The sequence below is a fragment of the Balaenoptera physalus genome (genome assembly GCF_965194825.1).
Source record: "Balaenoptera physalus genome assembly, chromosome: 2".
Classification (NCBI taxonomy): Eukaryota; Metazoa; Chordata; class Mammalia; order Artiodactyla; family Balaenopteridae; genus Balaenoptera; species Balaenoptera physalus.
Window position 1 is genome coordinate 86,418,219 of NC_138883.1, and position 576,716 is coordinate 86,994,934.

The 576,716-nt window shown below is 41.1% G+C and overlaps 13 protein-coding genes, 3 long non-coding RNA genes and 2 pseudogenes across 47 annotated transcripts in view; 7 read left to right on the top strand and 11 right to left on the bottom strand.

Annotated features, from left to right (window-relative positions):
* Positions 1-17,396: 17,396 nt before the first annotated feature.
* On the bottom strand, positions 17,397-164,457 carry UBR1 (ubiquitin protein ligase E3 component n-recognin 1). 6 transcript variants are annotated; one of them, XM_082453062.1, is made up of 47 exons: positions 164,241-164,456; positions 132,761-133,017; positions 130,210-130,288; positions 119,336-119,446; positions 107,067-107,197; positions 99,265-99,403; positions 98,241-98,303; positions 97,875-97,998; positions 97,451-97,558; positions 96,722-96,810; positions 95,058-95,156; positions 93,975-94,132; positions 89,197-89,296; positions 88,184-88,312; positions 83,957-84,137; positions 81,720-81,781; positions 81,044-81,154; positions 80,261-80,326; positions 79,900-80,001; positions 78,182-78,245; positions 75,924-76,048; positions 73,601-73,653; positions 72,402-72,504; positions 71,489-71,537; positions 70,939-71,093; positions 69,323-69,422; positions 68,269-68,378; positions 65,240-65,326; positions 63,776-63,957; positions 59,493-59,698; positions 58,014-58,107; positions 57,096-57,245; positions 54,178-54,275; positions 50,818-50,911; positions 49,599-49,747; positions 45,093-45,148; positions 43,955-44,051; positions 39,999-40,066; positions 38,856-39,006; positions 34,448-34,535; positions 33,176-33,309; positions 31,636-31,744; positions 28,635-28,691; positions 27,580-27,657; positions 21,178-21,348; positions 19,228-19,329; positions 17,397-17,690 (listed from the first exon to the last, which is right to left on the bottom strand). In XM_082453062.1, exons 1-47 carry the CDS (start codon positions 164,319-164,321, stop codon positions 17,549-17,551), a joined length of 5,262 nt encoding a protein of 1,753 aa, XP_082309188.1. In that variant the 5' UTR covers positions 164,322-164,456; the 3' UTR covers positions 17,397-17,548. The 6 variants fall into 6 exon arrangements, with proteins under 6 accessions (XP_082309188.1, XP_082309190.1, XP_082309191.1 ...); XM_082453064.1 differs by lacking the exon at positions 164,241-164,456 and adding an exon at positions 156,846-156,971; XM_082453065.1 differs by lacking the exon at positions 164,241-164,456 and adding an exon at positions 146,573-146,701.
* Positions 65,334-68,262, bottom strand: LOC309656542 (large ribosomal subunit protein eL32 pseudogene; annotated as a pseudogene). The gene has a single exon. The product of its transcript is annotated as a large ribosomal subunit protein eL32 pseudogene (transcript).
* Positions 164,458-164,464: 7 nt separating the features above from the next.
* On the top strand, positions 164,465-181,533 carry LOC309656545. Of its 2 annotated transcripts, none has more exons than XR_014261436.1 (2): positions 164,465-164,709; positions 175,432-181,533. It is a non-coding gene; the product is annotated as an uncharacterized lncRNA (long non-coding RNA). The 2 variants fall into 2 exon arrangements; XR_014261437.1 differs by having other exon boundaries at positions 164,465-164,671.
* A 6,614-nt stretch (positions 181,534-188,147) lies between these two features.
* On the top strand, positions 188,148-233,815 carry TMEM62 (transmembrane protein 62). 7 transcript variants are annotated; one of them, XM_082453094.1, is made up of 14 exons: positions 199,606-199,921; positions 200,198-200,309; positions 201,468-201,605; positions 203,841-203,886; positions 207,658-207,799; positions 210,610-210,734; positions 210,882-211,004; positions 214,157-214,312; positions 218,188-218,347; positions 222,341-222,454; positions 225,284-225,368; positions 228,326-228,430; positions 230,494-230,612; positions 232,960-233,815. In XM_082453094.1, the coding sequence occupies exons 1-14, from the start codon at positions 199,742-199,744 to the stop codon at positions 233,284-233,286; spliced, it is 1,932 nt and encodes a 643-aa protein (XP_082309220.1). In that variant the 5' UTR covers positions 199,606-199,741; the 3' UTR covers positions 233,287-233,815. The 7 variants fall into 7 exon arrangements, with proteins under 7 accessions (XP_082309221.1, XP_082309220.1, XP_082309225.1 ...); XM_082453095.1 differs by lacking the exons at positions 199,606-199,921; positions 200,198-200,309 and adding an exon at positions 188,148-188,285; XM_082453099.1 differs by lacking the exon at positions 200,198-200,309 and having other exon boundaries at positions 199,650-199,921.
* A 131-nt stretch (positions 233,816-233,946) lies between these two features.
* On the top strand, positions 233,947-244,343 carry CCNDBP1 (cyclin D1 binding protein 1). 3 transcript variants are annotated; one of them, XM_082449924.1, is made up of 11 exons: positions 233,948-234,141; positions 234,370-234,429; positions 234,723-234,802; positions 237,575-237,656; positions 238,496-238,592; positions 238,769-238,836; positions 239,421-239,497; positions 239,845-240,125; positions 241,270-241,330; positions 242,939-242,985; positions 243,239-243,723. In XM_082449924.1, exons 1-11 carry the CDS (start codon positions 234,033-234,035, stop codon positions 243,351-243,353), a joined length of 1,077 nt encoding a protein of 358 aa, XP_082306050.1. In that variant the 5' UTR covers positions 233,948-234,032; the 3' UTR covers positions 243,354-243,723. The 3 variants fall into 3 exon arrangements, with proteins under 3 accessions (XP_082306051.1, XP_082306052.1, XP_082306050.1); XM_082449925.1 differs by lacking the exon at positions 242,939-242,985 and having other exon boundaries at positions 233,947-234,141; positions 243,239-244,343; XM_082449926.1 differs by lacking the exons at positions 234,723-234,802; positions 237,575-237,656 and having other exon boundaries at positions 233,947-234,141.
* A 509-nt stretch (positions 244,344-244,852) lies between these two features.
* Positions 244,853-263,894, bottom strand: EPB42 (erythrocyte membrane protein band 4.2). The gene is given in 14 exon segments (XM_082449927.1): positions 244,853-246,466; positions 248,308-248,441; positions 249,559-249,713; positions 252,492-252,791; positions 253,834-254,076; positions 254,921-255,024; positions 255,309-255,447; positions 256,018-256,195; positions 257,082-257,186; positions 258,112-258,230; positions 261,074-261,304; positions 262,266-262,451; positions 263,665-263,667; positions 263,670-263,894. Coding segments are annotated over 14 exon segments (2,154 nt in total). The 5' UTR covers positions 263,764-263,894; the 3' UTR covers positions 244,853-246,303.
* A 6,166-nt stretch (positions 263,895-270,060) lies between these two features.
* Positions 270,061-312,447, top strand: LOC309655211. Of its 2 annotated transcripts, XR_014260652.1 has the most exons (4): positions 270,061-270,513; positions 297,777-297,915; positions 310,922-311,072; positions 311,237-312,447. It is a non-coding gene; the product is annotated as an uncharacterized lncRNA (long non-coding RNA). The 2 variants fall into 2 exon arrangements; XR_014260653.1 differs by lacking the exons at positions 270,061-270,513; positions 297,777-297,915 and adding an exon at positions 301,812-301,962.
* TGM5 (transglutaminase 5) lies at positions 284,848-307,139 on the bottom strand. The gene is given in 12 exon segments (XM_082450180.1): positions 284,848-285,416; positions 285,578-285,711; positions 286,931-287,091; positions 287,611-287,973; positions 290,437-290,676; positions 290,781-290,789; positions 290,792-290,883; positions 291,531-291,669; positions 300,601-300,682; positions 300,686-300,922; positions 301,366-301,494; positions 304,720-307,139. Coding segments are annotated over 10 exon segments (1,461 nt in total). The 5' UTR covers positions 300,773-300,922; positions 301,366-301,494; positions 304,720-307,139; the 3' UTR covers positions 284,848-285,262.
* Positions 312,448-315,731: 3,284 nt separating the features above from the next.
* Positions 315,732-332,678, bottom strand: TGM7 (transglutaminase 7; the record flags this gene model as incomplete). Its single annotated transcript, XM_082449116.1, is given in 14 exon segments — positions 315,732-318,564; positions 318,816-318,949; positions 320,785-320,945; positions 321,366-321,692; positions 322,161-322,403; positions 322,845-322,948; positions 324,448-324,586; positions 326,740-326,850; positions 326,853-326,916; positions 326,997-327,125; positions 329,758-329,876; positions 330,467-330,712; positions 331,228-331,329; positions 332,618-332,678. Coding segments are annotated over 14 exon segments (2,100 nt in total). The 3' UTR covers positions 315,732-318,404.
* A 21,075-nt stretch (positions 332,679-353,753) lies between these two features.
* On the bottom strand, positions 353,754-355,875 carry LCMT2 (leucine carboxyl methyltransferase 2; the record flags this gene model as incomplete). The annotated part of the gene is made up of 1 exon (XM_082450092.1): positions 353,754-355,875. The coding sequence occupies one exon, from the start codon at positions 355,873-355,875 to the stop codon at positions 353,815-353,817; it is 2,061 nt and encodes a 686-aa protein (XP_082306218.1). The 3' UTR covers positions 353,754-353,814.
* On the top strand, positions 355,695-379,386 carry MAPDA (N6-Methyl-AMP deaminase). 3 transcript variants are annotated; one of them, XM_082450157.1, is made up of 11 exons: positions 356,137-356,273; positions 362,871-363,099; positions 363,341-363,471; positions 363,954-364,014; positions 367,410-367,494; positions 370,040-370,121; positions 372,278-372,404; positions 373,445-373,525; positions 375,729-375,867; positions 377,941-378,041; positions 378,586-379,386. In XM_082450157.1, exons 2-11 carry the CDS (start codon positions 363,037-363,039, stop codon positions 378,778-378,780), a joined length of 1,065 nt encoding a protein of 354 aa, XP_082306283.1. In that variant the 5' UTR covers positions 356,137-356,273; positions 362,871-363,036; the 3' UTR covers positions 378,781-379,386. The 3 variants fall into 3 exon arrangements, with proteins under 3 accessions (XP_082306285.1, XP_082306283.1, XP_082306284.1); XM_082450158.1 differs by having other exon boundaries at positions 377,941-378,061; positions 378,586-378,804; XM_082450159.1 differs by lacking the exon at positions 363,341-363,471 and having other exon boundaries at positions 355,695-356,273.
* A 1,663-nt stretch (positions 379,387-381,049) lies between these two features.
* On the bottom strand, positions 381,050-391,611 carry ZSCAN29 (zinc finger and SCAN domain containing 29). 2 transcript variants are annotated; one of them, XM_082450086.1, is made up of 5 exons: positions 391,482-391,611; positions 390,560-390,764; positions 387,879-388,574; positions 385,117-385,584; positions 381,050-384,110 (listed from the first exon to the last, which is right to left on the bottom strand). In XM_082450086.1, the coding sequence occupies exons 1-5, from the start codon at positions 391,560-391,562 to the stop codon at positions 383,242-383,244; spliced, it is 2,319 nt and encodes a 772-aa protein (XP_082306212.1). In that variant the 5' UTR covers positions 391,563-391,611; the 3' UTR covers positions 381,050-383,241. The 2 variants fall into 2 exon arrangements, with proteins under 2 accessions (XP_082306212.1, XP_082306211.1); XM_082450085.1 differs by having other exon boundaries at positions 391,248-391,567.
* A 1,297-nt stretch (positions 391,612-392,908) lies between these two features.
* On the top strand, positions 392,909-440,125 carry TUBGCP4 (tubulin gamma complex component 4). Its single transcript, XM_082450093.1, has 18 exons — positions 392,909-393,047; positions 402,015-402,143; positions 405,052-405,174; positions 405,562-405,615; positions 406,391-406,447; positions 409,256-409,335; positions 411,400-411,601; positions 414,072-414,237; positions 414,476-414,600; positions 429,399-429,449; positions 429,857-429,962; positions 431,706-431,813; positions 432,250-432,388; positions 435,266-435,443; positions 436,000-436,134; positions 437,578-437,694; positions 438,319-438,458; positions 439,070-440,125. The coding sequence occupies exons 1-18, from the start codon at positions 392,970-392,972 to the stop codon at positions 439,080-439,082; spliced, it is 2,001 nt and encodes a 666-aa protein (XP_082306219.1). The 5' UTR covers positions 392,909-392,969; the 3' UTR covers positions 439,083-440,125.
* A 718-nt stretch (positions 440,126-440,843) lies between these two features.
* Positions 440,844-510,441, bottom strand: TP53BP1 (tumor protein p53 binding protein 1). Of its 11 annotated transcripts, none has more exons than XM_082450061.1 (28): positions 510,299-510,441; positions 509,541-509,725; positions 509,167-509,260; positions 508,850-508,934; positions 501,372-501,502; positions 500,593-500,751; positions 500,111-500,240; positions 498,578-498,744; positions 496,789-496,915; positions 495,895-495,989; positions 493,090-493,295; positions 483,794-485,120; positions 475,959-476,078; positions 474,984-475,187; positions 471,703-471,760; positions 469,762-469,854; positions 464,681-465,161; positions 460,936-461,088; positions 454,118-454,389; positions 453,304-453,453; positions 452,578-453,008; positions 449,407-449,598; positions 448,772-448,987; positions 446,951-447,166; positions 442,981-443,075; positions 442,245-442,444; positions 441,594-441,739; positions 440,844-441,198 (listed from the first exon to the last, which is right to left on the bottom strand). In XM_082450061.1, the coding sequence occupies exons 1-28, from the start codon at positions 510,303-510,305 to the stop codon at positions 441,011-441,013; spliced, it is 5,928 nt and encodes a 1,975-aa protein (XP_082306187.1). In that variant the 5' UTR covers positions 510,306-510,441; the 3' UTR covers positions 440,844-441,010. The 11 variants fall into 11 exon arrangements, with proteins under 11 accessions (XP_082306187.1, XP_082306184.1, XP_082306189.1 ...); XM_082450058.1 differs by having other exon boundaries at positions 496,789-496,918; XM_082450063.1 differs by lacking the exon at positions 475,959-476,078.
* A 5,210-nt stretch (positions 510,442-515,651) lies between these two features.
* Positions 515,652-535,217, bottom strand: LOC309655215. Its single transcript, XR_014260657.1, has 4 exons — positions 533,624-535,217; positions 532,534-532,696; positions 531,314-531,427; positions 515,652-527,747 (listed from the first exon to the last, which is right to left on the bottom strand). It is a non-coding gene; the product is annotated as an uncharacterized lncRNA (long non-coding RNA).
* MAP1A (microtubule associated protein 1A) lies at positions 531,894-552,239 on the top strand. 2 transcript variants are annotated; one of them, XM_082450054.1, is made up of 7 exons: positions 531,894-532,161; positions 533,121-533,222; positions 541,138-541,220; positions 541,499-541,639; positions 541,865-549,959; positions 550,114-550,334; positions 550,671-552,239. In XM_082450054.1, exons 1-7 carry the CDS (start codon positions 531,924-531,926, stop codon positions 550,824-550,826), a joined length of 9,036 nt encoding a protein of 3,011 aa, XP_082306180.1. In that variant the 5' UTR covers positions 531,894-531,923; the 3' UTR covers positions 550,827-552,239. The 2 variants fall into 2 exon arrangements, with proteins under 2 accessions (XP_082306180.1, XP_082306181.1); XM_082450055.1 differs by lacking the exons at positions 531,894-532,161; positions 533,121-533,222 and adding an exon at positions 538,001-538,102.
* Positions 552,240-552,373: 134 nt separating this feature from the next.
* The window catches only part of PPIP5K1 (diphosphoinositol pentakisphosphate kinase 1), a 50,942-nt gene continuing 26,599 nt past the window's right edge, over positions 552,374-576,716 (bottom strand). Inside the window, 4 exon segments of the mRNA XM_082450072.1 lie at positions 552,374-554,624; positions 554,627-555,466; positions 558,094-558,207; positions 575,751-575,888. Of these exon segments, the coding sequence (XP_082306198.1) occupies positions 554,605-554,624; positions 554,627-555,466; positions 558,094-558,207; positions 575,751-575,888 (1,112 nt within the window). The 3' untranslated portion in view covers positions 552,374-554,604.
* Positions 571,867-575,744, bottom strand: LOC309655185 (forkhead box protein K2 pseudogene; annotated as a pseudogene). Its single transcript has one exon. The product of its transcript is annotated as a forkhead box protein K2 pseudogene (transcript).

Consider the following 576,716-nt stretch of genomic DNA (forward strand, 5'->3'; position numbering starts at 1 on the left):
AGAAAGGAATGTCAGCCTGGAGCCCGGCGTATCCTTACGGTTTTCACATCCATGAAGAACAAGATTTCACTCCGTTTTTGAAACACCGCTAGTGAAGGGTTCAGTGAGCAGCGCCGGTGAGGTCCAGTATGGGATTCTGAGCAAGACAATGCGGGAGTCCCTCGAAGACTTTCAAAGAAAAGCGAGGAGGGCAGAGAAACGAGGCTATGTGGGATAATTTGTATTTGGTGTATCAAGCTCTTTCGTAAAGAGGAAACCTTATGATGAAACCCCTCTCCCATCCTTACCCACCAACTTACAGAAGAAAAAACTCAAAGAGCTTAACAGCTTTCCTAGAGCTATAAAACTAATTAGTGGAAGAACCAAAACTCCGGTCTCTTAAACTCCCGTGTCCAATGCTTTTTTTACTTGATAATCTCAGGAGTCTGCCATGGACTGAAAGATTGCGATGAATTATGAGCTTCCTTTTACTTTAAATCTTGTTCTTCACTCAAGTGACATTATGATTAAAGCTGACTGAGAATATAGAATGGTTAAATACGAATCCTATATTCAATCTCATAACTATTATTGAATCTGTTTCTTCTTGTTCAGGAAATGCCACAGCCTCTTGACAGTCTTTGAAAAACAGCAGGCACTTCTACTGTCTGTCATGTCTAGATCCTTGGATAAAAAGCAGGACAAAATGCACATTAAAGGCACTTGATGATGCAGCTCATCTTGTTCTGTTCAAACTTAAAGAAGTTGCCAAATTGTTTTCTTTCCACTGATTAAAACCACAAGTTGCTTTTTCCATTACTTTGTCTAACAGAATATAGTTCACTTCAGGGTATTGGCAGGGCAAGTAATTTGAATTGGAAAGGATTAGTGTTTCTGTAAATACTTTTCTTTAAAATTAAAGAAGTTTACAGGGGAAACAAAGTCCAGATTCATTGAAATAATGCCTAGCAGGATTTCAAATAGCTATTCTCTATTCAAAGAGAATATTTTTCACTCACTTAGCAAATATAATGTGTCTCTCCAAGCTACCCAGATATAATCTCTGCTATCATAGGTAAGCGTTTTAGTGAATTTATTCATAGAACTACTATTGTGTTTATTTTAAATGAGTCAGTAGATACAGCTGGATTCTCCAAATGATGGAAAGATGATTATTCTTCTGACTGTTATCTTATGACCAACTCTCATTTGCAAATCCCTGAAGGATAAGATAAATAGAAGAGTATGTGAGAAAGCAGTCCAGCAGCTGTATATCAAGAAAGAGTTGAAGGGGAAAAAAAGTGCAGTGCAAAGGGAAGTGTTGTATGATGAGTATCTTGAGAATAGTACAACAGTAGATCTCAGAGTAGGAAGTATAAGAATGAATACATAGTGAAAGTTAATGCCACAGGTATAGGAACCCTATGATATTGGAGTGCCCAAGGAAAACAGTTTCCCAGGCCTCCTTTTTTTCTCTGGTCTTCTCCATTTAAGAATTATTGGTCTGGAGACTTCCCTGGTGGCGCAGTGGTTAAGAATCTGCCTGCCGATGCAGGGGACACGGGTTCGATCCCTGGTCCGGGAAGATCCCACATGCCATGGAGCAACTAAGCCCGTGCACCACAACTACTGAGCCCACGTGCCTAGAGCCCGAGCTCCTCAACAAGAGAAGCCACCACAATGAGAAGCCCACGCACCACAATAAAGAGTTGCCCCGCTCGCCGCAACTAGAGAAAGTCTGTGTGTGGCAACGAAGACACAACACAGCCAAAAATAAATTGATTAATTAATTTAAAAAACAAAAAAGAATTATTGGTCTGTCCCAAGAGATATTTGTTCAGTTAGGATAAATGGCAAGGTAATATTCAAGAGCTGGTACCAGAATTTAGGAATCTCCTTTTGAGATATATGTATCTCAAATATATATATTAAAAAATAAATAAATTTGGTAGTCAACCTCTAGGCACCCTGTGATCCCTGCCTCCTGGTATCTTCACCCTTGTATAGTCTAGTCCCTCCCATACTGGATTGGGCTGCCTCGTGTAACCAATAGGCTTTTTCAGAAATTGTGGTGTGTGAATTCCAAGTCTAGGTTATAAAATACTTTGCAGCTTCCACTTTATGCTCTCTTGGGTCACTCACTTAGAGGAAAGCCAGTGCCATAATACGAGGACACTCAAGCAACCTCTTGGAGTGGCTATCTGGCAAAAAACCAATTTTTTGGTTTTTGAGGCATTACACTAATAATCAGCACCAATTTGCCAGCCATCTTAATGAACTGTTCTTGGAAATAGATCCTCCAGCCCCAGCCAAGCCTTCAGATGATGGCAGGCCTAGCTGGCGTTTTTTTTTTTTTTAATTAATTAATTAATTTTTATGGCTGTGTTGGGTCTTCGTTTCTGTGCGAGGGCTTTCTCTAGTTGTGGCAAGCGGGGGCCACTATTCATCGCGGTGCGCGGGCCTCTCACCATCACGGCCCCTCCCGCTGCGGAGCACAGGCTCCAGATGCGCAGGCTCAGTAATTGTGGCTCACGGGCCCAGCTGCTCCGCGACATGTGGGATCTTCCCAGACCAGGGCTCGAACCCGTGTCCCCTGCATTGGCAGGCTGACTCCCAACCACTGCGCCACCAGGGAAGCCCCTAGCTGGCGTTTTGACTGCCACTCTGTGAAATACCTCAAGCCAGAACCACCCAACTACGCCACACCCAAAATCCAGACCCACAGACACTATGTGATATAATAAATGTTTACTGTTGCTTTAAGCACTAAGTTTTGGGGGAAATTTGTCATGCAGCAATTGAGAACTAATACAGTAAGATTTGCAAAAATATGGGAGAGAGGAATGATTCAAGTCTAGAGATGTGTGCTCTGGATAACTGAGCCAGAAACAATGAGACTCTGATTCTAGGATCAGCCTTAGAGCATACTCAAGGATAATGAGCAAAGTTCAGATTTATACTGAGTTCCCCACAGAACATAATGCCTCTTTCAAAACAGCTTCTTTTCTCCTGCCCAAAATAAATAACGTACTGGAGAATCCCTTTCTTCTTTCCCTTTTCCTCCATTTGTGGCTTCTATCCATATTTAGATACCCATTGATTTACTAGTTTCTATTCTTCCCCTAAATCCAAACAGGAAATAATCTAGATGAGTTATTTACATCATTTTTACAATACCACAGTATGAACCAGTGTGCAGCTCAAGGAAAAGAGACCTCCCTTCCCTTTTGCTTTCCCTCTCTCTCTTTAAAAACATATCTCATGTTGTACACCTGAAACTAATATAATACGTGAGTTATATCTCAATTTTTTAAAATCTCAGAATTGTACACTTTAAATGGGTGGATTGTAGGGCATGCGAATTACAGTCATCTCCTGGTAACTCTGGAGGATGGGTTCCAGACCCCCACCTCTCCTGCAGTTCCCCCCTGCAGATACCAAAACCTGAGGATGTTCAAGTCCCTTATATAAAATGGCATAGTAGGAACTAACACAGTGTTGTAGATCAATTATACTTCAAAAACAAGCAAACAAACAAACTCAAAGAAAAAGAGATCAGATTTGTGGTTACCAGAGGCAAGGTATAGGGGGAAGGGAAAATGAAGGCAGTCAAAAGGTACAAACTTGCAGTTATATGAAAAATAAGTACTAGGGATGTAATGTACAACATGATAAATATAATTAATACTGCTTGTTTTGTTTTGTTTTTTGCTTTCTTGTCTTTTAGGTCTCTTTTTTTTTTTGGCTGCGCCACTCCACTTGGGTGATCTTAGTTCCTGGACCAGGGATTAAACCCATGATCCCTGCAGTGGAAGTGCAGAGCCCTAACCACTGGACCGCCAAGGAATTCCCTAATTAACACTGCTGTGCATTATGTGTGAAAGTTGTTAAGAGAGTAAACCCTAAGAGTTCTCATCACAATGAAAAAATTTTTTCTATTTCTTTAATTTTGTTATCTATATGAGATGATGGATGTTCATTAAACTTATTGTGATAATCATTTCGTGATGTATGTAAGTCAGATCATTATGCTGCACACCTTAAACTTATACAGTGCTGTATGTCAATTATATTTCAATAAAACTGGAAGAAAAAATCAAACAGCATAGTATTTGCATATAACCTATGCAAACCCTCCCATATGCTTTTTTGTGTGTGTGTGCATATAACCTATGCACACCTTCCCATATACTTTTTTTTGTTTTGAGGCAAGGAATACGACTTTATTCGGAAAGCTAGCAGACTGAGAAGATGGCAGGCTAGGGTCCCCAAAAACCATCTTCCCATTTACTTTAAATCATCTCTAGATTACTTATAATATACCTAGTAGAATGTAAATGCTATGTGAACAGTTGCCTGGCATGCAGAAAATTCAAGTTTTGCTTTTGGAACTTTCTAGAATTTTCAAATATTTTCAGTTTGTGGTTAATTGAATCCATGGATGTAGTACCCAAGGATACAGAGGTCCAGAGCACTGACTGTATATCTCAATAAAGCTGTTTCTAAAAACTCTGCACAGTCTTTTGAAACATGAAGCTCATAGTGGACTGGTGCTCAGGTGTTTCCACAAACCAGCAAACAGTCCTGTTTTTTAAACTTTTGGTCAATCTAACCAGTTTCTATTTGAGTGTTACTTAATCCACTAAACAAAATATTTTAGAGCCAATTAATGCCAACCACTCTGATAGGCACTGGGAGAACAAATATGAATAAACTCAGTCTCTGTCCTTAAGAGTTTCATAGTGGATTAGCAAACATGCAAATCCTATTGCAATGCACCACAATAACTGCTAAAGGTATATTATGTAGGCTATATAGATGCTCTAGAACAGGGGTCAGTAATCTATAGAATGCAGGCCAAATTTTGAGGGGTCCCCTGAGAGCTTGACCTTTTTAAGCTAGTGTCAGATGCACTCTGATTTTGACAGAAATGCATTCACACCAAATACATTAACTACCTCAAGTGTTTGTATTTTTGAAAACTTCATCCTTTATTTTGCTGTGAAAGACTTCATTTCTAATTAAATTTCCAATAAAAAGGAACCAGTAAGAGAAAACTGGCAGGAGGTGGAGGGTAGATGGGCAAGGTAATCTCAACTTTGGATATATGAGCCTATTGTCTTTTAACCTGTTGATGTTTAGTGTTTGGTGATTATTAAAATAGACCAAAATGTTAGGGAAGATTGACACTGATTAAAACTAGTAAAGACAGAAAAGAAACTAAAAGTTAATTTGTATTTACAAAAGTAATTCTAATTATAGTTATTTCTTGATCTACTTCCTATTTATGCCTAACTTTTATGAAATACAACACAACTATACCATTAAATGTTAACAGTTAACTTTTTACAAGTTTTATTCTACTAGAACAGTAAATTATCTACATATTTGCTCAGTCTTTTAGGTTTCCTCTTTGTTGCAAGGTCATCAGTTAACAAAGCATCGTTGGATACTCACAGTTTTCAAATGAGAAAGTGGTGCGGTGATGTTGTGATTCCTGATGTGTGTCTGTGACAGTCTGGAAAAAGTTCAGTGACTTTCAATCTGGTTCAGCGATTAGCTGCTCCAAAAGCTGGATGGCTTTCTGTGTTTTAAGGTAGAATAACTGCCAGGTAATGCTAATAGCGCACCCTAGTGATCATAGTATTCCACTGCCAGCTGTACTGAAATAAAACTTAGAATGGTCTCTTCTCTCTATTTTGTCTTATTAATCAAAGCAGACTATCCAGTGGGTAGCTGTTTTTATAATTTTTAGAAATCAGAGGGCAGACAGCAGAAGCAAGAAGAACTACAATACAGCAGCCTGTGGAACAAAAACCACATTCACAGAAAGATAAACAAGATAAAAAGGCAGAGGGCTATGTACCAGATGAAGGAACAAGATAAACCCCCAGAAAAACAACTAAATGAAGTGGAGATAGGCAACTTTCCAGAAAAAGAATTCAGAATAATGATAGTGAAGGTGATCCAGGACCTCGGAAAAAGAATGGAGGCAAAGATCGAGAAGATGCAAGAAATGTTTAACAAGACCTAGAAGAATTAAAGAACAAACACACAGAGATGAACAATACAATAACTGAAATGAAAACTACACTAGAAGGAATCAATAGCAGAATAACTGAGGCAGAAGAACGGATAAGTGACCTGGAACACAGAATGGTGGAATTCACTGCTGCGGAACAGAACAAAGAAAAAAGAATGAAAAGAAATGAAGACAGCCTAAGAGACCTCTGGGACAACATTAAATGCAACAACATTCGCATTATAGGGGTCCCAGAAGGAGAAGAGAGAGAGAAAGGACCCGAGAAAATATTTGAAGAGATTATAGTCGAAAACTTCCCTAACATGGGAAAGGAAAGAGACACCCAAGTCCAGGAAGCGAGTCCCATACAGGATAAACCCAAGAAGAAACACACCGAGACACATAGTAATCAAATTGGCAAAAATTAAAGACAAAGAAAAATTATTGAAAGCAGCAAGGGAAAAATGACAAATAACATACACGGGAACTCCCATAAGGTTAACAGCTGATTTCTCAGCAGAAACTCTACAGGCCAGAAGGGAGTGGCATGATATACTTAAAGTGATGAAAGGGAAGAACCTACAACCAAGATTACTCTACCCAGCAAGGATCTCATTCACATTCGATGGAGAAATCAAAAGCTTTACAGACAAGCAAAAGCTAAGAGAATTCAGCACCACCAAACCAGCTCTACAACAAATGCTACAGGAACTTCTCTAAGTGGGAAACACAAGAGAAGAAAAGGACCTATAAAAACAAACCCAAAACAATTAAGAAAATGGTCATAGGAACATACATATCGATAATTACCTTAAACGTGAATGGATTAAATGCTCCAACCAAAACACACAGGCTTGCTGAATGGATACAAAAACAAGACCCATATATATGCTGCCTACAAGAGACCCACTTCAGACCCAGGGACACATACAGACTGAAAGTGAGGGGATGGAAAAAGATATTCCATGCAAATGGAAATCAAAAGAAAGCTGGAGTAGCAATAATCATATCAGATAAAATAGACTTTAAAATAAAGAATGTTACAAGAGACAAGGACACTACATAATGATCAAGGGATCAATCCAAGAAGAAGATATAACAATTATAAATATATATGCACCCAACATAGGAGCACCTCAATACATAAGGCAACTGCTAACAGCTCTGAAAGAGGAAATCGACAGTAACACAATAATAGTGCGGGACTTTAACACCTCACTTACACCAATGGACAGGTCACCCAAAATGAAAATAAATAAGGAAACAGAAACTTTAAATGACACAATAGACCAGATAGATTTAATTGATACTTATAGGACATTCCATCCAAAAACAGCAGATTACACTTTCTTTTCAAGTGCACATGGAACATTCTCCAGGACAGACCACATCTTGGGTCACAAATCAAGCCTCAGTAAATCTAAGACAATTGAAATCATACACGCATCTTTCTGCCAAAATGCTATGAGATTAGAAATCAATTATGGGGGAAAAAACGTAAAAAACACAAACTCGTGGAAGCTAAAAACTACATTACTAAATAACCAAGAGATCACTGAAGAAATCAAAGAGGAAATCAAAAAATACCTAGAGACAAATGACAATGAAAACATGACGATCCAAAACCTATGGGATGCAGCAAAAGCAGTTCTAAGAGGGAAGTTTATAGCTATACAAGCCTACCTCAAGAAACAAGAAAAATCTCAAATAAACAATCTAACCTTAAACCTAAAGGAACTAGAGAAAGAAGAACAAATAAAACCCAAAGTTAGCAGAAGGAAAGAAATCATAAAGATCAGAGCAGAAATAAATGAAATAGAAACAAAGAAAACAATAGCAAAGATCAATAAAACTAAAAGCTGGTTCTTTGAGAAGATAAACAAAATTGATAAACCATTAGCCAGACTCATCAAGAAAAAGAGGGAGAGGACTCAAATCAATAAAATTAGAAATGAAAAAGGAGAAGTTACAACAGACATGGCAGAAATACAAAGCATCCTAAGAGACTACTATAAGCACCTCTTTGCCAATAAAATGGACAACCTGGAAGAAATGGACAAACTCTTAGAAAGGTATAACCTTCCAAGACTGAACCAGGAAGAAATAGAAAATATGAACAGACCAATCACAAGTAATGAAACTGAAACTGTGATTAAAAATCGTCCAACAAATGAAAGTCCAGGACCAGATGGCCTCACAGGTGCATTCTATCAAACATTTAGAGAAGAGCTAACACCCATCCTTCTCAAACTCTTCCAAAAAATTGCAGAGGAAGGAACACTCCCAAGCTCATTCTATGAGGCCACCATCACCCTGATACCAAAACCAGACAAAGATACTACAAAAAAAGAAAATTACAGACCAATATCACTGATGAATATAGATGCAAAAATCCTCAACAAAATACTAACAAACTGAATCCAGCAACACATTAAAAGGATCATACACCATGATCTAGTGGGAATTATCCCAGGGATACAAGGATTCTTCAATATATGCAAATCAATCAATGTGATACACCATATTAACAAATTGAAGAATAAAAACCATACAATCATCTCAATAGATGCAGAAAAAGCTTCTGACAAAATTCAACACCCATTTATGATAAAAACTCTCCAGAAAGTGGGCAGAGAGGGAACCTACCTCAACATAATAAAGGCCATATACGACAAACCCACAGCAAACATCATTCTCAATGGTGAAAAACTGAAAGCATTTCCTCTAAGATCAGGAACGAGACAAAGATGTCCACTCTCACCACTATTACTCAACATAGTTTTGGAAGTCCTAGCCATGGCAATCAGAGAAGAAAAAGAACTAAAAGGAATCCAAATTGGAAAAGAAGAAGTAAAACTGTCACTGTTTGCAGATGACATGATACTATACATAGAGAATCCTAAAGATGCCACCAGAAAACTACTAGAGCTAATCAATGAATTTGGTAAACTTGCAGGATACAAAATTAATGCACAGAAATCTCTTGCATTCCTATACACTAATGATGAAAAATCTGAAAGGGAAATTAAGGAAACACTCCCATTTACCACTGCAACAAAAAGAATAAAATACCTAGGAATAAACCTACCTAGGGAGACAAAAGACCTGTATGCAGAAAACTATAAGACACTGATGAAAGAAATTAAAGATGATACCAACAGGTGGAGAGATATACCATGTTCTTCGATTGGAAGAATCAACATTGTGAAAATGACTATACTACCCAAAGCAATCTACAGATTCAATGCAATCCCTATCAAATTACCAATGGCACTTTTTACGGAACTAGAACAAAAAAATCTTAAAATTTGTATGGAGACACAAAAGACCCCAAATAGCCAAAGCAGTCTTGAGGGAAAAAAACAGAGCTGGAGGAATCAGACCCCCTGACTTCAGACTATACTATAAAGCTACAGTAATCAAGACAATATGGTACTGGCACAAAAACAGAAACATAGATCAGTGGAACAAGATCGAAACCCCAGAGATAAATCCACGCACCTATGGTCAACTAATCTATGACAAAGGAGGCAAGGATATAAAATGGAGAAAAGACAGTCTCTTCAATAAGTGGTGCTGGGAAAACTGGACAGCTACATGTAAAAGAATGAAATTAGAACACTCCCTAACGCCATACACAAAAATAAACTCAAAATGGATTCAAGACCTAAATGTAAGACTGGACACTATAAAACTCTTAGAGGAAAACATAGGAAGAACACTCTTTGACATAAATCACAGCAAGATCTTTTTTGATCCACCTCCTAGAGTAATGGAAATAAAAACAAAAATAAACAAATGGGACCTAATGAAACTTCAAACCTTTTGCACAGCAAAGGAAACCATCAACAAGACGAAAAGACAACCCTCAGAATGGGAGAAAATATTTGCAAACGAATCAACGGACAAAGGATTAATCTCCAAAATATATAAACAGCTCATGCAGCTCAATATTAAAGAAACAAACAACCCAATCCAAAAATGGGCAGAAGACCTAAATAGACATTTCTGCAAAGAAGACATACAGATGGCCAAGAAGCACATGAAAAGCTGCTCAACATCACTAATTGTTAGAGAAATGCAAATCAAAACTACAATGAAGTATCACCTTACACCAGTTAGAATGGCCATCATCAGAAAATCTACAAACAACAAATGCTGGAGAGGGTGTGTAGAAAAGGGAACCCTCTTGCACTGTTGGTGGGAATGTAAATTGATATAGCCACTATGGAGAACAGTATGGAGGTTCCTCAAAAAACTAAAAATAGAATTACCGTATGATCCAGCAATCCCACTACTGGGCATATACCCAGAGAAAACCATAATTCAAAAAGACACATGCACCCCAATGTTCATTGCAGCACTATTTACAATAGCCAGGTCATGGAAGCAACCTAAATGCCCATCGACAGACGAATGGATAAAGTAGTTGTGGTACATATATACAATGGAATATTACTCAGTCATAAAAAGGAACGAAATTGAGTCATTTGTTGAGACATGGATGGATATGGAGACTGTCATACACAGTGAAGTATGTCAGAAAGAGAAAAACAAATATCGTATATTAACTCATGTATGTGGAACCTAGAAAAATGGTACAGATGAACCGGTTTGCAGGGCAGAATTTGGGACACAGATGTAGAGAAGAAACGTATGGACACCAAGAGGGAAAAAGCGCGGTGGGGTGGGGATGGTGGTGTGCTGAATTGGGCGATTGGGATTGACATATATACACTGATGTGTATAAAATTTATGACTAATAAGAACCTGCAGTATAAACAAACAAACAAACAAACCAAAAAAACAACTAATACTCAACTTTCTTTGGGTTATTTGTATGGAAATATGTTAATATAAATGTTTCAGACATTAAAAAAAAAATTTTTTTTTTAGCTGCGTTGGGTCTTCTCAGCATGTGGGATCTTCCCAGACCAGGGCTCAAACCCATGTCCCCTGCATCGGCAGGCAGATTCTTAACCACTGAGCTACCAGGGAAGCCCCACTTACAAAGCTCTCTATGATCACTTTCCACTCTTGCTACTAAGTCCCCACATATATTCCAGTCCATTTAGTAAGAGAGGAAACAAGGTATAAATACTGGAAACGAAAAGAAAAAACATTGATACATGTATTATCTACGCAGTAAATGTCAAATGCATCTAAAGAAAAAAATATTAAAATTAATGATACTAAAAAATGATACAAATGAACTTATTTACAAAACAGACTGAATGCACTGAATCGGAAACCTTTATATGTTGCTGTGTTTCCAGTAGGAAGAATACCTGGGGTTCAGGATCCAAGCAGTGGCTCCAGTCCACATCATTCCTGATGACTCCCTGGAGAACTCTGTGCTTTCTGTCCCTGCAACTCTGGGCTCTTCATGGTTAGACATCTTGGTCCCTAAAAGTGGCCCACTCTTGACAGGGGATACAGCAAGTGTCCTTCTAGACTACAAACTATTGCTGTGGCCTTTTGGGCTGCATGCAACTAGCAAGCAAGTAAAGGAGTCACCATCTTGGCAGGGGCAATTGATGTAGATGAACAGAAGGTAGGGCTGCTCTTGGATTAGGAGAGAAGGGAGGAACATGCGTGGAATTTAGACGATCTACTTGGACACTTCTTGGTACTCCCGTGCCCAGTTGTGACTGAATGGCTTAGTGCAGCAACTTAAACCTTTTGTGCTCCCAAATCTCTCAGTATCGGCTTACTGTAGGACCCCACTAACACACTCATTATGTTGTTTAGGTCTACTATATTCTTAATTTTTTTTGTCCACTTTATCTATCTAGGTTTGGGAGATGTTTGTTAAAGTCTCCCCTATTAATGTGTCTATTCATCCTTTTATATCCTGTAGTTTTGCTTTAGAAAGTTGCTGCTTTAGTAAAAGATGTCCTCAGCTTGCACAGTTCCTACATGCACGATTTTCAGTTACCATGTTTTAATTAATTAACATTGGTCCTCAACAACACGGTTCAAATTTCACTTATGATGGTATATTAACTGTGAGTAATTTCATAAAGTGCAAACTACGTGGCTAGCTCTTTGGTCCACAAATCACTAAATAACACATGTGTGTTATGATCAGTGACCAATTATGTAACTTCTTTCAGAGTCTGTTGGTTTTTGGTTTTTTTGCTTTTGTTTCTTTTGGCCACGCCAAGTGGCTTTTGGGATCTTAGTTCCTTGACCAGGGATCGAACCAGGGTCTTCGGCAGTGAAAACACACTGTCCTAACCACTGGACCGCCAGGGAATTCCCCAGAATCTGTTGGTGATTGGACATTGCACATCTGTTGTTCAGTTCGGGATGGAAAGCAAAGTGTGTAGTCGTGCTGTCTCCTCGTCTCCCAGTGATAAACCCATGTGACATTTTACAAAAATGGATAATCAAAAGAGGGAATGGCCAACATAGACGAAAATGCAGTAAAGGGCCTCCCTGGTGGCGCAGTGGTTAAGAATCCACCTGCCAACGCAGGGGCCATGGGTTCGAACGCTGGTCCGCGAAGATCCCACATGCCGCAGAGCAACTAAGCCCGTGTGCCACAACTACTGAGCCTGTGCTCTAGAGCCCGCAAGCCACAACTACTGAGCCTGTGTGCCACAACTACTGAAGCCCGAGTGCCTAGAGCCTGTGCTCCACAACAAGAGAAGGCACCGCAATGAGAAGCCTGTGCACCACCATGAAGAGCAGCCCCCGCTCGCCGCAATTTGAGAAAGCCTGTGCGCAGCAACGAAGACCCAACACAGCCAGAAAATATATATATAAGTAAATAAAAAATAAGTAAATTAAAAAAAATTTTTTTAAATGCAGCAAAGGATCTAAAGTGATAATGCTGGAAGTGAAATTTGGGTAAAATCTAGATGTTATACAAGTTATACTGGAGTTATAGGAGTAGTAGTTAACTATGGAATTGTTGACACCACTGCTATTTGAGAGAATGCATGTCAGAGGAAGCTAGTGAAGGCAAATTTCAAAAAAGAAAAAAAAAAGTGGTTGTGATGAATGTCCCAGAAGGAATGACACCGCCAAAAATCTTCACACTAAAGGAACTCTTGGAAGTATTTCACAACTTTGGAACACAAAGGGTAAAATTTTGGAAGCTGATCCAAACTTAGAAATATGACAATATGGCAAGGCATAGAAAAGATGCTCACTCTGTATAAGTTATACAAAGAGAAGGCAGGCATGCTTGATGTTATTTTCTAGATGTTTTTGAAAAAAAAAAACTTGAATTTTCAATGTTTCTAATGTTATAAATTACATTGTGCTAAAAAATATGTTTTACTATTTTCATTTCCCAATACATTTATAATTGACAGTAAGAGTTTGTTTTGAGCAAAATTTTTAAAGGCCATGGAACAATTGTATCTTTTTAAAAAATTTTATTTATCGCTGCGTTGGGTCTTCGTTGCTGCATGCGGGCTTTCTCTAGTTGCGGTGAGCAGGGGCTACTCTTCGTCGCAGTGCATGGGCTTCTCATTGCAGTGGCTTCTCTTGTTGTGGAGCACTGGGATCTACGCGCGTGGGTTTCAGGAGTTGTGGCGCGTGGGCTTAGTTGCTCCGCGACATGTGGGATCCTCCTGGACCAGGGCTCAAACCCATGTCCCTGCGTTGGCAGGCAGATTCTTAACCACTGCGCCACCAGGGAATCCCCAATGGTATCTTTCCCATTGATACTAAGATTGCTCTGTATGGTTTCAGCTTGCGTGGACATATATGCAGTAATTCACTACTGTACAAAGTGAGGACTGCCTGTATTTGGTTCCAATTTCTTCACATCCTCACCAACACATTATCTGTCTTTTTGAAAATAGCCATCCTTGTGGGTATGAAGTGGTATCTCATTGTGGTTTTGATTTGTGTTTCCCTAATGACTAATGCACATCTTTTCATGTACTTACTGGCAATTTGTACTTCTTTGGAGAAAAATCTGTTCAAATCTTTTGCCCATTTTAAAATTTATTTATTTATTTATTTTTGACTGCATTGGGTCTTCATTGCTGCTTACCTGATTTCTCTAGTTGAGGCAAGTGGGGGCTACTCTTCGTTGCAGTGCGCGGGCCTCTCGTTGCTTCTCTTGTTGTGGAGCACGGGCTCTAGGTGCACGGGCTTCAGTAGTTGTGGCACGTAGGCTCAGTAGTTCTGGTGCACAGGCTTAGTTGCTCCGCAGCATGTGGGATCTTCCCAGACCAGGGCTCGAACCCATGTCGCCTGCATTGGCAGGCGGATTCTTAACCATTGAGCCACCAGGGAAGCCCCCATTTTTAAATTAGGTTCATTTCTTTAATTTTCATCTGAATCTATTTGTTAACTCAGCTGATTTTTTAAAAAGTAGGTGAGTTAAGCCCATCTACATTTGTTGATTGGTCTGAATTTTGTTATATTGTTTCACGATGTAGTTTATTTTCTTTGCCTCCCCCCCCTTTTGATATTGTGTGTAGTTCTAGTTGTAAACTTTATACTGATTTTATATAATACTCTCAGTACTCTCTTTAAATTCTCTGTTGCTTCCCTAATATGTAAGCAATTTTGAAACTACTTCTTACTGCCCCTTCTTTCTATGTAGCCGCTAGTTTTATCCTAGTGTCAATTTGTGTAGTTTTTATTTCTTGATTTCTCAGCTTCAAGTGCTATCTTTTTACTTCTATGTAATACCATTGATGTAATCAGTGAACTTACTTAACTTTCTACCTACTCATCCCTTTGCTCCCATCTTTTGTTGGTTGTAATAATTTTACATTATTTTGATAATGTAAAATTATCTGATTTTGTCTTATCCCCACCCCCATCTTTAATCTTAATTCTTACAGTTGAACACATGCATATATGTAAAATATGCATCTTAAAAATTATTTACTGATAGACTGTATGGTCAAAATGTTTGGAGACCATTACACTAAATACCTATGTCTTTTAAAGAATTTGTTTGGGCTGACAAAGATAACTTTTAGCTATAGCTCCTTTCTAGGTATACTTTTTTATACTTCAAACCCAAATCCCCAAACATGAGAATTCCCTTTTTTCTTTTTAAATATACACATATAAGATATTTTATTTCAAAAAGCACAGAACATTATACAAGTTTTAAATTTACATTTTGCAATAAAAGATATCAATATATGCATTATTTGTATAACTTCATCATGGATGGAATTTGGATCAGTGGTATAAACATGTGGCAGTCACTAAATATAGATCATCATCACAGTGAACCAAAATGCATAGTTGTTATGAAATGACAAATGACCACTAAAGGGTGAACTCAGCCCATACACCACGATAATAAATTAATTATACAGATATATGTTTTTCTTCACTGTATCATTAAAATTCCTGCTAGCCCCTCACCAAACATTCAAAAAACACAGTTTTGGAGCCATCCTGTTGAACCAGTTCCTCCACATACTACACTAAAGAAAATAAAGTGACATTTTGCTCATTTTTAAGTAAACTTCATATGCTTAATTAAACTGTTTCCAATGATGAAGGCAAACAACTAGGATATTTGAATATAATTAGAAATCCCTTGGGCTGGGGGCAGCACTGAGAGATGTATGTTCATCTACAGTGCAGAGATCTGAATCAATCTCAGGAAATGGAACTCAATAGGAAATGGGTTCTTTGGCAGTAAAGATCTGACTGGCCATTGCAGGGCAGTCCCTCTGGCAGCTTGAGAGCTTAACCCTAGAATTTATGAAGTGGATAGAGAAAGGTTAGAAATAAAAAATCAATTTATCTTTGCTAAACTGGGACCAATCAATTAGGGCAGAAGTCAGCATCTTCTGTTGCCTAGGCTGGTTCACACTTCCCAGTCAGACAATCCATCCAACAAAATTATATAAGAAATAAAAGGAAATGTTATAATCGTTTAATCATACTGGCAAATTTGACAAACTAAATACTGAAATTTCTAATCCTCACCCATCAATAGTTAGAAACTGTTTATTGGAGTTGTATCTATTTCCTGATACCTTCTGAATAATAATTATTCAGGTAGAAAATCATGATTGTGATTCTGATGCCTGTTCATGCCAATCCCTTATTGCAAAATCCAGAATTTCTTTACTTTACATAAAAATACCAAAAAAATCTAACCCCAAATGTGCATCATCAATCACTTTGCAAATGTATTTTTATTTGCTTGCCTTTGCTGAGCAAAAAGAAGGTAGGAAAACATTTATACACATACATGACCGTGGTCACCAAAGGCAAAATAAGACGGTCTTTGAATGTATCTTTCAAACTCCTAACATTACCCCAGAGACAACAGAAGCTAAAATATAAGATTTCAATCTATCTTCTGCCTGCTGTTTTATATCATAAGTTCTTGATATAAAAAGTTAAAGCCAAAAACCAAGAAGTCTATGCACAGATGCAGGAGAGCTCTGTTATTTATAAACAAGATGGCTCAACCACAGCATGTTATAACAGGACACAGACTACTGACCACGTGGCTTTTTTCATTGGTTATACTACTCATATACCCAGAGTTTATGAAAAGTTTGCACACAGATAACAAATGAAGGATCTGTCTTACAAAGACACAGAATGTTACAGAACAGGCTTAAATCTGATTGTTCTAATTTACAGCTGCCATGATCCATTCATTGGGGGAATTTTCTTATCCTCATTCTATAGATAGTTTACATCAGAATTGCATCAGGTTTCTGAGTCAAATAGAGTGGTGCCACAATCAAGAGATAAGTGAACTCATTTTAGAAACTTGCCTTTGGAAAATGGAAAGTATAATTTCAAAATGCAACAAAGCTAATCCTCACCATCAGAGGTGAGGACTGCAGCCTTTCTTTCATCAGGGATAAATAATGAATACATTATCCTAACTCTTCTTGAGGTCTACAGTAGGAAAAAAAAAAGCTTTTCCACACTGGCAGAAATTTGCCTTAGAAATGGAAACTCTGTCCATATAGAAATATAGTTTAATTTCTGGCTGAAACAGTAAGTGGCACTTTAGGGGCATTTCCTTAAGAGAGAAATTATAAAATTTTTACTTTTTGGAAAACTTTCTCAATTGAAGTATACTGCATAGTTTCTGAATTTCTCTTTAGCTTCAAGGAAGACTAACAGATTGTTAAAATCTTGTCAGTGATCCATTAGCTAAATTAAATTTGGGGGGGAAACACGAAATACAAGTTGTAGAAGAGTCAACCAACATATAAGAATGCCCACAACTGCTTGATGTGACTTCATTTATCAGGTGGACGAAGTGAAGTGGGACAGATTATGAAGGGAAGTAAGTTTTCTGGAACTATTAGCAGAATCAGACACTTGGAGTGAAGAAGCATTTCCTTAGTGTTCTGGAACATAAAATAGATTAATCTATGTCTTTTTTTTTTCCTTTAAGCATATGTTCATTAATTGAAAGAAATACTCCATTAAGGAATATTTTATTGACGTATGTGAATCTGGACATGGAGCAAAAGACCCTCCAACCCCTCCCCAGCCCTCAGTAAGGTCTCCATAATTTTGAATCAGTCTTCATTACTGTCTTCATTCGTGATTCTCCCCAGGCAGAGTTGGAGCTCACAGTAACTGCCAGTTGAATCCGAATAACATCTGATTAGTTTCCTGGCTCCTAGCAATCTCTTCTATGATGCAGTGTTGCTGCCACACCAAATGGAGCTTCCGATACCGCTCACGAGATAAATGAAGGGGGTTGCCCCTCCTTCAGGGGGAGAAAAAAACATGTAAGCTTGAATCAAATAACTACTACATCTTTATTGTTTAAACTAGTCTGAACTTTTGAGATGTTCTTGGAACTGGGAGGAATCACCAGGACAAGGTTTTAAAAGGTATATTTTCCCTTCACCACTGATCACTATGAACTTGGTAAGTTACTTAGCTAATGAAGAAGAAACTTACTCCTTGATTATTCAGAAAAATAGGTCAAGTATACCATGGGCATTATGGGACCCCATTTAAATGGCTAGAAAGGTTTATAACTTGAAGCAGTTCTATTCTTTTTTGAGTGGTTAGCCTGAGTAGGTCTTTAATGGCTTTCTGGCCTCTTACAGTTTATCCAGCTTTGATTTCTGATCTTTGTAGGGTAGAGGTTAGGTCTGAGGTGTAACACTAAGCCCTCAAATTATACGCTGCTCCTCAGAAATACTTAGTTATTATTGTCTTTATGACACAACAAACTTGCTGGTGATTAGCAAGTATTTAAATAAAATTACTCCACACCAATTCTAAGGTTGCACAGTTTGTAACACTGTATAACAGCTAATTCAAAATGACTGAAGTTTGGCCATTGCCAACGATGGAGAACTGTGAGACTCTCATCCCTGGGGCACTCACATGTCTCAGCTGGTTGGGTATTTTCATATTGCCTAACTAACTTAAAAATTCTGCTTCTTTGTACCTTTCTGGAACAACACAGACCTCTTATCCTCAATCATTAACTACTTTCACCACCCAGCTTTTTCTTCCTGAATCCAAAGACTTTCTCTATACAGGTCAAAAGCTGTTACAATAAAAACAAATCTCCGTATGAACAAAGAGGTTCCAAGCCTCATCTAATAAGCCGATTCATTCTGAATAATATATTGCGTTGATGAAAAAGTTCGTTCGGATTTTTCCGTAAGATGTTACAAAAATCCCGAACAAACTTTTTGGCGAAGCCAAAATTTCAAAAGAACACACTTTTAGTTAAACAAAAAGAGCTTATGGTAAGGGGATCTACTCTTTACCTATATCTACTTTTGGGACCATTGTGGCCTTACCTCCTTTTTCTCATACCCATGAGTGGTACTCCAGTTCCTAACACCAGTGAAGGATACAGAAAATTACAGGATTCTAAGCATTTTTGCTAATGTTTAGAAGCAAAGAAGGCTGACAGAGCTGGCTAATAAAAAGTTTCAAGTATTGCAATGGAAACAATGAATATCCATTTTAAACCAAACTCCCTCGCTGGATACTACAGATTTTTTTCTTTTATACATCAGCGTCAATTAAACCGTCTAAGTAATTCTGAAGAAAGGTTGATTAAAAATAATACAGCGTTCAAACATTAGGATGGCGGGGGTCTAAAAATTTTGGAGAAGCACAAACTTGTTGAAAATTATGTGTTACATTTAGGATGGCATCATATTTAATATTTTCAATTTATAGCTATTTAAAAATATCTCTCAGTATTAGCTTTTGTGTTTAAAGAGCTGCCACCATCCATGTACAATAATGTGAGTAAAATTTAAAAAACTTACTTCAGGCCAGGGTCTGTTTCTCCATATTCATCCAAATAAGGGGCTGGATAGGCACAGCCTCTGGCTTTACCTTCAACCAGGACTACTCTACATTCTCTGATTCTAAGGGACAAAACAACCAACAGAAATATTACTAAGTGCATGTATGCAAATGACAGGCACTGTGTCAAAGTTAATCTAGAGAAAAGACATGGTATCTGTTAAGAATTCAGTATAAAGACAATATAGACAAACAGACTAAATCGTGTTTTGTCTAAATAAAAGAGAATGAACATTGCTATTTTTGTTGAAGCTATGGGAAAGGATCAATGGATTTAGGGAAATGGGACCAGTCAGTAATACTGACTAAATATACTGAAGAGAAGAAGGAGGCTGTCCTATGTGAACCATAGGTACCCTGGAAGATGGTGGCTGGGGTTGTTTCTGTCCTATTTCCTGACCTATGACCTGGAGCGGGGGAGGGAGCTTAACAGAAGAATAGAACCATATCTCCTAGTCTGATAACCCTGGGCCAGAAAGAAGGTCATCTATGGAAGTGTCAAGCCTTTTCTGGTTAGAGCCAGCCTCCAACAGTGCACATTATAAAGAACCACTGTAACCCTGAAGGTACTTGGGACTCTTACAGCCGAGGAATGGAAAAATAAAAAATAATGTTCGTGTACATAAGAGATAAGTACTCTAGAGAGAAATTATAAAATAAACAGTTGGAATAGGTAGTGGGTTTACTCGCTGTAGGTACCCTAGAAGAAAATAGGTGTTTGGGCTTTGCTTCCATACACTTATTCTCCTTGTTCCAACAGATGCTGATTAGCAGTGACTACATATTCCCTAGTGAGTGAGATGTTTGGGTTTATATAAACAGAAACTAGATTACATGGGGAGAATGGAAAGAAAAAGCACACGCATCCACTTTGAATTTTTTCTCTCTCTCAGGAAACGTGCATTCTTCTTTCATAAATACAAGAGACTATTGGTCTGTTCTCAGTCATTTGCTAAGACACCAGGGAACACAATGGTTGGTTGATAGAGGAAGTGAAGCAAATTAAAACATTCAAAGGACAACATAAACTAACAATGTACATGTCCTTTGAAAATATAAGTTTTAGGACTCTAAACTCTTTCACTATACCTGATTTTTACACAATACCAGAGCAATCAATATAAAGTCTATCATATTTCACGTTTCCATTTTTTTTTTTTTACCATCTTTATTGGAGTATAATTGCTTTACAATGTTGTGTTAGTTTCTGCTGTATAACAAAGTGAAGCAGCTATACGTATACATATATCCCCATATGCCCTCCCTCCTGCATCTCCCTCCCAACCTCCCTATCCCACCCCTCTAGGCGGTCACAAAGCACCGAGCTGATCTCCCTGTGCTATGCGGCTGCTTCCCACTAGCTATCTATTTTACATTTGGTAGTGTATATATGTCAATGCTACTCTCTCACTTCGTCCCAGCTTACCCATCTCCCTCCCCATGTCCTCAAGTCCATTCTCCACGTCTGCATCTTTATTCCTGTCCTGCCCCTAGGTTCATTAGAACCTTTTTTTTTTTTAAGATTCCATATATATGTGTTAGCGTACGGTATTTGTTTTTCTCTTTCTGACCTACTTCACTCTGTATGACAGACTATAGGTCCATCCACCTCAATACAAATAACTCAATTTCATTTCAAGTCTACCATATTTGTTTAAGGTTTTCCACAAATAATGAAAATGTGAACAGATTCCAATTTTTAACTTATTTTTTAAACTACTTCATATTTTTTAAACTATTATTTACATTTGAGAAGATACTTAAGTATCTTTTCAAATGCAATTGCATGTGAATAACAGGTCTATGCTCTAACTTCTGACAGATCATATCCTATCAACATACTGTCCTGCCATAATGGCCACCAGACTGGATTCAGATTCCTGAAGTTCATTATGAAGCTTCCTACTTACTTTAGGAAAATGCAGACTCCAGCTCCACAGTGAAGGGCATGAAAAATGCAAGCTCCCACCTCTTCCCCATTCACCATTTCTTGGCAGCAAATGTTCTGAGAACACAGTATGGCTCCGCAGAAAAGACAGAGGACAGGGTGCTTTCGCTCGTCATCTGCAGACCGTGGGCACCTCAAAAGGGAAGAAAACATTCAGTATGGTGGAGAAGTAATAAAAGCATGATATAATCAGTTAGCAGTGTTTTAGATGTATTAGCAGTGTTTTCATCACTGGCTGCTTTGCAGCAAAGAAAGCTCTTAAAACACAAGTAAACATTTAATTAGATGATTCCTCTTTAATACTTTTCCTTAAGAAGATAACAAAAAGTCTTCTGATTAATTCATAGTACGAAAATTTATTTTTAAATATGCAGTGTTCTGGGAATTCCCACAAAGTGTGGCACTTAAATATGCCTTGAGATTGCGATGCATTTAGAGAATCCAGTCTTCATCTGACATGACCAATTTAGTCAGCTCCCCCTCTGGATTGGTTTAGTCAATCTTGTGTCCTCAATGTTGGAGCAATGACCTTGAAGGTGTACAATTACTGTTGTTGTTTTAACCACAATTTTCAGTAAGGGTTTAAACACATTTCCCCCACTTCTTTGAAGTATTGAGATCTTTAGGGTTGAAAGGGGAGACTGCAGTCTTTGAGTTGATGCACTTTTCCATCTGTGAAACACAGCCAAGTCTTGGGAAAGAAAAAGTGACAAAGTTGACTTGTTTGAACCAAGTAGTACTATGAGATCTGGCCATTTGACACAGTGGCATGCTAGAGCCTTGCTATAATGCCCCCAAGAGGGGTATCACTCTCTGAATTAAAGTGATAATGGCTATCTTTGTAAAAGGAGCTTCTTATACTCCTATCTCTGCTGTATAATGGACATAAAGCAAGCATCAATTTGGACAGAAAAAAATAAATGCAACCCCAGAAGAGATCCAGTGATGTCCACAATTGGGTCAGAATAAAGAGCACCAAAATGAATCTCTAATATGGTATTAACAGTTTATTCTCTGATGCCCACTTTCTTAGGCAAGATAAGAAAATCACTATTCTCTACACAGGAGCAGAGGGACTCCCTGCACAGGTATTCCATTCCTGTCTCCTATAGATGAGGGGGTTATTTTCACTTCCCGGGTGTTGCTCTTTTTGGATAAAGCCAACATCTTCTTTAACTTTTAGCACAGGATGGCTGAGTCCCATCCTATAGAGGAAAATGGGAGTGATGTCCCTGAAATACAGTCACTGACCAGCCACGCTCCTACACTAGAGATGACTCAGTCTTAATGGAAACCAGTAGTAACAATAAAACTGGAAGAGAGCATAAGATTTATTATCATTTTTACTTGAAACCAATAAGTACTAATATCATTCAGGAGCATCGTCACTGTGATTAATGATTAACACTCTTCTCAGAGCCAACAGCATGATACCCTTGAATGACTAGAAAACAATATCTATTCACAGGGTGTCTGTGATACCAATGCAGCCCCAAGATTAGGAAAGTCACTGAATTTGGAGCTGGATGCAGTCTCTGAAATCATCCAGCTAATTTTTGGAGGGCTGAGAGGTAAAGTGATTCAGTCACTTCCTTAGTTGGCTGACCTTAATCTGCCTGAGACAAGCAGCAAGGGAGCTGAAACTGAGGTCAATTTTAACTGGTAATAGAGGCTGAACTATGGGCTGCCCAAGCTCCTGATGGGCCAGTTAAACTCCCTGGCTTTGTGGCTCAAAGCAATGGTTATAACTAAATAAGAGAATTTCCTTAGTCATTCTGTAGGGTGGTGATTCTCAGAGTGGGCCAAAGAAGGGCTCTTCAAGCCCTTAAGATGACCCTGAACTGCATTCTCTCCTTTTGAGTCCTTCAAATGACAGCAAGTTATTTAACATATAACTAAAGACTAAGTCACCTTATAGATCAAGGCAGTTAACTGGAATTATTAATTAGTATCCTTAAATTTGAGAGTTAGTTGTGTTTACCGAGAGCTCTAAGTTTACTAAGAAGTTTAGCTGTTGCACAATGCTTAGGAACATTACAAAACGCCTAACTGAGCTTTGGAATTTCTGCAATTTTGGAAAACGATGCCTTGTCACCAGTACTTTATCAATGGAGTCTTGAATACGCTTTGATTTTCAAGCTACTGAGATTCTTGCCTTTTAATTACTAGTTACTGCTAGTTTCATGTCATCATTATCAGTCTGGTTTGCTATGGGTGGTGTGTGATGCAACTGGATTGTCAAGGATACAGAACTGCACCAATAATAATTTTGGCTTATTATTTTCAAGATGATGCATTGTGATTCAAATATGAAATATTCACAAACCAATGGCTGAAGCAGATACAAATATGACTTCTCCATTCAGTGACATTTCACTGGTGGTGTGCTGCTCATTAATTTATGCTATTCAAATAACTTGCACCATATTATAGAAGGCAAAACAAAAATTACGGTTAACCTTATTGAACATAATTTTATCATATAGCATCATGGGTTTAAGCTCATGTTGTTCTCTTATAAAAGTAACTAACAACAACAACAAAAAAAGTAACTAACAGGTAATTCATACATGGTATTAGCAATGAGCACAATGTAACTTGTTTTTATTGCTTCTCACTAGTCTTTATCAGCCAGTATTTTTTTCATTTGAAAGTGATCAGTGAAAGGGAAGACGAAGATAAAAGGAAGTTTGAGAAATACTGCTTTACAGTAGTGTTTAACCTGACTGAGGCAGGAGGAACATGGTGCCAGAAGAGGCTAACGGGTATACTCCTCTTTCCAATACCCAGGCTTGCACTTTGAGTCACAGTGTTGTCTGTTTTACTTTTATAATGGGCTTCCATATAAGATTGTGTTTGGGAAAAAAAAGTGTTCTTCAGTGTTATTTCAGTGAATGAATGTGGTCACCACACTGTAACGCATGTAAAACAGTGTTTAAAGACACATGTATAAAAGATATTTCTAAGACTGCTACTTGCTTGGGAAGTTGAGAACAGTGCGGTTCCTCTACCAGAACAACTACTGATCTGGCAAGAACTGTCTGAAGCAATTATTCTGGGAACTCAGAGTCGGGACAAACAGTTGCAGTGTCCAGAGGAGTGCTTGACAAAAATGAGGCTAGTAAATTTCAGTGAATTTTGGCATTCTGTGTAGTGGTTACCACCCCTTATCCCCCAGCCCCACAGCAGGTAGCTATGGGGGTGGCGGCCCACAATCCTGGTGCAGCATGCTGGTGCCGCATGCTGGTGCCAAGGTGGGCAAGAGGGACCTTGTCTTCAAAAATTAGGGTTGTATGTGTAGTTTTGCCTGGCAGTTCACTGAGGGGCTGGCACAGAAACTGACCATTGTTTCAGCTCCTGTGGGCTGAAGCAGCTTCCTTGGCGGTGATGGTAGTAGAGGGGATTTAAAGAGGCAGAATAGTCTTCATATCTTTTCTTCTCTTTTTTTTTTTTTCTTATTGCATCCAGGCATTTAAGGAAATCTCTGTCAGTTACTGGCTGACCACAGAGATGATGGAACACAGACTTCAGTGAACACACAACGAATAGAGTCTTTGCAAAAATAGTTTGGAAAAGTCACTAAAACAAACAGATAACTACAGCCTTTATCAAGCAACAATGGCAATTCCTGGGATGTGGTAAGAATCTGATTTCCAGAGTTATTACATTACAAGACTCAAAATGTCCCATTCTCAACAAAGCTTACAAAGAAACAGAAAAGTATGGCCCACTCACAGGAAACAAAAAAGAGACTGACAGAAATCATCCCTAAGGAAGCCCAGCCATGAGACATAATAAACAAAGACTTTAAATTAACTCTCCTAAATATGCTCTTTGAAAGAAACCATTAACAACAACAACAAAAAAAACCTAATGGAAATCAGGAAAGTTGCAGGGTACAAGATCAACAGACAAAAATCAGTTGTGTTTAAATACACCAGCAAGGCTTCCCTGGTGGCGCAGTGGTTAAGAATCCGCCTGCCAATGCAGGGGACACGGGTTCGAGCCCTGGTCCGGGAAGATCCCACATGCCGTGGAGCAACTAAGCCCGTGCGCCACAACTACTGAGCCTGCGCTCTAGAGCCCGCGAGCCACAACTACTGAAGCCTGCGCGCCTAGAGCCTGTGCTCTGCAACAAGAGAAGCCACTGCAATGAGAAGCCCGTGCACCGCAACAAAGAATAGCCCCTGCTCACTGCAACTAGAGAAAGTCCGCGTGCAGCAACGAAGACACAATGCAGCCAAAAATAAATAAATACATACATACACCAGCAATGAACAATCCAAAAAGGAAATTAAGAAAACAATTTCATTTACAATAGCTTTCAAAAGAATAAAATACCTACGAATAAATATAATCAAGGAGGGAAAAGTCTTGCACACTGAAAACTACAAAACATCACTGAATGAAATTCAAGCAGGCCTAAGTATAGAAGGCATCCATGTTCATGGACTGGAAGACAATACTGTTAAGAAGGCAACACTCTCCAAAGCAATCTATAGATTAATGCAATCTCTATTAAAATCCCAATTGCCTCTTTTGCAGAAATGAAAAAGCCAATTCTCAAATTCCAATGTAATTGCAAAGGACCCCATATAGTCACAACAGTATTGAAAAAGAAAAAGTTGGAAAGCTCTCATGTTACAATTTCAAAGCTTACTACAAAGGTACAGTAATTTAAAAATGTGGTACTAGCATAAGGATAGACTTATAGACCAATGGAATAGAATTGAGAGTCCAGAAATAAACCCAAACATCTGTGACCAATTGATTTTCAAAGTAGGTGCCAAAACTATTTAATGAGGGGGAAAGAACAGTCTCCAAAAATGGTGCTGGGACAACTGGAAACCACATGAAAAAAAGAATGAAGTTGTACCTCCTACCTTATTCCAAAAATTAATTCAAAACAGATACACAGCCTAAATATGAGCTAAAACTATAAAATTATTTGGAAAAAACATGGGACTAAATCTTCATGATCTCAGATTTGGCAACAAATTCTTAGTTTTGATACCAAAAGCACAAGCAACAAAAGAAAGAAACATAAAATGGACTCATACATCAAAGGACATTATGAAGAATATGAAAACACAACTTATAGGAGGAAATATTTGCAAATTAAAATCTAATAAGGGTTTAATATCCAGAAGATAAAAAGAACTCTTACAACTCAACAACAAAAAAGATAGTGCAATTATAAAATGGGCTTGGGATTGCCATATATACACTAATATGTATAAAATAGATAACTAATGAGAACCTGCTGTATAGCACAGGGAACTCCACTTCGCTGTACAGTAGAAACTAACACAACATTGTAAAACAACTATACCCCAATTAAAAAATTAAAAAAATAAAAAATAAAATAAAATAAATGAAAAATAAATAAATAAACAAAATGGGCAAAAAACTTGAACACACATTTCTCCAAAGAACATATACAAATCTGTAACAAGCACACAAAAAGACGTTCAACATCCTTGATCATTAAGGAAATGTATATCAAACCGCAGTGAGCTACTATTTTTCACCCACTGGGATTGCTTTAATTAAAAAACAAAAAGCAAACAAACCAGAAAATAAAAAGTGCTGGTGAGAATATGGAGAAACAGGAGCCCTCATACATTCTGGTGGGAATGTAAAATGGTGCAGCCACTGTGGAAGACAGTTTAATGGTTCCTCAAAATGTTAAACATAGGATTACCATAATGATCCAGCATTCCACTCCTAGGTATAGATACCCAAGAAAAATTAAAATATATGTCCAACCAGAAACTTGTACATGAATGTTTATAGTAGCATTATTCATAATAGTCAAAAGAGGGAAACAACCTAAATGCCCACCAATGGATGAATAGATTAATGAACTTTGGTATATACATACAATGAACTATTATTTAGCCAAGAAAGGAATGAAGTACTGATACATCCTACAACCTGGATGAACCTCAAAGACATACTAAGTGAAAAAAGCCAGACACAAAAGGTCATAGATTGTATGATTCCTTTTATATAATATATCTAGAATAGGTAAATCCATGGAGACAGAAAGCAGATTATCAGTTACTACAGAATCGGGAAAGAGCGGGATGGAGAATGATTATTTAGTGGATGCAAGGTGTTTCCCTGGGGTGATCAAAAAGTTTTGAAATTAGAGAGAAATAGTGGTCGCACAACATTGGCAATACACTAAATGCCAATGAATTATACAAAATTGTATGTTATGTGATTTTCACCTGAATTAAAAAAAAAAGATTGAAAATCACTGTTACAGAGGATGCTCAGTGGTCACTTTTAAAAAAAGTTTGCTAGTGGTGCTGAGTTTGCAAGCTCAAAAAAGTTTTAAATATATATTTCTTCTTACCTGAAATGAGAAGCTTGATTTAGGAGGCAGCTATAGTCATCAGGAAGCTCTATCAAACTATTTCTTTTTCTAGGGTACCTAGAAATATAATTTAAATGGCAATTTTATTTTATGAGTAAATAAGCCCAGATCAAAAACAGACCAAATAATAGAAGGAAGAATGTTTAAAAAATAACGAGAGGAGGGGAATTCCCTGGTGGTCCAGTGGTTAGGACTCTGTGCTTCCACTGCAGGGGGCATGGGTTTGATCCCTGGTCTGGTCGGGGAACTAAGATCCCACAAGCCGTGTGACGTGGCCAAAAAAAAAAAAACACAACAGTTTAAGGATTCATATTTGCAATCCATAGTAATGGACAACTACTGAAGCCCATGTGCTCTAGGGCCCGCTGCCGCAACTACTGAAGCCCGCGCACCTAGAGCCCGTGCTCCGCAACAAGAGAAGCCACCGCAATAAGAAGCCTGCACACCACAACGAAGAGTAGCCCCTGATCACCACAACTAGAGAAAGCCCGCGCACAGCAAGAAAGACCCAACATAGCCAAAAAATATAAATAAATAAATAAATTAATTAATTAAAAAAAAATTGTCCTTGAGGAAGAGATGGATTTTGATTAAACCATAAGTTAAGGGAGATAGGGGGGCTGAAGAAAAGTTTTGCTGGGTAGTCTCTAAGCTTATAGAAAGGAAGAGATGGGGAGGAGGGAATAGTTTTATTTATATCTTTATTCTCAAAAAAAAAAAAGTGGTTTATATGAATACTGTCACTACCCTCTCATTTTAATACACTAGCAACTCCAAGAAGCCTTTTAACAGGTATGCACTAGCTTAAGGAACAGGTGCTGGTGGTGTCAAACAATTTAAGAGGGAAAGGACAGTCACTCCAAGAAAAAAATCAACTGTATGAAGAATCAAATTTCCAGCAAAGACCTAACAGAAATGTAAGAAACAATGTGCTGAGTGAGAATGAAGACAACAGACTAGAAAGCATGCTCATCAACCAACTACTTTTGGAAACACAACTTGTACATGGGGAAGGATTGAGAAGTAAAACCAACCTGACTATGGCGCTTTTTTGCTTCAAACAGTTTAGTAAGGCAGGGTCTGTACACCATCTATATGGGGAGCAGAGAGAAAAAGCAAATGGGTCATCACAACTTCAGTGGAATATTCATGGAGCCATCCTCTCCAAACCTCTGTCCCTTCTTTCCATGTGCCCTCTGCTAGACTTCTTTTACCTTACATCTTGTCCCCCTTTCTTCTCCCTTTTTCTCCCCTTCTTTTTTCTGTCTATTTACCCCCCTCTTTTATTAATTTCTTTTTTAAAAGGTTATCTATTACTAGAAATACAGAAACCACTCTGAGTATTTTAACAAGAGGGAATTTAATACTAGGAATTGGAAATAAAGGTGACAGAAGGGCTGAGAAGCCAACCAGGGGTCAAAAAAGGCAAGGCAACCCAAAGATTAGCCAATAACAGGAAGCTACTACCCTTCCCAGGCTGCAGGAACAAAATAATATTTTTGGAGTGGTTTTGTTGGAGCTCAGGGTCACTGGTGGATGCTAGAACTACAGTAGACTTGTCTGGTGGGAACTAGATGTTCTGACATCCAGTAGAACATCAGTAGAACTGACAGTAGCCACTGTCAGGGATGCCCCACAAGGCAAAGAGAGGTGGCCTAAACACAGGTTTCTCTCTTCCTCCTGACCTCCAATATCTTGCCAGTGCCTCCCACAGGCTGAAGCCAACAGACGAGGGAGACCGGGAAATATGGCCTACAGAGGTCAGTCTCCTGCCTTTCAGAGCAGATAATGAGGAAAGGCTTTGAGGCAAGCAGAGCCAGGAGTGGTACAGACTTTGTTTCAAAGTACGAATTTTTAACATTAAACTAGAATAGCAAGTTAAAAATGTACTGACTCCAACAAAATAAAAGTAAAATTAGTATAACCTACTGTGATTGCATTCAACACAAAGCATGATACTGATTTTTTTTTTGAATTCATATTTATCACACTGAAAATCAGAATACCTCATGAGAAATGAGAAAACACAGAAAAGAACCCAAAAGAAGAGGTAAGAGCACAGAGAAAGGTGTCAAGAGATGGGCGGACAGTCACACAAATCCTGACATGGGCATGCAGGGAAAAAGACACTGATTAAAGAAGAAGGAGAAAGAAAAAGGGTAGAAAATTGAAAAGACTAAAGGAAATCATGGGTGTGATACTGTGACTGATAACATTAAAAAAGAGACAAGCCCCAAATGGAAGTTACTTGTGCTAAGCCCACGTCCATCAAACCAAGACTTAACACCTAAACCTAATTGCAGTTTCAACCTTCCCCAGAAATGAAATCTTTACCCATCGGTCTGGAATTTCCTGGTCAGTACCGGTGAGGTAATCTGCCTAACAGATCCTTTTGTCCCGCAAAGGAAGGTGACCTTGCCTGAAATAATCCTTTTTTCATTTATGACTTCCTTGTCCCACCTCCTTGCTGACTATAAAAGGCTCCTTTCTACTTGCTAGATGGGATGCTGCCCATTCATGAATCATTTAATAAAGCCAATTAGATCTTCAAACTTAATTTTTTTAACAATAATAAATATATTTGGTCTCTGACCCAGTTCCTGGCACAGACGGGTCAGCACAACTTCAGCACTGAGCTTCCAAAACCCTTGGAACGTCCTAAGTGATGTGAGTGAAAAAGGTGTCTTTTGTTACGTTAACAAAGCAGCTTTTGAACAAAAGGGTGAGGGCTGGTAGCCAGGAGAACTAACCATGTGACTAGAGGGTTGGAACTTTCAGCCTCCCCTTACCCACCAGCCTCTGGGGAGGGAAGAGGGCTGGAGGATGAATCAGTCGCCAACGGCCAATGGTTTACTCAATCACGCTTACGTAATAAAGCTTCCATAAAACCTCTAAAGGACTTGATTTGGAGAGCTTACAGGTTGGTGAACACGTGTCGATTCAGGGAGAGTGGTGTGCTCAGAGAGAGAGGGTGGAAGTTCTGCTCCCTTTTCCTCATACCTTGCCCTATGTGTCTCTTCCATCTGGCTGGCACTAAGTCATATCCTTTGATAAAAAACTGATCATCTAGTAAGGAAAACGTTTCTCTGAGTTCTGTGAGCTGCTCTACAGATTGCCTTTTGGTGAGCACAGGTGACAACCTGGACTGTGCTGGCTCTTTCTGAAGTATGTGGGGATGGGGTCGTCAGTTTTATGGGACTGAGCCCTTAACCCATGGAATCTGACAGCACCTCCAGGAAGACAAGAGTCAGGATTGAGCTGAACAGCAGGACACCCAGCTGATGTTGCAGAATTACTTGATGGATGCGTGGGAAAAACAACCCGCGCCCCCCAACAACAAGTATTGGAATTGGATGCCAGAATCTTTAATGGGGGAAATAAAGTAAGAGTAACATGATGAGAACTGATTATTAAAATGATGGTATATGTCAATTATATCTCAAAAAAAAAAAAAGATGGAAAATGGTGGCAGCAAAGATAGGGTAAGGAGATTGGAGGTTTGGAGGGTAGAGAGTGATCAGAAGGGCCAGTACGTAATGGGGTAGGAAGAAATTTTTAATAAAAAAAGACACACTTTTCCACAGGAAATTTAACTAGGTATATCTTTGATCTACCAAACGACCTTTATTTCCTCCCTAGTCACCCTGCTGAGAAATGTGCTACCATATGAGATATGCTACTATTGTAGCCCCACTTTGGGTTCCTCTGATGTTTAACTGTGACTGTACTGCTGCTTACAACAGGACCTACCCTCACTCCACCCACCCGCCACCCCATTTAAAACTGGGATGAGATAGCAGCTGTGGGGAAAATAAGCACCATGAATGGTAGTCATGGTGGAACAACCAGAAATTCCAGCTGCCCATTGCTGCTGGTCTTATCCCCAACTCCTTATGTGTGTGAATTAGGAATCTCGTATATTTTTGTCACCCCTTCAAACGATGCTAATCAATCTAAAAGCTTAGCAAATATTTTTAATTTAACATTTCCAAACTGTATAATAACCCAATAATGATATTTTACCCCCCACAGTACCTCTGCAGGAGGGGCCTTACAGTATCCCAATATTTCTGGAAAAGCAGGAACAAATTTGTGGGTAAAGATAAATAGCTACAGAGTGCACTGTACTCTCCTTCTGCAGGATCTGCAAGGAAATAAAAATACATTTAATAAGTACATTATTCTTACCTGGTCAACAATAGAGTTTCTACATTGTTTATGCTCATTTCTATACTCTGTCTATACATAGTATACTTTGTACTCATAAAACTGTGGGTGACAAGACACAGTGATTTTTTTTTTTTTTTTTTTTTACAGTGATCCTTTTAAATCTGACTGAGTCATTCTCCTGATCAGACTTCTCCAACATCAAACTACCACAAAAATACAAAAGTCCTTATTGTGGCATAAAGGCCCTACCTGATCTGGACCTCATCTCCTACCACCCTCCCCCTGTTCAATAGGCTTCGGCCACTCATCTCTACTATTCCTCGACTATGTCAAGCAAAGCCTTTGCAGTTATTGTTCCTTCTGCTTAGGAATACTCTTCCTTCAATCACCCGCCCAGTTCAACCCTATCTCCTTTTTCAATGTCCCTTTGCTCAATATCTCCTCACAGAGAAGGCTTCCATGACTCTACCCCAGCATTCTCTACTCCCATAACCTGCTTTATTTTTCTTTGCAGCACTTATTACCATTTCACATTATACTATATATATTTATCTGTTTGTTTATATTTCATCTCCTCTCAATAAAAGAAAGGACTTTATCTTATCCACTGCCATACTACAGCACTGACTAGATAATATATGATTTTTTTAAAAATGAAAACAACAGATCTGTACTGACAACCACTTGAAAAGTAGCATCGTATTTATACAGAATCAGAACAAACCTACATCTAACAAACCCTACTGAACTGAGTTCAAGATATAGAAACCTCTTAAGGCTGACCTGAGAAAAGGACAAAAGAAAGAATCTCTGAGCAAATTTGATGACTCTTCCAAAATCATACAAACCTGATTTTTACCCATACAAAGCCACAAGGAAACCTTCTCTACCTTGATGTAGATTTAAGGCAAGTAAAGGAGAAAGGAAATGATTCTGTTACTCAAATACACATAGCCTTGGTTTATCACAACAGGCCTTTCCCAGCAGCATTTTAACTCTTTCACAATAGATACAGTCATATGCTCAAAATCCAAGAAACAGAGTATATAATAAAAATTTCCTCCTACCTAGCCAAACAGTTCTCTTCCCTTAAAAGCAATCAATCTTTCTAATTTCTTGTATACCCTATCCATTATACTCTGCGTGCAGGCATTTTGTAAGCTCAGGTACAAAATCTGTACATAGATAGGAGCCATGAATAGGTTTTGCAGACTGTGAGGCTAATCTGGTTTCTGGCCTCACCTTTTACCTACACCAGGGCAGGGGCGCACACATGTTTGGAATGAACACTGATGAAACAGGTGAGGAATGAAGTGGTTTTGCCTGCTCTCACCTTGTATTCTTGAGGTTGAAGGTAACAAAAAAAGTTTTATTTACTACTCTGTGATTTCATTTTCCTACTTACTGGTAAATAGTTCTTCAGGTGGAGTTACTCCAAGTAAATAGTGGAAAAACAATGCAGCACAGCGAAGATAAGGGATGATGCCATTCTTCAACGAGACCCATAAATACCAGCCAGGAATACCACACCCAATGCAGCTAAGAGGCAATAATTCCAGAACAGAACAGAATACAGATCAGACTAAAACCTAGACTGTAAACACATCCCCTTTCAAAAACATAGCTAAGCATTAAATAATTTTTTATCCATTTAATTTTTAAATATTTAAAACAAAATATTTAACTAGCTAAAGAAAACCACAAATCTTGCATTTTTTACCAGGTAGATGTTTAAGGCAAAGAACTACTTTTTTCTTTCCCCTAACCCTTGTAATGAAATGTGGAGCAAATATATTTAGCAATAACTAACCAAAGCAGCCAAGTTAGCTAAAAAAAAAAAAAAAGTTAATACTTTCCTGATTTCTGTATTAAAATTGGTGATTTGCAGGGCAGTGAAACTAATCTATATGATACTATAATCTTACAACATAAACAGTGAACCTTAATGTAAACTATGGACTGTAGTTAATAATAATGTATCAATACTGGTTCATCAATTTAACAAATGTACCACACAAATGCAAGACGTTAATAATGGAGAAATTGGTGGAGTGAGGGAGGAAATGGGAACGCTTTGTACTTTCTATTCAACCTTTCTGTAAACCTAAAACAGCTCTAAAAATGTCTGTTAACATAAAAATAAATACACACGCACACATATTCAGTACTTAAACTAAAAAAAAAAAAAGTTGACTGGCGAAGAAGATGAAAACAAAGAGCAGAACGTGGCAGCAGATGAAGCGCAGCAGAGCACTCTACTGTACTTTTGGTTTTAAGCTCTGCGTTGCCAATACACTTCTCATACTATTCACAGCAGCCTTAAAAAACCTCTAGGTAGTTAAGTGTATTAACTGTATGAATTGCTTTAAAAGGGCAACCTATTTTCAACTTTTTACATTTATTTAAATTCTAACTGTTGCATATTGTTAAAATTCTATCATCTTTTGCCTGTGTTCCCATAACAGTTTACAAGAGTAAAGATGTGTCAAAACTTGTCTTAGACTCAGAAACAAATGAATGGGTAGGTTTTACTTGTTGTTATTCCAAAAGCCTTTTAACTGATTTTTAAAAACTGGAATTAAAATGGTTCAAAAGTTACACTGCCAAACAACTGAACAAAGATGTGGAATTATAAAAACAATACTGAAATAGACTGGACTAATGGACTGTTACTCACCCACTTGTATACTGAGAAACTTCTGCCAAGAAAGAAGATGCAGAACGAGCCTCTTCACTCTCTTCTTGAACTTGTGCAAGGGGGAGGCCTGAAAAAGAAATTCTGAAAGATAAATCTATGAATTTGCTATTCAATTTATCAATTAAACCTCAATTTCATGGTTCCAGGAAAATAAGCAATGTCAACTCAACTGAGGTTCTTTCCCTTGTTCTCAGTCTAAATTGTTGATCCTGAATATTAAAACTGTTACATAAACTTTATCAGTATGTTAGCTAGAGAAACGAATAGGGCAGAATCAGAGCCTTGCTAAACATGATGTTTAATAAATATTTACCTCATTATAACATGACCAGGTAAATAAATTAGTGGTCATCTACCTGCTCGGGGGTTCCTAGCTGTCCTGGCTAGCAGGCAGAAATTCAACCTCTAGAAAGGAAAGTGGGTTGCTGTTCTGCCTTCTTGCTCAAGCAAAGAGACACATAAAAAGAATCTTGTGGGGTTATTTTCCTCCATAATCTATCCTTAATCTTTAGTAGGACCATCCTAAATCTTTCCAGCAACTGCCACCTGTCCCATTTAAGTTAAAATTCTGTGTAAGCCACTGAAGTTCCCTGAACTTTAGTTTTATTGCATTAAAACGGGGATAAAAATGCCTACCTTCAGTCTGCTGCAAGGGATGGGTACAGCACATTTGAGTAGTACTCTCTTGTTTTAAAAATATTTTGTTTATCCATTAATTCATCTGAAAGGCCACAGTTAAAATTACCCTGAGTCTCTTACCTTGAATATTGCCAGTTCTTTTCCTTTTTCAATTAAGGTTTCTTTAGAAAATACACTTTTTTTTAAAGGAAAATATATCATGAACTCATACTGATATTTCCAATTTAAATGTAAGAGTTCAATATTTGTATATGACTTTTTTTTCAGTATGAGGTAAATTTTACATGCAATAAAATGCACAAATATTAAATGCACCATTTAATGAATTTTGACAAATGCACACACCCATGTAACAAGATCTTTTTACATTAATAAACTTTATTTTTTAAAGCAGCTTTCGGTTCACAGCAAAACTGAGAGAAAAGCACAGATTTCCCATATACCCACTGTTCCCAAACACCTACAATCTCTCCCACTATCAGCACCATTCACCAGGACTGGCACATTTGTTACAACCTATACTGACACATCATTATCACCCAAAGTCCATAGTTTACATTAGAGATAATTCTTGCTGTTGTACATTCTGTAGGTTTTGACAAATGTATAAGATGTATCCATTAGTATAGTATCCCACAGAGTAGTTTCATTAAACCCTAAAAACCCTCTGTGCTCTGCCTATTCACCTCTCTCTCCCCTAACCCTTGTCAATCACCACTGGTCATTTTACTATCTCATAGTTTTGCATTTTCCAGAATGTCATATAGTTGGAATCATACAGTATGTTGCCTTTTCAAATTTGCTTTTTTCACTTAGTAATATGTATTTAAGTTTCCTCCATGTCTTTTCATTGCTTGACAGCTCATTTCTTTTTAGCACTGAAGAATACTCCATTGCTTGGATGTACCACAGTTTATTTACCCAGTCACAAGGACATATGGGTTGCTACCAAGTTTTAGCAGTTATGAATAAAGCTGCTATAAACATCTGTGTGCAGGTTTAGTGTGGACATGGGTTTTCAGTTCATTTGGGTAGGTGCCAAGGAGTGTGACTGCTGGACTGTATGGTAGGAGCATGTTAGTTTGGTTAAGAAACTGCCAAACTGTATTTCAAAGTGGCATGGACTTCATTCCTACCAGCAATGAATGAGAGCTCTTGTTGCTCCACATCCTTGCCAGTACTCAGTGCTGTCAGTGTTCTGGATTTTGCCCATTCTGATAGATGTATACTGGTATCTCGTTGTTGTTTTAATTTGTAATTCTCTAATGACACCTAATATTAAACATCTTTTCATATGTTTATTTGCCAACTGGATATCTTCTTTGGCAAGGTGTCTGTTCAGGTCTTTTGTCCATTTTTAATGAGGTTGTTTGTTTTCTTACTGTTGAACCTTAGAGGAGTTCTTTGTATATTTTGGATAGCAGTTCTTTATCAGATGCATCTTTTGCAAATCCATTCAACCAGTTTGTGGCTTATCTTCTCACTCTCCTGATAATAATCTTTTGCAGAACAGAAGTTTTGAATTGTAATGAAGTCCAACTTACCAATTATTTCTATCATGGATTGTACATTTGGTGTTGTACCTAAAAAGTCATTGCATACCCAAGGTCACCTAGGTTTTCTCCTATGTTATCTTCTAGGAGTTTTATAGTTTTGTATTTTTACATTTAGGTCTATAATCCATTTTTTGTTAATTTTTGGGAAAGGTGTAAGATCTGTGTCTGTGTCTTGCATGTGGATATCCAGTTGTTCCAGCACCATTTGTTGAAAAGATTATCTTTCCTCCATTTGTCTTTGCTCCTTCGTCAAAGATCAATTGACTATATTTATGTGGGTCTATTTGGGGGCTCTCTGTTTCGTTCCATTGATTCATTGGTCTGTTCTTTCACCAGTACCACACTGTCTTGATTCCTGTAGCTTTACAGTAAATCTTAAAGTCAAGTAGTATCAGTCCTCTGACTTTGTTCTTCTCCTTCAATACTGAGTTGGCTATTCTGAGTCTTCTGCCTCTCCATATAAACTTACAATCAGTCTGTTGATACCCAAAAAATAACTTGCAGGGATTCTGACCAGGAGATTATTCGGTTTTTACTTAACTTTTCTGAATTTATTCTTGTGTGTCTTCCTCCTTATACTGAAAATTTGGTTCCCAATGACATTAACACAATCACTTATTTGGTTTAAAAATTGCCTAAAATAATTTCAAAATAACAATATTAGTACTACTGATACCACTAACGGAGTTCAATTTAAGATTTTTTTTTGTAGTTCTTCCATTATCAGAATATATCCTACTAGGGAAGTACAGTTGAAATACTGTTTTTTAAAGTCACTTAAGCAATTATTTTCTTGATACACTTGTTAGGTTCATTTGTTGTTTTCAATTGTCAAAAAATTATTTTCACCATTTAGATTTTTTTTTTTTTAGTTAAGTATAATTAGGGTTCTAAAATCAACTACATTAAAAAGACATTCACAAGAGTCTTTGCTCAAAGTATTGTACTCTTTACTTTGTCCTAGGGGCAACTCTTTTTAATTAGTTTTCGGTTTATACTTCCGTTGTTTCATTTATTAAAAAAATAAGCAAGTATGAATATATGTAAGCATGTATACGCATGCATACACATAAAATACCTCACACAAAGGTATATACTAAAACTAGTGTTCTGTACCCTACTTTTTTCACTTAATAATATATCCTGGAGATCACTTCTTCAATAGATCTTGTTCATTCCGTTTTATAGCTGCACAGCATTCCATTATATGGATATACCATAGGTCATTCAACCAATCTCCCAGTTTTTTGCTATTCCAAATAATGCCACAGTGAATAATCTGTGCTTATATCCTTTCATATTTTTGCCAGTAGAGCTTTGGGGTAGATTCCTAGAAGTGGGATTGGTGGGTCAAAAGGTAAATGCATATGTAATTTTGCTAGATACTGTTCTAAGGTCACTTTAATTATCTGTCCTCTAAATTATTTGAACTTTCAGTAGCCTTTATTGATCACTGATACTCAAAACCCAATTTTGCTTTCTATTAAGAGCAGAGTCTAAAAGGACAACTATACCACAATTCCATGATATTATATTACTCATGTATCCTCAAATGAACATTTGTCCAAAAAATATTTATTGAGTTCTTACTGGGTATAACAAATATTGCTAGACACTTGAAGCTTATGAGGGAAGATTTTGAAATTTGAATGTTCCCTATTAAAGAAACAGTAGGCATGGAGGAGCAGGGAGAAAGGAGAAGCAGGAAAAGGAGTGGAACAACAGTAAGATATAACTATAAAATAAGACACTATGTGATAAATGCTATAAAAGGAACAAAGTACTATCATTCTAGCTGGAGGAATCAAGAATGTTTCGTAGACAGGCTTATCAAAAGGCTGAAAGTATTTAGGTAGGGACAAACACTGGAGAGACTAATCCTCAACCTTGAGATTGGGGAATTTGAAAAAAAAAAAAAAGAAAGAGAAAAGCAGATCCAAATGGTCTCCCTGTATACCTAGAGAGCAGCTGCAAGTTAGAGAATCAAGTGGTTGAGCTAATTATTCCTGTCACAGTTCTTCTAACCTTTCCGTTTAAACAGCATCCGTAAAGAAACAAATGAACAGTCATTCAATAAGAGACATAATACAGAACTTAGAAATATATAAAATGATTAACCACAAGCATAATTAATTTTGCCAATAAATCATGGGCAAATGTTATTTACAGTTAACAACTGATGGGAACTTTACCTGTGTCTGTGGTAAGAAGTATCTGAAGCATGTGTGCCATGGTGATCAAATGGAAGAGATAAAGGTGGTTATAGGAAGAACTAATTGATGAAGGCTGCAGATCAACAGCATCATCCCAATACAAGGATGGGAATGCTAACACAGTACCCACCTATGAGACAAAATGGACATCAACATGGGTAACAACAAAGACCAACACAAGTTAATCTCATACGTAAATGTAAAGAACACCAGATCCTGCACTGTTTGTGTGTTTTTTTTAATAACCACCATATTTTTCCTAATTATTCAACAAGATATTTTATAATATAATATACCATAAATAGAGGACAAATGTCATCACCAAACAGGTTTAACCCTTTGCTGGGTCTACTTATTCTAGTTCTAGGTAGTGGTCTCAACCCTGCGGTTTTAGAAGATTCAACGTTACAATCACTTGGGGAGCTCTTAAAATAACACTTACACAGGCCCCACCCCAGTCCAATCAAATCATAATCTCAGGTGGTAGGGCCCATTTACCAGCATTCTTTTCAAGGTTCCCCCAAGAGATTCCAAAAGATAGGGTGACAACCACTGGATAGAGGATACTGGCTAACCTTGCATCCACAAACTCCATGCTCCCAACTTCACCATGGCTCTCTCTAGAGAACTCGCTTTGAAGGAATGGAATCTTCACGGGGATTGAAAAGCTGTGCAAGAAACTCACAAAACAGTTGCCACCCAACCATAGGTGTTTTGGGGGAAGCCTGGATGCACCCATGGCCTGGTCCCTATCACGAATAATTAATGATTTTATGACAGCTCACCCCATCATTCACCGCTTAGAATGTAAACAAGATGAGAAAAAGAGGAAGGGGGAAAATACATTATTAGAAAAAGTTTGCTTGTATAGACACTAACTAAATATAATCAACTAGAATAAGACCTATTACAAAGTAAAGGATAAATGTGGTTTCATTTTTAAAGTGATTTTCATGGTCTCAGTCAAATCTGTATCTATTTGTAAATGGAATGGACAAAAGAGACTAAACTTTGAACACTGATAATTTATAATCTTGAACAAAGAGCATAAATTTCAATAAGGAAAAAACACGAAATTCTAAGCTTGAGTGACTGAAGAAAAAAAATTTACTGAACACTTACCAAAACATGAAATAGATCTACAGATAGAAGGCAAGGTGTAGCTTCTGATTTTAGGTTAGGAAGAACAACTAAAAAACAAAAAAACCTTAATGTAATTCAGTCAGTCATATAGCAATGTAGTTAAATATAATGCAAGATATAAACATCTAAAACAGAAATTTAACAAGGTTATAATACAGAAACTGATAAACTGGTATATCACACCTTTAAGATATGGGAACCGTAATTAAAGATAAACTAAACTGAGAAAAGGCTCTAAAAAGCCCTGGATGTAATTTAATGGTTGAAATATAAGATACAGGGGCAAAGGGTAAATAAACTAGGATGACTGAAGTAAGAAATTGTTCGATAAGTATTTGCTGAATGAAAAAGAATTCCTTTTATAAAATGTTCCCTACCACTTTTTCCCCCCTAACTACGCATTTCTAAATGTTCTGTGATACATAAAGTACGTGAACAAATTTGGGGTTCAGAGCAGGGAGAGCATGAAAAGCACTGTAAATGAAAGGAGTATGGAGATGATCCTCCTGAATTAAAATTAGATAATGGTTTGTATGGACTGATGAATGGAAGGAAATGCAGACAGCTCAAAAACTTTGTCTTTCTGATTTGATCAGTCTCTAAATTTGGAAGTCAGGGAAAGAGTGACAAGGAAGTGAAATCAAGAATTCAAAACAACAGTAAGGGTTCTGTATATATAAAAATGAGGGAATTAATTTTATTTCAATAAAGCTATTATTTGTTTAAAATTCAGACAAGGTGTATTTCTTAACCCCAAATCCAAGATTCTAAACAAAACCATAAAAGTTAAGAGCATGGGCTTTGGAGTCAGACAGAAATGGGATGCAGTACTTCCTGCGACTATTTGTCATAAGCAAGGTACTTGACTTCTCTAAGTCTACAGTGTATACGAGATTGTTGAGAGGTTCGTTAACATGTGCATTAAAAGTACTTATCCTGAGCTTGGCATACAGTAATCGATAAACGTTATTAATATTGGCTTTAAAAAACAAAGTGATAACAGGGCAATGCCATTAACTAGCTATGTTAATAGCTAAATAGCTATAAATAAATAAATAAATCTTCTATTTATGCTAAATTAAATATCTCAGCAAAACTTATGTGATATAGCAGGAAGAGCATAGGTTTTATGGTCAGGCTTGGATTCAAATATTAGTTCTGCCTCTTTTTATGACCTCAGTCAAGTCACATAACTTCTCTGTGCCTCAGTTTCTTCATCTGTAAATCAGGAAAATGATAATTTCCTTGAAGAATGGCAGTTCGAAGACATGATTATATAAAAAGATCCTTGTACAATGCCTGGCACATACATGGCAGTGAGCATTGTATTTCCTGTTGCTACTGCAGAATCAACATGTTACAACAATATTCATCACCTTTCACACAAAACAGCTCTCTATTGTGGACTTCCTGGACTTCCCTATTTCTCTCAATAATCTAGTTACTCATTTTAATTCAAAATCTTGCCTCCACCCATCACAGTTCCCTCCCTAATTTATGCTACTACATGCAGATGCATGTTACCTTTAATTTTTCCTTTTTCCAATCCAACCTATACAATATCAAATTAACTTTAGAATATTATTGCTCAAAATGTTTCAAAAATTCCCAATAACCTGAAGAATAAAGTTCAAACTTCTCATTGGGGCATTTAAGATCCTCTATTTTTATCAAAACAACTTCATGCTTCTCTATCTATAGGTGCCACTACTCCTATCAAACTTGCCTAACTTGAACATATCACATGCTTTCCTACCTCCTCAATCTCTGTTTAAATTGTGCCCTGGGCTTAGAATGCTGTCTCTGTTCCTCTCAACTTATCTTTATGGACCCTGTTAGAGGAAGAAAACAGCAGAGCCCCATAGTGATCCCTTCCTGTCTCAGTTCTTGAAGCATGTATTCTTACCATACATCTGGCATTTGGCTACATTATAATGTGAGTTTTCACAGAGGTTCTGCTTCTTTAATTCAATCATAAGCCTTACAAATGGCAGGGACCATATCTTATACCTCTATACAGAGTTTATAGCCGTAACACCTTGCAAATAAAGATGTTCCTGCTAATAAATTTTCACATACCAAACTTTTACATAAAGGCACAAAGCTACATTACAGAGCAAAAGCACATCAATTCTATTAGTTACTGCCAATTAGAGATTATGCACTATTATTTCAGTTTCTGCTATCTGTGATGATGTTAAATAGTCTCCTTGTTTGGTGCTTATTTTGAGGTGTTTTAAACATTGTAACTCCCATAACGTGTGATGAATGTAAAAGCAGGGAGACTATTTGGAAGTGCTGGTAAAACAAGGTATCCAAATTATAACTGAAATGAAAAGAGATACCAAAAAATTAAAAAACAAAACCAAAATATTACTGTGCAAATAGGATAAACTGTTAACAATAGGAAGAGGTCCTAAGAACAAGACGCACGTGTAACATGTGCAAAATTCTGGGCCTGTGAAACTGACCAATAAGAGAAAAAGTAAATGAAAAAACAGAAAAAATTTAAGTATGTAGCTAGGGAACAGCATTAATATTAGATTCCTATTAGCATGAGATTAATTCGGGAGATAGCTGGAAATTAACTTGAAGATATAAAACTTGGCATGGTAAAAGTTCCAATGAGGGGCTTCCCTGGTGGCGCAGTGGTTGAGAATCTGCCTGCTAATGCAGGGGACACGGGTTCGAGCCCTGGTCTGGGAAGATCCCACATGCCGCGGAGCAACTAGGCCCGTGAGCCACAATTACTGAGCCTGCGCGTCTGGAGCCTGGCCTCCGCAACAAGAGAGGCCACGATAGTGAAGAGGCCCACGCACCGCGATGAAGAGTGGCCCCCGCTTGCCGCAACTAGAGAAAGCCCTCGCACAGAAACGAAGACCCAACACAGCCAAAAATAAAAATATAAAAATAAATAAATAAATAAAAGATTACTTTAAAAAAAAAAAAAAAAGTTCCAATGAAATTTAGGTGGCAGATTTGGATGGAGCCATGGAACCCCCATGTCATTAGAGTGACAGAAAGCTGCCCAGGAAGAGCTCCCTAAGAAGCTTGTGGGAATCAACAAGGAGGAAAGTGACCTGTTTCAACAGACTTTCAAGGTAAAGTAACTGGTCAATTTTGGGAAAAAAAGCCTGTTAGATAAGCTAGAAAAAAACTATGCCTGGCTTTAAAGCTTAAAAAGACTGAATGACTCTTCTATTTGGTAGAAACATACCTAGGAAGTGCAAGCTTAAACCTCTTTACCTGTGACATATTGAACTTATGAATAAAAAGACTTATAAAAACAGTCTTTTTTAAGCCTGACCTATTTAGACACAAAGGAGCTCCTGTAGTACAAATACCTAAATGGAAACGCAGACAACCAAAATGAAAGCCAAATCATTCTACTACTGTATAACCTCTAATCCCTCTTTTTATTTTTATACTGAGTACCATATGGGCTTAATTTCTAGCTTGTTAGAATCTAAAAAAAAAAAACCCAACTCAGCTGTTATAGCCTGTCTCTCAAAGAAAAGGGCATGCATGGATTACCACACTTAGCACTTCTATTATTTTTTATATGACTTTGATACACACCAGCAAAACTAAACATATTTTTAAATGATCTAGCCACATCACTGCTCCCTTTTCTAACCAGACTGAGATACAAGGATGTTAGTGATTGTGGATGTTGGTTCAAAAAAGCCCCTAGGTGGGTATAACCGATACACGTTGACAACATTTGAAAACACTTGGTTTTAAAAATAAGATTGCAGGTATTACAGGGGCAGCCATGTGTTTTGTTTTCTTTTTGTTTTTTCTTTTGTAAGGCTGTGGTAATGAGTATCCAAAATTAGTGCAGTGTGTTGTTTCCTAATAAAATACACTGCCAGAAATGCAATGGGAAAAGACACATTAATAACATAATAATAATAATTCAGAGAAGACTCTACCTGATAGAAGACGAATCAGATGTTTCTGTATCAGGATCTGAGAACAGGTAATCCTTTGTGCAATGGCAAACTGCATTAATGCTTTCAGACCATTATGCTAGATTGTAAGAGAGGGGAAGATAAAAAGATATGGGAAGATAAAAGACCTAAGTCATTCACTGTAAAAACCAATCCCAGTCTGCAAGAATTAGTGCAGACTTACTATATACTTTACATTCTTGCAAGTTTAGTTACAATATTTTTAATACTTCTAAAAAGTTTTATGACTTCACCGAATTTTTTTAATAGATTTTCCCATGACAAAGAGGTATTAAAGATATAATCATCTCAATTCTCATTTAAGTACTCATTTTCCCCAGAGTCATTCTCTTAAATGTCTGGCCTAAATTATTCTATTGAGGCCTGTGCAAATAAACATATTTATAGAAATTCTAAAATGATGGCAGAAAATCACTGAATTCAGGGAACAGATCTTCTGCTTCCCAGATGGAAGGATGGGAACTATAGGGAAGCACATCGTGGACTCCAAGTCCCCTGTGTCAGCTATCAGATAATAAGAGGGAAATGGCTAGGAGGTAGGTGGTCTAGGGAATCCTGCTGCCCAGTTTGTCTTCACAGGGCTACTGAGCACATTTCTTAAGTACTGTTTTTCAGGGTCCCCAATGTTATGAGGATTGGGCCTGAGGCAGGAGTATAGCTATACACAGTCAGGATCTGCCCATCAAGGAGTCATGGTTTAGTTTTATTCTTGAATTCAGTATGATGATTTATCTAGAGCTAAGCCAGCATTAATACTTAATATTACATGATGGTGCAAAATTAGTGAGAAGGAAAAATGTAGGAGACACTAGGGTTCTGATTTGGAAATAAACAGAGAAGGGGATAAAAAGTAACCAAGTATCATCAGAAATCTTTCTGTGAATTACATTTAACCACCAAGATTGAGAAAACTCTCTGAAGTGTACAATGTTGGCCCTTCAGTCTCCTATGAGACTGAAGTAGATTTTTTTTTTAACAGAATTCTGCTAACTTTTACAGAAAAAGGAGTGAATAAAGATTTTTTTAAATGATAAATTTACTGTGGACTCCCTAAAAAAGCATACCATGAGTTACACGTACCCTGTTGGAATACACATACCTGTCTATTTTGAAGTGCTCCAAACAAAGGTTTTCCTTCATCTCCCAAGAGGTTTTCTCAAAGAGTAAGAAAAACAAAAATGATAAATCCTGAATACTGCTACAATTGTATACTTGGTTTCTGTCTATCAGATGTTCTTTAACTAATCCTATTTTTGACCAGATGCTTTGCACTTTTCCCCTTCAAAATTTCATGTTTAAGTCTATGCCAAAATCCCCCCCCCCAAATTTTAAAAAATATTTATTTATTTATTTATTTATTTCGCTGCGCTGAGTCTTAGTTGCGGCACGTGGGATCTTCGTTGCTGCATGTGGGCTCTTTTAGTTGTGGCGTGCGGCACCGGGTCAAACCCGGGCCCCCTGCATTGGGAGCACGGAGTCTTAACCACTGGACCACCAGGGAAGTCCCCCAAATTTCCAAACTTTTGAGTGAGAGAATACTACAGAGGCAAATGTAGGTCATTCACAAATTGCTACTACAAATAATAAAGTCCCTGCAGCAATCAATAAAGAATACCTGGGAAAAACAAAGCATTCTGGTTCATTTATCCTCCTTTAAAAAAAAAAATTTCTATGCAAATTTTTTTTCTTTAATTGAAGTATAGTTGACTTACAATATTATATTAAGTTCAGGTGTATGGTAATTTGATATTTTTACAGATTATACTCCATACAAAGTTATTATAAAATACTGACTATATTCCTGTGCTTTGTATTACTTCCTTGTAACATTGATTTTGTACCTAGTAGTTTGTACCTCTTAATCGCCTTCATCTTTTGCCCCTACCCCTACCCCTCTCCCCTCTGGTAACCACTAGTTTGTCCTTTGTATCTGTGAGTCTGTTTGCTATATTTGTTCATTTGTTTTATATTTTAGATAGCACATATAAATAAAAACAGTATTTGTCTTTCTCTGCAAAAAATTTTTAAATAAGTAATTTTTTTAATATAGTAACACCTATTTTGTTAAAAAATAATACATAAGACAGATGTAAGTAACCTTACTGCTCTTTAGGTACTATTAAAAAACAATTAGATTTATAGGATAAAAAGATGAAACTGAAAATACCAAAAAAGCATGGGTTCAGAAATATATTTTGCCTTGTTGGCTAGGGTATTTATTACTAAATTACTCTTATTTTTTTTTTTTTTAATTTATTTACTTATTTATTTTTGGCTGTGCTGGGTCTTCGTTTCTGTGCGAGGGCTTTCTCTAGTTGTGGCAAGCGGGGGCCACTCTTCATCGCGGTGCATGGGCCTCTCACTATCACGGCCTCTCTTGTTGCGGAGCACAGGCTCCAGACGCGCAGGCTCAGTAGTTGTGGCTCACAGGCCTAGTTGCTCCACGGCATGTGGGATCTTCCCAGACCAGGGCTCAAACCCGTGTCCCCTGCATTGGCAGGCAGATTCTCAACCACTGCGCCACCAGGGAAGCCCAAAATTACTCTTATTTTCACTGATCCTTGGCAGCAAACACATCTGTGAGAGTGGAAGGCTTATTTCCTATTTTCTTTTTGCATTTTTTTTTATCATGTATTTTTTCTTATTCTAGCTTTGAAGAAAGCAGAAAAAATAGAAAAACAGAACTGGCTAAAAATGGACAAAATTTTGGCTGATCTAGACACCATGAAACACAAAATGCGATAGTTAAAAAGGTCAGTATAAACTAAATCAAGTATCACCATGTTTAATTCTAAATGTAACCTCAATTTGCTGGTAGTTTTTTTTACCATCAGATACCAGATGTTTAACTGAATATTATATATTGTGTTACAAAAGTCACTTGAGCAAGTCTAAAACCTATTAATATATCTTTTCAGTTCAGTACTGACTTTATATTTGTAAATTTTATATTAAAATGAATATCACATGATTTATATACACATTTTTAAAATTTGGAGGATGTGTGGATCATATAACCACCCTATTGGTTTTTTTTTTTTAATTAATTAATTTATTTATTTATGGCTGTGTTGGGTCTTCGTTTCTGTGCGAGGGCTTTCTTCTAGCTGTGGCAAGCGGAGGCCACTCTTCATCGCGGTGCGCGGGCCTCTCACTATCGCAGCCTCTCTTGTTGCGGAGCACAGGCTCCAGACGCGCAGGCTCAGTAATTGTGGCTCACAGGCCCAGTTGCTCCGCGGCATGTGGGATCTTCCCAGACCAGGGCTCGAACCCGTGTCCCCTGCATTGGCAGGCAGATTCTCAACCACTGCGCCACCAGGGAAGCCCCACCCTATTGGTTTTGAAACAATTCCTGAACTGATATTTTATGGACTTTGGAATTAGTCATTAAACAAAACTTTGTTATTTCTTGGGTATTGCTCGGGAAGAAGTTTTGTTAAATAATCTGAGTACTAAATTCTTCAGAGATTAGTGCCTTTATCTCAGAAGAGCTCCCTCTTGTTATACAGCATAAGATATGTTATTCACAGACAAAGTGATCGATTGACAATATTTGTCCTCTTCTTCCATTCTCTTTGTCAGACCCTCTGTATTGATTCCTCAACTATTTTTCATAACTGTGCCAACACATCCTGTATATGTCTCTCCACACCCACAGGGAGTGAGATAAGTTAGCTGTTTATGTACTAGGAATAAAGTACAGCATTATATCCACTGAATGGAAAAAGCCCTAGAGTGAAAACTATATAACACTCTATTAATCAAATAGATTCGAATTACTATGTTACAGAAACACATATGAAGATTCGGTCCTACTCTCCAATGAATTTCTCATCTACTCTATAACAAAACTGTCACTTTTTAAAATGTTCAATGCCTAAATATAAATTTCCAATTCCTAATGCTTATGCTCCCAAAATAGTAAAGTGTAAAAGTACCGTCATTGGAAATCTGAAGATATTTAGTAGATCATGACTCCAAAAGAATGTTTTACATTTCATATCATACTGTTCAGATTCTATTTAAACCTCATCTTTTCCTTTTCTCATTTTATTTAATCATAGTAAATATAAATCTGTGTATTTATTTTTTACCCACAATTTAAGTCTGACAGGTTTGGAAATAACTTCTAAAATCTGTTCACAGAGACTGATGCTGATATCCAGGAAGGCTCTGTGAAAGAAGTGGCTTTGGACTTCCCTGGTGGCGCAGTGGTTAAGAATCTGCCTGCCAATGCAGGGGACATGGGTTCGAGCCCTGGTCTGGGAAGATCCCACATGCCGCGGAGCAACTAGGCCCGTGAGCCACAACTACTGAGCCTGTGCTCTAGAGCCCACGAGCCACAACTACTGAAGCCCGCGCACCTAGAGCCCGTGCTCCACAACAAGAGAAGCCACTGCAATGAGAAGCCCGTGCACTGCAACGAAGAGTAGCACCCGCTCTCTGCAACTAGAGAAAGCCTGTGTGCAGCAATGAAGACCAAACGCAGCCAAAAATAAAATATAAATAAATAAATTTATTTTAAAAAAAAGAAGCGGCTTCATGCTACTTACTTCAAATCATGAAATAGTGTCTATTACAAAACTATATTTAAATGAAGAAAATGTGGTAGAACCATTAAAAACAACTACCAGAAAAACTGGAAAATGAGTCTGAAACTGGCTTGGATAAAGATGACATGAAAGAATTACAGTTCTTAACTCTTTTTCATGTAGTACTCTATCTTGTGACTGTCATGAGCAAATATACTAATTTAAAAATCTAAGCAATTCTTCACTGCTTCACTACCCCTGGCTTTAATGAGATATATAACACTGTGTAAGTTTAAGGTGTACAACAGGGGTCCCCAACCCCCAGGTTGTGGACCGATATCGGTCAGTGGCCTGGTAGGAACCGGGCCGCACAGCAGGAGGTGAGCAGCGAGTGAGAGAAGCTTCATCTCCCGCTCCCCATCACCTGCATTACCGCCTGAACCACTCCCCCACCCCCTGGCCACCGGTCCGCAGAAGAACTGTCTTCCATGAAACTGGTCCCTGGTGCCAAAAAGGTTGGGGACTGCTGGTGCACAACATGTTGATTTGATAGCTACACTTTTCTCTAAGAAGCTTTCAACATGGCAGAGAACTTGACAGTAGGCTTCCTTTCAGACTTGGTAGGTTTCTTGCTGCTAATCTGTCTCTCCTGACCACCTCAGTCTTCCTTTCTCTTTCCTGGTAAGTTTTTAGATGACTTTGGTTTACCTTTCTTTTTATCTCAAAGTGTAAAAGAAATAAAAATACTGGACATTTCTGGGTTGATTCTTCTTCCTTTGCTTTTCCTCTGATCTTCCAGTGTTGTAACTCTGCCACCTTTAGAATATAGCTTGCTTCATGCTGTCCCTTTCAAGTATTTTTAGTTTATATGCCCATTTTTGTAGTTAAAAGAGATTAATACAAAATATTCTAAGGCTAAATGGCATCATGTCACCTAATCTACTGATACGCCAAAAGTCCTTAAACAAGTCAAAGTATTCCAGGCCATCAGGGAAAAAAAGGAATAATTTTTGGTCAATCAATGTTAATTCTGTTTCTATAAAGCTCCAAACTAGTTCTCTTATAGGCTTTACCAATTGCCTGGATAGTGAAAGCACATGTGCTCCAGGTCATCATGGGGATTCGAGGATCCGTTTCATCAGGAGGCACTTTCAATCCAATTCTATAAATTGTTGTGGCAAAGAGAAGGACCATTTCCTTGATGCTATTAGAATATTTTATCCTAAAAATAAAACAAGAAAAATTTATATTGATATAATGGTCTAGTAAAAGGGGCTACCTACTGAGAAGTCCAATTAAGTACCGAAGCAAGAATTTAACTCCTTTTGACAAAGTAAACTACCCTTTGTCAAATTAGAGATAAAAGCTGCTGAAGAAGATTTATTCCTTAAGAAAAAATGGGAAAAGCAGAACTGTAACTCCTACAGGTAGAAAAATGTCTCCAAAAAAATGGTAATGACCCAGATAACTTCTTATAAAAGATGCAGTAAATGTTCACAGCAGAAAGGGTCCAGGTTCAAATTAAGGAACAGATTGGAGAGAGGATTAAAACTCAGAGGAAACAGATCTGACATAAGTTTTAGTGTATGGATAAGGGACCAAGAAGTCCTTCTGTGCTGATAGGGGTGTGTGTATGTCTGTGTGACTGTGTGTGTATATAATAATACATGTACTAGCAATGATTATTTCTAGTTTCCTGAACTTCTATTTGTTGCAAGTAACAAATATTTTCAGTAGCAATGGGATACACCATGTAAACAAGGATCACAACTAGAAAAATGTACCTCAGATAATATTCATTAAATAGTAATATCTGATTTGGATATATTATATTTTTCAAAGTGCCTTCACATAAATATCTTTCCATTAACCTTATAAGGTAAGTTAGGAGACCATTGTCTCAATCTTACAAAAAAGAAAATGAATTGTGGTAGGGTTGGAGTGACCTGAGACTTTTCAGAAGTCACAGAGCAAGTCAGATGTGATTTTAACTTAAGTCTCTTAAATTCTGTTCTTCTTGTAGGTTGGACTATATAAAAATAGTATTTTTGTTGGTCAAAAACAGTTAATTATAGGCATGGTTCACCCTAATACATATTAAATACATATTACTCTAATATCTCAAACCACTTAATTTCATTAGTACAAATAAAACTCTAGGGAGAAAGCAACAAGATAAAAATGGGATAAAGAAAACAATTTTACAAATAAAGCAAGAAGGAAGGAAAGAAGAACTGTTCTTCACTCTTATTTTCACAACCACTTACAAACTTCTCTTGTTTAGATACTTACGAAGACTGAACTCCAAAACTCAGAATAGAATGGAACTCAAAAGTGGAATCACCCATTCCTTGATCAAACAAGACTGGAATTCTTGGCTTTTCTCCTTACAAGTTAAAAGGAAAAAGAAAGAAAAAATCACAGGAGTTTAGCCTGACACACACTTTTCTAGCTTTTGTAAATTATATATGATCATTTTAGAAAACTTAGAAAATGTTAATAAGCAATAATCATTCACAATTTCTCCACCTAGATAACCAGATGGCATTAGGGTGATATTCTTCTGTTCTCCATATAAATGTTACATGTGTAGATTTTTTTTAAAAAGGACAACATCTCTAGTACTGTTTTGTATCTTGGTTTTTCACTAATAGATCATAAATGTCTTCCACATCGGTAACTGACCCTCTATATTTCTATTTTTAACGAATGCACAGTATTCTACTAGTAAGGCAGCATGCGTTAGTGAATAAGAACAAGGATCTGGAGCCAAGCTGCCTGGGTATGAATCCTAGCTCTGCCAGTGACTAAGACCTTGGGTTAATACTAAACCTCTTTGTGGCTCCATTTCCTTATCAAATTAGAATTGTTATTCCCGTACGTGAAATGACTTGATTTTTTCTGGTGGCTCTTGAGATTCTTTTCTTCATCTTTGGTTTTCAGCAGTTTGGGTATGACGTATCTAGGTATGCGTTTAAGTTTGAGGTTCACTGAGCTTCTTAAACCTATAAATTTAAGTCTTTCTCCAAGTTTGGAAAGTTTCCAGCTATTATTTCTTCAATATTTTTTCTGTACCATCCTTTTTCTTTTCAGGACTTCAATGACACAAACGTTGGGTTAAAGGGAACAAAAAAAGGTTCCATATGTCCCTAAGGATACTGCATCGCCTTTCTGCATCACTTTTCTGTCCATTCTTCATTGTATAATTTCCCCTGATCTAATTTCAAATTCACTGACTCTTATCTCACCATCTCCATTCTACTACTGAGCCCATTCAGTTAAAATTTTATTCTTTTTTCTAATAGATTTAATTAATTAATTAATTTTTTGGCTGCGTTGGGTCTTCCGTTGCTGTGCGCAGGCTTTCTCTAGTTGCTGCGAGCGGGAGCTACTCTTCGCTCTGGTGTGAGGGCTTCTCATTGAGGTGGCTTCTCTTGTTGGGGAGCACAGGCTCTGGGTGCGCAGGCTCAGCAGTTGTGGCGCACGGGCTTAGTTGCTCTGCGGCATGTGGGATCTTCCCAGACCAGGGCTCAAACCCGTGTCCCCTGCATTGGCAGGCGGATTCTTAACCACTGCGCCACCAGGGAAACCCCCATTCAGTTAATTTTTTAATTCATATAGTATTTTTTCAACTCTGTTATCTCCATTTGGTTCTTTTTTTTATAGTTTCTATCTTTTCCTGCTGAGAACTCCTATCTTTCCATTCACTTCATGAGTGTTCACCTTTACTTCATGTTTCATGATTATAAAGCTGTTTTATACTTTTTGTCTGAAAAGTTCAACACTAAAACATCTCAGGATTGGCAGTTGGTTGACTGTTTTTTTCCTTGAGAGTTGGTCAGATCCTCCTGGTTCTCTGTACCTTCAGTAATTCTGGATTGTGTCTTGGATACTTTGAATATTACATTGTGAATATATTTGAACATTACTGGTCCGCATTAACATTCTCTGGAAGAATGTACCTTTTTTGTTGTTGTTCTAGTAGGCAATCAACCCAACCCAAATTAGGTTCAACAAGTTCTGTCTCACTCCCTGTGAGTGGTGGTTCCAATGTTAGTTTTCAGAGCCTTTGCTATGCTGTTTGGGTCTGCCAGTATATGTACTACTCAGGGCTTAGTCTGGGACTTGAGTGGTGGTTTAATGCAGTTTCAGTCTCAAAGCTGTTGCTATGTTTCTTTGGGCCTGTTCCACCCATGTGCAGCTTGGAGCTGAGCTCAGGACTTGTGTTTGTCTCAAAAGTAGGAGATTCCCTTCTACAGCTCTCTCCTCTCTGGGATTCCCCCCTATACTCTCTAGCTCCAAGGGGCCCTTTTTCCCAGTTCCCCTGGTCAAAATGACCAATTTCTCTCAGTTTTAGTCCCCTGTGCTGACTGGGGCTAACCTTGCGGTGAAGCTGTGAGGCAAAGCAAAAAATAATGAGGATTCACCCTGCAGTTTTTGGAATATAGTGGTCCCATTTCTCCCAGATCTTTTAGCCAGTAAGACTGGTTTTCTCTTGGGATTTTAGATATTTATGTGGCCACCATGGCAGTGCAGTTCCATGACTGGAGCTGGCCTTGGGAAAGAGCCAAAAGAGAGGAAAAAAAACCACAAGTGGCATGGACATATATACACTACCAAATGTAAAATAGATAGCTAGTGGGAAGCAGCCGCATAGCACAGGGAGATCAGCTCGGTGCTTTGTGACCACCTAGAGGGGTGGGATAGGGAGGGTGGGAGGGAGGGAGATGCAAGAGGGAAGAGATATGGGGATATATGTATATGTATAACTGATTCACTTTGTTATAAAGCAGAAACTAACACACCATTGTAAAGCAATTATACTCCAATCAAGATGTTAAAAAAAAAGAAAAAAAAAAAAAAAGAATTCCCTTTACACTCTCCAGCTCTGAGGGGCTTCTTTTCCAGTCCTCTGGCCAGAAAGATGGCATCTCTCCTGGATTTTTTACTGTTCATGTCCACTGCATAGTTCTGTGACTCAGGCTACCCTGGGGTCAAAACTGGGAAATAAAGGAGGAACAAAAATCCCCAGGAAACTCACTGCCTGTACTAAACATTCCTCAGATTTTTACTTCCTCCCCAATCTGCCTGCCATTGTTTACTTCTCCGAGTCTTTAGGTAGTCTTATCTCTCAATTGTGAAGAATATATAAATGGGGTAATAATTTCCAAACGTTTGTTGTTATTAATATTAATTACAACATATTAACAGTATTAATAATAGTTAACACTTATATAGTATTTACTATGTACCATGCACTGTTCTACCTTATGTAGGATAACTCAATCCTTCAATCAATGAGATAGGTACTATTATCATTCCCACTTTGCAAATAAGAAAGCTGAGGCACAGAGAGGTTAAGTAACTTGTCCAAGATCACACAGACAGTAAGTGATAGATCTAAGACTTAAATCCAAGCATTGTGACTCCAGATTAATTACTGTCCATACTGCCTCATAGTATGAAAAATTATTAAATTGAGTAAAGTGATTTAAGCCAAACTTAGCCTTGGCCTAAAAAAACCTCTATTTCCTAATATTTAACAAATCCGTATGTGCAAACCATATTTTAGAGCAATAAGTACTTTCAAAAAAATAAAGACTCTGACACTTAAATCTCACACAGCTAAATATAAAATAATTTTAAGCAAACCTTTAGCATGTTTCATATTATAACCTGTTATTCTGGCCAGAACAGTCTGTATCCATCGTGCCAGGGTCAAAAGTTGAGCAAGAGCTTCTGTATTCTCACTGAAAAATGATATTTAAAAATTATTAAAGCCATTGGCACAAAGTCAAACTGAAAAGCTGAATTTGTAGGGTCTTTCCATGGATAAACGGCTGTATGAAAAAGTCAAACTCCTCCAGATTAGCTTCCTAGGTCATAGAAACACGTGTCTAAAAATGTAGTTTTGGGAGGGAAGAAAAATTTTAAAGTACAAAGAACAAGATACCACCCAACACCTGGAAGTAATAAATGTCAGTAAATGAAATCACCATTCTAGCTGCTCAAGTCAAAAACTAGGTATCACCACTGATATATCTGATTCCTTCACACCCCACATTCTAATCTATCAGCTAGTCTTACAGGTTTCATCTTCTAAATGTATTCCAAGTTGATCACTTCTTTCTATCTCCATCATTACTACCCTAATCCAAGTTACACTATCCCTCACCTGGACTACTTCAATAGACTGTTCTTCCTGCAACCACAGCGGTGCTTCTTTATTATCTATATATTCATCACACAACCGCCAGCAAGATCTTCTAAAAATGTAAATCAGATTGTATCACTTCCTTATCCAAAACATTCCAATGGTTTTCCATCACACATAAAATACAGTTCTAACTTCAAATCTTAGCTCATAAGCCCTTTTAGGATCTGGTTCCTTGCTTGCTCCATTCCAAGCATACTGCCTTCTTCCTGTGCCTTGAACTTGCTGCCTTCTTGCTTCACCTTCAACATGCTGATTTGTTCCTACTTCAGGGTCTTTGCTCTTGATATTGCCTGTGCTTAGAATTCTCTTCTCTCAGAGGGTAGCACTGCTTGTCCTTCACTTCATTCAGGTCTCTATCCAAATGTCACCGTCTTGGAGAGGAGCTCCCTGCCGACTCAATCTGTAGAGAACCTCATGCACTGGTCTGTCTCTAGCCCTTTATGCTGCCAATTTAGTTTTTCTCTGTATTTCTCACTACTCAATACTCTGTATTTTTCTGTTTACCGTTGGTCTCTCCTCTCTGTAATACAAATTCTGTAAGGGCAGGGGCTTGACCCAAACTGTTATTAACAACCAAGGGGGACCAGAAACAGTGCTATTAAAAAGGACTATAAAGTAGAGATTTGCTTACTGAAAGGACAGCTTTAAGTGAAGTTAAAATATACAATGAACTGTGCCAAAATTCACATCCCTGGGCACAAATTTGATCTAAGAATTTTTTCAGTTCTCAGAAATGAAAGTGTACTCTGATTTGTTATGACCAATTTTCTTTAAAAATGCTAGCTTATTATTAGATTTGATAAAGTTTTTTATATGCTCTTAACTTTAGTATCTTAGGTTATACTCATGTTGATTTTCTAACAAAAAAAGAGGCAAATATATTCCAACTATACAGGTAAGTTCAAATGCCTAATAAAAATATTATGTATAATTATGTATTTCATATCCTAAGTAACAAAATTGTTACTACAGAGTAAAAGCGTCACAGGGTTTGAAGAGACCTAGTTGTAAGGATCAGTCTAACTTTAGAAAGGACTGCCCTGAAGCATCCTATTCTTAAAGATATCAAGGAGGGCTTCCCTGATGGCGCAGTGGTTAAGAATCCACCTGCCGATACAAGGGACATGGTCTGAGCCCTGGTCCGGGAAGATCCCACATGCCACAGAGCAACTGAGCCTGTGAGCCACAACTACTGAGCCTGCACTCTAGAGCCCGTGAGCCACAACTACTGAGCCCACACATTGTAACTACTGAAGCCCGCGCGCCTAGAGCCCGTGCCTGGCAACAAGAGAAGCCACCACAAAGAGAAGCACGCGCACCACAACGAAGAGTAAGTAGCCCCCGTTCACCACAACTAGAGAAAGCTCATGTGCAGCAACGAAGACCCAACACAGCCAAAAAATAAATAAAATTAAAATAAATAAATAAATAAAAGATAAATCTTTGTGATGTCACCTTCTTCCTAAAAGATGACATTCTATGTCCCAATACGCTAAATAGAAAACAATTCAAAATTATGTTTTCTAATGACATGGAATAGTAGAGACAGATCAACTACTTACTGACGCTGATTGCCAAACCTATCACCTTTGAACTCTTATGTTGTGAAAACATGTTAAAAGTGTTTTATCAATAAAATCATTTCCTTTAGAAAAACTTAGGTCTATCACTACAAAGTCACTGAGTTAAAAAAAACTGAAATAATAATAATAATAAAGAGTACTGTTATCATCATGTAGAATAGTGAGAATATAGAAATATACAATTACATGTTCTAGTTGTCATAAAAAAGCTAATAAATTTGCTATTAAATTCTATTCACAGAGGGTCAGAATATAAAAGTTTAAAAATTTATTCTAAACACTAAAAAACTATCCATAGATGAATCTATCGTTTTTATTTACCTTTATAGTTAACCTTTTGTCCATGTCTCTACAACTACAGCATTTGGATCTTCAGAAAAATAGAATAAAAATAATAATACAAAGACCTGCAGAGCAACCAAACTCCTAATAGCAACTCTAATGCTGGCAAAGGACTATAAGAAAGGAATGGATCTTTGCAACTTTCTTCCTTCTGTGAGTGCTAAGATGGAGATCAAAGTTCTATTGCTTTAATGGCTGTTGGAAGACAGATGCAAAACATGCAGACTTGAGTAAATGAATATTCCAGTTTCTTTAGAAACCAAAAATTGGGGCTTTTATCATATTTTTAAAGTTGAATACAAGTTATAAAATGAAAAAGTATTAATTAAATAGCAAAAAAGAAACTAGTAATCTAATTAAAAGTCACAACGAAAGGATTAAAGACAACTTAAAAAGAAAAATTAACCAAAACATAAATTAAAATATACCTGCTTATCCTTTGAGGTTGCAAAGGAATAATGGGGATCACAGTATTGCACAGAGACTTGCAAAGAGGGCAAAGATATTCTCCACTCTCTAAGTCAAAAAGGTCAACATGAATGCGTTGCTGAGAGCTCAGCTGTACAGCTTCAAAATACCTGCAAAATTCCAAGACATAGGTCCATTCAAAACTACACATGTATCTTTGCTCTAATCCAAGTGAAAAAAATCTGGAATTTTTGCCTCAATAAACATCTTTAGAATCTACATGCAAAAATACACAAATTATAATCACAGAAGAAATAGGATGCCCATTCTTTTGGGGGCAAACTGGAGGACACATCAGGGCGGAAACAAATTTAAAATAGTTTTACTGAATTATAACTTGTCTCCTGCCTCAACAGCATGGAGATACAATACAGATACTATCTCCCTCAGTTTCCAATGACCAACTGAAGTAGTAAGGGCTATTACAGGAAAATTATGTATTTTAATCTGATGCCAAAAAGGTAAACCCTATACAAAATATTTCCCAGGAATTATATTTCTGAACTTTTATCTCTTCCAGATATACAACTAGAACTTCATGCCCCTTATTCTGTCTCAAAGGTACTTTTCCCTCTATGTTTTGAGGGGAATGAGATTTTTATAAAGATTATTACTTCTTTTATACAAATACTGATCAAACGAGACTAATTAGTTTGTGCAAAGCAACTACAGTGAAAATTTTAAGTTGATAACTTTACACACCAATTTCTAAGGATGATACTATAATGAGCATCATGCAAACAAAATCAGTAATTAAAACTGCTTCAGTTATTCAAATAAGAAAAAAAGAAGACACGAGAAAACATGCCTTTTTGTGGCCTTTAGAGAACTTCAATACTCCTAGCTTCTTTCAAGAACATGTCAGAAGGACAACTTACTTCTGCCAGCACACTGCATGCATTACATGACCACAGCTTCCTGTGTAAGTTCCATATGCCAAGTCTGAATCCATGAAAAGTGGGTCCACGGTTTCTGATAAAGACAAAAATATGAGGTATGTATTCATCTGCCCCACAATCATAAAAAGAAAACAAACAGAAAAGGAGGTTATCAGGTCTAAAATTCTAATCATAAACTTTCTTAGGAATGTCCAATAAAAGTGTCACAATATCATGGCAGTAGTATATATATTCTTAAGAGTAAGTAAAAAGAGGAAAATATAAAGCTAGACTTCCAGGTATGATTAGTATGGATTAATGAAAACTTCTATTCTTGATGTACATTTTATTTTAACATTAGGTTTTAAGTTGCATTATCTTGGTTGTTGAAGTGATTTTCTATGATTCAAGCACAGTTTACTTTTGTATTTTAAAAGTGATTTGACTGGGTAACTTTAAGGGATATTTAGGGGCAATATAATCTACTGGCTAAGAGCACAGACTATGCGGTTCAAAATCTGATTTCACCATTTATAATTTGTGGCTTCTGACAGGTTACTTAATTTCTCTGTGCCTCAGTTTCTTCATCTGTAAATGGAGCCAATACTGGGACCTAAATCACAGGGCTGTTATGAAGATTAAGTGAGTAAATACACATAAAGCAATTAACCAGTGCCTGGCACATGGTGAGTATTCTTAGATGTTAACCTTTTTTATCATTATTATTATTCCAAGGGTATTTAAAAAATAAAGCGGCTAACTCCTGATGTGATATAAGAATTACAACATATTACCTAATAAGTACTCCGGCCAAGAAAATGTTTAACAAGAACCTAACCACACGGCAACAACCAGACAAATCCACAACGTAAGACACTGTACAGGAAAATTGGCCTGCGTTCTTCAAAATAATTATCATGAAAAAAAAAAAGTAAAAGGCAAGTGACTATTCTAGATTAAAACACACATAAAATAAGCAACATAGGAAACATGTCTGAATCCTAAATGGAAAAAAAAGTCTAGCTAAAAAAAGACATTTTGAGGGCAGTTGGGGAAGTTCAAATACGGATTTTATATTAGATGATATTACTGAACTATTAATTTTCTTAAATGTTATACTGGTATGGTAGATATATAATAGATGATCTTTAGTTTTAGAAAATGCATGTGGAAATATTTAGGGATGAAATGTCATGAATTCCTACTTTCAAATGGTTCAGCAAAAAGAAATGGAGATAGATAGAAAGATAGACAGAATGAGCAATGTGGCCATGTGCTAACCAAAATTTTAAAAAACAGACAAAGGAGCCAATATGGCATGTAAAAATCTAGCGTCCATTTTACACATGGGTAAAATGTGATCTGACCAAATAAGGCTAAATACAATCTCACTCCCAAACTTCTTTCAGATAGTATTTTTTCTAATTACACAAGTATGAAAAGAAATGCTCAAAAAGACATTTATTAAACAATACATACCCCCTGAGAGTTCTATGGGTTTTCCCCTGTGCTGGGTTAAGGCGGTGGATTTCTGGACACAGGCCGATAATACCATGGCATTATTTTCTAGTTTCACCTCTTGTTCTTCTTGGCAGAGGATGCATGTCAGCACCTCCTTTTCAGTAACAGACGGACCCCGTTTAGGACCCAAAGCAATTTTAGAGTAGTCACTGACTGCTGGGGTGCTACCAAGAGAAACGACCAGAAATGAGGACACATGTTTTGGTCACTTGTCTTTATATTTTGGTAGATTTTAAGTAACTTTAGGGAAAGAACTTTAAGAATAAAAAAAATAAAATAAAAATTATATTTAGCAATATTAGCTTAAAATCTTCCCCCTTGATTTTTCTGACTTTTATCAGTTAATTTGCTTACTAGAAAATACATTCTGTGTTGCTAAGTGCAAAAAGAAAAAAAGCAGATCACAAAGTAGAATGCATATTATAATTATAGTTAACTTACTGTACCAAGAAGCTGTGAATCTGTTTTTTCTGATTATAAAAGTAATACATACTTATTAAGAAATTTTGGAAAGTCTAGAAAAGTATAAAGAGGAAAATAAAAAGCATCATACTCTCACAACCTAGAAATAACGACTTGTACATTTCCTTCCAGTCTGCTTTCTATTTATAACATTTTTTACACAATTAAGATCACATTACATATACGGTTTGTGTCCTGCTTTATTCACTTATATCTTAGCTGTTTTCTCATGTCATTAAATTTGCTTCAGAAACATTATTTTTAAATGGCTGCACAGTACTCTCACTATATGTCTCATAACAGTTTTATCCATTCCCTCTTATTAGGCATTTAAGTTTCTGTTCTACTTTGGTAGCTATTAAAATTTAAAACATACATCTTAATGATTTAGCAATTTATAAGATGTATTCAATGTGTACAATAATATAATAAATAAGAGCAAATACTTACAAAGCACTAATTGTAATGTGAGGCACTGTTTCAAATACTTTAAGTTATGTTACCTCATTTAATCCTTCCAACAATCCTATAAGGCAGGTACTATTATTATCTCTATTTTTCAGATGAAGAATCTGAGGCCTAGAGATGGTAAGAGACTTATCTAATGATTCATCTAGGAAGTAACCGGGCCAGGATTTAACCCAGATGATCTGACTTCACAAGCCATGCCGTGTAATACTGCCTCACTATCCATGCAAGATGCTCCCTGCAATATCATATATCATCCAACAAACTGGAAATAACTTAAATGGTTATCATCAGTATAAGTGAAATTACATAATACAGAATAGTATGCAGTTTTTAAAAGGTGGGTCTCAGCTAGGTGTGGTACTTACTACTTTTTAGGAGGCGTTCAGCAACATGTGGGTAAAGTTAACTTTTTGGTTATCATAAGGACTAGGGGGCACTACTGGACTGCAGTGGATGAAGGGCCAGAGATGCTAAATGCCCTGCAATTCATCAGGCATGAGAAAGAACTGCTGCCCAAATGCCAAGAATGAGGAATGCTAAGCTTGGTTTTTTCGTTTTTGTTTTTTTATTATTATTTATTTATTTATTTGGCCGCCCTGGGTCTTAGTTGTGGCATCCGGGCTCTTAGTTGCAGCATGCAGGATCTAGTTCCCTGACCAGGGATTGAACCTGGGCCCCCTCATTGGGAGCGCGGAGTCTTAACCACCGGACCGCCAGGGAAGTCCCTGAGCTTGTTTTATATGTAAGAACATACATATACAGATTTCCAAGACATAATATTAAATGAAAATGGGAAACTGAAGAATGATACATGCATAATACCATTTATGCAAATAAAACAAAAGGCTGAATGACACTATATAATTTCTATGGTTACATATATTTGTATCTAATAGCACAGTAAAAATTCTTATAAGATATACGTAAAACTTATAACCAGAGTATCTCTGAGGAAGGGCAGAAAGGGGTGCAGGATTTGGGCCAGTACTCAAATGGAACTTTAGCTTTATCTCTAACATTTGATTTTTAAAAGGAAAATGTGTTAATATAAATGTAATTAAAATTTAAAATATAAATGTAAATGTAATCTGTAAATGCAAATTTGTAAATGTAATGTAAATGAAAAATGTAATTACATTTAAAACATGTAAGAGAATATATTTGTGACTTTGGGATAGGAAAAGCCTTCTTAAACAAGATACAAAAAGTTAAAACTCGAAAAGACTGACAAATCTGTCTTTATCAACACTGAAAACTTTGCTATATCTAAATTTCATAACTAATGTTAAATAAACAGGGACAACATATGGGAAACATGAAACAAACTTTAATATCCATAATTTTAAAGGACTTCTAGAAATCAATAAGATAAAAGTAAAGCATCCAATAGAGATGGGCAAAGGATAATAAGAGGCAATTCTCAGAAGACAAAATGTAACAGGCTAGTGAATAATTATAAGAAAAGATGCTCAACCTAGTACTAACTAATCAGGGAATTTCAGAAGGGCACAAATTTATAATTTTGATTATACCAAATATTTTCAAGTACTGATAATTTTAAGTATTGGTGAGAATGAAAGAAACAGGAACTCTTCATACACTCCTGGGAGTAGAAATTGGTGAAACTACTTTGGAGGGCAATGTGGCAGTATCTATTAAAATTTTAAATAATTATGACCCAGCCCTTTCGTTTATTAGATTCCACCCTTGAGAAGTACTTGTAGGATTGTGCAAGGGGAAACATACAAAAATGTTCTGACACATTGTTTGTAATATGGGAAAATTGGGAAACAAGGGAAAAACAACTTAAATGTCCAAAATCTGATAAATAAAATATTATATGATAAATAAAATATTATATATCCATACTATGGAATACTATGCAGCAGTCATAAAGAATGATGTAGAATCTAAGCTAAAGGTCTATCTGTATTGACATGAAAAGATTTAAAAGACACTGAATGAAAAAGCAACCCACAGAACAAAAAAGGATGGTAAAATTTTAAAAAGCCACTAAAACACACAAAACAAGACTCATTATTATTCACACACACATGTTTACAAACGCATAGAAAGACACCTAGAACCATAGTTATTATCACAATGGTTATCTGTGGAGAAAGATCAGGAATGTAGAGGACGGTCAAAGGAGACTTACTGTATTATGTGAATTGTTTTCAGTGAGAACACATACACAATTTTATGTGTACAATCAATCAGGCAATAAAAATATATTATGAAAGCATTAGGGCCATTAATTAATTCTGAGTACATTTCTGCTTACATCCTCTTGTTTGAATAAATATACAGTAGTCTCTTGTTCATTACTTTCTAAATGTTATATTGTTCATAGGTAATATCAAGAGGGTTGGGACTTCTGCTTGTTGTCTAAAGTTTTGTATTAGTTTCTAGTTTTATTACTGTTGTCATCCCAGGATAGTTTACCATCATATATATTTTAATCTTTAAGATATAGAGTCAGTATTCTTTGTGGTTCTTTGTTAGCATACTCAGCTTCAGGATTACAGACAAATTATGTAAAGTATAATGTTTACTGTCTACTGTTATTGCAGAAGCACAATTTCCTAAAAGTATCCACAACACACATTGTTTTAAGGAGCAGTGAAAGCTTGTTTTTAAAAATAAGCATAGAAGGGATTTTCAATATTTTAAATTGGAATGCTTTTCAAAGAACCATTATTCTGCCTCCTCCCTTTTCTCACTGTATCTAAATAACAGCCCACAAAACACTACTCTCAGAAAGTTAACCGATTTCCCCAAGAGCACAGCATAGTCTCATAGTCAGAAAATGAGGTTTACTAATTCCCATTCCAATGTGCTCTCCATGACTAAAACTATAGGCGTTGCCTTCTTTCTTTTTTAGAAAAAAGGAAAAATTAACATGGACCATCTTTTTCAGGTGAAGGGTTTTTTTTCAATCTGTAATAGCAGCAGTCATTCTTACCAGAACTCATAAAAATGATGTGGAATATATGAACTGATACATAAATGTGTACCTAAAGAAGTCCGCACGTACAAGATAACAGGAGCTGATTTCTATCTTTGCTGTTTCCATCGTCATGTCTTTTTGTGCATAAAGGTTCCCGACTAACTTCACTGTGCACTTGAACAGTTTATCAACATAAAATTACATCCAGTAAGAGGCTTCACTGTGCTCTTGCTAGCTTAAAAATAGTGTAATTTCTCTTACTTTGAAATATATTTTGAAAAAAATATTATTTAAAGTGAATATGTAATTTTTCCTACAAGAAACTGGGTTGCTAATTTTTAGTTTTGCTTTATTTTACCTCTCTTCCTCCATAATGGAGTCTTCTTTCCCAGACATTTCTGACGTACTGTCATACATGAGTCTGTGAGTTTCAATAAAGTTCTTCTGTAAGGCGGACATCTGAGCCATGATCTTCTGGCGATGCAGCCTAGCAGCTTCAGCTTTTCTTTTTCGTTCTGCTTTTTCTTTATCATGAGTAATCTGGGTATTAAAAGACCAGAAAAATTAGGTAAGATCCACTGTGAAAATTTACATATACTGTTCAGTCAGGCAAAATTTCCTAGAGTAAACTCAGATTCAGTCTGATGACTCAAAATTAACATACAGGCTCCATCACATCTTACAATTAATTGTTCCATTGGTTACTTCAATAATTTAACTTTTCAAAAAAATTTTTTTAACTTAAAATGCCAAGTATCGGGCTTCCCTGGTGGCGCAGTGGTTGAGAATCCGCCTGCCAATGAAGGGGACACGGGTTCGAGCCCTGGTCTGGAAAGATCCCACATGCCGCGGAGCAACTAGGCCCGTGAGCCACAATTACTGAGCCTGCGCATCTGGAGCCTGTGCTCCGCAACAAGAGAGGCCACGATAGTGAGAGGCCCGCGCACCGCGATGAAGAGTGGCCCCCGCTTGCCACAACTAGAGAAAGCCCTCGCACAGAAACGAAGACCCAACACAGCCATAAATAAATAAATATTAAAAAAAATAAAATAAAATTATTATTAAAAAAAAAAAAAGCCAAGTATCTTAAATATCTAATAAACCGCCTTTTATATTCAATGCAGGTATATTAAGAAACAAAATTAAATGAAACAATAATTTTGAATCATTTGTCAATCATTTAACCACTGACATTTAATCAATTTAAAGCCAACTTGATGATGTCTAACAGTTACTACTAAACACATTGCTAAGAATGAGAACTTTAACAACATTACTGAAATGTATTGGTGTCTTTTTATTTATTTTAACTTAAGTCCAGTGTTTTTCTTTTAAGAAAGATAGTTATTAACCACAAGTAATAATATTCTAATAATTTTGAGATTAGAATCATCAAAACCTGATTCGTTATATTATGGAAATTCATAACCTAAACATTACCGTGTTTCATTAAATCTTAGATGCACCATAATCTTGTGTTCCACTAAGAATGCTGCTGATTAAATAATAAGAAGGCATGGATTATAAGACATATTCCAATTTCAGACATTAAAATATTTCAAAAATTAATAAAATATGGTATTTTCAACAGCGCTGCACTGAACGTCAATTTCCTCTGCTTTTGTGAAATACATATATTATATTGGATAACTATGTATGTCAACTACCACTAATCCCTGTGGTACAGAAACACAATGAACAATAGTAGGCATCCTATATACCTTACAATAAACAGGTTCCTTCTCACAAAAAGAAGCAGCTCCCTTATACCAGTAAAGTTCAAAGACAGAGATGAACGTCATCATCATTATAATGTTATTACCTCATCATTCTTAATAGATTCTGATCCTGATGTAGTTGCTACAATTAAACAAGATTTTTCTCTTAATCGCTTCACGGTGTCAAACATCTGTGAAAAACAGATGAAATGTTAAAGAAAGATTTGGTTAGATTGATCAGGAACAGAAAAATTCACTCAACTGATTTTGTCACCATGTCTCCAAATGTCTTTGACTTAAACTTAAGTTATTTATATATATATTTATATATATATATATACACACACACACACACCCCCACATAGAAATACCTGCAAATACATAATAAATAGCAATCCAGCTAAGAAGAAGTTGGAGATAGCAAAAATCAGCTGGATCAGTCTGCAGGGGTGAGCATACCTCTGCTTTTGCTACGGAAAAAATTTTTTAAAATTTAAAATAACATTTTTAGTGCAAAGACATATAAAGAAAAAGATACAATATGGAAAGTGATACCTTTTCTTCCTGATGCCAGTCCCTCTCCCCAAAATCAACTAAATTAAAGATAATTAGTATTTCTTTGCAGGAAAAAATCAGAATATATATTTCTTTATATTTACATATATTCTCATAAAAACCGATCCTACTATATACACTGTTTCCTACTTTCCTTTTTCACTTCATCATTTATCTTTAGAGGTGTTTGCAAAACAGCTTATACAGATCTATCTCACTCTTTTTTTGTCTGAGTTTTATGGTTTTACTGACACAAATACAACGTGCACATGAGCTGTGTACTCATTTTCTTCACTGCACAACCTGGCACAAGGATTGGTGACTCTGGTGGCCAGCTGGGCTGCTCTCTCCACAATGGCTTTACAGTTCTTGGAGGAGACACTGTGAGCAGTCTCAGTAGAGTATGATTTGTTGCACAGCAGCACTTCAAGCTCCTCGATGTTGTGGACTAGGAACTTCCGGAAGCCACTGGGCAGCATGTGCTTTGTTTTCTTGTTGCTCCCATCAAGATCTGGCCCTTGAATCTTCTGAGCACCCTACTGTCAATACCTCTGGGTTTCTGCCAGTTACACTTAATTTTGACATACTGGCCTGACTGGTGCTAGATGAACTTCTTGGTCCTCTTTTTGACAATCTTGGGCTTCATGAGGGTGGCCATGATGCCAAGTAGGAGACGGCCGCCACCTCCGCAGGCAGTGCCAAGAAAGAGCTATCTCATTCTTTTTAACAATATCAAGATTTCAGAAATAGGAGAGCACATCCATAAAACTTGTAGTATTTATATTTTGAAAGAGCCTCAGTCTCATGTGGAAAAAACTCCCATAAGGAACTTAAAACAAAACTTTATATTAACCATTTGGATAAAATATCTAATGTTTATAAGAACAGATATTTGTGATTTTTATATATTTTGACAATGGACTTTGGTATTGTAATGGAAAAATGAACTTTCAGGACCAGATCTCCAATTTATAACACCAGGTCCATAGGATATAAATGTTGGACTAAATGATGGTTCAACTGACTTTTTTTAAATTGTGGTATCATTGGTTTATAACATTATACAGGTTTCATATGTACAATGTTGTATTTCTACATCTCTATACACTACAGCATGCACACCACCAAAAACTTAGTTTCCGTCCATTATGATACAGTTGACCCCCTTAGCCCATTTCACTCTCCCCCTACTCCCTTCCCTCTGGTAATCACTACTCTGTTCTCTGTATCTATGTGCTTGATTTTGTTTGGTTTGATCTGTTCATTTATTTAATTTAATTAATTTAATATTCCACATATGAGTGAAATCTATAGAATAGTTATCTACTTTACTTCTTTTATTTGTTTTTGTTTTATATTTTAAAATGATTATATTGGTAGGTTTAAGAAAAATAGTAAATATTCATGAAATCTACTTCAAGAGAAATCTTGATAATAACATCATTATCTTATAGTTACATATGAAATTGTATCACACTTAAGGAGTGTCTCTGATTAAGTAATAAAAAGAACTAACTGCTTGAAGTACAAATCAGTACAAAGATCCCCAATTGATGTAACCACCCTATATTCTAATTATCAAAATAATATCTAGCTGATAACATAAAAATATTTTCATAAATACAGTGAGAAGAAGCTCCATAACCTTGGCTTCATGTTTCCATTTGGAGGGTTTTCCATTAAAGTAACATTCCTGACCTCTCTCCCTACCCCTCATTCACTCCTCCGCAAAGGCACTGCCATCCACCCAATAGTTCAAACTCCAAATTAGAAGTCATTTTGATTTCTCTCACTTCTTCCATCTAATCTATCAGCAATTTCTATAGCTCCTACTATCACATTATACGTGAATCAGTCCAGCTTCTTGGCATCTGCTTTCTAGCTGAGGTCATGCTCACTTCTCATCAGGATTACTGCAATCATCTTCTAATGGTTACCCTGTTTACTCTTGTCCCTATAATCCATTTACCCCTGACCTGTAAGGTCCTATATGACCTGGCCCCGGCTGTGCCTCTGACCTTGCTGCCTACTTTTCTCTCCCTCCCCCATTATGTTCCAGTCACACTAGCCTTCTTTCTGGCCTCCTTAGGGCTTTTGCATTGCTGTTCCCTCATTCTGGAGTACTTTTCCAGATTCTTGTAAGACTGGCTCCATGTCATTCAGTTCCAGTGTTAGCACCTAAAAGAGGTCTTTTCTGATTACCCATCTAAAGTTACCCCCACTCACCTACTGAATTATTATGATAATTGTTTTGTTTATCGTCTGTAGCTCAATGTTTGCAACATGATAGCAAGCACCTTATCTGTCTTTTTCAGAGTCTAGAAATGAGCATGGCACATAGCAGGTACCCAATACATATTTACTGAATAATGAAATGAAAAAATGTTAATTTATTAAAAAGAGCCCTCACTAAAACATAGGGAAAATAGGATTACTAACATGAAAAATTATGAGTGATCATGAAAATCAGTAGTAAATCATTTTACAATTAGAGAATATTATGGTTTAATCTTAAAGGCAAGCAGAGGATTCTTAAATATTTAAACCAAGATATGATCAGTTTATTTTTCAGTTTTACCTGGAGTATCCATGTAATCATGTCCTTCTGGCCTTCTAACTGGGGAATTCCCTTGAGTTTTTCTAAAAGCATCTGTATATTCTGAGCATTCATGGCTGAACTTCCCAATCCTTTTTTAAAACACAAAAATTATATATCATGAAGATATTTCTTCATAATTATGTATAAATATAATTTATAGTTAATGTTATTCACATTGATAACCAAAGTTTGCAATCAATCCCTTAACTACATTAATTTTTCAATGGAAGAATCTACAATTACATCAAGTATTAAGTACTAAATTAAAGAACTTGAAAAACCGGAATTACTTTAGGTCTCTCTTGTACATTTTCCATGGGGCTGCTAAGTGAAAACTACCCTTAATGATATATCTTTTTCCTTTCCTCTACTTGGCTCACTGTCTAAAAGTACTTACTGAGAACCAAAGCTCCCAAAAATATGGAAGTGGGAGCTGTCATATCCATAAACTGAATAGGTTTATGATGTAGTCAAGAATCTAAAAAATAGTGTTTAAATAGAAAATGAGATGCTTTTGTCTTATTGATCTTATAAATCAATGTTCCTAGAATGCGCTCTGAAAAAACTGTCTTAATCATGTAGCGTTTAATAAAAATCTAATCTAAACCTATCCTGCTCTTCCAGATTGAAAATGGTGCAAAACAAACACATTATCATTCACTCAGACTTCCGCAATAATTTTAAATTCAGGAACATTAATATCTTCCATAGATGGGTAGTGTAAACATTATGGTTAAGATAGCAGCAAATATTTGATAATACTGAGACAAGGAATGAAAGTAAGAAACCACCAATGTATGCAGTGCCCCCAAAAGGGGGGTGAGATCATGCAGTAAAAGGATTGTCGTGGGGATTAAAAAACATACCTGTATTATTGAAAGTGTTAAAAACTAAAAATGCTACGAAAAGACTTAAAACAATTTCAGAGTTTTCCGTCTTAAGGACTAACAGATTAAAATTCTATCAGAGCTAAACTTTCTGTTACAAATTGGCAAATAGCTGAAACTGCGTTGAAAATGATACTAAAACATACTTGAGGCCTTATGGTAAAAGTCAAATGTCACTTCTTCTTCGGGAGATTTTTGAAGCTGTTGCTTTTCTTCTAGTAAGCCCAATGCCAGAATATGAAACGCCTGAAAAAGGAAAGTAGCACAAGATCTTTAAAACCGTGCTTCTTAAGGTAAATACATTTTAAATGGAGGTATAAAAATAAGCAATCTGATGGGTAAAAAATGTGCAAAGGTTATGAACAAGCAGTTCACAGAAAAAGAAATGAAATATACACATATGAAAAATGTTCAACCTTGGGAGTTGCCTGGTAGCCTAGTGGTTAGGATTCTGGGCTTCCACTGCCGTGGCCTGGGTTCAATCCCTGGTCGGGGAAGTTCCCGCAAGCCACATGGCGCGGCCAAAAAATAAGCGTTCAAGCTCACTTAAAATTAAAGAAATGTGAGTGAAACAAGATCATCTATGTTTCACCTATTAAAATGGCAAAAATTTTAGAGCTTAGTAAAATACACAGCTGGCAAAGGTGTTAGGAAGCAGGCACTCTTCACCACACTGGTAATGGGAAAGTAAATCAGTATAACATTTTTGGAGGCCAATTAGACAATATCTATCAAAAATGTAAAGGTACAGACCTAGTGCTAGGAATTAGTGTAACAGAGTCACTCACTTAAGTGTACAAAGATATTTGTACAACAATGTTCATTTTAGTGTTCTTTGTTATACAAAGACCTAAAAACAACCTAAATGTCTATTAACAGGAGACAGTTAAATGCATCATAGATGTCCATATAATGGAATATGCAGCTATAAGCATGAGGTAGGCCTATATGCACTAATGTGGAATCACTTTCAGAAGATACAAACCTTTAGGTAGGGTGATGGGAGGTAGGGAGAGAAATTTTAACTTTTGATTTCAAATGTATCTCTGTGGGTTGAAATTTTTACTGCATTTATTTACCGCTGTTATAAAAAAAAAGTGAGATACACATAGGGTATGATAGCATTTAGAGCCTCCAGACCAATAACAGCCAAGGAAATTTAGTTAGGCAGGTGATAAATAAATATCCAATTACAGCTACCAAAGGTGGCATTATTAAGTAACTTATCCATAACAGTATGAAGAAAAAACTAGCTGCTTCTATTTAATGAGCTAATTCTCATAACAACTCTATGAAATAATTACATTTAAACCCATTTTAGCAATGGGGAAATTGCTCTTTGCTCCTTAAATGGGACGTGTGGTAACCCAAGTGGGGTAAATTCAAGCCTAGACCTGTCTTCAAATCTTTATTATACTGTCTCCTGATAATACAATGTGAAATAAAAAATATAGAAAACTATGATACAATAATGACATGCCAATTTATTATTAGCAGGAACAGCCCTTTTTAAAAATTTTTCTCTTTTTTTTTTTTAATGTAAATGATTCCCAAGAGTAAGGATCCTAAAAACTTGAGAATGTGTCACAAGGAAATCTGTACCACATCTAAGCTGTTTTCAATGACCCTTAGGTCTCAGGTGCTCTAGTTGTGGTTCTGACTGAAGTCAGAAAGTTAGACTACCAATCTTCTCCAGACCCCCAAGAACTCTATGAAGTAGAGAAAGTATTTGAAATAGAGAAAATATTTTCGGTATACATACCATTTGGAGCATCCCTTCAGTCCACAAGTTAGAATCTGGGTCTACTGCCTGCTCAAATATGGTCCTGAGAATGTACATCATGATATCACAATTGAGAAGGTTAACTGCTTTGCTGAAAGCAGGGCAGAATTCAGGAGGAGGAGGTGGTGGTAATGCTAAAGTGGGTAGGAGATCAATGTCAGAAGAGACAAATGGGTATAATTTTATTTGGGTTATCCTTCATGCTAAATTGCAAATGTCAGAATCATATATTACACGCAAAACAACACATGATCTTTGTTACCTTTAAAGCACTGAAAACATCAATGTCAAGGGAAATATAAGTCACTATGTAAGCCACCCCAAAAAAACTCCATTTGTTATAAATTTAAAATTCTATCACCACTGATGTAGGCTATATCTTAATATGTGAGCAAGAAACAAAGGGTTCTTTGCACTTCCATTAGTTGCCCACTCTCAAAAAACAACAAAAACAAAACACTATATGCTTTGCTGATACAAAGTCACAGCATATAGTCAAAATGAGTCAATTCAGTATCTCATTTTTTACCTTCATCTTTGTTTTCCTGTTTTCTCCTTTTCTTCTGCATATGTTCAGCCTATATATATTTAAAAAAAAAAAGTTTATCTTAAAATACACCACTTGACAAGCATGAAACAAATGGGGTACTTTGAAGCAGGCAGGAAAGATTCACAAACCTACCAAAATACTTTATATACTGAAATATGTATTCAAATGCTACCTTATTCCAGAAACAAAATGGTTGTCCTAGGGAAGGCCACTGCAAAATACATGGGTAATAATCCTCATCACTAATTTAGTCCCCATTCTTTCAGCCAACAGTTTTTACCTAGCGTCATATTATATACAGGGCATTGTACGACAAACTGGAAATTATTCATTTTATAAGGACAAAGCCAGACATTACCTTAACTAAGTGATCTAACTTAAATCAACCTTTAATGGGACAAACAGACATTATATGTGCCTACTGATGTGATGCAATATATCACTTATGTAGTAGTCTTGCCCTAAGATGTTTAACTTGAATCTACTCACAAGAATACAATCAGACATATCCAGAATACAGGATATTCTAAAAGACAACTAGCCTATACTCTACAGAAATGTCAATGTTATGAAAGACAAAAAAAGGCAAAAGGATTATTCCAAATTAAAGGAGACTATAGCAACATGACACCAAATGAAGTGCATGATCCTTGATTGAATCCTCCTACCCCTAACACAACTATAAAGAATATTTTTGGTATAATCAAGAAAATCTGAATACTTCCTACGAACTAGATAACATTATTGATTCAACTTTAATTTCTTGGGTAAGATAATGAGCTCTAATAATGAAAACCAGTATGAAACTACAGAAAAACCAGGCAATTTTCTATGGAGTTGGAAAGCATAAAGCATTTTAGGTTTATTTACTGAAGAGGATAACTTTTCCTACCTTGCTATGCTGTGTTTTGGAGTAATGATAAAAGTACATATTGAAGTCTTTCAATGATTCATCTTTCAGCTCATAAACTCCATGGCCTGATACACCTGGTTTCCTAAAAAGATAGAAAATACAGAGGTGAACTGCAGTGCTCTTGAAGTATAGAGTAAGACAAAATAAGAACCTGAAAATTAATCTAAAAGTCAAAATCAAGAGAAGAAAACAACCTTATCTCATCCAAGTTGCTTAAACTGAAATGACAAATTTCATTTCAAGAGTAAAACTAAAAACCTACACTGTAAGATCAAAGTCCTGGTACCAGCTAAGTTGTGTTTCATAATTATGAAATTTAAACAAATCTGAAGAAGTTTATTTTATACTATGTAGATCTGACCCCATGCCCTACCTAAATCCCTAAGGCTTCGTTTTTAGCCTCTGAAGCCTAAGATTGCCTGTTCAACTACAGCTTGCATTATCTAAGGCCAAATCTAAAATGGTAGTAGGATATCATATCCGTAGAAAATTGAATTGTAAATGAAAATATAGTGGTGAATCCTCTACAGAGAACTACGAGGAAAAGCATTAAGGCCAAAAGGAGCACACCATATTTGTTCTGCACATTAAGCAGCTTTTGGTCTCTATCAAAGTAAGTGAAATATTTTATTGAACAATATTAGAGCATAAAAAAGCTACATTCTATTTTTAAGGTTATTTGAAACTAGCAATTTATCTATAAATACATTACTATAACAGTAGAAATTCATTACCAGTATCAATTTTTAATTTCAAGAATTAATCCAATTAAAATCTTATTTCCATTTTTTTGTATCTCAAAGAATCAAAGGATTGCAAAATAATGTTTTAATCCTAGCAGAGAAAAGTCTAAAATTAGAATATAAAAATTTAATAGAATAAACGAAGTCATGGCTTAGAATTGATGAGAAAGAGACTATCGAAAGGTTTCTTTGCTTACTTAAGTCACCTAATATCACAAATGGATATTTCTCATTCACTTGACAAAAATACTCATTTCTTCATCATACAGGTACTAAGTGCCTACAGTGTGCCCCTTGTTCTCACCCATTCCGTCTGTACTTTGTTTTTGTCCTTGGGAGTTCAGGAAAGAACTTCAGAGCTTCTACAAAGTAACCGAAATACAAGAACAAAGATTGGTCTAACTTTCAGAATAAGCATAAATATTAAGTACTTACTTAAATGTGGCCACTTTGTTTATGACATTCTCTAAGCCAGTTTCATTATTTTCCTGTTGAAACAACATTTTTGTCATTTTTACCTTCATGTAATGACTTTATCTTCTCTTACTGTGAACTGAAATACACTTTCAATAGCATTCCTGAGTGTTTCATAAACAATAAAAAAAGATCAATTTCCAATATTTAAAAATTAGGTCTAAGGCCAATTAGCTTTGTTTTGAGGGACCAATTTCTTAACAGAGGTAAGATGTATGTATAAACTGCTTAAGGAAGCAATTTAATCTAAGTTTGCCCTCACATATATATACATATACAACCAATAATTCAAAGAAATTATTATTTTCTTTATCTAGTATGTTCATCACCCACATCATTTAAGCACATGCCCATGCTGTACTAATCCCTAAAACCGAGGTAACAAAATAAATAGGATCTACGGTAAAACACATATGTAGATGTCCAAATATATTCTGGCTTCTGCAATTATAATAATTTTATTTTTTTCTGACTGGCCTGAACTTTTCCTTGAACAAGGAATTTTTTTGTTGTTTCTTTTTGGCCATGCCGTGCGTCATGTGGGATCTTAGTTCCCCGACCAGGGATCGAACCCACGCCCCTGTAGTGGAAGCACGGAGTTCTAACCACTGGACCACCAGGGAGGTCCCAATAAGGAATTTTTTTTTATGAAGTCATTTAAAATCAGGATAAGGACTTAGTCAATATACTAAAGCAAATTCATAGATTCCTATAGTGTTGCAAAAATTAAATTTAGCCTCCTTTAAAAATGTACTTGTGATAAGCAGTGAAAAATTAGGGTAGACACTAAAGCTTTTTTTTTTTTTTGCAAAATACAGTAAGTATATAATTATTGGTATGTGAAATTATTTTAGGTGGCACACAGTTATATATTTTTAAATTTTTGAATAGTTATTCATTTATCTTAACATGTATTAGGAAAAAATTAATCTAGAATGTCAAACCTACTATTTCATTGTAATACTGCTTAGAAAGATGCTAAGGAAAAATGTAAGTTGATTTTAAAATGTATTAATAAGGGACTTCCCTGGTGGCACAGTGGTTAAGAATCTGCCTGTCAATGCAGGGGACACGGGTTTGATCCCTGGTCTGGGAAGATCCCCCAAGCCGCGGAGCCACTAAGCCCGTGCGTCACAGCTACTGAGTCCGCAAGCCACAACTACTGAGCCCGCACGCCACAACTACTGAAGCCCGTGCGCCTAGAGCCTGTGCTCCGCAACAAGAGAAGCCACCACAATGAGAAGGCCGCGCACTATAACGAAGAGTAGCCCCCGCTTGCCGCAACTAGAGAAAGCCCGCGCACAGCAACAAAGACCCAACACAGCCAAAAATAACAATAAATAAATAAATAAATAAACTGTATTAATAATTATAAAATTGGTAGACAGATGTGCAAATATTATGAAGGTGATATGCCAAATGGTTAAAGTTTGAGAATCAGTTAACAATGAAATTGGAAAAAGATACAGGTATGTTGGAAGAAAAATGACCAACAGTCAAAGCTTACCTCCATTCTACTTCTCTGGAAAGCCTTGATAATACAGGTAAATCTAATCTCTTTTAAGAATCATTGTTCTAATTCAAAATTAAATCTCGGAGTAAAAAATATGACTCATAATCTTTAGGATTACTGCTTCAAAATCAGCAATACTGATCATAAATATCACCTGTGTCAGCCATGAGAATGCACCCTGCAGACCTCCAGCTAGAGAACAGAGATACTAATGCAGGCTCACTCTGGGAGACATGCGAAGGCAACAAACCTTGATTAGACTACCCAGCAGTCTAGGACAGTCCTACATAACGTTCCTTCCCTCTTTCCTTCACCTGGAGTCAGATTTGCACCACAGTATGATGGCTCCCCCAGCCTTTCCCAGCTTCCTCACCATTTCTCTCATAGTCATTGTTCCTAATTAAATCTTAAATCCTTTGCCTTGACATCTGCTTCTCCGAAGACCCAGACGAACACACCACCCAAATAGTCTCAGCATTTCAGGAAGTCCCCTTTTCCTCTGGAGAAAATTTATGTTAAAGTAAACAAAAAAATCAAAGAGTTTCTTGCTCTAAAATGTTTTCTAAATAGCCAGAATGTCTCTAAAAAGTTTCTTAATGCCCAAAAGCCCAGAATTAAAGTTTATACCACTAAAAAATTAATGGTGAGAGTTTTATATCTGAAAATTTCCTAAACAGATTTTCCTAAAACTTTGAGTGGCTTCCAATTAAAGAAAAAGAAAAAACTATCCCATCTTGAGGTGAATGGAGTAAAAAACAAAACTGGACTTACATTCTCAGGTAAATTTTTGGCAATGGCACTGTGTGGCATGGGTTCAATACAAAGCAAGTGAATAATTTCTCTCATTGTGACCTCTTCTTTGGTCACATTTCCCACTCCAGGTACATAACGCTCTCCTAATACAAACAATGAAAAGAAAAAGTAAAACAATTAATTGCTTTCCATTTAAATCTCTTCCCATCAGGAACACTGCATTAAATCAAATCTATGAGATAGTGACCAGAAATTATTTGAACATGTTCCTAAATCTGAACAAGAGTCTCTTTGCTGAAAGAGGAAGAAAAATGAAGAGATCTGAAGAACACAGGCCTTCTCTTAACTTAAACACACACACACATATACATACACATACTCACACATTACAAACAAGGCCCCTCGATTAAATTAGCATGTGTCTCTAACCCAGAAAACAAGGAAGATAGCATTGAATAAGTAGTGGCCATCATGGAACAATAGCTTTTCTTTCAAGATTTCCTCAATGTTGTCTCTACTTGTTATTTAAGAAAGAACAAAGTGAAAACTAAAAAACAAAATACTTAAAAATATCTCTATGGGTTAAATGACAAAATAGTATTATGTATCAGGAATGGATGGTGTTGCTAACATGCCCACATGATCAGGTTTCCATTTTTCATCTCGATAAACTGCCAAATGGGGAGAGAAAATAGCTAAATTAACTATGGGAACTTCACTGGTGTCAACAGCATCTAATCCCCAATGCTTCAAGAAGGCTTAAAATATTTGACCTTATGTCACCACTGATTTTTCAATACTACAACATGTGTACAAAGTCCTGTGATATCTATAAGAGGGTTATTATGAAGACAGGAATTTTTTTGCCTAAGAGATTTGATGAATTCTACAAATTAGCCAAAGAATGACATTTTGTTAATTTAATTCACTTCCAACAGACTCACTCCTCTTCAAACACTGTAATTTTCAATTTTTTTCCACCAAAACAGTACCCTCTATAAGTTTCGTGCTAGAAAGAACCTTAGAGATCATGTAGATTACTTTCACATTTTACAAATCAAGAATTTGAGACCCTAAAAATGTAAATGGTACACTCTTGATAGTTTATAGCGAGGTCAACACTAGATCTTCTGATTCCTAATCCAAATCTTTTGCTACTTCTTAATGTTTTCTCCATAATATAATCAGAGATTTTACACACACACACAAACACACACACTTTTAAAAATGATGACTACTAAAGGTAATAAACTTATACTCAGGAATGTAGCAAGTATTAACTAAAAATCAAATCACATAGAAGGAAATACCCAATGAATTTGGGTAAACAAAATAACAGCAAAATAATAGTAGCAATAATAAAATAGTAAAATATAAAACAGCAAAAATATATTAGCAATTTTAATATATAGTATTAATAAGCAGTATTAGAAATTCTTCATATAGTATTCCAAGAACAAACACAAAAATTCCCCTCAAGTGTTTGTAATTTAATAAAGTATGTCATCAACTTAAAAATCTTTTACACATTTTTAATTTGTCCATTTTTTTCAGCAGTTTCCTATGGAATACTCTGGAGTTATTCCAGAAGAGTTAGTGCCTGGAAGATTTACATCTCACTTAGCAATGACGGTTTACCACACTTCCTGCTGAGACAAGCAGCTAGTCCAGCAACTAGCTCCCTGATAAACAAATAAAATGAACCCAGGTTTTCAGATTTGGCTGATGGCTAGAATCCTCACTAGGAAGTATTAATACAAAGCAGTGTCTCCTGCAGTAAAGTAAGAAACAAGAGCCAGAATGAGAAGTCAAAAACTTTTACTTAGCTGGTAAGATCAACAGAGACTATAATATAGAATATACAAAAGTAGAAGTATGGCCAATATTTGCACAAAGTAATTTAAAGAATGACTTGATGAAAATATATCTTACTTAGACGAATATTACATAGAAATTTCATATATATATATATATATATACATAAAATTTTTAGCACTCGACATAGTTATTTTACATCTACTTTTCTAACTAGGATAATTATATCCCAGACCTCTACAAACAAGTCCAAACAATTACAAATCAGGTATTGAAAAATGAAGATGTAATAGCTGTGCTTTTTAAAGGGTGAGTTTCTGAACATATCAATCTCATTAGTCACATTAATCTCTAATATTCTCTGCTGTATTTGGCAGAAGAACAAAATAACTTACAGTTCTTATTAATGTTCTCTCTAAAAAGTAACTCATGTTCTATTTCAAAACATGTTTTAATCTTACCCACAATATAGATGAGGACTTGAAGCATTTCTTCTATTAAGGTATTATATTGTTTAATCAAATCCTATAGAATTATAAAAGAAAAAATTAGTTACTTAAGAACCAAAAACCTCCATAAAACATACATTTTTTCTGGATCAGAGAGTCCAACTGATCCAGTATTTTCTTTTGGACCACAGCAACAGAGAATTATGAGGTGAATAATTCTCTTTTTTTGACATCAAATTCAACAACGTTCACAATACTTGGCACGTAGTAAGAACTCAATAACAACTGTTAAATATTATTATTGTTTTTATTATCATTATTTCCCATCTAGCCTTCAGTCAACAAAAGAATTCTAATCTTTAACTTTTCCTCTACTATTGGCTTCCTTCTTATCTGGGTTGATGAGACAGTGTCTTCAAATAGGTAACTAACAGTTATGGTGAGAGTTCCCTTCCCTAACACACATGTTATTTAAATACTACAGTAAATTAGATATTCATTTTCACTGAGTATAAAAACATGACTAAAAATTAGCTTTGTATTTTATAGCCTATCCTTTGGTCCATTGCAAGTGACTTCTAATTTGAAGAATTAAATAATGTAATTCATAAATTCAAAGTAGTCAAAGGTTACTTTATAAACTGGTATCAAGTATTAAAACAATGAAGATGTGACAAAACTCCAGAGACAGATTATAAACTGTAAAAAATGTATTGATAACAAATATAAGTAAAGAATTAATATCTTTACTAAATAAGGAACTTTTACAAAAAACAGGAAAAGGGTGAAGGACAGGAACAGATAATTCACTACCAAAAAGGAAAAAAAAAACATGGTCAACCTCACTGATAATTAAAGAACTGCAAATGAAAATTAAACACCATCTTTCATGTATTAGACCAACAAAGATTAAAAATATCAGTACCATTACAGATGTACATACTGCTAGAGAGAGCTTAAATTGGAGTTACTTTTCTGAGAGCAATTTGACAATATGTATTCAGAGTCATAAGAAAGAGTATACTGTATTCTTCAGCAAATCCACTTCGAAGAATTTATCTTAACAAAATAATTAGGCAAGTGTTTAAACCTTGAGGTGCAGAGATGTTTATATGAGCAAAAAACTTGAAAAACCTCTTCAGCAATAGGGGACTAAAGTATAATGCATTCATATACTGCAATACTACACAGCCATTAAAAATTATGATGTAAAAAAAAGATGAGGTTGTTGCATACTTATTTAGTGACAAGAAAAAACCTATCACAATATTTCATTAAGCACAGGAAGCATATTACAAAAATAGTACATATAAAAGATTCAATTTTTCCTTAAAAACAAATAAGACACCAAAACTTTAAAAGTGATCATTTTTAGGAGGCAGAGTTTCATGTGATTTTTCTTCTCCTTTTTGTTAATCTATATACAGTCATCACTCAGTATCTGCAGGGGATTGGTTCCAGGACCCCTGCAGATACCAAAATCCACCGATGCTCAAGTCCCTTATATAAAATGGCTAGTACAGTTGGGATTCTGTATCCATGGATACAGAGGGCCAACTATATTCTAATTTTTATAGAGTAAAAAGAATATATGTGTGTATATGTATGTTTTACGTATGTGCCTGATTTTTGGAGATATACACAAATAAATAAAAATCTTAAATATGATTAAAATTTTTTAAATAATATTTCCTTTGGAATTAATTTACATATCAGTTTCTGTCACTTACCTGGTCTTCTATGGATATGGTCTTGTTAAAAGCATCAGCAAGTTCATACCTCTGAAGTACCAGTAATAAGAATTTGTTGGGATCCATTAAAGATGCACCAATCTGTGAAAGACATCAAGTACCATAGTTCTCATGTATTAAATGGAGAAACATTTGGTCTCTAGTAGGACTATGAGAAAAAATTATAAGGTAAATCTGCAGAAGATAATGCAGTAGTCCCTTCTGCTTCTATGATACTATATTCATTTCAACAGTGAGAAAAATTTAAGTAAAGTTAACAATAGTTATAATATCTTCGCTTATTATAAGGAACCTAGGAAGGAAGGTTAAGACAAATATCAGAAGTAATTTAAATAGGTACCTGAAGCATAATGATATCTTTATCATACATTTCTTCTCTGCACTTAACATCTTGGTAATAAAACACCTATAAAATAAAAAGTAGAACAGAAGCTAAAAGAATCATTTTATTTCAAACAGAATTCTCAACAAAAACTATTCTTAAAATTTTCTCTAAACTAGAAACCCCAAGAACTCCTTTGTGGCAAAAAAAAGCTGTAAACCTACAAATCATTTTAAGGGATTTGTGAGGATGAAGTGAGAAAATACGGCATGAAAATAATTCAGAGTTAAAAATGCTCTATACTAGTTATTACTCTCAACATGCATAACGAAAGAATTTACTTCCCTTAAGTTTAAAATGCCCACTTCAATAAAAGTAAACCATTTTCTACAATCAATCATAACACCATTTTTCTCCCAAGTGGTATCTTTACAAGCCCTGTTTCCCCACCACTTAGGAAAAGCACTTCTCCTTATTTGCTCTAAAACAGAGGGAAAAACTGTAAGATGCCCTTCCATTAAGATTGGTGGTGGGAAGATTACATGTCCCCAAGTAATCTTCAGAAAAGACATATATTGGTGGGATGGTTCCTGGTACTACTGGCTTTCACCTAATCTACCCACTTAACAGGATTAAAGGAGAAATGTCTATATGGCCACTAGAACTTTCATTTCTGAGTTTATATAAGAGAACACAAAACAAATACTCAGCAAAATCCAGGGACACAAAGTAAAACATATAGAAGAAAAAACAAGCAGAAAATGAACACATTCATAGTGTGAACAATAGGCCTTGCCATACCTGGCTAATGAGAGACAGCCCATTTCTTCGCCACATCTCAGCAACAACCTGGGCAACCAACACCAGACAACGCAAAGGATATTCCACTAGTACCTCTACTTGAAAATCCTCCTGAAACAGAGTGAGATCAATTCCATTATTTCTCAGAGGGCTTGGATGTTACGGCACTATACACTGCTCAGTTTTCTCATCTGTAAGACAGAAGGGCTTGAACTAGATGACTCCAAGTCCCCATGATTCAGATTTCAATGTTTTATCATATAGACACAAAATTACTAACTGGGAATTATTCAGGTAGGTTTCAAAATATTCTTTTTCTTCCCCCTCAACCAAGAGGTATTTAGAGGGGACCTCCCTGGTGGCGCAGTGGTTAAGAATCCCTCTGCCAATGCAGGGGACATGGGTTCGAGCCCTGGTCCGGGAAGATCCCACATGCCGTGGAGCAACTAAGCCCATGTGTCTAGAGCCCGTGCTTCACAACAAGAGAAGCCACCGCAATGAGAAGCCCGCGCACTGCAACGAAGAGTAGCCCCCACTCGCCACAACTAGAGAAAGCCCACGTGCAGCAACGAAGACCCAACACAACCAAAAATAAATAAATAAATAAATAATTTTTTTTAAAGGAGGTATTTAGAAATAGAATATAAGCAAATCAACATTTAATAGAGTCACTTACAAAAGGCACAAATTCATGCAGTCTTGAAATAGCACCCAGCCTGCTTAAACGCATATGAAGACCTAAAGGTTAAAAAAAAAGAGAGAAAAATGAGAAAGCAATAAACCCAGCTGATTTGTTTCCTAGTTAACTCATCAAGTTTGAAAACTTGTGAGATTTAAACATACGTTTATTGAGTTTAGAAATGACATCTCAGAATGCAAACATTTGATTTCTAATTTTGAAACAGTTTTACTAACATATTTAAGATCCTACATTGTACAAGGTGTGCTTATAAATTATATAAAAATAATATCCTGCCTCTTAAGAAATTATTCTCCTCTTAACCAAGCATCAAAAGAAATAAAAACTTATAAACACAGTCCTACTGTATAGCACAGGGAACTGTATTCAATATCCTGTGATAAACCATAATGGTAAAGAATATGAAAAAGAATGTATATATACGTATAGCTGAGTCATTTTACTGTACAGCAGAAATTAAACACAACACTGTAAATCAACTATACTTCAATAAAATAAAAACAAATAAAAATGAATCTAGGTATTTCTTTTTATAAAAATAGAACTGACATAAAATCACGTCAATTATACCATATAGAAAAATTAACTAAAAATGAATCAAAGATCTGAACACAGGAGCTAAAACTATAAAACTCTTAGAAAATAACATAAGGAAAAGGCTTCACAACATTGGATTTGGCCATAATTTCTTGGATGTGACACCATAAGCACAGGCAACCAAAGGGAAAATAAATGAGACTACACCAAATTAAAAACTTTTGTGCATCAAAGGACACTATCAACAGAGTGAAAAGGCAACTCACAGAATGGGAGAAAATATCTGCAAACCATATATCTGATAAGCAGTTAATATCCAGAATATACAAAGAACTCCAATAACTCAACAACAAAATCTGATTAAAAAAGAGACAAAGGACTTGAACAGACCTTTCTCCAAAGAAGATATACATATGGCCAGTAAGCATAGGAAAAGATGCTCAGTATCACTAATCATTAAGGAAATGCAAATCAAAACCACAAGGAGATACCACTTCACACTCATTAGGATGGCTATTTAAAAAACAAAAAATAACAAGTATTGATGAGGATGTAAAGAAACTGGAATCCTTGTGCTCTGCTTCTGGGAATGTAAGATGGTGCAGCTGCTATGGAAAACAGTATGGTGGTTCCTCAAAAAATTAAAAAGTAGAATTACCTTATGATCCAGCAATTCCACTTTATGGGTATATACCCCAAGAATTGAAAACAAGCACTCAAACGCATATTTGGACACCTGTGTTCATGGCAACATTATTCGACAATAGCCAAAAGATGTAAGCAACCCAAGCATCTAATGGAGGATGAACAGATAAACAAAACGTGGTATATACATACTATGGAATATTATTCAACCTTAAAAATGAAGGAAATCTGACATATACTACAACATGGATGAACTCTGAGGACATTATGCTAAGTGAAATAATCCAGTTATAAAAGGATATGAGTATGATTTCACTTATATGAGGTACCTAGAGTAGTCAAGTCATAGAGACAGAAAATCAGAGACTGTAGGGTGCAGGGAATGAGGAGTTATGTTGAATGGGCACAAATTTCAGATTGGGAAGATGAAAAGAATTCTGGATATGGATGGTGGTGATGGTTGTACAACAATGTGAATGTACTTAGTGTCACTGAACTATATACTTAAAAAATGATTAAAATAGTAAATTTTATGTTACGCATATTTTACCACAATTAAAAATATAAATATGTACACTTATACAAAGTTGTTAAAAGAAAAAGAAACTGACATGGCCGATTTACATAGAAATGCAAATCAAAGGATGATTAAAGAAAATCTATGATTTCTTTCTTTTAGTGGTGAAAGGAACAGTGAAACAGTGAACACACTGGTGCAATCAGGCAGAGAAGAGGATGAAAAAACAGCAACAAGATTTTCCTATATTTACATTTGGTTAGGCGATAAGTTACCAAGTTAGTCCTTAAGTGTACAGTATAAGGATACATTAGTTGACCCAGATAACAAAAAGCCCAGGTAGCACCCTTAGACGTTGTGGTCACAGCTCTTTGAAGGATAGTGACAGCTTTTAACTGCAGTATCTGATCCGAGTATGTCTGTGCATACTGAGAACAAAAATAGTACTGATTCTAATATGAATACCTAGAAAACAAAGCTAATCGAAACATGCAAAAACTAAATAAACACTCACCAGCAAGAGTCCTAGAGAGTGGCAGATGTATGCTTACAAGATCTTCAGATACTCTGTAGGATTTAGTTTCCAAAGTATGACCGCACAATTGTACTACTGTTTTGCTACTAGATTTGAAACTTGCACTGCACCTCATCACAGCTTTATGACATTCTTTGTAAGCCACCAGTAAGAGTTCCTCCTAAAAGGAAAATAAAAATGCAAATAAATTGACAAGTTATCTACTTTATTACATCATTCAGTAAATATTTACTAAATATAAGCACAAAATTGTTTGATGTGTTACTAGAGCTACATCAACAGGATCTGCAAACCTGTAGGAAATATTATGACAGTCAAACAGACATACATACACACACTTATAATCAAAGTAAAAAACTGTAAGCCACGTAAATGGTATAAACTAATAACCTTAATAGGGAAAAAAAAAAAAAGAATCACAAACAACTGGGAATACTTATTTGCAAAAGTAGCTTTTGAGGGGCTTCCCTGGTGGCACAGTGGTTAAGAAGCCACCTGCCAATGCAGGGGACACGGGTTCAAGCCCTTGTGCAGGAAGATCCCACATGCCATGGAGCAACTAAGCCCGTGCGCCACAGCTACTGAGCCTGTGCTCTAGAGCCCGCGAGCCGCAACTACTGAGCCCACGTGCCTAGAGCCCGTGCTCTGCAACAAGAGAAGCCACTGCAATGAGAAGCCCGCACACTGCAACGAAGAGTAGCCACCACTTGCCGGAACTAGAGAAAGCCTGTGTGCAGCAACAAAGACCCAATGCAGCCAAAAATTAATTAATTAATTAATTAATTTAAAAAGTAGCTTTTGAGTGGAGTTTGAAAGAATATGTAGAATTTAAGTATGGGGGAAGATGGAGAGATGGTAGCACTGTAAGCAGAGATACAGGATAAACAAAGAGAAATAAGGGGAAGTATAACTCTTGTTCGGGCAGTGGAAAGGAATAAAAACTAGATAAATCAAAGGGTTTATGGACAGAATTAATGAGCAATTAAACTGGAAATATGCCTTGGCATTGCCATGTAAAGTTGAATATACTGATACTGTCTGAAGTGTAATAATGTAGTCAACATATTGCTTCAAGAAGAATTAGTGGGTGTCATTGAAGGTGACAGATTGGAGACAGTAGTGTTGGGAGACAAGGAAACCGATAGAAAGTTTACTACTAAGTTAAGTGTAAGGTGATAAGGGACTCAAACTAGGGTGGGGGCAGTCAGGGCAAAAAAGAATAAACCCACAGGAAATAAGTTAGGATTATAAAATAAATTTAGGATAAGGAAGACTCAAATCTGGGTGAGTATGGCAGGGAGATGAGTCAAAGGTCACTTTTTAAGAGTATTTCTCACTGATTTTATCTTGAAAAAAGGAATTCTATAGTTAAATAAAGTTTGGGAATATCTCTCTTAGAAATGAGCACATTAATTTTTTTTTCTTTAAATAAATTTATTTATTTAGTTTTTGCTGCTTTGGTTCTTCGTTGCTGCGTGAGGGCTTTCTCTAGCTGCGGCAAGCGGGGGCTACTCTTCATTGAGGTGCACGGGCTTCTCATTGCAGTGGCTTATCTTGTTGCAGAGCATGGGCTCTAGGCACGTGGGCTTCAGCAGTTGCAGCACGCAGGCTCAGTAGTTGTGGCACACGGGCTTAGTTGCTCCACGGCATGTGGGATCTTCCCAGACCAGGGCTTGAACCCGTGTCCCCTGCACTGGCAGGTGGATTCTTAACCACTGCGCCACCAGGGAAGTCCTGAGAACACTGATTAATCAAAGGGTTTGAGAAGTTCAGTGGTTTAAAAAAATCATGTTTGATTTTGTTCAACCTAGCATTTCCCGATCTTACGTGAACATAAAACTTTTTCCCCCTCAAAAGTCTGTTAACATCTAACACACAGAACACAGTGGCTCTCAGATTTCCTGTATGGACGAACGTATGAATCATGGTGTCATGAACAGAATAAGGGAGTCAAGAAGAAAAAATGCAAGCTGGAAGTAGAATGAAATGATGACAAATCAATTTAATATATTCTGAGTTTGAAATACAAATGTAAGATCCAAGCAGTAATGTGTAGCACACAAACAGAAGTGATTCTATAGTTTGGGAAAGTTATCTTATGAAGTTTTAATTGGGGTGGTAGAAATAAAAGATCTGTAAGAAAAAGAAAACACTGGGGAATGTCTCGTTTAGTAGGCAGAAGGAAGTGAGGGAAAAAAGGCAATCATTGATTGAAATGGGTAATCAATAAGAGAAACATTAGGATAAGTAGGTTTGTGAAAATCAGAAGGAAAGAGTTTCAAAACGATTAAGGTTCTCAAAAGAATGCAACGCTACAGACATTTAAGGAAGATGGGGGACTTAGAAAAGACCTCTGAATTTGGTTACTAAATAGATCCTTTAAAATTTTTTCAAAAAGCAGTTCCTATCAATTGGTAAGGGCAGAAGCCTGGCTCTAAAGAAGTTTTAGAAGCTAAAGAGTGGCGACAGTAAATGTAGATGACTTCAGGAGGTTTTGCAGATGTCAACATGAACACCACACACTTTGACCTCATCTCCAACAATTAAGCATGCCCTTCATAAAGATGAGGGGAGCCAAAAAATATGTGCTGTGGTAGTTGCTGGACAATATTTCCTGTCCTTATCGTTCTATACAGCTGCTGTGCTAGATTAAAGTCTATTGTGTCTGTGAGCGTGACCCGCAGATGAGGAAAAAAGATAAAATACAGTTCATGAGGTAGCAATGACAAGTAAGGGGGCTTTCATTCTCATTGTTCTTAAGAATAGGAGAGTCCTGTGTGTTTACAGGCAGATGAATGAAAGAGTGGGAAATACCAGAGGAGACAAATGAGGAAGCAAACTCCAGGAAGGAGTAATATAGGTTGGGACCAAGAGCCTAGGTAGAGACATCACTTTTAGAAAGAGGAAAATGAAAGAGATGAATAGTGAAGATATATATAGAAACTTAGTGAATTGACTATAGTGAGATGTACAGAGAAACTGGAGAAGATGAAAGAATTTGACTTAGATAATGTTAATTTTCTCAGAACAGAAATAAATGAGGTCATCTTCTCAAAAGGGAGTCTGGAGTAGGATTATGTGTTTAAAGAGCATTATGGTCTAAAATTATTGCTTAAGGAGGGGACTTCGCTGGTGGTCCAGTGGTTAAGAATCAGCCTTCCAATGCAGGGGACATGGGTTCAATCCCTGGTTGGGGAACTAAGATCCCACATGCCACGGGGCAACTAAGCCCGCACGCCGCAACTACTGAGCATGCAGGCCACAACTAGAGAAGACCACGCACTGCAACGAGGAGGACGCATGCCACAGCGGAGGATCCCACATGCCACAACGAAGATCCCATGTGCCGCAACTAAGACCCAACACAGACAAAAATAAAATAAATATATAAAATAAAATTACTGCTTAAGGAAAAACATTAGTTCTATATTTCAAAATTAATTTTCTTGGACTTCCCTGGTGGCGCAGTTGTTAAGAATCCGCCTGCCAATGAAGGGGACATGGGTTCGAGCCCTGCTCCAGGAAGATCCCACATGCTGTGGAGCAACTAAGCCCAAGCGCCACAACTACTGAGCCTGAGCTCTAGACCCCAAGAGCCACAACTACTGAGCCTGCATGCCACAACTACTGAAGCCCACGTGCCTAGAGCCCGTGCTCTGCAACAAGAGAAGTCACTGCAATGAGAAGCCCGCACACTGCAATGAAGAGTAGCCCCCGCTCGCCGCAACTAGAGAAAGCCTGTACACAGCAACGAAGACCCAACGCAGCCAAAAATAAATAAATTAATTAATTAATTAAAAAATAAATAATTAAAATTAATTTTCTTAATGGTTTAACTCACATAACAAGGCTCTTGATTGAATAAATATCTACATCCCTCCACTGTTGGAATATTTAAAAGTCTAGTCCTAATTTTATTATAATATTCATGTCCAAGGAAAAAATTTATCAATAATTAATTTATTAATTGATTAGTGTGTGCTGTATTTTTTAAACTCCATTATTCCCAAAGGTAAATGGAATGCTACGGAGCACATTTTCTAATTAAGTGTAAAAAACTACAAATTTAATAAGATAATTCAAGTATATAAGAAACTATTTAAGTAATAAAACTTTACATCAAGGAAGTTGCAACATAAAACTATACTATTAATAACAATCAGAACACTTAAAAAGGCACGGATCCTTCTAACAAATTGTACTTACATCACAAGCGCACCACTCTTGGAACATGAGTAAAATATTCTTCAATTGCATCTGTATAGCAATGGCAGCCTCCCAGTCAGGATCCACTTCTATGTGTTGCCCAACCTGTCTTCTGATTTCTTCCATTCCCTACAAGAAAAGAGTGGTTAACATATACATATGGGCCCTCTTTCTTTGCTCTTCCACTGGCAAAATATAAAATCATCAGGATTTATATTCATGTATGCGTAGTTTTTTAACATGGCTGTTACACTAGGTCAGAACACACGGGTTCAAATCATAACTCTGTCACTTTCTAGCTGTATGACCCTGGTCAAATTATTTCTAAGCTATGATTCCCTTATATGTAAAAGGGGGATAATAATAGTAACTACCTCATAAGATTGCTATGAGGCTCAAAAGAAATAATGCATGAAAGTGCTTACTACAGTTATCACATGGTAAGCATCAATAAACATTAACAGTAACAACTGCAGTTAACTAAGCTATTCAGAAAGATCTATTAAAGCAGAATCAGTGAGGCAGTGTTTAAATTTTACTTCTATTTTGCTAGATTTATCCTTCCTCAAATAAAAAACGTAATTTGCGGGGCTTCCCTGGTGGCACAGTGGTTGAGAATCTGCCTGCCAATGCAGGGGACACGGGTTCGAGCCCTGATCTGGGAAGATCCCACATGCCGCGGAGCAACTAAGCCCGTGAGCCACAATTACTGAGCCTGCGCGTCTGGAGCCTGTGCTCCGCAACAAGAGAGGCCGCGACAGTGAGAGGCCCGCGCACCGCGATGAAGAGTGGCCCCCGCTCGCCGCAACTGGAGAAAGCCCTCGCACAGCAACGAAGACCCAACACAGCCAAAAATAAATAAATAAATAAATAAAATTTAAAAAAAAAAAATTATGCATTTGTATATAAAAAAAAAAAACGTAATTTGCTCAAAACAAAACAAAACATGAAAGATTGGGGTTAAATTTTTTTTAATAAATTTATCTTATTGATGTACAGAAGAACTATCATACCTGCATACAGGTAAGAATCTTCAAAAAAGATCTAAAGCCTTCAAGGAACTGCATTCTTAATCTTTCCGTCCATACTGCGGGCTTGCTGATCAGGATATACCTATCATTTCAAGAGACAAAGAAACATTTCACTTTCCTATTTTGGGATAATTTTAAGGTTCTCAGGGCTATAGATAATGTTGATTCATCAAAATTATGAATTCTAATTTCTTGCAATTCTAGGCAGTGCTAGAATTACACCAGCAAAATGTGAATGCTCTACCTATGAGAGGCAGATGTCAAAGCTAAGCCTGACTTCTCCACTCAAAAGTTAGTCTGATTAAGTGAACCTAGCCTGTCACAGCTGGACAACCACAGTACAAATTTTCTAGAACTGTTCATACCCTTCACCCAAAGGACCAGCTGAAATCCCTTCAGCCTCAAAATGCATGTCAAAACTACATGTGCATGATGTATGTTGTTTGTGCAAACTATTTCAGAATATTTTGTAAGTTATAAAATATTTTTGTGCATTAAAATGACACACTTTTTCCCCTAAAGCATGCAGTCATGAGAATTAGAGTAGTTTGGCCTGAGGATTCAATACCTTTGTTGTTGCTGCTTAGTACGTAATGACTAAAGATTTGTACAACTTGGTGTGACTATTCTGCACTGGTTCCCAGAGCCATTCATTCCTGCTACCTGATTTCAGTACCATAGATATACTACTGCTGGTGGGTCAGGAAATTTGGAACAGACTTCCTACCTCCAGGCTTTCTTCGCCCAGAACCCAGAAGAAGGATATAAGCACCTATGTCATCGTGGCTTACATATCAGAATGTATTTGTTTCATAAGATAAACAGACCCATTTTAGCCTATAATTTACAAGACCAATACTTCTTTTGGCTGTAAAGACAATGGCTGTTTTCATATCCAGTGGGAACATGGTTTATCACGAAATAACTTCTCAGGAGGGAATCATTAACAATTATTAAAAATTATTTTGCACTCAGTCAACCCAAATCAATTCCTATTACACACCAGGTATCAGGAACATAAACATGAACCAGACACCCTACCCTTGAGGTTCAAAGTGCAGATGGGAAAACAGATATGTATCTGGACACTGTAATCCAATGTTAAGCTCCCAAAAAAAGGGCACAAAGGAAGTAATGCTGAACATAAAAGACAAGGCAAAAAGATGGAGGAAAAATTAGTTTTATTCGTAAAGATAGTAAGGATTGTGGTTTAATTTTCCCTTTTTTAAATAGCCATTAATATGTTGAAAGTTAAAATACAATCATCAGGACTTTATCAAAGAAATAACTTTGAAATATACTAATTACATTCTAAATCTTTCTTTTAAAGTAAAAAAGACTAAAGTTTAAACTCTACCACAATGAACAAATGGCATCAAAGTTTGGCTGTTTTCTAGAGCACTACTACTCAAAAGGTTGGTTCACAAACCAGAAGCATCAGCATCAACTGAATCTTTAGAAATGCAGAATCTAATGAGTAATAATCTGCATTTTAACAAGCTCCCATAATGATTCACATTCATCTTAATATTTGAGAAGCATTGATCTAGAGAAGAAAATTTACATTTCTAGTTTCACGTAGTTCATGCCTGACCCCTGTAGGAGACCTAGGAAGTAAAGAAGATGTAAGAGATAGGAAGAAAGGAAAGAGTAAGGAAGGGAAGGAAAAGAAAAGCAGTCTGCAGATAAAAATAGGTGGTAAAAGCAGTAGAAGGAAAGGGTGGGACAGAGTAGGAGAGGAAGAGGGTGACTTGCATTGAGAATATGCTATACTTTTCAGAAAAAGGAAGGAACAGGTTAGACTAATACAAGGATAATATTCACTTAACAGAACCAAGGTTCAACTGCATCTCTTTTCTAAGTTTCATTTCCATAATATCCCAACAGATATCTTCCACAGAGTGAGCGACAAATGAAACTAAATTAATACAGGTGTATTTATTTAGAATGACAGAGGTAATAATCCCTTCCTTCTACTACACAGACCTCAGAGTACTGTGTTCATTTCTTGGCATATACCTTAAGTGGTATAAAGTCAACTAAAACAGGTTCAGTAGCGAAGGACAATAACGTAGAAGGAATTTTAAATATGAAATGGGTATATTGAAAGAAAATGATGCAACTTAACATAAAAAAGAGTTGTCAGATATGCCTGCTGTCTTCAAATACTTCAAGTTAAATGAGCACTGAGTTGTTCTGAATGGACAAAGGGTGAGCTAGAGCCACATAATGAAAGCTACAAATAGACACAGTTCAATATAAAATAAACTTTCTAAAAGTTGGAAGGGGCTACTCAAGGATTAGAATGCACTGCTTTGAGAGAATGAAAATTTCCTGAGGCAGGCTGAACAGAGCTTCTGCTAGGACCAATAAACTTATTTCATGCTGAGGTACAGTCAGATAAGTAGTATATAAAGTGAGACTATGAAGAGCTACAAATTCTGGAAGAATCTGTACTTTATTCTAGAAACAGTTAAAAGGCATTAAGTATTTGTGGTTATTTCTAACTGATTTAAAAGCAGGGCTTCAGGAAGAAGTGGTGAATGAATAAGTATATGGGGAAATAATAAGAATGACTACAAAATTTCTACAATGAGAGACTGAGAAATGGGGCTCAGTAATTATTTGTTAAATGAAGGGTATATCTGATTGGTGTTTTAGGCCAGGTTTCAGGGAAGGCTTTGTTGTTGTTTATGTAGTCTGTGAAGCTACATAATGTAGTGAAAGGAACATGAGTATTACAGATAAATAGCGTTAGGCTCAAATCCAAATTCTGCCACTTACTAGCTTTGTGACCTTAGGCAAATAATTATAATCTACAAATAAAGATATCACCTACCTTATGAGAATGTTGCAAGAATAAAATGAAGTAAAATAAGTAAAGCTTCTTAGCACATAGCAGTTACTAATAAATAACACAGGACCCTTGTGAGAGTGAATTACATGAGAAGTCTAGCACAATATCTGCTAATCAGGTCCTCAAAAGACATTAATTTTCCCTTCTCCTTGTCATTAGAGATATCTCTACTTATGTAAGGATGTAGGAGAGAAGTTGTGAGCATCAGAAGAGTGGGAAAACTTTAAAATTACCTTCCCAACCAGGGACCCTAAAGTTTTACCATAGGGGTAAGTATCCAGGGATGTGTTAACTCTAAATTATTTACCACAGAGAATAATTATAGTCAGAAATCCACAAAATAAAATATGACAAAACAATGATGTGATTATGCTCTTCTCTGGATAGAAAAATAACTCTGTTATAAGAATACTTCAGGGCTTTCCTGGTAGCGCAGTGGTTGAGAATCCGCCTGCCAATGCAGGGGACACGGGTTCGAGCCCTGGTCTGGGAAGATCCCACATGCCGCGGAGCAACTGGGCCCGTGAGCCACAATTGCTGAGCCTGTGCTCCGCAAAAAGAGAGGCCGCGATAATGAGAGGCCCACACACCGTGATGAAGAGTGGTCCCCACTCGCCGCAACTAGAGAAAGCCCTCGCACAGAAACGAAGACCCAACACAGTCATAAATAAATAAATAAATAAATAAACCCAAAGTTTAAAAAAAAAAAAAAAAGAAGAATACTTCAGAGTAATGAGAACCACAGAAAGAGATTTTTCCTATACAGTAGACCAAAGGAATGATAAATACACTGATTTAACACTAAATTTTAAGTACTGCCATTTGGAGTTTTTGTATATTTTTTGTTTGTTTGTTTTGCATAATGTAAATTATGCATAATTTGTGAATCACACTGGCTAAATGGTAATTCACTACTGAACTCATCACCATCTCAACTTGTACTGAAGATATGATAACATAACGATTTACTGAACTTTAAAGAATTACATGTCATAATCATATTTAGAAATTGCAGAATTTGAAAGGGTCTGGAAACATTTTTCTCAGTAATATCAAGGATCCAATGCATAGTTCCAGAAATCCATCAAATGTATTTTTCTAACTAGACTAAACTGTTTCTAGGTTGGTTTAGAAACTTGTTTCCAGCTCTCTATACTTTACATGGTCACTAGAAGAAGTGGACAAAATTAGAATGATTTTATTCACATAGGGACTAGAATAAGTAATCATATATATCTTAGAGCTCTTTTTTTAATAGCGAACTAAATGAAACATATTTTGTCTTAATATATTCTTAAAATAACTGTTTAAGTTTATGATTTATTGAATACTTTATACAGCATAATCCTTATAGTAGTCACCATCTATTTCTAAAAAAATTAGAAATTTATTTCCTTTTAGGTCCAATGATCCCAAATGTGATCTATCATATGATTCCAACTTTAGTTTAAAAGGAAACTCCATTCTCTTCAGGGAGAAAAACTTAAGAAACCCCTGATGAATACTTGGTCATATGTATGAAAAAGGGAGTTAAAAAAATTCACATCAACAAGATCATCTGAAACTAAGCACAAAGAGACTATGCAAGAGGGGCAGAACCAAAATACATGAGTGGAAGTGAGTGGAAGGCATGGTGACTATCATGGAGATTCATTTGGTGACCCCAAGAGACCCTAAGTTCCTGTGAGAGGCCCTTCCTCAGTACCTTCTTTACTGACCTGATTTTAACTCTATAAGAAGCCTTCACTTAAAACATTTATTGACATCACAGTAATAGTTCTCTGTACTTGCCATCATTATAAAGATTCCAAGATAACCAAAAGGATCAGATGTTTATTTATAGGACAGAATAAACACAACTGTGTTTAACAGGTACCCTCACCTTTTTACTCGAACAACTTACTTTAGATCACATATTACTGCATATACTCTTCCCAATTTGTCCTGGCTATAACCCTGGAAGTTGAATTTATTGTTCCTATCCAAGTATTCAGGCAAAACTTCCAGCAGAGTTTCAGTGATGACAGAGATAACATTTTGCTCTTCAATAAGATGTCGAGCCTGCAGAACGTATGAAGAATATTGTCTTTAGTATTAACTCATTATAGTATGGACTTTATTTATTTATTCATTTGGTTGGTAAGTCATTTTGAATAAATGTTTGTTGAGCATCAAACACACTCCTCAGTCTCACAGGATAGCAATTTCTGAGAAATTATTTTCTAAAAGTAAAAATTCCCTACTCCTCAGCAACTAGAAAACACCTGTCTGAACACCCCAAGCCCACTACACAGTTTATTTACATGAATGTTTACCACTGTTAATCACACAGTGAGCAAAGTACAACAAACAGATATATTTCAGGCTTCTGTCATATATATTTTCTATTCTGACATCTCCCCCTTACTAGCAATCCAATTTCTCTTCCCCATTCTTTTCTCTGGCCTTTGAAAAGAGAAAGTAGGAACTTTCCAGAAGAAACAGGAAAAGTAGTAGTATAAAAAGGAAGCAGAATCCTCCACCCCCCTCCTCCCAAGCCTATGCAGCTCCATCTCATGCAAATGCTCAACAGTTATACTCTCCTCCTGCTTTATCTTACTCTATTCCCCCACCCCTAACAACAACAATAAAAAAAAAAAACAACTAAAGAACAAAAGAATAGCAAAAAAAAATTTTTTTTGGTATTAAAAAGGCACTGTTCCTAAGTTACTCTAGACACTGAGAAACCATCCCTAGGTTTCACCTGCAGGAATGAGCACTTTCGGACCAAGGTAGTGCCATCACTCCCACTCCACAAATTACCTAGCCCTTGGGTATCATTAAAGCATTTTCACATGCAGATACCACTGAAGCATTATTCAATTTTCCACGTGTAATTAGACCAACATAGTGACTCAGAAATTGTTTTAATTCAACACTAACTAAAATTCTTAAATAATAAAATAAATATTACTTAGAAAGATTGCCAAGACTAATCAATACATACCAAAGTAGGAACAGTGAACATCTGAACTGAGAGTGCAGTTATAGAGATACTTCTGTCATGATCATCACTGATATAGTCTTTCTGTAGCTGCTTATAATACTGGAAGATAAAACAATAAGTGGAGAAGCAATTATAAATAAGTACTGAAAACTTTTAAAATCCCAATTTTAACAGCTGCTACATTTGTTCCTATGTATAAGATGGCAAGTATTATAACTCCTATTTATTAAGGGGAGATACTATGGTCAACAAAAATTTACTAGAAAGAGAATAACAAAAGATTGAATATGAATTCAGCTACCCAACCTAGCATAGTTGGATAGTGAGAACTATTTAAAAAAAATACAACAAACATACACACACACACACACACACACACACACAGGTAAAAATCACAGAGGACTGCAAAGGTGCAGTATATACTTTCTCCAAACAGAATCTGGGGCAATCTTTAGCAGATTTTACCCCAATGGAATAGGGCAGGGACTATATTGAAAGTATTTAAAAGCTGATATGACCCAGAAAACCAACCATCAGATTCAATCCAGCCTTAAACAGAATGGATGCTGGCTGTATATAACTTCTTATACATACTGGTGCATACCAACTGAAAATCAATCCTGATATCTTGGGAGAACAAAAATAATAATACATCCAGTCATGCATCAAGCATCTATTATACGTAAGCACAGTGTTAGATCCTTGACCTACATATTTAATTTCAACCATTAGGATTCATACAAAGTTTAAGAGGTAACCATGGTATACAGAAAAATATCATATAAGGAGGGAGAACTGCTGTTGTATAAGGAAAAAACTTCATTTCAGATCACAGATATGGTCCAATATTCTATCTCTAATGAGTTTTAGAAGAATAGAGTTGATAATTTGAGTTGTCATCACCTTTAAAGAAACCAAATGTCTTAGTTGCTTTTAACAATCTACTTATAAAATCCAGGAAGTGCAGGTATCTTATCCCATGGTATCATTTGCCTATGACAATCATTATTTCACTCTCTGCTTCCAATTCCATCCTGGGTCTACCTCTGTCCTAAGTTTAACAGAATTTCCTGCCACTCAAAATCAGAGTAAACTAACAAGTATTTACTGGATACCTCTGTATAAGGCAAAGCAGAAGGTTAAAGAGGTACATGTTCTAACTAGTCTAACTTGAGAGAGAGAGAGACAAAAAATATAACAATATAAGGGATATACAATAGCTCAATAAAACAATATTAAAAAGCTGTAAGATTTATCTTTATATTCTAGCCTCAAATAGTTAAGTATAACTCTTGCCCATCAAATATCTGCCTCCTTTTAGCATGTATATCTGTTCCTTTTCCCTGCTATGCCTTTCAACTAGTCACTGCTCTTGTTATAATTTTACTAACAGACAAATGATTAGAAAAGATAAATGTATTCACGAATGTGATAACCTCCTATTGCTTTTTCCAGGCAAACAATAGGGCATTTTCCACCTATCTCCTCTCTCAGACTACTGTTTCCATACTACCAAATGTGAAAATAAATGAACTTTTTGACAGAGAAATGAACTATAAAATTAAATTCTTGCTTCATAATTATCCCCTTTGTTTCCATTATTTCACTTACAAAAATGGTTTTCTATTTCTATTTGTTGATATCTATTTATAAAGAGCAATTACCTTCACAAATTCCATAGCAAAGAATTTTTTGTATTCCATCTCCATAAAAAAACTGCTGAAGATCAATTCGTGAAGGATCTTACGGGCACCTATACATCATTTTTTGGGGAAGTGGGAGGAGTATCACCAAGGCAAAAAAAAATTCCAGCTATTAGTAGTGGCAGAATATTATAAAAATATTTCACATGCTAATAGACCTCAAGGACTCAAATGTTAGTGGCATTTATTGAATTAATATTTAATAGCTAGAATTTAAAATACATACATGTAATGCCTTTCCCCTCTTTTTCTGTACCCCTCTCACTCCTGTACCTTACTTCATCCTACTTCTCCCACCTTTCTCCATTCCTTTTCATTATGTTTCACTAAAGACTACTCTTACTCTGTACCTTCCCTTCTCCATCCCCTTTAACCTTTCTCTCACCTTTTACTTTTGGTTCTTCATTTAAATTTTAAAAATGAAAATTAACATAGCTTTTATAATGGCACTACTACATGAATGCATACATACTCTTTTTACTGGTTCTGACTAAATGAAAAGGCACTATAATTAAAAGGCATTATCTCTGGGTTTTAACACAGAATACATATTGATTGGTTAACCTCACCTTCAACGTATAATATCTTATCAAGTTCACTGATTTAATAAACACAAGATATTAAACTCCACTTTAAGGTCATAATATTCCTCTGCTTCATGGCAAGAAGCACAAGTAAAGATCTACCTACCTTTATAAAGCTTTGCATCCCAAAGCATTAACCTGCTTATGAGACAGGGATTCTCAGAGCCAGGTTCTTCTCTAAGGCATGCTTGGCAAAAGATCTGCCTGAAGTCACCTACAAACAAAAAAAGTCATGTAATTTTTATTCTTAAAGTATTTTCTCCCAAAAGTACATTTCCTATAATAACATATGAAAAAACTAACAGTGATCGTCCCACACTTGATGTCAAGAATTATTCTGTCAATATCAAAGAATCAAGAGCCAATGAAACATTATTCACAGCATCTGAAATGCAATCCTGAAAATAAGCAAAATGTATAAAAAACAATCAAAAACCATTTTATTTTATATTCAATGACATTTTAAAATTTGTGGCTATTTAAAAAGACAATAGTTTATGAAAAATAAGAAAAATAGGCTATATGCTTACTTGAATAGCTCATAATTTTATTCATCCAGGACCCCAGACGCAAAGCAAATTTCTGATGAGCCATAACCTCAGAGTGTAATACTTCTACATGAAGTGGATGTTGAGAGACATTTTCTGAATGACTCTAGAAATGAAAGGAATATTAAAAACAAACTAGTTTTAAAATTTTTGTTTTAACTAAGTAATCTACTCTTCAAAAAAAGAAATCATATAACTGTTGCAGTTCCAAATCTCGGGGTCTAAATGCTCCAATCTTACCTTTACTTAGGATGTCAAACCACTTCAACAATATAATTGTTTTACTTGGGCTCTTGTAATGTGCATTCCTCTTAAAATTCTCTTTTTGACTCTAATTCAGAAAATTACCTTTATATCTTCCTTTGCTTCCTGGCAAGCAGCAAAAGCACCTGCTTTAACAGCCCGACGGCCCTAATTATAGACAAACATGAGAATTAGGTAGTAGATTGACAATCCCAATCAATAAGTAATATAAAGCCCAAAGACCCAATAAGCTCTTAATTATCAATCATTTGTTGACTGCCTAAAAGTCCTAAGATTGACAATACCTAGAAGATAAACATAAATGTTTAGCAGCTTTATGTAGCTTCAGAACTTTCAATACCACTAGTGGAGAGTTTCTATACTTTAGGATTCTAGATTTCCTGCTTGGCAAGAATGTCAATTATTTACTTATTGTAGTATATTCTATTTCTATCAGATAATAATAAGTTAGGTTTACTAAACTCCTATTATATGTCTTAGATAGTTTTCATGAGTAAACTTAAAATTCTTCATCATGTGTTCCATAATACACTTGTGGTCCACTAGTGGGTTAGAGGTATGGCCAGGATATTGATTCCTCAAGCCCTAGAATCACAATGCTAATTACTAGTGCCATGATGTTTCTTCCACCATCTTACACTCCTCTTGAGGGTAGGGATTAGGTTAATGTTCCTTCTGCATACCCGAAGAACACATTTTGCTTTGGATGGGTGTTAAATAAAAGCTGAGCCATGCTATCAATATTATTCTAAAAATAGTTTTAATAGATGATGTTAACTAACCAACTTCTCATAATTCATGCATTTATTCATTCATTCAATAATTGTAGAAACAGACTGAGGTTGAGTTGACATTCTTAACAACTCCTTGCCAAGTATATTCAGTAACTTTCTAATTATTTAGAACAAAAGAGGAAAATTAGTCATCTTAAACTGTTATACACACACAGAAAAATCAAGTTTCAACCAATTTACTTAGGCTATGAAGAATAAATGAAGAGGATGGTTGTACCTAACACACTACTAAGGCACTTGGCAAGGGCCAGTCAACACCCAATTTCCAGGAAGCTGATGAAGACAGAATAATAATTCAAATGACACTCACGAACCTCTTTGTCTATGGCAGTGGTGTGCAACTGCGCCTCTGCGAGCTCACAGTCAAGAGCTCTTTGTAGACTGTATATGACATGGTCATATGAATGGTGTTCATCATTGAAAAGGACACAGTAGTAGCTATCATTTTTCTCTCTGTTTAAAAAAAAAAGATATATATTCAGACACTGCAACAAATAAACAAAGGAAAACATGAAACACAGGCTAAAATAATATATGCCATTGATGAAGCAGCACCATGTAGTTTCCTATGTATGGGAAAGTACCTCTGTAATACTAGTATAGGAGGTGATTTTAAGTGGTACGGTGCCATAAAATTTAAAAACCCTGATAAAAGTATTACCTTTTCCATGTTTGTTCCCCAATTTTTCTAACTTTCAGAATTAAAATATTATTCTCAGTAAGTGGCAGTATGTCTTTAACACCATTCTTAACTCTTGCTAATCTCCCACTTTGACAAAAGGAGACAGGCCTCAGGCTCAGAACCTTCAAGCAGGCAATGATAGACAGATTTTATTAACATTTAGTTTTTATTTAACTTACTTTTGTTTTTACCTTCTATTTATTTTAAGTGATAGTGGTTTTATAGCACATTTAAGTTTTTTAAAAAAAGGTATATAGATTTAAAGTGCCAGAACTACCATTTGACTGAGAGGCCTTAGACAAATCACTTAAGCATTTAATCTTGCTGAGATGACAGTATCTTTTCCACCTCTAAGAAGAGTAAAATATCTACATTTGAGAGTGGTGTGAGGATCTTATAAAATACGTGAAAATGGCTGTCATGGGCTACACAAATGTCAGAAGTTATTATCAGTTTTAAACAGTTTATAATAACCTTTCACTAAATACTCAATTGATCCTCATAACTCTAAGAGGCAGCTTTTCTCAGGCCTCTGATACCTTAGGAAATAGAGGCTCAAACAGACTTCTCTATGGTCCCAAAGCCAATAAGCAGTGAGAATTAGAACTCAGATCTGTGTATTTAAAGTCCAGTGCCGTCTACATACATGACCACACTCAAGCAATCCACCCTTTTTACACAGGCATATTGCTAGTATTATGTTTACCAACACAAAGTTTCTAAAAGCATTTAACTGATGGAATCAACATATCTGAAATTAAAACCTTTGTGGACACAATCTCTGAAGATCTTTATTTTTCCAAACAGTTTATGGCCCAGCAAAAGTCAAAACAATACATTTAATGTTTTTAAAAATTGAAATTCTTAATTCTCTCTCCTAGGATAATACAAATAAACCCAGTAAACTAAAAAAACTGTATTTAGGTTTGTGAAACTCCTAATATTACTCAGGTAGAAAAATTCCTACAAGCCCCAAACTGTATTTCATATCAGGTCTAGAATTCTCTTTTGCATTTGTAAATTAAGAGCAAATATTACTGTCACTAAAAGACTTATGGTTGTTAGAAATTGCTGGGTTTTAGCTAAAAAAAAACTGTTAAGGGAATTCCCTTGTGGCGCAGTGGTTAAGAATTCGCCTGCCAATGCAGGGGACACGGGTTCGAGCCCTGGTCCGGGAAGATCCCACGTGCCGCAGAGCAACTAAGCCCTTGCGCCACAACTACTGAGCCTGCGCTCTAGAACCCACGAGCCATAACTACAGAGCCCGCAAGCTACAACTACTGAAGCCCATGCGTCTAGAGTCCATGCTCCGCAACAAAGACAAGCCACCACAATGAGAAGCCCACACACTGCAACGAAGAGCAGCCCCCATGCACCTCAACGAAGAGCAGCCCCTGCTCGCCGCAACTAGAGAAAGCCCGCAGGTAGCACCCAAGACCCAATGCTGACAAAAATAAATAATACATAAATTTTTTTTAAAAACAACTGTTAAATCCCTACACCTGAAATAATCCTAGATCCCAAAGCACAGGGCAAAGGGCTATCTCCTTATTCCTACCATCAGATATTTAAAAAAAAATTTTTTTTAATTAATTAACTTATTTTGGCTGCATTGGGTCTTTGGTGCAGTGTGCAGGCTTCTCGTTGCGTTGGCTTCTCTTGTTGCGGAGCACGGGCTCTAGGTGCACGGGCATCAGTAGTTGTGGCACAAGGGCTCAGTAGTTGTGACTCGTGGGATCTAAAGTGCAGGCTCAGTAGTTGTGGCACGGGCTTACATGCTCCACGGCATGTGGGATATTCCTGGACCAGGGCTTGAACTCATGTCCCCTGCATTGGCAGGTGGACTGTTAACCACTGAGCCACCAGGGAACACCCATCAAAATTTTTTCTTTTCTTTTTCTTTTTTTTTCTTATTTTTCTTTTCTTTTTCTTTTTTAATTTAATTTTGTTTAATTTTTTATATAGCAGGTTCTTATTAGTCATCCATTTTATACACATCAGTGTATACATGTCAATCCCAATCTCCCAATTCATCACACCCCCACCCCCACCCCCACCCCCCCACCGCTTTCCCCCCTTGGTGTCCATACATTTCTTCTCTACATCTGTGTCTCTATTTTTGCCCTGCAAACCGGTTCATCTCTACCATTTTTCTAGGTTCCGCATATATGTGTTAATATACAATATTTGTTTTTCTCTTTCTAACTTACTTCACTCTGTATGACAGTCTCTTGATTCATCCACATCTCTACAAATGACCCAATTTCGTTGCTTTTTATGGCTGAGTAATATTCCATTGCATATAACTACCACATCTTCTTTATCCATTTGTCTATTGATGGGCATTTAGGTTGCTTCCATAACCTGGCTATTGTAAATAGTGCTGCAATGAACATTGGGCGCATGTGTCTTTTTGAATTATGGTTTTCCCAGGGTACATGCCCAGTAGTGGGACTGCTGGGTCATATGGTAATTCTATTTTTAGTTTTTTAAGGAACCTCCATACTGTTCTCCATAGTGGCTGTATCAATTTACATTCCCACCAACAGCGCAAGAGGGTCCCCTTTTCTCCACACCCTCTCCAGCATTTGTTGTTTGTAGATTTTCTGATGATGCCCATTCTAACTGGTGTGAGGTGATACCTCATTGTAGTTTTGATTTGCATTTCTCTAAAAATTAGTGATGTTGAGCAGCTTTTCATGTACTTCTTGGCCATCTGTATGTGCTCTTTGGAGAAATGTCTATTTAGGTCTTCCGCCCATTTTTTGATTAGGTTGTTTGTTTTTTTAATATTGAGCTGCATGAGCTGTTTATATATTTTGGAGATTAATCCTTTGTCCGTTATTCGTTTGCAAATATTTTCTCCCATTCTGAGGGTTGTCTTTTCATCTTGTTTGTAGTTTCCTTTGCTTTGCAAAAGCTTTTAAGTTTCATTAGGTCCCATTTGTTTATTTTTGTTTTATTTCCATTACTCTAGGAGGTGAATCAAAAAAGATCTTGCTGTGATTTATATCAAAGAGTATTCTTCCTATGTTTTCCTCTAAGAGTTTTATAATGTCCGGTCTTACATTTAGGTCTCTAATCCATTTTGAGTTTATTTTTGTGTATGGTGTTAGGGAATGTTCTAATTTCATTCTTTTACATGTAGCTGTCCAGTTTTCCCAGTACCACTTATTGAAGAGACTGTCTTTTCTCCATTGTATATCCTTGCCTCCTTTGTCATAGATTAGTTGACCATAGGTGCGTGGGTTTATCTCTGGGCTTTCTATCCTGTTCCATTGATCTATATTTCTGTTTTTGTGCCAGTACCATATTGTCTTGAGTACTCTAGCTTTGTAGTCTAGTCTGAAGTCAAGGAGTCTGATTCCTCCAGCTCCTTTTTTTTCCCACAAGACTACTTTGGCTATTCGGGGTCTTTTGTGTCTCCATACAAATTTTAAAGTTTTTTGTTCTACTTCTGTAAAAAATGCCATTGGTAATTTGATAGGGATTGCATTGAACCTGTAGATTGCTTTGGGTAGTATAGTCATTTTCACAGTATTGATTCTTCCAATCCAAGAACATGGAATATCTCTCCATCTGTTGGTATCATCTTCAATTTCTTTCATCAGTGTCTTATAGTTTTCTGCACACAGGTCTTTTGTCTCCCTAGGTAGGTTGATTCCTAGGTATTTTATTCTTTTTGTTGCAATGGTAAATGTGAGTGTTTCCTTAATTTCTCTTTCAGATTTTTCATCATCTGAAGGAATGATGAAAAATCACTGTATAGGATGATGTGTATGGGAATGTGAGAGATTTCTGTGCGTTAATTTTGTATCCTGCAACTTTACCAAATACATTAATTAGCTCTAATAGTTTTCTGGTGGCATCTTTAGGATTCTCTATGTGTAGTATCACGTCCCCTGCAAACAGTGACAGTTTTACTTCCTCTTTTCCAATCTGTATTCGTTTTACTTCTTTTTCTTCTCTGATTGCCATGGCTAGGACCTCCAAAATTATGTTGAATAATAGTGGTGAGAGTGGACATCCTTGTCTCGTTCCTGATCTTAGAGGAAATGCTTTTAGTTTTTCACCATTGAGAATGATATTTGCTGTGGGTTTGTCATATATGGCCTTTATTATGTTGAGGTAGGTTCCCTCTATGCCCACTTTCTGGAGAGTTTTTATCATAAATGGGTGTTGAATTTTGTCAAAAGCTTTTTCTGCATCTATTGAGATGATCATATGGTTTTTATACTTCAATTTGTTAATATGGTGTATCACATTGATTGATTTGCATATATTGAAGAATCCTTGCATCCCTGGGATAAATCCCTCTTGATCGTGGTGTATGATCCTTTTAATGTGTTGTTGGATTCTGTTTGCTAGTATTTTGTTGAGGATTTTTGCATCTATATTCATCAGTGATATTGGTCTGTAATTTTCTTTTTGTGTAGTATCTTTGTCTGGTTTTGGTATCAGGGTGATGGTTGCCTCATAGAATGAGTTTTGGAGTGTTCCTTCCTCTGCAATTTTTTGGAAGAGTTTGAGAAGGATGGGTGTTAGCTCTTCTCTAAATGTTTGACAGAATTCACCTGTGAAGCCATCTGGTCCTGGACTTTTGTTTGTTGGAAGATTTGTAATCACAGTTTCAATTTCATTACTTGTGATTTTCTGCTCATATTTTCTATTTCTTCCTGGTTCAGTCTTGGAAGGTTATACCTTTCTAAGAATTTGTCAATTTCTTCCAGGTTGTCCATTTTATGGGCATATAGTTGTTTGTAGTAATCTCTTACAATCCTTTGTATTTCTGCAGTGTCAGTTGTGATTTCTCCTTTTTCATTTCTAATTTTATTGATTTGAGTCCTCTCCCTCTTTTTCTTGATGAGTCTGGCTAATGGTTTATCAATTTTGTTTATCTTCTCAAAGAACCAGCTGTTAGTTCTATTGATCTTTGCTATTGTTTTCTTTGTTTCTATTTCATTTATTTCCGCTCTGATCTTTATGATTTCTTTCCTTCTGCTAGCTTTGGGTTTTGTTTGTTCTTCTTTCTCTAGTTCCTTTAGGTGTAATGTTAGATTGTTACTTGTTTCTTGAGGTAGGCTTGTATACCTATAAACTTCCCTCTTAGAACTGCTTTTGCTGCATCCCATAAGTTTTGGATTGTCGTGTTTTCATTGTCATTTGTCTCTAGGTATTTTTTGATTTCCTCTTTGATTTCTTCAGTGAACTCCTGGATATTTAGTAATGTACAGCTTAGCCTCCATGTGTTTGTGCTTTTTACGTTTTTACCCCCGTAACTGATTTCTAATCTCATAGCATTATGGTCAGAAAAGATGCTTGATATGATTTCAATTTTTTTAAATTTACTGAGGCTTGATTTGAGACCCAAGATGTGACCTATCCTGGAGAATGTTCCGTGCGCACTTGAGGAGAATGTGTAATCTGCGGTTTCTGGATGGATTGTCCTATAAATGTCAATTAAGTCTATCTGGTCTATTGTGTCACTTAAGGCTTGTGTTTCCTTATTAATTTTGTTTGAATGGTCTGTTCATTGGTGTAAATGAGGTGTTAAAGTCCCCCACTATTGTGTTACTGTCGATTTCCTCTTTTAGAGCTGTTAGCAGTTGCCTTATGTATTGAGGTGCTCCTATGTTGGGTGCACATATATTTATAATTGTTATATCTTCTTCTTGGATTGATCTCTTGATCATTATGTAGTGGCCTTCCTTGTCTCTTGTAACACTCTTTATTTTAAAGTCTATTTTATCTGATATGAGTATTGCTACTCCAGCTTTCTTTTGATTTCCATTTGCATGGAATATCTTTTTCCATCCCCTCACTTTCAGTCTGTATGTGTCCCTAGGTCTGAAGTGGGTCTCTTGTAGACTGCATATATATGGGTCTTGTTTTTGTATTCATTCAGCAAGCCTGTGTGTTTTGGTTGGAGCATTTAATCCATTCATGTTTAAGGTAATTATCGATATGTATGTTCCTATGACCATTTTCTTAATTGTTTTGGGTTTGTTTTTGTAGGTCCTTTTCTTCTCTTGTGTTTCCCACTTAGAGAAGTTCCTTTAGCATTTGTTGTAGAGCTGGTTTGGTGGTGCTGAATTCTCTTAGCTTTTGCTTGTCTATAAAGCTTTTGATTTCTCCATCGAATCTGAATGAGATCCTTGCTGGGTAGAGTAATCTTGGTTGTAGGTTCTTCCCTTTCATCACTTTAAGTATATCATGCCACTCCCTTCTGGCCTGTAGAGTTTCTGCTGAGAAATCAGCTGTTAACCTTATAGGAGTTTCCTTGTATGTTATTTGTTGTTTTTCCCTTGCTGCTTTCAATAATTTTTCTTTGTCTTTAATTTTTGCCAATTTGATCACTATGTGTCTCGGCGTGTTTCTCCTTGGGTTTATCCTGTATGGGACTCTCTGTGCTTCCTGGATATGGGTGGCTATTTCCTTTCCCATGTTAGGGAAGTTTTTGACTATAATCTCTTCAAATATTTTCTCGGGTCCTTTCTCTCTCTCTTCTCCTTCTGGGACCCCTATAATGCGAATGTTGTTGTGTTTAATGTTGTCCCAGAGGTCTCTTAGGCTGTCTTCATTTCTTTTCATTCTTTTTTCTTTATTCTGTTCCGCAGCAGTGAATTCCACCATTCTGTGTTCCAGGTCACTTATCTGTTCTTCTGCCTCAGTTATTCTGCTATTGACTCCTTCTAGTGTAGTTTTCATTTCAGTTATTCAGTTATTGTATTGTTCATCTCGTTTGTTTGTTCTTTAATTCTTCTAGGTCTTTGTTAAACATTTCTTGCATCTTCTCGATCTTTGCCTCCATTCTTTTTCCGAGGTCCTGGATCATCTTCACTATCATTATTCTGAATTCTTTTTCTGGAAGGTTGCCTATCTGCACTTCATTTAGTTGTTTTTCTGGGGTTTTATCTTGTTCCTTCATCTGGTACATAGCCCTCTGCCTTTTCATCTTGTCTATTTTTCTTTGAATGTGGTCCCCATCAAAATTTTTGATCAAGAAAAGAGCTAAAGACTTGGACTAAAGGGAGACACAATGTTCCGAAGTCCCCACGTTTGTTCACAGACCTCTCGGGGAACCTGGAAGTTGGTCCAGGCCAGGATCAAACTGGGCAATTTACTTCCCTACTGGGATGAATGGCTGCTACGACCTCGTAAATCCTTTAGAACAAGACCCCCAAAATGTTTTTTCTTAAAAAGCAGAAGCTCCTGATTAGGCTCTTCCTTTGGCTTAACGTCTGTATAGTGTCTTAAGAGAACATCTCATATAAATGGACATTTGGAAGTATTCCAATGAGGCAATTCTCTATAAAATATTCATAATGATATTTAAGTTAAAGCAGTAAATAACAACAAAGACATTTTTCAAACACCCATTTTGCAATATAAATAACCATCATGAAAACTTCTCCCTTTTAAAAATTCCCCCACCTTATCTGGAGTTGAGGAGGCAGTTCTTTTTCCTCTTCCCATACTGTCATTTCTACAATGTATTTTATCACTGAAGGGAATATTTTCCTGGCTTGGGCAATTACCTCTTCATTCAACGGACAGCGTAAGTTCTGCAAGAAAGTATAGAAAAACATACTACCAATGTTGTATACAAGTAAGTGGATGAGAAAGATAATGTTATTAATTTATAGCGATAATTTCAATGAGTTCATTTACACCATCCTCCAGGAATGAATTTAACTTCAGCTCAAGAGGCTGCTATTCACATCGGTTTAGCTTAACTCCTTGTGGCCAAGTTGGTGCTACAGATGACAGAAAGGAAAGAAGGCAAAACCACAGAGGTCTCCCTTATGATGCTCTTCCTTATGAATGTTCGTCCCTGCCTGAATAATTATATCATCAGAGAACAATGAGTTATAGGCATTGGCTATCCCCTCCAGCTGACAAAAACTTTTCTCACTAATTTATTTCAACTGATCCTTATAGCCACTCTGTTAAGGCAGAAAATTAAAGGCGTTTAAAAGATAAAGGTCCCATCCAAGGTCAAAGAACCTCTAAACAGATATAAAAAGCAAGACTAAAATCTGGGTTTTTCACTCCCATGGGGGGAAAAAAAATGTTAATTTCATTACAAAATACCACTTCCTTAATAAAGGCTTGTTCAAACCAATTAGCTAAAAAAACGCATTTAAATGCTCTATGTCATAAACCATTATGGAAATGCAAATCAAAACCACAATGAGATATGTCTTCATACTTGCTAAGGTGTCTATAATCAAAAAGGGAGATAACAATAAGTATTGGCCAGGATGTGGAGAAATTTGAACCCTATACACTGCTGGTGGAAATGTAAAATGGTGCAATTTGGAAAACAGTCTGAGAGATGCTCAAAATGTTAAGTATAGTTACCATATGACCCAGCAATTCTACTCCTAGGTATCTATCCAAGAAGAATGAAAACACGTATCTACGCAAAAACTTGTACACAAATATTTGTAGCAGCATTACTCATAATAGCCAGAAAGTGTAAATGACCTAAATTTCCATAAACTGATGAATGGATAAATAAAATGGTATGTAATCCATACAATGGAATATTATTTGGTCATAAAAAAAAAGAATGAAGTACATGTTAAAAAAGCACTAAAGTTATACTTTAAATGGATGAATTTTTTAATACATTATGCAAGTTACAGCCCAATAAGATGTTTAAACAAAGCAATAAGCAGGAAAAGAAACATAGTAGCTCTTTAAGACACACACACACACAAAATCCACTAGAAATTCAGTACAAGGCTTTTAATATTCAATTTTAACGTACCTGCTATAGACCATACTAATGAACTGTATTTTATTCTGTGGTGACCAAAACATTAACCTACACATTTATTCTTTTGCACCTATTCCTTCTCACTCCCCAGTGCTTTATTATTTTAATTTCTACCATCTCTTCAATATGTCACCTTTCCTCTGGAGATTTTGCTCAGAAGCTTTTGCTAGAGAGAGAGAAAAAAGAGTGCCAAAGGTACTAAGAGCAATATTAATCCACTACGTTCCTATTTCTTATCTTTAGCTCAATATTTCCTTTCAATTCTTCAGAAAAGTAGTCTGAATTAAAGAGTTAAGAGAATCTACTCATTACTTCCATACTGTATCAATCAGAGGCTAAGTTCTTCAGAAGAGGTCTGGTAAGTACAGAATAAACTTTTTTTTTGTTTTTTTATTTATTTTTTGGCTGTGTTGGGTCTTCGTTGCTGCACGCGGGATTTCTCTAGTTGCAGCGAGCAGGGGCTATTCTTCATTGCAGTGCGCGGGCTTCTCATTGTGGTGGCTTCTCTTGTTGTGGAGCACGGGCCCTAGAGCACGCGGGCTTCAGTAATTGCAGAGCATGGGCTCAGTAGTTGTGGCTCACGGGCTCCAGAGCGCAGGCTCAGTAGTTGTGGTGCACAGGCTTAGTTGTTCCAGGACATGGGGGATCTTCCTGGACCAGGGATCGAACCCATGTCCCCCGCACTGGCAGGCAGATTCTTAACTACTGTGCCACCAGGGAAGTCCAAGTACAAAAGAAACTTTTAAATAAATCATTTATAGCTTAGAAAATAAGAAGGTCCATTAGAGGGAACAAAAGGGTGATAATCAAAATAGATTTTAAAAAACCTTAATAATTAACCCAGAAATGTACTGCAGGACTAGAAAGAAACTTCTCTTAAATACACTTTAAGAGATACTGTCAAATGCTGGATGATGGGCTGATTAGTATCAGCCAGGTCTAATTACATTTGGTAAATCCCTATTATGGTTGGCACAATGTCACACGCCTGGCAGAGTATGGATTTCACACTCACCAAAGCAGAGATGAAATAAATGCGAAGTACAAAGGACTGTTGGGTGGCAACTGATTAGTTATATGCTAGCCATAAGTGTCCTTCTCTCACATCTAGATCATGATTCAGATCTAGAGTCATTGCAGAATATCCAGATTTACCTTCAGAATAAGGCTGAATGACCAATTACCTTTTGAATCTAATTATAAATCCAAAGAAATCCAAGAAGATCAGGTTAGTTCAGGACTAAATTCAGTGTACTGAGGCCATATGACTCAGGAAAACCACCAACAGACTGGAATCTCACGATGTAGGAAGAGGGAGGCTAGTTTTGTAAACTCGATGAGCAATTTAACTCCCAAGGATTCTTCAGCTACTTAACACAAAACAGTACAAAAACAGTTTTCTAGAATGATTAGTTATGGAATGAAGAGGATATAAAAATCAAGCCACAAAGCCCTCTGACTATATGCTAAACTATTTCAATACCCTTTAAAAAAATATTGGAGGAGGAAATGGAAATAATCAGAATGAAAAGGGTTCTTAAAACAGAAACAAGAGGGACTTCCCTGGTGGTACAGGGGTTAAGAATTCGCCTGCCAATGCAAGGGACACAGGCTTGAGCCCTGGTCCGGGAAGATCCCACATGCCATGGAGCAACAAAAGTCCGTGCGCCACAACTACTGAGCCTGCGCTCTAGAGCCCGCAAGCCACAACTACTGAAGCCCGCGTGCCTAGAGCCCGTGCCCTGCAACAGAGACAAGCCACCCCAATGAGAAGCCCGCGCACCACAACGAAGAGTAGCCCCTCCTCGCCCCAACTAGAGAAAGCCTGTGTGCAGCAATGAGGACCCAATGCAGCCAAAAATAAATAAATAAATAAATAAATAAAATTATTTTTAAAAAAAACAGAAAAAGAGAATGAATAGAAAGGGACATCTGGTGATATTTAATCAAGCAAATTTTTTATTTGTCAAATGAAGGAATAATCATTTGGAATCAGGACAAATAAATGAGTAAGAGAGAAGAGGCAATCTAAAAATAGAGGGCTGAGGGACTTTCTGGTGGTCCAGTGGGTAAGACTGCGCTCCCAATGCAGGGGGCCCGGGTTCGATTCCTGGTTGGGGAACTAGATCCTGAACGCATGCCACAACTAAGACCCAGAGCAGCCAAAATAAATAAATAAATATTTTTTAAAAAACAAATAAATAAAAATAGAGTGCTGAACGATAAGGTATATGTTAACGATAGGTGAATGGGTAAAGAGAATATGAATATGCTTTGTACTCTATTTTTGCAACTTTTTACAAATTTGAAATTATTTCCAAATTCAAGGTTAAAAAAAAAAATGTGCTAGAGTCCAGATTCTAAAGATCTGAATTTTAGTCCCAACTGTCACATTGTCTGGATTACTATGGCTCTTTAATACATTTAAAATCTATTGGATCTATTCACACTCATAACTCTTCAGTTTTTCCTGGCAATTCTCATAAATTTTTCCAGAAGAACTTCTGATTACTTTTGTCAAGTTCCAAAAGAGAATTTGGCTGTTATTCTGATTGGGAATATAATGAATTTATGGACTAATTTTGGAAAAACTTTTATCATTTGTAATGCTGAATCTTCCAATCCAAGAATGAAATGTGTCTTCTGATTTTTTTTTTCATGCTCATACTCCCATAGGAGTATAGTTTTAAAGTTTTCTTAAAACAGACCTGGCAGATTTCTTCTCGGCTTTTTTCCTATGTATTTTTTTTTTTTTTTTGATGGTATAGCAAATGGGATCTTTTCTTTCACTACATTTTCTAAAAGCTATTGCTTGTAAGGGCATTCAAGAAATATTTTTTCTGTAACAACCTAAGTGGGAAAAGAATTTGAAAAAGAATAGATACATGTATATGTAAATAAATAAATAAAGTGACTTGCCTGAAAAAAAAAATTTTGTTGAATACATTAAACTAATGATTTTTAGTATGTAAGTTCCATAACTAACAACCTAATTAAACTCTACTATAGTTTCTAATTCTTTTTCAGTTAATTTTCTTGGGTTTTCAAGGTATAAATCATGACTATTTCACCTCCTCTCCAATATTTATGTATTTTAGTTCATTCTGTTTGTCCATTTGACTGACTTCCAGAATAGCGGTAAATAATAACAGCAATAGTAAATTTCCTTATCCTGTCTCTATCTATAATGGGAATACACTAGTGCTTCATCATCAAGCATGATTAACAGCTTTTGATTTGAGGCCAATAATTCTGGAAGAAATTGAAAATCTTATCAAAGAGCTACTTTCCCAAAAAGTGCCAGGCACAAACAGTTTCACAGATGAATTCCAAAAACAGTTCATTCTAGGAATGTAGGCATGATTATGTTATATTATTCTGTCAAACTTGATTTTACCTGTTAATGTTTTATTTAGGCTTTCAGTATAACAATTATTAATACAACTGATTTATAAATTCCATATTATGTCAGATCTGAAGTCAACATAATGTTGGCTTTATATAACAAATTTGGAAAATTCCCCTCTTCTGCCCTCTATGTTCAGGAGCAATTTGTATGTTTTTGTTATCTGTGTAGTGTTTAAGTAATTGAGTGATTTTTATTTATTTTTTATCTTTTTTTTAAATACAGAGAAACAGAGAAACCGGTATAATAAAAACAACTTTTACCTAAATTTAGTAACTCTTTTTTCCACATATGCTTCCTTTTTTGTTGTTCAAGTATTTTAAGGTAAAAAATAGTCATCATGATATTTTACTCCTAAATACTTTAATATGTATTTAACATGGACATTTCCTTACATAATCTTAATACCCTTATTATAAATCTAATAACATTAACAATAACTTTTAAATATTATCTGATATCTTGACCATATTCAAGTTTCCTAATTATTCCCCAAATGTCTATCACATTTGGCTATGCCTCAAGTCATTTACATCTAAATGAATCTCCCATGCCCACCCCTAGACTTTTGTTCTTCATGACTGAGGTCAGGCCAATTTTTCCTATAAAAAGTCCTACATTCTAGATTTATCTTGAAATGTCCTATATATTATATTTATCTTCCTTGTGGTATTCTTTATCTTGTTCATCTCTCCCCTGTATTTCCTATAAACTAGAAGTTAGATCTCAAGGCTTTATTAAGTTCAGGTAAAACATTTTTAGCAAGAATATTTCATAAGTGAGACTATGTACTTCAATTTCTTAGCAGCTTGAGATAAATTCACATACCATATAATTCACTAAAAATATACTATTCAATGGTTTTTATGTGCAACTATTACCACAGTCAGTTTTAGAACATTTTCATCAACTCAAAAAAACACACAAAAAACCTTTAATGATCACCCCCACAAGGTCTCCATCCTCATAGACTTAAAAAATCACTAATCTAGTTTTTGTCCCTATGGATGCTCTATTCTGGACATTTCATATAACTGTAATCATGTAATATGTGGTCTTTTGTAGCTGGCTTCTTTCACTTAGCATAATGTTTTCAGAGAGTTCCTCCAGATTGAAGTATGTTTCAGCACTTTATTCTCCTTTATAACCAAATAATATTCCACTGTATGGATATAACCTAACCACATTTGCTCATCCATTTATCAGTTGATGAACATTTGGATTGTTTCTAATTTTTATTAAGAATAATAATACTATTCTATTATTGTATAACACTGTTTTATTACAATAATAACACTATTATGAATAATGCTATGAACTTTCATGTATAAATAATTATTTGAACACCTGTTTTCAATTATTTTGAGTATGTCTAGGAGTAGAATTGCTGGGGCATGTAGTAACTCTATATTTCACAGGTTGAAGAACTGCCTCTTTCCAAAGTGGGTGCACCATTTTACATTTCCACCAGCAGTGTCTGCGGGTTCAAATAACACTTGTTATTACCTGCTTCTTGATTATAGCCATTAGCCAGTATTAAGAAGTAGCTCATTATGGTTTTGGTTTGCATTTCTCTAATGACTTATGATGTTGAGCATCTTTTCATGTGCTTATTGGTTATTTATGTATATTCTTTGAAGAAATTCATATTCAGATCCTTTGCCCATTTTAAAAACTGGGTTGTGAAGAACTCCCCGGCCGTCCAGTGGTTAGGACTCCGCGCTTTAACTGTAGACGGCACAGGTTCAACCCCTGGTTAGGGAACTAAGATCCTGCAAGTCACACAGTGAAATAAAATGAAATAAAATAAAATAATAAAATGCCACCACTAAAAAAAAAGAAAAAAAAAACTGGGTTGTCTTTTTATTTTTAAGTTTTAAGAGTTCTTTATAAGTTCTACATACCAGTTCCTTTCATCGGATAATATGACTTGCAAATATCTCTCTCTCATTCTGTGTGCTATCTTTTCACTTTCTTGGTAGTGTCCTTTGGAACATAAAAGTGTTTAATTTTGATGAAGTTCAATTTAAGTTTTTTTTTCTTTTATTACTAATGCTTTTGGTGTTACATCTATGAATCTATTGCCAAATCCAAGGTAATAAAGATTTATCCCTATGTTTTCTTGTAAGAGTTTTATCGTTTTTGCTCTTATTTTTAGGTCTTTGATCCATTCTGAGTTAAATTTTGTGGTTGGTGTGAGTTAGGGGTCCAGATTCATTCTTTTGCATGTGGATATCCAGTTGTCCCAGTCCCATTTGGTAAAAAGATTCTTCTTACCCTAGTGAATGGTCTTGGTACTCTTGTTGAAAAATGGCTGACCACAGACCTGTGTTTATTTCTGGGATTTCAAATCTATTCCGTTAATCTATATTTTTGTCATTATGCCAGTACCACACTGTCTTGATTACTGTTGCTTTGTATTAAGTTTTAAAATAGGGATGTGTGAGTCCTCCAACTCTGTTCTTCTTTTCCAGGGTTGTTTTGGCTACTATGGGTCCCTTACAATTTCATATGAATTTTAGAGCCGTCTTGTCAATTACCCAAAAAAAATTTCCAGCTGGGGAACTGTATTGAATGTGTAGCTCAATTTGGGGAACATGGCCTTTAATATTGTGATTTATAATAAGAAATATCTTCATCCCAGTTTCTGGCACAGAGCTCCTAAAACCCTTGGAATTTCCCAAGTGAAGAAGTGGGGGCTGTCTTTTGTTATGTTTATGAGGTGACTTTTAGAAAGCACCTAAGGATGGGGGCTGGTTGCCTGGAGACCCAACCTTGTGATTAGAAGGTTGCAACTTTCAGTCCCATCCCCATCCCCAGAGGGGCTAGAGGTTGAATCAACTGCCAATGGCCAATAATTTAACTAATCATGCTATGTAACAAAGCCTCCATAAAAACAAACAAACAAACAAAAAATCCCCCATGGGCTTCCAGAGAAATACACACAGATGTCTCTAAATACATAAAAGATCTACTACTGCTAAATTCTTTCCAGGCAACGAAGCTTTCAGCCCCTGCATCCTCATCCTCTGGATACAAAAGGATGCAATGGACACTTTAAAATGACTACTTTTCTCTTCCTTAGGTCAGATAAATTCTAAGGTAAGCCCCCCGCCCCACTTTATTTTTCTTCCCGTTACATTTATATATAACTGAGTTGATTTGAAGCATCAAGACATGCACATGTTAGCACAAGTTAAGATCTGATCACATCTAAATATGCCTGCACTAAATCCAGAACTGTGACACAACAGCACTTAAGTAAAATCTTTGTAAATCTGCTTCCCTAAATCTGGGACACTGAGAAAAAATTAGAAAAATGCAACATTGTCCTTAGAAACTGTACATGTTGAAGGAGTGGATATTCAACAAAAGTCTGTCAATGACCATAAGTACAAAGTAAATACTAAAAATGTTGTAATGCAAGTAAAAAAATATATTCTTGTGAAAATATTTAGGTTTGCCAAAAAATTGTCTTGTTAAAGCAAGACAGTTTATGCCATGTCCAATTATTTGTTACATGATTTCTGTGCAAATCTTTATAACTGGACAAAGCCTCAGTCCTAAAATGTTCCTCTTTAATTAAAATTTATCCAAACTCAATCAGAAGAGTCCATTTGAATTTATTGTTTTACATAAACAACATTAGAATCTATTTATTTTTATATTTTTTCTTCCAGTTTTGAGATATAACTGACGTAGCACTGTATAAGTTGAAGGTGTACAGGATAATGATATGACTTAAATACATCATGACATGATTACCACAATAAGTTCAGTCAACATCCATCAAGTCATATAGATACAAAATAAAAGAAAAAATATTTTTTCCTTGTGGCGAGAACTCAGAGTTTACTCTCTTAACAACTTTTACATATAACACACAGCAGTGTTAATTATTTTAATCATGGTGTACATTATAGCCCCATTATATTATTTATCTTACTGGAAGTTTATACTTTTTTGACCACCTTCATCCAATTCCCCCTCCTCCCACCACCTGCCTCTGATACCACAAATCTGATCTCTTTTTCTATGAAGTTATTTGTTTTTGAAGTATAATTGACCTATAATACTATGTTAGTTCCTGGTATACGACATAGTGATCTGATATATATTTGATAGTAAATAGTCACCATTTCAAAATGGTCACCGTAAGTCTAGTCACCATCTATCACCATACAAAGATACTATATAATTATTGACTATACTCCCCACACTGTACACTTCATACTCATAACCTATTTTGTAACAGAAAGTTTGTACCTCTTAACCTCCCTCACCTATTTTTTTCCTTCCCCCAACCCCATCCCCTCTAGCAAACACTTGTTCTCTGTATCTGTGACTCTGTTTCTGTTTTGTTATGTTTGTTCATTTGTTTTTTTCTTTAGATTCCACATATAAGTGAAATCATACAGTATCTGTCTTTGATTTATTTCACTTAACATAACACCCTCTAGGCCCATCCATTTTGTCTCAAATGGCAAGATTTCATTTTTTTTATGGCTAATATTCCATTTTGTGTATGTGTGTATATATACACAGACACACACCACATCTTCTTTATCCATTCAGCTATTGATGGGCACTTAGGTTGATTCCATATCTTGGCTATTGTAAATGATGCTGCAATGAACATAAGGATGCATATATCTTCTCAAATTAAATAAATTTTGTAATTCTTTTTTCTTAATTTCATCTTTGTATTGTTCATTACTATGCATAGACACAAGTAATTTTTGTATAATTATCTCATATCCTGCAACTGTGCTGAATTTATTAGTTCTAATAATGTTTTAGTGGATTCCTTAGGATTTTCTATATATAAAATCATGTCATCTGCAAACAGAGCTAGTTTTACTTCTCCGTTTCCAATCTGGGTACTTTTTATTTCTTTTTCTTGCCTAACTGCCCCAGCTGTTCAATTACACAGCTGTTGAATACTGCCCCAGTATTCAATTACAATACTGAATGGATATGCTCTGTGGCAAAAGCAGAATCTGCCTTATTCCTGATCTTAGGGGGAAAGTATCCAATATAATTATAGTTGTGAGTTTTTCATAAATGCCCTCTATCAGGTTAAGGAAGTTTTCTTCTATTATAAGTTTACGTCTCTTTTTTAAAATTAATTAATTAATTTATTTATTCATTTATTTTTGGCTGCGTTGTGTCTTTGTTGCTGTGCGCGGGCTTTCTCTAGTTGAGGCAAGCGGGGGCTACTCTTCGTTGCGGTACGCAGGCTTCTCATTGCGATGGCTTCTCTTGTTGTGGAGCATGGGCTCTAGGCACGCAGGCTTCAGTAGTTATGGTACGTTGGCTCAGTAGTCGTAGCTCGCGGGCTCTAGAGTGCAGGCTCGGTAGTTGTGGCATACGGGCTTAGCTGCTCCACAGCAGGTGGGATCTTCCCGGACCAGGGCTCCAACCCATGTCCCCTGCACTGGCAGGCGATTCTTAACCACTATGCCACCAGAGAAGTCCCTATAAGTTTAAGTCTTCTTATCATGAAAGTGTGTTGGATTTAGTCCAATGTTTTTGCTGCATCTACTGAAACGATCATGTGGCTTTGTTTTTTATTCTATTTATATAGTATTACATTAACTGATTTTCAGATGTTAAACTAGGTACTGTATTTTATATCATACGAGGAGGTTCATTATGCCATATCAACCCAATATTCATAATGATGCTAATACTGATGACTGGTTTCAGGTGACAACAGTATGATGCCCTCCCCTGCCTGCCTCACTGTACAGTGTTGTTTTTTCCCTTATGACTAGCAAGTAATCTATGAGATGGTAATTCAGAACCATGTCAATATTGTTCCTCATCAACTCAAGTTTTAAGGGTTTTAGCATCCATTAATGATCCTTGTCTAAATCAAATATTTCCTTAGGGTTTGCAAAATGATGATTTTTCTAATTCTATTATTCCTTCTCTATTAGCTAGCATTCCTGTAGAAAGAAGAGCTTTACCTCATGAACTGGAGATACTTGCTTACAATGAAATACAATTCCTGTTGAAAAGGTAGAATAAACGTTTAGTTCATCCCCTTCAATTACCAGTTTTTAGAGTAAGGAAATGATACAATAACCACTGCATGGCAACAAACAAGTTTTATTCTATTTAGTTATCATGTAAGTTTCATTATTAGAAACTCATGGATTTTTATATAGTGAGTATGATTCAATCAATCATAGTGGTTATTTATTATTGTTTTTCTGATGCCCCAATTGTCCAACTCAGGTCAATGGGAGCCTTTTCAAACTGGGTTTTAGGTTCTTTTGACACAAACCCATCCTCACAAGCCTACCTTATCTATTCCCTAACTCACATGTGGAATCAGGTATTTTTACAAAAAGCCCTGATTTCTTTTAGTGGGAAATGGTACTTAAGAGATCAAAATATATACCCTAAGGGTATTCAATGCTATAGAGTTATCAGGAGCAGTTTAAAAAGTACAAAAACTATTTATTCCTTCAGTTTTGAAAAGTATTCCTCTGTGAAACTATTTGAGCATGGCATTTTTTAGGAAGTACTTTCTTGTGACAATTTTCTAAATTTCTTCAATGGTTACTGCCTATTCAAGTTTTCTCTGTTTCTGAATAAATTATGGCACTTAATACTGTCTGATAAAAGAATCTATTTTCAAATGTATTCATTCAGAGTCATATAAGGAGCCTTTTATAATCCTTCTGTATCTGTGGTTCTATGGTTATTTCCCTATTCCTTTTTTTTTTTTAAAGATTTATTGATTGATTGATTGATTGATTGATTGATTGCTATGTTGGGTCTTCGTTTCTGTGCTAGGGCTTTCTCTAGTTGCAGTAAGCGGGGGCCACCCTTCATCGCGGTGCACAGGCCTCTCACTATCGTGGCCTCTCTTGTTGCAGAGCACAGGCTCCAGACGCGCAGGCTCAGTAGTTGTGGCTCACGGGCCCAGTTGCTCCGCGGCATGTGGGATCTTCCCAGACCAGGGCTCGAACCTGTGTCCCCTGCATTAGCAGGCAGATTCTCAACCACTGTGCCACCAGGGAAGCCCCCTCCCCATTCCTTTTTAATGGTCTACATCTGGGCTTGCTCGCAGTTTTTTTTCTTGCTTAGGACGTATAGTGGATAATCAGTTTGCTGACTTTTTTTTCTTTAAGAAAAGCAATTATGGAATTTGTGTCAATTCTACTGTTTTCTAATTCATTATATTCTCCTATCTATTAATAACTACTTCCATTTGCTCTTTTAGGTTAATATATTGTTCACTCATCAAATTGCTTAACAAAAAAGTATTCTAAGTTCATCTTTTCATTGTAAATTCATTCCTTTAGAGAAATATGGAATATAATCATCAAATGCTTAAATTCTCTAGAGTCAAATAAAACTGCTTACATTTAAATATTATAACATAAAAATCAGGATTATCAATGGAATTCGGCTTAACCCATACACATAACATTTATTTCTATTTAATTTCATCAACCTTAAAATAGTCAGCAATTAAAAAAATAGCAATATTCTTACCTCTTTTGTGGTACCTGCTCTTCCAGGTTCATGACTTATACAAAAAGGGCCAGTTTTCCATGCTTCTGTGTCTCCACAGTCACAAAATCCTCCTCCAGTAGAAGTATGCATCTGATAAATGAAAAATGAGTATGGCTTAATTTCAAAACATATCACAAAGCAAAGAAGAATGATAAAGATGACTCAAATAATAAATGTTTCCCTCTATTTCAACCTTAATTGCCTTTAATGTTATAGATATATATCAAAAAATATTTTGATTAGTTAACCAAAAAAAATCCTTAATACTTAATCACAACAAAACTGAACCTTCAAAATTGCTATTTTTGAAACATATTCAAAGTTTTTAAATAATAGTTTTTAAAACCCTGTACTAATGGAGGAGAACAGATTGTGACGTGTGCAAAAAATAATCCATACTTCACCCAGAATGCTTGAGTAGATTTTATGATTAAACAAACTTCTTAAAAATCATTATAATGATACTTGTATAAGTACTTAAGACATGTATAAAGTATTTTCATCTATATTGATGTTCCACAGCAACTAAAACTTATTCACAACATTTTCCCTTTGAGGGTTCCTGTAAAAAAATATTATCTAAAATATCCTAATTTAGATAGAGAAGGATGACAATGACCTGAATTTGAATCTTCCCCAAATCTCCCCCCTCCAAAGCACACAACTAACAAGGAGAACAAATAAAGCCACACATGACCCATGTCTGCAAGATTACTAGGAGACAAAAAATAAATACCACAACCTTCAAATAGCTTGTTTTATCAGAGTTCCTGTTACCTATCACTTCAAGCCTGTGGTTACAGACAATAGGAGAGGGAAGCTTAAGTGACCCCATGAAAGAGAACAGAGGGGTACAAAGGACTTAGATCAAGCACAAACAAAATCACACTCCAGAAGAGAAAGCCCAATGCCAAGGGACAAATACTGAACACAGGTTAGGACTTGGTGGTTCACAGGGAAAGAGACTGAAAGTGAGCAGGACCAGAAGTGGCCACCTCAGAAAAGCATTACTTTTGGAGGAAAATCAAATACATTAAAAAAGGTGGTAACGCATTATAGATGGGCCAGTAAGTGAAAGAAGTAAATAAAAAAGAAAATTTAAGGATCTTATGAAACAAGAGAGAAACAAGACATGCCAAACCCTCCCCTCACCTCACCACCATCACCAATATCATCTATAAAATAAGTTACATAGAAGAGGGTAGAACTGACAGAAGAGAGCACTTGTGAAACCTATCCATGAAATGAAAAAGAACAGAAAAAAGTACACCATATCCACACAAAACTATTGCAAAAAAAAAAAAAAAGCCAAAAAATGCAAGTAAGAGCCAAAACCCAATTATGAAGCTGAAGAAAACTATACAATGCTCCAAACTGAATTACACAGCCTCAAACAAGCATTAAAAACCCTTAATCAGACTAAACACCTTTAATCATAAATACAAGAACTAATAACAGAAACGGACAAAGAAATAGGAATAAATAAAATGAGGCTCGAGTGAACTAAGGGGAAAAACCAGAAGAAAACGATATCATATCAGAAATGAATTTTTTTTAATTACAAGATGATAGACTCAAATGAAAAGTTAATAGCATTGAAACAAAGCAGGAAAACAAGAGAATGAAAATAAGATGAAGTAAAGAAATACTTCACAGTAGGCAAGCAGGAAAACAAGAGAATGAAAATTAGATGGAGTAAAGAAATACAGGGTCAGAGAAAAAGTGGTTGAAATAGAAGATAGGCCTAATAGAGGCAGATGAGTATAACTGGAATCACCAAAGAAAAATCAAAACAATGGAACAGAGATAATATTTAAAACTGTAATCTAAGAAAACTTCCTGGAAATAAAAGACCTGAATCTACAAATTCAAAGGGCCAAGAGTGACCGAGAAAAAACTCACTCAGTATGATCAACTCCAAAGTATATCCTCCTAAAACTACTGGACTTTAAAGATCAAAGTCCTGAGGCCCATGGCAAAAAGATGAAATAACATAATCACAAGAAAATTAGACTGGCATCAGACTTCTCAATAACAACACATAAAGCAAGACAACAGCAGAGCATTTTCAAGGAAAGAAACTGCAAACCAAGAATACTGTCTACAGCCAAGCTATAATAATATAATTTTGAACATGTCAGAACTTAAGGAACACAGTATACATGCGACCTTCCTGAGGAATCTACCTGAGCAGTGATCAGCAAACTTCTTGTATAAAGGAACACATAGTAAATATTTTAGTCTTTGCAGGCCATGGAATCTCTGTTGAATTACTCTATTCTGCTCTTGCAGTGAAGCATCAGCCATAGACAATAAATAAATGAACCAGCATAGCCACGTTCCAATGAGACTTTATTTATAGGCACTGAAATTTTAATTTCATATAATTTTCACTTATCATGAAATATTATTCTTCTCATCTTTTTTCCCAACCATCTGAAAATATAAAAACCAAGCTTAGGGACTTCCCTGGCAGTCCAGAGGTTAAGACTCTGCACTTCCACTTCAGGGGACACAGGTTTGATACCTGGTCAGGGAACTAAGATCCCGCATGCCTTGCGGTGCAGCCAAAAGAAAAAAAAAAAAAGAATAAAAACCAAGCTTAGCTTGCAGGCAATACAAAAACAGATGGTGAGCCAGGTTTGACCCACAACTGTAGTTTACTGACCCCTAGAGGATGCGCTTCAGCTGACCAAGCAGTGACTGGGGAAACTTCAGAAAAAGGACAGATGGCGAACATTTTATGTATTTAATTGTAGCGTTAAGAACAAATCAAGGGTGTTGAAAGACACATGGATAGAAGAATGTAAACATTATATGATCTCACAATCAGAAAGACTACAACTAAAAAGTGGGAGAAGGGAAAGAGAAGGCAACATAAGATTATAAACTATTAAATAGGTAACAGGAGGGAGTCAAAGATAGCATTAAAACTGACAGACTAGATAATAAAAAGTTACATAAGGGAGTAAAAAGGAACTAAAGGCACTATAAAAATTATTAGTACAAACAGTATCACTAGAACAACAGTTACAAAAGAAATTAGAATATACAAATCAATTTTATATACTGAAGAATGTTAGACTCATCCATGATTACTAAAAATGTAGTTGTTTCAAATGAAAGTAAAAGCATAACCTTAGTATAGGGAATGCCATGGAAGCAAGGCACAAAATCCAGAAGCATTAAAAAAAAAAAAATCTGGAAAATTTGACAACATATAAATTAAAATGTCAGTAAGGCAAATGATAGCATATATCAAGTTTAAAAGACAGAAAATAGATTTTATACAGTCAAAACATACACTTAATTTATAATCCAAGATTATCATCCTGAGGTTACCCAAGAAAAATGAAAACAAATGCCCACACAAAGACATGTACTTGAATGTTTGTAGCAGCTTTATTTAAAAGCTGGAAACAAGAAAAATATTCATCAACTGATGAACAGGTAATATATTGTGGCATATCCATACAATGGCATACTACTCAGCAATAAAAAGGAACAAACTGCTGATACATGAGAGGCTCTCAAAGGCATTATGCTAAGTGAATATAACCAGATAGGAAACACTACACACTATATGATTTCACTTATATGACATTCGGAAAAGCCAAAACTATAGGGACAGAAAACTGATCAGTGACTGCCAGGAGCTGGGGTAAGTGGGCAAGAGGACTGCCTGCAAACGGGCACTAGAGAACTTTTGGGAATGATATGTTTTATATATTGATTATTGTGGTGGTTACTGAACTGTATATCTGTGAAAAGTCATGGAAGTACACTTACAAGGGTAGATTTTATTGTATATAAATTATATCTCAAAAAAAATCTGACTTTAAAAATTATTAAAGATAAGCATAGTAAGAGAAAATATTTGTAAAGTATATAACATAGCAGTAAGAAAAAGGCAAAAGAAAAATAAGGATTAAAAACAGGCAATACACAGAAGAAATTAAACATACAATTAAAAAATGAAAAGATGTTAATAATACTAGTAATAGAAGTGCAAATTAAAATGAGATTATTTGACTAATGGATTGGCAAAAAGTAAAAAGACTGACTAAATAAACTTTGGGGGTGTAGATAAAGAACATTCTCATATCCTTTTTTTATTTTTTATTTTTTAATTTTTATTTTTGGCTGTGTTGGGTCTTTGTCGCTGTGCGCGGGCTTCCTCTGGTTGCGGCGAGTGGGGGCTACTCTTCGTTGCGGTGCACGGGCTTCTCATCGCAGTGGCTTCTCTTGTTGCAGAGCACGGGCTCTAAGTGCACGGGCTTCAGTAGTTGTGGCACGCAAGCTCTAGAGCGCAGGCTCAGTAGTTGTGGCGCATGGGCTTGGCTGCTCCATGGCATGTGGGATCTTCCCGGGCCAGGGCTCGAACCTGTGTCCCCTGCATTGGCAGGCGGATTCTTAACCACTGCGCCACCATGGAAGCCCCTCATATCCTTTTAATGGGACTGTAAATTGACACAGCAATTCAGGAAAAACATTTGGTGAAATCTATGAAAATTTTAAAGGCATGTACCCTTCAATCCAGAAAATCTACCTCTAAGAATCTAGTCTCAAGCACTCTTTAATATATACACTGGTTTATATTAAAACAAAGGTATATGTGTATGTTCCATTATTTGTTGATCAGTGAAAAACTGGAAACAGTGTAATTATCTAGAAAAGGGTGATGGGTTAAATATTTGATGACATATTCCTACAAAGGAATACATGTAGCAATTAAATAAGGCAAGAGGTATTATATATATATCAACACAGAATTATCTCCATGATATATTAAGTTAAAATCAAGTTGCAGGGAGTTCCCTGGTGGCCTAGTGGTTAGGATTCCAGGCTTTCACTGCTGTGGCCCAGGTTCAATCCCTGGTCGGGGAACTGAGATCCTGCAAGCTGTGTGGCACGGCCAAAACAAAAAGTTGCAAAACAAAGTATATAGTAGGATCCCATTTGTACACACACAAACATCCTCCTAAACATATAAATATATATATGAGTGTACATGTTTGTATATGCATAAAGATCTGTAAGGATGTGCACTAAATTGTGTTCAGTTTAACAAAGAAAGTATGATGGAACAGAAAGGAAACAACAATTTTTATTTGTATTCTTTTGTATTATTTGAATTTTTAAAAGGTAAGTTTTATTGCATTGCCTAAATTATTTTTTTAATGTTGTTGTGTTTCAAAGACAATATATGAATATAAATTCTCATCATGTAGGATTATAGCAGGCTGTTAAAATAGACCCTGATTGTTATTTTTATACCTCAGAAAATACTGAGTTCTCATATACCCCTCCTTTTCCCTACCCACAGTTTCCCCTATTATGAACATCTTGCAATAGTGTGGCACACTTGTTGCAATTGAGGAGTCAATGTTGATACATTATTTTTTTTAATTAATTAAGTAATTTATATTTGGCTGCTTTGGGTCTTAGCTGCTGCACACAGGCTTTTCACTGCGGTGCCTTCTCTTGTTGCAGAGCACAGGTTCTAGGCGCACAGGCTCAGTAGATGTGGCTCGTGAGCTCTAGAGCGCAGGCTCAGTAGTTGTGTTGCACAGGCTTAGTTGCTCCGTGCCATGTGGGATCTTCTGGGACCAGGGCTTGAACCCGTGTCCCCTGCAGTGGCAGGCAGATTCTTAACCACTGTGCCACCAGGGAAGTAAGTCCCTGATACATTACTATTAACTAAAGTCCATAATTTACATTTGGGTTCTCTCTTTGTGTTGTACATTTTGGGGGTCTTAACAAATGTATAATGGCGTATATACACCACTACAGTATCACACAGGGTAGTTTTACTGCACTAAAAATCCCCTGTACTCCACCTATTCATCCCTCTATCCCTCCCACCATCATCTCCCAGCCCCAGCATCCACTGATCTTCTTACTGTCTCCATAGTGCTACCTTTTCCAGAATGTCATACAGCTGGAACCATACAGTATGCAGCCTTTTCACAATGGTTTCTTTCATTAAGCAATATGCACTTAAGGTCCTGCCATATCTTTTCATAGCTTGATAGCTCATTTCTTTTAGGCACTGAATAATATTCCATTGTAGGACTTCCCTGGTGGTGGGAAAATAGTATTTCAGTATATTCTTTTTTTTTCATGATTACCTTTTTGTGTGTATGTAAGAATGTTTAAGTTCTACTCTCTAAGCAAATTTCAATCATACAATAATACAGTGTTATCAACTATAGTCACCATGTTAAATACATTAGATCCTCAGACCTTATTTATCTTACTGTAGTTTTTTTTAAGGGATAAACTACTGAAAAGCTGGATATCACAAAGAAGGGTCACATTACACAGAGCAGAACAAAAAGCTCAAATTTTTATCTTTGTTATTTTCCTGTTCTCAAAAGGTTTTTGTTTTGTTTTGTTTTGTTTTTTGTTTTTTATGCCTCTACTTTACTTTCAATTCTCATCTTGGATTGTGCAAGATCACAGAGAAAACTCTTTGGTATGGGATATAACTTTTACACATAAGGGAAAATTCAATTTTTGGCTCTTTGGTATTAAATTAAAATTTATATGAACACATGAAGTTTGACACTTAAAAACAACCTAAACAGGGCTTCCCTGGTGGTGCAGTGGTTAAGAATCCGCCTGCTAATGCAGGGGACATGGGTTCGAGCCCTGGTCCAGGAAGATCCCACATGCCGCAGAGAAACTAAGCCCACGCACCACAACTACTGAGACTGCGCTCTAAAGCCTGCGCGCCACAACTACTGAAGCCTGTGCACCTAGAGCCCGTGCTCCGCAACAAGAGAAGCCACTGCAATGAGAAGCCCGTGCACCACAACGACGAGTAGCCCCCACTCACCGCAACTAGAGAAAGCCCGCGGGCAGCAACAAAGACCCAACACAGCCAAAAATAAAATTTAGAAAAAAATAATAAAAGGTTAAGATAGTTAAGTATTCATTGATATGATTCTTTATCATAAACAATATATAATCAAGACGAACTATTTTTGTGTCTTCAAGTCAGATGCTATCAAGCAAACAGCAATCCTTTTTAAATTTTTAACTCAAAGACGAATAGGAAGACTCAATAAATTTTAATTTTCCAAATGTTCTCAGAAAGAATTATCAGAAGCATCCTCCAGTTATAAAACACAGGTGGGTAATCCATTTACCCCAAATGAACTACCTGTGTGTGTTGTGCGGTAGCAATGATAGAACTATCATCTTCTGTGGTGATAACACCCGCAATGCAGAAGCATTCCCTCTTCACATGAAGAGTGTGAATAACAAGAAGGGATGGAGAGTCACCTTTCATTATTTCATCAACTATTGGTGTTTTCACAGTATTTTAAATGCCTGATTTCAATTTTATAACAACAATACCAATATTTATTCTGAAAGGTAATCGTACGTTTCAAGTAACAGAACTTCCAACACGATCTCTAAGAATAATTCAAAGTTCTTTTTTTGGCCGCACTGTGTGGCTTGCAGGATCTCAGTTCCCTAACCAGGGACTGAACTCGGGCCATGGCAGTGAAAGCACTGAGTACTAACCGCTAGACCACCAGAGAACTCCCTAATTCGCAGTTCTGAACCATGCTTCAGAAAAACATTTCCAGCAGTGCAGGATTTATTCCTACTTCATCGTTGGTAATAACTGCACATGTCACTGCAGGAACTTTACATTCTTCTGCTGCAGAATTTTAAGACTGCTGTGAAAGGTGTACTTTTGGGAACAACTGAGTACTCCATAAGGCAGCCAGCAGCGTGACCTTAAAGGAAAACTTGGACATGGTGGAGCGGGTCTGGACAGAGATGCCATGCCATCTCCGTGCAGCAGCCCCACTTCCTGTGTGGTGCCAGGGACGGCAAAAGTTGTTCTGTGCTATTCCGCGACAAAAGGTTTTTCTTGGTGCTTTCTTCACATAGTACCTGCTCTTGGGTCTGCATCCCCATCGTTATTCTTTTCTTCCCCTTCTCTGCAGCAACACGCATCCCTTCTTATTTCTTCCAATCTTTTTTTTTAATGGCTTCATTTTTTCTTTTATTAAGTTTTTTATTATAAAAAGAATATACACAATGTATAGGCAAGTTACAAAGGATAATAATAAAATGATCCAGCATCTAACACAAGAGAATATTAATACTGTTGAAGTTCCCTCTGTGATCATCCACTTGCCCTGGAGGTTACTATTACCTGAATTGTATTTATTAGTCATTCCCTCACTTTTCTTTTTTTTTTTTTTTATTTTTTTAAATAAATTCTTTTATTTATTTATTTATTTATTTATTTATTTATTTTTGGCTGTGTTGGGTCTTCGTTTCTGTGCGAGGGCTTTCTCGAGTTGCGGCAAGCGGGGGCCACTCTTCATCGCGGTGCGCGGGCCTCTCACTATCGCGGCCTCTCTTGTTGCGGAGCACAGGCTCCAGACGCGCAGGCTCAGTAATTGTGGCTCACGGGCCCAGCCACTCCGCGGCATGTGGGATCTTCCCAGACCAGGGCTCGAACCCGCATCCCCTGCATTGGCAGGCAGATTCTCAACCACTGCGCCACCAGGGAAGCCCCCTCCCTCACTTTTCTTTAAAAATTTCACCACATGTAATAGGTATTCCAGAAAGATTCTATCAACTTATTCTCCCACCAAAAGTCTTCTGTTCTCTTCACACTCACTTTTGAAGGGTAATATTTTTAAAAGCTTATAAACATAATTTTTTATTAGTTACACAATAGCCCATCCTTCTGATAACTCAAAGGTTCCTGAGTAAGCTGTGTACGCACCTTCTATAAGAAGAGCTCTGCAAAAACCTAAAGATGATAGACCTAAGCATGCTTCATAAAAGAGTGCTTTGTGGTGGCAGTGTAGACTGGTAAGCTTTCAATACTCGAAGGTAGCTTAGTGAAGAGGTTCCTAAAATTTAACAGACAAGTTTTACCAGTCCACGGAAAATTGGAAAAGGAAGGAATAGCAATGTGATGAGCTCTTTAACAGAGCTACATGTATGCAATCTAAAGACCTGCTCTTTAGTCTGAGTTTATCCTACTTTCTTGGAATTAAATTTTCTTTTTCTTCATAAAATGATAGGAGATGGTAGGTATTTTTTGGTTGCTGTTCATGTGCCCTTTTTAAAATTAAAATTGAACTTCCCTAGCCAAATAAAAAATTGAAAACCCTATGTCTTACCCAAAGTCTTCTGAAATTGTACTGGCCCACAAAATCCCAAAGCTTGGCAACTGGAAAACTCTGGCCTTGAGACTTCAGCATCTCTCCCCCTTAATATCCCAGAGTAAAAATAAGAAGAAATTAACAATTTCCTCCTTGTCTCTACTTCTGGCATTCTTTCTTGAGTTCTCCAGCATCAGGAAAAAACTATAATAAATGGAGACGACTGGGAAATATGAAATTAACCAATGATCAACTTTGTAAATTCCATCAGTGATTAGCTTTGCAATGTTGGGAAAATATTTTAACCACATTGTATGATAGGCTCCTCATGTATTTTCTTTTGCACAATAAAAAAAAATATATATATATATATATATATATATATATATATATATATTTATATATATATATATATATATATATAATATATATCTATAGCTTATCATTTCCTGAGATAGAAGCAGTAATGTTGAAGCCAGTCTAAAAACATGAACCGCATTTTCAGCTCTATGGAAGAAATAGTCTTTAAGATGTTATTTACATTTACATGGGACCTTAGGCATATTATATGTACAAAGAGAAACATCAATTATTATATCTGCCCAAGCCCAGAGAACAGAACCAATACTGTTATTTGGAAGGCAGCTATGCTCACCACTATACCACCAACGCCCAATACTGTGATTTGAAAAATACATTTCAGCTCAAAATAACAAAGTTGTCTGAAGATGTAACAGGAAAGGCAAATCCCTCAACCTCACTACTAATTAAGAAAATTAAACTAAGACCACAATGTGATACCATTATATACCCACCAGACTGGCTAAAATTAAAAAGACTAGCAACACCAAATCTTGTAAGTGTGTGGAGCCATGGGAACTCTCATATACTGCTGAAGAACTTATAAATTGGTATAACCACTTTAGAAAACATTATCTACTATGACTTAAGATATACCCTAGAACTCAGCAATTCTATTCCAGATATATACCCTGGATAAACTCCTGTACATGTGTACCAAAATACACAAATAAGAATGTTCACAGCAGAATTGTTTTAATACAATAATAGTCCCAAATTGGAAACAATCTACATATCTATATACAGTACAATGAATAAAGACAATATGGATTATTAAACCCTATAAGGTAAATGGACAAAATATATATATGTGTATATATATAAATATATACTTAATGCTGAGTGAAAGCTACTCAACAAAAAAAGATACAGAATGACTCCATCTATACAGAATTCAAAAACAGAACCATTCAATATGATTTGGGTGATAAGCTAAAAGGGAAATCAAGGAAACCATTATCACAAAACACAGCAGAGAGATTATCACAAAGGAGGAGAGAAGGATGGTGATCCAGAAGGAACAAATGGGAAGCCCCTGAGAGCTGGAAATGTCTCATTTCTTGACCTAAGTAGTGGTTACACAGGTGTTCACTTTATAGTTATTCTTTAAGCTGTTCATATGCTTTATACAATCTTTGCATAAAAATGATGTATCTCAAAAAAAAAAAATTGTAAGGGGCTGCATCTTGAGGTAGTAGATGTCTTATCACATGATATGTTTAACCAGAGCTAAAGGTTCACAAATCAGGTCTGTTACAGCAGGAACTCAAGTACTAGTCAGGAATTTGGACTAGCTGGCCATCAGACTCCTGCCAATCTAGAGATTTTATGCATCTATTTTCATACCTTGTAACGATGATTTTTATGAACACTATTCTGGAAGCAGTCCATACAGAGTACACATGTTGGATCAATTGCACAGTCCCTGAAAAAGATTAAAAATCAGACTCCAAAATTTACATGACTCCTGCTGATGCTCAAGGTATGACTATAAAATAATGTGAATGAGTTTCCTATATCATGCACAAACTGATTATGAAAATACTTTAAAAACTGAATTCCAGGGACTTCCCTGGCAGTCCAGTGGTTAAGACTTCACCTTCCAAGGCAGGGGGTGTGGGTTCGATCCCTGGTCGGGGAGCTAAGATCCCACATGCCTTGTGGCCAAAAAACCAATACATAAAACAGAAGCAGTATTGTAACAAATTCAATAAAGACTTTATAGTCAAAAAGACATGTGCACCCCAATGTTCACTGAAGCACTATTTACAATAGCCAGGTCATGGAAGCAACCTAAATGCCCATCGACAGACGAATGGATAAAGAAGATGTGGTACATATATACAGTGGAATATTACTCAGCCATAAAAAGGAATGAAACTGGGTCATTTGTAGAGACATGGATGGACCTAGAGACTGTCATACAGAGTGAAGTAAGTCAGAAAGAGAAAAACAAATATCGTATATTAACGCATATATGTGGAATCTAAAAAATGGTACAGATGAACCGGTTTGCAAGGCAGAAATAGAGACACAAATGTAGAGAACAAACATATGGACACAAAGGGGGGAAAGTGGGGGGTGGTGGGGGTGGTGTGATGAATTGGGCGATTGGGATTGACATATATACACTAATATGTATAAAATAGATAACTAATAAGGACCTGGTGTATAAAAAATAAATAAAATTCAAAAAAAAAATTAGTTTTCTGGTGCTCCATTCAGCAGCACATATACCAAAATTAGTTTTCTGAAAAATCATCAGCTTTTTTTCATTCTCTGCATCATCTTATCCTATTATAGTTATGAACGTATTTTATAGACACTGATTGTTCACTGGTAAATAAGGCTTGGTTAAAGACAAAATTCATTAGAATGTAAGCAACATAAATTAAAAGATTTTAATTTATTTTATATAACGATATGTCCCAAGCACGTAGAGCAGTGCCTGGCACACAACAGATATTCAATGAATATTTACTGAATAAATTAAATTCCATCTCTCTTAATCTCTTCCCTAATAAAAACTTCTAAAATGTAGAATTTTATTTAATACTTTCAAGGAAACATTAACAATAATATAAATTAGTGCAAAGTGCAAAATTAATTTTTAAAATATTTATTTAGAAAAGTTGAAGAGATGGAATTGTGCAGTTTTAGAAATGAATTTTTAAAGGCTAATAAGTAAAAACTGACTAATAATAGCCTCTAAAATATAATATCATCTACTAACCTATTCAGAGCAGGATTTGTCAACCTCAGCAGTACTGACATTTTGAACTGAATAATTATTTGCTGGCGATATAGGAGACTGTCTGTGTGCCATAGGATGTTTAAGCAGCAACCCTGGCCTCTACCCACTAGATGCCAGTACCATTCCCCTAGCTGTGACAATTAAATATGCCTCCATGACCCTTCTGGAGAAATGAGGTCTACGAATATCTACTATGCTTTAGTTGAAACTGACTGGGCTTCAGCTAAAAATACACAACAAGATAAATGAAACTTACTGCCATATAGCAAAATAGTACACAAAATACAAAAGCTGACTGTTTCCTGAGAAAAGAAGAGAATAAAGAAAAGCAGTATGTTCTAGACAACTGTTAACTATACATAAACCAGTCAAACCTAGAATTACAGTGAAGCAAAAAACAATTCTCTATATTTATAAAATCTAAAATTTCACATTCCTAACCTAAACAACCTCTAATAAAAGAAAAATAAAAACTAAAAGTGTTGTTAAGATCTAAAAGTTAAAAGTTTCAGGCAGGAGTAGAGAATAAAAAAGTTCTCTGTGTTACCATGCTGTGTTAAGTCAACTTCTCTCACAAAAGGCAAAAAAAAAACCCTAAAACCGTTTCCAGTTTCCTTACCACTGGCCTCTTCTATCCAACTAAATTACAAATGCTCCTACAGGTCCACAACCCTTTGATACCAAATTTCACTTGGTGGCAAAAAAATGACCTGAAATGACAAGGGACTACAGACTTTATTTACACCACTTGCTGTGAACAGTCATAGATTTCTTACAGAAATGCTCTGTTTGATTACAGGATCCTGACCTGACTCCACTAGGGAAGTATTCAGAATTCTGAAATACATGTGGCGCCAAGAGTTTCAGATAAGGGTGTATGGACTATGTTATAAACAAGGCAAAAATCTATCTCTTATATACTTCTGGAGAACAGGAAGAAAAAGTGAGAGAACTGTTTAAGTCATATATTCAAAAACAAGCTGTACTAGCAAAAACAAACTTATAAGTGCACAATAAAACAAAGTAAATTAAGTAGAATTAAATATATTATAAATAGTAATATACCAAGAAAGGTACATCACAAAATACATACAGAATATCAAGTTGTTATTATAACCAATCCTGTACATTTCTAAATCTTACCTACAAGAATATGTTGTCTCTCCACTTTTGAAAACCTTCCCACAGAGTTGAAATGCTCCACTGTGCTTCAATTTCTCTAAGCAAATATCTGGATCTTCTCCAAATAAGTACCATTCCAGTGGAGTGAATATTGACATTTGTATATTCTCCTCCTGCTTTTCTAAGTCTGGGTCCATTTCAGCAAAATAAATTTCTGGCACCAAGCGTGCCAAATGGTTCAAGAAAGTAGTATGAAAATCAATTTGCTGATGCCACCACTGAAAAACAAAACAAAACAAAACAAAAATTAAACTTTGTTACAAGTTCCTTCTTAAAGACCTAGGGGCACCAGTAATTCTGTCGTTTCAGAGGAACTGATTTACAATATATTCTTACTTTATCCTTCACCAATACAAAAGGAAAGTAAATGATTTTTTTTTTTTTAAAAAAAGGCCTTGGAAATAAGTGGTTGTCCACATATCACAGATATCTGGAAAAAAGAAGTGCAGCTATAGTGGATGAGAATTACTCTTCCCTTCTGAAATGGTCAACTCCTGGTGTGTGAAGGTGATTCTATTATCAGTGAAAGGCTGTACAAAGTATTCCCCATACCCGTAGCTTAACTATTTTATTTTTTTCTTACAATTTTATTGAGATATAATTGACATACAGCACTTATAAGTTTAAGGTGTACAGCATAATGATCTGACTTACATATATCATGAAATGATCACCACAGTAGTTTTAGTGAACATCCATCATCTCACACAGAAATAAAATTAAATGAATAGAAAAAAAAGTGTTTTTCCTTGTGATAAGAACTCTTAGGATTTACTCTCTAGTAGTTTAATTATTTAAAGGAACCACAGCATTTAATGAGATCAAAATGAATGAGTGCCAGTTTTCAGAACACAAAAAGCACTAACCATGAAAGAAAAAAAAAGATAAATTGGACCTCAGCAAAAGTAAAACCTTCTGCTCTTCAAAAGAAACTGTTACAGATGGCTTTTTTGCCATACTTATTTACACATGAAAACATGTCAACATCATTAAATCATTAGAGAAGTGCAAATTAAAACAACAGTGAGGAGAAACCAAGATGGCAGAGGAGTAGAAGGACGTGGCGTTCATCTCTCTCCACAAAAGCATCAAGAATACATCTACAGATGGAACAATTCTCAGAGAATACCTGCTGAACACTAGCAGAAGACCTCGGACACCAGAAAGGACAAGAAAGATCCCTGCATAACCGGGTAGGACGAAAAAAAGAAGGGAAAAATAAGAGGACAAAAAGTGGGACAGGATCTGTGCCCCTCGGGGGAGCTGAAGCACAGAGGTTCCCGCATCCAGGGAAGCCCCCTCACTGATGGCAAAATCACTTGGGACAGAAGGGGAGCATCTGAGGCTGTCAGAGGAGGATGAAATGGCTGGTCTGTAGCAGACGGGACAGAGTGAGACCTACACAGACGGTCAGTGTCACAAGCGTGTGTGCCCCAGACTGGGACGTGTGTCTGCCGGTGCACACGGGGGCTGAGAGCTGGAACATGGGGATTGGAAAGCAAACCCGGGGGGAGGACTGCTGTTGGCTGCGAGGAGACAGCCTGAGGGGACGGGAGGGAGGAAATCGGCAACCGGGAATGCTTATGAAGGAAACCCAGACTGCCATAGAAGCAAGGCACCACTGTTGAATGACGTGCAGTGGGTGGAGCCACCATGGCAGCCTCTCTCTCCCCATGCACTGGCCCCCTGCCCCAACAGGCGCTAGGAAAAGTTACCAGAACTGACCTTCTCGTGCCGGTCACCAGGTGCTAGGAAAGGCTCCCACTAGGGCCAGATCTCTCATGCCCATGGCCACCAGTTTTCCTGCGTACCTGTCGCTGCCAGGGCCCCCGTGACCCAGGCAGTCATGCCACCTCCATGCCCTGTCCTCACCGGGGCAGACCTGATTGCTCCAAGGCAGCCTCGGAAGCAGACTCCGGTGGGTGGCCCACACGCAAAGGTGGGGCTAAAACCACAGCTGAGCCCCAGGGGTGGGGCAACTAAGGAAGAGGAACAAAAATCTTTCCGTGCAGCTACACAAACTGCAGATTAAATCCCGACGATCAGCTTGGTAAACCCTGCATCTATGAAATATCTGAATGGACAACGAGTGTTCCCAAAACAGAAACCAGTCTAGTGCTAGCAGCTATGGACTTTGGGGACTAGTACACCCAAGAGTTGGGCCATGTCAGAGTCCTAGCCGCCCCACAGTGCCCAGAGAGAGACCAGAAACCTACCTAGAGGTTTTGGAGGACAGCCTGGGGATGCGGAGGTTGGCTGTGACTCAAGGTGAGGGCGAGGACACTGACAGCTGAGACCCCAGGAAAATATAATTATTACTATTTTTTTAATGTTTTGTTTTGTCCTGTATTTTTTATTATTTGTTTTTATTTAGTTTTTTAAATTTATAATATATTTTTTTATATTTCTATTTCTACATTACTTTTTCGTTGTCCTGTGTTTTTACCTTGCTTTTTTTTTCCTTTGTCCTATTTAACTTTTTTTATTGTTTTTACGTGTTTGTTTTGTATTCTTTGCTTTTCCTTCAGTTTGCATTCTGCTTTTGTTTTTTTTTGTTGTTTTTTTTTTTGGTTAGCTTTGCTTTTAATTGCTTAATTTTGTTTTGGGATTCTTTTGTTGGTCTGGCTGTTCTTTTTTATTTTCTCTGTTTTATGCTTTTGTTTCTTATTTTCTACGTGTGTGTGATTATTTGTGTTTGTGTTTGGTTCTGCTTTTACCATTTGTCTGGGGTTTTGTTTGCCCATTCCTTTGTTTGTTTCTTTCTTTTTAATTGTTGCTGTTGCTGCTTGCTTGTTTTTGTCTTTGCTATTTGTCCCGAGTTTTGTATGTCTGTTTGTTTTCATCCTACCCTTTTCTTTCTTTCTTTTTTCTTTTCTTTTTTTCCCCCATTTTTGCTGAGCTGTGTGGCATGCAGGGTCTTAGTTTCCAGGCGGTGGCGGGGGGGGGGGGGGGGGGGGGGGTCAGGCCTGAGCCTCTGAGGTGGGAGTGCCGAGTCGAGGAAACTGGAATGCCAGAGAATTCCTGGCCCCAGAGCTCTCCCGGGAGTCTCCATCTCAACTCCAAGACCTGACTCCACCCAACTGCCTGCAGGCTCCACTGCTGGACACCCCAGGGCAAACAACAAACAAGACAGGAACACAAACCCAACCATCAGCAGACAGGCTGCCTAAAGTCGTACTAAGGCCACAGACACCCCAAAACACACCACCTGACACAGGCCTGTCCATCAGAGGGAAAAGATCCAGCTCCACCCACCAAAACGCAGGCACCAGTCCTTCCCACCAGGAAGTCTACATAAGTCACTGGACCAAACTCACCCACTAGGGGCAGACACCAGAAGCAAGAGGAACTATGACCCTGCAACCTGCGCAAAGGAGACCTCAAACACAGTAAGTTAGACACAGTAGAAGACACAGAAATATGCAGCAGATGAAGGAGCAAGGTAAAAACCCACCAGACCAAACAAATGAAGAGGAAATAGGCAGTCTACATGAAAAGAATTCAGAGTAATGATAGTAAAGATGACCCAAAATCTTGGAAATAGAATGGAGAAAATACAAGAACAGGGACCTATAAGAACAAACAAACAGTGATGAACAACACAATAACTGAAATTAAAAACAAAATAGAAGGAATCAATAGCAGAATAACTGAGGCAGAAGAACGGATAAGTGACCTGGAAGATAGAATGGTGGAAATAACAGCCGAGGAACAGAATAAAGAAAAAAGAATGAAAAGATTTGAAGACAGTCTCAGAGACCACTGGGACAACATTAAATGCACCAACATTCAAATTATAGTGGTCCCAGAAGAAGAATAGAAAGAGAAAGGGTCTGAAAAAAATTTGAAGAGATTATCATCGAAAACTTCCCTAACATGGGAAAGGAAATAGTCAATCAAGTCCAGGAAGCACAGGGAGTCCAGGAAGAATAAACCCAAGGAGAAACATGCTGAGACACATATTAATCAAACTATCAAAAATTAAATACAAAAAAACAATATTAAAAGCAGCAAGTGAAAAACAACAAATAACATACAAGGGAATCCATGCAAGGTTATCAGCTGATCTTTCAGCAGAAGCTCTACAGGCCAGAAAAGAGTGGCAGGATATATTTAAAGTGATGAAAGCGGAAAACCTACAACCAAGATTACTCTAGCCAGCAAGGCTCTCTCTCAGAACTGACAGAGAAATCAAAAGCTTTACAGACAAGCAAAAGCTAAGAGAATTCAGCACCACCAGACCAACTTTACAACAAATGCTAAAAGAACTTCTCTAGGTAGGAAACACAAAAGAAGAAAAAGACCTACAAAAACAAACCCAAAACAATTAAGAAAATGGTAACGGGAACATACATATTGATAATTACTTTACATGTAAATGGATTAAATGCTCCAACCAAAAGACACAGAGTGGCTGAATGGACATAAAAACAAGACCCGTATATATGTTGCCTACAAGACACCCACTTCAGACCTAGGGACACATACACACTGAAAGTGAGGGGATGGAAAAAGATATTCCATGCAAATGGAAATCAAAAGAAAGCTGGAGTAGCAATACTCATGTAAGACAAAATAGACTTTAAAATAAAGACTGTTACAAGCGACAAAGGACACTACATAATGATAAAGGGATCAATCCAAGAAGATATAACAACTGTAAATATGTACACACCCAACACACAAGCACTTCAATACATAAGGCAAATGCTGACAGCCAGAAGAGTGGAAATCGACAGTAACACAATAGTGAGGGACTTCAACACTACACTTACAACAATGGATAGATCATCCAGAAAGAAAATTAATAAGGAATCACAAGCCTTATATGACACAATAAACCAGACAGACTTAATTGATATCTATAGGGCAATCCATCTGAAAGCAGCAAAATACACCTTCTTCTGAAGTGCACATGGAACATACTCCAGGACAGATCACATCTTGGGTCACAAATCAACCCTCGGTAAATTTAAGAAAATTGAAATCGTATCAAGCATCTTTTCCAACCACGATGCTATGAGATTAAAAATCAATTACGGAGAAAAAAAAACGTAAAAAACACAAACACATGGAGGTTAAACAATATGCTACTAAAGAACCGAAAGATCACTGAAGAAATCAAAGAGGTAATCAAAAAATACCTACAGACAAATTACAACAAAAACACGACGATCCAAAACCTATGGGATGCAGCAAAAGCAGTTCTAAGAGGGAAGTTTATAACAACACAAGCCTACGTCAAGAAACAAGAAAAATCTCAAATAAACAATCTAACCTTACACCTAAAGGAACTATAGAAAGTAGAACAAACAAAACACAAAGTTAGCAAAAGGAAAGAAATCATAAAGATCAGAGCAGAAATAAATGAAATAGAAACAAAGAAAACAATAGCAAAGATCAATAAAACTGAAAGCTGGTTCTTTGAGAAGATAAACAAAATTGATAAACCTTTAGCCAGACTCATCAAGAAAAAGAGGGAGAGGACTCAAATCAATAAAATTAGAAATGGAAAAGGAGAAGTTACAACACACACCGCAGAAATACAAAGCATCCTAAGAGACTACTACAAGCAACTCTATGCCAATAAAACGGACAACCTGGAAGAAATGGACAAACTCTTAGAAAGGTATAACCTTCCAAGACTGAACCAGGAAGAAATAGAAAATATGAACAGACCAATCACAAGCAATGAAGTTGAAACTGTGATTAAAAATCTTCCAACGAACAAAAGCCCAGGACCAGATGGCTTCACAGGTGAATTCTACCAAACATTTAGAGAAGAGCTAACACCCATCCTTCTCAAACTCTTCAAAAATATTGCAGAGGAAGGAACACTCCCAAACTCATTCTATGAGGCCACCATCACCCTGATACCAAGACCAGACAAAGATACTACAAAAAAAGAAAATTACAGACCAATATCACTGATGAATATAGATGCAAAAATCCTCAACAAAATGCTAGCAAACAATCCAGCAACACATTAAAAGGATCATACACCACGATCAAGTGGGATATATCCCAGGGATACAAGGATTCTTCAATATACGCAAATCAATCAATGTGATACACCATATTAACAAATTGAAGAATAAAAACCATATGATCATCTCAATAGATGCAGAAAAAGCTTTTGACAAAATTCAACACCCATTTATGATAAAAACTCTCCAGAAAGTGGGCATAGAGGGAACCTACCTCAACATAATAAAGGCCATATACGACAAACCCACAGCAAACATCATTCTCAATGGTGAAAAACTGAAAGCACTTCCTCTAAGATCAGGAACAAGACAAGGATGTCCACTCTCACCACTATTAATCAACATAGTTTTAGAAGTCCTAGCCACAGCAATCAGAGAAGAAAAAGAAATAAAAGGAATACAAATTGGAAAAGAAGAAGTAAAACTGTCACTGTTTGCAGATGACATGATACTATACATAGAGAATCTTAAAGATGCCACCAGAAAACTACCAGAGCTAATCAATGAATTTGGTAAAGTTGCAGGATACAAAACTAATGCACAGAAATCTCCTGCACTGCTATACACTAACAACGAAAGATCAGAAAGAGAAATTAAGGAAATAATCCCATTCACCATAGCAACAAAAAGAATAAAATACCTAGGAATAAACCTACCTAAGGAGACAAAAGACCTGTATGCAGAAAACTATAAGACACTGATGAAAGAAATTAAAGATGATACCAATAGATGGAGAGATATACCATGTTCTTGGACTGGAAGAATCAATACTGTGAAGATGACTGTACTACCCAAAGCAATCTACAGATTCAATGCAATCCCTATCAAATTACCAGTGGCATCTTTTACAGAACTAGGACAAAAAACCTTAAAATTTCTATGGAGACACAAAAGACCCCGAATAGCCAAAGCAGTCTTGAGGGGAAAAAAAGGAGCTGGAGGAAGCAGACTCCCTGACTTCACACTATACTACAAAGCTACAGTAATCAAGACAATATGGTACTGGCACAAAAACAGAAATATAGATCAATGGAACAGGATAGAAAGCCCAGAGATAAACCCACACATCCATGGTCAACTAATCTATGACAAAGGAGGCAAGGATATACAATGGAGAAAAGACAGTCTCTTCAATAAGTGGTGCTGGGAAAACTGGACAGCTACATGTAAAAGATGAAATTAGAACACTCCCTAACACCATACACAAAAATAAACTCAAAATGGATTAGAGACCTAAATGTAAGACCGGACACTATAAAACTCTTAGAGGAAAACACAGGAAGAACATTCTTTGACATAAATCACAGCAAGATCTTTTTTGATCCATCTCCTAGAGTAATGGAAATAAAAACAAAAATAAACAAATGGGACCAATGAAACTTAAAAGCTTTTGCAAAGCAAAGGAAACTACAAACAAGATGAAAAGACAACCCTCAGAATGGGAGAAAATATTTGCAAACAATGCAACTGACAAAGGATTAATCTCCAAAATATATAAATAGCTCATGCAGCTCAATATTGAAAAAACAAACAACCCAATCAAAAAATGGGCAGAAGACCTAAATAGACATTTCTCTAAAGAAGACAGACAGATGGCCAAGAAGCACATGAAAAGCTGCTCAACATCACTAATTATTAGAGAAATGCAAATCAAACCTACAATGAGGTATCACCTGACACCAGTTAGAATGGGCATCATCAGAAAATCTACAAACAACAAATGCTGGAGAGGGTGTGGAGAAAAGGGGACCCTCTTGCACTCTTGGTGGGAATGTAAATTGATACAGCCACTATGGAGAACAGTATGGAGGTTCTTTAAAAAACTAAAAATAGAATTACCATATGACCCAGTAATCCCACTACTGGGCATACACCCAGAGAAAACCATAATTCAAAAAGACACATGCACCCGAATGTTCATTTCAGCACTATTTACAATAGCCAGGTTATGGAAGCAACCTAAATGCCCATCGACAGATGAATGGATAAAGAAGATGTGGTACATATATACAATGGAATATTACTCAGCCATAAAAAGGAATGAAATTGGGTCATTTGTAGAGATGTGGATGGATCTAGAGACTGTCATACAGAGTGAAGTAAGTCAGAAAGAGAAAAACAAATACCGTATATTAATGTATATATTTGAAACCTAGAAAAATAGTACAGATGAACCGGTTCGCAGGGCACAAATACAGACACAGATGTAGAGAAGAAACGTATGGACACCAAGGGGGGAAAGTAGCGGGGAGGTGGTGGTGGGATGAATTGGGAGATTGGGATTGACATATATATACTAATATGTATAAAATAGATAACTAATAGGAACTTGCTGTATTAAAAAATAAATAAAATTTAAATGATAAAATAATAATAAAATGGTAACTCTAAGGTCAACCACATCAATAATTACATTAAATTTTTTTAAATTAAAAAAACGAAGTAACGGACAAAAGATTAATCTCCAAAATATACAAACAGATCATATAGCTCAATATCAAAAAGAAACAAACAAACCAATCAAAAAAATGGGCAGAAGCCCTAAATAGACATTTCACCAAAGAAGATATGGAGATGGCCAAGAGGCACATGAAACGATGCTCAACATCACTAATTATCAGAAAAAGGCAAATCAAAACTACAATGAGATATCACCTCACACCAGTCAGAATGGCCATCATCACAAAATCTACAAACAATAAACGCTGGAGAGGTTGTGGAAAAAACGGAACCCTCTTGCACTTTTGGTGGGAATGTAAACTGATACAGCCTCTATGGAGAACAGTATGGAGGTTCCTTAAAAAACTAAAAATAGAACTACCATATGACCCAGCAATCCCACTCCTGGGCATATATCCAGAGAAAACCATAATTCAAAAAGACACATGCACCCCAATGTTCACTGCAGCAGTATTTACAATAGCCAGGACGTGGAAACAACATAAATGTCCATCAACAGAGGAAGGGATAAAGAAGATGTGGTACACATATACAATGGAATACTACTCAGCCATAAAAAGGAACAAAATTGGGTCACTGTACAGATGTGGATGGACCTAGAGACTGTCATACACAATGAAGTAAGTCAGAAAGAGAAAAACAAGTATCGTATATTAATGTGTATATATGTAATTTGAAAAAATTGGTATAGACAATCTCATTTACAAAGCAGAATAGAGGCACAGACGTAGAGAACAAACGTATGGATACCAAGGGGTTGTGGGAGTAGGTAGGATGAATTGGGAGATTGGGATTGACATATATACACTATTGATACTATGTATAAAATAGATAATTAATGAGAACCTACTGTAGAGCATAGGGAACTCTATTCAGTGCTCTGTGGTAACCTAAATGGGAAGGAAATCCAAAAAAGAGGGTATATATGTATACATATAGCTGATTCACTTTGCTGTACAGTAGAAACTAACACAACATTGTAAAGCAACTATACTCCAATAAAAAATTTTTTTAAATGACAGTGAGATACCCCTATATAACCTAAATAAAAATTTGGCAATACCAAGTATCAACAAGGATGCAGAAAACTGGAAAAGGAAAGTGCCAGTAGGAACTCAAAATGTTATACATCCACTTTACGAAAGAGTTTAGCAGTTTCTTACAAAGTTAAATATATACTTACTATATGACCCAGCAATCAAACTCCTAGTTATCTACCCAAGAACTTATGTTCACAAAACACTTGTACATGAAGTTAGAGCATTTTATTCATAATCGCTCAAAACTAGAAATGATTCAGTTGTCCTTCAACTGGTGAATTATAAACAAACTGTTTGTACATCCAAACCATAGAATACTGCTCAACAATAAAAGGACTGAATTATCAATGCATGCAACATCAAAAGAAGTCAAACTCAAGAGGCTATGTACTACTGCCTCTTAGCAGTTGGGACCATGTTCATGTTGTCAGCATATCTGTGAACTGAGCAAAGCCCACCTCTATGCCAAATTCCTGATTCCCATTATAAGTGGGTTGGTGTTTTTCCTTTTTTGGCTGTGCTGCAAGGCATGTGGGATCTTAGTTCCCCGACCAGGGGTCGAACCCATGCCCCCTGCAGTGGGAGTGCAGAGTCTTAACCACTGGACCACCAGGGAAGTCCCTATAAGTGGGTTTAATAGACACTATATGCAGATTTCAGTAACACCACCCTTATCTTCAATCAAACAAGAGAGCTTTCTAAGTATCAAGAAATGCCCTGTTAAAAGACTTTCATGGATTACTCGTTGGCAATTTGGCCTTAAATGTGAAGTGACTACCTCAAACCACCCAGCCAGCTCAATATTTTTAATGCCACTCAGTAACAGCAGGCTTAAAAGAGAGGTAGGAGAAACAGAACTCTCTAGTATCAAACCAACATTGGCGATTGAATTGCAGTTAATATCCTTCCAATTAAATTAATACTGTCCATTTGAAATATGTTGGCTTTCTGGTTTTATTAGAATTTCATGTTTGTTTTATACTTACATTAAAACTGTAAGTATAAGGCATTCATACTAGTTTTAAATTTGTACACATTTAAGTTATATTATAAATTTAAAAAAAATTTTTTTAAAGGCTATATGCTATATAATTCCATTTATATAACATTCCAGAGAAGGCAAAACTACTAGGATAGAGGATAGCAAAGTGGTTGCGAGGGGCTGACTACAAAGTAGCAGCAATGTAATTTTTGAGGGCAATGGAACTGTTCTGTAGTATCTATTATGGTGATGGTTACACAACTGTTGGCAACTGTCAAAACTCATAGAACTGTACAATAAACAGTTATTTACTTTATGTAAATTTTCACAGTGAATAAAAAAGAACATAGTTTGAAAATGAAAAGGAGAAACAGGTTGACAGAAAATATTTGCAATAATACATTCCCCCCAAAGATCAGGGATGAGGCAAGGATATCTGTTCTCTTCTACTCAATATTGTACCAGAGGTCATACCTAGTGAAATAAAACAAGAAAAATAAATAAAAGGCATGATGATTGCAAAGGAAAAAGTAAAGCTGTCTCTATTCACAAACAATATGATTACTCTTCATAAAAAAACTCTAAGGAATCAATTAAAAAACACACATAAAACTTGTAAGTGAATTGAGCAAGCTCATTAGATATAAGATCAACATATAAAAATCAATTGCATTTCTATACACTAGCAACAAAAAATTAGAAAATGAAATTTTTAAAAATAGCATTTACAGTAGCATCAAAAACCATAAAGTACTTGGGAGTTAATTTAATACAGATTGTGAAAAACCCCTACACTGAAAACTACTAAACATTATTGAGAGAAATTTCTAAAACACCTAAAAAAATGAAGAGCTACAACATGTTCACTGCTTAAAAGATTCAATACTGAGATGTCTATACTTCCTAAACTGATCTACAGATTCTGCACAATCCCAGAAAGCTTTCTTGTAGAACTGACAAGCTGATTCCAAAATGAATATGGAGGGAATTCCCTGGCATTCCAGTGGTTACGACTCGGCCCTTTCATTGCCATGGCCCAGGTTCAATCCCTGGTTGGGGAACTAAAATCCCACAAGCTGTGCAGCACAGCCAAGAAAAAAAAAAAAAGAATATGGAAATGAAAAGGACTTAGAAGGGACTTAACACTACATGATTTCGGGACTTACTATAAAAGATATACGAATTGAGACAGTGTGGAATTAGCACTGAGATAAATATATTTATCAATGGAACTAAGAGGGAGTTTAAAAATGAATCCACACATATAAAGACAATTGATTTTTTAAAAGGAACCAACATAATTCAAAAAAGACAGCATTTTCAAAAACTGGTGCAGGAGTAATTAGATATCCTTATGGAAAACAAAGAACATCAACCCGTACTTCACACCACACACAAAAATTAATTCAAGGGCTTCCCTGGTGGCGCAGTGGTTGAGAATCTGCCTGCCAATACAGGGGACACGGGTTCGAGCCCTGGTCTGGGAAGATCCCACATGCCACGGAGCAACTAGGCTCGTGAGCCACAATTACTGAGCCTGCGTGTCTGAAGCCTGTGCTCCGCAACAAGAGAGGCTGTGATAGTGAAAGGCCCACGCACCGCGATGAAGAGTGGGCCCCACTTGCCCCAACTAGAGAAAGCTCTCGCACAGAAACGAAGACCCAACACAGCCAAAAATAAAAAAATAAAATTAAAAAAATTTTTTTAAAAATTAATTAGAAATGGATAAAAGATTTAAATATTAAAAAATAAAACTGTTGGGACTTCTCTGGTGGCGCGGTGGTTAAGAATCCACCTGCCAATGCAGGGGACACAGGTTCGATCCCTGGTCCAGGAAGATCCCACATGCCACGGAGCAACTAAGCCCATGTGCCGCAACTACTGAGCCTGTGCTCTAGAGCCCACGAGCCACAACTACTGAAGCCCACAAACCTAGAGCCTGTGCTCTGCAACAAGAGAAGCCACCACAATGAGAAGCCCGTGCACTGCAACGAAGAGTAGCCCCCACTTGCCACAACTAGAGAAAGCAGGTGTGCAGAAACGAAGACCCAATGCAGCCAAAAATAAATAAATAAAATAAACAAATTTTTTTTAAAAATAAAATAAAACTGTAAAATTTCTTGACAAAAACATAAGAGAAAACTCTTTGACATCCTATGGGTGGGCAAAGAGTTCTTGGACAGGGCAGAAAAAGCACCAACCATGAAAAAAAATGGATAAAATTTTTTATTTTAATCAAAATTAAAACCTTCTGTTACTCAAAATGAACATGAGTAACTGTTACCCAATACTGCTACACACTGTGCATTTTTCATTTTACCAATTACTGAAAGATGAATTTTAGAATGGATCTATATTAAAATGAACATGCCCCTACTTCTTAAATTTAGCTACCCCTTCTATGAAATTACACAGAAATAGGAGGAAACTAAGAAGTATATTTATCATACACTAACCCAACTTGCCAATTGAGCATAGGGCACCAACCCACAGCTATCTATGGTAGCTAAGGTCCTGGCCCTTTTGGCACAGGAACACCCTTCTGCCAAGATGTGAGACTGATTATTCAGGCCACTGGGTAGTGTTATCTAGGCAAAAAATTACCAAAAGAATGAAGGAATCCTAGAAAAAATAATAGGGATGGAAAATTAGGACTCTTCAGTCTGTAAAAACAAAGGCTAGATAACGTTTATAAAATCATAAAGAGTTTCAACACGGTGAACATATACTTGTTCACTATATCTTAAAGTAAATTAACGGGTGTCCCCTTGAAGTGTTAAAGAACAATTTTCAGGGCAAAGAAAAGGAATGAGAATTCTATTCAGCTATGATAAACTAATAAAACTTGTCTAAGGAGTTTTATAACCTGACATATAATTAGAAATAAGAATTTACAAGGCGGGGAGACCTTCAAGATGGCAGAGGAGTAAGATGTGGAGATCACCTTCCTCCCCACAAATACATCAGATATACATCTGCATGTGGAACAACTCCTACAGAACACCTACTGAACGCTGGCAGAAGACCTCAGACTTCCCAAAAGGCAAGAAACTCCCTGCGTACCTGGGTAGGGCAAAAGAAAAAAGAAAAAACAGAGACAAAAGAATAGGGTCAGGACCTGTACCTCTGGGAGGGAGCTGTGAAGGAGGAAAAGTTGCGACACACTAGGAAGCCGCTTCACTGGTAGAGATGGGGGGTGGCAGGGGGGAAGCTTCAGAGCCACGGAGGAGAGCACAGCAACAGGGGTGCAGATGGTGAAGTGGAGAGATTCCCGCACAGAGGATCGGTGCCGACCAGAACTTACCAGTCAGAGGGGCTTGTCTGCTCACCCACCAGGACAGGTGAGGGCTGGGAGCTGAGGCTCAGGCTTCGGAGGTCAGATCCCAGGGAGAGGACTGCGGTTGGCTGCACAAACACAGCCTGAAGGGGGCTGCTGCGCCACAGCTATTCGGGAGGGAGTCCGGGAAAAAGTCTGGAACTGGGTAAGAGGCAAGAGGCCATTGTTTCGGGGTGAGTGAGGAGAGGGGATTCAGAGCACTGCCTAAACGAGCTCTAGAGACAGGCACAAGCCACGGCTATCAGCACAGACACCAGAGACAGGCAGGAAACGCTAAGGCTGCTGCTGCAGCCACCGGGAAGCCTGTGTGCAAGCACAGGTCACTATCCACACCTCCCCTCCTGGGAGCCTGTGCAACCCGCCACTGCCAGGGTACCGTGATCCAGGGACAACTTCCCCAGGAGAACACATGGCACACCTCAGGCTGTTGCAAGGTCAGGCTGCCCTCTGCCGCTGCAGGCTCGCCCCACATTCCATACCCCTCCCTTCCCCCGGCCTGAGTGAGCCAGAGCCCCCTAATCAGCTGCTACTTTAACCCCGTCCTGTCTTGGTGGGAACAGACGCCCTCAGGCGACCTACATGCAGAGGCGGGGCCAAATCCAAAGCTGAACCCCAGGAGCTGTGCGAACAAAGAAGAGAAAGGAAAATCTCTCCCAGCAGCCTCAGGAGCAGCGGATTAAATCCTCACAATCAACCTGATGTACCCTGCATCTGTGGAATACCTGAATATACAACGAATCATCCCAAAATTGAAGTGGGGGACTTTGGGAGCAACTGTAGACTTGAGGTCTGCTTTCTGCATCTAATTTGTTTCTGGTTTTATGTTTATCTTAGTTTAGTATTTAGAGTTTATTATCATTGGTAGATTTGTTTATTGATTTGGTTGCTCTCTTCCTCCTTTTTTTAAAAATATGTATAGATATATATATTTTTTCCTTTTTCTCTTTTTGTGAGTGTGTATGTGTACGCTTCTTTGTTTGATTTTTGTCTGTCTTTGCTTTTATCATTTGTCCTAGGGTTCTGTCTCTCCATTTTCGTTTTTGTTTTAGTATAGTTTTCAGCATTTGTTACCATTGGTTGATTTGTTTTTTGGTTTGGTTGCTCTCTTCTTTCTTTCTTTCTTTCTTTTTCCTTTTCTTTTATTACTTTTTAATTTTTTAATTTTTAATAATTATTTTTTATTTTAATAACTTTATTTTATTTTATCTTATTTTTTTCTGTCTTTCTTTTTACTCCCTTTTCTTCTGAGCCATGTGGCTGACACGGTCTTGGTGCTCTAGCTGGGTGTCAGGCCTGAGCCTCTGAGGTGGAAGAGCCGAGTTCAGGACATTGGTCCACAAGAGACCTCCTGGCTCCACGTAATGTCAAACGACAAAAGCTCTCCCAGAGATCTCCATCTCAATGCTAAGACCCAGCTCCATGCAACGACCAGCAAGCTACAATGCCGGACACCCTATGCCAAACACTAGCAAGACAGGAACACAACCCCACCCATTAGCAGAGAGGCTGCCTAAAATCATAATAAGGTAACAGACACCCCAAAACACACCACCGGACATAGTCCTGCCCACCAGAAAGACAAGATCCAGCCTCATCCACCAGAACACAGGCATCAGTCCCCTCCACCAGGAAGCCTACACAACCCACTGAACCAACCTTAGCCACTGGGAGAAGACACCAAAAACAGCGGGAATTATGAACCTGCACCCTGGGAAAAAGAGACCCCAAACACAGTAAGTTAAGCAAAATGAGAAAACAGAGAAATACATAGCAGACGAAGGAGCAAGGTAAAAAGCAACCAGACCAAACAAATGAAGAGGAAATAGGCAGTCTACCTGAAAACAATGTCAGAGTAATGATAGTAAAGATGATCCAAAACCTTGAAGTAGAATGGAGAAAATACAAGAAACGTTTAACAAGGACCTAGAAGAACTAAAGAGCAAACAAACAATGATGAACAACACAATAAGTGAAATTAAAATTTCTCTAGAAGGAATCAAAAGCAGAATAACTGAGGCAGAAGAACGGATAAGTGACCTGGAAGATAAAATAGTGGAAATAACTACTGTAGAGAAGAATAAACAAAAAAGAATGAAAAGAATTGAGGACAGTCTCAGAGACCTCTGGGACAACATTAAATGCACCAACATTCGAAGTACGGGGGTTCCAGAAGAAGAAGAGAAAAAGTAAGGGACTGAGAAAATATTTGAAGAGATTTTAGTTGAAAACTTCCCTAAAATGGGAAAGGAAATAGTTAATCAAGTCCAGAAAGCACAGGGTGTACCATACAGGATAAATCCAAGGAGAAACATGCCAAAACTCATATTAATCAAACTATCAAAAATTAAAAACAAAGAAAAAATATTAAAAGCAGCAAGGGAAAAACAACAAATAACATACAAGGGAATCCCCATAAGGTTAACAGCTGACCTTTCAGCAGAAAGTCTGCAAGCCAGAAGGGAGTGACAGGACATATTTAAAGTGATGAAAGGGAAAAACTTACAACCAAGATTACTCTGCCCAGCAAGGATCCCATTCAGATTTGATGGAGAAATTAAAACCTTTACAGGCAAGCAAAAGCTAAGAGAATTCAGCACCACCAAACCAGCTCTACAACAAATGCTAAAGGAACTTCTTTAGGCAGGAAACACAAGAGAAGGAAAAGACCTACAATAACAAACACAAAGCAATTAAGAAAATGGTAATAGGAACATACATATTGATAACTACCTTAAATGTAAATGGATTAAATGCTCCAACCAAAAGACACAGACTAGCTGAATGGATACAAAAACAAGACCCATATATATGCTGTCTACAAGAGACCCACTTCAGACCTAGGGACACATACAGACTGAAAGTGAGGGGATGGGAAAAGATATTCCATGCAAATGGAAATCAAAAGAAAGCTGGAGTAGCAATTCTCATATCAGACAAAATAGACTTTAATATAAAAACTATTACAAGAGACAAAGAAGGACACCACATAATGATCAAGGGATCAATCCAAGGAGAAGAAATAACAATTGTAAATATTTATGCACCCAACATAGGAGCACCTGCATACATAAGGCAAATGCTAACAGCCACAAAAGGGGAAATTGAGAGTAACACAATCATAGTAGGGGACTTTAACACCCCACTTTCACCAATGGACAGATCATCCAAAATGAAAATAAATAAGGAAATACAAGCTTTAAATGATACATTAAACAAGATAGACTTAATTCATATTTATAGGACATTCCATCCAAAAACAGCAGAATACACTTTCTTCTCAAGGGCTCATGGAACATTCTCCAGGATAGATCATATCTTCAGCCACAAATCAAGCCTCAGTAAATTTAAGAAAATTAAAATTGTATTAAGTATCTTTTCTGACTACAATGCCATGAGACTAGGTATCAATTACAGGAAAAAAATCTGTAAAATATACAAACACATGGAGGCTAAACAACACTGCTAAATAACCAAGAGATCACTGAAGAAATCAAAAAGGAAATCAAGAAATACCTAGAAAATAATGACAATGAAAACACGATGACCCAAAACCTATGGGATGCAGCAAAAGCAGTTCTAAGAGGGAAGTTTACAGCAATACAATCCTACCTCAAGAAACAAGAAACACCTCAAATAGACAACCTAACCTTACACATAAAGCAATTAGAGAAAGAAGAACAAGAAAACCCCAAAGTTAGCAGAAGGAAAGAAAACATAAAGATCAGATCAGAAAGAAATGAAAAAGAAATGAAGGAAACGACAGCAAGGATCAATAAAACTCAAAGCTGGTTCTTTGAGAAGATAAACAAAACTGATAAACCATTAGCCAGACTCATCAAGAAAAAGAGGGAGAGGACTCAAATCAATAAAATTAGAAATGAAAAAGAAGAAGTAACAACAGACACCGCAGAAATACAAAGCATCCTAAGAGATTGCTAAAAGCAACTCTATGCCAATAAAATGGACAACCTGGAAGAAATGGACAAATTCTTAGAAAGGTATAACCTTCCAAGACTGAACCAGGAAGAAACAGAAAATATGAACAGACCAATCACAAGTAATGAAATTGAAACTGTGATTAAAAATCTTCCAACAGGGCTTCCCTGGTGGCGCGGTGGTTAGGAATCCACCTGCCAATGCAGGGGACACTGGTTCGTGCCCCGGGCCGGGAAGATCCCACATGCCGCGCAGCGGCTAGGCCCGTGAGCCACAACTACTGAGCCTGCACGTCTGGAGCTTGTGCTCCGCAGCGGGAGAGGCCGCGACAGTGAGAGGCCCGCGCACCGCGATGAAGAGTGGCCCCCGCTTGCCACAACTGGAGAAAGCCCTTGCACAGAAACGAAGACCCAACACAGCCAAAAATAAATAAATTAATTAATTAATTAAAAAAAAAAAAAAAAAAGTATTAAAAAAAAAAAAAAAAAATCTTCCAACAAACAAAAGCCCAGGACCAGATGGCTTCACAGGTGAATTCTACCAAACATTTAGAGAAGAGCTAACACCCATCCTTCTCAAACTCTTCCAAAAAATTGCAGAGGAAGAAACACTCCCAAAGTCATTCTACGAGACCACCATCACCCTGATACCAAACCCAGATAAAGATACTACAAAAAAAGAAAATTACAGACCAATATCACTGATGAATATAGATGCAAAAATCCTCAACAAAATACTAGCAAACAGAATCCAACAACACATTAAAAGGATCATACACCACAATCAAGTGCGATTTATCCCAGGGATGCAAGGATTCTTCAATATATGCAAATCAATCAATGTGATGCACCATATTAACAAATTGAAGAATAAAAACCATACAATCATCTCAATAGATGCAGAAAAAGCTTTTGACAAAATTCAACATCCATTTATGATAAAAACTCTCCAGAAAGTGGGCACAGAGGGAACCTACCTCAACATAATAAAGGCCATATACGACAAACCCACAGCAAACATCACTCTCAATGGTGAAAAACTGAAAGCATTTCCTCTACGACCAGGAACGAGACAAGGATGTCCACTCTCACCACTATTATTCAACATAGTTTTGGAAGTCCTAGCCACAGCAATCAGAGAAGAAAAAAGAAATAAAAGGAATACAAATTGGAAAAGAAGAAGTAAAACTGTCACTGTTTGCAGATGACATGATACTATACATAGAGACTCCTAAAAATGCCACCAGAAAACTACTAGAGCTAATCAATGAATTTGGTAAAGTTGCAGGATACAAAATTAATGCACAGAAATCTCTTGCATTCGTATACACTAATGATGAAAAGTCTGAAAGAGAAATTAAGAAAATATTCCCATTTACCATTGCAACCAAAAGAATAAAACACCTACGAATAAACCTACCTAGGGAGACAAAAGACCTGTATGCAGGAAACTATATGACACTGATGAAAGAAATTAAAGATGACACCAACAGATGGAGAGATATACCATGTTCTTGGATTGGAAGAATCAATTTTGTGAAAATGACTATACTACCCAAAGCAATCTACAGATTCAATGCAATCCCTATCAAATTACCAATGGCATTTTTTACGGAACTGGAACAAATCATCCTAAAATTTGTATGGAGACACAAAAGACCCCATATAGCCAAAGCATCCTTGAGGGAAAAAAACGGAGCTGGAGGAATCAGACTCCCTGACTTCAGACTATACTACAAAGCTATGGTAATCAAGACAATGTGGTACTGGCACAAAAACAGAAACATAGATCAATGGAACAAGATCAAAACCCCAGAGATAAACCCATGCACCTATGGTCAACTAATCTATGACAAAGGAGGCAAAGATATACAATGGAGAAAAGACAGTCTCTTCAATAAGTGGTGCTGGGAAAACTGGACAGCTACATGTAAAAGAATGAAATTAGAACATTCCCTAACACCATACACAAAAATAAACTCAAAATGGATTAGAGACCTAAATGTAAGACTGGACACTATAAAACTCTTAGAGGAAAACACAGGAAGAACATTCTTTGACATAAATCACAGCAAGATCTTTTTTGATCCATCTTCTAGAGTAATGGAAATAAAAACAAAAATAAACAAATGGGACCTAATGAAACGTCAAAGCTTTTGCACAGCAAAGGAAACCATAAACAAGACGAAAAGACAACCCTCAGAATGGGAGAAAATATTTGCAAATGAATCAATGGACAAAGGATTAATCTCCAAAATATATAAACAGCTCATGCAGCTCAATATTAAAGAAACAATCAACCCAATCCAAAAATGGGCAGAAGATCTAAATAGACATTTCTCCAAAGAAGACACACAGATGGCCAAGAAGCACATGGAAAGCTGCTCAACATCACCAATTATTAGAGAAATGCAAATCAAAACTACAAGGAGGTATCACCTCACACCAGTTAGAATGGGCATCATCAGAAAATCTACAAACAACAAATGCTGGAGAGGGTGTGGAGAAAAGGGGACCCTCTTGCGCTGTTGGTGGGAATGTAAATTGATACAGCCACTATGGAGAACAGTATGGAGGTTCCTTAAAAAACTAAAAATAGAATTACCATATGACCCAGCAATCCCACTACTGGGCATATATTCTGGGAAAACCATAATTCAAAAAAACACATGCACCCCAATGTTCATTGCAGCACTATTTACAATAGCCAGGTCATGGAATCAACCTAAATGCCCATCGACAGACGAATGGATAAAGAAGTTGTGGTACATATATACAATGGAATATTACTCAGCCATAAAAAGAAATGAAATTCAGTCATTTGTTGAGACGTGGATGGATCTAGAGACTGTCATACAGAGTGAAGTAAGTCAGAAAGAGAAAAACAAATATCGTATATTAACACATGTTATGTGGAACCTAGAAAAATGGTACAGATGAACCGGTTTGCAGGGCAGAAGTTGAGACACAGATGTAGAGAACAAACGTATGGATACCAAGGGGGGAAAACCACAGTGGGGTGGGGATGCTGGTGTGCTGAATTGGGCGATTGGAATTTACATGTATACACTGATGTGCATAAAATTGATGACTAATAAGAACCTGCAGGCTTCCCTGGTGGCGCAGTGGTTGAGAATCTGCCTGCCAATGCAGGGGACACAGGTTCGAGCCCTGGTCCGGGAAGATCCCACATGCCATGGAGCAGCTGGGCCCATGAGCCACAATTACTGAGCCTGCGTGTCTGGAGCCTGTGCTCTGCAACAAGAGAGGCCGTGATAGTGAGAGGCCTGTGCACTGCGATGAAGAGTGGCCCCCGCTTGCCACAACTAGAGAAAGCCCTTGCACAGAAACGAAGACCCAACACAGCCATAAATAAATTAATTAATTAATAAAAGAAAAAAAAGAACCTGCAGTATAAAAAAACAAACAAAAAAAACAACTAATACTAAAAAAAAAAAAAACAAAAACAAAAGGTACAGAACACAGTAAGTACTGTATGCTACCATTTATAAAGGAAGAAGGGAAGAGAATGAAGAGGAGATATATCTGTATATGCTTACATTTGAGTAGAAAACCTCTGAAAGGATTCAAAATACATTGTTAACAGTGGAAAGACCCCTGTATTTATTTTTCACTACATACCCATTTTTACTATTTCAATTTTTACTATATATATTATCTATTAGAAATCATTTTAAAGCTTTTGCAATCTACACATTTCATGTACAAAGTTATTCATAACAGGAAAAAAAACCTGAATGTCCATCAATAGGGGAATAGTTTAAAGAAATGATGGAATCTATCATTTAGCCACACCTGCCCTACTGTGAAAATATATATATATATTCCACTGTGTCTACTATGTTACTTGTAACTGTGAAAAAACAAAGTCCACCTAAATGTCTATCAATAAAGATACATCTATACCATTCTATGCAGTCAGAATACCATAAAGCACTGTAGACTGAAAAAAGCAAGTTTAAAATAATAAAATTTCATTTTTGTAAAGAAAAAATGAAAACCTAACTTATATTTACTTTATGCATTTCTACAAATTTGAGTTTCCTAATTCAACATATACACGTCATAAATGTATAGAGATATGTATAGATGTTTCCTAAACATAGAGTAAGTGTCTAGAAACATCAAACTGTTTACAGTGGTTACATGGAGAAAAGGAATTGCGGAGAAGGTCTAAGAATTTTCACTTTTTACTTTAAACAATGTAATTCTGTTTGACCTTGATTGACAAGTGTCAATACCTCTGCAATCAAGCGGCGGAGGGCGGGGGGAGCCACTCTAAAAAAACTATAGGATATACACCCATTTAAAATGATGCCAAATACACAACATTGTTAAGCAACTATACTCCAATAAAAGTCAATTTAAATTTTTTTAAAAATAAAATAAAATGATGCCAAATAGTCTCAAAGTATCTCCCTTGAAAATACTTATTAACTACAAAGGGAAAAAGATAGTAAGTATAAAGTAGAGAAACCTTGCAGATACCAACTTAACCAAATGATTAAGATAAATATCACCAGTAATAAGAAATATTGATATCAAGAATCCCTTAATATGATGCACTGAGAAGGATATGGTACCATTTTTTGTTATTCTTGCCAAAAATATATGCCCTCATTCCAAACTTAAGAAAACATCAAACCCAAATTAAGGAACACGGCACAAAATAACTGCTCAATATTCCTGAGTATGTCAAGGTCATGAAAAACAAGGAAAGACCAAGACACTGTTACAAACTGGAAGGAGACTATGGAGAAAGTGAGACACTGTTACATACTGGAAGAGACAAACAGGTGGGATGTAAGGTGGGATCCTCAATAGGATCCTGGAACAGAAGAAGGACATTAGTAGGGAAACTGGTAAAATTTGAATAAGGTCTGTCGTTTAGTTAGTAGCAATATTAATTTCCGGTCCCTAATAATTATTCTACATTTATGTGAGATGTTAGCATTAGGGGATGCAGGAGTGAGGGATATAAGAGAACTGTTTGTGCTATTTTTCTAAGTTTTCTAAAAGTCTAAAATGAGTTCAAAATAAGAAGTTAGAAAAAAAGAGCTGATAACTGAAGATGTTTATTTCCATCTAATGGAAAGGCATTAAAGAGACACAGTACATTAAAGTAGGTTACAAAGCAGTACGTATAAAGTCTCATTTTGGTTATATGCTATATATATTAACATGGGGAAAAAGTTAGGAGGAATATATACCAAAATGTTAACAGTAGTGGGTAGTGGGATTTTAGCATACTTTCATGGAATTTGTATGTCTGTTTACCCAATATGAATAATATCCTTACAGTGATTCCATATTTTGGGAGTAATTTTTTAACTGTAAAATTTTAAATATTTTACTAAAATCTTTTTTTAAAAAATGAACTAAACCTTCCAATATTCTAACTCCAACTTTTCTAGGATACTCACAAACCAACAACTTGTGTTCTCTGCATACCTGGCAACAACTATAACTAGCAGATTTAATGTTCTATGATGTACCTAAAGTTGTTTTCTTCAAACAGCACTAAAGAAAAAAAAAAAATCCTGTATATTCAGTCCTATACACCAAACAAAAACCTTTTTCTGTCCTTCCTAATTATGGAAGGCACAGAACTAGTTTCTGTTCTAGTTTTCAAGAATATTTTCAAGAACATGAGAAACTTGAGAATCACCAAAAACCTAAGGGATCTATTCTGGTTCAAGTCCTTCATTTAAAACTGAGTGACAAGGAAAAAGTAAACTGGCTTGTTCAAGACTGAATACTATCAGGGTCAGGAATAGAACTTAGGTATTCTGACTCCCAGAGTTCAGTGTTCATTCTACTTAACCAAATATAAATACATTATTCTTTTAAATTTACCCTTAAGACTTGCTCAATTTCACTTTAATAGTGAAACAAAACAAAAAACAAAGCTTTGCCTTCTTTTTAATTTTTCCCTCTAAATGAATACCACTAAATATTCTTAAATTATATCCCTGTCATTACATGTCTCAGTCTGAGGAACTAATATTTTAAAATGTTATCTTTACATAATTGGATGATTTGGACAGAATGTCTGGGTGTTGATGCCTTCAATGCCCTCTCCACTGACCTTACCACTAGCTCTCTATCCTTCCACCTCCCCCCACCTTAGCTGTTCCTTAAGGTCGCTTTAGCTCAAAGCCTACCTCCATGAACACTTCACTGACCCATCTAAGAAAATTTCTCTCCCCTGTAACTCCAATGCAGCACTTACTAAAGAAAGTACTCATTCAGTACCTGTACCTTTGTCAGATAACATAAGTTACCTTTAAATGTGTACATCGAGCCTCTTCAACCAGATTTTCAGCTCCTTGAGGGAAGGAACTTTCCTTCCAAATCCTTGTATCCACACAAGCCTATCTCAAGAACATAACAAAAGGTCTCAGTCATTGTTGAAAGTTACAGACTTCTTGCTAAAGAGAACAAAGCAAATGATAACATTAAGCTTTCTAAAACTGTTTACGAAATTCTTACAGGAGATAAAGTACAATTACGCTGTTTCACAAAAAATTTTTCCTAGATGACTGCCACAAGTATGAAAACAATTTTTTCAACTAAGATTTCTGTCTTTTTTTTTTCTAGATAAGAAAAACTATACAGGATGTATTCTACTGGGTGACATGTTCAGGAATTACTGGTGACTGGAGTAGGTTTGATTCTTTGGTTGGTTGCTTTTAGTATTTTCTCCAATTTGAGACATGATTAAATTAAGAAATTTTTATTTTCATGTTCAGGGGAAAAAACTCTTTTTTCAACATCTGTAGTTAAGGGAAGACTTTCCCAATTGACTGTTCTGTAAAAACAAGTTCTCACAACATTTAAATCCCCAAACATTCCAAACATTTTCCTCATCCCCATGGAGATTAAAAAATATGTTTTCAACTCTGACCCAGGGACTGGGATGACTGGTAACATCAGTCTGAAAACAGAACTTACTTTAAGTACACTAGGTTCCCTTTGTTCAAATCACAATTTACCCTTCCTTAGATAACTGATGGACATCTACAGAGGGCCTGTAATTCCGTTTCTAATTCCCCTGTTTTAAAGGCATAACAAAATCTGGAGGCAGTAGAATTGCTCAAAGCAAGTACTGGACTAGTAATTGGAGCACCTCTAGGCACCAAGAAATCTTTTGGTTATACTAAATTTTCTTGTAATACTATTTGACAGGTTTATGAAGTTTAAAAACAAGCAAACAACAAAAACCCTAGTGCACCCACTTATCCCATAGGGAAACCCTGTCTAAAACATATCTGATAATCAGCTCCCTAAGCCTGTCTGAACTCATCCTCTCAGCCAACTTCCATTCTTACAGCTCATAATTAAACCAAAATCTACCTTCCTGTAACTTTTATCCTATGCTGCCTGAAATCATCCAATACAAATTACTCTGCTCTTTCACCCAACAACCTATCAAATAAATGAAGCTAAATATTATGTCTCTCATTAGTTTCTTTATTCCAGGGCTAAACTGGAATGTAGAAACTAAAGAAATCTGTTCATTCCTAGAAATGAAATTTAGCCATCCCTAATGACATGGTATCCAGCCCACTTTCCATGTTGATCACTCTTACATAGAATATGCACAGTATGTCTCTGTACAGAGGAGTGGGACTGCTTATTACCTTCCTTATCCAGGACACTAAACTGCTTTAAAAGATCGCTTTTTTGTTTGTTTGGCAGCCACATCACATTATGACTTAGTGAGTTTGCAGAAAACTAAAACCCTCAAATCATTCACCTAAGAGACCTAGTCCTACACACAAATACCCAGTCCTAGACATAGTCTTTACTTTCATGGCAATTAAATTTCACCTTGTTAGTTTTGATGCAAAATTTAGCCTAAGGAGATTTTATGTGTGTGTCCTATAACATATCGGTCCTATAATATGTCTGTTAAGCCCTGTGTTGTTTTGTACGTAAGTCTACTATGTCCTCATGGCATTGATAAAATTAGCCAGAATCAAATATAGAGTAGTGTGACAAATAAGGCCCCTCTCTCTTCTTTCCTGTTGATATAATATACATATATGCATGCTGTCAGAATTTAGTTTTCAAAAGCATCCCATCCCTCCTAAGCCTTTCTCTTCCTTTTTTGCTCTGACCATAGACTCATGCTCCGATTTTCTAAGCTCTCCTTGAAGTCTCTGGATGAATGAAATCTGGTTTCCTACACTATGGGGTATATATCTCATATTCTCTTTCTACTGTATTGAATAAATATTTCCAATACAACTAAAATTCTTTCTTAGATTGCAAGGCAGAGTATGTATATATAAAAACATAAATGGATAAATTTACAGATATTTCCTCCTGTGGCTAAAGTCATTTCTAGCTTATCCAACAATACCAAAAGTTCAAAGGACTTTTAAAAGGTAGCTCATAAAGACACATTAAGTGGTTATAGCCCCACTCCTCCAAACAAGTCAAACAGACTTTGTTCTGAAGAATAGCATTAAGTAAACTATTAGAAGGAGAATTACATTCAAGTGATTAAAAACAGACTCCATTCTGGACAGGGCCTATGTCATTCCTGGATAGCAAGTAGGCACTTACGGAAGCACAATAACTCTTCTGGGGTCTTTCAATAGCATTTATTTAGTAGAGCGTATTTCCATAAGCACTTAGCTTACTACAGGGTGTAACAACATTAAAAAAAAAAAACTGTACCAAATGCTTTAAAAAGCAAACTCATGAAATAACTTTTGTTTCTTCAACAGGAGGCATGTTAACCAGAATATCTCAGAAGAACACATAGGAGTTCACAGAAATCACTTGGAACTAAAGAGGTCTTAATAGTTTGTTTTAAGCCATCTGAGTTAAAAGCTTAAAGAAAACTGTTTCACAGAACACAACATATGATTAGCACCTTCAAAGAAATCTGAGGTAACCCTCAAAGCCAGAACACACAAAGAAAGGATGGGCAGGATACTGCGTTGGTTCATCCTGCATCACTGATTTATATACATATCTACCCAGACAGACACTCTATGCGGTACTGAGGACAAAAACCTCTTTATTTGCAAGACAATGTCTGTTATTAAACATAAGCAGTCAGTCTCAAGCACCAGCTCATCTAGATAAATTATTAGATAAATTACTAGTAGGACTGAAGCTGTCACTCTTGACTTGCAGTTTCAGAACTTAACTTCATCGGACTCTACAGAATTTGGTACTGAAAATCAGAATTTTCCCTAGCTGCCTACAACAGAAATTAGGAGATGCTGATGAAAAAATAATTGTCACTAGGCTCTGCTATGATCTGGCGACAAAGCACTTGAGTCAGGACTCAAGAGACTTTGGTTTTGGACTTCCCTGATGGCGCAGTGGTTAAGAATCCGCCTGCCAATGCAGGGGACACAGGTTTGATCCCGGGTCCTGGAAGATCCCACGTGCCGTGGAGCAACTAAGCCCGTGCGCCACAACTACTGAGCCCGCGTGCCACAACTACTGAGCCCGCGTGCCACAACTACTGCAGCCCGCGTGCCTAGAGCTTGTGCTCCTCAATAAGAGAAGCTACCACAATGAGAAGCCCGCACACCGCAACGAAGAGTAGCCCCCACTCGCTGCAACTAGAGAAAGGCTGCGCGCAGCAACGAAGACCCAATGCAGCCAAAAATAAATAAATAAATTTATTTTTTTTTTAAAAAAGAGAGACTTTGGTTTTCATCCTCGTTTTCTCACTCTAAGTATGTTCTTACTACAGAAAGCTGTGCTCTGGCCTAAAATAATAGATACAGATGTCTAAGGAAAATCACCTCCACTGAAAATAGCATATAACTTCTCATTCCTTCCTCTATATCTCAATATTTTAAAGTCAACTATAAAAAGACTATGTTACCTCTTAAAGATCCCCTATACACATGAGATTGTAGATAATTTTTCCTTGACATGATCAGGAAATGATCATGATCAAGTCAGACATGATCCTTGCCTTCACGGAACTTATATTCTGGTAGGAGAAACAGATATTTAAATAAATAAAGACAATACAGTAATCACAGATTGTAATAAGTTCAGTGGAGGAAATAAACAGGGTGCTTTGAAAGAGAATGGTAAAAGGAACCCATCTTTTAGACAAGGTAAGTATCAAGAAAAAGCAGAGGAAAAACACTCTATGAAAAAAGAACAGCAAGCAAAGGCACAGGCCCTGAAGTAAGACAGAGCTTGGACTTATTTTGGAAGCTAGGGTGGCTAAAAGTGAATGAAGAGAAAGTAACAGAAAATGAGGGGAGATGGAGGGGCCGGATCAGGCAGGATCTTGAAGAACATGTAATGAGTTTAGATTTTATTACAAGTAGATGGGAAACCACTGAAGGATTTAGGCAAGAGACTGACATGATCTGATTTAGTCTTACAAAGATTTCTCTGGCTGCTCTGTGGAGAATGGACTGGAAGAGGGCAAAAACAGAAGCTAAGAGACCAGTTAAAAGGCCACTGCAGTTGCCTAGGCAACAGATGGTGGCTAGGACTAGAGAGATGGAGTGGAGACAGAGAGAACTGTTTGTGTTCAAGAGCTATTACGGAAGTGTCATCTACTGAGACAGGGATAACAAAACTTGATCTGTCTCCCTTCTTTGCCCTCCCAAAACCTGGTCTTTCCTCTCAGTATATGACACAGCCACAATCATGAATACTTAAGTCAAAAACTGGGGATCCAGACGTCATCTGTTTCTTCCCATTTCCCTCATGCCTAAACCATAAACAAATCTTTCTACTTCTACCATACTTCCAAAATCTCTCCCCAATCCATCCACTTCTCTTCATCTCCAGTGATATCGCTTTAGTACAAGCCACCAGCAACTATGGCTTGGTTACTGTAGTAGCTTCCTAATTGCTCCTCCGTTTGAAACACTTTTCAGACATCCAAGTGGATATGTCAAGTAGGCAGACGGACCTGTGACTGTGGAGCTCAAAAGTGAGATGACCCAGAGATACAAATTTGAGAACTGAACGAATACAGATGGTATTTAAAGCCAAAGAACTGGATGAAATCACATGGGCAGAGGATGTAGACAGGGAAAAGAAGAGTTTAGTACCATACCAGGAGGCATCTTTGAGATGGACTTAATAAAGAAAATCCAGTTAATGAAGACAGAAGGCAGAAGTTCTGTCAGACCACTCCACATACTATGAATTCCCAATTTTTCTCACTCTTCACCTTCCTAGACCCAATAAACCACCCTCTCCTAGAAACTTCACCCTATGATACTGCACTACTCCCACCTCCTACCTGCTTGGCTGCTTCCTTTCTAGCTCCTTCCTCCACTGTCTATCCCTGAAATTCAATCATTCCTGTCTTCCTCGCTTCTCCCTCTCTTCCTCCCTCCCTCTCTGTGTGACTGTCTTTCTCTCTGTGTATGTATAAACACACACACAAACACAGACTTTCCTCCTCAAAGATCTTATCCATCCCCACAACCTCAACTGTCAACTCTATACTGAGAACTTCTAAATGTCTCTGGCTAAATCTTACTCTGTGGCCCACAGACCAGGACTTCATTTGCAGTGCATGCTTGTGAAAATGCAAATTCTCAGACCCCAACCTAGACCTACACAATCAACTCCCCTAATGATTCTTAAGCAATGGCTCTTCTAATAAATGTCCAATAATTCATACCTATTATTTCACTCTAATTGCATGTTATGTGATGTCAGGAATTTGAGAGACTTCATGCCTGTTGATTGCAATATGACAGAAAAAAATGATCTGGGGTCTAAGAAGGAAGTTTGATTTAAGGATAACAGAAACTATATAATACCCAGGGACAAGACTCTAATGGAATTGGTAAGATTTCTTAGACCTCTGTAACTGTCCCAAATTTACTATTTTGTTTTCCCCTGCCTCCCAATGGTGATTTAAGATTCAAATCATTCAAATGTTAAAGAATCTCTGAGCTCGCTTCGCTTAATCGAGAAGAAGAAGTAAACTGGAAAGCCAGTGTCTTACTCCACTGTCAGGATAAAATTGAAGGTGGTATTTTTAAAAAGACTAGGAAACTAGGAAGATGTCTGGAGTCCTAAAATAGAGAGAGCCAAGCCAAAAAAGTGATCAGGAGGCTCACCAGTCACAGGTCTTCATTCACTTACATCACCCTATCTTGTATTAAAATTTGAGCACTTGTCCTACCTGTGTCTCTAGAGTGTGAGTTACCTGAGGCTTTTACACTTCTCTTGTCATCTACCCACTATCTTGCAAAACCCAAAACCTTGCCCAAAGAAATCTAATATTGAAGAGTTTGCAACATAATTCTAGCTGGATTCCTGTACCATTATCTCCAATTCCAAATAAGTAAGATCCAGATTGATGAGGTTTTTTGGTACCACCTGGAAGGAATTAATATATCAAAGCTTTAAATAAACACTAGTCATCTTTAGCAATACAAAATTATGATAACACTTCTGACCACAGCACTGTTTCTCCACTCCTTAGAAGATTTAAAAGCACAGCTTTACATTAAGACCGGATGTTTCAATTGCTTCTAAAGTTTCCCTATCTTCTCACTTCTTATCATCTCAAACACATGCTTCCCCCTTCAATACGGTGAAATGAGGTTGAACTGCTACTTGGGGTAGAGGATGGTTGCAAGCACTGCCCTAGTTGATGGCCAAACCCTTATTCCAACTCCTTCCCCACCTGATTTCTGTCTCCCAGCCAGTCTCTTCAGTCCCTGAGGTGGACTCTTTTCTGGAGCTCACTCTGTTCTCTCATAAAACAATGCTCAAGTGTCTGCAGGGTTAAAAATACTTCAAAAATGATTTTATTAAAACTACAAACCAAAGAAACTTCAGAAAGAGGTGTATATCCCACACCTTTCTATATGCACCAATAAAGATAAATTAATAAAACTCTTCACATCATGCAGTGACCAATATTTGAATATTTTCTATATACCTCCCCACTAGGTGCCTGGGGACATCCAGAACATTCCCTAATGTTGCCCCCTACCTCTTATCCTCCTCAGTCAGCTTTCTCCCCGTAGTCAGACTATTGACTCAAATTTACTATCTCTGCCTTCCCTTTTTTTTTTTTTTTTTCGGTTTTCAAAATACAAGGGCAAAGTATAGATTCCGATATTAATTAATGGTATCACTCTGACTTGAAATGTCTGAAAGCCTGTTCTTCACCTGTAAAAAGCAACGACAGCTGACGGGTTTCTCCACTGAGGATTAGGCCTGGGTTCTCAAGATGCTACAACGAAGGACTACAACTCCTACACCCCATATCTTGACGTGAGTTGACAGTGGCAGCATTCCCTGTCACTATCAGGCCCCACCCAGCCAGCTATGCAATACAACAACTAGGTGCTGCGTCCTGGACGCCTATCGTCTAGGAGGGGTTAACACTACGTGTATCGGAAAATGGCTCTTCCTCCAAACCCCTACACCAGACCATCTAATAACATTACCAGTTCTTTCTACTTCAGGATAGAGGCAAGCTTGAACTCGTCACGGCTAATAAATGACAAAGTCATTATACACCGGAGACTTGGTCGGCAGGAATGTGGGTGATGACTAACTTTATTCTGTGGCTTCCTTGCAGATCAATCCATACGACTCCCGCTCCCCAGAGCCACCGTGAGGGGTGAAGCCCCACATCCTCCTGAACGCGGTAGGGAAGGACTCGGGGGGACAAAAGCAACTAGCCTACACGGACTTACAGACGCCAGTCGTCGTGGAGTCTGGGGCAACTCACTGCTGACTTCCATCCTCTCTGCGTCCCCAGCCTCCTCCTCCGCCATCTTGAGGAAAACTGACACCCGCAGTTCCAGACCCCCCGCCTGAGGCGAGTGGGAACCTGTGGCCGGTCCCAGAGACGAAGGGCGACAGTTTTACGACGGCCCCTGAAGTCGGCTTTGACGCAGACTCGAACAGCGGCTTCCGGTCCGCTTCCGGAAGCAGGCGTCACGGCCGGTGCGGCTGTTTCTTCCCCTCATTTCTTAGTCACAGTGCTTGGTGGCTGAGTGGTTGTATAGCTGGTTTCGGTGCTGGGAACTGTTGCATCTATGAGGTGAAAAACAAGTTCAGCGTCCATTATGAAAGGAAGAAAACTGTCGGGGCTAAGTGAGAACCTGCTCTGGGTCTCTTTCTGGTCAGGCGGTTGTTGTTGGGTGTGTTTTGCCTTCCTAGGTACCTGCATTGGTTCCCCAGAGCCCACAAAATGAAAAAATACTCAAAGATAAGCTCTCTTTAGGAACGTAGCCTGTGGGAACTTGCACATGCGCGCAAGAAAGCTTGGGCGCCAGCAGCTCTTGGGAGAGGTGGTGAAGAAGTAAAGAGAAATGGGAAACCTAGTCATTCATCGGCAGAGGAAAGACGAAATAAACGTGGTACATCTGCATTATGGAACATCATGTAGCTCTTAAAAAGAGCAAAATAGCTCTGTGTGAAAAGATAAAGATAAATTAAGTGGGACAAAATGCAATCAAGTTGCCACAAACTATGGTTTGGCACTTACCTACATTTTAAATGCGAAAGTAACAGTCTTGAAAGGGAAGAGAGCAAACTAATAATAGTTAGCTCTGAGGAACAGGAGAGGAAGGAGGTGGTCTAGAGCTACTTTACCTTCTTCTGTATTATTGTAAATTGTTTACAAAAGAGGTAATTTTAAAACGTATTTTTTAACAAAAGGGAAAAAAAGCTCCTAACGCTCTGGAAAGGGTAAATAGTAGTTAACTATTTGGAGAAAGATTAAGTTAGGTCTTTACCTCAAATAGTATATAAAAATAATGAATTGAGGCGTTAACTGCTTTAAAAAAGTAAAGAAATAAGTAAATGTATTTGTATAATATTGGGGTGGAGAAGGCTTTTTAAAGCATGACAGAAAAGGCAGAAAATATAAAATATAGAAAATATTAAATGTCAGAAATATAGACAGGTAATATAAAAAGACTGATAGGTAATTTCATCAAAATTAAAAACTTACATATAAAAATAAGTTACACAAAGTTAAAAAGTAAACAAAAGCTGGGTAGAAATTTCTGCAAAACTCACTCATGACAGACCAAAGGATAAAATCCCAAAGAAGACTCTTCCAATTTTAAAAATGGACAAAATACATAAATACTCATCAATTTTGGGGACTTCCCTGGTGGCACAGTGGTTAAGAATCCGCCTGCCAATGCAGGGACATGGGTTTGAGCCCTGGTCCGGGAAGATCCCACATGCCGCAGAGCAACTAAGCCAGTGCGCCACAACTACTGAGCCTGTGCTCTTGAGCCCATGTGCCACAACTACTGAAGCCTCCGTGCCTAGAGCCCGTGGTCTGCAACAAGAGAAGCCACCGCAATGAGAAGCCTGAGCATCGCAACGAACAGTAGCCCCCACTAACCGCAACTAGAGAAAGCCCAAGCTCAGCAACAAAGACCCAACACAGCCAAAAATAAATAAATTTATTAAAAAACAAAATACTCATCAATTTTTATAAATATATGAAAAAACCTAACTAGTAAGCAAATAAATGCAAATTAAAGAAAAATGGATTCCATTTGTTGCCTGTAAATTTGGTGAGGTTTTTTTGTTTGTTTTCTTAAAGATAATCACCATTGTTGATAAGCTGAAAGGATACTCATATATTGTTATGTAAAATGCAAGTGTAAATTGGTAAACCTGCAGGAAAGCAATGTGGCAACCTTGCGGATTCTTTTTTTTTTTTTTTAATGCATACTCTTTGGCCTAGCAATTCCATTTTTAAGACTGTATCCTAGAGAAATATTTCAGGGTGCAAGTGAAGTTTTAACTACATCATCACTGGCAATGGAGAAAAATTAGAAACAACTCAAATGCCCTCAATAAAGGACACTGGCTAAATAAACTGAGGTCACACATACAATGTAGTACTCTGTAGCCTTTAAAAATATTTTAGAACATTAGTTCTTAAAGTGTGGTCCACAGACCCCATGAGAGTTCCCAAGATTCGGAAAGTTTGTGAGGTAAAAAATTTTTATGGTAATGGCAAAGAAGTTATGTGTCTTTTTGAACAACCGTGTTGGTATTTGTAATTACTGTTGCAGAGGCAACGGTGGATGAAACTGCTGGCTGCAGCACAAAATAAAGGCAGTGGCACCAAAAACAACTAGGCACCAAAGTCACTAGTAATTTCTTCACCACCATTCCCTTGCAGTTGAAAAAGGCAGGGGGCGGGGGGTGGGGTGTTTCTCTTAACAATGTTCTTGATGAAACAGTAAAAATTATTAATTTTATTAAATCTCAACCTGTGAGTTTTTTAAATATTCTGTATGATGAAATGGGAAGCACACATAAAGTTTTCTGCTGTATCCAAAGTATGAGTGTTGACTTGAAGAAAAACACTTCTGTGATGGAGTTGCTAGCTGAACCAACCACCATTTTCATGGAACACCATATTTGCTTAAAACAACTGACATATTCTAGGGTTATGAGATTCTGGAGCAAGTAAAAGATAGAATGAGATGGCAGGCATTTTCTCAAATATGAACAAATAAGCCATTCTCATCAAGGAAAACAACAGTTTTTGTCTACAATAAAATTCAAGCTTTCAAGTGAATGTTTTGTGGAGAACTTGTATCTGCCACTGTGAGTTTGACAAAGTCCCAGTGAATTTGGTGTGATATTAAAACATGTGCTTTTTGGGGGTATTGTGTAATGAAAAGTATCGACATTTGGAAAATCTGTATAAGTCAATGAACCAATATTTTCCAAATGACAAATGCAGGATGTTATGAAATCCAGCATGGGTAAAAGATGTGTTCACATTGCTAAATAGACCAGTAGAATTTAATGTTATGGAGTACAGAAATTTCAGATTCCATATCGAACTGATCTTTAAGATTTTACTATTGGCCTAGTTCTGATGTAGATTCAAAGAATAATATCCACAGTTATCTGAAAACACTATTAAAATACTCCTCCCTTTTCCAGCTATGTATCTGTGTGAGGCCAGAGTTTCTTCATATACTTGAACCAAAACAACATATCACACACAGTAGATGGAATGAAGAAAGAGACATGAGAACCCAGCTGTCTTCTATTAAAGAGATTTGCAAAAATGTAAAACATTGCCACACTTTTTGTTTTGGATAATCGATTTTTCATTTACAAATGTTATTTATTTTAACATGTATTGGGTTGGTAATTGTTATTTTAGATAAATTGATATTTTAAAATTTTCCTCAGTTTTAGTTTCTAATACAATAAATATCAATAGATATAACCTACATAAACAGAAGAACTTGGAGTTCCCTAATTTTTTTTCTTTTTAAAAATTTATTTATTTATTTATTTGGCTGCGTCGGGTCTTAGTTGCAGCATGCGGGATCTTTCATTGCGGCGCACAGGCTCTTCCTTGTGGCATGCAGGCTCCAGAACACCGGCTCAGTAGTTGCAGCACGCAGGCTCCAGAGAGCGTGGGCTCAGTAGTTGTGGTACACAGACTTAGTTGCCCCCGTGGCATGTGGGATCTTAGTTCCCCCAACGGCGTGTGGGATCTTAGTTCCCCGACTAGGGATCAAACCCACGTCCCCTGCATTGGAAGGCAGATTCTTAACCACTGGACCACTAGGGAAGTCCCAAGAAAAATGGCTTTAATCTTTGCCTGGCAAAGGGGAAAACACAGCAGGCTAGCACCTCAAGAATAAAGTTCCCCGACTAGGGATCAAACCCACGTCCCCTGCATTGGAAGGCAGATTCTTAACCACTGGACCACTAGGGAAGTCCCAAGAAAACTGGCTTTAATCTTCGCCCGGCAAAGGGGAAAACACAGCAGGCTAGCACCTCAAGAATAAAGTTCCCCAACTAGGGATCAAACCCACATCCCCTGCATTGGAAGGCAGATTTTTAACCACCGGACCACTAGGGAAGTCCCACGAAAAATGGCTTTAATCTTTGCCTGGCAAAGGGGAAAACACAGCAGGCTAGCACCTCAAGAATCAAGTTCCCTAATTTTTAAGAGTATAAAAGGACCTTGGACTTCCCTGGAGGTCCAGTGGTTAAGACTCTGCGCTTCCACTGCAGGGGGCGTGGGTTCAATCACTTGTTGGGGAGCTAAGATCTGGCATGCTACGTGGCTCAGCCAAAAAAAAAAAAGGTATAAAAGGATCTCGAGACGACAATTTGAGAGCTACTGTCGTAGAGGCATTCTTATTGACTTGGGAAGATTTTTTTTCAGTATTTATTTATTTATTTATTTATTTATTTATTTATTTATTTATTTATTTATTTGGCTGTGCCAGGTCTCAGTTGCGGCAGGCAGGCTCCTTAGTTGTGGCATGTGAACTCTTAGTTGTGGCATGCATGTGGGATCTAGTTCTCTGACCAGGGATCGAACCCGGGCCCCCTGCATTGGGAGCGCATCTTAACCACTGCACCACGAGGGAAGTCCTGGAAATTTTTATTTTCTACTTTGTGTATTTTCTAGTTTTTCTTACAATTAATATTTCTTACTTGTTTAAAAAATTTTTTAATCTACCTCTTTTTTAAGATAGAAAAAATACTGAATACCCAGCTAGATAGATAGTAGATAGATACCCAATCTATCCAGATCAAAAAGCTTCCTTGATAATGTCTTCCCTGATCTAGCCAGTTGTGGTGGGATCTTTCCCTCCCCTTGGAGGAACTAGTAGCTATACAGCTTTAATATGTTAGTTCCTTAAGTGCAGGAACCAAGACATATACATAGAAATGTCAACTACTGTGTGAAGGTTTTAGATGCATGTTAAAGTATGTTAAAATAACTCTCAAAACAATCCCATGATGTTCTCATTATCACCATTGTACAGACAAGGAAATTAAAGCTTGAACAAGTGAGGTTGCTTGTTCAAACCTGCAATTACTAAGTAATAAAACCTGGATTCAAAACCTAGTTCTGACTAGCTTCAAAATTTGTGCCTTTAGCCACTTCACTCTCCTACCTCCTATTTTTTTAAAAAAAGAAATTTGTCTCTTTTACCATTTTTTTAAACATTTTTTTTAAATTAATTAATTAATTTATTTATTTTTGGCTGTGTTGGGTCTCCGTTTTTGTGCGAGGGCTTTCTCCAGTTGTGGCAAGCAGGGGCCACTCTTCATCGCGGTGCGCGGGCCTCTCACTATTGCGGCCTCTCTTGTTGCGGAGCACAGGCTCCAGATGCGCAGGCTCAGTAGTTGTGGCCCACGGGCCTAGTTGCTCCGCGGCATGTGGGATCTTCCCAGACCACGGCTCGAACCCGTGTCCCCTGCATTAGCAGGCAGACTCTCAACCAATGCACCACCAGGGAAGCCCCTTACCATTTTATATAAGTGTCTTCATCAGGTATCTGGCACACATTTAACATCCTAGCACATTTATATTAGACATTTTACAGGGCATGAACCAGATAAAATAGATATAAACTTATGATTTATCATTGCTCTTTTCTTATCTAGACCAAGGTGTGGTTTGGCCTAGTTTAGAATAAGATTATGAATTTCTTTGATTCTTATGCAAAGACATACTTTTTTCAATTAACATCAGTTCACAGTAACTTTTGTGAGTAAATAAGCTACAAGGTCATTTTTCAGGTGCCATTTTACTGTTTGATGCATTAACAACTGACACTTTCTGGATACCCCAGGATGACACAGTCAGTTGGGACAGCCATGCTCAGAACTGTTTTCCTTAGAATCCTCATATATGGGTTATGCTGGAGGTTTTCAGCCCTGGTTACACATTAGGATCACCTGGGATCTTTTTAAAACTTCCAATGCCAGGCCTCATTCTAGTGATTCTGATTTAATTAGAAAGGGGTGGGACCCGAATTTTCATGTTTTTAAACCTCCCCCACTTGATCCTAATGAGCAATCAGAGTTAAGAACCCCTGGATGATTCCATTTTAACTGATCTCATTCTCTGGGATTTTTTTCTTATATAGGATGATAGTAGGACCTACATAATTCCTCCTGCCTGGTACAAACCCTTGATATTCCTCATCGAGATTAGGGAAGAGCAGCCTTCCTAGTTGGTCTCCTTATTTCCTCTCTCTTGCTCATATCATCCTCTGTCCTCCTGCCAGAATTATTCTTAAGGATAAATCTGGTCATGTGACTCTTACCTAAATGTATTAGACAACTGCTCTAGGATAAAACTTAACCCTTAAGCATGGCATTCAAAGCCCTTCTCAACCTAGCTTGAAATGATTTTTGCTAGTCTTATCTCCCTTGCCACCCCTCTTCTTAAACTATCCACACTGTGTTTTCCACACACCATGCCATCTCATACTTCTGTGCTTTCACATAGGTTAGTCCCTTGGCCTAGAGTGCCCACCTCCTTCACCACAACTCTTTCTATAAAGAGATTTTGACTGATTCTTTAGGGATCAGCTTATATATGACTCCCTCTGAGTTTTCTGATTCTCTCATTCTCCAACAGGTGGAATTGTTCTGTGTTTTCATGGCACTTTAAATGCCTCTGGCCCAGCACTTATCATGTGACAGAGTTATTTAGATGCCTGTTAACCCTGCTAGGCTGTGAGCTTCTTGAGAGCAGAAAGTCTGTCTCAGCTTTGTATACATAGCACAGAGTGGCTGCCTGCCATATCATGGACGCTTAAAATTTATGGAAAAAACTCAGAAAAGACTAAAATACTACATGATACAAATTACTGTAGTTGAAATTTATAAATGGTTCTTAAAATACAATCTTAAAAAGTCAACTCAAAAAATATGCATTGGTCCCACAATAATTTACAAATCCAGGTTAGAAACTAGCACTTATATTTATTTCATCATCAGAGGCTTCTTTCTTGGGATCTTAGAGTTTTCAGTCTGAGGCCTTCTTAAAATGCAAGTTATATTTGAGGAGGATAACTTCCTATCAGATTACCTTGTAGTAGGGATTAGTTTAACAGATGCCTGAAATCCAAGCTCTATGAATTGTACATGGTGTTAGAGGTTGGGTTTCAAAAGAAACTGACTGAAGCAGAGATTAGCATACAGGTTTATTAGGGAGATTTCTTGGGATCAATACCTGTAGGAAGGGGAAAGAATGGGAAACAAACATCACTAGGCTGAGGGAGAAGCTGAGCTGCAATGCAATCTGAATGAAGGACTCAGCCAACTCCCTGGGGATTTCTGAAGCTGGACTCTCTCTTCAGAATTGGGACCAGAGTGGGTAGGCCTTTATACCCTCACATTGATCAGTCATTAGATGTGGGCAGCCATGGCAAGAGGGGTCACCTTGAGCAAGGCAGGCCTCTTCAGCAGAGGCAATTATTCCCTTCCAGCTGAGGCAATGCAGCCAGCAGTACTGCCAGCAGCTAGGGAAGTAAGTCCTTCATTCCTGAAGGGGGATTTGGGCTGCACATCATGGTTGCCAACACAGATAGGAATGGTGAGAAACAAAGGGCTGAAAAAAGGCAGCTAAAAAAGCCCAAAAACAAATCTTATCTTCTTCAGTTTAGCTTATGCTCTTGGGAGGCTGTGTGACACGTGGAGACTATGGAACTCTGAATGCCAGCAATGTGAATCCTGATTTCACCACTTCCTACCTGCAAAGAATTAGTTAAGTCTCATAGTCTCTTAGCCTCAATTTTCTCATCCATAACTGTGATGAAAAAATTTCCCTGATTAGGTAGTTGCAAGAATTAAACAAGAAAATATATGTGAAACTACTTTGTCGATTATCAAGTGCCATACAAATACATGGTGTTGTTACAAATATTTGATTTATTGATTAAGTTAACTAGTTCAAAAACTAAGTATCTGTTTAAGTTCTCTGTTCAAAAACTAGCAGGTAACAGAGAGGGAGTACAACTCTTTTGTATTGTTTCCTCTTTAGCTCTTGCTTGGTATGCTCCATTGATCCAAGAGGCTGCCAAGATGCCTACCTTAAAATTTCTTTCACTCTTAAAAAAAATTTTATTTATTTATTTATTTTTGGCTGCATTGGATCTTCGTTGCTGTGTGCAGGCCTTCTCTAGTTGCAGCGAGCAGGAGCTAGTCTTAGTTGCGGTGCACGGGCTTCTCATTGCGGTGGCTTCTCTTGTTGCAGAGCACGGGCTCTAGGTGCACGGGCTTCAGTATTTGTGGCACGCGGGCTCAGTAGTTGTGGCTCACGGGCTCTAGAGCGCAGGCTCAGTAGTTGTGGCACAGGGGCTTAGTTGCTCCGCAGCATGTGGGATCTTCCCGGACCAGGGCTTGAACCCACATCCCCTGCTTTGGCAGGTGGATTCTTAACCACTGAGCCACCAGGGAAGCCCTACTTTTTTTTTTTTTTAACTTTTTAAAAACTATATTTCAATGCAATAAATTCCTTACCTAACAATGCATGTGGATTTGGTAGTATTGTCTTGGGCCAGAGAAATTGTAATGTAATTGAATTATATGTGAGCTATTTCTATTTTAACATGTTCCAAGGATATAATTTATGGCCTTTATACATGAAGCTCTAAAGGTGGGGACTGATGATCTCAGAACAGAAGGCAGCTTAGGAACTCAGGAGGAGAATGGCAGAGGATAGAGATACAGAGGAGCTTAAGCTTTTGAGAGATGTGGGGAATGACAAAGCTGAGCTGCTGATGATTGAAAGGGCTTAGGCAGTGAGCCCATGAGTAAATCCATTAACCCCAAATGTATTATCTCATTTACTCCTTAAAAGAGTTTTGTGAAGCAAAGACTGCTATAGTCCTCATTTTAGAGGTAAGATAACAGTGGGTCAAAGAGGTTACAAGATTTGCCTAGTCACACAGCTAAAAAGTGACAGAGCTGGCTTCAACACAGATATGTCTGAGGTTCTTAGCCGCAACAGTATATTGCCTGAAGAGTGTGTTTTCAGCCTGAAACCAACGGGTACTCCTGGAGAAGAGATAATGACAAAGGGAGGGTAGTAGAAGTGGGAAAATAACTCTATGAATAAAGTAATAAAAGAAAGAACAGTGACCTAAAAGACCTGGCTAGGTGGGGATAATCACGTGGATAAAAAACCAGGGAGACCCAAAAAAGGCTGCGTGGGATTAAATGGATGTGCTATGTTAACCTAAAATTTCCAAAACTGCCTTATTGTTTCATTAAGGCCATAACTGAAGGTAGAGAGTGAAAAAGAGGAGAACACAATAATTGTTACTTTGGGGGAAGAAAAAAGAAGAAAGGGAGAATTGAGTGAAAGAAATGGAGACAAAGCATGAAGAAAGCAAGGACTTGTGACCTCTGTGGAAGGGCAAGTGGAGTTGGGTTACAGAAGAGTCTAATGACCTTCGAGGCGCGAGACAAAATAAGAAGGGGAAATGATCAGACAAGAGTGAAAGGAAAAAGGGCATGAAGGAAAATTAGTGGAAATAGAGAAGATAAGCTCTTAACATGATGAGGAAGAAAAAAGGAATATGACATTAATTTATTATTTATTTTCACAGTGATAAAAGGTGTGACAGAATTGAGTAAATTTACTGAAAGGTCCTGTTCTTGTCATAAATACACACATACATACACTTTTTGTCACACTAATAAAAAGGCAGCAAAACTAAAATTAAGTGACATAGTTTAACAATCTCAGGAACTACTTTAACCAGAACCTATAGTAATCATAAAGGCAAGGATATTGTAATAATTTATCTTACACCATGTCACTTAAGTTATACAAGCTTTCCTAGGCATCCAATTTCCCAAGAAAACAACATATATGAAAATCTTTCTTTGAGGGTACAAAGATGCTTTAAAATTAAAGATAATTTGTCTTGAATGTAATGCTCTCATTCCATATCTTATTAACATATATCAGGGTTGTTTTGTGGGATTTTTTTGTTGTTATTGTATTTGTATTAGTTGGCTATGTCAAAATTTTCAGTAACTATTAAGGGTAAACTGTTAAGTTTGTGTGTGTGTGTGTGTTGTTGTTGGTTTTTTTCTATTTTCACTGTACGTTTTTCCTGAATGGATCTAGTAGTGTTTGAATAATTAGGTCCCAAAATATTGCATTTCAGATATGGGCTTTATGTTTTTAAGTTCAAAATAATTTATCTTTGAATATAACCACCTCCATGTAATGAAAGATACTTTTTTGTTCATAGAGAGTCACAGTAATTTGATGAGATAAAGGGCTCTAAGGCAATAATCTGCTAATAGCTTTTACTAGTAGTCAGCAAACTATGGTTGTCCCAGTGCTTGTTTGTATCACTCTGACCTAAGAATGGCTTTTACATTTTTAAGTGGTCATAAAAATCAAGAATAATAATATTTTGTGACATGTGAAAGTTATTTGAAATTAATATTTCAGTGTGCATAAAGTTTTATTGGAACGTTGCCACTTGTCTCTGGCTGCTTTCATGTTGCCACAGCAGAGCTGAGTACTTGCTACAGAGACCAGATGGCCCACAAAACCTGAAACATATATTATCTGGTCCTTTACAGAAAGTGTGTCTACCCCTGTCCTAGAAAATGATACAGCTCTGCTCCAAGTAGAAATTACATAGTCACAATGAGGTCAACCCTGAATACAGACTTAACCAAAATTGTGATACAACTGTTTTGGGAGGAGGGGTCTGGGTATGAATTAAGGTAGTCCTTGTGGTGGTTATGAAAGAGGGTTTGTTCCTAAGTGGGAGTCAGTAGGATATCACTTAATCCTGAGAGCCCAAAACTATCATGATTGGCATGTCAAGAGAGATATGGAGGTTGATAAAAAAGAGTGAGCTCCAGAATTGAAAGTCTCCTCTGGAATGTGTGAATGGGGAACACTTGGGACCCAACATTTTCTTGGTAGTAAACGCCATTTTCTTAGTCACAAATTTGTTGAAATATTGCTTCCTTAAACTGAGAGCATGTATAATTTTGAGTAAAATAAAAATTATATTAGAAAATAGTGCCATGGGGGGGGGAACCTGGGGGGATTCAGTAGAGGCCAAACTTCTTCATATTTTCTCTATTCAGGTACGATGGGAGCTCTGGATAAAAATAATAGCCCTCCCTTCCCAGCCGAGGCTTTGGAGGTATGTGAAGAGACACCTGAGCTCTCCTGTCAGGAATATTGTTAACGGGACTAAGGCACCTGGTGTGGAGGGAGTGTGTGTGTGGGTGGAGCAACTTCAGAAAGTTGGGAAAACAAAAAAATCATGTGCAGGCAGAACTTGAATAAATATAAAGGATGTAAAGCGAATATATATGTTTATGTATGTACAAATTAAGCATCTACATTGAATTGAACGTTTCCATTTGTAAAAGTTGTCAAATTATTTTTACTACTCTAGTAAGATTATCCCAGCTTCCTGTTAGTCTGTAATTTACATGAGTGGTTATCCTTAGCCTTTTATTTGTCTTGTTCATTGACTAGAGTTCCTGGATTGTCTCAGTTGGGTCAGCATGATCCTTGTCAAGAAATATTTCCTTCCTTTTTAACATTAGGGACTGTTTTTCTTTTTCTTTTTCTTTTTTCTTTTTGGCTGCACCTCGCGGCATGTGGGATCTTAGTTCCTAGACAAGGGATCAAACCCCTGTCCCCTGGAGTGGAAGCAAAGAGTCTTAACCACTGGACCACCAGGCAAGTCCGGGACCAGGCATGATTTGTTAAATGCCAGCAATTTGAATGTTGCAGGGTTGGAACACAGGTATAAAAATTAAACATGTATGGAAGCAAATCCAGTATACCCTCTGCAAATTTGAAAAGGCATTTATGTATGGTGAATGCTTAGTGGTTTGAATGATGATTGTTTGCTCTGGGGTGGAAAAGTTAGCCTGTCTTCAGAGAGGGGGACTCGTCTTATCTCATGATCGGTTTAGAAAACAAAACAATATAAACCTAAGCTGAGTCTTGTACTTACTAAAGGAAATATAAATTTTAAAGAAGAAGCAAAGAAAGAAAGAAAATTATAGAATGGTACCACTGTCCTCATTTTCTGATTCAATTTCTTCGCAGCTTCTACTCCTGCTACCTGTCCCAGGAGTGCTGATTTCTGAGCTGAGAAAAGTGGGGCGGGGGAGGGGGGCTGGCTGTCTGTCCTCTCAGGGAGACTGTGGACCATAGCAAACCGATTTGGGGGCAGATTCACTTGAAGAAAGAGGTTCTCATATTAAGCTAAGAAGCAGGGGTCATTGAGGTCAATAGGGTCAAAGGATGTGGAGAGGGTGGTCCACTTTAGTCTTCAGTCTTGGACTAAGATCATTCCCACAGCTGGGATCAACCCTCTGTTAGAACCAGGAAAGTCCTGAGAATGTGGTGAAGTAATCAGGGTTGGAGACTTCAGCACCAATTTTGGAAGAATTAGTCCTCAGATCAGAGATTTCATTTCTGAGTTTGGCTTGGTTTGTCGGGGTTAGCTTCATTTTAGAGAAGAAGATTTCCACACTCAGGGAATCATTTCTGGAGTGAAACTCAGATTGCTGGTTCAAATTGAGTCAGACATAGGTTAGGGGGCATAAATAGACCTGGATCTTGGTTTTACTCTCAGCCCTGGATCTAAGCCCTGGATCATTTAGGGCACTGCTGGTCAGAGGATCCTGGCCCTGCAGGTGATGAAACACAAGAGCATTTCAGCCATAGTGGAGGGGAAAGGGTGTGGAAAAAGAATCAGACAGATAAAGAATTTGCCAAAGGTAACACAACTAGGAAGAAATAGAGTCAGGATGTGAATCAAGATCCATAAGACTCGAGGGAATGTGCTTTTCACAGAGGCTCCTGGGCATGGAGATGTGGAAGTGATTGGGAAGGAATGAGACTAAATGCTCAATGGAAAGAACTTTGTTTAGACATGCAGGAAATAGCTCAGTCTACCAAGAGAATAAAATCTAGTTTGGAGGACTTCCCTGGTGGCGCAGTGGTTAAGAATCTGCCTGCCAAGGCAGGGGACACGGGTTCGAGCCCTGGTCCGGGAAGATCCCACATGCCGGGGAGCAACGAAGCCCGTGAGCCACAACTACTGAGCCTGCGCTCTAGAGCCCACAAACCACAACTACTGAGCCCGCGTGCCACAACTACTGAAGCCCGTGTACCTAGAGCCCGTGCTACGCAACAAGAGAAGCCACCGCAATGAGAAGCCCGCACACCGCAACTAGAGAAAGCCCGCGCATAGCAACAAAGACCCAACACAGCCAAAAATAAAATATAAATTAAAAAAAAAAATCTAGTTTGGAAATAGACAAAGCTGATGATTCCACCAAGTCTTTGAAAGGAGTTATATGCCCTAGTTTGCAGAAGACTACTTCAATCCTGGGGTTCAAGTGGTTTGGTGAACACATTAAATAGACATGAGCAAATTTCTTTGTCCAGGATCTGAGTAAATTCTAGGAAGAGGACCCACATGGGACCCATGATGGACCCACGATGGTTTGAGAACCTGTCGATGCAGCTTGCCAACCAACTATATATTCTATACAGGCATCTTTTCCCTTAAAATGTGGCAGTGTTCCAATAAAACTTTATGTGTGGTAGGACTTCCCTGGTGGTCCAGTGGTAAAGAACCCGCCTTCCAATTCAGGGGATGTGGGTCAATTGCTAGCCAGGGAAGTAAGATCCCACGTGCCGTGGGGCAACTAAGTTCGTGTCACAGCTACTGAGCCCGCACGCCTCAACTAGAGAGCCCACGTGCAGCAAACTGCAGAGCCCATGTGCTCTGGAGCCCGCACGCCACAACTAGAGAGAAGCCCTTGCGCCCCATTGAAGATCTTGTGCACCGCAACGAAAGATCCTGCCTGCCGCAACTAAGACACGACACAGCCAAAAAATAATTAATTAATTAATTAAGTTAATTTAAAAAACTTTATATGTGGACACTGAAACTTGAAAAAATGGAGGTGAGCTGAGTATAAGCAATACATGGAACACTGTATTACTAACAGAGATAAAAGGCAAAAGAAATCCCTAGGCACAGAGTGAAAACAGATACCCAGACAACAGTTGTGCACCAGACATGGTGAACAAACAGGCCAGGTTAGAAGTTAGAAAGCTCTGGGAGATGCTGTTTCTGAAAAATCAGAATGACACAATACTTGAAGGGTTTAAAAATGCCAAGTAGAAGTTCAGACAATTAGTGATAAGAACTTGAAAAACCAAACATATAGAAAAACCGAGATAATTCATCACTGTAGGAAAAGGAGTTGTGCAAGATAAGAATAGTTGTCCTAGAGCAGGGGTTAGCAAAATGTGGCCCCCAATCCACCTGCTGCCTGTTTTTGTACAGCCTTCAGGCTAACAACAGTTTTTACATTTCAGATGGTTGAAAAATAAATCAAAAGAAGAATATTTCATAGTACATGAAAAATACATGAACTTCAAATTTCAGTGTCCATATGTAAAGTTTTATTGGAACACTGCCACTTCATTCGTTTATGTATTGACTCTGGCTTCTTTTGGGTAAAGGTAGAGTTGAATAATTACAAAAGAGACAATCTGGTCCACTAAACCTGAAACATTTACTATCAGGTCCTTTATAGAAAAAATTTGCTAACCCAAAACAAAACAAAATTTTTTTTCTCTTTACATGGTTATTGTTAACAACTCAGAAAATATGTATAAGCAAAGAGAAGAAAATATAAATAACCTATAATTTCATAAAATCTCACTATCCCAAGATAAGCATTATTGACAGTTTGCTATACATGTTTCCAGGCTTTTTTCTGTGTGTGTGTGTGTGTGTATGTGTGTAAAATGACATTATACTGTAAAGCTTTATAAAATACTCATTATCATGTTATTAACATATTTTCATAACATTAATATTTTTCTTCAAAATTGTTTTAAGATTATTGCATATAATTCCCTTATATGGCTGTGACATTTTATTTTTAAGACTCTTATTGTGGAACGTTTACTGTAGTTTGTTTCCAGTTTTCTCCTATTATAAATTTTGCTTTATTTTTAAACTTTTTAAATTATTTATTTATTTATTTTTTGGCCACGCAGCTTCCAGGGATCTTAGTTCCCTGACCAGGGATTGAACCCTGCCCCCGGCAGTGAGAGTGCCAAGTTCTAACCACTGGACCACCAGGGAATTCCCAAATTTTGCTTTAATAAACATATTTATTGGTAAATTTCTATAAACATCCATATTTTTCCTTAGGATAAGTTGTAAGTAGAAATACTTAGGATAAGTTGTAAGTTGAATGTACATTTTAATATTTTTTATACTTTGATGGATAAAGTATGAATTTATTATATTTTTATTAAATGTATCTCATAAGAATTTTGTGTTAAATATTTTATACTACTAAAGATTACATGTAACATGTGTACAAGTTAAAGAATAACGGTAGAATGAATACCAGTGTATCCACCACCAGCTTCAGAAATAAAGGCTAATTTTTTAAAGTATTTATTTATTTATTTATTTATTTGACAGCACTGGGTGTCAGTTGCAGCACGTGGGATTTTTGTTGTGGCATGCGGGATCTCTAGTTGCAGCATGCGGGATCTTTCATTGCAGCATGTGAACTCTTAGTTGTGGCATGTAGGAGCTAGTTCCCTGACCAGGGATTGAGCCTGGGCCCCCTGCATTGGGAGCTTGCAGTGTTAGCCACTGGACCACCAGGGAAGTCCCAAAGGCTAATTTTTAAATATTAAAAATAAATAGTAATAATGTGACCAAAATATTTTTCTGGTAGTTTTTAGTTTTAATGACTGAGTTTGGTGCTTTTTCTGATTTTTGATGAAGGCATTAGTCCTCTGCATTTTTTTTTTTTTTAATTTAAAGCTTGTGGATTCATGCTTCATTGCAGGGATGGCAGAGTGGCATTTGTATCACAGGAAAGTGAAAGCTGACAATCTTATGATTGTTTGTAAATCTGTTTCATACATTTAAATAGATGTAAAGAATGGATTTGAAGTTAATCAAACTTGCCTTGATTGACTCATTCCAAAGTGGCTATCTGGTCATTGTCTCTTTTACTCAACCATAAAATAAATTATGAATGGTGATCATTTTAATAGTGACCTAGGTTCAAGCCTCCCACCTTTATTTTTTTTTAGTTTACTACTTATTCTTATTTTAGAAATTGTGGTAAAATATACATAACACAAAATTTACTATTTTAATTTTAAAGTGTACGTTGTGTACATTTTTGTTGTTAACCCCAAGTCTGTGCACTCGACAAACGGTGATGCCAAACAAACAGAAATGTCAGAGTTCTGAGGAGAGAAAGGTTTATCGCAAGGGCCAAGCAAGCAGTAAAGGTGGCTCATACTCAAGAGACCTGAACTCCCTGATGGTCTTCAGAGAAGGGTTTTTTAAAATTATTTATTTATTTATTTTATTTATGGCTGTGTTTGGTCTCCGTTTCTGTGCGAGGGCTTTCTCTAGTTGCGGCAAGTGGGGTCCACTGTTCATCGCGGTGCGCAGGCCTCTCACTGTCGTGGCCTCTGTTGTTGCGGAGCACAGGCTTCAGACGCACAGGCTCAGCAATTGTGGCTCACGGGCCTAGTCGCTCCGCGGCATGTGGGATCCTCCCAGGCCAGGGCTCGAACCCGTGTCCCCTGCACTGGCAGGCAGATTTCAGAGAAGGGTTTTTAAAGGCAAATTTTGGGGGGAGGGCTGCAGGATGCATGAATTTCTTCTGATTGGTTGGTGGTGAGGTAACACCGTGGTGTTTCAGGAATCACAATCGTCAGCCTTCTAGTTCCAGCCAGTCTGGGCTCTATGTGCCTGTGCTCGGCATGTAGTCACCATCCTGCACCTAGGTGGGGGCCTTAGTTCCTGTAGAAGAGCTCAAAGATATGTATCAGATTGCTATCTATATCCCTTCAGGAGAAATTAAGACTGCTTTATCACCTCACTATTGTTTCTTAACTGCTATTCCTTTGTTTCTTCATCCTCTCACTTCCCTAATTAGTAACTGTTTGAATATGCACTTTGTAGCTTTCCGAAGGTCTAGGAAGGCCTGCAGGGACCTACTTAGTTTTAATCCCCCTTTTCTTTGATACTCCTCAATCTTTTTTTCTTTTTTTTTCTGTTACTTTATTTTTATTTTTTATTTTTTTTAACATTTTTATTGGAGTATAATTGCTTTACAATGTTTTGTTAGTTTCTGCTGTATAACAAAGTGAATCAGCTATACATATACATATATGCGAATATCTCCTTCCTCCTGCATCTCCCTCCCAACCTCCCTATCCCACCCCTCTAGGTGGTCACAAAGCACCGAGCTGATCTCCCTGTGCTATGTGGCTGCTTCCTACTAGCTATCTATTTTACATTTGGTAGTGTATATATGTCCCTGCCACTCACTCACTTTGTCCCAGCTTACCCTTCCCCCTCCCCATATCCTCAAGTCCATTCTCTACGTCTGGTTCTTCATTCCTGTCCTGCCCCTAGGTTCTTCAGAACCATTTTAATTTTTTTAGATTCCATATATATGTGTTAGCATATGGTATTTGTCTATTTCTGACTTACTTCACTCTGTATGACAGCCTCTAGGTCCATCCACCTCACTACAAATAACTCAATTTTGTTTCTTTTTATGGGTGAGTAATATTCCATTGCATGTATGTGCCACATCTTTATCCATTCATCTGTCGATGGACACTTAGGTTGCTTCCATGTCCTGGCTATTGTAAATAGAGCTGCAATGAACATTGTGGTACATGACTCTTTTTGAATTATGGTTTTTTCAGGATATATGCCCAGTAGTGGGATTGCTGGGTAGTTCTATTTTTAGTTTTTTAATGAACCTCCATACTATTCTCCATAGTGGCTGTATCAGTTTACATTCCCACCAACAGTGCAAGACAGTTCCCTTTTCTCCACATCCTCTCTGGCATTTATTGTTTGTAGATTTTCTGATGATGGCCATTCTGCCCGGTATGAGGTGATACTTCATTGTAGTTTTGATTTGAATTTCTCTGATAATTAGTGCTGTTGAGCATCTTTTCATGTGCCTCTTGGCCATCGGTATGTCTTCTTTGCTGAAATGTTTATTTAGATCTTCTGCCCATTTATTGATTGGATTATTTGTTATTTGTATTGAGCTGCATGAGCTGTTTGTATATTTTGGAGATTAATCCATTGTCTGTTGCTTCTTTGCAAATATTTTCTCCCATTCTGAGGGTTGCCTTTCACCTTGTTTCTGGTTTCCCTTGCTCTGTAAAAGCTTTTACGTTTCATTGGGTCCCATTTGTTTATTTTTGTTTTTATTTCCATTTCTGTAGGAGGTGGGTCAAAAAAGATCTTGCTGTGATTTATGTCATAGTGTGTTCTGCCTATGTTTTCTTCTAAGCATTTTATATTGTCTGGCCTTACATTTAGGTCTTTAATCCATTTTGAGTTTATTTTTGTGTATGGTGTTAGGGAGTGTTCTAATTTCATTCTTTTACATGTAGCTGTCCAGTTTTCCCAGCATCACTTATTCAAGAGACTGTCTTTTCTCCATTGTATATTCTTGCCTCCTTTATCAAAGATAAGGTGATCATATGTGTGTGGGTTTATCTCTGGGCTTTCCGTCCTGTTCCATTGATCTATATTTCTGTTTTTGTGCCAGTACCATATTGTCTTGATTACTCTAGCTTTGTAGTATAGTCTGAAGTCAGGGACCCTGATTCCTCCAGCTCCGTTTTTCTTTCTCAAGATTGCTTTGGCTATTCAGGGTCTTTTGTGTTTCCATACAAATTGTGAAATTTTTTGTTCTAGTTCTGTAAAAAATGCCATTGGTATCTATGCCAATAGATTGCTTTGGGTAGTATAGTAATTTTCACAATGTTGATTCTTCCAGTCGAAGTACATGGTATGTCTCTCCATCTGTTTGTATCATCTTTAATTTCTTTCATCAGTGTCTTATAGTTTTCTGCATACAGGTCTTTTGTCTCCTTAGGTAGGTTTATTCCTAGGTATTGTATTCTTTTTGTTGCAATGGTAAATGGGAGTGTTTCCTTAATTTCTCTTTCAGATATCTCATCATTAGTGTATAGGAATGCAAGAGATTTCTGTGCATTAATTTTGTATCCTGCAACTTTACCAAATTCATTGATTAGCTCTGGTAGTTTTCTGGTGGCATCTTCAGGATTCTCTATGTATAGTATGATGTCATCTGCAAACAGTGACAGTTTTACTTCATCTTTTCCAATTTGGATTCCATTTATTTCTTTTTCTTCCTGATTGCTGTGGCTAAAACTTCCAAAACTCTGTTGAATAACAGTGGTGAGAGTGAACAACCTTGTCTTGTTCCTGATCTTAGTGGAAATAGTTTCAGTTTTTCACCTTGAGAACGATATTGGCTGTGGGTTTCTCATATATGGCCTTTATTATGTTGAGGTAAGTTCCCTCTATGCCTACTTTCTGGAGGGTTTTTATCATAAATGGGTGTTGAATTTTGTCAAAAGTTTTTTCTGCATCTATTGAGATGATCATATGGTTTTTATTCTTCAGTTTGTTAATATGGTGTATCTCATTGATTGATTTGCGTATATTGAAGAATCCTTGCATTCCTGGGATAAACCCCACTTGATCATGGTGTATGATCCTTTTAATGTGCTGTTGGATTCTGTTTGCTAGTATTTTGTTGAGGATTTTTGCATCTATATTCATCAGTGATATTTGCCTGTCGTTTTCTTTCTTTGTGACATCTTTGTCTGGTGGTGGTATCAGGGTGATGGTGGCCTCATAGAATGAGTTTGGGAGTGTTCCTCCCTCTGCTATATTTTGGAAGAGTTTTAGAAGGATAGGTGTTAGCTCTTCTCTAAATGTTTGATAGAATTCGCCTGTGAAGCCATCTGGTCCTAGGTTTTTGTTTGTTGGAAGATTTTTAATCACAGTCTCAATTTCAGTGCTTGTGATTGGTCTGTTCATATTTTCTATTTCTTCCTGGTTCAGTCTCAGAAGGTTGTGCATTTCTAAGAATTTGTCCATTTCTTCCAGGTTGTCCATTTTATTGGCATAGAGTTGCTTGTAGTAATCTCTCATGATCCTTTGTATTTCTGCAGTGTCAGTTGTTACTTCTCCTTTTTCATTTCTAATGCTATTGATCTGAGTCTTCTCCCTTTTTTTCTTGATGAGTCTGGCTAATGGTTTATCAATTTTGTTTATCTTCTCAAAGAACCAGGTTTTAGTTTTGTTGATCTTTGCTATCGTTTCCTTCTTTTTCATTTCTTTCTTATCTGATCTTCATGATTTCTTTCCTTCTGCTAACTTTGGGGATTTTTTGTTCTTCTTTCTCTAATTGCTTTAAGTGTAATGTTAGGTTGTCTATTTGAGATGTTTCTTGTTTCTTGAGGTAGGATTGTATTGCTATAAACTTCCCTCTTAGAACTGCTTTTGCTGCATCCCATAGGTTTTGGATCATCATGTTTTCATTGTCTTTTGTCTCTAGGTATTTTTTGATTTCCTCTTTGATTTCTTTAGTGATCTCTTGGTTATTTAGCAGTGTTGTTTAGCCTCCATGTGTTTGTATTTTTTACAGATTTTTTTTCCTGTAATTGATATCTAGTGTCATAGCATTGTAGTCAGAAAAGATACTTGATACAATTTCAATTTTCTTAAATTTACCAAGGCTTGGTTTGTGACCAAAGATATGATCTATCCTGGAGAATGTTCCATGAGCCCTTGAGAAGAAAGTGTATTCTGCTGTTTTTGGATGGAATGTCCTATAAATATCAATTAAGTCTATCTTGTTTAATGTATCATTTAAAGCTTGTATTTCCTTATTTATTTTCATTTTGGATGATCTGTCCATTGGTGAAAGTGGGGTGTTAAAGTCCCCTACTATGATTGCGTTACTCTCAATTTCCCCTTTTGTGGCTGTTAGCATTTGCCTTATGTATGGAGGTGCTCCTGTGTTGGGTGCATAAATATTTACAATTGTTATATCTTCTTCTTGGATTGATCCCTTGATCATTATGTAGTGTCCTTCTTTGTCTCTTGTAATAATCTTTGTTTTAAAGCCTATTTTGTCTGATATGAGAATTGCTACTCCAGCTTTCTTTTGATTTCCATTTGCATGGAATATCTTTTCCCATCCTCTCACTCAGTCTGTATGTGTCCCTAGGTCTGAAGTGGGTCTCTTGTAGACAGCATATAGATGGGTCTTGTTTTTGTATCCATTCAGCTAGTCTATGTCTTTTGGTTGGAGCATTTAATCCATTTACATTTAAGGTAGTTATCAATATGTATGTTCCTATTACCATTTTCTTAATTGCTTTTTGTTTGTTATTGTAGGTCTTTTCCTTCTCTTGTGTTTCCTGCCTAAAGAAGTTCCTTTAGCATTTGTTGTAGAGCTGGTTTGGTGGTGCTGAGTTCTCTTAGCTTTTGCTTGTCTGTAACGGTTTTAATTTCTCCATTGAATCTGAATGAGATCCTTGCTGGGTAGAGTAATCTTGGTAGTAGGTTTTTCCTTTTCATCACTTTAAATATGTCCTGCCACTCCCTTCAGGCCTGCAGAATTTCTGCTGAAAGATCAGCTGTTAACCTTATGCGGATTCCCTTGTATGTTATTTGTTGGTTTTCCCTTGCTGCTTTTAATAATTTTTCTTTGTATTTAATTTTTGAGAGTTTGATTAATATCTGTCTTGGTGTGTTTCTCCTTGGATTTATCCTGTATGGGACTCTCTGCTCTTCCTGGATTTGATTGACTCTTTCCTTTCCCATATTCGGGAAGTTTTCAACTATAATCTCTTCAAATATTTTCTCAGTCCCTTACTTTTTCTCTTCTTCTTCTGGAAGCCCTGTACTTCGAATGTTGGTGCATTTAATGTTGTCCCAGAGGTCTCTGAGACTGTCCTCAGTTCTTTTCATTCTTTTTTCTTTATTCTTCTCTGCAGTAGTTATTTCCACTATTTTATCTTCCAGGTCACTTATCCGTTCTTCTGCCTCAGTTATTCTGCTTTTGATTCCTTCTAGAGAAATTTTAATTTCACTTATTGTGTTGCTCATCACTGTTTGTTTGCTCTTTAGTTCTTCTAGGTCCTTGTTAAACGTTTCTTGTATTTTCTCCATTCTATTTCCAAGATTTTGGATTATCTTTACTATCATTACTCTGAATTCTTTTTCAGGTAGACTGCCTATTTCTTCTTCGTTTGTTTGGTCCGGTGGGTTTTTACCTTGCTCCTTAGTCTGCTGTGTATTTCTCTGTCTTCTCATTTTGCTTAACTTACTGTGTTAGGGGTCTCTTTTTCCCAGGCTGCAGGTTCATAGTTCCCATTGTTTTTAGTGTCTTCTCCCAGTGGCTAAGATTGGTTAAGTGGGTTGTGTAGGCTTCCTGGTGGAGGGGACTGGTGCCTGTGTTCTCGTGGATGAGGCTAGATCTTGTCTTTCTGGTGGGTAGGACCACATCCGGTGGTGTGTTTTGGCGTGTCTGTGAACTTAATATGATTTTAGGCTGCCTCTCTGCTAATGGGTGGGGTTGTGTTCCTGTGTGCTAGTTGTTTGACATAGGATGTCAAACCCTGTAGATTGCTGGTCATTGGGTGGAGCTGGGTCTTAGCATTGAGATGGAGATCTCTGGGAGAACTTTTGTCATTTGATATTACATGGAGCCAGGAGGTCTCTCGTGGACCAATGTCCTGAACTCAGCTCTCCCACCTCAGAGGCTCAGGCCTGACACCCGGCTAGAGCACCAAGACCATGTCAGCCACATGGCTCAGAATAAAAGGGAGAAAAAAGAAAGAAAGAAAGAAAAATAAAATAAAGTTATTAAAATAAAAAATTTATTAAACGGTAATAAAAAAGAAAGAAAGAAAGAAAGAAAGAGAGCAACCAAATCAACAAACAACTCCACCAATGATAACAAGTGCTAAAAACTATACTAAAAAAAAAGCAAAAAACAGACAGACAGAACCCTAGGACAAATGGCAAAAGGAAAGTTATACAGACAAAATCACACAAAGAAGCATACACATACACACACACAAAAAGATAAAAAGGAAAAAAATATATATATAAAAAAGGAAGAGAGCCACCAAATCAATAAACAAATCTACCAATGATAATAAACTCTAAATACTAAACTAAGATAAACATAAAACCAGAAACAAATTAGATGCAGAAAGCAAACCCCAAGTGTACAGTTGCTCCCAAAGTCCACCGCCTCAATTTTGGGATGATTCATTGTCTATTCAGGTATTCCACAGATGCAGGGTACATGAAGTTGACTGTGGAGATTTAATCCACTGCTCCTGATGCTGCACAGAGAGATTTCCCTTTCTCTTCTTTGTTCATGCAGCTCCTGGGGTTCAGCTTTGGATCTGGCCCCGCCTCTGTATGTAGGTTGCCCTCTGGCGTCTGTTCTTTGCCCAGAAAGGAGGGGGTTAAAAGAGCGGCTGATTAGGGGGCTCTGGCTCACTCAGGCCGGGAGAAGGGAGGGGTACGGAATGCGGGGCAAACCTGCGGTGGCAGAGGCCTGTGTGACATTGGACCAGCCTGAGGCATGCTGTGTGATTTCCCAGGGAAGTTGTCCCTGGGTCACAGGACCCTGGCTGTGGTGGGCTGCACAGGCTCCCGGGAGAGGAGGTGTGGATAGTGACCTGTGTTTGCACACAGGCTTCTTGGTGGCTGCAGCAGCAGCCTTAGCATTTCCTGCCCATCTCTGGTGTCCGCGCTGATAGCCACGGCTCGCACCCATCTCTGGAGCTCGTTTAGGTGGTGCTCCGAATCCCCTCTCCTCACGCAACCTGAAACAATGGTCTCTTGCCTCTTAGGCAGTTCCAGACTTTTCCCCGGACTCCCTCCCGGCTAGCTGTGGCACACCAGCCCCCTTCAAGCTGTGTTTGTGCAGCCAACCGCAGTCCTCTCCCTGGGATCTGATCTCCGAAGCCCGAGCCTCAGCTCCCAGCCCACACCCTCCCCATCGGGTGAGCAGACAAGCCTCTCAGGCTGGTGAGTGCTGGTCGGCCCCTATCCTCTGTGCGGGCATGTCTCCATTTTGCCCTCTGCACCCTGTTGCTGTGCTCTCCTCTGTGGCTCTGAAGCTTCCCCCCCGCCACCCCTTGTCTCCTCCAGTGAAGGGGCTTCCTAGTGTGTGGAAACTTTTCCTCCTTCACAGCTCCCTCCCAGAGGTGCAGGTCCCATCCCTATGTTTTGTCTCTGTTTTTTCTTTTTTCTTTTGCCCTACCCAGGCACGCAGGGAGTTTCTTGCCTTTTGGTAAGTCTGAGGTCTTCTACCAGTGTTCAGAAGGTGTTCTGTAGGAGTTGTTCCACATGTAGATGTAGTTTTGATGCATTTGTGGGGAGGAAGGTGATCTCCACATCTCACTCCTCCACCATCTTGAAGGCGCCTCTCCCGATACTCCTCAATCTTGAGGGAGAACAAGTGTGGGACAAGACAGGTCATAAAGTTTTGGATAGAGAAGTTAATCATAAACTCTGCAGAAGAACCTGGCTTTAGGGGAACTCAGTTTGATTTTGAAGTGTACATTGTGGGCATGCACATTTTTAGTGTACAATGGCATTAAGTGCATTCACATTGTTTTGCAACCATCACTATACCATGCATCTCAAAGACTTTTTTCATCTTGCAAAACTGAAAATCTGTACCTATTAAACATTACTTCCTCATTTCCCCCTCTCCCCAGCCCCTGGCAACCACCATTCTACTTTCTGTCTCTGTGAATTTTACTACTCTTGGTGCCTCACATAAATGGAATTGAAACCTGGACCTGTGGGGCCCTCCTGGGCACAAAAGTCTTTCTGTGTCCCTGTTTCTTTCTTTTTCTTTTTTTAATTGAATTTTAAATACACGCACTTCAATCTGCTCATTTAACACTTACATTTTAAAAAATTAATTAATTAGTTAATTTATTTTTGGCTCTGTTGGGTTTTTATTGCTGTGCATAGGCTTATTCTAGCTGCCGCAAGCAGGGGTTACTCTTTTTTGTGGTGCACGGGCTTCTCATTGCAGTGGCTTCTCTTGTTGCGGAGCACAAGCTCTAGGCACATGGGCTTCAGTAGTTGTGGCTCCCAGGCTCTAGAGCGCAGGCTCAGTAGTTGTGGTGCACAGGCTTAGTTGCTCCACGGCATGTGGGACCTTCCCGGACCAGGGCTTGAACCCGTGTCCCCTGCATTGGCAGGCAGATTCTTAACCACTGCGCCACTGGGAAGTCCCATCCCTGTTTCTTGCTTGTAGGAAATAGGCTTCATTTAGCCTCCTTGACCTTCCCTGAGTTCCAAAGGGCAGGTTCAAATAGTTGTTCATCAGGGAATGGAGGGGATGCAGAAACAAGGGAGGAGCAGTCAGGAAACAATAGTTCAGTCTTGGGGCAGGGTCCTGGTTCCTCCTGAGGAAGTATACATAAAAATATCTTTGAGTTCTCCTGCAGGAACTAAGGCCCCCCCCCCCACCAAGGTGGAGGATGGTAACTTCAGGCAGAGCACCAGATTCCTGGAGCACCACCATGTTATGTCACCATTAACCAATCAGAAGAAGTCACCTACTCTGCAGCCCTTACCCCAAATTCTTCCTATAAAAACTTCTCCCCTAAAACCACTGGGGAGTTTGGGCTTTTGGGGCATGAGCCACCTGTTCTCCTCGCTTGGCCCTGCAATAAACCTTTCTCTGCTCCAAATTCCAATGTTTCGGTTTGTTTGGCTTCACTGTGAGTCAGGGACATGAACTCGTGTTTGGTAACAGAATCATTCAGTATTTGTCTTTTGTGACTGGCTTAATTTACTGGCATAATGTCCTCAAGGTTCATCCATGTTGTAGTATGCATCAGAATTTCTTTGATCTCTGACTTACTACTTTTGCAGGTGTTTCAGGTTCCTTATACAGAGTCTTAACTACCTAGACAAAATTCCCCTCAAATTTCTGTTTCCTAAGGAGTTAAAGGAGTGCTCCTTGTGCATCTGTTAATCCCAGTTTATTCTCCCCACCATGCACACTATCATATACAAAATAGATAAGCAACAAGGACTTACTGTACAGCACAGGGAACTAAATTTAATATCTTGTAATAAACTATTATGAAATAAAATTCATATTTTATGGCAAGATAAGAAAAATTTAAACATAAAAAATTTTCTATGTCCTTTGGCCTCCTCTTTCCCTGCACTCTGCCTTGTGTAACTGCATTATGCATCGACCAAACCTCCTCCATCAGAAATACTTGCTCGATCGTCAAGAGCGACATCCTCCTAGCATCAGTGACTCCTTAAAGATAATACTCCTTCTTGATAAGGGGGTCCCATGGTGCTCAGATCTGGATTGTGTAAACTGTCAATAATATGTAATTTAAAAGGCGAAAGATTTATGCGTTCTGAAGAGAAACCAGAGTATTATATAATATGTAATTTAATGTACAGCCCTCTTTCTCAGAAAACTTACATGACTGTGCCTTGACTTCTAATGGGCGGAACAGTTCTCAGAGCTTTAGGAGATGCTTTCCCAGGTTATTATCCTCAAATTTGGCTCGAATAAAAATTTCTGTTTCTTTCTTAGATAGACTGATTAATTTTTTGTCAACTGTATAATGGAAAAGAATTAGAAATAGAATATATATATTCATGTGTGTGTGTGTGTGTGTGTGTGTGTGTGGTTTAACTGAATCACTTTGCTGTACACCTGAACTAATACAATATTGTAAATCAACTAGACTTCAATTTTTAAAAAAAAGGAGTGTTCCTTAAAAAGCTTTAAAAATGTCTGGTACATAATGATGTTTAGCAGCATTATTCACAATAGCCCAAAGGTAGAAACAATCCACATGTCCATTGACAGATGGATGATTAAAGAAAATGTGCTATATTCACATAATGAAATATTATTCAGCCTTAAAAGGAAAGGAAATTCTGACATATGCCACAACATGGATGAACCTTGAAAACATTATGTTAAGTGAAATAAGCCAGACACAAAATGACAAATATTGTATGATTCCACTAATATGAGGTACCTAGAATAGTCAAATTCATAAAGACATAAAGTAGAATAGTGGTTACTAGTGGCTCAAGGGTAGGGAGGGAAGAATGGGGAATTAATGTTTAATGGTTACACATTTCAGTTTGGAATGCTGAAGAGTTCTGGAGATGCAAAGAGGTGATGGTTGCACAACAAAGTGAATGTATTTAATGCCATTACATTGTAATGCCATTACATTACATCTTAACATTGTTAAGATGTGTAAAACAAGGAATGTTGCCATCCATTCCAGTTCTTCAAGGATTAAGTTGCAACCCACTGCAGTCACCCACCCTGAGGGGAATTCAGGATGGAATAAGAAGCATTCTGTGCTTTGGATAAAAGGGCACCTAGATAGTTAAGATGCATATCCAAGGAAAAATTTCTATGACCCCAGTTTCTTGCATCTTCCCGTATAGAGAAAAGTGCTAAAATCATTCACTTGAAATATCTGTTCTTTGTGATTAGCAGTAATCTTTTTATGCCTGACTACATGTTTTTCCCAGCAAAACATTCACATATATCCTGGCTCCTTCCCTGCCTCTTCACAGCAGTTCCTTAGGGCTATCTGAGAGGCTATCTCCTGGGCTATAGTTCTCAGTAAGGTCTGTGAATAAAACTGAAACATGCTCTTAGGTTGTGCACGTTTTTCAGTTAATAGATATATAACATGTTATATGTATTTTATCATGATTTTGAAAAATAATTTTTAAAAACATTTATATACACGAAAAACTCTTTTGATTATACTACTTTAGCTCTCTATGGAAATTGAAGCCATGCTCCATAGCGTTAACAGAAGCTGGTAACTAATGAAAATTCTTGAGCTTGTCTTACAGAACAACAGGTGTGGGAACGGCTTGTTAAAACCCCTCTGCCTGTAAATGGCCTTCATTGATTAAGGTTTTCTTCCTTCCTTCCTTCCCTTCCTTCCTTCCTTCTTTCCTTCCTTTCTTCCTTTTCTTTCTTCCTTCCTTTCTTCCCTCCCTTCTTCCTTTCTCTTTCTTCCTTTCTTTCTTTTTCTTTTTCTTTCTTTCTTTCTCTCTCTCTCTCTTTCTCTCTTTCTTTCTTTCTTTTTTCTTTCTCTCTCTCTCTCTCTTTCTTTCTTTTTCTTTCCACACCTCCCCAGCTTCACACAGCCCAGCTGTTTTACAGAAACTTGCAGTTAGCTCTTGCCCAGTCCAAGCTGGCTGGGGCTGGTTGGGGCCACTGACCTTTAAAACTGGGCCAGGGCAGGTGTCTGATGAATAGCCTCTTGATGTGAGACAGCCTGAAAACTCCACCCTCTAATCATTCTAAGCAGTTCCATTTTCAATATGCAGAAACATGTAACCCACATGCACCTGCAAAGAACACCGATTACCTCACCTTTTCCCCTACCTCCAATCACCTTTCCCCATGCCTAAGACCACCCTGCTTATCCCTTAAATATCCCACCCCCCTCGCCTTTGGGGAGGCAGATCTGAGACTTGTTCTCTCATTTCCTCGTCTGGCTGCCTTGTGAATAAACTCTTTCTCAGCCATAATCCTCAGAGTCTCATCGTTTGGCTTACTGTGTGTCGAGCAAATGGACCTCATTGGGTAACAAAATGACTTCACAGAACAATGATTTAATAATACAGTTTCAGATTTTAAAATAAGGTTAGTATAGAAATAGTGATCTGATGGCAATTGCTATCATAAAGATAGCAAGCAGCAATTCACCATGAAAGCAAACTTTCCTAGAAATAAAGTCAAGGGAGGGGCTTCCCTGGTGATGCAGTGGTTAGGAATCCGGCTGCCAATGTAGGGGACACAGGTTCAAGCCCTAGTCCGGGAAGATCCCACATGCCGCGGAGCAACTAAGCCTGTGTGCCACAACTACTGAGCCCACACGCCATAACTGCTGAAGCCCGCATGCCTAGAGCCCGTGCTCTGCCACAAGAGAAGCCACCGCAATGAGGAGCCCGCGCGCTGCAATGAAGAGTAGCCCCCACTCGCCGCAAATAGAGAAAGTCCGTGTGCAGCAACAAAGACTCAATGCAGCCAAAAATTTAAAGATAAAATAAAATTAATTAATTAAAAAAAAAGTGAAGGGAGAATTTATCACTTGGACATTTCACAATACAATGTACATTGTCATCAATACCCATGTTTATGAGTCACGTAGTTCAGTTTATGAGTATTGATGACAATGTACATTGTAATGTGAAATGTCCAAGTGATAAATTCTCCCTTCACTTTAATTCTAGGAAAGTTTGCTTTCATGGTGAATTGCTGCTTGCTATCTTTATGAGATTACAAGAAATCTACCTTTCTCCTTTGACTGTCAGGAACTGAGAACCAGCTTTTATCCTAATTTGTAGTGATTAGCTGGTCAAACCAGTATTTCTCTGGAGAATCATTAACCATCATGACATAAAATAAATTCCTGTTTCTACTCACTTTTGTTACTGAACAAAGTTCGTGTGCCTGATGCACAGTGAGGCCAAGTAAATCAAAATGTTGAAGCTTGGAGCAGAGAAAGGTTTACTGCAGTGCCAAGCAAGGAGAACAGGTGGCTCATGCTCAAAAACCCTGAACTCCCCGATGGTTTTGGGGGAAAAGTTTTTATAGGCAAAATTTGGGATGAGGGCTGTATGGTGCATGGCTTTCTTTTGATTGGTCGGTGGTGAGGTAACAAGGCGGTGTTCCAGGAATCTTGTGCTCAGTCTGAAGTTACCATCCTCCACCTGGGTGGGGGCTCTAGTTCCTACAGAACTCAAAGGTATTGTTATGTATATATTCCTTCATGAGGAACCAGAACCCTGCCCCAAGGCTGCACTATTGTTTCTTGGTGGCTCCTCCCTTGTCTCTGTATCCCTTCTCTTCCCTGATTAGCAACTGTTTGAACCTGCCCTTTGGAACTCAGGGAAGGTCAAGGAGGCTGAATGAAGCCCATCTCCTACAAATAGGAGACGGGGGACACAGAAAGGAGGGATGGCCCCGTAGGGTTCTGCTCTGTTTCACTTTGAGCACCTTGGGTGAAGCAGCTTGGTTACAATTCAGTGTCTGAAATTCAAACTGGTGGCCTTTGTGACTTTAAACCATGTTTCTCTGTCCAAGATGTCTTTACAGCAAGTCTGTTCCCATCATCTATCACATGGCTTCTTGCTGTATTCCATTTCTGGAAAATGATTTTCATATCTTTCATAAGATATGAAAGCCTCCAAAACCTCTTCAAATGCATTTTTTTAATATGCCACATTGCCTGTGTTTTAAATCAGATTATCTCAACCATATCTTCCAAATTTGCTTTAAAGATATTCAGCCAGATGTTTTTCAGTGGCTCAGTATTAGACAAAACCAAAAACTTTATTCATATGGACGATGGTCTCTACACATACACTATAGCCCTAGTCTTTTTCATCACTAGAGTTCCAAATTTTATACTAAATTTCAGCTATCTTTTGTTCTTCCTTCAAATATCCAATCAGCTGTCAAATTCTGTAGTTTCTGTCTTTACAATCCTTCCTTTCTAATCTCAGTGTCACACTCTTCCACCTTCCTACTTCAGGCCTTTGTAATTACCCACTACCTGGATATCTTAGTCCATTCAGGCTGCTATACCAGAATATCACAGACTGGGTGGTTGGTAAATAACAGAAATTTATTTCTCACTGTTCTGTAGGCTGGAAGTGTAAGATCAGGGTGCCAGTGTGGTCAGGTTCTGGTGAAGACACTCTTCCAGGTTGCAGACTGCTGACTTCTTGCTGTGTCCTTGATCTTGGGTGGCCTTGGCCTGTAGTGGCTTGAAGCAGGATTTTGGTTCCTCAGCCAGAGACTGAAGTCAGGCCGTGTCAGTTAGAGTGCTGAATCCTAGCCACTAGACCACCCGGGACAGTGTCCAGTTGTTGCCGAAATGTAGGCTTCCCTGTGCACCGATGCTGAACAGAAATATGGAGACAGGGATTTTGGAGGAAGAGAGAGATGGCTTTATTTTTCCACCAGGCAGAAGGGAAGACACAGCAGGCTAGTGTCTCAAGAACTGTGTCCGCCCCTCCTTGGGAATCAGGGAAGATTTTATATGCGGGGCTCGCAGTCGTGGGTACAATAAGGATCAAAGTAGTGAAGGTCTTGTATTCTTCCTTTCCTTTGCATTATTTCAAAACAGTCATAGCTGGCCGTCAGGCCGTTGGGTAATTGAGGTCCGGCAGTGTGGTAATTGTGTCCCTTTGCCTCTGGTTTATTGGCCGGTGACCTTGTTTCTGAAATGCAAAAACTACAGGGAGTGATTTGTTACCAGGGGCATATAGAATGTACGTGCTTGGAGGTTTTAAGGTTAGGGGGTGACAGGCATCCTGTGTGAGGATGTAACTCACACAGAGTTAGGGGTGATAGGTGCCAAATGTAAATTACATAGTGTCAGGGAGTGAGATTAGCTTTGTAAAGTACAAATCTAGTTACTACAAATTAGTGACAGTTAAAGTAAAACAAGGAGTGATTAACTCTTTCAGGCCAGGTTATGTTTCTTCTCTAGCCTGTTCGCTGTTCCCTTTGTTTTCCTTGCTCTCAGGAGAAGAAGAAAGAAAACTCTCACTGCTATTTACATTGCAACATAGTGACAAGGCCCTGGCCCTTGGCTTTGTAGAAATGAATTTCCCCAGGAGACAGAAAGTAGTGAAACAAGTAAAGTGTTTACTAGGAGGAAAAAGAGTACCTGTGAATAGACACACATGGGCGGTCGCAGAGAGAGAGTTGTGCCCTCGTGGTAGTTTGAATCACTTTTATGGGGCATTTGTTCTGGGTTTCCTCTGGCCAATCATCTTGCTTTGCCTGGTTCTGAGTCCGTATTTGGTTTATCTCAGGGTCCTCCCATGTGTGCACGCATGCACATCTCTTAGCCAAGATGGATTCTAGCGAAGAAGCCTATGGGTAAGTTGACGTCACTCCCTTTTTGACCTCCAAGGAGCCTTTCTGCGCATGTGTAGTTGGGAAGGTCTCCTTGACTTCGAGAATGAGAAATATGTGGTCTCTTTATCTTTTATCTGGGCAGGGCTCAGCTCCTCTCTGCTACTGTCCCCCCACAGGGGACAAACTCCAGCTGCTCAGCCTGGGGTACACCTATCTCCTGCCTCATCCTCACATGGTGGAAGGGGCCAGGGATCTTTCTAGGGTCTCTTTTATAAAGGCACTAATCCCATTCAGGAGGTTGGAGCCCAAAGCCCCCACCTCCAAATACTATCAACATATGAATTTTGTGGGGACATATTCAGATCATTACACAGGATTAGTGCAGTATTCTTTTAACAGGACTCTCTGCCATATCTCTCTGTTTAATTGGTTCCCTATGCCATTGCCAGATCTATCTTCACTCTTGGCATTTATAGAGGCTTTCTGTTGCAGGGAAAAAAAAGGGCACAAGAGGAGGGTCATGTCCCAGGTCTTGAGTGAGTCTGTGGGACTGGCCGCCAAGTGAGGGTCCTTGGCTTTGCACAGCAAAGAATTCAAGAGTGAGTCATAGAAAAGTGAAAGGTTTATTTAGAGAGATACACATTCCGTAGACAGAATGTGGTCTGTCCCAGAAAGTGGCCCTGAAATATGGGGTGGTTAGTTTTTATGGGCTGGGTAATTTCATAGGCTAATAAGTGGGATGGTTATTCCAACTATTTTGGGGAAGGAGTAGAGATTTCCAGGAATTGGGCCAGCACCCACTTTTTGGCTTTTTATGGTCAGCCCTGGAACTGTCATGGCGCCTGTGGGTGTGTCATTTAGCATGCTAATGTATTATAATGAGTGTATAATGAGGCTCAAGGTCTACTGGAAGTCAAATCTTCCACCATTTGGACTTACTTGGTTCTAACCGGTTTATGTTGTGTCCTCAATGGCTATGCCATTCTTTTAAAGGTTGTGCCCTGCCCCCTTCCTGTCTCACTTCTTCAATGTGGATCAAACAAAGGGTCCGGTCTAATACCTCTAGGTATAACCCAGCCCCAGTGAAACTAAAGTACAGTGTCCCTTGGTATGTGTGGGGTATTGGTTCTGAAACTGCACAACTCAGATGGGATTTGAACCCAGCAAAAACTCAGGTTGGGACTTGAACTCATGGGCTGGAACTTGAACCCACTGTCTATTTGAGATCACATACCTGGTCTCAGAACTTAATGAAACTCAGGTTCTTTATGTCTCAGCACAGAAGGAATTCAGCAAGAGGCAAAGTGATAGGTAAGAAGTGGATTTATTGGGCTTCCCTGGTGGTGCAGTGGTTGAGAATCTGCCTGCTAATGCAGGGGACACGGGTTCGAGCCCTGGTCTGGGAAGATCCCACATGCCGCAGAGCAGCTAGGCCCGTGAGCCACAATTACTGAGCCTGCACGTCTGGAGCCTGTGCTCCGTAGCAGGAGAGGCCACGAAAGTGAGAGGCCCGCGCACCGCGATGAAGAGTGGCTCCCGCTTGCCACAACTAGAGAAAGCCCTCGCACAGAAACGAAGACCCAACACAGCCATAAATAAAATAAATAAATAAATTAATTAATTAATTTAAAAAAAAAGTGGGTCTATTTAGAGAGATACACATTCCACAGACAGAATGCAGACCATATCAGAAGGTGAGCGTGGCCATGGGAGAAACACACTCCAAAGACAGAATGTAGTCCCTCTCAGAAAGTGGGAGTGGCCCCGAAATACGGCATGGTTAGTTTTTTATGGGCTGGGTAATTTCATAGGCTAATGAGTGGGAGGATTATTTCAACTATTTTGGGGGAAAGGCAGGGATTTCCAGGAATTGGGTCTCTGCCCACTTTTTGGCCTTTTATGGTCAGCCTCGGAACTGTCATGGCACCTGTGGGTGTGGTATGTCATTTAGCATGCTAATGTATTACAATGAGCATATAATGAGGCTCAAGGTCTACTGGAAGTTAAATCTCCCGCCATCTTGGACCTACGCAGTTCTAACCAGTTTTTGTTGTATCCTCAACAGCTGTGTCATTCTTTTAAAGGTTGTGCCCTGCCCCCTTCCCTCCTGTTTCAGTTCCAGGAGTCTGTCCCCACCTTCCACACCCCACCACCCAACTGCCAAAACCACTGGGTGCCGAAGTCCCAAATTTGGCCCTTTGTATCTGCAGCTTCCACACCCCCATGGGTTGGTTGAATCCACAGATGCCCAACCCCTGGATAAGGAAGACTCTCACTGTCTCTTCAACACGACCTGCGTTTTCTCACCTTAATGTTCTGGTTCATGTTGTTAGGTCCTGGTGGAAAGTGCTTCTCCCCACCCTGCCCCCAATCTCTGCCACTCAGAAATGCTATCCATCCTTTATATGCCACCTCCTTAATTAAACTTTTCCAGATTCTCTCCAAAGATGTGATCTCTCCCTGTTTTAACCTTCCTCTAGCCTTTTACATCTCAATGTCACGTGTAGCAAAACGGCATGTTCTTCTCAACCTCATTTGTGTATTTCTCTCTGCTACATAAACTTCTAAGATAGTCAACTTTTTAGCTACTTACCATTATGTTTCTTTATGTTTTCTGCTTAGATCAATGTCTTGAATTCCAAAGGTACTAAAAAAATATTTAATGAATTGAAATAGGCATAACTTAAATACTGGCAACACAGCCCAATAAAATAACTCAAAAAGGGGTTAAAAAGGGGGCTCTATTCATATAAAACTGTTTATTAAGAACAGAAATATGTTTACCCAGAATGTTTTTCAAAACATGTTTATTCAAAAATGTTTATTCAGAACATAATAAACAATCCAAAAGTTCAACAATAAGGGAATGGTTAGATAAATTAAGGACAGGACCCAAATGTAATTCTTCTCTTGTACCTGGCCCATAGGAAGTATTTTAAAATGTAATAAATGAATGGCACACCACCGTATTAGACTATTACGTAACCAAGTGCACATGAAATCAGTTTTAGGAAAAAATAACTTTCACAAAACATACGGATTAAATCTATAGAAAACCTACGGAGCGACTTTGTTAATAATCAGAAGGAACCAGAGAAAGCCACCTGCCACATGTGTGCAGCAATTTTTAAAAGGCGTCCTCATACATACTTTGATTCTCAAAACAACCCTGTGAAGTACGCTCGGTAGGTATTAACTCCGCTTTGCAAGGAAACCGATCACCGAGGTCCGGCATGATTGACTAAGGCGGAGTCAAGACGCTAGCCTCCGCCTCCCAGACCCGGGCTCCTTCCCTGCCACCCCACGGCTACTGCAAGTGGCGCTGGGGGTCAAAGTTTTTTTTTTCTTACTCCGCATTGCATTAGCAAACCGAGCGCAGAGCCGCGGGCGGCCTGCAGGTGCACAGCCAGGCGCAAGTGCCAGCGGCGGCGGACCAGACCGGCGCCGTAGGCCCCGCGACCATAGAGTCCGGAAGTAGAGCCAGAGCAGCTCCCGGGGGGCACCGCTCGGTCTCGGTGCAGGTCCCGGCCCCGGCCCCGCACAAGGGTGCCGCGCCCCGGCGGGCGGAATGGCCGCAGCGCTGGCCGTCAGGGTGGTCGCCGGGCTGGCGGCCGCGGCCTTGGCGGCAGTGCTCTTGGAGCACTACGGCCTGGCCGGGCCGCCCTCGCCACTGCCCCAGCCCCGCATCCCCCGGAGCCCGCACCCTGCGCCGGGCCCCGGAGCCAGCAACATCTTCTGGGGTCTGCAGGTGACGCAGCGGGAGCCCAGGCGGGGGCTGGGTGGGTGCAGAGCTGGCGCCGCGCGGTGAGACGCCAGCAGTTTCCGCGGGGTCGCGACCCGCTCCTGTTTGGGCCCACCCTCTGGGCTGGGGGAGAGGGGGGTGGGGCTCCGTCCTTCCCTGGGTGTTTCGTTGATGCACTGCGTCTTTGCCTTTTCCTTCCGCCGGAGAGAGCCGCTGGGTCGTCTCTGTTCGTGCTGCCTCTTCCTGACTCAGATATCTCTGTTTAATACCTGCTTTCGGCAGATATCCGACATTCACCTGAGCAGGTTTCGCGATCCAGGCAGAGCTGTAGACTTAGAGAAGTTCTGTTCTGAAACTATTGACATCATTCAACCAGCTCTCGTCCTAGCAACAGGTAGGGAGGATTGCCGTGCTGTCATGTTGTTCTGTGGTCCGGATGGTAGAATGCAGACAGGGCTGCAGCCTTTTAATTTGGGGACGTTAGGAAAACTTTAGCCACAGCCTCAGGTGAGTCCTCCTCCTGTAGAGGAGATAGGATATTATAATTTCCTTTGCCTATGGATAACTGAGTCAAGATCCGGGCTAAATGACTTGCCATAGCAAGGTTTCGTCCAAGCGGTGGAAGCAAGGCTCATGATTCTCGTGTTAGTGTTCCGTCTGCTGTATCTGTTATCTGTTTTTTTGTTGTTGTTGTTGCATCTCTGGATTTGAGAGAGACTTAGAGAAAGCCCTTTAACCAGAAATGAACAGTTTTGCTCCTCCTCCTCTTCTTCTTCTTTTTTTCTTAACTTTCCCATTTTCTTTACAGTATTAATCTTATATTGTCAGTTGTTTGAGGCTTCAGGTAACTCAGGACACTTTTTTTTTTTTTTCCATCCTTTGGTACTTCTGTGACTTGGTTCCCTAGAGTGTTCAAACCCCAAACCCTTTGCTCCCAGCTGTGTTGGAGAAGAAGCTAAAGGAGCATCTCTCCTGGCTCTTGGGGGATTCATCTTTCACCCACCTTACTGAAACACCTGCTGATATGATGGAGTCCTCATTTTATGGACGATCTCAATTTCAAATATCTGTCTAGTTTCCCAGAAATTTTGGTATTTCATTTTCCAAACTACACCTTCCAGATTGTTTCTTGCTGTAAAAATAATAGTTGGTCAGATCACATATCCTGATTTGGGGTTTGGAAAATAAGGTTACCATAGATATTTACACCTTCCCAAAGTGTTGGAATTTCTTATTAAAGAGTTTTCATTTCATCACAGTCTCAAGATACGTTTTGTACTGCTCCCTTTAAAGATACATTTTTCACAACCCATTTCTACTATCACAGGAGGTTAAATAGGCACTTGCTAACCTGTAAGAAACAAATAAAGCCTGTGCTGAGAGTCTTATTTTCGATGGCTTGCTTTGGACAGAGATGGATTCATAAGTGGTTATGCTAATGCATGTTGAGTACTTTAAATATCTTTGTTCTTCAGTGTGCATTAAAAAAAAAATTGAACCCCCAGCCCAACTTTATTTTGCATTGCTATTCAATTCTTATGTAAACCTACAGGAGACCTGACAGATGCCAAAACAAAGGAAAATTTGGGATCCAGGCAGCAAGAGGCAGAATGGCAAACTTACCAGGGTATTCTGAAGAAGACAAGGGTCATGGAAAAAACCAAGTGGCTCGATATCAAAGGAAATCATGGTAAGAGTCAAGTCCCAGTTATAATTAAGACTAGATTTTTTTTCCTTCAGGAGCCTAGATTCTCCAATTTAAATTGTAAAATTACAAAATGGGACATTGTAACGTAAGCTTAGATATACTAAAGGCCACAACTATGAAATTCAACTATAATATGTGATTTTAAAATTTCAGATGTCACTGTTAGACCTTGAGGGGGAAATTGGTATGGTTTCTTTCTTCTTTACGTGGAAGAAAAGCATATAGCAAAATCCATGCAGATGGATGTTTAAAAAGATATAATTTTGCTAAGTGAAAGAAGCCAAACCCATAAGTCTACATTACTGTATAATTCCATTTATATGACATTCAGGGAAAGGCAAAACTATACACAGAGAACAAACTGTGGTTGCAAAGGCTTGAAGATGGAGGGAGAGGCTGACTACAAAGAGGCATCATGAGATAATTTTGCGGGGTGATAGACCTGTTCTGTATATTGATTGTGGTGGTAGATACATGACTGTGCATTTGTCAAAATCCATAGAACTGTACATCACAAAGATTGAATTTTGCTGGATATATATTTAAAATTAAAATTACAAATATATCCCAATATGCATGGAGAGAGAAATGGATAACCCCTTCCCATTTTTTAGATTATGATTGTTGTGTTAATAAGGAAATGAACTATTTTCCAGGAGTCCTGATGGTAGATCTGTTTGTTTCATAAAGGTTGACTTTCTTATTGGTTACTTAAGTATTTCATTTGTCTGCTTCATTTGATTATTCGTTGCTGATGAGTACCTATTTATATATTTTTAAAAAGCTATCTTTTTAAATTCTATCTGGTGAAATACACAGCTATTGGTTAGATCGGAAAATCCCTCTTTATAAAAACAGTTGACCCTTGAAGAACGTGGGGGTTAGGGGCACCGACCCCCAAGCCGTCAAAAATTCGGATATAACTTTACAGTCGGCCCTATGCATCTGCGGATTCAACCAACCAAGGATCTGTGTAGTACTGTAGTATGTATGTATTGAAAAAAATCTGCATATAAGTGGATTGACATAGTTCAAACCTGTGTTGTTCAAGGGTCAACCATAGTTCTTACAAAGCAGCTAGAAATTATAAATTAAAAATAGGATTCTGGCTTACAACTTCCTCTGGTATGTTTACGTTCCCTTTTTTCCCTGATCTTAATTAAGGGTACACGTCAAATTCTTTTGCAATAAAAAGCAAATCTGTGTATATTAAAAAAGTTTTCCAAGCCAAACTACTGACATATTTAAAGTAACAAATATCAAATGGAGTTTTGTGATTAAATAATTTGGATAGTCCTTTGGAGTTCATAATCATTTAATTTGACTTGTATAGGCATAAATGCTTATGGTATATATGTGTGTGTGTGCGTGTGTATATATATATTAATCTTTATTAAGATTTAACTATAATAAGGAGTTCTTTGGTGGTCTAAATGTTAGGATTCGGCACTTCACTGCCATGGCCTGGGTTCAATCCCTGGTTCAGAAACTGAGATCCCACAAGCCGTGCAGTGTTGCCAAAAAAAAAAAAAAAGAAGATTTAACTCTAACAGAATTGTTCTCTTAGCAAGAGGATTATATACACAATAATATTTCTTTTGGCCTAAATTGAGCTTACAGCTTACTTTCTAAGGTTATTAGAAATGTAGCGGATTCTTGGAAGTCAAAGCTGATAAACAATTTTAGCTATTGCAACCAAGCAATCAAGCTCTATGAAATTATTATATTTCCAGATAAGTATTCTATGATGTCCTAACCTTTTCCCTTACCATTATATAACTTCTTTGTTACTGAATCTTTTTTAAGATTTAAAAAGAGAGGGGCTTTGGCCCTGTTATCAAAGTCATCTGCTGTTTAGAAACCCATGACATGGAACCATATATCAGGCATGAATCCAGTCCTTCCTGGCTTCCAGAATCACACAATTAAAACAGCAGCAACAGTGGTCCAGTCTTATAACTTCAAGTTGATTTATTCTGAGTAGCACATAATTCAAAATATTTATTGTTCTTCAGTATACTAGGTGCTTTAGATAAGTTTCCAGTTAACCTGAATTCTATTATCAAGTTTTAAAAATTAAAATTAAATGCCAATCTAATTAATTGGCATCTATCATCTAAAGTGTTATTGAAAGAATTGTCATTTTTCTTCGGTCATTAACGTGTTTGCATTTTTCTTTTTAATATAGATGATGTTTGCTCTTTTCTTTTTAATTAGATGCATTCAACATTCCAAGTCTGGAGAGTGTTGAGAATTATTACAGGTACTGTAATGAACAGACGACAGACCACAATGTACAGTCTGTTACAAGGAGGGTGCAATCAATTCACTGAATGGGTGAAAACATTTTTTAACAGAGAAAAGAACCTCTGGTAATTTAGAAAAGGAGCCTTTTTGTTTATTATTATTATTATTATTTTGGTGATTCATTTTTTGTTTGCTTGGACCTCTTCTTTTATTCTTTTCTTAAAAAATTATTTATTTATTTTTGGCTGCATTGGGTCTTCGTTGCTGCATGAGGGCTCTCTCTAGTTGCAGCGAGCAGGGGCTACTCATCATTGCGGTGCGCGGGCTCATTGCAGTGGCCTCTCTTGTTGTGGAGCACGGGCTCTAGGCACAGGGGCTTCAGTAGTTGTGGCACGCAGGCTCAGCAGTTGTGGCTCGTGGGCTCAGCAGTTGTGGCTTGTGGGCTCTAGAGCGCACGCTCAGTAGCTGTGGTGCATGGGCTTAGTTGCTCCACGGCATGTGGGATCTTCCCGGACCAGGGATTGAACCCATGTCCCTGCATTGGCAGGCGTATTCTTAACCACTGCACTACGATGGAAGTCCCTTTTATTCTTTTTATTTCATATACTTTAATGCTTTTTGTTGGCTAATGGTACTTTTAATATTCTATACAGACTTTTTTTTTTTTTTTGCCATTGATGCACAGCAAAAATCGTTTAGATCAGAGCTTGTCAACCAGAGTACTGTGGATTTTAAGAATGCTGAGATACTGATTCTCTTAGCCTCTGGGGCGGCTGAAGAGCCCAGTTGTTCACCCCTGGCTGCTTTGTCCAGTATGTCATACAAATATTAAAAAAAAATTTATGTGCATGAATATGAAAAAGGCCATGACTATGAAAGGATCTTTGAGTTAGAAAGCTCATTCTCTAGTTTCACTGTATTGGAATTCTTCTTTTGGCTGTAATTTCACTTTCTCTTCCAGGGTATTCAGTAGCTTTGTTTTACACTGTCAGTCAGTCAACTAGCAAGTCTTAAGAGCCTATCATTAGTTGGATAGTGTGAGAGATACAAGAGCTAATATTAAAAAATATGGCCTCTACCTTCAAGTAAGTCTAGCTAAGGGAGATAAAAATTGTTCAGGAAACAATTAGAAAAGAATGTGAAAAAAAAAAAAGAACATGAAGGAATGGCTGTGAAATGCTAGATTATTTATTACACTTAATTATCACTATGAGAAATCAGAAAAGGCAGAGGTTAGCATGGGGTGGACATAGAGCAGACTTTAGTGTTTATTTTTATTTTTTATTGAGATATAATTGACATATAACATTGTGTAAGTTTAAGGTATACACCGTGTTCATGTGATACATTTATATATTGCAATATGACATTTATCATAGGGTTAGCTAATTAACCCTATCACAAGTGACACAGTTAACTGTTTCTTTTTTTGTGGTGAGAACAATTAAGGTCTGGTCTGTTAGCAACTTTGAAGTTTATAATATAGTACTGTTGACTATAAGTACTATACTGTGCTTTAGATCTCTAGAACTTACTTATCTACTAGCTGCAAGTTAGAGAAGACTTTGTAAAAGAAGTGAAAATTGTGTCCAGTCTTAAAAGACGGGTAGCATTTGGAGAAGTAAGAAATTCTGAGGGGTATATTTTGAAACGATCAGTATAAACCGAGCTTTAGTTGTATGCCACAACTAAAAGATCCTGCATGTCGCAACTGAAAGATCCCACATGCTGCAACGAAGATCCTGCGTGCCACAACGAAGACCCGATGCAGCCAAATAAATAAATTAAAAATTTAAAAAAATACATTAAGAAAGCTAGAATGAGCTTTTGGGGGGCAGTAAGGAAACTGCTATCACCAGAATAAAGGTTCATATTGAGGATTGGTGTGACACTGGATAGATAGTGTAGAGCCAATTTATGGAGGTGTCAGGTGACAAGCACAGAAATTTAGATGTGATGGATAAGTTTATAATCCAGTATAGGTTCCTAAGGAGATAAGTAACAATGAAAATAGTATTTTATAAAGGGCAGACACACGACAAAATAGGGATAGAGATAAAAAGAAAAAGGGAGAGATTAGAGTTGTGTAGACCAAATAGAAGAATCCTGCAGCAGTCTAACCATCATAAGGAAAAGGCCTGAAATGAATATAAGATATACCTGCCTGAAAAAGGGTCATGGATATGGGGATGGTGACATGAATTTGAGGATGGTAGGTCAAAAAGCATTGGTTAACATATAATTAGAGTCACCTTAACTTGGAAGAGGAGGTTGTCCTCTTTTGTTAGTGTGAGGAAGGAAAAGGACAGAGATGAAAATCTTTTACTTCTTCTTAACTGTTTGTATCTTTGATGGCAACTGTGGGAATGGGCTTAAGAGACATTTTCAAAGAATCAATAGGACTTAGGGTCTGATTAGTTATTGGGAAGGTAAAATTATTAGTCACTTTAAAGTTTCTTACCTTTATATTTTTGTTTCTAACCACCTAAACTTTATCCGGATTTAATATGTGACATTTTGCTAGAGATATAGACATTACAGAAATATCAACTGGAAGGAAAAAAATCTTAAGGTTAAATCTTGATCTCTACAATGCCTCAGAGATGCCAAAATCCAGAATTCAAAAACTATTGTATATTTTAACCTCTGCTTTCAAGTAGTTGGATTTTATTTTAGATAGTTGGATTTTAATATGTCAAAAATGTAGGAAAGGAAACAACATATGTAAGATTATAAGATCCTGAAGAATAACTCTGAAAACAAACTAAGCAGGAAAAATATAAATACAAATTTTAATGAGGAAAAAACCCTGAAATAGAAATTCAAAAAATACCAAGAGGAGAGGTAATAGAGCTAATTGACTATTAATTATAATATCTATGATAATATATTTATTTTTGATACATTTGTTGGCTGTTGTTGCTTAAAAATAGCTCCCTGATAGCACATTAAATTTCAGAATTTTATTTGTATTTTTTTCATATGTGCTCTTAGGTAAAACATGATATAAGACACTTAGATATTTTCTTATAATGTTCTGACATTTGAATAATAAAGGTATGCTCCAAATATAATCTATACTTTCTTTCACATTTATTCAACAAATACTTAATGAGTGCCGACGCTGTGTACTCTGTTACCCATCCTTTCTCCCTGCTCTTCACTCTCCAACTTTCTGGACACTTGAATACTGTTGATACTTAGGGTGGTGAGGACTTTCATTACCGGATGGGGACCCTGTGTATGTTTTCAATATATTTTTAGGAACCGATAAAAGATTTACTGGCCCAGACCTAACATTTTTCTCCTGGCTTGATGACTTCATCTTTGCAAGGCTTTATTGTGACTTAAGCCTCTGCAGTCCTGCTTCAAGAAGTAAACAGTTGTATCTCACTACACCAAGAATTCTGCTAGGTACTTAGAAGGCCCTCACTAAAATTTTTAATGATTGATAAATACCATTTCCCTGGATTCTGACTAATCTCTTTTAAAATGTTAAGTGGACCACCTAAATTAGCCACCTACTTCTCTGCTTTGCTTGGTGACCTTGTGCTTGGTTACTGATGAATATGTTTGCCTGAATCTTTGGAGGCAGTGGGAGAAAATCTTTAAAATTTCTTTTAATCGATGTATCCATTGTGGATCTAGTTTTGTGTATTTCTCTGTCAGATCATGGAAATTTCCTTTTCAAAGGGAGGCAAAATATAGTGTGATTTTAGGGCAGGAATTTAAACTCATTCTGTCATTTTATGATTACACTAAAACTTTCCTGTCTTGTATTTTTTAGGAAATATTCTGCTGTACGTAGGGATGGCTCTTTCCATTACGTCCACAGTACTCCCTTTGGCAACTATTCTTTCATCTCTTTGGATGCCACTCTAAATCCAGGGCCTAAGAGACCTTTTAATTTCTTTGGAATTTTAGATCAGGTACAGTAAAAAAAATCTCACTTCCCTTTGCAGCTAACCTATTTTATCTTTTCCCAGATACATGCGGCTCACTTAAAGTTATACTAGGTAAACAAGTTCTTATCTAGAAATGCTTGAGGAAAATTCTACTGTGGTTACAGGTATGGCTAGAAGAAATTATTGACTACTTGAACCCTATTATTGTTATCCCTGTCCTTGTTCCAAAATCTGGGAAAGCAGTACCTCACATTTTACATTAATTCAGTAAACATTTGCTAAATATGTACTGGGACTTCCCTGGTGGTCCAGTGGTTAAGACTCCTTGCTCCCAATGCAGGGGACCAGGGTTTGATTCCTGGTCAGGGAACTAGATCCCGCATGCCACAACTAAGAGCCCGCATACCGCAACTAAAAGAGCCTGCATACTGCAACGAAGATCCTGCATGCCACAACTAACCCAGCACAGGCAAATAAATAAATATTTTAAAAAAATAAATATGTACTAAGTGCAACATGCATTTTGCAAGGTGCAGGGCATACAGCTTTGTATACTATATGGTATATTCCTAAATCCCCACAGTTGCCATTTCTAACTAATGGTCTGTTTTTTTTGGTAAGAGAAGGGCAACCATGGAAGTAAATGAGTTTTCTTTTTTTTTTTTTTTTTCATTTATTTTTTGTCTGCATTGGGTCTTCATTGCTGCATGCAGGCTTTCTATAGTTGTGACGAGCGGGGGCTCCTCTTCTTGCAGTGCGCTTGCTACTCTTCCTTGCGGTGCGCGGGCTTCTCATTGCAGTGGCTTCTCTTGTTGCGGAGCACGGGCTCTAGGTGTGCGGGCTTCAGTAGCTGTGGCTCGTGGGCTCTACAGTTGTGGCTCGTGGGCTCTAGAGCGCAGGCTCAGTAGTTGTGGCGCACGGGCTTAGTTGCTCCACAGCATGTGGCATCTTCCCAGATCAGGGCTCGAACCTGTGTCCCCTGCATTGGCAGGCAGATTCTTAACCACTGCGCCACCAAGGAAGTCCTAAATAAGTTTCTTTTAAAGTATTTTTCGTTAAGCTCGGTGAAAATTGTTGCTGGATTAAAACTGTATGGAAAGTCACATCTGAGAACCTCTAATTATTTCTTGGTACAGCAAATGTCAACTCATTATTGAGCACGTGCCCAAATGCAAGACATATGTGCCCATATATAAGAATACAAGGGTGATAAGATCAAGTCCTTGGCCTCTTAGAATATTTAATGTACTGGTGGGGCTTAAGACCTATACAGAAATAACTATAATAAAAGGCAGAATTTGCTAAGTGCTGAAAGATTCAAAGTGGTATGAGGGTTCAAAGAAACTTGAGCAGAATATTGTTAAATGCTTTGGGTTCATTAGACATTTTATTTAAGGAAGGTATATTTTGTTTCCTGTCTACTGAGTGTCTTTAGACGGAGTTGATCAGCTTATTATTTTAATGCCTACCCCTTAGAATGGTGTTTTTTAAGGTATGATTTGATAATCTGCATGAAAAGCAGCTGTCTTGTAAAATGCAGATTCCTAGGCTTTGTCTGAGACTTACCAAATTAGAAACTCTGAAAGTAGGAGCCAGGAATTCATTGCTATAAGCACTTTGGAGATAATATTAATGTACATTTTTATATATACAAGTTATTTTAGAAATAATCTTTATGAGGGATGGTTTACAGACAATAAAATGCACTCATTTTGAGTATTTGAAGAGTTTTGACAAATGTATATACTGGTGTAACTGTCACCACAATCAAGACAGAACATTTCCATTACCCCAGAAAGTTCTCTTGTGTTGTTAGTCTTCACCTGCAGTCCCAGGGAACCACTGACGGGTTTTCTGTCAGTATAGATTAGTACTGTTTGTTCTAGAATTTTACATAAATGAAATCATACAGTATGTACTCTTGTGTCTGGCTTCTTTTTTTTAATTCTTTTTTTTTTTTAATTTTTATTTATTTACTTATTTATTTATTTATGGCTGTGTTGGGTCTTCGTTTCTGTGCGAGGGCTTTCTCTAGTTGCGGCAAGTGGGGACCACTCTTCATCGCGGGGTGAGGGCCTCTCACTATCGCGGCCTCTCTTGTTGTGGAGCACAGGCTCCAGACGCGCAGGCTCAGTAACTGTGGCACACGGGCCTAGTCGCTCTGCGGCATGTGGGATCGTCCCAGACCAGGGCTCGAACCCGTGTCCCCTGCATTGGCAGGCAGATTCTCAACCACTGCACCACCAGGGAAGCCCTGGCTTCTTTTGCTTAGTATGTTTTTGAGATTCATCCGTATTACTGTGTGTATCCTTTTTATTGCTGAGTAGTATTCCATTGTATGGGTATGGCTATACTGCAGTTTTTTGATGGTTTCTAGTTTTTGTCTGTTATGAGTAGAATGTTGTAAATATTCAGGTACAAGGCTTTCTGTGGACATATGTACATCTTGTTTTAGAAGTTTAGTTTCAATATCCTCTTTATTAATTGCACTGTGGTATACAGGGCTGAAAAGATTAGTGGTTCTTAATTGCTGCAAAGAAATTTATAAATAAAGAAAAAAATTTATGTAATTTAAAGATTGTTTATTTCTGTTTCTTTATCAAATGGGAATAATCGCTGTCCTAGTTAGTGCAGAGTTATTTTTAGGATCAAATGAATTGTATGTTTAAAAAGTTTGAAATTTACAGAGGTCCATACAGGTCACTGATTAGTAGGGTTTAAGCTTTAGAGGTAATATACTTATTATAAAACCTCAAGGGAGTCGTGTAACCTGTTGACATTAGATTTCAGCCTGAGCCCTAATTAAAGCTCCTTCTGTTTTTCTCTGATTTCAGAAACAGATGGAGGATCTTTTATTACTGGCCAAGGAGAGTAGTCGGAGCAACCACAGTATTTGGTTTGGACACTTTACAACATCCACTATCCTTTCTCCATCACCAGGAATTCAGTCCATAATGAGGTGAGGCAGGCTTCCAAAATCAAAATTAATTGCTTTTAATTCTTTTATGTTGTTCTACCTATCTTGCTTTTCTGAAGAGATATTTTTATTAGTTTGGCATCACAAGTTATCTTTGTTCACTTATTTCATTTATTTTTCATTGGTTAGTTCGGCTACAGCTTATTTGTGTGGGCACCTCCACACACTTGGTGGACTGATGCCTGTTTTGCACACTCGTCACTTCCAGGGCACTTTGGAACTTGAGGTGGGAGACTGGATGGTTAACAGAAGGTAAGGGAACTACCCCACAGAATACAACTTATACGTGTAAGTTTTGCTAAAGCAATGATAGTTTTCTGATCACTATCATGAGTGATCCCAGTTAAGGAAAAACATGTGCTATCTCTATGTTTTTGAAGGAATATATGTATCTGGCAATTTTTATCCTTATGCAAAAACCTTGTTGCAGCAATTATGTTTGCCATCACTATGTTATGTTGGCTTTTCAAACGCATCCTCTAGGAAATAGTTCTCAAAATCTAGTATACACGAGATCTATGGAGGAGCTTATGAAAAGTAAAAATTACCAGGCCCTGTCTCTAGAGATTTTGTCTGTGTTGGTCTGGGTTAGGACACAAGAAACTGCTTTTTTTTAAAAAGTCCACCAGATGCTCAATGGACCATACTTTGAGAAACACTAGGGCTAGAAATATGTCATCTTTTTCCCTGAATTTTATATCTGCCTTTCTAGTTATTGCTACAAGATTTAGTGATTTAAGTTCTTCAAACAGATTATAGTTGGTTTTATTAAGGTTAAAGTCTTTTAAAAATTATTATTATTAGACACTTTTTTAATTGAAGTATAGTTGTACAATATTATGTTACAGTTGTACAGTATAGTGATTCACAATTTTTAAAGGTTATACTCCATTTATAGATATTGTAAAATATTGGCTATATTCCCTGTGCTGTACAATATATCCCTGTAGCTTATTTTATATGTAATAGTTTGTACCTCTTAACCCCCACCTCTATCTTGCCCCTCCTCCCTTCCCTCTCCCCACTGGTAACCACTAGTTTGTTCTCTGTATCTGTAAGTCTGTTTCTTTTTTGTTATATTCCCTAGTTTGTTGTATTTCTTAGATTCCACATGTAAGTGGTATCGTACAGTATTTGTCTTTCTCTGTCTGGCTTATTCACTTAGCATAATACCCTTCAAGTCCATCACTGTCGCAACTGGCAAAATTTCATTCTTTTTTATGGCTGAGTAGTATTTCATTGTATATGTACCACATCTTCTTTATCCATTCTTCTGTTGATGGACACTTAGGTTGCTTCCATATCTTGGCAATTGTAAATAATTCTGTTATGAACGTTGGGGTGCATGTATCTTTTCAAATTGGATATATATGCAGGAGTGGAAATGCTGGGTCATATGCTAGATCTAAGGTTAAAGTCTTCTGAAGAGAAAACATAACTTATTTATCAAAAGGATACAGTATAGTTAAATATATATTTATTGAGAAGAACGAAATATATATATTTGCGAATAACTATTTAAGTGCAAGTTTAAGTATAAATAAGTATCATCGCATTGTTTTTTATCAATTGCTCTTTAACTTAGTCAAACCCAGTGCTATGAAGATATTAGGTACTTAGTGAATATTTGTTGAGCTGAATATGTTATCTTTCTAATAACTACAGTTGACCTTTGAACAACACAGTTTGAACTGTGCAGGTCAACGTATACTCAGATGTTTTTCACAAAATACTTACTACAGTACCACACAATCTGTGGATAGTTGAATCTGTGGATGCGGAACTGAGGATACAGAGGGCTGATTGGGAAATTATACTCGAATTTTCTACTGCTTGGGGGTCGGTGCCCCAACGCCCGCATTGTTCAAGGGTCAACTGTACTTCCATTCATTAAAAAGCAGCTTTATATCTTGGAAGGTACTTATTCATTTCAGTTGGCTTTTCTAGAAACTGTATAAGAGCTATGCTTGAAGCCTGTGATTAGTTGGCAACTGTAATTACTTTGAACTAAGACCTGACTGTTCATTACTGTGAGGCTGTGGGCTAGGCTGGAATTGCCTTTTACCAGGTAGCCTTCCTAATCCTTGATCAGCTTCTTTATTTCTTATAAATGCTACAGTTACAAGTTAAGTGATGTTAATTATGGAGCCATTTCCTTTCTTTCTCTTCCCACCTGCTCTCCTGTGTTCCAACCCTGGGGTTTTATTTGGAGTTTGTTTTTCTGAAAGGACCTAACCTTTACCTGCCCTTATAAATGTTTAAATTATATTAGTACAATAGAAGAGTTTTTTTTGGCTGTGCCTTGTGGCTTGTGGGATCCTAGCTCCCCGACCGGGGATCGAACCCCGGCCCTCAGCAGTGAGAGCACGGAGTCCTAACCACTGGACTGCCAGGGAATTCCCTAGGAGAGTTTTTAAAAACAGTTAGTATATTAGTAATATTAGACTAGGCTTTGTTGTGGATGCAAATAAATCTAGAAATATCAATGGCTTAACACAACAGATGTTTATTTTTTCATTTATGTAAATCAGTATGAGTCAGGGAAATTCTCCTCCATGGGGTAACTCAGGGATTCAGACTTCCTCCATCTTATAATGTGACTATTTCAATACCTCAATTCCAGGGCAGGCAAGAGAGCACAGAGAACTCATACCCATTCTTAAGTACTTTGGACCAGAAGTGTGATACGTGTCACTTCTGTTCACAGCCCATTGGCCAGAACTAGTCACATGGTCCCAACCTAATACCAGGGAGACTGGGAAATGCAGGGGAGCACGTGGAGTGTTTGGTGAGCACTATTGTTTCTGCCATAGCTAATCATTTCTCTTCTTAGTTCTAAAAGTTAGAAAATACAAAACTTTGGTTACTTTTTAGTGAATAGTTTTACCTTTCATTGTGCATTTAGAACATCAAAACCACTTAACTTTTGCTGTTTTCTTTGAAATTATAGAAATAAAAGTTTAAAAGAAGAATTAAAGGTTTCTAATTATGTTTATTTTAATATTTTATGTAGCATTGTTGATGGGATGAAGAATGTCAGATATTATTAGACTTATGATGAATATTTTAGGTTCAAAATAGCCTTAAAGTATAGAAATCAAATGATTTAATTCAACAGACATTTAAAAATTAAAGAGTACATGCTATGTACCAGGCATTGTTCTAGGACACAGTGAAAATTCATTGCTTCAGTCAGATCCCAGTTGTGACAAATGTCACATGTGCCAAAATGTATAAAGTGATAAGGGCAAGGGAAGAAAGAGGAACAATATTATTTACTCTGCATTCAAATTCATGATCTCAGAAAGTATAGTTTTATATTTTTACATTTGTTCTGTATATATCCTTCAGGCCCTCTTATAATATGAAGTAACTAAATTACCTTCTTGTCCTCTGGTGTCTAGGTACCGGATCTTTGCTTTTGATCATGACCTCTTTAGCTTTGCAGATTTGATCTTTGGCGAGTGGCCTGTGGTTCTTATCACTAATCCTAAATCACTCCTCTATAGTTCTGCTAAACATGAACCACTAGAAAGACTCCTTCACTCAACACACATCAGGTATGTAGCAATTTTTCAGAATTTACTTTCAGTTTGATATTGATGAAGAATAAGTAATTGTGATTGCATTCTTATGTGAAAGCTATGAGATGCTCTACTTTAGTTTTCTCAGCAATCTAAACATTATATAAATTGCCTACTGTTTCATTCCTATTCAGTTAAAAAGTATATAATTTTTAAGCTGCTGAAATAAAAAAGAAAATCTAGAAGCCCATAATCCTACCATTATTATTTTTGTCTTTTATTCTCGCTTTTTTTATATGCATGGTTTTACATTGCTGTAATCATAATGTACCTGCTCATGTGTATCCTACTTTAGAAAATTTACATCGTATATCAGAAGTATATATTTTTTTGTTTTGCTACATAGCCTTTCAAAAAAGCAAAAACTATGTAAACCTTTTGGAATTGAAAATTCATTTGGCATATGAATTTGACAGTGTATATAAATAGAATATTTTTTTAAATTTATTTTTTATTGAAGTATTGTTGAATTACAATGTGTTAATTACTGCTGAGAGCAAAGTGACTCAGTTATACATGTATACATTCTTTTTCATATTCTTTTCCATTATGGTTTATCACAGGATATTGAATATAGTTCCCTGTGCTGTACTATAGGACCTTGATGTTTACCCATCCTATATATAATAGTTTGCATCTGCTAATCCCAAACTCCCAGTCCTTCCCTCCCCCACCCCTTCCCCCTTGGCAACCACCAGTCTATTTTCTATATCCCTGATTCTGTTGCTGTTTCATGGATAGGTTAATTTGTGTCATATTTTAGATTCCACATATAAGTGATACTATATGGTATTTGTCTTTCTAACTTCACTTAGTATGGTAATCTCTAGTTGAATCCATGTTGCTGCAGATGGCATTATTTTGTTCTTTTTTATGGCTGAGTAGTATTAAATAGAATCTTAATGAGACATTAACATTCCTTTTGCAAAGAGACATAACCTTTTGCAAACATAAGGGCACTTGTATTTTTATTTTAGTTTATTTTTTATTTATTTATTTATTTTTGGCTGTGTTGGGTCTTCGTTTCTGTGTGAGGGCTTTCTCTAGTTGTGGCAAGCGGGGGCCACTCTTCATCACGGTGCGCGGGCCTCTCACTATCGTGGCCTCTTTTGTTGCGGAGCACAGGCTCCAGACGCGCAGGCTCAGTAGTTGTGGCTCACGGGCCTAGTTGTTCTGCGGCATGTGGGATCTTCCCAGACCAGGGCTCAAACCCGTGTCCCCTGCATTAGCAGGCAGATTCTCAACCACTGTGCCACCAGGGAAGCCCAAGGGCACTTGTTTTAATATACTCTTTTAAATTTTATTTTGAAAAGTAGTACAACATAACTTTTGGAAAATAGAGTAATGGGATTATATGTGTATCCATGTCCCACCCCCCCCCCACCCCCCAATAGAACTATTATTAACATGAGTTTTTCTTCTCAGGCATTCTCTTTCAGGCCTGTATTTACACAGTCGTAATCATAGGGCACAGTGTATTCTAATTGCTACTTTTTTTCTGTCAACAGAGAGAATGGACCACAGTTTAACCATTTTCCTATCTTATTGGTGAACTTTTAGATTTTTTTCTCATTTGAGGATGAACATCTGATGCATATAGATTCTTCCTTCATTTGAATAATTGCTTTAGATAGAGTTCTGGAAATAGGATTCTAGGTGAAATAGTTTGAATTCCTTTGTGACTGTTGATAAAGATTGCCTGATTACTTTTTTTTTTGCAACTAAAATCATTATTCTTTTTCAGAAAATTGTGGTAAAATATACATAACATAAAATTTACCATGTTAAACATTTTTAGTGGCAATAAGTACCTTTATATTGTTGTGCAACCATCACTACCATTTTTTTCAGCTTCCAAAACTGCAGCTCTGTACCCATTCAACACTAACTCCCTATTCCCCCTCCCCCCAGCCCCTGGCAACCTCCAATTCTACTCTGTCTCTATGAATTTGATGACTCTAGGTACCTCATAGGGGAATCATACAGTATTTGTCCTTTTGACTGGCTTTCTTTCATTTAGCATAATGTCTTCATCCATTTTGAAGCATGTTTCAGAATTTCCTTGCTTTTTAAGGCTGAGTATTCATTGTTTCATATTTGTTTATCCATTCATCTGTTGATAGACATTTTTGCTTCTGCCTTCTCACTACTGTAAATAATGCTGCTATGAACATGGGTGTACAAATATGTGTTCCAGTCCCTGCTTTCAGTTCTTTGGGTATATATTCAGAAGTGGGATTGGTGGATCATGTGGTAATTCAATGTTTAATTTTCTGAGGAACCTCCACATTGTTTTCCACAGTGGCTGCGCCATTTCACATTCCCACCAGCAGTGCACAAGGTACCTGATTACTTTTTAAAACAGATACTAATTTATAATGTTATCAAGCAATATGAGCACCAGTTTCACAGCACTCTTATCATTATTGGATATTGTACTTTTAAAAAGATTTACTAATTATTCTGGAAAAAAGGGTACCAATATGTTTTCATTTATTTCTTTTGATCACTAGGTAAGTGGAACATACATCTCTCGGTCAGGTTTCTTTCTTTTTTTTTTTTTTTAATAAATTTATTTATTTATTTATTTATTTTTGGCTGCGTTGGGTCTTCGTTGCTGTGCGCGGGCTTTCGCTAGTTGCAGCGAGCGGAGGCTACTCTTTGTTGCTGGAGGGCTTCTCATTGCGGTGGCTTCTCTTGTTGCGGAGCACGGGGTCTAGGCACGTGGGCTTCAGTAGTTGTGGCGCGTGGGCTCAGTGGTTGTGGCTCGCGGGCTCTAGAGCTCAGGCTCAGTAGTTGTGGCGTGTGAGCTTAGTTGCTCTGCAGCATGTGGGATCTTCCCGGACCAGGGCTCGAACCCGTGTCCCCTGCATTGGCAGGCGGATTCTTTTTTTTTTTTTTTTTTTTTATTATTTATTTATTTATTTATTTATTTATGTATTTATTTTTGGCTGTGTTGGGTCTTCGTTTCTGTGCGAGGGCTTCCTCTAGTTGCGGCAAGCGGGGGCCACTCTTCATCGCGGTGCGCGGGCCTCTCACTGTCGTGGCCTCTCTTGTTGCGGAGCACAGGCTCCAGAAGCGCAGGCTCAGTAGTTGTGGCTCACGGGCCTAGTTGCTCCTCGGCATGTGGGATCTTCCCAGACCAGGGCTCGAACCCGTGTCCCCTGCATTAGCAGGCAGATTCTCAACCACTGCGCCACCAGGGAAGCCCGGCAGGCGGATTCTTAACCACTGCGCCACCAGGGAAGTCCCGGTCAGGTTTCTTGATAGGAGCTGGATATCAGATTTAGATTTAGAATAGTTTCTAATTTCTCACCAGTTCAGGTTGGCTGAATTATACAACTCCAGAAGCCACCATTTAGAAAGAAACCAGATCATATGAAGAGTGTCATATGAACAGGTGTACAATGTAATGGTCTGCCTTACCGTTGTCCCTCGGTATCTCTGGGGGATTGGTTCCAGGACCCCCTGGGAATACCAAAGTGTACAGATGCTCAAGTCCTTTGTATAAACTGGTGTAGTATTTGCATATAACCTATGCACACCCTCCCTATACTTTAAATCATATCTAGATTACTTATAATACCTAACACAATGTAACTGCTATGTAAATAGTTGCTGGCGAGAGGCAAATTAAAGTTTTGCTTTTTGGAACTTTCTTGAAATTTTTCTTTTCTGAATATTTTCAATCCATGGTTGGTAGAAACCACAGGTTCCACATCCCAGTAACTCGCAGATCAACCAACGGAAGGCCATCTGTACTTACATCTTTTCAGGTTATAATAGGGTTATTCTTCTTTATAAAAACAATGCCAAATACCTAAAACCGTGCATTTATGCTCTCATTTTAGAGTCTTGGTGTTCTCCTTATCCTCCATTACTTCAGTCGCAGTTAAGATTGATGGAGTTCATTTAGGGCAAGCTAGTCATTTGTCTGGTCCTATTTTCATACTAAAGTGGAATCCGAGAAACTACAGTAATAAGACACATAACATAGAAGTAATCGTCCAGGTAAGTTAGTAATTTTCAACTTGCTATGTGAATGATTAGGCTGTAACCACATTGAACTCTGATTTGTTTTTTGTTTTGTTTTGTTTTTGTTTTTGTCAATTGATAAGTTGAAACTAAGTGAATACAAAATTTGAATACACTGGATTTAGTATGTTCTGAAAATGGACACTCAGGAATAATTCTACTTTTAGACTAAAAACTGGGCAGAGGACATGAGTGTGCAACTACTGGCTATAGTCCCCTCTTTTTATACCCAGGGAATCATTCTTCTGTTTTCTTCCAACTTTGGCCAGAATCTTTTAATAATGGGAGCACATTCCCCAGTATTCCTAAAGATAATAGAATAAGTTGGAAAACATATAATATTTACATATCCACGCCTTTGATTGCTGTCTCCAAGAATAGGAAATTGTGTCACTATTTTGAAAGCTCTAGGGTAAATAATTTTTAAGGCATCCATCAAAGGGATTTTTTTGTTTGGCGAGTGGGCATTGATAGCACATGCAGTAACTGTCTGCCTGTCCCTTTTCTGATTCAGCTTGGGGAACATTTAATTCACTAGACCTGCCGGAGTAGAAAGTGATCATCATCACCAAAGTAGAGCAGTTTCATCAACAATCTGAAACACTTTAGGGGATAGACTGTGCTAAAAAATTAGTTTCTAGAAAAAAAAATCTGTCAATTTCTACAACTTTATGATTTGATGAAGTTTTAAACTATTTAATCTTTTAATGTTAAGTCTTAGTTTGAAGATTATCAAGTAATCCTTCAGAAAACACATGTGATTATTTTCATTATCTTTTTTGTATGTGTCACAGAGAAGGATTTAGAGCAGGAAGGAGCTATTTACTGAGCTTCTTCTAAGGAGATGCCAGACACTTAGAATTTTTTACGAAATCTGTGTAACAATCTTATGTGGTGGGTAGTTTTATCCCCAATTCATAGATGAGGAAATGAGAGAAGGCACTTTGCAGTACCACCCATCTTTGAAGTGTTCTGCTTAGGAGGAAGAAGACACTCATGGGTAGGAAGTGGAAGGAGGGACTCCTGGGGATGAACTCCTTAATGTCTTTCATATTAGAAGTTGGCTCATTTTAAAAAGACTTGAAGATACAAGTGCACATAGAATAAATTGTTCCCTATCTTTACAGTCATGGGGAAGAAGTAGGAGCAACCGTAGGAGACCTGCTCACTGTTGGAATGGGGAACTTCCAAATCTTTGGATTGCTTCCGAACCCCAGCTTCTGTAGTTTTATGAGGAAGAAACCATAGCTCACATTTCTTGAAACATTTCTGCCTGCTTAGTTGAATTCTTAGTAAAAATGTGAAATCACATATACTTTTTATATGTTTAACATTTCTTACGTTATTGAGGTATAATTTATATTAAAAAACTCCATATATTTAAAGAGTACAATTTTGTGTGTTTTGACTTTCTTATACATCCTTAAAACCATTTCTACAATCAATATGATCTATCACCCTCAAAAGTTTTCTTACATCCCTTTGCAACTGCCTTCCCTCCACCCTCATTTCCAGGCAACCACTGATCTGTTTTATGTCTATAAGTATAACTTTAAAAAATTAGTCTACTTAATATTAAACAGGGAACCTGTCCCCTCATTCATCAGTGAGAAAGTTCTGTCCTTTTAAATACAGTATACCATAGATAAGTCTGAAAGAAAAATTCATAGGAGAAGACATCGATTTATTATCTTATATTTTACCTATTCACTGTATTTATTAAATATCTGTAAAGTTGGGTCAGTTCTCAGTGTGGTTCCTGAAGTAGTAGCATCAACATCACCTAGGAACTTGTTAGAAATCCCATCCCAAACCTATGTATCAGAAACTCTGGAGATGGAACCCAGCCATCTGTTTTGACAGTCCCTCCAGGTGATTCTGATGTGCATTAAAGTTTGAGAACCAGAATTTAAGATTATTGTGCCTCCTTTGCCAATTTAAAGGGTAAACTCTAGAAATCTCTATATCTCAAAATAAAAGAAAAGCTCTGCTTTAAAACAAGAACTTAAAAAAAAAAACCCAAGAACTTGTCATTCAGAGTAAGAACATTTGAGCAATAAAAGTTTGATAAACACCAATACAAGTTCTTTTTGCTATTTTAAAACTTTTTATGATGAGGAATTTTTTAAATATATGAAAGAAATACTATAATAAATCTCCATGTATCCTTCACCCAACTTCAAAGATTATCACCTTTTGACCAGTCTTGTTTCATCTGTACCCCATCCACTTCTCTCCTCCCTGTACCACGATGTCATTTCATCTGTGTAAATATGACAGTATATATCTCTAAAAGATAAGAGCTATTTTAAAAAAACGTAACCATAGTACCATATCACACCTGAAAAATTAACAGTAATTCCTTAATATCAAACTATCCGGCTAGTGTTCAGTTTTCTTATTTTGTCACATATAATTGCATTTGGTTGGTTCAAATCAGAATCCACACAAGGCTCAAATATTGCATTTAGGTGATTGTCTCTTCAGTGTCTTTTAACCTATAGGTTCCCTCTCCACCCTCCTTTTTTTTTCCCCTCTCAATTTGTTTGCTTTGGAAACTGGATCTTTTATCCTGTACTGTTTCTGTATTCTGGATTTTTGCTGTTTATATCCATGTGTTATCATATAGCATGTTCCTCTACCCCATCTAGTTTCTATTACTGTAGTTAGATTTCGAGGTTAGATCAGATCTGAGTCTGTTTTTTGGCAGGAATACTTCATTTGGTGTTTTATGCTTTTATCAGAAGCTTATGGTATCTGGTTGTCTCTCTTTTAATAATGTTAAGATTGATCAATGTATGTAGATATTATTGACCCTACCCAGTGGTATGCTGGTAAATATTTAACAACCAGCTTGGGGCAGGTTTGAAGGGAGGACCCTGATTTGTAGCGTCTCCCTGATTTATACCAATTTCCATAGAATAAATATTCCTCCCGTAGCTGGTTTTAAGCTACTGACACATCAGCTGGTCTGCAAAATTCCTGAATATGTAGCAGTTGGCCCTTGTGGGTCAGTCAAGCCAGTGCCAGCACACTGCAGGCTTATCCTCCATTCAGCTTTTCAGTACCCAATCAGCTTTTCACTGAGGGATTAGCACTTACTGATAATCTCAGCCTAGATCCATTATTTCATCAGAGTTATAAAATGGTGATATTCAAATTGCCACTCCTAATTATAGGAGTATTAGTTAGAATAGTCCCACAAAGAAAAAATTTGCCTCATCTATTTGGTACCCAGATATAGAGTTCATACAGGAAAGGCAGGATAAGTCTTCATTCTTCCTCCACCTTTCCTGTTCTAAACCAGTTTTCAAAGTAATGAGTTACTTCTCTAGCTTCTGCCAAAGGTAACTAAATGAGTCTTATAGTATCATTATTAATTCATAGTTTAAAAAATATATATTTGGTATGTTTCAGTCTATTGCATTTATTCTTTTTGATGCTCAGTTGTTTGTCTTTGACTAATGGGAGCCTCTCCAAGTTGGCCACTAAGTCCTTTGATACAATCCCTGTAGTCCTTGTTAGTTTTCTTGCTTTCTGGTAGAAGATGTTTCAAGTTCTTTTGCATTTCTTACTCAAGAACTGGAATCACCTATTTCTCTAAAGAGCACTGGTTTCTTGTAGTGAGAAGTTTTATTTTGAGACCAAAATCTGGGCACTAGCCCAGCTAGCTCATTGTTGTTGAGTTCATTATTATTTTTAGGCCTTTTCTGTAAACAGAGGGAAATACAGATTTCTTTTTTTTAAAAGAGAGAATACATTGTAATACATGCTGATATTTCCAGTTCAAATCTAGAATTACAGGGTTTAAAAGAAGTTTTATTTAAAGTGCTTATAGGAAGAATCAAAAGTAAATGAAAAAAATGTTGCTTATTCTGAGATAACTGACAAAAGTTATTGGAAACTTAATCTTGGAACATTGTACGTATTTGTACATGAGGGTTGCTTCTCTGCTGTGCTTATAACTAGGACTCTGCTGGAAGAAGTAAGAGTGTTCACCACATATTTTCTGCTCGAGAGGATATTCACCTCAGGTTTGATCCTCTGGCATCATTTATTCTCCTTACTGACCATTGTACTGTGGTGAGTAAATTCAACTAAATGTTATGTGTGTTTTTAGTTTGGTAGGTCCAAAGTCATAAATAATATAATAATCATGTGATGAGAAAGTGGAACCTTATAAAATTAAAAGTTTAGTTGCTTGTCTAGAAGGATACAGTGATTTTAAATTGATTTGAATTAAAAGAAGTGGAGGCATGGACATATAATACCTGTTTTGGGACCTAGTTCTACCTAGTGCCATAAAACAAGGATAACTAAATGAATTATAGGGACTGTGCTAAATTGGACTGGGATCTTTCAAAAATAATATTTCTTCCTATATAAATAATACATGCTTAATATAGAAAACTTGGAAAATTTAGAAATAAAGTACAATCAGCCCCACATCATTCTTTTATCACACTAGCCATTATAGCCATTGCATTTCTCATTATGATACTCTCTATTTATTTTTCTCTTACGTACATTAAGATATGAGTTTTTAATATAAAATGGTAATATACTTTTTTTAAAAAATAAATTTATTTATTTTATTTATTTATTTTTGGCTGTGTTGGGTCTTCGTTGCTGGGCGCGGGCTTTCTCTAGTTGCGGCGAGCGGGGGCTACTCTCCGTTGCGGTGCATGGGCTTCTCATTGCGGTGGCCTCTCTCATTGCGGAGCATGGGCTCTAGGCACGCGGGCTTCAGTAGTTGTGGCACACAGGCTGAGTAGTTGTGGCTCGCGGGCTCTAGAGCGCAGGCTCAGTAGTTGTGGCGCACGGGCTCAGTTGCTCCGTGGCATGTGGGATCTTCCCGGACCAGGGCTCGAACCCGTGTCCCCTGCATTGGCAGGCAGATTCTTAACCACTCTGCCACCAAGGAAGCCCGGTAATACACTTTTCATTCTTTTTTTTCTGTCTGATTTTTTCCACTGAGGAATTTGTTTTGACTGTTTTCTTACATCACATTTATTTTATAAATGATGCTTATTGGCTGCATTATATAGTCATAGATACATCTTAATTTATTTTACCATTTCCCTATTGTTGGATATTTGTTTCCAATTTTTCCCTCTACTATAAAAATACTGCTTATAACTAAGTTTTTGCACATACTAGTTTTTTTTCTTAAACTTTTTATTTTATATTGGAGTATAGTTGACTAAAAATGTTGTGATAGTTTCAGGTGTGGAGCAGAGTGATTCAGTTATACATATGCACGTATCTATCCTTTTTCAAATTCTTTTCCCATTTAGGTTGTTACATAATATTGAGCAGAGTTCCCTGTGCTATACAGTAGAGGTCCTTGTTGGTTATCCATTTTATTTTATTTCTTTTAATTAATTAATTATTTATTTATTTGGTTGCGCTGGGTCTTAGTTGCAGCAGGTGGCCCCCTTAGTTGTGGCTCGTCGGCTCCTTAGTTGTGGCATGCAAACTCTTAGTTGCAGCATTGCATGTGGGATCTAGTTCCCTGACCAGGGATTGAACCCTGGCCCCCCTGCATTGGGAGCGTGGAGTCTTAACCACTGCGCCACCAGGGAAGTCCCTGGTTATCCATTTTAAATATAGCAGTGTGTACATGGCAATCGCAAACTCCCTAACTATCCCTTCCCCCCACCCTTCCCCCCTGGTTTGTTTTCTAAGTCTGTGAGTTGTTCATATTAGTTTTTTTGGAAATTTCTGGAAATGAATTGTTGGATCAAAGAGTGGATGCATTATTCTATATACTTCATTTATTTATTATATAATTACACAAAATTTTAAATTATTTATTATATTCATTGTTTTTGGTCTGTCCCCCCTCATTAAAATATAAGCCCCATGAGGGCAGAGATCTTTGTCTTTTTGATATGCCTAACACAAGTAGGCCCTCAAATAAATATTTCTTGAATGAATAAATGGTTTTTTTTTTTTAATATACACTGTCAAACTGTCTTTCAGAGAAGCTCTGGCAATTTACACTTTATTTTCCTCAGATCTCCCTATCCTGGGTATTGACATAAAATACACTACAATGTTCAGAAGAAAATTTAAACCCCCTTTAATTTCATCTCCCAGAGATACCTTAATATATGTCCTCACATACTTAAAATGTGAATTCCTTATTATTTTAATTTACTTTTATTACTTGTGTGATTGAACTTTTAAAAAATATGACTAATGGGCATTTGCATCTCATTTTTACAAATCTTTTTGTGTCATTTATTTTTCTTTTGGGAAGTTTTAATGGTCACCTAGATCAGGCTTTGGAAACTTTGGTGTACTTATGAATCACCTGGGAATGTTAATAAGAGGCAGATTCTGATTAGTAGGGCTGAGATGGGGCCTGAGATTCTGCATTCCTAACAGGCTGAAGGTGATTCCAATGATGATCTGGGACCCATATTTTGAGAAACAAGAACCTAGATAAAATGTCTCTTTACTGTGAATTAATCTCCAAGTGAGTGACTTCTTGATGGAGAAAGCATAAGGAAATGCAGTCTCTGTTCACTCAGCCTGCAGTGTACTGTGTACTGTTGTGTTTTTTTTTCACTCCTATACAACTTTAAATAAAACAGTACAAATTATACTTATCCTAGTACAGTGAAAGTAGACTGTTTTAATTTGATCACTTTATATAACTGTATGAAATCACTTAGTTTCAACATTGGTCCAGGTATCATATCCAAATCTTGACAGAATAATGCTGAGGCAACTTACAGTTATCTTTTTTGGTGGATCAGATGTTCAGTTCTCTTTGACTGTATATTTTTCTCATATAGTCATTTCTGCTAATGATGTCATTTCCATTTTTGTTAATTAGGCCATTTAAAAAAACTGAAGCTGTATCCATGTATCTTTGTCACGTGAGTATCTATTTCTCTGCAGGCCCGGGTCCTTTTTGTCATGATTGTGCTGATCCAGCTCATCATTCTCATTACTTTTCGGTATCGAGCATATCCAGAGCATAAAGGTTAGTCACCATGGTTCCTTAATCTTAGAAGACTTTACTTTAGTGTATCCCATAATGTCCTCACTATTACCAAGTGATAAATATCAATGCAAATTATCTTTGCCTGAGCTCGGTGAGGTGCATCCTTCAAACTACCATGCTCACCTGAAACCCTCTTTTCCATACCATTTTCTCCAGCCATTCTAGGTCATAATGAGCGCTTGCTTCTCTGAATCCCAACAGTCCTTCCTGAGGATTAATTCTGTATTTAACTAGCCAATGACCTTGTTTTACATTACCACTTCAAATGTATATACATTTTCTCTTCAATCAGACTGTAAGTTCCTCAGTATAGGAGCTCTTGTTTTCTACTTCTTTTCTCTTTTCCACGGCACCCAGTTTGTGCATTACAGACAATAAATACTTGTTGAATTAAATGTTCATTATCCCTTCTTGGCTTGCATGAAGTCCCTGGGATCAGGAACTGATTGTGGGGGAGGTGAGTACTGTAGTAAAGGTTAAACAGTAAAATGATTAACTAAATAGGTAGTATACATATCCTACTGAATGCTTTTCTGCTTATATATATATTTTTAAATTCTATGAAAAAGTTCAAGAAGCATTATTGCACACATATATTTTCTTGCCCACGGTGTAAATAAATAAATATTTGAGGGAGGCCCCAGCCTCATGTGGGAATACCAGTATTTTTGTATAGTTGTTTAAAATTTACAACATGTTTTTACCTACATTATCTCACTTAATCCTTACAACAATCCTGTGAGGTAGTATTATTGTCCCCATTTTAAAGATTAGAAGACTAAGGACTGCAGAGGTTATGTAGGTTGTCCACTGTCTCATAGCTAATAAGAGACTGACCCCAGGTTAGTTTTTTTCTTTAAACAACACTTCTCAACTTTGACTACACCTTAGAATCTCCTGGGAAACTTTTTAACATCTCCGTGTCTACACAGCACCCTCAGTGTTTACACAGAATCTCTGGGGGTAGGACCTAAGCATCAGTATTTTTTAAAGCACCCCAGATGATTCCAATGTGCAGTCAAGGCTGAGAAGCACGGCTCTGTCTAAAGCAGTATTTTCAGTCCTGCTGCCTAGAATCACCTGGGTTGCTGTCCCAGCTCCCCTCTTCCCCAGGCCAATTAAATCTCTGGAGGGTGAGACCTGGGCATGAGTATTTACTAAAAGTTCCCTCAGATTATTCTAATGTGTAGCCAAAGTAGAGAATCATTGCTTAAAGTTTAAAGCATAGCTGCTTCTAAGGCTAAAGAATGATGTATTTATAATAAATAATAATTACTATAGGTGGATATGTAGATTAATACTTTGAGAAGTACCAGACTAGAACAAGAGAGAAGCTGAGAGATGAATGAGTTGCAAGTATGAAACACACAAAGTGAGAAAGGTCATGCATTATCAGGCTTTGTCTGAAATTAACTGTCAGGCTGAACAGTGTTATGAGTATAAAATGAATATGCTGGCCTATTAGGGAAGATGTGCTATTTAACTTACATCAGGCTGTCTTTCACTGGAGCCAGTCCTTTAAACCTTTAAATAGTTCACCTCTAGCATTGCTCAGTGTGTACTGAGCTTGCCATCATAGTCTTCTGCTAACCAGTGTATGATCGGCTGCAGATGAGTGAAATGGCTGGCTGGGGTTGAGGAACGGTGATGCTTTAGTCTGTGGCTGCAGAATGAAGCCCTTATGCTTGGGCTTTCTGGCACTGGTTTGTGTGTGTGTGTTTGCCGCACCACACAGCTTGTGGGATCTTAGTTTTCTGACCAGGGAGTGAACCTGGGCCCTCGTCAGTGAGAGTGCAGAGTCCTAACCACTGGACCACCAGGGAATTCCCTTTAAGAGATGCTAATTTGGAGAGCTTTGCGGATCCCTTTCAGTTGGAGTAAGAGGATAGCTGTGAGTTAAGAGCTGTATCACATATGGGAACGGAATATTTGGACAGATACTCATAGTTAAGATTAAATTTTGATATTTGTTTGATATGCCTTTGATATATATATAGTATATATAGTACTATATAGTTTTTAGAAAATTTTATTGGAGTATAGTTGATTTACAGTGTTGTGTGAGTTTCAGGTGTACAGCAAAGTGATTCAGTTATACATATATGTATATTCATTCTTTCTCAGATTCTTTTCTCATATAGGTTATTACAGAATATTGAGTAGAATTCCCTGTGCTATACAGTAGGTCCTTGTTGGTTATCTATCTTATATATAGTAGTGTGTGTATGTTAATCCCAAGCTCCTGATTTATCCCTCACCTCCACGTTTCCCCTTTGGTAACCATAAATTTGTTTTTGATATCTATAAGTCTGTTTCTGTTTTGTAAATAAGTTCATTTGTATCATTTTAAAAAAATTAGATTGCACATATGAGTGATATATGATATTTGTCTTTTTCTGTCTGAATTACTTCACTTAGTATGATAATCTCTAGGTCCATTCATGTTGTTGCAAACGGTATTATTTCGTTCTTTTTTTATGGCTGAGTAATATTCCATTGTATATATGTACCACATCTTCTTTATCCATTCTTCTGTCAATGGACGTTTAGGTTGCTTCTATGTCTTGGCTATTGTGAATGGTGCTGCAATGAACATTGGGGTGGCCTTTGATATATTTTGATGCAACTTTTGGAAGTTTGTACATTTGGATACTAAATCTCATGGAAAACAGGGATTTGATCATCCTTTGAGCACGGAATATATGTGTGTTTGTGTGTGTGTGTGTGTGACAACTACACCATTGCTTTGACTTCCTACCCTCTGTAATTCTGAGTTGGTTTATCGGAATTCCTGCCAACTTCTGAATTTAAAGTGGTGTCATCCATATAACAAATGATTTGCTGACAAAGTAGTAGATGGAAGTCTACTAGAAAATATTATAAAAAACTTGAACTTTGCATGTGTTCACTGGAATTTTCAAATTTATTCTGTTTAGGACCTCCAGGATTTGTAAATTTGACCTCGTTTTCCCTTCATGTCTTGAGCAAAATAAGCATCTTCTACTATTCTGTGTTGTTGCTGACACTCTATACAGTGCTGGGTAAGTCAATTAGGAAACCTGAGATTGTGGAGAATTCTGCCAAAGAATATACTGAGAATTTTAACAGTAGTCATTTAGGTTCTTGAGAGCATAATGACCGGCACACTGCTCCTTCATAAGTCATTTCCTGCGACGTGATCTTGGGAAATAAAATTCTTTCCTAACTTAAAGGACATTTAGTCAACACCAAGTTAACTTAAGGGTGCTGAGAGGACCATGACAATTAGTATTTGTGTAGAAACCTAATAGAAGATAGAAGTTCAGCTTAAATGCCATCTCCTCAGAGCAGCCTTCTTTGACCACCTTAAAGCTTTATCCTCTATTTCACCATACTTTTTATTTCCTTCATTACTTTATCAGAATTTATGATTATCTTCTGTATATATCATCTCTCCTCTCATTAGAATATCCATTGATGTCTTGTCTGTCTTGTTCCCCTCTATGCCCAGCATTAAGCACAATGCCTAGTATGTAGTTGAGTGACTATTTACTGCCATGTGACTCCTAAAAACTCAGCTCAAAAAAGAGAGAAACTCAGATGAGCAGTGAGTTCAGGCATTTGAGCTCTTCTCTTATATTAATTACTATACCCAATACTGACAAAATCACTTAGTCACTTATGGAAGCAGAAAGCACTGTGAGTCTCTTTTTAAAGCTTTTTACTAATGTTCCTTACTAAGAGTCATTTAGGAGTAGATTAGACTATTTGTTGCTTAGTCTATGTTTTCTACTTTTAGTCCATCTTTGGACTTTTCTTTCCTCATTAGTAACTCCCACCAGAGAACAGAAAGTATTTAAAGAAATAATATGACCCTTTACAATTCTGTATAACAAGCTATGCCAGATTCCCCTTTTGAGGTTGGTTTCCTTGTTAGAAGATAGGTTGAAGCTGTTTTAGACACTTGTCTTCCACTAGGAGGCAAAGCAGGTGATTTGGTTCCTGGCTGTAAAGGAAAACATTAGAAGGGGAGAAGTTGTTTCATTTTTAAAGGTTGAAACTTAAAGGGGAAACACTTTTTAAAACTAATATGTAATCTAATGGAGAATATATATCTGAGAAAATTACCTATGACTTTTTAAAGTTGAACTCTACTCTTTTTTTTTTTTTTTTTAAATATTTATTCATTTATTTATTTGGCTGTGCCGGGTCTTAGTTGCAGCACGTGGGATCTTTGTTGTGGCATGCAGGATCTTTTAGTTGTGGCATGCAGGCTCTCAGTTGCAGCATGCAGGATGTAGTTCCCTGACCAGGGATTGAACCCAGGCCCCCCCTGCATTGGGAGCGCAGAGTCTTAACCACTGGACCACCAGGGAAGTCCCAGTTGAACTCTACCCTTACCAGCAAATGATGGTATTACATTTTGAGAAGGGAAATCCAGCTGTCCCTTAATCACTCTTGACAATATAGTAGTTCTAGAAGCCTGAACATTGAGAAGGGGCAGTAAATAATAATACGGGGTAGAGAAAAGTCATTCTGGCATTGCAGATGAAAAATTAAAACAAAGAAGGGAGTTAAACTTTGTACATGTTAACCCTGAGTATGTAGTTGATGTACAAAGTAATGACTGTGGGTCAGCCAGAAAAGGTTAAAATACATTCATTAATATTTATAAGAAAGTAGTGTGTTTTAGAATGATTAAAGTGGTTGAAGTCTTATTGCGTAAAGGAGTAAATCTCAGTTATCTGGAAAATTAACTGTGGTATCTATGGAGTACCTTTTTGCTTCTTAAAGGAAATGTTAATGCATTATATTGAGGTTACTACTGTAATAGAATCTTTTAAAATTTGTGAATGTACTCCAATCTGTTTCTGGAATCTATTCCAGGTATAGTGCATGCTCAGGCAATTTTATAATCTAGAGAAATATGGAGCAAAGGAGCAAATAATTGGTTAGCTAGGATATTGAGTGTAACACAGAGATTAGCAAAGAAGAAAAGCTATACAAATAAATGCTTATAGATGACTAGTCTCATATTTCTTCATTATTTCTATAAATGCATCTCATGATGCATGTAATCAGTAATAGTTATTTAACTTCCTTTCTTGTTCATTGCCTCTTTCAGGACCATGGTTTGTTGGTGAAATCACTAAAGGCAAATTGGGTTGCTGCTTTTCCTTTGGGATCTTTGTTGATGGACGTTTCCTACAAGGCAGTGTAACGTTTATAGTTGGAATTCTCCAGGTAAGAAGTCAGAAATGCAATTTAAGAACATCTTGGCCTTGTTGGACTAATTGTATAATAGTTGTGAATTAAATCCCAAATCCCAAATTTAACACCATAGATCACGTTTTCTAATTTACTGGCAGGGCAGTCTTTAGTATCTGGTGTTTTGTTTGCTTTTAGAGTGCTTCCTAAGCTCTTTCTTCCACCACTCTTGTATGTAAACATCCAAAATACAGTTTTGGCAGGAAGTTTTATAAGAGGTGAAAGAGCTTTTTGTTTTTGTTGTTTGTTTCACTGTGCTTTTTCATCAATAAACAGTGAAAGAAGAGACTTATGGGAGAATAAATGGGACTAATGGGTAAAGCAAAATTGGTTATGATAATGAAGAAGGAAATTGTTTCAGAGGGAGGAAAAGAAAAATAGACACACAAGAAAAGTGGGTCAGCTACCCAGTGGAAGCTTTCTAGTGATGTCCTAGCAGTACACTTGTTTATGAAACACTGATATGTGAGGTTTACATTTGGATTGAGATTCCTTTAGAACAAACACAAATAAAAAACGCAGATCTATAGCAAATTTCTATAAATGGGTTTGAAAACTATTTACCTAACAATTTATTTATTGTACTCATCTGATGGGGCTAATGGATCAAAATCTGAGGTGATGATCTGGAGTTGTATAAGAGATCCAAAAACATTGTTTGAAATGAGTTCACAGCCTCATAAGAGGGCAGTAAAACATGATCAGCAGGATTAGAGACAGACAAGTAGGGAAGATCTTTGCCTAGTGAACACTGACCACAGGCCAGAATATTCTCTGTTTAGCAGCATTTTATATGTGACTAGATCCGGGTCTAGTTCAGTTTTCTATTATGTAGATGGAGGCTGTCTCTCAGGAGCACTCTTATTCCAAGTAAAACCTGACCCTTACCAAAAGGTGGGCTTATAGTCATATTTTAATAAATAGTACACTAAGAATGGATATTATGTATCATCTAGGCCCATGGCCCCTAAATCTATTATATCTCTGACCTAGACCTCTTCTCTGCACCTCAGGTGCCTATATATCCAACTGCCATTTTGCATCTTCCTTAGATATCTAACAGGAATCTCAACTTAATATACCTCTAACAGGACCTTTAATTTCTATCCCTGAACTGGTTCCTCCCCCAGTTCTTTACAATTTCAATAAATTATCCAGGATGTATCTTCTCCAGGGTGTACCTTCAATTTTTCTCCTTCCCTCATACTTTATATATAGTTCATCAGCAAGTAGTACCGTATTTGATCTACCTCCAATACATGTGCTGAATCCACCACTATTACTATTACCACCACCCTTGTCTAAATCATAATTATTTCTTGCCTGGGCTACTACAGTAACCCCCTAACTGGTTTCCCACTGCTGCTCTTGCCTCCCTATTGTCAGTTTGCCACAGAGCATGCACTGTGGTCCTTTTAAAATCTTAATCAGCTCACTCACTTCTCAGCTTAAAACCCTTTAAGCAAATCAGTGACGTGATCTGGGTCCTGCTGACTGCCCCTGTTTCCACCTGGCTTATCATGTTCCAGCTAACTTCTCCCACCTCTGGGCTTTTCATTTGTTCCTTCTGCCTGGAATGCACTTCCTTCCACTGACTCATTTCTGTCCTTCAGGCCTCAGAGGGCCCATCTCCCAGTTACCCTCCTGTGACCCAGTTATTTTCTTCATTGAATTCATCACAATCTGTAATTATCTTCCCCCTCCTTTTTTTTTTCTTTTTGGTTTCTCTTCTCTCTACTAGAATGTAAGATCTATGATGCATCTTTTCCAACTTGGTCACCCGTGTGTGTGTCCCTTGCCTAGAGCCTTGCACAGTACCTGCCATATAATGGGTGTTCAATAATTATTTGGTGAATGAGTGACTCATATAGTAGTTAAACTTGGATTATAACTTAAATCTTCTAATTTATATTCCAGTATTCATTATGCCACTTCAAATACAAATGCAGAGAGAAGAAAAAATACTGATACCCAAGTACCCCCTCACTCTGCCAAAAATAAAAAACAGAGTACTGTACATATGTGTATGTGTCTGTACACCCACATATTCAGTTTGTTTCTACCTTAAACATTATTTGAGGGCTTCAGCATAAATGAAATGACACTTGCCTTTAAGATGAACAAAAGCATACAGGAAAATAAACAACTAACTACAAGTCAACTATTGTGAGTGTTATAAGCAAGTGTGATTGAAGCATAAAGAATCAGTTAACCCCCAAGAGGGAAAGCAACATATTTTTAAGAGCCACCAATAATATGTTAGTGAGACCTGACCCTTCCAGGGCTTGCTAATAAGCTAATAGTCCTGTTCTACTCTTTCCAGCTGGTGTTTTTTAACATCCCCTTGATGGTTTACCTGTGTTGGAGCTTGCTACAGCGGTGCTTTGGTCACAGCTTCAGGTCTCATCTCCATCAAGGAAAATACTTGAAAATCATACCTGTTCACCTACTTATGTTACTGCTGTACATCTGGCAGATTTATTCCTGCTACTTTCTTCATATGACATACGGTACTCTAGCTTTATTATTCTCCCCTTTGCGGACCTGGTTGACACTGGTGACGCCTGTTCTCATTCGTTGTGTGTGGACACTGAACCCTGCCGAGCTTGGAACCTTCATAGTGCAGTTAAAAAGCCACCTGAGCTCCTGAAGGCCACGTCTCATCATCCACCTGTGTAGCCCAGGCGTCTGCCCCAGCAGCAGGCGGAAACCCAATATTGGCGGGCAAGACTTGGACGTTCCTTGGACGCCTGGGAATTGAGGGGATTACCCACTACTGATTCCTGCAGAATGGACTGCAGAAAATTCTCTAAATAATGCCATGATTCCTTCCTTCCCCAAGAAGGCAAAGGGTTGATTTACTTTTGTGAAGAGAAAGCCCTAATCTAGGAGATCCACAGGCCAGGGGCTGGTGGATATGGGAGTATCTGTGGCCCACCCGGTGTGTTTTTTACGTTACCTCATGTAAAGTAAGTACCTAGCACAGTGTCTGGAACTCAGCAGCCTATAAGGGCGCCACATTAGGGGCAGGGAACCAGTGCACACTTGGGCCTGGCCCTGACTACCCTTGGTTAGTTCCCAGTCCTCTTTTCCAGCAGGGTTATGGGCTGTCTGCTTCCTCAGTCGGGGGTGTTTTCGAGTAATCAAATATCAATAAATGAATGATCAATAAGAAATAACTCGGGCTGGGACTGGCCTGTGTCGCCGGGGCGGGGCGGGGCGGGAGGAGGTGTAGCCGCGCTTCGAAGCGCGGAAGGAGGCGCGGCTGGGCCTCTGGGCAGGGGCGGAGCGGGGCGGGTTGTTGCCGGAAGCGAACCCGCGGCCCGGAAGTGGGGCGGTCACGGCAGTACGGCTCCCGCAGCGGCTTAGTCAGCGGACTCCCTGCGTCCTGCTGAGATGGCGAGCGCAGCTGCACCTGCAGCCGCAGACTCCACCCTGCCTCCGCCTTTGGAGCAGCTCCGGCACCTGGCAGGGGAGCTGCGGTTCCTCCTTCCTGGAGTGCGGGGTGAGCTGACGTATTGGGGACGGACGACGGCCGGGGCGGCCTTGGGTGGGAAGGGGCGAGGCCGTGGCGGCGGCGGGGTCCGGGCGGAGGAGGTGGGGTCCGGGCGGAGGAGGTGGGGTCCGGGCGGAGGAGGTGGGGTCCGGGCGGAGGAGGTGGGGTCTGGAGGTGGCTCCGCTTACCTGTGCTCTTTCTTTTGCGGCCGCCCGGCCCGCATGCCGCGCCCACTAGTCGGCGAAGCCCGGGAGACCACCAAGGAGTTTGATCGGGAAACCTTTTGGAGGAGACTCCGTGAGTGCCTCTCCTGTTGCAGGCTGCCATCTCTCATCTCTTGCAGCGTCCCTACCACTTTCCTTCCTGCTTTCCCCCGCCCCATCCTGTCTGTGCGGATACCTCGCCTTACCCATCCTCGGCACCTCTGAGACTGAGATAGAAAACACTGATTTTGGGTTGTTTTTTTGAGACGTCTCTGCCGGCAAGGGTGGAGAGGGAACGCATTATCTTCAAAGTCCATGCAGCCGCTGGAGCCTTATCCTTTTGGCACTAACATATTGGCTCCCGCCTCCTCCTCTGTCACCCCCCAGGTGAGGCAGCTATGGCAGTGTCAAGGGCAGCCACGACTCTGACCGAAGTCTTCTCTCGACTTCCACTGCCGTCACCACAGGTGGGCTTCACTTTCCTACAGTTCTTGTGATGCCTCGTTATTCCTTAGGAATCCTCTCATTTTCTTTCCACGTTTTACACTCAAAGCTGGGGATTTAATTTCCTCATCTGTCAAGTAAGATGGTGGTTCTCACATTACAGGATTGTTCTGAAGATCAAATTGCCAAATGCAGTAGCTGTCATGGGGTGGGCAGCTCTTCTAAATATTGGTTCATTCTGAAGTTCATCCTGGTTATTTCCCTTCTGATAATTTTTTTTTAAAAAGCACTTGCTATTTGCTAGGTGTTTTCACATACATGATCCCCATCTGACAGATGAGTAAGCAGGCTCAGATGCTCAGGTTAAGGTGGGTAAGTAGTGGAGCTAGGATTTAAATTAGGTTCCATCTAATGTCTAAGCTACACCTTTTTTGTTATACTACATAATACTCTTCTGTATTGAATTATTTTTATATTAGTAATAATGTAGACAGTATAAAATTCAAAAGATATGAAAGTTAAATGTGCTAAAAAGTTTATATCTCCTGTCCCTTGTTCCTTTTGTATTATTCCATATATATGCTATGCATATACACACTTACGTATATATACCTGCTTCTTTTTACACAAATGATAGGATACCATAAACACTTTTCTGGACCTTTTTAAAAAAAACTAACAACATAGCTTGCAAATTGACTTTTGGGAGCGCATATAAAGTTGCTCAGTTCTTTGTAATGGCAGCATGGTATTCAACAGAGTGGATATAACCATAATTTATTTAACCAGTACTGTGTGGACATTTAAGTTGTTTCCAGTTTGTAACTATTATAAACAGTGCTGTGGTAGATTGCCTAATACAGTCTTTGTGTATATCTGTATATCGGTAAAAATTCCCAGAAGTGGAATTGCTAGAACAAAGAATTTGTGCCTTATTATAAAACTTTATTATAAAATACTTGAAAGTAAATATTGTTGGCTGTGGCCAGGTATGCTCTATGCTCAGTTTTTCTAGAGCTAGTTATACTTAATTTGGGAGTAAGTTTGTTTTAAAATGGTGTATTCATTGCCTTATTTTATTTTCATAGTCAATACTTTCATTCTCTTTCTCAATTATATATCTAGATGTTTTGAAATGAAAAAATCTTCTCTTGCTGCACCTACAGTAATAAACTCTCTCCACTTACATACCTCAGAGATCAGAGATGAGGAAACGAGAGAATTGTATGAAAATACTTTAAAAGTTTGTTGAAGAAAGTCAATCTTTATTTCAAAGGGAGTAGTAATGTTACCTTATTTTTCTTATGTGCTGACTCCTTCCTTCCAAATACACTTAGGACTTGTGGCTAAAATTCACAGCTAGTAAGATACCATGAGGAGCAAGAATAGAACTATTTTTCTGGATATGCTCAGGACAGTGGTTTTTTACTCATTGATGAAAAATTAGAATATGGTTTTATTTGAATTATATATATTTGAATCACAATTGCTTTCTTAGGATCTCAGCGCATTAGTTCTATTAAAGAATGTTTGGGAGTTTTTTTGTTTTGTTTTATTTTTATTCCAGTTCTTATGGCCTGGTATTTTTATGAAATTATATGTTTGAATGTTGAAACAATGTCAGATTGGCATAAAAGTTTCTAAGTGCTCTCAGTCATTGTACTTATCCATCCCAGACTGGTAACAGACCACTTATGGACTGGCACCAATCTGTGGACCACATTTTGCAGAATGCTGGCTTAGAATTGAGCAGAGAAGTGAGGACAGAGAAGGTAAGGGAAAGCCAGTGACTGCTTCGAAGGAAAATAGTCAACATTGAGCATTGTAGAGTCCTTGCTAATTACCTTTAGATATATTGAGATTCTGTTAGAAAGAGACAGAGACAGACACAGAGGCAGAGAGACAGACAACTGGTTAATGGTCTAAGATAGAGTTGGCAAACTTTTTCTGTAAAGGGCCAGATAGTAAACATTGTAGGCTTTGCAGACCAACTACTCAACTCTGCCCCTGTAGTGTGAACACAACTGTAGACAATATGTAAATGCAAGAGTGTGGCTGTTGGGACTTCCCTGGTGGCTCAGTCGTTAAGAATCCGCCTGCCAATGCAGGAGACACGGGTTCGAGCCCTGGTCAGGGAAGATCCCACATGCCATGGAGCAGCTAAGCCCATGCGCCACAACTACTGAGCCTGCGCTCTAGAGCCAGCGAGGCACAACTACTGAAGCCCGTGTGCCACAACTACTGAAGCCTGCGCACCTAGAGCCCGTGCTCCGCAACAAGAGAAGCCACCGCAATGAGAAGCCCACTCACCACAACGAAGAGTAGCCCCCGCTCGCCGCAATTAGAGAAAACGCGCGCGCAGCAACGAAGACCCAACATAGCCACAAAAAAAAAAAAAAAAAAAAAAAGTGTGGCTGTGTCCCAGTAACACTTTATTTACAAAACCTGGCATTGGTCCTGATTGGGCCCTTGGGCCCTAGTTTGCCATCTCCTGGTCTAAGATACGGTGAATACCTCAAAACAGGTCACAGATATCTTGGGATATAGAGTATCAGGAATAAGTTTTTCCTGCTGTTTCTTCATGTCTTAACCAGTTGTCTGCTCAGTATCTGGTATCCAGCTAACTCCTCTCTGGTATGTTATGAGAATAGCGCAGGGCCTAACTCATAATAGGACTTCAGAAAATGTTTGATGATGCTGTACAGATGTCTGCTGTCTTCCACAGTAGATGGGTTGACCACATTGATCTAATCCATTTCCTTTTTGCCTTCTGAAATTGGCTTATCACCTCATAGGAAACCCAGAAGTTCTCTGAACAAGCCCATGCTGCCATCAAGGCAATTATTGCAGTATACTATTCGCTTCCCAAGGATCAGGGTAAGCCACTCCATACACATAAGCATTCAGTTTATGGGATAGGTCTTTGCTACTATGACAGCGTCTGTCCTGAAACTTTTACCTTTTCCTCATTTTGAGCATGTAATGTAACTTTCTCCCATAAAGTGCAGTCAAAGGTAGTTATGTAATATATGTGACCTCCATAAGTAAGCCTTTGTGCCAAGGTTCAGATGCTGTGTTCCCATCTCCCCTGCCTTGCCTGACTCTTTTTTTTTTTTTTTTAATAAATTTATTTTATTTATTTATTTTTGGCTGCATTGGGTCTTCGTTGCTGAGCACGGGCTTTCTCTACCTGCAGTGAGCAGGGCCCACTCTTCATTGCGGTGTGCGGGCTTCTCATTGCGGTGGCTTCTCTTGTTGTGAAGCACAGGCTCTAGGCGTGCGGGCTTCAGTAGCTGTGGCTCGTGGGTTCTAGAGTGTAGGCTCAGTAGTTGTGGCACACAGGCTTAGTTGCTCCGCGGCATGTGGTATCTTCCCGGACCAGGGCTCGAACCTGTGTCCCCTGCACTGGCAGGCGGATTCTTAACCACTGCGCCACCAGGGAAGTCCCAAGAAGCCACTGTTTTTAATGAATGAATACATGCTGTCATGGAAAGATTTTGTTCCAGATCTCTTTTGGAAAATACCACTAAGGAATGGTGGGAGGAGCAAGAAAATGACATGGGGATATAAATAAGACCTGAGTTTTGTGTTGGCACTCCAGTTAAAGCATGTGGGTGCACATTACCTCAAATTCTGTAGGGCTTAGACTCTCAGGAAAGCAGATGGTGACTTCTGGAAAGACGACCAGGCTGCTTAGTCTTTGGGTTTGGCTACAGGAATCACCCTGCGAAAGCTGGTACGGAGCGCCACTCTGGACATCGTGGATGGCATGGCTCAGCTTGTGGAAGTGCTTTACATCACTCCAACTCAGAGGTAGTGATGCCACAGTTGGGGTTATCGGTTAATGGGGTTCCTTGCTTCTGGGAGGGGGAAAAAACTCATTTTAACAGCAAAGTTACTGATAACTGAGAATAATGACCAGCAGGAAGGACCTTTTAGGAAACAGGAACCTAGGTTATTGATACATCCTTATTGATTCCTTTCTGTAGCCCGGAGAACCTTATTTCCTACAACAGTGTCTGGGAGGCGTGCCAGCAGGTGCCTCGGATCCCGAGAGGTGGGTGAGAGTGCGAAGTGGACATTGACTCTGCTGGCCAAAGCAGACAGACCTCTCGTATCTAGCTGCCAGTTTTGTAGTATATATGTATTTTTACTTATATAAAGAGCTTAGTGAAGTAGATCTGGTTTATCACCAACATGAAAAGATAGGTATTAATACTTTTTGCCAGTCTTTTTAGTTCTCATAACTTCTAAATTCAAACACTCTCTGGCTGTGGCTCTGTCTCTTGTTGAAAGATGTGGTTTTCTCTTCTGGTCCTGCCCCAGGGGCAGTATTTTGAGGACACTGAAGCAGTTATGAGGTAGAGCCTGCTGGGCCAAAAGCTGTGGTCATCCAAGAGGACCATGATGAGAAACATCATATGACCATTTTATTTCTTCCTGTGGTGAATGACAAAAAGCTTTTCAGTCCCCATCTGGGTACCCAGAGGATGTATGTGAGAAGAATTTTACATTAAACTCCTGCCCTTGTTGACTGTCCTTGGCACTCCCTTCAAATGGGAACATTGTTGCTTTTTTCAGACTTAAGAGAATTGTTGGGTTTCTCCTCTAATTGTAGTACTTCCAATTCTTCACTCATAGATAACAAAGCTGCAGCCCTTTCAGTGCTGACAAAGAGTGTGGATCTTGTGAAGGACGCACATGAGGAAATGGAGCAGGTGAGGGGACCTCTGTCTTTGATGGTCATCAGAAGGCAACTCTGTGTCTAGTAGATGAGGATCGGTTATAAAGAGAGAAGATGTGCTGAGCGTCGACCAAATAGGTCCCATCCTCACTCCTGTCCTCCATCTCCTATCTCCCACCCCATGCTGGTGTGTGATTTAGTACCACTCCCCTCTGTTCCATTGCTGCACTAGGAGAGTCAGAAGAGGGTTTATGAAGTGATTCAACTCTGTAGCCATTAGGGAAGTAGCTGACTAAAGTTTGGGGACAACTCAGACATGATGCTGAAAGTACAACACCTTTTTATTTTTTTGGCATTCGCATGTATCATGGTGTGTCTTAGGCTGTGGAAGAATGTGACCCTTACTATGGCCTCTTGAGTGACATTGAGGAGGACAACTCTGACAACCACGGTGATGAGGAGGATATATTGGGATATCCAAGCAATCGGGACTCGTATTGGTCAGAGGAAGATCAGGAGCTCATAATCCCGTGCCTTGCACTGGTGAGAGCATCCAAAGCCTGCCTGAAGAAAATCCGGCTCTCAGTGGCAGAGAATGGGAAGAAGGATCAGGTGGCCCAGCTGGATGACATTGTGGACATTTCTGATGAGATCAGCCCTAGGTAAGCGTGATCTCCACTCAAAACATCTGAGCAGCAGCATTCTGATCTCAACTTGTGCCGTCAACCCAAGGTTTTTTCCCACCTTTTTATTTTGAAAATTTTCAAACCTACAGGAAGGTTGAAAAAGTATTGGCAGTGAGTACCTATGCCTCCATCTAGATTCACCTATTGTTCACAATTTTTTCTGTATTGGTTTATTTCTCTATAATTAGAGGTAGCTTTTAAAAAATTGAAGTAGATGTGCCATTTTTATCCCTGAACCATTTGAGAGTAAGTTGCAGACATTAATGACATTTCACCCCTAAATATTTCAGCATGTATCTCCTAAGAACAAACATTCTTACTCTTATTCTTAGTATTATGTTTAAGAAATTTACATTGACTATGATAATGTTATCTAATATTCAGATTTCCCCAGTTGTCTCTACAATGTCTTTTATAGCTTTTTTTTTTAAATTCAGGGTTCCATCAAGGTGTCATACCACATTTGGTTGTCTTCTCTTTGGTGTCTTGCAACTAGAACAGTCCCTGTCCTTTTTAGCTTCTTTTGACATTGACTATTTTTTTTTAATTTATTTTTTTGACATTGACTTTTTTAAAGAATCCAGGTCAGTTGCCTTGTAGAATATCCAACAATCTGGATTTATGTGATTGTTTTCTCATAATTATATTCAAGTTAAACACTTTTTGGCAAGAATATCACATAGTTGAGTGTTTTGTGCTTTTCATTGCATCATATCATATCGGGGAGGCACATGGTGTTAGTTTGTCCCATTATTGGTGGTATAGTAATAACTTGATTGCTTGGTTAAAGTGGTGCCCACTTTAGTGGCATTCAGGGATGAACCCTGCCTGTGTTAGTTATTTATGGTTTCAGGTCCTCACATTTTTAACTGAATTAATCATGTCCCATCCTACTGGTCAAGGGAGGTTTTCCCCCCAGCTTCCTAGTGAAACAGGGTATGTATGTATTCTGTAAATACCAGTTGAATTGGTTATTTATTGGTTGCCCAATTTAAGGAACCGATATGCATTTCTGGGAGTCATTTTTTCACTAGTCACATCCTTAGTTGTGTACTGGAGACCACCTAGCTGAGCTTTGTTCCTTCTTTGTTAATGGTTATTTTTGCTTTCTCCCCTTAAGTGTGGATGATTTGGTTCTGAGCATATACCCACCTGTGTGCCATCTGACTGTGCGAATCAATGTAAGTACCGGCTTTGAGGGAATAGCTACAGACCTAATTGGTAGAATTTCAGTAATCACTAGTATTTCCTTTAAGCTATAGGGAATATGTTTATTTGTTACACTTGGATGCAAGTACAACAGTAATGTCACGATGTGTTTGTGCTTGATCTTTATCAAGCTGAATTTGAATTCTAATAGCCACAAGCTCTGGTAGTACTCTCTTCCATAACCACTTGGGTAATCATTTAGAAAAACCCAAAGACCTTGGAAAATCCTGCTTTGAAAAGAAAGTCTTAATTACTACAGTGCCTTAGGATTCTTTCAACCTGAAGTCACAAGTTTCTAATTTCCTATATAGGCCAAAATAGGTGTTTCAGAAACATACCCTGTTTTAATATCAACACATTGTGTGATTTAACCACAAGGATTAAGCTCTTTATAAAATTCTGATTTTATTGTATTCTTTCAAGTCCTGGGTCCTATGTTAGAGTTCTATTCTCTTATTTTTATAAACTTCAAGTTCTTATGTCTCATTTTATTGGAAAGAGAAGTAAAACTGCCAGTGGCTTATATTTTACCATCAGATATAGCAATACTAATAATATTTGGTAAATTAGGTAGTGGAAATTAGAGTGATCAAATGTATCTACACAATGTGCAAACACCTTGGAGTTCAATAGGATCCTTTTGGGCATTAACTTTTTTTTTTTCCACATACACTTTTTTAAAAGTTGACTTCGTAAGAAATAAACATCTTTAGCAATATGCCTTGTCAGTTACCCCAAATAAAATTTTAAGGAATGCACAGTGTATTGGTAACATACATACATCCTCATGTTATCTTGTTATTGGTATTCCTAAAATTCTGTAAGTAAATTAAAAAAAAAAAAAAAATCTAGGGGCTTCCCTGGTGGCGCAGTGGTTAAGAATCCCCAATGCAGGGGACATGGGTTCAAGCCCTGGACCGGGAAGATCCCACATGCCGCGGAGCAACTAAGCCCGTGCGCCACAACTACTGAGCCTGTGCTCTAGAGCCCATGAGCCACAACTACTGAAGCCCGCATGCCACAACTACTGAAGCCCTCACACCTAGAGCCCGTGCTCCGCAACAAGAGAAACCAATGCAATGAGAAGCCTGCGCACCACAATGAAGAGTAGCCCCCGCTCACCGCAGCTAAAGAAAGCCCGTGCAGCAAGGAAGACCCAATGCAGCCAAAAAAAAAAAATCCAATTTGTTTCTGCTATATATATCCTGAGCTATCAGCAGTTGGGACAAATTCAGGTTATATTCTTCCTTTTTCTGTTTTCTTTAATTAAAAAAATATTTTAAATATAGAAAAACTTATAAAGATGTTATAGCAACAGTATTAATAAGATTTTGCTAAATAGAGAAGAATCCATGATCCCACCACCCTAATCTAATCAACATTTTTGTTTTTCACTGTTTACTCCAATGGTCTTTTTATTACTTGAGTATTAAATAATACTTAATGACTTTTTTAAATGACTTTTTATTACTTGAGTATTAAAATATTTTAGCTCTCCTTCCCCCCCCACCCCCTATTTTTTCCCTCCTTTCCTTTTTATGGTAGGGCTCAGGGTGAGTAACTTCTCTGTTTTTTTCTAGTGTGCAAAACTTGTATCCGTTTTAAAGAAGGCACTTGAAATTACAAAGTGAGTATGAAGACTTATCCCCAAATAGCTTTTTGAGAATAAACCTATACAGCCATTCTCAACTCCCAAACCCGCATTTCGAGGAGTAGAAGCTGAGTGTAGTGTTTTCTTTCAACTTTACCTGTGGAGCAGCTGAATTTCTGCAGAGAAACTTGCCTTTTCTTACCGTAATTTTCCCTGTGCTCCCTTTTGAGGGTAGGTTTTTCCTTGACAGTATAATAAATTTAACTTCTCTTTCCCATTCCATTCACAGAGCAAGTCATGTGACCCCACAGCCAGAAGATAGTTGGATCCCTTTACTTATTAATGCTGTTGATCATTGCATGAACAGAATCAAGGAGCTCACTCAGCATGAAGTTGAATCATGAATTTTCAGGCTCATTTGTACTCTCCTGTCTCCCTTTCTTACTGTCGCAGCCAAGCTCTGATGTCTGCTTTTAGAATGGAGCTAGGATACTTTCTGGACCGAAAGGGAGGTCCTATCTATACTTATCAAGAGACACTATTACCAAAGTTTGTTGATTAGGCCAAACTGGCAATTATTTATAAACCATATGAGTATGATATGTTTTTCTGTGCCAGATATAAAAGATAATTGTATGAGTTTTTATTCTTGAGTTGCCTCTCAGAGATTCCTGGGGAAGCTGCCTTATTCCCTTTTTGCAATAAAGTGTGTCGTTTCATTGCTAAAGATGTTGATAATCTCAATAAAATGCTTACCTGCTAGTGGTTAAATGAGTACCTTTCCAAAGTGTCTTTTCTACCAGAAATATGTGGGTTGAGACTAACAACATTGCTTTTGTTTAGGTTTCTAGGTCTAAAGATCTTATTCTGATCAGAAATATATTTAGAAGAAAAAGACTTGACTTTTTTTTAGAGCAGATGTCTCCAGAACCCCTCTTAGTACTTGTGCATGTTATAGAATATAATTATTCTTACCAGAAAGTTCTTCTGAATATTATTCCAGTTTAATCCATGCCTCTGTTGGTATTGAGCTTGTGAAAATTAATAAAGGGAAACCTTCTTTAAAATGGAGTTGAGAGGCCAGAAGGGGCGGGGGCGGGGCGGCTCTCATGCAGTACCACTCTAGGTCAGGAAGGACTGTCAGTTCCGGACCGGAATGATGTACGTTGCCTCTCCTAGGGGAAACTGACTACCCCAGCTACTAAGCCAGAGAGAACCCCTCATCCCCCTGAACTCTTGCTTTCCTCCATGGAATTTTGTTCAGAACAACTCCCAGCTTCCTCCTTTTTCCTCCTTTGTTTGTGGGACTTGCCTATGGCTTTCACTATAGCCTGTTAGACCCGAATTGCAGTTCTTTGTTATTCCTGAATAAACCCATCTTGCTGGTAAAATAACTGGCTGTTTTATTTTTTAGGTTAACAAGCTCAGCTGTTAGGTTTGTTCACCTTATCGAACAGGGTTGTTTTCCTTATACATACTTGTATTGTTGTTCTCTATTTTGTATTACGTATCCCCAAATGTAAGTACAAAATTTTTACAAATCAAAAAATTTTAAATGTATAAGAGAGTTTATATAATATTAAGGGCCTCTTCAGTTAATCCTTTTGCAAAACCATCGCCAGTTAATTATATTTTTGCATCAGTCTGGAAGATCACATCTTGGAAAGCAAGGTAAACCTGGAAGGTCATATCTTAGAAAACAGGGTATACAGTGATGTATATTCTGGTGACCTGACTTAGGCCTTATGTACGTACTACAGGTCTCCACATTTCTATTGCTGGTCCTTTGTCTTGTATAGATGTACTTCATCACATCTGCCCTTCTGATGTCCCCATGGTCTCTTTAGGTATAATCAGCAACAGCAGCTGTCCTTTTTTTTTTTTTTTTTTTTTTTTAAATCCATTTTTTTTTTTTTTAATAGCTACTTTATTTATTTATTTATTTATTTTATTTTTGGCTGTGCTGGGTCTTCGGTTCGTGCGAGGGCTTTCTCCAGTTGCGGCAAGCGGGGGCCACTCTTCATCGCGGTGCGGGGACCGCTCTTCATCGCGGTGCGCGGGCCTTTCACTATCGCGGCCCCTCCCGTTGCGGGGCACAGGCTCCAGACGCGCAGGCTCAGCAGTTGTGGCTCACGGGCCCAGTTGCTCCGCGGCATGTGGGATCCTCCCAGACCAGGGCTCGAACCCGTGTCCCCTGCATTAGCAGGCAGATTCTCAACCACTGCGCCACCAGGGAAGCCCCTGTCCTTTTTTTTTAATTCCCACCACCCCTTCTTTGTTATCTTCACTAGTTTGTTGTATTTTTTAGATTCCACATATAAGTGATATCATACAGTATTTATAGTTCTCTGACTTATTTCACTTAGCATAGTACCCTCCAAGTCCAGCAGCCATTCTTTTGAGAGACTAGTGTGTACTTGGGGTCGAAATTCCTTGAGTCAAGAGTATTTTATTTTATTTTTTTAAGAGTTTTAATTTACTTTTATAAAGTGCCATTCTGTACTTTTAGAAAGTGTTACAAGGAAAAGGAACTAAAATCAAACAGTATCAAAGCAACAAAATGTAAGCAAACAAAAAAACTTGTAACTTTGTACAAAAGGAGTCCAGTTCTTTTATCTTTCTTTATAGGTCCTATTTTCTTTTTTTTTTTTTTAAATAGGTCCTATTTTCTTTATACTTAATAATTGTGTATTTCTCTACTGGACCAAATTTATGTTATTAACATCAGACTTAATTGTGGGATATTTAATATTTAGTAATATTTAACTCTAATAAGGACTTATCTGTAGCTGAATCTAGAAGATCATTCTGTGCTCAGGTCTCATGCTGTGTGTTTTATAACTTTCTTCAGTCATCTTTGGATCTTTAAGGATAATGGTCAGGGATGGCACTGGTCAGTGTAATCTTAGGATTACCTAAAAATCGTATTTTTAGCTAATATTGTCCCATTTCGTCAGAAATACAAGAATGATTTAAATGTTGTTAGGTTCTTTTCCTTTATAAATTAATGTATGTATTAGTGAACAGTAAATGGTTATGAAGAACCCTGGACTCAAAAAATCTGAATTTACTTATCTGAGTACCTCTACAAAGGCTTCTTTTTATTCCTCAAGCCCAGTAGTTTGTGTTCTAAGCCAACTAGTCTTCATGGGTGCCTTGAGCTGGGGTGACAGAAATGAATGAACGTCTTTTCTGTTGATTTCTGGGAGTCTGGTTTTGTTCTTGGTCACTCTTCTGCTCAACCTGAACAGAGATCCACTCGTCTGATAAGCAGAGTTTCTCTTCCCAGCATGTTCGGTGTTAGATTGTAGATTCAAGGGGGTGGTTGGGGAGAGTGATGCTGGAGCTGGAAGTTTAAGCCGGAGTTCCAGGGGCTACCACAGTGACACTTCTGAAGTTGGTTAGGTTCTGGAACATGTCGCAGTCCATTTCCACAGTGAGCCTCTGGAGCCCCACCCGCATTGGTGTGAACTCGAGTTGGGTGCACAAGGTGTTTCTGGACTGCACCGAACTTAATCTGAAATAAAGGAAAAGGCAGCTGCTAGTTCTGTCCCAGGGTCATTGCTTTGCTGGTCCCAGTGACTGTGATCCTTACCTGCTTAAAGAGGTGGACTCTGAAGAAATAAACATCCAAGTACCTTGCTGTTGAAACAGAGGAGCTTTGAAGGGGATGGAAGGCAGGAGCCTCCTATGGTGAGCAGTTGTATGTTTGAGAAGAGAAACATCCTATTCTAAGGGATTCCAAGCTGCATCTGTTGTTTCTTTTATCACCTGTGACTTCAGTCTGGTCCCGTTCTTAGTAATAGTATGTTGGGGAAGGCTGTTTTGGAACCCTCGTTGCTAACTGCAGTGGGTCCAGTGGGCATATTGAGATGAAAGTATGTCAACAGGTGGTGTTTTGGAGCCCTATCAGCAACCTTCTGGTCTGCCTGTGGACCTTCTTATGTTGACTGAGGGAATGGTGCAGATTTTTTTGAGGAGCTTTGCCCCACAATTGAGCTGGGAGAACACAGAAGTCTGGTTAAATGTTGGTAGTCCCTCCTCTCAACTTATGGGCAAGACTGGCCCACTGAGTTTCTTGAGGCTGAGGCAGTGGCTCAACAACCAGACAACTTGTCAGGGACCTCAGGGGTGGTAGGAGTAGGCATTGTGAACTCTGTATGTATTCAGCAGAGGATGCCGTGGACATCATGAGAGAAGGAGCAATAATGAACGAAGATATAACATCTAAAACCAACAAGGCACTAATCTATACAGGGTTTGTGTATACACACACACACACACACACACACACACACGTACACACAAATCAACAAGGAAAAAAGGCAGGAACACCAAAAGAAAAGTGGGCAAAGTTAAAAACAAACTATACAGAGGAGGAAATGGAAAAGGCTAATAAACATATGAAGAGTTGCAAATTAAAACAATAATGAGATATTACCTTATCCTGTTAGACTGGAAAAAAAGAGAAAGCTGGGTATTGCCAAGAGTGGAGGAGTGGTAGGAAGATAGAAACTGTCAAGTACTGCTTGAGGGAGTTGTAGACTCTTGCAGCCATTATGCAAGCCAATCTGATAGCACGTGGTCAAACCAGGTCATATCCTATGTCTCAGCAACTCCATTCCTGCGTGTATTTCCCCCCACCTCCCACAAATTTTCAAGCGAGTATGTAAGGGGACATATATTTGTAGTGTCCGAGAGTTGGAGGCGCTGTGGAGTGGCGTGGTAGGAAGTGGGGGGTGTACACGGTGGAGTAATATGCAGCAGAAGCAATGGACTTGACATGTGGATGAATTGTAAAAACATAGTTCTGAGTGAAAAGCAAGAAAAAGAATTAGACGTAACACCATTTACGTAAGTTAAAAATACAGTACTCATGAAGCAACAGTACTCATTTTATACATACTAAAAAAAGGATATGAAGAGTGGTAGTGGGAATGGGGGTAGGGAATAGGAGTAAAAGAGAATGCGTAAATAAACAAAATTCTGTATTGTGGTGTCACTAGTAGAGTGCAGCTCTCTGGCTTCACTGAGAGGCAGCCTACCCTCCCTGTGGCTTTCCCTCCCCCCCAGCCCTAACCCCCTCGCCTGCATCCACCAGCAATACCCAGGCTCTCCCTGTGTGACCAGGGCCGCGGCCAGCGTCAGGTGCCCGAGAGGCACAGAGCCTCCTCCGTCACTCCTGTACCCACATTGGTGGCCCCAGGATGAGAGAGACCCTAATCCTTTAGTTCAACTCTGGCAAGTGTTTGCTCTGTCTCCATAGACAAAGCAAAAAGACAGTCATCGATCTTGGGTTCCTGCCTTTCTGACCAGTTGAGATGTTTTTTGTGGGTTGAGAAGCTTGCGGTCTCTTACCTGTAGCTCTTCTCTCTGTGAATGAGTCCCCTTCCGAAGATGGAGATCACACAGCCCTTCATGGGAGCATCTAAGGAGTTATGGATGCTGACTGAGGCCGTGAGGGGCTGATGCCGCTCTGCTGTCTCTGGCATCTGTGGGAGATGCAGTCACTCCTTCCCCTCCTGGCCACCCTCCCTGAAGCCTCCTCACTTACTCTCCTAGCTCTGCCATCCTCACCCAAACTCCACAGCTGACTTCCCCACCCCTCTACCTGCTCTTCCTGCATTTACTCTCACCCTTGAGCCATCACTGACAACCTCTGATGGTGCCTTTCCCTCACTTAGAAACTTTGGAGGGTTTCCCATTGTCCTCAGAATCCAGCTTCGGTTGGCATTGAGCCCTTCCTGATCTGCCCCCAATCTACCCGCAGGCTCATTTGTTCCTCCCCTGACTGCAAGACACCCCAGTCTCTTCAGGCACTTTCACAGCCTCAACGCACCCCTCAGGCTCCCCTCCTTTGGGCCTCTTTACTCAGCCTTCTGTCTGCAACGGCCTTCCCCCACCTCTGCACTGAAAGCTTACCCATTTTTCAAGGCCCAACACAAATGCCACGTCCTCCATGAAGTCTTCCCCAAACCCACCAGCTGGAATTAATCCCCTTTACTTCACTTGTCCCAGAGCAATTTTGTACTTCTCCTAAAGCTCTGACATAAAAGACCGCACGTTGTGTCTCCCTTGCCCAACTGTAATAACCTCCTCCAGGGCAGAGACCAGGTCACATTCGTTTTGGTCTGGGTAGACATGTGGAAAGAGGACTGGACCAAGAGCCCTAAGCCTCTAAAATGTCCTGTTCTTATGACTGTGGGCATGATGCTCTCTGGGACTGTTTCCTCTTCTGAACAATGGGAACAATTCCACCTCCCGGGGCTTTTGTATTAAAAGAAGTAAAAGAGGTGAAAATACATTGGCACATGTACAAAGTGCTAAATAAACATAGGCTGTTATTATCTCTGTAAGTATGGAGGCAGCAACTGGGAAGATCCCAGTTTTAGAAAACTTTACTTAATCTGAACTAAAGTTGGAAGATTTAAACCTTAATAGCATGTATAAGAAACCATCTCTTTCGAGAGAAGGAGCACTCAACCCAGCGTTTCCTGGTAGTTCTTCAGCACGGTCACCTGCTCTGACGCTTGAGGGGCTCGGTGCCTTCTGAAACGGGGACCTGAGTAGCGGCAAACGCCAGTGATATGGGGAAGGACTGGTGCCTACCTCGATGGCAAGGTGTGGTCTGCAAATGGCGATGTCTTGCTGAGCAAAGCAGGAAGGGCTGCAGTGTGTTGCCATAGCGGTGAGTCTGAGGAAACTATTCTCTGGCGGGTTTTGTTTAAAATTGGAGAAGGACAGGAAGGTGGAGATTTTCTCAGCTGAAACATATGACAGGTGGAGTCAACGCCCAGGGGTGAGTGCATGCGCCCTGGAAACAAGCAGTAGTTTCGCACACAACGCAAAGGAGTCGGGACCTCACTGAAGCCAGAAAGATGCCTCATTCCTCTCAGCAATTTCAGAATTGAACTCGGTCAAGAACCCACCCATGACCACCATCACCACCGCCACTAACACTCTTGATGGACCACCTCCACAGGGCTGGGGAAAGGGCCCCTGTGAACTAGAACAAGTGAAGCTCTTGGAGCCTGTTTCCTTGTCTAATAATAACGCCTACCTGGCGGGACGGCTTGTGGTTCACGAGACAGTCATTAAGTGCTGGTCTCAGACCTGCCACCCAGCCGTGGCTGAATATAAGTATGCTTAGTCCCCTCCCCTTCTCTGCTTCTGCTCTTTCCCTTTTGCAGAGAAGATGAAGCCATCCTTCGTCCTTGAGGAAGCCTCTGGAGCTCACGTTCTCATTCTCAACCTACAGGCATAGACATCTACCCCTGCTGTTAACCACCCCCCCAGCCCCCCGGAGGGTCAGGCATCCCCCCTGCCCAAGTCCAGTCCTTTGCTTTTTAAATCAGTGCCCCACCCTGACCCCACCGCTGCTTAGCTGTGTAACTTTGGGCAAATTATTTAACCCTCTGTGTCTCGGTCTCCTCATCTGTAAAGTGGGATAACAATGGTGCCTGCCTCATAAGGTCGTTATGAGGATAAATGAGATGATGCGTATAGAACACTTAACACCATGTTTGCCAAAAATAAGTGCTCGATAAATGTGAGCTATAATTATTCTAGTTGCCTGTCATTTCCCCAAGGGTTGCACCATCAATTATAACCCATCTCTCCTGAGGTTTCCGTCTCTTTCTCTCTGCTGATTCTTCCTCAGCCTGTAAGCGGATTCTGCTGTTTCTCATCTTAAAAGAAAACAAAGAATACCCTCCTCCCCAGTGTCCCTGGCTGACTACCACCCGGTCTCCCTTCTTTTTCCATCCATTCTTCCAGGAAGGACCGCACACCTTGTCTCACTTCCTCAACTCTCAATCTGTTTAAGCCCCAGGAACCTGGTCTTTGCCATTGCTTCTCTGTCAGACCACTCTGTCAGTGGATGCTTTTCAGCCCTGACCTCTCATGGCCTCTCTGCTGACCTTGCTTTGTGCCCCCATCCTCTCTTTCACTTCTCAGTCTCTCACTCTGCTCCTTCCCTGACTGCCCCCTGCACCCCAACATGCTGGTGCTGCCTGGGTTTCCTCCTCACCCTCTCGTCTTTTCCCAGTCCTCTCCCACTCCCCCTACCCCCATCCAGGCCTTTATCTTGCATACCAGGTTTAGGTTTCCAGCTGCCTACTGGCCGTCTCACAGCTTGGATGTCTTACGGGCTTTCAAATCCAACATGCCACAAACAGAACTTAACATCTTTCTCCCCAAACCTGCTCTTCCCCATTTGCCCTATTCTAGAGGCTCACCCAAACTGGAAGCGCCCTCTCCCCACATACACGAGTTCTATCTAGCCCACCTCTTCAATATGACTTCATTTGAAAAGTGCTGCTTGTTTAGTTTGTCCTTCATTTCTTGGCTTATTACAAAACCTTCCAACCTCTAATCCAGTGGTTGTCGACATTGGATGTACATTAGAATCATATGGGAAGCTTTATAAAACAATCCCAGTGCCAGGCCACACCCCAAATCAATTACAACAGACTCTGACGGTGAGGCCCAAGCATCAGTATTTTTAAAATTCCCCAGGGGATTCAACGTGCAGCCAAGGTTGAGAACCATGACTCTAATACAACCCCTTCCATTCCATTCTGCCCAAAGTTCTTTTTTTAAAATGAATTTCTGATCACATTGACTCCCCTGGTTAAAACCTGCCACCAGCTCCCCACTGCCCAGAGAACAAAACCCAAACTCCTCAGCAGGATCTACAGGCCCTTTCATGATCTGGCCTTGTCCAGCTCTCACACCACTCCCCCACTCCATCCCTCCCTCCCTTGGGAAGGGAACAGGGTGGAGGGAGTGGAGGCAGGGGGACCGGTCAGGAGGCTGCTGCAATCATGTAGACAAGCACTATTCCACTGATTCTCTTTGCCTACACATCGGAATCACCCAAGGACTTTAAATTGTTTTTGATGTTTGGGCCAAACCATAGAGTTTCTGACTTAATTGGTCTGGGGTGCAGGCTGAGCATCAAAGTTCCCCCAGGTGGTTCTGATAGGCAGCAAAGTCGGAGAACAACTGCTATAGTCCAGGGAATTTCAACCCTAGAATAACCCAGGGAGCTCTGAAAAAATACCAGTGCCTGGATCCCATCCCAAATCAATTAAATAAGAATCTGAAGGAGGAGGAAGAACCTGAGCATATGTCCCTTCTTCCTGGAATGCCCATGACCCACTTTTCTGTCTGACACTGTCCTTCTCAACCTTCAAGACCGAGGGCAGCCCGATTTACCTGGGGGCAGCCTGCTCCAGCCTGGGTAAGACGCTAACCCGCCATTGTGCTCTGTTTACCTCATCAAACACTTCTTACACTGCTTCTTACACTGTCTGTTTGCTTATATAACTGCAATCAGAATTGTGGGGTTTTTTCCCTGTGTGAAGCTCAATAAATATGTGTTGAATGAGAAAGAGAGAGAGAGAAAAAGAGAGAGAGGGCACACCAGGGGCTGGATGCTATCTCTTCAGATCTGCAGGGGGTGCTATAAAGCTGCTGCCTGCCCAGGGTGGGAGCTGGGTGTGTGGAGTGTCTGGGGAGGGGGGGCCGTAGAGAGTTACCTGAGTTGGCACTGAGTGTAAGGACAAGCTTCTTCGTCCAGAGCTTGGCAGCAAGGACACCATTGTAGTACACTGCCTGCAGCCCAACGGCCAGCTGCACTTCTTTGTCATGGTCACTAGGGTTTAACAAGTTCACAGAGAACCGGGCATCCCCTCCCAGGGCTAGGGAGCTGGGTGCTTCCAAGAAGAAATGTAGAGGATCATCAGTCTCGAGACTGGGAGGATGGATGCCATCGTCTTTCCCATGTTTCATTCTGTTTTCCTGGACCTTCTCCAGCACCTCTTTTTCTTGAAGAGATCCTGAAGAATGGAATAAACAAAGCAAGCCTCTTACCTAGCAGGTGTAGACCCTTCTAATAGCAGCCCAGGATTAAGGTTCATTTCCCCGCTGCTGCTCAAATGCCAAAGCCACAAGAGCTTTGCAAACCTCTAGGTCCGTATTTAGCTAAAAAAAGATGTGTTAGACCCATCACAGATACAGTGTATCTCTTCCAAGCCACTCAGGGATCAAGTTCTTCAAGTGCTATGAATCTGCCCCTTGAACGGTGAGAGAGCTAGTTTTTGTACAAGTTGCAGGGACTTGAATCTTCCTAAGTGAAGAAGTTTGGACTTATTCCAAGGGCAATGGAGGCCATGGAATATTCTGGAACAGGAATATTCTGTAACATAATTATATTTGTGTCTTGGGAAGCTCATTCTGGAAACTGTAAGTTGAAAATGGAATAATGATGGGGAGACTGAAGGCGGGGGTCTAGTTAGGAGGCTGCTGCAATACTTTAGACGAGAGATGATGAGGCCCTGGATGACCTACAGGCAATGGGGAAGGAGATGAGGTGATGGGTGTGAGAGTACAGTGGGGTGGTCATGGGGGAGACTCAAGGACAGTGCAAGCCTTCTTGTCTGGATAAATGGGTGGACAGTGCAGTGGTGGGCTCCAAATCAGGTTGGAGGGGTGTTGAAGGAGAGCAGAAGAGAGAGAACATCTCTTGGCAGCTGGGCTTGCTATTAACTGTGCTGTTGTATAGCAGTGGTTCTTAACTGGGGGCAGTTGTGCCCCCAGAGGACATCTGGAAATGTTGGGAGACATTTCTGGTTGTCACAACTGGTGGCAGTGGTTGAGGAGGGGTCGGCATCTAGTGGATAGAGGCCAGGAATGCTGCTGAATGTCCTGTGGTGCACAGCCCTCCACAAGGAAGTTAGCCAGTCCAAAGTGTGAATGATATCAAACAGGGCTGAGAAATCCTGTTTCAGATGGTGGGGAAAGGCCCTCTCTTTGGCCTGCGTGTGCCTGGCGCACGCTCTGCCTCCTGTTGCTGTTGCGGGGCCCTCCTCTGCCCAGTACCTTCAGGATACTTGTAGTTCTGCGTGATGTCCTCACGGCGGTCACAATCCACACCCTTGGTGCTGATGCTGTTGCCAACATACTTAGTGTTGGAGTCGGTCAGCTCCAGTGTCCCATCCTCATGGCACTTCCAGACCACACACGAGGCATTTATCGAGGCAAAAATGTCTGATACTGCAGGGGTCAGCCCCAGCGTCCCCTCCTTGACCGCTTTGACTGGGACCAGATCACAGGCCTCCAGGACTGGGGGAGAGAAAAGTCGGTGAGCGAGAGGAACCACGCCCAGACCTCAGCTTGGGTCAGAGCTGCACAACAGCAGTCCTCATCCTATGCCCTGTTGTCCCTCCCCTGGGATCAAGGTCAGAGGTGGGCACTATGTCCCTCCCCTGGGATCAAGGTCAGAGGTGGGCACTATATCCCTCCCCTGGGATCAAGGTCAGAGGTGGGCACTAGGCAGGGTTTCTGAGAGGGCACTGCTGAGGTGAAACTCACTATTTAGTGACAACACTTTTTGGTCATGGCCTATGGCAGGAGCCCTCTCAGAAACTGGATGGGTAATAACCTCAGAGGTACAGAGTACACGGGAGTTCCTAAGCCAGCTTGACTACAGACATGATAGGAATAGGTTGCCTTTGCTGAGCACTTCCTATGTGCCAGGCTCTGTGACAGTTCTGTTCCTGGGAAAGGAAGAGCCATCCTTTTATAACTCCTGAAGATTCCTTTTCTGAGCTTGAGCCTATCCTGATATCCTCTTCATCCACATCCAGAACCCCAGAAGTCCCACTCTACAAGCTGTCTTAAGACCTCTGCCCTTCCATGAGACTCAGCTCCCTCACCTGTTGCCCTGAGGGGGGCTAGTCTCCCTGAGACCTTGGGGCCAAGATGGCTAACGCCTTTGTTCCCTTGAGCCTGCGGGCATCAGGTCAGCATTCTGCTGGCCACTATCATTCCTGGCGCTTCTCCTGTTTTAGGGGATGCAGACCCCCTTTGGACCACCTGCTGCCCCTGTTTCCTCTCCGAAGGACTCCTTGTCCTCATGCAGCTCTGTGCAGCCCAGGGCAGTCCTGGGCCCATGCCCAGGCTTTACCTCCACCTCCATTAGGAGCACTTGGGTACAGAATCTGCCATCCGTCATAACCCTGGGGCAGAGCAGGCCGGGCCATCCAGCACTCGGTGGAAGTCTGGAAGATCCTGAAGGTAGCAAAGGAAACAATTCAAGTGGGGAAAAAAAGAGTCCCGAAGCGGTCCTAGAAATGACAGAGCTGTTACTAGGGGGATAGGCGGATGCTGCATAAAAGTGGTTGCAACACTCCTGGGAAGGGGCGTGCACTCCACAACTCCCCCTGACCATCAGCATCCTGTCTTCAAGAGTCTTGAAGGCCTACTCTCAGCAGGGCCACTTGGGGGTGGGGGTGACACCCCGCGGGCTTGGAGCCCTTCCAGGTCTGGGACCTCATCCCCTTCGGGCTTCTCACCAGATTCTGCCTCTGTGGCCTTCTCCATTCTGAAGCCCCTCCTCATTGTAGTACTCATCGACCAGCAGGCCCCCGCCAGTGCCCTGGGCTGAGGTGAACGTGGTAACGACGCGGGCAGGGATTCCCAGGCCTCGCAGCACTGCACGGAAGGGGGCAGGGGGTTAGGGCACCAGAGAGGCCTGGGATGTGGGGGGCAGGGTATACGGCTAGCGTTTTCAGGGTCTCCTCTGGACACCGGGCGCTTTCACTATCTTAAATGCCAGGCGACATTGTGGAAAGAGAAGGGACACAGGCACCGGAAAGTTAGAATTGACACCAGCCAGATCCAGGCCATATGAAGGCCCAGAAATGAGGAACAAACCAGTTACACAGCAGGCAGAGTACACAGCGGAGGGAGGCTTACGGGATACACAACAGGGCTTGCTTTCCTGGGGCAGGGGCGGGCGAAGCTCCGGGGAGAAGTGAGTTTCGGAGCAGAGCTCGCCAGATGGGCCCAACTTTGCCGAAGGGGCGAAAGGAGCTGCAGCTGGTTGGGAGGTGGGGGATGAGTGGCTGGTTTCTTGGCCAGACGGCGCACCGGGAGCAATTATGGGTGTGATGGAGGCGGGGAAGCGCTGCGGGGTGGAGGAGCAGCAACCCAAGAAGCAGGGCAGACACTGCACGGACGCCAAGGGGACGTTTGGGCGCGGCAGGCAAGCCTGCTCTGTACCTGTGCAAGCAACGGCGGCCAACACCCAGGCCTGACCGTCATACACGGGCCTCCCCCGGCCCTTGACCCACTGCCGCAGGATGGGCGCGCTGCCCCGGCGCTTGTTCAGCAAGGCCCTTTCCTCGGTGGTCTGGATCTGCGGGGTGGGCAGGACACTCTTCTCCTTGAGAACATGCAGCTGTTTGGGGAAATGTGGGTGGGCAAGGAGGGCTCATCACAGTTCTCCAAGCGTGGTGAACAGACCAGCTGCAGGGCAATCACCTGGAACTTGTTAAACCTGAGTGTCCCTGGGCAGTGAAAGCACTGAGTCCTAACCACTGGACCGCCAGGGAATTCCTGGGAATCCTCCTTTTTAACAAGTCCTCGGGAAGCAGGGGTTCATGGACCGTAGTGAAAAACAAAACTCAGGACACAAGAGCGGCAGGAGGGCTGCCCCTCGGGGGAGCACCTTCGTTGCTCCTTGGCCTGGCTGGCGCCCATTCCTTGTAAGTGTTTGCACCTGGGGCCTCGAGGCCCACGCATCCCAAGCTTCCTCCTCCTCGCAGGCTGGCCCTGTCCCTCACCAGCTCTTCAGAGGGGTGGACGGAGCCACATGAGGAAACGCGGAAGACGTTATTCCTGTGAGAGAACTTTTAAGGACAACAGGAAAGCACCAAGCTACCTTCATGGGAATAATTTAGAAATGAGAACAAATTCCTTTGACCACCTTAGCAGCAAACACTGGGTAAGATGGACCTGACCCCCTTCCTCCCAGGGACCTAAGCCCCCAGGTTGGGCTGGGGGTGGGGAGGAAGGGAGGGGGAGCACTCCAAGGAAATCCAGGCCAGCTTCAGTCCTTGCTGGCTTGTGTCCTGAGGGATGACACCTCCCTGTGCTTTTCTCTCCCCTGTGGATGCTACTGTCCTCCCCTCCTCGCTCAGAACCTTCTTCAAGGACTGTCCCCCACACCCTGGGAGGAGGGGACCATTTGTGATTTGAAGATTGCCAGGGCCGTAGAGGTGAGGCAGCTCTGTCAGAGGGCTGCCCTCTCATCGCCTCCCCCTCCCGACCCTGTCCTCACTCACCAATGCACCCAAGACACGGGCCACATGCACGGGGTTGCCCCACTTCTCCACCCGCTTGTCCACGTTCAGTAAGTCCAGGCTGAGGTCGATGACATCCTCCTCGAACTATAAGGACCACACAGGGCCATGATGGCGGGTGTGCAGGTCAGGCATTCCTCCCACAAGTCAACCCCGTCCCCTCGTCCTTCTCCAGACTCAGGCGCCACTCCTTCCTGCCTTGCCCCCTCGGGAGTTCTGGCTTTTCCCTCTGTCCCCAGGGCTGCCTGGTCCCTGTGCCCGGCACTCCAGCCCTTTGCCTCTTCTGCTGTCTGACTCCTGATAGTGTGAGCTCTTGAGCGCCAGGGCTGTGTCGAGTCCTTTCATTTCTATCGTTTTGCATGTCATTTGCTCCCACTGCCCCTGACAGGGCAGTCCTGTGTTGGGGCAGGTTAGACGGCAGCTCCCGCTCTTGAGGAGCCCGGGGTTAGGAGGGAGGGGGACATGTGGCCGCTTAGGCTACAGATCTCAGCAACGCGGCCAGGGCTCTAGGAGAGATGCCAACCCAGGGAGCACACTGGAGAGAGTCACTCTGCCTCTGGGGGCTGGGGGAGGCTTTCAGAGGGCCTTAAAAGATGGGTAGGAGTTTTCCAGGGGATAAGGGAGGGAAGGTATTCCTGGCAGAGGGAACATTCAGCCTGCACATTCAAGGGATGGCCAGGGGCTGGAGCATGGGGTGGCTCTTGGGGAAAGGAAAACAGTGGCCTGGCTGTGAAGAGCCTTGTGTGTCAAGCCAGGGGATTTGTTTTTTATCCTGTAGGTGGTGGGGATTTAACAGAGGTTTGATTTGCGTCGTCTTTAGGAAGAGAACTCTGGAAGCTGTGGAGGATGGTCTAGTGTGGCTCTGAGGGAAGAGAGGTACCACGGGGCTGAAACTGCATAAAGAAATGGCCTCATGACCAGGGGATTTTGGACCTGCCCACTCTGTTTGACCTGAGTACTGAAGGTTATGGGACACTCACTGTCCCTCAGGCTTCCCCGGAGGCCCCCGTACCTGGCCAAAGTCCCAGGGCTCAGCCTGGATGCAGTCAGCCGTGCCCAGGAAGATGAGGCCATTCTGGTTCAGCAAGTACTCCCTGCGTTGAGCTTCATTCCCCAGGAACACAGCATCCTCTGGAGAGAAGCAGGCAGGGATGAGGCTCTGTGGGATACTGGGCTTGCTCTCCACCTCCAGGCCTCTGCCCTCCATGCTCAGGTGAGACTCAGCTGCAGGCCTTCTCTTCAGCTCCAGGCCTGATGGGGACTGAGGAGGAACCCCCTCTTTTCACCCCACACTGGGATCCAGGCTCCTCTCTGGTGAGAGTGGGGAAGGGGGGTCAGAGTCCCTGGATCAGCCACGGTGGCCTTCATGGTCAGCCAGCCAACAGGAACAAGCCAACCTTAAAAGGCCTACTGGTTCCTGAAGATACTTGCAGCCAGAGTGCTACTGAACCAAGAGAATTTGGCAACAGCCCAGGGAGCTTCCCAGGGGGCCTGTTATGTCTCTCTCACAAGTTCAAACGAAAAAAAAAGTGATTCAGAAAAACCAATCAAACGTGTTGACAGGCACGCACCGAAGGGAAGATGAGTAGGGTCAGGGGCAGCAGTGGGCCTGTGTGGAGTGGTAGCCAGAGCATTAGTTTCCACCCAGGGTGTCCGAGTGGGTCTGGGACTCCTATGGTCTCTCCCCGCTGCCTCTCCTGCTGTCTCCATCCAAGGGTTGGGCTGGGGATCATGAGGAGGGTGGGGGCTTTAAGGAGTCCGTCACCCACTCTAGGAAGCTGGGAGCAGCAGAGGGACCTGCTCTGCTTGCCAAGTGTCTCCCTCTGCCTGGTGCTAGGGGTGAAGAGGGGGGTGGGAGACTAGTTCCTGGGGACTAGAAAGAGAAGAGGATTTCCAAACCATCCCCCAGGCATCCAACTGGGATGAGGGTACTCAAAGTAAAAGAAGGATGGCATATTAGAAATCAGGAATCCCTGAAAAACCTGGGACAGAAGATCACAGAACTATGGGCCCAAGGAGCCCTGGGCCCCTGCCCCTCCATCCTTAGTACTGTCTGTGAAGTCAGCTGGACATCACTTCTTTGGAAATCACTTTAAACCGAGGTGTTTCGCCCCAGGCACTGCAGGCTCTGGGAAGTACATTTTCAGAGCATAGGTAGCAGCCCCTCCTCTTCTCTGCTTGGGTGGAGCCCCTCCCCCCTTTATAAAGTCCCTGCTTATGAATAGGACTCTTTCATTACAGGATGTAAAATTTCCTTTTGAATCCAGGAAAGCCCCATCTCCAAGTATGCTAAGATGAGACTGAGTCCCAGATAACCTCTGAAAATCTCTTACCTCCCAGGTGAGCAGTGCCAACAACTCACTCCTGGCCAGACAGACACTGCCCCCCTCCACGCCTCCCTCACCCCCATAGAGAGGCCTTCCCTACACAGGTCCCTACAAACCAGGCATGGAGGCAGGAATCCTGGCACTGAGTCAAGACTGTGAACTCCCTCTGAACCAAGCACTGTCCCAGAACTGTCTTTGCTGTGTCTTTGTTCTGGCCATCAGGGTCTAGCTCTGGCTGTGGGCTCAGAGTCAGCGAGGCGGGTACACTAAAGCCTCAGTTTTGGAGGGAAATGGCTTGAGGGTCTTTCAGTGTACAGAGAGCCATGGGGCCTCCCCCAGCTGAAGGGGCCCTGAATCCACACTCACCCACATGGGGCAAGGGCACCTCAATGGACACTAGTTCCCATCCATTGTTCAACCTGCCAAACCCCTTGGAGCGGAAGCAAAGGGCCTGAACTGAGGAGAGACAGGGCCACCTGAAAGAGGGGGTACTGCAGAACCCCAGCCTGGGCAAAAGAAGTGGAGATAGGGAGCTCACTGGGATTCAGGTGCCATATAGAAAGGGCATCAGGTACTGGGGAGCAGGAACCTGGTAAGATTTCTTCTACTTCCCCTTGTTCCCAGCCCTGCCTCGTAATGAGGCCATGAAAGGAAAAGGCTTGTCTGGCGTAGCAGGGACAGGCAAGCAGGAGGAAACTTTTCCCGTCCCCCAAACAACCGTTCAGGGAACACAAAGGTTTAAAGTCGGGGGGTGGCAGATTCTAAAGGGAAGACAGATTCAGTCTTCAGAATGGGCAGGAAGAGGAAATGTTCTCTTAGCTCCCGTTTGGAGCACGTCAGCCATGTCTGATGTCTTTTCTAGATGAAACAGTCCCGACAGCTAGAGCTGAGCTTTGCCAGAGGTGGCCACTGGAGGCCACCTGACCCCAGGAAGTCCACCCAGAGGCTGCTGAGCTAGGGAGGCTGGCTGTTTGATTTGCTGCTCCAGGCAGATATTTGGATAGGTCAGTGTGGAGAGAGCCCAGCAGTCTGTAGTAAGGACAGAACTAACAAGTGGAGAGAAGCAGAGAGCGCAGAAAGGAAGATTTACTGTGAAGTTGAAGCTGAAGCTTTGGGCCCCCCACCAGTACAGACCCCTATAAGCCCAGGGAGGAGCCTTAGCAATTCAAAATTCTGTGTTCTTTTTCTGAAAGAGGGTCCCCAAAATTATATAAACTTCAGGTCCCACAAAACCTGGATTCACCCTGGAGACAGACTTTGGGAGCCCAGGGAGGGAACAGAGAAGCCCCTCCCTCAGGTCGCCTCTTTTCCTGAAGCGCTTTCCAGCTCTTGGCCCCTGTCCTGTTATAATAGAGGGTAGTTCTCCTAGGGTCATCTCAGTGAGTCTCAGCTCCTGTGACTAAATAGCCTGAGCCAGCACCAGACAAGCCTCTGCTCTCAGTGGGAAGCCCTGGGCTGCTTCTTCCAAGGTGACCCCAAGAAAGGACCCTGGGCCTGAGAGGCCATTCATCCAGGGAGTAGGCACCACGGGAGCTGAGTGCTGGTGCTGCCCTAGAGGGAGCCGGGCCCTGAGGCCTGGAGCAGTCGCGCCCCAGCTCCGGGGCCTTGAGTCCTTTGCAGCCCAGGCTGGCCAAGGTCCAAACTCACCTCGACCCCAGGGGTTAAAGAGCAGCGTGAACTGGCCCAGGCATTGCTTCCTGCCCGAAACCTGCAGCAGGAGTGAGTAGTGGCCAATGACAGCGTCTGCGGGTGTGGTCACAGAGATGGTCCAGGACTGGTCATCTCTCTCCTCCACCATTGCACTCCACCACTTCCGGTCCCCCAGACTGGAAATTGAGAACGTGGCTTGGGTCCGGTTGGTCTTGGAAGGCTGCTCTCCTGCAGTCACACAGAGATGAACTGGTCATTTGGACCCCTTTGCCACAACTCAGAGTAACAAAGTGAAGTATCACAAAGATGGAGCAAGTGAAAATTAGATTAGGAGGAGAATGAAAGCAGCCCATCCAGGAATGGGAGGCAGTAAAGGGTGATGGGAGAGCACAGGTCCTCAGTGCTCATGGACTCGAATCTAGAAAAGGTTCATAGTGTATAACATGGGTGTAGTAATAATACCTCTTTCATAGGGCCGATGTGAGGTGTTTTTTTTTTAATACATTTATTTATTTTATTTATTTATTTTTGGCTGCGTTGGGTCTTCGTTGCAGTGCGCGGGCTTCTCATTGAGGTGGCTTCTCTTGTTGCAGAGCGTGGGCTCTAAGCGTGCAGGCTTCAGTAGTTGTGGCACATGGGCTCAGTAGTTGTGGCTCACAGGCTCAGTAGTTGTGGCCCGCAGGCTGTAGAGTGCAGGCTCAGTAGTTGTGGCACACGGGCTTAGTTGCTCCGCGGCATGTGGGATCTTCCTGGACCAGGGCTTGAACCCGTGTCCCCTGCATTGGCAGGAGGATTCTTAACCACTGCACCACCAGGGAAGCCCCCGATGTGAAGTTTTAATGAGATATTGCATGTAAAGCCCTTGGCTCAATATCTGACATGTAGTACAGATTCAGCAAGTAGTAGCAATTAAATGTTATATTTAGCCTAGGTTAAATCCCATTCAGGGTTTTCTACAAAACTGATATTATATATGCAACAAAGGAACCCCTTAGTGATAATGCGGCTGAGCAACTTCTGAATCATAATAAATGCTACTTATTATGCATATTATCTCATCCTCACAGGCCCTGCCGGTGGGCAGGACTCCTGGAGGCCCAGGTGCAGTGTGAGCCATGTGCCCCTTGGTGGGCAAGAGAAAGAAACCCCCAGTCCTGCTGCCAAAGAGGTCGAGGCCTGCCCCACTCACCAGTTTGTGCAATGAGGACTACCTTCTTCAGGGTTTGCAAATATGTGCGGATTGGAGCCCAGAAGTTCAGGCTGATGGTGAAGGGCTGCCCCCTCCTCACAATGAGACGCTGGGAGCTGATGTCATTGGTGTGGTGCTCTGCATTGTTTCTTGCTGCCTGGAAGTCGCAGCTCTTGATCCCCAGGCCTATTGTGAAAAGAAAGAAATCATGGAGACGAGGCAAATATGACAACGTCAGTAAATGCAGAGACGCTGGAGCCAGAGACCAGGGTTTAAATCTTTGGCTCAACTCACTTACTAGCTGTGCCATCTCAGGCAAGTAACTTAACTACTCTGAGCCTCAGTTTCCTCTTCCTTAGAACAATCATCCCTCCTTGCAGGGTTGCGGAAAGCAAATGAGGTAATGTATATAATACGCTTGGCACCATGTCAGACACATAGTAAGTCCCATTAAGTAGGACTGTTACTATTATTAATAAGAGTGAAGCTTGTTCTCATTGTCAACCCCCCTTTCTGGTCCCAATCCAGAAGCAATGAATAAAATCCAGAATTTTGCTCACCCCTACTCATTTTTTTTCTAAGAACACAATCAGACAATTTTTAGAGCTGGTTTTGAAATCACTGAGTCCAATTGTTTTGTTTTATAGGTGAGAAGAGTGAGGCCCAGAGAGTAGAAGCAACTCACATGAGATTGCACATGGCTCTTTCACCTAAAGGCTCATTAAACCCGTGGTACCATGCAGCCCAGAAAAACGCTACAAGGAGGGGGCCTGTGAGTATCATGACATCCTCTCAGGCAGTTCTCACTTTACATCGAGAACTTGTAAATGTAAATGTGCTAACAGAGGCCCCTGAGATTTCTGCATTCTCTGCTGCTGCCTGTTTCCTTGCTTGGTGTCTGTCTCTGCCCCTTTTAGTTGGATTCCCTGGCTCCTACCTTCCTTCTCTCCCATTTAGCTTTGATATACCACAACCCAGGGAGAAGAGCCATGTTAGGATGATCCTGGGATAAAGAATATAAATCCGTTTAACCACCATCACCATCTTACCGCCGTCATCATGATGATGACCAGTTTACCACCAACAAGCTACTCTATTGCCACTCCATAGCCACGCTCCCAGTACCATCGCCACCACAGCACCCACCACCACTTCCCACCATAACCCACCTCCGTCATCTCCACTGCTGCCAGCACTGACTACTACCCTCCCCACCAGAGCCACACAACCATTACCTCCAGTACCACCAGTACCCACTACCAGCCCCCACACCTCAGCCCCTCCACCAGCAGCAGCGCCCATTTACTATCCCCCCACCATAGCCCTACCGCCATCACCTCCACCACCATCAGCACCCACTACCACCTTGCCGTCACGGTCACATCATCATCCCCTCCACCACCATCCTGCTTCTTTTAATGAAAACATGTAATGATGGAGGAGCTACTGAGAGCCCAGTAAGCCCTGTGGAGAGCAGGCTTGGCTCACCTTGTCCCATGGCTGCAGGCTGCTCTTATCCACTTGGCTATAGGAAACGCCTGTCTTGAACTGTTGCTCTGAGCTTCCTCTCTGAATCTGTCTTCCAGACAGAAAATGATGAAGGCACTTTTGTTGGCTTAAGAATCTGTAAATAGTGGAGTTTCCTTCTGCTCCACCTGTGTGCTTCCCCACATGTTTGTCTCTCCTGCTCCTTCCCCTCTGGTATCTCTTGGACCAGCTGCTAGGAGTTCCCCTTTCTCGTTTTATCTCTTGTGCCAGGAGGCCCAGACAGGGGTATGTCTGGCAGGCTGGAGTGGGGGGTGGAGAGGGGGAAGATCTGACAGTTGGAGAAGCCCAGGTAAACTTCTAAGCCTCTTGCTTCAGTGACCTCAAGAGACCCTCAGAGATGTTACCTGGATGACATTGAAAGACTCTGGAAGGAGGCCCATATCCAGCTCCAAATTCAGGCCCTAAACATATCATGAGCTGCAAGTTGTTAGATGTTCATGGGCCATTTTGATAGTATAAAGAGAGAACATGTGTGTCTGGGATTCATCTGTGTGAAAGAGATTAGCGGGTAGAATTTGTTGGTGAAAAATAAATGTCCTAAAAGCAGAAGCAAGAGCTCTGCCTCTTCCAAGCCTGATGGGTTTGGGACACTCTACCAGAAGGTTTGGAACTCTGTTGGGACTTAGGGCTTATGTCTTTCCTATTTCTACTTGTTTAGTCAACAAGGACACGACATAGGGGAGGATCTCCTATTTGGCCCTCTTTGGCCTCCTGGGTTTTATCTGGGTTTCTGAGACTGTGTCACCAGAAGCTCTCTCAGGTGCAGCTGGACAGGCCTGTATATATATGGCATATCTATAGAAGAATATAAAAGAAACTACAAAGACCATTGGTTGCCTGTGGGGAGGGGAGCTAGGGAATGGCGTAAGAATGTGATTTTTCTGCTGTTTACTGTTTTGTTTTGTTTTGTTTTTAAACATCTTTATTGGAGTATAATTGCTTTACAATGGTGTGTTAGTTTCTGCTGTATAACAAAGTGAATCAGCTATACATATACATATATCCGCAAATCTCCTCCCTCTTGCATCTCCCTCCCACCCTCCCTATCCCACCCCTCTATGTGGTCACAAAGCACTGAGCTGATCTCCCTGTGCTATGCGGCTAATTCCCACTAGCTAGCTATTTTACATTTGGTAGTATATATTAGTCCATACCACTCTCTCATTTCGTCCCAGCTTACCCTTCCCCCTCCCCGTGTCCTCAAGTCCATTCTCTACATCTGCGTCTTTATTCCAGTCCTGCCCCTAGGTTCATCAGAACCTTTTTTTTTTTTTTAGATTCCATATACATGTGTTAGCATACGGTATTTGTTTTTCTCTTTCTGACTTACTTCACTCTGTATGACAGACTCTAGGTCCATCCACCTCACTACAAATAACTCAATTTCGTTTCTTTTTATGGCTGAGTAATATTCCATTGTATATATGTGCCACATCTTTTTTATCCATTCATCTGTCGATGGGCACCTTGGTTGCTTCCATGTCCTGGCTATTGTAAATAGAGCTGCAATGAACACTGTGATATATGTCTCTTTTTGAATTACGGTTTTCTCAGGGTATATGCCCAGTAGTGGGATTGCTGGGTCGTATGGTAGTTCTATTTTTAGTTTTTTAAGGAACTTCCATGCTGTTCTCCATAGTGGCTGTATCAATTTACATTCCCACCAACAGTGCAAGAAGGTTCCCTTTTCTCCACACCCTCTCCAGCATTTCTTGTTTGTAGATTTTTTGATGATGGCCATTCGGACTGGTGTGAGGTGATACCTCACTGTAGTTTTGATTTGCATTTCTCTAATGATTAGTGATGTTGAGCATTCTTTCATGTGTTTGTTGGCAATCTGTATATCTTCTTTGGAGAAATGTCTATTTAGGTCTTCTGCCCACTTTTGGATTGGGTTGTTTGTTTTTTTTGATATTGAGCTGCATGAGCTGTCCAAGCTATACTGTTAAGTGAAATAAGCAAGGTATAGAACAGTGTGAACAGTATGCTACCTTTGTATAAAGGTGTGTGTGTGTGAGAATATATATAAATTTGCTTGTGTTTACATAGAATGTTTCTGGAAAGTTACTGCTTCTATATAGGAAAATTCAGTGCCTGGGAGTAAGGCTTTTTTCTTTATGTCCTTTAGTGTCTTTGTACCACAGGAATATATTATGTGTTCATATTAAAAAAACAAAAAAACCCCCCCAAAACTTGTAGGGGTAAGAAAAGGCTGACCAGAAGACTGTTTTCACCACTGTGAGCCCCCTACCTGGGAGGGCAATGGGGGAGTTGTGGGTGCCACTTCTGGCACTAGCAAAGAGAATCTTCTCTTTCCTGATACAACTCCCATAGAGCTTCACAAATATCCACTCTGGCAGTATTTCCATTGGGCCACTTTTAGAGAAGCCTGTGCTGAGACAGATACTACTGTGTTTTGGGGGAGCTGGAGAAAGGCGAGTGGGAGATGTGAGGAGGATGTAGGGAGGGGTGACCAGAAAGGTCTGTCCTGCTTCCTCTTGCACCCACACCTTTCAACGCCCCAGCCTCTGACAGAACAACAAACTTTCAGCTGGTGTGCACCCAAGAAGGATTCATTTATTCATGTGTGACACAAATATTTAGTGAGCACTGTTGTGATTCTGGAACTGTATTAGGCACTGACTGGTAATATAGTAATAAATTAGCTGGGTGTGTACTTGCCACCAAGGAGCTTATATTCCAGCAGGGGCAAACAGACAGTATTAAGTGCTTACACCATTAATTATTTACTTGCTGTTGTGACAAGTGCTATAAAAGATATAAGTTCTGAGTTCTAGGACCTAGATGTGGAGGTCAAGGAAAGCTTCCCTGAGAAAGTGATATTTAAGCTGAGAAACTAGAAGGGGAAACAGTGAGCTAGGCAATGGTACAAGGGATGGGGTGGGAGGAGAGAGAACAGCCTGTGCAAAGGCCCTAAGGCAGTAAGCAATTGAAGGAATGCCATGGGACTGGAGCACAGATTATAATGGGGAGAAGTAAGGGAAGGTCTCCTCTTGCAGAGTTCAGTTAAGGATTTTTAATTTTATCCTCAGATCACTGGGGAGCTATTGAATGGTATTTTAAGCAATGGTGTCACACAAGCAGATTTGCATTTTAAAAATACCACACTGGCTAAAATAGGGATAATAAGTTATTTAAAGGGGGCAAAAGTGGAAGAGAGAGGACCAATAAGGAACAACTGTAATGGTTCAAGTGAGAGATGACAGTGGCCTAGTCAGAGGAGTGTTGGTGAAGATAGAGGTGGACAGATTTATTTATTTTTAAATATTTTTTCACTTATTTGGCTGCTCCAGGTCTTAGTTGCGGCACGTGGGATCTTTAGTTACTGGCACGCGGGCTCTTAGTGTGGCATGCGGGATCTAGTTCCTTGATCAGGGATCAAACCCGGGCTCCCTGCGTTGGGAGCACAGAGTCTTAACCACTGGACCACCAGGGAAGTCCCGGAGGTGGACAGATTTGACGGAAATGTAGGAGGTTAAATTGGCAAGACATGCTAATGGCCAGGATATGGAGGGCAAAGAAGAAAAGATATTCAACGTGACTCCCAGGTTCAAATAAATTAATCATGCTGGTACATTGCTTTACAAAGCACTTTCACATACATTATCTCATATCATCTGACCTCAATCTTGTAAACGCAGTAAGGGATCAATATTCCAATTTTATTGGTGAGAAAATAGGTTCAGGGAGTAAACATGTTTATTTTAATGAATGAATTAATGAATAAATTGATTACCATACTGCCTTGTTCCAGAAAGAATTTAAGATGACTAACAATGAAACATGATGTGTCAGAAGAGCATATATTAAAACAATACAAAAGATGAAAGATGAATAGAGATGGAGACAAAACAGAGCAAAGATGAGGCTAAAAATGCACATCAAACCTACCTGTACACATGCTGTCCACACACTAGAAATACATCTCTAAGCTTCCCAGGATTTGAGCCTTTCCCAAGATCTCACAGTGTATGATAAAGACTGGACTCCACTAGGGTTTTCCAGCTCAGATCCCATACATTTGAGTTCATATTAGTCTGTAATCCAAACCACCACTGAGAAGGTCTCCGTATCCAATCTTTAAAAAAAAAAAAAAAACTCAAGGATTTCAACTTCTAAATATAGCAGAATAGCTTGATACCATTGCCCCTGTTGAAAATTACTAGAAATCTGACTAAAATATCTCAAATTCCTGTCTGAAGGAATCAAAGGCAGCAGAGATTTGAGGGATCTTAGGGAGAAGAGAAGCACAGAGAGGTAAGCCTGACAGAGTGCCACTTTTTCCTTTGGGACACTTGCTGATTCATAATTGGCAGATGACAGCCTGAGGATCTGAGCAGATCTCTGGCAGTCTTACAAGGCTGAAGGATAAAAATTGGAGTTTCAGAGCCATTAAGGATGAATAACCCCAATAAACACCCTAGGTTTTCAGTAGGGAGCCCTTAAGGGCTGTACCCCAGGAGTAAATGTAAATAGGAAATAGACCAACACAAAGACTGAAGCCTGATTTTGATTGTTTTTAGGCTCTCATTCAATGGAAATTTTTATTCCTGCTGACATTGTTATGGATGCTATTATCACTATTATTTATCTAATAAGGTTCTAAATGTTGGAACAGCATAGAATGGTTTAAAAAATTTTTATCGTGATAGAAAATATATATCATAAAATTTATCATCTTAACCATTTGTAAGTGTACAGTAGTGTTAAGTATGTTTACATTGTTGTGAAAGAGATCTCCAGAACATTTCCATCTTGCAAAACTGAAACTATACCCATTAAACACAACTCCACTTTGCCCCCTTCCCTCAGCCTCTGGTAACGATCATGCTACTTTCTATATCATTAATTTGACTAATTTAGATACTTCATGTAAGTGGAATCATATTGTATTTATCCTTTTGTGACTGGCTTATTTCACTTAGCATAATGCCCTCAAGGTTCATCCATGTTGTAGCATGTGACAGGATTTCTTTCTTTTTTAAAGGCTGCATAGCATTCCATTGTTATGTATATACCACATTTTGATTATCCAGTCATCCATTGATAGACATTTGGGTTGCTTCCACCTCTCGGCTACTGTGAATATTGCTATGAACATGAGTGTGCAAAGATCCCTTCAAGACCCTGCTTTCAATTCTTTTGGATATATACCCGGAAGTGGGATTGCTGGATAATATGGTAGTTCTATTGAAGTGGTTGCGGCATTTTACAATCCCACCAACAATGCATGAGTTCCAGCTTCTCCACATTCCCACCAATACTCATTATTTCCTGTTTTTCATATTAGTCATCCGAATGGGTGTGAGGTAATATTGAGAGGGTCGGGATTTATTTTTCTGGTTCTAAGAATACAGACGTTCACTCTTATGAGGAAAGGATTCCTGATTCGTGATCCCTGTACACTGTGGGGCTGCCCCAGAACACTGCACTCTGCTTTCTTTCAGGACGAGGGATAAAGAAAACTTAAAAGTTAAAGATACCTATCCCTATATAGTCATAGAATAAGCCATTTTATTAAAATTAGAAAGGCTTGCTCACTCTCCACTCTGGCAGCCCCGTGTTCCCCTCTGTCCATTTCGGGGCTTTGCTCCGCACCAGGGTCCCAGGTCCGACTGGGTGCCGCCCCCGCCACCGCCCCCCTGCAGCCCCAGGCCCTCCTTCCTGCTGACCGGATGCAGGGCCAACGAGGTGGACACCTCCAGGCCCCTAAGTTTAAGCTGTTATTGTCTTAGGGTTTCTTTCACGTGTGTCTGGCTGACCCCTCACCTCCTCAGGCAGAGCTGTAACGTGCACCCGAGGACAGACGGAGAACATACAAAGGACAGACGGGCGCAGCGTGTTTGCGACCCTGAGCTGACCCAGGCTCCCCACCAACAGGGGCTCGGGGGGTGGCCAGTGTCGTGTTGGGGGGACGCTCTGAAGGCATCCGTGATGGTGGTGGGGAAACTTTCACCGGGAACTGTCCTGCATGAACCCATATTCCCACGAGGGGAAGAATCAGTTCTAAGAGAAGCAAAAGCAGAAGGGAGGCCTTCTCCCTTCTCAGGGGCACTTCCGGGGTCAGACCCCGTGACGGGGACGGAGGGGGCGCAGTGGGGCTTGGTCAGCGATCCTGGAGGCGGACGCTGTGCCGCCCTCATTTTGCAGAAGAGGAAACTGAGGCCCAAGGAGGTTCAACCAGAAAATGGTGGAGACTCTCCGGGTCGGTCCCCAGACGCACCTGCTGGGGGACCCAGGGCGCTCCAATTCGCCGCCAAACGCGGAAGGCTGAGTGCCGGAACCGAGCGGGCCTGTTCCCCTCAGCTTCCCCACAGGTCATTTTCTACGGCTCGACACCCACGTCGCAGCCCCGCTGAGTCCAGCCCGCGGGCCTGCACTCAGCCGACGCGGGGGTCACATTAGGGCCGGGTTTCCATGGAGACCCCCTAGCGGCGCTGAAAAGCCCTCCCAGGGGAGGGCGTGGCGCCTAATGAGCGCTTTTACGCAGAAATACGAGCACAGCCACCTACGCAGCTAACCTTGCTTCTGTAAACTGAGGCGGAAGCAGAGAGGCGGTCTCGGGCCAGGCCACCAAGGGTCCCTTGCACCAGCTGGCCCCGCCCGCTCCGCGAGGGCAGGACCCGGGCCTCATCTCAGCAGCGGACGGCCGACCCCTCTGGCTCGGGCCCTGGACAAGGCAAGTCTGTGTCTCTCACCCACCCCGGCCGCGCCCAGGGCTGGAATCCTAACTGGGGGGACGGGCCCCCCCTTCAAAGGGTTGAGGAGAGCGTGAGGGTCCCTAAACTGAAGTGTGCGTGAGTCTGCCCGGTGGGGACCCCAGCCCCGATTACTGAGCGGCCCTTCCAGAAGCGTCGAGGGCACAGGGGACCAGGTGGGCCCCCCCGCGGCCCATGCTCCGCTGGGACGCCGCCCTCCGTTAACTCAAATGCTCCTCCACTAAGACGCCAGCCCTGGGTTTGAGACGCGGTCGAGTAGTACGGCAGGATTGGATCCCAGAGCGCGAGCACCAACTGCAGTGATTAAACTTTGATTCAGCCCGAGCTCGAGCACCGGCTTCCAGGAGTAATTCCAGAAGAACCCATAGGGAAGCCAGGCCCACATTCTAGGGAAGCAGGTTTCCTCAGCCCGGGGGTGCGGGGGCTCTGCCTGGTGAGGCAATATTTCAATTAAGGTGGTTTTTTTCCCACTGTTTGTAGGATTTTATTTTTTTATCCTATTTTTTAAAAATTGAAGTATAGTTGATTTACAATGTTGTGTTAGTTTCTGGTGTACAGCAAAGTGATTCAGTTATACATATTGATATATATGTATTCTTTTCATATTCTTTTCCATTATGGATTATTACAGGATATTGAATATAGTTCCCTGTGCTATACAGTAGGACCTTGTTGTTTATCTGTTTTACGTATAGTAGTTTGTATCTTCTAATCCCTGCTCCTAATTTATCCCTCCCCCCACTTCCCCTCTTGGCAACCACAAGTCTGTGTTCTATGTCTGAGTCTGTTTTGTAGATAAGTTCATTTGTGTCATATTTTAGATTCCACATGTAAGTGATATCATATGGTATTTATCTTTCTCTTTCTGATTTACTTCACTTAGTATGATAATCTCTAGGTCCATCCATGTTGCTGCAAATGGCATTATTTCATTCTTTTTTATGGCTGAGTAATATTCCATTACATATATACACATACCACATCTTCTTTATCCATTCTTCTCTCGATGGACATTTAGGTTGCTTCCATGTTCTGGCTATTGTAAATAGTGCTGCTATGAATGTTGGGGTGCATGTGTCTTTACGAATTATGGTGTTCTCTGGATATATGCCCAGAAGTGGGATTGCTGGATCATGTGGTAACTCTATTTTTCGTTTTTTAAGGAACCTCCATGCTGTTCTCCATAGTAGCTGCACCAATTTATATTCCCACCAACAGTGTAGGAGGGTTCCCTTTTCTCCATACCCTCTCCAGCATTTGTTATTTGTAGACTTTTTAGTGATGGCCATTCTGAGTGGTGTGAAGTGATACCTCATCGTAGTTTTGATTTGCATTTCTCTAATAATAAGCAATGTTGAGCATCTTTTCATGTGCCTATTGGCCATCTGTATTTCTTCTTTGGAGAAATGTCTCTTTAGGTCTTCTGCCCATTTTTCGATTGGGTTGTTTATTTTGTTGTTGTTGAGTTGTATGAGCTGTTTGTATATTTTGGAAATTAGACCCTTGTCAGTCACATCATTTGCAAATATTTTCTCCCATTCTGTAGGTTGTCTTTTCATTTTGTTTATGGTTTCCATTGCTGTGCAAAATCTTGTAAGTTTGATTAGGTCCCATTTGTTTATTTTTGTTTTTATATCTACTGCCTGGGGAGACTGACCTATGAAAACATTGGTACGATTTATGTCAGAGAACATGTTGCCTATGTTCTCTTCTGGGAGTTTTATGGTGTCATGTCTTATGTTTAAGTCTTTTTTTTTTTTAAATTGGGGTATAGTTGCTTTACAATATTGTGTTAGTTTCTGCTGTACAACGAAGTGAATCAGCCGTATGTATACATATATCCCCTCCCTCTTATATCTCCCTCCCACCCCACCCCCATTCCACCCATCTAGGTCATCACACAGCACTGAGCTGAGCTCCCTGTGCTATACAGCAGGTTCCCATTAGCTATCTATTTTACACATGGTAGTGTATATATGTCAATTCCAATCTCCCAATTCATCCCACCCCTCTTCCCCCACCGTGTCCACATGTCCATTCTCTATGTCTGTGTCTCTATTCCTGCCCTGCAAATAGGTTCATCTGTACCATTTTTCTAGATTCCACATGTATGCATTAATATACGATACCTGTTTTTCTCTTTCTGACTTACTTCACTCTGTATGACAGACTCTATGTCCATCCACTTATGTTTAAGTCTTTAAGCCATTTTGAGTTCCTTTTTGTATATGGTGTGAGGGAGTGTTCTAACTTCTTTGATTTACATGTGGCTGTCCAGTTATCTCAGCACCACTTGCTGAAAAGACTTGTCTTTTCTCCATTGTATGTTCTTGCCTCCCTTGTTGAAGATTAATTGACCGTAGGTGTGTGGGTTTATTTCTGGTCTCTCTATTGGACACAGTTGGAATTTGAACCCTAGTCCCTCTAATTCTAAGGTCCATGCTATTATCACTAGGCTATACTGTCTCTTTTTATTTGACTCAAATGACATGGAACTGCCAGATTAACTTTCCTAATATATTTCATCATGTCACTTTTCTAATCAGGTACATCCAGCGGTTCCCAACTGTCAACAAATCCAAATCATTCTACTTTTATATTCCTAATTGCCTATCACAGTTCAGCCCACAATATAAGTTTAATATATAGTCTCAAATAATTCAACTCATATTATTGAATAAATGAATAAATGGATGAGAAAACTTCTACTGTATTGATAATCTGTATTAGATGGTAGGATCTTAATACTTGCTTTAGCATTTCCCAATTCACCAATCTTAATACATAGTATGCACCGAATAAAAAACTTATTAAAACCTATAATATACATATAAGCACTATCAGCTTTTAATCTCCCCACAGATAGCATTATGCCTCCAAGCCAATGAAATACTAAAACTCAGCAAAACCTATGTGTGTGTATACATAGATGTGTGTGTATACATATATGTGCATGTATGTAAAATACTTTATTTCATTTTAAAGATAAAAGTACTAAAACATCTTAAAGGTTGCACATATTATATGAGACTATTTATATAAAATTTTATGCATATATCTCTGTGCCTATATATTGAGAAAGTTGTCTGTGAAAACGTTTAGATGGCTTTTACCATTTTTCTCTGAAATTTTATATTTTGTCATAATTAATTAGAATGTAATTTTTTAAAAAACAGAACTATTTAAGCTGTTTTAAGCAAAAATTCTTTTTGAATCCTCAACAGTAAAGGGATTAAAAATAATCCCTCCCATCTCACTCAAAAACAAACTGAATCATATTTGGGAAGTAAATATTGAAGTCCTAAGAATAGGTAGCTACATAAATTAGAAGATAGTTTTAATTTTTAGAAAGACATGTTATATACTCAAAGGCCCTGAAATCATTCCTTATTAAATTAAAAATGATTGGAAAATTATCAGTATTTATAACACAGTACTGAATTTTCATTATTTCACATGATTACTGAAGAGTAATTACATTTATCTCACAATGAAGCAATCATTTTTTTTTCAGAGATCACATGTATTTCACATCCACTCTAGATGCAATTTTTTAAAAAAAGACACACAACAATGTGTAGAACTAAGAAATTTCTTTCTTTTTTAATTTTTATTTTATATTAGAGTATAGTTGATTTACAATGTTGTGTTAGTTTCAGGTGTACAGCAAAGTGATTCAGTTATACATACACATATATCTATTCTTTTTCAGATTCTTTTCCCATATAGGTTATTATAGAATATTGAGTGGAGTTCCCTGTGCTATATAATAGGTCCTTGTTGATTATCTATTTTATATATAGTAATGTGTTTATGTTAATCCCAAACTCCTAATTTATCCCTACCCTCCACCTTTCCTCTTCGGTAACCATAAGTTTGTTTTCTATGTCTGTGAGTCCATTACTGTTTTGTAAGTAAGTTCATTTGTATCGTTTTTTTAAGATTCCACGTATAAGTGATATCATATGATATTTGTCTTTCTGTCTGACTTACTTCACTTAGTATGATAATCTCTAGGTCCATCCATATTGTTGCAAATGGCATTATTTTGTTCTTTTTTATGGCTGAGTAGTATTCCCTTGTATAAATGTACCACATCTTCTTTATCCATTTATCTGTTGATGGACATTCATGTTACTTCCATGTCTTGGCTATTGTCTCATTTAGTCTGCTGTTGATTCCTTCTAGTGCATTTTTCTTTTTTTAAAAAAAGATTTATTTTTTATTTATTTATTTATTTTGGCTTCTCTGGGTCTTAGTTGAGGCATGCAGGATCTTTGCTGCCATGTGCAGGGTCTTTTAATTGCAGAATGCGGACTTCTTAGTTGCAGCATGTGGACTTCTTAGTTGTGGCATGTGGACTCTTAGTTGTGGCATGCGAACTCTTAGTTGTGGCATGAGAACTCTTAGTTGAGGCATACATGCGAGATCTAGTTCCCTGACCAGGCATCGAACCCGGGCTCCCTGCATTGGGTGTGTGGATTCTTACCCACTGGACCACCAGGGAAGTCCCTAGTGTATTTTTCATTTCAGTTATTGCATTCTTCAACTCTGTTTGTTCTTTATATCTTCTAACTCTTTGTTAAACATTTCTTGTATCTTCTCGGTCTGTGTCTCCATGCTTTTTCTGAGATCTTGGATATCTTTACTATCATTACTCTGAATACCTTTTTGGGTAGATTGCCTGTCTCCACTTCACTTAGTTGTTCTTCTGGGGTTTTATCTTGCTCCTTCACCTGAAGGTGAAGGAGCACGATAAAACATATTTCTCTGCCAACTCATTTTATCTAACTTTCTGTGTTTGTGGTCTCCGTTCCGCAGGCTGGAGGGTTGTAGTTCCTCTTTGCTTCTGGTGTCTTCCCCCTGGTAGGTGAGGCTGTTCTAGAGGCTTTTGCAGCCCTTCTAGTGGGAGGGACTGGTGCCTGCCCACTGGTGGGTGGAGCTGGGTCTGGTTCCTCTGGTGGGCAGGGCTGTGTCAAGGGATGCGTTTAGAGGGGGCTAGGGGCTCAGGAAGACTTTAAGTAGCCTGTCTGCTGATGGGTGGGGCTGTATTCCCACCCTGTTGGTTGTTTGGCCTGAGGCATCCCAGCACTGGAGCCTACAGGCTGTTGGGTGGGGCCAGGTCTTGGTGTCAAGATGACAGCCTCCAGGAGAGCTCACGCCAATGGGTACTCCCCCGTACCTCCACCACCAGTGTCCTCGTCCCCACAGTGAGCCACAGCCACCCCCACCTCCCAGGGAGACTCTCCAAGACCAGCAAGTAGTTCTGGCTCAGGCTCCTATGAAGTCACTGCTTTTTCGCTGGGTCCTGGTGCACATGAGACCTCGTGTGCACCCTCCAAGAGTGGAGTTTCTATTTCCCCCAGTTCTGTGGCGTTCCTGCAATCAAGCCCTGCTAGCCTTCAAAGCCAAATGCTTTGGGGACTCCTCCCCCCGATGTCAGAGCCCCAGGCTGGGGAGCCTGACATGGGGCTCAGAACTCTCACTCCTGTGGGAGCACATCTGCAATATAATTATTTTCCAGTTTGTGGGTCACCCACCAGACAGGTATGGGATTTGATTGTATTGCGAATGTGCCCTTCCTACCATCTCGTTGTGGCTTCTTTTTTGTCTTTGGATGTAGAATATTTTTTTGGTAGGTTCCAGTCTTTTCTGTCAATTGTTGTTCAACAGTTAGTTGTGATTTTGCTGTTTTCATGAGAGGAGGTGAGCTCAAGTCCTTCTATTCCACCATCTTGTCTCCACCTCCTCAGAACTCCTGTAGCTGAACTCTGGGGGAAAATATTCTTCCATGAAAGGAGGTACAAAGACTTCTACACACCTTTTTATCCCATAGCACGTCCTTATAATCTTCCCAGAACCTCAGCTTGCAGCACATTCTCTACTGTCCAGCAGACAGATGCCCTGGTAAAATGGGAGCCCCTAGCTGCCACTGCCACCGGCTGCTCCGGCCCCTTCAATGCAATTTTAAATTTTATTTATTTGTTTTTATTTATGGCTGTGTTGGGTCTTCGCTTCTGTGCGAGGGCTTTCTCTAGTTGTGGCAAGTGGGGGACACTCTTCATCGCTGTGTGCGGGCCTTTCATTATTGCGGCCTCTCTTGTTGCGGAGCACAGGCTCCAGACGCGCAGGCTCAGTAATTGTGGCTCACGGGCCTAGTTGCTCCATGGCATGTAGGATCTTCCCAGACCACGGCTCGAACCCATGTCCCCTGCATTGGCAGGCAGATTCTCAACCACTGTGCCACCAGGGAAGCCCCAATGCAGTTTTGATTTGCATTTTTCTCATAGTTAGTGATATGGAGCAACTTTTCATATGCTTATTGGCCGTTTGTGTATCAACTTTGAAGAAATGTCTATTCAAATCCTTTGTCCATTTTTAAATTGGGTTATTTAATTCTTGTTGTTAAGTTATAGGAGTTCTTTATATATTCTGGATATTAGCCCCTTATCAGATTTATGATTTGTAAATATTTTCTCATAAACAATAGGTTATCTTTTCACTCTTTTGATTGTGTCCTTTGATGAACAGTAGTTTCAAAGTTTGTTGTAGTCCCATTTGTCTGTTTTTGCTTTTGTTGTCTGTGCTGAAACCTTATTTAAATCAGCCTGGGTTATGGTGTCCTACCTTAAATGCCTACTAGAAGGAAATTTCTCTGGAGGATATTAACAGTATCCAGAACCTGACTTAATCTCTATGATTTTTATATACAATATCTAGCATTCAATGAGAAATTACCAACCATAACAGAAAAAAAGACCAAATGACTGAGAACCAAGAGAAAATATAGACAATAGAAATAGGCCCACGGGAGATCCAGATATTAGAGTTATTCATCACAGACTTTAGAAAATATGATTATTATATTCAAGAAAATAAATGATAATCTGCAGAATTTTGGCAGATGATTGAAATATGTATTAAATAATCTAATGGAGATTCTAGTATTGACAAATACAATAACTAAAATTAAAAACATCATAAATGAGTTTAAAAACAGATTAATCCCAGCAGAAGAGAAGATTGGTGAACTGGAAAACAAATCAATAGAAGAGAGTCAAATTAAGCATGGAGGAAGAAGTCTCTGTGAAATGGCAGTCCCAGAGGAGAAGAGAGAGAAAGAGAATAGGGCAGAAGAAATGTTTGAAGAGATAATGCCAAGAATGTTCCAAAACTAAAACCACCAATTCAAGATGAGCTAAGAACTCCGGTCAGGACTTTTTTTTTGGCTGAATGTGGTCTTAGTTGCAGCACATGGGATCTTCATTGCCGCATATGGGATCTTCGTTGCAGCCTGCAGGATCTAGTTCCCTGACCAGGGATTGAACCTGGGCCCCCTGCATTGGGAGCATGGAGTCTTAACCACTGGACCACCAGGGAAGTCCCTCTAGTCAGGATTTAAAAAAAAACTTTTTTAAGTAACCAGAGAAAAACATATTACTTTCAAAGTAGTAAAATAAGATAAATAGACGATATCTCAATGAAAACAATATAAGCCAGAAGATAAATGAAGTGATAGCTTCAAAAATGCTGAAGGAAAACCCGGCTAATCTAGAATTGTATATATGAGAGAATGTATTCCAACAAATGAAGGCATATATTTCCAGGCAAACAAACTTTCCTTGTTATCTTTTGTTATGCCCACAGCAGCAAACACAAGGGCTCAAGAAACATTTATGGACTGATGGGTTTAATGAACAAATGAAAAATTAGAAAGCTGAACAAGGATTCCCTAGTTTGTTGTTGTTGTTTTTTAGTTTTGAATTATAGAATGATAATGCTAATATCTGGGTGAGATTAATCATTGATAGTCTTTTAATGTTTTTCTTGATAGAAGCCTATTGCCCAAAGAATTGGATAGCTCACCTCATTCCATAAAAGGGGTAAAGTTTAAAAATATATAAGGAAACTGAGAGTCAATTAACATAATTCCTGGTCTTTCATTCTGTATTTGTAACTCAGTTAATACCTACAACATGGGTCTTAATGAGTCACTCTTAGCCAAAGTGTTCTGCAGTCCAGTTTAAAAGGGCTTGAAAGACCATATGACTTTTAACATTTCCTGCAGGATTTTTCCAGGCCTGAACAACTTGTGAGTCAATGCACAGCTATGTCTGGATTTAAGTAGGATGGGAGAGTGGTCTGTCTGTCAGCTCACTGGAGGTCAGGGGCTGAGCTGGGGTTCTGGATGGAGGAACTTTCTTTATCCTTATTGTGCCCCAGCTGGACACCAAAGTGTGTGAGCAGCTGGGCTTTACTGCAGAACTTCAGACATACTCTGCAGGTTCATTGTGTTTGCATACCTATGCCTGCTGTAAGTTTTTTTGTTCTGAATTATAGCCCCTTTAAACTGTGGGAACCTTGACTCCCTTGCCAAATGTGTAACACAGTAATAAACTAAGCAGGCATTTATGAAGTAGTTCCTGGAGAATGCAGACTGTACCATGGAGGAGTGGCTGTAGAATATACCATCCATAAATGAGAAATAGGTCATTTCCAGCTAACTTGAAGATCAATTATTTTTTAAGGTTTGAGTCACACTTTTAAGAAGGTAACATGGAGAGTAGAGCAGTGTGAACTGGTACCCAGGCCAAGCTATGCTCCTCACCCACGGTTTTCTGGGCCAGGATTCCCCCTCTGAGGCTCAGTACCTTTAAAATCAGGAGGTTGGATTAGTTACTTCCTATGCTGGATAGTTTCCATTTGTATATACTCTGTACCCCTCTCCATCTTGCCTTGTGCCCCAAAGCTGCATGATGGACCAGTGTGGATGATACACAAAGGCTCCCTGCCCTCTGGCCCCCCATTATGTTCTTTGCCTAACAAGGGGCACAAACATAAAATCAGAGGATGGAGAAAAGCGAGGTTGAAGTATCAATTCTCCTGATTCCCTCCCTGTAGCGTCACCAAAGGTCAGTTCCTGGCAGGCAGCCTTCTCCACAAAGCTCCTTCTGTCTCCTCTTTCCAACCGTCTCCGCCTCCTCTCACTCCTTGAGGCCTAAGGCTCTAGGTGCCCCACAGTTACTGTGGTTCTCTACCCCCTGCCCACCTCTAAATAGCCCCTCTCCTCAAAATATTCCCCCCTCACAGACAGAATTAAAAGGAGAAATAGATAAATCCACAGTCATAATGGGAGATTTTTTTTTGTTTTAATTTTTGGCTGTTTTGGGTCTTAGTTGCTGCGTGCGGGCTTTCTCTAGTTGCAGTGAATGGGGGGTTCTCTGCGGTGCTCGGGCTTCTCATTGCTGTGGCATCTCTTGTTATGGAGCATGGGCTCTAGGCGCACAGGCTTCAGTAGCTGTGGTGTGTGGGCTCAGTAGTTGTGGCTCAAGGGCTCTAGAGCGCAGGCTCAGTAGTTGTGGCGCACAGGCTTAGCTGCTCCGCGGCATGTGGGATCTTCCTGGACCAGGGCTCGAACCCCTGTCCCCTGCATTGGCAGGTGGATTCTTAACCACTGTGCCACCAGGGAAGTCCCATAATGGGAGATTTTATTTTAGTTTATTTATTTATTTATTTTTGGCTGTGTTGGGTCTTTGTGTGTGGGCTTTCTCTAGTTGCGGCGAACGGGGGCTACTCTTCGTTGCGGTGCGCGGGCTTCGTATTGCGGTGGCTTCTCTTGTTGTGGAGCACGGGCTCTAGGCACGCAGGCTTCAGTAGTTGTGGCACGTAGCTCAGTAGTTGTGGCTCGCGGGCTTAGTTGCTCCGTGGCATGTGGGATCTTCCCGGACCAGGGCTGGAACCGTGTCCCCTGCATTGGCAGGCAGATTCTTAACCACTGCGCCACCAGGGAAGTCCCATAATGGGAAATTTTAATATACTTCTCTTAATAATTTATAGAACAAACAAAAAAACCATGTGTTATAAAACTGCAGAACACACACTCAAGAGCACATGAAACATCTGTCAAAATGGACCACACTCTGGTCCACAGCACAGGTCTCAACAAATTGCAAAGGATTAAAATCAGATAGAGTAATCTAGTCACATTGGAACTAGGCTAGAAATCAGTACCAAAAGGTAACTAGAAAATCCCCAAGTACGATGAATGTAAACAATATGTTTCTAAAATCAGCCTTTCATTCCCCCTCTGTTTCTAATCTTGACCCTTCTCCCTCCAACTTGGTGAAGAATGACAGAGCTCTTTCTCACATTCCCACAGATTCCTATATTGTCCCAGCTCAAGCATTTACGGTACCCCCTTGCTATCCCCAGCACTTGGCCTGCCTCCCGTTAGGAAGCTCTGTGCTCGTGTACAGTCTGAAGCCAGGTCCCATCCTATGGGTCCGAGGCAAGCTGGGAGCACTTTGCAATCAAATTCTTTTTGTCTGTACTTCTAAAAAAGCAGCAGGCCCAAAGCTGGCACCAGGTGCTTTCCAGACACTGAAAAGTTGGGTCTTATGGGCAGGTAGAGAGGCAGTACTTGCTGCACATTGGTGGTTTCCCTGCTAGTCAGTGGGCAGATGGTGAGGGAGAAACGCTGGGCAATGGGCCTTGAAGCATCATGCCAGAGACCAAAGGAGGAGCAGGGCCTGGGAAACAAAGTCTAGCTCTCGCTGCTGCTGCCCTTTCCACACTGCCAGCCCCAGCCTCTCTTGTTATCTACGAGGTTGGGGTGAATGAGAGTTTCTGCCACTTCCTTGAACTTCAGGTTTGTTTCTGGCACTAACAAGGACACCCCTAGGACCAAAGGGCAGACTTCTAGGAGCACTGGACAGCATGGTATAGTGGGAATTTGGAGTCTCAATGACTTTGCTGTGTGATCTTAAACAAGTTATCTAATCTCTCTGAACCAGATAAAGTCCTTTGAATGCATGTAATTGAGGGAACTCCTAGAACTGATAGAAAAAGGAGGACCAAGCTCAGAACCAGGAGAACCAGGGTGGAATCCAGGGCAGCTCAGGAGGTCTAGGAAGCAGGAGCTGCTGGATGGTCTCTTTCTGGGGCTCTGTTGCCAGGATGGATCAGCTCCAAGTCTCTGCCTTCTCTGGCTCACTTCCCTCTGCAGCCAAAGTCCTAGGAGAAGCGTCTGGTCCAGTGTAAGTCACATGCCCACCTCCTGGCTAGAGGAAGGCAGGGAGCCTTGGCTGACAGACCCACCAGAGTTACTATGAGGAACAAAGGGATTCCTCCAAAAGAAGCTGGGATGCTGTCACCAAAGGAAAGGCGAGAACAATCAATGAGTGTCCATTACACTTTTGTGCCTCAGGTTTTTCCTCTATAAAATAGGAGTTATAATATCTATCTTGCAAGACTGTTATGAGAATGAGTTAATGTAATGTAGGTCATATGACTGGCAGGTACAGGGGAAGGTGATTGATAGATGATAGTTGATGTTATTAATGTCAATACCTACAGCAAGAAAGTGGTGCTGGGGAAAAAAAAAAAAAAAAGACCCTGGATTTGGAATTAGAAGACCTAGGTTTGAGTCTGGCTCTGTCACTTTCAAGCTTTGAGGCCTTAAGCAAACCACTTAACTTTCTCTGACACTTAGTTTTTCCTTCTACAAAATGGGGATAATAAGAATATTGATCTCATAGGTGTTGTGAGGTTGAAACATGTGGAAGCACATACAAGATTCATAATTTCCAGCGTCTACAAGTCTTTACAAGGCTCCTTTGTGCCTGCGGCTAGACTTTTATACAGACATACCTCGTTTTATTGCGCTTTACTTGATTGCATTTTGTAAACATTGTGTTTTTTACAAATTGAAGGTTTGTGGCAACCCTGTGTTATCAGATAATGGTTAGCATTTTTTAGTAATAAAGTATTAATTAAGGACTGTACCTTGTTTCTTTAGACACAATGCTATTGCACACTTAATAGACTACTGTATGGTGTAAACATAACTTTTATATGCACTGGGAAACCCAAAAATTTGTGTGACTTGCTTTATTGTGATATTTGCTTTATTACAGTGGTCTTGAACCAAACCTGCAATATCTCTGAGGTCTGCCGGTGCTGAATTACACTGGGGTTGGGGGTTAGGAGTTGAGAATGAATGGGGGAGGACCTTGTTTGCCTTGTTTACTGCTCTATCCCCTGGGCCTAGAATATTCTACACATAGGTACTCCATAAATGTTAAATGAATAGATGAAAGACAACCTTGACATTCAAGGAAGGCCTTAACTCCAAGGAGTGACTCTGATGGAAATTGCAAGGTCCTATGACAGATGAGGATGGAAAACTATTTGTCCTTTAAGTGCTTCTCAAATCACGTGAAGTCTGCTCAGCTGTGCAAAATAGGATCAGCTTTAAGCATTGACATCACAGGCAATGACTGTGAATCAAGATTTAGAGGAAACAGATGCCTGAAGATGATCATGGTCCAAATTACTTAGACTGCCACCTGAAGCTCTTCACCCACTGGCTCTTGCCACATTTTTTTTCTGCAACTTGCTCCGTCCTGCTCTGATCTCTAGCCATCTCAGTGACATGCGGTTCCTGACTGCTTTACTCCACCCCCAACCCTTCAAAGCCCCCGAGTCTATTTGGCTAACTCCTGGCCTTTTAGCTTTCAGCTCAAATGCCACTCCCTCCAGGAAGTCTTCCTTGATCCACAGTCCTAAGACTGGACTAACTGCCCCTCCTCACGCTCCCACAACACCCTGTACTCACCCTCATGGTGGTTCTCACAACTCTGTATTGTAACCTCCTGTTTATTTTTCATTCTTGATATGCTTAGACTTGAGCTCCATGAGGGCAGGTCTTGGTCCTTCTTTTTTTTTTTAATTTTTTTTAAAAATTATTTATTTATTTATGGCTGTGTTGGGTCTTCGTTTCTGTGCGAGGGCTTTCTCTAGTTGCGGCAAGTGGGGGCCACTCTTCATCGCGGTGCGCGGGCCTCTCACTATCGCGGCCTCTCTTGTTGCGGAGCACAGGCTCCAGACGCGCAGGCTCAGTAATTGTGGCACACGGGCCTAGTTGCTCCGCGGCATGTGGGATCTTCCCAGACCAGGGCTCGAACCCGTGTCACCTGCATTGGCAGGCAGATTCTCAACCGCTGCGCCACCAGGGAAGCCCCTTGGTCCTTCTTATGTCCTCGGTGCCTAACTCAGGGCCTGGGCCCCTAGTAGAAACTCAGTGAATATTTGTTGAGGAAAAGAGTAAATGAATATGGTGTTAAAATCAGGATTTGTAGGAATTCCCTGGTTGTCCAGTGGTTAGGACTCTGAGCTTCCACTGCAGGGGGCAGGGGTTCGATCCCTCGTCGGGGAACTAAGATCCTGCATGCTGTGCGGCAGCCAAAAAAAAAAAAAATCAGGATTTGTGAAAGAGTCTTGGGAGTGCGGTAGCTTAAGTGTTTCAGAGGTCATTGTCTCTATAAGATGCTCCCCTCCATGATGTTTTCCTTAAACCATTTTTCATAATTGTCAGATGATAATTATAGAAAAAAATAATTATAGGCTGCCTCTAGCTCCATGCTGCCAGGATTCTCCTGGTTCTCAGCCCTCTCTTTAACATGGCTATCAACCTACTCGGTAATTCCCACCACACCCTCTCCTCTCTGTCTGATTGACTGCACTTACCCTTTTGTTCATATATAATAGAAGTATTTAACTTTTTAATTTAATGTGTGCATTTAATATATACCCTAAACAGCTGACTCAGTCACTGTAGCCAGTGCCTAGAGGGCAGGTGCATCATGCCTTTGTCTATGCAGAGCTTCTCGCATTGCTGTGAGAAAGTGGGTGCATCCCAGAGGAGATAATGCTTGCAGTTGCTTTGTGCTCAGTAGGACCATAATCACAAGCTGCAACCAGTAGAAAAGTCTGAGAGTATTTCATTCCCTACCCAAAATCTACCTCACTGCATTATTCGGCTGGCTTTCTCCCTGGAACCCAGCCATCCCAGGGCCATGCTAGACCACAAGGCACTGGTGGACTTTCAGCCAAGGGGTTGGAACTGTTAAGACTGAGGGACCTCTTGGATGTGATTTGGGAAGGGATTCAAAGGATGGGCAAGTGAGAGATCTTCCAGACTTTTTTCTAAGTCACAAAGATAGTAGCATGTAGAAACACCTTTTGTTTTCCTAACTCAATCACGACTGATACACCATCTGTAAGCGCCTTCCTTATTTGTTGACGTGTTTATTCTCTGTCTCCCCCACCCCCGCAGGATGTAAGCTCCAGTGGGGCAGGGACTTTGCTTTATTTACCACTTCATCCTGTACACTCAGAACAGTGCCTGGCACATGCCAGGCACTCAGTAAATGTTTCTTGAATGAGTGAGTGGGCTCAGGTAGTAAAACAGTAGGAGACTCCCAGAATCCAGGGAACAGGTGGCAGCTGCTGTGGGGGAAGTGATGACTGTATGGGCACAAAAATGAGAATGAGGGCTGAAGTTTATTGGTACTAGGGAAGTAGCCATTGCAATGACAAAGTGACAGTGAGCTGCTCAGCCAGTCTTCTTCTTTTCTGGACATCTGGGGATCAGTAAATCATGGCCATCATGGCCAAGTCCAACAATTTTGGACTGCATGGCCAATCTCACAATTCTGGACGGGACACCATGGAATCCCTGGGCCCTTAACAGAGTCCTGGGGAGCTGTGCAAATGGCCCAGGGGACTATCCGTTGCCAGCATCTCCTCTGCTGCTCACGTCAGAGCCCAGAGAAGCCTCTGTTTGGGTGGGGAATGGCACAGCTTGCATTTGAACTTGCTCTTTCCCTGAAGCTTAACATCTACATGTCCAGCTCATTGTCCCAGAATTTATAACCCAAAGTCTACATAGACGTTCCTGTAGCCCTTGATGTCTTTAAACTTGTTGCTCCTCAGATTTGCTTGGATCTGCCTTTGGCCACTCTTGAAGGGGACAGTCTCCAGAGTGAGGCTGGCTCTGTGATGGGGTTTGAGGACTCCAATGCTGCAGCAGAGAAAGGAGGATGTCAGAAAACCATAGGATTATGATAACCCCACAGTCCCTTTCCACTCAGCAACCAGGCCTCCCCTTTTCCTGTGTCCAGAAAGGACAGTGCTACCCCCAGGATAAGATGGGAGGGAAGGCGGAGCGCTCCCAGCACTCACAGGACTCTCTGCTGTCTCCTAAAGAGACCACTTCCTTCCACAGTCAGTGCACAATCTTCAACCTGCTCCGAGAGGGGGTTTGAAAATATCACCTGTATGGAGAGCGGCTGGTTCACAATGGCTGCTCCTAAAGCCTGAACAGCGAGATCCAGAGAGGAGGGAGCAGAGAATTAGTCTCATCCCCCTGTTCACCAAGCATGTATGGAGGGCACTGTTCCCTAGATCTGTTCCTGAAGAGCTGGATTTCCGTGGCATGTGTTTTTCCAACTATGGGCAACTTAATGGGTTGTCATTAACATTTAAAAAAATGAAATAGAAGAGAATATCAATGTACATCACACAAGATATTGTTACATGAAACTTTTACTTCACTTATACATGTATGGATGTTTGTGTAAAATACTTCTACTCAACCCAGCATATGGAAAGGTCTGATGAGTTGGGAGTCTCCAGTAATATTTCCTCTGCTCCAAGGATTTCATCCAAGTGTGAAATAAGCAAGAGCTCCCAAAGGATTCTCATGCATAATTTGAGTGGATAGAATATTTTTCGGCAGTTTTTGCTTGTTTCTTCTTTTTGCAATCTGACTCCATCCCTTCCTACCCTCTTAACTGGCTTGATTTCTTTTCACACCAGTGTGTGAGTCAAGAGCAATGGATCATTCGGGACATAGAGAGAAGGAAGTAGCCTCAGGAAACTTGAAGGCACCTTTGGAAACCCTCCCTAAAACAGACTCCAGTGGCTGGGCTTGCCAGACACACCCCACCAGGGGGCACCCCAGGCTCACTCAGCAGGGTCCAGGAGGCTACTTGGCACTGGGGAGACAGCACTGGCAGGAAGGGCCCTGTGAAGTCTCCCCACCAGAATGTCAGAGAAGGAGGGGTCCTTGGAGGCCATCTGGTCTAATCCCATCATTGACAGTTCAAGAAGCAGAAGCCCAGGGGCTTGTCCAAGGATGCACAGCCAGGAAATGGCAAATCAAACCTAAGCTGACCTTTGTTCGGGCAGTGCTCTTCCCCCTCTCAGGACCCTCCCGTTTGAGCCCATGTTTCCTCATGTTGACCCTGGGGAAGGCCAACAGCAAGAGGAGGCACAACAGAGGGGTCTCTCCCCGACCTCTCCATGACAGCTGCTCAAGGTCCACCCATAAGGCCTCTCATGGTGCAAGAGGATGGAGACCAAGTGTGTTCAGATAAACCTCCCGCTCCTGGTGGGAGGTTCCTGGAGGCCCCAGAAGAGGCAGGGGACAGGAGGGGCTGCTCTCCTGAGCAAGCTCTCAGGGGGCTCCCCCACCGCCCCCGGCCCAAGCCGGTCCCAAGGAGCCCTCAGGCCACGCACAGGGCTCTTGCCTACATTAATCATGATGCTGGGATAGGCTAAGGTGGTGATCTTGTTCACCATGGTCTTCTCGGGACTGCTCTTCTCTTCACCCAGGGCACTGATGCGGATCAGCTTGTCTGTAGACAGGTACTGGCCGTACTGGGAATAGGGGATTTTGCAGGGATAGGTCTTTGCTAGGTAGAGAACACAGGATGAGGTGAGACTCGCTGGGGAAGTCAGCTGGGCCTGGGTGGATCTGGGGACCCTTCTACAGAGAGGAGGGGGCCAACCTGTACTGATCCTCAGTAAAGTAGGTACTCGGTTTTCAGATGGAGGGGCTGAGAGGTGAAATGGCTTGCCCAGGGTCATTCTGCTGGTAAATGGGTGCACTGAGGCTCTAACCAAGGTCTGGATGACTTCAAAGCTCAGGCTTTCCCCACTAACCCAGGCTATATTCCTTGAAGTAGTAAAGGAAGGATTGGAGGAGAAGAAGGAGGAGGTAAAGGAAAGAAACAGAAGGAGAAGAGGAGAAGGGAGGGAGAGGGAAGGAAGGAAGGGAAGGAGGAAGACTCTATGCTGGAGGGGACACTAGGAAGACCAGTGTCACAGGGGTCTGCCCCCAAACCCTTGTTGGCTGGCTTGACCCCACTGGCATTTCCATAAGCCACTCTGTGTTCACAGACTGTCCCCATGCCCATACCCAGAGCCCATACCTTCTTCAGGAGAGAGTGTGGTGAAGGCTGTGTCCTGCCAGAACGGGGGCAGGGGGCTGCCATCGTGCAGCAGAGACTGGGCACTCAGGTTCACTTTGAGGTCCTTGAACTGGGGCGGCATGTTGAGGGCCAGCAGGACAAACCTTATGTCCCGGCCCATGTCGGGTGGGTCGAGCAGCTGGAATTTCAGGGAGACCTGGACAACATCACTGGGCCGAAGGGAAGGCGTAGCAAGGCTCCTAGGACTGTCCCTTGGCAGCATGAACCTGGAAGTTTGTGATTCTGTTTGGAGGGAGCCTTGGGACCTTCCAGGCTTCAGCTTCTGAAGAGCCTTCAGAAACACCTGCCTCTCCGGGAGGGAACCTGGGAGGACAGAGCACAGAACCAGCTGCGGGCCAGGCTGACCCAGAGGGTAAACCTTGGCTGAACACCCTCAGCAAAGGCTCCACCAGGGTGTTGAAACCTTCATTTCCAATAACAAAGGCTCCCTACTAGTCATCAAGTCTTTCCAAGAGTCACACTCTGCTGAGCTCTTACACCTTTCATCTTCATATCAACTGTGAGATAGATGTATTACTATCATTATTATCATTCCATATACAGATGAGGAAAATGGGGCTCAGAGAGGTCATGTCACTCGCCCAAGTCACACAACTTGCACAGGGCAGAGTTAAATGGAAACCAAATTTGTCTGACGTGAAAATCTGTGCTCATGACCACTGGACTCTATCCCGCGTTCCCCAAGGGAAAGATGAAGGCTACAATGCAGAGGAATAAACCTCTTAAAGACAACAGGACATGGTGTGATTTTCTGCTCCAGGACCAAATTATTGGTCAGTTGTAGACTAATTCCTGGAAATTGAGAAACTGAGAAGCTACGGTGAAAAAAAAAAAACAAAAAAAACAGGAGGCAATTCAGGCAAACCGAGTTTCCAGAGCGCCCAGGTTTCAGTCCTGGGCAGTCGCTGTGGCCAGGATGTGCCCGAACACTCATCCGTGCTTCCCTAATAATCCCAGCAGCTGCCTTCACTGAGCACTTACTGGTCCCCTCAGTGCAGCCCCACAATCTCCCCAGGCTGAGGCCACCCTTCTCCCCTCGCTCTGGGGTCATTCTAAGCCTGGATCCAGGCAGAAGAGGATCTTGCAACATTGGCTTCAGTAAGAGTGAGCCCAGAGAGGTGTGAATCAGACTTAGCTCATCTGTGGGCTACTCAACCTCCAGATTCTGCCAGTCAAGTGGGAGCGGACAGAATGCCATCTGACTGAGCAGGACACTCAGGCCCACTGGAAAATAGCTCCAACCACCCCCCAGCCCCCCGGCCCAAGTTCACAGCAGAACCCTGTGGACCTCTGTAGCACATGCTGTCAGTGCCCCACTCACATCTCCTTGGCACTTGCTGTTTCAGTGCCCACGTGCCCTAATTTCACATTCTAGCACCTGCGGCTCTTTGTCTGTGGCTTTCTCTGCCACCAGAGCTGACTCCGCCCATGCGTGGAGCAGGCCAGGAGTGCTAGGGAAGTTACGCCCCCCCCCAAGGAGCAGCCCTCAACCCCTGACTGAAAGGAGTTGGTGGATAAAGAGCCGAGGCCCCTTGCCTCGTGGGTGGGATAAATCTGCAGTGTTGTTCTACACTTTACACTAAATCTCTAATAGGGTTGCCAGATTTAGCAAATAAAAATGCAGGGCGGTTTCATTTGGATTTCAGATTAACAACAACTAATTTGGGCCATGGTTAGACAACAGCATTCTTCGTCCTGCGTTTTCCCAGGCCACCCCACTGGCAGGGCCCCCAGCAGGACTGAGCCCCAGCCGCCCACAGTGCTGACCGGCCTGACAAGGTGCTCTGCATTGGCTTCCTCCCCTTCCCCGTCTCCCTTGCTCACTCTCCTTCCTTCCGGTAGTTCTTGAATCTCCTCAGTGATAAACCACTTGTCCTCAGGATCCCCCACCAAAACAGCCACAGAGAGAACGGGGGGTGGAGGGGATGATCGCCAGTACCCTTGGATGTGTTCAGTGCTTGTCTCTCAGGCTCAGACTCTGGAGCTCCTCTGTGTTGGCCCCAGAGGCCGACACGGACAAACCACAGACACCCACTTGCTGGCGCTCCCAGGAGCCTCAGGGACCCCCGCCCCCGCCCCACGTAGTCATGAATCACTCCTGCTCAGATCCTGCCCCTCACCCTGCTTCTGGCCCTCTTGGACCGCGTATTTTTGCTTGGCTCCCTGGTGGTTGAAACTGGTGGTTTATCTCAGTTTCCAGGAATCAGTCCACAGCTGACTGATGTAGATGCCCCTTGCTCTTGCTGGCTTGGGTCAGAAGACCCTGCCAGGGCTCCCATCTCTCAGAATCATCCTCTGCACAGGGGGGACGTAGGAGTGAACATTTGGCCTTACATGGGCCTCGGTGCTGGCTGTGGTCTGGCCTGTCCGCCAAACACCCAATGAAACATGAATCAAACAATAAGCTAGATGAAATTAATCAAATTAATGGGAGAGAGTTTGCTCAATCCCCTGCCATCTTCAGTGGGAGGCTGATTTTTCGGGAAGGCAGGGGCAAGGAGTTCCTACACTGTTGACGGGATGCCTGTCAATGGCGCTGCAATCAATGTGACCATCTTGGAGGGTACTCACTGGCCTGTGGGGAGTGGGGTGGTGGTGGGCGTGAGGAAGTGAGGCAGTGGGGACACCCCAACTGGGACCTTAAAACTGAAGGGCTGAGGAGACAGTGGGCCTGGGTCCTGCCCATCCACACCCCAGAGGGCTGCCCCAGCTGGCAGAGAGGTTTCCTGGGGTAGTGGGGAAGGTGCCCACAGGGCTTGCTCGTACCTTCTCCGTACTCACAGTTTTCCGTGACGTCATCTCGCTCATCACTCTGGATGCTCTTGGTGCTGATAAAATTGCCAACAGAATTGGCATCCAGGTGAAGTTTCTGCTCCTTCCCTCCAACGACCAGCCAGGCCATGCAGTCAGCATTTACCATGGAGAAGGCAAAGGCTGGGTCATAGTTCAGATCCACCTCTCCTTCTTTGATGGCTCTGACGGAGGCAGGACCGCAGCAGTAGAGGCCTAAAGGGGAACAGGGGGGCCTCAGTGGGCTGCGGCTGCAGGGCCGGGTGGGGCGGGTCTGTTTCTGCGGGAGTGGGCTCTGCCTGTCCTCCCAGGAGCCTCACTGTTGCTCATTCCTGAGGTGTGGCGTCCAGCACCTGCCAGCCTCCATATCCGGGAGGGTGGTCATTCCAGGCCATCCAGCACTCATTGCAGACGTGGAAATTCCTGAGGGAGAAGCCAGAGGAGTGGGTGTCAGATGAAGCTGAGGGAGAGTTAGTGATGCTCAAGTTCTTTCTGGAGCAAGGCAGGGGGCGATGAGTGATGGACGGCTGGATAGAAAGACAGGACACCGCAGGCCTGCACCCCTCCGTGGGTGACAGGTGACCGCTCTTTCTCCTGTGAGCCTCAGCTTGCCCGGAAAAGAGCTTTCCTCTGTTTGTAAATAAGAGTGAAGGTTTCCAGAGCCGATGGAAGTTAAAAACCCTTCACTCTCTCTCAAAGAGACCCTTGTAGCCCTTTCCTGTATGTGCTGCTGACTCACAGAAGCAGTCACAGAGGCAGAGGTTTTTTTGTGTCCAGAGGTGAGACTTCAGGCCCTCCTGTGGTCAGAGCCACAGGCTGAGTATTAAATGAAGGAGGTGACAAAGGGGAAAACTCCCCCAGGGCAGAGAGCTCTTGTGATGTGACAATTCTAGACTCAGAAAATCGTCATATTTGTGCTCAGCTGCCTCCCAGCCTTCGGGTTGGGGCTAGCAAGCCCTGGGGCTGGTGAAAATGGGGGTGAGGCATGAGAGGGCAGCAGGCTCGTAGGTACAGTCCTACCCTGCTTCCTGCTGGTAGGGTTTGCCCTAGAAAGAGAAGGTGTTTCTCACCAGACACTGTCCTCCTTCTTACTCTCCAAAATCCTGCCTGTGTTGTCATAATACTCATCTATGATCAGGTTTCCGTCTGTGTCGTGGCCAGAGTCAACGTTGGTGATTACTCGGGTGGAGATCCCCAGGCACCTCATCACTGTAGAAAGGACAGAAAAATCTCCTGTGGGCTGTGGATTCCTGGACGTAGCGCCCTAGGCTCAGGGAAATCATGCATTTGGCAGGCAGGAGCTGTCTGGGGCACTGGGTTGGCGACACTTCGAACTTCCCTCTCCACCTTCCTGAGCTCCTCTCCCTGGGGCTCCACACAAAGGTTAGGCAGCTGGTTGCTCAGACAAGCACTGCCAGGGCCAATAGAGGGTCAAGCAAGTGTTGGGTTCCCCTGCCCCAGCCAGCAGGGTGGGAGAGGCGTGCCTCCTTTGGCAAGACTCAGCAGCTTGACTTGCCTCACTTCTCTCCTGGCCATAAATCTCTATCTTCAAACCAGACTGTGGAATTTTTTTCACTCCTGTGTTAAGGAGTAAGACCATCAGATTCTTCGGCAAAGAGTTCTGCCACTTGGATTCCCCCTTCTCTATGGGTGTACTGTCTTGGAAGCTTATCGAGGAAAGTATTACAGATCCAGCCAGGAAGGGAAGGAAACTGTAACAAAAGCCTAGGAAAGTGAGAGTCTGTACCTAACAGAGAAATTCTTGAAAGGAGGTAGAATGTTGTCTTTATTCCTGAGGGGCCATCCCTTTCCTTTGCCAATCAGCTTCTTTTCTTTGCCCTCTGCCATATTTTTCGTGATTCTGCGCTCTTTTAAGAATAACAATATCCCCCAGCCCATCCCACCACCAATCCCCTGGGGTTCCCTGTCCCCTCAAGTCCAATGGTGACACCTAATTCAACAATAATGATAATGATAACAAGTGTCTGCCAGCCAGGCATGATGCTAAATGTTTCACATGTACTGTGCTCAGGACAGCTGTACACGGAAGCTGCTGTTATCACCCCTGTTTTACAGATGAAGAATCAGAGGCTAAGAAAAGTTTGCTACCTTCACTAAAGCCACACAGCTAGGAAGCGGCAGAGCTACCACTCAAATCCTGGTTTCACTGCTAAGCTTGTCGCCAATTCTGAGCCCATCTCCCACAGGTGCACACAGTTCAGCATTCTAGTATTTTCCCCTTACTATACAACCCACCCATTTTTCCATGTCATCAAATATTTTCCAAAAGCAAGATTTCTGGCAGAGGTTAATTTTTTACAAAGTCAAGAAATTTAACATGGATTTAATAGTATAAAATCCATCTTCGCATTTTCCCAAATGTCTTTTATATCTGTTTTTTGCCCCCCTGTCCAGAATCCAATCAGAGTACATGCATTGCATTTGGTTATATCTTTCCAGTTCCTTTTAAACCAAAAGAATCTCTGTTAATCTAGAACAGTCTTTTAATAATTTAGGTCACTTGATTAGTAGAAGGCCCCATATTCTGGATTTGCCTGATTGATTCTTCCTGGTTAATTTCAGAGTTAACATTTTTGACAAGAATACTGCATAGGTGATGTTGTGTAAATCCCTCTGAATCACATCAGAAGGCACAGGCTGTCCATTTGTTCTACTAATGGGGACCTAAGTTTAACTATTTGATTAAGGTCAGATTAATGCCCGATGGAAGTATCCTTTCCCTGTCATTTAACAAGCAATCACTAGCATGAAATACACTGCTCCCTAACAATCTTTCACCAAGTAATTTTAGCATCCTTGATGATCCTTGCCTGAATTAATTATTACACTGGTGGTACCAAAATGATTATATTCTAACACTATCATTTCTTCTACCTGTATTAGCTGGCATTCTTCTATAAAGAAAAGCATTTCAATCCTTCTCTCCCATTTTTTGGTATTTTTATGGGTTCATGTATTTTTTTTTCTTTTTTCACTTCAGCAGAGGTTATTTTTAGACATTTGCTTGGTTCCTAATTTTTCCCCTGTTGTAAATAATACTGTGATGGACATCTTTGTAGATCAATTTCTACTTTTCTCCCGTTGGGACAGATTCCAAGAGGTAAAATGACTGAGTCAAAAAATACAGATATTTCTAAGGGTTCTTCACAAATACTACTGTCATTTTAAAATGTTTATAATTTTTAGTTTAGATACTTATTTATACTAAGCATTTATTTGCTTATAGATTTTAGTTCAGGCTCCTTCTTATACTTTGGCACAAAGCCCTTCCAGGCTGGGGTGGGGACACATCCCTGGATGCAGCCCAGGAAGGGTAGGAGAGAAGCCCAAAGGGGAAGCATGCACTTCCTTGGAACGGCAGGTCTGCACAGGTCTGCAAGGAACGGAGGGCAGGGAGTGAGCAGAGCTGACAGTGAATTGTAGGTGGAGGTGACACAGGACGGCCTCGGAGGGGAGGGTGAAGGTGGGAAAAACTGCCACTGAAGGATCATGAGACAGGAGTGAGGCGAGAGCATGCAGGTGACTCAGGAGCATTGCATGGGCACATTTATGTTAAGATTACAGTCAGGAGGGTGGATAACATTTATCGTAATAAGAGCACATGCCAAGGAGGGGTGGGCAGGGAGAGCAAGGAGCAAGCCTCCATTCTTCACCATGATTGATGAATTCATGAAGGGCCAGTGGCGTTGTCAACTCCTGCTAGACATGGCGGGATGGGCACTTTTCCACCTGAGCACAGGTCATTGGTCTCATGACGCTCTGAGTTCTCTACTAGACATGGTACATGGTGTGTAATGATTTGTTTATGAGTCTGTCTTCCTGAGGGCAGGGATTGTGTGATAGTCAGCTTTATCGTTATACAACCATTAACAATACAAGGCAGGCCTGTATTGCAGAAACGTAGTGCATCTTTGCACTATGGGTGATGGGTGAATGAATGTCTTGAATCTTTTGTCTATTCTGGTGATTTCTGACTTCAGCACAGCACCGTCACTGTGTGCTGTGCTGTGGTTACCAAGCTTGATTGTCTGTAGAGCATAAGCTTTGAGTGGTAATGGATTTGCACTGATCCATTCTCAGCATTTCCTCATCTTGCCTTGTGAGAGGACTGGGATAGGGGACAACAGCTGTCGCAGTGAGGCAACAGAGGGACAAGAATTGTTTCTTACATAGGGAGAAGGCCAAGGCTGTAGCTTCAGTATCACACGAAGGGAGCTGACAGCATTCGGATCTGCACAGTTGTGCACATACATGTTTCACGGGGTTTTGCCCCCTCTGTCCTGCTTTCTCTGTACCCCCGCAAAGAACTCCTCCTGTCTTGTGGCTTCATCTCTCACTCTTTGCCCACGGCTCCTGAATTTGAATCCTGAGCCTACATGGACACCTTGCCGTCGCTAAGCACATCCTCAACCGAGCTTGTCTTTCATTCTTTCCAAGTTTCCTTGCCAGTCGATGACATCATCATCCTCATAGGTGCCAGGCATGGTGCCAAGCACTGCACAGGCATAATCACACTTAATCCTCTCCACAGCGCTGTGATTATCCCACCTTTGAAGAGGAAAAAGCTGAAGTTTAGAGAGGTTGAGGTCACATGGCAGGAAGAGGAGAGCCAGGGCAGGATTTAAACCCACATTTCTCTGATCTCAAAACCCCTCAGGCTTTTAACTACAAGCCACACCAGTGCAACTTCACTAGACGTCCCAGCAACGCCTCATTCTCAATGCGCCTTCCTCTGTGAAGTTTTCACTGACTACTCCATGACACACTAATCTCCCTTCCCATGCTCTCACTTGATTCCAGTCACCAATGCCACACATTTTATCAACGCATGAAGCTCTCTGTGATCTCATATATTTATCTTATCTTGTCAGCCAGATTACAAATCCCCCTAGAGTAGGGCTCAGATCAAATACTTTTCTTGCGTTTCTTCATTCCTAGCACAGTGCTGCCCAGAGTAGATGCTCATTAAATTCATGTTGAAGTCAGTTTTCTTTAACCTCACTTCTGCAGACTGTCAGTCCTGATGCCTCAGTTTGACGTGAGACTCACGTGACTCTTTCATGGATAATTCGGTGGGAGCTGAGTCCCTCGTAAAAGAGAAACCCTTATGGGGTGTGTGTGTTTGTATGTGTGCACACACATGCATGCACATTCACACAGTTGCACATGGACAAAGGTGGACAAGATCTCAGAGTCAGGAAAAGGACTGCAGAGTTCCTAAGGTATATTACACCACACCACACTCCTGGCATTAATTACTATGTCTCTTCACTCAGCCATTCAGCACTCATTCAAATGAACTTATTTACAAAACAAAAATAGACTCACAGACAGAGAAAACAAACTTATGGTTACCAAAGGGGAAAGGGAGGGAGAGGGATAAATTAGGAGTTTGGGATTAACAGATACACACTACTATATATAAAATAGATAACCAACAAGGACCTACTATATAGCACAGGGAACTCTACTCAATATCTTGCAATAATCTATAAGGGAAAAGAATCTGAAAAAGAATATATATATATATGTATAACTGAATCACTTTGCTGTGTACCTGAAACTAACACAACATTGTAAACCAACTATACTTCCATTTTAAAATAGCAGTATTGGGACTTCCCTGGTGGTACAGTGGTTAAGAATCTGCCTGCCAATGCAGGGGACACGGGTTTGAGCCCTGGTCCAGGAAGATCCCACATGCCACAGAGCAACTAAGCCCGTGCGCCACAACTACTGAGCCAGCGCTCTAGAGCCCACAGGCCACAACTACTGAAGCCCACGTGCCTAGAGCCTGTGCTCCGCAACAAGGAAGCCACCGCAATGAGAAGCCCGTGCACTGCAACGAAGAGTAGCCCTGCTCACCACAACTAGAGAAAGCCTGAGTGCAGCAACAAAGACCCAATGCAGCCAAAAAATAAATAAATAAATTTATATTTCACAAAAGGTAGTATCAGGCTAATTGTATAATAGCTAACACTCATGTCAATCTCAGCATGTGCCAGACATTTTCCCAAGTGCTTGCCACATGTTAACCCACCACCCTGCGAGGGAACATTCCATACAGTCCTTGATGTCTCATAAATCAGTGGGGAATAACAGTAGATTCATACTTAAGCCAAAGGTTGAGGCAAAATAATGTGCCAGGACCTTGGCTGAGGTTCCTTCTTTGAGAAGGAAGGGCTCAGTAAAAACAATGAGGACTAGAGTTATTGTACGGAAATGAAGATAATGAGACACTTCACAGAGACCACTATACAACGGAGTGAGAAGAAATCTTAGATGACTTCTAACCCAAGGGTGTTCACAGTAGTTTTAAGCAGAAGACTCTACATGCGAGACAGATCATTGGGAATCCAGTATGTAAAAGATGTACATGTGGGGCGGTTTTGGGTGCCCTAAGCACACAGCCTCCTCATCTCCCAGGCTATTTCCCACCACCCTCCTCTGGGGCCCAGGGCCCAGGACCCTACTTTACAGAGGGGGGGATGATGCCCGTAGGCCTGCTCAGAGTCCCAGCCCTCAAGCCCAAGTCACGGCTGCCCCCACCCCACCCCCTGCAGGTGTGGGCCGGGACAGACCAGGCACATCCCCAGGACGCCTGGCTTTTCTTTTTTAAACAACTTTATTGAGATATAATCCACATGTCACAAAATTTACCCTTTTAATTTTATTTATTTATTTATTTATTTATTTATTTATTTATTTATTTTTGGCTGTGTTGGGTCTTCGTTTCTGTGCGAGGGCTTTCTCTAGTTGCGGCGAGCGGGGGCCACTCCTCATCGCGGTGCGCGGGCCTCTCACTATCGCGGCCTCTCTTGTTGCGGAGCACAGGCTCCAGTCGCGCAGGCTCAGTAGTTGTGGCTCACGGGCCCAGTTGCTCCGTGGCAAGGGGGGTCTTCCCAGACTAGGGCTTGAACCCGTGTCCCCTGCCTTAGCAGGCCAATTCTCAACCACTGCGCCACCAGGGAAGCCCAAAATTTACCCATTTAAAGTGTACAATTCAGTGGTGTGCAATATATTCACAGGTTGTGTAACAATCTTCACTGTCTTATCCCAGACCATTTCACCACCTCAGAAAGACGCTCTATTCCCACTAGCAGTCACTTCCCATTCTCCCGTCCCCCCAGCCCTAGGCAACCACGAATCCACTCTCTGTCTGTATAAATTGGCCTATTCTGGGCATTTCACATATATGGAATCATATAGTACCATAGGTGGCTTTTTGATGCCTGGTTTTGGGGAGAATTTTCAGGCAACAGAACATCACTGTCCCTTCTGTTCCCTTGTTACAGAGCAAGGCATCCAGGCTACTTCATAGACCTCAGGGCTCAGGGGTCTGACCTTGTCACAAGGAGTGGATGGCCAGGACAGGAAAAGCCTAATGACTGAGAGAGACCTATGGAGCAGTCAGACATGAGCGCTGGAAGGAGGGTAGGTCAGGGATTTCTCTGAAATTCCCCAAGTAACAGCCAAGTAAATTGATGTCAAGGAAACATCTGTCCAAAAAATTATAATCGTATCTTTGATGCATGGAAAATCTCCTTTTTGTGATTTTTCTTTAGGAAGTTGAAGTCAATATACTGATGTTATTAAAACAGGTAATACAGGGAGGAAGAGCTGCAGAGGGGAGAATGCACTTCTGAGTCAGACTAGAGTCACGTGGTCACCTTAGGCCTCAGTTTTCTCATCCTTAAAGTGTAATTAATGATATCTACTTTGCAGATGGTTGTGAGCATTGTAAAGTACCCAGCATGTGCCTTAAGCACAGGGGATGCTGGCTAAATGGCAGCTGCTAGCATTGTTCATGCAGCAGTATAGTCTAGTGGTTACAGCCAGCCAGACCTGGATGTGAGACTAGCTCTGCCACTCAATTTCCTCATCTGTAAAATGGAGATAATGATAGAACCTACTTCTAAAGCTCATCTGGGGAATCAAACAAGGTGATCCTAGTTAGAACTTACTAAATTCTCACTGTAGCCAGGCATTATTCTAAGCACTCTCCATGTATGAACTCAGTCAATCCTTTCAATAACCCGACGAGGTAGGTACTATTAATTTCCCCATCATATGTCTGAGAAGACTGAGGTACAAGTTAAATGACTTGCCCAAGGTTACTCAGACAATTAATGGTAGTGCTGGTATTTGAACCCAAGCTTCACCATTACTCTAGGCTGTCAAGGTTTTAGCACAATGCCTGGCACCAAGGAAGTCCCCAGTAAGTGTCAGCTATTGTGATTGTTAAAGAATAACAATAATAATAATTTTTAACAACATGCTTTGGCAACTGTATTGGGTTAAGGAGTTTGACTAAATCCTTGACTTTTAGTGGAGGTTTGAGGCTGGGTCTTACCCATCTTTATAACCAAGATTATTAGAAGCACCGTGCCTAACATAAGGACTCAGTGTGTGTTGTTGGATGAATAAATGAGTTTTCCAAACTGATAGACATATTTATTAATGTACAACATTGTGGCCCTGTTGGGGAAGGCTGGTATTCATTGAGCTGCAGGTGGACCGGGCCACGTTTGACCCACTTTGCCCAACCCTTTGCTTCCTGGGTCACTAAAGCGCCGTGATTCTCATAAACATTTTAATTGGTCTGCTCTCATAGCATAATCTCCATTCACTGGCTCCATCTCTCTCACCAGCCAGTTCCAGACAACCACACCCGAACCCCTGACCCTCTCCTTCTACACACACGCACCTGGCCCATTAGACTCTCGGCTCTTCCAGGCCCAGGAAGGCTCCCTCTCTGTCATATACAAGATTGATCCATTCTCTGCCTTCAGTCTTATGCCTGATCCCTGGATGACTCAAACATCCCAGTTCACCCAAATGTCTGTGACTCTGGGCATCAAAGCTGTCGAATTCCTGGTTTCTTACCCCTGGGCAATCAAGGCATCCAACTCCAGATGGGGCTGTGCGGCTGCAGAGGAGTAGCTCCTCCTCGCCAACCATGTGAAGTCATCCTGTGTGGGTCCTGACAGAAACCTCCTGGTGCCCTTGGACAGGGGGCTGGCACCTGCTTCTTAGCAGCCTGGGGCTCCATAGGCTTCCTGCGAGAGCCTGGAGATGGGTCCAGTGCGCGTGCACGCACACACACACACGCACACTGCACCAGCCTTTGCATACAGGAAATTTCTACACAAAAGGCCTGATCCCTCAATAAACACCAAGTTGTGGGCACATCTGGCTTCCCTGGATTAGACTAGAGAGTCTTGTGGGAAAAAGCCATACTTGGCCTCTTTGCCCAGCCAACAAGAATAACTTCCTGACTGTGGCCCAAGTCAGGTACATAGATACGCCTGCCAGAAGGTGGAGAGCCGACCTAGGCCTGGGGGCAGGGTGAGGACCAGGAGCATGTGTGGCCCTGAGTGAAGCAGAAAGCCTCCTCTTGCTACCTCCAGTATATAAGCATTTCCAGGTGTTCCCTCCCTCATCAGTCTCCTCCCCTTCCTTCTGCTTGCTCCTCTTGCCACCAGCAAACCAATTTCCAGTTGCCCTCTTTCCCAGTGCCAATTCTTAAGCTTTTCTTCTACTAATGTAGCATTCACTCCCTATCTGAAAAGCTGATCTCTCTTGGTCCCCCTTCCCCTAATTCCCTGGGCTGAATCAGGCCTCCAGGCCCTCTGAACATGTGACAACTCTAGATTCAAGGTCATTGTTCTTCGTCTGCCATCTTGCTCTGGCCCCGTGGCCCATACCCCTGTTCAGACACACCTTTCCCTCCCATGTATGCATCTTCATCAAGCCCATTCTCTGTGCTCAGAAAGGACACTAATCAGTTTGTAAGTTTTCTAATTACTTGGCCTCTCACCTCATTCCTGTCTTGGACCTGGACAATTCCCAGCCAGGCTCTTAAGAGGATTCTGTTAGGTTGTCCAAGTTCAGGAGAAGGGAAGGGCGCCGGGTTCCGAGAAGTGTGTGGTTTCCACCTCAGAACCACCCTCTGAAATGAGCTCAGATATGTGAAGCCCTGAGGTCACTGATGAGACGTTTTGCTTCCTTGCAAATGTCCCTTGGTGGGAACTGTGTGAGATTTCTGGGACAAGAATGGTTCAGAGGGTTGCGACATGAGCCATTGTATTTTTTGTCTTTCCATGGGGCCCTTTCCACTCCCTACCCGTGCACATGACAGCGGCAAAGACCCAGCACTGCCCGTAGCACACTGGCTGGCAGCCTGTGGCGTGCCACTGCTTTAGGATGGCCACGCTGCCCGTCCACTCCACGGGGCTGATGCCGTCTGAGTAATTCTCGCTCCAGTCTCCACTGAGCACCCCACGGTCATCGTTGCTGTTGATCTGAAGAGAAGCCATATGTAGAAGCATTAGAAGCCGCCTTTTCCTCAACGAGATGTGAGGTGTGGGTCGCCTTTGCAAGGACCCTGGGCCTGAGATGCAGGAGGCTTTGATCTCATTTTACCTGGGAGCTTCCAGACCTGCTGGGGAAGGGGTGAGGGTGGGAAGCCAGCTATTCTGACTTGTGTACCACTGTTAATTAGCTTATTATTCTGTTTCAACCCACTCTCTTAACCCCTCCATCCCCCATCCCTGCAAAGCCAGAGCTTGGCTCTAAGAGCAGAAATTTAGAAACAACGAGACCATTTCCCAAACCAGAGCTACACTTAGTCTTTCCCAAAAAATGCAATTTGGAATTAATGAAGGTGATGGCCCACACCCAGCTCTTTCAGAGCTCAGTTGAGAAAACCTGTTACCCACATTCTTTCATCAGTCTCATCAAAAATGGCTTTGCTGGAGGGGCTCTGCCTCTCGACTCTTCATTCCCTCACTGCAGGGGCAACCGTGAGTGGGCCGGGCTCCCCTGCACAGTTTCTGCCCCCCTGGACACGCCCTGGGTGGGCAGAACGAGACCCAGCCTCACCATGGGACACACCACTCTGCTGACATGGACGGGGCTGCCCCGCAGGGCGTAGTCTGTGGCTGGGTCGATCTGGAAGTTCAGGCTCTTGTCTAGCAGCTCCAGGCAGATGTCTATGATATTCTCTTCAAACTGCGAGAGGAGATGCAGAGAGGCAAGGTGTCCAGACTTGGCGCACGTGATATGAAAAGAAATGCATGACCCACCCCGCCCAGCTCTCCAATGGAGTGCGTTTGTGGAATACAAGCCCATTTGGAAGGAAACTGTGTCTAGCAGCACAGCCATGGACTGCCCTGCCTCTGGGGCAGGTACAGGGTCTCAAAGCTCTGGGGTCACAACTCACCCAGTTTGTAGGTCCTGCCTGTTAAATTCCTGTAGTTTTTCCCAATGAGTCTGACTGGCTGAAACATGTTTCTCCTTCTTCTCCCCTTTAATCCCACACTCACGGAGCTCCTGGGATGTTCTTGCTAAAGCCACGTTGCCTCATCTTCCACCCGCACCTGCTGACCCAGCTCATCACTGGCAGCGAGTGCTGAGGTGATGGCCCCGACTTGCCACGGCACCTGTGATCCAGTGGGGCTTTGGATTGACTGATAGCATGTGAGTTATGGAAAATTTTTACCGAAGGCAGGCTGACTCCGTGTCCTTCAGGCTTGTCATGAACGCCACTTCCTCTGAGGCTTGCCGTGAGCCAGAGCCTGGTTTTTCTCCACGGCCCTGGCCACATCTCTTACTCATCAGACTCAGTTACAATGCGGTAGCCAAGGTCTGTCATCCCTGCCTGACTGTATGCGTGTTTCTCTCCCGTTGTTCTCACAACTCTACCCCCAGACCTGGCACAGTGCCCAGCACATAGTCGTGACTCTGTGCATCTTTGTTGAATGAGAGTAAGTGACAGTGTTCCATTTATTCCCATGGAACACTGGGCAATAACCAAGATTCGGAGGCGTCTCTGATCCATCTTCCCCAGGGGACAGTTTGATCGGCTCCCTTTTCTGCTTTAAAATGTTCAATGGCTCCTGTGGCCTACAGGATCAAAGCTGTAACCTCCTCTGCAAGGTGCATAAGACCCTCCCTGATCTGGCCCCCTTCTGCCTCGCCAGCCTCATGTCTCAGTAACCCCCGCCGTCTCACCGTTTTTTGCTCCAGCAACACCAGATTCCTTGTAACCCCTGCAGCAGGCCAGACCCTTTCTCACCTTTGTGTCTTTGCCCATGCTTCCCTCTGACTGGGATATTTTCCCCCTTCCTTCACTTGGCTAACTCAGTTCAAGCACCCCCTCTCCCAGGAAGCTTCCCCGGCACCCCCATGCCCAAGCGAGTTCTCTTCCTCCAGGCTCCCAGAACACCCTCTGCCTGGCGCTCAATCTTTACACACCCCACTGCGTAATAAGCGACCTGCTTGTGTGACCAAGTCCCCACTTTACTGTGGGCTCCAGGACAGTGTTTCATTCATTTTCATGCTTCTAGCACCCAGTCCCTTGCCTAGCACTGAGCAGGCATTCAATATACGTTTACTGAAGAAGAGAGAGAGAGAAAACCCAGGGCTCAGAAAGCATCAACTCCTCACTTCTGTTTCTCACAGATGACAGCCAACTCCTGTCCAGGGGCTCTCCAGGATCCCCATCTGCCCATGCTGAGTGAGGAGTTGGGGATGTCAGTTGGGACCAGTTGAGGCTGCTGTGTCTCCTCTTGACTATAGCCACCCCAGGGGCCGAGGCTAGGCCTGATGCTACATGTGCTGGAGTTCTATTTGGGCAAGTCCAGGAGAGGGACCCATATCAAGCCAATACAAGCTCTACAAGCCCCGCCTCAGGATTTTCCAGCCAACAGCCCTTCTGAGCAGCCAGAGCTGGCCCTCTCCCCTGCTACCCCGAGAGTGTTTTGGTGCTGGGGCTCAGCCTTAAGAACCCTTTCCCTGGCCTGGCACTGGGCTTCCTGGAGCACCTGCTGTCCGCTGAGCTTTCAGTGAGAGGCAGGCTTTCAGAAACGCAGGGGTTGCAGAGCATTGCAATTAATCCGATGCTATTTTTACAAATAAAATCGCATGTTTTAGAATATGCATAGAAAACAAAATGTAGAGGAACATACATTTTGCTGGTGACAGTGCTTAGAAAGACCTTCATATTCTAGGCACCTATTTTTGTAATGTTTCTCTATAAAGTTTTTAAAGCAATTATGTATTACTTCTTAAAAATTTTATACCAATTTTATTTTTTTATTGAAGTATAGTTGGTTTACAATGTTATGTTAATTTCAGGTGTACAGCACAGTGATTCAGTTATATATATATATTCTTTTTCAGATTCTTTTCCCTTATAGGTTATAAATTAGGAGCTTGGGATTAATATATACACACTGCTATATATAAAATATATAACCAAAAAGGACCTACTATATAGCACAGGGAACTATACTCAATATTTTGTAATAACTATAAGGGAAAGGAATATGTATTACTTTTTAAATTTTTTTGGCTGTGCCCCGTGGCATGTGGGATCTTATTTCCCTGACCAGGGATGGAACCCGTTCCCCCTGCAGTGGAAGCATGGACTCTTAGCCACTGGACCGCCAGGGAAGTCCCTGTATTACTTTTATAATAAAAAAGATACGTAATCAAAGCAAATAACTAGGGACTTCCCTGGCGGTCCAGTGACTAAGACTCCACGCTCCCAATGCAGGGGACCCGGGTTCAATCCCTGGTCAGGGAACTAGATCCCACATGCCGCAACTTAGAGTTCACATGCTGCAACTAAAGATCCTGTGTGCCGCAACTAAGACCCTGCGCAGCCAAATAAATAAATAAACTTTTTTTCAAAAGCAAATAACCGAAGAAGAAATAGTAATAGAGAGGGAGACGCACCACTGCTCATCAGCTGTGCTTCTGGATGAGATGTTCAGGGGACAAGTTTTCCTCAGTGCGACAGAACTGATCCTAGGGTCTGTCGCCTGGGGTTGTGAGGATTAAGTAAGCGTGGCAGCTGGGCCCCCGCTGGAAACACAGTTAACAAACAAAAAACCAGGCGCCATCATGGCCATTGTCACTGTTGTCCCTTCATCCTCACCCTCTTACTTAGTGGAATTCCTGAGTGGGTGCCTTCAGCTGTCCTTCCCCCTTAAATCCTGTTGTCCAAATCAGACGTGATCAGCAAAGAACACCTTCCAACTTTCTATGGCTGCTCCCCTAGCTCCCAGGAAGGTGTGGGGTCATGTCTCACACCTTCCTGGTGCCATTTAGTTCCCACTTGTCAGCAGTTCTGGGTGAAGCTTGCATGAAGGGCACCCTCCCATCTGCTCCTGCTCCCCTCTCCCTAGGAGCCCAGGGCCTGGATGGGCCATGAACAGGGCTGAGACTCACCTGTCCATAGTTCCAGGGGCAGGGACAGATCCAGTTCTTGTTCCCTTGGTAGGAAGCTGTAATCATTCACAACATACTCCTGCCTCTGGGGTTCACTGTCCAAGTAGACAGCGTCTCCTGGGAATCAAAGTGGGAGAACACAAAGCAGAAAAGTCATGCCACCCTTCCTGTTCCATTCCCACCCCCAGAAGGCCCAGGGCCATGGAAACTGAGCTCTGGGGAGAGAACCCGGTGACTCCAAGAGGGGCATGAGTGAGGCGTCTTGGGGAGACCCATTGCCTACCCCCCATCAACACCAGCGACAGGCTCAATAGGAACATGGGGTAGAAGTAAAAATTACCTTTGGTGGAATTTCTTGGTTTACAGAGCACATTTACCTCCTAGCCCCATTTCAAGGTTGAGGAAACAGGCTCAGAGTGATAAGTAACTTGCCCAAACCACACATAAGTAGAGTGAAATTTGAACACAGAGCCCATGTGAGTCCACGTTCCCTTCTCTTTCTGCTACACTCAACTAATCCTGGTTGGAAATGAGAAAACTGGAACCTAAGGGTTGGCATTGACCTCACCATTCCTTCTGTAGGAATTTATTCTAAGCAAAGTATTTAGAAAGTGCGCAAAGATTTAGATACTTAAGCTGCTCGTCTGAGTGCTGTTTATAACACTGAAAAGTTGGAAACAACCTAAAGGCCCTGTTCTTAGGCACTAGTTAAATAATCATCTCCATCACAGAATTCTGTACACTATTAATAGAAGGGTACAAAATTGTATATTTAGACAGAAATCTACGTTTGATATATTAAGCTTGAATAGGTTACATAATGTGTAGGGCACGAATTGACTTTTGTTAAAAACATATGTGTATGAACAGAGGATTTTGAACCCTATTCTAAAAGATGTTAGCGGTATTTTTTTTCTTTTTGCCTATTGGTGTTCTCTAGATTTTCTGGAATGAACACGTCTCTTTTATGATATAAAAAAAATTTCTCTTTAAAGTTAAGAATGAACAAACAAAAGGCCGTGGGGGCAGATGTCCTCATTGCAGTGTCCTGGAACTGTCTGGAAGCCCTGCCTGAGCCTCAGGTGATGGTACCCTCCCCCCTTCCTCAGAGGCAGCCTCAGACACAGTCTGAGGGGGGGGTGTCGCTGGTGGAGAAGGACTCCTGGCTGACATGCATTTTATCAGGTTTTGGGCCAGTGTGGTGAGAGCTGCAGGTTCATGGTTGAGAGCACGCACATCCCCCTCCATAGTGGGGACCAGCAGTGGCCTGAGACAGGGTGTGTGGGGCTCCCCAGCCAATACCTTGGCCGTGGTGATGGGGGAGCCACTGATCCTGACTTCAGCCCCTACCAATCCCTAGCCCTTATAGGTTCTCCCTGGGACCTGGGTGGGGCACAAGCCTGAAAAGAGAAGGCCCCACAGGCATCACTCTCCTCCCCACAGCTCAGGGGGGCCCTCAGTACAAGTCTGTAACCCCTAGTCTTGGAGGAGGCCGGGAGATATGCATGTGTGTGTGTGTGTGTGTGTGTGTGTGTGTGTGTGTGTGTGTAAGAGAGACACAGAGACTGGGAGAACAGAGAGACAGACAGACAGCTGTCTTCCTTGATTCAGTGGCAGTGCCTCTTCACTGGGCTGATAGGTAAGAGTTCTGAGCCGTTCAGCGACAGGGCAGTGAGAGGTGGTGAGAGATGTGAGGGTTCTGGGTTCTGGCACGACCCAGCAGGCCCCCTGGGGATAAGGTTGGGGGAGAGGGAGAGGGAGGAAGGGAAGCGGGGGCGTCCTTTAAGTCAGAAGTAAGGCTTGGTTGAGTCTGGCCTCTGCCCCCAAAGCCCACCAGACCCACTCCCTACTCTCATCCCTCCCTGCCCTTCTTCCTGCTCTCTCCTCCTGGCTCGCCCTTCCTTCTGCCCACACCGTGTCTGCACGTCTGCGGAGCTACCCCTGCCCCAAGGCAGATTTAGAGGATGGGAATTACCGGACATGTGGTGCTGGGACACTCTCTGTAGCTTTGTCTGTCTAAGACAAACACTAGAAACAGCCAAAATGTCCATAAGTAGGGGACTAATGAGAAACATTTGGTACGTCCAAACAGTGGAGTAATCGTAGCTATTAAAAAGAATGTACTGATAGGAAAATATGTCCAAAGTTGAATGGTTAAATGAAAAAAGCAAGTTAGAGCATGCTTTGTATTAAATAATCCCATCTGTGGTATATATTGTATAATCACACATGCATGCATATATGCATAAATACATATTTGATAAAATATAGAACATTTCTGCAAGGCTACACAAGAAAATGTTAACAGGATTTCCTCTGGAGGATGGAACTTGGAGATTGGGATAAGGTTTTACTTTTCACTTAGATGGAGCTTTTCTTTCTTTCTTTCTTCCTTCCTTCCTTCCTTTCTTTCTTTCTCTTTCTTTTCTCTCTCTCTCTTTCTCTCCCTCTTTCTCTATCCTTCTTTCTTTCCTTCCTCCCTTTCTTCCTTCTTTTCTTTCTTTCTTTCTCTCTTTCTTTCTCTCCCTCTTTCTTTCTCTCTCTCTTTCTTCCCTCCCTTCCTTCCTTTCTCTCTCACTTTCTCTCTTCCTTTCTTTCCTTCCTTCCTCCCTCCTTTTCTTTCTTCTTTCTCTCTTTCTTTTTCTTTCTTTTTTCTTTCTCTCTCTCTTTCTTTCCTCCCTCCCTCCCTCCCTCCTTCCGTCCCTTCCTTCCTTCCTTCTTTCCTTCCTTCCCCCCTTCCTTCCTTCCTTCCTTCCTTCCTTCCTTCCTTCCTTCCTTCCTTCCTTCCTTCCTTTTACCCTGTACTTCATTCCACAAATTTAAAATGGAATGCACTTATTGGTCTTATAATGAAAAACCTCAAGTTAACTTTAGAATATATGATGATGGTAGATGTTAATAGTAGTCAAACTTAACTGTAATAGTTTTCTTTTTAAGTAAAGATGACTTGGTTCATCATTTTAAAGTTCTGAATAAGTAAATAAATACCAAGGCTTCTCTACCCTGCTTGTTGGTGGTTGGGAGTGGATGCTCAGTACGTGGGATTGGGGAGATTTGTAGGTGGCTAGGGAGAAGGGGTCTGGAAATCTTTGAGCCTGGCTCTCTATGGCACTGACAAAGGGGCAGAGATGAGGGAACCCACACAGTCATCCCACCTTACCTGAGCACCAGGGATTGAAGAGCAGGATGAACTCCCCAAGCTGGTAGGCCGTGACAGGACCCTGTAGGGATTCGATGTGAACCTTCAAGAGGTACTGACCCACGGCCGCCATGGGAGGGGTGCACAGGCTCACCTCCAGGGAGGTGGCCCCAGTGGTCTCCAGTGAGGCGATCCACGGGCTGGGGCCACGATGACCTGCCAGGCTGAACACAGCCTGAGTCCCCTTGGCCAGGTTTGGCAGTGGTCCTGAGAGGGAAGCAGAGCTGAGGACCTCTGCGGTGACCTCCCACCCCCCAAAGTCCCCCACAACACACACACACACGGCCCCTGCGAGCCAGCCGGGGTCCTTACCAGTCTCAGCCAAGAAGATGATGTTGTCCAGGCCTGGCTGGAAGGTCTGGTTCCTGAAGTACAGGGTGATGTTGAAGGCCTGGCCCCAGCAAACAAGGAGGTGGTCAGAGCTGATCTCCTCCGTGTGGTGCGGCGCGTTGTTCCAGGAGCTTTGGAGGTTGATGAGGGCCACCTCCAGCCCTGTGACAGGACAGCCAGGGGCAGACAAAAGAGCAAGGTTGTGGAGCCTGGTCCAATCCTGTCCACCACTTGCTAGTTGTGCAAACTCGGGAAAGAAACGTAACCTCTCTGAGCCTCAGTTTCCAAGTAGGTAAAATAGAATCCATGATACCAGCCTTACAGGGTTGGTATGAGGATTAAATGAGGCTCCAGGCATGCAAGTGCTTCTTTCTTATTTCTTTCCTCCCTTCCTTCCCTGCTTCTCTGACCCTCTGTCCCCTTCTCCCGTAAGGAGGTGCATAGTTTTCTGCCTCTGTTTGACTCCTCTTGTAGGCCTGGCCAAGTCTGATTGCTCCCTTCAGTCTAGCATGTCTCCAGATTCACCCCAGCATCCACTTTCTTGGACTTAACAGTTTCACTTGACCCTGCACCAGCCTCCAGATCTGGGAACAAGTCCCTGTGGTAGCTGTCCCAGGTTAACTGTCCCTGGGTTAGCTGCTATGCTTGAAGCAATTTGCTGGCTCTCTGACTACCACTAACGCTATGTGCCCAGTGCCCTGGGAGCTGGGATGCTGAGGACAGTCCCAGAAAGACCCACCCCCAGCCTTCTGCAGCTTCCGCTAAAACACAGACTGACCTCATTGTTCTCCAAGTGTGCCTCCCCCAAAGGGCTCCACTTCTGACTTCTCCATGTTTGGCCGTGGTTCTACCACGGTCCCTAGGCACCTGGGTTCACAACTCTTAAATCACAGTTGACTTACCCATCTTCTTCTCAGTCTCTATCCGCTCTTGTGTCATAACTCCCTTCACTCCTTCCCTTAAAAAGTTTGTGGTATCCATCTGTCCCTTTCCAGGTTAACACAATTCCGACCTCCTCACCTCACTCCAAGTGACTGTAACAGCCTCCATCAGGTCTGCTTCCTACTTCTCCACATCACCCACCCCTTAACACATCACCAGATTATCTTCCCTCAAGATAATTTGATCATCCTTTGCTGATGATCAAATGCATTTGGCCATCCTTTTGCTTTAAAAGTCCACAGCCCAACATACAAAAGGCACACTCCTTAATCTGACACTCATGACCCTGCAGACCTAGCCTTAACTTATGCTTGCATTCTCACCTCTCACCACTCCCAGCATGGCCCTCTCCTCCAGCCAATCTACCCCCAAGCAAATGGTAGCCCTGCCTGTTCATGTATTTTGATCCTATAAGAGCCACAACTCAGAATGCTCCTTCACTATAAAGAATTTGTATAACTCAACAATTAAAAAAAAAACTCAAATAAAAAATGGGCAACTGATCTGAGTAAGCATTTCTCCAAAGAAGATACGCAAAAGGCCAATAAACACAAAAGATGCTCAACATAATTAATCATTAGGGGAATGCAAATGACATACCACTTCACATCCACTAGGAGAGCTATAATAAGAAAGACAGATAATACGTGTTGGTGGGGACGTGGAGAAATTGGAACCCTCATGCATTACTGGTGGGATTGTAAAATGGCACTTCCACTTTGAAAAACAGTCCTCAAAATGTTAAACATTGAGTTACTATATGACCTAGTAATTCCTAGGTATATACCCAAGAGATGAAAAATGTATGTTCACACAAAACCTGTTCATGAATGTTGACTGCATTATACATAATAGCCAAAAAGTGTAAACAATCCAAATGTCCATCACCTTCTTAATGGATGAATGAAATGTGGTATAGCCACACAATGGAAAATTATTCAGCCATAAAAAAAGGAATGCTGGGACTTCCCTGGTGGTCCAGTGGTTGGGACTCTGCGCTTCCACTGGAGGGGGCACGGGTTGGATCGCTGGTCGGGGAAGTTCCGCATGCTGCACGGTGCGGCCAGAAAGAAAGAAGAAAAAAGTTACAAACACGATTTAAGAAAAAAAAAGGAATGCTGAATATACTATAACATGGATGAAACTTGAAAATGTTACGTTAAATGAAAGAAGCCAGACACAAAAGGCCACATATTGTATGATTCAGTTTATATGAAATATGCAGAATAGGCAAATCCATAGCAACAGAAGTCGATTAGAGCTTGCTAGGGGCTGGGGGTAAGGGAGAATAGGGCATGACTGCTAGTGGGTATGGGGTTTTTTTTTTTGAGGTGATGAAAATGTTTTGGAACTAGTTAGTGGTGATGCTTGCAAAACTTTGTGAATTTACTAAAAAAGAAAAACAAAACACTGAATTGTACACTTTATATGGGTGAGCTTTATGGTATATGAATTATACCTCAATAAAGCTATTATAAACAAATATGAATCAATTCAACTGTACCAAAATGCCCTAATAAATATTAAACTTTATCCTTTTAACTTCTTTAAGGTCTTTTGATTATTGTTAACATGTACCTTTCTCATAGACTAGTTGTTGTTTTATTATTGTTATTATATAAGAAATATAAACATAATGATCGGTACATTGTAGGTACTCCAATGTTTGCTAGGTTGAATAGAGTTTTCTATTTTTTTATATAATCATCCTGTACTTATTTCATATTTCAGATTCAGCCAATACCTACTGAGGGCCAGTCTACATGTGCTGGGCCCTGTCCTAGGCACTCTAGGACAGTAATCTCATGGAATACTCACCACAACATTGGGGAGATGAAATGTCATGTCATCCACACTTGGAAATGAGAAAACCAAGGTGCAGGTAGGTTAAATGTCTTGCCCAAGGTTAAACCTAGGGTAACTGGCCCAAGTCTGGTGCTCTTTCCATCACCCGGCAGCTGCCACCCACTGCTGGCCTTCACTCGTGTTCAGAAAGGACATCTGACCCACTGCCAGCTGGGAAAGCACTGGGCTTTTTCCTACTAGGAAAAAGAAGCTCACCCTTTTTGGAGACCAACTGACTAGAGAGAGATTGCTAACCGGCCCTGATTCAGGTTGGACACGTGACCCAAACTACTCAACAGGTGTGGCAGCATCTGCCTGAGAGCAAACGCTGGGGCCAAATCTCATCCTCTGGATACATCATGGGTGAAGTTAATCTCTGCACAGGGATTAGTGCTATAGGCAAATATCAGATATTCAAATAGGAGGTACATTTAATATTGGACATATTTATTCTTCTTGATGGGAGTGCAGAATGGGGTGAAATGATCAAGGAGGTAGAAGGGAAATTATAGGAAGAACTTTTAAAGTAATTGATCTCAGGGTCTATCCTAGAGAGACACTCCCACAGGAGCACAAAGAGTCATATTTAAGAATGTGCACTGCAACATTGCTTGTGTAACTGAAAAATGGGAACAACCTAAATACCCATCGGTAGAGGACTGGATAAATAAATTACTTACAGCCATACTGTGGAATACTATGCAAAGTGAAAAATATTGAGTTAAATCTATAGGTACTTAGGGGTGTGGATAGAGCTCCAAGTCATACTGTTGAGTGGAAAAAAATCAAGTTGTAGAAAAATATGTACAATATGATGATACCATGGGTATGCCAAAAAAATAAATAAATAAGAAACAACACAAGATAATCCTATGCATTACACTGAGCATATATATATATGAATATAAATGTATAGACAAAAGACTGGTAACAGTGGTTTCTCTGGAAATGAGCCTGGGTTGGGGTGGCAGTCAGGGGACTGTAGGTTTATCTGTAATTATTGCTTTTTTTTTTACTCCAACTATGTATTCATTATATTTCTTGTATAATTAAAATTCATAAAAATTTAAAAATAAAAATTTAAACACAGGGGCTTCCCTGGTGGCACAGTGGTTAAGAATCCGCCTGCCAATACAGGGGACACAGGTTCAATCCGTGGTCCGGGAAGATCCTACATGCCGCAGAGCAACTAAGCCCGTGGGCCACAACTACTGAGCCCACGTGCCACAACTACTGAAGCCCAGGCACCTAGAACCTATGCTCCACAACAAGAGAAGCTACTGCAATGAGAAGCCCACGCGCCGCAACTAGAGAAAGCCCACACACAGCAACGAAGACCCAACACAGCCAAAAATAAATAAATAAAATAAATAAATTTATAAAAAATAAATTTAAACACAAAAAATAGTAAATGAAGATGAAGCTGTTACATTTGTAGAGCTTTTAGCTCATTCTTATAAATGGTTTCGACTAACCATTTAGTCTTCATAGCAGCTCTTTCTAGAGAGAGGAAGTTGATACAGAAAGAAGGATGGTAGGACTTCCCTGGTGGTCCAGTGGTTAAGACTCTGCACTTCCACTGCAGGGGGCGAGGGTTCTATCCCTGGTAGGAGAACTAAGATCCCGCATGCCGCATGGCACGGCCAAAGGAAAAAAAAAAAAAGAAAGAAAGAAGGATGGTGGTGGGAATGTGAGCCACTGACCCTCTGAAGTGGAGCAAGAAGAGAAGAATAAAGATTCAGAGAATTCTGGAGCTGGAAGACAACTTCAAGATGGTTTGGTCCCTGCCTTATTGGTCAGACATGGGGACTGGAAACTAGAGAATTGACTTGTTCAGTGTCAAAGGGTCAGCTGTGGGACTTCCCTGGTGGCACAGTGGTTAAGAATCTGCCTGCCAATGCAGGGGACACGGGTTCAACCCCTGGTCCTGGAAGATCCCACACGCCGCGGAGCAAGTAAGCCCGTGCGCCTAACTACTGAGCCCGCACTCTAGAGCTGGTGAGCCACAACTACTGAGCCCACGTGCCACAACTACTGAAGCCTGTGCACCTAGAGCCCATGATCTGCAACAAGAGAAGCCACCACAATGAGAAGCCTGCGCACCACAACAAAGAGTAGCCCCTGCTCGAAGACCCAACACAGCCAAACATAAATAGATTAATTAAATTAAATTAAAAAAGAATAGTACCTTGTAATACTATTAAAAAAAGAAAAGGGTCAGCTGTGGCAGAGAGGGCAGGAGCCCTGACCCCCTAATCCCTGGCCCTGCCCCGTCCCACGGGGCTGTGGAAACAGGCATGTTGGCACTCAGCTGTTTAGCTGGTTTACCTGCCAGCCTCTACCTGGTCTCTTGGTTCTCAAGCTACCAATGATTTCTCCTGTTTTGGGGGTTTCTACTCTTTCCGCCTCCGTTCTTTATTTACTCCTCCCTTCCTCTGAATCCACGCTCCTCTTGACTTCCTACAGTCTCTCTGACTTCCTTGGTCCTGAGCTCAGCAGCCCCATGGGCCTTGCCTACCTTGTGCCGTGGTGGCTGCCTTCGGTTCCCGGGCTGCTCCCCGCAGAACAGCTGGATGGCCTGGAGCTTCAGGAAAATGGTCCTGGAGTGTCTGCTTCCCCTTCCACCCCCAAGACTCCAGGAGACACCGAAGGCGGCGTGGCTGCTGCACCACCACTGCTTACTGCGCAGATCACAACTGGTTTTCTCACTTGCCCTCCGGTTTTTCTTGGCAGCAGTGTGCAGCTGAGAGGAAGTGTGGAGGCCAATGAACCATCAGGGCCTTGAACCATGTGAGCCTTTGGTAGCTCTTGAGCAATGCGGCACTCCCTGGCCGGTGCTGTGCCGTGATGGGGGAGCCAGGTGGGCTGGTGGGGCCTCTAGGAGGAGGGAAGAGGCCCTGTGCCCCTGCAGGGAGGAGTACCAGGGTCCCAGGACTGTAGGTCACATGAGAGAGCTCTCAAGCCTAGAACTTGGCACCTGAGCCCTCTCTTTTATCCTGAAGAGTCACTTTCTGGACATCAAATGAAAACGGAACCCACTCTGGAGCACCCCTTGGTATGATTTGTTGGTATTTGGTTTTTGGCAAAGATATTGTCTTGAGTGAGACCTGTCAGGTCCAAGGTACATTTCAAATAAAAGCAGTAGAAAAAGAAAATGGGAAGATTTATGGAGGAGCTTTGGAAATAGGTGAGAGGGTGGGAATGCCAGTGATGACCTTGATTCTAGTAAGACAAGTACAAGTCTCTGGAGGAAGAAAAACACAGATGGGGGAAGAGAGGCAGAAGGAGCGGGGAAGGGCCCTTCATAGGGAGTGGGTGGCACACAGGAAGCCCCCTGCACCCGCACCGGCCCTACCTTTCCCTCCTGTGGGACCCTTCCCCCTGCTTCCCCCGCTTTCTGGGGCCCTAAACATCTCTCCTCAGGAACCTCGTTCACCAGCATCCATCCTCCCTCCTGTCTTTTCAACTCTCCCTGTCCCCAGTCAGCTCTCATATGCAATTCATCATCTGACATCTCCACACCCACCTTCAGTCCAGAATGGAACTCCTCCCCTCTCCCCTTCCTCCTGCATCTCTGGTTTTGGTGAGCGAGGACAGTGCCCGCCCAGTCACTCAGGGGGAAATCTGGGTGCCCCCTCATCCTTCTCCGTCTTTCTGCCCTCCCTTAGCCCAGCAGTCGCTGAGCCCTGTCCAGTCCTGATTATCTCCTGCAACTGGCCCCTCCTCCCCATGCCCTTGGCCCTGCCTTCATTGAAGCCCCCTTGCCTGGACAGCAACTGCTCGCCAGTCTCCCACCCATTCTTCTTCCAAATGAGTCATCAAAGTAAGTTTTCAGAAGTGCCGATTCAACCAGGTTGCTCTCTGCTTAAGAGCCAACAGAGGGTAAAGTCCAAACTTCTCAACATCAGCTTCAAAGCCCTTCAGGAACTTTCCCTTTCCCTTCCTGCCTGAAGCCCAGGGAGGCCAAACCCCTTCAGTTCTCAGATGGAGACCTGCACTCCGGCACCTCAGTTCTCCCGCACATGCATCGCTGGTCTCTCTCTTTCTGAAATCTTCTCCCCTCACTTGTCTACTTTCTGCGTCCAAGCTCAAGCATCAAAGTCTCCCTGACACTCTCTCTACCATAACAGGCTCTTAGGGGCACCCCCTTTTACATTTCCTATCAGTCTACTCACATTATAAATACTTACCTATGTCTCCCCCAGTCCCCCTTGAGGCCATGGCCTGTGTCTTACTAACATATTCCCAGGGCTTAATCATGATACTGGCTAAATATTAAAACTACTAGTAGAACTAACTAGTAATAGCTTTTAAAGAACTGTTTTACTTTTTCATGTGCACTATCCCACTTAATCTTCACACCATTATTTAATGTCTTTAATATTGTGCTTCACAACTTACAAAGCTCTTTAAAATATACTTTCTCATTTGATCCTCACAGCAACCCTCTGAGGGGAGGTGGGGTTGGCACTGCTTTATTGTTGCTAGCATTTTGCACCCGAGGGAGCCAGAGCTCTTTGCTTTATATCAGCAGGGACCCCAAAGCCACCAGCCAAAAGGACATGAGGACAACGGTCTCCGTGAACGCCATGGGGGATGGGAAGACCAGCAGTCAGGAGACAAGGGTGCTGGCCTGGTTGTGCCTCTTTGTTGCACAGCCCAACACCCCTGCCTGGCCCAGCCGGCCCCGGGGGGTTATTAGGATGAAGATGGAGAGGCAGGGTCGCTCAGGACCTAATCGCAGGGCGCTCTGCGGCAGTGGGCATGAACTCCGGCATCCTGGGCCCTGGGGGATGTCGGAGCTGGAAGAGAGCTTTGAGACTGTCAAGCTTGTCCAAATGAGGTGGGAAGATGAAACCAGACAGGCTTCCCACGTGAAAAAAAGAAAAGAGGAAAACACAACAGTGTATTTTTTTAAGCCAATTTTTAGGTGGGGAGAGGAAATTATTTGCAAGGTTGACTGGGAAGGCAGAGATGGCTAACATCCCCATTCCCCTTGGAGACCTCTGGGAGGCCCAGGAGGAAGCCAGCCCACTGTTCCCCCTCCAGTGACACAAGTGACACAGCCTGGGAGCTCTGTGCCACCAGACCTCCTGAACAGGAAGGGCAATGACTAAACAAAGGAGGACTGGCGCTCAGCAGACGGAGCAAGGTTTCAGGTTTCCGCAGGCACCAGCCCAGGTTCCAGGTCTCCTGTGGGAGGGCAGGGCGGGGAGCCACCTGGAACACAGCAGTGACAAGCAGTGATGGAGCCAAAGGCACTTAATGGGGATGGGCACAGCTGGTACCCAGGGTGGAGTGCAGGAGTGCAGGCTCCTGCCCTTCTTGCCCAAAGCAGCCTGCCAAAGCAAAATAAATAAAAAGCAGAGAGGAGGAGGAGGAGGAAGAGGGGGAGGGGAAGAGGGTGGTGAGAGAAACCAAGTGAACCTGCAGAGCCACCGAGCAGGGTGCGGGGGGCAGCAGGTTGAAGGGCCCACTCTGAAAACCTGCAGGAAGATGCTCTCCTCTTCTGTGTTTCTGGATTTTCTAAATCCCGTGATGGAGATAGGTCCATTTGTAATGATAACTTTAGTTTTTATTTCCTTATTGAGATATAATTGACATATAATATTGTATTAGGTTAAGTTTATATTCATCTGGTATGGTGTGATGTGATCACCATCACAGCATCAGCTAACACCTCTATCACGTCACGTGATTATCATTTCTTTTTTTGTGGTGAGAATATTTAAGATCTGGTCTCTTGGTAACTTTTAAGTATATAATTCAGTATTGTTAATTATAATCATCATGCTGTGCATTAGGTCTCCAGAACTTATTCATCTTCTAACTGGAAATTTATATCCTTTAACCAACACCTCCCCAATCCCCTGCCTCCACCCCCTGGTAACCAACATTTTACTCTCGGTTTCTACAAGTTCAGCTTTTCTAGATTCCACGTATAAGCGGTATCACACAGTATTTGTCTTTCTCTATCTGAATCATCTCTCACTTAGCATAATGCCCTCAAGGTCCATCCACACTGTAGCAAATGGCAGGATTTCCTTCTTTCTCACGGCTGCCTAATATTCCATTGTATACACCACATCTTCTTTATCCATTCGTCTGTTGGCAGACACAGGTTGTTTCCATATCTTGGCTAGTGTCAATAATGCTGCATTGCACACAGAGGTGCAGCTATCTCTTCGAGACAGTGATTTTATTTCCCTTGGATATATGCCCAACAGTTGAATTACTGGATCATATGGTAGCTCTATTTTTAATTTTTTGAGGAGCCTCCATGCTGTTTTCCCCAGTGGCTGCACCAGTTTACCTTCCCACCGACAGTGCACACGGTTTCCCTTTCCTCCACAGCCTCACCAACACTCATTATCTCTTGTCTTTTTGATGATAGCCATGTAATGATAACTTTCAAAAACACGATGAAAGGGGGGGAAAGACCAGAAAGATAAGTGTCAGATGTTAGCAGAGATTTCTTCTGGGATGGGGAAGCTATCAGTGATTTTTCTTTTGTTTCTTTTCACTTTTCTGTTCTTTCCAAATTATTTAAGAAGAGCACAAATGATCTAGAGAATCACAGGAAGAAAATATGAAAGAGTGGCTCCCTGTTCTTAAAATAACAAAAACACACGATGAAGGAAGAGAGGCTGAGGAGCGTCAGATTGGGGAGAGGGAGCGGGTGAGGGAGCAAGAAGGGGAGATGGGGTCAGGGAAACTGAGGCCCTGTTTTGGGGGACAGCCCGCTACAAAGTGCTTTCCAGTCATCCTGGGACCACTGCGAGTGGGCCCTGCCCCGACGTCCCCAGGCTCTCAGGCCGGCAGCAGCTTCTGGCCGGTCCCCGCAGCGCCACCGTGTCCTCCCAGCATGTCCGGGCCGCCCTCCCCAGACCTCCCTCCAGCCTCTGCTTGCGGGCTCACTAAGACAATTTAAATGGAGAGACCTGGGATCTAGGATTCCAGAGAGGCTGGTTTAGAGGGGATCACGCTGCACTTATTTTGTGGCTGCAGATCTTGCAGGAGGAGAGAGAAGACGGGAAGAGCAGGGAGAGCCCAGCCACACAGGTGGCAGTCAGGCCAAGAGGACCAGCCAGTAGCAATAAGTAGCTTGTTAGCACAGAAAAAGGAACACTGATGATAGATAAAGCATTTTTATTGTCTCTTCCTGAGATGCACAGTGGTTCTAACAGCACTTCCTTCACCCCCAGGCAGGCAGGGAAGAGGACAGAGAAGGAGCAAAGATAACACCACACCCTCAGGAGGAGAAGAGAGCAAAATGGGCCTGGAGGGGTAGGGGGGCTGAGAGGGTGTCAGGAGGGGGGCAGGGGAGGGGCTGGACGACTGGGAAGGCCTGAGGAGGTGGGTGTGAGGCTCAAGAAGCCCTTCCTGCAGCAACGAAGATGTACCTGTAGCCCTTGATCTCCTTGATCTCGTTGCTGCTGATGAGGACTTGCAGCTGGTGGGGTCCGGCTTTGATGGGGTAGAGGTCCAGTTGAATTTGGATGGTGTGTCCGGCCACCAGAGTTCCAAGACTGAAAGTCAAAAAGGGCCTGTTAGAGCCTTGAGTAGCTGCTTGGGTGGGTGATCTGGTTTCCCCTCTTCGTCGGTAGCACCTCCCACCCCCACCACCCCCCAACACCACTGAGCTCAACCTTCCCCAAGGAGGGTGGGAAGGTGGGGGAAAGGAGGCACCATCCAGGAGACTAAGGACCATCCTATGACCCCACGAGGCACCCCCTTATCTAAGACCAGCATGAGACAGGTGGATAGCCATGGTACTTACTCATTTGTTATCTGCCCATTGATGAGGCCACTGCCCTGCAGAACCATTGTGCAGTGACTCAGAGCCACCAAGAGGGTATTGGTGAGCGAGATGTGGAATCTCAGGGCCTTGCCCACCTCGGCCCTCTCGGACACCTGTGTGGAGAGAAGACGGGGATATCATGGGCAACTGGCCTCATTTCCGCACTCAATTCAGCAACCTCACTTCCCCATCCCTCTGATGACCACCAGGGACTGCTCACTTAGCACGAAGACACTGCAGGGGCGAGAACATGAGCCCACAGTAGTCACGGTTAACACATACACTGGCCTGCCTTAGAAGCTCACAGTACTACCGGAAGCCACCACCAGCTGGGAATTGGCACCAAGTGAAATCTATTTACCTCCCTCTCATCTAGCTCAGGATGGCAATTAGATTTCCACTTAAGTGCCAGCTCCAATCCGTTAGTTGTGGCTGATAGGAATGGTGTGTTAAAAAGGATCCTGAGGACAATCCAGAGCCAGTGAGAGGGTCGTGATTGATTAGTAGTGTCTGACACAGGCATGGGATAAGGAAGTGGTGTCATGTGTGCCATCCATGTGCCACCGGTGATGTCACTCTGAGGCCCAAGTTGCAGGATATGTTAATGGCAGAGCCAGGACCTGACCCAGGTGTCCTAGACCCCAGTCAGGATCTTTCTCCCATGCTGCTCTGTCTTCATAACCCACTCTGAGTTTTTCCAGGTGTATTCAGTGCATCACAAGTGAGGTCTGTGTCACAGGGCAGCATGGCCTTGACTTGTGAGTGGGAGGCAGGGATCCATCCTACTCACTTCTAGAGCCCCAGCGCCTAGCACAGTGCCAGCCAAATGATGGATATTTGGTAAACGAGTGTTGAACTGAAATGACTCGACCACCCAGATCATACTGGGGGCATGTTCTGGCTCAACCAGAGAATCGAGGAGAAGGAAGAACACATCCTGACTTCTCTGGAATTCAAAGAAAAGAAACAAGTCCTTTGTACTCTAGTAAGTGTGCCAAAGTTGAACAAGGTCAAAATAGCTTTGGCATCCAGCATGGCCACACAAATCATCCCAGGGCTCCTTAGCAATGGGGACCAATTAATAGCCTACTTGGCATCTGATGTGTTTGCATTGGATCCTGTGGTAACCAGGGCTTTGTGTAATGGGCAGGGCCCTCACCTCAGCCCCAGGCTTGTGTCTGCTCTTGTGGTTCTGCTCTTGTGTTACCCCCTCCCCCCTCATGGAGGCTGCCTGCCATCACTTGGCCTGACGACCTCACAGCATGCCCAGGTGAAAACTGTCAGGTGGCCAGACGGTTCTCTTTCTGGCGGGGGTGGAGGGTGCTGTTGACAGATCCACCAGGTGCACAGTCAGGTGGGGATTAGGCAGTGGGCAAGGCCTTCAGGTAGGAGGGGAAAGTGGGGAAAGGAGGCTTCAGAGGAAGAAAAACCGTGGATATAGGACATGGAGATCATCCCTGCCCTCCCCCATTTACCCTTCCCTCACCTGTATTCGTTCCTCATGCAATTGCCTTGCCAGCCACTCAAGCCTCTGCACGTGAAATGTGAGGCTCACCTTTCATTTGTTTCCTTCTTCCTTATCACCCCTGTCTTATCAGGTGACAAGGAATTTGGCCTGAGTTTCTCTCTCAAACCTGTCTTCTCTACTCCATCTCCCAGATACTGCCTTTCTTGTCTCTTTGCCTCTGCAAAGCTACTTCCTTACTTAAAATGCCTTCAACTCCACCTCGTTTCTCTAGAGTGTCTTCCTGTGCGTCCTCTGTAAAATGTCACCTCCTCTGGGAAGCCTCCCCTTTGCACAGAGTGCAAGGGACCACACCATACTGCACTTTAATCACCTGTTTGTTGTCCAAGGCAGGGACTGTGCCTTGTTAGCTGCTGTACCCCCAGCCCCTGAATTGGGTGAGTCAGAGGGCCCCTGGGCCCCATCTCTGTCCAGATGCCTTACCTCAGTAGATAAGTGGGGAGGCCCCAGGGAGATATCTTTTAGGACCAGCATGAACCTCCCTGTCTCCTCCACCTTGGCTATGCCAGACACACAGATCAGCTTTTCATCCATCGGTTTGTTTCTATAATTGTTGTAGGGTAGCAAGAGTAGCCACTGTGTCTCTAAGCACAGACAAAATACATCTTGAGTCCAGGAATCGGTCTCAGAAAGAGAGAGTGAAAATGTGTATGTGTGAGAGAGGAAAAAATAGTTTGTGTTTGAGAGAGAATATGAGTGTGAGTCTACGTGTGTGTGTGAAAGTGTGTTTGTGTGTGTGTGTAAGAGAGACAGATAGTGCTTACCCTGCGCCCCCGACCCCCAAGGTCACTGCTGTGTTTCACCTGGTGGGATGGCATCAGAGGTACAGTACCTGACATTCAATCTCCTGCCAACAGCAGCTTCACTGCCCAACGTGTGTGCATGTGTGTGTGCGTGCACGTGTGTGTGTGTGTGTGTGTGTGCGTGCGTGTGGGGGGGTGCCTTGTTCATGGCCCCAAGCTTCCCTCCCTGTATGTGCCTTTCCAGGCCTGCCTCATACTCACTCTCCCCGAAGTCCAGGGTCAAGTGCACTATCTGTCTCCAGAGGGGCTCCCAGGTGCCACCGTAGTGCAGCAGGGTCTGCGCACAGAAATGCACCACCAGGCGGATGGGCCCCTGGGGTTGGGCTGTATCTGCCAGACTCCGGGCATGCAGCTTCGGCAGCAGGTCCTGGCCCCACTCAGGCTTCCTGGTAGGGTAAAGCTGCAGCTGTGCCGGCTGATCCTCAAAGCCCCCAGACCCCAGCAAGTCCAGGAAGGGTGAAGAGGCCCTCCAAGGGCCCAGCATTTTCCAGGAGGCCTTCGTGAACACAGATCGCTCCTCAGCGGATCCTGACAGAAAGGAGAGCCAGGAAGGACATCAGTGGGGAGGGGTCAGGAGGACCAATGACCTTCTTGCTGGAAACAAGGCACCCAGCAACTCCCAGGTCCCCTCCCGAAGCCTCAACCACAAGAATAGCTGCCTAAGGAGACAATACAGCATGACGGCTGAGAACAAGGGGATTGGTGTTGCTTGGTGCTGGGCTCAGACCCTTGCTCTATCACAGTCCCTTCATCTCTTGGCGCTCAGTTCAGTCACATATAGCCCAGGGATGTTTCCTTGCCTCATAGAGTTGCCAAAAATTTGGGTTAAATGAGTTCCTGATTATAAGCACTGGCTGGTGTTTTTTGTCATCTTTTGCGGAGGCGGTGGTTAGGTGGTGATGGTTGCAACGTGAGAGCCATCCTCATGTCCCTTGGGAGGCAACACAAAGCAGGTGACAGCTGCCCCCCTCCCTGAAACACTGGGGCCCCAGGCACCTTCTGGGTACTTGTAGGAGCTGGTGATGTTCTGGCTCTGGTCTGACCCTACCATCTGGGTGCTGATTTCCTTCCCGATGGAACTGATGTTATGGGCCAGGATTTCCTGGGCCTGGCCATCCTCCAACAGCCAAACGACTTCACCGGCGTTCACCTCAGCATACACAAATGGGGTGTCGTAGGGCAGGTGGACCTTCCCTTCCCTGATGGCCTTCACGGAGGCAGGGCCACAGTGGAACGACCCTGTTCAGGGAACAGGAGTTGTGGACCACTAACTTGGCTGCTGACATATGGACCAGGGCCTGGGGGTTCTGGCCATGGGAGGTAGAGGTAGGGGGATGGGACGGGGAGGGGCAGCGGCATTAACGACCCTCATCCACGGGGTGCTGTCCGGTTCCCATTAATTCAGCTGATGCTCACAGCCACCCTGGGAAGCAGCGGTCATCACCTTCATCTTCCCTACTTTACAGGTGAGGAAACAACTGAGAGCCCAGTGACTCATCAGCCCATGCAACTGTCAAAGGCAAAGTGAGACCCCTGACCCGAAGTTGTCTCTGCTACGACTTCGGAAAGCGGACGAAGTGGGAAAGGCATCGTTCCTTTCTGGCCTCCTGCTCACGGGGTCAGTCACCCCGACCAGCGTCCCCACTGAGCCCGGACCCTTCCACAGTGGTCTGCTCTCACCACTGCTGGTTTGCTGGGGAGTGGGGTCCAGGACCTGCCACCCGTTGTATCCTGGAGGGAGATCTTTCCGGATCATCCAGCACTCGTTCCAGACATGGAAAGTCCTGCAGAAAGCAGTAAGGAGAAAAGGATTGACGTTTTCAGAGGATTTGCCAGGTATCAGACCCTACACTGAGTGCTTTATATCATTGTTTCTTCCTTTTTTTTTTTTTTACATTTTATTTGGAAGTAATTTCAAGCTTATAATAAAGTTGCAAGAATAGTACAAAGAACACCCATATACCCAGTTCACCTATTGCTAGCATTTTGCCCCGTTTGCTTTATCACTAGCTTTCTTTCAGTGTGGATGTGGAGATTTCTTAGAATAGGGATCTTCCCTTGCGTACTCTTGTACAGTTATCAACCTCACACATTTAATATTGATACTATCCTTTTATCTAGTTTACTGTCTATATTTCAATGTTGTCAGCTAATAATGTCCTCTATGGCAGGGGTCCCCAACCCCCGGTACCGGCCCGTGGCCTGTTAGCAACTGGGCCGCGCAGCAGGAGGTGAGCGGCGGCGAGCGAGCGGAGCTTCATCTGCCGCTCCCCATCGCTCGCATTACCGCCTGAACCACCGCCCCGCCCCTTCCGTGGAAAAATTGTCTTCCACAAAACCGGTCCCTGGTGCCAAAAAGGTTGGGGACTGCTGCTCTATGGCATTCTTTTCCACCCAGTTCAGGATCACACATTGCATTTAGTTGACCAATACCCTTTGTGTCCTTTGATCTGGAAGAGTTCCTCCGGCTTTGTTTTATCACATTGACATTTTGAATACAGTATTTATTTATTTATTTATTTATATCAGAGTGGCCCTCATTTTGGACTTGCTTGCTGTTTCTTCATGATTAGATTCAGCTTATGTGCTCACAGACAGAATTCTACACAAGTGACATGTCCTTCCTAGATACACTACTGCTCATTGACCCAGAGAAGTTTCAGCCCTCGAGGAGCCCAGAGAGGGAGGGAGCTCCAAGGACAGCAGCTAGTTCTCATACAATTCAAAGGTCTTACCTGGAAACTGGCTGGAAAAGCAAAAACAGGAAATCAGATGTGGGATAGAGCAGAGGAGAAAGGAACCAGAGGAAGCGACTAGAGATCCAAAAATAAAGGGACACACAGAGACACAGACGTATATATACATGCCTGCAGAGAGGGAGTGGGGCAGGGAGAGGAGGAGTCAGCAGAGACCAAAGGAAGTATGCAGAGGCAGCTAGTCCTGGCTTTGCCCTGACAGAGAAACAGAGAAATGTGCAAACAGAAAGGCTCAAAGAAGGAAGAGTAAGATGAAACCGATTTTGAGGTCAGTATTCAGAGGACGCACAACCTATTCATTTGGTTGCCAGCTTCAGAATACATTATCCCATAGTCTTCTGTCTCTGAAATGAGCTTGATGTGATGATCTGATTAGCCAGAACAGCTTTCTGGCTGGGGGACTTATTCTCTGAGCATTGGCAACAATGTACGGGGCAATATTTCCTCAAGGCCAGAGAGCATCAGGTCAGAATTTTCCTACCCTACCTGGAACGGAGCAGAGACCTGTAGGAGACAGTGCCCCTTACCATATTTTGTCTCGTTTCTGAGTTGGCAACATCTCTGCATGTTGGTCATAGTAGGTGTCGATGGTCAAGTTTGCATCCACGTTGTGTGCAGAATGGAAATTGGAAATGACACGGGTTGGAACACCTAAGCATCTCATTACTAAGAGAAGAAAAGCATGGGGACTAACTGAGTTTATTTCAAGAAGAATCATTGGTCTCATGTGCATACTTTCTCACTTTCAAGCTGGAGGAGAGAAAAAGGCCAAGATTCTTGCAGATCCATACCTGTAACTCCTTTATCCTCAGAGCACCTCACCCAGGCCCAGAACCTTGTGGCCTACCTGCCCTATCCATAGTCTCCATTCCACCAGGAGAAAGAAATCATTTGAGGGTCACTTAACAATTAACAACAACTCAATTTATCATTTAGGGATTTTTCCATTCAGCAGCTTTCCAAACTAAAAAAAGAGAACCTAAACATTTGATAATTCGACAGAAAAATTTTAAAAATTAGACCTATGCTGTGGCCAGAAGAGAAGCTGTGTGACCTTAGGTAACTGGCTTAACTTCTCTGGCCCTTTGTCTTCTTAAATGAAGAGCTGGACCAGATGATTTTCAGTTCTGAAATTCTGGATCTGTAATTATACTCAAATAAAAGGGTTTGGAGGAAAGAGAGAAATCAAAGCACAGATAGAAGAGCCAGATAGACTTATAGAGATATGTGGAAGACAGCGACGAAGGGAACCTTGCATGTACGAGGCAATGACCGTCTTTGATAAGACAACAGCACCCTCTTGTGGCTTCTCAGGAATCACACAAAGCAGCCACTACATCATCGTCATCCCCACCACCACCACCACACACACTTGACCAGGGCCAGATGAAATTAAGGCGAGAGCCAGGTGTGACCTATGGAACACAGGTCCCCACCTCTGCAAGCAAGGTGAGGAGTTTAGAGAGAGGTTTATCCCACCCCTGTCCTGCTTAGGAGCAGATGGTGCCCACTGAGGCTGCTGGGAGGATTGCAATGCTTTGAAATGTAAGAGGTCTGTTAAGATTGACCAATCTTTTTGTTTTGATTCATTGAAGATCCCCAAAGGACGCCACCTGTCCACAGTCGCCTATCCACTCCCAGCACAGCTCCTGGGCTTTTCACAAACCCTTAACCCTTGGTGAGAGTTAGACCAGGGCTGCAAGTGGCCAGAGGCAACTTGGCAGGAGCAGCTTTCCCCTCACTCAAAGGTCATAGACTCTAGGGCCTAGCCGTGGTGAGAGGCTCGGAGGTGGAGCAAAGATGCAGACCTAGACCTTCTCCCTCTCTTTGCAGGGTCTAAAGACCTGAGCCCCCCTCCTTCACACCTGCCTAGTCAGGGACATCCCAGCCCAAGGCAAATTTTCCCGTGAAAACAAATGAACAAAATGAGGTCACTTGATTTGAACACTCATATTTAAACCTCTCCACTGTCTGTAGCACAGTACATAACTGTGTTATGTACTGTGTACATAACTGCCAAGCTATGTTGCCCCTCTCAGAAAAGTCTAGAACTTTGTCTTTGGACCCTGTCTCTGTCCTCCCCATTCTGTGCTCCCTCGGTCTCCAACTCAGAGTCAACACATCGGTTCAGTAAACATTTCTTGAGCATCACAATGTAACAGGCAGCACTGTGCAAGGTACTCCTGCCTCTTGGGGGAAGATAGGCAGGCACCGCAGTGCTTTCCATCTTTCCTTCATCTTCACAGATAATCTGATCAATGACTTGGGACTAAATTGTAAGTAACTGATAATGCATAAAACATGGATGCTCCTTAAGGGTAGTCAGCAAAGTAGTAAATCTCTCATTGTAACTCCTCAAGAATCTCTCTGAGAAGTGTTTGGGAGCCACCAGCTCTGCCCGCGGATGAGATCAGGCTCCCAGATTATCTGCTTGCACCTCAAGCTTCCCTCAACCTGCCCCTGACTCCAGGCTCACCTTGAGCTGAGAAGCCTGAGCAGGTGTCAGAAAGAAGTCAGTTTTGCCTCCACTTTGGGACCACAAGCTCCTCTATCCAGGTGACCATTTTAATAGCCTAACTGCTCCATCAAGGAGACTGAAGAGTGGTTGCAGCAGGTCACCCCTTCCCTGGTTATTGCAGGATTCCTTGAGACTATAGAGTGTGCTGGTTAAGAGCCAAGTGAGCACCACTCCTTAGCCATGGGGCTGTGGACAGGCCACAGTTAACTCAGGTGAAGTGGAGATAATCCCAGCCCGACCTCGAAGAGTTATCACGAAGGGTCAATAAGTGATTCTGCATTCCCATCTCCCCCTCACTCACCGGTACACGTAACAGCTGCAAATACCCAGCACTGCCCATACCTCACAGGCTGCCCGCCCCTGGCCGCCCACTGTCGCAGGATGGCCACGCTGCCCGTCCACTCCAGTGGGTGACCCCCTGGGAGTAGTCCTCTCTCCAGCTCCCCTGCAGCACACCGCTGTCGTCATTGCTGTTGATCTGCAGAGGAGAGACAGGTGGGTTTTCGCGGTGCGGTGGGGGGGAAGCTCAGGCAGGGCCGGGGAAGCCTCTGGCCTTACCACGGCGCTCACCACCCTGCAGACATACACTACATTGTTCCACTGGGAGTAGTCTTTGGATGGGCTCTCTAAGAAGTACAGGCTCTTGTTCAAAATCTCAAAGCGGATATCTATGATGTCCTCTTCAAACTTCCAGGGGATTTCAAGGAAGAACAAAGAGAAGAGTAAAAACGTCTAGAATTCTGAAGCCAAGTCAGTAACGCCGACGTTTAGGGGTGGGGCTAAATATCAGACAAGTTCCTGCCTTCAAAGAGCTTGTAAGTCTCTTTGAAAAAAATACCAGAAAATTCCCAAAAGCAAAACGTGAATTTGCTGCACAGTGCCAGCAACTATTTACATAGCATTTACATTGTTTTAGGTGTTATAAGTATCTAGAGATGATTTAAAAGTACATGGGAAGTTGTGCATAGGTTATATATATGCAAATACTATGCCACTTTATTTTTTATTTATTTATTTATTTATTTATTTTGGGGGAGTGAAGTTGAAAATGTGTTAAGATTCAGAATCTTGAAGAACTAACCTGTGTGTTTCTGGTGGAAAATGCAAATGGATTTTGGAGAGATAAGAGTCAGCTGAAGGCATCAGAGAAGGCTATTGGAGCCGGTGGGCTTGGAAGGACAAGGTAGACAGGAAGAGAGCGGGGTGGAGGCGTTCACCCAAGGTCTTTGGGCTGAAAGGTACCAGAGACAGAGGCTCAGAGATTTTCCTTCTGGAGGACTTGCGAGAGTAGGAAAAGATCGGATGGATACATATAAGGCCAGGCACGTGAGGAGAGGGAGAAGAGCGTGGAGAACCTTCAAATCAGCTAGAGGGCTCAGTGCTGATGGTGTGAGCACAGGAGAAGCCAGTGTACACTCATGACACACGTCAACAACATGTATTTGCTACATGTGTCGTAACCCTTTTGGCTGCCAAATGCCCTGGTATTTTTCTAAGTTTCAAAAAATTACACAAGTTGTTGGAGAACAGGGAACCTGATCTTCCTCAGCAAGGCTCCCTGCTTCCTGCCCCCAACCCACTCTTCCCTCCCGGTGGGTGTGGACAGGGCTGAGAAGGCAGTGGGAGGCGGAGAGAAACTATCCCAGCCACGGCTGGTGGTCGAGAGTAGAAAAGTTGCCCAGAGTCAAAGGTCCCCCGCTGTGTACCCTAACTGGATATTTGGTGTTATTAAAGAATTGCTGTTCATTATTTCAGTTATAATACTGTATTGTGGCTCAGTTTTTCAGAGTCATCATCCTTTAGAACTATATTTGGAAGTATTACTCGATTAAATGATATGGTAATTTGCTTCCCAAAAATCCAGTGATGAGATGCGAGGAATGGGGGAGAATACACCAGGGATCGGCAAAGTTTTTCTGTAAAGGACCAGATGATAAATATTTTAGGCTTTGCAGGCCATAGGGTTTCTGTCTCAACTACTCAATTCTGCCATTGTAGCATGAAAGCAGCCACAGAGGATACCTACATGAATGAGCGTAGCTGTGTTCCAATGAAATGCTATTTATTAGACACCGAAGTTCGAACTTCATGTAATTTGCACATCACAAAATACAGTTGGCCCTCTGTGTCCGTGGATTCTACATCCATGGATTCAACCAATAGGATCAAAAATATTAGGGAAAAAAATACCAGAAAATTCCCAAAAGCAAAACGTGAATTTGCTGCACACTGCCAGCAACTATTTACATAGCATTTACATTGTTTTAGGTGTTATAAGTATCTAGAGATGATTTTAAAGTACATGGGAAGTTGTGCATAGGTTATATGCAAATACTATGCCACTTTATTATTTATTTATTTATTTATTTATTTATTTATTTATTTTTGGGGGGGTGAAGTTGAAAAGAATAGTTTTATTGCTTTGCCAAGCAAAGGGGGCCACAGAGGGCTAATGCTCTCAAAACTGAGTGTCCCGACCTGGAGGGGGTAGTGAGGAGTTTTATAGTAATGGTTCAAAGAGGAGGGTGTGATCAGCTCATGGACTTTCTTCTGATTGGTTGGTGGTGAGGTAAGTGGGAGTCAGCATCATCAACCTTCTGGTTCCACCCGGTCCTGGGTCCTGCCAGTTGTGGCAGCATACAGTTAACTTCTCCCACCTGGCAGGGGTTTCAGTATCTGGTTTCAGGACTTAATGAAGCTCAGGTTCTTGATGTCTCATGGCAGAAAGAATTCAGTGAGAGACAAAGTGATAGGTAAGAAGTGGATTTATTTAGAGAGAACTACACTCCACAGACAGAGTGTGGGCCATCTCATAAGGCGAGAGTGGCCTATGCTACTTTATATAAGGGACTTGAGCATGCTTGGATTTTGGTATCTGTGGAGGCGTCCTGAAACCAATCCTCTGCAAATACTAAGGGATGACTGTGTTATTTTTTAAAAATTCTTTTTTTTAGCAGTTTAAAAAGTATGAAAACCATTCTAAGCTCTTGGGCCATGCAAAAACAGGCAGTGGGCCACATCTGGCCCACAGGCTATAGTTTGCAAATCCCTGATATAGATGAAACAAAATACACCATAAATTGATCACTGTTGAAGGTAAGAGGTTCATGGAGGTTCATTATAGTAGCCTGTCTACTTGCATTATGTTTTAAATTTTTCATAAAATATTAAAAACTGAGAAGGAAAGACATCTCCCCTTCCCTCCTTGTGCCTCTCACTGGATGGGAAATTGGTCCAGCACTGCACATCCTGACTTCTGTTAGTGGCACTTCATAACCTAATAGAGTTGTCTAAGGCCCACTTCAGGTGACAGTGTTACCTGCCCATAGTTCCAGGGCCAGGGGATGATGACTCTTTCATGACCATTGTAAACAAAGCCATAGTCCATCATGATATACTCCTGCAGCAGTATTTCACTTGGCAGGTAGACGTCGTCCTCTGAGCAGTTAAGAATAGCAGAGGGGGCAAAGCCCCAAACCAAAAAACAAACAGTGATAAAATTAAAAACATTAATGACAGTATCTTGCTGGATAATCAGATAAGCAATGGCTTGATGGCAATAGAAATCAGGACTGGACCCCTTAAAAGTCAGTGTGCTTTTCTAGAGGCCAGTGATATAATCTATACTTTAAAAAAAGATGGTCTTTTCTTGGTTATAAAAGCAGCAAGCTTTTCATAGAGACGTGGAAAACATGGATGACAGAAAGAAGACAATGAAGATCATCCCTTCTTACTACTCAGAGACACCCATCGTTACATTTTAGTGTATTCTGGCTGTGCTCTCTTTCTCGGCACATATATGTAATTCGGATCATATGTGTTCCATTTCCTGATTGATTTCACTTAACATCACACCATGAACATTTTCATCATGCCATTAAAAATTCTCTGTAAAGATGATGTTTAGTGAGCACATGGTAACACATTGCATAGATGTGCAGCATTTTATCTTCAGGGCTTTCTAAGTAGATCCTCACAGAGTGTTCCCAATGGATCAGTTAGAATTACAACCTGTGAGCAAGTTATACCTGCACTCCAAGGGTTAAAAAGCAGGATGAAAGTCCCCAGAGGGTGGGTTGTGCTGTGACCGGGGCCCTGAGAGATCTCCATCTTCAGAGTGTAGGGACCAATGACTGCATCGGCCGGTGTGAAAAGGGAGACAAAGAGCGAGTTGGCATGAATGGTGAAGTCAGAAGCACTCCAGACATTGCCTTGTCGGGCCTGGGTGAGCAAGAAGGTGGCTCGGGTTCCCAGCAGCACTGTGGGCTCTGGTCCTGTCTAAGAGAGAATGACCCCAAAGTGAGGTGCAAAATCTATGTGACGCGGTTTCAGGGGAACTGGGAGGACCCTTACCTTCTCCTACCGCTTGATAATCCTTTTACTGCCACTGGGTGTCCTTGGACACGCACTTAAGATCTGTGGGCCTCAGTTTTTTAATCTGTAAAATGGGATCGTAGTAGTACCCACCTGAAAGTCTTGTCACAGGGATTAAATGAGATAATGTGTGTGAATTTTTAGCACAGTGCCTGTTGTGTATTTAAAAGTTGTCTGTTATTATCACAATCTTAGTTTGCTGAGTTGGCCAAATCTTTTCTTAACAGCACCAATAGGGTCCCGGGGGTCCCAGGAGAAGAGAGGGGAGGGCGGTTCAGAAAGGAGAGGCAGGGGCCCTAGAGGTGAACTTTGTCTTGGGGAGGGGTGGGCTCACCTGTCTCAGCCACCAAGGTGATGTAGTCGGTCCCAGAGTGGAAGGGTCAGTTGAAATGCAGCTGGATTGTGAAGGACTCACCGTGGCCCACGATGAGCCGCTGCAGGCCCATCTCCTGCGTGTGATGCTCCTGGTTGTTCCTGGCGTTCTGCAGGTCGACGGACCTGAGCTCCAAGGCTGCCACTGGGACGGGGGATGGCGGGGGGACAGGTCACTGCCCAGCTGTGGCTCCCCGGGCTCAGCATCCCCTGCCACTTCTTGACATTTCGTGGCACCTGGCTCTGACTTGGGTAAGATTGCTGTCCAGGTCTTAGCCCTCTGCCACCTGCCCCCTAGTCTCAGGACTCAGCCTCAGAGAGCATTTCAGCATCGTGATCCCGGTGACCTCTGGACCTGGACCTGGAGCCACAGTGCTCGAGAACTGGGGTCCCAGACAGCACAACGTTTCCAGATAACTGAAACTTAACCTCAAAGTGCCGCCATGCACTCTTAATCACTTTTGTTGACAATCTTTCTAAAAATTACTCTGTTATCCTGAATGATAGAAGAAAGAGCATACTCGAATTTTGTATGAATTAAGTCAATGAGCTGACTGGAGGCTGGGACCTCAGCTACAGGAAAGTCCCTGCTTTAGGATATGGGGGAGGGTGGTCACCTCAGGGTTATTTGCAGCTTATTTCTTGCTTCTCAGCCATGTTGCAGGTGGATGAGGGTACTGGCTGCTTCCTAGGATGTACACTTAGTGTGTAATTTTAAAACTCTCATAGCATAATGGGCAAGGTGCAGGCTCTCACCATCTTGGCTGTGAGACCTTAAGCAAGTCACTTAAGGTCCCTAGACATCAAAAAAATGGTGACAATGGTGTTCCTACCTCCTAGAATTCACGTGGGCATTAAGTGAGGATTCACAAGTAAAGACCTTAGCATAGTGGCAGGTGCAGGGTAAGCACTCAGTCATCAGTAGTTGCTCTTAGTACTGATAATAATGCAGCCTCAGATTGCATTTGCTTTGCTATTTTTGCTGGTGATAAAAATTCATTAGGGGCTTCCCTCGTGGCGCAGTGGTTGAGAGTCTGCCTGCCAATGCAGGGGACACGGGTTCGAGCCCTGGTCTGGGAAGATCCCACATGCCGCGGAGCAACTAAGCCCGTGCGCCACAACTACTGAGCCTGCGCGTCTGGAGCCTGTGCTCCGCAACAAGAGAGGCCGCGATAATGAGAGGCCCGCGCACCGCGATGAAGAGTGGCCCCCGCTTGCCGCAACTAGAGAAAGCCCTAGCACAGAAACGAAGACCCAACATAGCAATCAATCAATCAATCTTTAAAAAAAAAAAAAAATTCATTAGGTCCTTTCCCCCAGTAGTACCTCAGTTTATCTCAGTGGTTCTCAACAGGGGCAATTTTGCCCCCTGGAGGACATTTGGCAAAGTCTGGAGACATTTTTGGTTGTCACAACTGGGGAGAGGCTGCTACAGGTGTCTAGTGGGTAGAGGCTGGGGCTGCTGCCAAACAGCATCCTAGAGGAAAAACTCATGTTTGCTCCAGCCAGTTTTTGTGCCATTTGCATTTTGAACTTTTTTCACATAAGTTCTTTATATTTTCACTAAATGAGTTCACTTTGATAGTTTTAGCCCATCTTTGTTACCTGGCTGGATTTTTTTTTTTTGAGTCCTCTTATTCTTTCACCTAAATGCTTTATCTTACTATCTGGGAACTGGCTAAACAGTCTTCCAGGTCTTTGTCCAAGTCATTGGTAATATGGTGGTTCTAAGCATTAAGGCTTAAGTCAGAGGCCAGTGGAGTATTATTGTTGGAGGTTCCTTCCACGTTAACACTGAGCCATTAGGAAATACTCTTTAAGTATAGTTGTTCAACTAGCTGTGATTACATCTAATTCTTTATGTGAGGAAATTGGATTAGGTGTTTTTAAATTTCCTTCACAGTCTAAAATCAAATCCAGCTTTCATTTTGCATCTTTCCCACAAATTTGTCAAACATCTGGCTGAAAACAGAACGTGCATGATGGTCCCTTGACCCTCCCTCCTAGTAACAATCTTTCCTTGAAGCAGATTCAAAGATGAATCACTGGATCAAATAGTACAAAGTTTTTCAACCTCTTAAATGTAACTTAGGCACTTAAATAGTTATATTATTGGAACCAGAAAATTCAGGGCAAGATCTAAGACAGATGCCTGTGAGTTATTAAACAGCATTTTGTAAACACGTCTAATCTATTAGTAGTTTGTGAAAGCAATTTAGAGAAATGTGACCAATACTTTTTTTAAAGAATAGAATAGAAAATATCACAATGCACCCTACATAGGAAAAGCAAGCATAATTTTATGTATTATATAACTGGATCATGATGTAAATTGTGGGTTATAGTCAAAAAGTTTGAAAGCAACTAGCCTAGATCCTGGTGGAAACTGATAACATCTCATTTGTTCCTGAGGGGCCTGCGTTTTCATACCAGGACTTACTGAGCCTTCACAGAAGCCTTTCCACCCCATACATAACGACCAATGGCCATTCGACCCTGAAAGATCAGATACCTGAAAGGGGCAGTGAAGAGCACACAGGCGTGTGTATCACCTCCACAGGGGGGAACGGGACTGGGGCAGCCTTTTTCTGGCCGCTGCCCACAGCTCAAAGCATTGTTCCTAAGGGCAGCCCACTCAGTTTCCCCTTTACCCAGGCTAACTATTGGTTTAGGAAGGAAAGGGGAGGAGGAAGAAGGAAGATATCTTCCCCTCCACGCCCAAGGTTTACAATGCATGGAGAAAACTCATTCTCCATTAGGGGACTCAGTTTTTTGTTTTTGTTTTTGTTTTTACTTTACTTAATATAATTATGCATTTGGCTCACTGAAGTGCTTTTCATGTCAGGGAGACAATGACTTCAGAGAACAAAAGGGAGAGCCTTCAAGGGAGCAGGCAAAGAAAGCCAAGAGGATCAGGAAGAGGTTCAGCAAAGCAGGAAATCAAGCAGAATCAATTAGTAACAAAACATGGCAATGCCCACAAGTCCTTACAAGGAGAATAATCTGGCAGGAGGGCAGTGGGGCTGTAGAGGAGGAGAGAGAGAAAAGCCTGTGAGGGCAGCAGGGCCAGGATGAGGAGTGGCTTGACTCCAGGCAGAGATGCTGCTATTTGCTCAGTAGTAATGGGTGTACCTTTCCTTGATGGAAGGATAAAATGTTACACCTTTCTGAGGGCAATTTATCAACATTTCTTACAAAATAAAAGAAAGCCTTAAAACATAAATTCCTTTGATCCACAGATTCCTCCTCTAGGAATTTTTCCTAAGAAAAAATCATAATTTGTATATAAAAATGTAAACATAAGGATGTTCAGTGCAACCCAAATATCCTACAATGAGTCGGATACATAAACTTTATTCCTCTCATCCTGATGTAATCAACAAAAAGACAAAGGATATTGGGAAATAATTCATGAGATATTAAAAAGCAACACAAAAAGTTTAAAAAACAATACGTTACAGATTAACTGTAGGTGGTAAAATTATGGGAAATTTTTCTTTACTTTTGAGTTTTTCGGTGTTGGTCAAGCTTTTGCTTTGAATGTGTATTCCTTTTATATTTAAGGGAAAGTGTTCCTTTGATTAAAGGCAGGGGTTTTTTGTTTTCTGGGTTTTTTTTATTTTATTTATTTTTGTTACAGCAGGTTCTTATTAGTCATCATTAGTGTATACATGTCAATCCCAATCTCCCAATTCCTCCCACCACCACCACCACCCCCGCTGCTTAACCCCCTTGGTTTCCATACATTTGTTCTCTACATCTGTGTCTCAATTTCTGCCCTGCAAACCGGTTCATCTGTACCATTTTTCTAGGTATCACATATATGCGTTAATATACGATATTTGTTTTTCTCTTTCTGACTTACTTCGCTCTATATGACAGTCTCTAGATCCACCCACGTCTCTACAAATGACCCAATTTCGTTCCTTTTTATGGCTGAGTAATATTCCATTGTATGTATGTGCCACATCTTTATCCATTCGTCTGTCGATGGGCATTTAGGTTGATTCCATGACCTGGCTATTGTAAATAGTGCTGCAATGAACATTGGGGTGCATGTGTCTTTTTGAATTATGGTTTTCTCAGGGTATATGCCCAGTAGTGGGATTGCTGGGTCGTATGGTAGTTCTATTTTTAGTTTTTTAAGGAACCTCCATACTGTTCTCCATAGTGGCTTTATCAATTTACATTCCCACCAACAGTGCAAGAGGGTTCCCTTTTCTCCACACCCTCTCCAGCATTTGTTGTTTGTAGATTTTCTGATGATGCCCATTTTAACTGGTGTGAGGTGACACCTCATTGTAGTTTTGATTTTCATTTCTCTAATAATTAGTGATGTTGAGCAGCTTTTCATGTGCTTCCTGGCCATCTGTATGTCTTCTTTGGAGAAATGTCTATTTAGGTCTTCTGCCCATTTTTGGATTGGGTTGTTTGTTTTTTTAATATTGAGCTGCATGAGCTGTTTATATATTTTGGAGCTCAATCCTTTGTCCGTTGATTCGTTTGCAAATATTTTCTCCCATTGTGAGGGTTGTCTTTTCGTTTTGTTTATGACTTCCTTTGCTATGCAAAAGCTTTGAAGTTTCATTAGGTCCCATTTGTTTATTTTTGTTTTTATTTCCATTACTCTAGGAGGCGGATCAAAAAAGATCTTGCTGTGATTTATGTCAAAGAGTGTTCTTCCTATGTTTTCCTCTAAGAGTTTTATAGTGTCTGGTCTTACATTTAGGTCTCTAATCCATTTTGAGTTTACTTTTGTGTATGGTGTTAGGGAGTGTTCTAATTTCATTCTTTTCCATGTAGCTGTCCAGTTTTCCCAGCACCAATTATTGAAGAGACTGTCGTTTCTCCATTGTATATCCTTGCCTCCTTTGTCATAGACTAGTTGACCATAGGTGTGTAGGTTTAACTCTGGGCTTTCTATCTTGTTCCATTGATCTATATTTCTGTTTTTGTGCCAGTACCTTATTGTCTTGATTACTGTAGCTTTGTACTTTAGTCTGAAGTCAGGGAGTCTGATTCCTCCAGCTCTGCTTTTTTCCCTCAAGACTGCTTTGGCTGTTCAGGGTCTTTTGTGTCTCCATACAAATTTTAAGATTTTTTGTTCTAGTTCTGTAAAAAATGCCATTGGTAATTTGATAGGGATTACATTGAATCTGTAGATTGCTTTGGGTAGTATACTCATTTTCACAATATTGATTCTTTCAATCCAAGAACATGGTATATCTCTCCATCTGTTGGTATCATCTTTAATTTCTTTCATCAATGTCTTATAGTTTTCTGCATACAGGTCTTTTGTCTCCCTAGGTAGGTTTATTCCTAGGTATTTTATTCTTTTTGTTGCAATGGTAAATGGGAGTGTTTCCTTAATTTCTCTTTCAGACTTTTCATCATTAGTGTATAGGAATGCAAGAGATTTCTGTGCATTAATTTTGTATCCTGCAACTTTACCAAATTCATTGATTAAGTTTAGTAGTTTTCTGGTGGCATCTTTAGGATTCTCTATGTATAGTATCATGTCATCTGCAAACAGTGACAGTTTTACTTCTTCTTTTCCAATCTGTGTTCCTTTTATTTCTTTTTCTTTTCTGACTGCCATGGCTAGGACTTCTAAAACTATGTTGAATAATAGTGGTGAGAGTGGACATCCTTGTCTTGTTCCTGATCTTAGAGGAAATGCTTTCAGTTTTTCACCATTGAGAATGATGTTTGCTGTGGGTTTGTCGTATATGGCCTTTATTATGTTGAGGTAGGTTCCCTCTATGCCCACTTTCTGGAGAGTTTTTATCATAAACGGGTGTTGAATTTTGTCAAAAGCTTTTTCTGCATCTATTGAGATGATCATATGGTTTTTCTTCTTCCATTTATTAATATGGTGTATCACATTGATTGATGTGCATATACTGAAGAATCCTTGCATCCCTGGGATAAATCCCATTTGATCATGGTGTATGATCCTTTTAATGTGTTGTTGGATTCTGTTTGCTAGTATTTTGTTGAGGATTTTTGCATCTATATTCATCAGTGATGTTGGTCTGTAATTTTCTTTTTTTGTAGTATCTTTGTCTGGGTTTGGTATCAGGGTGATGGTGGCCTCATAGAATGAGTTTGGGAGTGTTCCTTCCTCTGCAATTTTCTGGAAGAGTTTGAGAAGGATGGATGTTAGCTCTTCTCTAAATGTTTGATAGAATTCACCTGTGAAGTCATCTGGTCCTGGGCTTTTGTTTTTTGGAAGATTTTTAATCACAGTTTCAATTTCATTACTTGTGATTGGTCTGTTCATATTTTCTATTTCTTCCTGGTTCAGTCTTGGAAGGTTATACCTTTCTAAGAATTTGTCCATTTCTTCCAGGTTGTCCATTTTATTGGCATAGAGTTGCTTGTAGTAGTCTCTTAGGATGCTTTGTATTTCTGCGGTGTCTGTTGTAACTTCTCCTTTTTCATTTCTAATTTTATTGACTTGAGTCCTCTCCCTCTTTTTCTTGATGAGTCTGGCTAATGGTTTATCAATTTTGTTTATCTTCTCAAAGAACCAGCTTTTAGTTTCATTGGGTCTTACTATTGTTTTCTTTGTTTCTATTTCATTTATTTCTGCTCTAATCTTTATGATTTCTTTCCTTCTACTAACTTGGGTTTGGTTTGTTCTTCTTTCTCTAGTTCCTTTAGGTGTAAGGTTAGATTTTTTATTGGAGATTTTTCTTGTTTCTTGAGGTAGGCTTGTATAGCTATAAACTTCCGTCTTAGAACTGCTTTTGCTGCATCCCATAGGTTTTGGATCGTCGTGTTTTCATTGTAATCTGTCTCTAGGTATTTTTTGATTTCCTCTTTGATTTCTTCAGTGACCTCTTGGTTATTTAGTAACGTATTGTTTAACCTCCACGTGTTTGTGTTTTTTATGTTTTTTTCCCTGTACTTCATTTCTAATCTCATAGCGTTGTGGTCAGAAAAGATGCTTGATATGATTTCAGTTTTCTCAAGTTTACTGAGGCTTGATTTGTGACCCAATATGTGATCTATCCTGGAGAATGTTCCGTGCGCACTTGAGAAGAAAGTGTAATCTGCTGTTTTTGGATGGAATGTCCTATAAATATCAATTAAATCTATCTGGTCTATTGTGTCATTTAAAGCTTGTGTGTCCTTATTAATTTTCTGTTTGGATGATCTGTCGATTGGTGTAAGTGAGGTGTTAAAATCCCCCACTATGATTGTGTTACTGTCGATTTCCTCTTTTATAGCTGTTAGCAGTTGCCTTATGTATTGAGGTGCTCCTATGTTGGGTACATATATATTTATAATTGTTATATCTTCTTCTTGGATTGATCCCTTGATCATTATGTAGTGTCCTTCCTTGTCTCTTGTAACGTTCTTTATTTTACAGTGTATTTTATCTGATATGAGTATTGCTACTCCAGCTTTCTTTGGTTTCCATTTGCATGGAATATCTTTTTCCATCCCCTCACTTTCAGTCTCTATGTGTCCCTAGGTCTGAAGTGGGTCTCTTGTCGACAGCATATGTATGGGTCTTGTTTTTGTATCCATTCAGCAAGCCTGTGTGTTTTGGTTGGAGCATTTAATCCATTCACGTTTAAGGTAATTATCGATATGTATGGTCCTATGACCATTTTCTTAATTGTTATGGGTTTGTTTTTGTAGGTCCTTTTCTTTTCTTGTCTTTCCCACTTAGAGAAGTTCCTTTAGCATTTGTTGTAGAGCTGGTTTGGTGGTGCTGAATTCTCTTAGCTTTTGCTTTTCTGTAAATCTTTTGATTTATCTGTCAAATCTGAATGAGATCCTTGCCGGGTAGAGTAATCTTGGTTGTAGTTTATTCCCTTTCATCAGTTTAAATATATCATGCCACTCCCTTCTGGCATGTAGAGTTTCTGCTGAGAAATCAGCTGTTAACCTTATGGGAGTTCCCTTGTATGTTATTTGTCGTTTTTCCCTTGCTGCTTTCAATAATTTTTCTTTGTCTTTAATTTTTGTCAATTTGATTACTATGTGGCTTGGTGTGTTTCTCTTTGGGTTTATCCTGCCTGGGACTCTCTGTGCTTCCTGGACTTGGGTGGCTATTTCCTTTCCCATGTTAGGGAAGTTTTCAACTATAATCTCTTCAAATATTTTCTCTGGTCCTTTCTCTCTCTCTTCTCCTTCTGGCACCCCTCTAATGCAAATGTTGTTGCATTTAATGTTGTCCCAGAAGTCTCTTAGGCTGTCTTCATTTCTTTTCATTCTTTTTTCTTTATTCTGTTCCATGGCAGTGAATTCCACCATTCTGTGTTCCAGGTCACTAATCTGTCCTTCTGCCTCAGTTATTCTGCTATTGATTCCGTCTAGTGTATTTTTCATTTCAGTTATTGTATTGTTCATCTCTGTTTCTTTGTTCTTTAATTCTTCTAGGTCTTTGTTAAACATTTCTTGCATCTTCTCGACCTTTGCCTCCATTCTTTTTCCGAGGTCCTGGATCATCTTCACCATCATTATTCTGAATTCTTTTTCTGGAAGGTTGCCTACCTCCACTTCATTTAGTTGTTTTTCTGGGGTTTTGTCTTCTTCCTTCATCTGGTACATAGCCCTCTGCCTTTTCATCTAGTCTATCTTTCTGTGAATGTGTTTTTTGTTCCATAGGCTGCAGGATTGTAGTTCTTCTTGCTTCTGCTGTCTGCCCTCTGGTGGATGAGGCTATCTAAGAGGGTTGTGCAAGTTTCCTGATGGGTGGGACTGGTGGTGGGTAGAGTTGGGTGTTGCTCTGGTGGGCAGAGCCCAGTAAAACTTTAATATGCTTGTCTGCTGATGGGTGGGGCTGGGTTCCCTCCCTGTTGGTTGTTTGGCCTGAGGCGACCCAACACTGGAGCCTACCTGGCTCTTTGGTGGGGCTAATGGCAGAGCCTGGGAGGGCTCACACCAAGGAGTACTTCCCAGAACTTCTGCTGCCTGTGTCCTTGTCCTCACAGTGACACACAGCCACCCCCCACCTCTGCAGGAGACCCTCCAACACTAGCAGGTAGGTTTGGTTCAGTCTCCCACGGGGTCACTGCTCCTTCCTCTGGGTCCTGATGCACACACTACTTTGTGTGTGCCCTCCAGGAGTGGAGTCTCTGTTTCCCCCAGTCCTGTCAAAGTCCTGCAGTCAAATCCCGCTAGCCTTCAGAGTCTGATTCTCTAGGAATTCCTCCTCCCGTTGCCGGACCCCCGGGTTGGGAAGCCTGACATGGGGCTCAGAACCTTCACTCCAGTGGGTGGACTTATGTGGTATAAGTGTTTTCCAGTTTGTGAGTCACCCACCCAGCAGTTATGGGATTTGATTTTATTGTGATAGTGCCCCTCCTACCATCTCGTTGTGGCTCTCCTTTGCCTTTGGATGTGGGTATCTTTTTTGGTGAGTTCCAGTGTTTTCCTGTCAATGATTGCTCAGTAGTTAGTTGTGATTCCGGTGCTCTCGCAAGAGGGAGTGAGTGCACGTCCTTCTACTCTGCCATCTTGAACCAATCTCGCTGAAGACAGGTTTCTGAGCAGGAGTGGCATGATCAAAGCTGTACTTCGGGATTAATCCAGACCAGAGGGAAACAAGACTAGGGTGGGAAGGGCAGTGAGAACTCTGTTGCCATAATCTAGGCAAAAGGCTAATGAGGACCTCGGCAAAAGTGTTGGTAGGAAGAAAGGAGGGACCACCCTGGTGTGCAAGGGACTGGTGGCCATGGGCACATGGCAGGCTAGTAAATCCCTGGTGAAATACCTTGAGTTCCAAGGTTTACTAAGGCCCCAGCTAATTTGGATGAAGACTGGCGTAGGTTGAAAGAATTCACTGCCCACAACATCCCAGGCAAGAGGGTACTGGTGAAGGACTGGAAAGCTCTGGGCAGAGATGGTGAAGGGTACAATATCCTTGGCACAGCCAGCAGAGAGGGTGGGCACTGCCATTGAATGTCAGGTGGACTCAGCTCCTTCCCTTCTCCTACCTTTGTCCCTGCATTTAGTCCAATTCTCCATCAGTGTCTTTTCTTTTTCCACTTTTCATTGTTATTGTCAGTTTGGGACTTTGATAAACACTTCATTATTTTTCATTCCTTCCCTTTTAAGAAATATGAAAGGTTGCATCTGTGTGAGAGCATACGAAGATTCCTATGTGATGAGATTACTGCAGAGCATTTTTGTGTAAGGATGAAAGTGTCTTACTACCTAAAGTTTCAAGTCCGAATTCCTTAGCCAAGCATTCAAAGCCCTCCACAGTGGGGTCCTAACACATGTATCCAATCTTATCTCCTAGTAGCCCATAAATAAATTCTGCTTCCCTTGTGTTGTGGCCTCCAAATAGATCGTGCCCAGCTCTACCTCTGGATGATCCTGCCCCTTCCCCTATCTCTATGTGTCCCCGTTACACCCATTCTTCAAGCAAACTCAGCATCCACCTCCTCCATGAATTCCTTCCCAGGCATTTTAGGACGGGGAGCATCTGTAACAATAGTTTCATATCTAGCTAACATTTACTGAGTGTTATTAAGTGCCAGGCTTTATATGTGTTATGCATTATCCTCTTCTATCCCTACAACTACCCAATAAGATATTACTAATTCCATATTCCAGATGAGCAGACAGAGCATTAGGGAGGTTAAGTAACTTGCCCAGGGTCATCTATCTAGTAAGTGGCAAAATTGTCATTTAAACTTAAACAGTTTGATTGCAGACCTAGCTCTTAACCTCTGGCCTATGGTGTTGGTCTGGAGGTTTTCACTTTTTTTTTTTTCTTCAAGTAAGTGACTATTGTACTTTATTCAAATAAAGGCATAATAAACAGACCTGAGAGGAGCTGCTCTGGTGGAAGAACTGGGGAGGGGGTTCCCTTGGCTACTCTGTAGAGCCCTTGGGGTCTGAAGATCACAATGGAAACCACAGTCCATCTCAACCTCCTCATCCTAGAATGCCAGCAAGTCAGAAAAGAACCAGCTCCAGGACCCACCTAGTCTCTTTTCCTGTTCTGCAACTTCTTAGACTTTGAGCCACTTATTTGTCAGTTAATCATGTACTACTATGTTGTTTCTTTGAAGCATTATTTTCATTTAATGGTGTCTACATGATTAACTATATTGTTGATTGTTTACACCCAGTACTCAGCAATTCAAATAGCTGCTGGCAGGAGAAAAGTGTTACTTGGCTGGCTGTACAAGTTAAATTATTAGGTCTTTTGTAGCAAATGTAACAAAGGATTAATATCCATTATATATAAAAGTTGCTATAAATATTAAGAAGTCTTGCTATAATCAGAGAAACGCAAACTAAAACAGTAATGAGATTCCATCTTTGATCCATTCAGAAATGTTTAAAAGAATAACCTATTTTGTGAGGGTATATGGAAATGGACTGTCTCATATATTTCATATATGGTGTGAGTGTAAATTCATACAGACTTTTTAGAGAAAATTGATTGATATTGAAGGACAGCAGATTATGCCATCCCCAAATACACCACTTCAGCATAAAGATTATTTTGAGCTGAAGGCAATCGAGAAGCAGCAGATACAAGAAAAGGTCTCTGCCCTCCCCCATTCGCCTAAAAGCAGGACATAATTTGTAAAGGCGTCCCCTCTCCCTTCTCTACTAGGAAGGACAGGAGTTAATCACCAGAGACAGCTCTAGACCCTCATCAGCCCAGAGATGGCACCAGAGGAATCTATATAACAGAGTATTAACTAGCCCTTATCTTCCATTAGTTCCCTCATATATTTACCTTCTGAGAATTTGCTGCCCTAGAAACTCAAAGTCCTTTTCTTTTGTCTTGTCCCTTCTCTAAAAATTTATTGTTCTCTTGTTAAGATGCTATATAAACCCAAATTCTCAGCACTGCTTTGAGTTACTCATCACAGAGTACTTCCATGTACATAGAAGCATAAACATCTATTTGTTTTTTTCTTGTTAATCTGTCTTTTGCTAGTCTAATTTATAGGTCTCTGGCCAATAAACCTGATTGGTAGAGGGATAGGGAGGGTGGGAGGGAGATGCAAGAGGGAGGGGATATGGGGATATATGTATACATATGGCTGATTCATTTTGTTACACAGCAGAAACTAACACATCTTAAAGCAGTTATACTCCAATGAAGATGTTAAAAAAAAAAACAACCCTAAACATCACACATCAAATTGAATTCTTGATTACTTCCAGCTTTTTTCATAACAGTACTTACATCAGCTTCTTCATTCTTTTTTTTTTAATTGAAAAATCATTGATTTACAATGTTGTGTTAATTTCTGTTGTATAGCAAAGTGACTCCGTTATACATATACATACATTCTTTTTTATATTCTTTTCCGTTATGGTTTATCCCAGGATATTTTTTTTAACATCTTTATTGGAGTATAATTGCTTTACAATGGTGTGTTAGTTTCTGCTTTATAACAAAGTGAATCAGTTATACATATACTTATATCCCCATATCTCTTCCCTCTTGCATCTCCCTCCCTCCCACCCTCCCTATCCCACCCCTCTAAGTGGTCAAAAAGCACTGAGCTGATCTCCCTGTGCTATGCGGCTGCTTCCCACTAGCTATCTATTTTACATTTTGTAGTGTATATATATCCATGCCACTCTCTCACTTTGTCCCAGCTTACCCTTCCCCCTCCCCATATCCTCAAGTCCATTCTCTAGTTTCCCATCTTGCCTCTAGGTTCTTCATGACCTTTTTTTTTTTTTTTTTTTTTTTAGATTCCATATATGTATGTTAGCATATGGTTTCTTTTTTTCTCTTTCTGACTTACTTCACTCTGTATGACAGACCCTATGTCCATCCACCTCACTACAAATAACTCAATTTCATTTCTTTTTATGGCTGAGTAATATTCCATTGTATATATGTGCCACATCTTCTTTATCCATTCATCTGTTGATGGACACTTAGGTTGCTTCCATGTCCTGGCTATTGTAAATAGAGCTGCAATGAACATTGTGCTACATGACTCTTTTTGAATTATGGTTTTCTCAGGGTATATGCCCAGTAGTGGGATTGCTGGGTCGTATGGTAGTTCTATTTTTAGTTTTTTAAGGAACCTCCATACTGTTCTCCATAGTGGCTTTATCAATTTACATTCCCACCAACAGTGCAAGAGGGTTCCCTTTTCTCCATACCCTCTCCAGCATTTATTGTTCGCAGATTTTTTGATGATGGCCATTCTGACCGGTGTGAGATGAAATCTCATTGTAGTTTTGATTTGCATTTCTCTAATGATTAGTGATGTTGAGCATTCTTTCATGTGTTTGTTGGCAATCTGTATATCTTCTTTGGAGAAATGTCTATTTAGGTCTTCTGCCCATTTTTGGATTGGGTTGTTTGTTTTTTTGTTATTGAGCTGCATGAGCTGCTTGTAAATCTTGGAGATTAATCCTTTGTCAGTTGCTTCATTTGCAAATACTTTCTCCCATTCTGAGGGTTGTCTTTTGCTCTTGTTTATGGTTTCCTTTGCTGTGCAAAAGCTTTGAAGTTTCATTAGGTCCCATTTGTTTCTTTTTGTTTTTATTTCCGTTTCTCTAGGAGGTGGGTCAAAAAGGATCTTGCTGTGATTTATGTCATAGAGTGTTCTGCCTATGTTTTCCTCTAAGAGTTTGATAGTGTCTGGCCTTACATTTAGGTCTTTAATCCATTTTGAGTTTACTTTTGTGTATGGTGTTAGGGAGTGTTCTAATTTCATTCTTTTACATGTAGCTGTCCCGTTTTCCCAGCACCACTTATTGAAGAGGCTGTCTTTTCTCCACTGTATGTTGTCTCCTTGATCAAAGATAAGGTGACCATATGTGTGTGGGTTTATCTCTGGGCTTTCTATCTTGTTCCATTGATCTATATTTCTGTTTTTGTGCCAGTACCATACTGTTTTGATTACTGCAGCTTTGTAGTATAGTCTGAGGTCAGGGAGCCTGATTCCTCCAGCTCCGTTTTTCTTTCTCAAGATTGCTTTGGCTGTTCAGGGTCTTTTGTGTTTCCATCAAATTGTGAAATTTTTTGTTCTAGTTCTGTGAAAAATGCCAGTGGTAGTTTGATAGGGATTGCATTGAGTCTGTAGATTGCCTTGGGTAGTATAGTCATTTTCACAATGCTGATTCTTCCAATCCAAGAACATGGTATATCTCTCCATCTATTTGTATCATCTTTAATTTCTTTCATCAGTGTCATAATTTTCTGCATACAGGTCTTTTGTCTCCTTAGGTAGGTTTATTCCTAGATATTTTATACTTTTTGTTGCAATGGTAAATGGGAGTGTTTTCTTAATTTCACTTTCAGATTTTCATCATTAGTGTATAGGAAAGCAAGAGATTTCTGTGCATTAATTTTGTATCCTGCTACTTTACCAAATTCATTGATTAGCTCTAGTAGTTTTCTGGTAGCATTTTTAGGACTCTCTATGTATAGTATCATGTCATCTGCAAACAGTGACAGCTTTACTTCTTCTTTTCCGATTTGGATTCCTTTTATTTCTTTTTCTTCTCTGATTGCTGTGGCTAACACTTCCAAAACTATGTTGAATAATAGTGGTGAGAGTGGGCAACCTTGTCTTGTTCCTGATCTTAGTGGAAGTGGTTTCAGTTTTCACCATTGAGGACGATGTTGGCTGTGGGTTTGTCATATATGGCCCTTATTATGTTGAGGTAAGTTCCCACTATGCCTACTTTCTGGAGGGTTTTTATCATAAATGGGTGTTGAATTTTGTCGAAGGCTTTCTCTGCATCTATTGAGATGATCATATGGTTTTTCTCCTTCAATTTGTTAATTATCCCAGGATATTGAATATAGTTCCCCCGTCAGCTTCTTATACATGATTGTCAACCCCACCTGGAATCTAGCTAAGCAACTATATTGGGCCACTAATTTTTAATTAAGTTATAATCATTTGATTAAGTTATGATCAATATTCATTATGGTTTTGCAAATCATGTTCTTTGACTGCTCATATTATTTCTGTTTACTCTATAGATTTTTCCCCTAAAAGACAAAAGCCCAATACAGTCAACCTTTAAATTTTGTTTCCAGAACAAAAAAGCACTTTAACCATAGAATCATTTCTATGTTGATAAAAGACCAACCTCTGTTAAGGTTAATCCATTGGATTTGTCCCACAACAAGACAGCAAGCTCTGAGATCTTTAACTCTAAAATAGATACAGACACATAATCCTCTCCTGGCTCCACACCCTTAATATGTGTCTACTGGGTTCTCCACTTGAAGATCCTACAGTCACTTCAGATTCGATATCTTCAAAATTGAACTTGTTAGCCCCACCCATCCCCTGAATTCATATGATTTCTTACTCATCCTTGTAAATATTATGAAATTTCATTAGCTGTTTGGAACCTGCTATTTGAAGGTCGTGTGACCAAATGGAGAGAACAGAGGTGTCTGAGTTAGAGAACCTGGTTTAAGATACTGCTCCAGGCCTTCTGAGATTTTTTTGACTTTATTTGACCTTAAACAAGGAAGCATTGACCAGAGCCTCACTCCTATGTAAAATGGGGCTAATAGTAGTGCTCACTTCACAGAGCTGCTTTGAGAATAAAGTAGACAGTGTTTGTGGAAGCCTTAAAGTTCTCTATAAACATTTGTCAGTTTCACTGGTAATAATGATAATATTTATGATCCTTCAGAATGTGAGATTCATGTTGAGTGGCAGAACATGTGTCAACATCTGTTGCTAAGATGCTCGAGGAGACATTCATGATCACGGAGAAACTGTCATAGCCAAGTCCAGCCTCAATCTCAGTCTTGTCAGTACTCCTGGCTTGATTATTCTCAGGGAGACTGAAGACACCACATATGACCTTAACTGATTGTATCATACCCCTGCTTCAAACTCACCAATGGCTTGCATTGCTCCAGTGGTTCCCACGTTCTGCCACCATATTTACCCTGACCACATCTCCATCTCTATTGCCCACAGTTCTACCTCTCACTTGCTTTCTGATCTTTTGGTGGTTTGCCCAATTACCAGATTCCCAAATTAAAGTCTTTCCCCAAGCCATGACTTCCCTGATCACGCTTTCTACCACCTCTCCAGACCTCCGTAGAAATGTTACTCCTCACAGAAGCTTTTTTCTAACTAGCTGAAGCCCCATATTTACTCTCTTGGAACACTTGGATTCTCCTTCACAGCACTGATCACACTCTAAGTAGTCATTTGTATACTTTTTCTTCCCCTCTAGGCTTCTCATCTTTCTGTGTGTCATCCGGATGATCACCATACTCTCTCCTTTTCTCTCCCTTCTAGGACCAGAGGACCTTTAGCTCCCTTTCCATCTAGAAGGTGCTTCTCTTATGTCTTATCTCCTTATTTTGTACTCCAGCCTCACGGCCTAGGGTTAAAACCTATGTGACCTAAGGGAACCAAATAGGAATCATCAAGAAGAGAAAATGTGTTGGGAAGCATTCCAAAGGCATCATCACAATTGAACCTGGGAAGCCCCGCTTCTTGCCTCTGTTCATCTATATTCTATCCATCCTTTCCATACGAGGCATTTTTCTCACATTATCCTTGATGCATTCTTTGACTACTCCTTCCCATGCCAGTCAAAACCCATTTTGCCAAGAATTACCTGTGCAGCTGTGTAACATCTCTCAAACTCTTTATCTGATTTCTCAAGGATATTCTGTGAGTCCCTGAACATTACACTGTCTGTTCTAATTGTTTTCCAGTTGTTCCGTGTGCATTCTTTTTTTTATATTGTAAGTTTCTTGGGGAGAAGAGACCACATTTCTCCCGCTTAAGATCTAGCACAGTGTTAAACAGTCATTATATATTGGACTTACTGGTTAAGCACTGGGGACAAACTACTCAGGGGAGGTTGTAGAATATCCCTCCCTACCTGTGCCATGTCCTGGGCTAACATTTATTGAGCCTTATTGTATGCTCTACACTGTGCTAAAATGCTCTATTTACATTTTCTTATAAAATTCTCTCATCAACTTTTGATGTGGGTACCATTATTATACCACCCATTTTACAGATGTGGGAACTGAGGTTTACAGAAGTTAAGTACTTTCCCAAGGTCACATGATAGTAAGGAAGAAAGCCAGGATTCAAACCCAGGTCTATCTGACTCCAAATCCCATGAGCTTAAACTACACAGCTGCCATTGGCTTAGTTGTCCAGCATGAATTTTTGTCACAGTTCTATCTGGTTAGTTCTTCAGGATGAGAGAACATTAATTCAGGTTGCCAATGACTACACATTTGCTGTGCTCCTCAGGTTTGTATTTACTTCTCTTCTACCTTGGGTAGTGGTACTTTTGTTCTTCTCCTGTGCATGCTTTTTCTCAGGTCTCCCCAGAGCTGATTTTGTAGACTATAGTTCTCATCTTGTAAAAAAAAAAAATAGCATGAATAATACCATATATCTTAGTTTCATAATCTTAGTAACCTTAGGGACTTGAAGTGATTCTTATCAGATGCAGCAAGAGAACGCACTCACTCATCAAAGAGGAGATTCATCAACTGAGGAACTGTCATGCAGACACCAGCTGAACAAGAGTCATGCACAAGAACTATCAATCACTTGATTCTATCCCCCTGAAGTTAACTTTCTTTGTGGCTGTGAAAATTTTTATTCAGAACTTATAAAAAAGGCATACAGTGTAACCCCAACATGGTTAGAATGTCCTAGAAAATGTTTAAATGTATCAGATCTTGCTTTTTAAATATTTCTATAATGAGCATATACACAATAAATAGCAACAGTTTTTTTTTTTAATCTATAGCCTTTTAAAAAATTGAAGTTGATTTACAATGTTGTGTTAGTTTCTGGTGTAAAGCAAAGTGATTCAGTTATACATATATATATATATTCTTTTCCATTATGGCTTATTATAGGATATTGAATATAGTTCCCTGTGCTACACAGTAGGACCTTGTCGTTTATTTTTTAAATGTAATTTTTATTTTATATTAGACTATAGTTGATTTACAATGTTGTGTTAGTTTCAGGTGTACAGCAAAGTGATTCAGTTATCTATTTGATATATAGTAGTTTGTATCTGCTAATCCTAAACTCCTAATTTATCCCTCCCCTACTTTCTCCTTTGGTAACCATAAATTTGTTTTCTCTGTGAATCTGTTTCTGTTTTGTAAATAAGTTCATTTTATCATTAACAATAAGGGTTTTTCAATGAGCTGTTGGCTAACACATAGCAGGGTACAGAAACTTCGATGCTGTGTGCTCTAGTCGAGTTGACACTGGTGTGAGTCTAGGTCGTCAGCTCAAACCCAAAGTGATCACAAGCAAATCTTACCCAAACTGCAAACTCAAAGGAAACTGGGCTAGAGGGTAGGTTGCAGGCTCAAGTCACTATGGAGTGGATCTTCTTTATAGTTAAGATGTGGTTAATATGCTAGTCTTCTTCTAAAATAAGAAAAAAAAAATCCACTGTCTCTGTGGTTACTTATCTCTGTCACTACCCACCAGATGTCTGAGTGGAAGATGGGGGAAGCAGCGGGACTAAGAGAGGGGTTCCCGAAAGCAGATGTTTATAATCACAGCTGTGTTCTAAAGGTTCTGGCTGATTCTCTCTGCACTTCTGACCAAGGGCACAGGTTTGCATGACAGGCTTCCATTTGGGGTGTCATTGTCTTATTTTTCACTAGTGCTACTCTGTTCTTCCCCAGGAAGCCAGTGGCACAGGATATATTACATTAAAAAGGTATGAGAAAGATCTGGTGATGTTAAACCCCAACAATGAGAGATCCTTGTTCAATTCCAATGTTGACAGTGTGCCAGGTGCTGGAAATACAATGGTGAATAAGACACTATCCCTACCCTCAAGGATCTTCAATCTAGTGAGTAGACAGACGAGAAAATAGATTATAACACAATATGGATGATAGTTACAAGATGCTCTGGCAACACAGAAGAGTAACCCATCCCAGCCTGAAAGGGTGGTGGATTCGAACCAGGGAATGCTTTCCAAAGATAAGCCTTGAGTCAAGTAGGAGTTTTATGAACAAAGTTGGGATAGTGAGGTTGAGAGTAAGGTAGGAGAGGCAGTCTTAAGAGTCCCAACAGGGAGAACACGGTAAGTAAAAGAATGGAAGCATGTAACAGTATTCTGTTCTTTGGGTCCCAGGTATACTTCCTATATAAGTGGGATGTCAGTAAGAGGAGGAGGAGTGGCAGGGGATGAAGCTTGTGAGATAGGGAATGTCAGATTCTGGCTTTATGAAAAAGCTGCCAATGAAGAATTACATAGTATGTATAATAAATATTAATAGAGAAGAAAATGAAAATTAGAAAAAAGCAAGACAATGGGGGAGGAAGGGTGGTGGCAAAGCTTTTTTCCTCCTTAAATTGCTGATGTATCCATGAATAAGAAAGATCAGTTTTGCTAACTTTTCCTGAAATAGCAAGTCTAAATATGAATCAGAGGTTGAGGCTCTTTTCATTAGAAAAGCCTAAAAATGTGGACAATAGCTAGGGAATGAGAAAAGCTCTATGTAGTGTAATATCCTAAAAATCATTCTTATTACAATTTATTTCCCAGTCTTAGTCTGCCAATTAGGTGGCAAATGACTTTTCACATAAATATTAGGGCAAGGTCTTTCCTCTCCCTCTGTTAAACTTACTTTGAGAGTTACACACCAAGTCATGCCCAGTGAAGCATCAGCACATCCTAGGAAAATCCTGTATTCATGTGCTCGCAAGCACATTTATGCATGTTCCTACTCCCTCAGATTAGCCTTTTGGCAAAGTGAACTTATTTCATTTCCAATGGATATGGGGTAAGCATGGTCCGTTGTTGAGCAAAAAGAGATGAAGATCAGCTGGAAACTGCAATCAAGAAGTTGATAACTCTCATAACTACCCCAGAGCTCCATACCAGAATTTTAAAACAAAGATATTCAGAGGTGAAATGGAGAAGCAAAAAACATAGTCCAACTTCAGTTCTTAATCTGGCCCGCATCTCTAGCTGCTGTGGATTACTGTTATGAAACTGGGATCCAGCACCTCTGAGTGCTGCTCCAAAGGCACAGAGTTCATGTTGAGGACAAAACTCTAAGTGCTCTAAAGAGTAGAGCTTGAGAAATGAATAACTCCTTAACTGAGTATGATGCATGTGTAGGGTCAGAGGTGGAGGGCATGCTTAATCTGGTAATCACATAGAAATGTGGAACAAGCCCAATTACTCATAATGCGCCATACTGGGCAGCACTCGAGAGAATAGGCTCACTGTGCTAGTAATTTAGGTCTGGCATACATCCACATTCTCCTGACAGCCTCCCACCCCCACCCCCACCCCTCTATATGGCCCCAAAGTAATGAAATAATAATGGTTGATGGTACCATCTAAGAAGTAACATAATGGAAGGGGTACCCTGGGCTTTGGAGTTATTTCTAGGTTAGAATTCTGGTACTAACTACTACATAGCTGAGAACACTCACTTCATTAATGTTCTGCTTTGATCTGCTCCTAAAAGTTGGAGGTAGGCTTGTGGTGAACTTAAAAAATACAGAGAAGCCTTTTCCCCTTCCAGTAATAGTCCTGCCAGTAACCTAGTACCTGGCCCACCGATAGCCTTGCAGATGCCTAGCCATAGTAAGTCCTTTGTTTACCAGGACTCATGACAGTAACTAATAACTCTCCCAGAAAGGGCTCTGCAGTCTCAGGGAAGCTGAAGTTAAACAACAGTTTATTCAGTTTGTCTTCTCCTGGGAACCTTCATCCAACAGAGCCAACATTGCCCTCTCCATACACTAGGCTTATGTTTGCTACTTGGTTTTCCATATTGAACACTTTTTACATGCATTTATATGCAAAGTTGTTAATTAAAATATTTAGGGAAAAAAGATTCTCGGTCATACTAAGTCCATCAAGATGTTAACATTGATAGTACTTGTAGAATTTAGGTACTTGTAGAATCTCAAGTTATTATTGAGGTTTCAAGGATTGAAGACTAACAAGAAATACTGAAGTGGTACACTTAAGTACCAACAAAGCCACTACCTTTTGACATATGAATTTCACAAGGTATTCACAATTTAGATGACAAATTAAGGCTCAAGTTTTAAGGATGAATACCTAAGATGTTTCATGGATTTCACAAGGCTCACCACGAAAGATGGTCCATTTAAAGGGGATAACTGAGGAGAGTTTAATGAAGATACTAATTAAAAGGGGGTGAGCAGGGTTAAGGGAAACCAAGTCAAGCTGGTGAAGTACCTCAGTGGAGTCCAGATGTTTCTGCAATGATGGAAATGTGCTACATCTATACTGTCTAATACTGTAGCCATTAGTCACAGGTGGCTATTGAACACTTAAAATATGGTTAATGCAACTAAGATACAGAATTCTTTGGAGTGATGCAGAGTTAGAGCTATACCTTATAGAAGACGACATGACAGGAGCTGTGGCTTTTACGAAAAAAATGCAGCTGTGGGCTTCCCTGGTGGCACAGTGGTTAAGAATCCACCTGCCAATGCAGGGGACACGGGTTCGAGCCCTGATCTGGGAAGATCCCACATGCCACGGAGCAATTAAGCCCGTGCACTACAACTACTGAGCCTGCACTCTAGAGCCCGCGTGCCACAACTACTGAAGCCCATGCGCCTAGAGCCCGTGCTCCACAACAAGAGAAGCCACCGCAATGAGAAGCCCGCGCACCGCAACAAAGAGTAGCCCTCGCTCACTGCAACTAGAGAAAGCTCGCACACAGCAACGAAGACCCAACACAGCCAAAAATAAATAAATTTATAAAAAATAAAAGAATGCAGCTGCTGCCAACTTGCAGACTGGTAGGGGAAACACCTGGAATACTCTGACTCACTGTCCAACCATCCCTCTCTGGTACCTCTGACTGATGGAACTCACCAAACACCAGAGAACAAGTAAACTCATTGATGCAATTCATAAAGGTTGGCCTCCTGGGACACAGAACATAGTGAAGGGTGGAGTAGATCTGGAGCAAAACATTTTCATACCGTGTACAAAATGAGCTGAGAAATCAAATGTTTGGTTTATTAGCACTTATAAATCTAAATAAATATGGAACTGGTGGTAAAAAATGGAACAAAACCATGTGTCAATAAAGTTGTACAAATGTGTCTTATTAAAGCTATCACAGAGTTCTCTGCTGCACTAAATGGCACAATGCTTTAATCAAACTGCAACTGGGTTCATTTCAGGTTTCATACATGAAGAATGAGGTCAATACCATGTCCCTTCACCTACATTCAACCTTGTATTCTTACCAAGGATCTGTGTAAAACTTCTTCCAAGGTCCCATCTAAAATCACAAAGCCTGGGAGTGGGAAAATTTTCACTTGACTTAGGCTAAAGGTCATTGTAACTCAATAAATGGATATGGGAGGAAGACCAGTAAACTAGATACAGGGATCCAAAGGCCCCCAATTCCTAGTCTAGGACTGTATGACCACTCTCTTCAGATAGGCCTATTTATGTTTTATTTTTGTACCATCTCTTTGAATGTTGGTGTGTGTTTAAACAACATTTTTCTTTCTGCACTGAACAGCAGCACTAACAAGAAGAAAACAAAAACAAAAAAAGGAGCGGGAACAGGGGAGTGGTAATATCTATAGCCAGAGTCAAATACTATTTTGGAAAGCTTTACTGTCTACTTTAGTAGGTCCTGAATATATCACAAGTCCAGTCCTTACTGCCTAGCACTTAAGGAAGAAAGGTCTAATGTCACCGTACAGGGGTTGAAGTAGGTACCAAAGGAAAAGCAGTTCCCACCACCTCCAAGGAGCAGGAGCTGTTGCTCTTCAGGAAGGAGGATGCTGGTATGATTGTGTAACATTAATGGCCATGGCACACATGTTGTGTCAATCCGATACTCGAAGCTCAGTCCTGTAGACAAATCAATAACAGTCACTCCAGGAACTGAGGAGGAATGAATCCAGACCCCTCCGACCAACAAAAGCTTCCCACTGACCACATGAGCTGTGTGGGAGTACCTTGGGGTAATGGGAGGCTGGATGACTATTGATTCCCAGATGAATCCACAAGAGATTGGTTTCAGAAAGTATACAGAGCTCAACGGCTCCTCAGAAGCACCCAGACCTCCAGCAATGAGGGCTCCCCCTTGACAGCTGCAGGCACTGTGGGAATGCCGACCTTCAGGTACTTCTCCCTCCACTGGGATCCTGACCCAAGCCATTGTCCCCACATGTAGGAAATGCCAGTCACTTAGTACGGGTTCTGCCACACTGCGGCCCCCATACACAAACAAATATCTCTGATTCTCATAGGACACTTCTGTTGTTGAATGGCGCCAACGTGACAAAGTGGAATCTTCTTCTGGGCCGACATTTGTGACTGTGACATTTAGGTCCTCAGGGTTATTACCCTCACTCTTGCAAAAAAGAAGTTGGAGAATCCCCAAGGCTGGAGTTACTGGGGACAGTCTCCCTCCCAGAACCAGAACCTGGGTATCTGAAAGTCTTGTCATGGTGTGATAAAGGCGTCCATCCCACTGAGCTCCAGTCCCCCAACTGCATAATTGGTTGCCTTTCCATTCAAAGTCACAGTATCTTGAAAGCAAGTGAAACTTTCTCACTCGGCAATGTCGCCCCTCCTGCTCTCCAAATCCTCCAGCACTGAGAATAAGACCTGGGCTCAAAAGGACCGAGGCGTGGCCATATCTCTTAAGGTCTGGGCCCTGGCTATTACCAGTGACTACACTGGCAGGGAAGTCTCCTGAAGGGGAAGCAGGATCTATCCGAGGAAACGTCTCTGAGGGTGGAAACACCAGAGTTTGGGAGAGGGCGTCTCCCTGAGAAGCGGCCAGAATGAAATAGTGGGCGCACTTCAGATGCCACTCCTCAAACTCGTCGAAAGTTTCGAGATTTTCCACGCGCCGGCGTTCTTCTGCAGGAAGAAAGCAGCGATAGAACTCATTCATGTCCATGGCACGGCAGGCGGTCCAGCCGGCCTGAAGGAAGCGCTGCTGCTGGGCTTCCGCGTCGGGAAAGCGGTCCAGGCCATGCAGGGGAGAATTCAGCTGCCGAAAATGTTGCTGCATGAACTCGCCAAAGGCATCACGCGGCCTCATCTGCTCGTAGACGACGAAAAGGGCATTAGAAAAACGCTGGGCGGCCCAGGCGATGAGGGCCGCGGCATCATCCGGCTCGAGGTAGGTCAGCACGGCCTCAGCCAGGAGCAGAGTCGGTGCGGCTGCATCAAGGCCCGCGGTGGCCAGGGCGTGGTCCAATCGCTGCAGCTGCCGCAGGTCCAAGCCCAGGATGCGGTAGTCCGAGCTCTCAAAGCACAATGTGTACCCGGGGTCCCCACTCTGGAAAGGCCCAGTTAACGCGCACAGTTCCGGCGTATCTCGAATCCTCTGCGCTTTGCGCTGTGCCACGTCCGGAAAATCTACCTCCCAGACGGCAGCCCGGGTCAGGCGGCCCGCAGTTTTGAGGCGAAAATACAGCGAGTCAGAGCCAGCGCCAAGCGACAGGATCTGGGCGCGAGGCGCGCCGGGGGCCGCGCACGTCCCCTTCAGGAAGGCGCGCACGCAGTGCCACACGGCGCGTGCGCGGACGTAGTAGCCGCGGTGGATGAGCGGCGCGCGGCGCGCGGTCCCTGGAACTAGCAAGGCGGCGAAGGTGTCGTGCACGTACCCGCGTGCGGCCAAGGAGGTCTTGCTGAGGGCGCTGCTGTCGTTGGTGCTCTGCACTGCCCCGGCCCGACGCTCGCGGCTCCGCGGGCCCATGGTCAGGGAAGTCAGGAGCGACCGTCTGTCCTGGCGGTGAGCTGCCCTTTCGTTTCCCAGTAGCCACCTCGCGGACTCTGTACGGAAAAATCAACCCCCCCGCACCCCGCTCCGTGACGCCTCTTCCTTGGACAGGTGTGCGTCACTTCCGGGAAGAGCGCACCTCACCAATCAGGATTGAGGAGGCTGCTGCTGGTGCTGACATTCGGCTGTGATTGACATTTCTTTGGTTCTCTGGGACTGCGGTTTCGCGGCAAGACTGATGGCTGGGGCTTATTGTGGACACGTGGACTGTGTCAGGGAAGCGCGGGTTATCACTTTTCAACAAGCCTTCCTGTCTGAAGTGAAAATTTAAGCTGTCATAAGTTGACTCAACTGTTGACAAAAATCTTTAAAAGGTGAGTGTGGGGACTGACAACCAGAGCTCCTTGGAGGGCAGGGTCTGCATTGAGTGTCTGGTAGGGGCAAAGCAGGGTTAGAACCACTGACTTTGCTGGGCAAGGAGAAGGGGTCGCTCCTCGGATGCTAACTACGAGTACTTACTAAGAGATCCCGTTTAAATCTGAAAACAAGCCAGTGAGGCCAGGTGCAAAATGAAAAAACCTTTACAGAAGTTGTGACTCACGCAATCAGTGTTTCCCCACAGATGTACACTATTGATTCCCTTGTATTCCCGGCTCTGTACTAAGCTGACAATAAGTAAACCACTCAGCCTCTTGTTTCTCAGCTGAAAAATGACATTCCCCTCCACGTTCAAAGTTCTGTTTTCTAGGACAAAGTTGAATATGTCTGTGGAAGGGGGAATCATGGAAGAGAGGTGATTATTCCCTCTGATACGGTCTGAGTCTTGGAGGTTTAAAATAATCAAGTTTCTAATTTGGTTATTTGGGAGTTGTCACCCGTAGGAAATCTCTTGCAGAGATATTTATGGGATTTGTAACTTATTAATTGGGATTTGGTGACTGAGATGGAGAAGGAAATCAGGATGACTATAAGTATGGTTACCTTGAAGCAGCATAGCATAATGGTGAAGGGCATGAGTTTTGGAGTCCAGCCAATTTGGATTTGGATACTGGAACTGTGTCGTTTAGATCTGGTGTTTAAGAGCTCTTAATGACTTTAGGGAGAGCAATTTCTGTGGAGTAGTAAGGGCAGAATCCATGCTATAATGAATGGGAAGTAAGTAAATGGAGGCAGCTCAAGTTTAGCTCAGAAGGAAAGAAGAGACAGGGCAGTAGTTAAAGAGGAATGGGGGATAAAAGAAAGTTTGTTTTTATTTTTATTTTTTTTAAGGTGGAAGCAAGTACTGTACTTACCTGGTGGTTCCCTGAGGGAAATAAGCAACTGGAGAGAGAGAGGTTGATGAACAGAAAAGTGAGAAGATTAGTGGAGTAATGACTTGGAATAGATAGGAAGGAATGGGATCCTGGGCACAAATTAGTCTTGGGGACAGGAGAATGAATCCTCTTTCTCTGATGCATGAGGGAGGAAGGGGTATAGATAAAGATAAATTTAAGTGTGAGGGAAAGCAGAGAGAAATAGAGGGAATTCATGTCTGAAGACTTTCGTTGTCTCTAAAGGTAGTGACTGAGTTGTAAAGTTCAGCCTGAGGCAGCTGGGTCTATGGAACGCTTGAGGAGTTTGGAATTGGAATGAGAGAAGGACTCCCCTGAGCTTGCTGGACTTTGAGATAGTCATTTCTAAAATGAGGGGATTAAGTGCTGCTTTGTGTGGTGTTTCAGGGTTTATCGAGGGTCAAAGAGAAAAAAAAAAAAGTTGTAGGACTTTGAAAAAAAATATACTGTGCTGTAGAAATGAATTTTTATATGACAAGTTAGTAAAATGTACATGATATATTAGAAATACTACTTTTTTGGTAAAGAACAGATCAAGAAAAGTGATTCAAGAAGAAAGAGAGTGGAGCAAAATTTGTGATTTGGGTGCCTTACAGTTGTTTTCTGGTTATTTGTTAAAAATCTATATTTTCTTATGTAAAATGAGACAGTAGTACCTCATGGGTTGTTATGAGAATCAAGTAAAATTACCATCCAAGACATTTAGCAGAATGCCTGGCTCATACTAAGTGCTTAATAAATAGTAACAAGTGTTTTTATTATCCTGGGTTCCCTTTTGGGGCCAGGGGTGGAGGGCAGGGAGGAAAAAAGTTCTCTAGGACAGTGGTCCCCAAACTTTTTGGCACCAGGGACCGGTTTTGTGGAAGACAATTTTTCCACAGGGGTGAGGGGGTGGGATGGTTTCGGGATGATTCAAGCGCATTACATTTATTGTGCACTTTATTTCTATTATTATTACATTGTAATATATAATGAAATAATTATACTCACCATAATGCTGACAGGAGGCGGAGCTCAGGCTGTAATGCGAGCGATGGGGAGCGGCTGTAAATACAGATGAAGCTTCTTCGCTTGCTCACCCACCGCTCACCTCCTGCTGTGTGGTCCGGTTCCTAACAGGCCATGGACCAATACTGGTCTGTGGCCCGGGGGTTGGGGACCCCTGCTCCAGGAGAACAGGAGACCTGGGTCTGGCCCTGCTCTAACTTGATGAAATATTAGTACAGATGTAGAAAGATCTTAGCTCAATGTGTTGCTGTTTGGCACATCACTCCCACCCCACCTGCTTCTCTGATCCATGCCAAAGCCAGCCCAGGCAAATTGAATCTGACAGGGCATGGAATTGTTGATAGCAATAGCTTAGGTAATGATCAGTGGAACAACTTTTAAAAATGTGCAAAAACTGTGCTTGCTTTGGTGGCTTTCAAATTTCCATAGGTTAACATTGTAGCTATTGGGTCAGTAAATTTACTCATAACTAGTTAAGGGGCAATCTGGAGGGTGGTTCCCCCCACCCCCCCCCCCCACCCCCCGCAGGAAACTTTTTTTTTTTTTTAACATCTTTATTGGAGTATAATTGCTCTACAATGGTGTGTTAGCTTCCGCTCCATAACAAAGTGAATCAGTCACACATATACATATGCTCCCATATCTCTTCCCTCCTACGTCTCCTTCCCTCCCACCCTCCCCATCCCACCCCCGCCAGGTGGTCACAAAACACCTAGCTGATCTCCCTGTGCTATGCGGCTGCTTCCCACCAGCTATCCATTCCACATTTGGTAGTGTATATATGTCCATGCCACTCTCTCACCCTGTCACATCCCATCCCTCCCCCTCCCCATATCCTGAAGTCCATTCTCTAGTAGGTCTGTGTCTTTATTCCTGTCTTGCCACTAGGTTCTTCATGACCTTTTTTTTTTTTCTTAGGTTCCATATATATGTGTTAGCATACTGTATTTGTTTTTCTCTTTCTGACTTACTTCACTCTGTATGACAGACTCTAACTCTATCTACCTCACTACAAATACCTCCATTTCGTTTCTTTTTATGGCTGAGTAATATTCCATTGTATATATGTGCCACATCTTCTTTATCCATTCATCTGATGATGGACACTTAGATTGCTTCCATGTCCTGGCGATTGTAAATAGAGCTGCAATGAACATTTTGGTACATGACTCTTTTTGAATTATGGTTTTCTCAGGGTATATGCCCAGTAGTGGGATTGCTGGGTCGTATGGTAGTTCTATTTTTAGTTTTTTAAGAAACTGGAGGGTGGTTTGAAATGTGCCACAAAATCAGGTCAGGATCCTAGAGTAGGACTGAAAATTTATACGAAAAGTTAGCCATCTGTAACATTTGTTAACAGCCTGCTATGTAAAATGTCTTAAATGCTTTTTCAGGCTGTCATTCTGTTGTCTAAATGTAAAAGTTCTTCCCTCTCGTAATTCATATTCATAAAGCTGTTTTACAAGGTTTCTAAAAAGTTATTTAATTATTTTATGAACAATTCTGTAAAATAATTTGTTAATTATTTTAATTGATTTATTAAAAGTAATAAGTGAATTAATTATCTAAATTTATTACTTAAATTTTAATTTATTAAAATTATTTCAAAAAGTAATCAGGTATTACATGCAAGTTGTAAAACCTTCAAATTGCACAAAACTTTATAAGGTAGATAAAAATAAAATTCTGTCCCTTGACCTTTGCCACTTCCAACCCACTTTCTAGTGGGAACAGTTTTCTATGTATCCTTTCATACCTATTTTAGGAATAAAGATATATATAAATAAGAGTGTGTGTGTGTATACACACATGCTTTGTTTATAAATGTCATCTTTGTAAACAATGTTTTTTGCAACTTACTTTTTGGAAATAACACTATATTATAGAAGTCTTTCCATATAGTCATAGATATTCAGTTGGATGGATATACACTTAATTTAACCGGTACCCTACTGATGGACATGTAGTTTGTTTCCAATTTTTTGCTATTATAAATAATGCTACAAGAAGTGTATTTGTATGTATCCTATAAGATACAGGATAAATTCCTAAAAGTATAATTATTGGGTCAAAAAGTATGTGGGTTTGTGTATGTGTGTGTGTGAGTGTTGCGAAAGTACCTTCCAAAAATATCATACCAAGTTCTGCTCCCACCAGAACTTTTACTCTCACCTTCACCCATATTGGGTATTCTTCTGAGCTTCACATTTTTTTCTGAATAATTTTACAAGTTAAGTCTTCCACATGAACTTTAAAAATCAATTTCTAAGGAATAATTTTGGGAATATTTTGATTAACATTTACTTTATAGGTCAGTTTATGACAAATTGACTTTACTATGTCAAGGTATGTTTTTCTGTGTTAATGACATCTCTTATGTACTTCAGTAGAGATATTAAACATATTGAGTAAATAGTCTATCTTTTTTCATTTGTTACTATTAAGCACTTTGGCATTCTATTGAAATTCTATTGAAATTTATCTCATACTGAGTTAGCCTTTCTGTGGATTTCTATGGCTCTGTCTAGATCTCTACAAACTATTTTCTTAATTGCCCATTTTAATATCTTGGTAACTTATTTAACCCTCTCAGTATCAATTTAGTAATTTTTAATTTGGTAAAAATATTTATTTTGCAAGCTTACAGGGAGGATTATAGATAATATTATTAAAAGTGCTTGCCACTTAACTGGTAGGCTCTGAATGGAAGCTGCTATTCTTATCAACATCATCATCATTAATATCTGAGGACCCTACTTTGAAAATCACTAAATTTCACTTGGAATTTTGTCTTAATTTATAAGCCACCTTCAGAGGTAAAGGGAAATTAGGATTTATTTATCACCTACAAAATGCTGGGCACTGTGCTAGGTGTGAAACTGCACTCCTTCTCGGGTGGGACTCAAACCCACGGGCTGGGGCTCGAACCCACCTGCACCTCAGATTGGGACTTGAACCCATGATCCCTGACTTAGGAGGGACTCGAACCCACTGTCTTTTTTTTTTTTGGCTGCGTTGTGTCTTCGTTGCGGTGCGCGGGCTTCTCATTGCGGTGGCTTCTCTTGTTGCGGAGCACGGGCTGTAGGCTTCAGTAGTTGTGGCGCATGGGCTCAGTAGTTCCCGCTGTCTTTTAATTGAAACTGCTATCCTGGTGTCAGGACTTACTGAAACTCAGGTACTTTTCTCTCAGCGCAGAAAGAATTCATTGAGAGGGAAAGTGGCAGGCAAAGAGTGAGTTTATTTTTTTATTTTTAGGCTGCGCCTGCACGGCATGCAGGATCTTAATTCCCCCACCAGGGATCAAACCTGAGCCCTGTGCAGTGGAAGCGCCGAGTGCTAACCACTGGACTGCCAGGGAATTCCCAAACAGTGAGTTTATTAGCATGGGATGCTTGTAAGAAATGCAAGCGGGCAGGGGAGAAGGCTCTGCCCCAGGACTGAGAGGGCTTCATTTTTATAAACAAAAGAAAATTGGGGAGGGGAAGATCACCTTCTTCCTCATTCTTGGGCAGACGTCAAGGCTTACATCATTATTTCCTCCTTTGGCCCTGTAGGGTTTAACCAGGACTGTCATGCTGCTATTTAAATCATATGTATATTAGCAAAAAGGTGGTAACATATACTAAAATATGGTGATTAATCTCAGGTTTCAGTATAATGTCCCCTTTCACCTAGTTTGTTTCCCTGTGTTTCTGTCTTGGCTACACACAGAAATGCTACTCTTTAAGGACTATTAACTCCCTGACTTCATGTAACAAGATTCAGACCCAGTATCCATTGTCTTGTGTTTTAACTATCAGGGTTTGTGGCTTGAGTGTGTCTGATGCTTGGATGCACCTGCTCTTCCTTCAAGGTAGATTGTTGCTAGGTTACTGGCTTCTTTTTTTGAGTGGTCATTAGCTTACTCCCAAACTCCCTTGAAATTCCCTTTCTGTCTTTAATCCTTTAGTGGGATTTTTAAAGTAACTGTTTAATTATCCTACTCTATCCCTATCAGGTGCTAGGGAGGTAGTATAAGCCATAGTCCCTGTTCTTAGAAAGTATATATAGTCTGGTGAGAAAGAAAGACAAGTAAATCAGTGATTGAGATACAGTGTGATAAAGTGCTGAGTTAAAGGTAGTCACTGGATTATATGGGAACATAGAAGAGGGGAATTTAAAGTACTTTATTAATCCTCACAGCTACTCTGCATTTTTATCGAATTTTTATCCCATTTTTACAAATAAAGAAACTGAAGCCATGGGGTTAAAAGTGACTAAGGCCACACAGCTACTTAAGAGCAGAACTGGTAAAAGGATTAACCTAGGTCCATCCGACTCCAATGCCTCTTCCTTTATATATTTTAAATAGTTCAAAAATGTAAACCTTTAGACCCAAAATAGGTCTTATAAATTTCTAGTTTTAGAAGTAGTTTTATAGAAAGTGCTAATAGGTAAAGGAATATACCCTACTAAATTTCAGATTTTAATCCACTGCTTACCAGCTTGAGGGCTTTTCTTATTTCCTGTTCAGGTTGTTGGCTCACTTAAGTTAGCTTTGGAGTAGCTTTTGTCTTTAGAGGAATAAATTAACAAAACCTGTTTCTTTGCTTTTGCATCAACATCTGAAAATGTTCACATTCGTTTAAATAGGTGAAGCTGAGCCCAGAACTATGTATACTGTTTATCTTAACAAAATGGGTGGAAGTGAAGCAATCTGAAGGAAATTCAAGACCACAGAACCTACTGACTGAACCACATTGTATTGTTCATGCCAAGAATAAGTGTTTGGAGAAAGACCTTGCTATTCTGCTAAATCATGATGGAGGCAGAAGAACAACAGCCATGGAAGACAACCTTTTACTCAAAATTACCTAAAGTGGTGAGAATTCAACCACGGAATCTGGAGTGTTGCTAATTATAATGACTTATGTGTTGTTTCTTTTCACAAAAGACAAGTACATTTTATAGGTAGAATTTGCAAACTTTGTACATTTTAAAAGTTATATAGCTACATCTAGTAGGCAGTTTGCCTAGTACAGACTACAAACATCAAGCACCTGGTATGATGCTATGAATCTAGTGGACTTGAGAAGTTTTTACTGATTGTATTCTTATTTTAGGAACTTCATGCCCACTTGAATGGATCCATTAGTTCCAATACCATAAAGAAATTAATAGCCAAGAAGCCAGGTCTTAAAATCCACTATCAGATGACTATGATTGACAAGGGGAAGAAAAGAACTTTAGAAGAGTGAGTTTGGGGAGATTGTGGACATACTTCTTTTTTTCTCTATTTTGCAATTGTAAATAGTTATGTAAGGATTCAGATTTTTGTAGTTAAAGCCATCTGGTATGGAAAGTATAACTTAACATATAGCATTTTTTCCCAACTGTCAGACTGTTGACAGTATTTTTAGTGGTTTGTATTGTTTGTGAAGTTACACTATATTGTAATATTCTTTAGACTTGAAAATATAGACTTGTTGGTTTTTTTCCCCAGTTTCCTGCTACCACTTGGGGTAGGGGTTGGGGGGGTGGAGAAGGGAAACTATTATTTCCCACTTAAAAGTAACATATGATTTTCAGTCATTTGATTATCCCTCCAGATCAATGTAATTTTTGAAAAACCTATTCTCTAGTTCTTTATAAATATATGATTACTATTAGCCTAAAATCAGTTAATTTAGTGAAGTTTTTGATGACTAAAGTATGTTAAAACTTTTCATGTTGCAGATGTTTCCAGATGTTTCAGATTATTCATCAGCTTACTACTAGCCCTGAAGATATTCTAATGGTGAGGAATGAAGTAATTTTTAGACTGGTTTAAAAATTAGTAAGTAATTGATGCCCTTCTTTTGTTGCACGTGACCTTTTGCTGTCATCAAGAATCTGATGAAAAGTGTTTTCTGCTTTTTTTATGGTAACTCTTTTAAAAAATAATATAAGACATTTGCCTAAGAGCTAATATCAAAAGATACGTCCATTATAAAAGATACGAGGAAAGAACCAAGATCAGAATCTTCTATTAGGTAGTGGATAATGTGGAGGAGAAAATCTTATCCTGTTTTAGATATATATATATGAAATATCTGACCATAGACTTTACATGTATTGCTTGGGATACTTTGAACTGCCCCTGGGTGGACATTATAGAGAATGAAGAAGTTCAAGAGGTGCTTACAGATTGAATGATTAATCCCCAGGGAAATTGTGCCTTCCCTCTGGGGATGAAGGGCTAGAGGACTCCACTGTGTTGCCTTAGCTGAAGCTCTGTGATACTAGAGTCTGATATGGCAGACTGGCTTCTGTATATTGATCTGACCAGGTTGGCATTTTTAAATATTCTCTTTGTAATTGGAGAGAGGCAGAATCCTATCAGTGTTCTTAACCCTTAGAAAAAATGCAAAGTAAGAAGTGTAACCTGTGTTTCTGGAGAGGTGACTTTTGACTGGTCAAGAAAGAATTTTCCTCCTTGGCTGAGACTGATCCTCATGACAGTTATTAAGTAAATTAATCACCTTTTGGAGGAGGGTTAACTCGAAAAGTTTAGATCAACAAAAGTTGACTGAGTGCCCACAATGTTCCAAGCACCCTGCTAAAGACTGGGAGATATAAAGATAGACCAGCATGGTCCCTGCCCCTCAGGAATCTATAGTCAGGCTGGAGAGACAGACCCATAAGAGGATAAATCCAACATCATGAGGTAAGCTCTGTGTTACAGACATGCACAGGGATTTATAGGAACCCAAGGGAGCATTGTCTAAGCAGCCACTCAACAGGTACCATTGAACCCTGCTAGGAATGTCCACCACAGGAGGCTCTGTCTCACTTTCTGTTGTTGAGTGTAACAGAGCAAACCTGATAAAATTTTAGATTCTGAGAGCTCCATGGGTATCATATGCCATGCTCATTGTTTCATTCCTTCCAAAGTTGGTAAAAAGCTTTATTAAAATGAGGCGAGGAATTAAGATTCTGTAGCATTTGACTTAGTGCTACTTAGACGAACACCTGTAGGTGGTCGAGAGGATGACAGTGAGATGCCCCAGAGAGTGAAATTAATAACATTTACATATAATAAATGAATCATGTGTGGAAGTAAGCCAAGAGATTGTTTACAGATGTGGGACTGAGTGGGGAATCACTTAACAGTCAAGTCATGGTGACTGGGTGTAATCTCAAAGAGACAGGATTGAAATGTGACTGAAATAATATTAACTATTGCATGTGCCAGACACTATACTCAAGATGACTTTCTGAGGTGGGCATTTTTTTTTTTAACACCTTTATTGGAGTATAATTGCTTTACAGTGGTGTGTTAGTTTCTGCTTTATAACAAAGTGAATCAGCTATACATACACATATATCCCCATATCTCCTCCCTCTTGCGTCTCCCTCCCACCCTCCCTATCGAGGTGGGCATTTTTATTGTTCCCTTTTTGCAGATGAAAAAAACTGAGGCCTAAAGAGGTTAAGTGTAACTTGTTCAAGGTCACTCACTGCCAGTAAGTGGCAGAATTGACTATTTTGTCCGATTCCAGAGCCCATGTTCTTTCTCATTCAAGATGTGCAGTCTTACCATCCTTGGAGTAAGCAGAAACTTAACTAATTGTGATGGATTCTATCTGAAGAAAGTACTTGAGTAGATGTTCTCAGTCCAGCGCATAGGAGAGGAAAGCCCAAAGAGCCAAGAGTTGCCCTCGGTACCTGTTGCTGCACGGAGCAGAAAGGGCTGAATCTGGCCAACACGGATAGGGACCCTAGGGAAGTGTTCTTGGACGTGAGCTAGAGATGATTCCACAGGCCTTAATGTGGCCTAGAGAAATCTTCCTCCCATTGCTCTCAATCAGTATTTGCCAGCAACCTTCTGTTGTTCTATTTGGTTTCACATGTACCTCACCATCAAGAAAGGGGGTGCCCTGGATAGTAGATAGGATCGCTTCACACCCTCACTTCCACCCTCGTTGGCAATTCATACATTACAAATAGGTTTCTGCATTAGTCTCCTGTGAGCTGGGGTAGGGTGAGTTGGCCTTTCTGGGTCTGCTTAGTTCTGGAGCAATGATAAGATGTGAGTTCCTCAACCTGCAGAGATGAGGCCAGTGCTCTGGTGGTGGCAGTGGCAGCATCATGGGGTTCCTGAGACAGCAGTGCTATGGGGTCCAGTGCCTGTGACGATGCTGCAGAGGCTGCAGGGTTCTGCTCAGTGGTGGAGGAAGCAGTGGTGTCTTGCTTGGTCTGGGGGTGTCACGTGATGTTGAATGCTTTTGTGTTGTCCTGAGCTGTGTAATCTCTGAGGCTGATTCTCCAGACCTCCTGGTGAATCCGAGCCACACATTATATTCATGTTATAATAAATTCCTTTTTTGGCTTTAGTGTAAAGAAAAAAGATGAGGCCCAGATCTTGGATTGCAATGAATCCACCAAGGCGGGGCCACCCAGTTAGGCACCGTCCGCGCAACCAGCCAGCATTTCGAACTTGGTCCTTTTTTCGTCTAGATTTGGTATATTTTAGGGTTGATGGCAATGAAGGAAAACATGCCTTCAGCCTTTAGATATCATTTATCTTGGTGATTTAGTAATTTTTGGATTGTTGAGTTTTGTGCTAGATTGGATACAGTTTTACTCAAATTTATCACCCATTTTCTTTGCCTAAGAAGAATCTTCCTAAGTACTTCTGGGGGAAATTTAACGCTGCCTGAAGAAATTCTTGAAAAATACAACTTATCCCTAAATAACTTGAATAAGAATCTTAAGCCATGACTTTAAATGGTACATCAGTACTACCTAATCATTTTAGTTGCTTATTTCCATATGTAATGAAATTTCTAATAGTATACACTCATAGGTGGTTTTACTGGTTTTAGTTTTGCCTCTGTTTTATCAGTCTGCTGTTGATTAGCAAATAGAGAAATGGTTAAAAGGGGAGAAGAGAAACAAAAGGTGTGGGTGACCTGCAGATTTGGATTTCATGTGAGTATGGGGGGGGGTAAGGGGAGCTATTGGAAATGTGGTAGTTTTGTCACAGCCTCCACTAGGGGTGTGACAAAGCAGGTCATCCTCACCATGTGGGAGGCTCCCAACACTCCTTGCAAATCAAATTTAATGCATGAAATAAAGCTGTAGCACGTGGCATTTTCATTGGGACGCTTACACTAACATCAATATTGCATACATTGCCTTTATTATCAGGTCACGAAAGATGTCATTAAAGAATTTGCAGACGATGGTGTCAAGTACCTGGAACTAAGGAGCACACCCAGAGAAAATGCTACAGGTAAAATCTAACTACTTCTCAGCAGATGTCTGTCTTTTTTCTCATGTGCTTTGATGATGCATGTGTTTGCAAGTTGAGACTATGAAGTATTTACTTTTGCACTATTGTAAAAGTAGGGTCAGTGGTCCAAATCTTCTGATGTACATTAATGATGTATGTTATTAATGAGTGAGTTATTCTTAACTTAAAAAAATCAGGTCAGGTATTATCTGTTGAAGCGAAATAAAAAGACCTGCAAACATTTTGTTTGTTCTTATTTTTCTCACTCTGAGAAAAGAACACTTTTTCCTTATAGTTGCATTGTCTTAAATAAATGCTAGTTCGAGTTCCCTGCATCAAGGCACTTGTGAGACAATGAGTGGATGCAGAATCACATTTCATGACAATCACTGAAATGAAGGTTTTCATATTGAGTAACTTCTCAGGGGCTGATGGTATCTTAGGCCAGGAGCAAGCTGTGATGTGGCAAAACCTCTCTGGATGGAGATGAGTGGATCTGGATGTGATCTGGAGAAATTTCCTGGGACCCTCTTTCCATGAAAGCAGCATCAGGAGATATTCTATGGTGCCCTTGGGTCCTCCTTAGCACTTTGTCTGTGACCTAAAGAGGCCCTACCAGATCATCTTGCACCCTGATATGTGTAGCCCAGCATTGTTCAGGGGGTAAAATTTTTGAAACTACATATAGTAAAGTAAGTGCTGAAATGAGACAAGCAGAAGATTCTTTTTTTTTTTTTTAATTTATATTGGAGTGTAGTTGATTTATAATGTGTTAGTTTCTGCTGTACAGCAAAGTGAATCAGTTATACATACACATATATCCACTCTTTTTTAGATTCTTTTCCCATACAGGTTATTACAGAGTACTGAGTAGAGTTCCATGTGCTATACAGTAGGTCCTTATTAGTTATCTGTTTTACGAATAGTGGTGAGTCTATGTCAATCCCAATCTCCCGATTTATTCCTCCCCCTGAGCAGAAGATTCTTATCTCACATTTTTAAACTGTAGGATCAGTTCCAAGTTATACTGGTGAGGATAGTGAAAGGGAAGGAAAGAAGAAACCTGCCAATTATTAGGGCTAGTTGACTCTTCAAAGGGAGATTCAAAGGGGAATGTCACCTTAAGTATGCAGCAATAGGGGAATAGTTAAATAAAGGTTAATGGAATATTTGGCAACCATTAAAAATATATGCAAAGACACTTTAATCACGTGAAGACATGCTCAGAATACAGCGTTAAATGAAGGAACAGGATACATATATACCTAGTAGCATCTCATCTATTCAAAACTATATATATATATATATATATATATATATATATATGTTTACACATATACACACACTTAGAAAAACAGCCAGTGGTTATCTCTGAGTGGTGGGATTACAGGTTATTTTTATTTTTCTTCTTTATAATTGTCTGTGTTTTTTCTAGGGATTTTCCACTAAACGTAAACATTTTATAACTGGGGTATGAGAGTATTTTAGAGTAGGTTGTTCTGGAGAGTGCTTTTTCAGAGCCCCACAGAAGAGGAGGACTTGAGCACCTGAACTTGAAAGAACGTCTCTAGTGCCCTGGATGAGAAACACTGAGTCTGAGCAGGGTTGAGGGAAAAGGAAACCAAGAGAGGATTTTTTCCTGGACAAGCAGGAAAACATTCTGCTAGTAGAGAAAAAATTTTCTGGCATTTTTTTTTTTTTTTTAAGGACAGGCCTTAGAAAAGGGCTTTTTTTTTTTTTTTTCTGGCCACACTATGCACATGGGGATTTAGTTCCCCAGCCAGGGATCAAACCCATGCCCCCTGCAGTGGAAGCACAGAGTCCTAACCACTGGATCACCAGGGAATTCCCAGAAAAGGGCTTTTGTTATTCTTGTTTTGTTAAAACAAGCATTTAAACTTTTTATAGCAATTTGTGAGAGTAGTTTTTTTGTTTTTTTTTTTTTAATTGATTATTTATTTATTTATTTTTGGCTGTGTTGGGTCTTCGTTGCTGTGCGCAGGCTTTCTCTAGTTGCAGTGAGCGGGGGCTACTCTTCGTTGCGGTGCGCGGGCTTCTCATTGCGGTGGCTTCTCTTGTTGTGGAGCACGGGCTCTAGGTGCGTGGGCTTCAGTAGTTGTGGCTCGCGGGCTCTAGAGCGCAGGCTCAGTAGTTGTGGCACACGGGCTTAGTTGCTCCACAGCATGTGGGATCTTCCCAGACCAGGGCTCGAACCCATGTCCCCTGCATTGTCAGGCAGATTCTTAACCACTGCGCCACCAGGGAAGCCCCGAGAGTAATTTTATGTCTGTTGAATTTGAGAATAATTTTTAAACAAGCTTGAATTTTATGTCTTTTTTTTAAATTTTGTTTTTCTAGTATTTCATTTTTTTTCAATTTTATTAAAGTATAAATGGTATTTACTAAAATGTATCCATAACTCATCTTTAACCATACCCATATCACACATAAAGTGAAAATGTATTTGTTCATATAGGGATGCTAATGTTGAAGGATGAAGTAGTTGATGATCTCTTTAAAAGTGTTTTATTTGTGTCCTTTCCAGGAATGACTAAAAAGACTTATGTGGAATCTGTACTTGAGGGTATAAAACAGTCCAAACAAGAAAACATAGACATTGATGTTAGGTAAGAAGCATTGTACCTTAGTGGTCACCATTTAAAATACTAGAATGTGAAAAATGTACTCTTTTGAGCCTGAGTATAGTGGATTTTTATAAATCAACCAATAACCGATTTTTATCTTTTAATAAAAAACAGAGTCAGGAACCTTGTTGTTTAGAGCTGAGAATGCAATTCTGAATTTTTTCGTGTGGCAGTAAAGTTCTGAGTCCTGTTGCTCTTGTGAAGTATGGCTTCCCATGGCTCTTCAGCGAAAATCCAGACTTCTTACTATGGCCTGCAAGGTCCCACGTGGCTGCCTTTCTTACTTCAACAGCTTCATCATCTGGACCACTGGTCACTTGTCACGCACTGGCCCGCCCTCTGTTCCTCAAGTAGGCCAAGACTGTGCCACGTCAGCACCTTTGTACTTCCTGTTACTTTTGCCTAGAACACACCTCCACTGTATCCTCGCATGGCTGGCTTCTCATTATTCAGGTCTCAATGTGGCTGTCACTTCCTCAGAGGGGCCTTCCTTGACCACCTTATCTAAAGTGCCTCCCCACATCTTCTAGTCACCCTGTTTATTTCCTTTATGGCACTCTTCTTAACAAGATCCGAAGTCTTCTTGTTTTATTTGTATATACACACTCACCCACTAGAGTGTAAATTCAGTGAGGCCAGGGCCCTTGTCTTTTGATTCACCACTACCCCACCAGTACTTAGAACGGAACTGGCACATAATTAGGGCTCAGTAAGTCCTTGAAGGAAGAAAGGAAGAAAGCTAACTGTATAGTTTCTGGCTATAAAATCTCTCAAAATTAAGCTTAACTGGACTAATACCCCAATTAAAAAAAAAAAAAAACAGGCAGAAGACAAGAGAATTCAGAAAAGAAGACATACAAATGGCCAATAAATGTATAGAAAACTATTTAACTTCACTAATCAAATAATTTTAAAAAGAAATATTACAATGCCATTTCATTTCAGGCACCCCCCCCTCCCCAAAAAGAGTATTAACCAGTGTTTGTGAACTTACACACTGCTGGTGAGCATATGTAATTAATAAAACCTCTCTAAAGAGGTATTAAGATCTATAAAAATAATTTCCCTCTTGACCCAGTAACTCTGTTCTAGAAATGTATCCTAAGGAAATAGATTGATAAATGTTAAGATTCTTCACAGTAGTGTTATTTATAAGAAAAAGTAGAAAACATCCTAAAATGTCCAACAATCAGAGGACAATTACATTATGTTATATTCATATGATTTATATTGTTTTCTAACATTATTTAATGGCAGGGGAAATTGTTAAGTGGAAAAAAAAAAGACTGCATTTTATATATAGTTGATCCAAATTTTGTAAATAAATATATGCTGGAGGGATTTCTTTATTTTGTGAATAAATAGATAAACTAATAAATGCTGGAGGAAAATTACACAATATTAACAGGGGTTCTCTGGGTATTCGATTCCTTGTAGGAATCCAGCTAATGTATGAAGAGTGAATTTGTATCAGCTATTGGATACATGTTAGAATTAGAATATTACCAATCTTGTAACCCTTAATGAAATAAGGGATCTAAGCCTCGTGATGAAAGAACCATCACCACCTATGAAATCCTCTTGCCTCAATATTGAGTCTGATCTGATTAAGCCTCTAGACTAGATCCAGTTTCCAATTCATAGGAAATATAAGAGACAGGAGAACATGTTATCAACATGGGGATTCAATCAGCAAAATCAGATGTGGGAAACTTTATAGGAAAAATGATGTGGTTTCTTCAACAAATAAATTCAAGAAAAGAGGCCCGGGGGGAGGTGTGAGGTAGAGGGTGGAGGCATGGGGGAAGTGGCTATAGATTAAAAGAGACTTGAGACACATTGACCAACACAATGTGTGGACCTTAGTTGGATTCCAAATCAAACTGTAAAAAACAAATACATGAACAAAAAAACAGGAGATAGTTAGAACTTTGAACACCAACTAGATATTTGGTGCTATCTAGGAATTTATGTCTCATTCCTTATGACAAAGTAAGACGTCAAGTCAGTCAGGCTGTACTTTTCCAGTAAGATGTATTCCATGTAGCCTGCCATACCTCTCTGGCCATACTCAAGAGTAGTCTTTTTCATCTACACAATCAATACTCATTTTCAACTGTGTTTTTCTTGTATCAAAGGTATTTGATATCAGTCGACAGAAGAGGTGGCCCTTCAGTAGCCAAGGAGACTGTTAAACTTGCTGAAGAGTTCTTCCTTTCTACTGAGGATACAGTTCTTGGCCTTGACCTCAGTGGAGACCCTACTGTAAGTTATTTTTCCAAAATACATTTTATTTCTAAAAGGTAGAATCGGTTTGTGGGATGAGGATTAGCTTGGAGCATCCTGCTTTCTCCAGAGGTTCAGCAGACTCTCTGTGTGGATGAAGCCCTATCCTGCCCTGGATGACCAGAACATCTATAGCAACTGCTCTCAGACAGGGTTCTGTGAAAGAATTAAGCCCCCTAAAAAAAGAGAAAAAGATTTCCATGACAATATGATTATTTTATTTTGGTTCACAGCTAGTACCATTCTACTAGAGAAGTTAATTTATTAACATGTAATCCATGTCTAATGCTTAATTATGGCTAGGGCTTAATTGTCTCACAGAAGCCCCAGTTGAGAAAGGCTGGTCTAGAGCTTCTTGGTCAGATTCAAGCAGGGTGCCTCAGCTGTGGCACTACTGACATTTGGGGCCAAAGAATTCTTTGTTGTAGGAGGGTGCCCTGTACATTATAAGATGTTTAGCAGCGTCCCTGGCCTCTACCCGATAGACACCAGCACCCTCTTAGTTGTGACAACCAAAAATGTTTGTAGACATTACCAAATGTCCCCTGGAGGGCAGAATCACCCCAGTTGAAAACCATTGAATTAGAGAGTCCTGTGAACCTGGTTCTTACGGCTTTGTCAAAACCTGGGCTGTTCTGGCCTTGTTTCATCCGTCCATTTGATGGAAGCTTTCTTTACTAATCATGCTGGTTCCTGAATCAGGTGAGTTCTCCTTCTTAGCTTTATATATCTAGATATCCTTCCAAAAGTAAAATTTGGTGACTGTTACATCGAGCTTAGCTGATTGTCATCAGGTTCACTGATACTTAAGATTCTTGAGGGCAAGGACTGTGTCTGTGCCAGCTTTGAATTCTCTAACATGTCTAGCACACTATAGACTTTATAAACAAAATGTGCAAATAAGTCCATCTGCTGTTTTTTTTCTGCCATTATTTTATTTCTTTTTTTATTGAGACAGAGTACCCAGTTCTTCAGTTTGCCTATACTCATACATCCTCATTTTAACTTTTGTCTTCAAGGCAGGACAAGCAAAAGACTTCTTGGAACCTCTTTTAGAAGCTAAAAAATCAGGTCTGAAGTTGGCATTGCATCTTTCAGAGGTAAATAATATTGTAAAATTAGGCTGGAGAGGGTAGATTACAATGGAAAATAATTAATGGAAAATAATAATCATTTGTACATGGCTAAAGATAGACCTGGCTTGGGAAAACATTTTTAGAAAGAGAAAGTAGAAATATTTTTGTGTAAATTATAATGATAAAGGCATAACTTGCTTTAGTCCCTCATGTTGCTGTTTCTATGTTTTTGTGGTTCCTGGGGTTGGCTGTTGACGTGCACTACGGTTGTGTCCTTAAAACAGCTTAATTGACAGCTTGCTAGAGAAAATGCATGAATTTATATCAGCAGCCTTGTTATCGGCAAGCTGACACTGAGAAAAGCATGAGTTTGTCTCACCTGTCCTTGCAGGGAAGGGACCAGAATGTGTCACATACACTGGCAAGAAAGGACGTAGCTCATCATCATTTTATAAGGCTCAGCAGAAGATCAAGTGCCCCTGTGGCCCCAGCTCCTTGGCAGCATGAGTACAGTGCAGATAATGCACAGAGAGTAGCTGGAGAACAGTCACTTTCTTAATCAGCACATCCCTGTGAGGCAAGCAAGGGACTCTCCTGGACTTTTCCCCATTTTACAGACGGATTTACTTTCTACCTCAGTACTTCTACCTATTTCTTTTTTTCTTTTTTTAACATACAAAAAGCTGTACATAATTATACAACTTGATGAATTTGGATTTGTTTTTTTTTTTAATTTATTTATTTGTTTTTATTTTTGGCTGCCTTGGGTCTTTGTTGCTGCGCGTGGGCTTTTCTCCAGTTGTGGTGTGCGGGCTTCTCATTGGTGGCTTCTCTTGTTGCAGAGCACGGGCTCTAGGCGCGCAGGCTTCAGTAGTTGTGGCACGCGGGCTCAGTAGTTGTGGCTCATGGGCTCTAGAGCACAGGCTCAGTAGTTGTGGAATATGGGCTTAGTTGCTCTGTGGCATGTGGAATCTTCCCGGACCAGGGCTCGAACCCATGTCCCCTGCATTGGCAGGCGGATTCTTAACCACTGCGCCACCAGGGAAGCCCCTAGATTTGTTTCTTGAATGCAGGAAATAATACTTCGTCTACTTACCTCGCATGATTATTTCGAGAATTAAGGTCCTGATTTAAGGACTAGGGAAAAAATTGGAGCTTCGTGTCAGTACTGGCTGATTTTCATGTCTACAAGCAGAGAGTCAGTAATCTAGTGGCAGAACTTAAAATCTAGAATCCATGTTTCCACACTCTGACCAAAAGATCTTTCACGTGTAGGACACCCTCTAGTTGACCAAACTGATGCCAGATTGAAGTCATTGGTCAGGATAACAGAACAGCCAGCATGAGGCCAGTTACCTCTGGCCTTTGTGCACAGCATCAGAACCTGCTCTTTGCCTTAATTTCTGTGGCTTTTCTTGTTTGGTCCATTGGATATAAAACATTTCATTTCAACATGTTATGGTCATTTGTCTTTTAGGCTATCTAGGAGATGAAGAGCACAGCCAGACATTTTCATGGTGGTTGTGGTTTGCACTTAGCTAGCTTTGTCAAGATAGAACATGAGCGCACTGTATGTGGATGGAGTCTGGGCCCCGGAGTCAGATGGAGCCAGGTTTCACCCTTATCTCCACCATTCATAGCTCTGTGAGCCTGGACAGCTTTTCTTTAAAATGCTTTATATTTTTAACTACAAAAGTTATTTGTATCTGAAGAAAATCCACGTGTAGAGAAATAGTGTAAAGTAGAAGTAAAGAAATAAAAAATGAAAGGTTCCCTTCAGTTCTGCTCCTGAGTTGATCCTATTAACAGTTTTGTTATTTATATATATATTTTCTATCCCTTTTTGTAATATGTATGAAGACATATACACAACATAGAACACACATAGGCATATAGAGTTGTGAGATTTTGTTTTTGAAAATTACTTTTTCTTAGTTTTGATTTCTTCATCTTAATACTTTGTATGATTCTTGTGAGGTTTAAAGGAGAATGTGTGTGAAAAGGCTATTGACTCCATAGTTAGTATCATCAAAATGAATCTAGAAGAATATTGGGAAATAAATGGGAAGATAAAAGGCAAAGAAGAGAGCTGGAAGGTCTAAGTGGTTCAGCTTTCCAGAATGTCTGCATTACCTTCCCAGAGGGACAAAATACCTGGCTATAGAAAAAAGTACTTTTAAGAACCACTGAAAGAGGTTATTGATGCCCTCTTTCCCCTTTTTTTGAGATTCCAAACCAAAAAAAAGAGACACAAGTACTCCTGGACCTGCTTCCTGACCGAATCGGGCATGGCACATTTCTCAACTCCTTGGAGGGAGGATCCCTGGATCTGGTGGACTTTGTGAGGCAACACCAGATACCGCTCGGTAAGGCTTAAGGCTCTAGGTCCTCCAGGCAACTCACTGTCCCTTCCTCCCCAGCCCCCAGGTTGCAACCCATATGTAGAGAAGCACTGTTCTAAATATATAAATATCATTTAGAAGTTAAGTGATGCTTTCTCAGCCTTATTTAAGTAACAGGAAGTTTTAGCTCCCATTAGAGTATAAGCTCCATGAGAGCAGGGCCCTTATCTGTCTTGTTCACTGCCACATTCCCCAGTTCCTGGAACCAGGTATTATATTGAGGGAATAAGGGTCGTCTAGTATTTTGGAATGACTTTAACCAATTTACGTATGTTATGAAAATGTATAACATTTATTTAAAAATTAAGACTTATGCAAGATTCCAAGTATATTTTTATATGTCTGTTAACCATCATACACTTGCTCGTCTGCATGTGTATACCTGGAGCTTTTTTTATTTTTAATTAATTTATTTTATTTATTTTTTTTATTTTTCATTGCTAGTGTAGAGAAATACAGTTGATTTTTTTATATTTATCATGTGTTATGTGACATTGCTGAACTTACTTATTCACCATTACTTTGTAGAATAAGAGTGATGAGAGCTGACATCTCTCCTTGTTCCCTATCTTAGGGAAAAGCATTCAATCTGTCGCTATTAAGTGTAATGTTAGCTGTAGGGTTTTAATTTTTATTTATTTTTTTGGCTGCGCTAGGTCTTCGTTGCAACTCGTGGGCTTCTCTAGTTGTGGCGCGTGGGTTTAGTTGCCCTGCGGCATGTGGGATCTTAGTTCCCCAACCAGGGATTCAACCGTGTCCCCTGCATTGGAAGGCAGATTCTTAACCACTGGACCACCAGGGAAGTCCCCCCTGGACCTATTTTTATTTAACAACAAATACTGATGAAGTGCCTACTCTGTTCCAGTCACTGTTCAAATTGCTGGGAATACAGCAGTAAACAAAACAGACAATGTTTCTTTCTCAAGGAACTTATATTCTAGCATAGGTAAGAGAGACAGTAAGCAAATACACAAGAAAATATCAGTGTTAAGTTCTTTGAAGACAATTAAACAGGCCGGTAGAATAGTGATGAGATAACCACTTTTGATTGGATAGTTGGGGAAGGCCTTTCTGATGAGGGAAAGAAGCAGTTGGCTGAAAACCTCTTTACTGAATGATGAATTCAATGAACTTAGAAATTTAACAATTTGCAGTAACACCTGTGTGGGTGTGTTTTTTAACTAACATAGAGTTTTTCAGCAATTCACAATGGGTGAGATTTCTTTTCTTTTTACTAAGGAAATGTTTAAACCTCTACAAAAGTAGAGGATCTTGGAAACCACTTGCATAGTGATCTTACTTGGTGTGGTGGCCCAGCTCTGCTCTCAGCAGGGGCAGGTTGGGTTTGCCATTGCTGGGACTGAGTGGCCCTATGTTGCAGCCGCCTTACTCAGTGGAGCAGATGCCATCAATCAAGTCAGTGACGTATTTTACTCTGGCTGGGGAGCCGGGCACAGCTTTTCAAGGCAGGAGTTTTATAATCATAGAAGTCGTTCTTAAGATGGACTTGCAGCAGGCAGTGAATGGATGGTTGTCTGAGTAAAGGAGTTTAGAGGTTTTCTTTGAAGCCATAGAAGTCCATTTCTGCTCTTGGCTTTTTATAATACTGTAACCCTCGACAGTGGTACCATTTTCTTACCTTTACTTTAGCTCCCACTGTAAGACCAGGAAGAAGTGCAGCAACCCTTCAAAGATTCCTTCTGCTAACTTATCACGATACTTCCCTGCCTTCTTCATGGTGACTGGCTTATCACACCCCTCTTTCCTCTCCTTCTTTGGTAAAAGAAAGGGAGAAGCACAGGGCTGTGAAGGGGATGTTAATTCCCTGCCGTGAGCCGCAGCACATAGTTCCCACACAACTACACTCATTGAACTACAAATTTTCACATGTAAGAAAAGGTCAGTTTTGTAAAATAATGAACTACTAGAAATTAGCATAGTTTGGAAAGATTTCTCATGTATCTACTTGGTGAACAGTGAATGAGTCTACTAATCTGCTTTTAATAAGAGGCTTCTTCCTTTCCCCTCTTCATCTAGAACTCTGTTTGACCTCGAACGTCAAAAGTCAGACAGTTCCATCTTATAACCAGCATCATTTTGGATTCTGGTACAGCATTGTCCATCCTGCCGTGATCTGTGTAAGGTGTTTTGTTGTGAGGTATTTTGCTCCTCTTTAGTCCCTGAGTTGCCATAGGTCAGACATTCACTACCTAGCTGGCTGCCTTGTACACCTTGGGGGTGATGCCCAAGTGGAGGAGTGAGAGGAGGTTGGGGCTTGAGAGGCTGCAAAGGGCCAGCGTGACTCTGGTTTGGCTCTACGGGGAAAGGTCCTGGACAGTACCTGGGGGAACAACAACAATACTGATGCCCAGCACCCAGCCCTTGCGATTTGGCTTTAATTGATCTGGGGTGAGTCCTGGGCACAGATACATTTTAAAAGCTCCCTCGGTGATTTAAACATGCAGCCGTGGTTGAGAGCCACTGCCCTGGCGTTTTATTTTTTGTTTTTAAAAAGGATAAAAAAGCCTGTTCAGTCATAGATATGCATGGATACATTTATAGGCCCCTGTTTAAATTCTTAAAAGAAGCATGGTAAATAGGAAAGTACTCTAAACGAAAGCTGTTGTTTTTTAAAAAATCATTTCCTTATTCATTTTGAAACTTTCTTGCTTATGTTGGCAGACCGATGATAAGGGTGTTTTTGCAACACACCTTTCTCAAGAGTACCAGCTGGCAGCTGAAACATTTCACTTGACCCAGTCTCAGGTGTGGGATCTGTCTTATGAATCCATCAGCTACATCTTTGCTTCTGACAGCACCAAGTCTGATCTGAGGAAGAAGTGGAATCATCTGAAGCCAAAAGTGTTCCATTTTTAAGCTGTAATGAGGTGAACTACTTTCCAGTATGTATTACAACCTAGATCTCCCTGCTGTATCCCACTTAGTAAGCTGTCCACTGCTCCCTCCCGTGGAAGCATAGCAGCCAAGTGCCGTGGGCTCCAACACTAGCACCTTACTCATGGCGGATGCCCAGTAAGTCTCTCTTAAACTGACTGGCAGGCTCTGAGGTCATCCATGGCTTACCTCCTTGCCGCTTACAGGAAGGGACTTGAAAGTTGCTGCTCACTGAACTCCCCATTCCAGCAGTGATTTTGACTTAACAGTCCTTCATTAGTGATCATGAAACTTCAAGAAAATCAAAGTAGGTTCTCATCAGGAAAAGTTTTGGAATTACTAGTCTAAATAAGGTAAAGAGAGAAGGAAAAACAGATTGTCGCCAAAACCTTTAAGCCATCTAGCTTGTGATGACAGCTCTGTATTTTGTTGTGCTTACTTTAATCGGACTCCCTTCACTTAAGTATTCCCCAGAACTGTGGACTCCAGGCTACACTGCATACCATGGATTTTTGTGAATCCCAGTAGCCAGGGTTAATCTCCTTTGGGTGGGTGACCCTAAGTGACAGATTAAGCTAGCTTCTGAGATCTGCCTTTGCCCTTCTCATGATTAATCCTCCTGGAGTCAAGATACATTTTAGATTTTGAATCGAATAATGGAGAGAGAATTGATCCATTCTTATGTTCATATCTCATCTTCCCTCCCCTACGTGGTTACCATAAAAATAATTCTCTACAGAGTTGACAAGACGGCCTCTATACTCAGATTACAGTAAAAGAGAAATGGCAGTGCTCTCTCTCTCCCTCTGTATATATATACGAATGTATGTATATGTGTGTGTGTGTGTGTGTGTGTGTGTGTGTGTGTATTACGTTCTGTGGCATTGGCCATAGAGAATAAGCAATAAAGGAAGGGAAGAATGATAGCATGGGGAAAATAAAAAGAAATAATAGCACTAAGGAAACAACTGATGAGAACAGATATGACTGTCCAGCTCCTGCTAATATATTCTTGCTTCCTCTGCTGCACATGCCATCCAGTCTGTCCCTACAAAGGCTGAACGAGTATTAAAAGGGAGGGGTGCATAGATCCTTCTGCTCCCCCGACAGTGGGCTTGGTTTCTCTTTCTTAGAATGTTTGAAGACTATGTATTATTTCTTGCTTCTTCCATCCTCAGGAGTGGCAGATTGGGTGGCAGATAATGGTTTGTGAGCTAGTTTGAGATAAAATTGGGTTTTCCCTGGTAAGAGTTTTGCCTTTGCCCTATTCTTTTTTTTTTTTTTTAACATCTTTATTGGAGTATAATTGCTTTACAATGGTGTGTTAGTTTCTGCTGTATAACAGTGAATCAGCTATACATATACATATGTCCCCAAATCTCTTCCCTCTTGCGTCTCCCTCCCTCCCACCCTCCCTATCCCACCCCTCTAGGTGGTCACAAAGCACCGAGGTGATCTCCCTGTGCTATGCGGCTGCTTCCCACTAGCTATCTATTTTACATTTGGTAGTATATATAAGTCCATGCCACTCTCTCACTTCGTCCCAGCTTACCCTTCCACCTCCCCGTGTCCTCAAGTCCATTCTCTACGTCTGCGTCTTTATTCCTGTCCTGCCCCTAGGTTCTTCAGAACCATTTTTTTTTTTTTTTTAGATTCCATATATCTGTGTTAGCATACGGTATTCGTTTTTCTCTTTCTGACTTACTTCACCCTGTATGACAGTCTCTAGGTCCCTCCACCTCATTACAAATAATTCAATTTCGTTTCTTTTTATGGCTGAGTAATATTCCATTGTATATATGTGCCACATCTTCTTTATCCATTCATCTGTCAATGGACACTTAGGTTGCTTCCATGTCCTGGCTATTGTAAATAGAGCTGCGTGAACATTGTGGTACATGACTCTTTGAATTATGGTTTTCTTGCCCTATTCCTTTTGCACATTCTCTTCATCTGGAGGTTGCAGGGCTGGTCCTGGGTCTTTTAAAATTGACTCATTCTCTATGCCCAGTTATGATGGGTCCCAATGGATATGGATACAGATACTAAGGAAAGATTTTTGTTTCTATTTTACCACATTCTAATTTGTTTTTCAGCCTAGAACATAAAGATTCAGACAGGCATACTTGTAGTAACCCCATACAGGCAGCCAGAAAAAGCAGGTAAAGATTTATCTTTTCCTACCAGCAACAACTTAATCATAATTTGCATATATACATTTAAAAAAAAAAACACCTAGAGAACCACTGGGCATTTTATAGATAGAATTTTTATTAACATGGTATCCCTGAGAGGCAGATTAAGGTGTAAACACTGTTCTGCTTTACAGAAAGGGAAATGGAGGCAGGTTGACTTACACATAAGACATCTGGAACCAGAATTTGTATCTGTTGGTACCACACCAGTGCTTTTCCCACAAGACTATACATAGACATACTGAAGACAGTGAGCTCTCATTTTTTAAAAAACACTATAGCACACTTCCTAAACTATCTCAGATCCCGAGGCATTGCTTTAGACTCGTGTTTCTTGTATCTTCCTGTCTGCTTAGGCAACATAATTGAGACACCATCTCCCCTTAATTCGTAAGAGTTAGGAATTAGGAAATTCCCTCAGCACCAGAACCCTAATTAATCTTTCATCTACCATAGTAAGCTATGGATTTTGGAAAATTCTACCTCCCCACTTCTCACTCAGATCTCATTCCCATCCCAACTCATTCAGTGTGACTAATGATGCAGCTGCTTATCCCAGGCCTTGGCCATCACTCACGTTCTCCTTTCCTCTGAACTGCCCATTGAAGTATCTTCTTAAGATACTGGTTTCTGACCTTCGTCTCCCATAGGAGCTAGTCCCCTAAGACTGCTCATCCTTCTTCCCCAGCGCCAGTCAGCTGTTTCCTTGTCAGTAAGCACAGCACAGTACCTGATTTACTCTGGAGGATGGGAGCCTATCTCCTATCTGCCTGGCACTCCATGTTTTAGCTGAGGCAAGTCCCTCTCGGCCCGTATCTTGCTACCCCTCCAATTTTGTGCTACTCCAAGCTTTGTCTAACCTTCCTTACAGTCTGTCCTTTGCCCTCTGCTCCCTTGCTCCCCAGTTTTCCCATTTCTCACCCATTCAGCACTCAGTTTTGCAATGAGTTTTGGAAAGTTCATCCCACCTAGTAACCTTCCCTCTGAGCACTTCCTGCTTCATGAAGCCTTCCTGATTAAAGAGAAGAAAATACCTCTCAAATTTTTTCCAAACTCTAATGCATTAGACCTTAAGGTTTATGCATAGTGTTACTACCTAGCTTTCTAGATTTCTCTAAAACTGTTGCAGCTATACATGTGCACTATTTGTCCATGTCATTGTCATCTGTTTTAGGTTGTAAGGAAGAGGACAGGGTCTGTTTAACTTGTGCTGTACCCGCTCATCATACTGCTATGAACATGTGGGCAATTAATTCAATACTATTTGATCATAAAGATCAGAATTACACTTGCATTTGAAGAACTGCTTTTAAAAGTAGATGTATACAGTTGAATATGTGTGCATGTGTGTGTGTGTTAAGTATTGTCAACTCCACTGACCAAAGATAATCTGTGTTTAGAGTGTGTGGAATATGGACAATTCCCTCTTGGCAGTTCTAACTGCTTTCCCTATCACCGCATCCAACTGGCTTGCTCTTTAGGCTTCTGGACCACAAGGGACACATGAAATTCAGATGAGATGGACCAGGAAAAAAAAATCACACCAGACGCTGTAAATACAGTATTTTTCTATTCCAAAGCTTCTAGGGCTTGGAAGAAACTAAGAAATCCAGGGTTCACACCTCAATATTTATACGAGGTTTACATTGTTTCCCCATATAGCACACCTAGGTTCTTGACAAAATGACTTATAGGTCAGAACCAAATTGGACACTTAAACTCTCCTTCTTTAAGGTAAAGGAAGAGTGTGCATGACAAATATGTCATTCTGAGCACAGGTTTAAGTGAGCAGGCAAAGTCATTCTGTTTTGCATTTCCATTGCTATATAAAGAGCTACACCCATTCAATGAGAATTTTTACTACTTCTCCATGAAATGCTGCTGTGATGGGTTTTTCTAGTTGAAATGCAGTTTATAACAGGATGAGTAAAGAAGGATGTATGTCAAACTCATAGGATCTATTACTGTGTCCTCTCTATTAAGGGAACAACATAGGCACTGAGAGGGAAAGGTGTTACCGTCAATAAAGGCAAGGAGAGGGAATGAAATCTTCCTTTCATTCTTAAGATGCTTTGGGAATTTGACTCTAGATCCAGGAGAAACATAGAAACAAACAGTGGGGTAAATTCTAGAGTATTTCCTAAACTAGCCAGGCACAGATTAGGAGATGGATCTCACTATTGGAGGACTTTTCTAAACAATTTCAATACATGTAATGAGACTGTTTTCTTCATAGATCCTCAGGGGCTTACTTAGGGGCTGGCTGTGAGAGAAGTTTTTCTCGTGTGTGGATCTCTCGGTGCTTATTAAGAGCAGAGCTTTTACTGAAGCACTTGCCACAGTCATGACACCCATAGGGTTTCTCTCCTGTGTGGGTTCTGTGGTGTGCACGTAAGTCAGAACTCTTACTGAAACTCTTTCCACAGTCAGGACACACATGGGGTCTCTCTCCTGTGTGTATCCTTCGATGTGCACTAAAATGAGAACTGTTATTGAAGCTTTTTCCACACTCTTCACACTGATAGGGCTTTTCTCCTGTGTGGGTTCTCTGGTGAATGATAAGGCTTGAGCTCTGGTTGAAGCGTTTTCCACACTCACCACACTGATACGGTTTCTCTCCTGTGTGGATTCTTCTATGGGTGATGAAATTTGAACTGTCACGGAAGCTTTTCCCACAGTCAAGACATTTATAAGGTTTCTCTCCAGTGTGGATTCTCCGGTGTCTAATGAGGCGTGCACTCCGACTGAAGCTTTTCCCACAGTCAGCACATTTATACGGATTTTCTACTTGAGGGGATATCTGATGCACGAGATGGGAGTTTGGACCAAAGCTTTTGCCGTATCTGAGATATTTATAGGGTCTCTCCCCCAAGTAAGGTCTCTGATGACTTAGAACTTTACCTAAACTCCTCTCTGGGATTGTTGGTTTTCCTCTTCTCTCCCCTGGGGTCTTCTCCCACTGTCTTCCTGATCTACATTCACTCTCAGTGCCTTTACCTTGATTAAGATGCCGGGGAATTTTCCTCTCAGACCTTGCAAGTAACGTCCTGTGTAGTTGTACTTCCTCAGCAATATCCCGTTTTAGATTCTCTTCATTCTCAAATCCAGCCTCAAAACCTGACATAAGAATAGAATTTTAAAAGTTATCTGTTTTCTCAATTGTTATGTACCAGGGTAAAGCAAGTATCACATTAGATGATTAAATGTAAAAATTAGGGAGCTCTAGATCCCAAATAACTACCATCTGTTAAAATTCCGATGTTTTACTTCTCTGATGGAATCGATGCTCTGTGGAACACACTTAAAGAATGCTGATCTAAAGAACTTTTGGAAAAGAAAACTTATTTATCAAATGCCCAAGCACTGTGTTAGGTGCTTCACTGTGGTACTTCATTTACATCAACCTTATGAGGTAGGTCTTAACATACGAGCGAATTTACAGGGTTAAGTAACTTGCTCTAAGGTACTCAACTAATAAACAACATAGTCCAGATTCACATACATATATATGTGTGACTCCAAAATCAGAATAATTTTTCTCACAAGGAGGGAAGCCATAATGAAGTTTTGGGGTTCTTTTTCTTATACAGTAGCTGAGATTCAAAGGATCAGTTCCCTCAGAAATCTCAGACTTTTGCATAAGTGTGTCTGAAGAAAGAGGTTATCAGGTTTTCATATATGTGAATAAAGCAAGCATACAGCTGGTTTACAAGCTGAAACTAGAAGAAAAAACAAATGAGAAGGAACTTTAAAAATCAACTTCATCCATCTGTGGGTATATGACATGCTACTTGGGAAATGTAGGCTTTCAGATTCCCTGCTAGGTAAACTGCCTGGTAACCTAGCAGGTCACATGCAGATGATGGCTAATTTACAAAGTCTGCAGCCAACTCAGATTGATGCTGTAGTGTGAGGAGGCAAGTCAAGTGAATAGGGGATATAAACTAGCTGCTTTATAACAGACAGGAAACATGGAGAAGAGAGAATGTGGTCACAATAAGAATCCATGAGAGCTGGGTGTAGAGGCCACTTCTGGTTTTCAATCTCATGATTTTTCTCCTAAATCCCACTGCCTTCCCTTTGCTATTTGCTATTTCTACCTTAAGAAGTAAAAGGATCTTACCACTGGGGCTTTGAAATAAGACTGGAGCACGGGTCATAGCCTCGGGGGGTAACTCGGTATCCTCTTCATCATCTTCAGAATCTTCTTCTATGGCCTCATCTGCTTCCTCGGCTTGCTTCTCGGCTTCGGCCTCACTGGTCTCCTGGGTGGGACACAAGGCTGCCTCCTCTTCCCGGCCATCACTGGGCAGGGCAGCAGCCCGGGCACTCACCAAAGCATCCATCTCTTCAAAGAAGGGACAGGTCTCTGGTGCTTGGCCATTCTTGACCTTCCGATAGCTGGTGTGGAGGCTTTTAAACTTGGTCCGACACTGCTCTGGTGTCCTAAGGAAGCCATATTCCCATAACCGCTCAGCCACTGCTCCATACAACTGGCTGTTGCGGTGGCAGTTCTGGAGGGCTTCATAAAACTGAGTCTCACTAAGAATTGCAAGGTAGGTCTTTGTCTCTTCATAGCCCCAGTGTACACCTGCCACCAGAAGAGAAATTTCAGCACCACTTAATCCAGGGCTTTATAGTCTCAATTCCTCAGTCCTATCATCTGCATCATGAAAAATCACCTAAGCTCGGGCTCCTAGGTGAAAAAGTAAAAACACCTCATGTTTCCAAAATCAATACAAACTCTCAGGATGTTTTGCTTCTCTATAGCCTATATCAATTTCACAGAGACCTTTATTCCTACATTCTGTTCAAAAGAGGCCTTTCCACCTTACCACTGTAACAATCATTATGTACACTGAGGCAGGTGTACAGAATGCACTTCCCCATTCTTCCGGTAGTTCTGGAATTCTGATGCTAATTAGAAAATAACTGGTATGGGGAAGAAGACCCACAGTCAGTCACTGTCAGCCATGAGCCATCCCTAAATTCTCTGATCAATCTTTTTCTACCAGTCCTACTTCCTTATGAATTAAGTTTCCCATAGAATGACCCAAAATCCCAAGGAAGAGTCTCTTTCAGAATCACAATGCTGCTTAATCCAATCCCTTTTATGGCCCTTCTTCACTTGCCACAATCTCAAAAAAAGCCAGCCCAGCAATAGCAAAGACCTGAAGGGTACAAGATAAGAACCTGTAGTCATGCACCTTCTTACGAGGCGAAGGAGTGGCAGAGCCAGAAAGAGGAAGGAAGCAGAGCAGATAGCATCTCCTGGCCTGAACTCTGCTAATGCTGCAGGCCACCCCAACTTGGGCAGTACTTCTTCAGGATGACTACAGGCTCTGCTCCCTGAAGGGACCCAAGGGAGAGGGAAGGGAGAGTCTAAGAGCCTTCCTCCCACTTGAGAGCCAGCTGGAGATTACATTGCTTCCGTTACCCTCCACTCAATGCAAGTGAAGCAGCTAGCACATGTGCCATGTTTGTGATTTACCGAAATTTATTCCAGTGAAAAAACGGGAAAAAAATTTTTTTTTTTTTTTTAAATTTAGGCCATGCAGCATGCAGGATCTTAGTTCCCAGACCAGGGATAGAACCCGTGCTCCCTGCAGTGGAAGCTCGGAGTCCCAATCACTGGACCACCGGGGAAATCCCAAAAATTTTTTTAAAAAAGGAAAAGGAGGGGATTCCCTGGTGGTGCAATGGTTAAGAATCTGCCTGCCAATGCAGGGGACATGGGTTCGAGCCCTGGTCCGGGAAGATCCCACATGCCGTGGAGCAACTAAGCCCATGCGCCACAACTACTGAGCCTGCGTGCCACAACTACTGAAGCCCACGTGCCTAGAGCCTGTGCTCCATAACAAGAGAAGCCACCACAATGAGAAGCCAGCGCACCACAATGAAGAGTAGCCCCTGCTCGACACAACTAAAGAAAGCCCACGTGCAGCAACGAAGACCCAACGCAGCCAAAAATAAATAAATAAATAAATAAATTTATTTTAAAAAGGAAAAGAAAAAATTCAAGACAGAAGAAGACTAGAACAGAACAAAAGTAACAACACATATAATAAAACATGGAAGGGACACATAACTGTTCCCAGTGGAACTGCAACTCTGGAGTAGTCCTGCTGCTGTGCCACATTTTACAGTTGAGGACGCAAACTGTGAAATGGTCAGATAGCTGTGCGAGGTCACCCAGCTGATTAGTGGTCAGGGTTAGAAACGAAGTCTCCTGATTCATACTTCGTGCTCTTCCCATAGCAACATGGTTGTACAAAATTACATCAACAGAAATAAGTGATATTTTAAAATGGTTCCATATGCAAATAATATTTCAGCAGAGTGTTAAGCAAGGTTTCTTGCTGCAAGACTTCTTAGTCCTGTTAAAATGCCAACATGTGTTGCAGATCTCACACAGGAAACAAAATGTTTCCCCAACTTTGGGCAGTCCTTCACTATGCTCTTCTAAGTAAAAAGGAACACATAATAACCTTGAGTTTGGAGAAGTAAAGATAAAACACCGGTTCATATAAGATGCTCAACAAATATTAGTTCTCCTTAAAGATAATACAGTACCAAGTTTTTCTCAGCCTTCAGTGATTTTATAATCAGGAAAAAATATTTTAAGAAAGAAATGGAAGGAATGATACTCCTTTTCAGGAGTCTCTTGAATTTTCTGAGTGTATTTCTTTAAAATACCTAAAATTATTCTCTACTTACTATTAGCTCACTGATTTTCCCACAAAAGAGAATGAAATACACAAAGAACTGAGAAGTGCCTCTGTTCTCTAAGTGACAAAGCTGGCAGGTGACATTAAGCTTCCTGACTCCACATCCAGCCTCATAACTCCTCAGTCTAATCCTAAAACCCCAAGAAGAAAAGCTTACCACTTGGGCTTCGGAAAAGGACGGGTGTGGTGGAGTTGTCGGGGTCCTGGGGGGTGGCCTCCTGGCCCACTTCCTCACTGTCAGACTCTTCAGCCATGGCCTCTTCTCCCTCCTTGTGCTGCCAGTCCTGTTGCTCTGGCTCCTCAGTCTCAGCATCACTGCCCACCAGGCCAGAGTGAGAGGCTGCCTCCTCCAGGCCATTACTGGGCAGGGCAATGACCTGGGCACTCATCAGGGCTTCCATCTCTTCAAAGAAGGGGCAGGTCTCAGGTGGGTGGCCACTCTTGACTTTCCGATAGCTCTTCTGGAGACCTTTGAACTTGGTCCTACACTGCTCCAGGGTCCGGAGGAACCCATACTCCCGGAGCCGCTCAGCCACAGCCCCATACACTTGGCTGTTTCGATGACAGTTTCGGAGAGCCTCGTAAAACTCAGTTTGACTGAGAATTGCGAGGAGAGTTCTGGTCTCTTCATAGCCCCAGTGCACACCTGCCACCTTCTCATCCTCGAAGCCCCAGTGATCCTGTTCCACCCAGCTTCTTCTCTCTCTCCTGGATGGTAACAGATCAGCATGCATTCGTCTGTCTCCTGTGTGACTGCCTCTTGGGAGTTCCTTCTCCTTGGAGCCCAGATCTGGGATCCACGGCTCTCCTGGCTCCAACTTGGAGACCACACTGGATTTAGGAAATGGAAATCCTGCTTGCAGGGAAGCAAACAAAGGATATCATAGTTTGGACTGATCATAAAAAACATCTCTGAGTTCAGACCTGCCTTTTTTATCCAAGAGGCTTATAAAGAAAAGTATCTAAGAAAATGTTTCCAGAAAGTTCAATGGGTTGAAGAAAGTGGGGAAAAATACATGAAACCTCAAAAAATGAGAAATATTTTATTTTCCAGAGCAGGGTGACAAGAGAGGAAAACGTTCTGTTGTGTGTTCAGAGCAGATAATTCTGTTCCAAGTTGCTCCCTAGCTCTCCTAACCACTTGTAGGCAGGTCCTGCACTGCTGGAAACAGTCACCTCCTGCCTCCTACATAGCTGACCAACGTGGGGGTTAATCCAAGTACAGCTCGTAGCAGGCCCTCTGGATCCATGGTTCCTCCACATCTGCAGACTTACCCAACCACAGTACTGTAGTAATTACTATTGAAAAATATCCCATGTATAAGTGGACCCACACAGTTCAAACTCACGTTGTCCAAGGTTCAGCTGTAGTTCTCTACTTGGGACCAGAGAATTAAACTCAGAGTGATTTCAAGGGGGAGACTGTCTTCAACTCTTCCATTTCCTTCACACTGAGTCACGAAGTTCTAAAGGTTTTTCCCTTAGTATATCCTTTATTCCTACTGCCACCATCCAAGTCTAGACCCCTTACCTTCTCACACCTGGGTAACTGCAGCAGTCACTGTCCTACCTAACTCCAGGCTCTGGCTTCCTCAGCTCACATGCTATTTGTATTGCCAAACCTTAACCTGAGTGGTTACCAGGCATGGCCCGTTCAAAGCAGACTCCTCTCTCCAGAACACAGCACACGTTTATTCACCACTCTGTGCCTTTCCTTTAACTCCCTCCCTTCTATCGAAATTTAACCCATCAGTGCCCCCATGAAGCCTTCCCTACAGCCCTCCCTCGTCTCCCACTCTGCCAAACCCCTACTGTACTCACACAATTGAGTAACAAGTCATTGTTTGGCATTGTTTCAGTACAGTTCAGTTCAGCACATATTTATGTTCACTTTTGTGTTCTCAATCGTATTATAGGCTTTTTGAGGATAGGCACCTTTTCTCATTGCAGAGTACCCTGCAAGGTGTTGAGCACATGGTAGGTGTTCAAAACTGATTAATTCTGCAAGTCTGTGTGTGCAGTTGAGGGACTGCATCTGGATGACTAAACAGAGACCACTACCAGACTGGCTGAGAAGGCTAGCGTCTTGGATGATAAGATCAGAATTCAAAACAACCTCAACAAGTTAAAGAAGTGATCAAAGAAAAAAACACACAAAATGAGTTCTGCAGAGTACAAAGAAGAAAAACAAGTTCCACAAAATCAAGTTTAAGAATAAGAACTAGGCACAAAGACAATGGGGAAAGCTCTAAGAGACCGGGGAGTATCAAGTGAACGACAATCATTAGTTGAGTTATACGGAAAGAAAGTGTAGTGAAATTCTGAAGTAAAATTCTTACTCTGCCTCTACCTACCAGACCCTCACTGGAATAATATATATAATTTAATTCTCCACAATTAACATGCTATTTGGAGAACTTAAAGTTTCCAAGGGAGAGTAACAAAAACTTAGTAGGTCTGAAGAATGGAGCTTCTGGGGAAAAGCAGAAAGAAACAAATATAGTTTAATATGGAGAAAGAAAATGACCAAAAGGAAGATGTGCTTTCAAGTATAGAAAAGAATTTTTATCTAGAAAATACTGACGTAGTGTCATCATTACCAGGAGGAAAGAAACTCCAAGTTCTGGAAAAAGTAGGGAGCCATCCTCTGGCAGACTTATCAAAAGAGGAAATAGAAGAATTGCAGCAGAGAGCTAAACTATATGCCTTCAGGAGGTCCCCAACAACTGCATACTCTATTTCCACTCATTCCTGAAATCCCTTTCCCACTCACTACTCCCAACCCTACTTCCCAATTTAGAATGGCATCCTATCTTGCCATATAAATCTACTCCTCACCGCTCCTTTGAAAAGGTCTGAGCTTCTCCTTTGGGTTCATCTGCTCCTGTGGTCCCAGGTCTGGGTTTCTTGCCCTCTCTTTCTTGGGTACACCCCTGGGCTGGGGTTCCACTGACTCCTGCCGAACACTTAATAACTCTCGTGATGATTTCAGGGGTGTCATCTTCTCCAAGCGCACTTCCTGCCCCTTCACAGAGACTGTGACCTAGAAACAACCCCCATGAATTGTCACTGCAAGGTCATAATGAGGGGTATTCCCAGAGGAGATTATTTATTACCCCAAAAGAAATCATCCTTTTGGGACATGGCTAGGGTTGGGGCGGGGGGTAGTTAATAGTGAACAAGGGTCTTTCTTAGTCCATTACTGTTAGCTTAGAGCAGCTGGAACTACAAAAGAAAAAGATCAAAATAGTAAACCCGACTCCAGGCTAAAAAATAGCTCCCCTTTCTTCCCTATTAAGTAAAAAACTATGAAACTATGAATAACTCGTTATGATACCTAGCAAAGGTACACCCAGGTAGCATCTCCCGATAAGCTCTATCTGAAAAAGTTACCTGTTAAAGGACCAGAAGTATAAGCATCACCAAGGGAGACTGTGCCCCACTTTAAATCTGACTGTGCCTTAATTTGGCCTTTTATCCTGCCCCTGCCCAGTCACACACTTCTGAATACCCCCTCCCTGCTCACCGAACGTCCAGGTCTTCCAGGCTCTCTTTCTAAATCTTCCACCAGAGCCACTGCCTCCTCTCCACTTTCTGGACATTGCTTTTGTACCCATTTCTGGATCTCCCCAGGTAAGACGGTCAGGAACTGCTCTAGCACCAACAATTCTACAATCTGCTCCTTGGTGCGCACCTCCGGCCTTAGCCACCGACAGCAAAGTTCCCAGAGTTGGCTGAAAGCCTCCCGGGGCCCAGCTACCTCCTGGTAATGAAATCTCCTGAAGCGCTGTCGGAAGGTCTCAGAGTTAGTGCCATTCCCTCTCAGGGTGGGTTTGGCCATCGTTCACAGCAGAAAGCAGCTTCCCTCCACTTAAGGGTCTAGGTTCCAGGGCTTACACCCATCTTCTCATGTCCTTGGAGAATCACCTGCAGATGAGTCTCTCTCTGTAAGAAGAGTTTCCTCCTAGGGTAGAGAGAGATGGCACTATCAGAAGGAATATACTCATATGTCTAAAGTCTTGCCAGAGCTGGCCTGACTTTCCAGATGCTCCACGTAGCACCAACTTCAGGACAGCAAGCCAAAACTGAGCATGAAGGTGAGAGACCATTCAAAAGCTGCATTTCTGGGCACCTTCCAGGGCAGCCCGGGTAAGCAGCAAAGAATAGAAAGTACTGTCTGTTCCTCTTCCACCTCCCTCAAATCTGACCCACTGAGCTCCCCTGACCAGTGTAGCATAGTGTGTTCAAACCATATGGGAGCTCGAGAGGTTCTAAAGGCATGTCACCATCCTGCTGAAGGCAACTAGAAGCCTCTGTCCAGCGGGTCGCAGCTGATCTCCCCCAGTACCTCCGCCGTCCTTCCCCGGGCCCTCTCCGTCCGCCCCGCTCCCTCGGACTCCACCACTACCAATTCCCACCCCAAACAAAAATCAAGTACTGAATACTGGGTCTTTGTTCTCCCTCACAGCAGAAGTAACCGCTCAGTAAATAGCCGGGAACTAGTGACTGGAAACCTCGCGCATTGAGAGAAGTTGGTTTTGGCTCATGAAGCGAGGGCCGGGTGGGCTTGGAGAGAGTCCCACTGAGTTGGTGGAGAGTGGGAGTCCGAAGGGGCAGTAGTCATGGGTCTCCTGAGGACGAGCTCGGGTGCTGGCCAGGCGCTCCGAGGGCTGCAAGGTTCGCGGGTGCGGGGTTCCGGCCTCTTTGTCTTCTCTCCCTCCGGCCAGGTCACTCTCGAAAGCCGTCGTGAGCCCCTCCAGAGGCCTCCGACCGGGCTAAGCGCCCTGAGAACACCCTCCGACCCACTCCTGGGATATTCTCCCTCTCGGGCTGTCGCTCAACCCACTCGCATTTCTGACCGCTGGCTAGCCTCACCCGCTCGGGGTAGGGCTCCAGCCCGGGTTCTGCAGCCTCCCAGTCCAGCTCCCAAACCGGAAGTCCGAGCGGCCGACCAGGGGGCTGGAGGCGCATGCGCAAGGGAACCTCCCGCGACTCCTGCGGAGCACCCGCTGGAGCCAACGAGTGGGCCCAGCCGAGCGCGGCTCACTTCCGGGACGCGGCGCGCCGACCCCTTCCCGACTTCCCGTCAGCTCTCCTCAGCAGTAGTCTCGGCGGGTACAGTCAGGAGGAACTGCCCGTCCCGGGGTCCTGTGCGCGTGTAGAGGAGGGGGCGCTCGCCTCTTTGGTCGCCTGGTGAGGCTCTGGAGGAGGGTGCGACGGATATAGGGACTCGAGGTCCGCCGCGGGAATGATCCACGAACTGCTCTTGGCTCTGAGCGGGTATCCAGGGTCCATTTTCACCTGGAACAAGCGGAGTGGCCTGCAGGTACTGTCCGCCTCAGCGCGGGAACTAGCGAGAGCGGAACGGGTGGAGCAGGCTAGTGCCAAGGGGAGGAGTCTGAGGGACCGAGAAGGCGGGGCTTGCACGGGCCGAGGCGTGGGGGGCTTGTCCCTGGGCAGGTAACCGGAGGGCTCAGTAATTGTATGTGCTTTTAAACTGGGTTTTGAAAGCTAGTCCAAATACATAGTGCTTGACACACAATAAGGGTTCAGCCAGTTTTGTTGGATGAAAAAGTGAGAGTGTCTCCCTTATTACTCCTCGCCCGGGAAATTTCTGCACTAGGAGAATTTGGAGGGGTCCTTCATGTAACCAGGAATGTGTGAGGGGGAAGGGCTATGTGCTATATGCTTTATCTCATTTAATCTTCACAACCAACTATCTCCATTTCAGAGATTAAATCCCGGTGTCAGGGATCACGTAGCGATTAGCAAACTTGGTCTTGAGCCCAGTTTGTTGTTTTGTTTTGTTTTGTTTTTTTGTAGACTTTTTAATGATGGCCGTTGTGACTGGTGTAAGTGGTATCTCACTGTAGTTTTGCTTTGCATTTCTCTAATAAGTAGGGATGTTGAACATCTTTTCACATCTAAAGGATATTATAAAAATAATAGTGTCCTCTATGTATATATAGAGTTTATTGCTGTTATTACCATTGAAAATAATCTGCATTCGTTATTGGTGGTGGGATTGAAACAAAATACAAATCTGATATATTTTAAGATTTAGGAGTGATTTTAACCAGTTTACTTAGATTTAAAGTTGAGAAAACTGAGGCAAAGTGAAGTTAAGTTACTTGTGAAAGTCAAAGCTAGCAAGTGATGAAGCAGAAATTCAAATCCATGCCTTTGTTATTTTATTTCCTTATATTTTGACTGATGGGTTATTTAGATGTGTACTGTTTAATTTCCAAGTATTTGGAGGGGTTTTTCTAGATACCTTAATGATTTCTAATTTAATTGCATTATAGTCAGAGAACAAGCACTGTCAGATTTCAAATTTTCAAAATTTTGTTGAGCCTTATTTTTATCCTTGGTAATACTCCTTTTCTTGAGACCTACTTTGTCTGATAGTAACATAGCCAAGCCTGACAGAAAAACAGATTTTTATGTTTACTGTATGTTATGTCATTTTCCTTCCTTTTACTTTCAAACTATGTCTTTTTTTTTGTTTGTTTTGTTACTCACATCACTCTGTTATTGGTCAAATTAGTCATACAGTCAACTGGGTCATTCCATCATTGGATGACTTGAATAATATATATATTTTTTATACAGCAGGTTGTTATTAGTCATCAATTTTATACACATCAGTGTATACATGTCAATCGCAATCGCCCAATTCATCACACCACCACCCCCACCCCCCCGCCACTTTCCCCCCTTGGTGGCCATACATTTGTTTTCTACATCTGTGTCTCCATTTCTGCCCTGCAAGCCGGTTCATCTGTACCATTTTTCTAGCTTCCACATATATGTGCTAACATACGATATTTGTTTTTCTCTTTCTGACTTACTTCAGTCTGTATGACAGTCTCTAGATCCATCCATGTCTCAACAAATGACCCAATTTCGTTCCTTTTTATGGCTGAGTAATATTCCATTGTATGTATGTACCACATCTTCTTTATCCATTCGTCTGTTGATGGGCATTTAGGTTGCTTCCATGACCTGGCTATTGTAAATAGTGCTGCAATGAACACTGGGGTGCATGTGTCTTTTTGAATTATGGTTTTCTCTGGGCATATGCCCAGTAGTAGGATTGCTGGGTCATATGATAATTCTATTTTTAGTTCTTTAAGGAACCTCCATACTGTTCTCCATAGTGACTGTATCAATTTGCATTCCCACCAACAGTGCAAGAGGGTTCCCTTTTCTCCACACCCTCTCCAGCATTTGTTGTTTGTAGATTTTCTGATGATGCCCATTCTAACTGGTGTGAGGTGATACCTCATTGTAGTTTTGATTTGCATTTCTCTAGTAATTAGTGATGTTGAGCAGTTTTTCATGTGCTTCTTGGCCATCTGTATGTCTTTTTTGGAGAAATGTCTATTTAGGTCTTCTGCCCATTTTTGGATTGGGGTGTTTGTTTTCTTAATATTGAGCTGCATGAGCTGTTTATATATTTTGGAGATTAATCCTTTGTCCGTTGATTCATTTGCAAATATTTTCTCCCATTCTGAGGGTTGTCTTTTCATCTTGTTGATGGTTTCCTTTGCTGTGCAAAAGCTTTGAAGTTTCATTAGGTCCCATTTGTTTATTTTTGTTTTTATTTCCATTACTCTAGGAGATGGATCAAAAAAGATCTTGCTGTGATTTATGTCAAAGAGTGTTCTTCCTATGTTTTCCTCTAAGAGTTTTATAGTGTCCGGTCTTATATTTAGGTCTCGAATCCATTTTGAGTTTATTTTTGTGTATGGTGTTAGGGAGTGTTCTAATTTCATTCTTTTACATGTAGCTGTCCAGTTTTCCCAGCACCACTTATTGAAGAGACTGTCTTTTCTCCATTGTATATCCTTGCCTCCTTTGTCATAGATTAGTTGACCATAGGTGCGTGGGTTTATCTCTGGGCTTTCTATCTTGTTCCATTGATCTGTGTTTCTGTTTTTGTGCCAGTACCATATTGTCTTGATTACTGTAGCTTTATAGTGTAGTCTGAAGTCAGGGAGTCTGATTCCTCCAGCTCCGTTTTTATCCCTCAAGACTGCTTTGGCTGTTCGGGGTCTTTTGTGTCTCCATACAAATTTTAAGATTTTCTGTTCTGGTTCTGTAAAAAATGCCATTGGTAATTTGATAGGGATTGCATTGAATCTGTAGATTGCTTTGGGTAGTATAGTCATTTTCACAATATTGATTCTTCCAATCCAAGAACATGGTATATCTCTCCATCTGTTGGTGTCATCTTTAATTTCTTTCATCAGTGTCTTACAGTTTCCTGCATACAGGTCTTTTGTCTCCCTAGGTAGGTTTATTACTAGGTATTTTATTCTTTTTGTTGCAATGGTAAATGGGAGTGTTTCCTTAATTTCTCTTTCAGACTTTTCATCATTAGTGTATAGGAATGCAAGAGATTTCTGTGCATTAATTTTGTATCCTGCAACTTTACCAGATTCATTGATTAGCTCTAGTAGTTTTCTGGTGGCACCTTTAAGATTCTCTATGTATAGTATCATGTCATCTGCAAACAGGGACAGTTTTACTTCTTCTTTTCCAATTTGTATGCCTTTTATTTCTTTTTCTTCTCTGATTGCTGTGGCTAGGACTTCCATAACTATGTTGAATAATAGTGGTGAGAGTGGACATCCTTGTCTTCTTCCTGATCTTAGAGGAAATGCTTCCAGTTTTTCACCATTGAGAATGATGTTTGCTGTGGGTTTGTCGTATATGGCCTTTATTATGTTGAGGTAGGTTCCCTCTATGCCCACTTTCTGGAGAGTTTTTATCATAAATGGATGTTGAATTTTGTCAAAAGCTTTTTCTGCATCTATTGAGATGATCATATGGTTTTTCTTCTTCCATTTATTAATATGATGTATCACATTGATTGATTTGCATATATTGAAGAATCCTTGCATATCTGGGATAAATCCTACTTGATCATGGTGTATGATCCTTTTAATATGTTGTTGGATTCTGTTTGCTAGTATTTTGTTAAGGATTTTTGCATTTATATTCATCAGTGATATTGGTCTGTAATTTTCTTTTTGTGTAGTATCTTTGTCTGGTTTTGACATCAGGGTGGCCTCATAGAATGAGTTTGGGAGTGTTCCTTCCTCTGCAATATTTTGGAAGAGTTTGAGAAGGATGGGTGTTAGCTCTTCTCTAAATGTTTGATAGAATTCACCTGTGAAGCCATCTGGTCCTGGACTTTTGTTTGTTGGAAGATTTGTAATCACAGTTTCAATTTCATTACTTGTGATTGGTCTGTTCATATTTTCTATTTCTTCCTGGTTCAGTCGTGGAGGTTATACCTTTCTAAGAATTTGTCCATTTCTTCCAGGTTGTCCATTTTATTGGCATAGAGTTGCTTGTAGTAGTCTCTTAAGATGCTTTGTATTTCTGCGGTGTCTGTTGTAACTTCTCCTTTTTCATTTCTAATTTTATTGATTTGAGTCCTCTCCCTCTTTTTCTTGATCAGTCTGGCTAATGGTTTATCAATTTTGTTTATCTTCTCAAAGAATCAGCTTTTAGTTTTATTGATCTTTGCTATTGTTTTCTTTGTTTCTATTTCATTTATTTCTGCTCTGATCTTTATGATTTCTTTCCTTCTACTAACTTTGGGTTTTGTTTTTTCTTCTTTCTCTAGTTCCTTTAGGTGTAAGTTTAGATTGTTTATTTGAGATTTTTCTTGTTTCTTGAGGTAGGCTTGTATAGCTATAAACTTCCGTCTTAGAACTGTTTTTGCTGCATCCCATAGGTTTTGGATCGTCGTGTTTTCATTGTCATTTGTCTCTAGGTATTTTTTGATTTCCTCTTTGATTTCTTCAGTGATCTCTTGGTTATTTAGTAACGTATTGTTTAGCCTCCATGTGTTTGTGTTTTTTATGTTTTTTTCCCTGTAATTGATTTCTAATCTCATTGCGTTGTGGTCAGAAAAGATGCTTGATATGATTTCAGTTTTCTTAAATTTGCTGAGGCTTGATTTGTGACCCAAGATGTGATCTATCCTGGAGAATGTTCCGTGCGCACTTGAGAAGAAAGTGTAATCTGCTGTTTTTGGATGGAATGTCCTATACATATCAAATCTATCTGGTCTGTTGTGTCATTTAAAGCTTCTGTTTCCTTTTGAACCCAGTTTTGTCTGGCTCCAGTATCTGAACCACTCTTTTCTACTCCTGCTTCCAGTAGTATTATCTAATCATCTCCATAACTTAGTAACTTAGGTATTGTTGGCCCCAGTTTACAAATGAGCAAACTGAAGTTCAGAGAACTTTGTGGTGGCTAGTCTTGATAAGACAAGATTTGAATCTAGCTCTGTGGGATCACAAAGTCATGCCTGTTCCTATGAGAATTGGTAGTTTAGGCTGTAGAGGAACAGAAAATTTACATTCTTGGTCTATAAAACTTATAAATCAAACAGATTCTTTTTGTTATTATTTCTTTTCTCCTGTAAAACTAGCACAATGCCAGGAATGTAGGAGAAAAATATTCAGGAAGTAATTGTGTGTGCTAAGTAAAAAGAGATGAAAGAATATGGGAACAATAGCTGCCTTCCTTTTTTTCTTATAAAAAAGTCTCAATCAGATATTTTCCTCCTTAAGTTCTCAGCTTTAAAGTTACCTTCTCAGAAAAACCTTCTCTGACCACCTTTTAAAGTATACTCCTTATGCCATTATTTTCTATCACAGCAACTTGTTTATTTCCCTTATAGGACATCACAATTCATATTATTTATTGTTGTTACCTATGTTTAGTCTTTCTCTCACATAGTTGCCCATGGGGGCTAAGACCACAGTGGTCTTCTTCATAGATGTACCAGGAGCCCCTAGTACAGTTTCTGCCACATAGTACATATTAAGATATTTGTGAAAGAAAAAATTTGCACCAAAATCAGCAAATATTGCATACTTTCTGCAGAACAGTGTTTTTCACATTTCGATAAAGGGAAAAATTGTCATGAATGCCCAGTGTTGATAAAAATAATTTTATTGTAATATTGAATACGTATACACATTAAGCTAAGTATAAACTCAAGCATATTGCTCTTAAACAACTGTAAAACCAATTATTTTTACAAAGTAAATAAAACTACCAAACTGATAAATTCAAATTGACATTAATCTAATGCAGCTTCTCAGCATTGGCACTACTGACATTTTGGACTGGATAATTCTTTGCTGTGGGGGCCGTTCTGTGCATTGTAGGATGTTTAGCAGCATCCATGACCTCTACTTGCTAGGTGCCAGTGGTATCCCCTGAGGTGTGGCAACCAAAAATATCTCCAGACATTACCATGTCCCTTGCGGGCAAAATTGCCCCCACTGAGAACCACTGATCTAATGTAATATATACTATTGTTTTGCTAAAACTAAATTGTCAGCATTGAGTTTAATGGTAGAATGACTTTTCTGCAGATCTGGCTCTCTGTTTTCTATTTTGACTTCAGTAACTCTTATGAAGAGAGTGCCTGTTCATATAAGTAGGTTGTACCAAATGGTACCAATAACTTTAAGGTATCGTTTGTTGTTTCAGAGTAACCAGACCTGGAACTTTTCTAAAACTCTGCCAACAAACACTGCTCAAATGCCAATTTTAATAGGAGTATCACTTAATAACTGAGTAGAGCTGTCCTAATAAGAAAAAATTGCTGACATGTATTGAGCACTTGCTATGTGCTTGGCATATGTGATTTACATGTATTAATTTATTTAATCCTCACAATTATCATCTTTATAGGTATGAAAACTGAGGCACAGAGGGGTATTGCTTGCCTAAGATTTCAAGCAAGTAAGAGGCAACTCAGGGATTCAAACCCAGGCAATCTGGCTCCAGAGACCAGGTTCTTAAGGACTATGTCATGCTACCTCTTAAGTTGTTAACTTGAAGATATGGTTAGCATTGTGTCATTAAAATCTACATTAAATGGATTCCTAATCAAATTATTGTGGAATCAGTAACAGAAAAATTCTTCTTTGCCTATTTATTACTACAGTTACTGTCACATAAAGATGGCTTCCACAAAATACAATACAATATGAATGTGAAATATTCTGAGTTCCTTGGGAGTAGTAAATATGTCTGATTTTGTTCGCTATTTAATCTTGGAATGTTAGCACAGTGCCTGGGATAAGTACGTGGTCACTAAAAGTTGGTTGACTCTCCAAAGAAGATATACAATGGCCAATAAACAAATGAAAAGATGATCAATATCACTAATCATTAGGGAAATGCAAATCAAAAGCACAATGAGATATCATTTTATACCCTTTAGGATGGTTATTACCAAAAAAACAGAAAATAACAAGTGTTGGTGAGGTTGTAGAGAAATTAAAACCCTTGTGCATTGCTGGTGGAAATGTAAAATGGTGCAGTCCCTGTGGAAAACGATATGGTGACTCCTCCAAAAATTAAACACAGAATTACCAAATGATCCAGCAGTTTTATTCCTGGGTATATACCCAAAAGAAGAGAAAGCAGGGACTCAAATAGATACTTGTACACCCATGTTCATAGCAGCATTATTCACAATAGCCAAAAGGCAGAAGCAACTCAGATGTCCATAGACAAATGAAGTGAATAAACAAAATGCGGCATGTACATACAATGGAATATTATTCAGCCTTAGAAAGGAAAGAAATTCTAACATGTGCTACAACATGGATGAACCTTGAAGACACTATGCTAAGTGAAATAAGCCAGTCACAAAAGGATAAATATTGTAGAGTAGTCAAATTCATAGAGACAGAAATTAGAAGGGTACTTGCCAGGGTGTGTGGGGGAAGGAACAATGGGGAGTCATCGTTCAAGAGGTACAGAGTTTTAGTTTGGGAAGATGAAAAAGTTCTGGAGATGGATGGTGGTGATGGTTGCACAACAAAGTGAATGCACTTAATGCCACTAAACTGTACACTTGATAATGGCTAAAATGGTAACTTTTATGTATATTTTGCTATGATTTTTTTCTTAGTTGATTGAATGAATACATTCTCCCACTACTATTTTTCTGCTTGAACTGCTGTGAAATCTTTACATACCATACTAGGCTATCATTTGATTTAATGATAAAGTGATTTAAATTAAAAATACAAATGAAAATATGGACACTAAATTATATGTCCAGTTATAAGGTGCTTTTACAGATTATAATATGCTACGTTAATTTTACATTTTTATCAAAATGAAAACAAAATTTAAATTTTCGTAGAGAATTTGTAAATCCTAAGAATATGTCTGAGAAACCTCTGGAATCTGCAGAACCAAGAGTCAGCAATATTGCTCAAGAGACTTTGTTGCAACCAGATCAAAAACCCCATATATCCTTATAGATCATCCCAGGAAGATTCCATAAGGAATAGGTTATATACTTAGCCATGAAAAAGAATGAAATCTTGCCATTTGCGACAACATGGATGGGCCTGGAGAATATTACGCTTAGTGAAATAAGTCAGACAGAGAAAGACAGATACTTTATGATTTCACTTATATGTGGAATTTAGAAAACAAAACAAACAGACAAACATATCAAGACAGAAACAGATGCATAGATACAGAGAACAAATGGTGGTCGCCAGAAGGGAGAGGGATGGGGGAGGGATGAAATAGGTGAAGGGTATTAAGAGGTACACATTACCAGTTACAAAATAAACAAGTCACGGGCATGTAATGTACAGCACAGGAATATATAGTCAGTCTTTTTTTTTTATAAATTTATTTATTTATTTATTTTGGGCTGCGTTGGGTCATTGCTGATGCGCGTGGTCTCAGTAGTTGTGGCTCGCGGGCTCTAGAGCGCAGGCTCAGTAGTTGTGGCACACGGGCTTAGTTGCTCCGCGGCATGTGGGATCTTCCCGGACCAGGGATAGAACCTGTGTCCCCTGCATTGACAGGCAGATTCTTAACCACTGCGCCACCAGGGAAGCCCCTAGTCAGTCTTTTATAATAACTTAGTATGGTGTGTAATCTGTAAAAATACTGAATCACTATGTTGTATACCTGAAACCAATATAATATTTATACTTCAGTTAAAAAAAAAAGCAGGTAGTAGTGGCTGCCTCTGCGGAGGTTGACTTAATGTATACCATTTTGTACTGTTTAAATTCTTTACCATGAATTACTGCCTATTTCAATAAATAACTAATTAAGTTGGGACTGGGGAACAACGTCTTTGTAGTGATTTGGAAATACTTTTGTTATCTAGAACTTACCAGTCTTAAATAGCCATCTTGCAAAGGGAGACAATCGTTCTAGTGAGCAGTGAGTAGCGGGCATCAGCGTTTTTAGCATTATTCCTCTCCTGCAGGTGTCACAGGACTTCCCATTTCTCCATCCCAGTGAAACCAGTGTCCTGAATCGACTCTGCCGGCTGGGCACAGACTACATTCGTTTCATCGAGTTCACTGAACAGTACACGGGCCATGTGCAGCAGCAGGTAGGTTCCTGTTCTCAGGGAAGGCACACCTCCCCAGGGCTGGAGCTATGTCAAGCTTTCAATGAATCCATTGGTAATTCATGTGATGTAAGTGTCAAGAAGTTATGAATTTCTCATCACTGGAATTATTCAAGTGAAGGCAAGGTGACTGTACCTCAGACAAGGGGAAAATATACATGGGGACCAATTTAGGCAGATGGATGTAAGAGAAAGTATGCTTTGCCCAAGTTTTAAGAGACCTGAATTAAATCAGTTTGAGCTGGACCAGAGTTCCAGTCCCAGAGGTGAAAACACAAAGCATTATTTCAAATTCCTTTGCCACTCTGCTTCTAACTACCGTAGTCACATTGAGGCAGGCAACTAAAATCTTCAGGCTTCCTTTTTCTTATTTGTAAATAAGAGTTAAACTGGAGAAGGTTCTTGGCATGTGGTAAGACTTAATAAATATTATTGATTAATATAAATTAATTGGAAGTCAGTGCTTTATAGTGTAGAGACCAAAGATCTGTTTTCCTGTCCATCACTTATTGGCCATAGACTGCTTAGCAGTAACCTGAGGCTCAGTTTCCTTACCTATAAAATGGGGATAGATAGTACCTATCTAATAGGGTTGTGGGGATTAAACAAGGTAATTCATGCAAAGTGCCTGGCATATGGTAGACACTCAAATTTTTTTTTTAAGAGAAATTTTAAAGTTCTCTTTTACCTTTAACAGTCTGCAATTCTGTCAGTGGTAAGTAAGAAGATTGCTGCATTGTGTGACTCTGATTCAATGATGACTATTTCCCAGTGGAAAGAATGATTCTGGTCGAAGAGAAAGGCAAAGACTTCTAGAAAGGAAAAGGAAGGATGGTTTTCTGAAACAATGCAGTCAGTACCACCTGGCCCCTGTTATATAAACTGGTTGTCAGGCCCTTGGTGGTAATCTATAGGACAAAGGAGTCAGAGAATAATGCCTTATATTTTCATCTCTGGGACAGGGATTCTGATTCAAACAGATTTTGTTGTAGAGAAAAGAATTTAAAATCTAATCAATGCCAGGGACTTCCCTGGTGGTGCAGTGGTTAAGAATCCGCCTGCCAAGGCAGGGGACACGGGTTCGAGCCCTGGTCCAGGAAGATCCCACATGCTGCGGAGCCCATGAGCCACAACTACTAAGCCTGTGCTCTAGAGCCCATGAGCCGCAACTACTGAGCCCACGTGCCACAACTACTGAAGCCCACGTGCCTAGAGCCCATGCTCCACAGCAAGAGAAGCCACCGCAATGAGAAGCCCGTGCACTGCAACAAAGAGTAGCCCCCGCTCGCCGCAACTAGAGAAAGCCCGCGTGCAGCAACGAAGACCCAACGCAGCCAAAAATAAATAAATAAATTTATATTAAAAAAACCCTAATCAATGCCAGTTTGCTATGAAGTCATAATAATGAGAACACAATGATCAAAGTTGGAACCTGTATACATATTAATATAGATGAAAAGGGCTCTTTCAGTGTTTGTATATAATACTTTAAAAAAACCAAACCTGTCCTATATTCGTGTGACTATGTGGATCTTATATGTGAATTCCTACTTTCCCAAATTCTAAAGATATTTGTAGTACCTCTTTTTTTTTGAAAAGTAAAAGCAGTCTCATTTTTTCTTTCATTTTGTGATAAATGAAGACATTCAGTTCTCTGGAATGACATGACCAAAACAAAATCACCTGGTTGTAAGCCAATCTGGTCTGTTGCCTGTGCTGTTCTTATTATAGCTGGGAACATTTATCTCCAGGAACTACTAGTATCCTTTGCAGCATCCTCTGGCTATAGTGTGCCTTATAACCTCTGAGCCCAAGCTTCCTACCACATTTGTTGCTGAATTCTGCTATGGTATCTACCACCACCAGAGCCTGACCATGCAAATCAGTACATAGCCAGAAAGGCTAGTCATCGTGGCCTCTAGTCAACTATTAACTGCAATTCCCCCGTGTAGAAGAAGAATGCTTTTACAAAAAAACTGCAGCTTTCTTGAAAGACAAACCATATTTGTTAATAGCCTCTTGGTGAGTGTCTTCTAACTCCCCACGTTGGCTATCAGGTTCGTGTTTTTGATGAATTGCCATCTAGGCAGGAGAAGGGTTGTTAGAAGGAGGACTGAGTTCATTTTATTTATTCAGTAAATAGTTACCATCTGTTCAAAGAACTGTGCTAGGAAATGAAATGCAAAGATGAACAAAATATGGGCCCTTGCTTCATGAAGCTCTTGGTCTAGTGAGGGGACAGATAAACAAAAGTTCAGTTCCAGCACTAAACAGGGATGCTATGAAAGCAACAAAGGGGAGCTATTAATTCCCTAGGGAGAGTTAGAAAGGGCTTTGCAGGGAAGAGTTGCTGGAGTTGGGTCCTGCAGGAAGAGTAGGTATTTGTCACAAACATGAGCACATAGTTATAAGCAGACCACACTCATTCACAGGGGTGAGAGATAGAAACAAGGCACATTCAGGGAACTGCTGAGTAATTTGTAAATGAAGATGTGAAGTTGGAAGCAGTTAAAGATAATTTTGGAGAGAGAGTAAGGGCCAGAATACAGAAGTTGTTGTATACCATGTAGAGGAGTTTAGATATTACTCTGGGGCAAGGGGAAACCACCAAAGGGATTTAAGCTAGAAGTTATAAGGTTAGAATTGAGCTGTTGAAAAACCTCTAGTGACAGTATGGAGTAATACCTGGTTGTTTGTAACATCTGAGCCACTTGGAAAATGAAAACATTATCACATTTTAAAAGGTCTCTTCAGTCAGGTTTTCCTCTCATTGAAGCACTGCTTTGATAGGGAATTATTTAAACCAAAAAATGCCATTAATAAGGGATAATGTCTTCCTTGGGTTTCAGGGCCTGAGCTGAAGAGTTGACTTCTCTTTGTTTGATTTCAGGATCACCACCCATCTCAGCAGGGCCAAGGTGGGTCACATGGAATCTACCTAAGGGCCTTCTGCACGGGGCTGGATTCAGTTTTGCAGCCTTATCGCCAAGCACTGCTTGATTTGGAACAAGAGGTGAGAAGAAATACGGGAAGGAACACCTCTGGGACAGCAGATGAGGACATGTTCCTGATTTGAAATGCCCTTCGATACGGTCAGGTGGTTAAGAATGAGCTATTTTCTGCATGGCTGGAGGTTAAGTGTGCTCTCTGTGATTGCCCAAGCCATGATCAAAGTGGCGAGCGGATCACGGCAAAGGTTCCTGAGTGAGTTTAGAAGAGCCCTAGCTTTGGTTTTGTCATCACCTGAAAATCAACATTAATAATCTTCTATAAATGACCAATTCTCAATACCCTAAGATGAACCCTAAGCCTACTCTCACATTCGCTTCCGGTTTTCATAGATGAAATAGATTCGAGATATTTTATATGGAGCCATAATCAGAGTGTTTTTTTGTTGCAGTTCCTGGCTGACCCCCATCTCTCCATATCACATGTCAATTACTCCTTAGATCAGGTATGATGCCCAGATAACAAAATGCTTTGGAATCTGTTGATATCATTAGAATAATCTAACTTAAAATATTATTATTATTATTATTTTTTATAGCTACTTTTTTTATATTTTATTTTTTTATTTATTTATTTTTTGGCTGTGCTGGGTCTTCGGTTCGTGCGAGGGCTTTCTCTAGTTGCGGCAAGTGGGGGCCACTCTTCATCCCGGTGCGCGGGCCTTTCACTATCGCGGCCCCTCCCGTTGCGGGGCACAGGCTCCAGACGCGCAGGCTCAGTAGTTGTGGCTCACGGGCCCAGCTGCTCCGTGGCATGTGGGATCTTCCCAGACCAGGGCTCAAACCCGTGTCCCCTGCATTAGCAGGCAGATTCTCAACCACTGCGCCACCAGGGAAGCCCTAAAATATTATTTTTGAGAACTTTTTTCCTTCTGGATTCAGAGCCCAGCATTTGATATTCTGTGTGCTTTCCTAGATCAGAACTGTTTGAAAAGTTCCAAATTTAGTGAAAACTTACTGTGTGATGTTAATGCTCTAGATTGGCCTCAGTATTAGCAATTATGCTAGCCTCAAACATAGAAACTGCTTCTGTCTGCCATTCTCTTTCTATCTGCAGCCAACCCCTGTAGCAAATTGCCTTAGGATACTGGATCTTGGCTGTTCTGTGGTATTGCCATCTTTATGTTAAGTGGGACTATTTAGAAACAAAGGCATTTCCTGAGTTAATTTTTTTTCCTTGTATTTGATTATATACCATCCTAATTATTCTCTCCTTTGCAGTTCCAGCTCCTTTTCCCCTCTGTGATGGTTGTAGTAGAACAAATTAAAAGTCAAAAGGTGAGAACTTTCCTTTTTCCTTTTGCTCTGGTAAGCACCAAGGAAATACTCATAATTAATTTTCCTTTACATTCTTTTTTGAAGAGCCTAGTTTTCAGTAGTTTTTATTATTTATTTATTCATTCAGTGATATCTGCTTGAGTATCATGCTAAGTATCAGGAATGCAAAAATAAGTTAGGACCCTGCCCTTAAGCACCTCCTGGTCCAGAAGGTGGGGGAAATGATAATAGATATACCCAAGAATGCTGCTGGGTAAGAGAACAATGCTATGGATACTTGGAGGTGAGAGCTTTTTACAGTAAGGATTCAGAACTGTTGGATATGGATCTTGAGGAGAAGCAGAAAGTTAATCCTTAGAAAGAAAGAAGGTAGTAGGTTTATCGTTAGGGTACTGGCAGTTTTCTGAGAATTGTTAAATCATTGGGTGAAACCCAGATGTTTATTTTATTAGTTAAATATGCCTATTCTTATCACAAGTTTTTAATCATATGTATTGAAAAGTTAGGGTCTCCAGTGTCCAGAGAATGTCTTTTCTGGGTAGAATTAATAATTCTGAGATGCTTTAAGATTTTACATTAGAAGAAGTATCTGCTGGTTCATAATTGGATCAAAAAGGACAGATGGATTAAATATGTTTAGTTCATTCATGTTCTTAAGCTGTTATATTTGTGCCTTAGCTTATTAAGAGTGTTCATTTGAATATAACTAGTTAACTAGTCAGTTTGCCAGGTTGCTACTTGATTTTTTTGCTGTATAAGTCTAGAAACTTACCCTCTGCTGCATTCATTCTGTGCTAGCAGAGCCAGCAGGGGAAGTGCTGTTTGACCCTGCAAAGCTGATGGCCCTCATCAAATAACATCGAGCTTTTATTGTGCACTTGTTGCATACCAGGCTCTGTGCTAAGTGCTTTACATGCATTATCACAGTCAATCCTCTAAAAAATCAAATAGGTTAAGGAATGTGCTTAGGGTCACACAGATGGTAGTAAATGGTACAACTAGGATATAAACCCAGGGCTGTCTGACTCCAAAGACTATGCTCTTAACCACTCTACTAAACCATCTTCCAAAATTGGAGGGGAACTTCTAGGTAAGTGGGGTTAGTATAAGGGTCCATACATGCCGGCACATCTCAGTTGACTTTGAGCTTCCGTTGGCCACAGGAAGGAGAGTGGAAAATGAGTAGAGGGATTGCAGATGGGTGAACCTTCCTTCCTGCCGAGGAGGTTGTAGGAAGCTGAGTGCTAAGGCTCTAAAAAATGAGGTTGTAGGTGAGAATGGGGGAGTGCAAACAGGCACAGGGGATCCTTTTAGAGTGATGGAAATGTCATAAAACTGGATTACAGTGATGGTTGCACAATGCTGTAAATTTACTAAAAATTGTTGAAAGTACCCTTAAAATAGGTGAATTTATTGTATATAAATTATACCTCAATAAAGCAGTTAAAAAAAAAAAAAACAGAGGCAAAAGGACATTGAAAGAGGAAGCAGATTTTTAGAAAAGTGTATACCTTGGGAGTAGTCTGAATTAGGCCTTAATCTGAAGTAAGAGCTTTCTTTACCTCTTTTCTTGGAATTTCAACTCTAAATGATTCTGGTTTTTCCTTAGTGCAGTAGTTCTCAAACTTCATTGTGCATTAGAATCACCTGGAGCAGATTGTTAAAACCAGATCGCTGGGCCCTACCCCAGAGATTCTGATTCAGTAGGTCTGGAGTGAGGCCCAAGATTTTGCATTTCTTACAAGTTTCCAGGTGATGCACATGCTGCTGGGGGATGGGGTGGGATGGGGAGGGGCAGGGAGGTGGAGGGTCCATAATTCGAGAACAACTGTTGTGATGTTGTGATTTATAATAAGAAATATAGATTTGGTCTTTGTCCCATTTCTGGCACAGAGCTTCTAAAACTCAGAATTTCCTAAGTAATAAGGGCAGTAAAGGTGTCTTTATATTCATAACAAACCCCTTTCTACCACACCTGAGTTTGTTAATGAGGTGATTTTGGGAAAGCACTTAAGTATGGGGCTGGTTGCCAGGGGAACCACCCATGTGATTGGAGAGTTGGAACTTTCAGTCCCACCATTCCCACCTGACCTCTGGGGAGAGAGGAGGTCAGAGGGCAGAGAGCTGGAAATTGAGTTCAATCACCAATGGCCAGTGATTTCATTAATCCTGCCTGTGTAATGAAGGCTCCATAAAAACCCAAAAGGACGGGGTTTGGAGCGTTTCCAGGTTGGTGAACCAGAGTGCCTCTGTGTGCCACCGTGCCGGGCAGAAGCTCCTTTGTTCGGGACCTCGCCCTATGTATCCTTTTCATCTGGGTGTTGATTCGTATCCTTTAGTATCCTTCATAATAAATAGGTAATCTAGTGAATAAGTGGGTTTCCTGAGTTCTGTGAGCTGCTCTAGCAAATTAGTGGAATCCAGGGAGGGGGAACCTCTGATCTATTAATCAGCCAGTTAGAAGCACAGGGAACAACCTGAACTTGTGATTGGCGTCAGAAATGGAGGGCAGTCTTGTGGGACTGAGCCCTTAACCTGTGGAATCTGATGCTATCTCTGGGTGGATCGTATCAGAATTGAGTTGGATTGTAGGCCCCCCAAGCTGGTGTCAGAGGATTGCTTGGTAGTGTGGGGAAACCCCCCACACGTTGGAATTGGAGTCAGAATCAGAACTATACAAAAATCTTATGAGAAAGTTTATTCCCATTCTCTGCAGATTGTGCCCTCTTGATTGAGTATAGAATATGAGATTGTGCTACATGAACTATTAAAATGGAATTCAGCTTGACAAGGCTGTATTTTCTACAGATTCATGGTTGTCAAATCCTGGAAACAGTGTACAAACACAGCTGTGGAGGTTTGCCTCCTGTTCGCAGTGCACTAGAAAAGTAAGTCATGGCTTCACTGGGGCTGGGAGGGGGAGTGGGTGGTCAAGTGACTTGATTTTGCACAAGTTTTATTTTCAGGTCATCTCAGGTTTCCTTCTGGGAAAAGTTATGACCAGGATGGAAAAGCCCCATGAGCAAAGGAGCCCATGTAATCCTTACGGTGGCTCAGAAATTGCAAAAAGGGGGTTTTAATAAAGTGTTGAGTATTTTTTTTTTTTTTTTTGCATCTCTCTGGAGCATCAAGTTTATTAACTAGAATTGGAAGAACCAAGGAGTTCTTGGAACAAGAACTATCCCCCTCCCCCACCAACACGGAAGACAGAAGAGTAGGGGAGGGGAGACGTGCCCCAGGAATGACAGTCCAGTCTCTCAAGTTTCACCCAGGTGGGGGTTGAGGGGCAGACCTGCAGCCACGGTGGCCTCGCTTTCGGTCGCCCCGGCTGCTCCGGACCATCCTCTGAGCTGGCCAGGGTCTTGGATACGATGCTTCTGAAGGCCGTGCAGAGAACACACTCCTCTTCCCCTGCACCGGGCCCCAGGGAGCGCGGCGGCCTGACCTTCCTGCCTCGGTCATCCATGGGGTTCACATGGGCTCACTTTATTATGATGCCTCATGCTGGGCAGCTTGCAACAAAGATGTTTCAAAATAAAGTTCCAGATTCTCCCAGCCACCCCTTGCTTTTTCTGGCTCTGGCCAGAGAGAGTGGATGAGGACACACTCTCAGGCTGCCCAGCGTGGGAGGACCTTCCAGTGTTGGACACACCCAGGGGGCAGCTGCTTCCCTCTGGGGCTCCAATCCTGCTGCTGCTGCTGGAGGTGGATGTCCCAGTGCCACACTGGGGGGCTGGGCTGGGGGTGAAGTGTTGAGTATTGAAGCAAGGCTCTAGATGCCTGGATGACCTTGAGGCAGTCCTTTTTCATTTTTGGATCTCATTATCCTTGGAGAATTTCCACTACATGTGCTGGATTATGCTTAACTATGTCTAAATATGTGTATTTTGAGTAGCTTTATAATCTTATAATGCCACTCTTAAGAATTTTATCCTAACAAAATTATTCAAAAGAAGAAAATAACCATATGCACGATCATTATTCACTGCAATGTTGTCTACTGTATTAATTAGAAAATTACCAGCAGCAGAAGAAAGCTGATTAAAGATATATTCACTTGATAGACTATAACGCAATTAAAATTACAAATACTATAACAACAGGTAAAAATATGTTTTATAATACTATCTGAAAAAAGGATACAAAATTTTATGATTACCACTGTATTAAATGTGGAGTATGATCAAAGACTGCCTGTAGAATGTTCCACAATCTGGATTTTTCTGATTATTTCCTCATGATTAGATTCAGGTTGAACATTTTTGGCAAGAATACTACATAGGTCATATTATTTCCTGTTACAGCATATCAGAAAGCACAAAAAGTAAGTTTGTCCCATTACTGGTGTTAAGTTTCATCACTTGGTTTAGGTGTTTTCCACCAGATCTCTCTGTTTTAGAGGGACGTTTTCCCCTTTGTCATTAATATGTTCTCTGAGATATGATCCCTTGAGACCATGTGAATATCCCATTCTCCTTTCTGCATTTTGTTTCAGTCTCTGCATTTTGTTGGATAATACTTTTTCAGGTATATCAGCTTCTCACATACTGAATCTACTTTCCTTATGTGATTCCAACAAAAATAAAAACTAATTTAATACTGTGTTAGCCAAAAAGAGACTCCTGTAAGTCCATTTAATTTTAAAAGGAATCATCCATTTTGAAACTTACTTTACTCAAAAAGAGGGAAAAAAATGTGCTTCTTCTAAAAGACTATCAGAACATTTACTGAACATTTCAGACTTTAGTACACTGGTTAAAAGTTTGGAAATTTACCACTTAGTTCATCTGCAGACATTTAAGTTAAAATAGCACAGTTATTTTTAGCTTAATTGGTCATTTCCCTTCTGCTGACCAAACCCTCAGGCCTCTGTTTATCCTGTAGCAGTTTAAAGCATGGGTTTAGTGTCCTCTTAGTGGACTTCTAAGGCTCTTGCTCTCCTCTCCACTCAGAATCCTGGCCGTGTGTCACGGGGTCATGTACAAGCAGCTCTCAGCCTGGATGCTCCACGGACTCCTCTTGGACCAGCACGAAGAGTTCTTTATCAGACAGGGTCCGTCTTCTGGTAATGTCAGTGCCCAGCCAGAAGAGGATGAGGAGGATCTGGGCATTGGGGGACTGACAGGAAAACAACTGAGAGAACTCCAGGACTTGGTGAGAGCCCAACCAGAAGCCTAGCCTTCTCCTGCCAGGAGTCGGAAAAGTCTACAGCTAGATGACCTTTTGGTGACTTGCCCCTGCCCCCAGCCCCCAGCTCATCATAGCCTGGGCACCTTCCATAAATTCTTTAAATGTAAACACTTGGCTTTATCTTGGCTTAATACTTAAACTTAATGCCTAACAATGTGAGACTATAAAATAGAAAATATATTTGTGAGATTCCTTTTGTTTCCCCTCTTCCTGGTATACGCATTTAAGAGAATAATAATAAGTCTTGTCTCTTCAGGTAGTCTTGTGGGTACCCAGAGCTTTTACATGCAGTTTAGAGTTTTGATTAGACTTCCCAAAGTCCTCTATTGTCCTTATCCATTCATCCATTCATTTATCCTGTTACAACGTTTTATTGAATGCCTGTTATATGCCAGGTACTGTTCCACATGCCACAACTGCATAAACAAATAAAATGTAGTAGTCCCTGTCCTTAAAGAGCTTATAGTTTAGTGGAAGATATATTACAGTGTACTAAGTGCTCTGGAAAGAGTAAGTATGGGTATTCTGGGAACATGGTCTTAGAGTAACTAGAGAAGGCTTTTCAGTGGAATGTATGTCTAAATTGCAAAGAGTTTGGGAGGAGGACTTCCCTCACGGTCCAGTGGTTAAAACTCCGAGCTTCCAATGCAGGGGGTGCGGGTTTGATCCCTGGTTGGGGAACTAAGATCCCACATGCCGCACGGTCAAAAAGAAAAAAAAAAAATTCCAAGCAAAGGGAAGGACTGTGTAAAGTACAGAGGCCATGAAGGACATGGCTCATTTGGGGAAGCATTAGTAATTCAATTGAGAGAGTCAAGTAAATAAAGGCTGAGATGTAGAGTGTAAGGGACAGTGGGGATGGTGTGGGAAGTGGCAGTCAATGAAGCTTTTGAGATGAGCAGAGGTAAGATCATGAAAGCCCTTGTAAACAATGGGAAGGAATTTAGACTTGAGCCTGAAGAGAGCTGGGAACCGTGAAGAATTTTAGGCAAGAGATTAACCTACCTCTGTATGTTAGATCAGACTTATGATAGATCACTCTAGAAACTGGGGGGGGAATCGTTGTTTTAAAAATTAAGATTAGCAGCAAGTAGGTCAGTTAGGAGAATGTTGGGCACATTAGCTGAAAAATAATGGTGGCCTACACCAAGGGTGGGAACAGTAAATATGGTGAAGAATAAAGAGGCTTGAGAGATATTAAGGAGCTGGAACAGGTAGGTCGTGGTGATTAACTGGCTATGGGTCCAGAGGGAAGAATCAAGGATGATACCCAAGTCTCTGCCTTTAGTAGTGGGCGACTAGTGACGATAAGGAACATGGATTGCTGGTGTCAGGGGGAAGAAGATGGGTCTAACTTTGGACACATTGAGTTTGAGGTGCTTGTAGGAAATGACCAGTGGGCTGAGCCTAGAGCTCATGAGAGTAATCTAGCTTAAAGTCTTAGGAGTCATCGGCATACAGAAGTTTTTAATTTGGGGTCCACGAGTGGCTTCAGAGGGTCTGTGAAGTGTATGGTTATATATTTTTCTGGAAGGTCCTAGCTTTTATAATTACAGAGTCCTGTGATGCAGAAAGATTAAAAATATCTCTTATGATAATCAGTTCAGCCTTAGAAGAAGACGTGATTGTCTAGGAAGAGTGTTGAGAGCCAGAGGAGAAGAGGGTCTAGGATAGTGCCTTGAGGCACACCAGCACCCAAGCCCAAAACTAAAAGGGTGAATAGCAGAGATCAAAGTCAGGAGTATGGAGCCTAAAGTTCCAGTTGGAGCTGGAATAAGGGTCAACTCAAAAGCAAGTCAGGGAACAGAAGGGGCCTGAGTGATTGGGTGGTGAGTGGGCTAGATCAGTGGTTCTCAAACTGTAGAGTACCTCAGAATCACCTGGAGAGCTAGTTAAAACACGGACTGCTGGGCCTACCCCCCAGGTTTTCTGTAAATCTGGGGAGGGGCTTGAAAATTTGCATTTTTAACAAGCTCCCAAGTGAGGCCAATGGTGCTGGTCCAGGAGCCAGGCTTTGAGAACCACTTGGCTAAATGAGTCAGGCTTGTGTAAAGAGCTGGGCAGAGCAGGCATATGCACAGATAATAAATCGTAGACATGTAGATCTGGAAAAAAACAAAGATCAATTATTCCATGGTACAAGTAAGGAGACCGAGTTCCAGACCTACTGCACAAGTTTTTACACAGTAGCCAAGGCAGAGGGCTAAAATCCTAATGTTAATAAAACCACTGCTATTTCCACCGTGCTATCTTGCTGACTAAAAATGGAATACACTTCTCTAGCACCAGTAATGTAACAATTATGCAACTTCAGATTTAAAGTCCCTGCTTCTAGAAAATGTAAATCACGGGTTGGGAGAGCTGCCGGATGTTTCCTTGCTTTCCCTTTCTCACTTCCTACATCATCTCTGATACGGATTATTTCTTTGACCAGCGCCTGATAGAAGAAGAGAACATGCTGGCACCATCTCTAAAGCAGTTTTCTCTGCGAGTGGAGATTCTGCCATCCTACATTCCAGTGAGGGTTGCTGAAAAAATCCTGTTTGTTGGAGAATCTGTCCAGATGTTCGAGAATCAAAATGTAAACCTGACTAGGAAAGGTAGGAATCTCCTTGCCCAACCGTACCCCATCCTCAAAGGCTTATTTGATGCTGTGTGGCCCCAAAGTCTGCCTGGGCAGAGTGGGTGGTTACTGACCTTTATGTTCTGAGATTTCAGCACAGCTGTGAGTGACATGCTTAACTGAGAAGCAGGTGAAATAGCTGTGGCACTGGGATGAGAAACCCTTGCCTGTGCAGGTTCCCTGTCTTCCTTTGACAGTGCCTTCCTGTTTTGCAGGATCCATTTTGAAAAACCAGGAGGACACTTTTGCTGCAGAGCTGCATCGTCTCAAGCAGCAACCCCTCTTCAGCCTGGTGGACTTTGAGCAGGTGGTGGATCGTATACGTAGTACTGTGGCTGAGGTTTGTCTTTCTTAGTATATTTTCTTCGGAAGAAAATAGGTTAGTTCCCCCAAAATTGAGTACTTGACTTTTGTTTCTTCTTAATGTGATTAGAACTTAACTTGGAGGGAATTGAGAGAGCTGAAGGGCAGGAAGTAGAAAATAAAAGCATTCTCTCTGTTTTTAATAATAGAACTGCCTTGGCCTTTTCCCACCTGACAGGAGTTTGATTGTTAGCTAGTTAGTTAATTAATTAGTTGAATAAAGGGAGGTCTTGGTTTCATTTCAGACTGTCAGCATTTTGAGTCCGTCTGTATAGTTGGCAATGACTTCAGGGAATCAACTGATTCTGACTAAATTTAGTGCCTTACTTATATTTTAGAATGGCTTTATTATGTATTCTTTAATTAATTTATTTATTTTTAATTAATTAATTTATTTATTTATTTATTTTTGGCTGTGTTGGGTCTTCGTTTTTGTGTGAGGGCTTTCTCTAGTTGCGGCAAGCGGGGGCCACTCCTCATCGCGGTGCATGGGCCTCTCACTATCGCGGCCTCTCTTGTTGCGGAGCACAGGCTCCAGACGCGCAGGCTCAGTAGTTGTGGCTCACGGGCCCAGTTGCTCCGCGGCATGTGGGATCTTCCCAGACCAGGGCTCGAACCCGTGTCCCCTGCATTGGCAGGCAGATTCTCAACCACTGCGCCACCAGGGAAGCCCCTGTATTCTTTAATTTATGGATATGATAATCTTAGGAAGGCAGAACAAGTAATATTTTTCCATTCTTACAAATGAAAAAAAATTCTCAGAAAGCTAACTTCTCTGATGTCACATAGTGAGTAACAAAGGTGAGCTCAGAAGCAAGTCTTTGACTCCTAGTTCAGTGTTTTTAAGTGAATTGTGCTTCATCCACCAACTTAAATTGACCAGTAATTTTTCAAATGGGCATATGTTCTGTGGCTTATAATAAGATTTGATGCACAGGTGTGTGATAATGTGAAATGAGATCTTTTGTTAGTTGTGTTAACTGTGTTAGTGGTTTTCAACTCTGGCTATGCATAGAATGACGTGGGGAAATCTGAAAACATGCACTTGCACCAAATCCTTACCTCCAGAGTTTCTGACTCATAGGTCAGGAGGGAGTCAGTACTGTTAGGTACTTGTATTTACACCAGCCAATCAACAAACCTCTGCAGGTGATTTTGAAGCACAGGGGCACTAGGGTCAGTGTCTAGAATTGCTGAGATTAGCGTCAGATATACCCATGTTGGAAGCACAGTAATCTGTCATGAATTTGATTTCCTTTTCTGGTCACTATCTCAAAAATTCCAAGGCACTGGAGACAGAGCTGTGATGTAGACATAGAATATTAGATCTTGAGGTGACCTTGAAGTATCACTTGATTTGATTCCTTATGGGAAAGTAAATATCTAAACTACCCAGAATACATATTTCTGTCCATTCAGACTTTCAAGACACTGCCTCTCCATCTATAGCCAAGGCAGCTGTTGTCTAGGGGGCTGGTGCCTTCACTCCCTTTCATCTTATTGACTTGATTTCTCTTCTGTTATCATTTTTGTGGTAACTCTTTGGGAAATATAGTTAATGGAGGAAAGTAAAATTTTATTAAACGAATAACATAGAATTTCAAAATTGTTTCCTTGTGAAATTTTGAAACACATATGTTGCTCAAAATTATATTTCCGGTTTGTAAAAATGATAGACAAAGAATTGAAGCTCAGACTCTTGGAAGCTAATACTTTGACAGCTATAATTGTAACAATAATAACAGCTTAAAGTAATAAAAGAGAGTATACCAGGGAGGAAAAGGGGACAGTGTCTTGCAAATACATATCATACTCACCCCCTTTTGGATCTCTTTCTCTCCTTTTCATATTTTAAAAAGGTATACATACCATATGAATCTGTTTATATAAGGTTTAAAAACAAGCAGCGCTAATCTGGTGTTAGATGTCAGGATAGCATTTGCCTTTGGTAGGTGGAAAGGACATGGGTGGGCCTTTCAGGATGCTGGTTATACAGGTGTGTTCATTTTGTGAGAATTCTTCAAGCTGTAAACTTACAGTTGGTGCACTTTTCTGTATGTATTTTAGTACTTCAACAAAAAGATTTTAAAAATTATTTGCTAGATATGTAATAGGTTTTGTTAATTTTATCTTTAGTTGGTTACTACTTACATAGAAAAATTGTGGTATTAATTTTTGTAGGTTAATCTTATACCTGGCAACTTATTGAAGTCTTTTTTTTTTTTTAGTTTTAATGGTTTGTCTGTTAATTCTATTGATTTTCCTCACTAATGATCATATCATTTGCAATTATTGAAAGTTTTACAATTTTCCTTCCAATTTTTCAACTTTTGCTTCTTTTTTTTCTTACAGTCTTAACTAGGATCTCTAGTACGGCATTCAACCGCTGGGTTGATAGTTGACATAAGCTATGTTAAACAATAGAGGTGATAATGGGCATCCTTGATTTGTTGGCTCTTAAAGATAATGCATATAAAGTTTCTCTATTACTTTAGTGTTTGCTGTAGGCTTTGGCACATGAGTTTATCAAGTTTAAAAAAATTACCTTCTCTTCCTAGTTTGCTGTGAGTTTTTATAATAAATAGATGTTGAATTTTATCACTGCTTATTCTATATCAATTAGGGTGCAGTTTTTTGCTCTGAGTTCTTTTTCTCCTTCAGTCTATTCATAAGGTAAATTCCTATTTAGATTTTCAGATGTTGAATCTTCCTGAGATAAACCATACTTGAGCGTGATGTTTTATTTTTTAATGTACTGTTGGATTTAGTTAGCCAAAACAGTGTTTGGAATTTTTGCATCTACATTTACTAGTGAAATAGACTATACTTTTCTCTTCCTGTATTGTTCTTATGTGGTTGTGGAATAAAGATGATATAAGCCTCATAAAATGAGCTTGGTGTCTATCACTGTTTTCCTGTTTTTTAGAACAGTTAATGTAAGACAAGAATTTTTACTGAAAGTTTGATTGAACTAACCTGAAAAATTATGTAAGTTAGGTTTTTTTAGGAGAGGAAATCTTCACTGATTCAATATATTTAAAACCTATTAATCTATTTAAGACATTTATTTCTTCTTGTAGCACTTTTGGTATTTTCTACTTTTCAAGGAACTTACCCATTTCATCTAGATTTATTTGGGACTTCCCTGGTGGTCCAGTGGTTAAGACACCATGCTTCCACTGCAGGGGGCACAGGTTCAGTCCCTGGTCAGAGAACTAAGATCCCACATGCTGTGCACTGTGGCCAAAAAAAAAAAAAAAGACAGCCACTGTAACAGGTGTGAGGTGATATCTCATTGTGGTTTTGATTTGCATTTCCCTGATAGTTGGTGATGTTGAGCATCTTTTCATGTTCCTGTTGGCCATTTGGATGTCTTCGTTGGAAAAAAGTCTATTTCGTACCTCTGCCCATTTTTCAACAGGATTGTTTGGGGGTTTTGGTTGTTGTTATTGAGTTGAATGAGTTCTTTCTCTGTTTTGGATTTTAACCCCTTATCAAATATATGATTTGCATATATTTTCTCCCATTCTGTAGGTTGCCTTTTCATTTTGTTGATTGTTTCTTTTGCTGTGCAGAAGCTTTTAAGTTTGATGTAGTCCCACTTTGTGTTTTCTTTTTCTTTTGTTGTTTGTGTTTTTGGTGTCACATCCAAAAAAAATCATTGCCAAGACCACTGTTTTCTATTTTTTAATATTATTTATTTGGCTGCGCCAGGTCTTAGTTGCAGCATGCAGGATCTTTTTTTAGTTGCGGCATGCCAGATCTAGTTCCCCGACCAGGGATTGAACCTGGGCCCCCTGCATTGGGAGTGTGGAGTCTTAACCACTGGACCACCAGGGAAGTCCCGCCAAGACCAATGTTGAAGAACTTCTTCCTTACATTTTCTTCTAGGAGTTTTTCTGCTATCAGGTCTTATGTTTAAGTCTTTGATCTATTTCAAGTTAATTTTTGTGCATGGTGTGACATAGGGGTCCAATTTCATTTTTCTGTATGTGCTTATCCAGTTTTCCCAGCACCATTTGTTGAAAAGAGACTATCCTTTGCCCTTGGGTGTTATTGGCTCCCTTGTCAAATATTAATTGACTATATAAGTGGGGCTTTGATTCTAAGTTTTCTGTTCCATTGTTCTATGTCTTTTCCTGCCAGTTCCATACTGTTTTATTTTTTTATATTGGAGTATATTTGATTTACAATGTTGTGTCAGTTTCAGATATACAGCAGAGTGATTTAGTTATACATATACATACATCTGTTCTTTTTCAGATTCTTCTCCCATATAGGTTATTACAGAGTACTGAGTTAAGTTCCCTGTGCTATACAGTATGTCCTTGTTGATTATCTATTTTATATATAGTATTGTGTATATGTTAATCTCAACCTCCTAATTTATCCCTACCCCCACCTTTCCCCTTTGGTAACCATAAGTTTGTTTTCTAAGTCTGTGGGTCTATTTCTGTTTTATAAGTAAGTTCTTTTGCATCATTTTTTTAAGATGCCACATATAATTGATATCATATGATATCTGTCTTTCTCTGACTTACTCCACTTAGTATGATAATCTCTAGGTCCATCAGTGTTGCTGCAAATGGCATTATTTCATTCTCTTTTTATGGCTGAGTAAAATTGCATTGTATATATGGACCACATCTTCTTTAATCATTCATCTGTAGATGGACATTTATGTTGCTTCCATGTCCTGGCTATTGTAAATAATGTTGCTATGAACATTGGGGTGCATGTATCTTTTCAAAGTATGGCTTTCTTCGGATGTATGCCCAGGAGTGGGATTGCTGGATCATATGGAAGCTCTATTTTCAGTTTTTTAAGGAACCTCCAAAGTGTTCTCCATAGTGGCCGTACCAATTTACATTCCCACCAACAGTGTAGTAGGGTTCCCTTTTCTCCACAACCTCTCTAGCATTTATTGTTTGTAGATTTTTTGATGATGGCCATTCTGACTGGTGTGAGGTGATACCTCATTGTAGTTTTGATTTGCATTTCTCTAATAATTAGCAACGTTGAGCATCTTTTCATGTGCTTTTTGGCCATCTGTATGTCTTCTTTGCAGAAATGTCTATTTAAATCTTCTGCCCATTTTTTGATTGGGTTGTTTGTTTTTTTGATATTCAGCTGCATGAGCTGCTTGTATATTTTGGAGATTAATCCCTTGTCAGTAGCTTCATTTGCGAATATTTTCTCCTATTCTGTGGGTTGTCTTTTCATTTTGTTTATGGTTTCCTTTGCTGTGCAAAAGCTTTTAAGTCTAATTAGCTACCTTTTTTTTTTAAATTACTCTAGGAGGGAGTGTCCAAGAAGATATTGCTGTGATTTATGTCAAAGAGTGTTCTGCCTATGTTTTCCTCTAACAGTTTTATAGTATCTGGTTTTACATTTAGGTCTTTAATGCATTTTGAGTTTATTTTTGTGTATGGTGTTAGAGAATGTTCTAATTTCATTCTTCTTTTTTTTTTTTTTTTTTGGCTGGATTGGGTCTTTGTTGCTGCGCTCAAACTTTCTCTAGTTGCAGTCAGTGGGGGCTACTCTTCGTTGTGGTGTGCAGGCTTCTCATTGAGGTGGCTTCTCTTGTTGCGGAGCACAGGCTGTAGGCGTGCGGGCTTCAGTAGTTGTGGCTCGTGGGCTTAATTGCTCTGCGGCATGTGGGAAATTCCGGACCAGGGCTCAAACCTGTGTCCCCTGCATTGACAGGAGGATACTTAACCACTGCACCACCACGGAAGCCCTAACTTCATTCTTTTACATGTAGCTGTCCAGTTTTCCCAGCACCACTTATTGAAGAGACTGTCTTTTCTCCATTGTATATTCTTGCCTCCTTTGTCGTAGACTAGTTGACCATAGGTATGTGGGTTTATCTCTGGGTTTTCTATCCTGTTCCATTGATCTATAAGTCTGTCTTTGTGCCAGTACCATACTGTTTTAATTAATGTAGCTTTATAGTATAGTCTGAAGTTAGGGAGCCTGATTCCTCCAGCTCCATTTTTCTTTCTCAGGATTACTTTGGCTATCGGCGTCTTTTTGTGTCTCCATTCATTGATGAGCTCTAGTAGTTTTCTGGTAGCATCTTTAGGATTTTCTATGTATAGTATCATGTCATCTGCAAACAGTGACAGTTTTACTTCTTCTTTTCCAGTTTGGATTCCTTTTATTTCTTTTTCTTCTCTGATTGCCATGGCTAGGACTTCTAAAACTATGTTGAGTAAAAGTGGTGAGAGTAGACATCCTTGTCTTGTTCCTGTTCTTAGAAGACATGCTTTCAGCTTTTCTCCATTGAGTATGTTAGCTGTAGGTTTGTCATATATGGCCTTTACTATGTTGAGGTAGGTTCCCTCTTTGCCCACTTTCTAGAGAGTTTTTATCATAAATGGGTGTTGGATTTTGTCAAAAACTTTTTCTGCTTCTGCTGACATGATCATATGGTTTTTATTCTTCAGTTTGTTAATGTGGTTTATCACACTGATTGATTTGCAGATATTGAAAAAATCCTTGCACCCCTGGGATAAATCCCACTTGATCATGGTGTGTGATCCTTTTAGTGTATTGTTGGGTTCGGTTTGCTAGTATTTTTTTTTTTTTTTGGCTGTGTTGGGTCTTTGTTGCTGTGCAGAGGCTTTTTCTAGTTGCATTGAGTGGGGGCTACTCTTCGTTGCGGTGCACGGGCTTCTTATTGTGGTGGCTTCTCGTTGTGGAGCATGGACTCTAGGCACACAGGCTTCAGTAGTTGTGGCACGTGGACTCAGTAGTTTTGGCTCACGGGCTGTAGAGTGCAAGCTCAGTAGTTGTGGTGCACGGGCTTAGTTGCTCCATGGCATTTGGGATCTTCCCGGACCAGGGCTTGAACCTGTGTCCCCTTCATTGGCAGGTGGATTCTTAACCACTGCGCCACCAGGGAAGTCCCGGTTTGCTAGTATTTTGTTGAGGATTTTTGCATCTATGTTCATCAGTGATATTGGCCTGTAACTTTCTTTTTTTGTGGTATCTTTGTCTGGTTTTGGTATCTTTGTCTCTTTTGGTATCAGGGTGATGGTGGCCTCGTAGAATGAGCTTGGGAGTGTTCCTTCCTCTGCAAGTTTTTGAATTAGTTTGAGAAGGATAGGTGTTAGCTCTTCTCTAAATGTTGGATAGAATTTGCCTGTGAAGCCTTCTGGTCCTGCACTTTTGTTTGTTGGAAGTTTTAAAATCATTGTTTCAATTTCATTACTTGTGATTGGCCTGTTCATATTTTGTATTTCCTGGTTCAGTCTTGGAAGCGTCTACCTTTCTAAGAATTTATCCATTTCTTCTAGGTTGTCCATTTTATTGTCATATTGTTGCTTGTCATAGTCTCTTATGATCCTTTGTATTTCTGTGATGTCTGTTGTAACTTCTCCTTTTTCATTTCTAATTTTATTGATTTGAGCCCTCTCCCTTTTTTTTTTGTTTAAAGATTTTTTTTTAATATTTATTTATTTATTTATTTTTGGCTGTGTTGGGTCTTCATTTCTGTGCAAGGGCTTTCTCTAGTTGCGGCAAGCGGGGGCCACTCTTCATCGCGGTGCGCGGGCCTCTCACTATCGTGGCCTCTCTTGTTGTGGAGCACAGGCTCCAGACGTGCAGGCTCAGTAGTTGTGGCTCACGGGCCTAGTTGCTCCACAGCATGTGGGATCTTCCCAGACCAGGGCTCGAACCCGTGTCCCCTGCATTGGCAGGCGGATTCCCAACCACTGCGCCACCAGGGAAGCCCCAAAGATTTTTTTTTTTTTTTGATGTGGACCATTTTTAAAGTCTTTATTGAATTTGTTACAATATTGCTTCTGTTTTATGTTTTGGTTTTTTCGCCACGAGGCATGTGGGATCTTAGCTCCTCAACCAGTGATTGAGCCCACACACCTTGCATTGGGAGGTGAAGTGTTAACCATTGGACCACTAGGGAAGTCCCTCCCTTTTTTTCTTGATGAATCTGGCTAAAGGTTTATCAATTTTGTTTATCTTTTCAAAGAACCAGCTTTTAGTTGCAATGTTTTCTTCATCTCTCTTTCATTTATTTCTTCTCTGATCTTTATGATTTTTTCTGCTAACTTTGTGTTTTGTTTGTTCTTCTTTCTCTAGTTGTTTATTTGAGATTTTTCTTGTTTCCTCAGGTAAGAGCGTATTGCTGTAAACTTCCCTCTTAGAACTGCTTTTTCAGTGTCCCTTAGATTTTGAATCATCATGTTTTCATTTTCATTTGTCTCTAGGAATTTTTCAATTTCTCTTTAATTTCTTCAGTGATCCATTGGTTGTTTAATAGTATATTGTTTAGCCTCCACGTGTTTGTGTTTTTTACAGTTTTTTTCTTGTAGTTGATTTCTAATCTCACAGCGTTGTGGTTGGAAAAGATGCTTGATATGATTTCAGTTTTCTTAAATTTATCAAGGGTTGCTTTGTGGCCCAGCATGTGATCTATCCTGGAGAATGTTCTGTGTGCACTTGAGAAGAATGTGTATTCTGCTGCTTTCAGATGGAATGCTCTATAAATATCAATTAAGTCCATCAGGTCTAATGTGTCATTTAAAGCTTGTGTTTCCTTATTAATTTTCTGTCTGGATGATCTGCCCATTGATGTAAGTGGGTTGTTAAGTCCCCCACTATTATTGTGTTACTATTGATTTCTCCTTTTATGACTGTTAGCATTTGCCTTATATATTGAAGTGCTCCTATGTTGGGTGCATATATATTTATAATTGTTATATCTTCTTCTTGGATTGATACCTTGATCATTATGTAGTGTCCTTCTTTGTCTCTTTATAACAGTCTTTATTTTAAAGTCTATTTTGTCTGATATGAGAATTGCTACTCCAGCTTTCTTTTGATTTTCGTTTGCATGGAATATCTTTTTCCATCCCCTTACTTTCAGTCTACGTGTCCCTAGATCTGAAGTGGGTCTCTTGTAGACAGCCTGTATATAGGTCTTGTTTTTGTATCCATTCAGCAAGTCTGTGTCTTTTGGTTGGAGCATCTAATCCTTTTACATTTAAGGTAATTATTGATATGTATATCCTTATTGCCATTTTGTTAATTGTTTGGGGATTGTTTTTGAAGGTCTTTCTTCTTCCCTTCCTCTTTTGTTCCCTTCTCTTGTGATTTGATGACTATCTTTACTGTTGTGTTTGCATTCCTTTTTCCTTTTTGTGTGTATATCTATTGTAGATTTTTGGTTTGCAGTTACCATGAGGTTTGATATAGCAGTCTATTATATATCCAAGATTGTTTTAAGTTGCTGGTCTCTTAATTTCAAATGCATTTCCAGTATCCTGCATTTGTACTCTCCTCTTCTCACGATTGCTGGCGGTTTTTTAAATAAATTTATTTAATTTATTTATTTTTGGCTGCATTGGGTCTTCGTTGCTGTGCATGGGCTTTCTCTAGTTGTGGTGAGTGGGGGCTACTCTTTGTTGCGGTGCACGGGCTTCTCATTGTGGTGGCTTCTCTTTTTGCGGAGCATGGGCTCTAGGCATGCAGGCTCAGTAGTTGTGGCTCGCGGGCTCTAGATCACAGGCTCAGTAGTTGTGGCGCACGGGCTTAGTTGGTCTGCGGCATGTGGGATCTTCCTGGGCCAGGGCTCCAACCCGTGTCTCCTGCATTGGCAGGCAGATTCTTAACCACTGCACCACCAGGGAAGCCCCGCGATTGCTGGTTTTGATATCATATTTGTGTATGGATGATTTCTACCTTTACTGAGCTTTACCATTCGTAATTTTCTTTTTCCCAGTTGTGAGCTTTTCTTTTCCACCTAGAGATGTTCATCTAGCATCTGTTGTAAAGTTGGTTGGTGGTGCAAAATTCTCTTAGCGTTTACTTGTCTGTAAAGCTTTTTATTTCTCTGTTGAATCTGAACGAGAGCCTTGCTGGGTAGAGTATTCTTGGTTTTAGGTTTTTCCCTTTCATCACTTTAAATATATCATGCCACTCTCTTCTGGCCTGCAGAATTTCTGCTGAAAAATAAGCTATAACCTTATGGGGATTCCCTTGTATGTTATTTGTTGCTTTTCCCTTGTTGATTTTAATATTTTCTGTCTTTAATTTTTGTCATTTTTATTAATATGTGTCTTGGTGTGTTCCTCCTTGGGTTTATGGTGTAAGGGACTCTCTGCGCTTCCTGGACTTGGGTGACTGTTTCCTTTCCCATATTCGGGAAGTTTTCAGCTATTATCTCTTCAAATATTTTCGAGGCCCTACTCTCTCTCTTCTTCTGGGACCCCTATAATGCGAATGATGGTGCATTTAATGTCCCAGAGGTCTCTTAAACGATCCTCATTTGTTTTCATTCTTTTTTCTTTATTCAGTTCTGTGGCAGTGATTTCCACCATTTTGTCTTCCAGCTCACTTATCCGTTCTTCTGCCTTATTTATTCTGCTATTGATTCCTTCTAGTGTATTTTTCATTTCAGTTATTGTTCATCTGTTTGTTTGTTCTTTAAATTTTCTAGCCCTTTGTTAAACATTTCTTGTATCTTCTCGGTCTGTGCCTCCATTCTTTGTCCAAGATCATGGATCATCTTTACTATCATTACTCCTAATGCTTTTTCAGGTAAATTGCCTATCTCCATTTCACGTAGTTGTTCTTCTAGAGTTTTATCTTGTTCCTTCGTCTGGAACATATTCCTCTGCTGCCTCATTATATCTAACTTTCTGTGTTTGCAGCCCACAGGCTGCAGGATTATAGTTCCTCTTGCTTCTAGTGTCTGGCCCCTGGTGGATGAGGCTGGTCTAAGAGGCTTGTGCAGGCTTCCTGGTGCGAGGGACTTGTGCCTTTCCACTGGTGGGTGGAGCTGTGTCTTGTCCCTCTGGTGGGCAGGGCTGGATCAAGGGGTGGGTTTAGAGGTGGCTGTGGGCTCAGGAAGACTTTACAGCAGCCTGTCTGCTGATGGGTGGGGCTGTGTTCCTGCCCTGTTGGTTGTTTGGCCTGAGGCATGCCTGCACTGTAGCTTTCAGGCTTTTGGGTGGGATGAGGTGTTGGCATCAAAATAGTGGCCTCCAGGACAGCTCCCGCCAGTGAGTAGTCAGTACCTCTGCCACCAGTGTCCTTGTCCCCACAGTGAGCCACAGCTGCCCTCTGCCTCCCCAGGAGACCCTCAAAGACCAGCAAGTAGGTCTGGCCCAGGCTTCTATGAAGTCACTGTTTTTTCCCTAGGTCCTGGTATACGTGAGACCTTGTGTGCACCCACCAGGAGTGGCGTTTGTTTCTCCCAGTCCTGTGGAGTTCCTGTGATCAAGTCCCATTGGCCTTCAAAGCCAAATGCTCTGGAGGCTCCTCCTCCGATGCCAGACCCTCAGACTGTGGAGCCTGATGTCGGGCTCAGAACTCTCACTCCTGTGGGAGAACTTCTGCAATATAATTGTTTTCCAGTTTGTGGGTCACCCACCCAGAGGGTATGGGATTTGATTGTATCACAGATGCACCTCTCCTACCATCTCATCGTGGCTTTCTCTTTGTCTTTGGAAGTAGAATATCTTTTTGGTAGGTTCCAGTACTTTTTTGTCGATGGTTGTTCAGCAGTTAGTTGTGATTTTGGTGTTTTCGTGAGAGGAGGTGAGCTCAGGCCCTTCTACTCCGCCATCTTGTCCCAAAGTCCCATACTGTTTTAATTACTTTAGCTTTGTAGTATAGTTGAAGTCAGGAAGTGTGTTACCACAAGCTTTGTTATTCTTTCTCAGGATTGCTTTGGCTGTTTGGAGTCTTTTGTGGTTCCACACAAATTTTAGGATTGTCTTTTTCTATTTTTGTGAAGAACGCCTTTGGAATTTTGATAAGAATTTTTATAGGGTTTGTGTTGAATCTATAGATAGCTTTGAATAGTATACACTTTTTAGCAATATAATTCTGATCCATGAAAATGGAATGTCTTTCCATTTGTGCTGTCTTCGATTTCTTTCAACAAAGACTTGTTTTCGTTGTACAGATTTTTCACTTCCTTGGTTAAATTTATTCCTAGGTATTCTTTTACTCAGCATAATTGAGATTAATCCATGTTGCATGTATCGATAGTTTAGTCTTTTTTACTGATGAGTAGTATCCCGTTGTTCATACCAATGTGTTTTCCTATCATCTGTTGATAGACATTTGGATTATTCCCCCATTGTAGTTTTAATTTGCATTCCGCTAATGACTAATGATGTTGAAATTTTTTTCATATACTTGTTTGCCATCCATATATCTTCTTTGGTGAAATGTCCAAAACTTTTGTCCATTTTTTCTTGTTTTTGTTTTATTTTCTTACTGTTGAGTTTTGAGAATTGTTTATGTATTCTGAATGTAAGTCCTTTATCAGATATGTGACTTACAAATATTTTCTTCTTGTCTATGATGTGTCTTTTCATTCTCTTAACAGTGTCTTTCAAAGAGTAGAAGTTGTTAATTTTGACTAAGTCCAGTTTTATCAATTTTTTTGTGTGTGTGGCTTATGCTTTTGGTGTTGTGTCTGAGAAACCTTTGTGTAACCCAAAGTCACAAAAATTTTTCTCTTCTGTTTTCTTTTAGAAAACTTATAGGTTTTAGTTTTACATTTAGGGTTATGATCATTTTGAGTTAATTTTTGTATGTGGTGCAAGGTATAGATCGAGTTTTAATTTTTTGCATATGGATATTCAGTTGATCCAGAGTCTTTCTTATGATTCTTCTTTTTTATGATTTATTTTTGTATATTTATATTGCCATTACACTTAACTCTTTAAGCATATTTGTAAAGAGTATTTAAAATTTTTGGTTTGTGTCAAAGGTCAGATTTCCCCAGGAAACAGATTTTGTGACTGAGATTTGGCAAGAAGTGAGGGAAGCAGGATTGAGTAGAGAGGGGAAATAAACTGTGATGTAGTTGCAGCAGAAGACTTGGCCATCTTATGCAGAGCTCTGAAGCTAGAATGGCCCTTCAGAGATGTCCCAAATTGAGGTTAGACGGCTAGGCCATTGTACCTCTGCAACTATCAGAAATTGGTTTCTCAGGAGGGAACCATGGGCAAGGTAGCTCCCTTTAGCCAAAAGCACCAGTAACAGGCAGTACTTTGAACAGCTGGGGTATGGGAAACCTCAGCCTTACAGGGGATATCTCACTATACTAGCCACTCAGTCAGTTCTAAAACTTCTGCTTCAGATGGTATGTGTTACCTAGTCTGTTGTATTTCTTTTACTCTTCCCATGTCTAATTATTTTGACTTGTGTGCTTATATTCCCCTGGGGGTGTCAGCTATTTTGTCTAGTATTGTGTATTAGAGAAGGGCCAAAGGCCAGTTCCTAATCTGTATCAGTTCCAGTGAGAGAGGGCAAAGGGGATGAGCACCAGGGTGGAGATTCCAGGAATCCTGAATCAACATTGATCACTTCACCGGGCGAATCCTAGTCAGGATCCTTTGATGCTGGTAACGGCTATGTAGTTGATTTTTTGTATCTCAGTCATCAAGCTTGCCGAATTCTCTTACTAGTTCTAATAATCTATATGTCAGTTCTCTTGGACTTTCTGTGCAGGTAGTGAGTGACATTATCTGTCAATAGTAACAGTTTTGTTTCTTCCTTTTCAGTTGTTTTTTTTTTTTTTTTCTATATTGGCAAGTCTTTAGTACAATGTTGGATGACTTTAAAGGAATTTCTTCTAATGTTTCACCATCAAATAGGTTGTTTGCTGTGGGGTTCTGGTATATAACCTTTATCAGAATAAAGAAATTTCCTTCTGTTCCTTGTTTGCTTTCTTTCTAAAATCATGAACAGATGTTGAGTTTTATCAGATGCTTTTTCTGCATCCATTGAGGTGATCATGTTTTTTCTTTTTTAATCTTTAACGTAGTGAATTATATTCATATTAAAACTTTTATTGAGATAAAATTCACACAACAAAGTTAAACATTTGAGCCATTTAAAAATAGGTACAATTCAGTGGGTTTTAGTATGTTCACGATGTTACGCAACCATTACCACTATCTAATTCCAGAATATTTCCATCTCATATATATATATTTTTTTCTTTCTTTCTTTCTTTCTTTTTGGCTGTGTTGGGTCTTCGTTTCTGTGCTAGGGCTTTCTCTAGTTGCGGCAAGTGGGGGCCGCTCTTCATTGCGGTGCGCGGGCCTCTCACTGTCGCGTCCTCTCTTGTTGCGGAGCACAAGCTCCAGACACGCAGGCTCAGTAGTTGTGGCTCACGGGCTCTAGAGCACAGGCTCAGTAGTTGTGGTGCACGGGCATAGTTGCTCTGCGGCATGTGGGATTTTCCCAGACCAGGGCTCGAACCCGTGTCCCCTGCATTGGCAGGCAGATTCTCAACCACTGTGCCACCAGGGAAGCCCTCATATTTTTTTAACTTTTATTCCTGGGATTAACCCAGTGTGGTCATGGTATATATTCTTTTTTCCAATACCTTGCTGGATTTGTACAAAACCATTCTTTATAGGAGTTTTCATTGTAATGAAACTTTGACCCTGTTTTTTTTTTTTCCCCCACATCTTTACTGGAGTATAATTGCTTTACAATGTTGTGTTAGTTTCTGCTGTACAACAAAGTGAATCAGCTATATGTATACATATATCCCCATATCCGCCCCCCTTTTGAGCCTCCCTCCCACCCTCCCTATCCCACCCCTCTAGGTGGTCACAAAGCACTGAGCTGATCTCCCTGGGCTATGCAGCAGCTTCCCACTAGCCATCCATTTTACATTTGGTAGTGTATATATGTCAGTGCTGCTCTCTCACTTCGACCCAGCTTCCCCTTCCCGCCCTGTGTCCTCAATTGACCCTGTTTTATTGGTTCTTTTCACAGCATCTCTGGAAGCTGATGGTGGAAGAGTCAGATTTACTGGGTCAGCTGAAGGTAATAGCTTAGCTGTTCTCTTTACTCTTAAAATGATGCTGGTGGACAATGACTTTATTCTCTATCGTCTCCTGGGAGCACTGGTTGCCTGCCCCCAGACTTCGAGTGGCTCCTTATGTCCTCATCCAAGTGGGCAAACTCCATCTAATGCTACAGGTTTATTACAGTACAAAGCTTTGGCTGTTTACTTTCTTCTGGCATTATTGTGTTTTCATTGAATAAATGATATCAAAGACACACCAGTCATCCTGCCATTACTAAGTATGCCCCTTTAAAATGCCAAAAGCCTACGACCTTTTGTAAGTTGGGCTCAAACTGATGAAATTGGAAATTATATGCGTAATTCTCTTAGGATAGTGAAAAGCTCTGCTGGATTACTGAATTGCAAATTGAAATTCTTTCTGCAGATCATTAAAGACTTTTACCTTCTGGGACGTGGAGAACTGTTTCAGGCCTTCATTGATACAGCTCAACACATGTTAAAAACACCACCCACTGCAGTAACTGAACATGGTAATTGCCCTGGGGCCCAAGAATTACCAGCTTACTGAAGTTGTAGTGTATTTCTTAGCTGCTGCCAAACCATTTAGGCCTGGTCCACATAAGAACAGCCTAGTGAGTTACAGAGAGTGTTTCCAAAATGGAAGGCCACTCAGGTAGGCTCACACTGTTGTTACTGGGAGCAGCTTCAGCTCGTGACCCTTCCTAGAAGGGTTGGTACCGGCCTTCAAACCACTATTTCAACTCATCAGATTATAGCCATATATTTCTTAAGGGACATATTGAGATTTTTTTTTTTTGGCTACGCCATGTGGCAGGTGGGATCTTAGTTCCCAGATCAGGAATCAAACCCGTGCCCCCTGCGTTAGGAACGTGGAGTCTTAACCACTGGACTGCCAGGGAAGTCCCCATATTGGGACTTATTGCCACTTGTTGTATTAGAACTCTTTAGGCTGTCAGTGATGGAAAACTAACTAAAAGGGGAGTATATTTGCTATTGTATCTGTAACTCCAGTGGGACAGGGATATATCTGGTCCTGAGAACTGAAACTAGGGATTGCTAGGATCCTCTCTCTTACCTTATCTTGTCTGTGCCTCTTGTGTGCTCTTTGATGGCCTTCCAGTCCCATCTGGCCACATGGCCACCAGCAGCTCCCAGGAACATACAGAGTCTACTGGGGGGAGTCAAACCTGGTCTCTCTGGTAGCAAGTTAAGGGATTCCAGGAAAAGGGTTTCGATTAGCCCAACTGGATCATATACCTATCCCTGTATCAAAGAGGTCAGACTAAGATACGCCTACTTTGGGGACTTACCTTGTGGTCCAGTGGTTTAAGACTCTGTGCTTCCACTGCAGGGGGCACGGGTTCGATCCCTGGTCGGGGAACTACGATCCCGCATGCCACAAGGTGCAGCCAAAAAAAAAAAGGAAGATATGCCTACTTCAGTAAAGTGTTCACCTTTGACCAACGGGAAGGATCACCATTCCCATTCAAACTACTTGAGGAGAGTTACGTAAGGATCAGAGTCAAAAAAGAGGGGAGTGGGGCAGGAGGGGAGACAGGGTTGCCGTTTTTCTAGCTCTGTAAAACAACAGATGTCCATTGTGCTTACATAGGACTTTCTTGGTTGCAAGAAAACCCAATTCAAATTCACTTAAGCAAAGGAAAAAAGAGAATTTATTGATTCTCAAAACTGAAAAGGTCAGAGGTAAGATGGCTCTGGGCAGTTTTGCTCCAAGGCTTACATGACGCCTTCAGGACTTGGTGTCATTCCATCTTTCACCTCTGCCTTTTCTTCTGAGACAGGCCTGCTCCGTATGGTAGCAAGATGGCCTGCAACCAAGTTCACATCCTACTGAGTCCGTGTTTATCTCGAAAAGAAAAAAGAGCTACCCTCATTCAGAATCTGAATAGAGCCTCTGGATTGGCCTGGCTTGGGTCATGTTCATATCCCTAAACAAAATAGTGTAACCAGGTAGATCGTTCCTGGGTCACCTGCCTACCCTGAGGGTCAGGTATTGTCCACCCCACTGGAACTACATGGATTGTTCTGGACAGGGGTGATTCTCCAAGGAAAACCAGGGCGCTGTTATCAGCAAGAGGAGAAGGAATGCATGCTAGTCAGGCAAAAGCAACTACTGTTTACCATATCCTACTGTTAGTGATAGGCGGGCTGCAGGAGAGGTGGAAAGCCAGAGGAGTCTGGATTTGTTACATAGCCAAGCCTTCTCTCAGCCCATGTGTTCTTTCTTGCAGATGTGAATGTGGCCTTCCAACAGTCAGCACACAAGGTGCTGCTAGATGATGACAACCTCCTCCCTCTGTTGCACTTAACAATCGAGTATCATGGAAAGGAGCATAAAGGTTTGCTGTGCTTCCCTGAGTCTTTCTGCTCCTACTGGTCATTATCTGTTCTGCTTCCATCCACTTCCACAGAAGCCGTGTCTTTTTGGACCTTAGAAATCACCTAGTCCAGTGCCCTACTTTTACACAAAAGAAAAGGGAAGTCAAGAGAGGCTAAGAGATGGCCAGGCCATGGTTTTGGTTTGTTTTTGTCATGCTGCTGGAATGGTCTCTGTTTATTTATAACCACAATTCTTTAAGACTAAAAAAAGAATCTGTAAAAGACCTCCTAAGAGAACCCCTCATGGGAGTGTCCTTGTCTTCTACAAGTCCCCTTTGTATCCCCTTTATGCTTCTGACACTGCAGGTTCGCGTGAGCGCTCCTTTCATGAATGTTCCTCACCTTGTTGAAACTCTAGTTCTAGATGAGCGAAGTCATCTCCTCTGTTCTTAACAGATGCTACTCAGGCAAGAGAAGGGCCTTCTCGGGAAACTTCTCCCCGGGAAGCCCCCGCATCCGGCTGGGCAGCCCTAGGCCTTTCCTATAAAGTGCAGTGGCCACTACACATTCTCTTCACTCCTGCTGTCCTGGAAAAGTGAGTATTTCTGAGTTTCTCACAGGTAATTATTACCCATCTTACTTCCACGGGAAGAAATTATCAGGAGTAGAATTGGTTGGGAGCAAGATAGTCAGCCAACTGGTTTTTGTTTGTTTTTTGGCCATGCCACGCAGCTTGCAGGATCTTAGTTCCCTGACCAGAGATTGAACCGGGGTCCCCTGCAGTGGAAGCACCAAGTCCTAACCACTGGACCGCCAGGGAAGTCCCCCCAGCTGGTTTTTAACAGTCTGTAAATCAGAGGCTGCAAACTCAGATGCCTTCGGGGGCCAGACAGATAACATTAATAAGTGAAGCTGCAGTGGATGCTGGGATGAGTGGGCGGGTCAAACCCTTAAAACCATCAGAGCTTTTTTTTAAATTGCAAAATAACGAGCAATTTACAGGCTGCCAGTTTGTGGCCTCTCTTCATCCTCTCCACTCCTGTTCATAACCCTTTACTTTTGGGGGGAAGAGAAGCTTAGGGTATGAGAGACTAGACATAAACTGGAAAGATAAAGCTGGTTCAGGGAGAAGACGCAGAGCCCACAGCCCACCTAAGTAAGCTGCCTGGACTCTGTCCAAGGAGCCTCCGTAGCTCCCAGTCCACTTTCCTTCTCACTTGAGATGCTCTTAACACCCTTGAAGAAATCAAGCTCAGAAGTATTTTCCTAAACATTATATTTTGAAAATTTTCAAATATAAACAAAAGTATGGACTATCACAAACACCCATGGACGCATCATCCGTCTTCAGTAACTAGCAACATCACGCTGTTTGTTTCATCTCCTCTTTTTTTTTTGGCCAGAGCCTTATGAAGCAAATCCCAGACATGTCATTTCACTCCACCACTATGCAATTCAAAAAAGCCAACTTTGGGACTTCCCTGGTGGCGCAGTGGTTGAGAATCCACCTGCCAATGCAGGGGACATGGGTTCGAGCCCTGGTCCAGGAAGATCCCACATGCCGCAGAGCAACTAAGCCCGTGCGCCACAACTACTGAGCCTGCACTCTAGAGCCCACGAGCCACAACTACTGAGCCTGAGTGCCACAACTACTGAAGCCCGTGCACCTAGAGCCCAAGCTCTGCAACAAGAGAAGCCACCACAATGAGAAGCCTGCACACCACAACGAAGAGTAGCCCCCACTCACCACAGCTAGAGAAAGCCCACGCACAGCAACGAAGACCCAACAAGAAAGACCCAATGCAGCCAAAAATAAATATTTTTTTAAAAGGCATCTTTTTAACATAACTACAATGCCATTATCACACCCAGTAAAATTAACAATAATTCCTTATTATCTGATATCCAGTCCACATTGAAATTTCCCCCATTATCTAAAAAATGTCTTATGGTTGGGTTTGTTCAAATCAGAATACAAACAAGGTGTACTAATTTCAGTGCATTGTTCCATTAGAAATAATTTTTAAAGGCAGATGGAATCAGGTTATCTTACGCAAGCCAGCCTAAGAATAGGTAAATAAGCCCAGTTCCACCAGGAATCAGCTGCTCTTCCCATGCATCTTCTCGGTACAGGGCTCAGTATCAGGCAGCTACCTAGAGCTCTGTGCGGGGAGCCCTTGATTTTTTTTTTTAATTGAAGTATAGTTGGTTTACAATGTTGTGTTAGTTTCAGGTGTACTGCAAAGTGATTCATATAGATATATATGATTCTTTTTTTTCAGATTCTTTTCCATTATAGGTTATTATATTGAATACAGTTCCCTGTGCTATACAGGAGGACCTTGTTGGTTATCTACTTTATATATAGTCGTGTGTGTCTGTTAATCCCAGACTCCTAACTTATCCCCCCCCCACCCCCACAGAGCCCTCAATTTTATCTCCTCTTCTGTGGGCTTCAGGGACAGAGAATCACAGTAACCAAAATCCTTGGTTCCCAACACACTCTTATTTGTCCATGCAGGGCCCTCCTTCATCCTTCATACACACACACACACACACACAAAAATGCCACAGAACCACTTTTAGAACAAAGTCTAGAACACTGACAATAATATCCATCTACCTGTGTGGTCCTTCCCAGCCCTGCCCCCTTACCTCCCCCAACCCTAAGTGACCACTATCCTAAATTCCATGTTTTCTATCCTTTTTTTTTTAATTTTAATTTTTAAAATTTATTTATTTTTGTTTGTTTTATATGCATTTTATTTTTGGCTGCATTGGGTCTTCATTGCTGCGCATGGGCTTTCTCTAGTTGCAATGAGCAGGGGCTGCTCTTCGTTGTGGTGCACAGGCTTCTCATTGCAGTGGCTTCTCTTGTTGCAGAGCACGGGCTCTAGGCGCACAGGCTTCAGTAGTTGTGGCACACGGGCTCAGTAGTTGTGGCTCGTGGGCTCTAGAGTGCAGGCTCAGTAGCTGTGGCGCACGGGCTTAGTTGCTCCACAGCATGTGGGATCTTCCTGGACCAGGGCTCGAACCCATATCCCCTGTGTTGGCAGGTGGATTCTTAACCACTGTGCCACCAGGGAAGTCCCTTCTATCCTTTTTACACACAGTTTTATGACATCTATATACATTCCCCCAAAGTATATATATTTTTTCTATTTAGTTGTTTTAAGCATTACAAAAAAAGGTATCAGGCTATATGTAATCTTTTTAAATTTCCCTTTTTTATTCAAAATCATATTGCTAGGAGTTATTTTATGTTGTACAGCTGAAGTTCATTCATTTTAATGGCTGTGCAGTATTCCATCATATAAATAAACCAGTTTATCTGTTCACATCTCTAGCCACACTTATATCCTTCCTGCCTTTTGGGGAGAAGTGGGTGGCACAGAGTCCTAGGGTTTGTCACGTGGGTGGGGCTTGAGGGGGGTGAAGTTTTTATCTTGAATAGTCTGGTGTTTCTGTCAAGGTACAATGTTGTTTTCAAGTACTTGCTGAGTGTGCGCCGGGTACAAGCTGAGCTGCAGCACTGCTGGGCCCTACAGATGCAGCGCAAGCACCTCAAGTCCAACCAGACCGACGCAGTCAAGTGGCGCCTAAGAAATCACATGGCCTTCTTGGTGGATAATCTTCAGTACTACCTCCAGGTCTGTGTCGAGGGATGAGTAGAAGGAAGGGGTGTGATAAAGAGTCCAGGAGGTTGGCAGGAGTCATTGAAGAGGAATCCTGCATTTGGTGAAAAACTGGAGTTTGAGAAGATTCATGGATTGTATCACTAGGCATGTTTCTTGGGGGGCATTTTCGAGGGTAGTGGAAATAAGTGGATGAAGGAGAACGAGGAGTTGAGGTCCTTATCAGCAATGCAGTATTTAATTATTGTTGACCCTTATTTTATAGTTTGCCGTAACTTCTGGAATCCCATAGGACTGAACCAAGTCAGTCGGCGGAGGGGATGTGGCGTGAGGGGGATGGGGCTGTGGGGGGTGAGATCTGCCAAGACATTGGAGGCCGTCAGGAAGTAGGCAGATGACTTCCTACAAGGCGAGGCAACATAAAGGGGTCTTAGTTCAGCTTTAAAGGGGCTTGGATAGGAGGGAGGTGAGTGGGGGCAAAGAGTTTCTGTTTCATCCTCTCAGGCATCTGATGTTCTTGAGTACTTAGACTATGCAAGGTACTAAAATTATTTGTGCAACTGTCTACCAGGTTGACGTGCTGGAATCTCAGTTCTCACAGCTGCTTCATCAAATCAATTCTACCCGAGACTTTGAAAGCATCCGATTGGCTCACGACCACTTCCTGAGCAATTTGCTGGCCCAGTCCTTTATCTTGTTGAAACCTGTAAGTAGGGCTGGTTGGTTTCCTCAGACTGCTTCTAGCCTGACTGTTCCCTTAGGCACTTGCCAGGATATGGAACTATCATTAAGCAACTTTTCAATCTCTGTCTTTAAACATTTTTAACAACTTATAAAGCAAAACTAAGAGGGAATACTAAAACAGAACTTAAATGTCTTTGAATTTCTGAAATACTATATCATAGGATGTGGTGAGCAGCTACAGATGAAAGAATATATGCTTAACCCTCAGAAGGAAGGATTTAAAGAAATTTTTAAAAACCTTTCTGACACCACAGAAAGACTAATGAAAAGCATGTAGAATTTACTTTCTTAGAAATCTTGTGGATCAGGATCGACCAGTTTGTAAGTTGTTTTCACAGACAACTAGAGCAGTGTCTCCCTCTGTGTGTGTGTGTGTACATATGTACGTACGTATGTTGTGTATCTCCCTCAGGGAAGTTATTCTCAGCCTTGGACCCACGCGGGAATCATCTGGGAGCTTTAAAAGAATCTAGGACCCAGGGCACTTAAATTAGAACCCAGGCACCAATCTTTGAAAGCTCACAAGCTGATTCCAGTTCAAGGATGAAAAAGCAGGAAGATGAAAATGACCCCTTGTAGTTTCTAATAGAACAGTTATGCTTTATCTTTGACGGGAGCTACTTGTTATTCCTCAGTTGTGCCACACTCTTTTGTTCTGGTATTTGGGGCTGTTATTTTTAAGGGAGAGTGAGTTCTGTAGATGCCACTCCAAAGGGTTCTGTGAATTGAAAACAACCAAGAACCACTGTCACAGGTAGACTGTCCTTGTACGGTATGAGTGCATCCGTGGGGAAAACAGAATATCAGAGCAGGTGATCGTCATTAAATATTTATTGAGTGCTTACTGTATGCAAGGCACTGGGGATACAAAGAGGTATAAGTCATGGCTCTGCCCTTAAGGAGCTCACACTCTAGTTGGAGAAACAGGACTTACATACATCACAGATCAGTAACAACACAGACGGCCTGAACAAACGCCAAGTAAACAGTACAGATAATATAGAAGAGAGGGAAGCAAGGGGTCGCTAAAGGCTGTGGTGGGGAAGGGAGCGTGCCATTGGGAGTAGGACTCAGGCTGGTATTAAGGAGAGTATCCCAGGCACAGGGAACAACACTGAAAGCAAAGCTCAAGGTGGGAGCACACTCGGTGGGTCCCAGAGACAACGACTAGTTTAATGTGGCTCGAGTGGAGGTTTCGTGCAGGGTGACTAAGAATGACAGTGTCTTTGCCTGGAAGGGAAGAGTGTTTTACACGTTGCATTTTGAGGGGCTGGCAGGACTTGCATTGTCTCTCCTGAGGTCAGATGTAGAGAATGGGAATAGGTTGGCTCTTATTTTCCCAAATCTTTAATTTCACAGGCGTATCTTCCTTTTTCTCCTAATGTCAACTGTGTTTCCTGGCTAGGTGTTTCACTGCCTGAATGAAATCTTAGATCTCTGCCACAGCTTTTGCTCGCTGGTCAGTCAGAACCTGGGCCCACTGGATGAACGTGGGGCCGCCCAGCTGAGCATCCTGGTGAAGGTAAGTCAGCCTGGCCACTGGAAGTAAGCAGCCCTGTCCAAAGGACAGGGGTGGTTTTGTAGATGGGAAATCGTGATCTTTTCCTCTGAGTCAGTTAAAACATTTCCCCAATACATACACACAGAAATAATAAGATACAAAGATAAAAAATGCTGGTATCGGTTTTTAAAGCAGATAATTATGTGCTGCCTGAGCGTTCAAATATAATTCAGCCCTGAATAGTTTATTCAGCCCACCAGATATGCACTGGCTTTGTTCTTACTTTCTAACATCCAACCTCCTTACTTCCTTGAACTAACCCTCTATTTCACTGAGATTATAATTATCTGCCTGTAACGAAAACACAGGCTCTCCCCAACCCCAGTACACAACAGAATATATTAATTTGAAGCTGGCTGCTAAATTCCTACTGAGTATGAGAGTACTTTCATAGGAAGTCATGCATTCTGTGGACTCGGTATGAAGAAGTCATTTTAGGAGCTAACAGAAATGGGAATGGGGAAGGCCAGTTGGTACTGTAGAATTTTCAGCAAGACTTTTCCAGGGAATCTCCCCTGCCCCTCACTCCACATGGATAGCTGGTAAGTCTAAGAGGAATGACAGCTTGAGTCCTTCTCTCTGCAGGGTTTTAGCCGCCAGTCTTCACTCCTATTCAAGATTCTCTCCAGTGTTCGCAATCATCAGATCAACTCGGATTTGGCTCAACTACTGTTACGACTAGATTATAACAAATATTACACCCAGGCTGGTGGCACTCTGGGCAGGTAGGAACAGCCGCCTTTGGGGCACTCAGTGGACTGTGTGTGTGGAGATTTGTAATGAGTTGTAGAATTCCAGAGCTGGAAGGAGACTTTAGCCATCATCTAGTCCAAATACCCTCCTTTTATAAACAAGGAAAGTAAGGCTCAGCAGAGAAAGGGCTGTGTCTGATCATCAGTGAAGATTATTTTGCAGTCAAAGTCGTCATCAGAGTAAAGCACCAACACTCCTGGCGCTGAGGCAGGGCGTCAGTCCCTAGCGTGACGCGAACCGGCCGTGCAGCCTTAGCGTCCCCCACCCCAGCCTCCCTGCCCCCCAGCTTTTGCCTCTGAAAGGAAGGGACTGCTCCTTCTCACTCCAAACTTTTTAAAAATCTAGTAGTGAGACTCAGTGGTAGATGTCTTCTCTCAGAAGTCTGTCCCATTCAAAAAAGCAATTTATTATTCTGCTTTTTCCCTCTGAAATGTCAAGCAGATTTCTCCTAAGTGATTTTATTAGCAAGAAGAGTTTTAAGATGAGATTGTCTAGATCACAGGTTGCCCTGATTCATATTTCTTTGAAGAAAATCTTGGGGAAAGCATGATATTTTGATGCAACTCTTTTTTTTCTTTTGCAGTTTCGGGATGTGAGAATTTCTGGTCCACAAACTAAGTCAGTCAATCCCCTGCGTTGTAACAGAAGATTCAAAACAAACATCCCATTCTCTGGCCAGACACTGTATGTATGTCTGCAGCTACTGGAAAAGCTCTACCTTTTCTCCTAGAAGCAGTTATTGAACATCCATGGATACAAATCCTCCCCCCTCCTTCCCATGTGGAAGGGGCACCTGCCCCACCTTAGGGGAGTTCTTAACTCATCCACCAAGGAGGACTTGTGGCGTCAGCCCTCCCTCTGCTGACCATGCAGGATCTGTTACATTGAGAACATTCGTCGGATATTTTCGTTTACTGAGCACTTATGTGCCTAGGTACTGTTCAAACTGGGAGAGACACAGCAGTAAGCTATACAGATCAGAACGTTAAATGGCTCATGTGAAAAAGGAATTACATTTATTAATAAGTCAAATTCTGGATGTTACCACTGAGCAAGAAAGGCACCAGGTAAGACAGGCTTCCCCACACCCCACAGACCTCCTTTCCTCTTTCAGAAATTAAAACTGAGCGTCTCCTATCCTTAAGGATCTTTAAAACTGTGAATCTGAAGAATTTTACCAGTAACTTCCAATTATTTCAGATTGGTAAGAGGGTAATAATTCTGGCTATTGGCAATGTATTCAAAGTATTTTTTAACAAAGAAAAAAGGTCCTTAAGAAAAAAAGTTGTTAGATTTCCAATACTGAAAGATGCAGGTCTAATTATCCCATCTTAGAAGGACCACAGGAGTAATCTGGCCCAACCATCACTGATAACCATCAATCTCATATCAGTGTGAACCAAAATATTCATTGAATTACCCCCTCCAAACTGAAAAAGAATGCAGCATTCTGGCCTCGTGTGTAGCCACTCAATCTGGTCCTCATCTCTACATCTTCCACCACATACTTATACACCCTTATTCCCTGTAATTGCCAGCTAAAGATGACCCCTTCCACTGCTTCCTCTGGAGCAGAGGTTAGCAAACTATGGCCAGCCACCTGTTTTTGTAAATAAAGTTTTATTGGGACACAGTCACACTCATTTGCTTACCTATTGTCTACAGTTGCTTTCATGCTGTCGTAGCAAAGATGAGTAGTTGTGGCACACCAAATGGCCCACAAAGCCTAAAATATTTACTATTTGGCAGAAAAAAAAGATATTTAAGCCCACTTCAGAGAATGAGAGGACATCAACAGGGATGATGCCAGGAGTACAGAAGGAACAGCTTCCAGCAACTGTGACAGTAACAGTAATAAAATTTTGGACCTCTGGCTAGAGCTTCTAACAAACATTTCCAAGTGTTATCACTGTTTCTCATGTTTATCCTTGCAGCAAGTCGTCCAGTTTATAGTCACCACCCTTTCACAACAATTGGTCCTTTTCCCTTTTGGCTCTGAGAGTACAGTACCCACAGGTCAGCTGTTAGTGAGCTCAACTCTAAAGAGAGATTTTTTTTTTTCATTGCCAGAAAACTAAAAGAGCTGTGCCCAATCCCACTCAACTTCTGCCACAACTATAAATTTGGGCCTATTGTAACATCAGGTTTTTGAAAGTGCTGAATTTTAGACAGCCCAGGTTAATCTTTTGACAATGATACCACAGAAAACTTAAAAAAAATTCACTCCTTGTTATTTTCCTTGGCTAGCTGTCCTTCTACAGTGAATAAGCCCACTGAAAACTGCAGAGAAGGTACTATGTTTGTCTTGCTACTTGTTGAGATGATTAAGCTCAAAGAAATGGATGAAGAAATCCCAGTTACTACAACCAGAGATTCAACATTTATTTTATCATAAAAGTCCAGCAAATAAAAGTATATACAAGATCCATGCAAGGAATCCGGTTACACACAAGACACATTTAAAACCTGGTTAAAACACAGTCTCCACAACACCAGGGAATAAAACCGGTAAGACCGAGTATCCTTAGTGAGAAACATAATCGTGTTTATATTTTGGATGCTGCTTGAATCCAATTCTCTGCCCAACAATGAGGCACTGGATCACCCACTCTTGGGACACCACAGGCAGCTGCAATGCTTCAGCACACTTCAGCACCGAGGCTGGGCACGAGGGGTCCGTCACCACCACATCAAATACCCCTAAAGCAATATCTGCAGGAAGCAGGGGAAGGTGAGTGAGGAAAGGAGACTCAATTTAGCCCTCCAGTAAAAAGACAGATGAGCCTTCTCACCAGTATATCCCGCTCTGCCCAAACTAAAGCCCTTCATGTCAAACACAGTGGCACTGATCACAACCAAAAGTGAAAAGTCACAATCACTATGTGCTGGCCTTGAGTTTAGCAGGTATACCAGTGGACACCAGGAGAAGCATAAACAGCCCGGTGCGTCACTCATGTTGGCTCACCTCTTGAAGGTGGTACTCTTCTTCTCTTAGAAACACGGGTAAGGTCACCCTATCAGGACTGAGACTTAGACCACAAGGCCTAAGTGCCACGGGTCATGGACATCCTTGGAGCAATAACAACACACACACACTTTCCAGGTACCTTTGTTATGGGCACTTGAATGGTGCTGCTTCACAGAGGCTGCCCCCCCAGTCATGAGGATCTCAGACCAGAGCTCCAGGAAGTTCTGCTGTTGGTCTGATACCAAGAGTACCTTCAGATTATGGAAAGGGTTTTCACGGGGTTGCCTACGAAGGAGTCAGAGAAACAGCATGACAGATAATAGCCAATGACAGCCTTTCTGCAAAGGGACGCAGGTACAGCTGACTGCTTTCAATAGCCCTGCATTAGGGTATCACCCCCCCCCCCCCCGCTTCCCTCTTTCTCTGAATGATGTGTCTTTTCTGGGATCCTGACCTTCTCATCTACCCCTTCTGATTTCCATGTTTTTCCTGAGGCCAAGTATAAGCCAAATCATGCTCCTGAGCCTGTATTTTTAAACGTGTTGCTTAAAACAAGCTGAGAATATTGAATCTACATGAAAATCTCACACGTTTCCAAAAGGTCCCTAACCAATATACTCTAGGATAACAAACTAGATGAACTGCTAAAATAATCTCAAACCCACTCAAATTCTGTAATTTATCCTATGATCATTCTAGTTTCTAGAAATATTTACTCTCCTAGATTCTCCCCCTCTGGAAGCTTGCTGTCTTCCTGTCTGCCGTTCTAGATGGGCTCTCAGCTACTCACCAATCCAGAATTCTTTGCTCCTCGAGGCTGTACCCAGCTGGCAGCAGATAATTGCGGTAATTCTGGAGCTGGTTGGCATGGCAACTATCATGGACCCAGACATGAGACACACAAGGGATCCCACTGGCAAGGCACAGGAAATACTTCCGGGTTCGACAATGCTGATCCGCAATTAGGAGACACTGGTAGGCTGTATTACACTGGAAGAAAAGGAACGGCACCCGTGGGTCTAGTGACTTCTGGGGAAAGCCCCTGAATAGCAGCCTTAATGAGTCATAGAGAACAGATCTGAACACTTCCATATACTACCCAAAATGTGACTGAGTCTGTCCTTCTGCCCAAGGCCTCTTCTCTCACTAAAAAGCCCAAGTAGCTTCCCTAGATAATCTCCCTGCCTCACCTGCAGCTTTCTAGGGGCCTAAATCCTCAAGGGACAACCAAACCCCAAGTATTTAGCCAACACTGTAATAGGGATTGCTATTAAACACCAATTTTAATCTGCTTTTGTCCCAGCAACAGAACCACAGCTATTAAGTAACCCAAGGTTCTAACTTCTCTTCCTTGTACACAGTAAAAATTCTGTTTCATGCAACAATGTTTTGGCAGTTTCCCAGTTCCTGAAATCTCTAGCGACTGTATCCATTGTCCCCGGCCCCTATCAGCCGCCTTCTCGGTACAGCAAGTGGACTCTTCTCATCACTGCCCCTTTGGGAATCTACACAAAGAAACTCCTCACCTGGGCTTCATTGAAGTCTTCGAGAATATAGCCAGCTCCTGCTCGAAGCTGGGATTCTGTGTATTGCTTGTTGAAAGGAGGAATTTCTAAAAATTCTATTAAAGAGACATAACCACGATAATAGTTACTACCAGCTGGTTTTTTATTTGCTACTTTATGCCTGCTTCTTACTGCCCCCTTTTCTACTCCCCAGCTGTCTCCACAGCATTGTACCCCAAAGACACAGGTGAAGGGCTTCCCCATGGGTCAGAAAGAGATCTGTCTTGAGGCCTATAAAATGCTGCCAAAAGAAGGGAAAGAGCAGGAGGGGTGGGGGAAGATGAGAAATGGAGGCAGGTCCTACATCTGAAAACATCAAAGGTTTCTACACTAAGAATGAGTCATGGGACTGTGCACAGGGATGGACCAGCGCCCACTTCCCACAGTGCTGTACTCCAACTTGAGTAACCCTTACCATCAGGAAGTTCCTCCTTATGTCTACCCTAAATCTCTCCTTCTGCAAACTAAGCCTGTTTCCTCTAATTCTGCCTTCTGTGGAGATGAAGAATGACTGATTAGCACTTTTTATAATAAAGCCTTCAAATTTGCCCTTCATCAGCATTTTACCCCCTTATACACTAAATCTTTGATAAACCAAAATGCTCAAAGAAAATAGGGTTTCTAAAATTCAACTAATTAAAGTGAACGTTAGCCAGAAAATCCTGATTCAACCTTTTATTGAAAACTATCTACCTTTGATGGTGTTGAAGTACCTCAGGACGCTGAACATCAATGACTGCTCTATAGTCTTGAGGGTGAAGTAGAAGTTATGAGAGACGAGGCTGAAGCTGTAATGACCCTAGGCAATTAGAAATTGCTTCTTTTGACCAATATCTAATTTGAGCTTGTTTTCTCATCAGCTGCTCCTCTCATATATAAATAACACATTAAAAAAAAGAGAGATTTTATTTAATTAGGAAGTTGGAGAAATTAAGCTCTAATGAACTTATCACCAATAAAAAACCCAACCAAATGTATAAAAGTGCAGTGCCAGGACCACTCCCTTCCCCCTCATACCGGTAGTAAAACCTGCTGGAGCAGACCCCCAGAGGAGACTGCCCAGCGCCCTGCTCTCTGGTGCCCTCCCTGCTGCTGGAGCTGCTCAGGCAGAGCTGATGCCCCAAACTCAGGCCTCTGTTTAGGTCTGACTGGCCAGCCTCTTCACTTTCATTGCTCTTTTCTTGACTCAGCATCCTCCACATTCTTCTCAAAATGAAAGCTCAAACTGGAAACTCTAAATGGTTATAAGAAACTCAGAATACAGCAAGACTATTTCTCAGTTTTGCCGTGGCATCCTCGGCCCATATCAATATATCATGCCACAATTTTCAGTACCAGCACTCTACCGCTGAGTCACTGCCAAGGCCCCGCACAGGTCTTTATTTGCCTCAAGACTTCTATTTTATGTCTAACTTAATCCAGGACCGTTTCTAGTCCCAACCTGTTTAGATTTTAATCCCCATCTATATTTCCTGCATTTGTGTAATCAAATATTACCCTGTCTAGGCAGTCCCTTTCTCTAATTTTTCTCAGTTTGGATTGAATTTTCTTTACTTTTGACTTCGTGAGTGGCCCTGCCAACCAGAGGCTAAAATGAACAGGTTTTTAATTCCATCATCTAAATCAAGGATGAAGGTACTAAAACCTAACTCTGGAGTCCATCCCTGTGGCTGATGGGTCCCTGATGGTGTGCCACCTAACAAGACTAGGTGCCATATTCTTAACTTGTTACTAAATATGTCTCACAAGATTGATTCAAATATTTTACTGAGCTCCTGATATAAATAAAAGAGATTCCCATTTATCTGCGATATACCACATAGTTTCTTAAAAACTGTAATTCTGTGGAGGACCGTTCTAATACATACGTCTCGGGCTTCTTGAGATAGAGGAACCTTTAAACATTCTCAAATACCAAAAATATCAAAGGATTTTGGTACTGTTGGGGCAATGTCTAAGGATGAAGGAGCAACATAAAGCAGACATATTCACCATAACCATACTTTCCATAAGAAACATGGAGATCCCTCTAAAAAACTGTCCAAATTCCTCCTCATTTAGACAAAACCTACCTCCCCTCACTCATGGTTACAAGAATGGGACTAAAAACATTTGATATATCTGCAAAGGGGAATGGAGGGGTTTATTAAATCTCACACAGGCTCACAGATTTTTAAGGAATTTGACAGTCTGCATTTCATACCAAAGCCAGCTTTCTTAGACATGCTGTACGGATCAACAAATAAAACATCTATAGAGCTGCTTTGTGAAGTCCTGGTCTAGGAAAGGGCTAGGAGTGTGTTGAAGAATAAAGACTAGAGTCCATCAATATTGTGAAAGCAAAACCAGACCACGAACACTGTTTTGATACCATGACACACCTCTTCACAGAATCCTCAAGGGACTCCCAATCCCTTATGATCAAAGTCAAACTACATTCTTGGCTAGGAAACTCCTCACACACCTCAATTCCCACTGTACCTATCTGAATTCTGTCTGACAAACTAGGCCTGATCCACACTTAATCTTGAAACCCCCCCCCACTCTACACCTGCTCCCACACCCTAAAGCCTCAATACTCACAACTGTTTGTGCACCTTCCAGATAGTATAAACCTCAACTGCAACTCCCTGACCACCCTTCCCATGTCCCTGAACAGATCTCCACATATCCGTAGCTGGTGAGATATAGTTTTGGTTAATTAAGAAAATCAGGGGCTTCCCTGGTGGCGCAGTGGTTAAGAGTCCGCATGCCAATGCAGGGGACACGGGTTCGAGCCCTGGTCTGGGAAGATTCCCACATGCCGCAGAGCAACTGAGCCCGTGCACCACAACTACAGAGCCTGCGCTCTAGAGCCCGCAAGCCACAACTACTGAGCCTGTGTGCTACAACTACTGAAGCCCGTGCGCCTAGAGCCCGTGCTCCGCAACAAGAGAAGCCACCACAATGAGAAGCCCGTGCACCGCAAAGAGTGGCCCCCCTCTCCCCAACTAGAGAAAAGCCCGTGCGCAGCAATGAAGACCCAACACGGCCAAAAATAAAATAAATAAATTTAAAAGAAAAAAAAAAGAAAATCATCCACATACCTGAAGCGCCAACCATCACAGATCTGCAGTTGGTGCTGTTTTATGATAACAATGTTCCCTGATTCGATTCCCTCTTGCAAGACTCAGCATTAGTCAGAACTCTAACTTGTAGAACATCATTCCATTTGGACTGTTAGTCTTTGCAGACACATTTGGGTACTGCACTGCTGTCAGTCACTTATATTACAATGTATATTTGTACCTGCCCAGTTTTCTCTCCTAGATCACACACTCTTTAGACAGTTCAAATAATTTCTACCTCTCCCCATTGCAGTCTACTCAAACCCTAAGTAACAGACAACATAGAAATGTGTAGGTTTAGTTTAAGGTTGAAACACAAGAGTTGAAAAGGCCTAGGGGCTCTTTCTCTGAAATCACCCTGGGACACTGGGTACCTCACATTCCCAGTCTTACACACAGACCTCAAAAGAATGAACTTCACTCTAGCCCCTAGAACACAAATGGGAAGGATGGCAGGGCATTCAGAAACCTGACTGACGTGGATGATTGATTGTAGTAGGTAAAGTGAACGTTGGGTTCTAAGTCCCAAGTCTACCATTATTGTGGATAAAAAGCAATTATTTGACCTCTCCAAGCTTGTTTCCGTGTCTATAAAATGGGTAACATCTATCTCCCATCTGCCTCACAGGATTGTTTTGAGGAACTGATCACTAAAAGGAATTCTGTGAGAATAGTCTATAAACCAAGAAGCAGGGTTAAATTAATTTTCCCTGACCATGATTCCAGTTGCCACTTGCCCTTCCTCCTCTACAGATGGTTCATAAAGTGAATGGAAAGGAAGGAAGTACACGTGTTAGAGCCCCCAGGGCTTCTTAGGGCCTTACCCTCCTCTTCCTCGCTGCTTCCTGTAGGACCATCTGGCAATTTGGAGCGGCTAGCCAACTTGTCACTTGTTGTGGCCATGGTGAGGAGAAAGGCATAGCCCAGAAACAAGGTCTTGTTGAGGGGCAGAGGCCCTCTCTGCTCTTCCAGGGCAGAGGGTTCACCCATGTTGTCTCCACTCTCACAGGGGCTCACAAACTCTCCTGCCCCCACTGCACCTGGGAAGGACAGAGGCACAGGGTACAGACCATTCCTGGGCACGATGGGATGCGCAGGCAGTGTCCTGATGAACTTTTCTGAGCTATAAACCAAAGACCAATCCTATGGCCAACAACCTAGGAACAAGTTTGCAGTGCAGAGAAGTTCTATGTATTTAAGTTTTACAGTCATGACAATGTATACATTATTTTCATAAGTGAAAATCAGCTAGTATTGTTTTTATACAGCCAAACCAAATACTTCTGAGGTCATCTGCAGAAAAGGTGATTCTAATACAAAGATAAAGTAAAAGTGAAAAATGTTTGGAAATCTTCAGCCCACTTTCTCTGCCCAGTGCCCTGATTTCCCCAGGATATGTGATATTCTGAAGCAGCCTTTGAAAAAGTGGGTTCACCAAGAAATGTCCCCAGCAGATACTCCCACCCGATCCCTGACCCTCACCAGAACAGTGCACAGAACTTTGTAATAAAGTGTTTTTACATGTTGATGGAACAATATCAAAACAGCCTGCTTCCACTGCCCCAGTTTCCAACACCGGGGAGTAGGTAAGTGAATCAGCCAGTCCAGAACACCCATGCTCGGAGTGCCCCAATAAATCCTCGAGAAGAAAACAAATACCTGACTTGGAGAAGCTGAATCGTAGGCTCATTAGGAGGCTAAGATGACAGACAGGTCATGCCTCCCTAAAATAAAACCAGCAGCAAGAGAACAGTCTGATGTAGCATGTATAAGCCTGGACTTCAAAGTCAGACTGCCTGAGTCTGAATTCTGGATTACCGTGTCACCTTGGGAAAGTTAGCCAACTTTTCTGTGCCTCAGATTCTTCAACTAGAAAATGAATTCTAGCACCTATACCTCATAGGGATTATATGAGGTAGGATGTATGACGCACTTAATTCCATGCCTCACATACCCTGAAACACAGCACAGGCGTTAGATAGATATGGAGATGACACAACTCAAATACACAGGAAACAAAAGCAGCTCTGGTGCCAGGACGATGTAACAACCAATGAATTTCCTCAGTTTGCGAGACTCAGAAAGCGCCCTTGGGGCAGACTCTGAGGACTTTACCTCTGTGTCTCCGGAAGCCACAGTGGCTGGGCCTGGGTCACACCAGAGACCCAGTAAACAATAAATGGATTGAACTCCTCTATTAATATGATTTGAGGGACTAGAAAGGGGTTATTTGGGGGTAGGTAGGTAGAGGGGAGATACAAGCCAAGGTACTGGCTTTCAATAGGACATCTGGGAAAGCCAAAGGGCCCTGAGCACAAGGGAGAGGGGAGCGGAGCTTCCGGAGGAAGATGGTGCCAGGAAAAGGAAGAGGTCTAAGAAAAATTTCACCTATTTTGAATCTGCTCAAAATGCATTACATTTCCTCTCCCTCCTAGAACCAACACAGGGGTCAGTGGATGTTGCCAATCAAGACCCGGCTTCCTATCTACCCGACTGGACTCTGCTAGGAGACGGAGGCTTATGCAGGACTCCAGCCGTGTAACCGGGACGGAGGAGCCATTGCGTGTATCGGGCTCCGTCTCTGCAGCAGCTGACCCTGCATTCGCTGTGGTCCGAGGGAGAATGAGGCAAAAGGGAGCACTCACCAGGCTTCACAGTGGCAGATTTCCGGCCTCGCTTGGCAGGGGACCGTTCCTCCTCAGAAGTGGGAAGTTTTCTTTTGCCTGAGGGAACTCCAGTGGAGGCACGAGGGCTTTCTGTGATCTTTCGGGTAGGGGTTGTACTGCTGCTGCTGGAGGCAGTGGGGGTGGCGGGGGAGCTGATGTTACTTCGCCGCTTCCGTTTCCCTTCCACCAAGTTGTCTATGGGAGGATAAGCCGAAGGTGAGTCAACTCCCATGGTCTGAGGCCCTGAATGCCAAGAAGCTGGGCACAGCCTGATTCAGAGACCGCCACACCCTTTCCCCCACCTCCCATGGGGGCAGGAAGCCTCTTTTAAGGCCACCATATTTTCTGTTTCAGTCTCTGCCATGACTAAAATGTGCTGGGTCCCTTATAGAACTGGGGAGGCCAAAAAAAATCTGAGGACTTACTATTTGGTCCTGGCAAGAAAACAGAGCTATGCAGTGGCTCCAAAAAAACTGGCTCATTACCATCTCATAAACAACAAAGGAATGATAAGATTCAGGGAAGCATTACTGACTGCTCTAAAAGCCACTCCTCCTACCACAAGCAGGCCAGGGTCCTGATGCAGTTAGTTGTTCAGGAAGCAAGGGTCTTACCTAAGCTGATATCTGCTGCCTTGGTGAGGGGTGTCACTGCCTCATATGGGCCTAGGCCGTACTGCTCTCTCAGTCTGTTTCCTTGCTCCAAGGACAAGATGACAGCCATTCGCTTATACCACTTCCTCTGGCCTTCTTTTTCAATGCTGTAGTACAGCTCTCCAGACTCCTTCCTATGCCCTTTCACCACTCCTGGGTAGAAAAAAACAGAAAAGCAGCTCGCTGTTTAGGCTGCTCAGCATCCACTCAGAGCAGGCCTGAGTCAGGGAATTAGAGCAGGTACAACAGAGGACTGCAGTGAGGGCTGAACAGAACCCTGGCTGTCAATCGCAGACACCGCCACCACTTAGGGTACATGTAGACACCACCCAGGGACTGGAACGTGAAGTTTCTCAGCAGGAGGAGCCCTTTAGTTATAAAATAAAGCTTCCTAAAGCCAGCCTTTGCGGGTTGTTAGCGGTTCAAATGGTTCTTGAAGTGAAACGGCATGTGGTTTGTTAAACAGTCCCATTACAACTTTACTAAACCTTCCCTTCTCGGTTTCTTTGGAGGCTGGGTGATAATTCTTGAGTTAAGTTGTAGATGAAAGATGACATCATTCAAAGAGAGAGAGCGTGTGTCTGTGTAGCAAAATCAAAACAGAGATATAGAGCAGAGAAAGGAAAAAAATAAATCCTGCCTCTCCTCCCTAATCTTCCCTCCTTATTATCTACTTCTCTGCTCTTGTTCTGATTCAGAACCTCAAGATAAGGCCTCTAGATTAGAAGGAACACGATGTGGGGTATAAAAGGAAACTGGGCTGGAATTCAGGAGACCTGAGCCTAGGCCTAATTCTGCTACCACCAAGCTGTGTGATCTTGGGCAAGACCCATTTCCAATCCTATGAAAAAGATACATATATAAATATAAACATAAATGCAACACACATATGATATAAAAACAGGGCACTAATGTGAATACTTTCTCATTCCTATGAACAGAAGGGTTCATTTGTTCTCTCCCATTAGCCTGTGCTTAAATGAAGGGCTAAAAGAAACCCAGAGCATGCACCAAGGGAAAAAAAAAAAGATAGAGGAGAAAGCAGGCCTTGGTTCTCTCCCTTACCTATGCCACAGAATTACTCTCTTTCCCCTTGCTTGTTCATCTCCTGGCTTAAATCTCTAAATCAAAAAGACCCCTCAAGAGCACAAAGAAGCCCAAGGCCAACAATACACTTCACACTAATGACGAGCTACTAGAACTAGAAGCAGTCTAGTGTTAACATTAGCAGACAGCCTCAATAAATGGGACACAGAATCCCCTCCCCTGTATGCCATAATTCACTCAGGATAGAGAACTGCCTCTCTCTTAAGAGGGCCTAATGTGGACCTCCAAGAGAGGCTTTACACCAGAAAGAGGAACAAATGCATTTGATACAAACTATGTAAGTCACAGGTCATAAAAGATCTCAATCCATGTGCTACTAACTGATGCTACATGGAGTTAAGTGTTATCCAAAACTAGAAGGTGAAGTGGCCCATATAACAATGAAATAAAGGGGCAAACAGCAACTACTCAGGAGTCCAAATCACGAGAAAGTCTGAAGAGACTTCAATAGAGGCATTTTTGCCCATTATATACCAATCCTTGTTCCAAAAAATCCCCCAGAAAAAGGATGTTTTTAAATGGTAAACTCAATGCAAACATGTATTCCCAAATTACCTCACAGAAAAGAGGCAACATATTCAAAGAATGGGCACATGAAACAGTCATAACAGACAGAAATCTCTCACCATCACCAGTACAGGGAACTGTACCGGTTTAAAAAAAAAAAAAAAGGCACCATTTTTCCAAACCAGAGAGTAAGTGGTGGGTGTGCAGACATACAAACACAGCACTAACAACCTCCTCCTAAGCAAAAATATCTCAATATATTTGCCACACTCACCTACCTAAGGTTCCCATCAAGAAAGGTAGTAAGTTTACAAGTCAGTGGTGAAAGAAAAGAAAATGGAAAGGGAAAAACACTAACTTTACAATGGAGAAACTTGGCAAACACCACCTTCACCGATGATGAAGGTTAATATCAGCAGAGATGCCCTTTGGATGTCACATACTCCCCTCCCACATACAATGTGTTGAGAAAGGCACTTCACTTCTGTAGCATTCTTTTCCAAAACCCATAATGCCAATCTAATCAAGAGAAAACATGAGACAAACCCAAACTGAAGGACATTCAAAAAATACCTGACCAGTACTCCTCAAAACTGTCAAGGTCATGAAAAACAAGAAAAGATTCAGAAATTGTTACAGATCAGAGAACAAAAGACACATGAGGGGGCTTCCCTGGTGGTGCAGTGGTTAAGAATCCGCCTGCCAATGCAGGGGACATGGGTTCGAGCCCTGGTCCGGGAAGATCTCACATGCCACGGAGCAACAAAGCCTGTGTGCCACAACTACTGAGCCTGCGCTCTAGAGCCCGCGAGCCACAACTACTGAGCCCACGAGTCACAACTACTGAGCCCACGTGCCACAAGTACTGAAGCCCGTGCACCTAGAGCCCGTGGTCAACAACAAGAGAAGCCACCGCAATGAGAAGCCCGCGCACCGCAATAAAGAGTAGCTCCCACTCGCCGCAGCTAGAGAAAGCCCGTGCACAGCAACGAAGACCCAACGCAGCCAAAAATAAATAAATAAAATAAATAAATTTATTTTAAAAAAAAAGACAATAAGAAGACACATGAGGACTAAATGCAATACAATAATCCTGGATTGGATCCTGGGACAGAAAAAGGACATGGAAAAGCTGGTGAAATCCAAAAAAGTCAGGAATTTAGTTAATAGTAATGAGCCAAGGTAGTTTTCTTAGTTTTGACACACGTACCATGCTAACATAAAATGTTAACAACAGGGAAAGGGGAAAGCTGTGTGAGGGCTTCATGGGAACTCTATATACTATTAATACTCTGTACTTTGCAACTTTTCTGTATATATAAAATTTTTCCAAAATAAGAAGTTTATTCAAAAATAAACAAGCAATAAAGAAGAACAAAAAAGCCAGGGGTGAGAGGAACCAGTGTTAGGAATGAAATTTGACTTTAGAGAACACAGAAAAGTACTCAGGCTGCAGTGAACGCTGTTGGTACTGGAGGACTGGAGAGGTGTTAAGAGAGGTCTTGCCTCTTTTATTACCTGCACTGAAATACTCATCCTCCGAAAGGGCTGTCACTTCTGTATCCAGTGGGATGGGGTCACACAGCAGAATGTCTTTGCCCAACACATCACACTCATACCCATCATCAAAGAGCAATTTATACTTCCCAGCTCCAACATCTCGCGTGATTTTTCCAGAGTAAAAATAGCCATTGGATGACCACTTGGCTACAACACGGAGCCCTACAAAGCTGTTCCCTGGAGAGGAGGCATCTAAGCCATCAGAAGGGCCAGCAGCAGTCTGGAAAGGAATCTCTGGAGAGTCGCTTCGACGCAAAGCACCAGCACCCATGTCTGCTCGTCTGGTGGAGTCTGGCACGCGGGGCACGGTACGGGTGAAGGATTTATCGTCTGGCGACATGCTGGGTGAAATGTCCTCTATGCCCAAGGGGCCAGGCACAGCTGTTTCCCTAAACAGAGATAAGAGAAAGGAGAAGGCAGTGAGAATAAGCAGAGAGCAGTACTTACCTACCAATTTTCCCACTCCTTTGTCCATGGGTCTCCAGCCCATTCTTTGCTAACCCATCACAGGCAGAAGCCTGGTGTCTCAGCAGCCTCACTCTGAACCCTGCCCACTCCCCGGTCAGTGTGGGCCCCTCTTCTCCCTCCTGACACCCCACATACTCTCTACTCCCATCTCTTCTCTCTACTCCCTTTTTTCCTGAACAAGTCATAGACTGAGTGTGTCTCACACTACCCGGGTACCTGGTTCCAGTGGTCCGAGAAGGCGGGCGGCCCCTTCGCCCGCGCCCACGAGGCGTGACGGGAGCCTTCCCTCCCTGTCTGATGCCAAGGCCCGCATCACCATCCTCCTCACACACTGGCGTCCCTGTCTGACTGACCCCTTTTCTAGGACTAGAGAATGAAGACAGGTTAGTCTGATAGCACCTGCTACTGGATCCTTCTTCACAGTCTCCCCTTGGTCCTCAGACTACATGCCAGGCCAACATGTGCTGAGCCTCCAGGGCAGCAGGAAGCTGGTCCACACACCCACCACCCAATAGCTGGGAGCAGGAGTACAGGATAACAAGTAAAGGGCATCCTTCTATATGCAAGTCTATTCCCTCCTGACAAAGCTTCCTACTGCTGCCCTCAAAGACAGCACATCCATTTGTGCCCTGCCTTCTCTTGTACTTCAGGCTCTGGATTACCTGTAGAGGAAAACAAAAAGCTAGGGAATGTGTCAAGCTGGGGCCGCTACCCCAAACTTTCTGTACTCCCAACCAAAACACTCACAGGCTGCAGAAAATGGGGGCTGGGGGACAGGAACATGTGCCAGCTTTCCCAAAGTCCCCTCACCTGTTTTCTACGGTTTCTCAGGAAGTCTGCCTCCCAGAGGGCTCCACCCTACCTCCCATGCAAACCCAAAACAGGAGAGGAACGAAAGGGGAGGAAGAGGAGTTGATTTATCCTAGAAGGAGGATGGGGGGACTTCCCATTACTCCCCTTTTCCCGTGATATTAAAACGTCAGCAACCCTGCCCCTGCTGTGGCTCTCTCTCTGGAGACCCTGTCTGCACCTCAGTTTTCCTGGGCCTCCTCGGGAGCTGGGCAAGGCAAAATCTGCGGGTTCTGTCCCACTGGTTTTCCCTTTGAGTGGTCCGGCTCCTCTCCCTGAGCTGCCACTGCTGTGCATGGCTGACAGACTTGTCCCACTTGACGTGCGGTGTAAGCTGGAGGCCTTGGAGGAGAAGGAGCTGATATCCCCCAGGTCACCTGAAGAGCCCCCAGTCTGTGAAGGGGAAACTTCAGTTTCACACTCCTGACACTCTACAACTGGCTCTTCAGTCTCCTGTAAGGAAGAAATGGATACAAGAGCTTAAAAAAGCCACAATAACATAATGCTCATGTGATGGTTGGAAAATCCTAAATGGTAAGAAATTTCAATTCAGAAAGGTGGGAATTAGGAGGGTACTTTCTGGAGGAATGGAAATGTTCCATATCTTGCTTTGAGTAGTGATTACATATAACTGTCAAAGTCACTGAACTGAACATTTAAGACCTGTGCATTCTACAGGGAATACATATCTCAATAAAAAATAAAATAAAGGTGGTACTAGATCAGAAGAAAGAAACCTCTATCCTGAGCTAAGTTAAATTATCTTTTTACTGGACAAGTTCACAACCTTTGGCTGCTGAGAACCCAGCAAGGATTCCAACCCAGAGGACACAGGTAACTCCCTGTCTAACAGAAGAAAGGTAAGGAAGTAGCTAGGTTAGAGGAAGAAGTGGTTAGGAGCCCTTCTGGGTACATGATTATAGCAGTGGGTAGCCTTACATGTTTTTTGAAATTAGATATTTTCTATTACCTTTCAATATGTGATCAAGGAAATTAAAAATTATAGGCAAAAATAGCTATATAATGGTATCACTGTTTACCAAAATGAAAACCAAAAAGGCAATAATCAAAATACACGAATTTCCGGTATCTATAGAGGACAGGAATATTAAACTGACTTTATCTCACTCACATGCCTACTTTGATGGATTGGTAGTGGTTGCCTGGAGCTCAGTTTTAAGCAGCCACTAAGGCTAATTCCCAGGTTTAGTGAGGAAAGGTTCTAGGACCCATCAGCAATGTCCTCTATGGGCACAGGACTGAGAAATTACAGCACAGGTGCTGCACATTTGCTTTCCTACTCTAGCCTGTTCATGCCTTATCGTGCTAATTATCAGAGAAAATATGGAGAAGTATAAGACAGACTCTTCCCTCAAAGAGTTTACAATCTCTCTGGGAGACAGTATGCAATGCACACATGTTTAAATAATGCTATAAGATGATAAAATGATTATTTTTGACCACTCCCTTCTTGAAAATCTCTTCTCTAAAATCTATAAAGTCACTTTTTCTTCCTTTCATTCTACCTCTTTAGCTACTTCTATTTGTACTTGTTTTTTGGTTCCTCTTTCTCTGCCTATTCCTTTTAAATTAGTATTTCCCAGGACTCTGTTCTCATTCCTTTCCTCACTCTCCCATGCTTTCTCTGGCCAGTCTTACCTGACTTATTCCGGCCTGTCTACCAACAATACAATGATGACTCAGCTCCAAATTCACGGATGCGAATGCCTACTAAACTCTTCCCCTTGTATGTACTAGGGACACCTGCAATTTAACCCATCCAAAACTCAGTCTGTCATCTTCTCTTCATTTCCTTGCCTTCAGTGAGTGAATCCTGGACATCCCCAGTGTATCTCATACCCTGCTGCTCTCTGTAGCAGGGGCTGGTTTTTCTCAACCAAACCTCAATTCAAGAGTTTGGAGATGAGAGGCCTCCTTGCTCCCCACTGCCATTAACAGATCATTTCTAACTCCCCACTTCTTGCTCCTACCAAATCATTATTTGCCATTCTGTTACACTCTCTCCTTCCCTCGTTGTTACTCACCAACATTCTACCAATTACTGACTCTCATGCATGAACACCTTATACTCCTGGTTCACAGCCTCCCTTCCACTGTCATTTTCTGAGGCTAACATCCATCAGATGACCCATCCAGCAACAATCTTTCCTGATCTAATTACCACCATTAACCTTTTCCTCTGCTCTACCTCAGCCACCTGCTACTACCAGAGTCATTACCAGAAACTGCACCACTTCCAGAAATCTCACCATTCTCCAATCACCATCTCCTATCATCCAACTTGCCTTCTTTAGCTGGATGTGAGTCAGCATAATCTGCCAAGGTCACTTGACTAAAGCAGGTGTTGTGAGCTCAGAACTTAGGTCAACTCCTTCTCTTGGACATGGCAAATGAGCAGGGGCAAGACCAGCCTAGAGGGCTGGGACTCCAGGCTGCGTCTCAGTTGGAGAGTAGGCCCAAAGAACCGTAGCTAACTATACCTGACTTTGCAACTGTTCAAAAGTTGAGCCCTTGCTCTTATAATGACTTGGGCCCAGGCTCCAAGGTGGCCTCTTGTGATCTTCTTAATGTATTTGCTTATTTTTTTCCTGTGTGTCCCTCCTACTAGACTACAGAGGCCACATTAAGACAGAGTAGTAACCATCTTCTTTCCTGGATTTATCCTCAAAATAGCACAGTGCCTGCCACAAAAGAGGTCCTCAGTAAATATTTACTGCATGAAGGATCTTCTCTCTCAAACCACTGTCCTGTTTATATTCTCTCAGTAAATGGTACCACCATCTATCTGCCCAGGCATCATATATGATTCCTCCCTCTCCCACAATCCCCACATTCAGGAATTCACCAAAGTCTATCAATTTCACCTTCTATATATGTATTTTTTTACATCTATTTCCCTCCTCTCAATCCCCACTACCACTGTCCTAATTTGACACTCATTGCCTCTTGTCTGAACTACGCCTCTAACCTCTCCCATTCCAATCAATTGTTACACTGCTGCCAATCGGACCTTTCCAACATGCAAATCTGAGCATGTCATCCCTCTCCCCCAAATTCTTTAAAGGCTTTCCATCACACAAAAGATAAAAATCTAAACTCTCTTCTATGATACACAAAGCCTTATGCTCTGGGCCCCTACCAACCTCAAGAGCATCCTCTCTCACCATTCCCTGCCCTACCGTCCTTGTCACATTCTAAATATTCATTAAGCATGCCATGCTGTCTACATATTTACAAACCTTTTCATTCTGCCTGCAGTGTCCTCCTCCCCTGCCCTTCGATCTTATCTGCAGCACTTTGAGCACTACATCTTCTGTGAGGCCTTTTAGTCACCTTCAGGTAAGCTAGCAGGCTCTGGCCCCTCTTTCTAACACATCTTTCCATACCTCTACAACAGCAACCACAAGTTCTGGATTTGTTGCATGTCCAGTGTAAATGAGCTCCTAAGAGAATAGGGACCCTGTCTTTTTATCTTCTTAGTCTCAGTGCCCGCCATAGTGCTAGGAACACAGCAAAAAAGAAGTTGCTTGTAAATAAATGAATAAAATTTTTAAAATACTATAAACAACGGCTATGAGAGATGAGGGAAGGAAAGTTCCCAGAATCCTCTGACGTCAACCTGTCCACCTTCACACCTCTACACATCTTTGGGCTGCCTACCAAACGTACTGTTCCCACATCTGTGCTCTTTACGTTCTGCCTCTGTGCCTTTGCTCACCAAGCCTTCTTTCTATAGAACACCCTTTCCCTGTATCTCCCAATATCTAAAACCTTCAGTGTCCAACTCAAGTACTTTCTGGCCCTCACCCAGAAAGCCTTTATCAAAATTCTCTTCAGATACATTTCCTCCTCTTCTGAACTACTACACACACCTTCCATTTGACACACATCCCTTTCACTCTTAAGAGACAGCACAATGCAGTAGTTAGGAATGCAGGCTGTGGAATTAGACTGCCTGGGATGAATTCTAGTTCCTCTGTTTATTAGCTTTGTAGCATTAAGCAAGTGATTTTAACTTGCTATGTCAGTTTCTTGAGTGCAAAATGGGAATAACAATATCTACCTCACAGCTTAGTTGTGAGAATTAAATGAGTTAAATCACGTAAAAGTCCTTAGAATAGTGCCTGGCAGAAATAGAGACACAGATGTAGAGAACAAACATACGGACACCAAGGGAGGAAGGTGGTGGGGTGGTGGGGTGGGATGAATTGGGAGATTGGGATTGACATGTGTACACTAATATGTATAAAATAGATAACTAATAAGAACCGGCTGTATAAAAAATAAATAAAATTCAAAAGAAAAAAAAGAGTGCCTGGCATATAGCTAGTGCTCAATAAATGTTAGTTGCTATTACTATTTTATTTAATTATGGCAAGTGTTTCCCAAACTATGTAACATAGGGATATAATACACATTACTTTAAAAAATGTTCAATGGTCAAATAAATTTGGGAAATGCTGTGTTACACAATAAAATATATTTTTTTAAATATTTATTCATTTACTTTGGCTGCGCCGGTTCTTAGCTGTGGAGTCTCTGTTGCGGTGTGCGGGATCTTTTAGTTGCGGCATGTGGGCTCATAGTTGTGGCATGCACGCAGGATCTAGTTCCCCGATCAGGGATCGAACCTGGAGCCCCTGCATTGGGAGCACAGAGTCTTACCCACTGGACCACCAGGGAAGTCCCGAAATAGATATCTTTACTGGAGGACTTCTTAGAGGCTTTAATGTAATACGCACTGTGAATCTCCATGGTGGGGGAGGGGGCAGTTACAGCACTAGGTGTTTTCTCAAACTTAATATTTATGACCGTGGAACTTTGTTTTCCCTCTCAGAGTATCTAGCAGGCCTGCCGTTTCCAAAAATATACTTTAGAAAGCACCATAAAAAATATTAAATAAAGTAATATGTATAACACTTAAAAATAGTACCTGGCACATAGTTCAGTGTAGACTACAACAGTTACAAAAACTTTTTATGAAAGCAAATTTTTTCTATAAAGCTGCTAAGCTCACAATTTTTCCAAACTAGTAGTAACATTGAAAAAAATTTCGTAAACATAAAATTGAAGGTAAATCAACGTTTTAAAAGAAATATTTCTGGAATTTAGTGTATAATAAATAAAGAATTGGGAACTCCCTGGCAGTCCAGTTGTTAGGACTCCATGCTTTCACTGCTGAGGGCCCAGGTCCAATCCCTAGTCGGAGAACTAAGATCCTGCAAGGTGCACAGCACGGCCAAAAAAAAAAAAAAAAAAAAAAAAGACAATTTCTCAAACTAATATAAAATGCTTTCTGACATGAGGGCCACAATGGCCCATTAATGAACAATAGCAATAATATGTTCCACTTAAAACTATATACCAGTTTTGGACTTCCCAGGTGGCACAGTGGTTTAGAATCCACCTGCCAATGCAGGGGACATGGGTTCGAGCCCTGGTCCGGGAAGATCCCACATGCCGCAGAGCAACTAAGCCTGTGCGCCACAACTACTGACCCTACGCTCTAGAGCCCGCATGCCACAACAAGAGAAGCCACTGCAATGAGAAGTCCGTGCACCGCAATGAAGAGTAGCCCCGCTCACCACAACTAGAGCAAGCCTGCTGGCCGCAACTAGAGAAAAGCCCGCACGTAGCAACAAAGACCCAATGCAGCCAAATAAATAAATAAATAAATTTTTATATTAAAAAAATTTCAAAATAAAAAAATAAATAAAACTATACACCAGTTTAATTCTCCCTGAGCACAACCTCCTATACGGCTAGCTAGCAGAATTAAAGAAAAGTGCTTGACTAAGGAATAGAATAGCTATGCCTCTTATCAATTACTAAAATGGTTCCCAGATATTAACATATATACCAAGAAAAAAGTGCCAGATCTTTAATTCTAGAAAATCTCTCTAACTTCAGCAAGTATTAGATCTAAACAAAGTCAGCACACAACATTGTACACTATAACAGTCAATAAACACCAATATTATGCTGACACTGGGAATGAGTCCATAATGAATCCTACTAAGAAATAAAGGTTCATCTCCGGGACTTCCCTGGTGGCGCAGTGGTTAAGATCCGCCTGCCAATGCAGGGGACATGGGTTCGAGCCCTGGTCTGGGAAGACCCCACATGTCGCGGAGCAACTAAGCCTGTGCGTCACAACTACGGAAGCCCACGAGCCCTAGAGCCCATGCACCACAACTACTGAGCCCGAGTGCTGCAACTACTGAAGCCCGTGCGCCTAGAGCCGGTGCTCCATCACAAGAGAAGCCACCGCAATGAGAAGCCCACGCACCGCAACGAAGAGTAGCCCCCACAGCAACAAAAACCCAACGCAGCCAAAAAAATAAATTAAATAATTTAAAAAAAAAAAGGTACATCTCCTACTAACAGGTTCACAACCACACACGAATGGAGACCAAGACCAGTGAGTAAAAAATGGTAACACATGATAAAACAGTGAGAAACGATGAGAAAATACATGCAGCTAAGCAGGTAGTTCTACACTTCATTAGTTTCCATGGATTAAAAACAACACATTAACAGGGAACTATATTCAACATCCTGGGATAAACCGTAATGGAAAAGAATATAAAAAAAAGCATGTCTCTATGTGTATAACTGAGTCACTTCGCTGTACAGCAGAGATGGACACAACAGTGTAAATCAACTACAATAAAAAAAAATTTTTTTTTAAACACATAAAATCTTTACACATGAGAGAGATGTATCAATCTGTTCTTTATAGATACAGAATGCATGATGGGACTGGTTAAATAAGTGACCAGAGGTCAAACAGCAAACCTATGGTTGGGAAAGACAGAGCTCAGAACTCTAGCCCAGTTGTTATATCTTTCTCATAAAAGGATTAAGGAAAACACAGTGTTAGTAGCTAGTTGTATAAGGAAGAGGGGAGCAGGTAGAGAGCCAGGGTAATTCTTCTATTGAAAAAAATTTGCCACATAGACCCACAGTGTACATTACCTCAGTTACTTTTCTTTCTACCTCTGTTCCGTCCACATAATACACATCTGTGATGACACGAGTGACAAGTGTGCGAACCTCACGAATTGTTCTCATGTGGCGATGCAAGACATGGCCATGAGGGGGCTGAGGCATATCAAACTCTTCCTCTCCCTGTGATAAAAAATAGAGAGTCTCATAGCAAACTGTCAGAATCACAAGTCAACTGCTTCATGATGAGCACTGTTCAGAGGTTCCATGAATCTAATGTGATGGAATTTTCCAGTTGCTTTGTTTCTATTCACCTATAGGTAACACTAGGGATGGACCAGCTGTCTAGCCAGAGGCTAGGAAAAGTCTGTATCAGTTTCACCTAAAACAACCTATTTCTGTCTAAATTAAAAGCATAACATCTAGCACTTATATCTAGGATATTTAAGTGAAACTTTAACCCCCTAAAAGCACATTGAGATTGTAATCCTCCTGATTTTGTTGCTGACTTGTCAATCAGCATTCAAGTTTATACTTACAACAGCTCTTCAGATAAAAGGAAGGCATTCTTTAGAACTTTATATAAAACAATAACATCTGTTAATCTCAGTGCAGTCTGTTTTTCCTGCATTAGTAAGTGAAAACTACGGTATATTTATACCTGGAACAAGACACACTGATTTCTCCTAGAATTAAATATGAAATATTTGATCTATTCCAAATAAGAGACTGTAACTAAAGAGTTGAGCTAGTGTCCAGAAACAGAGAACATTAGCAAATTAGGATTTCATATCTGGTTGTACCATAATCAGTTATATAGTTTAAATAAGACCCTACATTTTTATGACAACTGTTACCTACATGTTTTCTCATAACACCTAGATCACATTTATCCATATCCAAGCCCCCCACCCCGCTTCTACCCCATGGCTCTGCAACTGTGAGAGGAAATGCACACTTTTTTCTCCCACCTTATTTCCCCTATAGTAGACTGATTTTACTTTCTGCAGTCAGTGTCAAGGTATCTAAGTCTTTCAAAAGAGTTCTATTTACCACTGCAATAATGAGTCTGTTTTTTTCCTGATAGTGTGATAGTAATTTACCTAAAGTAATTTCTCTGAATAATTTGCACTCCAACTTCATGTTAGGGGTGAAATATCTACTAAAATTATGTGAATAAATATAAATAAAATAAAATGCATGGAAACTTATTCAACCAATTCCTTAAAATACTTCTGTATATACAACTTTGGTCAATGAATGGTCAGGGCATTGGTCTGTCACACGTCAGTCATCAGGGTGCATCAGAACCATGGCAGCCTGGACTTCCTGCCTGCACACGCAGGGGTCTAAAAGGTTTCAGCACGCTTTATATATCCCTGAAATGCAGCCAAAAAGCCTCCCTGTATTCTTCCATTACAACAGCCAGACAAATGATCACTTCAAGAGAGACACCTAAATAAACATGTCTGATAGAATAAGAAAGGAGAGAAGGGAAAGAGGGCAGATAAAAAGGAAGTTATGCTTACTCTCTTCAAATAGTCTTCTGAAAAGAGGTTTCTGTAAAGATAAATAGCTTGAGGATCTTGTTATAATTAAGGGAAGATAAAATAAAAATAAAACCACACTTTCACTTCATAGAAAACCACTTGGGACCCACTTGTCCAGGCCCACTTGACATATAAATGGAAATTTAAGGTATGTCAAATGTAGGCTGCCTATGTTTTTCTCTGAGTACTGAACTGAGTCCTACCCAGACTGCAAGGGATAAAAAAGCACTGACACTTGGAAAACCTCCATACAGCGTTCCTCATTTTCCAACCATTCTTCAAAAGATGGCACACCAACCCCAATTTCTGTTACTGTACCCACCATTTATATTTTTTTATTGTGGTAAAATATACTTAATATAAAATTTACCATTTTAACCATTTTTAAATATACAGTTTGTAGCATTATGTACATTCACATTATTGTAAAAACATCACCATATTCACCTCCAGAACTTTTTTATCTTTCTCAACGGAAACTCTGTACCCAATCAGCATCTGTATTTTTCTAGCACTTTTCTTTCCTTAGCAGGAGCAACTAGCTCTTAAATATGTCATTTCACTCTGTATGACATAGTAGTAGTATAGCATAAGTGGTGGTTGTGCTGGTAACAGCTGCAGTAGTAGTAGTTAAAACAATAATAACCAATAGGTTGTAGCAGTAGCCAACACATATTGAGCATTTACTGTGTGTCACACCCAGTGCTAAGAGCTTTGCAAGCTTTACCTCAGAGAACTTTCACAACATCCAGATGACATCTGACTCTAAAGCCTGAGCTCTGGCTCACTGGCTCCTATCATCATGTTGAGACAAGAACAGAAATTATTTCCCTGTTTGACAGAGGGAGGATACGAGGAAGTAAAGGAAAATACAATCTAGTGGCACCCACATGATTGCCGTCTTTAAGATAAAGTTGAACTCTTTTTATAAAGGCAGAGAAACCAAATTACTATGTGGCAGAATCAAACACTTTAAATTAAGGGCGAAAATAAACAGCTGCAAAATAGGGTCTGATGTGCTACAGCCCCTATATCCAAAAGGCTATGCTATTTTGAAACTTCCTGAATTGATAAGGTCTTAGGTCTCAGAGGCTGTGTTACTATAAAAGGCTAATATAAACAGAATTTTTGGAGAGGCATGGATAAACAGAACAAGACTACACAAGCTGTGATTTAAAAATAGAAAAGCAACATAGCATAATGAAAAGAATACCGATTCTGAAGTCAGATATGCTGAGTTCAAATTCCAGTTCTGCCACCTACTGATGGCAAAATCTTGGGCAAGTTACTTAACCTCTCTTCAGCTTGGTTTCTTTACCTGTGAAATGGGAATAACAATACCAACCTCATGGGTTGTCTTGAGCACAATGCTGATATACTGTAGGTGTTCAATAAATAGGAATAATTTTATTTTTAGAAAACAAACAACTTGGACCATTCGAATGAGAGGCACATCACTAGTGAAGCTTTCCTAGGCAGATCCCAAGTGAAGATGATCTACCAGAGCAACTGAAAAGGCAATTTAACCACTATTACTAATGAAATTTTATGAACTTCCTCTTGTTAGCATGTACATTACTACCACCACTTCTTACCCACTCAATTTTCACTAGTACCTACACTTCCCTACTCTATTCCCAAGAACCTGTTCTTCTAGTCTCACGTTCATCAGCCCCAAACCTTTTCTTCCCAGTATGTCTATTCCTAGCCTCTTTCTGCAGTCCCTGGTCACCTGGGGACTTTCCCTGTTAGTGTTCTTTGTTTACAATACTGTGATACACTATCCTTCATGCTTCTTCTACTGCTTCCTCCTTTACTTTCTACTCTCTCAGTTCCTGGGAACACTGGTTAAATAGACTTGGGGGAGAAGCAATTAGCTCTTATGGTTATAAAGGAGGATGAGAAATGATGGCAGAAGGAAAGATTGAATGTAGGAAAGTATTACAGGACCCAGACTATATTCCTGGCTTTCTCTTCCAGTAAAGACCTACTTGACAAACTCTAGCACTATTCCATTTTCCCTGAAAGATTATCTTATTGGCTATAGATACCCATAATTTTCACTACCCTCTCCCAATCCTGGATGAATTGTTTTTATCCTTTAACCACTGGTCTGTATAAAACTGTTAAGAATTATCATTAAGTAGAAGTACCACAACTTAAATTCTCTGGGAATCCAGAAAGTTGAAAACAGGGCCCCTGAGGTACCCTATATGTTCTCTCACCTGGCTATGGAGTGACTCTGTATCATCCCCAGGAGCACTGACTGGCTTCTCACCACTCCCCCTCTCAGTCTGAACTGTGGCATCTTGTTTTCCAGAGTTCTGGTCCACTGTACTGGTCCCTTGTTCACACACATTCTTTACAGTCTGAGTTGCTGCTGAAACAGTTTCGGGGACCCACAGGGAATGCTCTATGGTCTGGATTCCTATGTTATTTTGGCTGGGCCTTTCAATCAAGGCTTCACTAGATTTTCCCTGACTGGCATTCTGTCCTTCTTCCTGGCCTTCTGGCATGTCTGTCTCCATCGCTTCCCCTTGAGGACTGGATGGCTCCTGTGTGGCCACCTCCTGGGAGGCAGGAGAAGCAGGGTCTTTGACAGGACTACTGGGCTTCACAGGTTGTTGACTCTGCCTGGTCCTTTCGTCACCTTCTAATTTTCCCTTCTCTTCATCTTGAGTACTTGGAAAATGGAGCAAGTTCCCCCTGAAAATCAAGCACATAAAGAAACCATGTCAAAAAAAAAAAAGAAACCATATCAAGTAAGCAAGTGTATGTGTGAGTGTGTGTGTGTGTGTGTGTGTGTGTGTGCGTGTGTGTCAAGGGGGAACCATAATTTGGCACTCTGAGATATGTGGGGAAGGGTGAAAATGAGGTAACCGAGTATATGACCTCACAAGATTTCTCATCATAATTGCACTCCTGTGAAAAAATAACGGTACACAGGACTATTCCACCATGATGGTAAAATAGTCATAAAATTTCTTCTCCCCATTAGCTATGAACTCTGAAAACTGACACAGGAAAATAAGGTAAACAAAAGATGCAAAACCATTATTGAAGTCATAGACAGTGAAGGCAACTTAGGGATCTACTTCAAAACAGATCAACTAGGTCAAGATGTCTCATTTGGCTTTATTAATGGTTCTAATATTCCTTAAATGACTCCTAGCATTCTAGATACTGTTCATTACGCCCCTTGACTAATAATTTTAGGAAAAGAAACCCAATCTGTAAAGGAAAGAGTTGTAGGTGAGATTCTAGCTTTGCTAGCTATATTGACATTATCTACAACTGACCATTTCAGAATGACTTGGTTCCTCACAGTTCAAGATATTTCTTTTCATTAGTCTTCCCATTTGGCTATCAGTGATTTATTCATATATCCCACAAGCATTTGATGCATGTCTCCTACAAACCAGATACCATGAAGCCCTGAGGTGCCTAAGAGCTTTCTTAAATGCTCTCAACAATACACCAGAATAAATAGGCCGATTAACTCCAGGTGAGCAAGTTACACAGAAACTTGACATTCACATCTTATTCATCTCCATACTTAAAACACTTAACACAGGGTTTAATATAAAGTAAGTGCTTAATAAATTTACTTTCAACAAAAGAATGTTCTCTCAATCAATTAACTGCAAAAATGTACTTTCAGATTAACTAATTGTATAACTGTGTTCATCATATAGAAAATGCCCATAACTTCTAACTTTTTAGTAAACCATAAGTTCAATGCATCACTGTACTATAAAAAACAACATACTAATGCATTTTTAGGTTGCATTAAATATATAACAACCAAAATAAAGATAAAAAGAATCCATTCTGACCTGACCATGGAAAAACATCTGGAATGTTTCAGGTCATCATATTTTACAAAGCATAAACTGAGATATACCCAGAAGATAACATCCAGGATGATAAAGGGTCTAGAAACTATGTCACATGCTGCTGTGTTTGGCCAGAGAAAGATGGAGCCATCTAGACAGACAAAGCTGTCTCCAACTTGGGAGGAGCTCTCACCCTTAGAAGCTGAACTAACCCGGGTAGACAGAAAAAAGAAGCATGAAGAACTCTTTAGGGCTTGCTCTGCTCCGGATCTTGGAGAAGAAAGAGAAAAGGAGAAGTCTCTGAGGTTTCTATCTTGTGTAGCTCAGTTTACCAAAACAGGAGATCAAAGTGGGATTTAGAAAAGAGTTCTAGCCAAAGAGAGCCTGGTATACATTTGGTTGTTCGAGCTTGTGTCTTCTCTGTCAGGAACCTCAACTGAATGAGGATATATGGTCCAGTGAAGAATAGGTAAGAATAAGATCACCAGAAGACAGATGAATAACACCTATCTGGTTTATAAGTGATCATACATATAAATTACTTAGCACAGTGCTAGATACACAGCAGATGCTCAATTAATATTAGTTGCATAAGACAAAGTATGAACTGAATACCCATGTTTGAATCTTTAAGACATCTAACATATCAACACCTGAGCAATAATGAAAGTGAGCCAAAAGCTAGAAGGGACAAGACTTGATTAACCATTTCAAGAATTCAATTACCATTGTTCCCCACACTTTAAATAAGCCTAGACATTTTACCTCAGAAGCTATTTATTTAGTGTAGAACTTCCAAATAGAGTTTTACTTCTAAAACAAAGCTTTATTTCTTTTGTTTTATTTTTGACTTTTTAATTCTTAATTGACAAATATTAGGCTGCTTTTTTCTCCCAAACTGTTAATTGGAACAACTCCAATCTCTCTAAAGACTAATGGTATCTCATTGCAACATCAGAAATATTCAGCAGATTCCTGTCAAATATCAGAATTTTGGTATCTATCTTTATTGGGTTAGCATCAGTCAAATAAGTAAATGATGTTCAAATCACAGTCACAAAAAAAAAAAAAAAATCACAGTCACTTCCCTCCAAGAAAGATCTATCATAAAGATGTGGTATATTAATCTCCCAAGAAAAAATAAAGAAGGAATCTTCAGTACCAGAAAAGAGACAGAAGAAATTCAATAATTGTAAGAAGGACCACACATCTCTTTCTTCATTAGTTCCAGCTACACAATTCTACTCTGGTCACTATATATGTCAGATTTAGAAACTGATGCAAAGAAAGCAAATTTTAGCAGGGAAAGCCTGGGTAAAATTAATCCAAAGTGAAACATGGAAGAAAAAACCTCCATATTTAATAAACTTCTAACCATTCTGTTTTGAGTGTAGGTCTGTCTGTGGAGGAACTGGAATCAAAACCAGCTGGAGGGCTTCCCTGGTGGCACAGTGGTTAAAAATCCGCCTGCCAATGCAGGGGACATGGGTTCAATCCCTGATCCGGGAAGATCCCACATGCTGTGGAGCAACTAAGCCCATGCGCCACAACTACCGAGCCGGCGTTCTAGAGCCCACAAGCCACAAATACTGAAGCCCATGCGCCTAGAGCCCGTGCTCTGCAACAAGAGAAGCCACTGCAATGAGAAGCCCGCGCACCACAACGAAGACCCAAAGCAGCCAAAAATAAAAAATAAATAAATTAAAAAAAAAAAAAAACAACAGCTGGATTCTCAGGCCCTTGTTCTCAGGCCCTTGTTCTACCTTGAACAAAAATCACCAGCATCCTAGTCTCTCTATTTTAAAACAGTCTCTAGTGGGAAGCAGCCGCATAGCACAGGGAGATCACCTCGGTGCTTTGTGACCACCTAGAGGGGTGGGATAGGGAGGGTGGGAGGGAGGGAGACGCAAGAGGGAAGAGATTTGGGGACATATGTATATGTATAACTGATTCACTTTGTTATAAAGCAGAAACTAACACACCATTGTAAAGCAATTATACTCCAATAAAGATGTTTAAAAAAAAACAAACAGTCTCTATTTTAAAATAGGAAGGCAATACGATGCGATCAATAAATTTCCTAATTGCTGGGTCAACACCATACCATTTTTGGAATAAAACAAGGTGGCATTTCGCCTAACAAACTTCCTGATACAACAGAGGATATCATCTGGGCTATCTGATTCCCAAGAATACCAACAAGTTCACATTTAATCATCAGAACGTCCAATAAAAGCACTGACATGTTTCTCCTAAATATTTCTATCAATAAGGAACACAGAAATTATGTTGCAGGGAATTCCCTGGCAGTCCCGTGGTTAGGACTCTGCACTCTCATTGCCGAGGGCGTGGGTTCAATCCCTAGTTGGGGAACTAAGACCCCGCAAGCCATGGCGCAGCCAAAAAAAAAAAGAAAAAAAGAAATTATGTTGCAAATAACACTATTAGGAATATACCTGTTGACAAAACATTATTATATTCCCTAATTACAAAATCATTGAATTCTAGCGATAAAAGATTCCACTTCATAATGAAAATACAAACTTATTCCATTGCCATTACTTATTTCCCTATACTAAATATAAGAACCACATATTCCAAACAAGATACTTTTCTAATAGAGAAGAAATACTTTGTAATTCAAAAAATTCTTTCCCCCTTCAGAGCTGTTCTAAGAGATGAAGGAGTAAAGAAATTACGGGAAATTTTTAATTCCATCGAGTCTGACAAACTTTAAATTTGAGATGTTGAACATCTGTCTCAGTTTTGCCGTATGGGAAATTAAAGAGAAATAAAAAGTCTGTTAAAAGTAAACATTTTCGGGACTTCCCTGGTGGTGCAGTGGTTGAGAATCTGCCTGCCAACGCAGGGGACACAGGTTCGAGCCCTGGTCTGGGAAGATCCCACATGCCACAGAGCAACTAAGCCTGTGTGCCACAACTACTGAGCCTGTGCTCTACAGTCCACGAGCCACAACTACTGAAGCCCACGCGCGTAGAGCCCAGTGCTCCGCAACAAGAGAAGCCACCGCAGTGAGAAGCCTGTGCACAGCAATGAAGAGCAGGCCCCGCTCGCCGCAACTAGAGAAAGCCCACGCGCAGCAACGAAGAAGACCTGACGCAGCCAAAAATAAATAAATAAATTTATTTTTTTTAAAAAAAGTAAACATTTTCAAACTAAGTAAAAGGAAACAATCTTAGAAATACAGAATGATATATTTTTGTAAGTTTATGAAGACTGAATCATTTTAAATTGATAGAATTGGCAGATAAAGACAAAAATCTATATCTATAAAATATTTAATAAAATTTCTGACATCTTATTTATAAATCCACCTAGAATATGTCACAGTCCCTCAGATAAAAGAGTAAGCTCAAGTTCACAAAACAGTAGCAGTATATTCCAGATTTTGCTACCAACCATTTTGTGAATCAATATAGCCCAAAAGATGCTATGAAAATAATGCTTGCCTGATGGGTACAGAGGGGGAATCCTGACTTCGAGCCTCATCCTCTCGCTGGGCTTCACAGACACAGCTAAACGCAGACATGGTCTTCTGGGGACTAAAAAACAAATTAAAGCAATATACTGTGTTAGTTTTGAAAGGAAAAGTACCTCTGGAAATTATCCTTTTAGGCACAGAGAGAATAAAATCCTTTCTCTGAATCTGAAAAATCTGAACACCGAATATTTGATGACATTAAGGAATCAATGTCAATTTTAAAAGCATGATAGTAGTACTGTGGTTAAGTTCAAGATAAAGAATTCTTATCTTTTAGAGACAGCATTGAAATATTTACAGATAAAATGATATAATGCTAGAATTAGCTTAAAAATAATCCAGTGGAGAGGAGAGTGCTGGAAGTATTTATAAATGAATCAAGACTAGTCATAAGTTGGTAATTTTTTGACACTGGGTGATGAATATATGGTAGTTCATTATACTGTTCTCTTTACTTTTGTATATGCTTGAAACCTTCAATAACGAAATGTGTGAGAGAGAAATAAGATGGCAGCAAGTAATCTGAACAGTGCCCAGTTACAGACAACACTTAAAAACAGTGGTACTGCTTCACCTAAATGCAGAGGAAGCAGTGATCATTTAAACTATTCTACAGAGCTTACTTTAAATATTTTCTTATGGTGAACCCAATGGTAAAGTAAATAGTCAAAGATTCTTAAAATCTAGATTCTCATATATAAAATTTGCTTCACAACAATACCAGTGAATCTCATTCCATGATCCACCAATCCAACCCTCTGCCTCAAGTTTTTTCCCTATTTTTCCATCCCTACATTCCACCCAAAGGGTCCAGGAATCTTCAGCAGCACATTCTGTTCTCTCTTAACAAGCACATGTTCAGACTAATAACAAGTTGTGTCGGGTACACAATTCTGTTAAAACCAAAGAGATTTCTTCAACACATCATTAAAGAGTCTTCAACTGAATAAGGATTCAAAGGTACTTATCTTTCAGATTAAATATGCAAAAACCCAGAAAACAATTAATCTCTCTAGACACAGCTTGGCACAAATCAAAGGATTCAGATGGGTCAGAAACTTCCAACTAAGGATCAAATTTAGTCCACAGACAAGCAGGAAATTTTATTTTTAAAATTCCTGATTTCTCTTTAAAAATTTAAAGATTTGGCAACAGTAGGTGTGCATGGTAATGATCGGCTGGAAATGAACAAGGGCTACCCCCCCTTTTAAATGGGACACACGTTCAGCTGGCCATCATCGTCAACATTTCACGCTCTTGCTCCTAGCCTGCTTTACTTACTTATAGTACCTGTCTAGCCTGATTTTAGCCTGTTTATATTTCAACAACCACTGGTAGTATTTTCACACTGGATGACTCACGCCAGAAACCAATGAAACAATTCTATTCTCACGGCCACCAGATGGCAAAGCTTACCACCAGAGCCTCAGGATGGGGTCATACTCATCCTCAAAGCATTACAGCATTCATGACAAAGCAAAAATAACACTTCAAGACTGTAGCTAATTTGGCAGGCAGAAGAGAAAATGGCCTGAGGCTATGGCTGGCGTGGGAGCAGACCTGGGAGCAGACCGTAAAAGGAAAAAGGTCTATGGCTACCTCTTGTTAACCCTGTTTCCTCACCAATGGCAAAAACAATCTCAATCTCACCCACAGAAAAAGAAACAAGGGCACTCCCACATGAACAAAAGGGAGAAAGGGAAACACCATTAAATATCTTATTCTAAGTATAGCAAAAGCTTTATCAAAGTATTAATAAGAAAGCCTAGGGTTACATTCAACACATTGCTAAATCCTTTATGCTGAAGTTTCATTTTAAGTTTTTTGCCTCTCTTGATAAATTATCTTCCCCTCATTACCAGTGGCTTTGTATATTAAACTCCTCTAAATAGCAACCAGCTTTGGTTACCTGGCAACAGCCTCAGCAACAGCAGTAGATCCATTTTTTCTTTCACCAGTTGCTGGCTCTGAATAAAAACAAAAGCAAGGAAAGAAAGGAAAGAGAAACAGAACTCAGTATCACACCTTAAAACCTTCTCTTAAAAACCTGCTCAACCCCAATGATACTCTAAAATAATGCTGGGATTTCAGAAGCTTCTGAAGGCCTCCTTTCACTATGACATAAAAAAATAATAATAAAAATGAAAAATAAAAACCTGCTTTACTAGTATTTGCAACAAATAATAAAAAGGAAATGGGTAAGAATAATAAGTGAACATGAAAAGACTTATCATTTAATGATATGTCTTTCTCACTTCTACCGATTTTCTTTCAAACTTCCTACAGAAGACTAATCAGTTTCTCCAGAAATACAATATAATGAATTACTAAGCAGTAACATTTAAAAATGAAAATGAAACTTCTGAATCTCAATTCATCTCTTCTCATACAAGTAAAAAAATCATGCAGTAAAAAAACACAAAATTAATAAACAAAAAAATTTTAATTTAAAAATTTCAAAACAAATTTAAAAGAAAAAAACTTCTAAAAGTTTATAAATCTGAAACTAACACGACATTGTAAATCAACTACACTTCAATAAAATTTTTTTAAAAAGGAAAAACTTTAATAAAATCAATTATGTAGAAAAATGTCTCAGTTCATGCACAAATTTTAAATAGTGTACAGTTTTAAAAGAACCCATACATAGAAGGTACTCAAGTTCTTCCCAAAGTGCTTTTGGGATAGATATTTGAAACATAAAACACATTTTCAAGAAAGAATCTGTAGCAAAAATTAAAGGTCATACTGAAAAGAATCCCATAGTCTCAAAGCAATGTCACTAATGCCAAGGGATTAAAATTTGTTCATTTACAATTCATTCCAGCCTTAGAGAAAATAACAAATATTTTTAAGCATTTCTAAAATAAGTCATAACCCAATATAATCTGAATAGTCCATCAAGGAGGCAGCTGAAGTTTGGTGGTTAGAGCACTTGCTCTGATACAGAAACCTGGCTCAGGCCCTGGCTCTAGCACTTAGCTGTCCAACCTGGGGGTAAACTTCATCTTCTGAGTCAGTTTCCTCATCTATAAAATAGGGATAAAAAAGGACCAACACGGGAATTCCCTGGCAGTCCAGGTGGTTAAGACTCTGCATTGCACTTTCACTGCTGTGGGCCCGGGGTTCAATCCCTGGTCTGGGAACTAAGATCCCACAAGCTGCAAGACCAACCCTCATAGGTTTGTTGTGAGGATAAAATGAGGAAAACTGTGGGTATGGTGGCTGATTATCAGGAAAGGTAGGAAAATTTACCAATATGGTCATCTTTAACATTCAGCTCCATTTAAGGTCTTCCCAATTGTAATTTCAAATCTAAAGATTCAAAGCTACCATGTACTCTCTCTTGATAAGCCCTACTTGATTTCAGAGAAGATGACAATAAGGATGGAAACATGTAATACTTTATTTCTACTGAGGTTCTAATTTTCAAATCAATAAGCACTGAGAAACAGAATAGCACTATAATTCAGAACCAGACTTCTGGTTCTTGGAACTACTTTGGATTCAGGCTACTTTATTTACTAGCTGTGTGACTCTAGGAAACATGCCCAACCTCTCTGTGACTCAGTTTCCTTAGCTGTAAAATGAGAATAACAATAGGATCTACTTTACAGGTTTGTTATGAGATTTTATGAGCTGCACATGTATGGAATATATGCCTGGCATATAGTAAGAACTCAAAATATATTAGCTAAAATTTCTTTTCTTTGGTCTCAGAGAATGAGAAATCCTTATTCAAGTCCACTCACTCTATCTGTGGTCTTTGAAAGCTCCCCTTCCATCTCTCTCTCAGGGGTCTCATTTTTAACCCATCTCTCTTTTGGAGATTTCCTTTCAATCTATAAACCTGCTCAGGTATCCCTCAGCCTAAAAATGAAAGAAAAAAAAAAACAACTCCTTCAGTCCTGTATTTCTCTCTAACTTGCCGTATTTTTTCTTCCTTTCTCACATAAACTTCGCAAAAGTAGAATACATTTGCTGCCTCTTCTCCTCCCCTTCACTCCTCAATTACCTTCAGTATAGCTCCTACCCAAACCACTACACTGAAATAGTTCTTGCTAGAGTCACCAAACGGATCCTAATTGCCAAGTCCAGTGTACATTTTCAGATATATCTTACTAGACTTCACTTCTGCATATGACATTGTTGTCTTCTTTTAACTCTCCTTCCCTTAGGCTTCCATGGCGTTATACTCTCCTAGTCCTCTTCTCGGAATATTCCTTTGCAATCTCCTTTATAAAACTCCTTCCTCTTCTAACGCCATTAAACCACTTTTACAAACTACCTAATGGAAGAATTATAAGCTTTAGAGTCAGATGGAACTGATTCACACTCCAGCTCCACCTCTTAACCAATTACTGTAATCTCAGGTTTAAAACCTCTCTTAGTCTCAGTTTTCTCATCAATAAAATGGAAATAAGGATATCTACTTCAGAGTGCTATCATGAAAACAAAATGTAGATGTAAAGTCATTCTATATTTTTTCCTCTCTCTTGCTTCCATATTTAACTGGTCCCAAGGTCCTCTCTATTCTACTATTCATCTCTCAAATTCACCCCCTCATCTCCATCCCCACTACTAATGACCCCACTTCCTGGTTAAAGACTGCATTTGCCAGGCAGCAGAATAGAAAATGGGCAAGGAAAGGAATGATGAACAAAGGCACAAATTTTTCAAACATTCAGCTGATCCTTTAAAGAAAGCAAATCTGATCATATTACTCCCTTGCCTAAAATTCTTCAGCTGTTCAGCATGATGTAAAAAGTCTTTCACAATCTAGTCCCGACTTTGCAGCCATTCCCTCGTACCTTCTCTGTATTCTAGCCATACCAAACAACTGGCAATTAATGTGGGAAATAGCTAACATAAACCTACAATGTGAATCCACAATCCTAAATTTTCTACCCACTTCTGAACTCCTTCTGATTATGAAAACCAATTAGTTTATATAGACACAAGTTTAATACAGAGATACAAGCAATACCACAGAGGTTACAAAACGGAACATCTGCAGTAACATTAACAGTGACTAGCCGAAAACAAAGAATTAAATTCATGAGAATAAGACTTTACAAATACATTTATAATTATAAAAGTATCATTATTAAAACTAGAAGAAAGATAATTAATACTTCCAGAAGATCTGGAGCTACTAGTTACCCAAGATTAACACAAAATAAAACTTACTTTCCAGACTAAACTGCAAAGACTCTTCACTCGCCTCAGTCTCAGGACTGACCAATTTCATTCTCAGACACAATTGATCACCCATTTCTGGGGCAGCCCCAGAATCTCCTTTTTCATTCCCAAGCATGGGGTCGTTGGTCTCCACCATGCTTTCAGACATGACATCACTGGTTGCTATGGTGCTTTCGGGATAGTTGCTAATACCTGAAAGAAGGGAGGCAGGGGGAAGGAAGGAAGAAAGAACACTAAAATACAAATATGAAAAATAACAATTCAAGGTCATCAATTTGCCTGTTTGGCTCCATAGCTCTGCAGGATTGAAGAGGATTCCTAGGATAGATCCTGTCACAAGTATCAACAACTACGCACTAGTATTGACACCTGGTCTTAAGAAGAGCAACAGGATTCAGTTCCACTTCTGCATCTGGACAAAGGATGCTGCATGAGCCCTCAGCCAACCCACATCTGCCAGCATCAAGCATAGGTAGCAGGAGACTCCAGACGGCATGATTGTTACCTCCCAGCACTGACTAGAGAAAACAAATAGGTTAATGTAGAAAACTACCAGCTGCTTCAGGGAAGGAGGATCTAAATTTTCTTCCCCTGTCAAGCAGCAGACTGATTAGCCAAGGTCCTGAATAAATAGTACTTCTACACTACCTGCTGTCTCTTCCTCATACAACAGCTCTATATCATTGCTTAGCACTCAGAGTCTATGGCCTTGCAAGTAATAGAATAAAATCTTTATAAATAGTCTTTCTTCCTTCCTTCCATCCTTTCTTTCCTTCCTCTCATCACTGCTCAACATCTCTTGGGAGTAAACTCATGGAATCAGACACCACAACCTTATTCTTCCTAAGACAAAAATCAATCTTATCAGGCAGGCCCAACTCCTCAGATATAAAAGAATCACTGGCATAAAGGATGATATCTCAGAAATTCTGCTTTAAACATCATTACATTTTAATCACTCACCAATAGGAGTACTGTGTCTCTTGGGCTCCAATTTTAGGTGCCCAATAAGAGGTGGAGTTGCACCAGTCAATGGTGGAATAATATCACCTTCTTTAGGCAAAGTAAAATGAAATGGAGTTTCTGGAGAAAACAAAACAAAACAATGATAAACAAAAAGGAAACCAAAACAGAAGTATAAAAAAAGCAAAAGTGAGGAGAACGGCAAGAAGTATCTCAATTATTCTTTTCCTTTGCTCCCAAATTCTGCCTCATTCCCAAGCCCCCTCACCAGGCCTCTCAACCAATTTCCTACTATTTTCTCCGTTCTCTGTACAACCATCAAGAGGACTGACACAAAGTAGACAACCAGGGGCCAGGCAAACAGAGGAAGCCCAAAAGTTTGGAGGCCTGAGGAACATGGGGTCAAAAGGAACAGAGAAACATCTGAGCCCCAAGACAGTAAGTACATATGGGGATACTCAGTGATACAAAGTTGGATAGTTTCAAATCTAGATGTTTTAATTTTGTGTAATGCTAACCCAAGGAGTTAATTTATAAGCTTTAGCAATCTGTAGGATTCTCTATGTTAAAATCTGATGTTAATACTTAAAATTTACAATCTACTCAAAGAGGTGACAAAGGATTTCATGGGCTGAAGCAGGGGTCCCCAACCACCGGGCTGCTAGGAACCGGGCCGCACAGCAGGAGGTGAGTGGCGGGTGAGCGAGCGAGGCTTCATCTGCCGCTCCCCATCGCCTGCGTTACCGCCTGAACCATCCCCCTGCCTTCCGCCCCACCCCCGACCCCATCTGTGGAAAAACTGTCTTCCACGAAGCTGGTTCCTGGTGCCAAAAAGGCTGGGGACCGCTGGGCTAAAGGACTTCAAAATACTCATTGGTTCTAACAGAAACCTTTGGGTTTCACAGTTCAGCAGTACTGACCAGCATTTCACTCCAGGCCATAGCGGTAGCGTTCGTATCTAAATCTCTGTGCAATGGTAAATCTCACATACATGAGCATCCCCACTATACACATTTTGGTTAGTCATTATTAAATTAAACATTTGTCAAGAGACAAAACTTTACTTTTTAACTAGGTCTCAGTTCCAATTTCTAATCAGAATTAGCAAATTGCCAAAATCACATTTTCTGATTTCCTAATTATCTCTTTTAATAAAACGACTAAGTTTGGGAGAATAAAAGAATTATGCCAGATTGCTGTTCTTAAACCTGACATATGAAAATTTGTACTTACTTTCCTGGAATGGCTCAAAATAACTATAATCTGGCATACCAGTCACTATTCCTTGTGAAAACAGTTTGCCTAATGTGCTTCCCAACATCACCAAGCAATTCTCCAATTCCCAGCAGACACTTAGCGGGTGAAGTTAACTCAGTTCTGACACTATCTACCCAGAGGTAGCATCAGATCCCACAAGTTAAAGGCTCAGTCCCGCAAGACTGCCCTCACTTAAGACATCAGTCGAAGTCCGGGCTGTTACCTGTGCTTCTAATCAACTGGCTCTACACTGCAGGTTCCCATGACACTTTCCTCATATTCCATTAATTAGCTAGAGCTACTTATAGTACTCAGAGAAACATTTACTTACGTTTACCAGTTTATTATAAAGGACACAGGTGAACAGCTAGATGAAGAGGTACATAGGGTGAGGTCCGGAGGGTTCTGATAGCAGGAACTTCTGTCTCCCGTAGAACTGGGATTAGATACCCTTCTGGCTCATTTATCAACCAGGAAACATCAAATTTTGTTGTTCAAGAGTTTTTATAGAGGGGCCGAAAGTTCCAACCCTCTAATCACTTTGTCTTTCTGGTGAACAGCCCCATCCCTGAGGCTATGTAGGGAAGATCCCACCCTAAATCACCTCAATAGCATTACTCAGGTGTGACAGAAAGGGCTTAAGCTATTCCTATGGCTTAGGAAATTACAAGGGTTTTAGGAGCTCAGTGCCAGGAACTGGATGAAAACCAAATATATTTCTTATTTTACCACATTTTTCTTCTTTCATCTCTTCCCATTCCACTTCCACCCTTTATTATCTTTAATATCAAGCACACCTTGATATTTTTTCTTCAAAATCACAAAACAACAACAAAAAACATCTCTTACATTTACATGAAAGAAAATGAATTAGCAACTTGAAGGGATGAAAAGAGAAAATGAACGGACTTTAGAAATAAAGGATGAAAAGTACACATGCGCTGCTAAAGAAACTGTGAAAAGCAGAAGTGGAGAATCTCAACGTCATTATCTAAATGGCTAAGAATTCCACCATAGTTATAGCAAGAAGAAATGGGTTGGTAGGTAAGCATTCATTCTCTGGCAACTCCTTAAAAAGCAAGTCCTTTAAGTTAATAAAGAACTTAAAAAATATACAGAAACTAAAAAAAAAAAAAAAAAAAAACCACCTCACAAAGCATCATACGTTCTAAAGATATATTTTACAGAATTTTCATTCCTGGAACAACCACCTATTCTGCTCTCTTGACAGGAACCGTCCCTCACATTATTATCGACCATTCAGACTTCTGAAAATCTGTATAAAATCTCTAAGTACATCCTTCTACATGACAAACCATAATACGCAAATGTAATATGCAAGCATTAACTACAGAAGATTATTTATGAAAAGTTATCTTAGCACCAGTGATCTAACACATCACTAAAACCTAATGGAAAATTGGCTCTTATACAGGCAGCAATGCCACTACCCTTATCTGGTCTTCAATGCCTCATTCCTGGATTATTACAACAGCCTATCAATTACTTTGTCTGCCTGAAGTCTCCCCCTTTCCCCAACCCACAATTCTTTCTGTATAGCAACCAAAGCAACCTTCCTGTAAAACATGACTTAGATAGACAACAGTATTTAGATGTAATGAAATTATAAAAATCTTCAATAATATAGAATATTAGGTCATTCAGACAGTTCTTTACCATAACTCAACAGAAACAGAGAAACTATATCATACAGTTTTATAGTAGGAAAAAGCATAGATTTGGGAATCAGGAGACCTAAGTTCTAGTTCCACTTCAATCATTAACTAGCCACATGACTTTAGGAAGAAGAGACTGAACCCAATACCGCTAACCTCCTTTAAAGCTCTAACATTTCTCATTCTGAAGAGGAAAACACAAATTCATGAATATAAAGCCTAATGAACAGGGGGAATTTTGAGATTAAAAAAAGTACTACTAATAATCACTCCTAAACAAGAAGTATAAACTAGGATTGTTCCAGGAACACTGAAGGGCATGACCACACCCATACCTGGTCCAAAACTTCAAGGTTTTCACTAGAATATAAATTCCTAACTCTTCAGTGAGCATTCAATTAACTAGTAGTAGTCATTCTACTCTTTCTTTAATTATTCATGTTATAAAGCCTCTATTCAATGTCTTCCAAATTCTTTCCTATTTCTCTGCTTTTGTTCACTCATCTGAAAGACACATTAAACCTAGCCAAATTATTGCCAAATCACCACCAAATCTTGCAAAATAATATTCCGTCCTTTTAAATTTACTGGAATTTTCCACATATTTAATTCTTTCTCTAACATTTAACACGCCTACATTATTTTTTTTTTAATTTATTTATTTATTTTTGGCTGTCTTCGCTTCTGTGCGAGGGCCTTCTCTAGTTGTGGCGAGTGGGGGCCACGGTTCATCGCGGTGCGCGGGCCTCTCAGTGTCGCGGCCTCTCTTGTTGCGGAGCACAAGCTCCAGACACGCAGGCTCAGTAGTTGTGGCTCATGGGCCTAGTTGCTCCGCGGCATGTGGGATCTTCCCAGACCAGGGCTCGAACCCGTGTTCCCTGCATTGGCAGGCAGACTCTCAACCACTGCGCCACCAGGGAAGCCCCGCCTACATTGTTTAAATTACCAAGTCCCTTCTTGCTTTCCCAGATTATCATGGGCCATCCTGTTGTACGCCAACATACCAACCCATGAAGAAAGACATGAATGAACGAAAGGAAACTTAACACCAATTCTCAAACCATCTGAGTGGAGAGTTTGTCCTTATTACCAAGGACTTTTAGTGAATTCATTAGTCCATGTTTAAAACCCTCAATGCCAGGAAGGTCTCTCTTACTTCTAACTTTGTTACAGTCTTAAAGCCCTTTTTTTCTTCTTTTGTTCTCAAGAGAACTGGTCAGTTCTTAGAATTGATTAAAAGCTATCTAATTAAAAATATGAGGGACTTCCCTGAGAGCGCAGTGGTTAGAAATCCGCCTGCCAATGCAGGGGACACGGGTTTGATCCCTGGTCCGGGAAGATCCCACAGGTGAGGAGCAGCTGAGTCCGTGCACCACAACTACTGAGCCTGCGCACCCTAGAGCCCACGTGTCACAACTACTGAGCCTGCGTGCTGCAACTACTGAAGCCCGCGCGCCTAGAGCCCATGCTCCACAACAAGAGAAGCCACCACAATGAGAAGCCCGCGCACCGCAACGAAGAGTAGCCCCGGCTCGCCACAACTAGAGAAAGCCCACGTGCAGCAACGAAGACCCAACACAGCCAAAAATAAAAAATAAATAAAATAAAGACTTATTGAACTTGCTACGGTTTTTCACATCATCAAGCCACCACAAATTTATTCTATATTGAATAAGGATGGGCTTTGTGGATGAAGAATGTTACCTGCCAGAGCAGTAAACAAAGGATGTTGTGGCCATCAAACCATCAGCCACTACAGCTGCCCAACAACGGCAAGCCCTGAAGGAACTCAGGATGGAGACAAACAGGCTGCCCACCACCAGGCCATCAGCCACTGCAGCTGCCCCAAACAGTGCACCCTGAGGGGATTCAGGATGGCAAAGAACAGGATACTGGCCCTAGATAGTTACAGTGCATATCAAAGGAATGATTTCAATGAGCTCAGACTATTGCATCTTCCTATACTTAGAAAAGAGCTAAATTCATTAACTTCAGATGTCTGGTTTTCTTTAATTAACAATCATCTTTTGCTGTTTCAACTACCTGGTTTTTGTTGCAAAAACTCCTCTATATCCTGGCTCCTCCCTTACCTCTTGGGAGCAGTTCCTCAGAGCTATCTGAGAGGCTGACTCCCAGGCTTAAGTCCTCAGTTTTGTCCTCTGAATAAAACATAATTCTCAACTTCTATTTTTTTTAATATATATTTATTTATTTATTTGGCTGCGCTGGGTCTTAGTTGCAGCATGCAGGATCTTTTAGTGGTGGCATGCGAACGCTTAGTTGCAGCATGTGGGATCTAGTTCCCTGACCAGGGATCGAACCCAGGCCCCCTGCATTGGGAGCATGGAGTCTCAGCCACTGGACCACCAGGGAAGTCCCCAGTTCTCAATTTCTAGGTTGTGCATTTTTTTTTTCAGTTGACAGTTTCCAAGTACCATCTTTCTAAATTTGCTTTTCTCAAATTTCAAGAGGAGGTCTCCACAGACAGATGTCTGAAAAGGCCTCCAAACTATTAACAGTGACAAGTTATCTATGAATGGAAGCATTTAGAGTGATTCTCTCCTTTTTTCCCTCCACTCCCTCTCACCCCTTTCCTGTATCATTTGAACATTTTTCATAATTAGTCTCTCTAAACGTTTAGCAACCAAACAAGTATATTTTAAGCATAGAGTAATTTCCTTCTGTTCTAGCAATGCTTTTCTGAATGATTTATTTTACTTTAGACTAATTCTCTAATAGTCCAACTACTGCTTTTAGTTGTTTGCTCAAGAACTAAAATCTTGAGGTAAGCAGAAAATAACTTACTAGTATTCTCAATAATTTAAATATTAGTAAGAAAAGTTTTACTATGGCAGTGTCTATTACAAAAAAGAGTTGGCCTTGCCAATTAATAGTGTAAACAAGAATTCATGGAAAATACTATTAACATAATGGAACTAATAGTAATAAAACCAATGTTTTAGAAGCTTCTTTTATATATAAGTGCTAAGATAATTTAAAAGTACTCCTAAGTAACCGTATTAAAACAATTTACAGGCCCTGATACTTTCTCAGCCTAAGTCAATAACAGCATTTAGATACAATGAAATTATAAAAATATTCAGTAATATAGAATATTAGGTCATTCAGATATAATTTACCATAACTCATCAGAATCAGAGAAACTATATCATACAGTTTTATAGGAGGAAAAAGCATAGACTTGGGAATCAGGAGACCTAGGTTCTAGTTCCACTTCAATCATTAACTAGCCACATGATTTTAGGAAGAGACTGAACCCAATACCGGCTAACCTCCTTTTCAGCTCTAACATTTCTCATTCTGAAGAGGAAAAAAAATATTCATGAATATAAAGCCTAATGAACAGGGGCAATTTTGATATTAAAAAAAGTACTACTAATAATCACTCCTAAACAAGAAGTATAAACTGGACTGTTCCAGGAACGCCCATACTAATAGCTATGGTGTTACCTAAATACTGTTTCTCATTTCCATATCCTTAGAAGCTTGTTTTCTTAAGTCTGTATTTTGTTTTTACTCTCTTGTTTTTGGAGTTTGCTTTGTTTATTTGTTTATTTATTGATTGATATATGGCTGCATTGGGTCTTTGTTGCCATGCACGGGCTTTCTCTAGTTGCGGCGAATGAGGCCTACTCTTTATTGCGGTGTGCGGGCTTCCCATTGCCATGGCTTCTCTTCTTGCAGAGCATGGGCTCTAGGAGCACGGGCTTCAGTAGTTGTGGCTCGCAGGCTCTAGAGCGCAGGCTCAGTAGTTGTGGCACACGGGCTTAGTTGTTCTGCAGCATGTGGGATCTTCCTGGACCAGGGCTCAAACCCGTGTCCCCTGCATTGGCAGGCGGATTCTTAACCACTGCACCACCAGGGAAGTCCCTGTTTTGTTTTTAAATTATACTAACTTTGGACATTCAGAAAGTTTGAATTCTTTTCAGCTAATGTCATACATGACATTCTAGAAATATTTCAGAAAGTAATCTATATTCTCATTCTTGACTTTATAAAATAAAGAACACAAGCTAACACCTTTCCCAGTTTAAGGTTTAAGATGTATGTATGTTGAACCAAATTTAGAAAGTTTACTTAATGCCCATAAGGAAGAAACAATCCAGAGTTTTGAATATGATTTAACTGTGTAAGGTAATCAAGAAAGATCCCTGGGCTTCCCTGGTGGCGCAGTGGTTGAGAGTCTGCCTGCCAATGCAGGGCACACGGGTTCGAGTCCTGGTCTGGGAAGATCCCACATGCCACGGAGCAACTGGGCCCGTGAGCCACAATTGCTGAGCCTGCGCGTCTGGAGCCTGTGCTTCTCAACAGGAGAGGCCGCGATGGTGAGAGGCCCACGCACCGCGATGAAGAGTGGCCCCCGCTCGCCGCAACTAGAGAAAGCCCTCGCACAGAAACGAAGACCCAACACAGCCATAAATAAATAAATAAATAAATAAATAAACCCAAAGTTTAAAAAAAAAACTCCTGGTGGAAAAGTAGATACCTAGCAAACATCTAAAAAAAAAAAAAAAAAAAAAAAAGAAAGATCCCTGTACTACAAAGCCACTGTCAAAATATAAAAATATGGAACAAGGTTGGAACCTAAGTAGAAAATACCAGATTGGTACAATTTCTAAATACTTAGAAACTTCATGTTGATTACTCCTGAGTTATAAAGCTGATAAAAACCTCAACTGATCTCTGATTCTAAAAATAATTACAGCTACAAAAGAAAAATACAACCCCAAATTTTAAATATCCCGACTATTATTGGTTGCTCATAAACATAAATCCAAGTTAATTTTCAGCCCTGATGTAATAAGCATGTGGTTCTCTCCTACCTTCCATTCCAAATTATAACTTGGCTGGAAACACAGAACAATTTGTAATCACACTTACCACTAGAGCTTTCACAGAAGCTTTGTGAGGCATGGGCAGAGGCTTTCTCCAGTTGCTGGGCCCCTACACCTGAGTCCAGCTGCTTTGTATTAGCCATTTTTGAGTCTTCCCTTAATGTGCTAACTGTTGTCTCTTTTGGTTGGGTCTGCTGCATTTCCTGGTCAGGTCCTGGAGCATCATCTGTTCTCACTAAAGTCAAGGGAGGCTGCGAAGAGTCTGCCTCTACAGGTTCTTTTTCTGCAGTCACTGATTTCAGATCTCCTTCATGTTCTGCACTCTTTTCTTCTTGGGTATCTGCTCTATTCTCAGCACACGGTTCTATTTCTGGAGCATCATCCTCCCACAACTGAGAATCTGAGCATTTTTCCACTACCTCTAAAGGTTCAGAAGAAACATCAACTCTGGGAGATGGTTCCTTCACATCTACAATGACAACACTTGAGTCCTCTGAAGTAGCTTCTTCCCATGCTTCCTGATCCTTATGTTCCAATTCTTGGTCAAGTACTGGAAGCTTTTGGGGAGAATCAATATTAATCACACTGGTTTCAACGTCCATAGCTTCCTGGCATTCCTGTTTGGGAACTTCCTTTGGAAGACCCAGCCCCTGGGACTGAGTTTCAGTCAGAGAAAGGTGCAATGCAACACTCTCCATATTTTCTTCTTTGGGCTCCTCTCCTTGACTTTCACAAGGAGTCTCAGGGATTTCTTCCACCTCAGACCCTGAAGACCCCTCCTCTGGATGATGTTCTTTAATTTCTATAGCTTCCTCCTGATCTAACACACTAGAGAGTGCCTCAGATCGAGTAGCTGGAGAGGGAACTGCCTGACTACCTGAATCGCAAGTGAGATCAATACAAACGTCTTCCGCCACAGTCTCTTCTCTGCCTTTGCAACCATCAGCTAAAATACTAATGTCGTCTCTGCTTTCTGTGTTAACCCCCTTTGTTTTATCATCATTCTGATTCAGTTCTACCTGGCCATCTTGTGCTGGATTAATCAGGATACTATCATTTTCAGCAAGAACAAGTTTAGAATTGAGAACTGGAGACATGGGTTCAGTATCCTCAATCTGTGTGTTTTCTCCATCTTCATCAATCCTGTGAGAACTCAAGCTTTCTATCTTTGGGGACTGACTATACTCACTTGTAGAAAGCATCAACTTACAAGAATCCCCTGTCAAAGAAAGCCCAAGATCCTCAGAGGAATTCTTTGGTTCAGTCTCTGAAGTTTTAGAATACTCAACAGTCAAAGATGAACTATGCAAACCTCTATCCTTCTTCTCATCATTTGATCGTTCTTCCAAACTTGGAGATGGAATGAAAATGTCCTAGGGAAGAACAAAAAGACACAAATAATCATTTTGTCATAATCGTATTTCTTTTATATCTAATCCTTCAATTCTAAAATTTCTAAATCAACTACACAAGAATTTTAAAACTCTACGGCCATAATCACCAGTCTTCTCATCAACACAAGTCACTGTTTAATGCTCTTCTTGTGAATCATTGATCTAGAATAAGCACAATCCAAACAAAAACCTAAAGTTATTAACTTAGGTAGGAAGACACTTAAATTTAACTGTACATCACTACTAAAATCATGTCATACACTTTATGATGGGCCCTCAATTATACAGGAATCACGTGAACATATGCCTACACAGTCCACTTCAGTTCTCACAAAGTGGGAATATATACAGGCATAACTCAGAGATACTGCAGGTTCAGTTCCAGACCACCACAATACAGCACGTCACACAAATTTTTAGGTTTCCCAGTGTACATAAAAGTTATGTTTACATTATAGTCTATTAAGTGTGCAATAGCATTATGTCTTTAAAAGATGTACATACCTTAATTAAAAAATACTTCATTGCTAAAAAAATGCTAAATGTCATCCGATAATGCTGGATTGCCACAAACCTTCTATTTGTAAAAAACAAATTATCTGCAAAGCATAATAAAGCAAAGTGCAATAAAATGAGGTATGCCTGTCCTTATTTCACATCCCACTATTTCAAAACACGCTAGCATTCATAAAGATGTTAAAATTCAAAGTTTACAATAATATTAGTCAACAGATACCACTACATACCAACAAGGAAGGCTGAAGGTAGTAAGACTACATCCTGTTGGTGAGGATGTGAAACAACTACAACTGTCATACACTGCTGGTGGCAATGCAAAAGCTAGAGCCACTTTGGAAAACAGTTTGGTACTATCTTCTAAAGCTAAACATACATTAATATTACCATATGACTCAGAAATTGTACTTGTAGGTATTAACCCAAGAGAAATAAAATCATATGTCCACACAAAGATGTAGTATGCAAATGTTCACAGCAGTATTATTCATAATAGCCCAAAACTAGAAGCAACCCAAATGTTCATCAATTGTTGAATAAATAAATTGTGGATATCTATATTACAGAATACTACTCAACAATAAGAAGGATTAAAATATGAAAACTTGCCAGAATATGAATGAATCTCAAAAATATGCTAGGCTAAAGAACTCAAACACAAAACACCATACACTTTTGATTCCAATTATATGAAATTTTTTTTTAAATTTTTGGCTGTGTTGGGTCTTCGTTGCTGCACACGGGCCTTCTCTAGTTGCAGAGAGCGGGGGCTACTCTTCGTTGCGGTGCGTGGGCTTCTCATTTCAGTGGCTTCTCTTGTTGCGGAGCATGGGGTCTAGGCACACGGGCTTCAATAGTTGTGGCTCGCGGGCTCTAAAGCGCAGGCTCAGTAGCTGTGGCACACGGGCTTAGCTGTTCCGCAGCATGTGGGATCTTCCTGGACCAGGGATCGAACCTGTGTCCCCTGCATTGGCAGGCAGATTCTTATCTACTGTGCCACCAGGGAAGACCTATATGAAATTCTTGAAAAAATAAAACTATAGTGACAGAAGGCAGATGAATGCCTGCCTAGGGTAGAAGAGTGGATGGGGGGGGCATGGGGAGGAGGGATCAACTGCAAAGGATTATGAGGAAACTTTTTGGGTGAGGAAACTGTTTTGTACTTTGATGGTGATGGTGGTTATACATTTGTATACAACTACCAAAATTCATCCAACTATACACTTAAAATGGCATTCTTATTTTATGTAAATAATACCTTAAAAAAAAGAAAATAACCCAAAGCTTAAATATGTTTTTATGTAAGAATTTACATTTAATGTGTTATTTTGCCTAACATAAATGCTATAACACTCTAGACATAGCTGGTAAGGCATTCATTTCCTATTTTTAAGAGAATGAGGAATCAAAATAGGTTGCCAAACATTCTGTATATTCTATAACTTCTGGTATTTCAATGTCTGGTGTTACTGTTTACACTTTCAGATTATAAAAATAGTCATAAATTTCAATCTGCTCATATACTCTGAGGCATGACTGAGTATAAATTGGTTCAACACTTCTAATGGCAATTTGGCAATACACAACAACAGCCTTGAAATTTTATATACCCTTTAGCCCAATAATTCCAGTTCCAGGAAATTATTTGATGAAAATACACTGGGATTTAGCTACAGTGCTTGCTGTTCAGTACTAAAATTATTACTTAGAAAAGGAAATAATATAAAATATCTTAAATATCCACTGATAGGAGATTCATTTAAAAATTATGATACACCTAAATGATGGAATACTTTGTAATTACACAAAATTGTAGACGAATATTAAATAATATAGAAAAACATTCAGGCTATGCATTAAATAGAAAAGTTTTTAGTTAAAAAAGTATATGAATATATATTTTATTGTGGTCTACACATTTTTATATAATTTTCAAGTTTTTTTAAGTTAATAAATATATACCATTAAAAAGTTATGAAAAATAAAACAAAAGTTACAAGCAATTAGTTGAGACAGGATAATTGATGATCTTATTTTCACTTATCTGTATATTATACACACTCTACAAGAAAAATGTATTTATTTTTCTTGTTGTAAAAAATAAGTCATTTTACAAAGGCTTATAGTTAAGACATTGCTAATAAAATTATAAATACCTTTTTAAAAGTCAAACTCATAAAATAACCACTTTAAAGTGAATATTTACAATGTGCAACCACCACCTCTATCTACTTTGAAAACATTTTCATCACTTCAAAAGGAAACCTCACGGACTTCCCTGGTGGCGTGGTTAAGAATCCGCCTGCCGGGCATATACCCTGAGAAAACCATAATTCAAAAAGAGTCATGTACCAAAATGTTCATTGCAGCTCTATTTACAATAGCCAGGACATGGAAGCAACCTAAGTGTCCATCATCAGATGAATAGATAAAGAAGATGTGGCACATATATACAATGGAATATTACTCAGCCATAAAAAGTAATGAAATGGAGGTATTTGTAGTGAGGTGGATGGAGTTAGAGTCTGTCATACAGAGTGAAGTAAGTCAGAAAGAGAAAAACAAATACAGTATGCTAACACATATATATGGAATCTAAGGAAAAAAAAAAAAAAAGGTCATGAAGAACCTAATGGCAAGATGGAGATAAAGACACAGACCTACTACAGAATGGACTTGAGGATATGGGGAGGGGGAGGGGTAAAATGTGACAGGGTGAGAGAGTGGCATGGACATATATACACTACCAAATGTAAAATAGATGGCTAGCGGGAAGCAGCCGCATAGCACAGGGAGATCAGCTCGGTGCTTTGTGACCACCTAGAGGGGTGGGATAGGGAGGGTGGGAGGGAGGGAGATGCAAGAGGGAAGAGATATGGGAACATATGTATATGTATAACTGATTCACTTTGTTATAAAGCAGAAACTAACACACCATTGTAAAGCAATTATACTCCAATAAAGATGTTTAAAAAAAAAAAAAAGAATCCGCCTGCCAATGCAGGGGACACAGGTTCGAGCCCTGGTCCGGGAAGATCCACATGCTGCGGAGCAGCTAAGCCCATGCGCCACAACTACTGAGCCTGTGCTCTAGAGCCCGTGAGCCACAACTACTGAGTCCGCGTACTGCAACTACTGAAGCCCGCGTGCCTAGAGCCCGCGCTCCGCAACAAGAGAAGCCACTGCAATGAGAAGCCCACACACCACGACAAAGTGTAGCCCCCGCTCGCCACAACTAGAGAAAGCTCGTGTGCAGCAACGAAGACCCAATGCAACCAAAAATAAAATAAATTAAATAAATTAAAAAAAAAAAAAAACAGGAAAGGAAACCTCATATCCATTAAGCAGTTGTCCACATTCTGAATACGTTTTAAGTGTTATCAAAGTAAATACTTATGTGATATCTTTCACAGAATTTTTTCAATATATGTATAATTTCAGTCAGCAAAGTAAAACTTCAGGGGCTAACCAGCCTATCAATAAGCTGTACTTCTTAAGACTGCCTGGATCTAGCCTCCGAGTGTCTGGCCCCTGATAATCCACAGCGTTGAGGCTCCCTGAAGGCCTAGTCAGAATAACGAAGTTAAGTGAAAAAAACCACCTCAGGGCTCTGGATAAAGACTGATGAAAAACTGTCAAGACTTCGCTCAATGAGTCAACCAGTCTAGATTCAACAGACCTAAATCCATAGTATCCAACCAGTCAAAAACTGGTCTCACACACACAGAGTTTAAGAGCCACTCATACAATCATCTATAATCTGACTTATCCCCAAATTAATATGTATATCAAGAATCAGAAAGTGTTAAATATCAAACTATTTTCTACTAATCCTCTCCTCAGCCCTCACATCCTGGTGAAGCGTCAAAGAGGCTATGAAATTAACAAATATATTAGGAAAAAAAAGAAAGAAATACATGGGGCTTCCCTGGTGGCACAGTGGTTAAGAATCCGCCTGCCAATGCAGGAGACACGCGTTCAAGCCCTGGTCTGGGAAAATCTCACATGCCTCAGAGCAACTAAACCCGTGTGCCACAACTACTGAGCCTGCACCCTAGAGCCCACGAGCCACAACTACTGAGCCCACGCACCCAGAGCCCGTGCTCTGCAACAAGAGAAGCCACCGCAGTGAGAAGCCCATGCACCGCAACCAAGAGTAGCTCCCGCTTGCCACAACTAGAGAAAGCCTACACGCAGCAACAAAGACCCAACGCAGCCAAAAATTAATAAATAGATATTACAACATCAAAATTAGGTTCATTTGGACTTCCATAACCAATTTACAGAAGAAATAACAGATGTGCAAAGGTGAGTCATTAAGACTAACATGTAAGGAGTTTGATACATAATGAAAAAAGCATGGAACTTCCAAATAAAAACAGTGGATTTAATACACACATTTTTTTTTAACTCTCTTCCAAAATCCCACTAAGCAATGGTAAAGGGATTTTTTTAAAAAATGCATTTTCAAGAAAAAGAGAACAGGGACTTCCCTGGTGGCGCAGTGGTTAAGAATCTGCCTGCCAATGCAGGGGACACGGGTTCGAGCCCTGGTCCAGGAAGATCCCACGTGCCGCGCAGCAACTAAGCCCGCGCACCACAACTACTGAGCCTGCGCTCTAGAGCCCACGAGCCACACTACTGAAGCCCGCGAGCCTAGAGCCCGTGCTCCCCAACAAGAGAAGCCACCGCAATGAGAAGCTTGCGCACCGCAAAGAAGAGTAGCCCCTGCTCACCGCAACTAGAGAAAGCCCGCGCGCAGCAACTAAGACCCAACGCAGCCATAAATAAATAAATAAATAAATTTATTTAAAAAAAAAAAAAAAAGAAAAAGAGAACAAAGAACAGATAACCACAATAAAATTTTGGAAGAGTGGTCATCTATCTAGCAGACTAGTGAAAACTGAATTCCTAAGACAGCAGGGGAGAAAGCTAAGAAGTAACCCAAATTACACCTCAGAACTACCATGTCCCAAAAAAGATTCAGCACTTGGCAGTAGCCCAAGTAACTCTGGAAGTGGTGATGAGGGTAGTGCTAAAAACAGGAGGAGGACTGGCTGGAAATCTATTTAAGAAGCAGTTTAATCCCCAGATTCGCTCTTCCTGACCCTCCTCTGCCCTGGACAGGGTAAAACAGAGCATCCCTGAACTGGAGGAAAAGAGGCACAGTTATCAGAAAGTACCAGACGGAAAACAGGGAGATTAAATGAAAATTTACATATTGAATGGAACCTGCACCTGCCTCTCAACACCCCCAGTCCTCTTCCATCATAGACTTCTAAAGCAATGGCAGACAGGAGGGAACCTGAACAAGACAAGATAAATCAAGATACTGACATAAGGGGACCCCAAAAATGGCCCTGCAGATCACACTACAGTAAATTCCAGATACATGAAGCACCAACTACCAATTCAGAACTTCTCATCAGTTTTCTGGGATTTCACTCTTAAAGCAGTCAGACAATCAAGGATTATTATCAGACTCTTGAGGAAAGCCTCTTTAAAAGTCAAACATCAAAACTAACAAAACTAACTAAAATCTATTTGAAGAAATAGTGACTATTGCAGGGAGAAAACTTCTCAAAAACTATTATTAATATCACGAAGGAGATAAGACAGTATACCCATTGAATGACAAAATGCTATTTTTTTTAAAAAGGGAGAACATTCAAGGGAAAAAAAAAAGAGTATAGAAATGAAAAACCCAAGAGTAGAAATTAATGTCTCAGAGAAAGTTAAAAAATGGTTGAACCTGGCAGTTGCACTCCTAATTATATACAAGAGAAATAAAAATACACATCTGCGCAAAACTTGTGCACAAATGTACACAGCATTATTTATAATAACCAAGAAGGGGAAACAACCCAAATGTCCATCAACTGATAAACGGATGAATAAAACGTGGTATGTACATACACAGTATTATTCAGAATAAAAGGGAATGAAGTTCTGATACATGTCAAAACGTGGATGAACTGTGGAAACATTACAGTAAAGAAACCAGTCACAAAAGACTACATATTGTATAATTCCACTTATGTGAAATGCCCAGAACAGGCAAATCCGTAGAGACACAAAGTAGATTAGTGATTGACTAGGGCTGGGGGTGGGGGAAATGGGAGTGACTGTTAATAAGCATGGGGTCTTTTGTTGGGGGTAGAGGGGGAGCATGATGAAAATGTTCTAAAATTAGACTCTGGTGAATAACTATACAACTTTGTGAATACACTAAAAGCCACTAGATTACACACTTTAAAAGGGTGAACAACACGATGCATGAATTATATCTCAATAAAGTCAGGGTTTTTTTTAAGTTTAAAAAAAAAATAGTTGAGGAAATCATCCAGAAAGTTAAACAAAAGGAGAGAGAGATGGAAAGTAGGACACAAAATAATAAAATTACAAGACTATTGTAGGAGTATGAATATCCAAACAATAGGTATTCCATTAAGAAAAAAAAAAAAGAACAAAGGGGAAGAAATTAAATAATTAAATGTCCCTGAACTGAAGGGCTTGAGTTTCTAGATTGAGAGGGCTTACCAACACAATGAAGAAAAACAGACCTATACCAAGGGTCTGGAAGTTTCAGAACACTGGGGATAAAAAGAAAAATCTACAAGATTCCAGTAAGGAAAAAAAACAGCTCACATATTAAAGATCAAAATCAAACTGGCCACACTTCTCAACAGCAACACTGGAAGTCTGAAGATGGTAGAGCGATGCTTTCAAAAGTTTAAAGGAAAATTATTTCCAACCTAAAATTCTATACTCCTACAAACTATGAATCATGTATGAGAGTAGAAAGTATGCTACTAAAGAATGTCCTCCATCAAAATGAGGGAGTAAACCAAGCAAGAAGACACAGAGCCCAAGAGGAATCCAACACAAAGACAGGTAAGGACAATCTCCAAAGACAATGAAAGGGAGGTGACAGTTATATACCAGGAATAGAAGGTAATAGCACAGATTAGAACTCAGGAGGCTCCAAAAGTGGTTTCTCCAAAATGAAGAAGTTTGAGGCCCCTGAACATCTTGAAAGGAGATTTTGACAACTGGTGGAAAGCCTAGGGTTGATCTAGTGAGAAGTTCATGCGTTAAGGTAGAATAATGATTAATGCCCCCTTTCAATTTCAAAGCAACATTTTTAAGAAGTTAAAGACATAGTACAAATTATACTCCAATAAAGATGTTAAAAAAAAAAAAGACATAGTACAAAATTCAAACATAAAAAGTACATCAAGATGTTAGATGACCCTGGAAATGTTCTAAAACTAGATTCTGATAACAGCTGCACAATTCTGTAAATTTACTAAAATATCACTAAACTATACACTTAAAATGGGTGAGTTTTATGGTTTGTAAATTATACCTCAATACAGTTGTTTAAAAAAAAAAGATGTTAGGAGGAAAAAACTTTTTCTATGGTACTCACATGAGAAAACTCAGGCTGGGATGGAACAGGAAGTGACCCAGGAGTGAAGACTGGTGTGCTCTGAGATACCGGTGTTGAGGCTTGTGGTGATATAGTGGGCTCAGGTGGGAGAGGGGGGTTTTCTATCCCTACTCGTTCATCACCTTGGAGTTTCTTTGGAAAAGACTCTCTCCCTTCAGATAACACTGACATATCCATTGGCTCATCTAGTTTAAAACAGGAAAAACAAATTGAGAAATAAGCACTCATCAATACTATTCATGTTCCAATACCACTAATAACAATTATATTCAGATATTTTCATCCCTAAAAAAAAAACAGTGACAATTTTCAGAAAAGCTGATAGGTTAATAGAAGATTGAGTCCTAGGAATCTAGCAACACTTTATTCCCCTGGGGGAGGGAAGTTCACAACTCCTAAAATACTCAGATATAGATTAAAATAGGGTTCATCTAGGGATACCCATCCATCCATATGATAGTAAATTAACTTGGTTCCTCTGAGACCCTTTCCTGATTATAGCTCAGTTTTCACATTTGCATAGGAACGCCCAGATTAATGGCACCTAATTTAACCACAGGCCTTGAAAGGCAGTGAACTTGTTTACCACTCTAAGTAAATATCTACATATTTATGAACTCATTTTATTTGCATTAACTGCTAAGTGCAGAGAGGTGGATGCCAGGACAAATAGAGAAGAAGGAAAAACAAAAATCTATCAATGACAATCAGCAATGATTTATCAAAGAACAAAGTACAGGACACTAATCCTGAGATAAATTGCTCAGGAGGGAAACATAAACACAAACAAAACACAAAACACTGCTTTTCCTATAGTATCCTACCCACCTGTAGGCTAACAGGATCTTCCTCAGAGCCAGCCTAGCTTGCTAGGTATTTGATTCATCAACCCCTTTTCCCCTATCTTACAACTTGACCCCAAACAGGCTTCCTTTAGACCACTCTCACAAAGTACCTATGCCATTTAGTTTTTGCCTAAAATCCACATTCATGCTACCAGGTACCCGCCCCACCTCCACCTCAATACCTACCCCTGCTGCTTAGCTTGGCCTCAAACGCACACTCCACTGTAATGCTAGGTTCGGGAACTGATGCTATAGGCCTTTATTACACTACCACAGCTGTGTTAAGTATTTTCATTACACCTTTTGATCTTTATTGCCATGACAAAGCACTTATTAAGGACTGTTCTAAGCACTACATATAAAAAGGCTTTAGGTTAATATTCTTAGACAACAACAACAAAATACAAAAAGCATACACAGTTGCACAGTTATGCACATATTAAGCAAATGCATTAAATCTAAAATATAATTGACAAAGGAAAATACAATGTTACATGAAAAGAAAAGAACACTGAATCATATACATAACATGATCCCACTTGTGTAAACATACTTCTTTATATTTATGCATAGAAAACACACTGAAAGGAAACACACATATCCAAATACTAATTATATCTGTACTGTGGTATCACAGGTGATTTTTATTTTCTTCTCATTACTTTCCCATATGCTTTCCAAACTTTCTACAGTAAGTACTAATTATGTTTACAGTCAGGGAGAAAGCATTTTTAATATAATTATTTTTATATATCTTCAGTGTTCACACTACAGATAGAAAAAATGGTTCTAAGGATAAGCCAAACTTAACTTGCATTAACAGCATTTTTTGTAGAATGGATTCACTTTTATTTTTCACTGAAGATATCACTAATCATGTTATGCTTAGAATGATATTAGTCCATTTGGATACCTACATTGATTTTAAGAGAAAATAGCCAGACACAAACTTTGTGACAGAAGAAAGTCTAAGATTAAATTTTGTCATGGGTAAATGAAAACCCATGAGTACAGGCTCTGGAGGCAGCTGCCCAAGTTCAAATCCTGCCTCTATGACTTAGTTGTGAAATCTCTCTGTGCCTCCATTTTCTCATCTGTAAAATGGGGATAAAAGTAACACCTACTTCTTAGGACTGTTGTGAGGATTTTAAAAAAAAACAAACAAAAAAAGAAACAAAGAGAAGAACCTAGAACGAAAGAGAAGCAAAAAGAACAGTGCCTGGCATAAAATAAGTGTTCAATAAATATTAGCTATTGTACCATTATTGATATGTGAAAGAATGAAAAGGAAAAAATCATGGAATTTATTGGAAAAGGCTTTGTAGAAGTAGGAAAAATTTAGAAATATCTTGAATGACTGGATAGGAGACTAGAACAGAGCAAAAGAGGTTTAGATAATGACATAAATTAAGTAAAAAGAAAAACTTTCTTGTGAATAAAGTAATATAAAATCACTAGGTCCTCAAAGGAGGAAGGGAATTAAGTCAAAATTTCTACCACCTGCTCCTAACCACTCTTTGGCTAAAACTGCTTTGATAATAGCAGAAATAACCTATAAAGAACAAAAGAAACAATTTTTGGTTCCCTCTGACCAGTAACATGTTACCAAGCTGCTGGAGACTATTAGGCCAATGGCAATAAAGGTCTTCATTATACTATTGATAATTCATTTGAGTTCAACTTGAACAATTTTCCCTTAAGGGTCTTTTCAAAAATTAAGTTGTCAATACAGAACTCTCAGAAGAATCAGTGCTAGAAAAGCAAAGAACCGAGGAAAGCACTTAACACTAGGCCACTCCCCTGAAGCTTAGACATGAGTCCTAGCGAATAGCTGAGGTCACAGTGTTCTAACATGTAAAGGAACAGTACACTTCACAAGGCAGAAGAAGTGCTGCCCCTCTTCTAACCTGAGATCAACAGACAGATCAAGAGAGCTCACCTTTTCTCCCTTCTTGTTCTGTGGGACTGCTAGGAACGATAAAGGGGGTAGATCGGAAGGCATCAGGGGAAGGAGCAACAAGGTCTGAGGAATTCCTTTATACAAAGAGAGAGCCACAGGTTATTTTACCACAGCTACAGCTTCGCACTTGCTTTCTACTTCTTAACAGCAAAAATATCTATAACTCATTCAAGTACTTATTAGTGTTTCTCTCAAACAGCTAACCAAGGTTGGTAGAAGAGGCATGAACAATACTTCAATAACTATTTCTCACACCAGACATATCCAAAATTAGAATTAAAAAAAAAAAAAAAGATTAAGGGAAAAGCCATATGATTACAAGAGAAAGTAAATGACCAGACACAAGGACATCATGACTGAAAAGCAGGATGAGATAGTGCTAAAAAAATTAATTCATCTGCAGATTTGAGACAAATATTTACTCCATTTTTTGCCTATTATGAGAAAGATCATGCACATTCTTATTAAAAAAAAAAAAAAAAAGCAACCTCTTTGCCCTAACACGGATAAAGAAATCCAACTACTGTCAACTCTAGCATAACCTCTTCTGCACCCCTATGCCATTAAATGGGAAGAACTGCTAGCCAAATGGAGCAGCAGGCAGCTTGTTTTGGACACGTACGTCTCTAAATAACTGGGCAGTTTCTTTCCTGGTGAAACCTTCAGGCTACAATTTTTAAATCTCCAAATGGGAAAGCAGATCTACCTGCCTTCGATAATTCCACTAAGTTCTTATTCCCCAAAATTCTTAAGCCTAGAGTTTACTTTTCAGTTTCAAAAAGACTTCTGGACTACCAACTTTAGCTCTTTCAACCTTAGCCTAAAACCATCAGGCACATGTTTCCTTGAAAGGGTTATTTTAGGCTTACTTACGTGGAAAGACTCTCCTGAACAAGAGACCTCTGACCAGAGAGCTGCAGGAGGTGCAAAGTGGTGGCAGGTGTGGAAGCCAAAGAACACCCACCTTCCTCCCTTGAAGGAGTAGAGCAACCATCAGACGCTACTGAGAAAAAAAAAAAATTGTAGCTGCATTTACTTCTCATATTGACATTACTGAACTGTCAAAAAAACAAAAGACACTCAGTAGTACAAAAAGCGTAATATTCATATCCACCCATGTTCCAAGAGGGCAGAAACTGTTTTCTAACTGCAGTACAATTAGTGGAATGCCACGTTAACACAAATCTTGAGTGACCACTAAACAACCTCTCCCTAATGAATTATGGGTTTCTTTTATAAAGAATTGACAAAAAGAACTCCTTAGTCCTTTCTGTCATGATCGAAGCCTGGAGAAGAAAAGCCAGGACACTTAAGCCTCTCCTTGGCTGCTCTTCTTTCTTGTGAAGTTTCTATTATAAGACAGCAAGCGGAAAAAAAAGACAGCAAGCGAGCCCTTTATTCCAAGGTCTACCTAAGGTGAAGTAAAGCTTATGCCATGATGCAGATGGGAGAAGTCAAAATGATGTGCATGACACCTGATGATATGAATGCAGCAATTTTCATGATTAGAACCTGGGCTCCTCAAAAGACAGGAAAAATACTAAAGCGTAAGTAAAAGGATATATGAGCAGCCATTACTGATTTATACTATGAAGAGGCTCCTGTTGGTCCCTTCTCCCTAGCAACAAATGGAGTATCAGCTGTATTAACTGCAAGAATAAAGAAATTTCTTTTTTTTTTTTAAATTAATTAATTAATTAATTTTATTTTTTTTGGCTGTGTTGGGTCTTCGTTTCTGTGTGAGGGCTTTCTCCAGTTGCAGCGAGTGGGGGCCACTCTTCATCGCGGTGCGCGGGCCTCTCACTATCGCGGCCTCTCCTGTTGCGGAGCACAGGCTCCAGACGCGCAGGCTCAGTAGCTGTGGCTCACGGGCCCAGTCGCTCTGAGGCATGTGGGATCTTCCCAGACCAGGGCTCGAACCCGTGTCCCCTGCACTGGCAGGCAGATTCTCAACCACTGCGCCACCAGGGAAGCCCAAGAAATTTCTTAAGTACAACCTTGTGGCTTTAATGAGAGACCAGAAAAGGTTTCTTGGTGATGCTCTGTATGTCCCGCACACATTCACAGCACAGTACAAGAGTATAACCTTCTCTTCCTCCCTACTTACAACCAATACATCATATTTTGCTGATTGTTACTGATGCTTTCTGGCTCTGTGAGGCTGCAGCATGGGGCACTGGTGGGGGTTAATGAAAGGTGAAACAAATACCATTCTAGTCTTCTAAAGGTATTATGTTCTTTCTGCTGGACCATAACTTCCTATTTGTGGCAGAGGAACTAATAAACAGATGAATAAGTAGACTGTTACCCAGGTGAACATGAAAATCTTCATTTAATTATCATGATATTTAAGATTTGAAGACTTATGATAACAGAAATAGCTACTCTGCCCATAACATTAAATCTGCCATATTATTAGCTAGTATTCTTCAATATCTCCATTTCCAAAAGAGAAAGAAAATTATGCTAACACACGTTAAATAGCAATTATTTCCAAAAAGCCCTTCTCATTAATCAGCTAGAAACGTACTTTCCTTCCATACCACAAACAAGTCTGCACACCTATAAAGTGCCTTCTGACTTAAAACAGTAGCCTCAGAACAGAAATAAAAGTTTAGATCTTCAGAAAAGAAGAGCTACGGCAACTAATTCCTCTTTGTACCTGTTTTATTGCTCTGGTCAAACAAGTCTTCCTGAGTTGACAAAACCTCAGGCTCTGGTGACTTCTGAATCTGCATCCCATCTTCCAGAAGTTCTTGAACAGATATTTGTTCTTTTGTTTCCACAGCAGCAAGAGAGCCTTTGGGACTAGCAGGCATGTCCTCTGACCTAGGAAATTCAGATTGCCAGGAGAAAAAGTTACTATGTTCAAAGGCTTTCATCTTTGAACAAAGAAGCATTTCCTGTTTTGTGTGTTTTCCTTTTTTAATTTCAAAACTTCCAAAAACTATTTATTAAAAGTAAAATAAGCTACACTTTATAATGACGCAAAGCCCTCAGCCCATTTCAAAGAGTGTCTCAGTCTCTCACAAAGCAATACCTCTTTTCCACTCTGCTCACTGCAGTGTTGCACGCTGTCCAAGATTTCTGATAAGTGAGTTAGGGATTTCTGTTACATATGTTGTTATCTAGAGGTGCATGAAGGAGTGTGACCCAGACCACAGCAATGCCAGAATGAACAATGACCTCCCACAGAAAGGCCTTGGATGTAAATCATCCTCTGCACCAGCCACACACATTATCTTCTGCTGACCTTTTTGATCTGATCTACTCAACCCAAGCCCCAAACCAAGACTCCTTCACACAAATACTACTTACACATGTAAGACACTCACTGCTGGCTCCTTTCCAGAGACTTAGGAGGTTCACCTACTCTACCATTCCCCAGAGTAAACAGGATAGCAAAACTACCTAGAGAGTAATTTCCTAAGGAAAAGCGGAAAAAGTCAGCCCCCATTAAGCTGAGTGTTTTGCATTAGAAAGACAACTTCTCTTGATATTCAACTTTGTTCAGTACCCCATTCCCCACTGTTTCTACTGAAGGAAGAAACAAAAGAATACTAAATGTTTACTCATTCCCTCCTCCAAAATGGAAGCATCCCACTTGTCCTCTGCCATATCTAAACTTGAGGTACTGACCAGAGACAATGCTGTTTTGGATACAACAATCATCATAGGCAGAACAAAGGTATACTGACCAATTCCCAAAAAGTTAAGAGCCTGAAAGACACGGGAAAAGAATACCTCCCTATTTATCTATGCCATAAGCTACCAGATGCAGGATACCTGAGGATCCAACGCAATCTGGATGCTCCTCAAGTATAAAAACAGTAGACTTTCAAATATAATATTCTTGTGACTCTTACAACACCAGATAAGCTAGAAAGACATCCCACAGAGAGATAGTGCCTCTTCAGACAAAGAACAGAGAGGAGGAGTAGCAACCAAAGATTAAGGGGTCATCCTTACAGTTAGAGCAGCAATAAATTGGGTTTGTAATATGCCTAAAGATAAGGACACAACGAGAATTCATAAACAATAAATGTTTCTACTGGACCATAAATACGCCCAGGGCAAGGGGGAAAAAAAAAAAATCAAGAATTTCTAAAAATGTTTCCACCTGGCCAAGTGAAATGAGTGTAACCCCATAGATAGCAGAAACCCAAAAATACTTCCTAGAAAGAACTTGGTTTACCTTGCAGGTGGTGAATTTTGCTCTTCTACCACAGGTACATCCTTACTGGGCTGTGCTGCCACAGGGATATCCTTGCTGGGCTGTGCTGCCATGGGGGTACCTTCATTAGACTGTTCTTCATGCTTAATTGCTTAAAGTTTTAGAAGAAGATAGGAAGGAGATATTTAATTTTTCAAAGTACTAGAAGTAGTCCCAAATGCTTTTTAAAAGGCAAAGATTTTAAAGAAAGAAATACAAACTGAAAATATATACAGGCATCATTCCAGAAAGGAAAATAACCAATTACCCACTTATAAAAAACCTTAGTATGCAAGCCATCAACTGACAAGTACTCGCCAGACAACTCTACAACCTTACTATACTAATTTAGATTATATTAACTTAGATAGCTATAAGATATATCAAGGAAAAAACAACTAGCTCTAGCATGGGAGGAAAATACTTATAAACAAACTCTAAATGCCAGAAAACATGTTACGTACCAATATTAGCATCCACATCAGAGAGCCTAGTATAAGCAGAGTTGGTGGTTACTGACTGTAGAGGCCCTTTGTCTGCTTCACGTGGCACAGTTTGTTCCTCAACATCCTGGCTCTGGGAGAGTTCTAGAATCCCAAAGCCCAGCTGTGATGAGGCAGGATCTAGGAAGAAAACCACAAGAAATCAGATATCATCCCACAACATTATGCACTATGCAAGGTGCTGCCCTTTAGCAAAAGACGGTCATATTAAGTCCTTCACATCAAAGCCCTGTCCCCCAAATTTTTTTCAAAATAAAATTAAGAATAAAAGCACTAAAAGCAAAGGGGGAAAACGCATAATGAAGCAAAAAACTGTGTACTATAAAACCTTACAAGCACCTAATAAAGGTAGACTATTTCTACTTTCTAAAGAAATACATAAGCCCCTCCACACACACACACACACACACACACACACACACACACACACACGCAGAGAGCACTGTACTTCAGACTGTAATTCACCCCACAAGGCATGCATCCCAAAAATATTTGAAAAACAAATGAATACAAAAGAAGTAGGAGTCAGTATGCAGAAAGGGGGCTAAAAAATGAGCTAAAAATTCCTGAACACCAAAATTAGGTGGATTATCTTAGACTACCAGCAAATTTCCTAATGACTATTCTCAATTTAATGATCAGAAATCTATAACCTGATAAAAGGGAGAAATTTCGACATCTGCATGCTCATGTTAAAGGGGCTAGACCAATCTACTATCCTGAAAAAGGCATAAAGCTACCTTCAGCACCAAGGGAGTGTGTGGTATCGTCTGAAATATCTCCTTCCTTTTCCTCTTTCTCCTTCTCTTCCACCTCTTCTTCCTTCTCTTCACCCACAGGAGGAGCAGATTCCACTGACATTCCCAAAACACTATACAGCAAAAAGACACAATCATGTGTTCGCAGATAGGCCGGGATATTTTGCTCAAAGAACTCTTTAAATTTTATTGTGACTCTCCACACACCAACCACGTTTTAAGCAAATTTGAAAAAGTAAAAAACCTCACCCTATTATTGCTTCTTTCTACAAAAAGCACCTAAAAGGTTAACAAATCAAAACACTGTAGTACAGAATTAAGTAATACAAATAAGAGACAGAAGGAAGAAACAAACATACTTGATTTTTATCTTTCTCTGAAAAAATCTGAGCAGGGATAGAATCTTGCACTCAAGAGAATTACTGACAAGTGACAAGAGAAGATGTGCATTAGATGTGCAGAGAAGGGGGTCAAAAATACATCTATTTAATAGAACACAGTTCACAAAAGAATTTTAGCAAAAATTCTTAGAATACATAACATAGAACCACAGTGGCTGAAAAAAATTCAGGTAAGAGGTCTGTGTATTAAGAAGAAGACATCACAGGTCAAAAAATGATAAACAAAAGTAAAAGACACATAACAATTAGGAAAAAATATCTGCAATAATATAACAAAAGAATAGTCTCCATGATATACAAGGAACTCGTAAGAAGAAGCTCAAGATATGAATGGACAAACAACAGAAAAGACAACTCACAAAAAAAAGAAATACAAGTATCTTTAAACATGTAAGAAATCAGAGAAACCATTTGTTGCCAATCAAATTAGAAAAAAAAACCTGTAAATACTGTACTACTATTCAGTGCTGCCCAAACCTGAGGTGAGATTAGCATTATCACATACTGTTTATGAGAGTATAAACTAATAGAACCTTTCTGCAGAACAACTGGGAAATATGTATCAAGAGCCCCAAAAAATGTTCATACCTAGTAATTTCAACTGTAAAAAATAATTTGAAATATGAAAAGATTCTTATACAAACTTACTTTCAAAGTTCACTGTGACTAACAAACAACCTGCTGTAAGCCCAACAGTAGGTAAATGATTAACTAATTTCATAATCCATAAAATGGAATTTATGCAGCCGTTAAAAATGTTCAAAACGGGCTTCCCTGGTGGCGCAGTGGTTGAGAATCTGCCTGCCAATGCAGGGGACATGGGTTCGAGCCCTGGTCTGGGAAGATCCCACATGCCACGGAGCAACTAGGCCCGTGAGCCACAACTACTGAGCCTGCGCGTCTGGAGCCTGTGCTCCGCAACAAGAGAGGCCGCGATAGTGAAAGGCCCGCACACCGCGATGAAGAGTGGCCCCCGCTCGCCACAACTAGAGAAAGCCCTCGCACAGAAACGAAGACCCAACACACTCAAAAATAAATAAATAAATAAATAAATAAATTAAAAAAAAAAATGTTCAAAACAACCAAGTGCAACATGTAAACCATAAATCTGGATTGGATACTGGATAAAATATATATATATATATATATATAAAATAAAGCCATCTTTGAGACAACTTGGAAAATCTGAATATGCACTTATTACTAGGTTTTACAGAATCAATATTTTCTTAGGTGTGATAAGGGTATTATGATAATATAGGATAATATTTTTCTTAGGGGATGAATGCTAAAGTATTTGAGGGGAACTATGATTTCTGCAACTTTGCTTCAAAACAGTATATTTTATACACACACACAGAAAAAATGCATAGTATCTTTTGAAAAAATGCATAGTATCTTTTCATCTCTACTGTGGGTTTAAACTTTTAAAATAAAAAACTTGGGGCAAATGTTATTTAGAGTTTTAATTGCCAGGGGAAATTAATTGCTCATGTTGTTAGGCAAAAAGGTCAAGAAACACAGGAACTTTTACTTCCCATGTGTCAACTATGTATATCAAGTGCACAACAACAACAAAAAAAAACAACAGGGAAAATAAGCCAAAATGTTTACAGCAATTAGCCTCTGGGTGGCAGAATTACAGATGACATTTTTTGCCTCCTTGTAACTTTCTACCCATTTAACATTTCATATAAAGACCATTAAGCATAAGTTTAATAAGCATAAAAGAGAAGAAAACATAAATTTGCAAAGTTGGGGACCATGATCCAAGGAAGAGAAAAAGGACTGAATAAAGACTTTCACAAAAATTAAATAGAACGTTACCTACACAACTGGGAGGACCAGATGCCTGACCTCAGGAAACATAGGGGAAGAAAGTCAAGAGCGTGTATGACAAAAAGTAGAAGAGCAATGAAAGACAGCACAAACCACACACCTTGGATCTTCCTCAGTCTCTTTTGGTGGCTTTCTTCAAGTTCCTAATGCTCGTAGGCACAGTGAGTCCTTGGACCTCTTCTTCACCTTCACTCACCCCCTTAGTGATCTTATCCAGACTCATGGCTTTGAATATCATCCATATGCTTATGACTCTGCAATTTTAAATCTCCAGCTTAGACCTTCCCCCTGAGCTCCAGACATTCACACTGTCAACTGCCTCCAACTGGCAATTGAAAAGGCAGCTCAACTTTAACAGGGCTATAACTGACCTTCCCCTGCAGTCTTCTCATCTCAATTAACAGCAACTCCATTCTTCTAGCTCCCAAACGAAAAACATAGAATCACTGTTACCTCCTTCATCTCTCGCATACTTCACATCCAATCTATCTTTGAATCATATTTTCAAAAACCCAGAATCTCACCACTCCTCATCCACTTCTACTCTGGTCTAGCCACTGTCACATTTTGCCTAAATTATTTCAGTAGTCTCCTAGTAGGTCTTCCTGACTCTGCCCTTGCTCTCCCTTCAGACTATTCCTTTCTAAATTTAATCTGAAGAGCTTTCTTTTTATTTTAATTTTAATTTTTCCCAGCTTTATAGAGGTATAATGGACAAATAAAAATTGTATACTCTTCAATTTATTCCTGATCCAGCGGCTAGAGTGATCCTGTTTAAATCTAAGTCAGATCATGTCATTCCTCTGCTCAAAACCGTTCAATACTTTCCTAAGAGTAACAGCCAAATTCCTCACAATGATCCATAAGGCTTTATATATTCTGGTTCCCTCTTTACTTCCCTGACCTCTTCTCCCACTCCTCTCAAGCACTCCACGCCAGCCACACTAACCTCCTTGTCATTTCTCAATTATTCCAGGCACATGCTTCTCTCAGGGCCTTTGCATTTGCTGTTCTCTATGCATGGATTACATTTATCCCAAATAATAGCAGAGATCACTTACTTAAGATTTTTAGTCAAATGTCACATCACTGAAGCATCCCCTAAGTCATCCTACCTAAACTTGCAATTCCTTTGATGCTTCCCATCCCCTTCTCTGCTTTATTTTTCTCCTCAGCCCTATCAGAGTCTAAGATACTATATATTTTTACTTATCTATCAAGTATTGCTATATCCCATACCAGAACGTAAGCTCCATTAAGGTCTAGGGTTTCTTATCTCTTCTGATCACTTTGTATCCCCAAAACTCAACAGTGCTTGGCATATAGGAAATACTCAATAAATATTTAATTAGAATGATTAGGTGAATCAGAAGAGGCTTGAAACTAATCTGATTATAGACAAAAAATAGTACTGATATTAAACTTTTCTCCACTATCCAAAACTGATGGAAAAAGAAAACAAAGGTTTAAATATATTATTTAGAAATACAGAAGTAGCCAATAAAAGAAATAAAACAATTATCATCAAAAATTAGGAGAATGTTGTTGTGAGTTAAAACCTCATCTTTCATTACGGAACTCAAGTGTCTTAATCTGATAAAACAAGAAGTGGTAATACAACAGTGTGACTTAGTTTTACAACAGTATTAAGAGCTAGGAAGACAACCTCCCAAAGAAATAAAAGCACAAACACTTAAAAAGCGTTACCTCTGTGAAAGGGGACCAATGGTGGGAATGGACTCTTTGCTTTTCATAATAAGTTCTTTTTAAAATAAATTATGTATTTATATTACTCTTAAAAATATTTAACAGATCTCATCAAAATTAAAAACATGCTCTATGGAAAAAACCTCTTAAGAGGATGAAAAGACAAGCTACAGAGTAGGAGAAAATATTTGCAAACCACATATGCTCCAAAGGACTAATATATAGAATATATAAAGAAGTCTCAAAACACAATAAAAAAAAATCCAGTTAGAAAATAGGCAAAAGACATGAACAGACATTTCCTTGAAGATGTACAGATGGCAGAGAGGCACATGAAAAGATGTTCAACATCATTAACCATTAGGGAAATGCAAATTAAAACCTCAATGAGATATTATCACACACTTATCAGAATGGCTAAAATAAAAAATAGTGACAACACCAAATGCTGGTGAGAATGGAGAGAAATTGGATGTCTCATACACTGCTAGTGGGACTGTAAAATGATACAGCCACTATAGAAAACAGTTCAGCAGTTTCTTAAAAAAACTGAACAGGCAACTACCATATGACCCAGCAATTGCCCACCTGGCCATTTATCCTAGAGATATGAAGACTTACAAAAACCTGTATGCAAATGTTCGTAGCAGCTTTATTTACATTAGCCAAAAACTAGAATCAACCCAGATTTCCTTCAATAGGCAAATGGTTAAACAAATTGTGGTACATCCATACCATGGAACACTACTCAGCAATAAGAAGGAACAAACCACTGATACATGCAACAACTCATATGGATCTCCTGGGGCTTATGCTAATTGAAAAAAGCCAGTCCCCAAAGATTATATACTGTATGATCCTATTTATATAACATTTTGAATGACAAAACTTTACCAATAGAGGATGGTCTTTTTTTTTTTTTGGTCCCACTGCACGGCTTCCTGGATCTTAGTTCCCCACCCAGGGATCCAACCCACACCCTCAGCAGTGAAAGCACAGAGTCCTACCCACTGGACCACCAGGGAATTCCCCAGAGGATGGTCTTAATTAGTGGTTGCCAGAGGTTCACATGCAGGAGAGGGAGGTGGGTGTGGTTATAAAAGGACAACACTGGAGCTCCTGTTCAGCATTTTGACCTCAGTGGTGGATAAACCTACACAGGTGATTAAGCTGTATAAAAATTAATACACACACATGAGTACAAGTAAAACTAGGGAAATGTGAATAAGTTCACTGGATTTTATCAATGTTGATATTCTGGTTGTGAAAGTATACTATAGTTTTGCAAAGTGGTACCATTGGGGGAAACTGCGAAAAGTGTACAAAGAATCTCTCTGTACTATTTTTTACAAATGCATGTGAATCTACAATCATCTCAATTTTCTTAAATGTTTAACGGGGAAATAAAAATATCCTCAGCATCATATTTTAGGACACTTCATGTTTAGGACCACAGGCTTACATCACAATAGGACATTAGATAAGAGAGGAAGATCTTTTGGAATTTTATGATACATAAAAGTTCACAAGCAGCCTTTTTCAAAATATTTGCATTAATGAATAAAGACAACATAAAGAGATCAGTACACATGTGTTTTGAAGAGCTTTCATTCTTTTGGAATCAACCCCACATTCTCTGCAGTTTTGTGGCCTTTACACATGCTGCTCCCTGTGTCTGGAAAGCTCCTCCTTCCACACTTCTGTGCCACACACTTCATGCCACACTTCTCCCCAGCCCTTCAACTATGCCTAACAAATTTGTATTTATAGTTTAGATTATCCTTCTCAAAGAGGTTTTCCCTTATCCCCCATGTTAGGTTATATATTCTATTTTTTCCCTCTTTACAATGATCACAGTTCTCACTGAATAGCTATTTATGTAATTATTTAACATCTGTTTCCCCTATTAAATTGTAAGCTCCATGATGGCAAACATGCTTTAAAACACCTACCACAGTACCTGCACATTTACTGAATGTAAGCATTCAAGTATTTTTTTTAAGGAAAGAGAACACCTTGATGCAAAAAGGGAAAAGAAGTAGCATGAGACTTCTCAAACAGTACCATTCATTTATAACAAGGGATACACACGCATTCTGTCCCCACTGGTTCAAACTCAGATGCCGAGGCACAAAAACACAGATAAGCCTGGCACATGTTCCTAAAGAGGTATCACAAAAACTTAAATGCCTACAAAAAGCAAAGAAAGGTAACATAAATGAGTTAAGTGGCTGGGTTTAAGAACAAAAGCACAAGCCTTAGGATAAATGAAAAAAGACTACCTGGCCTCAGTGTCCAAGTACAACAGTGAGTTACAGGCACTATGACAGACCATAGCACTCATGCCCTACCTAAGCAGAAGCTGGCTGCTCACAGCTCCAGCCAACTGCTGCCAATAATACAACAGTTGCATTACTTCCGGCCTAGTAATCCCAGAAGCTGGAAATCTAAGTTCTATGTGAAATTTCCCTATTTTTAAATTCTATCAACAAATTCAAATATATTTTACAACTATGTGTGGGCCAACTAGAACCTACCTGCGGGCCAAAATAAGTCCACCAATTAGGGGATTGTTCTAAAGCATCCAACTGATGATTTGAGAGAAAAAATTTAAGTGCAAACACAGAGTATTAAACATACACACACATACACACACAAAAAAGCACTTATTTTTGAGATAAAACCCTAGTCTTTCACCTCAAACTAACATCCTCCTCTCTGACTACCTCCCTTTTCTATTCCACCACCCCAAGACTCCTACGTTCTCCTTTGATCTTAGGAGAATTTGGGTGTTGAATAGTAAAAAAGAAAGAGAGGCACTTGAGTCAGAAGGACTCAAAGCCCAGCTCTGTCACTTACTAGCAATGCATTCTAGAGCAAGGTTTTTAACTTCTTTGCCTATCACTTCCCCCCCTACGTAAGGGAAGTAATGTAATGTGTTCATCGTACAACTGCTTTAAGGATGAAATTAAATGGCAGTATATATCAAACATCCCATCTAGTGCCTAACATAGAGGATAAACTCAATAAATGGACAATGTAAAGATATACAGGAGACAAAGTAAAAACTGAATACTGTTTAGGGTATGAATTAAACATTCTGGGTCTAAAACTGGCGAGGTTCTTTGGTTGGTAGGTAGAAACCATGCTTAACTGTTTTGATAATATACCTAAATATTTTTTGACTATTTTTTCTAGTAATAAGTCATATCCAAGCTAAGAATAAGGAATGCTTGTTTCACATGCGCAAAGTAGATCACAATCTGAATAACGTAGGCGCAAAAAAATGTTACCACCTTCACAAAAGAGATTCCAGCTATCAGTACCAACAGAATGCTAGTTAATTAAAAAAAAAAAAAAAAAAAGAATGCTAGTTAATACAATTCTGAAATCCCACTCCCTAATTCACAAAAATAAGATTAATCCTTTTATCCTTGGGATGAGACAACAAGTACAGATAAAAAAACTGATCCACTAATACATTTAAATAAATTCCTTCAAACACTAGTATACCTGCTTGTCCTATTTGGCTGAGGTAACTGTTCAATGACCTGACTGATGGAACCACATGTGTCCAAATGAGAAGAATCCATAGACTCTGAAAAAAAATAAGTGGATATTAGCAGAAAAGGCATTTACCACCAAACTGTAATACAAATTCAAGAATGCAGACAATACCAATCTAATCAGCTACATTAGAAAACCAACCTTTTGAGTACCTACTATGCACCAGATACTGTGCCAGACTTCCTTACATACATTCACCACAACCACATAATGTTTATATCCACCCGGCTCCAACAAGAGCACCCTTGCAAAAGGGACCTCACCTGCAGCTTTGTTTTCTTTCAGATGTTCATTGAAGCCACTATTACTGTCTCCTTGTTCTTCTCCAGCTGTTTGTTCACTATTGGACACAACATCCTAGAAAATATACATATATAATATACATCCCAGAAAATGTACATACAAAATATACATACATAATGTATACATACATATGTACATAATATGAAATATACATTTCATAATATACTATATATGAAGTAATCCAAAATGATACATATTTTTGTGAAAATGATTTTATTTTCCAGCCAACTTTATCCAAAAGATAGTGATCTCCTAAGGACTTACTTTGCAGCTTGGTCTAGATTAGGGGAAAAAAAAAATCTACTCAATCATTTCCAAGCAACCTATCACTCACCAACACAGGGTTCTCTTTGTGCGTCTGTAGATTAGGAAGGTGTCGAGATAGCATACTGAAGCGAGAACCAGAATCATCGTCTAGAACCTGGCTTTCAGGCTGAGAATCTTCAATGATCAGGCAAGGAGTGTCTTGCTGAGAGAAATCTGACTCCAACTGACTTCCAGTAGGGTCCATCTGCTCCCCTGGAATGGAATAACAAAAGATCAGTTCTGTGTAACCTACTAGCCTTCCTCATGCAGTCTGAGCTTAAATAATGAGGCGGAAGTACAAGACCTGGAAAAGGGGACCAGTGTAGGGCTCTTCCAATCAGAACAGTATAATCGCTGCAATCACTTTCCTATCATACCTTCCAAGGCCCGATTTCCTCGTTATTTACAATCAGCCTGCCTATCCTTCTCTCCCCCTTCCATCACCTTCCCGTAGACACCCTTTCCCCTCCTTCCTAACCTCTTCTCTCCCCGCCCCTTTTTCCATCCCCCACAACTCTCCCTACGTCCTTCTGGCGCCTCTACGACCCCCCAAAAGGCTTCTTTGTAATCTCTGCTCGTCTTAACCCCCACAGGCCTTCACGCTTCCTCACGACCACCCAGCCTTCCTAGCTAGGGCTACCCCACCCCCTCCTCAGGGCCCTCCAACCCTTTCCCTGTCACCGCCGCCATGCTTGCCACCCCGCCCCCTCCGGTCTGCCATCCCCTTCAGACCCGAAACCCAAGCCTTCAGAGCCTACTACTCCCCCACTTTTCTCCAAACTGTACCAGGCATCCCGGTGGGAGGTCCCTCGCGCTCCAGCTAAAGATCTCCGCACGCTCCCCAGGTCCCTCCAGCTCGATCCCCAGGTCGACACTGTAGCCACCGCCGCCACGGGCCGCGAACTCCCCCTTTCCCGTCGCGTCACGCGGTATCAGCTCGCCCATTCGCTGCTGCTGCCCGCCACTCAAGAAAGCCTGTGGATGATTGGTGGCTGGGCGGAGTGCCCCGCCCCACGTAAGAAAAAGGAACACGGCGGCGTGTTTCCATGGCAGCCTGGAGGTTGCAGGCCGTCCCTCTAATACAGCCGGAGAATGACAGTATCCTTGAACCGAAGGGACCTTGAGAGGGCGTAAAATATATTCCCCTGCCTCCAGGACGGTTGTTTGTACCACTAGTCAGACATAAGAGAAAAGACCAATTTTCTATCGTTCATGCACCATAAGGCCCCTTCTCTCACCCTCTTCCGTGGAAAAGGAGAGGGTTTCCCGGCTTTCTAATAAAAGGGCAAAGAAGATCCAGGATGGCTGGAATTTCAAATCTGGTGAAACTGAAGAGAGAGAGGACTCTTTGGGGTTTACCGGGTCAATCAGAATCCCTTTTGTAGGCCTCTACCCGAATTCAAGGGCTTCACGTTACGTCTCTGCCAGTTCTTTTAAAAAAAAAAATTTTTTTTTTCCATTTACATTGTCTGAGGGCCCCGGTAAGCCATAATTTTCCCCATTGCCCTTTCCAGTCTGAAACGTCGTAGTTCAAGCTTCACATTTGCTTATCGTTGACCTATCTTTTGTGGAACTGCAGCCTACAGAGACCATAGACCCAGACATGTTTTGCACCTCCTGTTGAGACAATTGAGCACAGTAACTGTCAAGACTCGGTGGTGAAGAGAACAGCTGCCGCCCCTTTAACTAGATGACCTCAAAGGTCCCTCGAAGCCTTGAGAGTCTCTTATCCTAATTATGGTGCCGGGGTCTTATAGAGGGTGTGGCAGCTGTGATTTGTATTAATGAAGGAGGCCCCATGAGGAATATGGTTTTGTTTTTCGTTTTTTTTGCGGAGGCTGTTGATTTTTGTTTTTAAGTGGTGGTTGGATCTGGGATGGAATTCTAGCCAGAGCAGCTGTCAATAGGGAAAACACCTAGCACACTGCCAGGCATATACATAGTAGGCATTCAATAGGAAGTAGTTTTCTCTTTCTACCCCAGGCTCAGAATGACTTAAGCACAGCCCAACCATGATCCTCCAATTCTGTAAATACCCAATTCAAAACCTGATATAGGCTAAGCTGAAGTGGAGCTTCCTACCAACGAATGTTCTCCCTATCAAAGCATGTCATCGCAGTATATGTTACTTATGGGAACAAAAGGACAGACTCTTTGAAATGAAACTTTCCTGAAAAATCTAGAATCTATTGTTGCTATAACTAGAATATAATTAGGGTCCCCAGAATGTTTTATGAGTGGAGCAATAAATGTAATGGAGCACACAGAGACACATCCCACTTCTTAATCTTGAAATCATTTACAATTGACTCCTCTCTTCCCCTCCCCCCAATGCTGCAGAAGACCAGTGACCAAATAAATTTAATCCTAAAAAACCAGGTAAGGTCAATATTGACTACAGTAGGTAGACAAAGTGAATTCATCTGCTCAATGTGAGAGGACACCAACAATCAGGTCCTGATGTGACAAATCTTGACCTTGATTACCATAAAAATTCCCCAAAGTCACTATATTTTTGCCCTTCTCTGTCCTGCTACTGCATTTCCCATCACCAAGCAAGACATAAATAAGCAGGCTTTCTTGCTCATTTGACAAACAACTGTATGTTTGTCAAAACTTATAAAACTATATACTAAAAAGGGTAAATTAAACCTCAATAAGCAAGACTAAAAATAAATAAACAAATGAGCCTGAGCCATTCCCATTACTAAATAAAACAAGAGCTTTAAAAAAAACAAAACAAAACTGTGAAGAAAAACTGTGAATTCCTTGTTAAGCAGGATGATAATGAAATTAATCATTAAATTACCCAAAAAGATCAGAAAATGCAGGCAGGATGGTTACCCACTGAGGCTGTGACTGATTAGAGTTAGGTGAGCCAAAGTCCTTTATTGATTCTTAGACTGCAAAGGACCATCAGCATATCTGCCTATCTACAGGTGCATCTTTACTTAGGCCACCTCTGAGAAATCTAATCTACCTCTAAAGCCCTCCAGACGAGAAAATTCCATCAGAAAATTCCATCAGGCACTATGTTAACTCACTATGAAGTTTAACAGACCTCATTGCCAGAAAATTTTCTTCTAATTATCTAACCTAAATTCTTTTTTTAAAATATCTTATTCGTTATCTCATTTTTAAAATTTGTATTACATTAGGATCCTCGTTTTTAAATATTCATTTATTTATTTAGACTGTGCCGGGCCTTAGTTTTGGCACGTGGGTTTCTTAGTTGCAGCATGCATGCGGGATCTAGTTCTCCGACCAGGGATCGAACCCGGGCCCCCTGCTTTGGGAGCGGAGTCTTAGCCACTGGACCACCAGGGAAGTCCCACTCATATTGTCTTTAATTGGTAAGTTTAAAACCTGGACAAATTCTCCTAAGGCTGGGATCATCTCATCTGTTCTAATAATTCTACCAATCAAACAATGAACATAAATGCTACCTACTTAGTTTGATAGTCTTTTTCTGAGGCCTCCTCACAGACTTCTCTAAACAAAAGAACCCCAGATGGTTTAATGCTACCTCACAGACACTATTCACCAACCTTTACATTTGCTTCATGGTTTTCCTCTGGAAACTCATAGTTTTGAAGCTCAGTGGCAGAGAACTTTACTGAGGATGAGCACTAAATTTAATGATAAACTATCACATATCCCTTTTAAGCTGCAATATTAAAGTTCTACAAACTGACTTATATCTAACATAGAATTATTCTGACCCCTAGGCTGCCTTCTGTTGCACTTGGACTTAAACAATCATGCCCAGTCATATACCAATGATATAATTCATTATTAACATGTATTACATTTTTACTATGTGGCAGGTATTGTGCTCTGGGTTTTTTTGTTGGTTTATTTCTTTATTTATTTATTTATTTTTGGCTGCGTTGGGTCTTCATTGCTGCATGCGGGCTTTCTCTAGTTGCGGCAAGCAGGGGTTATTCTTCATTGTGGTGCGTGGGCTTCTTATTGTGGTGGCTTCTCTTGTTGCAGAGCACGGGCTCTAGGCGCGCGGGCTTCAGTAGTTGTGGCACGCGGCCTTCAGTAGTTGTAGCTTGTGGGCTCTAGAGTGCAGGCTCAGTAGTTGTGGCTCTCGGGCTTCATTGCTCTGTGGCATGTGGGATCTACCTGGACCAGGACTCGAACCCGTGTCCCCTGCATTGGCAGGTGGACTCTCAACCACTGCGCCACCAGGGAAGTCCCTATTGTGCTCTGTTTTACATTCATTTTCTCACCTAAAAGCCTCATATCTCTTTGAGGGTTACAGATGAGGACACTATGGCTTAGAGAGATGACATAATTTGCACGATGTCTCAGAATCTGTGAGAACCCAGTCTGTCTAACTGCAGAGGTTTTATATATCCATGATTGAGGAGGAACAGTGACAAAGAAATGGCAAAACAGTGATACAAAACTTTTTTTGTTTTAGAATGTATTTTTATTTGAATACTAAATATGGGTGTCCCTAGTGTTCTAGAAATTCATAATAATTAAAATAATATGAAGAAAACAGAGGAGAAAAATGAAAAGTTGTCAATTCCACATCCTTATGAAGAAGTTAAGTCAACAAAGAGGTGATGACATGATTAAAATGTGAAAACAAATTGCCTAAGGCAGTCAATAATTGCCTATGATACTATACTAGCTTCTTAACACCAGGCTGATATGCTTACTAGGTACCTGCAACCCCTGCAGTGGAAGCAATCCTAACTGGTCTATACCTTACCTCTACAGAGCGTCCTCCTATTAATTTTAAGTAAACTTTTTATTTTGAAAAAAATTTCAGAGCAACAGAAAATTTACAAAAATAGTATAATAAAAAAAAACAGTATAATGATCTCTCATAAACCCTTTCACCTAGATTCACATGTTGTTAACATTTTGCCACATGGCTCCTATTCTTTTTTTTATTGTGGTAAAATATACATAACATGAAATTTACCGCTTTAACCATTTTTAAACGTACAGTTTAGCGGCATTAAGTGCATTGACATGCAACCATCACTACCATCCATCTCCAGAACTTTTTTATCCTCCCAAACTAAAACTCTGTACCCATTCAACATTTATTTCCCCATTCCCCTCTCCCTCCAGCCCTTGACAACCACCATTCTACTTTCTGTCTCCATGAATTTGACTACTCTGGGTACCTCATACAAATGGACTCATACAAATTTGTCCTTTTGTGTCTGGCTTATTTCACTTAGCATAACATCCCCAAGGTATATCCATGTTGTAATTTTAATAGCATGTGTTAGAATTTCCTACCTTTTTAAGCCTGAATAATATTCCATTGTAGGTATATATCACATTTTGTTTATCATCCTTGTTCAGTTTAACCCACTTTTCAAACATTTCCAGAGCCCCAACTTTGCCACGCCAAAATATAGATGAGGCCCTGGAGGCACATTAGCAGAACCCCACCAAGGCAGCACATTGCCACCCCTTCCAGGTTGCTTAATTTTCCAGCCAACCAGTTAGCTGTAGGCCCTCTTATCAATCTGAGTCTCTCAAACACCCAACACCAAGCACAACTGTGACTGCAGTATTAGCTGCAGTTTTCTCCTTTCCACCTTTCCAAATGTTTAATCCAAAGAGCTCAACTCCACCAGAAGCTGCTTACCTGGAAAGAGAGAGGTAGAAACAGAAGGCTGTGGTATGAGGGGGGAACAAAATGGAATCCTTGTCTATCTGAATACTGATGGGGCCTGCCATTTTACCTTCTCTGGCTCATTCCCTCTCCTTATAGAAGTATTCAAATCTCCACATCCTAGTAGCATCTCCCCTCCACTCCACTTCTTTATCAAGCTCCGGGCCTTTCTTTCTTTCGTTGCCCTCCAAATTCTGCTTTCTCCATACCAGTAACTCCATAATCCTTTGCAATCTAGCTTTAACCTCCATAAATCTAGTGCCTAGAACAAAGCAGTTACTCTAAAAATGTTTGTTAATAACTAATTCTGAAAATTTCTTGTCAAGTCATCTTATTAGCTTTGACCTCTATCATGTTTGATAGTGTTGCTGATTCCCTCCTCTTTAAAATTTTCATCCTGTAAACAAGCTAAGTGCCCATGAACAGATGAATGGATGAAAATAAGATGTGATATATATATATATATATATATATATATATATATATATATATATAAATACTACTCAACCATTAAAAAAAAGATGAAATCTTGCCATTTGTGACAACATGGATGGACCTTGAGGGTATTATGCTAAGTGAAGTTAAGTCAGATGGAGAGAGACAAATACCATATGATTTCACCCATGTGGTGTGTGTGGAACAAACAAACAAACAAAAAATAAATGAACAAGCCAAACAAAAACAAACACATAGATAAAGAGAACAGAGTAGGGGTTACCAAAGGGGAAGGGGTTGGGTAAAGACAAAGTGGCTAAGGGGGTCAACTGTATGGTGACAGATGGAAACTAAACTTTTGGTGGTGAGCACTCGGTAGGGTACACAGAAGTAGAAGTATAATGTTGTACACATGAAACTTATGTTGTAAACCAATGTTACCTCAATAAAAAATAAATTAAAAAACAATAAGTTTAAAAAATAAAATAGGACTTCCCTGGTGGTGCAGTGGTTGAGAATCTGCCTGCTAATGCAGGGGACACGGGTTCGAGCCCTGGTCTGGGAAGATCCCACATGCCGCGGAGCAACTAGGCACGTGAGCCACAACTACTGAGCCTGCGCGTCTGGAGCCTGTGCTCCGCAACAAGAGAGGCCACGATAGTGAGAGGCCCGCGCACCGCAATGAAGAGTGGCCCCCGCTTGCCACAACTAGAGAAAGCCCTCGCACAGAAACGAAGACCCAACACAACCAAAAAATAATAATAATAATTAATTTTAAAAAAAAAGAATAGCTCTTAAAAAAATAAAATAAAATAAAATAAAATTCTCATCCTATGACTCCAGAGTTCCTGGCTCTTGTCCTCCCTCTCAGTCTTTCTTTCCAATCCCTAATTTCCTGGAGGCCAGTACTACAGAATAAGAATCAAGAGTGTTACCAACATGCTACAACATAGATGAACCTTGAAAACGTGCTAAGTGAAATAAGCCAGATACAAAAGGACACATATTGTATGATTCCATTTATATTCCTTTTATATACCTGGAATAGGCAAATCTACAGAGACAGAAAGGATAACAGTGGTTTCCAAAGGCTGGAGGAAGGGAGGAATACAGAGTTATTGTTTAATAAGCACAGAGTTTCAGTTTGGAAAGATGAAAAAGTTCTGGAGAGGGATGGTGGTGATGGTTGCACAACAGTGTGAATGTACTTAATGTCACTGAACTGTACACTTTAAAATGTTTAAAATGGTAAAGTTTATGTTACGTGTATTTTACTATAATAAAAAAGTTTTTCAATGAGACAAAACTAAATTTTAATAAAGATGCATACCTAAATCATAAAAAAATAATAAAGAAATTATATGATGCAATAAAAGTCAGGCCTAGGGACTTCCCTGGTGGTCCAGTGGGTAAGACTCTGCACACCCAATGCAGGGGGCCCAGGTTCGATCTCTGGTCGGGGAACTAGATCCCACATGCATGCCACAAGTAAGAGTTCACGTGCCGCAACTAAGATCCGGCACAGCCAAAATAAATAAATGATAAATATATATATATATATATATATATATATATATATATATATATATATATATATATTAAAGTCAGGCCTAATGGTTAATTTTAGAGGGTATAAAGAGGTTGTAATTCTTTAGGAGCCAAGTGGGGTGCTTGGAAATTCTATTTTCTTACTAGAGGCATTACACACGTGTACTACAGTTAAGTCTCCTACATATGAACCTTCAAGCTGCAAGCTTTCAAAGATGTGAATGTGCATCTGGTTCCAGCAAGGAACCAGAAACTGTGCCAACAACGTCATGCATGAGGGAAATTGCAGCTTGCCCTCCGTCTCCTATTGCTGACAATTCTTCAGCTCTGCCATCTTCCACCTCCTCTCCCTCCACTAGTCAGTAACTCTTCTGGCCTGTTCACTTGATGCCGGTCCCTGTTTGGCAGCTGGTGTACCGTACTTTTCAAGGTACTATACTGTAAGATTAAAAATGTTTTCTTTATTTTTTGTTTGTTTGTTTTTTATGTATTATTTGTGTGAAAAGTATTATAAACCTATTACAGGACTTCCCTGGTGGCACAGTGGTTAGGAATCTGCCTGCTAATTCAGGGGACACAGTTTCGAGCCCTGGACCGGGAAGATCCCACATGCTGCAGAGCAACTAAGCCCGTGTGCCACAACTATGGAAGCCTGTGAACCTGGAGCCCATGCTCCGCATCAGAAGAGGCCACCATAATGAGAAGCCTGCGCACCGCAGCAAAAAGGGGCCCCTGCTCCCCGCAACTAGAGAAAGCACGCGCGCAGCAATAAAGACCCAACTCAGCCAAAAATAAATAAATAAATAAATTAATTAATTTATTAATTAATTAATTTAAAAAACCCTATTACAGTACAGTACTATATAGCCAATTGTGTTAGTTGGGTACCTAGGATAACCTTGTTGGACTTACGAACAAATTGGACTTAACGAACGTGCTCTCGGAATGGAACTCATTCATCTGTAAGGGACTTACTGTATTTATAATTCATACATTTGTACATTTATGTTTCATTCACTTTTTAATGTGTTACAATAAAGATGATTTAAAATAAATAAATATCATTGATACTAAAACTAGTACTGTGCTAGAAAAGGGGGTATTTACATTGTCTCAAACTATCTCCCTAAAATGTACTGAATTATTACAAACAGAAAGTAGTATATTTGCAGTGAAAAAATCTGGTAACTTAATGAAGTGATCCCAGTTAACATCACTAGTAATGGGACAAAACGTCATCACGTGTCACTTGATATGATACACTGAGAAGGAAACAACATCACTTTAATTGTATTCCTGCCAAAAATTCATAATCTGAATCTGATCATGAGGAAACATCAGATAAGCCCAAATTGGTGGAAGCTCTGCAAATAAGTAGCCCATATTCTTCAAAGAGAGATATACAAATAACTATAATACAAGATACAGTAAAAGTGCTGTAGGAGTGCAAAGAAGAAATCAAAAGAAAGAATTTTAATCATGTGGTTATAATGAATATTATTGAGCATTTACTGTGTTCTAAGCTCTGTCTAGTCTCACTCCTTTCTGATCTCATCCGGTCTCATTGCTGTAACTACCATTTATATATCAATGACTCCCAACTTTATATCTCTAGCCCTGACCTTTCTCCCAAATCCTGAACTTATATACCTAACAGCCTATTCAATATCTCCATTTGGATGTCCAATTGACATCTTAAACTCGACATGTTTAAAACTGAACTCATTCTATCAAATCTGCTTCACTTGCAGCCTTCTCCATCTCAGCTGATGGCAACTTCATCCCTCCTGCTGTTTATAACAAAAAGCTTGGAGACATTCTTTTTTAATAGAAAGGAAAAAATAACCCATATACTTATCATCCAACTTCAACAATTATTAACAAATGCCCAATCTTTTTTAAAAATTTATTTTGTTGAAGTATAGTTGATTTACAATGTGGTGTTAATTTCTACTGTACAGCAAAGTGATTTAGCTATACATATACATACATTCTTTTTCATATTCTTTTTCATTATGATTTAATCACAGAACATTAAATATAGTTCCCTTTGCTATACAGTAGGACCTTGTTGTTTATCTGTTCTACATACAATAGTTTGCACCTACTAATCCTAAACTCCCAATCTATCCCTGCCCCTTCCCCTCTTCCCTTTGGCAACCACAAGTCTGTTCTCTATGTCTGTGAGTCTGTTTCTGTTTCGTAGATAAGTTAATTTGTGTCATAGTTTAGATTCCACATATAATTGATATAATATGGTATTTGTCTTACTCTATCTGACTTACTTCACTTAATATAATAACCTCTAGGTCCATCTATGTTGCTGCAAATGGCATTATTTCATTCTTTTTTATGGCTGAATAGTATTCCATTGTGTGTGTGTGTGTGTGTGTGTGTGTGTGTGTGTGTGTGTATACCACAATTTCTTTATCCATTCATCTGCCGATGGACAGTTAGGTTGCTTCCATGTCTTTGCTATTGTAAATACTGCAGCAGTGAACATTGGGGTGCATGCATCTTTTCAAATTACAGTTTTGTCTGGATATATGCCCAAAAGTGGGATTGCAGGACCATATGGCAACTCTATTTTTAGTTTTTTGAGGAACCTCCATACTGTTTTTCATAGTGGCTACACCACTTTACGTTCCCACCAACAGTGTAGGAGGGTTCCCTTTTCTCCACACCCTCTCCAGCAATAAATGCCCAATCTTGTTTCAACTATATCCCCACCCACTTCCCCCCAACTGATTATTTCTAAGAAAATCCCAGACATCATATCATTTCATCCATAAATGCTTGTATGTGTGTTAAATATAGAGAATCTTTTAAACATAATATCATTAACACACCCAAGGAAAATTAACAGTAATTTTTTAATGTTATCAAATATATAGTGTTCAAGTTTCTGCAATTGTCTCATAATTTTTTTTTTTTTTACAGTTCCAAACAAAGTTTACACATTGCATTTGGATGATACTTACCTTAGGCCTCTTTTAATCTGTAAGTCTTCCTCTTTTGTATTTCCTGCGATTTATTTATCTGTTGATGAAATCAAATCATTTGTTCTGTAAAATTTCCAACTTTGTGGATTTTTCTGATTGCATCCCTGTTGTGTCATTTAAAGTATTTTCCGGACTTCCCTGGTGGCACAGTGGATAAGAATCTGCCTGCCAGTGCAGGGGACATGGGTTCGATCCCTGGTCTGCGAGGATCCCACATGCCGCAGAGCAACCGAGCCTGCGCGCCACAGCTGCTGAAGCCCGCGTGCCCTAGAGCCTATGTTCCGCAACAAGAGAAGCCACCGCAAGGAGAAGCCCCGCGCACCGCAACGAAGAGTAGCCCCCGCTTGCCACAACTGGAGAAAGCCCACGCACAGCAAGGAAGACCCAATGCAGCCAAAAATAAATAAATAAAATAAAAATATAAATAAATAAATAAAGTATTTTCTTTTTTATTTTTTATAAATGAACAGATAGGTATACTTGTTCAGATTTATGTTCCTTTTTTTGGCAAGAATAACTGGTATCATAAACTTCCTATTGCATCTCATCAGGAGGCATATAACATCTGGTTTAATGTATTTTTGTTCTGTTACAATTGATTAAATAGGTTCAAATATTACCATCTTTTTACTTGACAGCTTAGCAGTCACAGGTAATCGTTATCTAGCTGCATTATTTCATGAGGGGCTGTAAAAAACTGATATTCTAATTTTAGAACACTATCTTTATTCATTAGCTGGAATTCTTCTATAAATAAGAACTTTCCCTTCATCAAATATTTGATTACCTAAGGAATGGCAGGATAAATGTTTGATTCTTTCCTTTGATTTACTAGTTTTCAAAATAATGAGTTGAGGTTCTCATGTAATAGAGATAGTTCTCTAAATAATGAAATTCTCCAGCATACTGGATGACTTATGAGACTTTTGTTTTTAGTATCACTATGAACTATGGGTTTTAACACATTTGGTGTGCTTCAACCCACTGCAATTATTCTTCATTTTGAAATGCATATTGTCCTTTGGGACTTCCCTGGTGGCGCAGTGGCTAAGAATCCACCTGCCAATGCAGGGGACATGTGTTCGATCCCTGATCCAGGAAGATTCCCACATGCCATGGAGCAACTAAGCCTGCGAGCCACAACTACTGAAGCTGGCATGCTCTAGGGCCTGCAGGCCACAACTACTGAGCCCGTGTGCTGCAACTACTGGAGCCCATGCACCTAGAGCCTGTGCTCCATGCTCCGTGCTCCACAACAAGAGAAGCCACTGCAATGAGAAGCCCACGCACCGCAATGAAGAGTAGCCCCTGCTTGCCGCAGCTAGAGAAAGCCCACGCGCAGCAACGAAGACCCAACGCAGCTAAAAATAAAAAAATAAATAAAATAAAAAATAAAGAGGACCTAAGTACATTTAAAAAAAGAAAAAAGCATATTGTCCCATCTTTGGGCTGTGGAAGTCCTTTCAGATTAGCCCCAGATTTCTCTTGACATGATTCCAGTAGTCTTGGATAGCTTCCTTGCTTTCTGATATAACAAGATGTTCCAGGTTCATCTTGTTTATTTCCTGCCTCAGATCTAGAAACAGATGTTTCTCTAAGAAGTCTTGGTTCATTTAGTAGTAAATGGCATTTAAAGACCACAATTTGGATGGTTGGATGCTTGTTGCTACTGAGTTGGTCATTGTTTGCCTTTTTCTAACTAAATGTAGGATTTCAGGGATTTTATCCAACTTTCTTGATTTTATATTTGTATCTCTTTCTAGTATAATCAACATCTTGGTTCCTGATAACATTAGCACAATTTATTTATTTTCTTTATTCTATTACATATATAAAACGATTTCTGAAAAAACCCAATATTACTAATAAGATGGCTAATGAAAACAGTTTAACATTTTTTGCAGTTCATTTCTTTCCTTTGGGTATATCCCATAAAAACGTACGATTAAGACATATGCTACAACATGGATGAATCTTGAGGACATTATGCTAAGTGAAATAAGACGGCTACAAAAAGACAAATACTGTGTGATTCTACTTATATAAGGTATTTAGAGTAGTCAAAATCATAGAGAAAGTCGAATGGTGGTTACCAGGAACTAGGGGGTAGGGGGGGAATTGGGAGTTATTGTTTAATGAGTATAGAGTTTCAGTTTTATAAGATAAAAAGAAGTATGGTGTCTATGGCCATACCACCCTGAGTGTGCCTGATCTCATCTGATCTCAGAAGCTAAGCAGGGTTGGGCCTGGTTAGCACTTGGATGGGAGATGACCTGGGAATGCTGAGTGCTTCAGGCTTAAAAAAAGGGGGGGTAGGGTATGCAGACGGATGGTGGTTACAGTTCCACAACATTATGAACATATTTAATATCACTAAACTGTACACTTAAAAATGGTTGAAATGGTAAATTTTATGTGTATTTTATTCTATTATTTATTTATTTATTTGGTTGTGCTGAGTCTTAGTTGCGGCAGGCGGGCTCCTTTAGTTGCAGCTTGCGGGCTCCTTAGTTGCAGCTTGAGGGCTCCTTAGTTGTGGCTTGCCTGCTCCTTAGTTGCGGCACGTGGGCTCCTTAGTTGTGGCATGCGAACTCTTAGTTGCAGCATGCATGTGGGATCTAGTACCCTGGCCAGGGATCAAAACCAGGCCCCCTGCACTGGGAGCACGGAGTCTTAACCACTGCGCCGTCAGGGAAGTCCCATATGTGTATTTTATCACAATAAAATTTTTTGAAAAAAATATACAGTTAAACTATTATATTTTAAAGTCATTTGAAAAAATTCTACCAATACATAGGTTAATTTATTTCACTTTGATTTTTATTTTTAGTGACTGCTTTCTTCATTTTGATTTTTTAATTGAGGTAAAATTTAAATACAGTGAAATGCACAGTTCTTAGTTGTATAATTTGATGAGTTTCGATAAATATAAACATCTATTAAACTTGTATACCAGTCAAGATATAAAACATTTTCCTCACTCCAGAGAGTTTTTCATGGCAACTATATTCTTATTTCTATCACTATATATTAGTTTTGCTGTTCAACAATTTTGTATAAATGGAATCATGCAGTATGTAGTCTTTTGTATCCATCTTCTTTGTGCAATACAACATTTTTGAGATTCATCCATGTTGTTGCATGTATCAGCTCAGTAGTATTCTTTTGTATACATGTTCCACAATTTATCAATTCACCTATTGATGGATATTTGGGTTGTTTTGGACCATTATAAATAAAGCTCCTATGAATATTCATAAATAAGTCTTTTTGTGAACATACGTTTTCATTTCTCTTGGGCTGATATACAGGAGTGGAACTGCTGGGTCATAGGATAAGTATTTGTTTAACTTTATAAGAAACTGACAAACGGTTTTCCAAAATGGTTATATAATTTTATACTCCCACTAACAACATATGAGAGTTTCAGGTGCTGCACATCCTCACTAACATTTGGTATTGTTAATGTGAAGTGGTAGTTCATCGTGTTTTTCAGTAAACTTTATACATCATTTATGTACAATAAAATGTGCCTGTTTTAAGTATAAAGTTTGATGAACTCAACAAATGTATATATGTGTGTAACCACTACCATAATCAAGTACAGCACATTTTCATCACCCCAAATTCCCTTGTACCCCTTTGCAATCAATTCCCATCCCCTCCCCAGCCCCAGTAACCACTTATTTGCTTTCTATAACTGTAGATAAGTTTTGCCCATTCTATATAGAATTTCACATAAACTTATTCATGCAGTATGCACTTGTGGTGACCATGAATACGCATCACTGAAATCTTCTTTCAGAGAGTATATTTGGTTGATGACCACACCTGCTGCCACTCTGGACCTACTCCCACATTTGCACCAAAGCCACACTCCCATAGGCTAATCCCAGCCAATGCCAGAGAACAACAGGGCTACAAAGGCAGGCCCAATCCTGTGATAAAAAAGATTCTTCCAACAGGTCCTTTGACTTGAAGACTCTTCATCAGCCTGGCCAGACCTTTTTGGGACCTATGCTGTAGGATAAGACTCTTCCTTTCCAATCCTCATTCCTTTCCTCTCTCTTTTCCACAGATGTCAGACCTGTATCTTGGTCTGAAGCTCTCTCTGCCTTCCCTTGATCTCTCTCTGTGGTGGTTTAAAATGTATCCGCAAATTCAGTGACACTCCCTTCAAAAGGTAGAGCCAATTTCCTTCCTCTTGAGAGTGGACTAGACTCAGTGACTTGTTTCTAATAAATAAAACAAGGCAGAAGTGATGATGCCTAACTTCCAACGCTATGTCATAAAGAGGCATTATAGCTCCCTCCTTACTTTCTTGGTTCACTTGCTCTGGGAGAAGCCAGTGGTCATGAGGATACTCAAGCAGACCTATGGAGAGTCCTACAAGGTGAGGAGTTGAGGTTTCCTGCCAACAGCCATGTGAATGAGCCATCTTGGAAGCAGATCATACAGCCTCAGTCAAGCCTTCAGATTACCGTAACCCCAACTGACATCATGACTGTAACCTCATGGGAAATCCTAAGTCAAAACCACCCACCTAATTTGCTCCTGGGTTTCAGATCCTTAGAAACTATGTGAGATAATAAATGTTTGTTATTTTAGGCTGCTAAATGTTGGAGTAATTTGTTTCAAAGCAATAGATAACTAATATACTCCCCCTATAAATCTCTTGCACATCTAATCACGTCTTGGTATCTACTTCTCAGGAGACCAAAAAATATTCTTTTGTGTTTTGTTTCTTTTGTTTCAGCATAATGTTTTTTATTTTTCATCTATGTTGTGTACATTTGTAGTTTCTTTTTATAGCTGAGTAGTATTCTATTGCATGAAGGTAACACAATTTGTTTATCCATTTTCCTACTGATGGATGGGTTGTTTCCAGGTTTTGGCTATTATGAATAAAGTTGCTATGAACAACTATCGCAAATCTCTTTGTGGACATACGTGTGTTGATCTTTCTTGGGTAAATGCCTAGGAATGGAATTTCTAGGTCATAGTGTAGATGTTTAGTTTTATAAGAAACTTCCAAATACTTTTATAAAGCCATTATAACATTTTACACTACTATTAGCAGTATTTTAAGAGTCTTAGTTGTTCCACATCCTTGCTCACATTTGGTGTTATTGGTCTTTTAATTTTTGCCATTTTGTGGGTAAGTGATGTTACACTGTGGTTTTATTTTTTATTATTATTATTAATTTTTTGGTTGTGCCATGCAGCTTGTGGGATCTCAGTTCCCTGATCAGGGATTGAACCCTGGCCATGGAAGTGAAAGCCCAAAGTCCTAACTACTAGGCCACCAGGGGACTCCCCACTGTGATTTTAATTTGCATTTCCTTAGGACTAATAATGTTGAACACTTTTTCATGTATTTATTGGTCATTTGTATATCATCTCTTGTGAAAATCCATTCAAATTGCTTGGCCACTTTATAATTGGGTTGTCTTTTTTTATTGATTTGTAGATTTTTAAAAATATATTCTGTGACAGGTTGTTTATCAGATTGGTCATTTTGATTTAATTTTGTTTTATACTTATGTAAAACATTTACATGATTCCAATGTCAAATTTACAAAATAAGATAAATTCAAAAAGTCTACCTTCCATCCCTGGCTGCCTTACAATCTGTTTCTTCTTTCCTCCTATAGATAACTTTTGAAAAGTTTTTCATTTATCTTTGGAGTCACTATTTACTCTCTTTCTCTCTCACTCCCCATTTGGGAGGCAGGAAATCAGATTGGTTCTACCTTTAAAATACTGTGTGTCTAGCATCCCACCATCTCCACTGACATTGCTCTGATCTGAGCTACATCATTGCTCACCAAGATTACTGCAAGTCCCCTGGCGGGTTTCCCAGTGTATTATTATTATTTTTAACCATGGCCCCTTAGACCCCCAGGTGTCAAAGTCCGGCAGGCACTTCATCCTCAGGGGTGATCGGAGTTCAGTGCTGGACATCATGAGAGTGGTTTCCCACTTTAATCCTTACAACCTCTACAGTCTATTCTCAATACAGCAGCCAAAGTGATCCTGTAAAAATCTACATCAAACCATACCATTCCTCTGTTCAAATGCCTGCGTATGCTCCCTAATTCACTCAGAGTAAAAACCAAAGTCCTAACAATGCCTACAAGGCCCTATGTAATCTGGCCTCTATTATCTCCAATCTCATCTCCTATTCCTCTTTCTTTCACTCCTCTGCTCCAGCCACAGTGGGCTCCAGCTATGCCTTGAATATACCAGGCATACCCCTACCTTAGGGACCTTGTACTGGCTATCCTCTCTGCCTCCAAGACTCACTACCAGATACCCAAATGGCCAACCCCCTTACTTCCTTCAAGTCTGCTTAAGTCTCATCTTAATAAGGCTCACCCTGACCAGCCCCTTTAAAATTGCAATCTTTCCTGCCCCTTCACCATTCTTCCCCATCACCACACCCTGCTCCAGCATTCTCAATCACCCTTACCATATTTTTTTCTTTTTTGCCACAGCACTAATCACTTTCTGACATACTATATACCTATTTATTATTTATTATTTGTCTCCCCAACTAGAACATAAGCTCCACAAGAGCAGGGATCTTTGTATTTTATTTGCTGGCACACAGTAAGTGCTCAATAAATATTACTGGATGAATGACTTAAAAAATGAATTCTAGGCATTGTTCTAAGCATATTTAAAAGATTATCCCGCTTAATTCTCAAAATAATCCTTAAGGTGGGGTGCTATTACTAATAATTTGACAGATGAGAAAACTGAAGCACAGAGAGGATGAGAACTTGCCTAAGTTCACACAGTTGGCAAGTGAGGAAGTCAGTTTCAGAGAGGCAGTTATTTGAGTTAGGCCATACTCCTTAAATTCTTTGTGAGATGAGATGGAACCTTATTCCACAAATAAAGTAAATTATAAAGGTAAAGGTAAATAAATCCCTAGATGAGAATTAAGGGTAACAACACACTCAAGGAAAGAGAGGCAGCCTGAACAGAAAGTTCAAGAATGGGGACTTCCCTGGTGGCGCAGTGGTTAAGAATCCGCCTGCCAATGCAAGGGACACAGGTTCGAGCCCTGGTCCGGGAAGATCCCACATGCCATGGAGCAACTAAGCTCGTGTGCCACAACTACTGAGCCCGCGTGCCACAACTACTGAAGCTCATGTGCCTAGAGCCCGTGCTCAGCAACAAGAGAAGCCACCACAATGAGAAGCCCGTGCACTGCAACGAAGATTAGCCCCTGCTCGACACAACTAGAGAAAGCTGCGCACAGCAACGAAGACCCAACACAGCGAAAAATAAAAATAAATAAATAAATTTATAAAAAAAGAATGGCTGAGGGAAAGGCAAATGGTTCAGATTGACTGAATGAAGGGGTTAATGCAAAGTACTTACAGGAGGTATCATTAGAAAGGGAAGTTAGGATGTATGATGAAGGATCTTCAAGAAAGAACTGATGAGGACTTCCCTGGTGGTCCAGTGGGTAAGACTCTGCGCTCCCGGTGCAGGGGGCCTGGGTTCAATCCCTGGTCGGGGAATTAGATCCCGCATGCATGCCGCAGCTGAGATCCCACATGCCACAACTGGAACCCGGTGCAGCCTAAATAAATAAATATTAGATAGAAAGAAAGAACTGATGAGAAGACAAAGTATCTGTGAGTTTGTAATATTGTAAAGGGAACAAAGTTTCTGCAACCCAAGTATACCTTGAAGGAAAGTAACTCTATTATATGAATATCTTGAAAGAAAAAAGATGCAAAGTTTAATTCATACACAGGCATGGCCTCCAAACTAAGTTATACATATAGATTCTCTGTACCACCATCCTCTTAATCATCACATGGAAGTCCTTAGCGATCCCTACAGTAAGAGGCAGCTTTATTCAGACTAAAGGAAAAGGTGTTACCAGAGGCCACAGCCAAACACTAACTTTCATTTCAGATGCTAATGGAATGGAAAAGAGAAAATAGTATCCATAAATGTTTCTTTCTCACATTTGGGAATCACTTTCTTAAAAAGAAGAGTGTGGAGAGTGAGGGAGGAAAAAGGGGAAGTTTCTTCATTGTCCTTTGCAATGCTCTGCACAAGGAGGGTAAACCCAGTGCCTTTGCTCTTCCCATTACTTAGGGGACAAATAATAATTAGGAAAATTATGCAACAAATGTTTATTGTGGGCTTCCTCTGTGTGCTAGATAGAGTAATAAATGCAGACTTCTTCCCCATCTCAAACTTTTTACAGATTATTTTACTCTGTGCCCCATTAGAGGTTATTTCACTCTGTGCCTTTGCAGATAAACCAGCTATTCATGCTAAGAAGTGACCCTATGGTTGCTGGTATGTATTATGATCATAGCATTTTCCCCAAAAGCCAAGGATAAGCTTCTGACACATCAATCCTGTAATCCAACACACCTCTCTCTGTGTAAAGAATGCTTTACAGGCAGAACTGAGTACAGGATGGGAATGTGAGCTGCATACACCTCCTTTTGGATATTTTGGTTGATGAGACCGTGCAATCCAGCAGAGCAGGCTGGAATTCTGCCAAACGAGCTCATATCCCCAGAAAAACTAATGACATTCATTGGGCTAGCAGGGAGGAGCCAGTATTTTTTCTTTATGAATTATCAGAGCTAGCTTAAGTCCTATGGAGACCCTAAGCATTGAAAGGATTATGGTACCTTCCTCTCCCACACATACATAATTCAGAATGAGTGTAATTAATTCCAATAAATTTCTGATTTTCTCATGAGGACAACTTCAATAATTGAAATACCAAAAATGAAATTATTTCCACAAAAAAGTTAGAGATGCCCCTCCTACTTTGTTAAGCATGTATATGATTTACCTGTTGGGTATTTATCACTATATATTATGAACTGACAAAAGTCTGGGGGCTGAGAATCCCTTAAGTGGCTTAAACTTAGCCAAGGATACCATTACCTTTCAAATCATTTATGATCCATAGTATCTTCTGCCTTGTGCCCACTCCAGTGCATACCCAAGGAAAGAGCCTGTAATACCGTCTTCCTTTTACACCCCCTCTAACTTCCTTTTTCAGTGATGGATCCCTAGAGATCCCTTCCACAATTCAAGGGTCCTTCATCACAAATAGTTTGGAAAGCATTGGTTGTAACTGCTATATCTACCAATGCTGTATGACAAGAGTGTGGAAGAGAATACAGAATAGGAGAGTTCCCAAAAGATCATACCTAGTCAGTTCAAGGGGTAAACAGGAAAATGAAATACTGCAGTGGGCTCTATAACCACCACACACTACTGCATGTGCCTCACAATCATGTATATCATATGTTCTCAAATGGACGGGTCTTTGAATGCTCCTGCCACAGCAAACTATTCCTAAACACAAAATAGGGCTTCATATACTTCTCAATTCATGTATAAATGTATTTCTTTAAAGATTTTATTCAGCTTTCGATGCATTTGTACATATGTCCATCAGTGTTTTCTGTCTTCAGTTGTAAAATTCTGGAGCATAGATGCTAACACTCCACAGTTTTCTTTTAGTACTAACATAACCCGTATTTGCAGCTCTAATTATTATTATTATTTTTTAATTAATTAATTAATTTATTTTTGGCTGCATTGGGTCTTCAGTGCTGCACACGGGCTTTCTCTAGTTGCGGCGAACGGGGGCTACTCTTTGTTGCAATGCGCAGGCTTCTCATTGCCGTGGCTATTCTTGTTGCGGAGCACAGGCTCTAGGCACGCGGGCTTCAGTAGCTGTGGCGCGTGGGCTCAGTAGTTGTGGCTCGCGGGCTCTAGAGCGCAGGCTCGGTAGTTGTGGCGCACGGGCTTAGTTGCTCCACGGCATGTGGGATCTTCCCGGACCAGGGCTCGAACCCGTGTCCCCTGCATTGGCAGGCGGATTCTTAACCACTGCGCCACCAGGGAAGTCCCCTGCAGCTCTAATTATTTAAAAAGCCAATTCTAGCAGGGTCTGAGATCACAGGCCTGAATTTCTGCCCCTACTATCTGATCAGTGCGTGGTCCTTCCCTATACCATTCATATCTATTGTCTAACCTCTTTGTCAGACTTAATGAAAGCAGAGCCTATGGTTAACTGCTGCTGACCATTATACTGAGGCCCTGTGCTAGTTAAAGGTTTCATCTCTACAGTTGCTATGGTAACTATCCCCTTCCTCTCCCTACAACCTATTCTGGCTCTGTCTCCATGTGGCACTCTTTTCTGATTGCAGAAGAGGAGGCTTGCACATCTCTCTGTGCTCTTTGCCAGATTCAGATCTGCAAATGGTGGGGTGGAGGTGTAGCACAGCATTGTCTCATGCGTCATGTAGGGTGAGGCATCCCCACCGTCTTATGTTCTGCCAGTACTATTTCTCCCTCTCTGCTACAAAAAGGATTTTCAGGGCCCTGTCCATTTTTAAAAACTGAGATGTAATTGACATATTATGTTCATTTCAGGGAGGGCCCCAATACCCAAATTGGAGAATGGATTGGATATTTTGCTAAATACATGTTCCATGATAGGAACCAGGACTGCTGTGAGGTACTCAAAATGCAGACACTGTCCAATCCTCCTCAGGGCCTCCAGAGAGGAGGTGGATGAGAACGTGGTTCACATGCAGCCTTGCTGAATCAGGTGCCGTGCTCCTTTCTTCCTTGTACATCCAGAAAGTATAAGGCAAATGGGACCCCAAAAAGTGCTGCTGGAGCCCTAGGGTGAAAGACAGGTTCTGTCTGATACATACACATACAGAATGATTCAGTATCCTGTGTAAAAGAAGACACTGGAGTGCAGAGTAGGTGGTGGAGACACACTGAGGAAAGGGGGAGGGTAGACTTACATCACCACACCATTTTTACAAGGATGTTCCAGTCAGTCATAAAACGGTGCCAGCCTCCTCAGTCCTCTTTCACATCCCCTGGTTTTTCTTTTGTTTTGGTTTTAATTTTGGAAGGGCCAACCTCTTCACTGGTTCAAACATTGCCCCTTCTATTTTGAGAATTCCCTGGGGGAAGTAATACCATTGTCTCCCAAGGTTACCCAACTCACTGTGTCACATTACTTGCAGTTGGGTAGGTCTTTCCTGGGTTTTACTCAAACCCCCCTTGCTGCAGTCTGAGCTCATTGCACTCAGCAGAGATGGCGATGAGCCAACCACTATCTTCGGAATAACAACTCACCAGGGACTCAGGGCCGGAAGGTCATTCTGTCCCTCCAATACTGCACAGCCTTCCAGAGCACACCCAGGGCCTGAGGCAATGAGGATAGGAACACCGAGGACGCAATGTAGGACCCTGGCAGGCAGTGACAGAAGGAAAAAAAAAAAAAGCTCCATACAATGATAATACAGACACACCGACAAAGAACGATGCACCCAAACAAACTCAGAGGCAGAGAAGGACAAGATGGCTCCCCTCAGTTCGGGCGAGGCTGCGGAATTGCCAGACAGCACTTATCCGGGAAATATCCTAACTAGAAGCTTCTTCTGGCGCCGAGGCAATAGACTCGCCCCTCCATCCGGCTCTCAGAGCCCCCATCCCTACTCAAGTCGGAGTGGGAGCTCCCTCTGGAAAACGAGTGGGGGCGAAGGGGGACAGCCACGCCCCCGCCCCCCAGGCACAGCGAAACCGCAGAGCCGGAGCACGCGGCCCCAGCCCGGCCCCTGCGGCGCCACTGGTCCGCCCCCCGACAGGCAGCAGCCAATGAGCGGCTCCTGCCGCCGGCCTTTAAGAACCGCGCGCACTCTCCCTGCAGCGGATGCTGCCGGCCTAGCACTGCAACGGAGTTTCCATGGAGACCGAGGCTGGGCCCTGGCGGCCTTTCGACGTTGCCATGGAGACAAGTCCGGGGCTAGGGCTCCGAAGCCCCGGCTCTCCGCTGGCTCAGAACCCAGCGGAGCCGCTGTGCGAGGCCGGAGCCGCGGTGGCGGCGGCACGCTGGGACCTGCGGAAACACTCTTTGCTCATCGTGATCGGTGATATCGGTACAGAGAATCAGCTGAGGGCCGTTCGGGCCCACCTTGAGCAAGGTGAGCTTGCTGTTCTGGCTGCGCTCGGGACATCCTCCATCCCGTGCTTCTCTGCCATGTGCATCCTCCATCCCTAGCGTGCACTTTCTGAGATCTGCGCACCCTGTTAATCTGAATCATCAGCCCCTGTCACCTGCATCTTCTGTGTCACGCGTTCATATCCTCCCAGGCTGCCAACATCTCACATCTCCATCCTTCCCGCACACCCCATGGCGTTCCGCAATCTCCCTGAGGCAGAGGGGAGCGTGGGGAAGGGGGGTGCTGGGCAGTGCCTGGGTGGGGGGCCCTCTGGTTACACCCCTCTCTACCGCAGTGTCTTGGGCCAGAGGTCCTGAAAGTCGTCACCACCCCCTGGAGAGTCCATGTCCCTACCTTAGTTTCTTCTTTAGGGCGTCTGAACAGGAACAGGGTGCGTTTTGAACGCCGCAGACAAATCTCAAATATCCCAGTGCCAGCGGCCAACCTGAGAGAGTGACCTTCGTGGCCACAAGCTCCTCAGTCCTCCAGTGCCTGTGGCGCAGTGCTGCGAAGCCACCTGCGGGTGGAAGCATGCCGCGGGGGAGTGGAGGCAAGGAGGGGGCCACACAAGGAGAGTTTAGAATCCTACTTACCTGTATCGGGAAGGCAGTCCCTAGTATCTGGGAATGGGCCCTTGGGTGTCACTTCTATCACAATTGGGCAACTGCGCAAGAAAATTCCTACATACAAACTCATTAATGACCAAATTTAGCCTAAACTCTGCCCTTCTCCCTCTGGCTCAGCAAAGCCCAAGAAAGGCACAGTATGGGAGCTAGACATAGGCACTAGCCACATTTCTTAAAGACATTAGTGAGGCTGATCATGGCAGCCATCCTTATCCCCTCCCTCTCCTTACCCCTTCTGTGAGCTTGGAAATGCTCCCACAAGTCCAATCCCTCTGACCTTATCTAGGTCCCTCTTTGTTTCTTTTTCTCTCACAGGGATTCTCTCCTGGAACATTGATTTATCATCCATTGACTTGAACCAACAATTGAGACTCTTCATTACCCGGCACCTAGCTCACTTCTCCTCAGAGGTCAAAGGTTAGGAACCAGTGTCATTTGTCTCAGTCCTTTGGGTGAGGGCTGGTCACAGAAGAGCAGAAGTCCAGTCTCCCTGGCAGAACTGGTCTTGTGGGAAGTTTGGGTCAGGGAGGAGGGAGGGACTCCTGAGCGGAAAGTTGTAAAGCTCTTTAGCTATCCCCACATACCCAGTACACTTCGCAGACAGATGGTATGATGGTGGAGGAAGCCTGGAGAACATAATTTCTACCTGAGAAGAGGGTGGTTTATGGACAGCCACTGATGTGCAGTAAGGGAATGTGGTACCTCTTGAGTGATCAGTCATCTCCCAAGTTAAAAATCACTTTTTTTGTTTGTTCCCCTTTCTGTATGCCCTGGCCTCCTTGCTTCCCTTTGCAGAGACCCTTGAACCTCCCACTCACCTTCCCAGATCCTTGCTCAGCACTTTCCCTCAGGCTGCACAGCCTATCCTCCAGCTTTCAGGGTTTCTGGCTCCTTTGGCTCAGTCAACAGATGTCCAGAGCAGAGCAGAAACCTTGTACTAAAGGCTGATGAGCACCATGAAATCCAGAGTGGAAGCAGGGTTTCCTGGATTTACTGCTGCAAGAACTAGTCATACTTTGAGGTTTGGCACTGAGATCAAAGTTCACAGGATGCAGCTTCCCATTCTGCTGTGTGGGAGAAATGATCAGGGATTTGAGAAAATAATATTTTAGGAGTTATTATTCCACGACAATATCTGTGGGGAGACTGCAGAAAGTCCTACACCCCATTATAAAAGTGCTGGGCATCTGCTCATGTTATTGGTAAATGTTGACAAACCAATTCATACACCAGTGTCTTTACGGAATATAAATCCACCCAACTCAACAGTCACTGCCATCAAATGACTGAATTCGTATCTTATACAGATAATTCTCAATTATCCAGCATAATAGATAGTCACTTCCCTTCTTTTCCTGCTCCTCCTGCTAACTGCCACATGGTTGGTCACTTCCCTGATCACCTACTCCTCTGCTGCTCCTGGAGAGAGAAGACATGGTTAATATGACTAATGCTCCATTATCTTAGGAATATGTGCAGCATTTTAAAAATGTTAGGCTGGCATCTTCTTGATGTGACTGGCTTCCTATGAAGGTAACCAGTCACTGTTTTGAGACTGCCTTCTGTTTAGTGTTACTCATTTCATGGCTTCCTCCATTAGCTCTAATAATTTTTAAATCAACAGTTTTACCACTTTATTAATCCTAGGAGCTTTGGTGCAAGGCTGGATAAAGGGACGGCAGCTTGAAATTAATGACTGAAGTTTGGGGAGTATCTGCTGATGTTATTAATTCACACTGAATTCTCCAACCTTGTCCTTTTAGACATGGATGTAAGAGTAGGATGCTTTCTGGAATGATGTAAGAATGAACAGAACTTAAACCAAAACACCTAGCCATTCTTCAGATTAAGATTTGGGGATGCTTGGGAAAACACTTACAGGGAGATGCATAGTTACTCTCAGGGACCTCTCAGAAACATGCACTGATATACAAGCACCTACTAGATCTTTTCAAGCAAAGAGTTTTACCATGGTGTCCTCAATGGGCTTAAGGCCATTATACCCAAGATCAGGGCTTACTTTTGAGTTTTTTTAGGTTTGGACATTTTCATGGTGGCCTATGTCCCTGGAGAATAGTGGAGAATTTCCTGGAAAACCCCACAAGGCCCAAGACAGCCACAGCCCCACCCCTGCTGGCTCCTCTTTCAGCTGTCCCAGCAGACAACAGCCCAGAGCAGCTGCAGACACTTCCCCTCCCTTCAGCCTCCATTAGTGGGGAGGCAGAGGGAACCAGGCTGCTGGGATGGGCTCAATGGAATATGCTAGTACCTTATGATTTAATCCTTTCTGCCCACCCCATAGGCTGGGCCACCATCCCTCTCACCTCTCCTCAAGCCCTGGGCCAAAATGTTGAAAAGGAGGACAAAAATTTATCTTGCTATGATAGGGAGAGCGTAATCATTCCTGCCACTACCCCCTACACACATACACATACACACACATACACACACACACACACACACACACACACACACACACACACACACACACAGAAAAGGAGGGGACCCTTTGATGGAGCGTCAGTGGCCCAGCTCCTTCTAGTGGTCAAATGTGGTAAAGGCTTTCCAAGGTGAATTTGCACCACTTTTGTCTCCAGTGGTGACTTGGAGCCTTCCTTTCTAACACCTGCAAAAATATCTGGAGCTTCTAAGCATTTTAAAACAAACCCAGAAACGATTAGAGCAGTGGGAAACTGAGCTTAAATGACACTCTAATACTACTTCTACTATTGGGCACATATAAGAAAGGGAGAGGGCTTCATAATTTATAATTCATGATGGATATTCTAGGACTAAAAAAACACAGGCTGGAGGACCAGTTTGGAAGCCTTCTGTCTGACTCTGCATCACCACTGATGCACTCACTCAGGAAGTGTTAGTTCCTTTACTTCTGCAAACATGAAGACTATTCTGAATTAATACAACAGCTCATTGGACCCTAGAACTGGGTTTTGCATTGCTGTCAGAAATGGGAAAGGAGGGACATGAAGAGTATTTTAAGTCCCTTCCTGCAGGGCACCTCCCAGGCACCTGGGTTTACCTGGGAGCTAAGTTACTCTAGAGTTGAGATTCTGGTTTAGGATTTCCCTGATCACCTAGGTGACCTCTCATAAGTCTTCCACAAAAGGGAGACAGACTTCCAGTGGTATTTGTGCATTGCAGGTTTAGGATTCTAGGAATGAAGGAATTTTTCATCTTTTATGTCATTCACTCCTCATAGCATTATTGGAGGATGGTACTAATATTACACTCATTTTATAATTCAGGAAGCAAGCTTTCAGAGGGCTTAAGTGGCTTGTTGAAAAGCATGATTAGTAAAAAAAATGGTAGAGAGGGGTCTCAAATCCAGGACTTGCGATCTCACTTTGTGTCTGAGCTCAGGCCTCCCTCTCATCTTTGGCGTCTCACCATTTCATTGCAGCAGAGCCAAGGAACACAGCGGGTGGAGGTGTGGTTGTGGTGGGTGGCTGTTCAGAGGGTGAGGGCTGAAGGAAAACTCCACTGGGAGTTGGAACCTTGCCCAGGGTGTGGCCCTTGGGGGTAACAGCTGAGAATAAGGGTGGGCTCTGTGTTGGGCTGAGAAATGTTATTTTGTTCTCAAGCTACATGTCTACTCAAGTTTCCCTTTTTGCACACTCCAGAAAGCTCCAGAAAGCAGGGAGGAGATGGAAGGTTTGAGGTGGGAGGAAATAAGAACTATGAAGTTGCAGAAAGGAGGTGTTTCCCCTTTGTGATGTTCGGAACTCAGCCTGCTTCGTGTTGTATATCTCTGTAGCTGGCCTCCTCTATCCAAGTGGGGCTGTTGCCATGTTGCTGCTTTGCATCCCCGGACCTCAGCAAGGATTCCTCCCCCTCTGGAGTCCCCCTCCCCCCTTGCACTGGTGACTCAGCTCCTCCTCTCCTCTGGTGGCAGTTTAGGGGGGATGGGGATGCTGAGAGCAGAGACTATTTTGGCTTCTCTGACCTTCAAAAGCAGCTCTTGGCAGCCAGGGGCAAGGGTGGGGCTGGTGCTGGGCTAAGAGTGGGTGGATGTCATTGTGAGGAAGGCAATAGCAATCGGCCAGGACTGGGGAGGGTTGATGGAAGGGAAGAGGGCAGGGAAGGACTATGTGGGAACATGAGCATTGCCCTGTTGGAACTAAGTGCTGGAGCTCTCCAGGTCCTCTCTTTGAGTCCTAGAGCATGTGTCACCAAATCTGAGACAGGGGTAGAGACTAAGGGAAACAGGGCCAATATTAGAAGGATTAAGATCCTATAAAATGGAGACATCAAAGAGACATAGCAAAGTGCAGAGACAAGGAGAACAGGGACCCAACACCCTACAAAGTCATTACAAGATCTTTTTAGTCCGAAGAGTACTTTCTGTGACATTTAATAATTGGCCTAGAGTAAAAAAATCTTGTACGCCTGGGGCCCTGGCGATATTCCTTCATCCCTTTAACTATTTCACTGAAAGGCAGAAAGTGCCCTGAATCTTCAGAAAATGCCTCTTCATACCCAATGACCAAGAATCCCAAGCATCAGTGCCTGTGTGGCTGCTGTGCTGTGCTGCATCGGCACAGAATTGTATGCGGTCTTAGGGCCCCTGTGCCCCACCCCCGATGGGCTAGAGATGGACCAAGGACCATGTGTCCACTCCAGAATTTCAAACTACCCTCCAACCTAAAATGAGACTTATTTCTGCACTCCCACCCCATTTCTACAGCTGTGGCTCAGAAGCCAGCAGAGCTCAGCGCAACTCCCTCCCTTCAGTCGTCCCCAGCCTTCTCAAGTAGTCCCCCCTCACTCCTACCCCATGCTTTCAGGCCCCCAGCCTCTTTGTCTCCTGCTCCTCCAGGGATTGAAGGTCACTCCCCGAGTCTGAGGGGAGAGGCAGCAGATGGTTTCGGAGAGAAGGGGGAGAGCCCAAGCAGCCCATACCTCCTATGTCCCCCCAGTGTGTAGCACAGGGATTTGGTCTTTTGGCTGATGCTAAAAGAATATTTCTTAACTAAGCAGGGTTGGGGGAGAAGGGCCCTGTGGGCCATTGGAGACCACCCTGGCTCTGAGCTGCTAGACAACTCCTCAGCTCCCAGCCAAGCAGAAGCACCAGAGCACTGACATTGTGAAGGCAAAGAAACAGTTAAGTCTCCAGTGCCTCGTCATGGACCAGCCCCTCTTCCCCGCCCTGGCGCCGCCCTCACCATCAAGCGCCCCCCCCCCCCACTCCCACCCCTAGTGCCGCAGACTCTTCCCTGAAGCTGCCGGCTGAGGCCGGAGCCACAGCCTCGATGAGGGTCTCTCTCCCACACCCCAGGGTAAGAACCGAACCGAACCAAAGGGCTTGGCGTGGGGCACGGGGGATGCTGTGATAGGGAGGTGGGATGCGGGTAATGGGAAGGGAGTTGATACTTCATCTGGTATGTCTGGAACTAGCCCAGCGGGGGTGGGCAGGGTGGGGGGAACAGAGAGAGGAGATGAACTGGCTGTGGGGCCAGACTGGACCCAGAACCAGGCGGAGGCCAATGGGGCCGGGACCGTGACAGGCCACCTCGCGGGCTGAGCTGGGAGCCAGCCGCCTAGGGGCAGCCGCAGAGGGTGGTGTCACTGGCTCTGCCCCGAGGCCTGGGGCTCTGGTGGCGTTTGGGGGCTCTGTCTTTGGTAGGGGCAGAAGAATCTGAGGGAAAGGCGGATGTTATGGGAAGGCACCTGATGGGAGGGTCTCTGGGTGTCAGCTGCTAGATTGCTCAGCTGCTCCTATGCTGGGGGGTGAACGGGACTGCGAGTTTTTGCCAAGTATGGGAAGGTGGGGACACTATGGAAAAGAAGGAAGGAAAGGGTCATTAAGACGTGGCATGCGCCTCCTCACAGACCAACCTATTTGCAGCGTGCTCCCCACACCCATTCCCTGCGACGAGCTTGAAACTTGGGCTGCGAGCCCCCCTTTCTGGCTCCCTCCGGGGATGGAGAGGCCGCTCCGGAGATTGAGAGCACTCCCTCCCCAGCAGCTGCCCCGCATTCCCCGTCCTGTCAACCCCACAGGTTCCCAGTCACGCCCCCCCACACCTCATCTCTGCTTCCCTTCCCAAGATGGGGGCTCTGAACAGAGAAGCCAGTTCCTTCTCCCTCTCTGCATCCCCCCCTCCCCGCCCCCCGTGTAGAGGCAGCCAAGAAAATGACTTGTCATGCTGGGGGGGGGGGATGGGGGTGGGGGCGGAGCTGGAGCCTGAGCTCAGCGCGCACACTCACACTCGCTCACACACTGCGGCAGACTGCAGCTGCCCGGGCGCCCCCCCCCTCCCCGGCCGCCTCCCTGCGGAGACACCTGCCCTCCCGCCCGCTCAGCCTCAGCACCCGCAGCCCACCCCCCAGCCCCATCTCTGGCAAAGGGACGGGCCCCTGCCTCACCAGGTGTCCTCTCCGAAGAAGGAGGAAAAACAAGTCAATTGCCTTCAGTGGGATTGCGGGGTGCGTAGAAGAGAGAAACAGGGCTTTCCCCCAGGCCTGAAAAGGGGGAGCACAAGGTGTAAACCATGTAGTTGCCAGTCACAACCGGAGAGCACGTGGCTGAGGGGTAGGGTCTTGCGCCAAGGCAAGTACTGGGATCAGAGAAGTCTAGTGGTTATAAGCCAGTCTAGGGGACTGCAGGGAATGGTAGACTGGGGAAGGCGGGTAGTAGATAGAAAGCAAATCCATCCGTACCCCAGATCTTTCTCTTTCTGGCCCTCCTAGCTCAAATGTGTGACCTTGTGTGTTCGTGTTGCGTGTCGCGAGTGGGTGTTGGGGGAGAGGAACTGCCCTTCTAAGCTAAACTGCTTAGAGCCAGCCTAGGGCCGGCCGCTCCCCGAACCATGGTATATCCCTCATCCCTCACCTGCCCAAGCCCTGCCCATGCATGTCTCTGAGGTGGTTCTCATCCTCTGAACTGACCTCAAAGTGTCCCTCAACTCCCAAGTTAATAGAAGACAACGCTTGAACTCCTCATGGGCCCCACCTACCCTGTGCGGGGCTTGGTCTTCTGACACCATCCCTAGTTCATTTCCCCCGCAGCTGCAACTGCAGCCCAGTGCTGCCAGATCTGCCCGATCCTGGCACCATCGCTCTTCCGCTTAACAAAGGCCCTGGCCCCAGGGTCCTCTTGTCTGAGCCCCAGAAAGAGGAGAGAGCGCTGGGTCACAGAAGAGGGTCTGGGGGACAGGTTGTGTGTCCTCCCACCAATATCCTCCAGACAGCCCACTCCCCAGACCATCTGTTCAACTCCATGTTTGTAAGGTAACTCCACTGTGTGCTGCAGTTGGTAAGGGCAGGAACGGGATGGCAGCATCCTTCTTCAGGATCTCCTGTCTAACCTGGCACTTTTTTTCTTTGCTGCATTGCTTGGTGTTTCATGTGAGCCTGGATAGGGGAAGTAGAGAGGGGATTTGACGGTGTATTATGTTCCTCCATAGCCTGGGGAACACTCTGAACCTCTCCTGCCTTATCTGTTTCTTGTTTGTGAATCCCAGACTCCCCTCTCCATGACAGAAGGCCCACAGGAGAGGTGCAAGGATGAGAGGAGAAACTGTTTGAAAGGGATGGGCTGTGGGGAGTGAACCAGGTCTTTCTGGAGCCTGGGGACATGAAGGTGAGGTGGGAGGGGGAGCTGTGAAACCTTTGGTGGTGGAAACAGTATGATTGTGTGCATGTTTGTGAGTGCAGGCTCGGCCTCTGAGGAACCAGAGCACAGGACAAGAGGTCCTATTTCTCCTCTGCATTGTAACCAACCCCCAAGGGTTTAGATAGCGCAGACTTCTCTGAGTCTTTTGGAATGGGACTTCTGGCCTTGGATGGGGGTTTGAAAGGAGGATGAAGAGTCTGTACTCACTGCACAGAAGCGCCCGTCTCATTTCCAGGCACTCTGGCAAGAAAGCCCAGGGCAGAGGCAAGCTAGTGAGGACGGAGCTGAGTGAGGATCATCCTCCGAGAGGCCCTCCCTTCAGCTGAGCCCCCCATCCCCAGGCAGCACCAGGAGCTTAGTGCTCGAGAGGGACAGACAGGGACAAAAGGTTCTTGTCTCCAGGGCAGTCTGAGGCGGGAGTTCCAGGCAGAGGGGGTGGCAGATGAAGGGAGGGAGAAGACAGCCATTGTGGGAGAGGGGAGGAGGAAACCCTGAAAGGGAAGGGCTGCAGGAGCCAGTCCCTAGACCTTACTCAGCAGTAGCCAGAGTGGCAGGATCTCAGGATAAGCAGGCTTCTCTTTCCCCTAAGCCCCGTTTTCTGACAGTGCATTCTTTCCTCTCCTGCCCTACACAATGCCACTCCATTTTAGTCTATACCCACTTCCTTCGATACAAATTCCTGCATCTCTCCCTCAGGCCAGAGGACCCTCTGCCACCAGAGTGAGATCCTAGAGACCATCGTCCTGGTAAACCCCAGTGCCGACAGCATCAGCTCCGAGGTAAGGCCAGGGCCTGTGCTTTGCCATGAGGGCCTGCCGAAAGTGCCGTAACCCACACTTGCCAGTGCTACTGCTGTAAGGCCAGGAATTCCCGGACTTGGCTTTGAGCCATCCTCTCTCTGCCATCTAAGCTGCCTCACAATCCCAGCCCCATCCTGGAGGTGCTGTGGGGCTACCAGTGGGGAGCGTGTCCTTGCAGAACTGAGGGGGACCAGGAACATTCTGTGCCCTTCCCTGGGCTTCCTCTCTCTGTGACCAGTCCTCTCCTTCCACTCTAGGTTCACCACCTCCTTAGCAGCCCATCAGCTCACAAACTACTGATCTTGAGTGGGCAAAGTTTAGAGCCTGGGGGAGACCTTATCCTACAGAGTGGCACCTACTCCTATCAAAACTTTGCCCAGGTCCTTCACAACCCAGAGGTAAGTTCTATGTCTGAGTGTCTAGGAGGAATGGAACATGGGGTAGGACTAGAGCTGCGGGGAGGGATCCAAGGAAGGGAAAATCCCACATTCCTTGACCACCAGGGATGCTGGCAGAATGGTAGGAGATCACCTCAGAGAGAGATGGAGATTAGCAGATTCAGTCTGAGTTGGGTTGCGATAACCCCAATGACCTGATCAGCCTTCTATCTCCCTTTCATCTAGATTGCCCAATTGCTCAGCAATAGAGACCCTGGGATCCAGGCTTTCCTCACTGTGTCCTGCTTAGGGGAGGGTGATTGGAGCCACCTGGGACTATCCAGTTCCCAAGAGACCCTGCACCTCCGGCTAAACCCTGAGCCCATGCTGCCCACCATGGATGGCGTGGCTGAGTTCTCCGAGTACGTCTCTGAGACCGTGGATGTGCCATCCCCCTTTGACCTGCTGGAGCCCCCCACCTCAGGGGGCTTCCTCAAGCTCTCCAAGCCATGCTGCTACATCTTTCCTGGCGGCCGCGGAGACTCTGCCCTCTTTGCCGTTAATGGTTTCAACATCCTGGTGGATGGCGGCTCTGATCGCAAGTCCTGCTTCTGGAAGCTGGTGCGGCACCTGGACCGCATTGACTCCGTGCTGCTCACACACATCGGGGCAGACAACCTGCCAGGCATCAACGGACTCCTGCAGCGCAAAGTGGCAGAACTGGAGGAGGAGCAGTCCCAGGGCTCTAGCAGCTACAGTGACTGGGTGAAGAACCTCATCTCCCCCGAGCTTGGAGTCGTCTTCTTCAACGTGCCCGATAAGCTGCGGCTGCCTGATGCCTCACGGAAGGCCAAGCGCAGCATTGAGGAGGCCTGCCTCACTCTGCAGCACTTAAACCGCCTAGGCATCCAGGCCGAGCCCCTCTACCGTGTGGTCAGCAACACCATCGAGCCGCTGACCCTCTTCCACAAGATGGGTGTGGGCCGCCTGGACATGTACGTCCTCAACCCTGTCAAAGATAGCAAGGAGATGCAGTTCCTCATGCAAAAGTGGGCAGGCAACAGTAAAGCTAAGACAGGCATTGTGCTGGCTAATGGGAAGGAGGCTGAGATCTCGGTGCCCTACCTGACCTCCATCACTGCTCTGGTGGTCTGGCTACCAGCCAACCCCACTGAGAAGATTGTGCGTGTGCTTTTTCCAGGGAATGCTCCCCAGAACAAGATCTTGGAGGGCCTGGAAAAGCTTCGACACCTGGACTTCCTGCGCTACCCCGTGGCCACGCAGAAGGAGCTGGCCACTGGGGCTGTGCCTGCCAACCTCAAACCCAGCAAAATCAAACAGCGGGCTGATAGCAAGGAGAGCCTCAAGGCCACAACCAAGACAGCCGTGGGCAAGCTGGCCAAACGGGAGGAGGTGGCCGAAGAGGGAGCCAAGGAGGCCCGCTCAGAACTGGCCAAGGAGTTAGCCAAGACAGAGAAGAAGGTAAAGGAGTCATCTGAGAAGCCCCCAGAGAAGCCTGCCAAGCCTGAGAGGGTGAGGACAGAGTCGAGTGAGGCACTGAAGGCAGAGAAACGAAAGCTGATCAAAGACAAGGTGGGGAAGAAGCACCTGAAAGAAAAGATATCAAAGCTGGAAGAGAAAAAAGACAAAGAGAAGAAAGAGATCAAGAAGGAGAGGAAGGAGCTCAAGAAGGATGAAGGAAGGAAGGAGGAAAAGAAGGATGCCAAGAAGGAGGAGAAGAGGAAAGATACCAAACCTGAGGTCAAAAAGATTTCCAAGCCAGACCTGAAGCCCTTTACCCCTGAGGTACGTAAGACCCTCTACAAAGCCAAGGCCCCCGGCAGAGTCAAGATGGAGAAGAGCCGGGCTGCCCGTGGGGAGAAGGAGCTGTCCTCTGAGCCCCGGACACCCCCAGCCCAAAAGGGGGCTGCACCATTCCCAACAAGGGAGCTGGCCTTGTCTTCACCAGAGGATCTCACACAGGACTTTGAGGAGTTGAAGCGTGAGGAGACGGGGTTGCTGGCTGAACAAAGGGACACAGGACTAGGAGAGAAACCACTCCCCCCAGACACTGCAGAGGAGGAACTCCCAAGCACAGCGGCCCCGGGGGCACCACCCTCTGTCCCAGGGCTGGAACCAGAAGAGCCTGTGATAAAGGAGAAAGAGGCTGTCTCAGACATCCCTGAGGAACAAGGCAGCAAGGACAGAGGCCCAGACTCCGGGGCTGAAACAGAGAAAGAGAGAGCTCCCTGGGAGGAAAAGAAGGCAAAGGAATCAGAGGGGCTCCCCGACAGAACAGAAGCCAGAGAGGAAAGTGAACCTGAGGTAAAGGAGGATGTGATAGAGAAGGCCGAGTTAGAGGAAATGGAGGAGCTGCACCCTTCAGATGAGGAGGAAGAGGAAGAGACAAAGGCTGAGGGTTTTTACCAAAAACATATACAAGAAGCCTTGATGGTAACACCAAGGGGCAGGGAGGCTCTCGGGGGCCAGGAACTAGGACTCCAAGGCAAGGCCCCTGAGAAGGAGACCTCGTCTTTCCTAAGTAGCCTGGCCACCCCTGCAGGAGCCACTGAGCACGTCTCTTACATCCAGGACGAGACAATCCCTGGCTACTCAGAGACCGAGCAGACTATCTCAGATGAGGAGATCCACGATGAGCCGGAGGAGCGCGCAGCTCCACCTAGATTTCCTACAGGTACCTATGACCTCCCTGGGCCTGAAGGGCCTGGCCCCTTTGAGGCTAGCCAGCCTGCAGACAATGCTGTTCCCACCACCTCCAGCAAAGGCTATGGAGCGCCAGAGGTGGAACTCACCTACCCCCCCAACATGGTGGCCGCCCCTCTGGCTGAAGAGGAGCATGTGTCCTCAGCCACCTCAATCACTGAGTGTGACAAGCTTTCTTCCTTTGCCACATCCGTGGCTGAGGACCAGTCCGTGGCTTCACTCACAGCTCCCCAGACAGAGGAGACAGGCAAGAGCTCCCTGCTGCTTGACACAGTCACAAGCATCCCCTCATCCCACACGGAAGCCACTCAAGGCTTGGACTACGTGCCATCTGCTGGTACCATCTCACCCACCTCCTCACTGGAAGAAGACAAAGGTTTCAAATCACCACCCTGTGAGGAGTTCTCTGTGACTGGGGAGTCAGAGAAGAGAGGAGAGATTGTACGGAGAGGCTTGTCTGGAGAGAGAGCCGTGGAAGAGGTAGAGGAAGAGGAGGAGACCGCAAATGTACAGATGTCTGAGAAACTTCACGGTCAGTATGAACCCATGATGTTTGCTGCCCCTGGGCACGCCCCACATCCAGGGGAACCAGCTGTTGGAGAAGCGGAGGAGCGCTGCCTCAGCCCAGATGACAGCACAGTGAAGATGGCCTCTCCCCCACCATCTGGCCCACCCAGTGCCACCCACACGCCCTTTCATCAGTCCCCAGTAGAAGAAAATTCTGAGCCCCAAGACTTTCAGGAAGCAGACTCCTGGGGAGATACTAAGCGTACACCAGGTGTGGGCAAGGAAGATGCTGCAGAAGGGACAGTCAAGCCAGGGCCTGAAGAGGGCACACCAGAGGAGGAAGGAAAGCTGCCTCCTCCCAGGAGCCCCCAGGCCCAGGAAGCACCCATCAGCATTGTTGGAGGACATGCAGGCTGTACCGTCCAACTGCTGCCAGAACAGGACAAAGCAATAGTCTTTGAGACTGTGGAGGTGGGAGAGCCCACAGGGCCGATTCTGGAAACAGAAGCCCTTCCCAGAGATTTGAGAACATCACACCAAGAACCTGGTGAACCTCAGAAAGATGAGGTGCTCCGGTTTCCTGAGCGAGGCCTCTCCCCTGAAGAGGTGGAGTCCCTCTCTGTCCTCAGCGTGGTCTCCCCAGACATTGCCAGCCAAGAAGCCATCCCTAGGTCTCCCTGTGGCCTGACAGAGCAGCACCTACACAAAGACCTTTGGCCACAGGTATCTCCAGAAGATACCCGGTCGCTTTCTCTCTCAGAAGAGAGTCCAAGCAAGGAGACCTCTCTGGATATCTCTTCTAAGCAGCTGTCTCCAGAAAGCCTTGGCACCCTCCAGTTTGGGGAACTAACCCTTGGAAAGGAAGAAAAAGGGCCTCTGATGCAGACTGAGGACACCTCTCACCGCCTAGCCCCTGTGTCTATTCCAGAAGCCCGTGCAGCCACAGTGTCACCTCCCACAGATGGGACCAGTGGATACGCTGCACAGGCAGACGTCACAGATGAGAGCCCTGACGGAAAATTACCTGCCAGCTCCTTCTCTCACTCTACACTGTTGGGAGATGGGAAGCACTCACCTGGAATGATCACAAGCCCTGGTGAACACATTCTGACACCTGAGAGCTCCCTCACCAAGAGTCCTGAGTCCTTGCCAAGCCCTGCCATGGAGGATATTGCCATGGAGTGGGAAGGAAAAGTTCCAGAGTTGAAAGACAGACCCCCAGAGCAGAAGGAGAAGGGACCTGAGCCAAAGGATGAAGCCCTACAGCAGAAGGACAGAAGTCTGGCGCAGAAGGATACAGCCATCTGTCGGAAAGATGAGGTTCTGGAAGAAAAGGACAAGGCTGTGGAACAGCGGGATGAGGCTTTGGAACAAAAAGGCAGAGACTTAGAACATAGGGACACAGCCCTGGAACAAAAGGACAAGGCCCTGGAAGGAAAAGACAAAGACTTAGGACCTAAAGACAGAGACTTAGAACCAAAAGACAAGACCTTGGAACAGGAGGACAAGGTCCCAGGAGAGAAAGATGAAATCTTAGAACAAAAAGTCAGAGACTCTGAACATAAAGACAAGGTTCCAGAGGACAAGGTCCCTGAACTGAAGGGCAAGGCCTTAGAACAGAAAGATGAAGCCCCTGAGCAGGACAAGGCCCCGGAACAGAAGGACAAGGCCTTGGAAAAGAAGGACCAGGCTTTAGAACAAAAATACTTGGCCCTAGAACAGAAGGGTGAAGCTCTGGAACAAAACATTAAGGCTGTTGAACAAAAAGACAAGATTCTGGAAGAGAAGGACAAAACTCAGGAGCAGAAGAGTCCTGTGCAGGAGGATGAAACCATGACACTAAAGGAGAAGATCCTAGAGGAAAAATCTCCAGAAAAAGTCAAGGCTGTGGGACAGAAGGAAGAAGCTCTGCTGCAGAAGACCAAAGCTCTGGGGCTGGAAGAGAGCCCAGTGCAGGAGGACAAGGCCCGGGAGCAGGACGAGAAGTGCTGGAAGGAGCAGGACGTGGTCCAGCAGTGGCAAGAAGCATCTCCAGCCAGAGGAGAGCCAGCTGGAGAACAGAAGGAGCCTGCCCGGACATGGGAGGACACATCTCCTGAGCAGGAGGACAGGTACTGGAGGGGCAGGGAGGATGTGGTCCTGGAACAGGACGCATACTGGAGGGAGCTGAGCTGTGAGCGGAAGGTCTGGTTCCCTCATGAGCTGGGTGGCCAGGGGGCCCGGCCACGGTTCACAGAAGAGCGGGAGAGCACGTTCCTCGATGAGGGGCCGGATGATGAGCAGGAAGTGCCCCCCTTGGAGCATACACCCAAGAGTCCCTGGGCCTCAGACTTTAAGGGCTTCCAGGAGCCCTCACCACAGAAGGAGCTGGAGGTGGAGCGCTGGCTTGCTGAGTCACCAGTTGGGCTACCACCAGAGGAAGAGGACAAGCTGACTCGCTCCCCTTTTGAGATCATCTCTCCTCCGGCCTCCCCACCTGAGATGGTTGGACAGAGGGTTCCGCCGGCCACAGGACAAGAGAGCCCTATCCCAGATCCTAAGCCCATGCCACCCATGAGGAATGAGCCCACCACCCCCTCATGGCTGGCTGACATCCCACCATGGGTGCCCAAGGACAGACCCCTGCCCCCTGCACCCCTCTCCCCAGCTCCAGCTCCCCCAACACCTGCCCCACAGCCACTCACTCCTGCGCCCTTCTCTTGGGACACAGCCGAGTATGACAGTGTGGTGGCAGCAGTGCAGGAGGGGGCAGCTGAGTTGGAAGGTGGGCCGTACTCCCCCCTAGGGAAGGACTACCGCAAGGCTGAAGGGGAAAGGGAAGAAGAAGGTGGGGTTGGGGTTCCTGACAGCAGCCCCCGCAGGTCAAAGGTCCCAGAGGCCGGCGAGAGCCAAGCCTCTAAGGAGCCTGAGCAGACCGAGCCAGAGCAGAGAGAGCCCACACCCTATCCCGATGAGCGAAGCTTCCAGTACGCAGACATCTATGAGCAGATGATGTTCACTGGGCTGGGCCCTGCATGCCCCACTAGAGAGCCTCCGCTTGGAGCAGCTGGGGATTGGCCCCCACACATCTCAACCAAGGAGGAGGCTGCTGGCCGAAGCACATCTGCAGAGAAGGAGCTTTCGTCTCCTGTCTCACCCCATCACCTCCAATTCGACACTCCAACCTTCAGCTATGCAGCTCTGGCGGGACCCACCGTACCCCCCCAGCAGGAGCCTGAGCCAGGGCCAAGCGTGGATCCCAGCCTCACCCCACCTGCAATACCCCCCCGTGCTCCTATCCCCCAGAGCAAAGGCCCAAGCCCCCCACTTAATGGTAACATCCTGAGCCGTAGCCCAGATAGGAGAACCCCATCCCCCAAGGAACCAGGCCGTGGTCACTGGGATGACAGCACTAGTGACTTGGAGCTGGAGAAGGGGGCTCGGGAGCAGCCTGAGAAAGAGGCCCAGTCCCCAAGTCCCCCACAACCCATGCCTGCAGGCCCCTCCACCTTGTGGCCTGAAAGTGAGGCACATACCAGCCCTTCCTCGGACTCACACCTGGGTCCTGCCCGACCCAGCCTGGACTTCCCTGCATCAGCCTTTGGCTTCTCCTCATTGCAGCCAGCTCCTCCACAGCTGCCCTCTCCAGCGGAACCCCGCTCGGCACCCTGTGGGTCCCTTGCCTTCTCTGGTGACCGAGCTTTGGCTCTGGCTCCAGGGCCCCCCACCAGAGCCCGGCATGATGAGTACCTAGAAGTAACCAAGGCCCCCAGCCTGGACTCTTCACTGCCCCAGCTCCCATCACCCAGCTCTCCTGGGGCCCCTCTCTCCAGTCTGCCACGACCTGCCTCACCAGCCCTATCTGAAGGCTCCTCTTCTGAGGCCACCACACCTGTGATTTCGAGTGTGGCTGAGCGCTTCCCTCCCGGCCTGGAGGCTGCAGAACAAGGGTCTGTAGAGCTGGTCCCAGGAATGGAACCAGCTGCCCACGGCCTCTGGGACCTCACTCCTCTGAGCCCAGCACCTCCAGCTTCACTGGACTTGGCCCCAGCTCTGGCTCCAAGCCTGCCTGGAGACATGGATGAGGGCACCCTGCCCTGCCGCCTGGAGTGCTCAGGGGCGGCCACCAGGAAGCCAAGCCCCTTACAGGGCCCCTCCAGGGATCGTGCCACCAATGGCCCAACGGAAACCAGCCCCAAGCCCCCAGGCCCTGCCCCAGCTGAGGCTGAGAAAGGAAAGGCTGACGCCTGCCCCACCTGGGAACGTGGGGCCTGGCCTGAGGGAGCCGAGAGGAGCTCCAGGCCTGACACGCTGCTCTCCCCTGAGCAGCCACTGTGCCCTGGAGGGGCCTCTGGAGACCAACCTAGAAGTGTCTCCCCTGAGATGGAGGCTGGGCCCCAGGGATGTGCTGCTGAGCCCCGGCCCCATCGTGGGGAGCTCTCTCCATCCTTCCTGAACCCACCTCTGCCTCGATCCACGGATGACAGTGACCTCTTAACTGAGGAAGCTCGGCTGGTAGGGAGAGGGGGGCGGCGTCGGGTGGGGGCTGCAGGGGCCACAGGGGGCCCCTGCCCCGTGGCAGATGAGACACCCCCGACGTCAGTCAGCGACTCGGGCTCCTCGCAGTCAGATTCTGACGTTCCACCAGAAACTGAGGAGTGTCCATCCATCACAGCTGAGGCAGCCCTCGACTCAGATGAAGATGGGGACTTCCTGCCTGTGGACAAAGCTGGTGGGTTTAGTGGGACTCACCATCCCAGGCCTGGCCATGACCCACCCCCTATCCCCCAGCCAGACCCTCGCCCATCCCCTCCCCGCCCTGACGTGTGCATGGCTGACCCCGAGGGGCTCGGCTCAGAGTCTGGAAGGGTAGAGAGGCTACGGGAGAAGGAGAAGACACAGGGGAGAGTCGGCCGCAGGGCCCCAGGCAGGGCCAAACCAGCGTCTCCTGCCCAGCGTCTGGATCTTCGGGGAAAACGCTCACCCACCCCTGGTAAAGGGACTGCAGATCGAGCATCCCGGGTGCCACCCCGACCACGCAGCACTCCAAGCCAGGTCACCCCAGCAGAGGAAAAGGATGGACACAGCCCCATGTCCAAAGGCCTAGTCAATGGACTCAAGGCAGGACCAAGTAAGTATAACATGGAAAGTGGGAGAGATTGTGGTTTGGGCCTGGGTGTGGCTGGTCAAGGGCTCCAGTGGAAGAGGGAGGGTGGGAGGGAAGAAGAAGGTTGCCAAAAGAGTTCTACTTTCCCTCTACAATGAGTCCTGTGTTGTCTCTACAGCGGCCTTGGGTTCCAAGGGCGGCTCTGGCCCCCCTGTATATGTGGATCTTGCCTATATCCCGAATCATTGCAGTGGCAAGACTGCTGACCTTGACTTCTTCCGACGAGTGCGTGCAGCCTACTATGTGGTCAGTGGGAATGACCCTGCCAATGGCGAGCCGAGCCGGGCTGTGCTGGACGCCCTGCTGGAGGGCAAGGCCCAGTGGGGGGAGAATCTTCAGGTGAGTGGCAAGAAGCACCAAGGAGGTAGTCTGGTCAAGCTTGACTCAGAGGCAGCAATGGAACACAGTCTCTATTTATAAAAGGACTGAGGGGCACTTCCCTGGCGGTCCAGTGGTTAAGACTCTGCGCTTCCACTGCAGGGGGCGCAGGTTCGATCCCTGGTCGGGGAACTGACATCCTGCATGTCGCGCAGCGTGGCCAAAAAAATAAATAAAATATAATAAAATAAAAGGACTGAGCTCTTTCTACGGGAGTGGGACTACCTCCTGGACCATTAGGTGCCCCATCCCCCGACTTCACATCCTCACCTCAGGCATGTCTTGTCTCCCACCTAGGTAACTCTGATCCCTACTCACGACACGGAGGTGACTCGTGAGTGGTACCAGCAGACTCACGAGCAGCAGCAACAACTGAACGTTCTGGTCCTGGCGAGCAGCAGCACCGTGGTCATGCAGGATGAGTCCTTCCCAGCCTGCAAGATTGAGTTCTGAAAGAACCACTCTCCCTTCCCCAAGGATCTGCTCCCCCAGCCCCCTTAGAGAATGGCTACTGCTGAGTCCTTTGGGGTTGAGGGACATGGGAGTTGAGGGGGGCGAGGGGGACAGGATGTCTCGTGGGAACTTGGGCTGGGCTAAACGGGAGGGGTTGTCCCTCCCCTTCATCCATGCCTGAAAGGAGTCTCAAAACCAAAGGTAACAGGATTAGGATAGGGGGAGGGTGCAAAATTAGGATACAAGGTCATCTGATGCCTGAGAACCCTGGAGTGACACCCTTTCTTAGCACTGCCTAATGCTGGTGTTGGGTGGGGAGTGAGGATGGATCTCAGAGAGCAACCTCCTCCCTCATGGAGGGAGATCATATCCCCAACCCCAAGGACCTCTTTATCTTAATCTATGTATTTAGCATCCCAAGGAAGGATTTCCAATAGTAATTTATGTGACCTGGGGGCAGGATACTGTCAGTGAGGTTGCCAGAGCTGCATCCTTTCCTCCATCTCCCATTCCCTTCCCCACCAGAGTCTGGGTCCCAGCAGGGGTCTGGGGGGTATGCTGCTGCTACACTGTCCCACTGCTTCCCTCTGTATCTGAATGTTTCAATCCAAAACTTGAAGCTCTTTTGACCAACAGATTGGTGAGAGAAGAAAGGAGCTTATCCTCCCGGCCCTTGCTTCATACCATTCACATCCCAGAGCTGTGCCCAGACCAGGCCTACTGGGCAGCACAAAGGAGCAAGGAGAGCCCAGCCCCAATCCCAGACTTCTTCCAAGCTCCCTGACCTTATGAAGTTTTCACCCACCCATTCCAACTCTCCTGATCCCTTCTCATACCTGCTTGGCTTATCTGCATGTGGTCACCTGCTGTGGCCTGGTGTGTAATGGGTTAAAAAGCCACTGCCTGACATCCTAACATGTGACACCCCAGCAATGTGTGACTCCCCCAACATTCCACTATGCCTTCCTGCAGCTGAAATGGGAACGCTGGCTGCTTTTCCAGCCCCAAACTCTTGGACAGAGGATCTGGGAGGTGGAGGCCATGCCAGAGGACTTGGGGAAAATGAGAGGGAGGAAGGAAAGAGGGAGAGAAAGCTGAGCTAGGTCTTAACTCCTACTGAGTGAGATGAAAACAGGCTGAAAATACCACCCCAGGAGAGGACCTCACCCCAAGCAAGCCAATAAGCAGCCCTGCCAGACTACTTCGGGACTGAAATCCAGACGCTCTTCAGGGCTCAGCTTCTCTGCCAAATGACTGTGTGGAAACCAAAACGAGACTGCCTGTGTTCTTCCTAGCTCCCACCCTCTCGTGCTGCTGTGCTCTGCTCCCCCCACCCCCACACGTCCCTGCTACAGTTCCCAGTTGCTGTAACGGAGCCACCTCCAACTCTAACAATAAATCAAGTTCATTACAGACGCTGTAGTGCGGCTTAGGCTTTTTCTGACTCCACACGTTGCTTAGTTGCTGGGCCCTGGCTTCTAACTCTCTGCTTCTACCAGCATGGTCATTTATCTTAATGCTTTTGATGACTGGAAGCAGTTCCAGGACCCAGGGGAGCCAGAGAATATAGGGCGGGTGAAGGGAGAAAATGTTATGGGAAGCCAGCATAATTTCTGAAAATACGTGAGAATGCCCAAGTATGGGTAATAGGAACTGAGGGTGGGGACATACATTTGGTTTGGGGGAGGAAAGAGAGGCAGGGGGCCTCCTGGGAAGGGGAACTGCATACCATGGGGTCAAGAGGTAAGGACCGAATAACCAGCATCAGATACCTTGCATAGGAGAACACCAAAGAGGTAAGGAATTGAGGGGCCCTAAGAGATCCAGAGCCTATTGAGGTTGTAAACAGCTTTCACCTGTGCAGTCAGGATTTCTATGAAGTATTATAAAATGTTGGATTTTCCTCTGCAGTGAAACCCTTTATAGTCCTGGGTATGTCAGGAAAGGCCAAGTTGTGAATGTGAATACATGCGGAGGGGGATATTCCAGCCCTCCCAGTATTCTAGGCTTTCCCAGTGCAAAGACGTCAAGGGGGTAAAGAAAGCATAACCAACCCGTTTATATCAACTCCTGACACTCACTCCCAAGCATCAGAGTTAAAAGCTAAGAGGGTGATTCCAACGATCTGGTGAGAAGTCACTGTACCCTTTGGTGCTTCACAGAGATAGAACCTCTCTTCCCGGTAACACTACTTATTTAAGAAATTTTGGGATTGTAGGCTGATTGCCATAGGGACCTCCTGGAATGCTTAATCTCCAAATTTTTAAGGTCCATTCCTGCTCAACTACCATGGCTTTTGACTGGTTCAGATTAATTCAGTCACAGACATGACTGACCTACAGTCATTCATTCTTTTTTTTTTTTTTAATATTTATTTATTTGGTTGTGCCAGGTCTTAGTTGTGGCTTGCAGACTCCTTAGTTGTGGCACGTGTGCTCCTTAGTTGTGGCCAGCAGCCTCCTTAGTTGTGGCATGCGAACTCTTAGTTGCAGCATGCATGTGGGATCTAGTTCCCTGACCAGGGATTGAACCCCGGCCCCCTGCACTGGGAGCATGGAGTCTTAACCACTGCGCCACCAGGGAAGTCCCCAGTCATTCATTCTTGAATTCACAAGGACATCATCACCACCATTATTATGGTTGACTATTCTATTTTATATTTATTGAGCACTCATAATGTTCCGGCCCCCAACTCCAATGACCACATTACCCCTCCTACTCACCCCCATCCCCATCCCCATCCCCAGATCTTTGGGAAAAGCTTCATAATCACACCTGGCCTTAAAGACACAATGATATGAGGACAAATCCTATGGGGACCCTGGAGTATTTGGTCTTTGGCCAGTCTGTCCCTGGCTCGACTACAGAAATATATATATATAATCTTTGCTCATGTCTGTACAATACTGATCTCTGCTGATTGCTTAAAATAGAACCTGATTTTTCTCTACTACAATGTCTCCTAAGCCATACAGTCCCACAACAAAAGGAGGCCCAGCTTTACAGACTGGCCAAGAACCCCCAGAGCATTTTAAGTAGTTACTCAGAAATTTTCACAGCAATCTAATACTTATTTTTCCCTAGAGCTATTGCCCAGAGGAACAGGACTAGGGCAGAGAGGGCATCTGGGGATGATATGGAAACATCCATAAGCCCAATCTAAAAATTTGTGGCCATGATGGATATTTGTTTGGGAAAGGAACTCTTTTTTCCCAGACATTTCAGACAGCCATCCTGAGCCCACCTGAGGATACTAACAAAGACAAGAGTCCCCTGAATGCACATATGGTCTAAGGGTACCTTGAAAAGTTGTGAATATTTTCCGGAAAAGTAGAGACCTTGGAGTCCCCTTTTGCACTTGCTACCCCCAGATGTTGTCTTCGGCAGTTAAGTGGCAGTTCCTTTACCAATCTGGGATTTCCTGGGCTGATCAGAGAAAGTTAGGTAATGATAGACCCATTTACCTCTTAAAGGAAATCGTATTCAAGTCTAATGGCTGGGTGAGAAGTCAACAGCTGCTTTAACATGAAGTTGGCTCCTCCCCAAGCCCAGCTCTGGCACAGGTATGCTTCATGCCAAGAGGACTGCTTCCTCAGATACCTCTGGTGAGATCCAAGGCCTTAATGCTGGCAGGTGAGTTAGCCAACAGAAAAATTTGCTAGCTCAAATGTCTGGTATAGTGTGATACCACTAATGAGAAAATGATTAATCACATGTTGCTGGTGGAAGGGGTGAGTTCTGGTCACGGGCTAGAGGCTGGCTCTGAGGGTTTGCATTGCTAGATGGATACTGGACTTGAGGAACATCCTCTCCAGACAGCTGGTCAATCAACTCAGGGACCACATAGGACTGCTGCTGGTTCACCTCCTCTGGGACCTCCTGGACATACAGATCACCCGCCCCAGGGAACTCTTGGGATGGTTTATCAACCTCTGGGATGTCCTGAGACAACAAAATGATTGCAGAAGCCTCTTGGGCCAGCCTGCCAATGTCCCCAGAGAATTCCTGGCATGGCTGGCTGAGCTCTTCAGGGAACTCTTGGGCTGGTTTGCCGACTTCCATGAGGATTTCCTGGGCCAGGCCACCAACCCCTACAGGGAACCCATGGACCAGCCTGCCAACCTCCACAGGGACCCCCTGGCGTGGCTGATTGACCTCCTCAGAGTTCTCCTGGCAAAGCTCACAAGCTTCCTCAGAGACTTTCTGGTACAGTTGGCTGGCATTCTGGCATGGCTGGCTGATCTGAGGGACCTCCTGGCATGCCTGGTTAACATCATCATGTTTCTCCTTGCATGGTTGGCTGATGTCAGGGACTTCCTGGCATGGCTGGCTGACCTCTTCAGGGATGTCCTGGCATGGTTGGCTGACCTCCTCAGCAACCTTCTGGCATGGCTGGCTGGTTTCCACGGGTGGTTCCTGTGGGGACTGGTTTCGTTCAAAAGGTTCTTGCTCCCTTTCTATGGGGAGCTCTTGTGCTCCATTCCCAATGCTCTCCTGGAGCAGCGCAAGGCCTTGATGTTCTTCAGTCACATGTGAATTTAGGGAGGGGTGATCACTGAAGCCAAAATGGCAGTTACCATCCACTGCAGTAGGGGAGGAAGGACCAGCACTGGACACAGTGCTGGAAGGGCCACTGCTGTCTGCAAAGCAAAGTCAGGAGACCAAGTCAGAAGAGCTGGAAGAGTAGGCTCTATGTATGTAGTTCAAATGCCAGAACAGATGGCCTATATTACTCATGTCTTCGGGAAAGAGGGTCTGAATTCTTCTTAAGTTATGCAGAGACTCCTAAGTTAGCTTAGCCCAGGAACTGTTGCTCTGGCCTAAGGTGTACTACAGGAGTGGCACTAAGGGACATCTAAGACTTCAGGAGAGAGTGCTGAGGCCCACTTCATCCAGTTCTTTCATAAATGTACCCCCATTCCAACTCCAAATTCCCATGGCCCCTCATTCTTACTTTGGAGGCATATGAACACTTCATACCAGGGGTTCATAATTAGGGTTACATACCAAAATTATGGGAAATTTTTTAAAAATACATATTTCCAGGTTCCATCTCCAGAGATTCTAATTCTAGATTTAGGGTAAAGGTGTGGGATGTTGAAACACTCCCAGTTAAATCTGATGTGTATCTTTTGTTAAGAATTATTTCTTTAAAGCACATTTCTGGGGCAGAGGTAACCTTTATTTACTGCCCAAGAGACAAGTAAGCAGGAAAATGTAGAAAAACTTTGTGAATCAGAATAATAGGAAGGAAAATGATTTACTCAAAGATGGAAGACTGCCATGAAATCTCTAAATAGCGGCAGTTCTTTTTTTTTTTTTTTTTAATGGCAGCAGTTCTTAATTAACCTTTCTGGAGGTCACTGACCCCCTTTGAAATTCTAATGAAAGTCATGGACTATCTTCCCAGGAAAATGTACATATGGACATTCCCCCTCATCTTTACATATAATTCCTGGGGTTCATAGACTTTACCCTGAAATCCATCCACAGATCCAGGGTTAAGACCCTCTAAGTCTTGGGACATACAGTGTTACAGGCTTATGGATATTATATTCATATAAAATATAAAAACTAATTTCCTAGATCTTGACAGTAGTAAATGAAGGCCTTAGAGTCTTCAGTTACACTGTGGGACAACTCCTATCCCAACTTCTACCTCTTCATTAATCTCTAGTAGGGGACTAATCTACTTTTCCCTTTGTAAATATCATATTAATTGATGGTACTGTAGCTTTAAAGCACTCTGATATCAATAATGATAAGATTTTGGAAATAGGGGACACCTGAATAGCTTGTCATCAATGAGAACCAGGGAAGCTGGTAAACCTGAGTCTGCAAAAGCTCCAACAGTCATTGAGTTTAAGGAATGCCAGCTATCTCTTTTCTGTAAAGCAGGGGTCCCCAGCCCCCTGTCCGAGGCCTGTTAGGAACCAGGCCGCACAGCAGGTGAGTGGTGGGCTAGCGAGCGAAGCTTCATCTGCCTGCCGCTTGCCATCGCTCCCTATCACTCGCATTACCGCCTGAACCATGCCCCTCCCCACTGGTCCGTGGAAAAATTGTCTTCCACGAAACCAGTCCCTGATACCAAAAAGGTTGGGGATCACTGCTGTAAAGGATCATATGAGGCATGCTTCAAGCAGAAAAAAAAAAAGAAAAAAAGAGGAATGTGGTTTGGGGCCAACAAGGCCTATTTAGGGCAGACAGACAGACCCTAAAGAAAATGTTTATCAGTGAGGCTATACATCTGATACTGAGATTTAAAAAAGAAGAAAAAAGGTGTAAGCTGAGTTCACCCAAGGATAGAAGTAGCCTTAATATTCAGCTAGTAGTTTGATTCAGACAAATCAAAGAGTTCAGACAGAAACAGAAGTTGAAGAAAGATAAGATTTCTAGGGCACAGAACCTATAAACACTATTGGACAGAGGTAAAAGGACCAATGGCAAGGTGAGTATAGGATAATCTGAAATTCAGGGGAAGAATTCTTGGTGTCAGGAAGGAAAGTTTCTTCTGCATAGAGGGTGCTAGAAGAAGGGAAAAATTCTACAACTGTTTACCCCAGTGCTAAAAATATGAATCTTTGCTTCAGTTCTATCCAATTAAAATAATGTTTGATTTTAGATAGTCCCTGGAGGTAGGACGAATAAGGAAAGGATTCTTCCATTGCCAGTGTCTCTGGGCCTTATCCCCTGTCTGGTCACCACTGGTATCTCTCCCCCTCTACAATTACCCTAAGAACTCCTTGTGGCTCCACTGTTCACACTGTTACCAAGGATAAATAGTGATAGGCTAGAGATTATAAAGAAGAGATGGGAAAAAGCAGCACCTGAACTTGAACTAACAAATGAGAACAGACAACTTGAGAGAAGGGACAGGTAGAAAGTAGTAGCAAATTCTAGTTTCTTTTTCCCAGCTTTTCTATGTATCCAGGTTTCCTCCCAAGTCATTTTTACTTGAGAAAGCTGTAGAGACCAAATGGGGACTTGAGGAGAATGCAGCCTTCATCTTTTCTTCCCTAAAGGACCCTCTGGGCCACTATCATTTAGGAGCCCCTCCAAGGAGATAGAGGGACATGGAGGACAGAGGCGACGGATGAGAGAGAATAAACAGATCCGCCCTTCATCTTGGAAACAGCAAGTGCAACTGCTTCCCTGCCTGGTTACTCCTGGTCTTCATCTTTGTTTCCCTCCTGCGACGAGTCTCTTATTCACCAATCCCTCCATTCCCTCTTGGCCTTCTCTAGGCAGTTCCAAAACAATTACTTACACCAAGGGGGCTTTTCAGAGCGCTGCCGGAGTTGCAGGGTAGGTGAATGAAGAGTGCGAGGTGGAGAAAACGGGCTATCAGAGGTCTGGTTGCTGTGCATAGAGTCAAAGAGGGCTGGACAGGTGAGGGAGAGAGAGGGAAGAAAAAAAAAAGGCTATGAGGAAGAATTCAAGAACCACAGGTTCTCAAAATAAGTGAAAACCAACTTACACTTCCGCAGGCTGAGAAGTAGCATTTCCTAGGGACCCTTCATACAAACCATTTTTAATATTTTAAACTTTGGGCTTCCCTGGTGGCGCAGTGGTTAAGAATCCGCCTGCCAATGCAGGGGACACGGGTTCGAGCCCTGGTCCGGGAAGATCCCACATGCTGCGGAGCAACTAAGCCCGTGTGCCGCAACTACTGAGCCTGCGCTCTAGAGCCCACGAGCCACAACTACTGAAGCCTGTGTGCCACAACTACTGAAGCCCGCGCGCCTAGAGCCTGTGCTCTGCAACAAGAGAAGCCACCACAATGAGAAGCCTGCGCCCCGCAACAAAGAGTAGCCCCCGCTCACTGCAACTAGAGAAAGCCCGCGGGCAGCAGCAAAGACCCAATGCAGCCAAAAATTAAATAAATGAATAAATAAATTAAAAAAAAATATTTTAAACTTTATATTATGAATATTGTCAAACATATTTTTTAAAAAGTAGTTGAGGGACTTCCCTGGTGGTGCAGTGGTTAAGAATCCGCCTGCTGGGACTTCCCTGGTGGTCCAGTAGTTAAGATGCCGTGCTTCCAATGCAGGGGATGCGGGTTCAAACCCTAGTCAGGGAACTAAGATCCCACATGCTGCGTGGCCAAAAGAAAAAGAAAGAATCCACCTGCCAATGCAGGGGACACGGGTTCATCCCTGGTCCGGGAAGATCCCACATGCCGTGGAGCAACTGATCCCATGTGTCACAACTACTGAACCTGCGCTCTAGAGCCCGTGAGCCACAACTACTGAGCCCAAATGGCACAACTACTGAAGCCCGTGCTCCGCAACAAGAGAAGCCACTGCAATGAGGAGCCCGTGCACCGCAAGGAAGAGTAGCACCCGCTTGCAGCAACTAGAGAAAGCCCGCTCGCAGCAACGAAGACCCAGTGAAGCCAAAAATAAATAAATATATTTAAAAAAAAATAAAAGTAGTTGAAAGACTAGTACAATCAATACCTATATATTCATCTCCTATATTTAACATGTTAACATTTTGCCATGTTTGTTTCATCTATTTCTTCATGCAGAAGTTCTTTAAATAAATGACGAACATTATGAGACATTTCACCTCTAAATACTTCAGTATCACTTCTACAATATAAGGAATTTTCCTACATAGCCATACACCATTAATAAACTTAACAAAATCTTAAAATACCCTAATATCATCTTAGTACCCAATCCATATTCAAATTTCCCCCAATTATTCCCAAAATGTCTTTTTTTTTTTTTTAAATAAATATATTTATTTATTTATTTATTTTTGGCTGTGTTGGGTCTTCGTTTCTGTGCGAGGGCTTTCTCTAGTTGCTGCGAGCGGGGGCCACTCTTCATCGCGGTGGGCGGGCCTCTCACCATCACAGCCTCTCTTGTCGCGGAGCACAGGCTCCAGACGCGCAAGCTCAGTAGTTGTGGCTCACGGGCCTAGCTGCTCCGCGGTATGTGGGATCTTCCCAGACCAGGGCTCGAACCCGTGTGCCCTGCATTGGCAGGCAGATTCTCAACCACTTCGCCACCAGGGAAGCCCCCAAAATGTCTTTTATATTAAGATCCAAACATGAACTATGCATTCCATTTTATTATGTCTCCAAAGTCTCTTTTAACACATTTTTGACTGGAGATGTATTATGTCCACAGGTGTTAGTTTCTGCAAAAATCCCCCAGTCAATAATGTGTTAACCTAGAATCGAGCTCCCCCCTATTCTTTTTTCATACTTTTTTTAAAAATAAATTTATTCATTTGTATTTTATTTATTTATTTTTGGCTGTGTTGGATCTTCGTTGCTGCTTGCAGGCTTTCTCTAGTTGCGGCGAACGGGGGCTACTCTTCGTTGCGGTGTGCGGGCTTCTCGTTGTGGTGGCTTCTCTTGTTGTGGAGCATGGGCTCTAGGCATGCAGGCTTCAGTAGTTGTGGCACATGGGCTCAGTAGTTGTGGCTTGCGGGCTCTAGAGCACAGGCTCAGTAGTTGTGGCGCATGGGCTTAGTTGCTCCGTGGTGTGTGGGATCTTCCTGGACTAGGGATCGAACCCGTGTCCCCTACATTGGCAGGTGGATTCTTAAGCACTGTGCCACCAGGGAAGTCCCTCATAGTGACTTTTTGAAAAGAACAGGCCAGCTGTCTCACAGAATGTCACATTCCACACTCTGGATTTGTCTGATTGCTTCCTCACAGAAACATTTAACTTGTTTCACTATCCCTTGTATTTCCTATAAACTGACAGATACAAAAGACTTGATTCAATGATTCAGGTGTTTTTTCTTCTTTGTTTTAAATTTTTTATTTTTGGCTGCGTTAGGTCTTTGTTGCTGCACACAGGCTTTCTCTAGTTGCGGCGAGTGGGGGCTAGTCTTCACTGCAGTGCACGTGCTTCTCATTGCAGTGGCTTCTCTTGTTGTGGAGCACGGGCTCTAGGAGCGTGGGCTTCAGTAGTTGTGGCATGCGGGCTCTGTAGTTGTGACTCACGGGCTCTAGAGCTCAGGCTCAGTAGTTGTGGTGCATGGGCTTAGTTCCTCCATGGCATGTGGGATCTTCCCAGACCAGGAATTGAACCCGTGTCTCCTGCATTGGCAGGCAGACTCTTAACCACTGCACCACCAGGGAAGTCCGATTGAGGTGTTCTTCTTTTTCTTTTTCTTTTTTTTTTTTAGTGTAAAAACAAATGCTTACATTTTTAATATTTTTTTTTAGGTTTTGATGATCTTTTAAAAATTGAAGTATAGTTGATTTATAATGTTAGTTTCAGGTGTACGGCAAAGTGATTCAGTTATGTATATATATATTCTTTTTCAGATTTGTCTCCACTATACATTATTACAAGATATTGAATATAGTTACCTGTGCTATACAGTAGGTCCTTGTTGGCTATCTATTTTATATGTAGTAGTGTGTATATGTTAATCCCAAATTCCTAATTTATCCCTCTCCCCCCTTTCCCCTTTGGTAACCATAAATTTGTTTTCCATGGCTATGAGTCTATTTCTGTTTTATAAATAAGTTCATTTGTATCATATTTTAGATTCAAAATATAAGTGATATCATATGATATTTATCTTTCTCTGTCTGACTTACTTCACTTAGTATGATAATCTCTAGGTCCATCCATGTTGCTGCAAATGGCATTATTTATTCTTTTTTATGGCTGAGTAATATTCCATTGTATATATGTACCACATCTTCTTTATCCATTCATCTGTCGATCAACATTTATGTTGGTTCCATGTCTTGGCTACTGTAAATAGTGCTGCTATGAACATTGGGGTGCATGTATCTTTTCAAATTACAGTTTTCTCTGGATATATGACCAGGATTGGGATTGCTGGATTATATGGTAGCTCTAATTTTAGTTTTTTAAGGAACCTCCATACTGTTCTCCATAGTGGCTGCACCAGTTTGCATTCCTACCAACAGTGTAGGAGGGCTCCCTTTTCTCCACACCCTCTCTAGCATTTATCGTTTGTAGATTTTTTGATGATGGCCATTCTGACCGGTTCAATGATTCAGTTTAAATAACTTTGGGACTTCCCTGGTGGTGCAGTAGTTAAGAATCCAATGCAGGGGACACAGGTTCGATCTCTGGTCTGGGAAGATCTCACGCCGCGGAGCAACTAAGCCTGTGCGCCACAACTACTGAAGCCTGCACACTCTAGAGCCCGCAAGCCACAACTACTGAGCCCACGCACCTACAGCCTGTACTCCACAACAATAGAAGCCACCGCAATGAGAAGCCTGCGCACCACAGCGAAGAGTAGCCCCCACTTGTTGCAACTAGAGAAAGCCCGTGTGCAGCAATGAAGACCCAACACAGCCTAAATAAATAAATAAATAAATAAATAAATAAATAAATAAATAAATAAATAAATAACTTTGGCAAGAATACTTCAAGAGGTGATCCTGTGTACTTTATATTGCATCATATTGGAGGAACATAATGTCTCATTATCCCACTAAGGCTAAGTTTACAAACAAAGTTAAAGTGGGGCCCATGAGATCTCACCATTGTAAAGTTTTCCCCTTCTGATTAGAGGTGATCCTTTGGCACTGTGGAACCTGATCAACATTTCACCTAATTGTGTTAGTATCCATTGATGATCCTTAATTACTTTATTAGGAGTGTCAAGTGGTGATTTTCTAATTCTATCAATTCTGTATTTATTAGCTGGCATATTTTCTGTAAAGAAGAGCTTTCTCTCTTCAACTTGGGGCATTTGATTACATTAAACTGCAGTTCTTACTGAAAAGGAAGGATAAGTGTTTATTTCCCTTTAATTAGTTTTCAGAAGAAAGAGTTGGTGAAAAGTATTCATCAATAGTGACAGATGATTATTATTTTATTTTATTTGTGTTCTCTTTTTTGTAAGATTCATTATGAGCTTGTAGATGTTTACATGTTCAGTGCACTTTAATCAATTACAATAAATTATTCTTTTTAATGTTAAAATATTCCAATTATGGTCAGTGGGAGCCTCTTCAGGCTTGATTGCTTCCTTGCTTCTGTTACAACATGCCTCAGGATCACCTTGTGCTTTCCTTGCCCTAGATCATGCATCCTCAATAAAACTGGTTCTTGGTGAAAGTGAAAAAACTTAGATATTCCACTGGTTTGTGGTCCATCAAATGGCTACAATACATAAACAGACATAAAGTATATCGGTGGTATTAAAATTCCAGGTGGCGGGGAGTGATTGGAGGAAAAAAGTCTAAAAAGGCTCTGTAGGAGGGGGTGTGATTTTAGTAAAGAAAACAAACAAAAAAAAGGTTAAAAAACATGAGCCTAGACCAGGAATCCAACCATGGAATCCTGGTTGCTTTTAGTGGGGAATGATATGTAGAGACCAAAATCTAGGTGCCAAGGGAGCTCATTGATACTCTTTCTAATAAATATTAGAAAAAGCATTAAAAAATGGAATTCATATTGATATTTTCAATTCAAATTTAACATTACAGCACTTTAAAACTCTTCTGAATTTATATTTGTATCTAATTTATCTTACTTTGAGAATTCTTATTCCTAACAACAGAAACACAATTACTTATTTGCATTACTCTATTATATGTGTGTGTGTGCCTATGACATATATGTTTCAAAATAGTATCAATATCACTACTAACAATTAAACCACTGAATGAGGATTAAAATTGTTATATTTCTTTTTGTTCCACTAAAGGATTTACAGTCAAAGTACAGTATTCCAAAGTTATTTGAAAAATTATTTTCCCTGTGTGATTATGTTACTATTTTGATATAAAGTTAGGGTAATTTCTTTCCATTTTTTTTTTCCAATTTTAGGATTTGCTTCTTTTGATTTAGTCTTATATTTTGAAAAACATTTACAGGTTCACAAGTCAAAGGTTTATAAAAAGGCATATTCAGAGGAAGTTGCTTTTTCTTCATGCCCTTCAGCCCCGTTCCTATTGCTCTCCAGTGGTAAACATTTTTATTAGTTTCTGGTCTTTACTTTTATCATTTCTTTTTGAAAATATGTATATTTTCCCCTTATTTCCCCTCCTTATAGAATAGGTAACATACTATCAACACTATTCTGCACCTTTTTTTTTCCACTTAACAATATATCCTGGAGATAACTTCATATCAAAACGCATAGACCTTCCTCATTAGTTTTAACAGATGCATAGTACTCATTTGAGTGGACATACCACTGTTTATTCAACCACTCTTGTACTGAAGAACTTTGGGGTTGTTTCCAAAAATAATAAATAAACAACATAAATTATGTCACAATAACTGTATACAAATGTTGTTTCAACTTTGTGTACAGTAGCTTCAGAATAGATTCCTAAAATTGTATTATTAGATAAGAGAGTAACTGTATCTGTAATTCTCTGAGATATTACAAAATTTACCTTCATAGGGGTTGTACCATTTTGCACTCCCACCAACAGTGTATGGAATTGCCTCTCTCGTTATAGACTTGTCAAGAGAATGTGTTGGGCTTCCCTGGTGGCGCAGTGGTTGAGAATCTGCCTGCTAATGCAGGGGACACAGGTTCGAGCCCTGGTCTGGGAAGATCCCACATGCCGCGGAGCAGCTGAGCCCGTGAGCCACAATTACTGAGCCTGCGCGTCTGGAGCCTGTGCTCCGCAACAAGAGAGGCCACGATAGTGAGAGGCCCGCGCACCGTGATGAAGAGTGGCCCCCACTTGCCACAACTAGAGAAAGCCCTCGCACAGAAACGAAGACCCAACACAGCCAAAAATAAATAAATAAAATTTAAAATGTTTAAAAAAAAAAAAAAAAGAGAATGTGTTATCAAACTTTTGGATTTTTTACAATCTAATAGGTGAGATACAATATCTCAGTGTCGTTTTATTTATTTATTTTTAAATTTTTAAAAGATTTTATTTATTTATTTATTTTTGGCTGTGTTGGGTCTTCACTGCTGCACGCGGGTTTTCTCCAGTTGCGGCAAGCAGGGGCTACTCTTCATGGTGGTGTGCGGGCTTCTCGTTGTGGTGACTTCTCTTGTTGCGGAGCACGGGCTTCAGTAGTTGTGGCACGCGGGTTCAGTAGTTGTGGTTCGTGGGGTCTAGAGCACAGGCTCAGTGGTGGCACATGGGCTTAGGTGCTCCGTGGCATGTGGGATCTTCCAGGACCAGAGATCAAACCCGTGTCCCCTGCATTGGCAGGCGGATTCTTAACCACTGCGCCACCAGGGAAGTCCCTCAGTGTGGTTTTAATTTGCATATATCTTATGATCGAGGTTGAGCATCATTTCACATGTGTAACAGCCACCTGTATTTCTTTCTTTGTAAACTATCCTTTTTCAAAAGTCACACTTTTGGTCTTTTCCTTTCTGATATGTAAAAGTTCTCTTTATTTTAGGATGATTAAGCCTATATGTGATATAAATTGCAGAAAAAATTTTTCTTTGCTTATGATGTTGCTATTGGTTTTGCAACATATAAAAAAATGTTTATATGGCTTAGTTTATCAATCTTTTCCTATTGCTTCCCAAATTTGAGTTTGAGTCAGAATTAGGTTCTCCTTACTTTCAGGTGATAAAGGAATTTATCACCATCACCCCTGCTTACTTTTAGTACTTGCATGGTTTATTTTTTTTAATTATTATTACTGAAGGGAAAGCCATGTAACATAAAGCTAACCATCTTAAAGTGTATAATACTGTGGCATTTAGCACATCAACAATGTTGTGCAACTGCCACCTTATCTAGTTCCAAAACATTTTCATCACCCCAAAAGAAAACCCCATATCCATTAAGAAGTCACTCCTCATTCTACCCTACCTTCAACCCCTGGAAACCACCAATTTGCTTTCTGTCTCTATTCTAGTTCTTTCATATAAATGGAATCATACAATATGTGACTTTTTCTGTCTGGTTTCTTTCACTTGCCATGTTTTTGAGGTTCATCCATATTGCAACATATATCAGTACTTCATTCATTTTTATAGTTCAGTAACATTCTATTGTATGTATATACCACATTTTGTTTACCCATTCATGTACATTTCAGTTGTTTCCACCTTTTGACTATTGTGAATAGTGTCACCATAAACTTTTGTGTGTAAATATTTGTTAGAGTACCTGTTGTCATTTCTTTTGAATATATACCTGGGAGTGGAATTGCTGGGTCAGATAGTAACTCTATATTTAGCTTTTTGAGGAATTGTCAAACTGTTTTCCACCGGGGCTGTACCATTTTACATTTCCCCCAGCAATGTACAAAAATTCTAATTTGTTCATGCCATTACCAACACTTTTCTGCTTGCTCTTTCTCTCTCTTTTTAAATTATAGCCATTGTAGTGGGTGTGAAGTGGTACCTCACTGTGGCTTTGATTTGCATATCCCTAATGGTTACTGAGGGTGAGCATGATTTCATGTGCTTCTTGGTTATTTGTATATCTTCTTTGAAGAAGTGTCTATTTAAGTCCTTTGCTCACTTTTAAGTAGGGTTGTTTGTCTTTTTGTTGTTGAATTGTTGTATTATGGACCTTTATCAGATATATGATTTGCAAATATTTTCTCTCTTTCTATAGGCTGTCTTTTCACTTTCTTTCATGTTCTTTGATGCACAAAAAGTTTAAATTTTGGTGAAGTCCAATTTATCTATTTTTTTCCCTTTTGTTGCTTGTGCTTTCGGTCTAAGAATCCATTAGCCAACTCTTAAGGTCATGAAGATTTATCTTATGTCTTGTAAGAGTTGTACAGTTTTAGCTCTTATATTCAGGCCATTGATCCATTTTGAGTTAACTTTTGTACATGGTATGAGGTGGGGGGGTCCATCTTCATTCTTTTGCATGTGGGTATCCAGTTGTTCTAGCACCATTTATTGAAGAGACAATTCTTTCCCCATTAAATGGTCTTAGCAACATTGTTGAAAATCAACTGGCCATGGAAGTATGGGTTTAGTTTTGGACTCTTGGTTCTATTCCATTGGTCTATATCTTTATCCTTATGGCAATCCCACACTGTTTGGATTACTGTAGCTTTGTAGTAAGTTTTAAAATCAGAAGATGTGAGTCCTCCAACTTTTTCTTTTTCAAGATTATTTTGACTATTCAGGTCCCCTTGCAATCCCATATAAACTTGAGGGTCAGCTTTTCCATTTCTGCAAAAAAGTGCATTGGAATTCCAATAGGGATTGCATTTAATCCAGAGATTTCTTTGGGGAGTACTGTCATCCTAAAAATGTTATGTCTTCTACATGAACATGGGATGTCTTACCATTTATTTAGGTCTTTTAAAATTTATTTCAGCAATGTTTTACAATTTTCAGTGTACAAGTCTTTAAACTTCTTGGTTAAATTTGCTCCCAGGTATTTTATTCTTTTGGATGCTATAATAAATGATATTGTTTTCTTAATTTCCTCTTTGGATTGTTCATTGCTGGTGTATAGAAACACAACTGATTTTTGTGAGTTGATCTTTTACCCTGTAACACTGCTGAATTTGTTCATTAGTTCTGGTAGTTCTTTTGAGGTTTCTTTTCCATTTTCTCTATATAGGATTATGTCCTCTGTGAATAGCGACAGTTTTACTTCTTCCTTTCCGATTTAGGTCCTTTTTTTTTTTTTTTTTTTTTTTTTGCCTAACTGTTCTCCCTAAAACTTCCAGTACAATAGCAGTGGTGAAAGTGGGCATCCTTGTCTTGCTCCTGATCTTACGGGGAAAACTTTCAGTCTTTCACCACTGAGTATGATTTGTGCTGTGTTTTTTTTGGTTTTGGTTTTGTTTTTTAATATTTATTTATTTATTTGGCTACGCTGGGTCTTAGTTGCAGCACACAGGCTCTTCGCTGCCTCGTGTGGGATCTTTGATGTGGCATGTGGGATCTTTGCTTGTAGCATTTGGGCTCCTTTAGTTGTGGCATGCAGACTCCTCTAGTTGCGGTATGTGGGATCCCTGACCAGGGATCGAAGCCTGGCCCCTTGCATTGTCAGCATGGAGTCTTAACCACTGGACCACCAGGGAAGTCCCTAGGGGTTGTTTATAAACGTCCTTTATAGTGTTGAGGAAGTTCCTTTCTGTTCCTAGCTCAGTGAGTGTTGGGTTTTGCCAAATGCTTTTCCACACCAATTGACATGATTGGTTTTATTCTCTCTTTATTCTATTAATGTAGTGTATTACATTGACATATTTTCTTACGTTGAATTGCCCTTGCATTCCTGAGATAAATCTCACTTGATCATGGTGTATTATAATTCTTTTAATGTGTACTGTTGGATTTGGTTTGCTAATATTTTGTGGAGAATTTTTGCCTCTCTACTCATAGGGGAAATTGGTCTGTAGTTTTCTTTTCTTTTCTTTTAAAATTTATTTATTTATTTATTTATTTATTTATTTATTTATTTATTTATTTATGGCTGTGTTGGGTCTTCATTGCTGCACGGGCTTTCTCTAGCTGCGGCAAGCAGGGGCTACTCTTCGTTGTGGTGCACGGGCTTCTCATTGCAGTGGCTTCTCTTGTTGTGGAGCATGGGCTCTAGGCATGCAGGCTTCAGTAGTTGTGGTGTGCAGGCTTCAGTAGCTGTGGCTCATGACGTTCAGTAGTTGTGGCTCACGGGCTTAGCTGCTCCGCAACTTAGTTGCACGTGGGAATCTTCCCAGACCAGGGCTCGAACCTATGTCCCCTGCATTGGCAGGCAGATTCTTAACCACTGCACCACCAGGGAAGCCCTGTAGTTTTCTTTTCTTAGGGTGTCTTTGTCTGGCTTTGGTATCAGGGTAATGCTGACTTCACAGGAAGTGTTTCCTCCTCTCATATTTTTTGGAAGAGTGTGAGTAGGAGTGGGGCTAATTATTCTTAAATGTTTGGTAGAATTCACCAGTGAAGCCATCTGGTCTTGGACTTTTCTTTGTTGAGAAATTTCTGCTACTGATTCAGTCTTTTTCCTTGTTATAGGTATGTTCAGATTTTCTATTTCTTCTTGAGTCGGTTTTTAGAGTTTGTTTCTAGGAATTGTCCTTTTCATATATGTTATCTAATTTGTTGGCATACAATTTGTTCATGGTACTCTCTTACAATCCTTTTTATTTCTGTAAGGTCAGTAGCAATGATTGAATTGATGGCAATTAGCTTCAATAACATACAAAAACTCTGTTCCTATAAAGCTCAGTCCCCACCTTGTTATTGTCACAAATTATAATATATCTTTGTACATTGTGTGCCCATTAAAACAGACATAATGATTGGTTTATTCATTTGCGTGTTGTCACATATGAAACAAAAAGACAAAAAGGGGAGCTACAAACCAAAAATACAATAATGCTAGCTCTTATATTTACCAGTGTAGTTACTTTTACCAGAGTTCTTTATTTTTTTTCTTCTTTCTTTCATTTTTTTTGAGTTCTTTATTTTTTGATATGGCTTCAATTTTCTGTTTAGTGTCATTTTAGCCTAAAAGCCTCCTTTTAGCATTTCTTGTAGGGCAGATCTACTACTGACAAAATCCCTCAGCTTAAAGATGTTACTGGAAAACTACTAGAGCTAAACAATGAACTTGGTAAAGTAGCAGGATACAAAATTAATGCACAGAAATCTCTTGCATTCCTATACACTAATGATGAAAAATCTGAAAGTGAAATTAAGAAAACACTCCCATTTACCATTGCAACAAAAAGAATAAAATACCTAGGAATAAACCTACCTAAGGAGACAAAAGACCTGTATGCAGAAAACTATAAGACAATGATAGAATAAATTAAAGATGATACAAATAGATGGAGAGATATATCATGTTCTTGGATTGGAAGCATCAACATTGTGAAAATGACTATACTACCCAAAGCAATCTACAGATTCAATGCAATCGCTATCAAACTACCACTGGCATTTTTCACAGAACTAGAACAAAAAATTTCACAATTTGTATGGAAACACAAAAGACCCCAAATAACCAAAGCAATCTTGAGAAGGAATAACAGAGCTGGAGGAATCAGGCTCCCTGACTTCAGACTATACTACAAAGCTACAGTAATCAAGACAGTATGGTACTGGCACAAAAACAGAAATATAGATCAATGGAACAGGATAGAAAGCCCAGAGATAAACCCATGCACATATGGTCACCCTATCTTTGATAAAGGAGGCAAGAATATACAGTGGAGAAAAGACAGCCTCTTCAATAAGTGGTGCTGGGAAAACTGGACAGCTACATGTAAAAGAATGAAATTAGAACACTCCCTAACACCATATACAAAAATAAACTCAAAATGGAGTAAAGACCTAAATGTAAGGCCAGACACTATCGAACTCTTGGAGGAAAACATAGGCAGAACACTCTATGACATAAATCACAGCAAGATCCTTTTTTGACCCATCTCCTAGAGAAATGGAAATAAAAACAAAAATAAACAAATGGGACCTAATGAAACTTAAAAGCTTTTGCACAGCAAAGGAAACCATAAACAAGACGAAAAGACAACCCTCAGAATGGGAGAAAATGTTTGCAAATGAAGCAACTGACAAAGGATTAATCTCCAAAATTTACAAGCAGCTCATGCAGCTCAATATCAAAAAAACAAAGAACCCAATCTAAAACTGGGCAGAAGACCTAAATAGACATTTCTCCAAAGAAGATATACAGATTGCCAACAAACACATGAAAGAATGCTCAACATCAGTAATCATTAGAGAAATGCAAATCAAAACTACAATGAGATATCATCTCACACACCAGTCAGAATGGCCATCATCAAAAAATCTACAAACAATAAATGCTGGAGAGGGTGTGGAGAATAGGGAACCCTCCTGCACTGTTGGTGGGAATGTAAATTGATACAGCCACTATGGAGAACAGTATGGAGGTTCCTTAAAAAACTAAAAATAGAACTATCATATGACCCAGCAATCCCACTACTGGGCATATACCCTATGAAAACCATAATTCAAAAAGAGACATGTACCACAATGTTCATTGCAGCTCTATTTACAATAGCCAGGACATGGAAGCAACCTAAGTGTCCATCAACAGATGAATGGATAAAGAAGATATGGCACATATATATAATGGAATATTACTCAGCCATAAAAAGAAACAAAATTGAGTTATTTGTAGTGAGGTGGATGGACCTAGAGACTGCCATACAGAGTGAAGTAAGTCAGAAAGAAAAAAACAAATACCACATGCTAACACATACATATGGAATCTAAAAAAAAAAAAAAGTGGTCATGAAGAACCTAGGGGCAAGATGGGAATAAAGACGCAGACCTACTAGAGAATGGACTTGAGGACACGGGGAGGGGGAAGGGTAAGCTGGGACAAAGTGAGAGAGTGGCATGGACATATATACACTACCAAATGTAAAATAGATAGCTAGTGGGAAGCAGCCACATAGCACAGGGAGATCAGCTCGGTGCTTTATGACCACCTAGAGGGGTGGGATAGGGAGGGTGGGAGGGAGGGAGTCACAAGAGGGAAGAGATATGGGAATATATGTATATGTATAACTGATTCACTTTGTTATAAAGCAGAAACTAACACACCATTGTAAAGCAATTATACTCCAATAAAGATGTTTTTTTTAAAAAATCCCTCAGCTTTTGTTTATTTGGGAATGTCTTAATTTTTCCTTCATTTTTGAACGGTTTCGACAGATATAGAATTCTTGGTTGACGTTTTTTTCTTTTAGCACTTTAAATATGTCACCCCACTACTTTCTGGCCTCTATGGTTTCTGATGAGTGACTTGTTAATCTATTAAATATCCCTTGTATGTGACAAGCTGCTTTTCTCTTGCTACTTTCAACATTTTCTCTGTCTTTTGACAATTTGATTACAATGTGTCTCAATGTAGATCTCTTTGCATTTATCCTTCTTGAAGTTTGAACTATTTGGACACATAGATTTGTGTCTTTATCAAATTTGAGAAGTTTTCAGCTATTTTTTCTTCAAAATTTTTTTCTGCCTCTTTCTCTCTCTCTTCTCTTTCTGGGATTTCCATTATACATACAGTGGTATGTTTTATGGTGTCCCACAAGTATCTTTGGCTCTGTTCACTTTTCTTCATTCTTTTTTATTTCTTCTCAGACTGGATACCTTCAACTGACCTATCTTTTTTTTTTTTTGGCTGGAACAATAATTTTATTATAACATGTTTATACATCTGCAGGTAAAAGAAAAAAGTTTTTACCCTCCATAAAGCAGAATGGCTTACCCCCACCCCCACCCCACCCACATCACTTGATTATGGTTATGGTTCAACAGATGCATTTTTCAAAGGATCATTTACTCATTAAGCCTCAAAGGAATTCTGTAGCCATTCCTGGTTACTTAATAAATTCAAAATTTGTAAATGTATATTTCTTCTCTCTTTTGTTATGCTTTTACTATTCCATACTTCAAACTTACCCTTTCCCATACTGTCTGAATTAGTGAGGTCCTGCTAAACACCTAGTAAATGGCCACACATAACACAGACATGCAGAGAAGAAAAACATACACAATGTAGAGGTTTAAAAATTAAACAAATTAAAAAGCTAAACAATGGAAATACTATGCACCGATTTCAAAGTGTCCTCTGAGGAGGCCTGGATTCACAGACAGCCTAGGAATAGGCTGGAAGTACAGTGGACCATTGAAACAGGGCAGCACTGTGTTCATCTGTTTTGTATACTGGCCAACTGGAGGAGGTATCTTTTGAAGAAAGGGTTCCTCAGTAAAACAGTTTGAAAACCATCTCTGTGCAAACTTCAAAAAGCTATGTATGGGCTTCCCTGGTGGCGCAGTGGTTGAGAATCTGCCTGCCAATGCAGGGGACACGGGTTTGAGCCCTGGTCTGGGAGGATCCCACATGCTGTGGAGCAACTAGGCCCGTGAGCCACAACTACTGAGCCTGCGCGTCTGGAGCCTGTGCTCCGCAACAAGAGAGGCCACGATAGTGAGAGGCCCGCGCACCGCGATGAAGAGTGGCCCCCACTCGCCGCAACTGGAGAAAGCCCTCGCACAGAAACGAAGACCCAACACAGCCAAAAATAAATAAATAAGTAAATAAAACTAAAAAAAAAAAAAAAAAAAAAAAAAGCTACGTATGTCAGCCTACGTATAGCTGCCAGCCCTTGTCTGCAGTCCTGTAGTAGGGATAGTTTTTCGTGATGTACAAATAAATTCCATTTAGGGTGAGTTGTTTATCAGGAGCCATCCTAAGTGCTTGTATGATTAATTGTGCATAGGAATAAGGTGGCTTTGAATCATCCATTCGGCTGTCTCCACCTGAAGCTTCCTTCTTATTTTCTGGCTGTGAGTTGTCGGCCATTAAATTGAGGTCAGATGGTACCACACGGCCCATTTTGTACCCTGAAGACCCTGCTCCCCGGGGGGCTGGATGGACAGGAGTTCGCAGCACTGATGGTTCCTGTGGGGGAGGGGAGGGGGCTGATGAGCTGGGCCATGGTGTCTGGAATGTTGATGGTCAGCAGAGAGATGTGAGCCTGCACGGGATTCACCAGGGCGCTTCCTGTTTCTCCCTCTTCTTGCTGGACAGGGCAGTGAACGTGAGTGATCTTGACGTTTGTGCTCGGGAACCTGAACGTGTACACGCGCAGCAGCTGCAGCGGCGGCACCCTGAGCCTTTGGAACACGCCGTCCACGCACATGCCATTCCTGCCGAGGCAGCGCAAGTAGAAGTCGCCGCCCACGTCGGCCCGGGCTGCCCCGACGGCTCCGGGGCCGCCCCGCTATGGCCACCGCCGCCCGGGGGCGTGAAGAGCTCGAGGTGGCGCCGCGAGATGAAGCTCGAGCGGCCCAGGCTCACGTCCACCGAGCCCTGCGACGAGTTTCGCCCGATGGTCACCGAGCGCTTCTTCATCACGTACTCAAACTCACGGCCCTCGAGGCGCTCCATTGCCCAGCCGCCCGGCGGGAACCCGCCGCCCCCGGTGCCGCCGCCGCTCGCGGGGGGCCCACCCGCGCCCAGCAGTGCCGCGGCCGCTGCCATGGGCCTGCGAGGGCCCAGGCCGCCTTCCAACGCCGCCACTGAGCTGAGGGCCGAGCGAGGACGAGGGCTGAGAGAGGCCGCCGGCCGGCGAGCGACGAGCGGTGGCGAGGGGCGGGACACGCGCAGCGCGCCGGCGCCAGGCCGTGAGTGACGGCGGCGCCCGCCTTGACCTATATTTAAGTTTGCTGATTTTTAATTCTGCCTGCTCAAACCTTCTAAGAAATCCTCCAGTAGATTTTTCATTTCTGTTGTTATGTTTTTCAGCCCCAGAATTTCTGTTTGGTTCCTTTTAATATATATATATATATATATTTTTTTTTTAATAAATTTATTTATTTTTGGCTGCATTGGGTCTTCCTTGCTGTGCCCGGGCTTTCTCTAGTTGCAGTGAGCAGGGGCTACTCTTCGTTGTGGTGCGCAGGCTTCTCATCGCGGTGGCTTCTATTGTTGTGGAGCACAGGGCTCTAAGTGTGTGGGCTTCAGTAGTTGCAGCACACGGGCTCAGTAGTTGTGGCACGCGGGCTCAGCAGTTGTGGCACACGGGCTCAGTAGTTGTGGCTTGCAGGCTGTAGAGTGCAGGCTCAGTTGTGGCGCACAGGCTTAGTTGCTCTGTGGCATGTGGGATCTTCCCGGACCAGGGATCGAATCCGTGTCCCCTGCATTGGCAGGTGGATTCTTAACCACTGTGCCACCAGGGAAGTCCCCCAACTCCATTTTTTTTTTTTTTTTGAGATGATCACATGGTTTTTATTTTTCAGTTTGTTGATATGGTGTATCACATTGATTGATTTGCATATATTGAAGAATCCTTGCATCCCTGGGATAAATCCCACTTGATCATGGTGTATGATCCTTTTAATGTGTTGTTGGATTCTGTTTGCTAGTATTTTGTTGAGGATTTTTGCATTTATATTCATCAGTGATATTGGTCTGTAATTTTCTTTTGTGTAGTATCTTTTGTCTGGTTTTGGTATCAGGGTGATGGTGGCCTCATAGAATGAGTTTGGGAGTGTTCCTTCCTCTGCAATTTTTTTGGAAGAGTTTGAGAAGGATGGGTGTTAGCTCTTCTCTAAATGTTTGATAGAATTCACCTGTGAAGCCATCTGGTCCTGGGCTTTTGTTTGTTGGAAGATTTTTAATCACAGTTTCAATTTCATTACTTGTGATTGGTCTGTTCATATCTTCTATTTCTTCCTGGTTCAGTCTTGGAAGGTTATACCTTTCTAAGAATTTGTCCATTTCTTCCAGGTTGTCCATTTTATTGGCATAGAGTTGCTTGTAGTAGTCTCTAAGGATGCTTTGTATTTCTGCGGTGTCTGTTGTAACTTCTCCTTTTTCATTTCTAATTTTATTGATTTGAGTCCTCTCCCTCTTTTTCTTGATGAGTCTGGCTAAAGGTTTATCAATTTTGTTTATCTTCTCAAAGAACCAGCTTTTAGTTTTATTGATCTTTGCTATTGTTTTCTTTGTTTCATTTATTTCTGCTCTGATCTTTATGATTTCTTTCCTTCTACTAACTTTCCAACTCCATTTCTTAAAGGCTGTCTTTCCCCTAGTATTTTGAAACGCTAACTTCAACTATTTCTGGATTTTCTACTTTGTTTGCTTGGTCTCTGTTTATTCATGTACCAATACTACACTGTTTTTATTATAGAAGTTTTATAAAATGTTTTAAAATCTGGTAGGGCCAGCATGACTTCATTGCTCTTCTTTTCAAGATTTCCTTGGCTATTCTTGCTTGTTTTTTTTTTTTTAATGACAACTTCAAAATCAATTTGTCTGACTTTAGAAAAACAGTACTATTCTTACTGAGATCACATTAAATTTATAAGTTAACTTTGGAAGGAGTGATAGTTCTATGCTTTTGAGTTAACCTATGCAATTAAACATTTTTTCAAGTCTACTTTTTGAGAGTGCCTATCTTTTTAATTTATTACTCATGTTCTAGGAAGCATGGGAGTGGGGGCAGAGATAGTGGTACAAGATAAGAGTGTTCTCCATACCTGCAGATGCCTGTGCTTGGGCATCAGTGTGGCGCTGGCAGACTCTACTCAAGAATTCACTCACTTGACGCAGGGAAAGGGCATTATGCAGTGTTTCCAGGGGGTAAATGGTAGGCACCATGGAGCACCCTTCAAATCCTGTTAGAAAAGAGATGGGCAAAGTCAGTGTTATTCCTGCTGGATATACCCCAACTGGCCAAGGAAGCATGGAGGGTCCCTGAGAACCATCAGGAGTGTCTGTGGCTTTTGGAGTGTGGGGTATCCAAGATTCTCAGGAGAGGGAACTCTTTAGAGCCCCTACAGGAGTCTATTTCTGTCACCTCCAGATTTCCTAAAAAGTCTTCCTGCTAAGGCCTCTGGGTGAATCAAATCACCTCTTATCCTACCTATGGAAAGCCTGCAATATTCCATGGAAAAATCAACAGAATCCCAATAGGGTAAGCACCTACACTCCTCTTGTACTTTCTGGGGGAAATAAAACAAAAGGTCCAGAGGTAAGGGGTGAAATTGTAGGTCTAAATGAGAGGTAGGGAGGTCATGGAGCCGGGAAAAAACAGCAGATTTCAGGGATCATGTACACGAGAACCAGATTAAGGAGGAGGGTTTGGGATCTGAGGAGGGGTTCATGCAGATTTAGGATATGGGTAGAAAGGCTAGAATATTGGAAGCTGGAGGGCATGCAATACACATGAAGCTCAGCTCAGGAAAACCACATGTATGAACAGGTTGGGGGATGGAAGTTCTTTCTTGGTTATTTTCATCACTTCAAAGCTTCTTTCCTCTGCTCTCACTGAAGACCCCAGACTTGCTAGTATTTCTCTATTCCTTCAGGAAAATGAGGCAAACCCCCTAGAAAAAAGAATAAATACTGATTCTCTGCTCTGAACCCAACAATTCCAATGTAGATCTACATTGTAGGGTGAAGGGTAAACCTAAATGTGTAACTCTAATCCCAGGGCCTGTTGA

Coding starts and splice junctions, on each gene's coding strand:
- TMEM62 (XM_082453094.1), top strand. CDS start 199,742: ATGGCCGCAGCGCTGGCCGTCAGGGTGGTCGCCGGGCTGGCGGCCGCG. Junction 203,887..207,657: donor AGTGTTGAGAATTATTACAG/GTACTGTAATGA, acceptor TGTATTTTTTAG/GAAATATTCTGCTGTACGTA. Junction 210,735..210,881: donor GGAATTCAGTCCATAATGAG/GTGAGGCAGGCT, acceptor TTCATTGGTTAG/TTCGGCTACAGCTTATTTGT.
- CCNDBP1 (XM_082449924.1), top strand. CDS start 234,033: ATGGCGAGCGCAGCTGCACCTGCAGCCGCAGACTCCACCCTGCCTCCG. Junction 238,593..238,768: donor TACATCACTCCAACTCAGAG/GTAGTGATGCCA, acceptor TCCTTTCTGTAG/CCCGGAGAACCTTATTTCCT. Junction 240,126..241,269: donor TCTGATGAGATCAGCCCTAG/GTAAGCGTGATC, acceptor TCTCCCCTTAAG/TGTGGATGATTTGGTTCTGA.
- MAP1A (XM_082450054.1), top strand. CDS start 531,924: ATGGAGACCGAGGCTGGGCCCTGGCGGCCTTTCGACGTTGCCATGGAG. Junction 533,223..541,137: donor CTTCTCCTCAGAGGTCAAAG/GTTAGGAACCAG, acceptor TCTCTCCCTCAG/GCCAGAGGACCCTCTGCCAC. Junction 550,335..550,670: donor AGTGGGGGGAGAATCTTCAG/GTGAGTGGCAAG, acceptor TCTCCCACCTAG/GTAACTCTGATCCCTACTCA.
- ZSCAN29 (XM_082450085.1), bottom strand. CDS start 391,562: ATGGCCAAACCCACCCTGAGAGGGAATGGCACTAACTCTGAGACCTTC. Junction 390,765..391,247: donor CTGGAAGACCTGGACGTTCG/GTGAGCAGGGAG, acceptor GGTTGTTTCTAG/GTCACAGTCTCTGTGAAGGG. Junction 384,111..385,116: donor CTTATTTCAAAGCCCCAGTG/GTAAGATCCTTT, acceptor TTCTTATGTCAG/GTTTTGAGGCTGGATTTGAG.
- TUBGCP4 (XM_082450093.1), top strand. CDS start 392,970: ATGATCCACGAACTGCTCTTGGCTCTGAGCGGGTATCCAGGGTCCATT. Junction 393,048..402,014: donor ACAAGCGGAGTGGCCTGCAG/GTACTGTCCGCC, acceptor CCTCTCCTGCAG/GTGTCACAGGACTTCCCATT. Junction 402,144..405,051: donor CGGGCCATGTGCAGCAGCAG/GTAGGTTCCTGT, acceptor GTTTGATTTCAG/GATCACCACCCATCTCAGCA.
- UBR1 (XM_082453062.1), bottom strand. CDS start 164,321: ATGGCGGAGGAGGAGGCTGGGGACGCAGAGAGGATGGAAGTCAGCAGT. Junction 34,536..38,855: donor ACTTCTTACCACAGACACAG/GTAAAGTTCCCA, acceptor TTTCTTTTTCAG/GCCTCCCCCTTGCACAAGTT. Junction 33,310..34,447: donor GTTTCTCAGTATACAAGTGG/GTGAGTAACAGT, acceptor ATTGCCTCTTAG/CTGCATTGGGTGTGGTATTC.
- MAPDA (XM_082450157.1), top strand. CDS start 363,037: ATGATGGAGGCAGAAGAACAACAGCCATGGAAGACAACCTTTTACTCA. Junction 364,015..367,409: donor GCCCTGAAGATATTCTAATG/GTGAGGAATGAA, acceptor CTTTATTATCAG/GTCACGAAAGATGTCATTAA. Junction 370,122..372,277: donor AACATAGACATTGATGTTAG/GTAAGAAGCATT, acceptor CTTGTATCAAAG/GTATTTGATATCAGTCGACA.
- TP53BP1 (XM_082450058.1), bottom strand. Junction 509,261..509,540: donor ACAAAGAGAACCCTGTGTTG/GTGAGTGATAGG, acceptor TATATTTTCTAG/GATGTTGTGTCCAATAGTGA. Junction 461,089..464,680: donor CAGAGTCACTCCATAGCCAG/GTGAGAGAACAT, acceptor TTTTTATCACAG/GGAGAGGAAGAGTTTGATAT.